The sequence below is a fragment of the Podarcis cretensis genome, assembly GCF_951804945.1.
Source record: "Podarcis cretensis genome assembly, chromosome: 6".
Lineage (NCBI taxonomy): Eukaryota > Metazoa > Chordata > Lepidosauria > Squamata > Lacertidae > Podarcis > Podarcis cretensis.
Window position 1 is genome coordinate 46,526,955 of NC_137175.1, and position 576,716 is coordinate 47,103,670.

General features: G+C 43.3%; 4 protein-coding genes and 4 long non-coding RNA genes across 17 annotated transcripts; 5 read left to right on the top strand and 3 right to left on the bottom strand.

Annotated features, from left to right (window-relative positions):
• Window positions 1-3,236: 3,236 nt before the first annotated feature.
• Window positions 3,237-6,881, bottom strand: LOC307218576. Its single transcript, XR_013840013.1, has 2 exons — window positions 6,524-6,881; window positions 3,237-6,055 (listed from the first exon to the last, which is right to left on the bottom strand). It is a non-coding gene; the product is annotated as an uncharacterized lncRNA (long non-coding RNA).
• Window positions 6,882-7,124: 243 nt separating this feature from the next.
• Window positions 7,125-35,902, top strand: NUDT3 (nudix hydrolase 3). Its single transcript, XM_079980945.1, has 5 exons — window positions 7,125-7,542; window positions 23,764-23,874; window positions 24,672-24,716; window positions 25,550-25,634; window positions 28,012-35,902. The coding sequence occupies exons 1-5, from the start codon at window positions 7,444-7,446 to the stop codon at window positions 28,182-28,184; spliced, it is 513 nt and encodes a 170-aa protein (XP_079837071.1). The 5' UTR covers window positions 7,125-7,443; the 3' UTR covers window positions 28,185-35,902.
• Window positions 35,903-38,019: 2,117 nt separating this feature from the next.
• On the bottom strand, window positions 38,020-38,911 carry LOC307218574. The gene is made up of 2 exons (XR_013840011.1): window positions 38,817-38,911; window positions 38,020-38,502 (listed from the first exon to the last, which is right to left on the bottom strand). It is a non-coding gene; the product is annotated as an uncharacterized lncRNA (long non-coding RNA).
• A 3,582-nt stretch (window positions 38,912-42,493) lies between these two features.
• On the top strand, window positions 42,494-47,335 carry LOC307218569. Its single transcript, XR_013840006.1, has 2 exons — window positions 42,494-42,619; window positions 46,695-47,335. It is a non-coding gene; the product is annotated as an uncharacterized lncRNA (long non-coding RNA).
• Window positions 47,336-48,566: 1,231 nt separating this feature from the next.
• On the top strand, window positions 48,567-60,840 carry SMIM29 (small integral membrane protein 29). 4 transcript variants are annotated; one of them, XM_079980964.1, is made up of 6 exons: window positions 48,567-48,690; window positions 48,918-49,003; window positions 53,062-53,233; window positions 56,744-56,769; window positions 57,236-57,341; window positions 59,776-60,840. In XM_079980964.1, the coding sequence occupies exons 3-6, from the start codon at window positions 53,123-53,125 to the stop codon at window positions 59,836-59,838; spliced, it is 306 nt and encodes a 101-aa protein (XP_079837090.1). In that variant the 5' UTR covers window positions 48,567-48,690; window positions 48,918-49,003; window positions 53,062-53,122; the 3' UTR covers window positions 59,839-60,840. The 4 variants fall into 4 exon arrangements, with proteins under 4 accessions (XP_079837090.1, XP_079837088.1, XP_079837089.1 ...); XM_079980962.1 differs by having other exon boundaries at window positions 48,570-48,690; window positions 53,058-53,233; XM_079980963.1 differs by lacking the exon at window positions 48,567-48,690 and having other exon boundaries at window positions 48,763-49,003.
• Window positions 60,841-62,935: 2,095 nt separating this feature from the next.
• On the bottom strand, window positions 62,936-88,169 carry HMGA1 (high mobility group AT-hook 1). 6 transcript variants are annotated; one of them, XM_079980957.1, is made up of 6 exons: window positions 87,744-88,169; window positions 86,869-86,955; window positions 77,807-77,915; window positions 74,261-74,344; window positions 70,271-70,321; window positions 62,936-65,469 (listed from the first exon to the last, which is right to left on the bottom strand). In XM_079980957.1, exons 3-6 carry the CDS (start codon window positions 77,912-77,914, stop codon window positions 65,413-65,415), a joined length of 300 nt encoding a protein of 99 aa, XP_079837083.1. In that variant the 5' UTR covers window position 77,915; window positions 86,869-86,955; window positions 87,744-88,169; the 3' UTR covers window positions 62,936-65,412. The 6 variants fall into 6 exon arrangements, with proteins under 6 accessions (XP_079837083.1, XP_079837082.1, XP_079837085.1 ...); XM_079980956.1 differs by lacking the exon at window positions 86,869-86,955 and having other exon boundaries at window positions 87,744-88,168; XM_079980959.1 differs by lacking the exons at window positions 86,869-86,955; window positions 87,744-88,169 and adding an exon at window positions 87,169-87,296.
• Window positions 88,170-102,661: 14,492 nt separating this feature from the next.
• Window positions 102,662-136,920, top strand: LOC307219035. Its single transcript, XR_013840279.1, has 3 exons — window positions 102,662-102,762; window positions 135,500-135,671; window positions 136,796-136,920. It is a non-coding gene; the product is annotated as an uncharacterized lncRNA (long non-coding RNA).
• Window positions 136,921-157,697: 20,777 nt separating this feature from the next.
• GRM4 (glutamate metabotropic receptor 4) lies at window positions 157,698-457,894 on the top strand. 2 transcript variants are annotated; one of them, XM_079980860.1, is made up of 11 exons: window positions 157,698-158,760; window positions 211,051-211,997; window positions 279,822-280,038; window positions 348,351-348,486; window positions 357,095-357,249; window positions 364,841-364,981; window positions 394,588-394,788; window positions 415,178-415,314; window positions 416,478-417,413; window positions 443,107-443,353; window positions 457,021-457,894. In XM_079980860.1, the coding sequence occupies exons 2-11, from the start codon at window positions 211,467-211,469 to the stop codon at window positions 457,068-457,070; spliced, it is 2,751 nt and encodes a 916-aa protein (XP_079836986.1). In that variant the 5' UTR covers window positions 157,698-158,760; window positions 211,051-211,466; the 3' UTR covers window positions 457,071-457,894. The 2 variants fall into 2 exon arrangements, with proteins under 2 accessions (XP_079836986.1, XP_079836987.1); XM_079980861.1 differs by lacking the exon at window positions 157,698-158,760 and adding an exon at window positions 257,246-257,276 and having other exon boundaries at window positions 211,941-211,997.
• The last annotated feature ends 118,822 nt before the right edge of the window (window positions 457,895-576,716 follow it).

Below are 576,716 nucleotides of genomic sequence, written 5' to 3' on the forward strand. Positions count from 1 at the left end.
TGTTTTCTCTCTGCATTTTGTATTAGGGCTAGTCAAAATACACAGTGAGATGCAACTGTTTTCAGATTTGTGTTGCTAGTTTTAAAAATGTGCTCCCTGCTTAGATTGGGAAAGTTGGCATGCTTTCTAGTACTAGGTAATGAGATGGATGTCCGGAGGGCATTTCTTTTGCTGCTTTGTCAGTGACAGTCTGGTGGTTTTAAGATTTTTTTCTAAATCTCAAAACGCTTTGAGCTTTTTGTGCTCATGGAATTGTCTACTGAATCAATATTGGGCTAAATATATATTGTGTGGATTGCATACTGTGGCGTAATGCTCCATTAGGAAGTGTTTCCACCCATCTCAGGATGTCACTGAGTTGCACTAGATAAACCCACACGTAGCATGATCTGAGGCAAATGAAAACACCCCCCACTTCCTGCAACACAACATTGATCTTCAGTTATTTTCAGAACAAGATGAGGGCCCATCCTATTCACTGGGTCTGCTTTCCATTAGGAAATGCTTCTCCCCCAGCTGGTACCTGGGCTTGTGGCCCAAAAGCCAGCTGGAGATGGAATTCAGAGGCATCCTTATCCATTAATGGAATCATAATCTGGAAATCACTTTGTTGGTGACAGCAACAGTGAGTTTTCCACATTATTTACAAGAACAGTCACAATACTAAATTGAAACCCTGTTGGTGGGTTCAGTTTGTAGACTCAGTATTTTCACATCTCTTTTCCCCCAAAGGGACATGTGTTAGTGTGTTTCAAAACGTTTTTGGTGCTTATTTCAAATTTAGGGCATATCTTGTGCCTCCCAAGTTTTCTGCCCTGCCCTGGGTAACATAGGGCTTCATAGTATTCGACAGTCTTTACTCTTGGATCCTCAAGGAGGTGGCCTTTAAGAAATTTTAAGAGGACTTCAGTAGCTTTCATTTCCCCAGCAGTTCAAACAAGAGATTTAATTTTTGGACATCTCATTTGCATTCCTTTACCAAGTAGAATACTGTGGTACCTTGGGTTAAGTACTTAATTCGTTCCGGAGGTCTGTTCTTAACCTGAAGCACCACTTTAGCTAATGGGGCCTCCTGCTGCCGCCGTGCCGTCGCAGCACAATTTCTGTTCTTATCCTGAAGCAAAGTTCTTAACCTGAAGCACTATTTCTGGGTTAGCAGAGTCTGTAACCTGAAGCGTATGTAACCTGAAGCGTATGTAACCCGAGGTACCACTGTACACCACAGGATCCGTTGGGCTACAATACAATCTCTACACTCCAACTGCATTTATTTTTCTTTCCTGGACAAGGCCTTAAACTTGAACTCCTCCCACCCAAGTACTCTTAAAGCTACACTGAATGAAATTCAGTGAAAATGAATTTCAATGAAATGAAGGAACAGACTGTCAAAGCCAGATGAACCTAGGAGTTGCCTGCAACAGAACAGTCCTGAAGAGAAGGTGACAGAACACCATTAATCGCCTATAGCTTTCAGCTAAAAATATTCTGACATCGGGAGCTCATTCTGTATAAATTATAGGTTTTGGGTAGTAGCATTCTCACACACTCCCTTAGTATAAGGTCAGGGTGGGGAACCTTTTTCAGCTTGAAGCCCGCATTCTCTTCTACATAAACCCTTTTCTATCCTCAATCCAGGCAAGCAAGACATCAAAGTTAAAGGAGAAATTCAAGCAAGCCAAAAACTTGAGTGTGAAGCAGGGCTGTAGCTTGGGGAAGAGATACCGACAGAGAGGCCTGGAGGGCTGCATTTGCTGACCCCCACACAGTCTGAGGTTCCCTACTGATGTAGGAGCTGGGCATTTTTTGTTACTTAACTTACTTTTTAATTCTATACTGTTTTAAGCTATTTGTATGCTGCTCAGATATTTCATATGGTGGAAAGGCTGATATCAGTCTTGCAAAATAAATCCGTTAGTCATACCATGAGGGACTCGCCTTCCAGTGTGAAAAGCCACATCATCTACCAATAATGACCTTTTGCTTTCCTCACAAGTTACCAAACAGGTTAAGCTCTCTGTAAAAGAAGGACACAGTAGTAATGTTCAGCTACCGGGGGGACATATTTAGGGTGGCAGGGCACACTCATGTCATGGGTGCTGTTTTAATTCAGTAATTCCTTCAATGGGAAGTTCTGGTATGAAATTGTTGAATTAGAATTTCAGTAAATCTATTCAGACTCGATGAGGGTTGTGGGCATCATTCCTATTTAGGTGTTTCCTATAAAGGTATTTAGAGAAGGTGTTTAGGGAAGTTTTTAATGTTTGAAGTTTTATTCTGTTTTTAATGTTTTTTTGAAAGCCGCCCAGAGTGGCTGGGTTGGGTAGAAATAATAAATTATTAACTATTATTATTCTTGCCCTATTGTAGATTACTGTTACTACCAGCTACTGTTGTGACTGGATCACACTAGTCTTGTAGTATACATCTGGGTTTTGTGTAGAAATGCCACTTGATTGGGAGAAAGGCTCATAAATTGTGGAACTTTCTTCCAAGTAAATCCATATATTAGTCTTTAAAGGTACACAAGCACACAATAGAAGTATTGTGGTATAACATACATAGCTGACCTGAAATAGTCTCGCTGTCATTCAAAGGCAGCACTGCCTTTACATTGTGGTCAGCTAAATATAATTCTTAGTGCAAAAGTCTATTCTTACTTTACATCTCCCCTTTTGGTTGCAGCATATACATGTATCATCACTCTAGATATAGTCTAGGATTTTAGTCATCAGTTATAAGTGCAATTGTTTTGGCTGATGTTGTAGTTTATTCTTTAAAATTCTTCGAGTTTCCCTAACAAGGTTAGCTGCTGTTCAGATAACATAGGTATTATTAATGCTACCCATTTTGAACTTGTGCTTTATGAAGTCAACAAGAGGAACTGACACTTATAGGGCATAGGTAGTCAGCCCCTTTGGCATGCATGGACACTCAATGCTATGCTTTTGCAGGGAATTGTAGGCCTATGTGTATCCCTTGCATTCCCATCTCACCTTCCCTGCTGTTCTTGGTTAAGGGACATGACATTCAAGCTCCTTTTCCTTGACTGAAAAGTAAAAACAGGTTTAATGGAGAAATGGAGGGTATGCACAGGCTTCCCATTTAATATAACAGCATGATGCAGTGTCAGCATATCATGAAGGCAGGAGGAAGAAACATCTTTTACCTCCTATGCTATGGGAATCCCTTCAGGTTTGGGCATTGTGTCCACAGTGGACTGGCAGAAGATCTCTTATTTCTGATTTATATGGATGCCTGCAACAAAGAAAGGCTGCAATCTCACATACACTGAACCTAGGAGTAAATCCCATTTTCTTTAAATAGGGCTTCAGGATTGACACACATAGGATTTCACTATAAGCCATCAGTATGTTAATGACACTCAGTTCTATATCTCCATAACATCTGAATCAAGAGAGCTTGTGTAGGTCCTGGACTAGTGCCTGGGTGCAGGGTGGGCTTGAATCCTGTCAGGATGAAGGTGCTGTGGCAGTGTGGTTCTTGTGATTCAGAAAGTGGCCAGCTGTTTGCCCTGGATGGAGTTGCATTTCCCCTGAAGGAACAGGTATACAGCTTTTGGATCCAGCTTTGTCAATTGAGGCCCAGCTGGCCTTAGTGGCTAGGACTGCCTTCGGCTCGTATGACAATTGCACCAGTTGTGGGATAGCTTAACCACATTAGTAGTAGGCAGGAACTAGATTTACTGCACAATGCTGCAGCCCAATTACTGACAGGAGTAATTCCCCCTTCCACACTTGCTTGGATAGCTACCTTGAATTCAACAACTTGGGACCAGTTTACAAAGGATTGCCTTACCACATAAAGCAATCAAACCATTTTGATCTGTGGAAGTGATACATTTTGATAAATGTATCTACCTGCTTTTAAAGTTCTGAGTTTGTTGGTATTAGGTATTTTTTGTATTGCTTCAAGTGAAAAGCTTAAGAGGTTTTTGTTGATTAAGCGATATACAAATCGTGTTAAATAATAAATAATGAAATGTTTGCATGCTAGACAGTACATAAAATCTGTACTTTAAACATGGGGCCATTGTGTCAAGTTTGGGGGGCCTTTTTGACCTATAAAGCCTTATGTGACTCAAGGACCACCTCTCACCAAAACCAGGCTGGACCTCAGAATCAACATGGACCTTGCAATCATCATCTGGGCCCTTCCTCATGTGCTCCCTCCTCAGGAACTCCATAGGGTGGCAACATGAGAATACATCTTTTCAGTGGTGGTAACCCACTTGTGGAATGCTCTCTCTGGGAGGCTTGCCTGATGCCATTAATACATAGCTTTAAATGCTAGGCAAAAGCATTTCTTTTCACCAGGCCTTTGGCTCTGATCCTGGCCCAACTGCACTGGCTACAAATTACCGTAGTTTCCAGGCCAAATTCAAAGTGCTGGTTTTGACCTATAAAGCCTTAAATGCTTCAGGACTGCAAAATCTCAAGGCCCACCTCTCTGCATATTAGCTGACCTGGACCTTGCAATAATAATCTGAGGCCCTTCTTCATGTGCCTCCTCTGTGAGAAGTCTGGAGGGTGGCAACACGAGAACGGGCCTTTTCTGCGGTGGCTCCCCATTTGTGCAACGCTCTCCCCAGGGTGGCTTGCCTGATGCCTTCGTTATACATCTTTAGGTGCCAGGCGAAAACATTCCTCTTCAAGGCCTTTGCCTAACTAAACAATCTATGGCCTTTTAAACTGTGTGTAGGGCGGGATTTTTTGTTGTTGTAGTATGTTTCTTTTTTTTTATATTGTAAACTGCCCTGTGGTTTTCAAATAAAGGGTGGTATAGATATTTAATTAATTATTACCTGTAGCCTCCTTGAGTGGATGGGATGTTTTAATCCTGCCTTTTAAAAATAGGATTCTCTTTTAGATTTGTCTTTGGTTTTCTTTTATGCCAGTTTTAATGTGTTTGTTTATATATTGAGTTACCTTGGTAAAAATGAACCAAAAAATTTAATAAATACTACTGATAATATAACTAATATTATTATTATTAACTGAGGGTTTAAAATATATTGCAGATATAATGTAAACATATTGTCAATGTTTTTAATTTTTATTTTATTACTGTTGTTTGCTGCCTTGGGCTCTTTGGGAAGATGGGATAAAAATGTACTAATGCAAGAAAATAATAATGACATTGGCACACCTTAAGAAAATAAAGATACAAACTGGTAATAATACCAAATCCTGTCTCAAATTCTTTTATATGTGAGGACCATCAACCTCTGCTTTTAAAACAAATTCTACTTAAATGCCTAGGCCATGCTTGTAACCATCTGCAGGTTCTTTCTTCATTATATGGCCTAAACAGAGAGATTTAATAGTTTGTGTTGGAGATTTTCCAACTAGAGTGTTCTGTATTAAAGAAACTTTGCAAAGGAACCCCTTGCGAAGTTATCCTGTTTGCTACAGTGTGAACTTTTGGCTGTACACTCAGCTACTCCACACTAAATAGTGGTTTTCAATATTGGAACAGAGAACTGAATTGTACTTCTAACTATGTCCGCTCATGGCTTAGGGTAGCTTTTGCCTGAATGTTTAAGCAAATGAGAGGGGTGGTTTGCCTGTGGCCCTGATGGATGCCAAAGAAGGAGGCACCTCAATTTGTTATGCTCTGTTGGGCTGCAAGAGTTTAAAACAAGCTGGCTTGGTGTAATTCAAAGTAAGTGCCATTTCTTCTAACTGTAGGAATGAATGGGGATCTGCAATGCAGTCTGAAGCATTTCATGATAACCTCTGATATCCCAGTGTGTTCAGTGGGGCTTCCTTGCATATAGGATTATAGCTTTAAGATGTCAAAAGCAATACAGGGACTGAAATCACCCTTTAAAAAACAACACCACCATTCCCTACTGACAATGTAAAAACGATAGAGGTCTGGTTTGATTTTATATGTCAGTAAGGAAGAACACAGTTTGTCACCATCCTTTCCTCCTAAGAACCAACCTGGACCTTGTGATCATCATCTGGGGCCCTGCATATGTGCTCCATCCTCAGCACGTCTCTCGTTCAATTTGAATGTAATTAAAGCTGCCCTAGATGATGGAAGGTAAAATGCCATGCGTTCTCTTCTTAGGGTTAGAAAGGAGTCCGTGTCCTGCTGCTGCTGTAAAATGCAGGAGAGAGTTAACTTTGCTCTGAGGGGAAACGTTTTTGTCAGGCCTTAAAACTATTATTATTTGTAATTGCATCCTAGGTATGTCAGCTCGGAAGCAAGTTCTATTGAGTTCTGTGTGACTTACCGTCTGGTAAGTTGTATAGACGGTGGGGGAGGCAGAAGAGAAAGACAACTTAAAAATAACATTTCACGCCGCTGCTCGCCCATAGACATCCCTGTATGACAGTCGCACAGAGCACACCTTGCAGTCAGTAATCGCTATATGCCTGCTCGTTCGAGGAGGGCGGGGACACACCATAACTGTGGCAAAATACTGCAGCCTGAGTGCTGGCAAAATACTACAGTATTTATTCGCAAAGGAAGCGAAAAATCCCTATAGTTTTACCTACTGTGCGCCCTGGCTTCCAAGTAGGTGCACCTTTGGCTTAATGAACAAGAGACTTTATTTTTTTTCTCCACCACCACATAAAGAGGAGACACCCCTTTCTTCAGCCTCTCCTCCTTTCATTTCACGCTCCCAAGCCTGGCTTCAAGACTTCTCCGCCGGTACGTTTTTGGCGTGCTGCTCCTCCTCACACAAGATGGGCATTGTTTCAGTCGGGCTACGCGTTTTACGCAAGGCCGCTGTCAGCCCTTGTGCAAAAACGTTGCGCCAGACATCTGGCTCACTGTAGTTTCGGCGCGCGGAGGCTGCGTAAAGCTGCGATGGCGGCAGAGGGAGAAAGGCGCCCCTCCCCCTTGCTCTCGACACCGTTCCGCTTAGTGTGGCGGCGCAACCCTTTGCGCTGGGAGGCGACGCTCTGTAACGGGTGTCCGGAACCGAAGGGCGGGGGGGGGGGCGCGCGCGCGCGAGAGAGAGAGAGCGATTCCCAACCCTCGGCTACGCCGTTTGCGCAGCGGCTCGTCGGAGGCGAGAAGCTTCAGCCAGCGCCTTTCTCCTCCCGCTGCCTCTGCGCCGTTGGCGTAGCATGTCCCAAGATGGCGTCGCGGTCGTCGTCGTTGGCGGCGGTGGCCGGAGCGCTAGCGGCAGCTGGGGTGCCGACGTGGGAAGAGCTGAAAGGGGGAGCGAGGCGGCGGGCGGCGGGTGGTAGCATTAGGAGCGAGTAGCGGCTGCGGAGAGGGTTTCCCCCTCCCTCTCGGCTGGTGTGTGAGGCAGAGACTCTCCGGGATAGCGGGTCCCCGCGCCTCCTTCCCCCACCCCCCACCCCGCGGTTGGGAGATCCCGACCTTCTCCCGCGCGGAGCCGACACCCGTCCCTCGCCTGCCTCCCTAGTGGGTGCTCCCACCCCTTCTCCCGAGCGGAGGATGATGAAGCTCAAGTCCAACCAGACTCGCACCTACGACGGGGACGGATACAAGAAACGGGCGGCTTGCCTCTGCTTCCGCAACGAGAGCGAGGAAGAGGTGAGTGAGAGAAGCGGGCGGGCGGGCTGCGGCTGGAGGTGGGGGAGCACGAGCCGGGATGGGGGTGGTAGTGGGGGGGGGAACTGGGTGTTTATTCAGGGGGAGGGGCGCCAGAAGAAGAGGCTCCCTAAGTGTTGCAAGGGGGGGGGGCGGTTAGCAATGGCACACCCGACATGTAAGGGAGGCGGGGTATCAAACGGGAAGCTCCGAAGAAGCCGGGGGGAGATGGGGGAGGAGGCTAGATGGGGCTGCTGAAAGAGGGGCAGAGGATGAGGAGATGGGTGGAGCTTGTGTGGGGTGTCTATTCTTAAAGGATTCGTAGGGTGTGAACAACTCCCTTTCCCCAGACGGAGCTTCCCCAGACGGCATGCCGCAGTTTGAAGGAGGACGGAGGGGCTTCCTCCTTAGTGGCTAGTAGCGAGAGTAACACGCGGTTGTTACTAGGCAAGAAGTGACATGACGCCTCTCATTAGCGCCTGTCTCCTGTCTGTGAATCGTTTGGCGCTGGGAGGTGGCAAGACACTTCCGAGAAGCAAAGCTTTCCGTTGTTTAAAAGCTCTGGCTGCACACTTTGCGCCTCGGGCCCAGGGTGGCCAGATGTCCAGTTGCACGTTCGGTATCTGCACCTTTAAATAGTTCTACAAGCTGCACTTGCTGAAATTCTCCTTCGTAACCGTTAAAGGTGAAAGAGGGCTGTTCTCTTTTGTATCTGGCCATCTTTCCCGGAGCTCAGGAATGTGTGCAATGTAGACAACCTTAATCTCTTAGAGTAAGTTCCTGTGTAAACGAAGGGGGTCCTCATAGGAAGCGCTGAATTGTTACACGTCTGACCTTAAGTCTCCAGAGGCATCAGAATTAAACTCCCAAGACATAGACAGGCAGGTGGTGCAATAATTTATTTCTAGGGGCCAAAGCAAGGACAGTTGACCAGGGTTTCATACTCTTACCTCTACATCTTTTATGTGGGAAATGTGCAATCCCATGTATGTTTTGGTAACTTCCACAGTGTTCAGTTTGGGCTAACTTCCAAGTAGGTGTGCATGCACATAGGATTGCAGCTTGAAGGGGAGTGGCACAAAGAATCTGAAGAAATTATGGTTAAAAGATCAAAGGTTGTGTGTGCACGCAATTGTCGAAACAAAAACTGTTGTGGCTCTTTTCTTGTAAAGAATGCTATGCAACAAGTAAATGGTTTAGATTGCAAGTTTTTGGGAATATTGACCCACTTTTTCTGCTGATAAAGTTCCATGTGAATTGATTGGCCTGTATATCTAATCTGAACTGTTAAAAAGAATGGTTACTAATCTTCTTGGTCTTTAAAAACCAGAAGCATGAGTAAGCAAAACATACTATGGTACAGGGTAAGTATATGATTTTTATAGGAAAGTAACAGGCAAAATCAAATTATCAAGAGCACCTCCTGATTTCTAGAGTCGCTTAAATGATGTGGATGAATGAAGGAATAGTTTTCTCAAGGCACAATTAAGAGGACAAGAGAGCTCAGTATTGTGATGGGATAGAAATGAGGAAAGCATGCAGAATGAAAGATTTAAAACAATGAACGGTGACATGAACTGGTGTGGCGTGGCATGGCATGGGATTTGGCAGTGATCTGCTACCACCATGCTCAGCTAAGCACATCATATGACATGGCAGAAAGAAATTTGATTCTGGATTTATAAAAAGAAACTGGGATAAAAGGAACTGGTTACTTGCCAGAAATTGCCATTAGAGGGGCTTGTGAGAGAAAAAACGGGATTGAGAGACTGGTTATCCCGACAAGTCCCACCCCCTCCCCACATATTGAAGGGGGTAAACTTGCATTTAAACAGTTTATTTCAGTATAAAATTTATCACATATTTTAGGTTAAACATCAAGATATTCCTATTAAACAACATGGCATCTTAGATGTAAATTTTATTTAAATAATCTAAAACTTATATAGTGTTGAAGTGTTCAAAGTGCTTAACATGCAAGTAATATATCATTAATCCTTTCAATAATTTTCTAAAGCAGGTTAAATTTGGTTATCATCATACTGCAGATAGGCAGCTGAGGTTAAACGAGAGAGCAGCTTCTCTTTACCTACATACTAACTTCATAACTGAGGTGAGATTAGAATTAAAGATTTATGGAAGTCCTAAGTAAATAGTGCAGTGTAGCAGCTTTCTTAGCTACCATTTAGAACTCCCTAAGTAAATTCTGTTGGATTGGGGTTGTCAATGCAGGTATTTCAGTAGGCTCCAGTAGACTTCCAGGTAGTCTCTTGCAGTTTGGACTGAGGAATTGGGTTGAAATCAGCAATTATGGGACATTGTTGGCCTCTCCAGTCACCTGATCTTCTGGACTAAAGCTTGCAGTATTTCTGATGACCATCTGCAGGAAGGCTCTGTAGAGCAACAGATCCTGGTCAGTAATTCCCTCTGCCTGCAAGCTGACTTAGTTGCACAGGGAATATGGTGCCTTGGCCTAGTTGCTGGAGGCTGTTGGTGGATAACAAGGCACCAATATTCTGTCAAGTTAGTTTTACTCAGTTCTCTGTTACTTTAGTTCATTGTGTTGGATCCAGATTGCTGAAATTTATTTTCATTGAAATCAATAGGATTTCCTTTAGTCATAACTAACCAGGCCCTTTGATTTTATTGGGACCTACATTAAACTAGAAGTTAGCTTGAATCCAATGTATTGTCATTCTCATTATATTTGTAACTAGAAGAAATTGGCACCAGGAGGAAAATGAATTGGAGTATAGCCTTTTTAAGGCTTGTAGAAGCACTTACCATAGTTCTACTGCCAGAGTGTGTCTGTATATGGCTTGTATTTTTAAATAACACGTGTACTGTACTATTATTTATTGCACTTATTAGCTGTTTTCTACTTTAGACGTTCCAAAGTGATTTGCATTAAAATCACAAAGCAAAATCACAATAAAATTAACATATCAAAATCTAGCATAAAAGTCAAGTCAAATGACAGAATCAATAAAAACCAGTATTTCTTATCTTACTTTATTTTTAATGAATTCAGCATGACTTACAGAAAATTATTAAAATAATTAAACTTCAGATTACAAACCAACAGAATGAAAGATAAGCAATAATAATAATTTATTAATTATACCCCGCCCATCTGGCTGGGTTTCCTCAGCCACTCTGGGTGGCTTCCAACAGAATATTAAAATACAATAACCTAAATTAGTATTAAATTTTCTATACCGCCCTTCATCTGAGGATCACAGGGTAGTTTATAATATAAAAACACAAAAATACATACCATAGTAATACCCGCCCACAGTTTAAAAGGTCATAGATAGTTTAATTAACCAAAGGCTAAATAACCCCAGCAGAAAGAAAAGTGGAATGGCCTTTATTGTAGCAACTTAAAATCAGCAAATGTAAAATCAGTTTGTTCAAAGCCTTTTTGAAAAGGTTTTTGCTTGAGGCCAGAAGGTGAGCCTTCCTGGAGTGGTCATTCTATAAGGCTGACTTCATTTCAAGAAGGCACTCCTACACTTCAGTTGGCAGAGGCATTCAGAAGTCAATGTTAGAAACTGAGATATGAAAACTAGGAGCTAAATGGCTCCTTAAACCTAGGTTATGGGCAGAACAATGAAATGTCTAGGCACACTTTTTTATAATTAGAATACAATGCTGAAAAGGAATGAACTGCAGCTAAAATATTACCGTATGTTCATTTTTCACATCTAGTCTAGTCCTTCCCCTACCCACCCCCTTAATATTCTTGAGAGGGTCTCTTCTCCAGTCTTCAGAGAGTACCTGGAAGTGGGGAGGTAGAAAAAGGTCTTCCTTTCCTTCTACTTTGCAGTTTTAATCTGAAATCTTAGGCGCAGTACTGCACCCAGAGCTCAGAAACTGCTCATGCTAAGGCAATTCCCTGTTGCAAAATGTGCAAGGGGAGTTTCAAACATTGATAGAAGTAGGACATCAGCTGTTGAATGGAGTACATGTTCATTCATGTACAAGTGAAGGTGATCCTGGGATCCCAAATTCAGGTAGGTAGCCGTGTTGGTCTGACACAGTCGAAATAAAGAAAAAAATTAAAAAATTGTCCAGTAGCAGCTTAGAGACCAGCTAAATTTGTCCCAAGCCATACAGCAGCATAAAGTTAAGAACCAGCACTTTCAACTGAGCACAAAATAAACAGGCAATAATGGACCAGTCTGACTTTTTCAAGAAAAGGGTAGTCATTTTAAAAATTACTAATAAGGCAACCAAATACAGGTGATAGCCAAACAGAAAAGGGTATTAGACAGTATTTCCACCATTTGGTGGAGAGGTGGGTTTCATATTTAACAAACACAGAAATATAATCAAAACTATTGTGACCATTATTCCTTTCTCTTGTTGGATAATGCTACAATGATTTGGCGGTGAATGGTTTTATACATTAGGAAACAATATTTCTTCAAGTGTTTTCATGTCTTATGAATATAGGTCAGCCATTCTCTAAGAAACCTGCCTATTGGTATGCTATTCTACACAGGTTTAAACCAGTAAAGTTGGATTTCAGTGAGCCCGTAACATTTCTGGCTTCATAACTGTTTATGTGGCTGCAAACACATACGGTTCGTTTTGCTGCTCCCTTACCTTTTTGCCCCTCAAATGCTGACATGGCTTGGAGATCCTGGTTTGTTTAAACCTGAGTTGCCTGTTGGGACTAAACACTGGTTTAATGTCCATTTACTGAATTGGATATTAAGTCAGGATTTCCTTTCTGAAGCTGGTGTGTGAGAGGAAGAGGGAGGAGTACTTAGGCTCTATGCTTGTTCTCAGCTTTGTGAGCCATAGATTTATGACTGGGATGGAGAACCTTCAGCCTCCATGCCATGTGGTTCACAGCCTAATTTTATGGTCCCACACTATTTTAGGATTATCCTTAACATTCCTTTCACCATTTTTGCCTCTCAGGAATGACCCTCTTCTGTGAGCATGTGAGATGGCTTCCTCTTCTGCTTGACTAAGTGTGTGAGATGGCTACACACACAACCCTAAGGGACAAAGCAGGAATGGTGCTGGTGGAAGAAGGGCAAGTGAGCTCTCTTGGAAGGTGGCTCATTGTGGCAAAGAGCAGAACATTCCATTGAGTTGTTTTTTATTGCTTTCTCTCCTTGTAAGACGAAGAGCTTTGCAGAGAATGAGACAAATCATGAGGGATGAAAAGTGGGAGTAGAAACTGCTCTGTGGGAGTGGGAAATAGAAAAAAAATTGAATGGCCCAATGCAACAATTCAAGGAGGCTTGGGTCATGTTTAAATAGATAGTGAAGCATGGGCGTAGCTGGGGGGGCAGTTGCCCCCCCATCAAGTAAAACAATAGAAATACTTAACTAACAGACCAATCACATCGGTTCTGCCACCCTAACAAAGTTCTGTCCCGTCCCCCCCCAAAAAAAATCCTGGCTATGCCCATCTTATGAATTCATGAATTTATGGGATTCAGAAAAGGACATACAACCATGGTTAGCTATCAACAGCTTTGGATAAGGGTCTGTTGGGTTCATGTCTCAACTTGAAAATAGGGGCAGCTTTGAAAAGGGTTTGACATAATGAAAGGAAAACAAAGAGGAGGTAAAGGAGGAAATGTACCTTAATAGAAACTGCATCTATGCACCACAGCAACAGGGTTGAGTTTCACATGATCAGCTTTAGGACTGGTCCAAGCTAGGTCAAATGATATTCCCTCCCCTCCCCTCTTGATATAAATGGGTGGGTTTGAAGAGGTTCCCCACTTCTAGTTTATGAAGCCAGGAATGTTATGCCTGAATTAGCTCAATGAAGGCACATTTCTTAGGCATTTGTGCCTGAAATGGGTAACTAATATCATAACTGAGAGGTTGGCAATGCGTTTGGGGTGGGTCCAAGGTCTGTGTTATAACATTGTGGGTGGGGGGATGTTGCCATTAAGTGTCATTGATACTTATATACTTTCAAATTGGATTGTTCCTGAGACAACTCAGCACATTACAAAAAAGTGATAAATTCTAATACACCCTAATGCAATCTTATTTTGAGCATTGTAGTGTTGGGAAGAGGAAGTAATCTTCTTAGCACTTAATTGTATGGTGAGATGAAGAATCCTAACCAAACTGAACTCATTTAAAATGTGTTTTTAAAGTGTGGGATCTTGAGATAACTTTGTTTCCAAATATCCATTTTTCCATAAATAAGTTTAGTATAGTTTATCAGTAACACATTTTTGATGACTAACCATCATGATGTTGCTAACACTAACACAGCAATTTTAACAATCCTAACCAGTGGTGTCGGTGGACATGGGGTATTAGACTAGTACCCCGGGAAGCTTCTGCCCTGCTTAGGGAGGAAGGTATGATGCTTAGATGGGCCCAAGAGCCTTCCCACCACCTTCCCAAAGCCCACCCGGCTTTGAAGGAGTAAGATCCATTAAGTATAGTGGTGTTTACATGTGAAGAATTGTTCATAGAATTATGCTGTAAATATGCAGTTGTTGGATCAGGGTAGAAAGCATGCTGTTCAAAAAATAGTGAATTTGGAACTTTATTGAATTATGAAATGAAAAGTGCTTTTGCCAGGAAACCAATGAAAGTAAGTCTATTCCGAAAAATGCCAGGAGGATGAGAAGTTGATCAAGCTTCATGGGAACAATAATAGCATCCATCTTTTTTCCTCACAACAAATGAACTATTGTTATCTTATACTTCAAATAGTATTCTGCATTTTAATGTGTTATCTTTATAGCAATTTTAAATCTTATGGTTGGAATCTACAAATTAAAACACATGTTACAATCAGTTTGAGTACATACTAGAAAGCAGCAGTATCTACTGTAGAACTGGAGTACAAAATCCAAATGGAAACAGTCTAATTCATAATGCTTCTCATGTAAAACATCCTGGACTTGTCAGCTGAAACTTCATTGGAATTTGTTCTTTGTTGTTTCAGTTCAGTCTTACACATGGTACTGGGGTGTAAGTATTCTTTTCTTGTCAAAAAGTATCCTTCCCTAATATAGACACTGGAAAACAAAAAGCTTTGGAAATCTCTAGTGAAATGTAAATATCACAAATTTACATTGTTGCAAACATAAGCTATGGTCCACTTTCAGTCTTTTCAAATTGGTCCTTGCAAAATAAGTTCATAAAGTTTACTACGATAATGTGTGTTCTGACCACTCACATGCATGTGCATTAAATCACTTTTGGAACATGAACAGTCTGAAAGTGGGGACTGCATTTTTAAGTAAAGGTAAAGGTACCCCTGCCCGTACGGGCCAGTCGTGTCCGACTCTAGGGTTGTGCGCCAATGTCACTTAAGAGGCCGGGGGCCAGCGCTGTCCGGAGACACTTCCGGGTCACGTGGCCAGCGTGATGAAGCTGCTCTAGCGAGCCAGCACCAGCGCAGCACACGGAAACGCCATTTACCTTCCCGCTATAAAGCGTTACCTATTTATCTACTTGCACATAAGGGTGCTTTCAAACTGCTAGGTGGGCAGGAGCAGGGACCGAGCAACGGGAGCTCACCCCGCCGCGGGGATTTGAACCGCCGACCATGCGATCAGCAAGCCCTAGGCACTGAGGTTTTACCCACAGCGCCACCCGCATCCCTACTGCATTTTTAGCATCTCACAAAAAGTTTACTTACCCCTGAGTTGGTGAGGCTCATCTGATAACACAAACTTGAGCCTTCAGTATCGTTGGCCCAGTTGGATGAAATGTTCTTCCAATAAAGATTTGGCAGGTGTCCTGAGTATTAACTTTTAGACATTTGCTGAAAACTTTGCTATGCTGCCAAGCATACATAGACAGTTAGAGGAAGGGAATCTTTTTTTTGACAGCTGCTGATCTGTGATTCTGGTAGTTTTTGTGGTTTTTATTTATATATGTTATATGCGACTTTATTTTTTTTGCAAAATTGCACAAGTATTTTTATAATGTTTATTCTGCCTATTAATAAGTACATGTGTTTGAGACATTCACAATGTAAAAGGAGGAGACCAAATATTATCATTTTCCAATTTAGAGGTCTTCATTTTTTGCTCACCTGGAACAGTTTTTAATTTTGACAGGCTTCCAGGGAAGTTGGCAATTCTCTCTTTCTTGAAATAAAAATGCGTCAGATATGGGTACCTTATTTTTAAGCATTAAGCAAAAGACTTTTCCATCCTAGATAAACTATTCAGATTCTTAGTATGCAATCCTAACCATATCTCCTCAGAAACTTAACTGGGGCTTATTCCTAGGTAAGTGGGATTAGGATTGAAGCCTTAGGGCTGTATCCAATGCTACATGGACAACCTCTTCTCTCTCCATGTGGCCCCAAACATAGACTGCATAGATGATGGCCCTAGGTTTGGGGGGAAATTGCCAATCTGATTTTGAGACCCTTGAAAGTTGAAGGTTTGAGGCTTTTCCAGAAAGTGACATGTTCCCATTATTATATGATTTTTGAGAACCAAAGAACAATTGGAGCTTTTTTTTTTTGCTTTTTAGCATATTCTGCAGTTTAAATATTACTTCAGAATGAAAAACATGACACAACTCAATTGCTCTTTTAAAAAAACAAAAAAAGGAGGAAAGCAACTCCTTTCCCGGCCCGCTTTTCCATTCTGTGTATATCGTTCATACAAAGACCTGCTTGTTAAGCTGAAGGGAGAGAATCAAACTGTATTTTCCTCACTTTCCCCCCTTCCTTTGTTCCTGACAGTTGCTTTTCATAATACCAGATACCTGAACTCACAATGGGTTTTAAGAAAAGGAAACAAAAAGAGTGGTGGTAGAATTGTTAATCAGTGTTATAAGAGAGATCCCAAAATAAATTGATTTCATGACCCTTTTTCTCAGAGTTTAGTAAAATTGTTGGGAGGGACTTGGCAGATTGCTTTTACCACTTTCTCAAATGTGCTTTCTTTCTTTCCTGTTTCAGTAAGTAGTAGCATGAACTGCAAGAAACAAGCCGCCTTATTTCTGCTATACCTATGTCATTTGCTATTGAACTTTGCCAGAAGCTCCTCCCCCTCCTTCACTCTTTCTGCCATTTGATCACTTTGCTGACAGGTCATGGGAGTGAAGTGAGTATTAAGATCCAATTCCTGCTTGTGTTCTCACACAGTCAGTTGAGCAGTCTTAATAGGTTGTATACACAGAAGGATGCCTCTCACACTTCCCCTGAAGATTTAGAGAAGTGCTATTTGAATTTTTGTTCTGTGGAGTGTTTCAATTTAGCAGATTCCTCCAGGGAATGATCTATGCAAAATTAAAGTTTTTAAATAACTCTGGGTGAGATCCAACATCATGCCAGTGGAAGCAACCTGGGACTTCCTCATCCTCTTCTACCTTCTGCATCCGTAATCTGCTCTGGAGGAAGGGGAAGCCCTGTTTGTGCAGGTGAAAGTGTGTTGCACCAGTGGGACACCACAGTGGAATATCATCATTAACAGTATGCTGAGCACATACTTATTAATATGTATTGCATTTATTTGTTGCTTTATACAGAAAGATGGCTCAAAGCAACTTAACAACCAAATAAATTACAAAAATAGCTAAAAATTGATTTCCGACTATATAACAAACAACATAACATACTTAACTGTCTGCAGTTCAAATCAGTGAGAAGTTAATGCTTAACTTAACTGGATCATGCCCTTGCTGTTTTCTGAATAATTACTTAATTAGAGCATTGCTTTCAGAATTTAACTGCTGAGTGGTTTTCACTGAGAAATAGCATATATGTTTAAACTTGTATGGAAATTTGAAAATCAGTTTTGCAACAAGCTTTTCTCTCCCCATTGGTTTTACCAATTTCAGAACTCTGTTGCATGACCCTCATAGATGAAGAGACATCAGAGGGTTCCCCTTTTATAACCACACTCTAGGTTAGGACACAGGATTGTGACAAACCACCTGGCCATAAAGCATTAAGCTTTGATATGTTGGTTAAGAGTTCCTCTGTAGCAGGCTTTTACTGTAGCCAGCAAAATGAGAAAGGCTTCTTACTCCAGCAGGTTTTCTTATGAGCTGAAATCTTATTTAGCAGTATATGCTCATGGGGGTGAGTAGGAATATACTAATGAAAATATTGATGACAGGCCCCTAACAGTTATTGATTCACCATCTTCTGTAAATGGATCTAATTCTTTTTTAAAATTCTCTAATGATCAACCTTTGGTTTAGAAATACTGCATGGTAGCATTTCCTGGATTATGTTCAGATTGCAGGGAGGTGGTCACATGTTTGAATGCTTCTGTAAGTAAAACAAATGCTTGCTGCAAAGAGAACAAATAAGTCAATGAGAAGGCTAGGCTGGAGTCCTTCTCCCCATGGCAGCCTTTTATGTGAAGCAAGTTTTAACATAGGAGAGAATTCAAACAAATGAGCTGCTACGCAACTTGGGACCTTTATATAATTCAACCTTTATACCTGCATGGTTGGCTTCCTCCTCATGCACCCCTGACCTCACATTAGTCAACATTTTTTAGAAGGGGGAATGCTATTATCTATTGTACAAACTCTGGTTTTATTTTTAGGGTAGGGTAGTGGTAGTGTAGTGTAGTATAGTGTAGTGTAGTGTAGTGTACTAGTCCAAAAGAGAATTTTTCTTTTACCACTTGGATCTTAAGTTTAGTTGGAAAATGTTGAAAAATGTTGTGGACAGCATTTTGAAAATCAACTGAGTAGGCCATGTAACATTTAATCATTATTTAGCAATTTGTGCATAAGCCTCTTTGAGCTCAAGTTCCCTTTCTTCTTCCTGCATGGGCAGGAAGACTTTTGCTGAGTTAATTTTCATTTTCATTTTCAAAGAGTCTTGATTTAGTGTTGTGTACCAACTAGGGATCCTCCTTTACAACAAGTAATGGCTAGTTGCAACCAGAGAACCAGACCATAGTTTTAACTGGATCATTTGTGTCAGCATGCCCGTTGATACTCCAGAAACTGATACTCCAGAAGATTGATGAGGCAATTTATTTTGCTTTAGAAGTCATGCTGAGCATTCCATAGTAAGTCTTATATGAGAATTCGACAGCCTTACAGGCCTAAATGCTTTCTATGAATTTACCTAGAACGAGATTTAGGTTGACAAATTTGTGATCTTTGTTTAAATAACACCATTTTCATATTTAACAACTCCCAAGTGAATACCACGAGGCTTACTGAGTTGTTACTTCTGATTCTTTTTCATTAGTTCCAAAACTACATCCTGTGCACTACACTGAAAAAGAAGTTTGCTGTATGTATCATATGACCATTTCTGCAGGGATAATGATGCATTGAATTCATTCAGTTTCTCTTCTGTTCTATGCATTCTTCAGCATTCCTATTTTTTGGTCATTTAGTTGTTTAACTGCTTCTGACTGATTTCTGCTTCTGCTTTCCTTACACTGTTCTCACAAAAACATGTACCAGACATTTGTGTATAGACTAGCTATTCTCTCATGCCACCCTTTTCTCTGCAGGATCCCATAGCAAAGTGATTAATTATACATAGGTGAACATCCTGTGCGCAATTTGTTTCATATAAATCAGTGTAGAATTGTATTGTATTTTGCCTTAGATAATGTTATTCAGTTACATAGTCTTACAAGTGATTTTTTAAGTGTTGGGAATCTTGGAGACACTTTGACTTAGTAAGGCTTATACTCATTTCATAAAGTTATCTGTGATCATCCAATTATTTATTGACTTTGTGCTAGTGCGCATTCTGAAGAGGTGGTGACAGGCACTCTAGCTGAATGATAAGTCTGAAAATGATTATCAAGCTTATCTAAAACCAAAACATAAATCATGAAGCAAGAGCTGACAACTGGGCAAGATAAATAACTCAAGAAAGAGAGGTAAAAGATAAAGGTAAAGGGACCCCTGACTGTTAGGTCCAGTCGCAGACAACTCTGGGGTTGGAGCGCTCATCTCGCTTTACTGGCCAAGGGAGTCGGCGTTGGTCCGCAGACAGCTTCCGGGTCATGTGGCCAGCATGATTAAGCCACTTCTGGCGAACCAGAGCAATGCATGGAAACGCCGTTTACCTTCCCGCCGGAGCAGTACCTATTTATCTACTTGCACTTTGACGTGCTTTCGAACTGCTAGGTTGGCAGGAGCTGGGACCGAGCAACGGGAGCTCACCCCATCGCGGGGACAAATGCAGGTGTCTATATTGTGGATTATGGGCATGGCTATCAAATTGTTGTAGACATTGAGACTATTTATCCGTTCTTTCATAGGGTTGCTACTGAATTACTATATCAATTGGAATTTGAAATAGATTGGGAGTTCTGTTGTTATGAGGGTTCAAATCAGTGTTGCCAAGAGGGTAGGGTACGGATAAAATTCTACAGGATGTGGTATTAGTGTGTGAAAACAGCCCAGATCCAATGATCCCCAGGCATGCACCTCCAAGATGGTGGAGAAGTAAGGCCCATCTTCACTTGGTCGCAAGTGGTTGATAGCCAGGTGCAAAATGCGCCAGGCACCTAGCTAATTTCCAGTCCTGGATGGGAACAGAATGAAATATGTGACAGATAAAAAAAAATGAGATGATCAGTATGTATGATGTAAGTCTGATGTAAGCATATCAGACTTGAGTACCTGAAGAATTCATAAGGCATTCTTATCTGCTGCTTGGGGGAGCCAATATGTAGAAATACAGTGCTCCAGTAGTAGGAACTGAACCCTGTTGTGCTACATTTGGGACTTGTGCAGCTCTTTCTGAAACTGGGAAATGGTGCTACAAGGGGGTAGTTCAAGTATGTGCTCTACTGGCATAAGCCTTCATCCTGAAGTATGATGTTGGTTTGTAAACAGTTTAGATAGTAAGTGGGGCAGTGCTACATCACTGTGCTTAGTTTGAGATACTGCCTTAGGTAAAGTAGAACAACCCAAAACCAGGCTGTGTGGCATACAGATGGTTTTGTTACAGATCCTGATTTATGGTCTATAATGTGGAAAAATAACAAAATTTAAAGGTTATCCCTTTTTGTTGTTCTTGAATTCAGGACTTGAAAATAATGCGAATTCATTAGTACCAGCATAAAGTTGTTAGGGCTTTCTTGTGCTTTTTGAGAATTTTCTTCATTCTAAGAACTTTCCATCCCTGTTTGAACTCATTATAAACCTTACATTTTGCATTTTCACTTTTGTAGTCTGTGTTGTGACAGCTTGTTTTTACAGCATTCTGTTCAAAACATGCTTCCTCTTTAAGAAATAGTACCTCTTATGAATAGGCTGTAGGGTTGCAAAGAGATTTTCATTGTAACTTGCTTCCTTCCTGGGGTTGCTTTTTTCCCTGGACTAGAAAAGTGGAACTCTTCCACCATACCAGAGGAAAACAAACCTATTTACAAGACCCTAGAAGAGGAATAACCAACTTGGTAGCCTCCAGATATTGTTGGACTAAACTCCCATCAGCCCCTACCAGAGGTCTAGGTGGGGGGGGCATTTAAGGTTGGTCAGGGGGATGCTTGCATCTGGCAAAGATTCCCACTCATATAAATGCAATATTCAACTTGGAATGGACATTCAGTGATCAAATAGTTCCAAATCTCATAGGTAAAATTGCCTTATAGAAGAGTTACTAGCCAAATAAAGCATCCTATGGAATTGAATGGTAGGATTCAAACACGCCTGTGCAAGGGCACTTGGATCAAGAGCTAGTGCTGGGACCCTTTCCTAGGGCTGGTGCAGTAGCAGTTACTTAATATCACACTATTTATCTCATATGCCTTGCACCCCACAGCTCAATTTGAACTTTTCAGATTCCAAACAGCAGTTCTAATTTGCGGCTGAATTTCTGAATTATATGAGGCCTCTTTTCTCTTCAAACTTTCTGTTTTAACTTGAAAGAGTTTCATATACTTATTTCCTTTAAAAGCTCTCCTGGAGAGTGTGGGATACAAAACTGTTGACCATAAAAAGTGTGCCTGCTGTCAGGACAATTAGTCTACAGAAAGGGTAAAACACAACTTGTCAGTAAGACCAAACTTTTATGTAGCAAAACAAAAATGCAACAAGCCCGTGTTCTGCAGCATAAATTACTAAATTAATGTGCATTCTTCCATTGAAGGATTTTGAGTCAAAGTGATAATACAACCAAATACAACCATGTCTTTTGCTCAGGTGACATAAAGGCCTCATTCATAAAAAATGCTAAAGCATGGTTTAGCGTTATGAGAATGTGCTTGTGCATGCATCAGATTCTCACCCTCCCATCTTCAACGGCTGCAATAATGAGTTTGGAAGGTTTCACTTCTGCTTTTGACTAAATGCGAAAGGGGACGAAACCTCCAACATTATGTGGCTTCTTGCAAGTTCATTCCAGATCTTCAGTATGGACAAAGATATATGTATGTGTGCAGGATAAATGCTATGAAACTGGCACACGGATTTACTTTTTATGAAGTGGTTGTTCTGAAGTGATTGTCTGAATCTATTGCAATCATATTGTCAATTTACGGTAATAATTTATGTTGAAATCCCCAGAGCAGCTATCTTCAATCCCTTTGATAATAGTTCTGATGGAGTTCAACATATTATAAGAGTCGTGGCAGGAGTTCAGAGTACCAAGTGCCAGCAGGAGTTTCTAGTTGCAGGGAATGGCTGGATACTCCAACAATGCTTTTAGAGTCTCTAGTCAGGGTTAGGTTTACCACAATATTTTACTGGGAGAATGTGGAGGTAAAAGTGACAGTAAGAGTATTAATGTTTAAAGAATACTGTCATAGAACACCTTGAAAAAGGAGGTATCTTCAAGTTCCTTGGTGTAGTATGTCTGTTAATAACATGGAATGCAGGAGGTGAAAACAAAACAGACTTGCTTTTCCTGTTCAGATTAGTTCTTCTGAAGTGCCTGATGCACCCCTTGAAGAATGTCTTGCCTTTTGTTAAGACAGCTCAGCCAGATGCTCAACCAGCTGGTGTCCTCACATAGTGGGCCATGATGGAAATGGTTGGACTCTCGGGCTACCACCAGTGGAAAGGTGGATGTTGATTCCAGGAGCCTGCCCAGGCACTGTTAATGAGAAACTCTCCCCCATTGCTCTTGGTAATCAGTAGGTGCATTCCCACTTGAGGAAGTCTCATACAAGCCTGTCCCTCTGGAGTGGTGAGTCAGGCTGTACTTCCAACATAGTGGTGGAGGAGGTGGTTGCCCTCCTCTGCACACATTCCAGCTTGTCAAGATCCTTCTTAGACTGTGGTGCCCAGAGCTGGACACAGTAAAGGCAGAATAGAGCGGTACTGTTACTTCTCTTGATCAGGACACTGTTACTTTTTATGATGCAGCCTGGAATAGCATCAGCTTTTTGCTTTGCTGCTGTATCACACTGTTTGATCTACAAGCTCCTTTAGTACCCTTGGGTCAGCTAGCCAGGCACTGGTGATTTGAATTCATTTAAAGTAGCTAGGTGTTCCCTTACCACCTCTTTTTTTTATCTTGGGCTTCAACTCCCTTCTTGCATTGTTTATTCTTTTACCACAAGGTTGGGCACTGCTTTTCTTTGGGGTGAAGAAAGAGGCAAAGTAGGTGTTGAGCAGTTCCACCATGTCTCTGTCACTGAGTAGCATTTCTCCTTCTTCTCCCCGCAAGGGATCTGCTACTTGCTTATTTTCCCACTTACTTCAAACATAGTTGAAGAAACTTTAAAAATTATTTTTAACCTCTCTTGCAAGCCTGAGTTCATTCTGAGCTTTGGCCTGCTTGACCACCCGTACCTGCAACTGTTGACTACTCATGTATACTCTTCTTTCATGATTTCTCCTTTCTTCCATAGAACCATAGAACCATAGAATTGTAGAGTTGGAAGGGACCACATGAGTAATTTCTTATACATGCCCTTCTTACATCTCAGCTCATCTGTAACCTTCATATGCAGCCATACAGTTTCTTTGGATGCTTACTTGTTGGAATTGTCTGCCTTTGTGCCTTCTGTATGTCACCTTTAAGAAACTCCCATCCCTCTTGGACTTGCTTTTCTTTGAGTATTTCTGACCATGGGACTTGACCCAGTAGTTCCTTAAGCTTTTTCCTTTGCCTGTGTATAATGAAACTCAAGAGGACATGATGACTCCATAAGTATAGAGAGAAGATTAGCAAAAAAGAAAGTGAGAGATTTCTTATAGGAACTTAACCCCCACCCCCGTCAACAGCTTTCTTTTGTAGCAAGATTGTATTCTGAAGTTGGGCAACCATATAATGAAATAATGTATATATGCAAGTACTCTGTTTCCCCCTGGTAGGTGCTGTTAGTGAGCAGTAGTCGTCATCCAGATAGATGGATTGTCCCAGGTGGTGGTATGGAGCCTGAAGAGGAGCCTAGTGTGGCTGCAGTGCGGGAAGTTTGTGAAGAGGTAAATCTCCAAAACTTGCTTCGGACCTAAACTTTTTGTGCTGCTTATCAATTTCTTCTTATTTTTCCTTGCTCTTCTCAAAACAGTCCCTCTATTGAAATTTTTTTCTAACCAATTAATAGTGTTGTGGTTTTGTTAACTCTTTATGAACAAAACTCATTGTTAGTTCCATCTGTGAGTTGAGATGGATACTGCTGTAGAATTTGCCTTAGTACTCATAGCTATAATAGTTATTATGATGCAGGGCAGGGATTTTCGAATACTTCACTGAGTACCTCTTTCAACAGATTGTTAATAGTATTGCCAATTGACTTCAGGCACTGGGGTCTAGAGTTCATATATGTAGATATGTACTGTCTCTTGGTGATGTGCTTCCCTCAAATGTAGCTTTGAGAGGGTGTGGTGTGAAACACCAGATTACATGCATACATATGTGCATTTAACCTCGTTTTCTTGGCCCAAATTTTCTCTCACCCCTCCCCTCCCCTGCTGGTTTTAAACACTTCATGATGTCCCTTCTCAAAGCCGCTTAACTCACAAACACTGGGGGACGGATAGCAGCTTTGGGGGCAATTGTAATCATGAAAATTACATGAGGAAAGGATTAAACATCCTCTACCCTAGTGCTGCTATCAGAAGCCAATCCTCTCCCCCGACCCTCCCAGCTGTTTTTGGATCTTCCATAAGCTTTTTCCGTCATAGACCTTCTACACCATGTGTAATTTGGCCCAGACTGAAATATTGAGCTGTAACTTAGAACATTAAATCTTTCTTTCTTCTCTTTGAATTTCTCACAGGCTGGAGTGAAAGGGACATTAGGAAGATTAGTAGGAATTTTTGAGGTAAGTATAAGCATTTTGAAGAGTTGATTAAGACTTTTCTCAATGGCCCTGTTCACACATCCCTGTAAGCTACAAACAGTGCTTGGAATGAACTACTGTGGTTTGGCAAAGTTCAATGAAAGTAGTTCCTATAATTGCTAGGTGAAGTGAACATGAATTAACAGTTGCTTTGCAAAGGACCTCTAGTTCAAGTTTGTTCTCTTATGTGTGTTTTTGACTCTTTAGACCAGGGATGCAAAACTACTTACAGAAGGATAAATTATAACAGGGTTCCTACCAATGCCAGTCAGCTGATGACTGCGGTCTGTGAGTCCCACTTACCAAGGGACAATCAGAAGCTGGCTATGTCTTTACCTGCCCCATAAGCCAGTGTCATATATGATGTTTGATGTCAAGTGTGGGACAGGTGGGTGTGATTTGAAGCCCTAGTGGGCTGGAGGTTCCCCTCCATCATCACTTCTGCCTTACTTTCACTTGCAGATGCAGCCATTATGGTATCATGCATGTTACATGATTGAATTTTGAAAACATAGAGCATCCACTGAGACAGATTGTTCAATTTCCCTATGTTTTGTAGGTTTCTCAAGACTGAGGAGCTAGAAAACAGTAACGTTTGGCAAGATGTCAGGGCAAAACTAGTAAAATTTATGTTGGAAATGTTTTGACTTGTTTCGTGTTGTAACTACTTTTGAATCTTCATCATTTATCTTGGTAGGGCTTTGCTGTTGGTGGAAATGTTTTAACAATATACCTATCACTACTTTCCTTAAGAATAAACTTTTGCAGATATTATGAACCTTGGAACCTAACTTTAATGCTGCTCCTCCTTTTAGAACCAGGACAGAAAACACAGAACATATGTTTACGTACTTATTGTCACAGAAGTATTGGAAGACTGGGAGGACTCTGTGAATATTGGTGAGACACTTACATTCATTGATATTCCTGATTCTCTGTAGGATTGTAATAGCAGAATCCTCTTCTCTGTATTAGATTCAGCTTTATATCAGGTGTGGAGACTGCAATCCTCTCACCCTTTCTTTTTGGCCCTTGGGATTTGCTCCCAGGCCACACTTTTCACTAGCCCTGCTTCACATCCTCCTTTACTGCTTTTGCCTGGCTTCTTGAACTCTGGTAGATGTTGCTTAACTGGATGAATGTAGGGGTGTGGGTGGGTGTAGCAACCTCTGATTTTTGTGTGCCTGGAATGCAGCCTACAGTATAAGAATCACATTTGATTCTCTGTCCACCTTTGTATCTGGCTCCACCCACCGCTGGCATGTGGCCCCTGGATGGTTGCCTGGGAGGGAATGCAGCTCTCAGGCTGAAAATATTTTTCTCACTCCTGTTTTATGTAGGTGATTGTGGCCGGGGTGGGGAGAAGAAAGTGTAAGAATTAGAATTGTACTGTTTTGTTTAAAGTAGAAAAGGACAACCATCAGCATACAGCTGCCAAAATACTCGTGACTTGGCAGCTCTTGTCAGACTCCTTTAAATTCCAGCTTCTTGTAAAAAAAGACAGATAAAGAATTCTAGTACTGATGATTTTAAAGAGAATTTGATTTAAAGAACTGAACAGTCACAAAGAGGGCTAAAAACCAGATTTTGGAAGTGGAAGAGTCTTAACTATCTGTTTCCATGATTATTATTTTTTTGCAGAATCACTGATTTTTTAATTTTTGTTTTCCCATGTATAGCGTGTGTTTTGAAAAGGAATTTTTTTTAAAAAAAAAGGGGAAAGGAAATTTACTAATTGCCCCTCCTATAGCAGTCTCAAATCATTGCAAAATTCATATTAATGTATTATTCTTTTCATCCAGTGCTTCTTCATGCCCATGTTTTGATTCACTTTTCTGTATAATAATAATAATAATAATAATAATAATAATAATAATAATAAATTTTATTTATATCCTGCCCTCCCCAGCCAAAGCCGGGCTCAGGGCGGCTAACAACAATAAAACAGTACAACAGTACAACACAACACAAGACTCTAAAATCATTCATTATAAAATTAATTCAAAACAAACCACTGGCAACCGTTGGGCCAGAGCTCCGCGAAGATTGCCGAAGGAGGGAGTCAGGCTGTGCCCTGGCCAAAGGCCTGGTGGAACAACTCTTGTCTTGCAGGCCCTGCGGAAATATGTCAAGTCCCGCAGGGCCCTAGTCTCTTGTGACAGAGTGTTCCACCAGATCGGAGCCACAGCCAAAAAAGCCCTGGCTCTAGTATGAGGTTATACATCCTGTAGAATAGCATATTACTTAGAAAATTGCTTCTTACCAAATTTATTTCCCAGCTTCAAACTAACCACAGTCCTAACCTTGTTTACTTAGATGTAAATCCTATTGAAATCAGTGGGGCTTATTCTTAGATAAGTGGGATTAGGATTGCTGCCTAAATTATTTACAGAATGGAAAGAGATGCATATCTCTCTCAATGAACTTCACAGGCAACACAGTGATACACAGTTTTCCCTATAACTTTCCTCCCATTGATTTTCTCTAAGAAAAGTGAGCAGCTGCATTCTGTTAGTCTCAGGAGCTTCCTTACTAAATGCACTATTTCCCAGCTCATTTTCCTTTAGAAGAAACAACTGAGATGTTGGTTTTATTTTAATTTTGGAAAATATTTGTTAAACTAAAGATTTGCTGTTGTAATGTACTGTAGGGCTGAAGAACCTTCCTTCTCCAAGCGCCACATTCCTTTGGAGAGCTGGTTATTGGGGACAGCATATTGGCATGACTGGGGCCAAAGCCCAAAGTACACTACCAAAGGATATACATCCCATTCTCTTACCTTGCTTTTGGGCTTCCCATAAGCATCTGGTTGCCACTGTGAAAACACAATGCTGGAGTAGATGGGCCATTGGCCTGAACTAGCAGACTCTTCTCGTATTCCTCCCATACATGTGCTGATCTGCTGGTAGGAGGGAAACCGCTCAAAGGTGGGGAAAGGAGAACCTGAAGAGGGTATGAGGTTCTAGGGAGAGGCTGGTGGGATGGTTGGGAAGGCCTAGCATTCAAAATTGAGCCCACAGGCTAGAGTTTGGTCTGTGTCCCCCCCCCCCCCCGGGTTGTATTGTGTGAAGTTAATTGTTACAATTGTATATTGAAGAAGTGAACATTCAGTGAGTCATCGTATCACAGGTGCCATTGAATTACTGTGTGCTGTTGCAGTGCATTTGCAGTAGGAATAAGCATACTATATGTCTGTGGAAATCATCTATAGAAGGAACTATAAAATCATCAATTGCTTTGCTGTGTTACTAATTTCCCCCTCCCTCTATTTCTACAGGAAGGAAACGGAAATGGTTTCAGATAGATGACGCCATAAAAGTTCTGCAGTATCACAAACCTGTGCAGGCTTCATATTTTGAAACCTTGAGGCAAGGCTATTTGGCTAACAATGGCACTCCTGTTGTGACCACATCATTCTCAAAGGAGAGTGAACTGTCCGACATCAGATGACTGAAGATGGCCTTTTGAGAGAAACAGATTTTGAAAAGTAGACTGAAACTTGGATTTCCTTTTCTCCCCTCTTCTTGCCTCTTTCACATGCTTCCTCTTGTCAGACACGACATCAGCGACAGCCTTTGGCAGAGCAAATATTTGAGTGTTGCATTCTAGTGCAAAGTGGGGTTTTCTTGCTTTTTCTTGGATATGTATTTTGTAAAACACATATTGTGCATGAAGTGCCCCTTCCCTATTAACACAGTTTTGACAACCTGAAAGTCAAGGCTACTAGCTTCACCTCTGCCTTGTCTTCTGAAATGCCCCTATGTATGTTGTCCCAGCCATAGCTAGGCCTCTTTATCCTTTCAGTTAAAGAAGGCTGAAATGTGAGCTCAGTTCTTTTAAGTCTTAGATTTTGTACAGTAAGGTGCTGTTGAGATCTGTGTGGTGGTCACTTTCTCAGCGCATGCGTGTAACCTTTTTTTAGATGGAGAAGCCTAACACTTTGATTTTGCGGTTTTTTTTTTTTAAAATGAGCTGCTTCTGTAAAGGAGGGCTTCATAATCTTGTTTGCCTTTTTTTTTTAAAGAAACTTATTTTGTGACAGTGCTAGTGGCTGGGCCGGTTTGACTCCCTGCACCCCACTCCCTTACCCAAATTTAGAACAGTGACACTTAGAGGAGGCGGCCAAGTTACAATACCCTGCGAGGCATTCTTGGTGCTCCGTTCTTTCTACAGGTTCAGTCAATATGTTGATCATCTTAACAATGAACAGAAATGCAAGGAATTTGGTCACCACTCACTCAACAGCATACGGCCTCAGAAACTAAATGAATTCCAGCCTCAATAAATAGGAATCAGGGATTCAAAATGAGTTTAAAAACTAGTGAACTGAAGCATCGAGCCACCGATGCTTTCTGCTGGTGTGGAATTCTTTCTCTTCCTGCTGCATACTGCTGATATCTCTTCTTGTCCACATGCCTTACACCCTACTAAACTGGATGTTGTAATTTGTGCTACAACATTGGATTGTACTTTTGAGTGTCACTGCATGGTGGGACAGTTGCATTATGTCCCTGAAAAGAAGTCACAGGGAAAAGCTTCAGGTGTTCAGTCTCCTTTGTAGCATTGCAGCACTTGTAAATGCACCACGGAGCATGCTCAAATGTAAACTTTATCCCTCAGTGGCAAAGGTACAACTGGCTCCCAAGCAGAAATGCTGATGTGGAGAACTGTGTCATTTAATAGGATACCTAACCTGATGCATTGGCACATGTCACATGTTTGTTTCTATTGATGTATGTTTCATGCTGTCTTGATTTGCCAACAGTGTTGTCTAGTTGGGAGATTTTGGAAAGGGTTGTGGGAGGGGGTGGGCCTGGGGAAGGTTTGGGGAGGGGCATTAGTTAATCCCTGGCTTGGGACAGGACCTAGTTGCTGTATTTGGTGACTTCTTCTTTGTCAGATTATAGCCAAGATGTGAAATTAAACCTGCAGTACTCTTATTTAATTTATCATTATCTCTTCCCATTATATACTTAACAACATAAAAAATATATGAAATAGTCATGCAGCATGAAGTAAAAGTATACTTTCTACTTAGGAAAGTTGCTGTCAAATTTGAGATACAATTCTGTTTATTTGCTTGAGTTCCCTGTTTTTAGTGAATGGGATAGCATTCCATAGTGTGGGATCACAATGGCAAAAGTGAAGCCAGTGATCACTAATGCCAAAAGTTTTTACACAGGAGAAGGCTGAGAGGCATTATTCAATGAGTGGCTTAAACGTGAATGTCTAGAAAAAATCTGAAATTATGCTGCGCCACTTCACTGCCCTTCATCTTAAAAAACAAAACAATAAAAAATTAATTCAAAGGGCTTGACTAGTGTCTTGAAGTGTACAATATAATTTCTCGTACTACGCTATATGTGGCACTTTCCAATATAGCAAACTGTTGCCTTCAGCTAAGGCGTTTTGTGTCTCATTGAATAGATTAGGCATGAAAGATTGAAAGAGAACTGAGATGCCTGTAAGGGTGACTGCAGTTTTAATATCTACAGCATGCACACTTTTATAAAATAATAAAAAAACACTCTAAAATGTTTTTATAGGGCTGTTAAACTGACAGTTTAGAATAGAATATCGTTAATGATTTGCTAACAGCATTTTTTTTTGGGGGGGGGGTGTCCAGGAAAAATAAATTGTGCCAAGAAAGTAGTTTAATGTGGGATGGATTTATGCTGTTAATTCAACTGCAGTGAGTGGCTGATGTTTGCCTTCTTAACTGGAAATGGAAGATGCAGCTCCTGAGGTTCAAATAGTCTGGAATTCTTCACCAGTTGTGTATTTTAACCAGTCCTTGCTCCAGCTTATTAAGCCTCACCTTTTCACCTTCTATTAATGCACTATAGAGATAAGTCTACAGCTTTCCCAGTATCTCAGGGTATTCTGTAATTAACAATTCATGAAACTTCCTTAGCAAGATAAATGAAAATGTCACCACATCAACTCACCTTTTCAGAGTATTTCTAATCACACTGGAACATTCTGCATTGGCAAAAAATGCATCTAACATAGGGTAAGTTATGGGGTGTTTAGATTCAAGCACAACAGTACTAAGAAGGTAGACTGATCCTCCGTTAAGAGTTAAGAAGTCTTAATTTAGATTTCCTGCTGTGCTTTACCATAAAAATGCAGCTTTCTTTGGTCTCTAAATCCAAAAAGCTTTTAGATTTATATACTGTATTCAGGTCCTGCTGAAAAGGGAGGTGAAAAAGCTTAAGAATTATTTCCTTCCAATAAGCTTTAGATTTAAATTGAGGCTGAGCATCCAACATACTGAAGACTGCATCTGCCCCTCCACCTAACCACCTGTGCATCCCATAGACCTTGGGAACCCCAGCTTTTATTTTATATGTAAATTTCTAGTCTTTAACAGTTTCAGAGAGGAGGTTAAATCTTTGATTGCAAAAATAATTGCTGAACTTGTGCACTTGAGTCAGACAAATGCTGGTACATCATGAGCAGTGTGATAGATCTGTTGATACATATTTACAAATAATTCGTTCTAAGTCCAGATTTAATGCCAGTGCTTAGTGTATTGTTCCTCATTTAGGTGAGGTCTATGTTGGTTTTTGCATTGAAGCAGCCCTACTTAAATCAGGGTTGTCTTGCTGCTTAAAACTAGTTTTGGCAGCAAGTTTGCAAGTAACTGCTGGGTAATCTTCATGAAGCTGAAGCACGGTAGCATTGTGAGTGAATCTACAACCTCTGCTGTTTTTCCAGTATGGAGAGAGATGGATTTTCTTTGCTGGGAGGACAAAAACAGCTTCAGGCTTTCTGCAGTTTTATCTGTCATCCTGTTGCGAAAAACGCAATAGTGATTTTCTAATGACATCCCTTCTGTGTTTCAGTGTCATAGATTAGAAAGTGTGTGATGTAGAGTAAATAGAATATGCTGGAGTGTTTTGATGTATCTAATTAATATTTTTGGGTTTAACCTTGAATTAGCTCCCATTAGATCCTCTTGGAAATAGGGGGAAAAAATCTTTGTATGAAAGTTTGACCTGAAATTACCGTCATTATTTTAGATGCAGCATAGCTCTTATTTCCCGAAAAACTTTATACTTGTTGTTAGCCATATTCTTGTAATCACACCACTCTGTCGCCAACTCTCCTTTTTTCTAAGAAGCCCTCATTTTGTTAACTAGTTTAAAATTTTGCCAATAAAGAAATGGAGTGCCATTCTATCCTAGTTAGTGGTTATACTAGAACTTACAAAATAAGAGATTGTTGAGCTGCTTGTGTTCTGGAAAAAAAAAAAAGCTTAGTTAATTCTGAGGCAATTACAATTTGGCTTACCCAGCCCTCTGAATACCCAGACTTACTTCTCAGCTACCACCTACCCAGCCCCTTCCCTCGCACTTAACCATCAGTCCCTCAGCCTGACTTGCTTTGCAAGTATGGCAGGTAGCAGCAGTGGGCTGTGGAGTTAGGAAGGGAAGAGATTTCTTCATGTCCCCTTTCTGGCCTATGGTGCACTGCACAGCCACAAATAGCTCTGGGGTACAGAGTTTTCCCAAGGGCTGCTGGAAGGGTGGAACACTTACCTCCCTTTCTTAAAGCTGTAGCTAGCTGCTGCCACCTATATCAACACCATAAAAAGGACTGAAGGGAAGAGGGATGTTGGGGTATGCATGTCTGTGGGCAGGTTCAAAAGACAGGAGTTGAGAGAAATTTGAATTAAAATTTGATCCAGAGAAGAAGTTGGGGGTTGCAATCCTTTTTGTAAATGAGCATTACACAATTTGGAGGATGAGCCTCCTAAACCTTGTTCTTCCAAGCCAAGAAGTACAAGCTCAGCAACATAACTTCTTCCAACTTGGGTGTCGTTTTTCATGAAAGTAAGATAATTGATAAAATTTGATTCAAATTCCTGCTGATTCTCAAATCAGATTCCTTAAAATGAGTTACTCTTTAAGAATTAGAATTGGAGTATGTATTAGTGAAAAATTCCAGGAATCTTGTGTGGTGGTGACTGAATTCACCTGTTTTCTAACATTAAAAGTGCAACTTGCCTGAAACGGGAAAATAACAATTTAAATCAACATTGTGCATATTTCATAATGCTTTGTCTGGTTTTATTCATCTGTCAATATGGTTGTATCCAGACACCGGACGTTGTACTCTTTTGGTGGTGGGGTGGGGGTAGTGTGTGTGCGTGAGAGAGAGATGGCAGTGTTGTGGGCCTGTTTTACACTGGAGTGGTATGTAGGTATGTATGCTTTAATCTCTGTAATAAAGAAGCTGCTTTTGAGTACTATTTGCCACTTCTCATGACAACAGATTTTATTAGAACCATTAATACATTTTTTCAGTATGATCGTTTGCTAAGAATGAATGTTGAGCTGTCCATCTAGTTTGATCAGCATTTTAGTCTTTCACATGTATGTTTGGTAAATAATGCAAGTGAGCATTCAACGAAACTTGGTGTATTATCACAGCTACTTGCAAAAGCAAATAACCTCCTTGAAGGGGTATACCTTTAAAAAACAAAACAAAACCCAGACACACCTCCTACCATCAAAACAGTTTCTCCATGGTAGAATTGTGGAGAAATTTCCGTACAGTTCAAGCATGGTCCTCTACTTGTAAATTTAGGCAGGGTTTCCCAAACTTGGGTCTTCTACTGTTTTTGAACTAGAACTCCCATCATCCTTAGCTAGCAGGACCAGTGCTCAGGAATGATGGCAATTGTAGTCTGAAAACAGCTGGAGACGTAAATATGGGAAACTCTGATTTAGAGGATACCAGTGCTGCTTAAGGCTTGTTAACTTAATGTCTCACATGACCATCAACAGTGGGGGATGCTTACTTTCGTTTGGCACTCTTTAAGAGGGAGGGGTAGGATCATTTATTTTGGCCTTGTTTGCTATAGTTAAATAGGAAGAGCAGCATGCTGGTGCACGTTGTTCAAAAGTTACAGTGATGCCAGTTCCCCTGCTTTGAAAAACAAGCCTGAGCTTGGCTTGTTGTATTGTCAGAACCTGGGTTTGTAGTTTGTTTCTCCTCAAATATACCATGAGCAGTAAGTCAGGAACAAACCTTGGTTCCACTTGTGTGTTTGGGGGAATCAATCTGCAGGCACAGGCTTGGATGACATGGCAAGCCAGACTGGCTTGTTTTGTCAAGTGGGGGAGGAGCTCATTCACATTAAACCATAGGCAAATTGGGCCATTGTCTCAAATTTCTGAATGTTTGTGGATCTGTTGAAGAAAAGTTTATTTCTGAACCCTTACATCTCATGTTTTATCTATTGTCCTTAATTGCTTCCTGTGATGTAGGATGTGATAAAGTACCTGAGGACCATTCTGCCAAATGTCACCCGTGTCCCCTTTGACATGGCAAGAGGTAGCCTTTTATATTCTCAGTGCTCCACAAAACTCAACTTTACTGAGCAGTATAAAAAGAGGGTTTGCACAGTCTGACAATGTTTTTCATGTTCTAATTTGTACTTGCTGGTTCCCCTTTATTTTTGTTAAATGCATAGTATGAGAGATGGCTTCTTGAATAGTGACAGACTGCAGCTGAACTTGCGGCTGAATTCTGCCAAGCACTTGTCTCATGTTTGGATATTATATTTTAGTGTGCCCTCCGAGAAATGAAACAGTCAAAATGGGCAGCTAATTTGAGTATAGCAGGGTGCTGCTATTTTGGGACATGAAGTTCAATAACATATATGTCAAATGGCCCCAAGATGAACTCTTGCCCCATCCTTAATGTTACTGTCCTCAGCGAGGCACATCGGCTATGAGGCCATTGAGCTCTATGGACCATGTGATGTCTGAATAGAAAGAAATGAAATTGAACCTTTAACGGAATATTTTTTAGATCATTGTTAATAATTGGAATTCTCCTATCATTAAATTAAAATAAAGGAATGATTAACTCCTTTGCTGGAGGTGAGGAAAGTAAACAACTTATCTGCTCTGTTTTTGTGCCTGCAAATGTGCATGGCTGCCCAACTGCTCAAGTTTGAGATAGGAATAGCTTCTGTTTTCAGCATAGATTTCGGAGGCTAGGATTCTACTCCTAGTCCCAGATTTACATTAATTGTGATACTGGGTAGTTCACAACTATGGGCAGGATCCATAGTTACATTATCAAGGATATGCATTGTATGCAGAAAGTCCCAGATATAATAGAGACATCTAGTTAAAGGAACTCAAGCCGTGAGACCTCTACTTGAGATCTGTTGCCAGAATAGAAAATACTGGGCTAGATGAACCAGTGGTCTGACTTTGTATAATGTATCTACCTATTTGCTCTAACTCAAAATTTCATATGTATACGTAGCTATCTATGAAGTTTGTTCAGTTGATAAAAAGTTGCTAAGTGGGGATTTTTTTAGCACATATGTTTGTAAGTACAAGTATAATATTACAAAAACAAGAGCACTTTCTAGTTTAACACTGGAAGGAATATGGCTTAATACCATCTTTTGTAATAACTTGTGAACACACAAATGCACTTGTTTCCTCTTAAATTACAGTTCCTTTTATATGCTCAGCCTCTCTAACCTCCTTCCCCAATTCAGTGTAAAGGGCAATGCGTATACAGTGCATTTATTGGAAATTATAGCAAATAATTCATTAAAACAACTAGTGTAATATTTACTGGCTGCTAAGGTAATCTTAATTGATCCCTTGAGACCATGGCCCATTTTAATGACCATCGTTGAGGTTGAATAAAGGCTCTGACTGCTGCTGCTTCAAGCAATGCAATGATTGTTTGTCAAAAATATTTCAGGTTCCTAGCCTGGAGACTGTGGGACCATGGATTTCATTGCTACTATCAGTGGTGAAAAAAATGTGGGCTGAAATTGGTATGTAGTTAAGTTTTGTAGAGGGATTTCATCTATTACATGCTAATGTATATTACACAGTGTCGTGTATTTAATGTCACAAACAGTGCACAACAAACACAGTATCAGAGTTAACTCGGAATCTTTAAAGATGGAGAATTTTTAAGATTTTAAAATTAAAAATGAAGATATTAATGAAAATGCATAATGAATCCTACTGTCATAAGCATTGCCTAAATGCCTAGGATCTGTAACCTGTTTTGTTTTTATTTACCACATAATCTCTAAAAGACCATGCACTTCTCTTAAGTGCCCAGCACAGAATGGGAAATGGCATCTGGAATATTTAATAAAATCTTCCCCATCCCTTTCTGTTCTGCAGCTCTTTCTTATTAGAGGTAAATCCTTTTGGGTATTCAGTGTCAATTGTAATTTGGGAAATAAGTTGATTCTCAACGAAGGTGGTTCAAGAATGATAGCTTTTAATACAAATGCGGTATACAATTGGTGGTTAGAGTGTGGCAAAAGAAGGTTTGTGCCTTTCACGTAGCACATTTAGGACCTTTCTTTAAGAGTTGGTCAGTGCTGATGCCAACCACATTTCAACCTGTGCATGACACTCACACAAGTACTGTAGACTGGGAACTGTACAGCTGCTTCCCCCTGGTTTACAAAAGAACTGGGATAAGGAAATTTGTCTTGATGCTTTTGCTACACTAAAGACAACAGCAACATGGTTAGATGACGGTACTGGCACTGGAGCTGAATTGCTCCAAGTGTTAAAATGTTTAAAAGGTCACAAAATGGTGCAGCAAGAGGAAACATCTCACTCGTTCCATCACTGGTCATTCCCAGAAGGTGCTTGTAACGCTTGTGAATCCATGACTAACAGTGCTCTTTCTCAGGGAAGAATTGCATGTATCCAAAATATTGTAATGTGCCGATTGAGAAATGAAATGAAAAATCCCTTTACAGAAACAACATCTTGAGAAAAGGCATGAGAGTTGGGTATGGCAATACAGTTGATTGCACAGAGAGACCTTTCGTGGTCCCATGCCAATCAAGGTGGAGGGTGACACCAGAGTCAAAAGTGGGTAGAGCAATGCATGGGACTCTAAACTTGTACCATAAACTACATTGCAACACACACGCACATAAACCTAAGCGGGCAAACGTCACATTTCAAAAACACATTCCAGCCAGGCAAAGTACTTGAGGGCATGGAGCTGGGATGGTGGGAAGTGTGGCATGGGCAGAGGTTTCCCTATCTCTGATCTGTGTGTAGGAAAGCCATCACTTCATTTGGTGTCTTAAAACTGCACTGCATTAGTGCTTTCAACAGTTAGAATTTGTACCGATAGAACCTCAAGAGTTTTGGGTTTAGTTCTTTGTGGTTGTACCTCAATCACTCACAGTGCTTTGTGCTATCTTAAGGACATTTCACTTCATGGAAGTAACTCCCATGAATTCATTGGGGCACTTCCAAGTAAGTGGTCATAGTTTGTGGTGTGTGCATGCACTTGCTGTAAGACTTGGCTTGGAGTTGTATGTACCTTTTCCACTGTCCATATGGCCATGAGTTATATTTGGCTCCGGCTCCCAGGGGTGTGTGTATACATGCATGCTTATGATGAAATCGATGTGTGCCGCTGCTGCTGCTTCAAACATTGCAGTGTGTGTAGCACTTCGTAATTTATGAAGCAGTTCTTGCTCAATTCATTACCTTGTGTGCTGTGCTTGAAAAAACGGTCTCCAAGCTGAAACAAAAGAAGAGTTCGAGAGAAAGGTTAAGGACAAAGGCAAATACAACATGAGGGGAAGCAACTGCACATTGTCAGTGGTTCCTGCCTGAGACACACAAATAATTTACATGTGTAGGACTAGCGCACTGCATTAATGTTGGAATCATGCTGCCTGCCCTGAGGAATATATTGGCTTCAATATTAGCATTCCAATGATTGGTTTTCAGTAATGGAGATAGGAGTGCCTGGTAAATATCAATGCATATCAGAATAGGAACATGTTAGATGATACTGCTAATACACCACAGTTAGCCTTGGGCTGCATGGGACCCACAGCCGTTTTCTTTTTAGCCATCCTGGCTAATAATAATTGATAGGTCTCTTTCCCATTAATTACTTCTCTCCATCAGTTAGGAGGGGGTGAAACTTGGGACATACAAACTGTGTATGTGTGAACTGGGAGAGGTTTTCAAAAAGTCAAAATCCTCTTGGTGATGCTGGTCCTATTTGAAAGCCAGGTTTTTCGGAGGCAGCACCTTAATAGAACTCTCCCTGTAGGCAAGTGCAAGTATTTTCAGTGCCACCAAGAGGGCTGACACCTAGTACATTAGCTTTCCAGGGAGCATTCCTTGAAATTGATTGCCTTTATTTTTAGCTGTGATTAAATGGGAGGGAAAACCTCAGCAGTAGTTTTCTTCTATATGATGATAAATTGTTGATCTCATCCTCCTAGACTTGTTGGGTACTTGGCTGCAATCCTCACCACCTCTGACTATTGGCCATGCTGACTGGGACTGCTGGCAGCTGGGGGCCAACATCTGCAAAGCCACAAGTCATCCCTCCTCCCTCCCAGCCTTAACGATGGACATCTTCCCTGCTTTTCTTTAAGGGTGCATTTCCTCTGCAAACCTTCCTCTCCCTGTCCCCCTTTGCAGGTCTATTGACACGCCTTCTGTTGCCCCATCATGCCATATGCCTTAGGAATGGGGGCAGTCTCCAATCAGGGCACACGCCCTCTAGGGAGCCTTTTCAGGATCACCAGCAAGGGATGCCTGGCATGTTCCTCCAAACTTGGCTTCGGCTTCCAGCTGGAGAGCAAAGCCGGGGGAGGCCATTGAGAGGACCGGTGTGGGGAGGAGTTCCTTTGGAGAGAATAGTTAACTGCAAGCTGTGGAACCAGAGTGGGGCACATCAAGGGAGATCCGATTCCACTTAGGAGGTTGGCAAACTGCGTACAGTGGTGCCCCGCAAGACGAAAAACCCGCTAGACGAAAGGGTTTTCCGTTTTGGATGCGCTTCACAAAACGAATTTCCCTATGGGCTTGCTTCGCAAGACGAAATATCTTGCGAGTTTTTCTGACTTTTTTTCCCTTTCCCCCCTTTTTTCTAAGCCACTTATCCGCTAAGCTGATAAGCCGCTAAAAGCCGCTAAGCCGCTAATAGCGCTAATCCGCTAAGCCGTCAATGGGCTTGCTTCGCAAGACGAAAAAACCACTAGACGAAGAGAATCGCGGAACGGACTCTTTTTGTCTTGCGAGGCACCACTGTATATGGGCCAGGCGGGCTGAATAATACCTTTTCAGACAGAGCTGCAGCTTTCGCGCCAAGACTTGTTGGCTCTTGCCTACTTTGTTGCCTGGATGGAGAGCAGAGGCTCTCTGCTGCCCAAACACTGGAGTTGAGAATTGGGTAGAGACTGCAGAGCTGGATTTACGTATAAGCTAAACAAGCTATAGCTTAGGGCCCCACTCTCTTGGGGGCCCCAAAAAAATTTAAAGGGAAAAAACCTGGATGTACATTTCCTGAATATAAGTTCAACAATTACTTTGATAAAATACATATTTTGTTAAGTGCAAATGGCTTTAGATACCTGTTAGGTCCATAAATTATCATATAGCATATATTCAACACAAACAACAGTGACAATTTGTTGTTGACAAAGGACAGCTGGGCATATAAAGGGTCCCATTACCTTCAGTAGCTTAGGGCCTTATCAAACCTAAATCCAGTCCTGGTAGAGAAGCTGCTTACAACTTTAAAGCTGGGCGCAGTGGATCTGGTTTTGATCTTGGCGACGGTGCTACAGGGTGGTTAGTCTTTCCCTTGTGTTTTCTGTTTCCTCGTCTGCCAAGCTATTAGTTACCCTGCTGCACTGGGGCAGGGAGGGGGAGGAGAGAGGAAAGAGGAAAGAAAAAGATGCAAGCAGCAATGCCAAGCAGCTGTCAGGGCCACCATTGTTGGGGTTTGTGTGTCTGTCTGTCCAGCCTGCTAATCTATCACCACGTGTACGTTTATGTGTCCGACAACACCGCAATGTAGAGAAATGATCAAACCTTGCATCACTTCCACGAGGTCTTTGCGGTTTACAGCCTGACTTCTCAGTCAAACGATTAATGGATCTGTGCCCCAAGGTAATTTTCAGTTTAGACGGGTTTCCCCACGTATCCAGCACATACGCACGTATAAATCAAGCGAGATGGAGGAGGAGAGTGGGAGGGAAACTACTGTAATTTCTACATTGATCATTGCTACTTTGGAGTGGAACGGGATTACTTCAGGTAGCTCAGCCAAAGATGTTTGCACACCAACCCCTTTCTCCAGAATTCTCTCTCTCTTCCTCAAAAGACTCTGTGCTGATGTGGGTAGTCCTCTGCACCAGGTTTTCAGGGGCTGTGGCTATTTCCTTAGTGTATCACATTTGTACTAGTGTTAAATATATCATGCAACTAGGGCACCCCACTAAATGACCCTTGGGGTCCCTTCCAACTCTATGGTTCACTTGTATGTGAACCAGCCTTAGCCACATGGATCATGGGTAGGGAACCTCAGGCCCAGAGTCCAAATGCAGCCCTCCAAGCTTCCTCTAGGTCACATAACTCACCCACCCTGCTCCATATTCCTAGGTGCTTTTGCCTGACTGGAATGCAACCTTGAACTGTGACAATGCCTCAGGCTTGCCCGAATGGAGAGATTTGTGTTTTGGGGAGGGGATTGTGACAAACAAGCAAAAAACTAAAATGGAATGGAACGGAAAGGAGGGGGAGATGAGGAGGTCATGACTCAAATGTTGTCTACTTTATTAATGTAGAATTAATAGAATCATAGAACTGAAGAGTTGGAAAGAGGATCATCTTGCATAACCCTCTGAGATCAGCAGCTGAGGTGGGGTGTTCTCCGCCGCCGGGTGTGAGGCGCCTCACAGCCAGAGAGGGTGGGCGGCAGCATTGCCACTGACTCTCCTGCTCTCCTACCCTGGGTCATGCCTGTTTGCGCCCCCTCTCAAAATTGCAGCGCCACGGCACCCCCCACGGTACGCCTCTGCCTGCAATGCAGGAATCTCAGCTAGATCATACAAGACAGGTGGCCATCCAAGCTTTGCTTAAAAACCTCCAATGAAGGAGAGTCCACCAAGTTATGAGGGAGTCCGTTCCATTGTCTTAACAGCTTTCTGTCAGAAAGTTCTTCCTGGTGTTTAGTCAGAATCTCCTTCCTTATCACTTGAAACCATTGGTTTGGGTCCTACTTTCCAGAGCTGGAGAAAACAAGCTTCCATGTGACAACCCATTTGTGTCTGTTGCCCCACTCATAATTGGCACTGACTCTGTAAACCAGTGGCATGATGTGTCTTCTGGAAAGTTGCCCATAAAGAAATAAGGCCCTTGAGCTAAAAAAAAATTTCCCTACCCCTGTTTGTAGACAAAGGATCTCTACACAAATTTGCTGGGACACACAACAGGACCTCCTCCAATTGAGTCAATACACCTCTGAATAGCAATTGCTGGGAATCACAGGTGGGCAGTGTGCTGTGTGCGCAGGTCCTGCTTGTGTTGCTTCTCACAGGTATCTGGTTTGTCACTCTGAAAACAATGCTGCACTGGATGGGCCACTCGCCTGATCCAGCTGGCTTTTTTATGTTCTTTTGACCAGCATGTTCAAACAGAAGGAGATGGTTCTTCGTGCATGGTGGTCCTAAACCGTTTAATAAATGCAAGTAATCTGTGACTGAGCAAGCAGGATCCATGGTTGCCAAGTTAGCATGAACAAGCCCTTTGCGTGTTAATTCCACACTTGACAAATTTTGACTTTCAGCCGCCAAGGAATCTCTGAGGCTCTTTCACAAGGCGGAGAACTTCCAAAAGTCCTTTGCTGTGCTGTAGCCTATAAATCATTAGGGGGTTCACAAATTCACTGGATTTCAGCAAAACTGTTGACTGATTTTACAAACAACAACAGCAACACTTTGTTTCCTGCTTTTATAAATGGAAAAATCTGTGCATTCTGTAAGTTTGGGCTCGAAGGACAAATGATAAATTTGGGATGATTTCTTTGGTGAATTGCCAATGGCTGCAGAAAAGTGAAGTCATTCTTTTGGCAGCAGAACCCTATTTGGGTATCCAAAGTGCTTCTGTCCTCTTGCTACATCTACCGTATATTGTCCTGTTGCCATGTACTAGCAATAAAGGCACAGTACTGTAAAATGCTTGTTTTTCCTGAGGATTTCTAAGGAGTTGTATAGAAAACACTGAAGGAAAGAAAACACTATGAGGAAATGTTAGATCTGTGCTAAAAGCATTAGCTGTATGCTCTGAAACCACTGCCAATGGATTTTTATTCTCCAATGCCATTGAGGTCACTGAAAAGATTAGATCTGTTTCCAGTTCCCATGAATGCCTGTTGGAGGTGAGGAATCAACCCTGGTAAACAAAAAGCCAGTGACTGGGCTAGCACAAATTAGCCTGTGATGTTATATAAACAAGAGGCAGCTCATTTGCCTCCAAAGAAACCATGAGGTATGTTGGGAAGTATTTCCCCCATGCCGCTCTTTTGGACTATGAACACCAGATGATGTAGCTTCTATCCATGGACATAGGGGGCTGATTATGAACTTCCTGGTTGAATAACAGCAGCCAGAGTCTTGCCAGCCCATAGAATTAACTTATTTTAAAACTGGGAAAGCAAGATGTGTTTCCATTTCAGTTTTGCCCTAGGGGTTGTATACTTCCCTTGTTTCCCTCCTCTTTCAATTCTTCCTGTCAAGTACTAATTGCATTTACAATGTCAATTCTTATTATGATTCAATAGTTTTAACATTCTCCCACAGGAGCTGACAGCCTCCACAACACGCTGCTGATTGGTGAGCTCACTTGATCCCTCAGCTTGGGCAAGAGAAAAACTTCAGTAGGTCTTTAGGGTGTGGGGAGAAAGCCTTTATCACATTAACCTGGTTGGCAACTGTGCCTGAGATTAGCCACTGAAGTTATTCAAGGTGAATGCAGTTGGTGCTCAAGGAACTGAATGCTGCAAACTGGCTAGAAATGTTAGTCAAGGACAGAATCTGCAGCCTTGTAATGAGCTTAGACTTATGTTTTTGCTGATAATACTTTGATATGGCAGCGATAATAAAACTGCAAGCTGTACTTGTGGCAAAGTAGTTGCGGCAGTGTTTGGGTAATGAGAGACACAACTTTTGGGGCTGTTTCTCAGCTCTGTCCAAATGCTGCAACGCTGCAGCTTTGCATTCATAACGCTTTGATATGGTGATAGTAATTATGCTGTAAGATGTACTTGTGGCAATGCAGCTGCAGCAAGCTGGGTTATGACACAGATCACCACAGAAGAAGTGTAATGGTCTTGGGCCGTTTTTCATCTCTGTTCCTCTGCTGCAATTCTGCAGCTTCATCATACCTTTCTTTTTTTCCCTGGGCTCTGCTCTATTCTCTCCAGTAAGGGAATTGCTGCTCCATTTCCTCTTTTCATTCTGTTGACACAACATGGGTTTAGTGCCTATGAATGTCACTTCTATGTTTATCAGGCAAGTAGCCATCATGACCATGTTGAGGAAAGGTGAAGTGGGTTGTTAGAGAAAGAGAGAATGTTGTGGCAATGATTTTTAGGTGTTTAGTGCCATCAGTTCTAAAATGCTGTGCTACAACCTTTTGAAACCCCAGAAGATTCTTTAAGAATTTGCTTGCACAGCTCCTGCCTGCCTTTTTTGTTTTTTCGTTGACAACCAGTGCAGCTGTTTTAAAACAGGGGTTATAAACAGAACCCTAGCCAGTAATCTAGTTGCTGCATTTTGGACCGGCTGAAGTTTCCAAGTCATCTTCAAGGGCAGCCCTACACAGAGAGCCTTGCAATAATCCAATCTAGAAGTTACTGGGGCACGGAGTGCAATGGCCAAGCTAGTTCTGTCCAAAAGAGGTTGCAGCTGGGGAATCAGCTAGAGTTGAAAAAAGGCACTCCTAGCCACCGAGGGCACCCGAGCCTCCAGTGAAGTGTTGAATCCAAGGGCACTCCCAAACTGTGAACCTGCTCCTTCCAGGGCGGTGTGAGCCCTGTTCAGGGCAGGCTGTCTCCTGGATGTGAGAACCTGAGACACATAGCACCTCTGTCTTTCACTCATTGGTGCTTTTGTATTTTCACTTTACTACTGATGTATTGCAGGAACAACCACTAGGAGTACTTTTATCCCTGTGACAGCTGTACTCAAAATAATAGTACCTCTGGAAAATCAAGCACTTGTAGAACATTAAAACATGTGGTCCAGTCCTTATGAGACTGTACATTTCTCATATATGTAGGTGAGTAACTGCTTGTTTGAAAGTGCTCTTAGCACCTCAAAGTTACCACATACACATAAATGCTATGCACCTGAGAGAAGGTTACAGATGCTCCCCCTACTGTATACTTTGGGTGGTATATATAACATTTAACTAGCATTTCATTCTAAGCCTTTGCGGAAAGAAAATTGTAGGCAGTTGCAAGCTGTAAGCAATTTTTGGCATTTTAGAAAGAAGCAACTTCCAAGTGTGTCCTCCTAAAACAGTATTCTGTACTCCTTTACTCGCTATAATAGAATGTGAGACATGATAATCAGCGTGGAAAGGGGGAATAACACCATATGGCTGAATCAGAAGCAAAGTAGTTACCATGGTAGTAGAAGCACACATAACCATTCCAGGAAGGAGAAATATTATGCAATCATATAATTAGAAAAAGTGGTTGGATTAAAAAAAGGTGCATATATGCAGAAAACTCAAGCATTAAATCCTATTATATAAACTTTCTTCATTGTTATAACAGAAAATTACCCATAACTTTTCATTTTTTAACTCCCTTATGACTGAGAAATTATTTATCTTATTTCTATTTGTTTACTTTTATATAAAAGGGCATCTACTATATGTATCATCCTGCTAGTGATATTTGAGGTGGAAGAAGAAGAAATAAACTATGTTGTTTTTATTGTAAACGGAAATAATATTTATGGCCATATGGCTAAAGATGTACTGTACTTTAGAATTGCCTTGTATGGTATGCATTTACCCTGTTCTTAGAAACAGACCTGTGGCTTCAAAGCTTGCTTGTTCTCCTACCTTTTCTTTTCTCCTAGGGCCCCCTTTCCCCCTCCTAAGTCCCAAAATTAAGACAGACGCACCCAGTGCTCTGTGCTACATTTGAATGGGTGAAGAAGGGTAGTTCCAAGTATGATCCATTTTTATCATTCTTGAAAAAACATTAATATTTTAATTGGGTTCTTCGTTTTATCCAGCACATTGTAAACTGCACATCATGGCAATAAAGATCAAATTCCATTACACCAGTAAAATACAAATGAAAAACTTCAAAAACCAGAAATAACATTATCTGTGGTACACTACATACCAAGAGGGCAGATGACTGACAACCAAATGGAACATGGTGACTATTCCATATTTAGTGTTGTAGCAGTATGCTAAAATATGCTTTTGTGTATGGAGACACTTATAAATGTTCAAATGTTTCCTCGGTATAAATTCACTGGGTTGTCTAAGCAAACCAGTCTGCATATATATTATTTGGAAGAAACTGATTTTCTGGATCCATTTCAATTGGGGTTTAGGCTTGGTTTTGGCACAGAAACTGCTTTGGTTGCCCTGTATGATGACCTCTTTAGAGAGAGAAACAAGGGAAACATGTCCCTGTTAATTCTTCTCGACCTCTCAGTGGCTTTCAATACCATAGAGCATGGTATCCTTCTGGAACGACTCTCTAAACTAGGGGCGGGTGGCACCGCTTTGCGGTGGTTCCAGTCCTACTTGGATGGTCGTTCCCAGAGGGTGTTGCTTGGGAAATGCTTTTCAGCCCCATGAAACCTTCAGTCGGGGGTTCCTCAGGGCTCAATCCTATCCCCCATGTTGTTTAACATCTACATGAAACCACTGGGTGGGGTTATCTGGAGGTTTGGAGTACATTGTCAGCAGTATGCTGATGACACTCAGCTCTATTTCTCCTTTACATCTGCAGGTGAGGCAGTGGAAGTGCTGGACCAGTGTCTTGCCTCAGTAATAGACTGGCTGAGAGCCAACAAACTGAAACTCAATCCAGATAAGACTGAGGCACTGTTAGTGGGTAGTTCCCTAGATCAGATGGGTGGGAGATTGCCTGCTCTTGATGGGGTTACATTTCCTTTGAAGAAGCAGAGTCACAGCTTGGGGGCATTCCTGGATCCTTTGCTGTTGCTTGAGGCTCAGGTGGCCTGGAGTGCCTTCCATCAGCTTCTGCTGGTGGCCTAGCTACGCCCTCATCTGGACAGGGATAGCCTAACTACTATTGTCTATGATCTGGTAACCTCAAGGTTAGATTACTGAAATGCGTTATACGTAGGGCTGCCTCTGAAGACGGTTCAGAAACTTCAGCTAGTGCAGAATTCAGCGGCCAGGTTGCTCACCGGAGCAAGACGGTTTGAGCATATTACACCAATCGTAGTTGGACTGCACTGGCCAGCAATTAGTTTCTGGGCTCAATTCAAAGTTCAGGTTTTGACCTATAAAGCCTTAAACGGCTCAGGACCGCAATACTTCAAGGACTACCTCTTTCCATTTGAACCTACCTGGACCCTGAGATCATTTTCTGAAGCCCTCCTTTGTGTGCCTCCTCCTCGAGAGGTCCGGAGGATGGCAACACGAGAATGGCTCTTCTCTGCAGTGGCTCCTTGTCTGGAATGCTTTCCCCAGGGACGGTCGCCTGGCGCCTTCATTATACACCTTTAGGCCCCAGGCAAAAACATTCCTTCTTAATCAGGCCTTTGGTTGATTAAGGGCATCCTATGCCCTTTTAAAATGTGAGACTTTTTTGGGGGTGGTTATTGGGTTGTTTTTATTTTGATGATATATTTGGTGGTTTTATATTTTAATTTTGTTTTGTGAACTGCCCTGAGACCTCCAGGTATAGGGTGGTATATAAATTCAATAAATTAATAATAATAATAATAATAATAATAATAATACATTATTTGACTTACTTGCCCTTCAGCATAAGGTCTCAGGCTGGGTTACAACAAATATAAAAATACAATATTAAAAGCCGGTGCAGCAATTTACATTCAGGAGGACAGGGTGCATCCTAATTATAATTTATATCTCAGAGTCGCTTCTTCAGCCTCCAAGGAAAGCTATACTGTACAATGAAGGTGCCAGATACACCTCTTTCAAAAAGGAATCCTGCCCTCTCCTGGCCACAGCTCTTTCAGTATATGGAATATGGAGATAACAATAATAACCCACTCAGCACGGTTGTACATATTTTCAATATAATGCATAGGAGGCGTGCTGAATATGACTTGAGACTTGCACCCTCTTGTGCCAGGGGGACATATTTCCTTTTTATAATCTGAAAATCTCCCTGTCCTTACGCTGTAGTCCTGTTACTCACTTACCTGGGAGTCTGCCTCACGGAACTCAAGGGGACTTCTGAGTAGAAACGCACAGCTGTGCGCCATTAATTCATTCTTTATTATTATTTTTTTAAAGACCATATTCTGTACAGTATACCCTGGCAGGTGAGGCTGAAAGGTCACCCGGCCTCTGTCTCCGCCGCATTTCTCTGCGCGCGCATTCCTCGGAAGACAGGGCTGGGGGCGGGACGAGGGGCTCGCGACTGCTCCTCTCCTCCGCCTCCCCTTTGTTGTACCGCGTATCCGTGTTGGCGTGGGGATGCGCGCGTGCGCGAAACGAATTAAGCGCCAGCTGCGCGAGAGAGGGGGCAACAGGGGCGTGTCGTCTCTTCCTAACCCCCCCCCCCAAGAAACAACGTATTTTGTCTCCCGAACCATTGTTTTCCTGCCCCAACCTTCAGTCCTAGAATACGAGGAGGCGGAGACCACCGGCCTTTCCCCTTTCCCCACCTGCCTGGGATTGGGACTCACCTTGGCAGATACGTTTTCTTTGGTTCTTCACTTTTATATGTAAAGCAACAAGTATGCATTTTAAATATAACCCTTTTTTCAGAGCCCCCTCTAAAAAAAAATGCGTGCCTTCGCCCCTGTCCCCCGCATTCACAGAGGCAGCCACCAACGATGCATAATTTCTAAAAAGAAGACCATGTGAGCTCTAGCGTAGGCTATCCTCAGCCTGACGCTCTCCAGTTGTTTTGGACTACAATTCCCATCAGCCTCAGCTAACAAGTGCAGGCTGGGGCTGATGGGAATTGTAGTCTATAACATCAGGAGGGCAGTTACAGGTAGGTAGCCGTGTTGGTCTGCCATAGTCAAAACAAAATAAAAGAAGGAATTTTTTTTCTTTTATTTTGTTTTGATCAGGAGGGCACTAAGTCAGGGAAGGCACTCTAGTGGCTGACAATGTGATAAACACACTGGGCATAAGAGATTCTAGAGTACTGTAGGAGTGTTTCAAAGCACTTAAAGGATTCAGGGCCCACGGAGGAAATGTCTAAAATACATCTGGGAAAATTAAGGTAGCAGGTGTCCCACTGGCACTGCAATTTGCAGCTGCCCTATGAGCAAAGTAAACAAAAGCACACACAGCTTGTGTAGAGCTAAAAGCAAAGCTTTCAGGAAGGATCAGCTGGGATGGTGTTTAGGATAGCAGCAGCAGCAGCAGCATCCTCTTCCGAATCCTCATTACTAGAGTATCATAGTAAATTGCCATAACCGAGTATAGTTGGATTACTATGTTAAGGTGTTAACTTGCTGGAGGCAAATTAGGAACGTTTTAAGGACTCCAATCCTTGTGAAGGTGGTTTGAGAAACAGCACATCAGGCCGTAGTACCTTCTTGCAAAATACGGGCTGCATACGCATTTTCGGATAACATCGTTTGAACACGGATGAAAACGCAGTGAGTGCGCAGTAAACCGGAGTGTGAACACAACCTGAGTACAGCAATCTCAAAAAACCAGCCTGATGCTTTTCGTCATTACGGCCTTCCTTCGGGTTTATTCAGGCGCCTGCTGCCCTCTACCGTCCCCAGTTGCCCATGGCACGTTGTCCGGCCCACGCTTGCCCGGGCCCGGCTCCTCCTCGCCCCTCGAGGATTGGCCGCGGCTCTTCTGGCTCTGATCTGCGCTGTCAGTCACGCGCTTCTCGGCTCTTCCTGGTGGCGGCTGTAGGGGCGTGAGCGGCGGCGGCGGCGGCGCAGGTGAGGAAGCGATTGATCGCCTGGCTGGGGCGGGTCTGTTTGGAGCAATCGGAGGCGGCGGCGGCGGCCGGGGTTGCAGTGGGACGGGGGTTGTAGCAATGAAAGCCAATGGAGAGGTGGATTAGACGAGAAGGAAGAGCTGGCGTGGGAGAGGGGACGGCGGAGGAAGCCTGGCGAGCAAACACCGTAACCGATTCTTCGGCGCGCGGTCCTTTTCTCTCTCTTAGGTTCGGGAGAAAGGAAGATGGATCCCTAACTGGGGCCGTGACAGTTCCCGGAGCGGTTGTCGTGGGCCTCCGGGAGTGCTGGAGGGGTAAGCTGTGTGGCGCTCTTGCTTGGAGTTGGAGAAAGGGGTTTAAATTTGCTGGGCAAGGCTTGGCCCTCCCCGGATTTTGGCCCCAGTTGCCAAGTGACGCTGCTGGGATTGAGCTCTCTTTGCGAATCGCTGCTCCGCGTCCCTGCGTAATTATGCAACCTAATTCTCTGTGCGGCTGCATGTTTTTACTCGGTTGCATGCGCCACGGAATTAAGGGGGGCTTGTTCCCGAATAGAAAGGCGCACAGCGCGGGACTGCAGCCTTGGAGCCTGATTCTGAGCATGCCTACTCGGGAGGAAGTTGTTTGTTAAACTGAGGTTGCTTCTTTGCGTGTAGGATTGCAGCCTGAGAGCACTGGGAAGCTGGACATGAGCTGGGGTGGAAGGAAGGCTGGCTGTAGGGGTGCCGTTTCTGAAATGAACTTCGATGGGAATCAACTAGCTAGCTAGCTGCACGCTGGTGAATGCAGATTTAAAGCCCAGGCCTGCCATAGTTCAGGGCAGGCTAATGAACCTGTGCTCTTGAGAGTGTAGTGGAGTCCTTTAGTGCGAACAGTTTAGTTCCTTTGGGAAGCAGGGCCTTGTTGCTCTTTGGATATACTGTTGAGGGACCTTCTACAGTCCAAGGGCCATATTCCCTCCTAGGGAACCTCCTAGGGATGCCAGTGGCGGGTGAGGAGAGCATATATAAAATATATATTTGCACAGTAGGCTTGTTTCTGTGCTGCACACACTCTCACTCACATCCTTCTGGTTTCCCCAATCCAGACAAGCAAGAAGCATTATCAAAATTCCATGAAGTGTGTGTGGGAGGGCGTTATTGGGGTGGGTTTTTTTTGTTACTATGGTATGTATTTGTGTGTGTTTATATTGTAAACTGTCCTGTGATCCTTGGATGAAGGGCGGTGTAGAAATTTAATAAATAAGTAAACAAACAAACGAATAATATTTTGTCACACTCGAGGAGAGTGCAAAGAAGGGCTGAGGAAGGTTTTAGCTTGAGGATTATTATTAAACCAGCCTGCGAATTGTAGCTTTGTAAGGGGGCTAGGGGTCTCCTAACAACTCTCTCCGCACTCTTATCAAACGGCAGTACCCAGGGTTCTTTGGGGGGTGCCATGGCTGTTTAAAGTGGTATGATAATGTTTCAAATGCATAGTGCAGATGGGGCCATAGTGAACTAACAATTCCCCCTGGGGAGTGAGTAGCTTTCCAGACATACGTTTCTCAAGCCATTCTGCAGCACACTGGTATACGTGCAGGTCGGCTGGCGTGCAAGTTTTTGACCTCTGATAAGCCTTATAGAGTTATCTGCAATATTTTACTTGGGCGATAGCACGTTACCCCTTCCCCAGTTTTAATCTCATTGTTGCACAACTGCCTGGTGTTGATAAGGAGGAATGATCATCAGCACCAACGTTTGATGTGATGACATTTCCCTTGTAAAAGTGTACTTGGGCTGGCAGGCTAGGACTTGGGTGACCAGATTTCAAACCTCCACTCAGCCATGAAGTTTACTGGATTGGGCCAGTCAGTCCCCAACCTACCCTACCTCACAGGATTGTTGTGATGATAATATGGAGGGCAGAACAGAGGCATGTATGAGCTCCTTGGGGGGAAAGGTGGGATATAAATGGAGCAGCAATCATCATCATCATCATCCTCTTGAGAACTTACTCCAAAGTACCTTGCTGCCCATCCTAAAGCTTGAGGAAATGTGAGGAGACTGGGGTGCAAACTGTTTGATCAAAGGACTTGTGCCCTTTGGGGGAGGGGCTCAACAAAGAACTTATGCCACACGGCTTACTGTATCTCATGGCTTGAACCAAGTCAAAGCTAGGTCGAGGCCATGTCTCAGGATTAGACCCATATTTCACTTGCATTTAGGATGAACTAGTTTTGGGGAAACGGCATTCTCCTTGCGGTGTCTGAGGATCCCTAAGATATGAACTGGTTCCTTCTGCAGATGAAAATCAAAATGATGAAAGGGGAGTCCTCCGAAAGCTTCTGAACAGGTTGTCTTGACACTGTGTATTCTCTGGAAATATTAGGAACCTAGGAAGTGGCTTTATACTGAATCAGGACTTTGGCCCATCCAGTTTAGTATTGTCTTACCCTGGCTTGTGGTGGTCCTCCATGGCTTCAAACGGATGTCCCCAGAAATGCCGGGGATTGAACCTGGAACCATCTGTGTGCAAACCATGGCCCCCCCCCCTAAGCTTTTCTTAAGGCACAGCTGCCCTGCTCTCTTGGCAACAGGTCTGTAAGTGGTGACCTTCTGCTTAGCCAGTAGCACCTCTGACTGTGCCAGTAGTGTAGATTTTGAGGGCCAATAGATGTGCCCTTAAACACACAGCTTGTTCCTCCCCCCCCCACCAATTAATTACAGGGCTTGGGGAGCCTGATTATCACTCTGAAGGGAGACTTCACTCCTGCACTAAGAGCTCCTTGCCTACTAGGGGTGTACTTAGGGTTGGGTTGGGTTGGCCCCTGCCAAGGGCACAGGCCCAGGGGGTGGCAAAAAGCACTAGGTAAGGTGGAGAGAGCCAATGATTGCCAAGGATGCAAGGGACTGGGAGTGTGTGTGATACATCTCCTTGCTAAGGGTGCAAGGAAGTCTAGGTGCGTCTCTACCTCCATTGTTCTGCCCGGACACTGAGGTCCAGCGCCGAGGGCCTTCTGGCAGTTCCCTTGCTGCGAGAAGCCAAGTTACAGGGAACCAGGCAGAGGGCCTTCTTGGTAGTGGCACCCACTCTGTGGAATTCCCTCCCACCAGATGTCAAAGAGAAAAATAACTACCAAGTTTTTAGAAGACATCTGAAGGCAGCCCTGTTTAGGGAAGCTTTTAATGCTTAATAGGTTATTGTATTTTAGTGTTCTGTTGGAAGCCGCCCAGAGTGGCTGGGGAAACCCAGCCAGATGGGTGGAGTATAAATAATAAATTTATTATTATTATTACTACTACTACTACTACTACTGGGTATGCCTCTGTTCCCTACAGACCCTCTTAGGTGCTGAGATTAGCAGAGGGTGCCTTCCTGGTCGTTCCTCCACCATCAGAGGCGTGGGGGTGGTGGCAGCAGCTCAGGAGAGGGCATTCTGTGTGGTGGCCCCTAAGCTGTGGAACTCCTCTTTGCAGAACTCTCCTTGGCACCATCCTTGTACAGCTTCCAGAGGGTGCTGAAAGACGTGCCTCTTTACTTTGGCTTTTGACACTTTAGTTATATCTTTTTAGGACCCAACTTATATTTGTGATTGTGAGTTGTTTTGAGCAGTGTTTAATATTGTGTTTTAATGTTGCAACCCACCCTGGGCCCTTAGGGTGGGTGAATAACAATAACAGTAACAATAATAGTTTGTAAGTCACTTTGGGTTGCACTGGGCAAGATAAAGCACGTAGCAACTTTATTTAAATTATTATTATTAATAATGGTGTTCCCTCCCCACCCCTCCCTAGATTAGGAGGGCCCCTTTTTGCTTAAAAAAGATGGTGTATAGACTTTTTGGTTTGGACTGGTGGATGGAGCATATTAAGATGACTGAAGTGGGAGTTGTGCTCTGTATACATTGCAGGGAGGTGCAGGTGGTGGTCTCCCTTTTCTCCTGCTCCCCCCCCCACTGGCAAAACGAGCCGAACATGGCTGAATGGGCAAAACTTCCAGTCCTGTACTGCTGTGTTTGCAGTGCTCTTGTCCTTCCTTTCCATTGGAGCAGCTTCTTTCACATCAAACTGCCTTTGGGCAAACAGCATTGCTTAACAGAGCAGTAGCAAAGAACCTCCTCACTTGCCTTTTAATCCTTTATCTTGCTTCAGACACTGTGGATCCATGCCTCGAGGCTAAATACCACTTAAAAGGGTTTTACTCACCCCCACTGTAGTACCGAATCTAATGCGAAGGGGGGCGGGAACATGTGACTGGCTTGTGACTTAATGTACCGCCTCATGCGCAGTTGTTGTTTTTTTTTGGGGGGGGGGAGAAGGAGAAGAGAGGATCATGGCTGCTTGAAGAATGTGTTTTAATCTTTTGACTGTTTGTTTTTGTGATCGCCAGGCAGACTGTCCGATGAAGACGGAAGCTGCTTTGCTGTTCCCCCTTGAGCTACAGCTTCCTATGCCATGAGTAACACCACTATGCCCACCTCTGCTGGGCCGCCCAACGACTCCTTGGTGGGCTATGTTCTGGTGCCATTTTTTCTTATCACTGTCGTCGGAGTCATCGTAGCTGTGGTGAGTTGTCTTGAATTCAACCAGATGAGCTCCAAATGCTGCACATTTATTTATTGGGTTACTAATACCGTCATTAAAAATAATCTGAGAGCAGAGTGCAATCTAATAAACTCCTTCCTTCCTTCCTTCCTTCCTTCCTTCCTTCCTTCCCTCCCTCCTTCCCTCCTTTTTTCTTTTCTTTTCTTTTCTTTTCTTTTCTTTTCTTTTCTTTTCTTTTCTTTTCTTTTCTTTTCTTTTCCTTTCCTTTCCTTTCCTTTCCTTTCCTTTCCTTTCCTTTCTCCTCCTCCTCCTCCTCCTCCTCCTCCTCCTCCTCCTTCTTAATTTCCTTTATTAGTGGATAGTTCAGTCAGTTAGAGCATGGTGCTGATAACATCAACAATGCAGGTTCAATCCCCATATGGGACAGTTGTATATTCCTGCATTGCAGAGGGCTGAACTAGATTATTCCCAGGGTCCCTTCCAACTCTACAATTCTATGATTCTATACTGAAAGAAAAAGGTCTCTAAGTGACTTACAGAAAGGTTAAAAGCCAAAATGGCTTAACTTCATTAGAACTTTTCAGACAACCTAGAAACAAACCCAGCAGGAAAACTTCAAAAACCGCAGCAGCCAGAACATTTCATCCGATAGGCCATCAACAAGCTTGTCACAAACTGTCCAAATGCCAGGGAGAGGAAATAAGTTTTAATCTGGTGCTGAGGTGGATGGTGCCACCACAGGGAAGAGCATTCCACAGAAGGGGAGCCACCACCAAAAGCCCTTCTGTCTTGTTGCCACCCTCTGAACATCTCTCAAGGATGGCACCCAGATGAGGACCTTTTGGAGAAAGGTTCCTATTGGGAGAGATCCTCTAAAAGACATTGGGGTCCTAATCACAACCAGTACAATGGTACCTCGGGTTAAGTACTTAATTCATTCTGGAGGTCTGTACTTAACCTGAAACTGTTCTTTACCTGAAGCACCACTTTAGCTAATGGGGCCTCCTGCTGCCGCCGTGCCACCGGAACACGATTTCTGTTCTCATCCTGAAGCAAAGTTCTTAACCTGAGGTACTATTTCTGGGTTAGCGGAGTCTGTAACCTGAAGCGTATGTAAGCTGAAGCATATGTAACCCGAGGTACCACTGTACTTTGAATTGAGCCAGCAAACAGAATAGTACATAAGTTATATAAACCGAATCATACTTTGAAACATCAACAGTAGCAAAACATACTGATCTAGTGGGGCAGCTTTGCCCATCTTTACCAGCAACAAGTTAAGCAGAGGCTTAGGTTCAAAAATGTATTTTTATTACAGCAATGGAATACATGGAGCTGCCCCCCCCCCAGAATGCCTCCCCCCCCCCCCGCAAGTATAAATCCCTGAGCAAATCTCTTGTAAAAGTAGTTGGTTCAAATCAAGCGGCTGGGCAGCTCGCTGTTGTCTCAGTATTTGGTTCTGGCTGCAGCTGCGCTTCCGTTTCTTAACAGCGGTGTTGCCAAATTGGTCTCGGAAACTGTTGAGCCTCATCTGGAATTAGCATGACATCTGGTGAGGTGCATGAGTGGAGGTGCAGTGAGGAGCGCTTGGTCTGTTTGGCTGATGCTTTGCTTGTTCTGTGGTGAGAGGAACATTTGACCGGTTGTAGAGCCCCATAAAGGGAGATGGGTGAATGGGGAAGCTCGGTCATTCACTGTGTCCTGCTGAGCCTTGCCACCTTTTCTGCCTTCTCACTTCTGCATTATAAAGTTGCACCTTCTTTCCAAACCGTTTCCCCTTCCTGTTGAGCTAGAAGGCAGCCAAACTCCCCTGCCATGCACTACAATAACCTTTAGTTTTTACTTAACCCTACTGTAATCAGTGGGCTGCTTAGCAGAAGTGGGCAGAAGGTAGAGCTAGATCTCTGGATAGATCTCTGGGGGAATCTGAATTAGATTGGCATGGGTTTGCAATTCGCAGCTGCTTAGTAATAGCAACATCAAAATGGCTTCTCCTACCTAGGTTAGGCTGCTGAAATGAAGAATGCTAACCAGTGTGGAAGAACAGTGAGTTCAGTTCAGTTCTGAAAAATAGAAGGCTGGTTTTGGAATGTGCTTAGAGGCCCACTGAATTCAAACGTCACCTTTTGCAGCAGGCTCTGGTTGCAAATTAGATCCAGCAATTAGTTTATTAAGGCAGGTCTAGATAAAGTTCATGTACTCATTTAACTGGGCACCTGAAATTAGATACTGCTGTATAAGGGTTGCTTTCAGTGACGTAATTTGTAGCTGGGTGTAGGTACCTTGAATTAAACTACATATTATTTATTTACTTATTTGAAGTGTTTTCATCCATATGGGCTGCAGCTTAGCGGCAGGTCCCAGGTTTGATTCCTTTCATTTCCAGGCAGGGCTGGGAGAAGCCCTTTTCTGAAACCCCGAAGAGTTGCTGCCAGTCTGTGTCAGGCAGTATTGAGCTAGATGAACCCAATGGTCTGGCTCTGTCAAAGGCAGCTTCCTATGTTTCTGCTCTTCAGCCAAAAAAGGCTCCCAGAGTAAATTGCAAATTTCAGTAAGACACTCCCTGCCCTCAGGCGTACCATGATAATCATCATCATCATTTATTTGTACAATCTAAAAGACTCATAACAAAAGAAAAGCAGTATTGGGAGAGAGGAGGAATAAAGCACTTGAGTATGATTCTTGAGAATCTTGATTCTTTCCCTGCCCCAAGTGGAGGGAATTTGAAATATTTTCCTGTTGTATGTTAAACAGGAGCCAGATGGGCGGTGTATAAATAATAATTATTATTGGACAAACCCACCATTTTAATGTGTTAAATCTGGCCCTTGTGACCGCCATTTCCCTTAAGGATGCCCAGAAGCTGTGGACTTAAAATAAGCAGTTTCTTCTTTGGCCTTTGCCTCGCCTAAAAAATGGATAATGGGATGGGACTTGGGGCTTATTCGTACTTCTGCTTGCGACGTGCCTAGAAAGGGGGAGCAGTTTCCCTCTTGCCCCGCTCCTTTCCAAGGGAAAACCCGCTCTTTAGTGATAGTCCAGAACAAACAGCAATCTGGGGGAAACCCAATTTGGGGAAAACCCAAATTGCCATTTGCACCAATTAAGTTCTGAAGAGCGGTTTTCCTCAGGGGAGACAAGTGTGGATAAGCCCTTTGTTTCCTTTCAGTGGAAAGGGCTAATGGGGAGTGCAGTGTGCTTTGGGAAGCTCCCTCCTTGAGAAGGGGTATGAAAATATTTTAAATAAATAAATAGATACTGTCATGGAGCGCCATCTCTTGATATCTTTGTTGTCATCCAATACCGAGAGCCAGGGGTTCTCATGCTGCAGCCTACTATCGTGTGACATCGCCATTGTCAGGTTTGCTCCTTGTCCGCGGACGGGTGTAGGAAATGCTTCTCCTGCTGCTGGCGTCTGTTGCCCTGTTAATCCTTTTCTTTCTTGTTCCATGCTTCATTCCTCGAAAGGAGAAATAATCCGTAGACGCTCTGTATGCTTCTTTCATGGCTGTTTCTCTTTTCACATTGCAGATGATGTACATTCAGAAGAAGAGAAGGTAAGGGGCTTGTGCTGGGTGACCAATTAGTTCTCATTGGAAATGAGGAGTTTGGGGTCATATGGCTCTTCAGAACCAACTTTTCTTTTCTTGCTCAAGAAAATGGCTTTTGTCTCTGCTTGAGAACACAGGAGCTTTTGTGTGCAAGGCTATCAGCTGTTTATTTAGCTGGTTCTACATATGATGTCAGTTTCTATGCTTTGGGCAGTTTCTGGGATTCTTTGAGATATACTCATGCTAATTATTTGTGTGGGTGTGTGGAGATTAATAGTATTTTAACTATTGCATGCCCCTTCCCTTTCTACCTGGGGGAAATGGTTTCTGGGAATAGGGGTGGCTTTCAGTGCAGGGAAACACTTTTCCAGCAAACTAATCTATCCACCCTAATTTTGCATTTGCTCCTGTATAAAAGCCAGTCGCCACATGGGAAAGTGGTATCATTTCTTTCTGCTGATCTGTCTCTCAGGTATGACCGGTTACGCCATCACTTGCTGCCGATGTACAGCTATGATCCTGCAGAGGAGCTCCATGAGGCTGAGCAGGAACTTCTGGTGGAGCCAGAAGACACAAAGGTGAGCTTACTTGGGACCTACCTACAGAATCATAAAATCGTATACTTGGAAGGGTACCCAAGGGCTATCTCATCCAAGCCCCTGCAGTGTAGGAAAAAAGTCTGATCCTCTATCAACTGAGCTACCAGGCTTGATTTCAAATTTTCAAGAACAAACTACAGTGGTACCTCGGGTTACAGACGCTTCAGGTTACAGACATTTCAGGTTACAGACTCCGCTAACCCAGAAATAGTACCTTTGGTTAAGAACTTTGCTTTAGGATGAGAACAGAAATCGTGCAGCGGCGGCGTGGCAGCAGCGGGAGGCCCCATTAGCTAAAGTGGTGCTTTAGGTTAAGAACAGTTTCAGGTTAAGAACAGACCTCCAGATACAAGAGACTTAGCACATAGCTCTGTAAATCAAGAAAATCTTTAATATAAATACATTTTTAAAAAAAGAATGGACCTCCAGAACGAATTAAGTTCTTAACCCAAGGTACCACTGTAATATGATTAATTAATTGCAGGCCCATGCAAAATACCCTTACCTCTCAAACCATCCATCCTTTGGGGCATTTCTCTCTCTCCACTCACATACCAACTATCCATTAATGCACCCACCCAGCTCCCTTCCTGCATTTCTTTCCTTTTCTGCATCTCGGGAGAGACAAGGTGTTTTCCAAGGAACAAAATGGCACGGTGCAAAAGGGGGAATAGACCTGTGCAGCAATTTTGTTAGGCAGATTAGACGGCAAGGCCTTTGGAATAAGGACCTCAGGATCCTTTCTGAAATGGGTTCACATAACTCTGTCGGGAATTTCTTGGCCCTGGGCAAGGAAGTATTTTGCAAGCATGAGTCCAGTGGGATCCATGCTTACAAAGCACACTCTCTTCAAGTGGGGAGGAGGGTGCCTCTCCCAGGCAGGAAAGCCATGGGTGGAGCCTGCCAGAGATAACAAGGGCTGCATAGCATGCAGCTGAGAGTTGCCCCACACCTGGTGTAAGACGCATGTGCTTCTTAACTTTGTGGTTTTGTGATTTGGATGTGGATTGGTTCCAAGGCATATAAGCACTACATTTTAAAGCAATCTTTCACTGGATTGGCTCTCTTTGGTGTTCTTCCATAAATCAAAGATGACTCACTCCAATAGAAAAAATAGTGGCTGCACCCATTCTTAGCGTTTTAGTACATTAGAGCTGGGGTAGACATCTTTTGTGTGTCAAGGACTGCATTTGCACAGGGTTTTTGAAAATGTCCCCGAGTCTTTCCATCTTCAGCCTCTTGTGTGAAAAACAGCAATGGGGAGGGGGTAGCATTTAGAAAAATGAGGTGCTTAGTTCTCTGGCATTTCCAGCTTACTGTTTGTCAGTTTCTGGAAGTTTGAGAACCATTGCATTAAGCCACTGGAATGCCACAGACAAGCACTACAGCTGAGCTACCATTTAAAGGGTGTGGTCAAAGCCTAAAAGCAGCCAAGCATATGTTTAATAATGCTAACCAACATGGAGTTTTGATGAAAATTGGGTCAGTGACCCAGTACCTAATTTGTGCAGGGATTCTTCTAGCAAAGAAGTGTCTACAGCTTTTATGAGTAATCAGTATCTATGCTGTTGTGTTAATAGTGAGCTTGGTTTTAAGTTCATCTGCCCCTTTTCATAGTTACATAATGAAGACCGCAACCTGCTAACAGAAGCATGAAAATGCTTTAACCCTACTGTGGCTTGTGGGGAGTGAAGGAATCTCAGGTTCTTGATCATTTGGGAATTTTACTGCTTCTTCAACTGTGCAGGGCCTGGGGCACGTGCCTAGGACCCAGAAGCATTTTTGAAGCCTTGGTGTCATTGCCTTTTTTTAATGAGCAAAACTTAACACGCCTGCATTGTCTGCAGAGTTTTGCTAGCTCAATGCGTTTTGGAAGATAGATGCAATACAGGCAACTGTGCGGTTGGCGTGCATGGTGCAAGCTCTCTTCCTGCTAATGTTCCACCCAAAGAATAAAAAATGGAAGTTCATTTTCCATTGGTCTAACCACCACTTCTACCAGCAGAAGCCATGTTGTGTCTAGAGCTAGTTATGTAAGGTGTCCCATAATAGAGATGTTCAGCAGAAATTTAATTAGTGCACTGGTAGAATCAATTCTCGTACTCATTTTGGTAAATGTCAATTGCCTTTTTACTTTGAGCAGTGAACTCGCAGTGTGTCTGCTTTCTCTTTTCTGGCTCTGGCATGATGCAGGAGATTTCCAGTCAATCAGCTGATTTGGCTCAAAACTGTGCAAGGAGAAGAACAATCCCTTTGAAACAGAAACTGCCAGCTGATTGCTCTCAGTTGCAAATATAAGACTGCTCTGTTGTGGGAAGTGTTTATTCTCAGAAAATGAGACGATTGCTGATGAAGGTATGATGGATGTACTTGATCAGGTGGATGCAATGAAAGTGTCTATTGTACGTTGCAGGTGATGCGAGCCTGGGGAGGATACCAACCCTACCGCCCTTCTTTTATGGACGTGAAAGCTTAATGCTGCTCAGCTCAGACCAACAACAAATTGTGGACACATGACCTCATCTACTTGGCATGCATGCCAACTTTAAGTACTCTCAAGGGCCATTAAGTTTGAACCTACTGCCTTTCTTTCCACTTGAGAACTGTGTCCTTTTGCCTAGGTTCCTAGTGAGGGAGGTGAGTAGGTGTGGGTCCCTGCTGCCGACACACTTGCCCGTGAAGATTTTGTGCACAGAGCAGCCTAGAGAGTTGCACGTTTGGATCTGGAAAAGCTCTGGCTTGGCATGGCATTCCTATTTCATTTGAGATGGATATAGGTGGAGGTTCTGAAGTTCCTGAAACTTCAGGTACTATGAACTACAGTCCCGAAAGGCTCAGCTTTATGAAAAACAAACAAAACCCAACTGACCTCTGCTTCCTTTTGTGACAGCAGTGTCATAGCCGCAGCAGTTATGACATTACAGTGCAATTGCTAAATGCCAGCTATCCTAAATGTCTCCATACATAATGAGTACATCACTTGGTTGCTGGGTTCCCATGACGTGCCCCTCTACAGAGGCAGGGAAAGTGAACAAGCTGCACAGCTAATCTTTTGTTTGTTTTTTTGGGGGGTGTTATAGTATTATCCTTCATTTTACAGTTGGAAACGTGTGGTAATGAACATATGCCCAACTGTGTATCCAGGGGGATGCAGTTTTGCTGGGAGCACCATGCAGGGAGCACAGGGTTGGGGAACCTGTAGCTCTCCAGAGGTTGTTGGACTCTCATCATCCCCAGCCAGTTTGGCCCAGTGGTCAATGGTGATGGAAGTGGTACCTGAACAACCTTTGGAAGGTCACAGGTTCCTTCTTCCTAGTTAGTATGTCAGTTAGAAGGGGCCTTAATATATTTCTTCAACCAAGCGTTTTAAGTTGAGTTGGGTACTTCTTTCTACAATGACGATTTTGTATCTGGCCGCTTGTCTTTGTTTTGTAAATAAAGTTCGCCTTGAACAGGAGCATCTCTGGCAAAACTTCAAGCTTTTCCTGTAGCCTGTAATGCTTTATAACTTACCTTTAACCCAACTACAGCGGCTTAAGCAAGCGCTGGGGGCAAGATACATTGCTGGCCTTGCCGAAGCAGAAAACACATTGCCATTGGTTGGCTGCCAAAGCTGGGAACTAGCTATTGAACCTAACCTATTGGCATGATTAAGAGCTTCACAGGTGACTTGGGCAATACATGTATTTGAACTGTTTTCTTTGCCTTTGCTTTTCTCTTTCCCTTTCTCTTGTCCCAACAAACAGTGTTTCAATCTTCAGCGTTCTCGCTATCCACTATGGTCTTCCTTGTATGCAACCAGTACTAGAAAGCAAGGCTGGTGCTCTATGACCCTGCAGTGCAAATGTCTTGACACCTAAAGATGCCTTTTTTGGTTCTAGATAATTTCTAGCTGTCAAGAGAAAAACAAAAATGAAGTCTGTGGATGTGGAAATAAAGAGACTTTAATTTGCACATGACAAATTGACTACTAGGGAACTTGTCATAGCGCACATTGCACCAGTTGCCTCCTTGTCATTCTTAAGCACACACCTGGCTAATTCACATGTTGGTTAAACTGATATAACAGGTTTGGGGATTGAGTTTACCTGGCCTAAAACTGCATCCTACTAAAGCAGTAAGCAGTTTGCAGGCTTCAGAAGGCAAGAGCCTAATAAAGCAATCACAATGCAGTTTAACTCATTTATACACTTCCAAATGTAGCTTTTTGTCTAAGCTCCTCTGGATCTATTCAACCTATGGGCATGCTGCCATGAATCAACTTGACTGAACCAGCTCAGAAAAGAATCCCTTTGTAGATGGCCACCTTCTAATGATCACTTTTATTTTGGGATGTGCTGTTATTATCCTTCCTGTTTGGGAAACATTAATAGTGGCAGTGGGAGGGCAATCCCTGTTGACTTGAGTTCTGCTCTCAGGCAGTAGCTATATATGTGCACCGAAATGAAATTCCCATTTAGCTTAGCTTTGTGCCGTTACTGACCATGTGGAAGGCTTATTAGCTACATGAGCATCAGCAGGAGACGTTAGCCAACCCATCTATCATGAGGGGTAGGCTATAAGATTCTCAAGCTACTTCAGAGGTGCTAGATTTAGCCCAGTACCCAACAGGAAGTTGTGGCCAAGTGTCTCACCACTTGAGATGGTTGTTTAGACACTGGTGCAGGCTTCCTCAAACTCAACCCTCCAGATGTTCTTGGCTTACAACTCCCATGATCCCTAGCTAGCAGGCCCAGTGGTCAGGGATGATGGGAATTGTAGTCCCAAAACATCTGGAGGGCTGAGGTTGAGGAAGCCTGCACTGGTGTATGTAACTAAGAACAGTAAGGTGGCAGGGCTTACCTAGGGTGTCTATGTCTTTTGAATGGGTAGTGTACATATAAATCATTTATGTCTTTGCTTGTTTGTAGTCTGCTCTTGCTATGTAGGAATTTTGTGCAACCTATTTCAGAGCATTTTGCCTTCTTGGTTTGGCCCTTAGATGCATATATGCATACACACATTTCATTAACGTCTCCCTTTCAAATATACATGAGCAGTGTTTACATCTGTCTAAGAAGGATGCTGCATATAATTACAAGCAATCAGATCCAAGCTAGGTTTGCTCTTGAACTGCAATCATAAGCAACTCTGTTCATAACTGAATCCCCATTCAGCTCAGTGGGATTTGAGTCTCAGATAAGTGTGCACAGATAAGATTGTAGTCTTTCAGGAGGGCTATGAGCAGTTTGTTGGAAGGAGGGAAGTACCTGATTTGAGCTAATAAGGCCAGCTATTTCACTGTTAAAGCCATATCAGATTTGGTGACGCCAAGATGTAAATCTAGTTCAGGTTCCAAGTACGCAACAGCAAGACGCAGCCTTGGGTTCGGAGCAAAAGAAAGTGTGCCAGATTTAAGGCAGTGCCAAGGCAGGATTCCTTTTTGTGCCTTTTGGGGAAGCTCATTCAAGTTCAGATGCCTGGTTTGTCCTGCTGCGTGCAGGACTGCTAACCTGTAAGCTGTGGTCTCATCTACTCCAGCTTAGAAGGTAGCAATCACAGATGCTCCCGAAACAAAACACAAAAGGGAAGGCTTGAAACATCAAGTGTTTTATTCAAGTAAACTGCAAATAGGAAATCAAGAAATCTTTAGCAATGGATCAGAGATTCATATAGCAGCCTACAAACCACTGCTCACACCTTCCTTCCCCCTCGGCTGTCTGTTCTTGAGTAGTTGAGGCAAGTTAGACATTATCATAGTTCAGAACTCACATTTGATTTCAGACCCATGGCCTTAATTTGCTGAAAACATCAAACAGGGCGGGGGGGGGGGGGAGGACCAACCAACTCTTTACATTTTAAGAGGCAGAAAAAAAGACTGTCCCTTTCTTCCCATTTCCCTGATACATCAACTATAACCTTGTAAAAATTTGAAACGGACAGGTAGCTGGTTAATGGTAAACAGTGAAGTTTAGTCTCTCCCCTCAACTTCATGCTAACATATAATTTAAGCACCACATTAATCCTCAACCTGGAAATTGAAGAAGTGATTTGTTTCAGCATTGTGCAAATCATGTTATCCAAGTTTAGAAAGATGTCTATTTCAGCAACAACAGGGCTGCATATATCTAGAGCATTTGGGCACAAGAGAGACAGAGCCACTTATTGGTCTTGGAAGAGGAAAGACCCATCAATTTTAAAGAATTATGCAGCAATCTTAAGCTACCCCCTGGATAGAAAGCCCTGAACTAAGATGTTGTCAGGTTATGGGCTATGCATCCAGTCAGCAGCTTCTCTGAGCAACTGCATTATTAAAATCAAAGTATATGCATGTAAGCAACAGATACTAGAACCAAGTTAGGTCCTGGGGACAGGAGTGCAGTGCAGCCTCCAATTTGGACTGCCACCATGGTAATCACACTAATTTCCCAAGCTGAACAAGAAACAATCAGCACAGGAATTTACATGGCATCCCCTGAACAAACTGGCTCGTGGCTGTCAGGCATACTGATCAAGACCAAACGCACACCAAGCTCTTCATCCAGAAGCGCTCTTAAAATTTGAACCAACATTAAACGCTATCCAATGCAGTCTCCTCTAGCCTTCAAGGATGGGGGCCTAAAGAAGCCCACACCTGCAGTTTGTCAGAAGTAGCTCGCAGTTTTGGATAATATGGTAGGAACCCAGTATTCTTCATGGGCAGCCAACTCATGGAAATGAGGCCAGTCTGCAAAACAAACAAACAAACAAAAAAAACCTTTCCCCAATTACTCACCAGTCTGACAAATGTAGTATTTTTTCCCTTTTTAATAGCACAATCGTTTTAGAAAGTCAACTCAAACTAAATCATCTATAGTGTAAAACGTCAGTTCCAGAGAAAGAAACCAGACAGAACCTGTTGGAATAATAAAACTTTGTAACCGGTACAGCAGCATCAGAAGCAGCAGCAACCAAACAGCAGCATCTCCATGTTTTAAGAGAATGAAACTTAAAATTATCCAGAGGTAGTTGTGAATGAAGGAAAAAGAAAAAACCTTGAAAGACAACATGTTGTGGAAAGACAACTGTAACTAAACACACTAACTGTGCTATTTCCAATGGAGAAAATAACCCAAAAAGAGACCCAGGGAAGGGGGGATTCTGCCATCTTGTTTTCCTTGGTCTTGGCAAAGTCTTCTCCGGTTTCAAGAAAGATCCAGTAGTCCTGTGTGTGCAGAATGACTGAGGGAAAAAATATTTTGGGTGTGGGCTTCCATCTGCAAGACCCCTGAGCAGGAGCTGGGGCTACAAGAGGAGCAGATTGGAGGGGGACTTTTGCAGTTGTTGGAAAGAGCTTTCCCATTGGCAGATGAGAGCCAAACAAAGCCTCCCAACTTATCTTGCCTATGGCAAACCTAAACTGTTTTAGCTCCAAGGCAGCTGACTGGGGCTTGACTTCATTGCTGTTGCCTAGAATGCATGGGGCCTACTGTGAGGAGCCATGTTATTATTGACGCATAGGAAACTGAGCATAAAAACAGGCAAAAATCCTCTAAAACCATTAACCAGGAAAACAGCAAAAACTTATCATTAGCCTCCATTTCAATGCTTTGGCTCTTTCCAAAATGCCTACTTTCCAGAAAAATGCACACAATGCACAAGGGGAGATCAGGGTTGATAAGGAAAAACTAGACTGCCCCACTCTGTTCAACATGAATAAGTGGTTACTATAAAGATTTATATACTCCTTTCTCTACAAGGAGTGTAATTGAAGAGACAGGCCCAAACAAAAAAACCCCACCCTCCCCCAAACAACCAATATAATATAGAACTACATGAACTGGTAGGCTAAAACTTTAACCCTGTCAAATGAGAGGGGAAAACAAGATACATGGTTCTCCCATTGAACATGACACATCAAACGTGATGGCTGATTTGTTTTACACTGTACTCCAGTGTTGCCGTTTTGACTGTGAGAACATTGGGAAAGGTGGGTCAGGAAAGGGGTGAGGATTCTTTGTTCCTTCCTCAGTCCCAGAACTTGACAAGAGACAGGAAAACTGAATTGCGAGGTAGAACCAGTTGACTATTTTCACTGCTCCTCTTCCGACGACTCCTGGGAGATGTTGACCTCTTCTTCATCCTTCTCCTGTAAAGGGAGAGAAAAAGGATTGGAAGAGTCATTTGGGGAGAGGTGTGTGTCTATTGTACTTTGATGGAGTCTAATCCACATTGTATCATCACCAAAGCATGTGTAAGAGAACTGCAGGAGATCAGGCCACCTGCTAGCCAATTCCTCCAATGCAGATCACTCTATTTGCTAGTCAAAGATGTGTAGGATTTGGCTGCATCAGACACACTCCTACGCAGTCTTATTCTGGAGCAGCCTTCTGCAACCTGGTGCCCTCCAGCTGTTTTAGATAGCAATGTCCATTATCCCTAACCATTGGCCATGATGGCTGGGACCAACAGGAGTTCAAGAACATATGGAGGACACCAGGTTGGAGAAGGCTGCCTTAAAGAACTAAAATTACTACTTTATATAACCCAGGACTGAACTATGGCATTGAAAAGCAGGTGGAGGGCCAATTTACTGCACTCTGGGTCAAATGGAAACCTGAAGGCCATGCTCCCAAGGGAAATGTTCTTCTCCAGCCCTTTAAGTAGAGCTTGCACAAGTATTCAACTGGCTGACCTCTATATTTCTCCCTGGTGCCACTCCTGTTCCTTCAAATCTATGCAGCAGCTAGCTCCTAAGAACACCTGCAGTAAAACTCAATGTCTTCAAAAATTCAGAAAGATGGGCAGAAACTTGTAGAGATGCCCATCCTGCTAGCATTGATGGTACAAGACATACCACCTTTGCTGCTAAAGCAGCAGCAGCAGACACATCTAGAAACAGGAGGCTTGTATTGGAAGGAATGCTGGAATGGAGTCTAGCACAGAACGCTCATTAAACTCCCCCCCCCCCAATTATTTAAAGTCATCCTCTGGCTGTTAATGTATTCCAATACCATAGTACAAACTCTGCATGAAGAGCCTCAGATGTAGTGGTTAGTCAATATATCCAGTCTGCCACAAGGGGGACACAAGCATTAAGAAAGCCATCTAATCCAAACTCGCACTGAATCCACCATTTCTGCCCACTCAATGCGTAGAACCGCTATCCACACCCATCCAACCCTAAAAAGCAATTGTTTGTGTTTGAAGGGAACATATTTCTTCAAGGAGGTCTTTCCCGCCTGCTCTCTTGAAAAAAAAAATTACCAATGCTGTCAGAATGAGATGAGTCATGGCTGAGTGTGCGTGTGAGTCAGCAACGTCCACTTCCTTGAGTTTCATTCATAAAAATATACATTTAAGCCACTGTGGAATGTGCCTGCCAAGTCTGTACAGCAAGTTCCAGGGCTAGAGACCTCATTTAGCAAAGGAGGAAATGACTGATGCTACTTAACCTCTCTCTGCTTCTTGGAGAGTGGGCTGCTAGCCTAAAACCAGAAAACGTTTGGCAGACTTGCTTAAAGAGAACTGGAACGGCTGCATGCAGGCATTGGACATTTGCAATATAAAATTTAGAGCAACTTTAACATCTCCAGCTGATTTTATAGAAAAGCATGCAGCAGCTTTAAGGACAACTGGAGCAATCCTTTATGTGTCTTTTTGAAAGTAAGTCCCATTGAGACAATGGGGCTTGTTCCCAGGTAAGAAGGTATAGGACTTTTCAGGTTTGCAGTTGCAAGATCACCATCACAGTTGTGGGGGGAAACCCAATGCTATCCTCAGCACAATGGCTACGCCCAGCACATAGCTCCCCAATAAAATATTATGCATTGTCAGTGACATGCAAAAACCTTTAGGAGATGTTCATCCAGCACAATCCAGTGTGAACTAGCTAAGCCACAACAAGAAACACCTTCTACTTCTGCATAATCAGGCAGACAAAAGCAAAATCAATCACCATCAGATTAAAACAGACTAAAATTTAATGCTGAACCATTAAAATACTAAGGCCTGGGATAAGAGGAAGGTCCTTGGCGTTCACCAAAAGCTTAGTAGTGAGTGCCGGGTAAGCTTCTTTAGGGAGAACATTCCACAAATGGGGAGCCACTACTAAAAAGCCTCTCTTTTGTGGCCACCCACCATGCTTCAGAATGAGGGGGCATTTCAAGGAGGGAAATCTTCGGGCACAGGTACATATGAGAAGAGGTTTTCTCTTAGGTAGCTCTGTCAACTACCCTGTTGGCTTCATTCTCACCTACAAAGGGTTGTAGAAAGAATCTCAAAGCCTATGTGCCATGACCCTCCACCCTTCCAAGAAGAGCATGACAGTAAGAGGAGATCTGCTGGATCAGGCCAAGGTCCATCAAGTCTAGGATTCTCACAGTGACCAACCAGATGCCCGTGGGAATCCAGAAATGCCTATAATTCATCTGTAGATTTGAGCTCATGGGCACCCCCAGTCATCTCAGCAGTGTTGACTTTAGGCAGAAGAATGTTGCAGTTTAGCCATAGCAGAAGAATCCAAGGTCTCCATTCCTGTTGCCATTTTTTTTTTTGGGGGGGGGGGGAGAGAAATTATAAAGGCCAGATGCTTTTGTCTGTATTGTTCTATGGCAGCGTCGGAAGGAGGAACAAACAAACAAACAAAAAACCCTTGCTGCAATTCTGGTTCCATGTTTTGGAAGGCTGCCTCTGCCTATTAGGAGTGTTTCCAGTCAGCTGCTTCTGGCAGGGTTGCCCTACATTCAGCTCATACTTTGGTGGCTGGGGACAGTTTTGAGTCGCGGCGCCATCAGCTACTTCTAATGCTCTGGGGGTAGGATGGAAAGAGCAGAGCGTTCTGCGCTCAGAAACACAATGGCACACCTGCCTCTGAATATTTAAAAGCTTTTTTAAAAAATTAGCAGCAGAAAAAAATGTTGCTGTGTGCCAATATGCTAAAAAAATTCTTTAACATGCTTAATAAGCATTTTATTAATTATGCCATTGCAGTGAGGTGGTTCTTCAGAACGGGAAACAAGTATTCGTTCCTTTGTCTTTCAACATCCCAGTTACAGAAAAGGGAGTGAAAGACTCATGGCACACATCCTGCAATCCTAATGCCTCTGTCCAAGATACTAAATTGAGGCTTTTGAGCAGATCACAGCTCCATCTCTCCCCTAGCCCCCATCTGATACTTAACAATCTATACCTCAATCTATACCTCAGCCACTAACCTGATAGATCCACAGTCCACCCAACTTTGCTTTCCCAAAACAGAAGCAAGAGCTACCCATAGAAAACAGATGAGAAATCAATTATTTTAGTTTAGCTGTGTCCGGGCAGCAGTGTTGCTCTACCCCCTACCCACAAAGTAAAATGAAAAACACAGCAAGAATGCACTGCAAAAAGGACGGGAGTCCCTGTCTGGCATTCAGTGTGACTCCAGAAGTTCCCCATGCAGACAATGGGGTGAATTATTCTACTTCTCACCTTTACAGGCTCAACTGACATCAATATTCCTAAGATGTATAATTTCAGAGGTGATTTTACATGCCACATAAATTTGTATACTTCAGCATAGCCACCCATGTTCATATGAACCGCTTCTTTATTTTACAGTGGTCCCATCTCATTTCCAGAGCGTCAGGCATAGGAAGGGCATAAAACAGAGCTTCAACATTATCAGAAATGAGAAACAGCCTGAAGTTATAGTAAAGTCAGGCAAGTGACTGGTCCTAGTAGTACTGCTTACTGCATTTGGAAAATCTCATTCTGTCTGTGAATGCTTGAAGACAGTCCAGAACACCTTACTGGCGGCAAAATACAGTGGTTACTTAACATAAGCAAGGCCATATGAAACTGTCTGAAACTCACTCTGCAGGAATGCAAAATGCCACACTTGTAACACCACATCTATGCCAGCTAATAAAGAACAAGCCACTTCCTCTTATTCAGCTGTGGGCAAGAGGGAGAACACACTAGGAATATTTATAAAATGGAAACATAGTGTGAGGAAGAAGCCCAAATGATGCTTTGCTTAAAAATAGAATATGCCATGAAGAAACCCCCAAGGGACCAAAGATAGAAATACCTGCGAGCAGCACAGCCCCTGGGGCTTCCAATATAGTCCCAACAAGCTCCTCCATGCTGCATAAATAGCTGTCAAGCAAGACTAGGATCTGTTGCAGTTTCTCAGGGCCTCCAGATCCACAACACAGTTGCATATTACCCCATCTGGCCTCTGAATTCAGAGGGCCACCAAACAAGCTCAAATACAGAGATGCTGCATCCTCTTTGTATCATAGCATTTTTAAACTTGGGCTTTCAACTAAGCTGAAATTGAGTATTTCCTGTTTCCTAGTTTGCAAGATACACATCACTTCCTGGGGAAAATAGGAAGAGTATACCAGCCTCCTGCTGACTGTACTGTAGAGGAGTAAGGATATTTGTGTGCGCATGCACTCAAAGGTGAAAGGAACCAAAGGTTCAAAAGCAACAGCAATAACAATGGGAAGCACCAATTAGAAACGTAACAGAACCACGTGGTTTCCATATACAGTGGTACCTCGGGTTAAATACTTAATTCGTTCCGGAGGTCCGTTCTTAACCTGAAACTGTTCTTAACCTGAAGCACCACTTTAGCTAATGGGGTATCCTGCTGCTGCTGCGCCGCCGGAGCACAATTTCTGTTCTTATCCTGAAGCAAAGTTCTTAACCTGAAGCACTATTTCTGGGTTAGCGGAGCCTGTAACCTGAAGCATATGTAACCTGAAGCGTATATAACCCGAGGTACCACTGTACTATCTCTCCCTAACTAGAGAACCCAGTATTCAGGAACAGATTATGGATACAAAGCCTTTAGTTAGCTGCAGTGGTGTGCATCTTGTCTTAAAACAGAAACAGAGAAAGTACACGCCATTTCTTCCAGTAGAAGTGTTATTTCTCTTGAACAGAAAACAAAAACTTACTGATTTTTTGGGTCGGCCTCGAGGTTTCCTCCCAGGCGTCACAGCAGCTTTCTGGGCAGACAGAATAGAAAGAGCAAAGCTTTAAGATAACGTAACAAGCCTTTGCCAGACACTCAGGCCTATTTCAGACCATTGTTTGAGTCTTTGGGTCTTTTGCTTCTTTCTTAAATACCAACAGCAGTGCAGGTTTCATGTTAACAGCTGGTATTCCTCAGAGAGGAAGCCTTTTGCTGTAGAACAGGGACAAGGAACCTCTAATCCTCCAAATGCTGTTGAACTATAATTCCCACCATCCAGACCAATGACCATGTTGCCCAGGGTTGAATGTTGTAGCTGAACTTCTGGAGGGCCACAAGAAGAAGAGAAGAAGAGTTTGGATTTGATATCCCACTTTATCACTACCCGAAGGAGTCTCAAAGCGGCTACCATTCTCCTTTCCCTTCCTCCCCCACAACAAACACTCTGAGAGGTGAGTGGGGCTGAGAGACTTCAGAGAAGTGTGACTGGCCCAAGGTCACCCAGCAGCTGCATGTGGAGGAGTGGAGACGCGAACCCGGTTCACCAGATTACGAATCTACCTCTCTTAACCTCTACACCACACTGGCTCTCCAAGTTTCCAATCCCTGCTCTAGAATATAAACGTGGTTATATAGTCCGATTCTGTTATTATTTCTGTTATTATTATTTTTAAAACCTTTTTTAAATTTTCAGAAGGTATACAAAATGCAAATGTTAAGAAACAACCAAAGGGATTCCCCAACTTTGAGAAAGAGGGTCATATAGTCCAATTCTGATTTAAGTGGAGAATCCTGTAAAAAAATCACCTTGTACAGTTGAAGTGTGAGTGGAGCAGGTGGGTGGGGGACACTGTGACCAGAGTAGAGCGGGAGAGAAGGCGGCACTTGGTTTGGGGGCCCTGGCAGTGTCTCTCTATATACCAGCCTCCCCCAACCTGGTGCCCTAAAGATGTGGGATTATAATTCGCATCATCCCTAACCACTAGTGAGGCTGATGGGGGTTGTAGTCCCAAACATCTGAAGGGCACCTGGTTAGGAAAGACTGGTGTGTAGACACACACAAACTGCACATTTGGCGGCATTCACATCTGCCAAGGAAAATAAAAAACAAGACTCTTCAAATGTACTCAAAAAGGAGATATTACAAACACACAAAATCTCATGAATTCTAAGTTAATCTCACAATCAGAGGATGTGACTCATGAGGGCTTGAACATTTGGGGCTGGCAGTTGTCTCTTGGCTTTTCCTTTTGGGGTCAGTGCCACAAGTCCATCCCTTGTCATCCCTTACCATCACAGCCATTTCCAAAAGGAGCCATCTGGGCTCCAGCCCCATGACTCAGAAGCATGCAGGATATGAGTCGCGTGTTTTCAAAACAGGTTTAAAACCAAAACATACACACACCCCATTCTTGGAAATTCGTGGAAGTATCTTTTCTCCCTGAATATCTTTTATTGGTGCTTATTATACACAAAACCTTTAAGGGGCCAATGAAGAAGACTGATGTTTGATCCCTATCATCTTGGATGGACATTTTGACAGATGGTTCCCGGCTACAACAGTGAGAGAGAACCTGTGACTTTCCAGATGTTGTTGGGCTACAACTCCCATGATTCCCCTTTTTATATATAATTTTTATTAAATTTTCTGTTTTACATTTTAGAATATTCATTTAAAGAACCTTAAAATATCAATAACTTCCCTTCTCTTTCCATGGTTCATTTTGCATATCATAAATCCCTGCATATTTTACATAATTAAACCATTCCATATTCCATTATTACATCCATCAAAACTTGTTTACACTGTTGAATTTATCTTAATGCTGCCAACGTTTTCAAGTGTACACAATTCCCTGCCATATATTCAATAAACATTTTCCAATCTTCTTTAAACGTATGTTCTTCTTGTCCTCTTATTTTATATGTTAGGTCCACAAGCTGCGTATATTCCATCAGTTTAAGTTGCCATTCTGGGAACTCCCTCATTTTCCATTTTTGGGCTAACAAAACACTGGCCGCAGTAGTGGCATACCTAAATAATGATTCCTGATCTCTTACCATTCTGGCAGTGGCTGATGGAGTCCAGCAATATCCGGAAGGCCACAGGTTCCCCAACCATCAGGTACAGCATCCCAAACCATTCCTAACCTACTGACAGCCTAACCCTATTGTTCCACTTTTAACTAGTTGGGTAAACTGTGGCTGTGTGATTCAAAGTAGACAGGTGAGCATTACAATTCAGCACACCAAACACCTAAAGTCCCCAAGCATCTCTGTGGGACTAGCAGGATCAGTGTGGGTGACCAAAGAACAGGAGAGCGACTGCTTCGGAGACCTCTTGGGTACATCATTTGCATGACATGTCCTTCCTGTTCTGGTTCGGCGATACGAGGAGAAACCAGCTGTAGGGGAAGCGGTCTGATCCCTAACTCCCTACTTGGAGTCAACTGACTATGCAAGAGTCTCCTTTACAAAGCCTACAAGTGAGAGGGGAGGAGGGAGCACAGCGGCTGTGAGGAGCCAGGTGCACAACAGGCAGGGGGAACTGTTTCCAGCATTTGCTGGATCCTCCCTTCCCTTTGCATTTATCACTGGAACAGATGGCGAAAGGGCTTGGGTTAAGCTGAGGTGTCCACTGAAATAACCTCTGCATCCTGGCTGCTAATTCAGGACCAGGCATCTGCTGCTCAAAAGCAGCTGGACACTTAAAAAGATCCTTCTTGGTATCTACTTGTGGAAGGAGGGGGGAGGGAGGAAGAATAAGCTCTTTTGTGAATGAGTCCACTGTTTTGGATTTCATACACATACAAACAGCTGTCAAGTCACCAACTGTGGGGTCATTTGCTTACTATCTTCCCAACCCTCTCCCAGTTTCAACCACATGGGACCCAGTGGCATCAAGACTTTGCTCTCCACCAGCATGGAGGATGCGATGGCCAGGTGCCTGCGACACAGTATAACAACTCGGGCCAAGGTGTGAGGGGAGAACCCATCCCCACCCCTCGATTCCCATTAAAATAAGCTTTCCCCATCTTCATCCTGCACAACTGAATGGGGCATATCCCTTTCCACTCTTTACAGCCATGCAAAATCCAGCTGCCAGGACAAATGGTCACAACAAACAAATGTCACCAGCTGTTCAGCTAATTCAAAAAGCTTCTGCACACAATAGCTGAGATTTGGATGTATGCAAGATTCTGGTACTCCTTTCCCCACAAATCCAACATCCTAGACCTCTTTTTCGAATTAAGTTTTCAAGTCTGACACAGGGCCAAATGTATGGTCTCTAGTCTCAATGTTTGCAGAGACAAGCATTTACAAGGGAGGACTGAGTGCTCAAACACTCTTGCATCTACGGAGTCTTCTCTTTTAAGGCCCCCTCCATTCCCAAGAAGAGTTAAAAACTGATTTTTTTGGGGGGGTGGGACTTCAGAGGAGAGTCAGTGGGCAGCTGGAGAGGAGTAAATACTCCACTTCTGATTCTGCCTGCAAATGTTCCCTTTTGTTAGGTGTTGGAAGGACTGGCCAGGCTTAGAACCCAACTTTCCTCTTCCAACAAGTTTGGTTTGCTCTTAAAACTTCAGGGGATTATATTTTAGTTCAAATGCCCAAACTGAACAGATTAGAAAACATCCCCCGCAAAAGGACAATAAGCAAGAAACCATTGGGGGGGGGGGGAATCCAGAATGAGAACGATGGCATAACTTTATTAGAACTACAGCTCACCACTTTGCTATTGTTAGTAGGTCCTAATAAAAGGTATCGCAATAAAACGAGTGTGGGGAGTATGCCACTGACACTTCCTGTGACTGGCTCATTCTTCCATTGAAAAGGATTTGTTCTTTTTGTGTGTGTCCAGGCAGAACTCCAGATGCAGCCTTAAGAGTCATCTTCAGTTTAGTAGTATAGAAAAGAGTATATGCAGGTGGAAAGGAACTCAAATTTGCTGCCCAGCCTTGAGAATACCTACCCTTCCCTTTGAAGTGGCCTTATTTTTGCTCCCCTTTGGTCTACCGCGTGGTCTCTTGGGTGTTGGTGCCTCAGTGGGTTCTTGCTATAGAAAGAAATAACATTATAGTCAGCAGCCAGCCAATAAAGAGCAGATATGCCTGCACATCGTCCCAGGCAGATTAGGTTCCTTCTGATTCCTTCCCAGAAGTTTCAGTGACCGAAGTAAGAAATCCCACAAAACTACAGCAACTCTTTTTTTAAAAAAACCCAAGTGTGACATCTACTGGAAAAATCACTACAGAGTACAGTGGTGCCTCGCAAGACGAAAATAATCCGTTCCGCGAGTCTCTTCGTCTAGCAGTTTTTTCGTCTTGCAAAGCATCCCTATTAGCGGCTTAGAAAAAGGGGGGAAAGGGGGAAAAACTCGCAAGACGTTTTTGTCTTGCGAAGCAAGCCCATAGGGAAATTCGTCTTGCGAAGCGCCTCAAAAAACGGAAAACCCTTTCGTCTAGCAGGTTTTTCGTCTTGCGAGGCATTCGTCTTGCGGGGCACCACTGTAATTTCTGGTATTAGTCCATCTTGTTAACAGCTAGAAATGATGCAAAGCTTCACGTTAAAGTGTTAACGCCATACCCACATATCAGTCTTGGCCCATAGTGCTTGAAGCACAGTGCTGGGAGATGCCCCACTGACAATTGCCTGCACACCTTCAGTAGTGTAGGACACACAGATTTTCCTCTCTGTACACTGACCAAGTTGGTGCTTTGCAATGCAGTGGGCACAGCCTTCGATTGCAGAGCTGTTTGCTCTGGGGCCTGTATTTCTTCAGTTCTCACAATGCATGGTGAAAGGCAAAGATCCACTCAGACTGCATGATGAATTGGTCACAAGACACATGCACAAGCTTTGTAACTCTTATGACACAGAAGGCATTGCCCCTTAAAAAAAACCAACAACTTGGCAGAACTTTTTTGAATGGGAAGTAGTAGAGGGTAGAAAGAGACAAGCTGCTTTTCTATACAAGCCATGCGATCTTAAGAAAAAAACCTTTTCTGTAAACTCAGGAGTGTACATTTATTACTTTAGGCACCCACCCCAATGCGCAAAAGCACAGCCTGGACACCTGGAGATTCATTCGTATATTGCGAATTATATCAATTCTGTCAAGTTAAGCTTCACACAGCTACTGTTTTTAATTTCCCCGTCACATTCCATTTATAGCTGCGGCTAATAGCCAATCAGTAATACACCAACAGCCCTGTCTTCTCCTTCCCAAGAGTAACAGTCTCATTCAGAGAGCTCAGGCAGATGCAGGGTGGATAAAAATCAAATATTTTTTTAAATGTTTTTTTTAAAATTTAAATCAATTTTTAAAATTTACATTGGATTTTTAAAATAAAATGCTTTTGGAGGAAAAAATCTTTCTAGTTTTCTATTTAAGTTACATTATAGTCCAAAGGCTATTCAACAGGAACTAAGGATTTGTTTTAAGTTTTTCCTGCATGCTAAAACTCAGGCTAAGTTGTGTGTTTTTTTAAAAAAAATTGTTTAACCACATCAGTTAACAAACATGGATACATATGCTATGTTATTGTTTTAGTTAAATAAATTGTTTAAATTGTTATTAAGGAAATGATTATTTTTCTCCTTCCAATAAAATACAGCAAAAAAGTTGTCAAAAAATAAACACGCAACTTATTAAACCTCACAATAATTTCATAATTATCTGTCTATGTATTTCTAATAATATACCCAAATCAGTATTTTTATATAACTGTAAAAACTACTCTGGAAATTTATTATTCCAAAAATGAAACCTTCATCTGGTTGTAAATATTAAGTTTATACAAGCAAGAATGAGTCTTTCTGTAAAAAAATTGATTTAAATCAAGTCTTACTGACTAGTGATTTAAATTGTGATTTAAATCAATCTGACCTAAATCAAATCCACCCTGGGCAGATGGGAGGAGGAAGATGTCACTGCTGCCTCTGACCAGCTAATAGAAATGCCAGATGTAGCAGCTAGGTTTTGGTGTTACTTCTTCCACATATGACCCACAGTAACAGAGGTCAGGACTCGATATTAGAATGGAAGAAGCCACAAAAAGATTTCTATTCCACGTCTATCAGAAAATAAATATATTAGAATATGGAGAAAAGAGCAGACGCACAGGAGAATCCAGAAGACATCAACTCAGTGTTAAAGAGTATTGCCACTCAAAGTCAAAATTATGTTTAAGCTCCTGTGGCAGGTAATCAGTTTGATGGGAAAATATTGGCAATTCTTTCAACCCAGCCTTTTTTTAACTCCAGCTACATATAAAAGTTACTCAGGGGCCAATGCAAGGAAGAGGTACCTGTGGCCCTCCAGATGTTGGACTAAAGCTCTCATCACCCCTGACCATTGGCACATTGGAACACATTATTTCAATACGTTGTGAGCTGCCTTGGGAGGATTAGCCATGAAAAGAGGTCAACTAAAATCAAAGTGAAAAAATGAAATGCTGGAAAGTGCTGTTGGGAGTTGAGTCTGGCACCATCTGGAGTGGCACAATCCCTCACCCCAGCCATAATGGAACCCAATTCTAGAAGCATCCATACATTTAGATGAAAGACACCCTTTCAAACATACTGCAGTGAAAAGGTTAGTGCCATAACTGAGTGACAACTTGCTCACTTCCAATGACTGGTAAGTTACCTGACACACATAGCACAACAGGCTTGGAGGAGGCAGGAAGGATCACAGTCATACTGGTGGCACATTTCTTAGAACGTAAGAAAAATAGTCCTTTTCACCAGTAGAAAGCAGGCATAAAAAGGTACTGCGGGGCAGGTTTTATACGCCACTGCAGGTGGCACTGACACCAATCAACAATACCCAACAAGAAACCACAGAAAAGGAAGTCAAGAGGGGCAGAGGACAGTGAGCTCAAAGCACAGAATGATGACCTAAAATGATGAAGGCTTGTGGCAGAAAGATTCCTTCAGTTAGAACCTGGTCTTTTTAAGACTCACATAACAGGGGATCATGCAACTCAACACCTTGAGGAGCTCCAGAGCTGAAGCCATCTCTACAGGGAAACTCAATTTTCCCTAGGATCAGAATAGTTACTGTAAAGGGGGGGGGGGCGGGATTCTGCTGGGATGCAGAAGGCACACAAGGGTAGCAATATCAATTGCAGATAGGCCAACTATCATTTTGTGGCTCAGAAGTCTTTGACTACATGGTCAGGGAGGACAACATTATGATGATTGCAGAGCACCAAAGGATCCCCAGAGCGTGAGATTCTTTCAGACAGTCATGTCCAAGGTGGAGGGGGGTGGGAGAGAAGTCACTACTTTGATTATTGCCAACATCAGGCAAATCTGCCCTTCTCCCCAGAGGACAATAAAAAGCTGGTGTCCTATTGATCTCCTGCCTCATACTATACCAACAACTTTCCTTTACATGGTGGTAGTGCTCCCCCACATTACCCTTTTACCATGTTTTAGCTTTCTCTAGCCGTAGTCAATGAGAAATGATAAAGCACAGCTTGCAAAATGTGAAGGGAAGCTTTCCACAAACCTGAGGCTTCTTCCTGGGCCGCCCTCGTCCTCTCTTCTCAGTTACATCCTTGTCCTGTTTGGCAGCCAGGGGCTGGCTCGATTTTGCACTGGATTCACTCATCTTCATTCTTTTAAAAGGCAGAAATAAAAATAAAAGTTAAGTTACAGTAGGTGAAAACTCCCACGATGTAGACCAGTTGTACTCTCGGGACCAATCCAGTCTCCCAATATAGGCCTCGCAACTGAAAGTAGATTTTGTCACACAAACTGGCCACCTCAGGATCATCAGACTGTTGTTTATATTAAAATTGGCATTATCTAGTCCCCACTGTTGAAGCCTATGAACTCTGACACAGCTGAGACCTTGTATAGAAAAATCCAAGGAGATTAAGTGTAGACTTTACAATGCGAACACAGCCCCACCCCTTTATGAGTAAAACAGCAAGTAGTATTTTTATTACACTGATCAAAAATCTGATAGACCACCAGTATCAGATAAAGTTGGAGAAGGAAGGCAGCTCAGTAGCAGAGTGCATGCCTTGCATGCAAAAGATTTCAGGTTAAATCCCTGGCCTTTCTAGGTAGGGCTGGGGGAAAAACTCCTGTCTGAAACTCTGGAGAGCCACTGCCAGGGAGTGCAGATCATACTGAGCTTGATAAACCAATGGTCTACCGTATTTTTCGCACCATAGGACGCACTTTCCCCCTCCTAAATAGCAAGGGAAAATGTGTGTGCGTCCTATGGAGCGAATGCAGGGGGGAGGCAGGCGGGAAAAGCGCCCAAGAGCCGCACACAAGCTTCGTGCGCTATTGCGGGCTTTTCCCCAGGAGGGAGAAGGGACTGACTGGCCGCATCAGTCCCTTCTCCCTCCTCCGGGAAAAGCCCCCAAGAGCGGCGCCTCTTTTAAAAAGCCAGGAGAAGCCGCGCAGCCCCTTTAAAGAGCATGCGGCTTCTGCGGGAGGTGGGGGAAGCTGCAGCAGATTCCCTCCTCCCGGGCTCCCTTTGAAGCGGCAATGTGGGAGGGGAGCAGCTTACTCTCGTGTAAGCAGCTCCTTTCCCACTTTCCTGCTTCAAAGCAACTACGGAGGAGGGAAGGAAGGGGACCATGGATCCTCCGCTGCTGACGGCTGCAGCGGATTCCCTCCTCCATGCTTGCTTTGAAGCAGGAAAGTGGGAGGGGAGCAGCTTACACTTGTGTAAGCAGCTCCTCTCCTAATTTCCTGCTTCAAAGCAATCACGGAGGGAAGAAAAGGGACCATGGATCCTCCACTGCTTGCGGCTGCAGCGGATTCCCTCCTCCTGGGCTCCCTTTGAAGCAGGAAATTGGGAATCCACTGCAGTTGCGAGCAGAGGATCCATGGCTCTGCTTCCTTCCCTCAAAGCAGGGTGTGGGGGTGCAGGGGGGAAAGACGGCAGGAAATAGATGCCGGGCAGGAAGACACAACCACACTTTGACCACTGAAAGTCCACCCCAGCCTCCCCAGATTTCCACTGAGACGGCCAGGCTAATCTTGATGGCCATAAGTCTGGCTCAGCATTATTAACTGGACTTAGATAAGCCATGGTTCCCCTTCCTTCCTCTGAGGCTTGATTTAAAGCAGCAAAGCGGACAAGAGCCGCCCGCTTTGCTGCTTTAAATAGTTTAGTGCAACATTTTATTCAGAATATTTTTTTCCGTATTTTCCTCCTCTAAAAACTAGGTGCGCCCTATGGTCAGGTGCGCCCTAACGGGCGAAAAATACGGTAATTTAGTAAAAGGCAGCTTCCCATGCTCCAGAATCTGGATATATGGGTCAACTGTTTTACAGAAAGAAATGGGAGCTCTAGAACAGGCCTGCATGACTCCAGACCCATGGACAGATATGGATCTTAGAGAATTCTAGTTGTCTGCAACTTGCTCACACCTCTCCGTGACACCTTCTGTGGCTCTCATACGCCCATTAACAGCAGGGAGTGGGGAAATGCTTGAATCACTTTTTCTTCCCTTTAATTCAAAGGCATATGTTAGCACTGTCCTGTTTTGCCAACCAGCTGCAGCTAGGTTCCCATAATTGAGATCCTGCCTCCATCAGAGAGGCAGTTCACGTTACATTTCTTGGGACTCATCTTAAAATGTAGCGCATGAAGTAGTCGAACATGTCTGCAAACACACCATACCACTATATACAAGATCCAGGACTGGTTACAACTCCCTTGACTGTAAACCTGGGTTTGCTACCAGTGGAAACATCTGGACTGGAGGAGGATTGAATTACTTATGGGCAGCTGTAAAGTTCAGTAGAAGACAGAGCAGAAAAGCACTTGAAGTCTAAAGGAAGAAAGCAGGGGTAGATAGGGATATAAAGAGACCTGTGGTAGTGTAAAAAAATAAGAAAAAGTGATAGGATAGGTAGAAAAGAAGTTGTTAAATAGATCTGGGAGTAGAAAGGAGAGAATACGCTATAAGGAGCAGAGAAAAATGCTAAGAGTAGGCTAAAAAGAAAATATGAGGTTACAAGATGACAAAATTCCTTGTTCAGTTCACGCAGAAGGGATCCACAGAGTCGTTTGAGTTATGTGCATTCATCCTTCCATCTTGGCCCACAAATATAATTATTATTACTAATAGCTCATGATATATTGAGAAAGCAACCACTGACACTCCAGCCATCAAAAGGATAATCTCAAGTTTCATGGTCACAACATTACCTTCACAGCTTCCCTCAACACTCTGTGCCTCCTTCCTTACCACCATTGTCTTACACTGGAACAATGGGCTCCCATGAGTAATACCAGTAAATATTGTGGAAGCAGGCAATTACGATGGGGACTCACAACTCTCTTTGGAACAATGACCCTTCTCTGTATTCAGCTTCTTAGTTTCTTTACAAAGCAGTGATGGGGAACCTGTGTGCCTCCAGATGTTGACGGACTGCAACCCCCATAATAACCCTAACAATTGGCCAGACTGGCTGGAGCCTCAACAATATCTGGAGGCCCCCATGTTCCCAACCTCTGATGTAATGCAAGACTCACCTCTACATAATGCACCCTAATGCAGCAAAACCCCTTGTTTCAAAGGAAGCACTCAGATTTGGAATTGCTTGTCACAGTAAGGAAGTGCTCTAAACTGGAGGTCAGTTCTGCACCCATGCATGTGCCTTTTAGATTAAGATTAGGAACACTTTTTACTGATGATCTTGGGGAACAACTGGCACTAATGAGGGAGCTGGATGAGAAGGAATTGATGAGTGTCCCCTTTTCAACCCTACTGTTAGTTGTTCGTAATAAAATTGAAGGAAGAATCAGGCACAAGGCAGGGCTGCTGTTTTGAACTAGCCTAGGCTTATTTTTCTCTTGAAGGCCAGAACCCATGCATACACTGTGCCCACTATCACCATGGCAACACCACCTTGCTCTGGGTGGGGCAGGAGTCATACAGAGTTTATTGTGCCCCTGGAAGGAATGAGAAGAGGAAATTATCATGAGATTACTTTTTGTGTGCTGTAGAGCTAACAGCTTGGGGTAGGGAAGAGAAGATATTTATTGGGGGAAAGATTTAAACCCTAGTCCCCCAAGTGCTCCACTCTTAGCCTCCAATTTATGATAACAATGAATGTGTCAGGATACAGATCTAGTCATAGGCTTTTGTGTCATTTGGCCCTTAAGCACTCTTCCCCCATCAACTACCTCCCCCTCACCTCAAGAGAAGTCAGGATCAAACAGGGATCACAAATAGGGCCACAGAAATATTGACTACCTGCCTAGCAGTTGCCATGGTGACCCCTTGAACCAGGAGTCACTACACAGCAACTCCCACACAACAAATACCACTGCGCCAATCTGAAATGCTACTGGAGGAAGCACCACCCTGCTTCCAGTTCTAGAAGACTGGCATCCCCAACTTCACATTTAGTACTTGGCTAGCTGGACAATCTCATTAGCCAGAGGTGGTTTCTGGGCAACTGAAGTGCAGCACCTGCCTGAACAAAAAAAGAGTAAACATGGAATTCTTCTATGGACCAGAATAGATAGAACAGCATTATATTCTCTTTTCTAATAGCATAGAGAAATTCCCAGCATTTGTACACATTTTGAGCACAGATGTGCTTATCTAGATGCAGACATACAGATTCTAAGAAGAAAGGAGAAAAACATTGAGATAGCAGCGGTTCAGAATGGCAGACTCCATCATCTTACTAGAAAAACCTTATAGGAATACTCTGCTATAGCAGAGGAAACCCAAACCAGATGAGAGGGCTGTGATGACCAAGGAGAGTTAGGGCTCTTGGTATGCAGTGGTAAAAGATTTATAGGGGGCGAGAGATTTATAGCAACTGCAGGAAAGGGCTGGGCCAGACCCGGGATCCAGCCACAAAGGAACACATAAACTCGGCTGTGCCAAACAAAGGCTGTGTTGTGTATCACCTCCTTTTATTGCTACAGCAAACATGTAAAGAACTCAAGCCATATAATAAAAAGTGCCTTACACTAGAGAAATGGAACCCGTGGCCCTGCAGATGTTGTTGGACTACAACTGCTGCCAGCCCTGACCACTAGCCAGGCTGGTTGGTGTTGATGGGAGTTGTTATCTAGAGGGCCACAGGTTCCCTGTCCCTGCCTTACATAAACCAGAGTTTATGTCTTCAGTTGATACTTAAGTCTACGGCAAGGGCAACATGAGATGGGTTCTCCTCATGTGAAGGTTTGAAGAATGTGACTATTAAATCTATGAACTTTTGAACAGGACTCACAAACCCAGGTAAATCTGTACAGTGGTACCTCGGTTTAAGAACAGTCCGGTTTAAGAATGATTTGGTTTACAAACTCCGCAAAACCGGAAAGAGTGTCTTGGTTTGAGAACTTTATCTCTGTCTAAAATGGAATCTGAATGGTGGAAGGACACCGGCGGGAGGCCTCATTAGGGAAAGTGCGCCTCAGTTTAAGAACAGTTTTGGTTTAAGAACTGACTTCTGGAACGGATTAAGTTCATAAACTGAGGTACCACTGTATTGCCATTCATTCGTTCATTCAAAGCTGTATTGCACTTTCCAAACTCCACCTGTAGCTGTCTATGGAAGACCAACTTTTACATTTTGACTCTTATTCCCAAGTGTATATAGCAAGCAGATAAAAAGGCTCCAACTATGGTAAGGCTAAGATTATGTTAATGAAACCGTCCTCACAGCTTGTAAACTAAAACGTTGACAGAGGTCCATTTTCTGACCAACGTTACATTTATTTTTAAACTGCAGAAAAATCCTAATCTGCCCATTATAAGGGCTTTTACAAGGCTGCTAAGTGTTATTTCAGGATTTGGAATTGGCAGCTTGCAGGATGTAAATATTTCTAGGAATAATGTTTAAAAATAAAAATCTACCCTTGACAGACACACAAACATTGAACACATAGTCTTTTTACAAATATGTAAATTGACTCATGTTCAGTTATGGAAGTGACTCATGAGTTTAAAAACATCCTCAAGATTGTTGTGTGTGGGGTTTTTGTTTTTTTTAACGAAAAGCAACAGACTCATATAAACACTCTTTTAAAACTTTAAATATTTAAAAGGCACTTTATGACTGCAATTCTATGAAACCTTATTATGGAGTAAGTCCTACTGAAATTAGTGGGACACTTTTGAGTGAGCTAGTTCAGGGTTGCACTTAAAAGTATTTGCTTTCAGAAACTCAAATATGTCAAGAACATTGCAGTGTTATGGGTTTCAGTGCAGATAAATAGATCTGCTCATCAGAGACGAAACCACTGCCATCAGATCACATTCTGGAAGCATCAATACATCTTTGAGGAAGATTGCACACCTTCTATTTGAAAAGCCTTGCAGGGTGAGCCGCCGTAAGTGCAGAATGTTGCTGGTCCTATAAAATAGGTTTCCCCACAGAGGGAAACTCTTGTAGAAGACTGGGCAAATATGGTCTCTTTTTGCTGCAACACTCAGCCCTGATCCTCTATCCACTGCCCAAAACGATTCCCTTCCTAGTACAGAAGAAGAGACTCTCACAAAACTGAAGTATGCAGCTACAGTGTATTGACACTCTACATGTATTCTGAATAGAAGTGCAGATTGGAGAGTGGGGTGGGGGTGGGGAACCCGGACAACTACAGTGGTACCTTGGTTCTCAAACTTAATCTGTTCTGGAAGTCTGTTCCAAAACCAAAGCGTTCCAAAACCAAAGCACACTTTCCCATAGAAAATAATGCAAAATGGATTAATCTGTTCCAGACTTTTAAAAACAACCCCCAAAACAGCAATTTAACGTGAATTTTACTATCTAACGAGACCACTGATCCATAACATGAAAGCAATAAAGAATGTACTGCAGTCACACAATCAGTCAATCAGTAGCTGAACTGGGTTCCACAATGTCACAAAACCAAAACAAAAAAGCCGCAAAAACAATACACAAAATAAATAGCAAAAACAGACAGACCTCAGCATAACACTCAAAATGGAGCATGTTCGGCTTCCAAAAAAAAACTTTGCAAACTGGGACACTTCTGGGTTTGCAGTGTTTGGGTTCCAAATTGTTTGAGTACCAAGGCATTTGAGAACCAAGGTACCACTGTAACAAGATATATGGGGCATACAAGCTGGACATAGAAATACAGTGATGAAGTTTATCCAAGAAAATAAACTCTGGTCTTTTGTGAACCTCTCCTGTAAGGAGTATGTGGTCTGAAGATTTTGTCAGTTCTTAATGAGAACATAACTATATTTATTACAACTATCATAATTGGCTTTTAATATTTTATAAATCCAAATAACATATTTGTCAACAGAAAAATAAATGTAATTGGGAGAGCGTTCTAGTGTCACGCTACCACCACAGAAAAGGCCTTGTCTCTTGTGCTCACAGTAACAAATTTCCTGAAATGATCAAAGTATATGCACAAGTACTAAGAACTCCAGACCCTCCAAGTGTGCCTATTTTCCAGGGGCTGATTTAGAGAAGCCAAATGGTATAATTATCATTATGAAATGGGATGTCCCTATTTTCGTTGGAAAAATGTTGGAGGGTATGCAACTCTGATGGTAATTTCATTTGCAGAGAATCCATTCCTTTGTGTATATGTCTGTCTAGCACCCATGTGATTCAGATAGAAGTACAACTTCACTGCCCAGCAATATTTTCAGTTAGTCAGTTAAAATAAGCTGGTACAAATAACTGAAAGTGAAGTGTTATCCAGATTTCTAGCATGACATGCTCAAATCAGTTATTGAGTTGAACTGCAAAAGCTAGTGCTATTCCGATTTGTTTCATATATGTAATTCTCTAGTAGAGAAAGAAACGACTCATTTAAAGTTAGATCATCCAGTTGCCTCTAGAACTTTGTTTCCTATCAGAAACAGGACAGTAAGCTCTCTAATTTCTACCTTAGTGGGTCTACATCACACTTGGCATCTCAACAACCACAATTGTCCATGGGGTATAGACTAACAACTGGATTAGTAAGACTGGGGTGGCTCAATTGGTATAGCATGGGACATTTAATATCAGAGACGTGGTCTTGAGACCCATGCTGGGCAAAAGGGGGTTGGACTAGATGCCCCTTGTGGTCCCTTCTGATTCTACGATTATATGACTTGGTACAATGATTTATTTATTTATTTATTTCTGCACTACAATACCAATATGCCAATTCTGTATTAACAGGACCCCACAAATAGAGTTGCCTTTGGGACCACAAGCAAACCACAGACCTGTTTTCAACATGGACTGCTGTCAGCATGCCTCCCACCAAATTTAGGATTACATTTCTTTTATAAAATTGCCCCTTTAAAAAAAGACAAAGAAGGTGCTAGTGCCAGGTCACATCATCCTCTTATCCACAAATCTCTGCATCCCTGGAGGCCAGAGAGAGAGCCACCTCCGCTCCAAAGGAAGTTAAAATGCCAGCAGCAACCACAACCTGCCACCCTAAGGAACAACAATCCTCTGTTGTTCTTCCAACACATAAACCTGCCGATTCCACTCCCAGGTTCCCACGCCCCCTGGATGTGGTAATAGTTCACTTGCGCCATTAACTACTTTGCTTCTCTCTGCTGAACAGCCAAAATAAGTTTTGAAAGGCAAATGGTTGCTTAAACCCAGAACTCTTCAAGCCCAAGATGGCTGGCCCGATTCCAAACAGCGTGGCGTCCCGGGGACATCTCCTAAGGGATGGATCCGTTTCTTACAACACACACACACACACACACAACACAACAAAAACCGAGAACTTGAAGAGCCTGTTTGATTGAGGAGGGCAGGAGGTTTTCCAAGGGGATTCTTTGAAGCCCCGGATGATGGGCTTTCAAAAGCAAAGCAACTTACTCTGCTTTAAAACTAGCACAATAAAAGGAAGTGATAAGGGGTGGGTGAGGAGGAGTTTGAAGCCATACAGAAAGGGTAACAACCCGAGACTTTAGGCGTCCTGCAGAGATCATAAATCCAGCCCCAGGAAGCCTAGATTTTATAGGTGGTCCCCCTCGTCAAAAAGGAAGCATCGGGTAAAGAATTCCTTTAAACTGTGCAGGAGGCATTCTAGGGCAGGAAAGGGAGAGAGGGAGGCTGAGCTCCAACAGTTACGGCTCCTCCACCCCCGTTTCTGATATCAAACATGTCTTAAAGTGAAATGATAGTTTTTTTGGGGGGGAGCACCCACAAAATCTCCAAGAGTTAGATGCAATGCTGAACTTTCCTCTCTCTCCACTGCCCCCTCCCCATGGTTTAACCTCACTTGAACTATGAGTTAGCCAAGCAGCAGTATTAAGCCGGCCGGTCACACCGCTTTAATACTGGGCGCATTTTTAAAATTCTACTTTCCCCAGTATTTGCAAAGTGAGCAATCCACAGACTAAGATAGGCAGATACAGCAAGAGCATGCAATTAAAAGAGAGAGAGAGAGAGACGAGTGCCACCTTGCATCGAACTGAAGTCACACACATTTCATGGGCAGGAGAAGCGTGGAAACCCAACAATAGCAAACCAGTTGCTCAGGAATGCAAGCCAGGAAACTATATAGGCTATACAGTACAACCTTTTTATAAAAGAGAGAGAGAAGCAACTCCACCAAGCAGAAAGCGTAATCAAACCTACCAGCCGTTTTTTGACACTTGCAATATTACCGCTCTGATTATCATGCCGATTCTCTTTAAATGGAAAGGAATAGCCTGGGATCTGCCCCTTTAAAAAAGAGCGGAAGGGGGTGTTTCTAGTTAGCTCAATGCACTACCTGCTATTTGCACACACACACACACAATTTCCAGATCTGCATGTCTATTGGAAGAAATATATTGCAAGAAAAGAAAGAAAAATTATTAAGTGGAGGAAAGTAGTGTCGCGCGATTTGAAAACGAAAGAGCCCCGCGTGCGAGAAAGAGGAGGGGGCAGGGCAACCTGAAACACCAGCCGCCACAGCGGAGCGGAGCCTTGCAGAAGCGAGCAAGTTGGGAGAGACAACCCGGAGCCGAGCGCAACCTTCCAGGCAAAGCATTTCCAACCTTCACCTCCTCTCTTTCCGCACTGAGCCGGGGTGGGGGGCGGGGGAGGCGGGAGAAATCCCATCCATCACACCGAGACCCGCGTCAAGCCGCCCACCCCCGAAAGAAAAGAGAACCAAGTGCCCTGGGATTTCGTATTAAAGGCAGGAGTGCTTCGCAGAATCGCACCCCGCCATCTCAAAAAGACAAGGCCACTTTGCCTCTCCCAACCCAGCAAGCTTTGCCAAGAATCCCCCCACTACTTACATATCCCTCCTCCACTCGCAATGCACGATGAGAATAAAAGGCAGGAGGGTGCATTATTCCGCATTCCTTACTTGCTTCCTATTGCAAATTCCGAGCACACACATTTTTCTTTCTTTTTCTTTTTTTGCAAATTAAAAATGACTTTGCAAAACGCAGTTATAAATTTTGCAAATGCTAATAAAATAAACGCAAACTTTTTTCCCCCTTTAGAAATCAGAAACTTACAATTGCTCTTATTCGCGAATCTGTGTGTGTTTTTCCTTGTGTGTTGTGATGAAATTAAAATAAACCCCCCTTCTGGCTGCTGATGGTTGCAAATGCAGATCTGAAGCAGAAGGCAGAGAGACTCGCACGGGGGGGGGAGAGATAAAGAGAGAGAGCGCGAGAGCAGACAGGCCCCCTCTTATTTATATAAATAAAAAAAATTGTTCTAAGAGGAAGGAAGCTGGGTCAAAATCATTTGCAGAATTTAAAAAAAAAAAATGAAAAAAGGAAGGGGAGGGGAAAAAAAATACCCCTCTAAGTCTCACTGGAGAGAATCCAGAAGCTAAAAATAGCAAAATCACACTCCAAATTAAATAAGGGCAGGCTGGCTAAGGGGAGCTTAGCCCTTCCAATGGAAGAGGAGAGAGAGAAGAGAGGAGAGAGAGAGAGGAGAGAGAGAGGGTAAAGGGGAGGGGGCGGAGCCACTCGGAGACTGCATCATCACCTGTGGGTGGAGGAAATGTAAAGAAAGCAGCAAGGGTGATTTAAAAGGACTGCTCCAGTTAGAAGCAAGTGCTGGAAAGAAAGGTGGCTGCAGGAGCCGCAAATTGTCAAGAACAAAAGGGGGGAAACAATGGCAGAATCACGACAGCCTCACCCGATGAGCTGAGCAAGAAATACGCAGGCATTCGCTTCCAAAACTTTTTAAAACAGGAGAAAGCTCCCAGCGTTAGGGCTTCTATTTATTTTTTTAAAGAAGCAACAACACTCGCCACTCTCATGCGAATTGAGAAAGAGGGGATCCTAGTGAGGCTGAGGTAGGCTACTAATTCCCAGTGGAGGATGATTTGATGACGTGGGATGGGTATGATTTGGTCTTCTCCAAAGCTTAGGCCTCATCTGCACCAGGCATTTAAAGCAGTATCATACCACTTTAAACAGTCAGCATGGCTTTCCTCAAAGAATCCTGGGAAATGTAGTTTCTTAAGGGTGCTGAGCAGCATTATGAGACTTGTTCCCCTCACAGAGCTGCAATTTTCAGAGTGGTTTAACAATCAATCCTTCTTCTCAGGGAACTGTAAATTTGCAGTTTTGGCCCAGAGCTGTTGAAGGTTGAAAGTGTGCTGTACATTTAATTATTAAGGTTACCTTGGGGTGAAGGGGCATATGAACTTGAGTTCCTTATTCAGGTTCTGATACGGCTTTGTTGTGAATAAAGAATTTGGAAGTGGGAACCAGTAGCTAACTTCATCGTATATGGGCCTAACAAACATGGGACTTAAAAGTGCTTCGTTTTGGCTGGACCAAGTCCTTGATACGTAAATTTAAACAGACTTTTACTGGCTGGTTGATAATTATTCCTAAATTATATCTGGGCACAAACATGACACCTAGAGCCAAAATTGTTTACTTGCACGTAAGTTCCATTGAATTCAATTGTAGTGACACATAAAGGTTAGTGTGAATAGGCTGTCTGTCTTCCAAGCTTTATAAATAAGTGAGTATACATAGAATCAGGCCCTTTACCTAGGTTCTTGAAAGCAATTCCCACTTAATGGAATGAGACTTAATTCCTAGTAAGGGAATGCATGCAGTAGTCAGTCTTATTGAAATCAATGGGATTGCTTCTGAATAAGCATAATTAGGACTGGGTGATCATATTTACATCACAAGCCTCTGCCTGTGTATTTTAAGTAAGCCTCATATGTTTTAATATGGTTTGCTGCCAGATAAATGTACTTAAGACTGCAACCTATGAAAATAGGTGAGAATTCCTTTAGGTGATTTTACGAGCGCACCTTCTTTTCTGCATTGTTTCCTTTTATATTTGTTCATTCTAGTGGTATTAGTAGAAATTGTTTCCATGGAAAAATAATATTGTGAAAGTATTTTATGCATTTTTAAAGTCTCTTAATGTGATTTTAGCAGCTGGAGGTTAAGAGAAGTCAATTTGGTGTGACCATTTATTTCTCCACAGAACAATAACCCGTGCTGTGCAGAATGATTATAAACAAATCTGTGTTTTTTCACCTGTGTTACTATATTATACTATGTTGCTATACTTGCATAATAAATCTGCTAAGAAGGGATTGGATTTTTAGAGCTATGAATCTGATGGAGGAATGATTTAAACAGGGCAACTTGGATGTACCATGTACACTGGCCGAAAGTCTGATTATAAATTTATAGCCTTAAAAGTTGTACCTTACAGTGGTGGTTTTGCACTTTGTATAAAAGTGTATATGAAACAACAAGGTCAACTCTCTTTTAACATTAAAACTGATGTGTTCGTTTTCCCTCCTTCAAAGAAATGTGTAAAACATCCCTTGCCGTACTTTGACAGGTCTTTCTTACAGCAATGATAATAATCATTTGTAAAAAAAATAAAAATCATTTTAATGGTCAACATTCTTCCAAAATATGACAGTTTAAGATTAGTCTACCTATCCAATTCCTTTAAAAATTTTCTTCCCCAAGTTGCTTAATTGAGGCCATGCAGATCTTTATTGTTGTTATTAGTGACTAAGTAATAATATTAGACTAGGAATATCCCTAATGATACAATTAATAACATTTTCTTTTCTTCTTTGTATTTGTTTAGAGAGTGAGAATGACCACAGTTTGTTTCTTGTGATGTCAGTCGTATCTTGCCATTCAATTAAATACTTCTGTACTCAAGATATTGGTGTGGATTGGCATTATTTATTATTTATTCTACAAACTTTACATGCTGTTCTACTTGATTGTAAAAAAACCTCTCTAAGTGGTTTGGAAAAATGTAAAAAAGAAACTAAGATTCTTGATTAAAAACAGTTAAAAACAAGTATACCATTCAAAAGATGACTAAAATCAACAGTAGCTAAAAACACATATAACTTCTACATGTCTGAATGGGCTTGCCTAAACAAAAATGTTTTAAGCAAGTGCCAAAAGAATATAGTGGTGGGGACTTCCTGGTGTCAGTAGGCAGTTGCTGTGTCGTTGCATGTATACATCTATAACTCAAGTCTCATAGTTAACCATATTCATTCCTTTTCACTAAATGTTTTCTCTGATTCGCCTGGTTTGTGCACAATACTTCGGTTGGTTTAGCCAAAGTGTAACTGCAGTTTGGTTTGAAAGTCTCAACCCAGTCCAGCAGACTAACCATGGTTTGCCTTCTGGTAACAAACTATGATGTGAAGCCATGGTTTTTTTGTTGGCTTGTTTAATTTTTTTATTGTTTAATTTTTAAAAGAGTGTACCAACAATGATTTAAAATACAGTTAAGCCAGTCAGCTAAACCTCCCCCCTAATATCCCCCTTTACTAAATTCATAGTTGAAGAGCTCAAAGTATTCCCAACACAGTGTAATAATTTGCATTTTCTTATCCTTTGTTACACCAGTGATTTGGATAAGTCAATTTTTCAACAAAATAGTCATGATTTGGTCTACTCTTTTGTGCTCTGATTAAATTAGTTTATCCATATAAGATATATCCCAAAATTTGGTCAACCACTCCTCCATGGATGGATGCCAAGTTTTATTCCTGTAATAAGCAATAGTTATATGTGCTGCCCTCAGTAAGTAAAGGACCATCTGTCTATCATCTGCTGGTACTGCATCTTTAATATAGCAAACAAAAAGATCAATGGGTTCATTGGTAAAACATGTCCTCTGATTACTTCAAATTCTTTAGTACTACTTGTCCGAAATTTCCTTATTTTAGGACAATTCATGAAAATATGTGAAGACATTGGGCATCTTGTATCCTCAGCATAGACTGCTTGCCATATTATACATCTGGTTGAGATGCCTCTCTGTTAAATACCATTAAAACAACCTTATAAAAACTTTGCTTGAGACTTACGCTGATGGTATTCTATGGCACACCCATTGCAAGAATACTTTCAAATGTTGCAGGATATAAAATAAATTCAGTTCTGAGGTGCAATTATGAGGCTGAGTGAGACGACAAGCTCAGCAATGGGATTTGGAGACAGCTTTTAGGGAGACAGAAGGCTGGGATCCTGCACACCTCCTCCTGCCAGCTCCCCATTCTGCAAAATTCTGGTTCTGTAGCCAACCAGCTTGCTGCCAGCTCACCTGTCTCATCCATGGAACACTAAGCCTACACACCCTTTCCTCACTGGCTTAGAAGGAGAAGAGGGAATCAGAGCATTAGTTGGGAAGACAGAAGTGAAACAATAGGCAGTGGCGATTTTCTCTTTCTCTGCTTGGTTATTATCTTTACTTACTTGTCAGGGTCAGAGGATCCCAGGTCAGCAGCAGAAAATTCTCCTGTATGAAACCTTTTAGAGCAGCTTCCAGTCTATATAGACAATCCCAAACTAGATGGACCAATGGCCTGGCTCAGTATAAAGCAGCTTCCTTTGCTCTTAGAAGCCCCAATAGACATATTTCTGAAACTGAAGGTGGGTCTTGTTGATATTTGCTCTGATGCACAATTCCGCCTTTGCTTAAAATATGGACCAAATTCCACACATTTTATCTTGGTTATGGACAGAGCTCCTGAACTCTGATCAGCAAAAGAACCACATGAGCACCAAAAGTACACAGATAAAGTTCTGGAGAAAAGGGGAAGTATATGTGTATGCTTTAACATTTTCTTAGTAAAATGCACACTTTTGCACAGAGAAGCTTGGGAGTCAAATTTGGGGTAGGGTTGGGCAGACTAGGAGGTGGTCTCTCCCTACTTTCTCCCTGTAGGCATGCAAGAAAAAATGCATACATGCACGCACACATACTGTGCAGATGTTAACAGGCATGGCAGATAATGAATGTTGCTGCTGTTCCTTGCTAAGAACACTGTAGCACCTTGTTGTATGGGGCAAGCCCCCCTGTGTTAGATAAAATGAACCATGATTCAGACTAACAGATGCTATGCCAGAGGGCTCAGGAGATGAAGATGGAAGACATCAAGTGGGAATGAGGGATGAGAAGGTAGCAAGGAGAAGGCATAGACCAGAAGGCATGCAGATTCTTGTCAAGTGCTTCTGTTGGCACCGGAGTAGGATATTGGCCTTGGAGATATAAACAAACAGCATTTCACTATGGAGTCGCTAGGAAGTCAACACAAGAGGTGAAGCCCTGCATCTCTTTTGCAAAATAAGCAAATGCTACTTTCACCTTTGTTAGGCAAATTGTAAGGTGTAGATCCACCATCCATGAGAGATGGGAAGCCTTGACCAAAGTGGTTGCTTCACTCCTTGTTTTGGAAATTCACTGTGCTATGAATTTGGCATATTATAAAACAGAGTTAGTTTATGCCACTTGACTATTCTGAATGTTACTGTTTCTGGTCTACTACTATGGGAACTGAGGGTTGCCTCCTTTGTTCCTGGCAGGTCTGCTGTGCCTTTAACAACTGGAGGATGGATAGCTATTCAGCATATGAAGGCTTTCCTGTATGAAGCTGTTCAAGGTACAGAGCTAGCATCAGGAAAAGAGGGAGCAACCTTAATTATCTTGAATTTTTCTGGTGCAAGAATTTGATGAGTCGTGTGGAGATGCACTGTCTTTCACATCATGAAGGCCTATGATTAGCATTTAGGGCAGGCCCCACAAATGGTTACACATAAGGAGCAGCTCATACACTTATTGAGCGTTACTTCTTGCCCATAACAAAGCATTCACACAATCACTTCCACTTGGGCATGACTGAATCTGGGTTGATGTTTGGATTGCAAGTATGTAGCTGGCCATATGGCCATGTCACTTACCATTAAACAAGGCAGACAATGAAAGAGCATGGAAAGCAGTCAGAAATCCAAATTAAATACCAACTCTTTAGGAAACCAGGCTTTCATCAATGTTACCAGGTTCTCTGCCAGAGCCACATCATGTTGGTGGGGAATTGCCTCACTGAATTTGCTGTTTTACAGATCTGCCTTACAGGTTTCATCAGAACAAAGCTGTCTTCATACCCCTAGAGCATGGGTCACTAACATGGCACCCATGTGCACAATGGTGCTCTTGATGGCTTCCCTTCAGACCCACAAAACCTCTGAGCCCCCCCAACCCCCCGCCCCATTGCTCCCTTAATTGTGAGGTGGGGAGGGTGGTACCCACTGCCCCACAAATAGTAGTTTCCAATTCCCTCTTTGAGCTCTATGTGGTTTTAAAGGTCAGATTCATTCAGATTCCTTGAGAAAGCGAACTATGTCTGTATGTCTGTCTGCCTGCCTGCCTGCCCCCCCCTCTCTCTTTCTCTCTCTGTGTGTGTGTATATGAGAGAGAGAGAGAGAGAGAGAGAGAGAGAGAGAGAGAGAGCGCACAAGCACAGGGGGAGGGGGAAGAGAATTGACCAGGCAGTGCTCATGGAACTTACTCAAATACACATCATATTTTTCTGTGTATAAGTCTAGGTTTCCCCCCTAAAGAATAATGTCAAAAATTAGGGGGGTGTCTTATGTGCCCCTTGACCTAAAAAGCCTGGCAACTCATGCCTTAGGAAATACTGCCACAAGTTCATCAAGGCTAGTGATCTTTCTCTCGTATTCGGCTGAGTATCAACAAGGCCACTGAGTTCCTAGGACACTAGCACGCAATGCTCTAACCTCAGCATGGGACAAAAATAAGGCAAGGGAGCTGGGCTTTCTTTTCCTTGCTGGAAGAATTTGCAGAGGAAATGTCTCTTAGAAAAACCTTGAGCCACACCTTAAAAAAATCTTCCTGTTTGTCTCTTCTCTCCCCAGTCCCTCATGCACAAACATGCTAGGTAAATCCCTGGTCCCAGGTGCTGATCCTGCTGAGGTCTGCTGCTGGCACAGATGCTTGTTTACTCAGGAGCCATGCTCTGCTTCTGAACACCTGTGCACTCCCTGATAGGAATTTCCCCTGGGAAAGAGGAGACCAATGTTTCTAAAGGTGTTGCTGGGAAGCGCACCGCTTAGCTCAGATTGAACAGGTGTTGCCGTCCTTTTCTTCCATGTCTTGACATGCATGTGGATGCAACTGATCACAGATATTCTAATACTAGCATGGCAAGATTTTGAAGATGGGAAGTGTTAAGAAGGTACATAGGGCTTTCTGCTTCTAGCCCGTTACAAGAACTCTGGTCAGGCACTCTGGATTATTAGATCAACCATTTAATGTGGGGAAAATTGAAGTTTATTTTATTTATTGTTTGTTGCATTTACATCCCACCATTCCTCCAAAGAATTCAAGGTGGCACACATGGTTTTCTCCCTCCCCATTTTGGTTAGGCTGAGAGGCTGTCACCCAAAGTCACCCAATGAGCTTCATGGTGGAATGGGGATTTGAAGTCTGGTTTCCTAGGTCCTAGTCCAGCACTCTGACCACTACCTGGCCAAAATGTTTGTAGCTCAATATCTGTTTAATAATATTCAACAATATTCCTTTCCTAAAGTGAGCTGTTTCTGGCGTTTTATGTTTTTTCTGGGTTGTAAAATAGTTGTTCTCTATTTAGCTTAGAATAGGGGTTGCCAGCTGTGTTAGGCCTGTGGGCCCATGTGGAATTCTGGGGAAGAGTCATGGGTAAAACGGTATTTTTAAAAAGCACCACAAAGAATCAAGACAAAGAGGAGATCAGTCTCTGAAGTTCTCTAGTACAAGACTCATTTAGCTCTATGTAGAGATTCTTCTATAGACATGGAGGAAATAAAATGTTGCCTTCCCACTTTTCCAAAAGTGGTTCTTAAGTTCAGGTTTTAAGAACAGGGTGTCTCTAAATTTAAAGAACTTGTGAGCTTTTGAAGTTCCTGAAGAAGGAATGTTCCACTCTGAAATTCATAGAACTAAAATAAAAGGCTTGTACTGGTGCCTGATCTTAGTCTTGAAGAGTCATGGGCATCTGTCAAATGCCACCCCTTCCCAAGAAAGATTAAAGGGCTCCAATGGCCACTAGCTTGATGGCCAAACCCCCACATAACCCCCCCCCACATACTCCCATGCATACATAAAGCCCATACCACACATGTACATGCACACAAATGCATACAAACAACAGACATGCACAGTCACTCATTCCTTGCTCCCCAGCAATTAGTCTTGGAAAACAATTATTGTAAAAGCAAAACTTGCCTTGGTATGAGACCTTATTTTCCAGCCCACCCCGCGCATCATTGCCTTGCCACACTATTCGGTAGAAATGGCTTGCTTGGTGTTGGTGGGGCTGTAGCAATAGTTTCCTAGCAAGAGTGTCCCTATCACTTACCAGGAAGAGGAGTGGGGAGAGGCTAGGTGGTAGCGAGGTCAGGGCTGCACAGTGGACACATTGGTGGAGCCAATCTGGAACTCCCGCCTGAGTCTCCGCAGAGCCCTGACCTAGAGTGCTCAAGTGAAAAAGGGGACAGGCCTCCTGCACTTTTGAACAGTTGTGTAGAAAAAAGAATTTTAATTAATTTTTAATTTTTAAATGTTTTTTAAAAAGGGAATTTCAGCAGCTGTTGCTTGTCATGCAAGCAAATGATCCCCATTCTCTTTTTTCCCCATCTGGCTACCCTACTTGTATCCCATCTAATTCTCCTCTGCATTCCTCTGTTGATAAACCTTGGTTATACCCTGACTCCTGGCACTTTCAATGCATTCCTTGTCAAAAAATGCAAAGCATGAAACACTGTAACCAAAATAATGTGATTTCAGCACAATTTCCTAGGTCATATTATTCTGAAAGCACTGTTCGGACCTCTTGGTAAAAAGAGCTTTACTGTACAGTATTTGGTTTTGGTACCTGGTCTGCCTAGCCGCAGTCCTGCTTCCCTGCAGCTTCCCTTGCCTGGCACCATGCTCTGCTGAAAGCTTGACACCCTGGTGGCCCATCATCACTGTGTTGTTGGAAGGAGCGGCCTCAACTAGAAAGCCATCTTGCCAAGCACATCTTGCTTGCTCGGTCTCCCAGTCGCAAGCGTCATACACAGGGAGAGGAAACATATTCAGGAACACACGTGAGTGAGCATGACAAGAAATCAGTGTGTGCTTGTGACTTACGGTATTAGTGGACTGATAAGTTTCATTAGGATGATTCAGAGGGGCCACCCAAAAAAGATTGGAAAGGGGCCCACAGAGACGAAAAAGGTGTTACTAATTAACTAGGGTAAGGATTCTCAATGAGAGATATGAAGAGTCATTAAATAGGGCTCACGTTGCAGGAGCCTATCTGGCAAGCTCTTCAATCAAAGTCTTTATTTCAATGGGTATTCCTGCCACAGAACAACAGTAGCAAATGCATGGGAGGCAGGTCGGTGATCACAACTATTGTTGGAGATCTTCCCCCAAAAGTTGTTTTGTTAACAGAACTTAGTTCTCAGGACACCACTCTGCCTGCCCCCCCCAACCCCGGTCTCTTATAACTTGTAAGTGAGGGATGCTGCAAAGCAGTGTTGCTGAGAAATTGTAATATCAGTGTTGTGTGTGGATTTTGTTGCCATCTCATCACTTTGTGCGGTGGATTGTGCGGTATATGTAGAGACAGGGAAGCAAGGATGATTGTGGCTGCCTACAGACTGCCACTGTTTTGTGAGAGATATGCAGCTGCTTATTAGAAATTGAGGTTTGTGCAATTAAAGTGGATCAAAGCGTCCTGGGGCAACAAATCCACTTTTGAAAAATGACTCTTTGTGGTTAGGGAAGCAACAGGGAAATGCACTAAAAAGTGTGGGATAATTATCATTATCACTGACTGGAAGACATCCAACCTCCCATCAAACAACACAGAATGAATGCTCGTTGTTGTGTAACCTCCCCACAAACAAATCAGAACAGATGCTCAAGCAAAGAGTGGACATCCTATAACTTTTGTGCAAGCAAATCAGGAGATTGGCTTCTCAGGAGGTGCCCTGTGAATAGGTGCTGTGAGGAGATGCAGGGCTGGCATCCTCAGGCAGTTGTTGATGCTTTGTTCTAGCTACCCCACCCCCCCACCCTGCTCATCCATTTCCCCCTGCTTGGTTTTATGTAGCAGTGGGTGTCTCCATAGGGAAATTGGCAGAAAATTACCTGCTGCTATTGTGGAGGTGGTCCTGCTGCTCACCATCAGTAAGCCCACTAGGGTAAAAACTGGAGACACTGCTGAAAGTTGATAGCCAGTATGGCAAAAGAGGGGTATGTTTTTCTTCCTTCTTCCCAGCTGGGCGGAGGTGTTACCCAGGAGTCTTGTGACAAAGAGAATAATAGACTGGCAGCTTTGTAACTGCAAAGTCAGAGAGAGAGAGAGAGAGAGAAGCTGAGTTTTAGACTTTGGATGGAAACAGACTTTAGGGGATTTGAAGAAGCAGTGAGCTTTCAACAACCATTGGAATTAACTGTGCATTTCCATTTATGTTTAACTTCTGTGTTTGTAGCTAAATGCAAACATTACAAAATGCCATACATCTCCGGGGACCTGATTCAAAAGGAAATGGAAGCTGGAGACGCATTGCACCCTGGAGTTCTCACTGCTGGGAAAACTGGGATGCATATGAGAATACAATTGGAAATATTCTGTTGGAGAGAAAGCAGCTTGGGGATAATTTGGATTGAAAAAGCTGCTGCAAGGGAATAGTTTAAGCACCACTTCCAAAATGCTGCTTCTCTACAATTTCCTCTATTCTGAATATGTTTTCAAAAAGGGGGATGAGACGTGTGTATTTGCATGTAACTTGTAGGTAGCTCCTCATTCTCAATAGTGCAGGAGTTTTAAAGAATACTAAGGATTTAAGGCAATTTTATTTATTAATGTGATAATGCAAACATGATCATAGGCAATTAGGCATGCTGGCAACACCATTTGCTTGCATCCTAGAGGCTGCAGAATGAGCATGCCTTAAATACACCACCAATGGCATGATCTGGAAATGACACTGGGAAGGACTTTTCTTTTCAAAACCAGCATTTCTAAATTAACCATTTGCTTTACAGCCAAATAAGGGGGGTGGGGGGAGGTGCTGGCCAGTGGTCATAAAGACAGACTTGTTCTATGAAATGTGTGATTTGCCACAAAAAGAAACCGTGTAGATCCCTAACCAGCAGCTAATATTCCACCATACTTTATTCTTGTTTTAACTATGGACATTTTTTTAAAGCTTAACAAGAAAAAGGACAGCAGATCAATGCAAAATAGATGTTTTTATCCATCCAATAAAATGAAGCAAGAATAAGAATAAAGTAGAAAGATGGTTAACTGTAATTAATTCCTGAGTCATTATTGTGTTTACCAAAGCGATGAATATATGTTTTTACGCGGAAGAAAATTCAGAAAGATTACCAGCCTAGTAACAACAAATAATAGCTAAAATAAAATAGCTAAAAGTTGTTAAAACATACAAACCAAGCCGTTTTTGTGAAAATTAAATGTTTTTGCATGCATGTGGGAGTTAGCAGCTGAGGTGCCCAAGGGACACAGTAGTGGCTGGTCCATTACAGTACAGTGGTACCTCTGGTTACGTACTTAATTCGTTCCAGAGGTCCGTTCTTAACCTGAAACTGTTCTTAACCTGAAGCACCACTTTAGCTAATGGGGCCTCCCCTTCCGCCACGCCGCCGGAGCACGATTTCTGTTCTCATCCTGAAGCAAAGTTCTTAACCCGAGGTAATATTTCTGGGTTAGCGGAGTCTGTAACCTGAAGTGTATGTAACTTGAAGCGTATGTAACCCAAGGTACCACTGTACTGCAATTGGGACACTTCCCCATCAACCACAGTCTGCCCACAGCAGCCAGCCCCCACTTGCCTGTCAGCACTGCCTGTCAGCTTCCTTCTCCTTAATATTGTATTTGTAGGATTCAGCAGGGAGGAGGATGGGGACAAAACTAGAATTACTTGGCCCTGTCTGTCATTGGCTCCGGCTCCGGTTACTGTAGGCCTCCCTGCCTTCTGCCCCACCAATCTCAAGAGGACCAGCCAACACTATAGCAGAGACCTTCACAGAGCCCATTGCTGCGGCCCATATGTTAAGAGCCCCTTTGCCAGTGATCTGGAATGAGAGGCACAAACCTATACATCTTGAAATTCAGGGTGTTGGCACTAGCCTGTAAGCCCCTATATAGCTCAGAGGCAGGGTGCTTTAGAGACCCCCTTACATACTTCTGCAGGATATTTTCTCCTAAAAATTCCAAAGTGGCGAGAATCTGGCTCCACAGTAACTTGGAGCAGGGCTTTTAGCGTGGCTGCCTGTGTTCTGTGTAACAATCAGCATTCCTTATTTTCTGTGCTGTTTTAAGTTGTTGTTTTTATATTCACTTTGAGACATATATGTGGAAGGTGATATAATAATAACAGTAATAATAACTTTTTCCTCAGAAGAAAGTCTCTTGGTTTTCATTTTTCAATGGCGCTTACTCCCAAGTAAGTGTATATCGGATTGCAGCTTGAGGTATATAATCATGATCAGGCTCTACTGCTGTTCATACAAGGGAGCAGAGGAACACTGTGTGTGTGTGTGTGTGTGTGTGTGTGTGTGTGTGTGTGGTGAGGAGCTCACACAAAATCCTTGATACATGGTAAGGGAGAGGTTCCTAGGATGCAGAGCTGTGCATTCTAGAGGACACCTATCAGGAGTGCTGCAGCAACATATTTCCTGCATTGGTAGAGGCTTGCCGCTTGACCTTTGGGCTCTGTTCCTCTTCCACAGCCTGATTCTGTGAGGTCAGGCTGAGCCCCCATCTTCCTCTCTCCCATTAGGACTGCTCTCTCAAAGCAGTCCCGAGTTTTAGCAGCAGTGGTAATCCTGGGGCACACCAAAAGCATAGCATCCAAAGAATTTGGGAACGGTCGCTGCTGCTGTTCATTTTCCACACACTAATCTTAAGCATCGTCTGTGACAATTCTCCAGCAGCTGTTCAAGGCCTGCTGTTCTTTTCGAGGATTTGGACGACGTCAGTGGCACGAGTTCACTGTGGTAAAGGGAAATAACTCGGGGAGATATAGCAGGAACCTTGTCCTTGCTCCAAGGCAACCTTCTCAGTTGCCAACATTCCTTGACAACTTTCCCTTTTACTCAGCTCCGGTTTGAAAAAGTACCCAGTTGAGGAAGGGACTTCCCTCTCATGACTCACATGTCGGTCATACGCAGCGGTGACTCAGCAGTGTTTGACACCAGGCCATATGTTCTCACGGGATCTGAAGCAGGAGGGGAGGAGAAGGCGAAATCAAGGGCAAGCAGCACAGGAGAGGGCACAGGGAAGAGGCAGAAGGGAAGGAGAGAAAAAAACTGCCAGGGATTCATGGCAAGAGGACTGGGGCTGTTATACAGGACTAGGTACTGTTTTAAACACAAAGCCACCTTGTAATGGGTCAAATTATTTGTCAGCTGATACAAGGAAAAAACTGCTCCTTTCCTCTTATGGCCTTATGGGGTACCCAAGAGCCCATATAGAGTCCTCTTTTAGGTTATCTATCAGTAGGAGAAAATAACAGAGGCAAACCAGAGGATATTGAGAAGCAAGGCAGCTAGTCAGCCTGATCTTTATTAAAGCTGTTGCAACAGGGTGCTCCCCCCACATGCAGGAGAGAGGGGGGGAGGGACCCAGAACAAAGGTGTGGCCGCCCTTATATAGACTTTTGGAATTGCCCACCCTCGAACTCCAGACCACCCCCAGAAACATCATACATACATCACGGAAAGGGTGTAGCCCAGGACCACCTCCCCCAACACATCATTCATCCATCACAGGGGGTGATCTAAAACAGAATCCTGAGTGTGTCATTTATCTCCTGTCTGGCAGGTTACCTGGTTGTATTCTCTGGGTTTTGGCCACTTTTGTTATTACAGTGGTACCTCTGGTTGCGAACGCGATCCGTTCTGGAGCCCCGTTTGCAACATGAGCAGAACACAATCTGCATCTGCGCATCTGCGTGTGCGTGGGTCGCAATTCGCCGCCTCTGCGCATGCACGCGACATCATTTTGAGGGTCTTCACGAGCGGCGAAACCTGGAAGTAACCCTTTCCGGTACTTCCAGGTTGCCGTGGGATGCAACCTGAAAAGATTTAACCTGAAGCAAACGTTACAAGAGGTATGACTGTATAACTACTTAATTCCTGAATCCAGGTCACAGGCTCACCCTATTCACACTTTAAATGTGAGCACAGAGACAATGGGGAGGTTTTTTCAGTTCTTCCCTCCTTGCTGAGAAACTTTTGGTCAGTTTGGGAGAGTCAAAATGGTTTCAGGACTGTCTTCCTCTACAGTTTCAGACATGTGGTTTATGTATTTATGTATGTGTTTGCCTTGTACATTCAATTTATATATTCGAGACCTTAAATTCTTATAACACAGCCCAGCATTGCTTGTTATGCCTGGCACTGGCTCTCTGGTGCAGAGGGCCTTATTACTGGAGATGGCAGGGATTAAACCTGGGACCATATACATATAATATGCTCTCAGTCTCTGAAGGTTTTTGTTGTTGCTGGCCTCCTTTTGTCCTTCTGCCACAAGTGTCTGGCACTCTCCCCTGTGGCTAGAGAGTAGCGATGGGGAACCTTTTCCAGGGCAAGGACTGCAATACTTTTGGACAATTATCCAGGAACAATATGCCAATGGCTCCAGAGGCAAAAGTGGACATGGCTAGAGAAAAATGTGGCCAGAGCAATGAATGAGAAATTTAATTCTGTGCAGTATTCAGGCAAACAAGAAGCACTATTAGGGTTCACGTATACATTCCAGACAGGCAAAAACATTTGGGGAAGGCACAAGAAGTGTTGGCGAGGTGATGCTGGCCAGGGCTTTTTTAGCACTGGATGTGGCTCAGGAGATTATGTGGCCTGGGAAGAGTCGTAGGGGCCAGAAGCCTTGAGGTGCTCCATTCCTGCTCTAGATATTTCAGTGTGCTAAATACAAGACTTTCATTTCAATCTAGACCCAACTTACTGAGGGTGCCTCCCTCACGACTCCCCTGGCCATTGTATGCATTAAGCCTCAGCCAGATGCTTTGCCAATTCCAGAGGGGAAATAGTTGATGGTTGCTTAGCAACACCAGACACTCTCCTCAACATGGCTCCGGGTAGAGGCCTAGTACTCATTGCTCTGTCCAACAGTAGAGATCTCTGCGTTAGCATGTCCTAACTGTGAATTGCTGTCGCTTGTGTGAAGCTGTTCAAAAGGTACCCTGCTCCAGTATTGTCTGATTTTGACTTTTAGGAGTAAGTTCTTGAGAAATTAGTCCAGCCCCCTGCAATGCAGGAATCCTGCCCACAGCTGTCTCTGGGTGGGTTTGAACCACCAGCCTTCTGGTTAATAGCCAGACACACTGACCCATTGTGCCACAGAAGGTGTATGTAAGAACCCATTTACTATACCACCCACTTTTGTATCTAGCCCCACCCACCTGCCAGTGTTTTAAAACCAGTTGCCAAACTGCTCCAGAGGTTGGGGGTAAGATGGTGTTGGTGATACCATCTGTGCTAGCCAATTGGCACTACCTCAGCTAGTGTGTTCCCATTCAAATTGCACCACTTCATAAAGCTGCTGAACCGGTTTCCTCAGAGCTCTCTTTGGAATAGGAAAAAAAAGATACCTTTGGACTGGTCTCAATGAGAGAGGTAGCAAAACATGCCATCTGCTCTACAAATGTGACATCTGTCTTTAATCCTACCTAAGCTGGAACAGGACAAAGGCTGTCAGGAGGAACAAAAGGCTTTCATAAAGGGGCTACAAGAATGAGGCTTTAAAAAAATTAACCGCTAACAGAAAACACAGAAAAAAGTTGGAGTTGTGGTGCCCAATAAATGTTTTGCAGTGGGCTGTGAAACCAAGGAGAAAGTAGCTACAGGCAGCAACCAATGGACAGCAGGGGTTTTATTTCAGGTACAGTTGCAGTCAACTTGGGGTGCTGCCACTCACCTGACCTCCGGATGGTTGCATCGCTGCGATGGAGAGTTTGCCGCAGTGCGAATGCATTGGCAGGATCACCGGATTGGTTCTTCCACTGTGTTTGCATCATGCTGACCTAGCCACCATGTTATAACTGACTGGAGGTCAGGTGAATGGCAGTACCCCATCATACTGTTTGCTACCACCCAGGTCTCATTATCATCCCTTGGCTGGCAAGCAACAATTCACAAGTGCATTTTAAAAGTGATGTCAAATTTTATGTTTTTAAAGAACCATGTGTACCCATATGTGCTCTTCTGCCACTGTCCACATCAATCTGTTTAGGACATTTGGAAAGCATTAATAATTCAAGGTTAGCTTATAGCTTCTCAGGTTTCGTCATCCCACAGACCGGTCTCCAACAACTCTCCACAGTTCTCTGTCTTGAGCAAGTCATTGCAAGTCAGCATGCATCTCCACCCTTTTCCTTTATCTTAATATTATACCTTCCCAGTTCTTTTGCATATTGGGTGCTTTCTGTGGTTGTGTACAACTGGGGTATAAAGCAAATGTCATCTTGTGGCAGCTTGTAAGAACATACATTTTGTTCATTTAATACAACAGCACTGGGGCGGAATTAAACAAACTTGTCATTGTTTGATTATAGAATTTGACTTCCGGGACGCCACAGCCCATGAATTGATTAATGCTTATCCAACAACAAAATATCTCTTTCCCCACTTACCACTAGATGCTCGATAGTACCAGCCTGCAACCTGGTGCTCATCCAAACCTTATGGGACTACAACACCCATCTCCCCTGACTATTGGTCATGCAGGCTGTGACTGATTGGAACTGGAGTCCAACAGCATCTGGAGAGCACATGGTTGCGGAAGGCTACTCTGTGGTCTTAGTACTCTGCTAATACATTCATGCCCCAGTGTCATCACCTCCCCTACTGTGTACCAGAGATCCTATTTCTTCATGCTATTCTTCCACCCTCCAATAGCCAAAGCAAATTAGTGGCTAGAGAGAGCCTAGCAGAGAAGCAGTAGCTGAGGTCCCTCAGAAATGCTTCTCCCACCAGGACATTTATTGTGTGTACTGGCTACATTTCTATGCCATGCTTTCTGGGCGGTTCACAGAATATTTGTTTGTTTTCTATACTGCCCTTCAGGCAAGGATCACAGGGTGGTTTACAGTACAAAACCACAAAAATACATAGCATAGTAACAAACAAAAATAAAAGCAATAACTCTCTATCAGACTAGAGAGTCTCACAATAAAATATAATAAAAATCTAAAAAAAATTAAATCAAAATATTCCTGGAATAAAACTAAAGCAAAACCAACAATTGAGGACAATGGCAGCGTAAGGACTGGAAAAGCATGAACACATTTTTAACAATAAAGGACATCTGGGATTTGAGCTTGCTATGCAGGGGTCAGATGTGTGCCAGAGAACTTTTGTAAGATGCGTTTGTGAGACTGGATGTGTGCTTATAGTGCTTTTTCTGGGGGGGCTCAAGAGTATGCAGTACTGGCACCTTTTTTCTAGAAGTAAAGCAATGTGTGTTTACATGGTGTGTTTGTGTGTATTAAAGAGATATAGGGAGAGAGAAAGAAAAGAAAAGAAAAGAAAAGAAAAGAAAAGAAAAGAAAAGAAAAGAAAAGAAAAGAAAAGAAAAGAAAAGAAAGAGGGTTTCCAGGCCAAATGGGGACTTAATATTGTAAACTGGTTGTTGACATACCTCAAATGGGTATGTCAAATGGGTATGTCAGCCCCCCCCCTTTAACTCAATGGATTTCCCACACAAAAATGAGGGGGGAAATATGACCTGTTATTTTGTTGCCAGCATTAGGTACCTGCTTTTTAGAGTCAGACCACTGCTCCATCTAGCTCAGTATTGTCTACACTGACTGGCAGAGACTCTCCAGGGTTTCAGGCAACGAGTCTTTCCTAACCCTACCTGGGGATGCTGGAGATTGAACCGGGGGCTTTCTGTATGCAAGGCAGATGCTCTGCCACTGAGCTACAGTCCTTCCCCACACGTAGTATGGGCACTGCAAGCGTGAGAAGCACCAGCTCAACAATAAACACCCATCTAGAAGCAACCCGATGAAATATTATAGAGAAAGGGTTTATATAATAAGTAAACTCAGACGCAACATTTCATGGATTTCCACTGGTTGAGCTATATTCTCAATTAGTAAGTGAAGGTAGCTTCATTTCAGTCAATGGATAAGATCTTTGGCCACCACAAAATCAATGCTGCTGCCTTCAAAGTAATGGGATAGGTTCCAGCAGGTATAAATGACTGCAGTGGCATTTATTGTTCCCATGCAGGCTTTCTGCACCGACATCTGAGGAGCTCGGAGGAAACCGTTTCCATGGGCTTTCTTACCATCGTGTGCACAGACACACAAAGGGACAAAATATATTTTCTTTCTGAGCTGGTAGAGATCCCTCTATACACGGGCTTATTGTACCTTTAGCACATTTATACTTCTGGGCTCTTTACCAGAAAACTCAAAAGGGTGCCTCTAAAGTTGTTTTGTCTGACACACATGAAACAAGAAGATGGCACCCCTCACTGGAGGCATGACTCAACAGGCTCAAGACAAAGCACTGTTTTCTTTTTCCTTGGCTTCTAACTTGGATATGATAAGAACATATTGCTGAATAACTTCACTTCCCCGAGTGGTGAGAAGAACAGAATTTAAGATTCAGAAAGGACTGTGTGGATCATCTACTCTAGGCACCCCCAAACTTGGCCCGCCAGCTGTTTTGGGACTACAACTCCCATCATCCCTAGCTAACAGGACCAGTGGTCAGGGATGATGGGAACTGTAGTCCCAAATCAGCTGGAGGGCCGAGTTTGGGGATGCCTGATTCTACTCTAACCCCTTGTTTTGTACAGGAGCTACAATGCAGGATGTAACTACGGCATTTCAGGGAGATTGCCATCCAGTCTCTGCTTAAATGCCTATTGTGCATGTTGAAGGCAGAAAGAAGGAGCAGGGGACAAGGGTAGGGGGCGCAAGAGCCAGTAACAGGCAGAGTCAATTACGGTGCCATCTACACGATACTTTTCAAATACAGTATCATCCCACTTGGCATGGCATCCCACAAATCACCCTGGGAGCTGTAGTTTAAGGGTGCTGAGACACCCCCCCCCAAAGTTGGAGTTCCCAGAGTGGCTTGGGCAGCCAACCCCTCTTCCCAGGGAACTCTGGGAACTATAACTACATGGGGTGGCATCACCTGACCTCCCGGCAACCGAGTCTCTGCTGCTTATTGGGAGGGAGAGTGGGACATTAAGCAGTGGAGAGGTCAGCACTGTGCAAATGCATCAGCAGGAGCACCTGTGGGTGGGACTGCACAGTGTCAACCGTCCTGCTACCTCACCCCTCCCACTCTCCCTTCCCGTATGCAGCAGCCATCCTCTGTCACACCCACCCCATTGTCTGCTGCTATTTTCAATCGCATGTAGCATACTTCCAGAGTAAAAGTATAGTAAAGCACTGGTAGAGAGTGAATGGATAATCCGAGGTTGAACATTCTAGGGCCTTTTAAATGTGTTTGTGGGAGGGGGGGTTATTGTTTTGTTTCTGTTCTTCTTTTATTATGTATTTTGTGTTCTGATTTTGTGTTTTGATGTTGTAAACCACCCTGTGATCTTTGGATGAAGGCTGGTGTACAAATTTAATCAATAATACTAAATATTGGCCGCTGATTGAGTCAAACAATTGGTATACCTAGACCAGTGTTGTCTACTCTGGCAGTGAATGGCACCCATGGTCTCATGCAGAGGTTGCACCCAGTCTTGCTATCTGGGATCTGCTTTTGATTGGAAACCTTCTTCATGCAAAGCTGGGGCTCCACCATTAAGCTATGACTCCATCCCAGATTCTTACAAATTCCGCTGAAACAGCTGATGGAGCACCAGTGTGACATACTATCCTTTTGTTTTCATGGTTGACGCCAGCCAACAAAGATCTTAAAGCCAAATCTGGCCACAGAAATGCTTCCCATTTGCAACTTGAAAGACAGGCATTGGGCGGCGAGAATGATGGATTTGACAATGGGATTTTAGGGCAGTCTGCTTTGCAGATGGGTGCCTTGGCCCACTGCCGTCCATCCCATCCTTGAAGCTGCTGCTCTGTAAAACTGGTGGCTGATCTGAGTTCTAGGTACAAACAAGTTCGAGGTCTGTGTCAGGCTTAGGTGATTTTGTGGCAGAATAACCATTACCTTGGGAGGGACGCAGGTGGTGCTGTGGGTTAAATCACAGAGCCTAGGACTTGCCGATCAGAAGGCCGGCAGTTCAAATCCCTGGGACGGGGTGAGCTCCCATTGCTCGGTCCCTGCTCCTGCCAACCTAGCAGTTCAAAAGCACATCCAAGTGCAAGTAGATAAATAGGTACCGCTCCAGCAGGAAGGTAAACGGCGTTTCCGTGCGCTGCTCTGGTTCGCCAGAAGCGACTTGGTCATGCTGGCCACATGACCCGGAAGCTGTACGCCGGCTCCCTTGGCCAATAAAGCGAGATGAGCGCTGCAACTCCAGAGTCGGTCACGACTGGACCTAATGGTCGGGGTCCCTTTACCTTTACCTAACCATTACCTTACTAGTGAGATTTTTGGGATAGAGAAATTTTCAGTACCGCAATCCCATTCATGGATTCAGTAGGATAGCTCATTTGGGAGAACATGAGACTCTTAACCTCAGAGTTGTGGGTTCATCCTCTGCCGACTTAGCTATCCCTAGGAATAGTACTAGAGCACCACAATATCTTACAACTAGGTAGTAAGCCTGGGGTCTCTAACGTGGTGCCCATGGTGCAAGATTCCTGCATTGCAGGGGATTGGACAAGATGACCCTTGTGCTCCCTTGCAACTCTACGGTTATATGATTCTATTTCAAGCAACAGACTTGCAAGGTGTCCTTGGGTAAGTCCGTTTCTTCCTCCTTTCCCCCCACAATTTGGGATGACCATCAAAAGTAATTGCATGCAAGCACCTTGACTCACTCACTACAGACTGTCTTGTATCCATCACAGCGAGAGGCTGTGACTTTGCTTTAAAGAGAACTTGAAAATGCTACTTTATGTTCAGTGGTACCTTGGTTCTCAAACTTAATCTGTTCTGGAAGTCCATTCCAAAACCAAGAGGCGCTTTCCTATAGAAAGTAACGCAAAATGGATTAATCTGTTCCAGGCTTTTAAAAACAAACCCCCAAACAGCACTTTAACATGAATTTTACTATCGAACGAGACCATTGATCCATAACATGAAAGCAATAAAGAATGTACTGCAGTCACACAATCAGTCAATCTGTAGCTGAACAGTCACAAAAACAAAACAAAAAAGAGCTGCAAAAACAAAAACGCAAAATAAATAGCAAAAACAGATGGACCTCAGTGTAACACTCGAAACAGAAGTGTGGCACTCAAAGCGGAAGCGTAACACTCAAAACGGAGCACATTCGGCTTCTGAAAAAGGTTTGCAAACTGGAACACTTACTTCCAGGTTTGCAGTGTTTGGGTTTTGGGTTTCAGTTGTTTGAGTACCAAGGCGTATGAGAACCAAAGTACCATAGTACAAGCAATGCCTCCCTCCCAAGATTGTGGGGATTTGCTGCCATCTTGTGTGCAGCTGGAGCATAGTATCTAGTAGATAAATGTATTCAGGTAGGTAGCTGTGTTGGTCTGATCCAGTCGAAATATATACTGTATAAAAAAATAAAAACTTGTCCAGATAATTGTATGGGAGGCTGCTGTGTAATCATCACCTTGAGACTATGCTGCATCTGCCTTGAATGACTGTGGGTGGAATATTTTGTTTCTTTGTGAAGTGGGAACCAGAGTTTCTGTTATGGAGAGGGGAATAAGAGAGCATTGCAAATACATTTTAAAATGTTTGACTGCTTTCAGTTTTGCAAATCTGAAACAAGAAAACTGTTCTGGCAAATATTTTGCAGTGCCTTGTATTCTAGGAGGGATTTTAGGTCCACAAATGTTTTCCTGCTAAATAAAACATGGAATAATGTACACGCACAACCATACTGACCAGTTCAACTTCTGATATACATTTGCAATGATGCAGGTAATTATATCTAATAACATCAAGCAGAAGAAGAATGTAGGCTGTCAAATGGGTTGGACAGTCAAACATATTTATTCAGCTTTTATTAAATCAATTTCTTTAAATTCAGATTATGATCCTTAATAATTGTCTTTTTTCTGGTATTTGAGTTCATGTATACATATCTGTAGGGACGCAGGTGGCGCTGTGGGTTAAAGCCTCAGCGCCTAGGGCTTGCCGATCGAAAGGTCGGCGGTTCGAATCCCTGCGGCGGGGTGCGCTCCCGCTGCTCAGTCCCAGCACCTGCCAACCTAGCAGTTCGAAAGCACCTCCGGGTGCAAGTAGATAAATAGGGACCGCTTACCAGCGGGAAGGTAAACGGCGTTTCCGTGTGCGGCTCTGGCTCGCCAGAGCAGCGATGTCACGCTGGCCACATGACCCGGAAGTGTCTCCGGACAGCGCTGGCCCCTGGCCTCTTAAGTGAGATGGGCGCACAACCCCAAAGTCTGTCAAGACTGGCCCGTACGGGCAGGGGTACCTTTACCTTTACCTTATACATATCTGAAGCTTTTTTCCTGCTGCTATTAAAAGCTACAAAGGTTTAAGCTATAAAGGGTTGATGGCTGTTTTTGGACTACAACTCCCATCATCCCTAGCTAGCAGGACCAGTGGTCAGGGTTGATGGGAATTGCAGTCCAAAACCAGCTGTCAACCCGGCATGCATACTTATGGTATGATAAGGCAAAGGTGTATAAAGGCTTTAAAAACCATATTGTAAGGAAAGCATTGTATAATGTCTGGATTCGATATAAAGATTTGTTGGAAAGTAAAACTCCCAGGTGGGTGTCACCAATGGAAGCTAAGGAAGTGAAAAAGCTTAATATGGACTCTAAATGGCCAAAATATTGTGAAATTTTAGAATATGATGGTGAAAGGGTTAAACTTCAGAGTTACGAGAAATTAAAGCCCAAAGTTCGAGATTGGTTGCACTATCATCAGATAAATGAGACATTCAAACAAGACAGGAAAATAGGATTTCAGAAAGAGAGGTCAAAACTAGAAACAGAATTGTTAGAACCCAATACTAAGAACCTATCAAGAATGTATAATTTGCTGCTGAAATGGAACACAGAGGAGGAGACGGTGAAATCAGCTATGATTAAATGGGCACAAGATATTGGTCATGATATTATGTTTGCTGACTGGGAACAGTTATGGACTACCGGTATTAAATTTACTGCATGTAATGCTTTAAAAGAAAACATAATGAAAATGATCTACAGGTGGTACATGACCCCAGTCAAGCTTGCAAAAATCTATCATCTGCCCAATAATAAATGTTGGAAATGTAATGAGACTGAAGGTACTTTTTATCACCTTTGGTGGACCTGCCCGAAGATTAAAGCTTTTTGGGAAATGATCTATAATGAAATTAAGAAAGTCCTTAAGTGGACTTTTCCTAAGAAACCAGAGGCTTTTCTCTTGGGCATGGTTGGCCAATTGGTGTTAAAGAAGGATAGGATTTTCTTTATGTATGCTACCACAGCAGCAAGAATTCTACTGGCGAAGTATTGGAAGAGGCAAGAACTACCTACTCTGGAAGAATGGCAAACAAAGGTGATGGACTTTATGGGACTGGCTGAGATGACGGGCAGAATCCGTGACCAGGGGAAGGAGACAGTGGAAGAGGACTGGAAGAAATTCAAAATATACCTTAAAAACTGTTGTAAAATTGAGGAATGCTAAGATGTCAAGGGGTAAGAAACAGAGAATTACAGCTGTAACTAAAAAACTAAAGGAAATTTAATGAAAGGGAATCAAGATAAATTGACCAAAGGGTTGCTAAAGAACCATAAAACAAGGATGCAGGGATGGGGAGGTATGGGGAAGTCGAAGGAAAGAAGGTGTATGAAAATACAATTTTGAAGTTATATTTGTTTAAATGTTTGGTATGTTTTTGTTTTGTGTTTTGAGTTTTTGTTTTGTGCTTTGTTTTTATTATGTGTTTGAAAAATGAATAAAAATTATTAAAAAAAAAACCCAAAACCAGCTGTCAACCCAAGTTTAGGAAACACTGGTCTAAGCAATTACAAGCTATAAAGGTCTGAGAGTGCCCTTGTACAATCTGTTTTCATCCTTATAAAATGAAATGTGCTCACTGCACTCCCTTCCTTGTGTCGCCAATTTAGTGGGAGTTTAAAACTGTGCTTCAGTTCACCAGGAACTGATGAATTACTGGCCTAGCACTAGCTTTTTAACATATATATATATATATATATATATATATATATATATATATATATAATATTGTTGCTGAACCCAGAGGAACAACAGAAGGAAGCTTGTTGTGTCTGAGACAGAAATGTCATGTTACGGCTGAATTAGGGGAATACGATTCAGAATAAACTAGCAGGAATTAAGCTTTCTGAGGGCAAGCACAATATGCTGAAAAAATAAGTGATATAAATATTCAGCAGTGTTTCCACTTAGATTCTGAAACATTAAGGGTATGTTCCTCTGGGAACTTATATGCAGGCTTCATTTATTTTCAAAATGAGAAAAATGGAACCCAGAATACAAAGACAAAACAACTTCAGTAAAAGGGTATTTTCAGCAAAAGATGCTAAGCTTTTGAACTGAGGAACTCATCAGTGCGTATCTTTGAGAACAAAATTACATTACTCAATAGGGATGAGCGTGATTCTAAAATTGACCAAATTAGATAAAATCCTTGCCTAGTATCTATACAAATATTTGGATAACCATTTTAATCAAGTGATAAGAATTTTAAAATTTAAAAACCAATTTGAGTCTTTGTGTGTTTATGTAGTCAGAAGCTCACCACGCACTTACAACGGACAGAAAAATATTGGCAAAGTTGGGGTAAATCTAAGGTTTACAGATGTCTGAAAATCTTTAGGGGGAAAAAACCTAAGGAGTAAAGTCAGTGGTGTGTTTCTAGAAAAAGAGGTGGCAGAGCTTGCCATGAACACCTCCCTTGTTCTCTTATAATGGCAATGGCACCTACCTGAGATCTGCCGGAACTGAGTTGTAGTGAGGTCTGGCTGAAAAAAAGCCCTGGGTAAAATCCATACCAAAAGGGCCTCATTATAACTGAGACATTTTAATGAGAGGGGTAAATCCTAACAATTGGGTGGGAGGAGAGAATAGAATAGAGTGGCTAGAAAAGCAGAAAACATGGTGCGTGTGATACATGAGAAAGACTAGATGGGTCTTTTAGACTGATCAAGAGGGCTCAGTGGGCAAGAAATGCTGACTGACTGATGGAGTGGGATGAAAACTGAAAGAGAGAGAGAGAGTGTGTGTGTGTGTGTTGGGGTGGGAGTGGGGAATAAAGTGTCTGGAATCCTGTACAAAAGCCCTTCACACTACAACATTTTGTTGCAGGTCCCCTTCATTCCCTCCACTTTTTAATGTGGAAACTGTAAGTGTCACTGCTTATGTTGTCGACATGGTGCCATCCTCACACAGCAGGGAGGTATCTTCATCTGGCACCTAAGGTTTGCTGAAGAACAAAAGTCCTTTCCAGGAAAAGAAATACCCTACAGGAAGGGATCATAGAACAGATCAGTGGAGGAAGAGTGGGGTGGACGTGGTGAGAACATTGCCTCTGTGAACTGCTGCTTTCGCCATGCCCCTGAAGGGCTGAGTCAGTTCCAGCTCTTTTAGGGAGTGGATAGACTAAGGAGAAGGCTGCAGAAGGAGGGAGAGACTGTTATTGGGTGCTCCCAGAGGACACTGAGGAGAGTGCCTCAGCGCCCACCTCAGTAATTGCACAGAGTGCAGTGGTGTGCCCGTAGAAAGCATTGCTAATAACAAGGCCAGTGGAAGTGATGATATTCCAGCTGAACTATTTAAAATTTTAAAAGATGATGCTGTTAAGGTGCTACACTCAATATGCCAGCAAGTTTGGAAAACTCAGCAGTGGCCAGAGGATTGGAGAAGATCAGTCTACATCCCAATCCCAAAGAAGGGAAGTGCCAAAGAATGCTCCAACTACTGCACAATTGCGCTTATTTCATATGCTAGCAAGGTTATGCTTAAAATTCTACAAGGCAGGCTTAAGCAGTATGTGGACCGAGAACTCCCAGAAGTGCAAGCTGGATTTCGAAGGGGCAGAGGAACCAGAGACCAAATTGCAAACATGCGCTGGATTATGGAGAAAGCGAGAGAGTTCCAGAAAAACATCTACTTCTGCTTCATTGACTACGCAAAAGCATTTGACTGTGTCAACCACAGCAAACTATGGCAATTTCTTAAAGAAATGGGAGTGCCTGATCACCTCATCTGTCTCCTGAGAAATCTCTATGTGGGACAAGAAGCTACAGTTAGTACTGGATATGGAACAACTGATTGGTTCAAAATTGGGAAAGGAGTACGACAAGGCTGTATATTGTCTCTCTGCTTATTTAACTTATATGCAGAATTCATCATGCGAAAGGCTGGCCTGGATGAATCCCAAGCCAGAATTAAGATTGCCGGAAGAAATATCAACAACCTCAGATATGCAGATGACACAACCTTGAAGGCAGAAAGTGAGGAGGAATTAAAGAACCTTTTAATATGGTCTGAAGCTCAGTATAAAAAAACTAAGATCACGGCCACTGGTCCCATCACCTACTGGCAAATAGAAGGGGAAGAAATGGAGGCAGTGAGAGATTTTCCTTTCTTGGGTTCTATGATCACTGAAGATGGTGACAGCAGTCACAAAATTAAAAGACACCTGCTTCTTGGGAGAAAAGCAATGACAAACCTAGGCAGCATCTCAAAAAGCAGAGACATCACCTTGCTGGCAAAGGTTTGTATAGTTAAAGCTATGGTTTTTCCAGTAGTGATGTATGGAAGTGAGAGCAGGACCGTAAAGAAGGCTGATCGCCGAAGAATTGATGCTTTTGAATTATGGTGCTGGAGGAGACTCTTGAGAGTCCCATGGACTGCAAGAAGATCAAACCTCTCCATTCTGAAGGAAATCAGCCCTGAGTGCTCACTGGAAGGACAGATCCTGAAGCTGAGTCTCCAATACTTAGGCCACCTCATGAGAAGAGAAGACTCCCTGGAAAAGACCCTGATGTTGGGAAAGACGGAGGGCACAAGGAGAAGGGGACGACAGAGGACGAGATGGTTGGACAGTGTTCTCGAAGCTACCAGCATGAGTTTGACCAGACTACGGGAGACAGTGGAAGACAGGAGTGCCTGGCATGCTCTCCATGGGGGTCACGAAGAGTTGGACACGTCTAAACAACTAAACAGCAGCAACAACAACAGCAGCAGCAGTGGTGTGCACTCAGTAATGCACCAGAGTAATGCCTTGAGTTCAAGGCAAAAAAAAAAAAAAAAAAAAGTAATCAGGTTTTGCTCAAGCAAGTCCCATTCTCCTTCCCACCAGCATTTTCTTTGTTGATCTTCAAACAAAGAAAATGCTGGTGGGAAGGAGAATGGGACTTGCTTGAGCAAAACCTGATTACTTTTTTTTTTGCCTTGGACTCACTGAAGTGACTCAAAACTGTATCTTTAAGAGTTTGCTTTTTCCTCCGATGGCTTTGTTCTCTTGTGCCATGTCCTTTTAGATTGTGCGCACCTCTTCTCTGTTCAGGAAGGATGGGAGTACAATTCTGGCATCCAGTGAAATGGATGGGCATGTTTAAGGGGATGTATTCAATGTAGGAGAGGCCAAGCTAGCGCAAACAGGAGCTTGGGGCATTTGGATTTTTTTACTGAGTCTTTTTGTGGTCACTCAGTGTGGCTCATGCCCACTAGACCTGGTAGGGTGCTAGGCAGTCATGGGGACATAGCCAATGAGATCATGGGGGCATGGCCAGTTTTTCTGGCCCCCCCCATCCTCCTTCGCAATGGTACTGTAGACAATTAAGCATTGTAGGATGAAGAGTCACTCAGGTAAGGTGTCAGTGGTGGAGAGCGAGAGATGGAAGGGTAGTGGTTAATGGAAGAAAGCATGAGATATTTTCAGTCCTCTGGTGATGGGTGGCAGGGAGGGGCAGAGAAGGAATAGAAAGGGGGTGGGTGGAAATGCCTGGGTGGAAAGGGGGGAATTGGAGGGAATAGAGAGAAAAGGAGATAAGTCAAAGTGTGCGAGAAAGAGAGGCAGAGAGACAGAGAAGGAGGGAGGGAGTTTTATGCCTCTGGTGACAATCAAGAAACAAGCTACATGCACTGGACCAACTCCATCATGTCAAGAGCAGCATCCTCAACTTCAGAGTTGCCACAGAAGTAGGGTGCCCAGGGAAACCAGCACCAGCTACACCCCAGAACTGTAAGTGGAGATCTTCAATATATTTTCAATTGTCAACCTAGATTTTGGCTCAAAGCTTTCTTTGACCTGTAGGGTATCACTGTTTGTGCCTGACAAAGCAGCTAGTTTTTCATGTTATTTTTCATCTCCTTTTGTTTGAACAAATGCATTTGTTTTTATGTGTTTCAGGTGTGTGATAAGGAAAGTATTTACCCAGATCTTAAAAAATGGGGTCCACTTTTTTTTTTTTTGTGGCGGCGGCAGGAGGGGGCTTGAGTCAGTAGGGTTAGCAAGAAGTAACTTCTTGATCTTTGAAGACGGTCCTTGGTACTAATATAAAGTTTGCAACTAAGTCTTCAAAAGCAAAAACATTTCCAAGAATGTTAAACTTCAATTATTATAATTCGAACACTGTGCCTTTCTCTAAAGTGCGTGACAATGACAAAAAGGGAAGAAAAACAAATTAATGGGAAATGGTGAGGAGAATTTATGGACCAGAAAGATTGAGGAATTTTATTGGCTGTATGAAGAACAGATATTGTTGCAAAGACTAAATCAAAGTGATTAAGATGGATTGGCTGCATTTTAGGAATGCCTGCTGAAAGAAAACCATGACAAATTTTTAGATGCATTGCTATAAGGTAGAACTTCAGGATGGCCTTGACTAAGATGTATAGAAAAGATAGAAAGTGGTTTTTAAATGAGTAGTGTGTTTACAAACTGGAAGAGAACATGCCTGGAAAAAGAATGGAGGAAAATTGCTACCGTGGCAGCAAAGAGCCTATATTGAGAGATGTTCTTTATGCAGAAAAACCTCTTATAATCCCATTAGTCAAGATGTATGGAGTAGCAACTAGACGCGACAGTGGGAGATCTGTTTTGGGCTGTAATCTTATACTCACTTTCATGAGAATAAGCTCTATTGAACTCAGTGCAACTGATTTTGGAGCAGGGGTATATAGGATTGTGCTGTTTAAAATGTACCACAACAGGACCTCTGTCTATCTCAGCCTCCCCCAATTTGGTGGTCTCCAGATATTGTTGAACTACAGCTGCTAGAATCTCTGACTGAGGCTGATGTGAGTTGTAGTACAAAACACTGGGAGCAGGGAGGGCACCAGGTTGGGGAAGACTGGCCCATGCTTCCTCCCCATGGGGCAAATTGCAGTTATGGGATGAAAGTGGTGTGGTATGGGGGTGAATCTCCATTTTACTAGCACCATGACCCCAAACTGAATAATGACCTTATGCTTGATTATACTTTTGAAAAACTGTGGAAAAGAAGATCATGGATCTTTCACTTAGTACAATATAGTATTTTGGCTCAGATAGTCCAGTCCTGTGGGCGATGATGTCTACACGGCAATGCATAGGACAGGGGTCAGCAAACTTTTTCAGCAGGGGGCCGGTCCACTGTCCCTCAAACCTTGTGGGGGGGCGGGCGGGCTATATTTTAAAGGAAAAAAATGAACAAATTCCTATACGCCACAAATAACCCAGAGATGCATTTTAAATAAAAGCAGCTACGGCCACCCCAAACCTATCCGTGGTAATTTGGGGGCGCTGGGCGAATATTTGCACCCCGGCGTTGCATCTGCTAAAGATGGCCCTGACCTTCCTCTCTCAATTAGCCTTTTAAGTTGATATCTTTCCCTGTCTGCATACAAATTAGAATTTTTTCAAATAAAAATAAATAATTATATATGGCTTTCTTAAATTTCATTTATGTTCCCATTATTTGTCTGCTTTGATTTAACTAAATTATTCAAATGTATTCTACTTTTGATCTGATTCTGGATCTTTTTTAAAATTACCATTACTTTGCTGCAGGAGGTTCAGCAAAGCTAAAAACATCTATTTTCAGTCACTTAACTTCCCTGGCACTGAAGAAACTCTCCTTTGGTTTTTCTGAATGTACGAGCTTTCAGGAATGCTGTGACAGAATCTGAAGAAGCTTGGAAGCTGAATGAGCTCCACAGAATGCAAAGGTTCTTGTGGGATTTTGTAACTTGAATTGTGATCTATTTACCATTGTTAATAGCACATGCAAAATCTTTCCTTCCCTCTCTCTGGGAAGCCTTTTGTATTGTGCTTTACGGGTCAAATTGTGTTATTAGCAAAGGGCCTCTAGAAGGAGCTGTTGCTCTTTCCAAGTGACCTCCAGAGAAAAAAGAAAAGAGAAAAGTGCTCCCTATTGAGAGATGCTGGCTGGCTTTGTCAGACAACATAGCCCCAACTGGAAAGACAAAATGTGAAGATGAGAGAGACGTTGGTCCTAGAGGTTGGGTTTGAAATTTGACTCATGTTATTATATTTGAAGCCTCATTTCAATAGCAACTGGTTGCCACAGTCAAGAGTTTCAGATTTATGGTTTGAAACAGACTTATGAAAAGGCAAAATCAACAAGGACTCTGGTGGCACCTTAAAAAATGAACAGATTTCTATTTTCCAAGGCTAGAGCCAACTTTTCATGCAGTTCTTCAGCATGGTGAGCCTGTCTCCTTCCAGATGTTATTGAACTAGTAACTCCCATTGGACTTGCGGACTGAGGCTGATGTGGAGGTAACAACATCTGCAGGGCACCAGGTTGGAGAAGATTCATATAGTTAAACTAGACCATCTGAATGTCTGGAGGCAAATGAGTTCCAAAGATAAGAAGCCACAGAAGAAAGTGCATGGAGCTGTGAGACAATAGATGCTGGTTTTTGTTCTAAGGGCTAAAGCAGATATGATCTGGTAGGAGAGCCAGGAGTGTCTTTCTTTAGAGAGATGCCCTGTGCAGATTGATAGAGATGGTCTCAAACCCCTTGTATGGAAAATTATAGATTTAGCTTAGAAGTGCCATTTGCATTCAACCACAAAAGACAGATCCCTCCTCTAAAGAGCTTACAACCTAATTTTAGATAGATGGGAAGCCCACAGAGGGCAAGGTGGAAGAAGACAAACATTACTGTATCCCTATATGAGAAGGACCACATTCCTGGGACTGAATGTCCAGTGTCGGCAACTGCTCTGCAGAAAATCCTGGAGATTAGGCCGATTCCACTGTGCACTCACTATACATATTAATAAGAACCTAACAAGACATGGGTTGTTGTTTCTCCTTTAATAGAAGCCACAGGGACCCTTGAATTGAATCAGGACCATAGCACTGAAGAATGAGATTAATCCTTTATTCCAATTAGGCCTCACTGCCGTCTGTAGTTTACTGGTACCAAGGTATCCATGCAAGATCTGTAAGTTTTATTCTGCATGGCACAAATAGAAGATATGGGCAAGAGAATTTTAATCAGAAAAATAATATGGAGCTAACCCTACCTATTCTAGTGTCATATTCCTAATTTAACCAGTATCTCCTCTTTGCACCTATCTTTTTAATGCAGGAGAATCATAACTATCCCACACTGCATCTAATTTGGGCCTAAAAGACTGACTTTAAAAATTAGTAGCAGAAAAACACTGGGCAGAGGAAATCGTCTCCTGTTAAAAAATAATTCAAGGTTAGGTAAGACATCTATGGAGGAAATCAGCAGGTAGCTGGCCTTGCATATGCCTTGCTAGAAAAAGCCACTTCTGCCTTAAGGAGGAGGTGGGGTTCCACGTGTCCAGGGGGTGGGGAGGCCAGCCCCTGAGTGATTGGAGGGATTCCCAGCCAATTGGCTTGCTCCAGGGGTGTGGCCTGCCCCTTAAAGGCAGGACGCAGCTGGGGATCTCCCTCTTTGTGTGCCTGCCAACTGCTCCGGTTTTCCTGCCCTCCCGCCATCTAAGGTTTGCTTTCTTTGACCTTGCTATGGACCTTGGTTGGTCGCCGTTGAAGGACCTGGTAGGAATTTTTCCACTTGGCAGATTGGCACCAGCCACTTGGTTTTCGCCTACCTTGTAGCAAATCATCACAACTTTCTGGGTATTGGCGCTTAGGCATTGTAATAGTTCTATAGATGGGGAAAAGGGGAGGTAGTGCCACCACCTGCCCCACATTTTGAAGGGTAGTCTGTTAAAGGATTTGGGGATGTGTGTGGCCCTGTCTGAAGCCTAGGGAGGTTAGGGCCTAAGGCATGCCCCCTATTGGTGACCCCGGGGAGCTCCTAGTTGATGTGCATCAGCAGGACTCCCCCTACTGGTGTTAACCCTTCCCGGACTTCAAGCAGACGGGCTGGAGTCAGATATAGTCAGTTAGGTCCAATGCCTAAGCCAATACCGCTCATCACCTGTAACCAATAAAGTTGTGGCCTTCTTTAGCCCATTAACCTTAATAAATGCGTCATTATTTCTACTGGGGGGCAGGTGGGTTGGGAACTCACCATGCAACTGGCACATCAGGAAACTTGAATCTTGTGGCCAGAATGAAAAGCGAAATTGTCAAGAATGGGATGACATCAAAACCCTCCACCTAGTGCACTTCCACAGTGTGCATAGTGTATAAACTGTATGTCAGGACTGGAAATATTGGTGGCAGAAAGGAAGGCGGGACTACCACCTTTCTTGGTATGATTTCATGTGGGGTTTATTTTGGGAAGCACGTTCTCACTTGTCCCACATTACATTGCTCCCTATGATGCCGGACTCCTGCAATGATTAAAAAAAATTATAGGGAGTAATTTACTGCAGGACATATACAGACAAAGGCATCTGAAGCAGGCGACCCTTGCAGTAATAATTCCCTCAGTAAATCTGGTCGCAGCTGTTCCTGCTGATGCACTGACTCGTGGGTGAGATCAGAGCGCAGTAGAGCAGGGCTGCTCTGTGACTTCCTGAGTCATCAATCAGACTAGAAAGCATGTTGACACTACTAAGCTAAAGGACAAGAATCAGTGACACCTTGGCGCCTCTGCACGGCATAGGCTTGTTCTGCTAGCAGTCCCAGGGGGTTCTGGTGTCTGTCTCTCCTAGCTGTTGTCAGTCTGCCTGGCACCTGGCACCCTTTTCTCTGGCATTGGCTTCCACTGCTAGGCCTTCTGGCATGGTATGCCGAGCCTTCTTTTCCCAGATACAATTGCTGTCTCATGCTCTTTCCAAGCCAAGGTGTCGCTAACTAGCCCCTAAAAACAGCATATACCATCTCTGATGCTTCTTTTATCAGCTTCTGTTTCCATGTTCAGTGCCCATCTTGCAAATGCGGCTGTGCACAGTTATGTTCCAAACCTGTTCCTGAAAGTAAAATCCTGCCCTCCTTTTCCATCACCTTATTCATAGAATGGTTTGACCCTGTGAACCCCCCTGATGCCTGTGGAGAGGAGCATTGGGCTGGAGTGCCATGGTGGGGTCGCCCCTTGCCCACCTCCCTCCATCCCTGCCCACTCACTGTCTAGGGAGCATGCCAAGTGAGGAGAGACTGAGTACTGGCTGGGCAGCAATTCAGCAAGGGGGCTGGGGACATGGCGGTGAGGCCAAGCTGGGCTTTGGGTCCCAGAGACCCCCCCAGGGCAGACAGGGAAGGATAGGGAGCCAGGGACAGGGCCCAATGCATTTGGGTGGGCCAATGATCCCCACAGCAGCCCGTGTCTGCGTGGGGGTGCCTAGTTTGTGCCCCCTCAAAATTATGCATCCAGGGCCATGGCTCTCCTGGTCCTCCCGCGTTACGCCCCTTGGGTACATGTGGCTCATGCAACCACATCCCAGGATGTATCAAGGATTGTTTTTTTATTAGAAAGGGGTGCCAGCTATATAGGAAAGGTCCTACTGCATGGTTGCATTGGGTGTATGGAGCAGTCAGCCATGCGGGATCATGTTATGGAAAAGGGTCTCTTGTAAGTCTGCTGCTGCAATGGAAGGTTGTCTCACCTGGGCAAGATGTATTGACGAAAGACACCCTTTTCCAAATGTAGGGTGCTATTTGGCTCCTCTTATTGCTGTGATGGTTAGAGTACCAGAACACAGTACTCTGCTGCACTACATTCTCTCCCCATCCCCCGGCCTCTCTGCTTCCCTTGAGTTTTACAAGCTGTGCCCTGGGTCTGCATTCAGCTTCTTTTCACTTCTGCAAATCTCGGCCTCAAGGCAGAACAGGAACAGGAGCTATGTGAAATAGCTTCAGGCACCTGCCAAGGCTTGGCTCTTAATTTTGGATTTCCCTGTGCATCAGTTTCTCCAGATCATTTTTCGTTGCTCAGGAGGAAAACTGATCCATCAAGCTCTTTGCTTGTATCGCCTGTGGCATTGTCTAATTTCACACCCCCTTGTCCTACTCACAGCATGCTAGACGGATCTATCCCTCTTTGATTTCACATCTGCTGAGTCTTGGATCTTTTTTGCATTAGAGGTGTTGAGGACTTGATGCACTTCCTGCTCCTCTTGTTGGAATAACCCCCAGCACAGGCAGCCTCCCCTTTAGGATGCTGTCACTGAAGCTGCTTGATAGGGGAGCGAGCTAGATGGTTTTGTGGCTGCCCTCTGTTTACACATGTCCTTTGAGTGCAAGTCTGCTCTTGGCTAATTGCAGCAGGGCTCATGTCAGAGGCACTTTTTAATTGGCTTATGGTGTGAAAAACCGTGAAATCTGGGCCATGTTTTATTATAGTTCCTATCGCTCTGAACAAGATGGGAGTAATTAAACTCATGCTGTCATTTTAGCTCAGCTCAGCTCTGTTCAAAGCAGGGTTTATTTTTAAGCATTATAGATATGGCGCAGCCTTCTGATAGCAAAGTCAGGGATTTTGTGTGCACATTTCTATTCTCTGCCATAACCTGGTTGGTCCTGCCGTATATGCACTAAAACAAATGGGAGCTTTAGCCTTCCTATGAGTTTTGTAAGAGAAGAATTTGCTGCTAAGCCGGTCCCTTCTAGTGCGTGGAGTTGCTTTGCAGCTGCTAAGTGGACTTATCTTCCAGACACTATAATGTTTTTGTTCTGATCACTAAGCCAGTGAGGGGTAGGCACTTAGGAATGCAGTTTTGAAGGGTAAGAATTTCATTTCCTACTCAGCGTCACAGAAGATGCCAATCCCATTTTCAGGGCATACTTTTGAGCCAAGGCTCATCAGCATTAAGCCCCTGAATCTGCTTTGAATGTCAGTGAATGTCAGCGTAAAGTAATTGCAGTGGGTGCCTCTGAGTACATGCAGAGTGTCTCCCCCCCAAGGGATTTCCCCCTTCTCCTCCACCCATGTGTGCCCAGCATCATCCCCAAATCTGCACCAGAGGGTTGGGGGAACCCCAGAATGGATTTAGGGGGCACTCAGGGGGAGAAGAGAGGGAGAACTTTCTGCTGTGCAAGGAGAACTCTTTGTGCTGACAGAACATTTTGCTTGGTGCTGCACTGGATATAATTCATTGGCTTCTACCCTTTCTGCCTTCCTGCCCCTTATGCCTGGAACTGTCCTCCAAAACACATCTATGTGACCACTACACTCTCCTCAAAGCTGATCTTTTCCAGGACATTTTTGGAACAACTTCCTGGTCCCAATACTATATCACAACTAATCCAAAATACCTGTATTTAAAATAATTGTATATTCTTTCCCTGTTTATTCCTGTCTCCATTTCACCCCTTTCCTCTTTGTTTTCCACATGCCTTTTTAATGTTCGTAAGTCCTCTGCGACATGGATTTCTCAAACATGTTCTTCGTAAAGCATTATGTATATAGATGGTGGCGTCCTCATCAGTGATGTACTTGGATCCCGAAGATTTGGGTGGCCTTGGAAAAGTCACTTTCTCTCAGTGTAGCCTACCTTGCATGGGAGCTGTGAGGGTAACTCTGGAGTCCCTTGAGAAAGTACGGAAAACAAATATGCTAAAAATCACATCTCTATTCCATGGAAGCATCTTCTGCGTAAGAATTTGGCAATGTGTGAATTGGTTCTGACAACAGATTCTGATTCCACAGTAGGTCAGAGGATCTTGCTTCAGGCAAAATGTTGTGTCTTAGGTTTTTTTTGAAAAGTGGATTTAATTAAAAATTAATTGGAAACAAGTTTAACTATTAAAATGGCACTGCCCTATGAATAATGGATGGGATTTTAAAACACTGCCTTCTAACTGCCCAGCAAGAGCATACGTCTGCAAACTGGGGTTTTATGGGTCATGCATTAATTATTATTGTATCTGCTTCCTTTCACCCCCCTCCCATTCTCACAGAGAGCAGCCACTCTAGGATTTTTCGTCAATGGGTTAGCAGTGGCACAGTAGAAGGTCAGCCGCAAACCCCATGGTGTGGGATGGATTTTCTCTCCTTGAGCACAATGTGGTAGATCTAGATGCCAGAGGATGTATGAAACCCAGGCTGGCAGATGGGACAATGTTATCTGTTCAAATAAATGAATGCTTTGATGCAGGGCTTGAGCTGAAGGGGGGAAGGATTTGTTCCAACCCCTCTGACAAAGACTCAACCTCCAGCAGAGGAAAAAAGGCAGGCACTATGACCCACAAGTGACCAGGAGGAAGCTGAAGGTTGGATGCACTGGAAGAAGGCTATGTCTACTGCCTTCTCTTCCATAACACTGGACAGGGTGGCTGGAGGCTGCCGTTTGAGCAAACCCAAGAGCAAAGTGGCCCTTCACAATTGATGGAGCTTCTCAGAGCATTATTTTGCCAAACCAACCATGTGAGAAGCGGACCTCTGAATCGAGCCATCAAATCGAGCCATTTGGTCACTAGAGGGAGATAGAGCCATTTTTGTCTTTCAAAGGCTCTTAAACTCTACAAGAGTGGTTTACTTTAGTGCCCAGCCAAAGAGTCTCGGAAAAGAATTGTCTGAATAATTTTTGAAAATTTAATTTCTTGAATGTTGGAGAATTTCAGCTCTCCCCAGGAGAATGTTCAGCAAAATGTCCCCTGAATCTTGCAGTGCAGAGAACGTTGGCAGGCCATTTCCACCCAGTCCATGTTTTATTGCTGCAAAGAGAGGATTATTATCTCCTTGGCGTGGTCAAGGGGGAACTAGACTGCAAAACCAGAATCAGGCAGCTGCTCTTTGGGTGTAGGGAAAAGCATTGTGCTGTTTTCCTTCCTGAAGCACACCCCATCCACCTGACAAGCTAAATCGATACTGAACATAATGACTTGAACAAAGGAAAATCCATGCTAGCCTTGAATGTTCAGCCATGCTCCAAGGAAGAATATGTTTCTTACTAAGCATCATCAGGGCATAAATATTTGATGGCTGAGAGGAGGCCACTGTATGAATTATGGAAAAGTTCCAAAAGAAACACAAGCCATTATTGCTGGAAGGTCATATTGCTGCTGACTTGAGGAACAAACACCTGCTGGGCAACCCCCTCTTTTCTCTGCAAGGATGTGTCAGGGGAGTCGTGGTCCATGTTAGAGCAGAATCTGTGTGGTGCTTATTGTTGCTGTCTTGGGAGAGGGAGTCTCTGCCCCATCAAAGAGGCGTAGTTCACTCCTAAGCATGTTTATTGAGAAGCAGCTCTGACGGAGTCCAATTGGGGCTTAAAAAGGTAAAGGTAAAGGTACCCCTGCCTGTACGGGCCAGTCGTGTCTGACTCTAGGGTTGTGCGCCCATCTCACTTAAGAGGCCGGGGGCCAGCGCTGTCCGGAGACACTTCTGGGTCACGTGGCCAGCGTGACAAAGCTGCTCTGGCGAGCCAGCACCAGCGCAGCACACGGAAACGCTGTTTACCTTCTCGCTATAAAGCGGTACCTATTTATCTACTTGCACTTAAGGGTGCTTTTGAACTGCTAGGTGGGCAGGAGCTGGGACCGAAAGACGGGAGCTCACCCCGCCGCGGGGATTCGAACCGCCGACCATGCGATCGGCAAGCCCTAGGCACTTACCAATTGGGGTCCCTTACCAATTGGGGCTTACTCCCTGCCAAATATGCTTACGGTTGCAGCCTTAGCGGCTAAGTTTTGCTTGCCTCAGAGCCTTTTGATGCAACCAGCTATTGGTACAATAGTGGCAAGTTTCACACAGACCATATGCCTTCCCTCAAAGATCCATTTCTGTGGCGAGAGCATCAATTCTTCCCAGCGATCCAGCTGCAATTGTATCTGGGAAATACAAGACTTCCCGCAGCTAGCACGTTTATTTGTGATTCTGTTAATGATAGCACACCTCCCTCCCCATGTCTGTGACCTCATTTTTGTAGTCTCTCTCTTAAACTGCTATTCTTCACAGTCTCCCTTCCCACTTGCAACTTCAGCACTTAAAGGCTCATCCAGCAATGTTTTTTTAAAGATTTGAAAGACAGCAACATTAACCCTCTGCAGCAACACCCTGTCATTTTTTAAACCTTTAATTCCAGGTGTTTATGTATAACATTTCTCAGTGGCCTTAGCAGTAATTCACATTCTGAGTGGTGTTTTTCACTTTTTTATGCTTTGCACTGCAATATGATGACTTTGCAGTTCATGTTCTGTGCGTAGTCCTCTCTTGCACATGAAATATCCTTGTTGTCAAGATGGTAAAACGTGGGGTGGACAGTACCACTGTTTGGTGGACCAACAGCTGGTTGGACAACCATACCCAATGAATGCTCATTAAAGTCTCTGCATCTTTGGTGGAGTGCTGCTGCTCTGTCCTGCAACTATTCAATGACAAGGTGAGGATCCATAGCTCAGTGCTGTAGGACATTTCTTGCATGTATCAGGTCCCAGTTTCAATCCATAACCTACCTCAGTTACACGGAGAGAGAAAAATGACCAAACTCTGAGGATGCACGAAGTAGTAAGGATTATCTTCCTTACTTTTCCTGCCAGGGAAAGCAGGGGATATGACCTCACAGAGTATTCTCTCTAGGAATTTACAGGGGAGAACTCCACGTGTCTTAACTCTTTGCTTGTCTAGCAAAGCTTGAAGTTTTATTTTGGTAGATTATTTCTCACAAGATGGGGTATAAATGTAAAAACTTACAGAAAACATAAGAAGAAGCTGCTGGATCAGGCCAAAGGGCATCTCACAGTGGTGAACCAGATGTCTGTGGGAAGCCTGTAAGCAGAAACTGAGTGATAACAGCACTCTCCCTACCTGCGATTTCCAGCAACTGGTATTCAGAGACATACTACCTCTGAGGTGTTCAGAGACTTAACAAATGTGCTTTGCATGCAGAAGGCCCCAAATTCAATCCCTGGCAGCTCCAGGTGAAGGTCCAGGAAGAGCAGGAGATGTGAAAAAGGCCTCTGCCTTGGATAACCCAAGGGCTAAATGGACAAATAGCCTGATGCAGCTTCCTATGTTCTAAAATAAACCAGGATTCTTGTTGTGTTGTGACCATTTTTTGTTTTCTCCAGGCAAGGTGAGCTGATATGGTGTTGTTTTGTGTGCTCACATGTGCCCTTGAAGTTTTCATCTTATGTGAAGATAGGTATATTGACTTCATTATTACATAATAGATACAAGAAACATGACTGTGCTTATTTAGGAGCCAGGTCTGTGTGACACCATTGCTTCATCAATAGGCAAAGTACTCACATGGGTCCATGCCTTATTCTCATGGTCCTACTGAATGGATCAGTGGCGACGTAGCAATTAAAGCTAATTGGATTTCAGTTGCTGGCAACATGCAGTAGCTTTCCTGTGCGGATCTGAACAATTTTGCAAATGGGCAAACACCAGGGAAAAGCTGCCGGAGATAGTGAAAGATTAGTTTTATCTGCTGCATCTTCTTTCTGACAACACGGCTTCCGACAATCGAGGAAATGAGGTCAAGGTAGCTCAGCAGGTAGGCTTCAGACATGTGCCCTGTTAACCCACTAGATGAGTTTAGCGGTGAAGGCCATTTTTAAATAAACCTGTGAAAGTGGCAGATCTTCAGGCAACAGTATGAGAACCATCTAGTGCTTTGGAAATGTTTGTGCTGTCCATTGCACTCCAAGATGGCAAAGGGCCCATGTTATGTGTATAGGTGCAAACTCCTAGGGGTGGAGGTGTCTTTGGTTCCCTGAATATGTGTTGGCGGGGGGCTGAGCCCCTACAATGTTGAGGGGGTGAGCATGGAGCCATGTATGGTGCAGCATCAGTGGCTGGCTCCTCCTGAGCACAAGAGACGAGGAGCCACTGGACATTGAAGCTGCACAAGCGCTGGACTGCATGCTCAGCCTCCTCTTGATGATGTGCATGTGTGATGTCACAGGTATGTGACACTGCTCATACGTGCAACACAGGGCCCCTTCAATATTGGGTGCAGTATTGAACATATTGCAGCATTGAACAGTCCATTAGTGAGGCAGGAAGTTGTCAGATAGTGGAACACAACTTTCAACTATATGTACCTCCGCAGCCACATATAAACAGTGAAAACTCTGGTGACTGAGAATCTACTATGGACCAATGCTTGCTAATACAAGATTTAATGAAAACATACTATTAAAATACAGAAGGTACATGTAAATGTTGCTTGCTTCATTGAAACGATTTTATTATGCTGTTCAGATAATGACTGCAGTAGTTTATCAAACACAGTGGGAGTTGACCTTTTAAAATATCTATCACAATGGGACTCATTCAAGTGTTTAACTGTTTTTAGGAGGATTCATGTAATGCATAGTGGGAGATAAGGGATGGAGACAGGGCAAATCAGGATCCTGAAGGGCTTCAGAGAGAAGCAAGAGGATAGCTGCTGTGGCTAAGACAAGATGTCCAAAACTGAAGTCTTCCAAAAAGCAAGTAAGGTAAAGGTAAAGGTACCCCTGCCCGTACGGGCCAGTCTTGACAGACTCTGGGGTTGTGCGCCCATCTCACTTAAGAGGCCAGGGGCCAGCGCTGTCCGGAGACACTTCCGGGTCACGTGGCCAGCGTGACATCGCTGCTCTGGCAAGCCAGAGCCGCACACGGAAACGCCGTTTACCTTCCCGCTGGTAAGCGGTCCCTATTTATCTACTTGCACCCGGAGATGCTTTCGAACTGCTAGGTTGGCAGGCGCTGGGACCGAGCAGCGGGAGCGCACCCCACCGCAGGGATTCGAACCGCCGACCTTTCGATCGGCAAGCCCTAGGCGCTGAGGCTTTAACCCACAGCGCCACCTGCGTCCCTGACCCAAAAAGCAAGATGTCTATGCTATTCAATAACCTGCTGCAAAAGATTTGTGAAACACTTTGAGGTCAACATTGCTCAGATATGTGCTGAACCTGATGCTACAACTAGTCCAGGTCTGTTGGAGGTCCATGGAGTAATGTTGATTTTCAACCTGTTGGATCAGTTTCAGTTGTTCCAGCCCAATGACATGGACAGGACACTAGTTCCCCATCCATGGCTGTTTCTGGACCAGAAAAAGCTGCCCTTAGTAGCTCTGCCTCCACTTCTCCAGCCTCTAAAGGCTGCAAATCTATAATGAAGTGAAGTTCATTGTAATAACATTTGAAAAATGTAGGGACTGGAAGATGAGTGATTAGACCTCTCCTTGGTAGCATTTGTTCTTGCTAATATGTGAAAGATCTTTCTTTAATCGTCATGTCAGGAGCAGAGAGAGCATGTGCTTACTATCTGTCACAGTTAATTTCACCACCAAACACTTTCATAAAGGAGTGAAAAATAGAGGTGGCTTAGTATTACCAAATGATTTTGGAAGTTTAAAAAACCCTCAACACATTTCAAAATGTGAGCTCTAAGAATGTGTCTGTTTCTTCCTCCCCTCTGGAAATCATTATATCTGGCATTTGCAAACATGATCACATTTCTGGAGTGCTGTATGTCAGTAGAAGGAACCAGGGCACATTTTTTTCTTTTTCAACTTACCCTCCAGCTACATGTAGAATAACAGATGGGGCTGCAGTGAGATGCATGCAGGAAAAGGAATTTCCTGGCTCAATAATTTGCTCACTCTCTCATATAAGAGCATTTTATATGATGTAAAGGACTCCAAGGCCCCAGCTTATCCTGTGGTCTAACACAGGCAGGGCTTCCAAATGTGTTTATAATGCAAAAGATAAACTATGCTTTAACCTCTATTTTACAGATGGGAAACTCTTTGATTCATCCAAAATTATATGGAACGAAAAGGCAGGAATTGCATCAAGCTCACTTCAAGTCCCCAATCCGGCAGTCTTAGAAATATGTCCTTGGAAAAACATAATCACAGAGCCTCTTGAGAAGACTGTGTGTACACCATTCTTCTGCAACAAAGCAAAATGAAATAAGTCAAAGGCTTTTCTTTTGGCTGGTAAAAACAACCAAGAGTCTTGTGGCACCTGAAAGGCTAACAAATGTATTATGCCTATGAGCTTCCTTGGACTACAGTCCACCTTATCAGATGCATAAATTTTATCCTGAGTTGCACGGGTATATAGAAATGTGGTTTGGAAGGCGGGGAGGTTGGAAACAGTGAGGTCAGAAGAAAGTGAAATGCAGAAAAGTACAGATAATAATCATGTTGTTTTGTTGATGTTTCTCTGAGCACTTGCTTCTTCTCTAAAGCTGATGATGAAAACAATAATTGGTGTCTGAACTTGCTGTTCAGCAGCCCTTGTGGGCAGAAAAATGGTCTTCCCTCATTCTATTATTTAAACTGATATTCTTCTGATTAACAGCCATTGTTTCTTCTCTGCTATCATCAAAAAAGGTGAAGCATGGACTGCTGACATTTTCTTAGTTCATGCTTGCAGATTTTAAATCTCTGATCTCTCCCTAGCCTTCTGAAGGGTGAACAGTCCTGGTTATTACATCTCTTTTGTCTTTTTCTCATAGGCTGTGCTATGGCACTTCCAGACTGTTGCTATTTTCTGCTGGTGTTCAATTACATACTGGCAAATTCAGGTTGCTCAGTTAATTTGATTTGGTGCTCTTGTGCAACAAATCTGCCCCCATCACTCTTTTTGCGATAAGGAAAGTGATGGGAGATGTTTCATACAACATTGAATAACCTCCTAGCAAATTAATCAGAATGAATATGCAACAAATAACTGATGTCGCCTAACCTCCCTGCAAACTTTGGGCAAACAAATCTGGATGAATGCTAAATTAAGTATGGAGCTGACATCAATCTCCTCTGAACCATCCCCAGTTAGTGATATCCAAAGTGAACATGATATTGCAAGGAGGGTATCTCTATTGCTGATATTTCATTTTTGTGAACTCTTACCAGAACAGCAGTGCCTGTTTTGTTCTGTAGCCTCTTACTTTTGAGATCTAAATTATTCATTTGCTTTGAAAACTTTACCTCTCTCTCTCTCTCTCTGTGTGTGTGTGTGTGTGTGTGTGTGTGTGTGTTCACACGTGTGCATGCTTCAGTATGGATTTCATTCATAGTTTCCTCTTGGCTAAAGGAAGGTTGCTAGGCTTCTACCAATAAATGTTGGAGACAACACATCATTTACAAATGGGGCAACTGTTGGCTATTTGCAGTATAGTAACGCTGCAGAGAGCTTGCTGGGGAGACCATGCATTAAAAAGGGACTCAAAAATAACTTAAACAAGGTTTTAGTTACAAAAACAAAAACTCCATTTACACTAAATACATCAACAAATAACCATGACCGAACCACCAACCCATCCTCCAGGGTAATGGGAGAGCTAGGTGCTGCTCCTTATATACTACACCCAATTGCTGACACAGCTTAATCAATACAACTCAGCAGCACATGCTATGTTTCACAGCTGTAAAGCTGGGTCTCGTTATTTTGCTCTGGCCCTTTCTCTGGCCCCTTAAAGACATACACATCGGGTGGAACAATGATGAACCTTTACATTTAAAGAAATCATTCAACAGCAACTACTCAAACATTATATAGAAGGGTAACCCTATGGGTCAGTCCTTGTCCACCAAGTTATATAAATCAGGGGTGGCTAACCCATGTTTCTCCAGATGTTGTTGAACTGCAGCTCCCACCAGCCTTGGCCATTGGCCATGCTTTCTGGAGCTTATAGGCGTTAGAATCCAACAACATCTAGAGGGTGCCAGTTAGCCACCTCTGTTCAATGTATTACCCTCAGAACTCAACTAAGAGCTTATCCACACTTACTTTTTGCCCTGCTCTTTCCAGGCAGAGGTCTGCACTTCAACGCTCCATGCCCGAGCATTTTGCATTTTCTTTTCTTTTTTGCCCTGAGCTTTCCAAGCGAAAACTTGCTCTTTAAAACTGAATCAGAGGAAATGCTCTATCTGGGTTTCTCTGTCTATCTTCTGCCAGAGTAAGTTAGTAATACAAATAAGTCTGAAAATAAGGTCTGCATCACCTTTCTAACAATGGTGAGAGAAAGAAAGGACAGGTTAGTAAGGCAGAGGAACATAGGAAACAACTCTATACCAGATCATTTCTCCACTAAACCCAGTATGGTCTGCTCTAACTGCCATTAGCTCTTGTGGGTTTTAGGCAAATGCTCTTTCCCATCTCAGTCACATAACCAGAGATGATAAAGATTCGAACTGGGACCTTCTGTTTGCAAAGTTTTTGTACCATTGAGCTACAGTTCCTTCCCCTGACAGAGTTACAGAAAAGTACAAGGTCCATCACCTGCATTCTAATCTAATGTTGATATGGAAACAGTGCTAGCTGACATCTGATGCCCACTATCAATTTGCTATTAGGCTGAATTTGGGCCTCTGTGTGGTTCATTCCTCAAATGACAATTTGCTGTTCATGCTTCCTTTGTCTAGCAAGAATTGCAGCCCTTCTCTCTGTTTGCACGTGCCATGCACCGTGCAGAAGCCTTTCTGAAAGCATAAGGCCCTGGAATAGAGCTCTTAGTGGAATTTTGGCAACCGGCATGCCTAACAGATTATTTTTAAAAATAGGCTGGGGGAAAAATGCCCCCAGTGACAGCCGCAAGCCTGTTCTAAATTGGGATTAAAACGGATTTTGCTTTGTACAACATTTAGCCTAAAACAAATGGCACCACTAATGACATTAGCATGGCCAACATTCTCTGCTTATTAGGCAGCTCTGTGGCTTGGGCATTGCAAAGAATCCCTCCAGGGCTTAATAAGCCGTATTGGCCTCATGTTATTACTGTAACAGCATGGCTCCTTGAGCTCTGAGCCAAGGAGATCAGAGAACACAAACGATTCCAAGCTCAGCAAGAAGATGACACAAAGAAACTTATTCAATTTGTTTTAAATTTGGATCCATGCGTGACCTTGGGCAAGCTGCTTAATTTCATTGGTTTTCCATCTTTAAGATGGGAAATGATTATGCTTCTTTGACTTGTCTTGGGTGTCTCATTTGTAAGGCTTTAGGACAGGGATTGTTTCTCACTCGAGCTGAACTAAGCATTTGCAGCACAACTCATATCCATCAAAATTAGCAATTTAGATCATCTTAATCTGGATATAGAACTCTTCCCCAATTTGAAAGGTCTGCCAGCAGAGTTGTGGCTGTTGCTTAATGAACTAAAAGGCCAATGGATGAGATGAAATATGTTGAGCCAGAGAAAGTGGGCACACGAAAGCACACAACATGACTGTGCATTACTATCTTGCAGACAGATCAAATGTGAACATACCAAAGTTTCTCTGTTCACACATCCTCCACATACAGACTGACATTTTCAAGGGATCTAAAGCCCGCAGAATAGGAATGGGGAACTTGTGTATTTCCAGATGTTGTTAAACTCCGATCAGGCCAAGCATATTAGCACTTTGCACAATCAGAATCCATTCTCTGCTGAGCTGGTAATTTAATGGTGATGACAATATCAGATTTGTATGGATATCTGCAAATCTGATGACAATATCAGATTCACCATTGGGTTTAGAGTAGATGATATGAATGTTCACCCAAAGATGTATCACTTGAGCTATGGGAGCAATGAATGACTCCTTCCCAAAGCATCCAAAATATTTCCTTATCTCAGGTTCAGTTTGTCAGCACTGTCTTGTGTTGTGACCAACAAGTGAATGTTATTTTGACCCTGTGCCTTGCACTGAGAGCTAATCCCCTGAGTAGATTTAGGGAGCTGCCTTATACAGAGTCAGATCATGGGTCCCTCCAGATCAGTGTTATCTGTGCTGACTGGCAGGTGCCCTTCAGGACTTCAGACAGGTGTCTCTCCCAGCTCTGATTGGAGATGCTGGGGACTGAGCCTGGAAGCTTCTGGATGTAAAGCATGCACCTTTCCATGGAGCTACAGTCCTTCTCCAGAGTACAGTACAGACTAGGCAAAACACACACACACACACGACTTTGCTTCCATTTGTCAATGGAATTAGCAGGCCAAAACCAAAATAAATTCCTTCTTAGGCCTTTACATGGCCATCTGCTCCTGCATTGTGATCCAGGTGGTTGGATGCCAAATCTGTTCTGAATATGCCAACTGAGGAGTGGGCATTGGGCTTACAAAAAAGAAACACAAACAACCTCTTCTAAGCCTTGCCCTGTCCAGCTCCTGACATCCCTCCCCACATGAGATGGATGCAAGGCTGCCAGACCCCCAGACCCATTTCAAGGCTTGTGTGCATGGGGGGAGGGCAGCAGGGGTTGAAATTTTGTTAGGATGATGGTCTAGGTTGGCTGTTGGAACAGGCAAATGCTTTCCAGTAGCATCTTGAGTTTGTCTCAAACCCATACTGACGTTTGCTTGATCTTATTTAGGTTTCTTTTTCCTCCTTTGCTGTACATTCAAGGTGTGTTGCAATATGTTATCACTTGACCTGCTCACAACAACCCTATAAAAGGAAGGTGATAGAGTGACCTACTCAAAGCCACAAAATAAGGTTTGTAGGTGGGGTTCTCATGTCTAATCATATGATTTTTTAAAAATAAAACAACCAACTTAATTCAAAGTACCATAATAAAACCTCACCTTAATCTCAGCAGCTGACCAGGATGACTAGGCTATGCATTGGACAGGTGTGGGAGAGTGTAGATCAGGTGAATTCACTTTGAAATGCAGACCCAGCAGATTTGTTGAGCATCCCTAGCTGACATACCTTAACACGAATCCCCCCCTCAATACAAGTAACAATAAAAATCACACAAAAATATCAGTAAAAACTATTTCCATCTACTGCCTCACCTAGTTGTTAATGGCAAACTAAAGATAGGCCAGCAGTTCTTATTGCTCAGAAGTTTTCTTGAATAAGTGGGTGTTGCACTATCTCCTAGAAATCAGAACAGAAGTAAACAATTATGCCTTGCATCACCATATTTTATGTTCAGCAACCACGGGTACTCTTTTCTGGAGGGAATCTGAAGCATTACAAGTTATTACACATCAATTTTCTTAAAATGTGTGCAGTTACAAAATCAGCAAGCCCTTGATTGCATCTCAGGTATTTGGGTAGTGTTAGCGCCTGTCAGTCATGCATCCTCCATAACTATACGGTCTGTTTAAAAACTCCCTTGCTATGTAAGGCAGGGAGCAGTCAGATCTTCTCTCACTGCCTAAGTAGGTGGGAGCCAGCCCCCTTTATATATAATATGCATGAAGCCCTGGGCAGACCATGATCTGCCCTTCTTTGAACATGACAGAGTAATCAGCAGCAGAGTTGAAAATTGTTCTAATTGCTGAGTGTAGGCTTTCCCACCGTGCAAAGTATTATGGTGACACGTCCTCTCCCGCCCTCATCTAGCTTCCTCTGTTGCTGGGAAGGTTAATTAGTGTAAGACTGAACATCATCTCCTTTGATCTTCCAGCCTTGATTCATTAGTTTTCAAAAAGAACCAATGGTGAGAGCCCAGAGGATCCTCAAATCTCATATTAATCAACCCCCCCATTCCTCCCCATCAATTTTTGCTTGCTCAGAGATGGATGGATAAACGCAACATTACTGTGCTCTTTTCAGTAAAGTGCTAGGCGGGATTCCATGAAAGATTCATTTGCTCTTTCTTCTTTTACATAATAGGTAGAGAGCGAGCACACATCTCTTCGCTGTGAGGAGCTGCAACATAAAGAATTCCACCAAGAGGGAGAACCTTGTATCTTTTTGATATTGGGTGAAAGGCACACTTGTGAATAAATTGTTCCATGGCAATTTTTGCAACTGACAACGTTCTTCTTCAGCGCAAACAACTGATGTAAGTAAGGTGTTAGTTAGTTAGTTAGGGTTGTTGTTTTTTTTTTTTTTAAAAAAACAACACCTCACTTTACTCTAAAATGAGAACAGTGAGACAAAGTTGGAAAGCATAGAGCCTTGACTTTAAGGCTCCTGCTTCCTGGAGAAACTCTCTTTCAACAACACTTTGACTTTGAGCTGCTCCTTCTGTGATGGGACAAGAGAAGAATGGTCCGTTGAGTGCATGGGCTGCAGCATCTTTAGTGAAGATAGCGTGCTCATGCCTCACATTTATATTCTACGCCATTCTCTATTGGAGGGTGGGAATGGATGGCATGGAATAGGCTCCTCTCTTGCATGGATAGGGAACCTGTGGCCCTCCAGATGTTCATAGAGTTGGAAGGGACCATGAGGGTCATCTAGTCCAACTCCCTGCAATGCAGGAATGTTTTCCCCAACATGGGGCTTGAACCCACAACCCTGAGATTAAGATTCTCATGCTCTACTGACTGAACTATTGGGCTACAACTCTCACTATCCCTGGACCACTAGCCAGTTTCCCCATTAGAAGGTTCTATTAGCACATCATCTGACAATGGCCAGAGTCAGGGACAGGACAATGGGCAGGAGGAATCACTGATTTGGTTCAGAAGGCCTGCTCTTTATCCATGCTTGTTTGCATGACAATAATGGCCACATATGGCATTACACAAGTGATCCTTTTCCTAAACAGCTGCAGATGCTTTTTTGTACTATGCACATATTTTGAGGGTTCTGAGTTGTATAGTTATTTTATAGTTATAATGGTTATTGTTATGCTTTATTTATGATATTATTTTGAATTTTATACCCTGTTGTACATAGCCCTAGGCTCCCTTAGGAGGAAGAGTGATTTAGAAATGAAACAAACAAACAAATAAATCTGTCTCTTTTTCCATTCATTTATTTGCATTATCTACACAGAAAAAAAGTTGTAACAAATATATCAAACCTACAAGTCTGAAGCAGAAGCTATACATCATGAACAAAAATGAAAGGGGGGAAATGGCTATGATTTATACAAAGGTTGCATATTTAATTTAATTTAATTTAACATGATTTATATACCGCTCAATCAACAGAAATACATATGTGTTTCATTCACAGGTGACTGATTTCAAGTTCGGAGTGGCCTTGTGGGAGTCTTCAGCAACTGCTTTCCATTGCAAGTCTCTTTCCGTCCCCAATCTGAGTTGAAATCGGAGTCCAAATAAAAGCCTATTGACTTGGTAGTCTTGCCTTTCTGTCTTCTAAGGCATTATGAGGCCATCTACTTTATCAGCGAGGATCCCGGCTGCAAGTGGTTGGGCATGTAGATGGGATTATGCCATTGAGAGAGAGAGATGGCACATTATAGTTGAAATAAAATATAAGCAAAGAAAAAGTGTGCTTGACTAGGTGAACATCTTGCTTTGATTCTGGATCTAGCCAGGTTGTCAGGATCAACTAGGATTTGAATGGTGACTTCCTCATTTGTGTCCTGGTTTCCCTTGTAGATGCAGAGTAGAAAATCAACTGATTTAGCCGTGCTCTCTCACGTTGAAACATGGCTCTGCTCACCCCAGCAGCTCATTGGTACATCCTGGCCTGCTGTGTACTGTATTTACTCAAATGTAATGCACCATCAAATCTAATGCGTACCTCAGTTTTCAAAACCTTGAAACCAAAAAAGTATTTGCTGGTGAATGTAAATGCGCCATCAAATCTAAGGCCCATCCTAATTTTCACGACATAATTTGGCCAAAAAAGTGCACATTACATTTGAGTAAATACGGTACTTCTAGCGCAAGCCTTGATCTTTGCGTGATCAACAGTCGGTCTCTGACCTTGAGCCCCAGTGCCTATTTCTGTTTCCTGCTTCCGGATTACTTGGCTCGGATCTCCTACTATACCACCTACCCAGTTCCAGATCATGTTTTCCTGCAACCTCTACCTTCATATTAATGCTCTTCACAACCTGCCCCATACACCTTAGGTGTCTATCCTTTGTGGAGTTTCATGTCTGCTCTATTTCATAGGACCCAACACTGGCATTTGTGTGATAGAACTGAAGTCTTCCTTGTGGGCTTCCCATAGGCATTTGGTTGGCCACAATGAGAACAGGATGCTAGACTAGATGGGCCTTTGGTTTAATCCAGCTGGTCCTTCTTATGTTCATATGTTAAAGCAGTGCTTTTGGAAGCACCATAATCCAACTTGATCGTCTGTGTCTTGACAAAACAAACATTTTAAAGCAAGAACGCATGAGGAACAGAAACACACTTTGAGTTTCCGAGAGAACAATAATTCCACTGGCTTAGTTGCAATCAGCATGACTTCAAGTAGTGACAGACCACTGCCTGTCCAGTATGTTTCCAGTCTGAATGTTCCAGCAAACTACACATGACTTCATGAATGGAAGGGCTGATTTCTTCAGGTGCTTAACAGACTTCCATAGGCATTGTTATTGCCAGATAGGTACCAGATCCTGCCACTAGAGAGAGACAACAGACAAGAGACCACACACATTAGTCCAATATATAAACGGTGATTTGCATGTGTGTTCTGAGTGGCCACCGTTGTGCTAGAAGATCTTCAGTATAACTTATTCCTGAGGAGAAGGTAGAATATGCTATTAAAGCATTGGCGTGCATAGCAGTTTGATTTGTCTGTCAAGTAAGGAGATAGAAATATGAAAATAAGTGGCAATATAGAGATGAAAGGTCATATTGCTTTGTGATTTAAGCTGCTAGTTCAGGAGAATGTGAATATGTTCGGAGCCAAGGTAGGAAAGTATTGACGTACATGGGGGAAGGAGGGAGTAGTACAAGGAATGCAGTGGTTTCAGCTGCCTCATCTCACATTTTTCACATAACTCTGCTGTGGTTTCCTCACTGGAAAGATTTCTAGGAAGCCACAACCTGTTCCTCTTTCTCGATTGCCCCCAATCCAGTGTTGGAATGGATCGGAACTGCAACTAGCAGGGTCGAATTATGGGGGCACCTGTCCCAGATGCAATGCAAAACAGATATCATAATCATGGAATATATTTAAAGAGCGTCAAGTTATGTAGCCTTTTCTTTTTAGCATTTTTAAAAATCAGATCTCAGTTTGCTCAGAGGCTTTGTGAGGACAGAAGCACCCCGTCCCTGGCCTGGAAGGGCAGTATATATATATATATATATATATATATATATATATATATAGTGTGTGTGTGTGTGTGTATGATGTGTGTGTGTGTGTATAAAACGAATTCCTATGCACACTGTGAGGGGGGGCAAGTAGTCCCCCCCATCCCCAGCTGCCTTCTCAGTTTGCCACCTGCCTCATTCGGGTGGCAGTGGCACGAAACGGGCTTCCTCCCTGTCTAGAGAAAGACGGTGCTGTGCTTAACTTTCCAGGGGCCACCGCTGCTGCCACCACCACTGCTGCTGCTGCTGGTGAAGTGGGTAGGCAGAGCGAGCTTGTCCGTTCTGCTCTCTGGCCCACAGGAGCACCAGGGTGGTGGCGGCAGAGGCAGGAGGAAGAGGCCAAGCAGTGGCAGCTCTGCCAATCAAACCAGATGCAGCATTTGATTGGCAGAGATGTCCCAGTGCTGTGCTGAGCTAAACCAGGCACAGTGTTTGATTGGCAGAGCCACTGCCGCTCGGCCTCTTCCTCCCGTTGCCATCGCCGGGAGTCACAGCTTTGTGGCAGTTTCCAACTTCACGGCATGGGCTGGATTTACGAGCCTGGGGGGGCCGCATCTGGCCCCCAGGCCTTAGTTTGCCAACCCCTGTTTTATATGCTATTTCCACACTTTCCCACAATATACATATTTTTGTACACAAACGTATTTGTTTGCAGAACTGTATCACAAGATTAGGGAAAGTACAATTTTCAAAAGATAACTGCATTTCATCTCTACAGTGCAAATTAGGCAGGTTCACATTAAAATCTGAACTGAAGCAGTTCTCCCCCAACCCTAATTTAATTTCTAACACCCCCTCCCCGATCAGAGCAAGGGCTTTGTTGAAGTGAAAAACAAGTAAAAGAAAAACCTCACTTCTTTTAATTCACAAAAAGTACTTCGTTTTCTTTTCAGCAGAGAAGTGAGTCCACCGTCCACCTCTGAATTCACCTTGCACATGTGCAGGCAGTATAGGGGGGAAATATCCTAGAAAACAATATGTGTGGTAGAACATGCATTGTGCGAACACAAACAACTATTTAAGGAGTGGTATTTGGTGCAGAACAAAGGATTCTGGATATCCTTATCAGACTTTTCTCCCAAATTTTATTTTTCCTTCTGCTGTGGGATGAAAAATGTTACCACGAGGATGCAATTTCCCACATCGGAGAGGGAAAACAATTCCTGAGTGATCCTAGTGAGAAGCTCTAAATATTGTTTCATCTCCACATGTGGTTTTGCAGAATGATTTACAGCCTGGGCTTCTAGTCGCAGAAGCAAACTGGTGTTTTCCTTGTATTCAAAGAGCATGATAGCCAAGGATGGAACTCAAGCTACAGGCAACACTGAACTGCTTCTGAACAGCATAATGAGCAGCAACACTTACCCATGTTATGATGTCATCACATTGTCCTCTACATCACTGGCTGCTGCTAGCATGGGTAGGAAAATGCACAACAGGGTGACATCACTGGAGAAAGGGGGAGAATGTGACACAGGGCTCTTATTTTTTTGGCAGCATCCCTGTGCCAAACCGATGAATATTACTTGCTTCTCTCTCTCCCCCTGCAGTTGTTACACTTTAGTTTGAGGCAACGTTATTTATAAATGTATTATTCATCTTCCTGAAATGATTGGTACATGCAGTGATGCTGGTTCTTTAATAATGTGATATCCGACATGTTATGGATTGCATGGGTAATAAATGCTGAACAGATGACACTGAATGACAAAGAGTTCTAAAGCAAGATGCAAGCACCATCCATATACAATGTCTGTGAGCTTACAGCCAGCGTCTTATATGAGGAAGCTGCCTTTACAAATTGAACACTTGTCCCATCATCGGGGGCTCTGTACATGATTAAATGCTTCATGGATTTGTTAGGATAGCTTTGGATTTCTGGCCTCATAGACTCATACTTAAGAGAATTAAACGTTTTCTTTATAAAGAAAGCAATGCTTTTGCATCTGATTATCCTGGTGCTGCATTTTAAATTGTTGTTAGTGTTTGCTGGGTTTTTAAAAATAATTTTGATTTCACGTGGCTTTTAATATTGTATTATTATTTGCTTGTAAGCTGCCTTGAAGGCCTGACTTGGGTCAAAAGATGGGTTAGCAATTTAAAATAAATACAGATAATTAATATGCTAGTGGTTAGGGCCTTGGCCTAAGTAATACGTTTGGCTAATTTCCTAGAATGCTGTTGTGCTCAGGTCCTGCTAATGTTCTTGCAGTGGCCAACCAGCTCATGGGCAGCTGGTTGGCCACTGCAAGAACAGGATCCTGGTCTAAATGGGCCACTGGCCTGATCCAGCACCGCATGATACATGTAATGTGTAAAGTGACTCTGCTGCAGACCCCAGACATGTAAGATTGTTTTGAGAAACAGCACTTCTCATACTGCTATGGCTATATCAAAAGCAGGGGAGGGTCAGAGGTCAGTGGCAGATCAATGATTTGCATGCAGAAGATTCGAGGTTTACTCTCCAGCTTCTCCATATAGAGCTGGGAAGACTCCTGTCTGAAACTCTGCCAGTCAGCGTAGACAAAGATGAACTAGACCAGGGTTTCTCAAACTTGGGTCTCCAGCTGTTTTTGGACTACAATTCCCATCATCCCTGACCACAGGTCCTACTAGCTAGGGATGATGGGAGATGTAGTCCAAAAACTGCTGGAGACCCAAGTCTGGGAAACCCTGAATTAGGGTTCATCAGGATTTGTTTCTTTTTCAATATACAATTTTGCCACTAGAGGGAAGTGTTAGAGAAAGGAAGTTCTTTGCCTTCTTGCTCCAGAGAATAGAAAGGTGCAACAAAATTATCTCTGATTCTTCTGTCTTTTGCAATATATGTGGCAATTGGCATACATGTTACAATGAATGAAAATCAGCAAAAGGAGATGTGTGAATTTACCACCAGCTAGAATAAAAAAACACCCTGCTGCTGATATAAAGGAGACTGTGGCAGACTACTCAGGAGGAAGGTGGGGATGGTTTTAAAAATAGAACAATGCTCGTCTTTATGACTGGTGGGTAAAGGGAGGGTTTGACTATTGAAAAATCCCTGAGGGTGCAGTGTGATTCTTCTCACTAAGACATACAGTAATGCACTTTTCTCCCACTGAGGACATCTTTACCTGCAGCACAACAACATCCCCAAGCACAGCACCTCTTTAACATTTACCCACACAAGTTAATGCTAATCATTCCTTATAGTGCATGTAGGAATGACACCAGTTGAGAAGGGAGGCTATACCTTCTCTTTGCAGCTAATCACCCTAGTCTCTGAGAACTGAGTGTCGATCACTCTATAGTCCCACTGTCTGCAAAGCTCCATCCTGGGTTTTGATTCTTGGTCATGCTAACAGTTTTGAGAGAGGAAACCATGTTAGTCCATTGCAGTAGCAAATGTCAACAAAGGATATTTGGGCACCTTTTCTTTATTGTGGCCATAAGCTTTCATGGACTGAAGCCCACTTTGCCAGATCATATACTGTCAGTCTCAGAGGGGAAATCCTGCAGGAACCCTCTCATTCAGTCATCCTGTTGATACTAACATTTGTAGGGCTTATTGGAGGAAATATGCAATTTCCAAATAGTGTATCTGCTAACTTTTTAACCTCTTGTCATTTTGCCTGTTCCTGTAAACTGCTTTGAGGCTTTATTACAACCCAGCGGTGTATAAATCTTTTGAAACAAACAAATTGTCCGCAGTGAAAGCATGTGACTTGGCCTGATTTCATGAGTGCCTATCTTTGTGCTTGTAAAGAAGATAACCCCCAACTTGAGCAGATGAATGAGCTATGCAAGGCTCATCAGGTGCTAGTGCAAGGCAACCACAGTTGTATTATTTTCCGAATTCTCATTCCTACTATCTGGCTTTTGATTGCCTGTGCCCTTTGGGAAGCTGCAACTCTCTTTCATTCCATTTTCCCTCCTCCTGTTCCCCAGTGGCAGAAATGAATCAGTTCACTGGGATGGCTTTGGAAAATACAGATTGTGCATCAGCATTTCGTAGGATTCTCCAACCGCCCCAAATGAAAACATCTGCTGGGGGAACAGCTGCAGAGGATGTCTGTGTCTATGTGGGCTCTCCTCGCTTCAGGTGATGTGCTTGCTCGAGTGAGCCAGCCGCCCAGCCAGCCAAGCAGGCGTTGCTTCAGCACTAGACGGCGCCTCAGTCCACCAAAGGAGATCTTTGCTCAGCATGCTCCAGTGAGCTCTGGCAGCATCCGGATATTGCAAAGTAACATAAGCCCATGGAGTCGAGGAAAATAAAACCTCCCCAGAGTTCTCTGCATGGCCCCTTGCACTTGCTTGGCGGAATGTTGGCACAGCAGTTTGCAACTAGCATCTCCAGAACAGAAGGCGTCCCTGCCTAATAGGAGACTGTCATGTCACCCCTCTGTGTTGTTAATTCCTTCTTACACATCCCCATGCCTTTTCACAGAGCGCAGTTGTAGGCAGGAGACATATAATGAGGTGGTGCGTGATATACAGTATAAAAGGCCTGACAAACAGCATCTGACTTCTTCCAGGGAAGCATCCTTTCCCATTTTGACTCGCTGAAATTTCATGCCTATTATTGGCAACAAGCAGCTGGCTGGTGTGTAGGAGGGTTTTGTGTGTGTGGCAAAATGCAGCACTGCAGCCTTGCAAAGAACAATTTTAAAAGGGCACCCACAGCCTGCTCCTCTCACCTGTGGGGCTCCTCCTCCTCCTTCTCCCTTGCTGTTCCCTCACCTTGCTGTTGTGAGTCATTTCCCCCCTTCTAAAATATCCATGCTTGCTTCTAAAATATCCCTGTGTGCAGCTTCTGCAACTCCTGTAGTATTAAAGGGCTTCTAGCTTTGGGGGCTAGGATAACTGTACAGAAAGCCACCATGGTGCTGCCCTCCTCTTGCAGCCTAAATGGGGGAACTTGTGGCCCTGCAGATGCCATTTGACATGATTTCCCCACCATCTCTGCCCATTGGTCATGCTGGCTGGGACTGCTGGGAGCTGGAGTCCAACCCCATGTGTTGAGCCACAGGCTTCTCATCTCTGCCTTTAAAGAGCAGCTGTTGCGGCCGTATGGGCAGCTACAAAACAATTGCATCTTCACAGAGGAAGGAGCTGTGGAAGGCATATTAAGTTTGCCATTGAGGTGCTTTGGGGGAATCAACTGCTTTTCAGCCCAGCTAAACATAAGTGCATAAGAAGAGCCTGATGGACCAGGCAAATGGGCCACCTAATTCAACATCCTGTTCACCCAGTGGCCAACCAGATGCCCCTGTGGGAAATTGTCAAACAGGACCCAAGCACAAGAGCGCTCTCCTCTCCTGTTGTTTCCAGTAACTGGCATTCAGAAGGATTACTGCCTCCAACTGTGGAGGTGGAGCATAGCCATCATGGCTTGTATACGATAGCATTAGCCTCCACAAATTAGTCCAGTCCTCTTCTAAAGCCATCCAAGTCGGTGGCCTCCTGTGTGAAGGAGCAAATTCCATAGTTTACCTATGCACTGCACAAATAAGTACTTTCTTTCACCTGTCCTGAATAGCCAGGTTTGTTGGGTGTCCAGAAGTTCTAATATTACAAGACAGGGAGACAGTGCTATGAGAGAGGGAAGCAGCCATCTAGCCCAGCATCCTGTTTATAGCAACAACCAACTAGATGCCCCTTGGAAGCCCCCAAGCAGAGCTTGAAGGCAATAGTCCTCCTGTACTGTTGCTCTGGGGACATGGGTGGCGCTGTGGGTTAAATCACAGAGCCTAGGGCTTGCCAATCAGAAGGTCGGCGGTTCGAATTCCCCCGACGGGGTGAGCTCCCATTGCTTGGTCTCTGCTCCTGCCAACCTAGCAATTTGAAAGCATGTCAAAGTGCAAATAGATAAATAGGTACCACTCTGGCGGGAAGGCAAACGGCGTTTCTGTGCACTGCTCTGGTTCGCCAGAAGCGGCTTAGTCATGCTGGCCACATGACCCGGAAGCTGTACGCCGGCTCCCTCGGCCAGTAAAGTGAGATGAGTGCCGCAACCCCAGAGTTGTCCATGACTGGACCTAATGGTTAGGGGTTCCTTTACCTTTACCTTTACCTTTACCTTTACCTTTACCTTTACCTTTACCTTTACCTTTACCTTTACTGTTGCTCTGAGTGACACTGAGGTTTCCAGTGGCTACTGAATATTAATGTTTCAATAGCAATTGATAAATATGTCTTCCATGGATTTGTTTAATCCCCTGTCAAAGCCATCTAAATTAATGGCTACCATCACATTTCATAAATAAAGAAATCAGTCTTCATTTAAGACCATTGGTTTATGTAGATCAATGTCCTCAAAACCGATTGGCAGTGGCTGTCTAGTGTTTCAGGCACAAACGTTTCCCAGTCCTAACTGGAAATGCTCAGGATTAAACCCAAATGTATGCTTTCTACCACTGAGTGTCATGAACTGGCAGGATGGTGGGGAGAAGGAAGAGGAGTGTATCCAGGATTGGAACACATTGGGGCAAGTCATGGATGGTGAAGGAAGTACTGACAGGGTGACAGAGAATGGCAAGGGGATGGGGGTCAGTGCACAGGAACCAGAGCAGCAGGACCCATCACTGGAGCCAGAGAGGCCCTTGTCTCCACAAACATGGTAGACATAGGGAGCAGTGGGAGTGGTGCTCTAGGAGGCTAAGGCAGGCAAGGACCCACAGCCCAACTCCCTAGCTGGCCAGGTGGGGCTTGCTAGCTCTGGGAGAAGGTGTGTGATTCCTCAGCTGGAGAAGGCTTGGAACAGGTGAGGGTTGCATGCCTCATCAAGCCCAGATGCTGCAATCAGCAAGCAAAAGGGAAGCAGAGCTGAGGTGCTGTGTCTGCTCAACTGCTCATGTTGATGGGCCTTGACTTGGATGCACCTGGACCTCTAGGGGACTGTGCTTCAGGTTTGACTCTGAATTGTATCCTGACTGCTGAACTGCAGACTTGGCTACTTGGATTGTCCCTGGACTGCATTTTCTGACTTTTGCACTTTGGACTTGACACACTGACTTGCTGCCAGGTAGGTTCTACCAGTTTTCTATATCTTTGTGATACTTTCATTATGCAATCTGTTCATGACTGCCACTGTTTTAAATATAGAGTTGCATCTTCCTGGAAACTTCTTTAATTTCTGGTTTGGCATTCTAATGATTTACCAGGTATATGTGAGGCTATCCCTGAAAAAAGAAATCACCCCAGAATCCTAGGTGTAACCTGGTGCCTACAAGCACCTAACAATGACTAATTCAGTCTGCAGTCTCCATCTTTAGATTGAGTCAAAAGGCAGACCTCAATGCTTCAAGATTCAGGCCAATCTTTTCATTTCTCCTTCACATCCCCACAACACTTGCTTTGTGTAACATCTCACCTGAGCTTGCATATTATTTTGCAACATGTTGTTTGCCCACCTACGGAATTTGGAGTGCTTTCCCTCCTTCTTATGGACTAACATGGTTATCTTTGCTTTTTATGAAAAAATAAAAAGGATGTGGGTTTGCAGAACATCATGGCTACATCATACCTAGATTATGCTGCCAGAACAACATGCACTGCTTTTATCATGCTTGTGCAGCATGTGCAAATCAAACCACAGAGCTTTTGCATAGGACATATGAAAAATGTCCCTATTCAGTCATGCTCTGTCCCGTCTGAAGAGCTTCTTTATTATTCTATCATATGGGCTTGTAAGTACATGCATGGACATCACCTGATTCATATCCCATTAGTCAATGATGCTCATCTGAATGTGTGAATGGCATCCATTGATATTGTATTTGAGAACCAACATCAGATGTGATGTGTGAGATGCAAGGTGTCTCTTCTGGCTTTTTTAAAAATTGAAAAGCAATTGTGGAGGTTGTGAATTGGATCACAGCAGCAGTGTGGCCCCCTCCCCATGGGCTATTTTGCAATCAAGTAGTTTTCCCACCTGCAAAGGGGGGGGGAGATGAGATTCCTGTACAATTGTGGAGGTTGTGAATTGGATCACAGCAGCAGTGTGGCCCCCTCCCCATGGGCTATTTTGCAATCAAGTAGTTTTCCCACCTGCAAGGGGGGGGGGGAGATGAGATTCCTGTACTTTCCACCGCAGGGTGGAGAAGTAGTTTGGGGGAATGTTTTTTTATTTGAAAAAACAGCCTTCAGGGAACAGGTTAAGCACTTCTTCTTCCAATACCACCACCATAATCAAATCTGAAGTGCTGCAAAGCTTTATATTATGGTAAAAAAGAAAGAGAGAAGTCAGAAGACTCATCAGTCTCGCTTGTTATGTGTAGTTTAGACCTAATGGTAACATGAAATGATATGAGAATTCTGCTTTTGGTGTTTCAATCTGTAGCGCAGTGGTGGTTGGAATCCATTGGTCTCCTTGTCTTCTGCCTACCAGTCCCAAGAGTAGGTGGAGCTGGAGCCAATGGCAAGCAGATCCACCCCTAAATGCTTGTAAGTAAGAAGACAGGCAGCTGTATGCTATCTGAGGGAAGACTGAGGATGGTGGGGCAACGTTCCATTCATAATGGACCAGCCTCCACTGCTGTAGTGGCTGTTTTGCAAATAAAATTCATCCATTGATGTTGTTATCACTACGTCGTACCCAGGCATGTGAACTCAACCTAAATCTTCCAGTGCCAGCCAGCAGCACCTCCGTAATGTAACGACTGCAGTACAGCCTTGCAAACAAAAACGTTTCTGCAGTTTGGAAGAAAGCTGTGCTGGTGCACATACTTAGGACTGTGAATGTGCTATCTGTACCTTATCTGAATCTATCTGTACCTTGGAGGATGAATACATTGGAATGCAGCGAACAGCATGCCATGGTAATGGGGCCATATAAAACTGATAGAGCTCTGTGTGTTGAAGTATGTCGGCTGAGGATTCTGTTGGGGAATTTCATTATACTTCCAAGAGTTGTGAATTGTTGCAGCTTTAGTGGTTTATAATAGCTGAAGATCTATTCTCTCTTTATTTTCTCTCTTAAATGGAGAACAGGACAGAAGAGCCTTTTTCTCTCTTAGTAATCTTTTTTCCCTTCTCTTTGGGAAGAGGCCCTTTGAAGTCTGCTTCTTCATTGTTGTGCAACATGGGCTTTGAGCAGAACAATACCACTTCTTCCTCATTTCTTAGTTATGATTTTTGGGACCTTGAAGATGTGATGCTTTTGGAATTTTTTGTGCGCATGCTGGGCTAGAAACAGGGTGCTACAAAAGGTGTTTCTACTTTTTTTTTGTCTGTCTATCATTTGTGGTTTCTTTTTTGTCTCCTCCAGCTGAACTTTTTATGGATTTAGTTCTATAGACATTACAGCTCATTAGAGTTTTACAGATATTTCAGTTTGATGAGTTAAAGATGCCCAGCCTAACACCTTTACTTTAGCACAAAGAGGAAATTTCAGCTTGTACCAGATCAATTTTATCTTTAAAAAAGCATTGTACAGTACCAATAAAACCACAAGTGCTTTGTTAAATACATGTGGTGGCTTTCTTGTGCAGAATATGTTGTCTTAGTGTTTGTTTGTTTCAGTAAAGGCATCTGTATTGTCTTCTTCTCACCCCCACTGCTATAGCAATTCTGGCCAATAGAGAAAATGACCTTCATGACTGGAAAAAGGCCAACAAACTGGAGTCTTTAAGAGGATGGCTATTTTCTTTAAAAAGGACCAAGAGGAGCTATTGGCAGTTAATCTGCACATTGTAAGGAAGGGGGAAATGATCTGATGGAGGAAGTTTTGAGGCCAGCAGCTCTATGAGAGATTGACCTGTGTCATTTCTGGCTGAAATAAATAACAGAACTCTCTTAGTTTTGCATGTTATGGAAGAAGAGCTGGTCTTTATGTGACTTTCAATTTGTGCCTTTCCGAGTTTCTAGTTGGGAACTTCTGTATTTCCACCATATAGCCCCTGCATGCTTAAGGATTCTAAGATGTGTTCTAAGGAGTACACTCAGTTCAAATGGGGCACTGGGCAGACCTGTTGGACCTCGCTGTTGCTCACCTTGAACTGGTGGTGTGATCTAGAGCCAGGGTCAGCTAAAGATATTTGGGTGGTTGAGTTGACGGACAAAGATGGCACTCTCTATTCTGCATACCGAAGCTGGCTGGACTGGCAGCTCGGGAGAGCATTCTCACGAAGGCAGAAATCTATTTTAAGCAGTGCTGAACAGACCACCGCTCTCTCTCCCTTCCCCCAGTATCCTTGCCTAGAGCCCACCCAACACTAACCTGGAGTGTCTCAGGAAGATTAATTGTGGTGGACAAGTGGGTCTTCAGAGAAACATGTTTGCTACTGAAGACTGAAGAAGTCTTGATGAGCTTCCAACCCACCACCCCCAGGATTCCCTGTAACACAGTCTGGTGACCACTGCAGCATCCCCTCCCATTTGTTAGCCCTGAAATCATTCCCACCTCAGTTGTATCCATCAATAGCTTGCAAGGTCTCTGAGTTGTGACTATGTCACTTCTATGTGCTGCTTAGCTTCAAGCCACACTGCCAATAAATAAATAAATAGCAGCAATATTAGTTGCATGGATTACGTAATGTGAAAAAAATAAATGGCTCCAAATCTCCACCTAGGATTTAGACCTGTCATAATCTGTTAGTCCAGTAGTGGAGAACCTCTGGTCCATGTGCTGAATGCATTTAAGATCTGTTTTTTTAAAAGCAAGCAATGTAAGATTTGCCCCAATGGATCAGGGCAAGACTCAACTAGTCCAGCATTCTGTTTCCAGGAGTGACCAGATATAGTTCCCTCTGGTTGCTTACAAGCAAGGCAAAATATGATGGCTTCCCTTTGTCATTTGCCCCTTGTACCTGGTTTTTAGAGGTATGCAGCCTCTGATTTCAGTGGAGGAATTCTGCGCATGGAGTTCCTTCCCCAGTGAAATCATTTGGACTTGTGAGTACTTTAGCTGGGTCCTGTCTAATAGGTTTAAACTACAAGGAGGAAGATTTAGGAAGGGACATTCTAATTAAAAGAGCAATTCACCAGTGGCATAAGGTGCCTAATGAGACTGTGGAATCTTCTGTTGTGGAGGCTTTCAGGAAACTGGCCAGAATTCTTTTTGGCATAGCACGACCCATTTCTGGGCAATTGGTATGTCTATATAATTCACAGGATCATGTCACTTATGTGATTTCAAGGCTTGTCTAGCACCCACAGCCTAAGTAAAAATATTGCAAATGATTATTGCAACTTTTGCAAGTAACCAACCCATGCCCAGGCCTTATTTTCATCCACAGCATATGGCTGACTTCCTACAGTCACAAAGGTCGACAGAATTCTGCACCTGTGCAGACAGCTATCCAGGTAAATGGTCTAATTCAATATAAGGCAGATTCCCTACCTTGAGCAAGTTGATATTGCTCAACTGCCGCACACAATTTTGATACTGTATTCAGCAGTGCTGGGAAGCTGTTTCTTAGATATTTTAAAGGCTTCCAGTGACTGCTCCTCTCCTTTATGTGATGAGGGCAAGAGGTGAGTTGTTCAAATCCCTCTTGTTTGTCTATGATGAAGCTGTATTGATTCCTGTGAATGATAAATATTGCATTATGTGCTGCTTATGGCGAGCCATTTGCTGACGGGACTGAATTATCTTTGAGTATTTCATCCTGTCTCCCCATCCTTCTTCCACCCCACCGATGACCAGCTGTCTAAAAAAACAGATCCCCTACCCTGACAGTCTTCTCCAGCAGGCTTCTTTGCATTATTTGATAAATGTCTGCAGTTTGCTGCAAACAGTGGAGGAGACAAGCACAGCCTGCAGAACGGAGGACAATCGTGATCTTCAGGCGTCTCTCCTCTCAAACTGCTAGAGTTGGCCCTAATGAAGCAAATGCACTTCATTGTTACAGCCAATTTTCCCTCTCCTCCTTCCCCTGCCAGTCACTCTGGTAGCTAAACACAATTCCCTCTTTGATTGTCACACACAGGTCTCTGCTGGGGAGGCAGAATGCCATTCAACAGCACAGCGTTGGCTGGGTTGAGCTGGGTTTTTAAATGTTAATTGTATTTTGACATTCCTGGTTGTGACACACATTTTGATAATGTTTGGCTCCTGGGCTGACAGTGAGAGGCACATGGAGAGAAGGATAAGTCGCACAGTTATTGTAAAGGCAGCCACCCTGACCAGGAGTTTGGGAGAAAACAAGGAAGTGACGCTCATCTATTCAGCTACAGAGTCACAAGGGCTTCTAATTATAAGCAATTCTGTTCCTAGGAAACTAAGAGACTAAATCAACACCTGCATGGCTCCATAGCTGCAGCTAGAAGTACAGTCGCATGGCTTTCTCATAGAATTGGGCCCAAAGTGAAATCTCAGACTAGGAGCTGTTCCTTTATGTCACCCACTCTGTGCAGAATGAACAAGCTGCACTGTTTGGGGTGAAAAGAGGCTAGGAAGGTTGATGACTGAAAGGGAGAAGAATTTAAGGCTGTGGCTGACAATCCTCTGCATGCTCCTTTGGACTTCAGTGAGGTTTAAGTGTATGTTACCAGTAAAACTGTCTACACTCTTAGAAGATGACATGTTTAGGTTCACTGTTCCTTTACCCAGAAAGCTAGGTGCAAACAATTGTAGGATTTTCTGTATGCTTGATTGTCTGATTCAGAGGTGCCTTAATTCTGGCTGCATCTGCTTCTTTGAGAAAAGTTAACTATTCCCCTTACACTGTGACTGACTAATCCTCAGTGAAATGGAAAACCTCTTTCTCGTCTCCCTCCCCACCGCTGCCCCAGGTACTGATGCAGGTTTCCATAATCACCTAGGGTTATTTTTAATGGGTGGAGATGCTATTTCACATGCACACAAAACGAACTCATCAATAATTGTAAATAAACTTGGCCGCCCCATTTCATAGTGATAGGGAGGCTAAAGCAAAATATTTTTAGTGCTCTTAAAGTGACAACCCAGCTGATGTTTATTATGGTAGAGTACCCAATTGCTCTGAATGAATGGATTTAGTTGGCACATAACTAGGTATTAGATTCTTGATCACAGGTGACCATGGTGCCAAGAGATCTTTTGCTAACCTTGCTTTTGCAAGGATGAGGGAAATCTCAATCCTACAAATGACATTCATATAATAGATGCCTGTACAATTCAAAGGGCTGATTTGTACATGCATGGCCAACAATATGAAGACTACTATGCTAACAGTATGAAGAATTCAACATGTATAGTTCAGACATTTTGCTAAAAGGTTAATGTGCACACACATGAGAATCAGCCATTGTATGCTATCCCAAAGGGCTGGTTACTTTTCCATACCGGATATTTACTACCTTGATGTATTTGCTTTTAAAAAAAGTTTGGCAGAATAGAAATATTTGCAAATAAATAAAACATAAACATTAAAGTTATTTTTTATCAAAGCAGCAACTGATTAACCTTTGGTGATGAAATAAAGTCAACCTTGGTTCACCAGAAGTGATTCTAATCGAATTGGAGCTCATGGAATCACTTTTTTTAAAAAAAGCTATCGTATATATGGAAAAATCATGCTTGCTAGAATTGGTTAGATTGATTAGATGGTTTGATTCATCTTACGTAATTTTTCTAGAGATGTTCCTGTGAGCAGAATCAATATTAGTTTCTTTTTAGCTAGTCATACCTTAAAGATTTGTCACCAGATAAATTATGCAACTTTCCCCTGCTCATTTTGATAATTTCAAAGCAATCCCACAAAGTGCAAAGCACTCATCTGGAGTAGAGCCAAATAAAGAAAATGCAATTTTACCTAGCTGTAGTGACAGCAAAGTCGAGTCCTTTGGAAGGGAGCAGATGCAAGCCCTTGAAGGTTGTGGCCAGATGTTGCAAAGACTCCTGACTGCTCTCATAATATAACCCTGGTGACTGATTAAAATAAAGTAAAATCAAAAAAAGTATGTTCCCAGTTGCAGACAGTTACTGCCTTTGTATGTTGAGAGCTGAGCCATTATGTCTCTTAAGTTTCTTATTATATCCCAGGCTTTTCACTTAGTTATATGCACCCTCGTGTTTTGTTGAATCAATATAATTAAGATTGAGAGGAAGGCAGTGGTTACAGCTTATGCTAAATCCAGTGTATTGTCCAAATACCACAATTTTCCATTTCAAATATGGGTTCATTCATGCATCTTTGCAATTTGTTAGTCTTGGAAACCAATAGTATAGGTCTCATACATTAAACAGTTAACTCTCTCTGAATCAGGGTCTTCTTTTTTCTTTATGGGAGAGAACAATATTGAGGACCCATGTATCAATGTAGTACAAATGCCAAGTTCCTTGGGGAAACGAGGCTGTGTACGCACCTTAGAAAGATACCACCTTTGGTATTCCTTTCTGATTGGGTTTCCTGGCTTAGGATTGGGTAATAATTCTTAGCTCTTTTGTATCCTATGTGACCTATCTAGAATGGTCCTCGGTCAGCTTGCTGGATGTCAAGCAAGCACACGAAAAAGTCCCCTGTTGATGGTTTTCTGCAGATATGTCAGTGGATGGATGGGAGTGAACAGGGAATTATCCACTGACCTTTAGAGGAGTTCTGCATCTGCATGGCAGTAGTGGTCACACTGCACAGCAACATTGGAGGACTAAATCATATTTTCTGCCACAGGTTCAGATCAGTAGAGATGAACCCCACTCTGAGCCAGGTGTGAAGGTTGAGCTTCTTCAAGTGAGAATGTTGGTGTTTTAGCACAGGGGGTCTTGAACAGTATGTGTTTTGTACCCTGCATGTCTTACAGACAAATATTGTCCTTGAGGCTCTGTAGCTGTCAATCAAACCCCAGTATGGCTTTTATAGCAGCTGCTTCTATATTTATTTCAACTGAAAGAAAGGACCAGTCATCTCTCATAAAACATATTTTAAACTTAGAGCTGCTGTTGTTTTTGTGCTATCCTTTCCATCCTGCCAAGACTCAGCATATTTTAGAAAGGCTGCTGACAACCATGATGAGAAACAATTGGAGAAACTGAGGGGTGGCTGGTTTGGGGGACTGAACTCAATGCTTACACAGTGCTTGCTTATATGTACTTTAGCTACAAAGGCTGAATGTACCTAGAGACCCTCTAGCTGGGAGTCCTGCCAGGCCTGGTCCCTGCTCTCTGTCTAGGCCATTTCCACCTGGGAAGTGGGATGCTCTGAATGACTTTAGCAACAGAGGTTGCTGCCACCTAGAATGTATTGCATATATTTAGGGAAATGTTGATATGAATGTTTTATTTTCAATTTGCTAAATGTGGAAATACTGTAAGTAAGAATTGTATCTAGGCCTATGTTTTTGATGTAACTGTATACAGTGGTACCTCGGTTTACGAACTTAATTCGTTCTGGAAATCCGTTCTTAAACCAAAATCGTTCTTAAACCGAGGGACCCTTGCCTTAATGAGGCCTCCTAATGCTGGTGCCCTTCCACCATTTGGATTCCGTTCTTAGACTGAGGTAAAGTTCTCAAACCGGGACACTACTTCTGGTTTTGTGGAGTTTGTAAACTGAATCATTCGTAAACAGAACAGTTCATAAACCAAGGTACCACTGTACTGACTTGATTGCAGAGTAATCCTATCTGTGGTTGGGGAGCAGCAAGGTGGAGGGGAGCAGTGGAGCACATGAAATTTTGCTGGCCAGGGAAAAGAGAGGTGGCACTTCCCCACTTTTTTGCTGCACAAACTCCAGGTTGGTGCAGCAGGGAAGTCTGGGTTGGGCCCTTCTTTGAGAGCAAGACAAGCCCAGCTTCACCCTACCCCTGAAACATGTGTTTTTGGAGTCCAGTACCAGCAGCGGTCTTGCCTCTATCATACTTTCCATGGCTGCAGGGGGGGGGGGGCTTCATGGCAGTGGAGCGCCTCTGCATGCAGAGACTGATAGAAAAAAAATGTCTGCTGGATGCTAACTTCCTCCAGGAGCAAAGATGGGGGTAGGAATGCACCATCACTGCTCTTGTGAATCATTCTGAGCTTTTTTTTAAAAAAGTGGCATATAAATAAACTTTATAAAACCTTTACTCAATCTTTTCTCTCCCTCAGGTATCACCTGGCAGCAGCCACTCCATCAGGCTGCAGAGCAGAGCAAGAAAAGCAGAGCCATTCAATTGGCTTTGGTGAGAGACGAGGTACCTTTGGCTCTTCCTCAATTGTCATCTAGAAGCAACCATTGTATCGGGCTATCTGAACAGTGCTCATCTCAGCTGGTGCCTAAGTTTGCTTTTTCTTCTTCTCCCACCCAGCCCATTGTTCCTTTTGTGCTGTGTCTTTTAGATTGCAAGCTACTCTAGTAGACTATTCTAGCTGCAAATGCTGTGCAACACAATCAACTTTACCCTGCATTTATCATAGCTGGAATAGAGCAACACAGATGATATTCCATCCTCCATTCCATGTGTATATGGTGGTTCAGAATAAAAGTATTACCCATTCCCTTGGGTAATAGCTTTGTCCTGGTACTAGCACAGCAACAGCCCTTTCCCTGGCTTCCATATGGCATGACTGTTCTAATCAAAGTGCCCCAGTGGAAAGGGGAATGGAAGAGGCAGAACTTGTCATTTGGTAATCCGTCATCTGGCATTTGGTAATTCTTCTCAGCGTAAACCTAACCCGATAGGTAGTACAGGCAGTTGTCTGGGATAGCAGAATCTCAGGGGCTCTAAACTAATTGGAAAAATAATCTTGGGTGAACAGCATCCTCCCTCTTAGACCTATGGGGCGATGTGCTTTAAGGTATTGGAAGTCAACTATGCATTCATTTTCCAGTTGCAGACCTTCCCCTTCATTCCGTGCAGACGATGGAGTAAGAGTCCTTTACTTTTGTTTCTTTGCGTAGAAAGCTAACAAGGCTGCAATGAAGAAAATCCTTGAAGAGGAAACACAATCCCCCCTCCTCACTACATAAAACAAAATGTTGGGGGAGGGGGAATTAATTTTTGCCTAAGGCAGCAAAATAGCCGGAGCCAGCTCTGACTCAAACAAGTACAGTAATAACCTTGATGATGCAGAATTCATCTTGCCCATCTGCATCTACTCACTGCATGCAGCTAGTTGTTAATTTCCCAGGGAATTCCTTGCCTTTCGATCACAGCTGAAATAACCAATCTTGATGATGTACCATGTTTCTACAGGAGTGCTATAATGTGAACAGTTGAGAGAAATCCTGAGGGGACAATCAATACCATTAATCTACTGTTGGTGAGGGGGGGGGATGACTGTGTGGAGGAGGATTGTGATTACTCCAAGCTTTTCAAAAGTAGAAGCTAACTCTGCCTTGTTCTGTTGAACTGTGTGAATGATCATTCAGAGGCTAGGATCCTGCTCCCTCTCCCTAAGGTCATTTCATGAGCTGCAGATTTCCCTGCATATGTGTGTGTGGCTGCAACCCATTTCCATGCATCAGTGGAATTTTGCCATTGATTTTAGGGTGGTGGTGGGAGAAGGAGTGGCTTGCATCCAAAGATTAGGGGATCCCTCTGCTTAAAATTGGGATTTGAGCTTTCCAAAGATTCAGATATGAAGCCCTCTTGGAATGTAAAACAAAAACAGAATATGAAACTGGATTATTTGTACACAAGGAACACTTTGCACAATTAGGTGTAGTTGCGCCAGCCTCAATCTATCAGTCCCAAGAAGGTGACAGTGTACAATACTCTTCAGATAGATTTTCACAACCAATTTATCTATCAATCATTATCTTGATGGATTGGAGTAGTTAATTGTGTCAATGGTGATTTCTAAAAGGCCCAGTTTTGGATTAATTAATTGATAGGCCGCAGTGACTACTTCAGCACCACTAGGGTCTGCCAGTGAGTCTGCTCATTAGCACAAGATGAGTTACAAATTGAGAACTATGCTGACTATGTGTGGGAGAAGCATATTTATTCTTGATTGTATTATGCACAGTGAAGCTCTGCTGTGAGCTTCATGTCATACAATGGTATACAAGGTCACAGTCTAGCACACATATATTCTTTGGTGCCCACTAAAGTTAAGTGAAAATCCTATTAAACATTACAGTGTAGGAAGACAGCATTGTAGACAAGTGTGTGTGTGTGTGTGTGTGTGTGTGTGTGTGTGTGTGTGTGTATAGGCACTACTTTTTTGTTTGGACTGTTTCTTGGAATATTTATATTCATGATTTTGCTACACATAACAGCTGCTAATGATTATGATAATTGGACCACCATTCATCTGAATATTTCAGAGCCCAACAATGTGTTGCAGTTCCCTGAGCCTTATCTAGTCCTGTTTTATAGATGGTGAAACAAATATATAATTAGGAGAAGCATATTTTCCAATGATGTTCATTTTCAGCAATGAAAGGGTCATGTATGGAAGAAACCATTTTTTATTATCCTTAATACTGGCAACACTGTATGTTTCTTAAAAGGTAAGATTACAGAGGGTAACTGAATGGGTGATAGATGTCATGATAAAAAGTCAATCAGTTCCATAGTCCTTATCCATTATGTTTATATCACAGTGTTAAAGACATAATAGGGCTAACATCTATAATGTCGTCTGTGCCTATAAATACATCCATCATGTCATCGTGTCACATCTGATCTCAATATTCATTCTGCTGCTTTCTACATTTCCAAGGTTTGCATTTTAAAACATTCATTAAAAAAGTAGGTGGAGGGTCTCTCTCCACCCACCCGGCCACATTTCATTGTTCATTGTGTTTTCCACTCTAGTATATGCAGGGAAGCCAAGAATGGCCCTATATAGAATTGCATGAATTCCTAGGATCATTTTCAGCTTCCTTTGCCACCATACCAAGGTGTACTAGTTCTTTAAAAGGCTGGCAGAAATCAAAGCCTTGAGCTTCGCAGCAGCTCTTAATGCAAAACTTCCAAGCCTCCCTCCTTTCTGGCTGCTGTGCATGCTGTTCAGCAGATGTTATCAGATTGAATTTAGTTTAGCGTGACTGTAGATCCCCCCCCGCCCTTTCACTCTGCTTCCTCTCCATATATATCTTTCCGTCCAAGGACCATTCTCCTCCTGCTGATATCCCCAAACGCCGAAAGAACAAGAGAGGACTTTTTGGGGAGGGGGCTTTTCTATCTCCCCTGAGTGACAAGAAGGATCGCGTTTTATTCAATACCGCACGTTCAGACTCTTTCCCGGCAGGAATTTCGCTGCTTAATGTGTTAAAAGATTATAGGATTTCTTTGAAATTGAAAAGGGGGGGGCAACTGGATGGTGTGTACTGTCGAAGCCTGTTTCAGCTTCGTTGACCCTGGAATACAGCTTTGCTTCGGCAAGATCCGAGGAGGATAAGAATCCCCGTCCCCCCGCATCCTCTAGAGCTTTTTAACCGCTGGCTCTGGAACGGACGACTTTTTCAGCACCATTCCAAGCGGACAGCTCCTTGGGGCTAGCATTGCTTATCTAAGGCACTTCGAAAGAAGCATTTGTGTGTGTGTGTGTGTGTGTGTGTGTGTGTGTGTGTGTGTGTGTCGGAGGAGGAGGAGGAGGAGCGGGACTCAGACCGCTAGATAGCCTGGTTAGAGCCAACAATATCCATTAATTATATCAGGAGGTGAAAGAGGGAAGCAGGAAACCTGCAACAGTCACAGGCTTGCCGTATCCCACACAGGAGGAGAGGGGCTGCACAACCTTCCGGCTATGTTTAGGTGAAAGACAGGAGGGAAAAGAAAGAGCGAGAGTTGCCATCACGAACTGCCTTCTAAACTATGCAAGACCCATCCTGATTTTGGACAGAGGAAATAGACGCGTCCAACCACCGTGTGATCTATTCGGCTACTAGGCGGAAGGCAAGGGAGAGCGAGTTTTAAAAGCACAACACCCGAAGGAGTTTTGCAGCACAAGCACTGGGAATAGCTTCGTGCTCAGCTCCTCAGGAAAGTGAAGCTTGCAGGGAGTAGGGAAAACGTGGATTTAAAAAACGCAGGGATGGGAGGATCTCGCCCAACTTCGCCTGGTTTCTGAGGGTGAGTCCTGCGATCTGCCTTGATAGCGGTGAATGGGTTTTGAGGGGATCTCCCTCGTATTGGCTGGGGATTTGTGTTCTACCCCTGCTTTCTTTTAGCCCTCCCTCTCCTGCAAAAACTTGAAAAGCAGGCAAATGCCCTATATTCCAGGGCTGGAGAAATGCACTCCCCACCCCCTCTTTGAGAAAACACCGGATCCCCAAGATTGCAGCTAACAAGGGGCGTGTAGCTCTGCATTTGTGTGTCTCCGTGGCGAGCTATTAGCCCAGCTTTCTTACTATAGCGAGGGAAGAACTCGCCACATGTGAGGAACTTTGCTGTGGGTTGAGGGCTTTGATGTTGGAAGATATGCTAATGAACGTCTCAGCACTGCCAGGGGGATTGGATGGGGCGATGAAGGATGAGCGCCGGGGTCCTGCTAATGGTTTGCAATGAATCACTGGGACTGTAGGGCTGAACTGGGAAGGAGAGATGGGAAAGCATTCCCTAGATGCCGTGGTCAATATAACAGGACTCCGTTATCATGGAGGGCAGGCGGGGAAAGAGCTGCAGCAGAAAACAGGGATATTCTATCAAATGATCAGGCACCGTTGCATTTCCCCCATTCATTTCTGTAATGCATCTGCATGCACATTTTAGTTATTTTGTTTTAAAGCGGGAGCGGTTCATCGGCGCCGAGAAAGGAAACCTGCAGCAATTTGGGCTGCAGCATTTAAGAAGGCATTTAAACACAACAGTTTTTTTTTAATTTTATTTTTTTGTTTTAAAAAAGGAAGCCAGAACAGCGGGGAGTGATGCTTTTCGTTGCTTGGTGAGCAAAGGAAATAAGACGGGTGGGGGATGGGGAGGAAGAGGGAGATTATGAAGAGAGACCCAGACAGCACCTGGGCGACCGAGTGCTGTGTGATGCTTATTCATCATGGTTTAGATTCCTGGCGAGCTGTTTCAATTCCTTTCCGCTCCTCTGTTTCTGAGTTAATTGCATTAATAGTTTTCGTTTGCAAACCCTAGATCACGGTGGATGGATCGCTTCTTGGTGCTCTGCTAATCTTTCCCATGATAAGCTTTCTTTCTCCACCCCTTTTACTATATGCCACCCCTCAGAATGGAAGATGGTCCTGATGCTATGCTGCCTTCTCGAAGATAATGCTCTCTCTCTCTCTCTCTCTCTCTCTCTCTCTCTCTCTCTCTCACACACACACACACACACACACACACACACACACACACTTCTACCTCTAAGCTACAACCTTTGGCTTTTTTGCTTCGGAGATTGAACAACAAAAGCGTTTCTTTAACTCCTGTCCACCGAGCTCAGGATGTTTTGCCGCTTTGGGGAGGGGATGCATTTTTAATACCTTCTGCAGAAAAGATAACAAGTAGCGGGGTGAGAATACACCTGAAAAGCAAAGAGTTATATGCAATGGTTTGCAGCCAGCTCCTTTCTACTCAGAGTAGACCCACTGAAATAAATGGACTTGAACCAGTCATGTCTATGGATTTCAATGGGTCTACTCTGAGTAGAACTCATGTTGGAGACTACCCAATACTGTAATAATAGCCCACGCAGGGAGCTGTACAAGGTAGCTATATCCATTTAGTCACTTGTTCTGGCTAGATCTTTCCGGCAGTTCACTACATTGCTACAATGGTCTCTTTAGCCCTCCTGGCTTCTCAGGAGGAGGAGGAGGAGGTACTAATAGCCAGCAGTGGGAAGGAGAAGACTAACAAACTTCTATTTGTATCTGGCTTCACTAGCAGCACAAGACCAAAGGTCTGTGTGTCCACTGCAGGCAGTAAGTAACAGCTACCTATTCTGGGGCAGCCTGTGTGCTCTAATTTGACTATTAACTGATGAGGGAGAGGTGAAGAAGCCTCTCCACTTGGTGGCATTTTGAGGTTAAGGGCAAAATGAGGAAGGCCAGGCCACCTCCCCTCCTTCACATTTGTTTAAAGTGTTGTTGCTCTTGAAACACATCTCAGGACACCAGGCTGAGGCATTGTTTGTGCAGTGTAGTCAAGCATAACTGGTTGTGTATTTCCCTTTAGGACAGCTCTCTGAGCAGTTCTTTTGTAAAAACGGATCAGGGATTTCTGCATATAAGGAAAGCTGATGGGACATAAAGTCTAAACAACAGTTTCTAGTCCCCTCTGAATCTAAGCTTCCACACTCATTTGTTTTGCTGTAATAAATTTGCCATGCCCATTTCAGCCCTGGCGGGGAGCCACTTCCTATCAGAAAACCACCACCATCAATTTGATTATATCAGCACTTATGAGGCTCAAGGATGAGTCATTGCTGTTGTTGGCTCACCTTTGGCTTGAAGAGTTGAAGAGGATTTTACAAGGAGGCTTCATAGCATAATGGATTATCTTAAACACAACCTGTGGATAAAAGACCTATCTGGTACCTCAGCATTAGGACACCCCTAATTCAGCTTTGAGGTTTTTTCCTACCATCAAGCGGTATATAATTTTTATGAAATAAATAAAATGTCATAATTGCTACCTTTTCCTACCTAAATTCCAGAGATAATCTCCAGATCTATTTATCTTTTTTTGCCACTGTGTTCAATGGCAATGCAGAGGAGCTCAAGATTTCCTTTCTTCAGGACCTCCTGATGTTCTGAAGGAGGAAGAAGCCCAGAAGATACCTCCTGAATGATAGAATCATCACATTTGTTTCCCAATATTTGTGTCCCGATCCAAGCTGTTGTAGAAGAAGGGTAGTGTAAATGCCAAATCCTACCCCACAGTTTCAAGGCTTCTGGCTACCAAATAGCTTCACGGATAAGATAAAGCTACAATCACTCCTCTTCTTCCACCAGGACACACAAAGCATAATGCTCATGATCATAGCATTTATTTTTGCTCACCATTTAGCTGGTTTCTGAAGGAGTCCAGAGGATGTGATTTATAGGATGTAGTATTTAGCTGTCCATATGGGCCATCTGGCCATTCTAGACCCACAACCTGTAGGGACACCATCAGCACCATTAACTGTGTGGGAAGTATAGGGAAGCCAAATCAGAATGATGCTTCTTTGAAGTCATATTGTTTCCAAAGTGGCTGTTAGTGCGCGCACGCGCGCGCGCACACACACACACACACACACACACACACACAAATATTAACATGATAAATGTATATTAGCACCACTGGTTAATACAGTGGTACCTCGGGTTACAGATGCTTCAGGTTACATATGCTTCAGGTTACAGACTCTGCTAACCTAGAAATAGTGCTTCAGGTTAAGAACTTTGCTTCAGGGTGATAACACAAATCATGCAGTAGCGGCACAGCGGCAGCAGCAGGAGGCCCCATTAGCTAAAGTGGTGCTTCAGGTTAAGAACAGTTTCAGGTTAAGAACAGACCTCCAGAATGAATTAAGTTCTTAACCCGAAGTACCACTGTATAAGTCTGACATTTTTAAGCTCCTATCAAACCCTGACAATATTTACAGACAATTTCTCTATACCATTCTTGGGCTGGCTTCTGGTCAGTGCTGGAAAACAACCAAGGACTAATTTTTGGTATCTCTCCCACTGGCAAAACTCCAAAACTGTTGCCACTGAGCACCAGAAAGATGCATAGCTTTGTAACTTTTCTGTCGAGTGGCCCAAGAACTCTTTGTGCCCCTTTTTCAAATATGTCAGGAGAGAACTGCTGAAGAACAAACAGCCATTTGCAAGCCTTCCACCTCCACCTCCATTTCCACTTGTATAATCTTTGCTGCCCAGCTGAGCATGCTCATTGCTGCTTTGCTCATCTAGTCTCCTTTGCTTATTGTTATCTTGTAGCAATAAGAAAACCTTCCCACTGAAATTAATGACTTAACATGCACATGCATTACGCATCATGGCCTGGGAAGAAACTACTCTGGGGATATCAGGAGCTGCTCCACTGAAAATACTTTGCATATATCTCAGCCCTAAAGATTCGTAACATTGGCTGGTTTGAAAAGAAGGGGTGCCAGGTGTTCCACATGTTGCTATCCTGGTACACAGATATATTGAAGTCAAATGCAAGCTTTGTTTGAAGATCCTGGGCACCTATTTTTACTTTGTGCCTCTTTACAACATGGACATCACTGTCATTTGGAAACTGTGCTGCCCTAGTTAGAAAGAGGCTATCAAAAATTCATTTCAAGATTTCATTGCGTTTGGCAAGCTCAGGAATAAAGATGGACTTTCCCCCCTCTTCCTTCCTCCCTCTCCTGACTGAGATGAGCTGGGTGAGTTTGTTTACTAGCACATGTTTGCTGCCAGGACAAATCCGTTGCTCTGCTTGCCTTTCCACCTGTCACTCTCGTTGTAGAATCCTGTGATCTGTCTATCATGGTCACCCAATTCACAACGCTTTTAATTTTCAATGTGAGAAAAAAATGGTTTTGCTTTAGAAGATTGAGGCAGAAGGCTGAGTGGAAATGCTGAGTAGAGCAGGCAGTGACAGTCAGGCTGTGATCAGTGCCACCACTAGAGGCATGTCATCCGTTTCTTCCAAAACTCTGTGGAGCTTTGAGCCAAAGTCTTTGCTAACCACCTGGATTTAGTTAAGCAGACCCTGCTCTAGGCAATGAAAATGTTCTTCTTTAAAAGTCTGCACTGTGAGGTCAATTGTTATTAATTGGCAGGCTTATGATTGGTTACAGGCTACCCTCCCCCCCCCTGTGGCCTTGAGCTTTCATAAGAGATAGGAACATCGGGAGCATCAGGAGATAACTGTCATTAGCTGGACCACATTCAGTGGTGATAACTGTTAACTGGCTTTTAATTGGGCCATGATTATATAAGAGTTCATGCTAATTCATATAGGCACCAGTGAATTAAGGCTGTATTTTAATCATTTTATAATGTTCAGGCTGTTAACTTGCTGCTAAGAAAACCATCCATAGCCAGCGGATTAAAGGTTTTTAAAGCAGACAAACAATGTGAGCTTTATTTTTCGTGAGGTGGTTTAAAACCAGCTCCCCTTCTTTTTTGTTCTGCTGTACTTAAACACAGTCTTTGCAATAAAATCCACAGCCAAAGCAAGATCCCCTATAATAACCTCTCAAGTGTGCATGTGTGTGGAAACCAGTGTAAGCTAACCGGAGTATTATGCTGATATAAGACTGCCCTTGCTCTCCAGAGGATTAGTGCAGGTGGAGGAAATGGTCCTGAATTAAAGGGGAAGAATAGACAGGGATACAATTCACGACTGCCAGAGCAACAGAAGCAAGGTGGTAGTTCTGTCCATTTGAGCTTATCAACATGGGAAATCAGGTTATTTAGGATTAATGGGTTTTAATCACTTTATTGGCAGGTTCTGTTTCCTGGGTGGAGAAAAGGGACTGAGAAAGAGAAATTACAGCTGGTTGGTTAAGGCTGTAGACAGAAAAATAGGATTTCTAGATTTATGCCACATTTGAAGAGGAAGGGGAAAACAAAATGGGGAGGGGGTCTGTAATGGCTCTTCTACACATAATATAATTCATGTGTGAGTATTACATCACTTTCATACATATTTTGCCACAGGCACATATCACGCCAGGCCAAATGTGGAGGCAGGTCTGTCCAGCAGATTTGGATAGCAAAACACAGGTTCATTACACACACCAGTGTACATGTACTACACACACCAGTGTACATGTAGGTGCATGCAAATTTTCTGCATTGAAGTGACATCTGTGCAGCAAACCCTGCACATGTGAACTCAGCCCTCTGTTGAACAGCAAATTGCATATATCTTTTGCAACAACTTTGTGCCGCCTTTTACTCAACTATAAAATGGGCAGGTATTCTTTATGCACCATGTGGATTTTCAAGAGCTTCTGTGATTCATTGTTACATCATTTCAATCCTGCTGTTCTTCAGACTAACATTTGGGGAGTCTAAAGACATTTTAATAGTGGGGTTAACAATTGAAGCTGTGTTGTGCAGCAGGAAATGAGACCGCCTAATCTACAGTAAATACCACGTACAATAGCATTTTCAAAGTATGCAAAACAAGTATGCATTCTGTAGAAAACTTTTGTCTTTGTACCTTCTTTGGCCCATCATTTGCATACTCTTAATGATACCTCTTAATTAGGGAATGCAATCAATTTATTGTAGTGTCACTGTGAGTATTTACACAAAAAAGCTAGATCTTTAGGTGACATACACATATGTTTGGGCAATAGTTCTCAGAATACTATTAAAACAGTATCTGGGCACAACACATGTCTAATATATTATTATTATTATTATTATTATTATTATTATTATTATTATACAGTATTTAAGAAAAACAACTAGGAGTGATTTTTCCCTTTGTGACACTTTAGGTACCATTTTGCCATGGAATCAATGCTGGAATGAATAAACAGACTTAATATTTTATTTCTCTACTTTCCCCCTTCATCTGTGGGGTAATGAAGTTATATTCTCTCCTTGCCTACAGTGAGGCTGCTTGAAGTTGTTTAGCTTTGGCTTCAGCAGCATTTATTAATGAGTTCCATTTGCATTCCATGTTCCCATCAAGGAGGTCAGGGTGGGAGGCATTGAGATTCTTTCACAACAAGCAAAGGAGGTAGATTAAGTGGAAATATTATGATGGGCCAAAGCTTACTGGTGGGAACCTAGATCTCCTTGGATCAATTCTGACTCTCTCCCATGTTGGTCTCTTCCATGGTTATGGTCATAACTGGATAAACTTGCAACAACATACCATGTCCAACCGAGCTTTTTTGAGGACTTATTTTAGATGTCCATAGTAGCACAAGAAACGAATTGTGTCTCTCCTAGGGCTTTATGCTTTGTTTTGCTAGGCTTTCTTTTCTCCTGAACTCTCTTTCTCTGCTTCAGTTCTATTGGGGCTTATAGAACTTTTCTTCTATATCAGGGGAACTTTCTCAGACTGAGAGCCATTCTTCCCTCCAGGCAACCTTCTGGGGGCCACATGACAGTGGTCACCAGAGGTGCTATCTTGAGAGGGCAAAGGGGGAGGGCGACGTCACACATGCACAATGTCCCAATGTTGTGCATGCAACAACAGGATGTCAGGGGTGGAGCCGAATGTGGCGGCAGCATGGTTTCAATGGCCAGTGGCCCCCTCTCCTTGTCCTCCTGCCACTACCAATGGCAGGGGTTGACCCTCCTTCCCCATACCTTTTGTACCCTTCCTCTCTCCTTTTGTACTTGGCTCCACACTTAGTCCCCTCCACCCCCTTATTTTTTTGGCCCAGCTCTCCCCAAAATATTGAGGAGCCCAGTGGGGTCAGAGGCAAAAGTGAGCAGAGCAACTCCTGCTTTTTTTTAACTGAATACTTAGGATAAAAAACCCCAAGTCAACAAACTATGAAAAGGCAATATCCTCTTTTTTCTGTGGCTCAGGTATGTGTGTGTTGTGTGCGGCACTGTGGTTGGGAAACAGGAGGTTCTTTGAAGAGCTGTGGTTGCAGTGTGTGGTTTGCACTCTGAAAAGTGGCGCAGTTAAGGCAGATACTGTGGCATAATATTTCTTCTTTTCCGCACCTCTCAGATCATTCCATTAACATGTCAAAAGCAGGCCACAACTCCACCTGACACCTGAATAACCCACCAGAGAGTTTCCTGACTAGTACATAAACACCAGTATTAAAGATGCTGCAGTTAGAATTTGGCTAGCATTTGATGGATGGCCCTCTTCTGCAAGAACTGCGATCCAGGTTTGCTCTTTATGGCTCTACTGGCTCAGTGGGGCTAATGAGTAAAGTATGTGAGAATATTCAGGATATGAGGCCAAATAATTTTATAGTCCTATACTTTATGTTACAGGTGCTGATGTAACACGGTACAGTTATATGGAAGTCAATAGAGCTATAGTAGTTTAATGGATTTTTCTCTTACCCCATCCCGCCAGCATCTGAGTTGCATTTTTCTGCTGGGTGAAAGCAGGTTCTTTTGGTTTATGAACAGCCTAAAATTAGTGCTGTGCCAAAATCTGTCCTCCAATTTTTCTCATGTTTTCTTCTCCTGTGAAAGAGGCTTCCATTTTTCTTCTTCACTCCTGAGGCGCTTTAGAATTTCAGGGGTTTCTTAGGCACCCTAACATTGTGAGGTGGCTGAGGGTGGTATGCTTGTTTTCCTTTTCCAGCAAATATTTCTCCAGAAAACTGTAGCCTCCCTGGCTGCCCACACTCCCTGATCTGAAAAAGTCTCATGGGAAAAAGTCTCATGGGCAGGAATTTGGTAAAACCTAGCCACAAGTTTACCACTGCACATGCTGTTTGTGAGAAGCCACCTTAGGCTTGTGGTTCTTTAGATCTGAGGATATGATAAAGAGACCATAGGAGAGATGGGTCAGCTGTCTTGCAGCAGAAGGTTGTTCATTTGGTGCCTTTTTCTTTTCATCCAGCCCAACTTTAGGGCTTCATATCTATACCTGAAGGAGCGTCTCCACCCCCATCGTTCTGCCTAGACACTGAGGGCCAGCGTCGAGGGCCTTCTGTTGGTTCCCTCACTGCGAGAAGCGAAGTTACAGGGAACCAGGCAGAGGGCCTTCTCAGTAGTGGCGCCCACTACAACTATATGACATTTAGGAGACATCTGAAGGCAGCCCTGTTTAGGGAAGTTTTTAACATTTGATGTTCTAATGTTTTTTTAATTTTTTGCTGGAAGCCACTCAGAGTTATCCAGATTCCTAATGGACAGCTTTCTCCATCATATTGTCTACTTAGGCCAGGTTTTAAAAAATATATCTAATGAAGTATGAGCTGGATAGATACCAGCCCCTTCTGGGTGCTAGGACAGGTAGCAGGACTGCTTGCAAGAACAAGAAGTTGGTGATCTTTCCAGAAGCAGTGGGTGGCATGCTGGGGTTCAGCAGCTCAACTGACTGTCACCTGGCTGCATCCCTGAAGCATACTAGGACAGAGAGAGGGAGGTTGGCATGGTGCAGTCTGGTGTTCCTGCCAGTGCATTGCACTGCACTGACCTCATTGCTGCACCCCTCCCCTTCTCAGTCCCAGTGTGCTACCATTTCTACAGAAGTCAAGTGACTGGCATAGCCTCACTACGCTATCTGCTGTTGCTATCTATTCTGAACAAAATAACACAACATGATGGCCAATAACAATGACACTAAACACTATTTATAGACTAATACAAATGATCAGAAATTGCAACCAAAGTCTCTAAATCTTCTTCACCAGTTGTGGTAGAATAATTCAAAAGTTCAATATATACATAATCTGTCACCAAATATCGCCGGAACAGAGTTTCCGGATAACCAATCTGTTTCGTTCAATGCTTCATCAGCCAATTTTGATCAATTCTTCATCAGCCAGACTTGTAAGAATTAATATGAGAAGGATGCAGTTCAATTTCTTAACAAGCTGAAATTACAATATACATGTGATGAAACCTGCGTCTGTATAAAATAAATTGCATAATACAATATATACAACTAAGATACATACCCAATCTTACATATAAGTAAATATAAATGCTGTAGAAAGCAATGATCCACTGACTGGACGGGGTACTTTTCATCTGGTTGTCAGGCATTCTTGCTGTTAATGTTGTGCTGTGTCTTTAATTTCCCTTACTGTATATTAGTTTCACCTGTGGCTAACTATATTATGTTCTTTACAATTTGTTACCAGCATCAGTGACTACAGTATCATATGAGTACTGATCCAGAGCATATTTTCTACAGTGTTTACATTTACTTACATGTAAGATTGGGTATGTATCTTAGTTGGGTATGTATCTTAGCACTGAACGAAACAGTTTGGTTATCCGGAACTCTGTTCCGATGATATTTGGTGTCAGACTACGTATATATCGAACTTTTGAATTATTCTACCGTGACTGGTGAAGATGATTTAGAGACTTTGGTTGCAATTTCTGATCATTTGTATTAGTCTATAAATAGGGTTTAGTGCCATTGTTATTGGCCATCGTGTTGTGTTATTTTGTTCAGCTTGTCTATATTGCAACACAGGGGTCTGTTTATGGATTATTGTTGCTATCTACTCAGCAAATCAGATTGGGAGGAAGTCTGCAAAAAGGAAACCTCATTTTAATATATCTAATTTTCTTTGTAGATCTTGCCAGGTAAAATGGCAATGGTCCTTGCAAGGTGAATTTGTGTGTATGTGGTGCCCCTTTAGTCTCACTGATAAATTCCAGTGGCTTTTGAGATGTTTGGATGAAAGCTGTGATGCAAGATGCTCTAATAGCAAACAATTTGAACATGATAATTAAAAGGCTAATATGGACCAATGAACTTACTCCCCCAAACACCCTGCAAATTAGAGATATAGCCCAAGGCTGTGTAAAATAATCAACATAAGGCTGATTTAATTATATAAACAAATTCAGGCTAAACAATTATCTTTAATATAATAACAATAATAATCCATATGCAAACATTCAATTAAATTCTAGTAAATCTGAGCAAGTCAGTAGAAAAATTCCAAATGTAACCAATTTTACTTGATAGCTAACAGCCACTGATGAAAAGAGGAGTCAAAATGCATGTGGCACTTTTGATTGGACTGAGCTGATTTGCTTCTAAGATTGCATGAACTTGGGACTGTTTGATTGCTTTGAAAACGATTGCCTCTAAGATTGGTTACATTTGGAATTTTTCTACTGACTTGATAGGCTTTACTTAGATTTAATTGTACGTTTACTTATGACATATTATTATATTTAAGACAGTTGATTAGACAGAATTTGTTTATATAATTCGATAAACATTAATTATTGGGCAGTGGGTTCATTTAGTTCAGTCTCTGAAGGAGGATTCTTTGATTGTAGTTAGCTCTCTCAACAGTACTATGCTGAAAGTAGACAGTGCCTCTCAACTCTTGTCATTGGAATGCAAGGCTGGACTGAAGCTCAAATTCACAGTCATTTATAGGGCTACCACAGCTTCCTGTGCTTGGCAATTTTGTGGAGTGGGGACAACAGAGGCAAAATTCTTCCCTGTCTTACTAGAAATAGGGTGCAGAAGGTGAGGTTGAAGGTGGGGAAGTTCCTGTGTTGGGTGGTAGGCAGTAGCCCAGGTGTTGACAATAACCACGTAGGCTTTCCACCTCTTCTGTTCTTGTAGAAAAGAACAATCCTATTCCTCACCCCTTGGCCACTCAGAGTGAGGGTAATGTCCCCTCACTCTGAATTGGCGTCATCCACCCTCTGTAAGGTTACAGTGCCAAATACAATGAGCTATTTTGTATTGTGATCCACAACATAAATCCATGATGTAAGAAGGAAGGAACCCTGATATCATTAGCTGAGGCCCTTCTTTGTGTGCCTCCTCCATGAGAGGCCCAGAGGGTGGCAACACAAGAACAGGCCTTTTCTGCACTGGCTCCCTGTTTGTGGAATGTTCTTCCCAGGGAGATTCAGCCGGCCTTCGTTATACACCTTTAAGCGCCAGGTGAATGACTTTCTCTTCAACCAAGCCTTTGGCTGATTTGATATCCAATGCTTTTTTAAATGTGTTGTGGGAGGGGGTATTATTGGTTTGTTTTTTATCTTATTTTTATTATGTATTTTGTCTTTTTTATATTATAATGTTATGTTGCGAACCACACTGAGGTCTACAGATATATACACATTTTAACAACAAATGGCACTGAAGCAGCAAAGTGTGGACTAGTAGGTGTGTAAAGGTCATTGTTAATTATACTTTATTTAACTAGATCCCCCCCCTTTTGTATAAAGTGACTAAGTGACATTTAATTGGGGTCTGCATCAACTCTGTGTGTACCTCAACTAATTTAGGTGCAATGGGATGATTTCTGATAGTCTTTCAAGTAACCAAGTCAGATCAAGGCATGTCATAGTAGGTGGACATGTGCCAACCTTCCATGTAGATCTGCTGCCTTGTTGTCCCCCCATAAAGTTAAACACACAACCATTTTCTCCTTCCCCCCATTTCTTTTCTGATAGATTGGCTCCTCTTAGTTTAGGTCAAGAACATGCAAGCAGAGAAACAAAAACAAGCTCACTGGGGAAATGCCCAGAGTTTGGGTGGAGAGTGGTAGGGTTTCCTACACAAAAACTGCAGGTTGGATCTGTCCAAAATATAGCATACTTGATCCACTCTGGAGGAACTCCTTTGCCTGTAAATGCCATCCATTTGTGTGAAAAGGGAGAAAAGTTACGGCCACTTTTAGATTCCCCATCACAGTTATTGAAGGGGGCATACCAGGGCTTCAGATTTAACCCATCAGACTTGGACCCGAATAGCAAATCTAACTGAAACAAGACAAAGTGGATCTGAAGCAGACCGGGCTGCTTCCAAATCCTTCTGGTTCAGATAAAAAGAGAAACTTGTGGTCATTGCATACCCCTAGTATTTACAGAACAATGCTGTTTTAATTTTCCTATTGTCTAACGCCACTATAGGCAAGATTCTTAGTACTCAGTTGGGTTTACAGAAAGAATAGTAATCAAGGCTAATGTGCAGATTGGCTAACGATTACTTCCTTCAAATAAATCTCTGTAGGGGTAGCAACTACAATAAAATCAGCAGGATGGATAATGGCTTATCTAAAACAAATTGTTTCAGATAACCATAGGCCACATCCCATTTGTCCTTATTGAGCAAATGGCATTGGATTGTAAGAGCTCGGCCCTGTCATCTGGGTGGGCCTGGCTGCTAAAGACTTCAGAAATGTTGGCATAAGCACTTTGGACAGCATGAATAAATTTGGTCCCAGGGATAGGTTAAGTGAACTTGATAATTTAGAAGAGTAATTGGGAGAATTGGGAGAGCAATTCACCTGCAGTCCAAATCAATGGCAAATTAGATCATATCCCTGCTCTAGGTATCTATATAAATTCTAATACTGTAGCCAGATTTTCCTAGAAACCCTAAACTCAAGCCACACCATGTGGTCCCTCCCGCAGAGGAAATGAACTCTAATGGTTAACAGGACAATTCTATACAATTCTACTCAGAAGATAGCCACAGTAAAACTTATTCCCAGATAAGTGTGCATATAGGTAAAGGTAAAGGTACCCCTGCCCGTACGGGCCAGTCTTGACAGACTCTGGGGTTGTGCGCCCATCTCACTTAAGAGGCCAGGGGCCAGCGCTGTCCGGAGACACTTCCGGGTCACGTGGCCAGCGTGACATCGCTGCTCTGGTGAGCCAGAGCCGCACACGGAAACGCCGTTTACCTTCCCGCTGGTAAGCGGTCCCTATTTATCTACTTGCACCCGGAGGTGCTTTCGAACTGCTAGGTTGGCAGGCGCTGGGACCGAGCAGCGGGAGCGCACCCCGCCGCAGGGATTCGAACCGCCAACCTTTCGATCGGCAAGTCCTAGGCGCTGAGGCTTTAACCCACAGCGCCACCTGCGTCCCTTAAGTGTGCATATAGGAACCCACATTTTTTTTAATGGGAAACTTTCTTGTTCTTGTTTGTTAAAAAGCAAAATGTATGTATGGGCTTTTTGAAAATAAATTGAACCATAGTTACTTTCGTCATTAGTTATCGCTTGGCCGAGTGAGGCTTACTTGAGAATTAGTTATTTCTTTAAAAGTGTGTGCATGAGATATCTGCATCTATATCTATCTGGTTCAATATACTGTATTTTTCTATTTTACCCAGGACAGATTTTATAAAATGTACTTGTCCAATTTTAGACAGAACTTCCTATTGTCAAACACGGTCTCCTTATTCTGGTACTTGTTGCACATGGTTTACTCAATGCACACTCTCCTGAACAGCTGTACTGATCAAGCTATGCTACATAAGAGAAAAACTGGAGAACGATAAAATATGTGTTGTTAGCTGGAAAACTTCAATGAAACAATTGGTAATTTCTCCTTGTTCTCCTTCTTGAAAACTTTATTCACTGTTTCTTCATTTTTAATTTCACTTTCCTCAATCAATCTGAGTGAATGTGTTTGTTTCAGGAGATCTACCACATCGATGTTTTTCTCCATTTATAAGTAGAAATCCTAGCATGTATTAGTTTCTGATGCCCCTTCATGAGAATCAACACTGCTGTTCTTACACAGCTTATGTTCTTACACGAGTGCTAACAGGGACACTTTGTGCTTGCTTTTCTTCTTCTTCTTCCAGTACTTTGGTACCTTCATGATTAGATGGGCAACTTCCTTCCCCTTCACTGCTCATGCTGGATTGAAAATAAGAGGAGGTATTTCATCCCAAATTCAGTTTTTCTAAACTGTCCTGCAATCAATACTGAAGGGCAGAAGATATATGTATCATATAGCTTTGAAAGCTAACTTCAGAAGGAAGATGAGTCACCTCTAAGCCCCCAGCCCCTTCCCCCTACATTTCCATCAGTCCTCCAAACCCTTTCCCTCTTTACCATTCATCCCACATGCTGGTAGTTGATGGTTGCACTCCAGCATCAGCAAACCATGGGGAAACAAAGGGAAGTATCTCCATTCTTCATACTATATCTCAAGGCCTTGCTGTAACCCAATTCCCAACAGCTCCAACAAGCATGGCCAATGCCCAGGGATGATGAAAGTTGTCATTCAACAATATTCGGAGTGTCAGAGGTTTCCCATACCTGCTGTAGCCTCTTGAAAGTGTAGCTTTCCCAATGGCTTACTGGCACTGCTACTTAAGTAGCCCTTGCATCCAGATAGGCAAATAAAGAGGCAGACACACAAGTTGGGGTTGAACTGGGCCCCTTTTATTTAGAACTTATATTAAAATCAGCAGAGGGAGATGACTATGCGATGGGAACTAAATTAATTGGATAACTATAGCCATTGGGTGACCCACCCTTGCCTAAGGAATTAGGGCACAACTCTCTAGCCTGCCCTGTTTCCTGGCCCATACTCTGAAGGTGAGAACGGAGACTTTGCCTCATCATGCCCCTGGGACTGCAGAGCTCCTTTGGCCTCAAAGGAGGTCCCTATCCTACCCACAGAACTGTGGAGTCTGAGAAGTGAGCCTCAGGGCTGACCCATCCCTTGAAAGGTGCCTAAAGGGTGTCACTAGCCTAAACCAAACTATTTCTTTTCCTGCAGCTACACTGTCCAAAGCAGGCATAGGCAAACTACAATTCCCATCATCCCTGACCACTGGTCCTGTTAGCTAGGGATGATGGGAATTGTAGTCTCAAACATCTGGAGGGCTGGAGTTTGCCTATGCCTGGTCCAAAGTGACCAAATCAAGAAGATTAACCTACTGAAACAACACAATAGACCATCTAACACTCTGCCCTGCTATTCAGTGCGAAATAGGCAAAGAGCCAATTTGCGATCCAAAATGCAGATTGGGGGAAAATCCTATGTGGTGATCCCAAAGCACACTGGGAGGGAGGGAGGGAGGGTGCTGCTGGATAGAAGACAGACCATCCTTTAAGTAGGGATCAAGCCCTGCCTTCCTCCTCAGACCATCTTAGGAATGTGCCAAATGGCACCAAGGATTTCCTCACACTGCCTCTCTTGCCCCAGCGGCCCAGAACAGTACACTGCTGTCTCAGTTCCATCTAGCCTATTTGGTGGAATGTTCTTGGGGAAAATGCACTTCCCAGGGGCTGGGCACATTGCCTTGCACATGACTATGCACCAGCCAAAGGGGGGGGGGAGAGACCTTCTTCCATCTCCTTGCATGCTCTTGGGGGAATCTGAGTGCTTGCTCTTTGTTTTCCTGTCATGTGCCAAGCACTGGCTATGGAGTATGCCAAAATATGCTTCCCATCTCATGCTCCAGATCCAAGCTGGCAGAGTCTTTGCTCTATGAAGCATGCCGGATTATATTTTTACATGCTCTAGAAATCCCACTGGACAGAAGAAACACTGCTTTCCTACCTTGCCCCCTCCCCCCTCCAAAGTTTCTCTCTCCCAGAAAAAAAAGTGGGGAGCTTCTCCTCAGATTACATCCCCCTCTGCCATGCCCTGAGCTGGTGAATTAACAGCTGGTTGAATTAACAATTTTATCAATTGTCACAGTTATTTAATGTGGAGAAAACGGAACACAATCTTTTCTTCATGCTACTCTCCCAAAAGGACAATCTGCAATTTGTTTCGTCACTTGCCTGATATTGCTGGTAGGTTATTTTAATTAATATTTAACTAAACTCTACTTTTCTCAGTGTTCTCTTTTACTGTTCTCCATCTTTTTTATTTGAGCCTGTTAAATATTTGATGGTTATTCTTCTTTTCCCAGACTTGCCAGCGAAATTCAGAATAAATTGGGCTTTGGGTTGATTTTGACACTTTAGACAATTCAGAATCCTGTTTTGATAATGTTGCTGCCGCAGCAAAGTCTGCTATACTTTTGATGCTACATGTTCGTCAGGACCTTAAGAACATAAGAAGTGTTTCTGGATCAGACCAAAAGTTCAGCTAATCAAAGCATTACAGTAGGCAACCCGATGCTTATGGGAAACCCATAAGCAGAACTTGAGTGCAGCAGCAGAGTCACAGCAAAACTCTCCCAACTTGTGCTCCCCAACTACTGGCTCCCATACTGGTAGTAAGACACAGCTTTTGTGGTTTGTTACCATCACTTCATCTTGCAGAAGCAAATTCTATAGTTTATTATGCACAATATGAAGAAGTACTTTTGTCTGCTGTGAATCTTCCAACATACATTGTCATTGGATGGCCCCCACGTTCTAGCATTATGAGAGGGCAATAAAAACTATTTATCTTGTCTACGCAAGACATAATCTTATACACCTTTATCATACCTTCCAATACGAAGTGTCCCCAAACCAGGGTGCTATCTTCTGGGGTCTCACTCCAATGTCTGTCATGTGACCCACACGAGATTGCAGCACAAGCTTTTTTGGGGGGAGCAATCTTGCACATGTTTTGGGGTGGTGTGCAAGATTGATGCCCCCCAAAAGCACTTTTTTCAGGGCAAGAGTGCAGCCTGAAATAGCATAAGATTGCTGCAGCCATTTTGGCCCCCACCTGCTTGTGAGAAAAAATGGGACGTCCCATTTTCCAGGACAGTTGTTGGGTATGCTGTAGTATGCTCCCCTAAAGACTGTAACCATTTCTCACAGGGAAAAGTTATATTGTTGACACAGTAGTATGAATGATGACTATATATTCTCATTGTATTTTTCTTTCCAAATTACCTAACCTCCCCCCAAATTATAAGCATGTTCATGATATTTTAGCTTCTGAGACCAAGCATGAGTATGACCTAAGAGCCAAATCTGCACTCTTGGACGACAAAATGTTTTCAAAATAGGTATAATTTTTAATGTTAAGGTTAATTTTTTGTGTGTTGATCCCAAGCCAAATATGCAAGCAGAACAGCAAAGCATTTATGCCCTCTTGTGACTACAAAATCATGATGCAGTAGGGCTGCATTGAAAAACATGCAGACAATGTATTTCTGCAACAGAACCCACAGAAGGACTTACCTCTGCAGCAGCAAGGAACATTGCAGAGGAACAAAGCTACAGGTACAGTAAAAGGATTTAACGAAAATGCATAGTATGGGCTCCCTCCTTTTCACGAGCAAAAATCTACGTAGGGGCTCAACTTCAGATGACACTAATTGCAACCTCACAAGGAAATAATAAGACAATGGGCTAGCCACAAGGTTGGGTGAATGGCCGCCACATTTATTGATTTAAACAGCCACAGATCGGCAGTGGTGACAACTGTGTGGGATTCTAACTAACTGTGGGTGAGCCCACTCTGGTAAGAAAAGGAGACAGCTGGGTGGGGTGCTATTTTCTGTTTTGCCTCCAGCAGCAAAATGGCTTCGGACGGCTCTGCTTACCGCCTCCAACCATGGCCTCCTGCCACAGTCACAATGTAAATTGCCTCCCTTCCACCATGTCACAGTTAGAATATGGCATTAGCAGGACTATTTTTCCTAAACCTAACAGTTTTCCCTAGAAATGGTCTCCTCCTGCATTCGAGAAGAATTTTCTAATAGTTCTTTGAATGGAGTAAGGCCATTCCTTTTAGATGGCAGCTTCTCAGACTCCCAACTGTGTGGCGAATTTCATTGTTGGTTTTGCTGCAGTGGAGTAATGCTGTTGCAGCCTGTGGAAATTCTGCCCTTTCTCCTTTTTGAAAACCTCAGTGTTTCCATCAGCAACATGCCTGTATCTGCATACATGTCTTTTTTCCTAGGAGCTCCTGCCTTCATCCAGCAAAACACTCTTTGCTCAAGCAGAACAAATAAGCAGAATAAATAAAAATGATGGATCTATGTACCCTTGCTCAAGCAAAAGACACACAGGCATTCTTTGCCATCTTTGTATCAGGCTAGTATCAGGTTACTCTATGAGCCTGACAGATGTCATACAGACCCTTTTGTGGCCATCACTCCAACCCTCCAACTCTAAATTAGTTATTTGTACATGTACAATAAATCCTCTAGTTTTGATTGGACTCAATTAGAAGGATGCTAATTATGTGTGTCGCTAGCTCTCATCATGCGACTGAAGGTATTTTAGGTAGTAAGTTAATTATTGTCTAAATCTATTGGGTACAAAAGTGTCAAGGGCCTTGACGAAAGAGGAGTCACTGGCGTTCATCACCAGTGAAAAGATTTTCATGCTGCTGAAATTATGGATGTTGTGTCATCCTTTTTCCTGGAAACGGCTCAGTGACAGTGATTTTGGTAATTAGGCTTATTTCTGTAAACCCTTTTGCTTTTTTTTTTTAAATTTGAAAAAACCCGCTGCTGATTTACACAGCAGTGCACATAGCTGTGTTCCATGTGCTCTTTTCAGTAACTTCCCTTGCAATCTGGAACCATATCTAATGTGCCATATCTTGGGGCAATACTATGTGTAGAACAGCAGTGGGGAACCTTTGGGCTTGTGGGTCCAATCTGGTGCACCAAGCTTTCTCATCTGGCGCACCAAGCTTTCTCATCTGGCCTCACTTTGGCAAAGCCATGCCCATCTGCTCTATAGCCAGTGCCTCCCCCACCACCTAAAAATGTTTAGGGGTATGTGTACCCCTGCATCCCCCCAGAATAAAAGCACTGCCTATAGCCGATGTCATATATAATATCAGGTGTGGGGCAGGCAAAGAGCTGACTGGCACTGACATATTCCAGCACTACCAAACAGCTGATCATCAATGTTTGCAAAGTGTTGTGCCTTTGCACAGTTTGATTTCAAAGGAAAAATGGGTCACTGGAAGTTGCTGTGTTTTCAAGTAATTGACAGGTGGGCCCACTTGCCCACCTGTCAAACTTGTCCAATGGGGGTGGGGAATGGTAAGGCAAGGTAAGGTCTATACCCACCTGGAGCACTTAGTTACCCTGAAGCAGAGGCGTAGGAAGGTCAAGTGGTACCCAGTGCAAAAAAAATCTTGTCATCCCCCCACATTGATTTTTTTTTGCCTGCAAAAATGGTTTTATCTTATTTCCTGTTTTCTTACAAAGGAATGTGGATTCTGAGCCTCTGATAACAAGTAGGTGACTATGGACAGATACCGTACTTAAATCTACAGGATGGATTGTGTTTTGGTTTGTGTTATTTTATTTATAGTTATATTATTTATTTTTTAAAACCTGCAAAGTGGTTTACCAAAACAAGAAACAAAAAAACCAACACCACAGCAGTAAAATCAAGAAAAATTAACAATCCTACTTTAAAACATACAAAAGCTAAAATATTAAGATTAAAATTACTTCAACTTCCTAAGCATCTAGGTATGCTTGCCTAAAAAAGAATGATTTTAGCAGGTGCCTGAAAAGAGTTTAGCAAAGGCACGTGCTTTGTTGAAATTTCAGCCTTCACGACATAGGAAAGTAGCCAAGTAAACAGCTATTTTCATGGAGGAGGGTCAAGCTATTAACTGATATGCATGAAATTTCATATGTAGCTATATAATCCCCAGTGTAGTAAGATAAGACCTTTGGAGCAGGCATTTTAGAAAAAAAAAGTTTTTTTATGAACCGCCCTAGTAGGGCAGTAATTATTCCTTGATAATTTGTCACCCGCCTCCATGATGGCACTGGGGTGGCTCACGCCCCGTCCCCCCTTTCCTACGTCCCTGCCCTGAAGAGCTGAGTCTTAAAGCAATGCAGTGCCTTTTCCTAATTGGCTGGCGTTGCCCCATTCTTAGAAGGAAGAGGAACATAACAGAAGGGCCTTCCTGAGGTCTCAGCAATAAAGAAAGACAAAACTGGCACCAGGATAGTGTGTTCCTTGCATTCAGCATCTCATGCAATGTACCAAACTTCATGGTTCTCTTCTCTCTCTCTCTCCTCCTTGCCTGTGCTCTTCTCCAGCATTGTTTCATAGGAAAGATGCAAATGCCTGAGGATAATCGTGTTTGCAGCACAATGCAGTTTACAAGTACGAGCTCAGCAGCAGGTTCCCCATGCAACGGATTGGCCTGTGCTAATGTGAATGTGCTCACCTCCCCTGCTGGAGCTGAAAGACAGTCACAGCTCCTAGATCTTCATTTAAAAACTGTCAACATTTTGCATGCACTTTCCAATGGGTTGTTTACAGCACTGCCTGCAGAAAACACCAAACTGTACACTGGAGGGAACCAAAACTGCATCCAGGGGGCTGTTTTACTGAGCATTTAATGAGAGACATTAAAAAAACAATAAGCTGATGTTTCCACCTCCCTCACTTTGAGGGTATAGCCATCTCCCACTCCTGGCAGTCAAGCACCATTCACCTACTACTGTGCCCAACACATGGAGTGTAGCCTCTGTTACATGAAGTGCTCTCAAGGAACAGGCAGAGCAAATGGATTTGGTTCAGCATTTAACTCTTGCTGGCTGGGGTTGATGGGAGTTGTGGTGCAAAATATGTGGAAGGTACCAGATTGGTGAAGGATGGAGTAGTAAGACAATGTTATGGGAATTAGGGAAGATAGACAGCACGTTGCATTTCTTGTGGCACCTTTGATCACTTGCAAGGCTGGTAGATTTATTTCTCTTTGTTTGGCTACTCCAGTTGAGAATGAAGGATAATAATTAGCTGCCTTGTAAAGTGCAAGCCTTTAAAGGGAAATTAGAGTGGCAATCCTATTCTTGCTTACCTGGGAATTAGTACTATTGATCCTAACAGGGCTTTTTTCTGGGTAGGCATGCATAAGGTTTAGGGACAATAGAGGTATTTCTATTAATTCTGATGTGAACTGATCAGATTGGTTTCTCTTAACTAATGTGCAGATTGGGATGTAATAATAATAATAATAATAATAATAATAATAATAATAATAATTTATTATTTATACCCCGCCCATCTGGCTGAGTTTCCCCAGCCACTCTGGGCGGCTCCCAATCAAGTGTTAAAAACAGTACAGCGTTACATATTAAAAACTTCCCTGAACAGGGCTGCCTTAAGATGTCTTCTGAATGTCAGGTAATTGTTTATCTCTTTGACATCTGATGGGAGGGTGTTCCACAGATTATCCTTCAGATTTTGCAGTTCTCTGGATTTTGCAATACAGTTTGGTCTCAAAGGTTTAATAAAATGCAGCTGAAATGCATATTTTAGGAAAAAATGGGTGAGATTTGCCTAAGGAGCTCCATCATAGACACCTGCTTGTACAATGGGCCTTCTCCATTCCTGAAGTTGTTTGTATGTGTGTATGTATGTAGGATCATGGCAGCAGATCCCTCCCCTGATCAGCTCTTCTGCACAAAGCCCACTGTCAAGATCCTGCTCCCCTCTCTATGTTTAGTATCTCCCCTCTGATCATAAGAACAGAGCTCATGATGTAGAAATCAAAACCACATTTGGTCATAGGGGTCTCACTCACTGGCTTTGCTTATGATCATCATAGTTCTAAACCCCTGGCCTACCTGGCAGCAAGTCACTACGTCAAAATTCAAAGCCCAGGGTCCAAAGGTCAGGAAACATGCTGGCTGCATAATCTGGGCTCGATGAAGCATGTGACCCTCACCTGTTCCAAGCCTACTCCAGCTGAGGAATCACACCCCTCCTTCAGAGCTAGCGAACCCCACCTGGCCAGCTAGGGAGCTGAGCTGTGGGCCCTTGCCTGTCTCAGCCTCCTAGAGTGCTCCTCCCACTGTTGCCTACAGCTCACAGCCCACCATGTTCATGGAGACAGGGCCCCCTCTATCTCTAGTGATGGATTCTGTTGCTCTGGTTCCTGTGCATTGACTCCCATCCCTTCACCATCCTCCATCATCCTGTGAGTACTTCCTTCCAAATTCCCTGCTTGCCCTGGTGTGGTGTGCCCTGGTTACTCTGCTTTCTGGGATCCTCTTCCTCCTTCCTGTCATCCTGCCAGTTCATAGCATTCATGCACTCAGGTGAAGGCATGAACAGGGTTGCAAATGTACAGTGTATTGTTCTGTATGAGCAATTGGGGTCCATGTCTTTGGTGGGGTTCCAAAGGCATGGAGAACTCACGCATGGACAATGCCACACAACAGGCTCTGGTCAGACCTTTGCTTGTGTGTGTAAAGGTTGGGTGCAGGAGCACTGGGTACAACCCCTGTTCCACTTACACAGCTGTGAAAAAGGTTTTAAAGGATTTAAAATGGTAGAGTTGGAAGAGACCTAACATAAGACCGTGATTTGGTCTTATCAGTTGTTCAATAAGCATTTCTATGTTGTGCTGCACTGCTGTTTGTTGAACATTCACAACACCGAAATAGGTAGTTTGCCAAACCCATTGAAAAAGTCAACTCACAAAACGGAACTTTTAAGAGAGAGAGAGAGAGAGAGATAGCGGCAGCAGCAGCATGCAGAACCGAATGCTAGAGGTAACTCTGTAGGCAGCGATGCAAGAGAGGTTGGCTGTGAGAAGGAGCATTGGTTTGATGGGCAAGGAGGTTGTGTTTGTGGTGCTGAGTTAGTGAGGAAGTGGAGGTTGTGCCCTGAAGTGAGGAAATCCCCAACTCTCTCGTAGGGTCCCTATTTCATCAGAATGCATTCCCTTTTGCATCTAGGCAGGCAGCCACAGTTTCTTCCGTTGTACTTCCCAGAAGGAAAAGAAACACGATTCTATCACCCGCTTCCAGGGAACATAAATAAGTCTGTAAAGGTGGCCTGGTTTTACAGGGGCCATATATCTGACTCCAACGCTACCTCATTAGCTAAAGCATTTTATGTTGCTATCAATAATGCAGGTTGCTAGTCAGGTACTAAACCAAAGTGCTGGAGGAGGATGGCATGGGAGTCTGCTGAGAGAGTGTATTTAATGCTTTAGAGATATCAGATCAGAAACAACAGGCCTGGGAGATTCCTGGCTAGTTCCATTTCAGCCTCTAGTCTGAATTGTTATAGCTGTTGACTGGCTCTCGAAGCAACCATCCTCCAGGGCCTCTAGACAGGTTGGTCTCTCCAGGCAGCTTCAGTAGCTGGTTATAAGAATTTGGGAAAGAGAGATTATAGTGGAATGGTACCACAGATTCAGCGAGAAGACTTTCCCCCCAGAAGCTGGGGAAGACAGGGGTGAAGTGAGTTATGGTGGTGACAACCTCAAGAATACTATCCTTGTAATTTGCATTGGTGCCATAAGCAAATACCTGCCAAGGTGCTGACCCTACCATTAGGCAGAGCACGGCAACTGCTTCAGGTAGCTGATTCTGGGTATCATCAGAAAGCAGCAATTTGTATTTAACTGGAGAACCAGTGTGGTGCAATAATTAGAGCGTGTTGACCAAAGTTCAAATCCTCACTCGGCTATGAAGCTCACTGGGTGACCTTGGATCAGTTAATGACTCCCAACCTAACCTACCATACAGGCTTGTTGTGAGGATTAAATAAGGAGCAGTTTCATGTTTAGAGCAGGTCTTGAACAGTTATGCACTTAGGTAGACTCAGCCTGGACTTCATAGTCTTATAGGAGGTTTCTTTCTTCAGATGGTGATATATTTTATTTAGTTGCCTGGTGGCAAGCCAGTTCTGCTGCATCTGGGGCCCTCCTACTCATTCTGCTGTGCGATGCCATGGGCTCCTGCCCTGATGGTGCCCCTTCACTTTACATTAAAACCACAAACAGCGTTGTAGCATGGGGCCTGTGTCCTCTCTACAGCAACTCCCATTTGGTGAGGGCTGCTGCTGCTGCGTTTGGGAAAGGAGATATCCAGGAATGGCTCCCATCTATGGCACCATTCCCTTCGGCACCTTGCTTCCCACGCAAACAATGACACTAATGGGTGCTAATTAACCAATCGATAGTATTAAGCTATCCAGTGTCTCTGAACATGCTAATTGACAATCTGCTTATGGAAAGCCAGTGCAGGCAGGCAGGCAGGCAGGCAGGCAGGCAGGCAGGCACTGGATTTCTCAGAGGTGGGCGAGTGAAACTGGCAGCCTGCTGGAAGCATAACAGATAGTGCAAGCGCATGAGAACTGGCCAGCAGCACCACTACTGAGGCCTGGAATTCCTGCAACTCTTTATTTTGGCTTGAGTGAGGCAGGGCGAGATTAACTATGGCTCAGGATTTATTACTGAGGAAGTGGTAACATGCTGCCATTACGGCTCCGTTCACAAGGTTCCAGCTCCATCCTTCCAGCCTGGCAGGAGGCGGGTGCAGATTTCCTTTTGTTTCAAAGAGAACAAGCTGTTGAGAAGGGCCAATGCGGTGCTTGCCAGGCACAGAAAGATGTGATTGTCAGGGTGTGTGTCTGCACACTGCTTCCATCGCATTAGGTGGAAACAGACTCCAGCTCGGTCCAGGCAGTTCATCTAACCGCAGAATGTGCTGATGACAGACAACGTGGGAGTATAGCCAGCCATATACTTTTGCTGCATAGGCTGTTATGTGCTGTTTGTTATTCAAAGCATAGGATAATGACAGTGCAATGGTAATGATCTTGAAATAGTGGAATACAATGGAACATGGGGAGGGTAGCCATCTCAATTTGGTTTTTCTTGCCTCAAGGCCACCCCCCTACTCTGTTCTATGGATGGGAAGTGGATCAGGATGGGGGAGGGAGGGGTTGTAGCTGCTGTGTGATTTCAGGGTCTTGGGACTCTTCCATAAGTCTCTACAGAGACTCTACAAGTACACTGAGATCAGTTTGATTTTCCACTTAGGGTCTATTGAGAAATTTCCTATGCAATTATATGCTGCCAGGTGAGCTCTTGTAATACACTCCTGGGTTCTTGTGATGCTTTGGGAAACATCTTCCACATACTTCAAGACTTCGTCTGTACCAAAAATTATTTTCTCCCAGCCTGGACTATTATTGTTCATTCAATTCTAAGTGGACATGGCTTGCCATGAGTGGGAGGATGGTTTATTATTTACAGGCAAATTCACTTCTAGGGAGGGTGCCAGGTGCCTGGGCCCATGGATGATGCCTTGCTGAGGTCCCCCCCCCCTTGATATTTTTTTCTGACCCAGTACTCTGAGCGACATGAGGTGGCTAGATCTGGTCACTCTTTTCACTTTCCACAGTGCCCCAATCTAGAGCTGCACTGGGACATAGTGGGAACTTATAAGGGTGGCTAGACCCAGCCACTTCCCAGCAGTTTGGGAGCAATGACATGGCAAGTCAAAGACCCCTGACAAAGGAGGGGTCTCACCAGTGGGAGCCTTTTCAAACCTGGAGCTGGCCCTGTCTACATCAGGTTTAAAACCTCAGCTATAGCTAATGCAAAGCCTGCATTTATGAAACAGAACCCCTTGTCTTGTTATATAAGGGACCATAAGATGGATCTTTGACCAGGGGTGAGTTTTAAAAATGAACTTTGTTTCTTTCAAGATCATCTGCCTGGTAGCTACAATGATTCTGTGTGAAGCTTCATTCATGCTATTCTTAGCAAATATTCCCACTCTCTTTCACTTCCAACCAGCAGCCTTAGAGGACACAGAAAAGTCAGAGACCCCATGAAGTTGTACGGCCTGTACGCGTCCAGAGCTGCCTCTGTTCTTCAGCATCAAATTCCAGTTAAAGAATTATGCCTTTGGGCAAAGGCAGGGGTTTGCTTTGACCTCTAGAGCCAAGAATCTCTTTCCCCAACTTCATGTCATCCCATGAGCATGCTTCAGGTGGTCAAGAAGTTAACTGCCCTCCACCTGGGAAACATGTGCCTTTCCATGGAGAAGCGACTCTGAGCGAACTGCAAAGTGCATTAGCATGAAAGTGACAGTCTAAAAGTAAGTCAGGAATATGTAAAAGGATAATCTAACCCAGGGAAGGAATCCCCAGGCAGAGAGGATGCACCAGAAAAGCTGTTAGCAGCTGAATTATTCATCCGCCAAGCTTTACCCCCATCTTTCCCTTCTGGCTCACCGAGACGTCAGAATCAGTGGAAGCCGGCAGGAGTGAGTGGGGAAGGTAATAAAGAAAGAACTGGGATAATTAGCAGAGGGACACCTGGCTGCTATTTGCTTTAGAAAATATTTGGTGATGTAACTGGGAATAACAGAAGTAGTATACCGGCTGTGTGCTGCCTCCACTATTGAAGGTGGTGAATGCCAGTTGCTGGGAACTCCAAGTGGAACGAATGCTGATGCACTCATGTCCTGCTCATGGGCTTCCCACAAACATCATATAGGTCATTGTGAGAATAATGGGCAGAACTAGAGGGGCCTCTCGTCTGACCCATCCTGGTTCTTCTTAATTCCTACTGGGTTACAGGGAAGGAGGAAGTTCTACTTTTTGCTTCGTGGAGCTGTAAATGTGGCAGGGAAGCATGCTTTCTAGAGTAGAAGTTGAGGTTGGCAAGCAAGAAAGGATCTTGCTCTGTTCCTGTAATGAGAAGGCATCCACTTGTCCTTATCTGTCTGGCTGTTGTGAGCAGGAATTCTTTAAACTCTCATGATTTGTGCTTCCTAGTTACATGCTACTATGCTGGGTTTTTTTAACCTGCTGTTTGCTCAGATTGCAGCACAATGGAAGGAAGATGAGGCACAAACAAAGAGAGGAGAGCTCAGCAAAATATGTGCAGGGGACCTGCTTACCAGTTCTCTGTGGGTGCTGTAGGGATTCCGTACTTTACTGATTTTTCCCTTTGTGTTCACATTCCAGGGCTCCTGTATCTGAGTCCAGGAGCAATGAGTTAAACAGGAATACCCCTCCCTCCATGACAATGTTCAGCAATAACATGCATTAAACCTGCTCACTTCGAACTGGTGACCATTTATATGGGCTCTCTTCCTTCCAACAATACATTCAGAAATGCTGGATGATGTGTAAAGGATCAGGCTGAAATATTCTTGGGCACTGTGCAGAGCACGCATAATCAGACACCACCTTGAGGCAATCCAGAGTTCTTGCCTCTAAACAGGGAACTGTTCCCGCCCTCTGTGCTTCTTGAGCAAGGACAGATGCCATAAATACTACTAGGGTCATGGATGCTGGAGCAAGTCTCATTTGCTGGACATTGTTTCTCACCTGCAAAATGCAGCATTCATACGAGAGGCAAGGAGGCACCCACGAGTCCAACCAGGGAAATCTGTGTGCATGGGCACCTGCATGAACCCCATTCTAAGTACCAGAAGTCTTCTAAGCAGAGGCACGTGCCTTTTTAATATTCTTGAGCTTTAAGTCCATAAATCCATTGCAGTGCTGAAACCATGTGATTGATTAATGCAGAGCAGAGCTTCCCACTGTTGCAATGTTCTGAGAAGATACAGAAGATGCACATTCTGCATTGGTCAGCTTGTTAGGCAGATGCTCTTTTCCTTTCCATGCATTAATAGCCAGGCACTCCTCCCCCCCCCCCGATCCCATTTCCCATTCTTACGCCATGAAACTCAAAGCAGCGCACCCTGGATCATCCTTACCACAACCCTGCGAGAAAAGTTTGTGGTAGACTTACCCAAGGCTACCCAGTCAGCTTCAAAGCTAAGCAGGTCTCCTGGGGTCCCAATTCAACACTACCCACAATACCACACCAGCATTGCCCATAATGACAATGGGCTCAGATGAGTAATTATCTTTCATACACTGCCTGAGTGATTTGAAGATTATCAATCTCATATTACTTAGTTCAGTAGGATCTATATACTGTATTCAATTCCTTTATGGTTTCCATAAATCATAGAGTTGGAAGGGACCCCGAGGATCATCTAGTCAATGCAATGCAAGATTATGCAGCTGTCCCATACAGGAATCAAAGCTGCAACCTTGATGTTATCAGCACCACATTTTAACCAACTGAGCTATAGCCCTAAAAATTGCAGATCAACTTACTTGTGCCACTTCATCAGCATCCCCCCCCCTTTTTTACTTTCTCCAGGTTGGGATGAGCAATAGATGAATTATTCCAACGCTGCTGGTCTGCTAGGCTTAGCAACTAAGAGTACTTCTTAGTTGCTTCTTCAGCTTTTGTTCAAGTGCTCAATATGTGTTAGAAGTATCTGGTGCATCACTTGTACTCCTGGACCCGGTGTTATGTATGGAAGCACAGGTGACCTAAGTGGCCTGCTTTGGCTGATTTGCTAACAGTGACCCTATATGGAGAAAATGAATTTTCCCTCTGTTACATATGTACTGGCTATATCCCAGCTAGATACAGTAATGCTCTACATATAGGACAAAGGCCAGGGCAAGAGTTGCGTAGGCGTGAGCTGGGCTCCAAGCAGGTGACAGGCAGAAGCCTAATAGTGAGAGCCATGTTTGATTTCTGCTTGAATCCAAGGCTGTAGTATGAGATAAGCAGGACCACCTGGGCTGTTAATGCTGTAAGTCCCTGTCCATTGTAGGCTCAGGTTGGATGTATGTTGAAGTAAACCATATATCATAAAGACACCACAGTCTCTGCTGCCCCTCATTCCAAGGGAATTGAACCCTGGCCAGCACCTGGGACCCCTGGCATCTCACACCACTTGGGGACTGGGATGGCATGCAACAATTTGTTTTTAATTTGACATTGTTTTGTTTTTAATTGTTTCATCATAAGTCACCTTGTGAAGACTTGTCTTGAAAGGCACAGTAGAAATATTGCAAGCAAACAAACAAATATTCCTGTTCATTGCAGGAGGCACCTACAACTGTTCCTGGAATCTATCATTGCCACTACACTGGCATACAAACCGCCACAGTGATATCATTAATAGGGGTCAAAGCTGATGTGAGAGCAGAAATGGGAAGACCTTTTTGTAAGTACACATCATTTCCCAACTGATTTGAGACCATCTCCCAGCTGCCGCAGAGGTCGGAGGCAGCTGTGAATGGGGAGGATAGGTGGGTATTAGCAGAAGCCAATTTGGGGGCTCATTGAACTTCTTGTCCCCTGGCCAAAACACACCTCCATCTCCTTGCTTCCGGAACCCACGTCATCTGAGCATTTTAACATTGTGCCAAGGCCACTTGATATGCCTTTGAAATGGTGATCAGTCTTTTGGATGCTTCAGCACCACTTAAATCTATAGTTCGCATATTCTGGCTCAACCCATGTTTCAAGTGGTTTAAGAAATCCACACTCCCAAGAGACTATGCTAGGGAGCACAGCGGACAAGAGAAGCCACCGTACCAAGGCGTTCGACTTCGGATGGCACCGCGGTAAGATCGAATGAAAAGCCCCAAAGCCCTTTTGGTTAATTTTTAATGCAATAGATAATCTCATTCAGGTTAATGCTTAGATCATACCCTTTACCTAGGCTGAATTGCGCTGTGGGAGAAGCAATTCCTGTTGCTTTCCCTTTTCCCTTTCTGTATGTCACCTGCAGAGCATTCATGCAGCTGTAAATGCTACGCTGGAGAATTGAGTTAAAAACAATACGATGAAAGGATGTAATTACATATGTTAAGAGCTGCACACATGCAAGAAAAATACCACATAGGCGTCCTTGCCTAATCGTTAGGCCCTAATGTGCAATGCTGCACAAGGTGCTTGGTTGGATATGAGTGTAAGAGAGGTACCTCATGATTACTTTTCCCAGGTTTTAATTGGAGTGAGGGTGGGTGATTATGCAGCACCTGAGATTGGTGCATTGATTTTTTTTTAAAAGGGAAAGCCTTCTCTTTATCTTTTTTTTTTTTTTAAAAAAAAACCCCACTTATGAAAATGTCAAACCCCCCGAATTATTTTTGAATGCAATTTATTTTACGATTAATTGATGAGGCATGGTTTAAAAATGCAGGAGAAACATTTGGCACAGTGCTCCAAATTATGCTAGTGTCATGTTTTTCAATGACTTGGTCATACTTTTACTAACGGCACCTAAAGCATAACTGCACCTATGTTTTTGCATCTTTAAACTGCAGTGCTTCTGGGCAGGAATCAGGTCACCTTTGCATTCTCTATATATCACATACCTAGATGATGACTCTTAATAATATATTGAACAATGGCTATATTCAGACATATTTGAAGAAGTCTTTTTTAACACAACAGCAATATGAAAACCATGGTCTTTAGGAATCCAGATTCCTTAACAGGACCCCAGATTTCCCATGGAAATAAGAGATAATAAATAAGACTTAATTAAGAGTACAGATTAGGTTAACTATCAAGCATTATCATAATAAGATTTGGACAGGAGCATAGATTACTAAGCAAGTGTGTGAATTCTCTGTTGGATGCCATTAAAAATATGCACAATAGTTACTACAGATGATTTGCATATAACTGACTTTGGCTAGAGAAATAGAACTATTTAATAGGACAATGTCAATGGTTTTAAGACTGTGATCCACACAGAGCACAGCATGCTTATGGATAGAATTTGACATCTATTTAATTTTCAACTTGTTGAGATTCTGTCTAGACTGAAATGTGTCTTTGAAAAGAAGCACTGAATCTTAGGCGCATTGGTATGTTTTTCCTTATGTTGTGGTTCAGGGTTCACCAGACCATCACTGATTTTTGCCTCACTTTCGTAACTGTAAAAAGGGAAGGATGATCCTTTCTGTCATTCTCGCTGTCCATTTTGACACTAAACATCTTTTGTTCTGTTTGGTACCATTGCTTGTATCTTTAGCGCAGGTAGATCCAGCAAACCCTTGCAATAAATGGAACTGGCCCAGCATGCAAAGCAAGCTGGGAAGAGAAAGGAATTGCATACCTGGAAGCCATTTATTATTATGATCAATGCAATGAATATTTATCTACCTCAGCCTTGCAAAAATCATGTGGAAAATTTACCAGTCGAGGCACAGAATCTCTTCAGCTACTCTTTTACAATAATGATGAAAGGAAAACTAATAACATTTTACTCGCCTGTCATAAAAATATTATTTGCCAGAAGTGAGCTAAGTTCTGCAACACTGCGCTACCTAGAGGACACATGAGGAGTTCAGATCAGCTTGAACAGGTAGAAAAGAGGAAGGCATGGACTGCAATGAGTTATAAAATGTAGAATCTCGGATGCTGCTGGAAGCTCTGGGGCAGAGATGGGGAATTGGTGACTCTTCAGATGCTGTTGGACACCAACTCCCATTAGCCTCAAACAGCATGACCAATAGCCAGGAGTGATGGGAGCTGTAGTCCAAACAACATCTGGAGGCCCACAAATTCCCTATTCTAGTTCTATGAACTTATTGTGGCCATTTTCCTTTCTTCCTTCGAATTTGTAAGGATCTACTGAAGTAAAAGAAGTGACAGCTTTCTTTGCTTGGATTCAGATCCAAAAATGGCGAAATGGCATGATATGAGTTTGTAGATCATTGCAATGTCTGAAGATTGAATGTTGAGGCCTGATTGTGGTAACAGACTGTACCACTTTGCCATTTTCTCTGTAGAAATTTCATATTCCCCATAGGCAACACAATAAGGCTCACTAGCTAGTGTGAAATTAAGAATTACCGGTACCTAAAGTTTTTTTTAAAGGGTTTTGTTCAAAATAGAATCAAATGTATAACTAGATGTGTAATAATATAAACAACAACAACAAAAGAACTCCAACATACCAGAAGGTGGTAAATGTAAAGGCCAAAACACTCAGGACTGATTCACATGATACATTAGCAGTGTGGTAGGTCTCTTATAATAAAACTGTTTAGATGCTGTAACACTTTATGAAGCTGCTTGTGTGAAGGAGCCTTTTCAGCCAAGTTACCACCATAAATGAATCTGTCAATTTAAATTTTTCTCAGTCTTTCATAAATCTAGTCTTAAGTTCAACATGCCACTGGGTGCAGTCAAGGTATAATGAACACATCTATGCATGAGAATGTGGTGCTATTATCTATGATGCTATTTAAGATCCACATGAAACCATTGGGAGTGGTCAGTAGCAGTTTTGGAGCAAGGTGATAATCAGGATACCTTGACCGCAGTTTTCCATGCATTGGTAATCTCATGGCTAGATTACTGCAATGCACTCTGTGGGGCTACACTTGGAGTTTGTTGATAGGTTGCTTGTGGTGGCAAGTTCAAGGTGTTGGTACTAACATACAAAGGCCTGTGAAGCTTAGGACCAGGTTACATACTTGAGACACTTTCTCATCCCTTATATAGCCAGTAGATCCCTGTGGTCTGCAGGCGAGTTTCCAGAGATCTCACATGCCTTCTCTGTAACAACTCAGAGTAGGGCTTTTAGTGTTGCTGCTCATGTTCTGTGGGATAACATTCCTGTCAAGATGGGACAGTTTTCCAGTAGCTGCACTTTCCTTTTTTTTTTTTAAAAAAAATATTTATTACCTTTTCCAACAATTTAAACACTACAAAAAATAAAAACCATACAATACAATACAATACAAAAAACCCACTACATTACTAACAAAACGCTAACCTTAAACTAACAAAACAAAACAAACACAATTTAAAACACATCAGATAATTTCAATATCTTATCTTTCATTCACTTATTTCCGCGACCTCCTCACACCTCCCTTTTTGTATTCCACTTCTATTAATTTTTTCAGCAATTCCTTTCCATCTTCCTCTATTTTTAATCCTATAATTATCTTAACACATTCTAACCTTATTTTTCCTTTAATACTCTATTAATCTATTTATCCTTAATTCCTTATAACATTTCTACTAAAGCCATATAACTTCATTCCAACATTTTCCTAGCATTCATTAATTTTACAGTATTTCCGTAAATAGTCTTTAAACTTTTTTCAGTCTTCTTCCACCGACTCTTCTCCCTGGTCTCGGATTCTGCCAGTCATTTCCACCAATTCCATGTAGTCCATCAACTTTATCTGCCATTCTTCCCGGGTGGGTAAATCTTGTGTCTTCCAATATTTTGCGATGAGTATTCTTGCTGCTCAGTAGCTGCACTTTCCAGAAACAATGGGTGGTTTTTTTTTGTTTCAACAGGATTTCTCAGCTGGATAAACAGGATTTTACCGCAAGTGACTGCTTTGTATCATTTTAGTCTTGCTTTAAATGCATTTGCTGTTTTTTTTTGTTTTTAACTGTCTTTAAATTGCCTTGAGACAGTTGCTTAGAAGGTGATTTATAAATTAATAATATTTACACATCAATTTGCATTTTTAAAAATAGTTCCTCAGGTAAATTCATCAACATTTTAGTGCACAGTTCTACTAATATACAATTTTATGTATGCAATTCCCCTAATGCAACGCACTTCTGTATATTATTGTCACCAATAAATGCATTATAACACGCATTTCCCATTAATAAGTGCATTTGTGTACACATCTTAGGGCTCACCTGCACTTCTTTTTGTGCTATGCATTCTAGGCACGGATCTTGGATTTCTAGGTCCCTGTATGAGTGGTGCTCTTGTTGTTTTTATTCCTCTACTTTCCCCTGGAAAACCTGTTGTCTACTGCTGAATCAGAGAAAATGGCAATTGGGTTTTCTGTGTCTTGTCATTTGTTCCAATTCAACAGTAAACAGCAGGTTTTCCCAGGGAAAGTGGTGGGACAAAACCAACCAACGAACCAACCAAAAAACCTGCTTGGACCTGTTCCCAGACTGTGTGGCACAAAAGGAAGTATGGATGAACCCTTTTGCCTTGCCCCACATTGAATTTTAGTTTCTCTCCTGTTTTTTTGTTTGTTGCTGAGTGTGCCCTGCTCATTGACAGTATTTATTATTATTTTATTATATATTAATTTACATCCTGCCTTTTTCACTGACAGGGACTCAAGGTGGATTACAAATAAAATAGAAACAGCTAAAAACAATGAAAAATAAAATAAAAACAATGAAACATTAGTAGAATGAAAACACATGTACACAATTAAAACACACAGATAATTACAATAAAAACAACACAGCGCAGCACCAGTCCGGTTAATTAAAAGTAGTCAGTTCTCAAAAGCCTGTTGGAACATGAAAAGACAACAAGGAGGAAGCCAGTCCAGCTTCTCTAGGCAGGGAGTACCAGAATCTGGGAGCAGCCACCAAGAAGGTCCTCTCCTGTGTCCCCACCAAGTGTGCTTGTGAGGGTGGCAGGTCCAAGAAAAGGGCCTCTCCCAAATATCTCAAAACCCAGACATGTTCATGTGAGGGAATATGATCTTTCAAATAGCTTGGACCTAAGTCATTTAGGGCCTTTTAGGTCTTCACCAGCACTTTGAATGGTGTCTGGAAATAGATGGGTAGCCAGTGGAGCCATTGTAGTAAGGGAGTCATCTGCTCCCTATAACTAGCCCGGGTCAACAATCTGGCTGCAGCTCTTTGAGCCAGTTGAGGTTTCTGGGCTCTTTTCAAAGGCAGCTCCATGTAGAGTGCATTACAGTAATCCAAAAGGGATGTCACCAAGGTGTGTGTCACTGTGGCCAAATCAGGAGCAGGCTCAGCTGGCACGCTAGCTTCAACTGTGCAAATGCACTCCTGGCCACCACCAGGACCTGGGCAACAAGGCTCAGGGATAGGTCCAGGAGAGGACCAAACTATGAACCTGTGTCTTCAGCTGCTGTACTGCGCCATCCAGCACAGGCTGAATCCCTATTCTCTGTTCTCCCTTCCGACTGACAAAAAGCATCTCTGTCTTGTCTGGATTAAGTTTCAATTTATTCATCCTCACCCAGTCTGTTACTGATGACAGGCATTAGATTGGAACTGAGACAGTGTCCTTGGATTTAGGTGGAAAGGAGAAATAGAGACCAAATAATCACCACCACCACCACCATCACCAGTGCTTTTTATTTTTAGAAAAAAGGTGACGGAATTCACCATGAAATTGTTACAGTAAGCGCCACACTTTTAACATTTGAAAAAAAAGGTGCCAGTACAGTCGTACCTTGGATCCCGAACACCTTGCAAGTCGAATGTTTTGGTTCCTGACTGCTACAAACCTGGAAGTGAGTGTTCAGGTTTGCGAATGTTCTTTGGAACTTGAATGTCCGATAAGGCTTCTGATTGGCTGCAGGAGCTTCCTGCAGCCAATCAGAAGCTGCACTTTGGTTTCTGAACATTTTGGAAGTCGAACAAACTTCTGAATGGATTCCGTTCAACTTCCAAGGTATGACTGTACTGTGTATCCTTGAGTACCCGCAGAAAAAAGGCAAATTATAATTATTATAATATAATATAATATAATATAATATAATATAATATAATATAATATAATGCTGTCTTCAAAGATTTTGAGTGCTAGGACTTTTTGGATAGTAGTTGCTGTGAAAAATAAGGCAGGGCTGGGCTGGGAGCAAGTGGCCCGAGAATAAGAGGTTTTCATGCCACTGTGCTTTCGAGGCCCCTTCCTTGTTAAAGCAAGCAGCTTGGTTCTGGGTAATTCTGATTGCTTTAAAAGCCCCAACTGTCAGAAGCACTTTGGAGTTGGGCCTTCAAAGTGGCTTCGACAGGCTCCGATGTACATAATTTATCAGGGTGAGTTCAGGCTGGGCCCCTCCCACGCAAGAAAGCCACAGATCAATGGAGCCGAGGAGAAGCGCTCCTCAGGTGGTGTAAACTGTGGAGTAAGGCAAATTCCCCAGCAGGTGAAAACTGGCACTTTCACGTTGACTTTGGCAGTGAGATGAGCGGAGGTGAGGATCTGGCCCAGCCAACAGAAATGTGCTCTCTAGTTCAGTACAAAATGAGCTTAAACTAAACTATTCTCCGGCACTAAGTACTCAATAGCCTCCCGCTTGGGGAATGCATTTTGCCTCCACCTCCTCCTCGGTAATAATTTTCTGTGGCTTGCATAAATAATACAGTACCTTTCTATAAAAATACTCACGCGTGGTGCATCCTTAATTCTTAGAGGTAGGTGAGAATTGCTTTTCCCATTGTATGACTGGGGAAACTAAGGCTTAGAAAGGGACGGGGGCAGGGAATGAACAGAGGCAGGCATCTTTAGCATTGGGGCAAAATTTTGTCCTGTTTTCACTCTAATGCTTTGGGTTTTCAGTTTAGCTCTGTGCCTCCACTATCTTAGAATCTAGAGCATGGCTTGATCAGGTTCTAGGGAGTTGTTAGGAAAAAAAATGGTTCGGTTATCACTGTGCTTCCTTGGCATGTAAAAAGCTGAGAGAACCTGTTTTGCTGCATGCCCTAGATATATCCCATTGTGCAAGGCAATTGAGTTTTGGAGCCAGCAAACAAAGAACTTCCTACTAGGGATGTTTCCATGGTCAATGAAAATGCACAAGACTGCCTTGGATAAATCCTGGTGAAATTAAATACCATATTTTTTGCTCTAGAAGATGCACCAGACCATAAGACACACCTAGTTTTTGGAGGAGGAAAACAAGAAAAAAAATTATTCTGAATCTCAGAAGCCAGAACAACAAGAGGGATCACAGTGAAAGCAGCAATCCCTCTTGCTGTTCTGGCTTCTGGGATAGCTGCACAGCCTGCATTCGCTTCATAAGACGCACACACATTTCCCCTTGCTTTTTAGGAGGGAAAAAGTGAGTCTTATAGAGCAAAAAATACGGTAGTTCCCCTTTGGAGCACAGAAACATATGAAGCTTCCTCCTGGCTAGTCAGAACATTGGTCCATCTAGCGCAGAATTATCTCTATCAATTGGCAGTGACTTTTCAGCTTGAGGTAGCTGTTTTTCCTAGCTCTGTTTTTCCTACCTGAATCTGAGACCCTTTACACGCAAAATGTGTGCTCTACCACGTAGCTATGGCACTACCCATAAAAATATTCATCAGCAAACAACAACAACAACAACAAAACTAGGCATCTGTCACTGAAGCCCACTTAACTGGTTACATCTGCAAGACATAGGGACAGGTTAGATGGGCTGATTCAGTGTTGTGGAGAAGTGTCTTTGGTGGTTGTTGTATAGATGTGAAGGAGCTGATATGCAGTTCTGTTTCCCTTTCCTACTTGAGCAGCATTAGGTGATCCCAACAATGATCCCTTGGGTTTTGTCACTGTGTGCCTAGCCTTCAGCTTAACACCCCAGCACTGCAAGTATCAGGAGCTGCTGGAGTTGACAGCCCAGCAGTTTGGAGCCACATGTGTATGAAATGATTAATAGCCATGGGATTTGGGGAGGAGAAAGTGATCTCAAGTTGGTGTAATGTTTTGATATATGTAGTGCAGCACGGAGGAATAAGTCTGCCCTTTGGGAAATTTAAACTGCGGAGGTGTGTGAAAGTATGGAACAGGAGGGAGCAGAAATGGGACTCACTATTCTGTGTCCTTTTTTATTTTTGGTTTAAAGATATTCTGATGTGTTACTCAGACTAGCCTCCCAAGTAATTTCATGCTCCAATCCTCACATCGGCATGACATTTCTGACTTATTTTCCATGGTAAATTTGAAAGCACTGGTTCTGGATTCTGCTGTACCTGATATTGCTGTGAAAAACAACTGGAGAAAAGAAACTTTAGCAGCTCAATGAGTACATTAATGGCAAAGATACTCATGTGCGTAGTTGAGAGCAGCTGTGGGCAGCCATCGGGTTTGTGGGAACGTCTTTTATTTTTTAACTAGTTCCCTCAGATCCATCAATTGGCGTTCACAGTTTGCACAGTGTCTCAGTGGAACAGGCAACATGAAAGAAGGGGAAAGAGTAATTCTGAGCCCACGATCAGCCCATGAATTAGTTTTCATTACCAGAGCTGAGCTCTCAGGCATTTCATACACACAAAAACCAATCCTGGCCTCCCTTCAACCCCACCTAAATCTTCTTTGTTTTTAGCAGATTGAAAGATTTTTAAAGCCCATCCATATTTTGGCTAAATGTGGGTTGTGAACCCCTTGTGCCTCCCTTAATCTCCCCTTGTCTGTGTGGCATTCTGCTCTAACTACTACTGTTCCACACTTTCTCCTCATTAAATCTGGAAAATCTCCATGCTTTGAAAAGCCAAATAGGAAGAGAATGCTGTATGGATGTGGGGAGATTAAAGAAGGCACAAGGGGTTCACAACTCACATTTAGCCAAGGTATGGACAGGCCCTTAGTTGTTGCTGTTTTGTTAAGCAGCTGGAAACCAGAAGCTCTGGTTGCTGTATTGCAAATTGCTCAGAGACATCAGAAGATCTTGATCTTACCTTTTGCCCATTCCTTGTTTAGAGTGCTTCTATCTTGGATGCATGAGCTGCAGGAGAGTCTTTTGGGAAACAGAACTGTGGAAATATTAAGGACTGAAGTTTTATGCACAAGTACCTGCCTGGGAGCAAAGCCCTGCTGAACACAGGGCACAGGATTGCTGTGTTAGTATTGTAGAATGCCACTTCAATCCCTGAGTGGCGCGAGATTCCAGGGGTTCCAGGCACTTACCCAGGGTCTGTGTTTCCTTTTAGAAATGAGGCACAGGGGAGACTGTGATGTCTTTAGGATATATGGTTTATTGACATATATATACAACCCAAGCCTACAATGGAAGGGTTCACAGCATTAACACTCCACTTAACACTTATATTCTGACTAATTCTGAGTTCAGGTAGGGGTCCCTCCCATTTTATATATCTTTTTATTTTTAGTTTATTTCTTTTTTCTTTTTTTCTTATTTGATGTCCTCTGCTCAGGACCTTTATTAGGGTTCAGGGATTGTACACTCATGGGGGTGGAGGGGTCCTGGGTGGGAGGCAGGGACCAATGTTGGTCTCCCAGGGTGAGAGGGGAAATGGAACATCCCAGGGGAAAGCTGGGAGGGGCTGCCACCTTCTGTCCATGGTAAGGGTTAAGAACTACCTTTAAGAGAAGTCTCTGTTTTGCAGTTGTTGTTTTTTTGCTCCTTCTAGCTGTTTCTGTTTTTAGTTTACATTCATTTTCTACATCTTATTGTAGTTTTTAACTGTAATAAAGATCTTAATGGCACAGAGCCCACTCTCTTTGGCTTTCCTAAGGGCCTCTCACCTTCCTTTTGTGCCTCCCCGCCCCCCATCTATGGGTTTCTGGTTTGATTTTTTGTGTATGTTCATTGACGGAGCTGCAAGTCCACCCCCACCCAGAGAAAAAGCAGGATATTCCCTTGTAGGAGAGCTATTTTAAATCTTGAGCATCTTGGCTCAGGAAAGATAAAAGTTAGGAAATAAAAAAGAGGCACTGCAATTTTTTTCTTTCTCTTGAGTTTGTAGTCATTGTCAAACATCTTGTCAATTGTTGCCGGGTCCTTGTGCAGAATTTGCCCAGTGATACATGTAGGCTGTCCTTTTTGCAAAAGGGAACTTCGGCAGAGATTGCCAGAGTCTCATATCCTCCTAAATGGTGACCTGCAAAGAGCCCTGCAGCATTTGGACCGATGCAAGCCTTGATGTTATAGTATACAGCAAGTATAGCTATATCTTGTCTTGTTGGCTCCGAGTGTTTGAAGGCAACCATGGAAGCCAAGGAGTGCTTGTCATTGTTACTTATCTACATCTGAAGTTGAGTCATTTGTAAAATTTGCTTCAGAATCTACTTTGTTATATTAGAGTCTAACTTTATCCTGGCAGTGTTGAAAAGAAAAGGTTGCAGATGCTCTATCCTTCAGGCTGTTAGCTTGGGGCTTAGCCTGGATTTGATTCAAGCCTGGTGCTTTCAGTATTGCACAGTTCCCTGGTGTCTTCTATAGCTTGTATGGCATCCTTTTCAGCCTTTTGCTTTCACCCACCACTGCAGTCCTCCGACAAGAGAGCGCCCACCCTGCCCCAATCTAGCCTAGGCACACAAGTCCTTCTCTTTAATGAAAATGGCAACCCTAATTCTGATTCCCTGTGATTTTAGCTTTTTCTCTTTCTTGGCTTCCCACTTGCGACATGGGGACAATGCCCTGCTCTCCCTCGCAGAGGTGATTATAAAATGAAATTGATGCCTGCTTGTGATGTGCTGTCAGGTATATCGATAAAGTGGGCAGATAAGTGCACTTGAAAGGGAACCTGATGTTCTCTGGAGGCTGGAAGCAGATCCTCTGCTGGGGGTCATCTTGCAGCTGCAAGTCTTGTTGTACAACTGCTTGACAGCAGGAACCTGGAATGTGAGGGTTGCTTGATTTCCTCCAGTGGGGACAATAATAACCAGCCTCCTTGGGAGACATTTCTGGACCTGGGGATGGCACTGGGACCACTCATAGTACCTTACCAATATGTAATTTTTTACACTTTTTGATCTGTCATAGAATGGAGGGATTTTGTGACCTCACGACAGGGTGGGATAGGCTTGATTTGAAACCAAAGGGAGAGGCAAAATCATTGGTCAGAGATGAAGGTCAAGGCAATCTGGATGGCTTAGGGAGGTGGCTAGAGGAGACCAGCCAGTGGGATGCAATAGAAATGTAAAGAGATCTGCATGAGGATATGCCTTGCTGTATAGACAAAGACTATAAGGGACGTGGGTGGCGCTGTGGGTTAAACCACAGAGCTGAGGACTTGCCAATCAGAAGGTTGGCGGTTTGAATCCCCACGACGGCGTGAGCTCCCGTTGCTTGATCCCTGCTCCTGCCAACCTAGCAGTTCAAAAGCATAAAGTGCAAGTAGATAAATAGGTACTGCTCTGGCGGGAAGGTAAACTGCATTTCTGTGCGCTGCTCTGGTTCGCCAGAAGCGGCTTAGTCATGCTGGCCACATGACCCGGAAGCTGTATACCGGCTCCCTCGGCCAATAAAGCGAGATGAGCGCCGCAACCCCAGAGTCAGTCATGACTGGACCTAATGGTCAGGGGTCCCCTTTACCTTATAGACAAAGACCCATTTATTTAGCTGGGAAGGCCCTTTGAAACAAAAATGTCATCCACTGTTTCTGGAAAGTGCAGATACTGGATACATGTCCTATCTTGAATGCTATGAACAGGGGCAGCAACACTAAAAGTCTGAGCTGCTATAGAGCAGGCATGTGAGATCTTTGGAACTTTCTGGGGAAACTCCCCAGCAGACCACAGGGATCTACTGGGTATATAAGAGATGAGGCTGTGTCTCACGTAACCTGGTCCTGAGCTTTATATGTCAGTATCTTAAATTTGGCCTGGTAGCAGATCGACAACTGGCAGCCGTTTGCACCTGCAGGCAAGTAACTCTGGCAGCTGGACAGAAGATGTGAAATAATGGTGATGAGAATTTGCAAGACAGGGAAAAGAAAACTTGAAAGGTTGGAAAGGAGGTAATTCCCATCTACTCATCCTTTCCCTAACATCTACAGTAAGTCCAGCACTATAATGAGCCCCAGGGCACAGGTGGCAGATTGGGAAAGGTAGGAAAGCACCTGTTCACTGCTGCCTCCAGGTGCCAGCCCATCCTCTGCTTCCACCCTACTTTGAAGCTTCAGACCACCAGCAGCAGCCATCCTAGACAACCTGTGCCCCTCTCCCAATGCATTGCCTCATCAATTTCTCACTGGGCATTGCCTTCTGAGGGATCTCAGATAGTGGCTGCCTCCTCCTGCTAGTCCTGTTTTAAACAGCCATGCAGAGGTTGGATGAGATAACCTGTTCACTAGGTGGAGGGAGAGGAGACAGGTAATGGGTCAAGGTCCAAGGGCAGTGGTCTGAGAGACATGCTTTGCTCTCTCTCTTGGACAGCATGTCTTGGACAGGCCCTGGCCAATAGCATGGCAGGGAGGAGAGTATGGCAGAAGGTATCATCTGAATTTTGATGGATGGGGAAGAAAGAATAGCAGCCCATCGCTACAGCTGAAAAATATGGAAATGCCTGGGTGTGACTTAAGCAGTGGCCCAGGCGAGATTCACCTTGCCAGAGTATAAAGTCAAACAGAGATCAGACACGGGTTTCATAGAATCATAGAACTGGAAGGACAAAAAGGGTCATCTAGTCTAGCCAACTGCAATGCAGGATTGGAGAAAATGGAAACTAACCGCTTGCGAAATAACAAGCCTCCAGGCTGGTATGTACCTTGAGCAAACATGTGAGCTGATAGAAGTGAAAGCAAAAGTTTTAATTGGTTGATTCATTGCTAGACCCATTGGCTATGGCTGTACCGATGAGTGGCAGAAACCCTAATTTTGGCTTGGCCAGATTGACTCCCGTTAAATGATCTAATTGATCAATTTGTACTTAATTGCTTGCAGCAGCAACCCTTCAGAGGAGAAAGGTGCCATCTTACCCAATGGATATGTATATCAGACATTAACAATTTTCCTTCCAGGACAGGCACAGTAAAGCAAAGCAAAGGAACAAGGTCCTAATCAGGCACATGACTTGTGTCTCAGCACTATAGGACGGTTAGCTAATATGATTACCATTCTAATTTTGTGGCTCAGGTAGCTCCCAGGTGTTTCATTCCCTCCGGTGGGAAATTCCAAGGGGAGAACAATGTCTGCAAAGTAGTGAGCAAGTGCACAGGGAAAGAAATATATAATTCACTCCAGCAGCACAGAGACCTGTGTCGGGTAGATTCTGGTGTGTCTTCTCAAAAGATTACTCCCTAGCCCTTTCATCTGTGGTAGACCATTTTTGATGCCCCGAGGGTGTAATTTGTAGAAAAGGGCCATAATTCAAATGACAGAGCATTTGATTTGCATGCCCCAGGTTCAGTCCCTGGCATCTCCATGTAGGGCAGGAGAGACCCCGTCTGAAACCCTGGAAAACCTCAGTGGTCTGACTTCCTGTGTATCCAACCAGATTCCTATGTATGGCAAATTCCTATGTACTGTATTTAACTAGTAGCCCAGCATCTGGAAGAAGTATTGCATGTTGCAATAATCTCTGGCCCATTTCTACATGCACACACATCTCACAGGCCTGTGGGTCAAATTTGGCATACTAAACTTTTCCATTTGGCTTGTAAGGCATTTTGAGCAAGCCATACCCAAAATACAAATGTGGCAAGTGTGGGCTTGCCTTTGCAGGCTCTGCCGATTGGCCATAAAAACTAGCCAGGTGAATTAGCACAGTCCAAGCACATATTCCATCCATGCAAAAGCACTTGAGGGCATGGGATAGTGTCTGCAACGGAGATGGCATGGGGAGAGACCTCAGGGCTGGATGGTGAGGCCTGGAGGACTATGCTTGACCCACAGGCTTTCGGCCCCCTGAAATACAGTGGTACCTTGGGTTACATACGCTTCAGGTTACAGACTCCGCTAACCCAGAAATAGTACCTCAGGTTAAAAACTTTGCTTCAGGATGAGAACAGAAATCGTGGTCTGGTGGCGCAGCGGCAGCAGGAGGCCCCATTAGCTAAAGTGGTGCTTCAGGTTAAGAACAGTTTCAGGTTAAGAACGGACATCTGGAACGTTAAGTACTTAACCCGAGGTACCACTGTAAAAGATAACTGCACCTAAGTGTGTGCAACTGAAATAATCACATGCTGTTCCTCTTTGCCACCCTGTAGTCTGTTGTTTCCCTCGTGTGATATTTTAGTTTGTAAGCTCTTTGGGACGGGGACCCATTATACTCTGTCAAGCTCTTTGACTAATTAAACAATTGATCATTACCACTGATGGATTATCTATCAAAATGTCACCCATACATGAAGTTGTGGGCAGGATTTGAAATATAAGCAGTGGATTACTGAAAGAACTAAGGATAGTGAAGTTTAGATAATAAAATCATACGTTGTGTAAAGCAGCTAATAAGTAAAAAAGGAACATCATGGAAACGAGGGGTGGGAAGTCAAGAAGAAAATTTGTGGGTTTTTTTGTATATGACAATAAATGTTTTGGAATATTTTTGGATCTATCTATCATCTATCTATCATCTATCTATCTATCTATATCTATCTATCTATCTATCTATCTGTCTATCATCTATCTATCTATATCTATCATCTATCTATCATCTACCTATCTATCATCTATCTATCATCTCTATCATCTATCTATCATCTATCTATCTATCTATCATCATCATCATCATCATCATCATCAATTAAACTATTATCTTTTAATCTGTGGAAGTAGGTGTATTGTTTTCATCTGTTACTATGTTATGTATTTTTTTGTTTTTATATTGTAAACTGCTCTGTGATCTTTGGATGGAGTGCAGTATAGAAAATTTAACAGCAGCAACAAGAGCTGAGTAGGCAGCCCATACCCAAAGGAGGGGAGGCACCAGGCATATTTATTTGATGGCTGCCTTCTCCTTTTTTAAAAGCGAATCTGCCCTGGTGGCCTCTATAGGTTAGGGGAGATCTGTCCTATTTAAGGCTGTCCCAACCCATTCTCTTCCATTCAACAAGGGAAAGAGATGCAAAAATGTCAATCCTTCCATGTGAATCTGAGTGAAGTGGTATTTTCCCATGCAGCTAGTTCAAGGCTCACAAGAAGCTGCTAGTCTAAGACCCCATTATATGGACTTGTGTGGACAGAAACCAGGCTAGTTCTCCCTTCCACAGATGTCAGGAATATAATCCCTGGGAAGGATCTACAGGACAACAGCTCTCGTGCTGCAGAGGTAAAATAGGAACAAGCCCTTAAGTCATAAACAAAAATTGCAGATGTGGGGGGAATTTTTAAAACCTTTCAAACTGAACAAAAATTACTCAAAAGGTAATGAATGTGGAACCCCACGTTTCCATATTCCGAAAGCTGCTTTTCAGCACTAAACGGCTCTTTAATTGCTGCTCTTCAGGGGACCAACTGCTAATGCTAACATCCTTCCAATTTGAGATTCCTCCCCCCCCCTTTCCTCTTAACCTTTCTGTGCCTGGAATACTAATAATACTTTGTGTTCTTTCCCTTCCTTTTGGGTGCTGAGAGACTGCAATGGGGCCATCTAGCCTGGTCATGCATTCCCCCCTCCTAACAGACCCCTTGCTTCTTAGTTCCTGTCCTAGGGATCCTGGTTTTCAGCCATAGCAGGCTTTCTCTGGATGGTAGCAAGCTGACATTTCTCCTTGGGAGTTTCTGGCTAGGCAGATGTTTTGCTTAATTGCCTGCGGTTCCCGCTCCCTTGTCCTGACAGTATAGCTGTGGCTGTTTCAAGCGACCCCTTTGGTCTGATTCATTTCAGAGCTTCTCTTCTACTCCTGGTACCTTTGGAGATATTCTTTCAGAGAGGCTTCTGTTGTGAATAGCTTGGAGTAAGTGATTTGAGGACTGCAGCCTTAATTTTGTACTGGTTGCCTATTGGTTGACAATAATAAGTCCCTGTGCTCATGGTAGCTTTGATTTTAGTACACAGATAGGGAACTTGTGGCCTTCCAGATGTTATTGGACTCTACCAGACAAACCAGCATGGCTGATGGGCGGGGATGATCAGAGCTGAAGACCAACAATACCTGGAGCTTCACAGGTGCCCCACCCCTGCTGTAGCATATGTGAACAATGATATATCTCAAGTTATCCTGCCTCATTCCAATACCTCATTTGCCTCTCCCCCCAAATTCAGTATTGCCAGTGTTTTGATATTACCCAACATGCAAGACAGTTCCAGCCTGGCCTGTGGACATCTCTGTGAGCACCGACTTCTTTCTTTTAAGTTGATTGTGAATTCTGTGAACCATCACCATATCATTCAACAAATTGTTTTCCCCTCAGTTTAACACTATGGCCTGGCTGCTCATGCATCATAAATCCCTGACCTAACTGCATATTGACCCTTAATTAAACCTTCAGCTATCACCTAGCACCGTTACTGAGAGCTTGTTTGCATATTCAAGAGTTACAGAGTTGATTCAAAGGATGTTAACATGGGTTTGTTATTGCAAATTAACAACTGCACCACTGAGGCATAATCATTGAGGTGATTATGAGTTCTGTAATGGGAGAGATGTCCCGTGTTGCTGTGGCCTACCTAGAAACAGCAGCTCTTCAACTCTATATATGGAACAAGAGATGGGACAAAGAAGGGGAGAAGAAAGGCTTGCTGTGTAGGAAAGCCCACTTGCTTGCTTTTTTAAAATGATAAAACACAGCGAGGGGCACTTCAAAGATGAAACGAGGCAAGGCACATCCTTAAAAGGAAAACAAATCAAAAGGGAAATAGCTCCATTTGTGTTCATGCTTTGGGCCTAAATGTGTAGTCCATGTTTAGCATGAGACTGTGTCACAGGTATGAAAGCAGAAGGAAAAGGGACACACCTTTGCACATCCTGCTCACCTTTTCAGAATTTTCCATGTGTTGTTCTAGCACTTGTATATGTTCATATACGCACTGCTAAGAGGTTTAGCATTATTCTGGGGCTCTTGGTTTTTATCACCACACTCAAATGTACCTCCACTTATGTAAGTAATGGCAAATGTGGCCTAGTGGTTAAAATGTCACACCTTAGGACTGGGGTGGCTCAGGTTCAAATTCCACTCAGACACAAAGAAGAAGAAGAAGAAGAGTTTGGATTTGATATCCCGCCTTTCACTCCCTTTAAGGAGTCTCAAAGCGGCTAACATTCTCCTTTCCCTTCCTCCCCCACAACAAACACTCTGTGGGGTGAGTGGGGCTGAGAGACTTCAAAGAAGTGTGACTGGCCCAAGGTCACCCAGCAGCTGCATGTGGAGGAGCGGAGACGCAAACCCGGTTCCCCAGATTACGAGACTACCGCTCTTAACCACTACACCACACTGGTGACCACACTAGATGACTTTGATTTAGCCACTCTCCCCCTCTTTTTCTCAGCTCAGCATACCTCACAGGATAAAATGGGGAGGGAAAACCATGCATGCTGCCTTGACTCCTTGGAGGAAGGGTTTTTATATATATATAAAAAGATAAAATAATTCCCACAAGCCTTATGCTTGTGGTGCATGAGTTTTGCCACAAAGGACACTTTCAGAGTGTTGCTATTTTTTGGATGGGATTCAATCACATATTGACAAATTCAGGTTGCACAATTATTTGGTAGGACTTGTGTAATAAGCCTACTTCCCTCAAATATATGACTTTTTGCGATGGGGAAATGCACTGGAAAGTATGAGATGACACTTGTTTTGATGCAACATCATCCTTGACCTGTCCTGTAAACAGAGGTGCCATCTGTTCAAGTTGGTTGAGGGGGCCCAACGTGATGTTCTGGTGTCGCACACATGACGCCGTGCAATGCCTTGACATTGCCTGCATGATGTCGCGAGTAGCCAGGGGGCATTGCTGAATGCACACTGAATATTGAGGGGGTTTGGCCCCCTCAAAAAACTTTGGGGGGCCTGAAACTGCCTTGGCCTCTAGGAGCTGGTGCTTATGCCTGCAAACAAATTGAGATGAATGCTCATTAACTAGCCAACACCATTTAATCTCCCTGCAAACAAACTAGGATGAATGCTCAATCAGCAGGTTATCTGGAAGTGTCCAAAGTCAGTGCATACTTTTGCATGATAAAAATAAAATAAAAACCTTCCTAAATAGGGTGATGAATGGTTTGCAGAATTGCTGTTTGGGCTTGAGATGCATAGCTCTCACAGCCAATTCAATATTATCATATTTTGAGCTGGCATTGAAAACATGCAGCAGCCAAACAGAGTTTATGTGAATGCTAGGATCATGGCGTGAGCTAAAGGACTGGCATCTCTGTGTAAGTGATTTCCAAAGCAAGTCGAGTCATTGCTTGTTGTTGGCTCAGTAGATGACGTACAGAGACACTGATTGGACTCACAGTGCTTTTCGGAGCCTAAAAACTTACATTAGCGATCCTTTCATTCAGCCCCTTTTCGCTAAGTAATCTTGACATTTCACTGGTTAGTATTGAAAAGTTATTTGTTTTCTAATACGAATATATAATGCAGGGCTTTTCGTTTTCAAAGTGGGTTACAAACAGCATGCAATTAATCCGCACAACAGCCCTTGTGAAGAAGGTAAGCAACAAACAATTATCTCTCATTTAGGCAAGGGGAGAGAAATGGCTTGCCTGGGCTAGAGCACAGCTCTATATGCGCCTGATATGCAACTTATGAGTACAGCCTCAGGCAAGTGCTTGGTGGATTATAACTAGGATACTGTCAAACTCTACCAATCCCAGTTTTGGGAATTCTATCCTTTACGGATCAGTTATGAACCAGGCTTCAGACCACCCCAAATCCAATCAGAGGTATATTCAAATCAGCACCTAGAAGCCTTTAGGACCTGGAATTTAGCAATGGCACTATTGCTGACCTGAATTCTACCTGCCTCAAGGGATGTCCCATCAAGCACCTCCTCTTATATGACTTCTGCCAAGCATCTTTGAGTGAGGACTTGCTCTGGATATCTTTGCTATCAGAGGCAAGATTCGCCATTGATGGGAGCAGATCCTTCTTTGTAGTGGTATCCCTCTTAGGACAAGCAAAAAGACTCTGTTTGCCAGACCTTTGGGACTGAAGAGCTAAGAAACAGAACATTGCATGTTACTTGCATAACTGTTTATGCAGCAGTTGTAAACCTATGGATCACAGGCTTCTCAAGACCTCCTGTGCCTCCCCATTTGGCCTATGGGGCTGTTTTAGCCAAGCCTCCCCAAAGTACCCTACACCTGACATCATACCTGACATCAGGTGTGGGGCCACTAAGGACATGGCTGGGTTGAGAGGGGGTTTGCAGAAGGCACCTTCAAAGCCCCATGGACTGAGATTCATAAGGGCCTACAATAAGCTGATCACTGCTTAGTGCTGTGCATGGAAATCTCCAGGTTCTGACTTTTTCCAACACTGCCATGCGGCCCCTTATGCAATGTTGTGCTGTTTGATCAGTTTTAACTATGAGACTTTCTGAATCCCTGATGCTCACTTTCAGGTAGTGTATGGAAGACGGGGGATTCCAGATGTATTCTGCATACCAGCTCCTCTCTTTAAACTCCCAGCTATTCTTTGCTGGGAAAGAGCTGTCATGTTAGAAGTGTTTGCACGTTTTAATCAAACAGCTTCAGGAGGTGCTTCTTCCCTTGAGGAGGAAGGCCAGAAGGTTGTGGCCTAAGAATTGCACTCAACTGTTAATAACAATCTCCCCTCGAGGGAGTTTACTTATACGGACAGATATCAGCATTGACCAACAATCCTGTTTCTTTTCCTGTGCTTTCCTGAGCTTTTATTAGAATTGGTTGTGCAATTTTTGTAGAAAGGCATTTTCCGGGAGGACATCACATTATCAAGATGAATGTAGTGATACTAGGGATGCGGAATGAACACTTGTGACCCATGTTGCTTAAATGGGCTCTTTGTTTGTTTTATTTATTTTGCAGAGGTAAGGAACTGCTATTATCACATTCTACCAGGCAGAGAAAATAGCAGCATAATGGCTTGCCCAAGGTCAGGCAGGATATCCACTGGCAGAGCAGGAAGGGTGGGGTGGAGAAAAGTAAACAGTAGGGCCGGGACCAGCCCAATATATTTTGCTGCCTGAGGCTATGGATAAGATGACACTCCCTCCCCTGCACCATTCCATACACAGAAGCCAACTGGACTGGCTGTTGGCTCTCACTTAAACACTGGTAACAAGACAGCATCCTTCATTGCATCAGAGGACAGCACACTAGCTAAGAGGGCCTTTGGTCTCCAGTACTTCTGCTTACTCCTCCTGGCGTCTGTTTGCTAATACCACAATAGCAGTAATAGCCACGGTGCAGAGTAGCTTGTACAAACATGTATGACCTGAGTTAGCTGTCTAGCATGGCCACTGAGTGTTGGCTCAGGAGGATGGGAATGACTGGAGGCAGGGAGGGTCTCAATGCCTGTGGTGATATCTTCACTGTGCCTAATGGAAAGACCAGGAACTGGAAGAGGTTTAGCAAGGCCAGGGAGTGAGGCAGAAACAGGCAAGAGTGACATAAAAGAGAGGTGTCTAACCTATGGTCCTCCAGATGCTACTGGACTACAGATTCTATCATCCCTGGTCACTAGCCATGCTGGCTGGGGCTGATGGGAGTTGGATTCCAGAAACATTGGGATGCAGGAGAGAAACACAGGTTCCCTAATATAAATAGTTGAGTCTGAGCTGCACAAAGGAGTATGCAACTGCACAAAGTCTGCTGCTTACAGGAGGGGGATGTTATATAGCAGTAAAGGACAGTGCCCAATTACCTTGGGGATACCATCACAGGTCTGATGAGGCTTCGGAGTCCTAAATTTTCATGCAAGAAGGGGTGGCTGAGGAAGCATGGCTCTAGCTTAGCCCCCAGAGGGTCCTTGGTTCAAAACTTACCGTGGATGATGCTCTTTATAAATGTGTGAATAAGTTAGTGTCTAGGCTGCAAACTGCAAAATCTATCTGTCTCAGCTTTTTTTTATGATCGGCTCTACTCCTTCTCTGTTAAAAGGAGTGTGACTGTGACACCTTCGGGATAGACTGGAATCCTGAAATTTATGAAGCTTAGCCTCCTTGTATATGATAAAATTCTAAATCTCCATCCTGAACGTTAGCTTGAAACCAACTTCAACTGGCCCAAAAGAGCCTCAGGAATTTAATTCATAATTTAGTTTTTAATTGGCTCACCTTTTTTCTCAGTGCTCTGTTAAACCTATCTGTCAGACACACACTCCTATTCCTATGTCTCTGCACTGTAAAGGGCTGAAGAGTACATGCTTTGCATGTGAAGATCTCAAGGTCTGGCCCTGACATCTCCAGGTAGGACTGAGAAAGACTCAGGTAGGCTTGAAATCCTGGAGGGCCACTGCCAGCCAAAGCAGAGCAGGAGTGGCTAGACTTCAGGCTTTCAGTACCTATATTGTTGTCGTTGTTTTACTAACCTTCCCCCCCCCCCCCAAGATCCTGAGCCACCACTTCTTGCACAAAACTGAGCAAGGTGCAAACAACATTTGTTTACCATTAAATAATTCTTAGCCTGGGGATTCGTTCTGAGTGTCAGAACTGAATAGAGCACACAGCCCTTCCACACAAACCCCCACTCCTAGTCATCCCAAACTCTCTTCACTTCAGCAATATTATTTACTGCAGGGGAAAATAATTTATCTGCTCTCAGAAATTCAAAAATGCCTTGCCGATCTACTGGAAATTACTTAGAGATCTACTGTAGATTCAGATCTACCTTCTGCCCAAGCCTTGTGCAGAGATTACCAAGTTTGATGGACCAATGATCTGACTTGGTATATGGGGCAACTCCTATGATGGTATTCTTCTTCTTATTGTTTATATGAATATTTATATCCTGCCCTCATCTTAATAGCCACAGATAAAACAAGTACACACTTAAAAGAAAATATATTTATAATCACAACAGCTATAAGGTGCAACTTCATTAAAAAAGTGCAATGGGAAAACTCATCAAATTCATCAGAACAATTCTACCGCTTTCTTGAATATTGGAGAAAGAGTTGGGTCTTTACCTATGTAAAATAATGGAGTGAGTTGGCAAGATAAACCCCAGTGTGGTAGGAGTTCCATATACCACTGGAAAAGCCCTTCCCCAGGTTCCAGGCTTTGTATCTCATCCAATGCAGGGACCATTAGGAGGGCCTCATTTGCTGACTTAAGGAGACAGGAGAGTCAATAGGGGAAAAGACACTTTTTTATCTAGCAGCTGGATAATGGGGACATGACAGTCATTAATGTTTTGGCATGTGATGAAAGGAAATGAGTCTCTCTGACTTGCCTTCATTTCAATATAAGTAGCCACTCTCAACCCTCCAAATAAGTTCACAGCAGCTGAGCCCCATGGCCAATGAAAGACTGCATTTCTTTCTTACATCTCTCACTCTTTGGCAGTGGAATTCAGCTGCCCTGATGATGAACACTACATAATCTGCTCTATGCCAAATCAGCCCAGTACAAAATTGTACTTTACCCATTTTCTCTGGGGTACTTATCCTGCATCTATTAGATGGGTGTATTGATTCAATGAGTTTGTATATTTTTCCTGTACTTTCACTGTGTGCTAATCTTGCTGTTCAGTTCTGGTTGCCAGATGGAATGAGCAGCTTTTCGAAATCAACAAAGCAGGCAAATGTTTCCCCTTTCCCCTTTCCCCCTTGGTTTTTTTTTTATAAATATGGTTGTTAATAAGCACTTACAAGGTAAAATGAATTTATTCATCCTTTCGTGCCAAAGGGGAAAGCAAAGGTTGGCTTTCATGGATTTGGGTGTGTTATGTAGCCCAGCAAGTTCTCAGTAGTGCAAACCTGCTTCAAATCTGTGAATGAGATACAGAGGTTAGGCATCTTCAAAAACAATGTTTCTCCCCCCTCCCTCTCTGTGTTGCTTTTGTACAAACATGGTCTCTCTCAAAGCATAATGAAATAAAGGTGATGAAACTGATCAAGTGAATCCTGGAGCTTTTTGTACAATAACTCACACCATTCTGTCAAGCTCCCTGATAAAAAGATCTGAATAGCTAATGTCCTTTTTTATGCTTCCATTTGATTTTCATTCTGTTTCTCTCTTTCCCTTTCAAGGATTGTGGAGAAAGGAACAAAAGGGATATACATCTCCATGTGAAGTTATGCAAAGCCTGAAGCCCTTCTTTAGTTGCTTGGCTGCAATCCTCCAGAGGACCGAAAAGGGGACCTTGTAAACGCTTCCGAACTCTGCACTTTCTTCACCACCTGCCTTGGAATGGATACTGGAGTAGACTGGAAATCTTGACAGAAAAGCGACAGGGAAAAGAACCATGGTTTGTCCCCTCCAGAAGACCATTGATCAGTTTCCCCTTTCAGTATTGGCCCTTTGAAGGTTATTCCTATCCCCTCTCCAGAGTTCAATGTGGAACCAGTCTCCAAGCCAGCAAAGCTAAGTGGTTTTTGATGACAAGAGTCCCTGATCTCCATGGGTCTTTAGGTTGGAAGGGTTGAGTTTCAAGGGGTCTTTGGCAATGATTGGGAAGAACTGGGGATCTTTGTGCATGGAGCAACTCTCCTTCTGTCTATTCCTGAGTGTCTGCTGTGACTGGTGGTATCATCCAGTCAGCTCAGCTAAACCGAAAGGTCAAGGACATCCCCACATGAACTCTATCCGTCTTGATGGGGATATCACCCTTGGAGGCCTCTTCCCTGTTCATGGGAGGGGCTCCGAGGGCAAGGCATGTGGTGAGCTGAAGAAAGAGAAGGGGATTCACCGCCTAGAGGCTATGCTTTTTGCTTTAGATCGCATCAACAACGATCCTGACTTACTCCCCAATATCACCTTGGGGGCTCGTATCCTTGACACCTGCTCTCGAGATACCCATGCCTTGGAACAGTCCCTCACCTTTGTCCAGGCCTTGATTGAGAAGGACAGCACAGAGGTGCGCTGTGTCAATGGTGGGCCACCTATCATCACCAAGCCAGAGCGTGTGGTTGGGGTGATTGGCGCTTCCGGCAGCTCCGTCTCCATCATGGTGGCCAACATATTGCGCCTCTTCAAGGTAAGTGAGTGTGAGCTTCCTCTTCTCCTTTTCCATCTCCTCCTTTCACTGCACAGGATCATTTGCAATTCAATCCTTTTTCTCCTTCCCGCTGCAGCTGCTAAAATCACCACCAGCGACTGTTAAGTGGAAAAAACATTAAAGTAGTTTTTACAATAATTATACAGGCTAAGTTCTTGCTCCCTGGCGGGGAAAAGGGAGGAGAACAGAATCTCTTTCTGCGTCTCTGTGGGTGTTTAAAGAGCTCCCTGTCTCCCTTGGGGAGGCTGACCCTTCCTCTCCCTTCCAACCATGATATTTTGAGCAGGGTTTCTCCCCTCCCCCCTTCTGCATCTGCCACTTGTGTGAGGGAAAGCTGGTGAGCCGATGCCATTAGATATTGTGGGGAGGGCGTTCTTCAGCGTGGAGAAGGGTGGAGGGAATTATATGGTTCATTTTACAGCTGAGAAGAATATTCAAGCTGCGTGTATCCCAGAAGCTGCTGTGGGAGGGTGAGGGGGTGTGGAGAATGAGAGACTTGCTCCATGAAAGAGTTTATAAACCAGCATGAGGGGAAAGACCTTCTTCTAATGCACGTGGTAATTTCTAACCCTGGGGGGGGGGGTGCAGTTGGCTCTAGGGCATGTGACGGACATCTCCCTGGCCTAATTTACCTCACAATATCCGGCACTAGGCTATCTCTCATTCCAAAAATTCTCAGTCACATTGACAGCAACATATCCCCCCTCCCACTACAATTTTGTTTTTTAAAAATAGTGCTGGGTGGAATTGCAAAGTGTATCATGAGAGAGGGTGTGTTCCTCTTAAGAGAAAATAATTGTGTTCATGGAATTACTACTCATGTGGCAGACTCGCTGTGTAAGGCAGCACACCTGGCATTGCTGATGTGTTTTAAATTCCAATGTAAACCAGTGGTTTCTATACTGTAATACCAGTATCTATGGGTCTAATGGGAGCAAGTGGCATTTGGCAAATTTCAAATCAGGAGTGGGAAACACTTTTCAGCCTGAGGGTCAAATGCCTTTCTGATCCACCTTCTGAGGGCAGCATGCCACTGGAGGCTGCCCTTTCACCAGAGGCAAAAGTGGGCACAGCAATGAATGTAAAACTTTGCATTTATGCAATATGCTTTCTTCACATGGGATGCAGGTGGCACTGTGGGTTAAACCACAGAGCCTAGGACTTGCTGATCAGAAGGTTGGCGGTTCGAATCCCCACAATGGGGTGAGCTCCTGTTGCTCGGTCCCAGCTCCTCCCAACCTAGCAGTTCGAAAGCACATCAAGTGAAGTAGATAAATATGTACTGCTCCGGCGGGAAGGTAAACAGCGTTTCTGTGCACTGCTCTGGTTTGCCAGAAGCAGCTAAGTCATGCTGGTCACACGACCCAGAAGCTATATGCCGGCTCCCTCGGCCAATAAAGCGAGATGAGCGCCGCAACCCCAGAGTCGGTCACGACTGGACCTAATGGTCAGGGGTCCCTTTACTTTACCTTCTACACATACTCTCAGAAAACCCTCCCTGCTTCCATCCAGGGAAGCAAGAGGATCTGTCAGAGTTCAAGGACACATTCCAGCCAGGCACTTGAGGAGGGTGTGAGGCAAGGCCGGGGGGGGGGGGGTATGTGGTATGGTCTGGGGAAAGTCCCAAGGGCCAGCTTGAGAGCCCTGGAGGGTCACATTCAGCCCTGAAGCCTGACGTTCCCTACCCTTGTTTTAGGTTAATAGTCATGAACCCCTGTTGCACAAATGTCTGTGTGGAGTTTGGCTGTGGATTGTGTAACGGATACGATGGGTTCAGTGCCCGACCTCTCAGCCTTTCATTTAAAAAGGTTTTAATACTACTTATTAATTTGGTCAGTGGTCAGTTGATTTCCTGCCACGTTCTTCTTCTGTGTTGGAGCTGTCATTCTGTCTAATTCCTTAAGGCAGCTGCTCTTGAGCTCTTTTCCAGTTTGGCACTGGAACTGTGTTTGTATGTATCAGTGGCACTGTTAGGTATGGGCCCCAGAGTAGAAGATCAGAGTAGTGCCACTCCAATGGATGATGGGGGTGAGGAGGCATCTGTGGCAGCATGGGGAAATGTGCTGTGAATCACTGTGCCAGCCAAGGCTGAAGCCACCCACCATCTGCCTCCCCCCAGCATGGTTCTGGACTCCATGTGGGAGGAGAGCAGAATGGCCAGGGTGGTGTGAGAGAGGGGGAGAGCAGCCAGGCACCTTATCCAGGAAGTGCTCACATTTGACAGCAATTCTGGTGTGTGTTGAAGGGACGTTGCCTCTCAGCCCCAGGGAGAGGTTGGTCCTAATAAGGTTGCCACCCACTGTTGCTCTTGACTCTTTCTGGTGGAGCGACAAAGCTACCTGCAACTTTAGTAACCCTTGGGATGTGGAATGCATTCTTTCTTTGAATTGAATTATTTTTCTCTTTTTACTCTGAATCGTAGCTTGCCAGAGGTCTCCTGTGACAAGGCTAGATCTTTCCACACCTACAGACTGCTGAACCGGTTTGCTTAGGCGTACAATTCCATGTACTGTAGATGTTTTTGTGGTTCAGCTGAACTAGGCAATACTTGCATGAAACATGCCCAGATGTTTCATTCTCAGTAGCAACACTTTATACACTTGGGCAAATGCTCAGGTGCATTCAGCAAGTCACCTAAATACTTTCCGGTGGCTGCAAATGCCAGAAGCAGCCACTTTCCATCCCCAAAGGGGATGAACTTTGGTAATGAGCAACATTACTGTGGCTACAGCGGCTCTAAGGACCATTCAGGAAAACTGGCAAAGACTTTTCTCTTCTGCCAGCTTCCAGTGCTGAGAACCTTGGATAGTTCCTATGCTGTGGATTAGAACTCCCTCGTTGAATGGTCGTTTCAAGGGTATCATTTTAATTAATATTGTTCTTTATGTATTCTGAAGATGTCAAAGAAATATTAAAATATTTGCATTTCTTTTTACTGCCTCTATTTGCATATGAAAACAAGACACAGGGTGCAAGCATCATTTGTTACTAACAGAGAAATTCCAAGCATATGCACTCAGAAGGAAGTCTGATTGATGTCAATGGGATTTACTGCCAGGTAAATGTGCAGAAGACTGCAGACTTCCTCTCTCTAGAAGTAAGAGTAGCAAACAAACAAATAATCATTTGATACCTTTTGACATATGTATTGTGTCCTGAGCTTTTGTAGGCATGAGTTTACTTTATTATTTGCATGAAATCTTTATGTGTGTAAGTCTACTAAAGCTGAGAGCCTTTGAAATGTCAGAACATACATTTCCCAGTCTTTCGCCATGCTATTAGTCACCTGTACAGAACACATCCAGGGTGTTTGCAGAATCTTTTTGGGAGGGCGGATACCTTTCCTGGTTTGAGAAGCAACTGGATTTTGCTGTGTTGCAATCTATTTTCTCTGACACTGAACCAACATAACGTAGTGGTTAGAGTGTTGGACTAGGACCAGGGAGACCAGGGTTCAGATCCCCACTTGGCCACGAAGCTCACTGGATGACCCTGGCCAGTATTTGCCTCTCAGACTAACCTATGTCACAGGGTTGTTGTTGGAGTTAAATGAGAAGATGAGAGCCATGTACACACACACACACACACACACACACACACACACACACGCTTAATTGAATGGAGTATGAAAAACTTGGGGTGATGAGAAAAATGTCCTTCTTACCTTCCCTAAATGGACCCCTGTAGAGCATGTAAGCCCCTTCCTAGCTGCAAATAATCAATGTCTCCTGCTGATCATGCTTTCAGAATTAGTTCTATTCCATGGATTCAGTAAAAGCTTACTCCCAAATTTTCCTTTAGCTGAAAAGTTAGGCAGTTTATGTGGTAAGTGGGAAGTGTTCATAGATCTGCGTTGATTCTTGCTGTGAGGTTCCAAAGTGCATGGATTTGTTAGACACTAAACTGAGAGGTCAAGAAGCACACACCTCGCCTTCAAACCTATCCTCTTGCGGCATTGCAGTGATGTGAGAAACTGTTTGAGGGAAGTTTGATGTTCCTTCTTTAATAGGCATTTTGTTGCATTGTTCACAGTGCTGCTTAATTATTATTTTTTGGCAGACATACCACCCTGTGCTCTAATTTACCTGCTAAACAAAGCAGGCTAGAGTCTGGTGTCTGGCTAGTGGGCTGTAGTCACATATGCACATAGGTGTATTCTCAAGGATGCCATGGGAGGTGATGTAAAATGCAGGAAGCAGAAGCATTTTTAGCACAGCAAGTCTCCATAGTATCTTAGACCGTGAGCCATTTTGCCAGGTGTCAGAGAAGTTCGAAGACAAATCCATCAAGATAAAATCCTTTGGATGGAAACTTACCCCATACATGTGCTGTGGATTAATGTCCTTGTAAATTGTGTCTCACAGTTCCATAGTGGTGGAAACAGCAGCTGTAATGCAGTGGTAAATTCTGAAGTGGAGGAACCCTCCATAGTCATGCCCCCAGGGAGACAGAGAATCCATAGCCATGCCAACTGTATGGATCCATATGTTATGAATACAAATATTAATTTGTGTCGGTGAAGCCATTAAAAAAAATCAAAATACATAACAGAGAATAAAATGCTTTACACAGTTAAAGTGATGATTAAAACCATGCATTTTATCAGATAAGAGTTTGCTTCCCTGAAGAATTTAATTTATAATCCCCACAAACCTTTCCCCTTAAAATTGCCACTCTAAAGGCAAACAGGCCACTTTTCAGAGGTGTAGGGGAACCTGCCTCTAATAAAAAGTTAATCAAATATCCAATTGATTTCCCAACTGGGATATTTAAATGTTTGAACTAGGCTGCTCTTATATTATTGTAGATTGGGCAAACCTGTAAATAGTGAGGTAAATCTTCAGTATCTGTCCTCCAAGCCTCCAAGCTTATAATCCTGGCTAATACTGTACCAGCAGATGATGCCATCACTCCTAGCATGGAAGAGGAATCAGAGTGGCATTTCCTGAGGTTCCTGCTGGCTGGAGGAGAGATATCTGCAAAAAAGTTCAATTGCCTCTCCATATGGTTTACTTCTTATGTTTATATATAAATCAGGTGTGAGGATCCTTTGGCCATCCAGATGTTTCTGGATGTCATGAACTGACATTAGGCCTGACGCTCAGCCAAGTCTGTGGAGATGAAAATCTTCCAAGTCTGTTTTTGATAATAAAGAGGTAATGCCAACTTTGGACTGTGTGAGGAGTGGCTGGCACACTCTGTGACACCAGCAAACAGACCCCACCCACTCTCAGACCCCACCCAGTCCAAAGCCGTCTCTTTCTTCCCTTGCTAAAGCTGTGCTTGCCCCATCCTTTAAAACAGGAACCAAGGGAATATGTCACTCGCTGGATCAATGCCTTAGCTTGCTTAGCCAGACATACCACCTGCTCTGCCTTTAGCTGTTGCATTGCCTATGTAGTGTACTGATATAAGCATTAAAGTTTTTGGCAGAAACCAGAATCTGAGTTCGTGGTCTTCATCCAGTGAGAGACAGGATATTAGAGGGAGTAAAGTGTGTGCTAATTGAATACTCCTTTTGCTTGCTGTATGCATACAGAGCTGCAAAGTTCTCGCATCCACATGCAAACTAGTATAAGATATGGAGCTGCCTTGCTATATCTTTTGTTGTCGCGCATTCTTTCTGGAAGTTCTATCAGCCATTTCAAATAGTTCTGCTCTGAATGGATACTTACAAGACTCAAAGTACAAAGGGCTGCAAAATAGGAAAAATCCAGATGACTCTTTCACAGTGGGCTGTTTAAAGCATTTGAAAGAGTTCTGGTGGGCAGTGGAGTTTTCATCGATTCAACTCTTACTATTGCATAAATTCTTTGAAGGTCACGGCCACTGTTGAATGAAACATCCCTTTTCATTGTGTTCTCTGAATTGTTTGGCAGATGGGGATACTTTGTACAGTCAGTGACCCTTTGTGGGAGAGGGAGCAAGTACATATAAAACCTTTCCAAATAACAAGGTAGATTATGCCATTGTTATGGATGCCAGTGTTAGACCTGCCTATGTCAGGCCCACCTTGCAAAAAGCACTCCAGAGGAGCGAGAGCAAGAGAACGCTTCCAAATAGTATGTGTTTTTGAAATGAGTTTTAGGGGTTCTGAGATGCAGCATGTCCGACATCTTCAAGCTATGTGGGGACTGTACTCTATTTATTATGATGACTTATTGAATTTGTTAGTTGCTTTATCTTGCCCAGGGCAACCGAAAGTGATTTACTCCCAAGTCTCTTGGGAGCTGGAAATATTGCCATCGGCTCTAGAACAAAGCTTATGGGGAATGGGTGAAGTTAGCTATAGCCAGGTGTGCCAACTCTAGGCAGCTGATGTGTCTCCAGCCCCCTTCATCTTTGTTGGAAAGGGGCCTGTTGTGCATCACACACATGCAAAGTCACACGCACTGCACATACGGCAGCCAGCCAGCTCCAGCAAAGTGCTCAACCTTCTCTGGATGATGTGATGCCACTTGTGTGTCACTCACATGACATCACATGTGCATGAAACGTACACCCCTCAATCTTGGGGACAACCTGGTGCCTCTGACTCTAGTTGATAATATTTTTAAATTTAAATAATAATGTTTAAATTAAAATTCAATACGTTCTGTGCATACCAGCACATAAGTACCCTTCTAAAAGGAGGAAAAGAAAATGCCCCTGCTTCCTGCCCCCACCGGAACATTTCTGACACAGGAGCAGTGGCAGCAGAAACACTGGGAGCCAGTGTGGTGTAGTGGTTAAGAGAGGTAGACATGTAATCTGGGGAACCGGGTTCGCATCTCCGCTCCTCCACATGCAGCTGCTGGGTGACCTTGGGCCAGTCACACTTCTTTGAAGTCTCTCAACCACACTCACCTCACAGAGTGTTTGTTGTGGGGGAGGAAGGGAAAGGAGAATGTTAGCTGCTTTGAGACTCCTTTGGGTAGTGATAAAGCAGGATCTCAAATCCAAACTCCTCCTCCTCCTCTTCTTCTTCTTCTTCTTCTTCTTCTTCTTCTTCTTCTTCTTCTTCTTCTTCTTCTTCTTCTTCTTCTTCTTCTTCCTTGCAGGGGAAAAGTGTGAGCATGTGAAATTCTCTGCATATCAGCAGAACAGAGCTAGCCATAGCGTGGGGACTATATACAGTGGTGCGGCTAAGTAATTTTAGACTCTGGACTTAATGGTCTTCTGGCTCCGCTTCTTTAGATGATAATGTGTATTACTTCACACTTCCTTCCAAATGTGCGAAGCCAGCCCTGCTGCATTTGGAGGCTCACCAATTCATTTTGCTGAGTGGGGCTCTGGATATTTGCCCCAAAGTCCTGACCTGATGGCACTATGACCAGATACTGTATTAGTAGTGTAGAATGGAGCTAGTGCTGGTAAAGTGTCAGCAAAACAAAGCACCTTGCTATTTGTTCCTGTGCCCTAAAATCAGGTGCATGTGTGTATGTGAGGAAGCTGCCAAATGGATGCAGTGCTGGTGCTGTTATTATTATTAATTGCCTTCCTGCTCCCAGGGTTATAGCCAATATAAAACAAGCAATATGGAAACAACCACACATATGAAAGCATTAATTAAAACAGAAAAAAGCAAATATAAAGGATGAAGTTTAGAATCCAGCAAAAGCCAGGCAGAAAAAAACAATGTTTACAGCGCACCTAAAGTTAGGTAAAGATGGAGCAGTCTGACCTCTCTCCAGAGAGGAGTTCACAGCTGGGGGGCTACAGCAGGAAAAGCCCTGTCTCAAGTAGGGAAAGGAAGATCTGTCATTTTCATTTTTCCAGTGTTGAGTTCAATTCTCCACATTTTGCAGCCATCTGTTTGTTTGCTTTTTTTAAAAAAACTGCATGAAATTCCAACAGCATTTTAATTTTTATCTGCAGTTTTGACTGCATTCCAATGTAGGTAAGTTCAGCTTGTTGGGGTACCTTATTGTTATTTGTGCTCCTGACAATATATCTGGAATGAGCACAGGATATGCGAGCAATCTATGGCAAGCAGCTGTGCATTTGATAGGAAAGAGCAAGTTGAGTGTGACATTAAGAGAGTCCTGCCGTTCAGTGGATTGTCTTACAGAGGCTGAGTTGTAACTTACTATGCTGATGTGGTGCTCAGCAAGAATAAACAGTATGTTGTATGTGCTGCGACTGAGAGATTAATGCTGCCCTCTCCCAACTTAGGCTGAACAGGAAAGATGGATAAGAAAGGTGGGTGATGGGGAGGGACAAATATCTGCCTAGCCTTATAACAAGATGATTGGGAAATGAAGGGTGAGTTGGGGTGTGTAAAAAAATGCTCCCCCTTTGAAGAAGGGTTGACATTCTGAGAGGCATGAGCACTTGCTTCATGTTGGCTACTATGATTAAATCCTAAATGGATAATTAACATGATTCAAACTGAGAGGGAGTGCCCAATTTCTGCCACATTGTTGCAAAGAGCATTTTAGGGAACTTGTCCCAGGTTGCACAGTGAATATGTGGCAGGAGTGGAACTGAGCCACATAAATAATCCAACAGCCAATGGGAACACTCTTTCATCAGTTGAATTAGTTGCTAATGGTGAATGACGACTCTTTCTTTCATAAAATATGGCCTGATGATAAATCTCAACCATCTTTCACTTCCGTTGTAATGTTAAGATATGTTCAGAAGCCTCTGCGTGGTTGTCTTGTACAGACTAATGCTCTCAACTTATCTGCTTTCCAACCCGTTAATAGATAGTATATGAAACCATATTAATATATATCATCCTGACACCAGATATTGCAGATGATTGGATAATGGGGCTGCGGATTATACACCCAAAGTGTGAAATCACATCTTCTCTCAGTTCCTAATAGCTGAATGATTGCCATAGCTTGACACGTTTATCATTCAGAACAGAGGCAGCTACCTGCTAAGTAGTCATGGTACAGACTCTATTGCCAAACAAATAGGAATAAAGTGTGATTGGTTGATGCAACGTGAGATGTCAGGCCCATAAGAAGTGCTTATGTGGCCTTCACCTTATCACCTCATCATTTCTCAGTATATTATATATTATTTCCTGCACCATATTCCAGTACTTATTCTAGACGATAGTGTAGGAACTACAGCAACACTGGGAGATGGGCATGTGTGTGGAGCAAGTAATATGGCTTTCTTTGAAGACCAGGGGTGGGGGAGATCCATACCTCCCCCTCTGTGGACCAAGTTTGATGGGTGGCCTCACTGTCAGCTGCTTGACATCACAATCACATCAGCTGATCCATTTTCCTTTGCCCAAACAGTTTGAAATCAAACTGTGTGGATAAAGGAGCAGTGCTTTGCAAGCACTGACAACCAGCTGATCATCAGCACTTGGCAAGCATTTTCCTTTGCCTCTGTAGGACTTTGCAGACCCCGTTGATCAGCGGCACATGTAAGCCCTGCCTTTTTCACCAAGTTGAGTCTTTACCTGAGCCACACACATATGATGTCAGGTATAGAGCAGGTGGCGTGCTCAATACAACCTTGTGAGCCTAATGGAAAGGCCTGGAGGGCATCATTAGGCCTGTCTGCTGGAGGTTCCCCACAGCTGCTGAAGGCTAAGCTAGTGATTCTGACGCTGCTTCCTTAAGGTTGGTCAGTATTAGAGCTCATGGGAAATGGCAGCAAGGCAGGTCAGTTGACACAGCACCATGGAGAGCACCAAGAGAGCAACTTGACCCAAGAATGGTTGGAGGTGAACTAAAACCTTTGGGACCTCTACTTCTACCCTTCCCTTTTTCTGAGCACTAGAGCTCTTGAAGGGTCAACCTTGAAAATGGACACTTCTTCTGCACTCATAAGAGGCTGCTGGATTAGGTCAATGGGCCATCTAGTTCAGCATCCTGTTTCCCATCCAGATGCTTGTAGGGGAACCCTAAAGCAGAACCCAAGCAGAAACTGATATTCAGAAGCAATACTGCTTCTCACCTCTGGTTTTGACTTCATGGCCTCCCACCTGGTGCACTCCCAGTGCTGTTGGACAAATGAGGCAGCTTGGGAGGAAATTGGTTCCTTAGGCCCCAAGGAGGCACCCATGAGGTTCCTAGTGCCACCCAATGGGGGCTTGGGGAGACAGCCTGAAAGTGGCCTCTGGCATGGGAGGGAACACAAAGTCTCCATACTCTCTGGGGTAACTGTGCCCCTGAAGGACCAGGAACACAGCCTGGGAGTCATTTTGGACTCACAGCTGTCCATGGAGGCGCAGGTCAATTCTGTGTCCAGGGCAGCTGTTTACCAGATTCATCTGGTACGCAGGCTGAAACCCTACCTGCCCGCGGATTGTCTTGCCAGAGTGGTGCATGCTCTAGTTATCTCTCGCTTGGACTACTGCAATGCACTCTATGTGGGGCTACCTTTGAAGGTGACCTGGAAACTACAACTAATCCAGAATGTGGCAGCTAGACTGGTAACTGGGAGCGGCCGCCGAGACCACGTAACACCGATCTTGAAAGACCTACATTGGCTCCCAGTTCGTTTATGAGCACAATTCAAAGTGTTGGTGTTGACCTTTAAAGCCCTAAACGGCCTTGGCCCAGTATACCTGAAGGAGCATCTCCACCCCAATCGTTCAGCACTGAGGTCCAGTGCTGAGGGCCTTCTGGTGGTTCCCTCACTGCGAGAAGCCAAGTTATATGGAACCAGGCAGAGGCCTTCTTGGTAGTGGCACCTGCCCTGTGGAATGCCCTCCCACCAGATGTCAAAGAGAAAAACAACTAGCAGACTGTTAGAAGACATCTGAAGGCAGCCCTGTTTAGGGAAGTTTTTAATGTTTAACAGACTATTATGTTTTAATGTTTTGTTGGAAGCCGCCCAGAGTGGCTGGGGAAACCCAGCCAGATGGGCGGGGTATAAATAATAAATTATTATTATTATTGTTACTTGGGGGTCTAGCTATGCCAGCCTGTGTCTCCACTGGGGTTCCTCCCCCATCTTTCTGAGGTTTTGATATCCACCCTATCTTTGCTCCGTTCCTTCTGCCCCAGGCTAAACCCCCTCATTTTTTATAAGTGGAGCCTCCTGGTAGTGTCCAAATATGGCTTCCTCCAGAGCCTTGTTTGGTGTTGCGGATCGGGACTTCCTTGAAGGGCCAGATGTTGGCAAGGACCTAGCAAGCCCCAGTAGCCCACTTTATATAGGCACAAGCATCCCAACATGACTAAATAGCCAAGCGCAGGAGAATAGCTGGGAGCACAAACTTTTGTAAGATTTTAATAATTCTGATCAGTCGGGAATTTGTAGGACATAATATGATATAACAAAAATGATAGATTCTTTAAAAAGTACATTAGAAGGAAGAAAGCTGCAGGAGAGCTGTTGTAGCTGTGACCATCAGGGAGTAAAATGTGCACTCAATGAAGATAGGAACACTGCAGAGAAAGTAAATGAATTCTTTGCTTTCAGCTTTTGCTGCAAAAGGCACTGGGGAGAAACACACCTGAGCTATTCTTTTGAAGTGATAAATCTAAGGAATTGCCACAAATTGATGTGTCAGGTTTTAGAGCAAATTGATAAAATGAACAGTAATAAGTCACCAGGAGCACCGGATATTCATCCTGGAGTTTTGAAGAACTCAGATATGAAATTGCAAAACAACATCGTTTGCTGTGCTGTAACCAATCGCTAAATCAGTCTCTGAACCGGAGGACTGAAAGGGAGCTAATGGGACACCAGTCATGTAAAAGTGATTCAGTGTGGTTCAGTGGATAGACTAGTGAGCTGACACTTGGGTTCAAAGCCCACCTTTTAAAGCTGCAGAAAATGGCCGTTCCCTTGTAGGTAGGCAGAATTAAAGCTTTAATGCAGCCAGGATGAAAATAGCTTGGTGCGAAAGGGTTATAGTACTGCGACAATGGATAGAGTTTGGTATGAAGAATAAGATTATTCTGACAGTGAAAAGGTTTAAATAATCTGAATATGCAAATGTTGTGGGGAAGACTATGCAAATGCCCATAAATGCGATTGTGGCTCTGAAGCCAATTCATTGATAACATGGTAGATTCTGCCATCGTTTTTTGGATGAGGGTGCAGAAATGACCGAAGAGCAGTATTTGACCCAAATACCAGCATTTGAGCATTTTGCTGTCAGGTTTAATCTACTCCAGTTTGTGCCCCCACTCCTACAGAAATAAGAAGACTTTATAATTACCATATTTTCTTGCTGAGCACCTATTATACATAGGAACTTCCCTAGGCTAGAAAGTTTGTTTGAACAAAAAACCCCTTAGCAGCAACACAGATACAGGGAAAAGCATAGATAAATGTAAATATCATGCAAATCCTGAAGCAGCTGCAATGTAATATCCACAAAGCACAAGCATGTTCTCTGCCCAAGGTGCACAATTTCAGCATTAGCAAATGGTATCTCTTTCTTTCTAAGACATCATTTCTCTCCCCCTCCTCAATCCCTTTACCCAGCAAGCAGCAGCCAAACGCTAGGTCTCCTGGGAGAGCTGGAGGCTGTTAGTTGAGACAGAAAAACAGATCACTGATGGAGTTTGATTTTCCGAGGTCCCTTTTAAAAATGCGTTAATGTTCCAGGCAATGAGTGAGAGGGCTATTCAATAATTAAAATAATATAAATTAGAGGGAACGAGAGGAACTTAAAAGCCATTTGCTGAGACAAAAAAGATTGAGTATGCTTGCTTCGCTGGGAGATGGGGTGGGGGTGGAAGGGAGAAGATATGAAAGCAGGAGAGGAGGAGGAGGAGATGCGTTAACGTATTTGCTTTTAAATGGCTTTTGGGGGAATTTAATTTTAAACCTCAGTTAGCTGATTTTTTTTTTTAATGGAAAGCACCTTTTGCTGTTAGCATGAAAGGTCTTACATGAACTTTAGGCTGGGGAATTTTGTGGAACGGGGATGTTGCCACACATAATGGACAAATCTGTCAGCTTTGGTTTCTCTCTGTTTCTCATTTTTTCAAATCTTAAGTTTGGTTCAGCCCATTTCCACATCAGCTTGTGACTTTTTTAAAGTCCTCGTGAAAATTCACTAGCGTTTTAGCATGCATTTCTCCCAGTAGCCACATTTGCATGCAGTTTTGACTAACATACACATTTTATGTGGTTCCATTTCCCCTAATGTAATGTGTTTATGCATTTTCACTAATATTCTTTTGCCTAGCAGTTCGAAAGCACCTCCGGGTGCAAGTAGATAAATAGGGACCGCTTACCAGCGGGAAGGTAAACGGCGTTCCGTGTGCTGCGCTGGCTCGCCAGATGCAGCTTGTCACGCTGGCCATGTGACCCGGAAGTGTCTGCGGACAGCACTGGCTCCCGGCCTATAGAGTGAGATGAGCGCACAACCCTAGAGTCTGGCAAGACTGGCCCGAACGGGCAGGGGTACCTTTACCTTTTTACACATTCTTTGGTTGGAGAACTCTATTGCAAAATTGGGAAGTACAAATTTTGATGGGTTCACATACTGTTCGGGAAGCACAATTAAGGTAGGTTGTTATTGGGAACTAAACTGAATTTCTCCCTATTCCTATATACAACCATATGGACCTCTTCAGTTGCTGATGGCAATGGCTACCACTGCTTGCCAGATCCAAAGACTTGGGCAGGTGGAATTTTTTAATGCAACCAGATACGTGGAATATCCTTACTGTCACCTAAATCTTTAAGGGTGGCAAGATACTGCTGTGTATGTATCTAATGGTGGATGAAGAACATGGGACTGTGGCCAAATAATGACAACTTTGTGTCAAGCACCCCCATCATCACTCAGATGACTCTGTGATCTGGATGACAAAAACCTGCTTCTTCATTTGGCAGGTGTAATGCTTGAAGTCCTTGGGCACAATGGCAGCCATCAGTGGCTCTTGTTGCATGATATTTGTGTTATGGTATAGGTGTGTGTGCATGTCATCTGTTATGGTTCTCACAACAATTGACTCTATCCTGGGTAGGTAGGAGGTAAGTACCAACATTCCCATCATGGATCTGGACTACAAGACTTATTACATGGACAGGTGGAGTCCCCCCAACCCCAGGCAACCCCCAAGCGGAATAATGACTCAAGACAATGTGCTATGGGATTAAAATCGACCACTTTATTAGGTTTCAGATTTAGGGAGACCTTGGCTCAGGCATTGGGCATTTATCCTTCCCAGTCCCCAGCCGGGGATCTGGGAGACATCAGGGTTATCCAGAATGTGTGGGGATTGGGCTGGCTCTGGAGAACATATGTTCAAGCAGAGAGCCTGTCCCCCGTTTTGCTGCCGTTGCAGGGGAGAGCAATGACAACCTCTCAGTGTATGGCTAATGCCTCCCCTCAAGACCCCTTTAACGGGGAACCCTGGGATCATCGCTGCAAGGGGGGATGGGTCAGCGCTTCATGCCCCCCCATTTAGGAAGATTGTTGTTGTTGTTTAGTCGTTTAGTCGTGTCCGACTCTTTGTGACCCCATGGAACAGAGCATGCCAGGCACTTCTGTCTTCCACTGTCTCCCGCAGTTTGGTCAGACTCATGTTTGTAGCTTCGAGAACACTGTCCAATCATCTTGTCCTCTGTCATCCCCTTCTCCTTGTGCCCTCAATCTTTCCCAACATCAGGGTCTTTTCCATGCAGTCTTCTCTTCTCATGAGGTGGCCAAAGTATTGGAGCCTCAGCTTCACGATCTGTCCTTCCAGTGAGCACTCAGGGCTAATTTCCTTAAGAATGGATGCGTTTGATCTTCTTGCAGTCCATGGGACTCTCAAGAGTCTCCTCCAATACCATAATTCAAAAGCATCAATTCTTGGGTGATCTGCCTTCTTTATGGTCCAGCTCTCACTTCCATACACCACTACTGGGAAAACCATGGCTTTAACTATACGGACCTTTGTTGGCAAGGTGATGTCTCTGCTTTTGAAGATGCTGTCTAGGTTTGCCATCGCCTTTCTCCCAAGAAGCAGGCGTCTTTTAATTTCGTGACTGCTGTCACCATCTGCAGTGATCATGGAGCCCAAGAAAGTAAAATCTCTCACTGCCTCCATTTCTTCCCCTTCTATTTGCCAGGAGGTGATGGGCCCAGTGGCCATGATCTTCATTTTTTTGATGTTGAGCTTCAGACCATATTTTGCACTCTCCTCTTTCACCCTCATTAAAAGGTTCTTTAATTCCTCCTCACTTTCTGCCATCAAGGTTGTGTCATCTGCATATCTGAGGTTGTTGATATTTCTTCCGGCAATCTTAATTCCGGCTTGGGAATCATCCAGCCCAGCCTTTCACATGATTAATTCTGCAGGGAGACAATATACAGCCTTGTCGTACTCCTTTCCCAATTTTGAACCAATCAGTTGTTCCATATCCAGTACTAACTGTAGCTTCTTGTCCCACATAGAGATTTCTCAGGAGACAGATGAGGTGATCAGGCACTCCCATTTCTTTAAGAACTTGCCATAGTTTGCTGTGGTCAACACAGTCAAAGGCTTTTGCATAGTCAATGAAGCAAAAGTAGATGTCTTTCTGGAACTCTCTAGCTTTCTCCATAATCCAGCACATGTTTGCAATTTGGTCTCTGGTTCCTCTGCCTCTTCTAAATCCAGCTTGCACTTCTGGGAGTTCTCGGTCCACATACTGCTTGAGCCTTCCTTGTAGAATTTTAAGCATAACCTTGCTAGTGTGTGAAATGAGTGCAATTGTGCGGTAGTTGGAGCATTCTTTGGCACTGCCCTTCTTTGGGATTGGGATGTAGACTGATCTTCTCCAATCCTCTGGCCACTGCTGAGTTTTCCAAACTTGCTGGCATATTGAGTGTAGCACCTTAACAGCGTCATCTTTTAAAATTTTAAGTAGTTCAGCTACTATTTAGGAAGATAGACTAAAGGATTCTGCCCAAGGCCTGAAACTGCCAAAGTTGTGACGTTGTGCTACGGGAAAGGCAAAACCAGCCAATGCAGGAAAATTCCTTTCCAGCCCTTCAACAGCAACCATGATGTAGCAGCGCCCACGTACCTGTGGAGAAGAGGTTAACCTACAAAGAAGGCTTAACTGAAGGAGGGCAGAGTGGGAGAAGCTCTGGAGCCAACTGACGCTTCGCAGGTAAGCTTCACCTTCTGTTGTGTGGGTGGGGCGGTCCCCCCTCACCTGGCCGATCCCCTGGCAACGCCTCCCCAGGCAGGATTGGGCGATTGGCTGAGGTAGGAAGAGACCTCCAGGTATCCAGCCTGGGGAGGGCGAAGCCAGCTGCACTACCGGGAGCTGCACTGGGATCCGGGGGGCTGCGCGCGACCAAGCAAAAGGCGCCCCCCATTTGATGTGCGGTCATTCTGGAATGTTGACATCTTTGAGTGATTTGCCAGTTTCCTTGTGGTAAACTGGTCCCCTTTGAATCAAGCAAAATAGGAAGCATATGCTCCAAGGTATGCCTCCCACAAGCAAACAGAGACCAAGGTTGCTTCCATTGGCTTTCTATCCTCTCAGCTGTCAGTGTAAACACCTTGTCTTTCAAACTCCTTCATAGTTTTGCTCTAACATGCCTTGTAGTCCAAAGTTGTCATGAGAGAAACCTTGAGAGGATACACTACTGGGGAGCCATCAAGTGCAAAGGTTAGGAAGCCACACTTCAGCTATTGGGGTTCATTCAATCATGACTATACCCTAGACCAGGAATGGGGAACTGACTTGGACCAAGGGGAAATGGTCCCCCTCGTACCAATGGGACAGGGTGTTTGAAGGGCAATGCTTCATTCAAATTGTTTCATTGCTTTTCTGGAGTTTCCAGTTACAGCTCCGGACTGCTCCAGGATTCAAAACTTTGCCAAGCCAGGTTGTTTGTGGCCTTGAAGGTACATATTTCCTCTGGCTGAGATGCTTTCCAAATAGATTGCTGGCAGCAAAGAAGTGAAAGAAGGGAATCCCCTGGGAGATAGCTAATGTTTGCTTACTTCGTCCATATCCTTTCAGCCCATGATGATAAAAGGGCCATTTATGCAGATGGAGAAATTGGTCTAAGAAGCAATTGACTTGAAAATAAAACAGAAAGGAGAACCTTGGAGAAAACTGTGCTTCTAAATTGAGCTGTAAAAACCAATAAACAAAAGCCCTGTTGTTGTTCAGCTAAAAGGGTGATCCTAAAGAGGCAACTTCCTTCTTTGTTCCAGGGAGAATCTTTTGTGGTGATTTAATTAAAAACAAGCATTTGGAGTTTATTTGTGTTTTGTTTTGTTTTTTGGTTTTTTTCGCAATGGGAAAATATAATTACAAACTGAGTGCTGTTTTGAGGAACCATAGCTTCACCATGACATTTTGTTAGCTGCATTTTCCCCAGAGAAGGTTACGTGAAGGAGCGAAGGGTGGTGAGCTTTGAGAAAGGAAAAAGCGATTCACAGGTGACAAAAATAATTGTCTCATTAAATGTTTGTGGCCCACAGAGGAAAAATGTATGTTTGCAGGTGTGATTTAAATCCCAACCATGCCTACAAAGGGACTTCAAAGGGGCTTGTTTAACTATTGATCAAATCAATGATTACATTGAACCCCTTTGAAGGTGTGTTCTCAGTGTCAATCAGATGATTGGCACTGACAGCAAACTTTCAAAGAGGTGTCCTCTTAGTGCCAATCAGTTGATTGACTCTGAGAGTGAGCCACTTTGAAGTTGTTAACAGATGTCATAATATCTGACCACCTATCAAAGTTGGCCTGTGGGTGGGTGGAGGAATGTAAGGACCTGGCTTGCAGACCAGATCTAGTTCCTCTAGCACTCATGTATACATTGAATATGTATACATACTTATTTCATTTTAAAAATAGCAGCTGTGGGGATCCCTGTTTGGGAACATGGTTCATAGTGTATATATAGAAAGGGGTCTTACCTTCTCTGCCTGTACTGAGGTCCTGGTGGACCCAACTTTCCAAGCTGCTACCTGCCCTAGGAGGGAAGTTGCCATTGGTGCTGGATGATCACTAACCTGAGTTTCTCCATTACACTCTTCCTTTTCCTTTCCCCATTTAAAAAGGCCTCACATTTTGAATTGGCTAGTTGCACGAGTTGCCTGGCGTGCTCCGGTCCATGGGGTCACAAAGAGTCGGACATGACTAAACGACTAAACAACAACAACAACAGTTGCATGAGGAGGAATGTCTGCAGTAAATCTGTGCCCACCTGGAAGGCCTGTAGTCCCAGTGGAAGGAAAGGTGTTTTGAGATACGGGTCAGGACTCAAAGAGTCATGATAAAACGTATTCTCTGAGCCCAAAGGAGCTTTAGATGTCTCCTCTTGAGCAGTAACCTTTCTGCTGCTTTTGAAAGTTCAGAGAGTTTTGTAATAAGGCATGCTGAAAACTTTCACTAGGCACTCATGTATGAACAGTTTTTTGGGTGGCAGCTTAGCAGCTAGTCCATTCGGGTGAATGAGGCACTGCACCACCAGCTGCCCTCAACCAGCCCTCACTTGCCTGCCTTCTTACTTACAACCCTGCCAGCTTCCTCCTCAGTATTACTGCTGCCCAAGTAGATCTCAGGGTGGCGCTGTAGGTTAAACCACAGAGCCTAGGATATGCCGATCAGAAGGTCGGCGGTTCGAATCCCCGCGATGGGGTGAGCTCCCATTGTTCGGTCCCTGCTCCTGCCAACCTAGCAGTTCAAAAGCATGTCAAAGTGCAAGTAGATAAATAGGGACTGCTCCAGCGGGAAGGTAAATGGCGTTTCCGTGTGCTGCTCTGGTTCGCCAGAAGTGGCTTAGTCATGCTGGCCACATGACCCGGAAGCTGTCTGCAGACAAACGCCGGCTCCCTCCGCTTATAGAACGAGATGAGCGCGCAACCCCAGAGTCGGTTACGACTGGACCTAATGGTCAGGGGTCCCTTTACCTTTAAGTAGATCTCAGCAGTGGGTAGGATGGGGACAAGAGTAGAATTAGTTGGCTCTACCTCTCAATGGCTCTGGCTTCTTTTACGTGGCCTCCTTGACTTCTCACTTACTACTTCCAATGGGCAGCAGCCACCACAGCAGCTTCAGGTGCCTTGCCTTCTGGGATTGATCTTGGGTGGAGCTGATGGGAAAGCAAAACACTCTTTGTCCTTCCTTTTCTAACTTGGGTTAGACCATAACCAGAGTTTTTGGCAAATGTATGTGCCTGAAAGAGAACTTAATGGAAAAACTGTAAATCACTTAAAAGGTTCTGTTTACAGTCAAGAAATATATAAATGTTGATAAATAATAAATAACTGAATAAGATGCCAGGAGTCCTCAACTCTCAAATTAAGTTTTCCATCCCAACTGTTCATTCTTTGAGAGAGAGGAATCCCTTCCCTGCATCTAGGTGATCCAGATGTTTTGGATGGAGGAAAGAGCAAGTGACATTCTCTGATGTGCAAAATATAGCGAGTAGGAACAGGTGTTCAGAGAATAGCCTCTTTTGTCATTAAAATTAATTTTGATGTGCTGGCAGTCACAAACCCACTGTGCTTTAGTGCTGAATCCGTGATGGGATGGCAATTTGTGAGTCTTTTCAAGATACCGAGTCTGCAGTCCATATGAGGAATGGGGAGCTGCAGGGGCTGCAAAATTCACTGTGCTCTCTCTGCTTTTTGACAAAGTTGGGAGGGAATTGGTACTTTTATTGCTTTGTGCTGGTAAGAGATCTGAGCCTCTCTCAGAGACAGGATATGGAGCAATGTACCATTGGCCCTGTCTGATGAAGCTGTGGGGGTTTTTCTTTTTCTTGGTTGTGCTACTTTCATTGGTGGCTCCCCACAGCCAGTGAAATCCAAGAAATTAACTGGAATGTGCTGTTCTAATCAGACAGAGCTCTTGATGTACATGGATGCTAGCTTGGTGACTTCATTGATCCTTGGTGCTTGGCTCCGGCATCAGGTTTCTTTCAGCAAGGCAATCCCTGAGTGAATCATTACTGAAGCTCTGTAGTCTGGGAAAGCAGATGAATGTTTTGAGAGACAGACAAAACTGGGGCAAGAGTCTGGCACTCAGACGACACATGAACGCTGCAGACTAATTTGCTGAAACATGGGTTTGCAAGAGGCGAGGTCTGATTTTTAGAACAAAAGGGGACATGAGAGTGAAGGGAGCTGAAGTCTCCCTTTGCCCGCTGCTCACCATAACATCTTCAGTAGGGTACTGGTAAGTGTAGGAGCTCATTATAAAGGCCCCAAAGACAGTACATGGTCATATCCCCAAGGAGAGGTCAGACATATAGGCAGTGGTATGTTTTTTATTATTACATTTTCATGCATGTGTACACACACACACACACACACACAGAGAGAGAGAGAGAGAGAGAGAGAGAGAGAGAGAGAACAAACCATGGAGCACCATATCCAGTTTCTTAAGACTGACGTGACCGCAACGCTATGCATACTTTCGCAGAAGCAAACTCCATTGAACACAGTGGCATTTATTTCCAACTGCAAAAATATGCTGAGCTTCAAGAAAAGATCTTCAGCTAGCTGAAATGGAATCTTTAGCTTTTAATTAGAAATGCAAGCAGTCATGCAGATAAAGTGCTACCATTGGACCTGCTAGCATGAAGAGGGAACCCCGTCAAATAAAAGGAAAGAAATAGGCAGCCTCTCCTTCATTACTGCCCTCATTCTATAAATTCTTTTAGGCAACCCTGCCACAATCAAACATGAAGGCCTCATTGTTATCTCATTCACCTTCCAGAGCAAGGATGGACCTGCACATGGCCTCGTTGCTATTGCTCTGAAAAAGTGCTGTGCACCCCCTCTGTGTTTCTCCACTGCTATACCACTGAACTTCTTCCTGCCAACCCCTCCCCAAGTACCTTTTCCCCTTGCACAGTTCTCTTCTTTTATTGGACTTTGGCTGAGAAGAAAAGCATCCAAGGAGACTTTCTAGGAGGAGGTTAGTTGTGGGTATGAGATATGAGATTTTACTATCCTTCACTTTTTGTGCCCCCTTTGCTCTAAAATTGGGCTCTCCATACCTTACCTTATGCCCTTCATTGGGGCAGACTTGCAGTGTACACACCAGTGGATGTTACTATTATTGTTATTTACCTGTAGATCTCTGCCATATAAAAAGCACAAAATAATAAGAAAAATAAGAGCAAAAACAAACATGCATTTAAAGAGGGTATTGGATGTCAATCAGGCAAAGACATGGGATAAAAGGAATGTTTTCACCTGGTGCCTAAAGGTATATAATGAAGGCGCCAGCCGAACCTTCCTGGGGAGAGCATTCCATAAATGGGGAGCCACTGCAGAAAAGGCCTGTTCTCGTGTTGCCACCCTCCAGACCTTCCGTGGAAGAGGCACATGAAGAAGGGCCTCAGAGGATGAACTCAGGTGAGGTGTTGACAGGCAGGGATGTATTTACTCTATGCAGAAGTGTTCATGCATTGGCTAGAGGCAATTTAGGAATGGATTAAGGACTCTACTTGGTGTGAAGTTGGCTTGAGAAACAAAACATCAAATCATAGTATTTTATAGCAAACTACACAATACACCTGCATATAAACATGGATGAAATACCCAGCACTGGAAGTGCAGCAAGTGCACAGTAAACAGGAGCATGAACACAGCCATAACCTGCCTGAAAGCTGTGTTTGCTGCTGCTCCAGTGGCACAGCCTACAAAGAGCAATTTTAAAAACAGCCTTCCTGTAGCTGTTTGCTCACATGCCTCAAAGGTATTGCCAGCCACTTTGAAACATAAGCAAAATAGGAGAGGAGTCGTGTAACCATAGCATAAAGCAGAAAGAAGAAAATATATATATAACTAAAATACTGGATTTTTTTTTATCTCAGAACTTTAGGGTGCAAATAGATGTACACAGTTTTAGATCTGAGCCTCTTCTGGACTTGCGCTCACCTCATTTTGGGCACATGTGCAGCCTTCTTTTCCAGACTGAGCATCTTCCTGTGTTTTTCATCTTTCACTGTGTATATTTCATGGTTGAAGTGGTTAAAAAACACACCTACACTATTAGGAATTGTAATTAGTAAATGAGCAGATAACTCGGTTTGGCAGCTTTTCTGAATTTATTAACCCAGAATGCAAGTTTGTGGATTTTGGATCCCAGCTCTCTTCTGGAGAAACCTGTAGAATCTCGGGGGATTATTTACCAAACCCATCACTGTGTGGTTTTAAATAGTGGACCAAACATCTCCACAGCAAGCACCGTTCACGAGAGTACTTGTCTTTGACCCCACACTGGGGTTTGGCAGAAGATGGGCTGTGCCTTTCAGAACGTGTTCTTTCAAATACCCTGGATACGCCATAGAACGACCTGTGTGCTTCAGGCAGAACAAGCCACTTAATTCAGAGCTAGGTACGTGTGTGCACTGCTATCACAAACCATTAGGTTTCTCCCTGAAGCTGGATGGGATTGTTTACTTTGCATCAGACTTAACTGTATTTTCATTTGAGAAAAGGTGATGATATTGGCGTTTTAATGTGCTGTCCTGGCTTTCATCTTCTTCCTCATTTAGCTTAGAGGCAGTGCTGTAAGTTCCTTTGATGGCAGAATGAATATCCTCCAAAGGGTACTGCAGTCACGCTTCTCCTTTCAGCCCATCTGGCCTTGCGTATGTTGTTCCATTTGTCAAAAATGTAGCTCTCTGTCTGGATCAGGGTGCCTGTGCTGGAGTTAGAAGAGGAGGGTTTAATTCACAAACCTGGCTGGCTCAGTTTCTCTGGGCTACCAATACCCCCCTTTCTCCCCCTTTAAGGTTGGGATGACCACACTATCTCACAGAGGGGTTGCAAATCCACAAGTTTTTTAGGCCTATTGTGCATAGAAATGCATATCCAAAGCTGTGATGTCAGATGTTGCTTCTGTGAAGACAGATTGCCAGTGTGTCAGGATGAAGACATCTCAAAATCCTTGATATTTGCAGGTGTTCATATATCTTAAAATTATATCCTTGTAGTGTGTGGACCAACAGCAGGACAACAAAAATGGAGTTTACGAGCTCTTGTGGCCTCTAAGAGACCTACTCTGTGACTGGAATGATAAATACCATCTACTATGCAATGGTATGAAGACCTTAACACCCTTGCTACCTTCAAAGGTACTTTCTATAAACACCAACTTCATTTAGATACCTATTCCGACATTTGGATGGCATATATTGATCTGCAGGTGTAAATTAAGATGGATGTTTATTGTATTGTGAATGTGAACTGCAGGTTTTTTTCCTGTTCTGTTGCCTTTTTTTGTCCCCCTCCTTTTGTGTGTTTTTTTTTCCATTCCCTTTTCCCTCCTTCAATAAATTTGCAAGAAATAAAAATATAAAATAAAATAATTATGAAGACATCTCCCAGCTTGGAGCCAAAGTAGTTAGACCCAATTTGCAATTTACACAACTGTGGCCTTGAGGACTGCATTCTGTGAGTGCAGAAATGGGGAACCCGTGTCCCTTCAGATGTGGTTGGCCTCCAGCTAGCATGATACTCAACAGGCATAGCTAATGGTCAGGGCTGATGGGCAGTGTGGTTCAGCAACATTTGGAGGGTGTCGTTCCTTGAAGGCACTTAAAGAAGGCTAGCTAATATATGTTAAAATTTGTATGCAGGAACTTATTTTTTTCTGAGTACCAAATGTGTGCACAGAGTTTTTTGAAGAATGGTGCCCATAAGTAGAAATTGTAGTTTTAAAGGACATGGGTGTATGATGCAAGAATGGGAAAGGATTTGGCCCCTGCTAGTCTGGATTTTTGCTTGTAAGAGGTGTGCTCCAAACACAAGAAAGCGTATGAAGTAGCTTTGCAGTAATTAACTTCGAAACCCTATTTTTTTTTCTTAAAAAGAATAAATAAGTGCTTGAAATGGAAAAAGGAAAAAGAAAGAAAGAAGGCTAGCTCTGTAATAATAATATTATTAATAATATTATTAATAATATTAATATATTTAATTTCTATACAGTGATACCTTGGGTTAAGAACTTAATTCGTTATGGAGGTACGTTATTAACCTGAAACTGTTCTTAACCTGAGGTACCACTTTAGCTAATGGGGCGTCCCGCTGCTGCCGCGCTGCTGCCACACTATTCGTGTTTTCATCCTGAAGCAAAGTTCTAAACCCAAGGTAGTATTTCTGGGTTAGTGGAGTCTGTAACCTGAAGCGTCTGTAACCTGAAGCGTTTGTAACTCGAGGTACCACTGTACTGGTACTGGTACTGTATGCCTTCTTTTACTTTGGTGATGACTGTGAGAGTGTGTGGACAGGGTCTTTCTCTCCTGAGGCATCCATTTTGAAGGATACCTTTCCTTGGGAGATTCAGCTAGTGTCTTCTCTATACAGTTTTCACCCTCAGCAGAACACACGTCTCCTTTCTAAGGCATTTATGCTGAGTATGCTCAGTTTGGGAATTTTATGCCACAGTTGTTGTACAATTAGTTTTTTAGATTGTTGATAGTGTTCTAACTTGATGGTTTTAGATTTAATTGTATTATTGCCTTGAGTCCTCAGTTTCTGAGTTAGAAAGGCATCTCATAAATATTATAAAAAATAAATATTTTCATCTCTGAATCATTAGGTATTGGCAAAGGCTGCATCAACCACAGCTAATTCTGTGCTCAGTAATGATGTCAAGTACTGCCAATGAGGAGACTGGATTAAAACTCTGGATTTTCCACTAGAGTGTTATAAGAGCCCCCCTAATTTCTACAGTTTCTTGGACTGCACGATGTTATTTAAGGCGCTTTTGTTCCCTCAGCAGCCGAAGGATTAAACTGTGGCCAAAATAGCATTCTTCTCCCACCTGAAGAGATGGCATTATTTATTGGAGCAGGGGAGGAACAAGGCTGAGGAACAATGCCTTCCATTTTTACAAAATCTATTATCATCACTGGTTCATCACATTAAAAATGAAAAAGAATGCAAATTCCATTTCATGCTGCCAGTGACCTTTAAGTTGCAGTGCTGAGGCTTAGAGCTTCATTTTACCCTTTGGAATCATAGAAAATGATGTGGGCATGCTGCCTTTTGCTCTGCTTTTCTCCCTCTCAGGGGTCCCATGTCAAATCATGTACTTCTATTAGCCTTGACAAACAATCCAGCTTTTACAGTGCAGACGCAGTGGTACGTAATCAGCTGCATGGCACAGGTGGCTGGTGACATGTTCATTGCCCACAAGACACACAACTCTCCCCTCCTGTTTCAGAAATCTCCTATGGGCCTTAATTACAAATGCACAATGGAAGCCACATGAACTGCAATGCAGCCCTACCATGTAGGCTGGTAAACTACAGCTGATTGCAACTGGGGAGGGGATTTGTCATCAGCATTTCAAAATGTCATCATGCATTGTCTTTCAAGCCTGCTGCTTTGCTAATCTGGGGCTATTTGCTATTTACCAGTTGGAAAATCTGAATATTAAAGTACGAACAAGTGTCAGGATGCCTGGGATGCATTTTGACATTCTTAATGGTTGCTGTGAAGGAGAGGGGAGGGAAAGGATCTTGGGTTTCCAGATATTAAAAGTCTACTCAAAGTTGGGCTCAGAAAAGAGCTTTCCAGATTTCAGGCCAACCATCTTTGCTGTCACAGTTAACTGTTCAAACCTAGAAACTAGGAGTGGCCAGCACGGTGGGGCAGAACAATTCTCATGATGCCACCATCACTGCTACTTACTGGGATGGTGCGGGAACATGTTCCAGGGACACACAGGCAAAAGTGGCTCCACCAGTACACCCATGCAGCCTCAATATCACCACTGCCTTGCCCCCTCTACCAAGAGGACACAATCCCAGAGCATGGATCCATATGCAGCAGAAACTGTACCACCCACCCACAAGAGGAAGGTATCAGCAGGCTTGGGGGAACCCAAAGTTTACAATATTACAAAAACTCTTTAGGAAAAGCTGCTGTATTGCCGAGGGGGCAACGGTAGGCAATTAAGAACACCAAATTTACTCTCTAAAAGATTTTATATGCTAGCCTATGGTCTGCAATTCTCACTAAGCAGGGCTGCTATACTAGTCAGTGCTAATTAAGGCACTGATACCTGCTGCTATTCCGGTTATGTAAGTCACATCCGGTATTTGAGGAACACATCAGTCTCTCACTAAAGCAGAAGACCATTTTATAATTCACAGCTGGTGTTTGAGTTTTCCCACCAGAGTAAGTCACACCTGCTGTTTGGGGAATACAGCGGTTTCCCAACAGAGTGAAAGGCTAACAAATACTTGACAGATAACTCCCAAGGCTATCTGATGTTCCCTATACCAGGTGCCAGCTGAAGCCCTATTTTAAAGATAAACATTCCCATACAGTGCCGTTCCAACATATCTAGGCATGAGAAATTTATGGAATAAACAGAGTTAAAGGCCTAGGCCCACAGGATTTCTAAGCAGCATAGGGCATGAGAAGGGCAATTGCTAGGCACTACCCTGATCCCCTCAAGTTGTATTCTGCCACATGGTATCCCTAGGGTGGTGAGAGAAACCTATACAGTCCAATGTGAACTGAGGATGTTCAGTTGTCATGGAATGCTGATTATTTGTTGAGTGGAAAAACAGAGAAATGAGTGGAAGAGGAAGAATGGAGTATCCTGGAACCCTGAACACGATCACTTCACATAGCAACATTTTGTTGGCAGTGCCACTTGCTTTAAATATTCAGGTGTGTTAAACCTGTGGTGGAGAACCTCAGGCCAAGGGAACCAAATGGGCCATCCAGGATTCTCTAGTCCCCAGGACTCTTCACAAGTCATGTCTCTGTTCTAGGTCATCCTAGCAGAATCCCACACTGTATTTAGGCTGGATGAGTGCAGTAAATTGTAAAAAGGAGGAGCAAAGTTGTAAAGCCAGATTCTAACCTGTTCCTGATTGGCCATTGGACCACACAAGGGTCCATCTCTCAAGCTGCTCTCTTTGGGAGCCATTCTCCCATGTCTTCTTTGAAGAAGGGGTATGTGCAGGCAAACATACCCCCCATTACAAGAGTGGGAACAATATTGGCCCATAATAGCTTCCATTTTATCTATAGAGAGGGTGTCTCCTTCCTTCCAATCCATGGAACACAGAAAGCAGACACATGTTGAGGCCGAAGGTTTTGGTTAATGCATTGCAGAGATAGTTCGAAGGATTAATAAAACTGCAGGTCATTGTTGTATGTTGAGAAGGGTACTGAAGAAATATGAGAAATCACAGAGACGGCAAGGATCTTTAGCAGTTGAGAGCAAAGGGTGGCTGAGGGGAAGCAAGTGAGAAAAGAATAGTGAGAAACTCTATTATAATCTCTCCTAAGTAATGTGTGTTCAGGCCGAATCTGCACTGTACATTTAAAGCAGCATTAAAGGTAAAGGTAAAGGTACCCCTGCCCGTACGGGCCAGTCTTGACAGACTCTGGGTTGTGCGCCCATCTCACTTAAGAGGCCAGGGGCCAGCGCTGTCCGGAGACACTTCCGGGTCACGTGGCCAGCGTGACATCGCTGCTCTGGCCAGAGCCAGAGCCAGAGCCAGAGCCGCACACGGAAACGCCGTTTACCTTCCCGCTGGTAAGCGGTCCCTATTTATCTACTTGCACCCGGAGGTGCTTTCGAACTGCTAGGTTGGCATTTTACACCACTTTAAAAAGTTTTGGCTTCCCACATAGAATTCTGGGAACTGTAGTATTTTAAGGGAGCTGAGAGTTGTTAGGAGACATCTATTCCCCGCACATATCTACAATTTTCAGACTGATCTAACAATGAATTCCTCTTCCCAGGGATCAACTCTCAGCACAAAGTGAGATTCCCAGGATTCTTTGGGAGAAGATATGGCTGTTTGTTTATTTGTTATTACATTTATGTCCCAATTGTTCTCCAGTGAGCTTGGCAGCCCTGTGAGGTAAGTTAGGCTGAGAAACTGTGACTGGCTGAAGGTCACCCAGTGAGTTTCATGACAAAACAGGGATTTGAATCCTGGCCTCCCAGGTCCTAGTCCAACACTAACCACTACACCATGCCGTCTCTCAAAATAAGTATTGAAGTGGTATAATACTGCTTTAACTGTATAGTGTGTATGGGGCCTTATGAGGAAACCTCCTTGTCCCTTTCCTTACAAATTCCCTACTGCAGAGTGTTTTGCAGTTCCATTCCTGTTTGAATTTAGCTGTGTATGGGGGAGTGTGTGTGTGAGATGGGGGCTTTGTCCCAAATTTGAAGGGTTAGAAAATGTTAAGTGGCTTATAAGTACTTTGATTATTTTAAATTGCTTAAGTGGTTTTCTGAGATGGTCGTAACACATCCCCATAAGTGACATAGGCACAAAATCAATTATAAAGTACAACAAAGTAATTTAAAGAAAACAGCCTTTTTCTCCTCCTTTGTTTTTAAGTATGCAGAAGCTCAGAGCTGGTCTGGAGGGAGTGGCTTTAGTCAGCATTTTTTCCAAGAGATTCTTGGCCTTTGGGATTTGACCTGAGTCCAATCGATAACCTGAAAGAAAATTGCAGCCTGCAGTTTTCCTCTCCTTGTACCTGAAGTCAGTACATTGCGGGATGAAGTGGTGGAAAATTCTAGAAAAGTATTTGGTAAAAAGAAATGTTTCTACTTCTTCAGGATTTGTAATAGGGTGGGCCTCTCTGGTTCACACCAGAAATAATTTGGAGAACCTTAATTAGGCGGCCAAAGAGGAAAAAAATAAATATGGCCACCTTATTAATCCTAGAAGAGATTGTGTTACAACAGGAGTCCCCTTTCCCTTTCGCTTCCCCTTTACTTATCAGTGGGGGCAGGCACTGCAGTAGTGCCGCAGATGGCAGCGTTAGAGATGTAGGAACCCATGGGAAATGTAGTTCCTATGTTTCCCATCCATACAGACACTGGCAGCATGCTTGCATCAATATTTAGAAATGCTGGGAACCGTGGAAATGACATTTCCCTTGATTCCCAGCAGACCTGAATGCTGCTATTCATGCTCCAAGGAGCAGCTAGGATCTAAAGCACCTTAAACCTATGACAACTGCCAAATCCAGGAGCCTTTCCTTAGGCACCAAGGCAAGTTTGGGATAAGGAGCGTCGGAGAGGGCTCTTTGTGTGGGGCAAAATGTGCAGAACCCTACATTTATCCCTATTGGAACTCATTTTGATAGATACCCACTTAGGAAAGAAAGGAACCAGCCTCAATGAGTTTGTTGTCTTCTATCTATAGTACTTAATCACCTCGCAGATAGTTTCTCCTCACAATTTTTCATGAGATGTGGAAGGGCAGACTTAATTTTTAGGGTGTCTTTACAGAGGACTTTCTTTGGAGGGCAGTTCTCTCTTTGAAAGTGTCCTCTGCCTGAAGGGCTACCTAGTGCATGGCCAGTTTACAACTAGGAAGGGGAAACAGAAGCCTTGAAGTTGCCCAGCAGCAGTTTACACTGGGATAGTAGTCTCCCCCACTATGGCAAAATGTATTGTCTTCCCATTTAAATAATAGCAATTATCTCCCAAGTTTGCATCTATACATGTCAGTGAGCATATGCATTTTTTTATTCAACTCTGTACCATGTTTTGCTCTTGTCTTCTGGTGATGGGTAAGTGCACACCCTTTTTTGGGGGGGGGCAAATTACATCGCAAAAATTAGGGTGTGCATTAGATTTGATGGTGCATTTACATTTGTCAGCAAATACTTTTTTGGTTTCAAGGTTTTGAAAATTGAGGTGCATATTAGATTTGATGGCGCTTTAGATTCATGGAAATATGGTATTATCCAAGTTCAAGGACACATCCTGGCCAGGGAAAAACACTCAAGGAGGATATAAGCTGGGTCAATGGAGAGGGGTGGCCTGAGGAGAGAGAATGTGGCTGAAGAGGCAGTGTAGACTAGGGATTCCTGGGGGCCAGATAAAGAGGCCTAGAGGGCCACATCTGACCCTCAGGGCTGAGATTCCCTCTTATTCATGCTACAGGTAGGGGGGAGAGACTCTTGACTAAAATTACTTTGTCTGTGGCAGAGAATGAAATTCAATTTAAATGATGGTAATTATTTCTATATTTGCATTTGCACATGCAAATCTGTGTTCTATTTTGTTCTTGTTTTTGGTGCTGGGTAAGCGGCTATCCTGTTTATTTTAACAGGAGGGGAGTGAAAATTATTTTGTTAAATGAAAATAAGTAAATGGAAACTTTATGTGTTTTTAAATTGTTTTTATTTTTCGTATTTTTGTACTTTTGTATTTTTGTTTTTCCCCCCTTTCTTTTTGTTTTACAATGTATTATCTTTGAAAATCTTAATAAATATCTTATTAAAAAAAAAAGAAAATTATTTTGTCTGTGATGGAGAATGGATTTCAATCTGAATCCCCAAACTCCTCGGCAAAACTGTAACTGCCAGAATAATTGTCCTTTCTTTGCATCATATCTTCACGCTTTCTAGAACCTGTTCTTAGAACTGAGGTATTCTGGGTAATGTCATATTTGGTGCCATCCAGATTGGTGACAGTGGAATCACCAGTGGTTGTACCTAACCCCTGTTTAGCATCCTAAACCCAGACCCACTCCCTGACTCAGCCCCACTGTCCTGAAGCTCTCACAAAATCATGTTAATCCCAGCCTGTAAATCTACCATTTGTAACTAAGAATGAGCTTTTATTTCTTATCAATGACCTCTGTCCTCATGCTGCTCTGTAAATGCAGACCCATCTCCTGGAACATGCACTTCTTTTTTCATTTCTGTAGTTAAATGGCATACATTTTCTCTTAATCTTTGCTTTCCCCACTTGAAATGACATTTTTTTTAAAAAAAAACCCAACCGTTATTCTGCATGTTCTTTAAATATTCATTGAGAGGACTTCAGTTATGCAGAGTGCATTCTGTCATTTTGCTGGACTAAAGAGCTGCCCTTTATTAGATGCCATAGACTAATTAAAGTTGTACATCAGCAGATCAGTCTGCAGATGGGGCACTGTCTCCCAAACGCTGACTTGTATTGGGCTAAAGTTTTAGCTGCAGATTTGCAGCAGCCTCTCTGTGGCCTCCATATACTTGTAGGATTCTTTCCTGGAAACTAATCTCACTGCATTTCAAACAGTATCTCAAGATACTTTTTTTTAAAAAAGCTCTCTTCATATATGACACATTACTAAATGTACAGACTGGGAGGTAGAGTCAGGGCCAGTCCATCCATGAGACGAGGTGAAGCCATTGGCCTTGGGCAACAGATTCACCCCCTTCTTGTCTCCACCACTGCACAACTGCCAGCCCTGCTGGGGCTTCACCCCCTGTGCCGTTTCCCTCTGGCTATGCCCAATGCACCTGCTGCACCCTCACTGCTGCAGTGTGGCAGCAGTACAGGCATAGCTGCAGGCAATGGGGCAGTTGTAGTGCCAGGGCTGGGGGCAGTGGGGGAAGGGAGGGGCAGGGAAGGGGCATGGATCTATGCAGGCAGAAGCATGGGGAACATTGTTGGGGCATTTTGCCAACAGCAGCAAAACATTTCAGGCCAGCCCTGGGCAGAGTGTGTGTGTGTAGGGGGGATAGTGTCTGGTTACCCTGCCTCTATCCTCTACATGCTAACTAGAGCCTATTCATAAATGTAGCCTCCATTGAGAGTTTTGGATGAATGTGTATTGATGGGGATGGGGGACAATAGACACAGTTCTGCTCTCCTTCTGTGGCATTTACATCCCCAAATATGTCATGTGAACAGGGCTTATATGTTCCCTTCTTGGAATTCTAAACCAGGACTAAACTGACAGCTTCTTTTTCCTGGTGTGATTGCAGCCGAACGGGGATAATGTAGTAAGCATGATGATGTTGTGATGCCAGCTACCAAATGAAACCACTAAGAGTAAATTAAAAGTCTGGACAATATGGTTTAGGAAGCATTGCCCTCACTCTGAATTGGTTTGGTTTAGTGATGTTATCATGTAGCCATGTCTATGACATGACATGACTTCCAGTGGAAAACAGATTAATCACGTTTCACCCCCTTTCCTGAAAAATTGCCAAATCAGGACACTTTTCAGTGCTACAGCAAACGTTTGTGAAAAAGAGGCCCCCTTCACCTTAGCACTAGCTGGAACCAGTGGAACATAAGAACAAAATTCAAATGCTTTATGTCCAGTGAACCCTATGGCAATTCTGCCAGTTTTCTCAGGATTGTATCTAGTGTCTTTTGTGCATGGTGTTTGGAACACAAATATAACCCAGAGGTAGCTAACACAGTGCCCTCCAGAATTTGTGGACTACAACTCCCATAATACCAGACCATTTGCCAGGCTGGCTGAGGTTGATGTGAATGGGATTCCAACAACATCTGTAAGACACCACATTGAATCTGAACAAAAATGCAATTGTTGTTTTGAAAAAGCAAACTAAAAAGGTTACTCTTTAACATGCCCTGATAGGTGTTAACCTTTTTTGTTCTAAAGTGACTTTCAATATGCTCAACTACCAGCCTACTCTTAATTTAGTTGTTACAAAAGTGGGATATCACCTATTCCCAAAGATGCTAAGTAGCGGATGATGATAAATTGTAGCTTGTTTTTCAGTCTGGCTAAATAGCTAAGGTGTGGAGATATTATGCATAGAAGCTATCTCATTTCACAACTAGAAGACAAAAGAGTCACTAAACATGGTGCTGATCTAATGGTTTCTGGCTGTGTGATGTCCTTCCTGGCAATGACTTAGCTTGACCTCTGGATTTAACCTGTCACTCTTGGTCTACTGGCTCCCTTGGCTGATATAATCTGTCCTATGGACAGAAGGGAACAAATACCTGAAATTGCAAGATGCTAATGCTGGTGGGGGATAATTGGAATTGTAGTCCAAAGCATCTGGAGGGCACCAGGTTGGCGAAGGCTGCCCAACAGATTAGACCAGTAACTCTTGGTGCTAGCATAGTACAGAGCCACATGGATGCAGGAAGCAAGTCCTGATGTAACGGGGAGAGTATAAAAAGCTTTACTTCAATGGAAAAAAAATTGGATCCTGGTGTTTGCATGATTCGGGGAAACACAGGCCATGATGGAAGTTGGTTAAATGGGTTAGTACCCAGTATTTCTTTAAAAATGATGGGTTTTAAAATTGGGAAAATCACATTTGGAGTTGTATACAAAATAGCATGAGAGGATGATTTTCCTCTTGGGACAGTTGGCAATTACATATGTATGATGTCCATTTGTTGCAACAACCAAAAATGAAACGTATGCCCGTGATAGATTGGAGATCTTGATCCTGCTCAGGAAAGGGTGTTGTGAGTGGTGGGTGTGTCCTAAGACCCTGCCAACAATGGAATGCCTATGGGATAGATCACACCCACCATGACTCTTGACATCTTTCCCCCTTCCCTTATGTCATAGCATGCTCAGCCATGGGATCTTGAGTGCCAGTTGGAAAAGAAAATTGAAATGGGGTCAGAAGCGTAAATCAGGCTGCTTGAGCTGCTTGCATTTTATAGAATCCTCCAGGATACTTTTCATCTACAAAGAAACTGGGAGCCAAAGCAGAGATTATTGCACATGGTTCCCCCAGATACATGTTTTAGCCATCAATAGTGTGGGGAGACTGTGAGTTAGAACAGAGAAACTGGGCTCATGGAGAAAGTTGGGGTTCAGCCCCTTTCTTTTCTGTCCATTGCCCCACTCAAAATCATCCCCAAGCCAACTTTCCCTACATGTGAGAAAATATATCCAGGGGTGGGTGTGATTTTGAGTGGAAAAGGCAAAGTGTTCATCATCTTCTCCCTCTGCTATTCCTTAGAACAAATTCACAGTCTATTGAAGGCACTTCAGATTTTTTTAAATAGCACTCACTCACTCCCCTACCTACTTTGAACCTAAGGCAGAAGACCATTTGTCTTATGCCTCCCACTGTATCCCACTATCCCACAGATCACTGTCTGGGGGTATTAGTACTCTCTGTTGTAAGTGGGTGAATTTTTCCTCCTTTGCTTATTTTTGTATGATTAAAGCTGTATTCAGATCTCTCTCTCTCTCTCTCTCTCTCTCTCTCTCTCTCTCTCTCTCGGAAGAAGGCAAGGCTGATTCTAGTTTTTCAGCTGGTGTCCGCTGCTGTTAATGTAATGTAGGCCTGAAATAGAATTGTGTGCATAGGGTTTCCAGGAACGTGAGGCTTAGGAATAATGCTGGCCGTGGTCCTGAAATAGCTTCTGCTCTGCTGGTGCCACTGCCATGAGGCACAGATGCAAGCTGGAGGACTGTCAGCCCAGCTGGAAGAGGGCAGAGATCCATGGATGTCCAGAACACTCCTGTGGGAGTGGAATGTGGAGCCGGAGCAAAACATGTTAGACAAATAGGCACTCTTGATGTTTTAATTGAGGCCTAGAGACACAGTTGCTATCTTTAGCATGCTAACAATGTATAGAATAAATAATTCAGTTAATGGAGGCATTTGCCTAGTGTCTGCATTCATAGGAATACATGCACGTAGGGAATGTTTTGCAGAAAGGTTTTATCCAGCACATAAGCTAAAAGGCAACAGAGGGCAGCATCTGGGTTAAGGGTCTAGTCCTCAAGAGGACTAGGTCTTCATAATCCTGCCTGTGATCCTAACTTGCCATATTAGCAAGATGCTCACTGTGTCTCTCTTCAGAATGTACTGTCACAACCATTGCATTCAGCAGATAGTGTAATCCAGTTCTTAGTCACTTTAACCAGTCACTTTTCCTCTTCAGGGTGTGCATATTTCTATATGGATTATTCATATGTTTCATTTCAGGCCTGCCATAGGTGGGTTAGGGATTAGGAAGCCAAAATATGCCAAGGGACTCCTCCCTGCTGCAAATCCTCCCATGCAGGGTTTGCTAACTTCAGAAGCAGGGCCCAAATCAAGACCCCAAGCAATTTTTTTCTCGACCCTGACTTGGGCGGTGGTAGGAAAAAAAAAAGGAAAGTTAAGCAGAGGTAGTGGTGAGGTAGGTAGAGAGGTTAACATTTCTTCACTCAGCCCAGTGCCCTTACATGAATAAGAATCAGTGATCAGCTGCTGAGTTGGGAGGGGAACAGCTGATATACTCAGATGATATGCACAGGGCACCTGAGAAGGGATGCTGTGAGTGAAAGAGACTATAACACATCCACTGCTGACATGTGGCCCTGAGAGGTCTGGCTACAACTGAATGCAGTTCTCTGGCTATAAAAGGTTAGCTGCTGCTGCTTTAATGTCATGTGAGTCTCCTGTACATATTGACTCTTTACCAAGGGGCCTCTTGCTTGGCATTCCTCCTATATATGGAACCTTCAAGAAGTTCTGTACAGGTCAGAAGGGTGAAGCTGTGTCTGCATGAGTGTGTAGTGTATGTGTAAACCACATAGTTAGATTACTCCGTGCAGAGTGAGGGATGTTTGCCCACCTCCCGTGACCATGCTTAATATATTCCTATGTGGTACAATGGAGCCAAACATTTGCGTTTGTGCCACTATTGTAAACAGATCAACAACAATATATTGGTATGGGAAACAGTTTTTGATGACTCAGAGTGTCATCAGGTTCTTACACAAACAAGAGAGGACTCAAGATCCACTGGGGTACATTTCCCAGTATAATCTGCTCAACTAGTACTGCCAGTAAAATGTCAGGAACTGGCAGGGTGCTGATGAGTATGCACTGGGGGAAGGGGGGAGGTTGGAGTCTGACTCAGAAGAGTGGGGCAGTGGCTTGTGAAGGCTTGGACCAGCCAGGAGGCAAGAATCGGAGGCAGGGGAAGCTTCAAAGGTAGAGGAAGAGGTAGGCCTGGCAAGTGAATGACTGACTGCTTCCCCACCCTCTCCTGCACCTCTGTCTCCCAGAAACAAGAGAGAATTAAAGCAGGAAGAGCAGAAGCAACTTCCATGCAGGCATAGTCTCTGGTGTGTGTGTCCATTGGGGGCAGGTACAAAAACTGGTGGTTCCCCAGTTGCTGCAGCTGCTCCATAAGACGTAGGCATGGGAATAACTGCCTAGACACTAGATTGGTATGCTTAGGTATTGCCAGTGACTGTCAGTTTTATCTTTCACAACAAAGAGTTAACTCTCTGTCGTGTTAATTCCTTTGGCTGGGAAACACCCTTGACACAAAAGCCAAATAACTACGAGTACATTTTTTAACCAGCTCTTTGTCTATGTATTCTGCAGCAGGGATAGGCAATATGGTGCTTCCCAGAGGATGTTGTATTCCAGTTTCAATTAATCCCAGCCCAACCATGTGAATCATAAGGGATTCTTTGGCCAGAGGGCTGCAGAATCATAAAGGCATTACATAGTCATTAGAAGCAAGATGTGTAAACTGTGGCTCTTTAGTTATTGCAGGACTACAAATCTCATTATTATTACTGCTATTATTCCTGAGCCCTCGTTGTGCTGACTGGGGCTGCTAGCAGTTGGAGTCTAACATGGTCACATCCCTGCTTAAGAGTCTCTGTAGGTAGGTTGGGTTTTATAGCTGGAGGCTGCTATTTTCACACCTGTTGTGGCCTGTGCACATAATGGGAAATCCAAAACTCCAGTGGTGTTTACTGGCACCCCTGCAAATGTCAATGCAGCCTATCTTCCACTAAATAACTGGAGTATTCATTACAAAGCTCTGTAGTCTTGTGCTTTTAATGAATTGCAGCTTGGACTCATTTTGAAATGAATATAAATGTCAAGAGCACATTGAGTTGCTCCCACCGCGTCAGAGGATCAAGGTCCCCCAGAATCCTGGAATTGTGTAAAGAGATAATCCATCCACAACACATGGCCTTACTAAGTGGTGTGGGCAGACAAAAATCACTTAATTTGATTCCGCATTTTATCACTTAGCGAATAAATAACCTTCATTAAGATGGGAAGGTGGCAATTGTAAAGGGAAAACTTTGATGAATCTCTAACTCTGTTCTCACTTGTTAATTTCCTGCCTGTTTGCTGGGATTATTAAAACAAATTACAGCTGCATTTCTCCCAAGAGCCACTCTCCGAAGATCAGACTTTCTTACTTCCAAACAGCTTCCTTGCAACTTTTTGCCAGCTTTTGTTTTCCTCTCTTCCTTCTGACAAACAAAATCAGCTGTGTGCCTTTGGAAAAAAAGGAGAGTCCCCACTTGCCTGCCCACCCGCAAGAAACCTTCCATGTCTTCTATTCCACTTGAGATCCTGTGGAGGATAATCAGACAAAGAAGAATGAAGCCTTGATTAGCTGAGAAACAAAGCAGATGGATACACTGCTCAGAATGCAGATCACATGCTCTACACCTGCCTGGGCATCCCAGGTGTCCTACTGCTACAGAACACCCCCACCCTCCCTGGATGGAGGCTTCCCGAGGTGTGGGGAGGGGGCTACACCCCAATACAATACTTACAGCTTCAGAGCTTTGATGCTAAATATTTTACACCAGCCTCTGTGTGCTGTACTCGCATCTAGAAACCAAAATGTGTTTGCTGTATTCCTGTTGCCTTGAATTCTTACTCTGTTTACTTGGGTTTAGCCGACCTAGTGCCTTGGCATATGGGGGGCATGTACAGTGCCTAACCTTTTTGACAGCTTCTGCAAAGCTGACGACAGATGTTGTAGCCTGTCAAAGCTTGTGTCACAATAAACCAGGTGCCACAGAATATTTTGGCTTTTAGATGGTTAATGTATCACTGGAAGTGATGGGCAGGGGGTAGGGTTTTGAGCAGACTAATGGGAAAGCATTGTGAATTGGTGCTGAAATCTACAGTGAGAAAGTCCAGAACTGAAATTGGAGAGCCGTAGCTATGCAGTTAACCCCTCCTTCTCATGTTCAGTGTAGCAGGGAGAAATAATGGAGTGAACTCCCTATTCAGACTTGGAATTGAGCTTAGAAAACTGAGCATTTTTTCTTGATCTTGGAAAATAGCTCAGTTTATTCCAAGCCCACAGGGAGTGAAAGAGGCTCCAGTCTTCCAGGCCACTGGTGTGCCTCAACCTCACCCCTCCCATACACCTACTCGACCTCCCTTCAGATGCCCTCCTCTTCCTTTATTCCTCTACCATAGGATGGGGATACTTGTGACCCTCTTGATGGACAACTCCCACCATCTCTGCCCTCTGGTGATGCTGGCTGGGACTGATGAAAGTTGGAGTCCAGTAACATCTGGAGGGTCAAAGCTTCCCCACCTGTACTCTGGTAGTGGAAAGGAGGACGGGAGTCAGGTTTCTTTCCCTGCCCCTCTGTATTTGGTCTACTCCTGCAGCTAGGAGCTCAATACCAGGAGCACTGGCTGATATTAGCATTGCGACAACTGTATTTCTACATGTGATCAGTGCTTGCCTTGCAACTGGAACAAAGTGCCACTCATTGAAGGGGGGGAATCTCCCTCCTTTCCCCTATTCCACCTCCACCGGAGTAGCAAGAAAGTCCTAGAAGAAAACACATTAGGAGACTTAGATTTCATTATTAATGTTACAGCACTCTATATTTAACTGTGAAGATAATTTAGATTTGGGAGGGTATATTAGCCCCCAGGATAGGAAACACACCTTGGGGGTTTGGGGACCTTTCCTGCTTGATCCCTATAGATGTTCAGAGAACATCCTGAAAACCTTAACACGCACAGCTTCAGATAGAGTTTTTAGCTTGGGCTATAAAAGGATTATAAAAGGTACTGCTGAGGAGGTTAACGGGCCCATTGCCCTTCTAATAGGAATTCTTGTTTGGCATGCTCCTGAAAGATGGGTTGGTTTGATGCACCAGAAATGTATCTCTTTGCTCAGAGCAATTCTTTTAACTGGCTGGCTTCTGTCATAGCACTTTTGCTTTGGTGCATTGCAATGGAAATGTCATAACTTTTTTATTCTTTTATCATTCACTTGTTTAAATGGGGCTATATTTCATATGGCTTTACTTGGATCTTACAATGATCCACTTGATCTTTAAACATGAAAGTTGGAACATTTCTCTTATTTTTTTTTTTTTAAGGACCTGCTCAAGCTGCTGTGATCCACACTGAAGGCTTGTGTTTCTGTTGTGTGATGATGGTAGCCATGCTCTCTCATAGACTGACTAGCTATAGTATCTAGGTAGGACATTTTCAAAGCCCAAAATTAAATGAGGGTTTTATAGAACAGGAGGGGTAGATGTGAGAAACAATCAGATGAGAAAAACTCAAAGCTTTTTTCCAAGAAAGGAAGAACCCCCGAGTGTTTTCAGAATTATTGGCAAAGGAATAATAGGCTGACTTCAGTTTCCAATTACCTTAGCTCTTAATTATAGATCAGACCACGTCAAAATCAGGCCTTTGCAGACTAGCAGTGAAGCACTGGTGCATGGTGAACTGAAGGGGAAATTGACAGGGCAACTCAGAAGGCAAACTGATCAGGAGGGTTGATGGGTACCCACAGAGGACAAAAAACATGGAGGAGAATGAAGAAGGGCAGAGGTAGAAGTCCTTGTCTTATTTCCATGATCAATGCTTCATGTGGAGTCGATTGTCTCACTTCTGTGAGTCGATTGTCTCACTTCATTTGGTTTCCAGCAAAAAAGTTTGAGAATCAATTCTCCTGGCTGTGACAGTCATTCTTTCTTCATCCTTATGGCTCTCCCTGCTCTCTCAGTAATTCAGGGAGAAAGCATATGAAAGGGAAATTGAGGCTTAAGGAATCACACCCTAGCCTTTAGATACATTTGTCAATCCCTTCTCCAGCTCCCTTCCTTGGCTTTTGTTCTGTGATGAACATGGATATTTATACCCTGGGCACATACATCATTCTCCCACAAGGTCATGTACACCATGACATCCATCAGTGGTGCACTTCACTGGTGTTTTGAAGAAAGAAGGGCATGTTGGGAATCTTAGGTGAGATACCTACAAAGTGGAAGTTACCCCCAGTTCCAGTCACCACATAGAGGCAGCTTAAGGTCCAAAACAGTTTACTGCTGCAGAAGATCAGGCTTCAGTAATACAGTTCCATATATACATACAGTTTGTAGGCTTTGCAGATACAGGCACAGATATATATAAGTAGAAAGTACTTCTGTTGCTCCAGCAATTCAAGTTGTCATACAGATTCCAACTCCTCAAGACTGACCCTGACACTCAACAGACCCACTGACTGACTAATGTGATGACATGCCTCAGTCACTTATATAAATGGCACTGGACCATTGCCATAGCAAATGGCTTGGCTGACCTTGCACCTCAGACCATGGGGTGGTTTGTGCCCATGAAATAAATTAAACCCTTCCGCCATGTCCAGTTTCTCCAACAAGGCATAAAGGAAGGCATCTGGTTTTCCTTCCAGAGTAGGATTCTCAAGGAAAGCTCCTCTTTGGCTTCATTACCCAGCTGCTATCTTCTGGGACCTTGCCCTGGGATGATACAATGGATGCTCAGCACTTTGAGAATTGAGCATCTATTTTGGTTTTTAATTGGGTGCTGACCTTCTTGAAATCTGACCCTCCAGATCTTGTATGGATTCTGAGCTCTCTCAATTGGGAATACAAATGTGATGCTAACACCTGGCGGACAATCACCACCTCCTCCTGCTTCACATAGTAGTTTACATTTGTTCTCCACTTTTCTTCTCTCCTTTTTAAATCATTGTAAGGCAATCGCTGAAATGCACTTTTTCATTAGAAGCCATCAGCATAAGCTGGGGCCAGCAGATGGCTGGGTGCCCTGCTGCAGGTATGCTGGTGGCTGGTGAGATTGTTCTGTGACAGCTATAATTGTTTGCCATTTTATTTTGTTAATAGCTCCCATATAATTCCATGACTTTCAGGCCCTCAGGTGGCTAAATGAAGTAGCTCTATTGAAGTCGATGGCTTTGTACCAGCTGAGGTTCAGACTCTCAAATCCTTATCGAAGGCAAGAAAACAACAACACAAATCAGTGGCCTCCAGCGCACGTTTAAGAGAATTGGATCAATATCTGCAATAAACTGTGCAAAAAAGATGTAGTTTTCCTTGTATATCCTTTCACTCAACCTCTTGGCATGCAAACCTGGGCTTGGACTGACCCATGACACAGGGCAGCAAAATGTATTGGTGATCGTTCCTAAAGGAATGGATTGTCTCAAAGGGACGTGAGATGCAGGGATTTGTTATCATCTTTGCCCTTCCTTAAATAATTGTCGTTGCTCATGCAGAGGTGGTTGCATTTTTGGGTAGGTGGATTATGTCATGTAACAAGACTGAATAATATCAAACCTGTTTTGTATCTATTTACATGTAATAAATAAACAGTAGGTCCCTTACTTCAGGTGCATTGCTAACTCTTTTTCATAAAAGGTGCAACTGAAATAGCAAACACCTTAAGTTACAGTTGTGGTTCCCAAGAACCCTCTGATTTAATCAAATAAAATTGGCTCATGATCATAATTATCCCATTATCCTTATCACATCCTCCTTATAACTAAAGGTGTTTTTTAAAAATTCATTCTTTCTGGTTGAATGCATTGGTAGAAATTTTTTCATTATGCTCAGGGATGCACAGGCTCCAGCTACTGCTAGTTGCATTATTTCCCCAACCTATAGCAGAGAAACCAAAATGTATGTATTTATTTTTATTTAGCAAGTTTTATATACTGTTTTAAGATTTATATACTGTTTTAAGGGACGTGGGTGGTGCTGTGGGTTAAACCACAGAGCCTAGGACTTCCCGATCAGAAGGTCGGCAGTTCGAATCCCTGCAACGGGGTGAGCTTCCATTGCTTGGTCCCTGCTCCTGCCAACCTAGCAGTTCGAAAGCACATCAAGTGCAAGTAGATAAATAGGTACCACTCCGGCGGGAAGGTAAATGGCGTTTCTGTGCGCTGCTCTGGTTCGCCAGAAGCGGCTTAGTCATGCTGGCCACATGATCCGGGATCAGTAAAGCAAGGTGAGTGCCACAACCCCAGAGTCGGCCACGACTGGACCTAATGGTCAGGTCCCTTTACCTTTACCTTTATATACTGTTTAATCAAGAAAGTATATCTAAGTGGTTTACATAAAATGATAAAAAATAGCAATAAAAAGAACTTTAAAATAGTAAAAGTAATAAAATGATTACAAAATAAATAAAATCAACAGATTTTAGAAACAAATGTACATGTTAAAATTATCTGGATAGGTTCTCCTAAACAAAAAAGTTATTAGCAGGTGTTGAAAGCAGTACAATGAGGGTACCTGTCCAATATCAATTGGCGGGGAGTTTCACAGAATAGGTGCTGCCACGCTAAAAATATCAATATCTCACAAGTATGAAACAAACATTGTGGCATGGTGAAAATGTCAGTTCCACATAGTGAGGCACATACTGTAAAATCACACCCACAATGAATAGTAGGATTCTTTTAAATTGGTTTTAATAGTTTAGTGTTGTTGTTTTTTAAAATAGAATTAAATTTGTATTTGTTTCTGCAACAAAGCTCTGAAACCACAGTCACAGTATTGCCCAAAATGATCTTAGCCCAATTTATTTAGGATGCTATTCAGTGCTAGTCCTGCTCAGAGTAAACCTGCTGAAGTTAATCACCATGACTAATTTTGGTTCATTAATTTTAATGGGTCTACTCTAATCAGGACTTAGTTGAATACAACACATTTATTATTATTATTATTATTATTATTTGCCTTGTCATTTCTGGTATCATTTTCCCTCTGTTGTCATTTTTATTTGTATTGTTGATGCACAATTCTTCTCCTCCTCCCACCTTAATTTCTACATTTCCCGTGGAACACAAACTCACCAGTGCCTATCTATTCCACTCATGATTATCATTCCAACAATACAATAGCTTCTTGCAATCTGCCCAACAGCCTCTTTTATTAAACCCAATGCCAGCAATCCACAATTTACACCAATACCCCCAAATCAGATCACCACTTCCACCCTTTATGGGGGCTGCTAAAAATAGCTTCCCTGTGGTGGCTGAAACATTTGTAAGCCTCTTAATGGATGAACCAGCCCAATTGCACTGAGTGTCTTCATGTCTGAAGTGCTTTCAGCTGACTGCCACATGGGAGCTGTAACACAGGAAGTGATCCCAAGCTCTTCCATTAGCTAGTTTCCAGTCTGTTTGAATAGAACCTTACTGTCTATTTGAGCCAAGCTGTAATTTAAGTCATTGTTTATCATTGTTTATCTGTTTTCCTTCAGGTTTAAATATTCCTTTTCAACATTAACAATCTCCTATCTGAAAAGTTAAAATAACTTCCTTAGTCCAAGCATTCTTTACTAAGAAAGCTGATTTCTCCAATTCTATTATTAAAAGACCAGATGCATTTCCATTTATGCCTGCCTTGGTATAATCTATGAAACTATGATGCATTGAATCCTATGTGACCTTTTCCTTTACTTGTAGGATTGACACATATTCCTAGGCATCTACCCCCTAGAATAGGGGTAGAGAGTGTTTTTTTAGCTTGAGGGACACACTCACTCTTGAGCAAACTTTCAGGAGCCATGTGACTCTGGTTGTCAGGGCCAGGTGCAAAAATAGGCACAGCACTGGATGAGACTCTTACCTTTGCATTAGGGACTGAATTCCAGCCATGAAAACACACCTCTCCATCCTTCAGTCAGGTAAACATGAGGTATTATTGGAAGAACGTAAGAAGAGCTATTGGCCCATCTAGTCCAGCATCCTTTTCTCAGTGGTCCCCCAGATGCCTGAGGGAAACCCTTGAGCAGGACCCAAGGACAAGAGCCCATTCCCCTCCAGTGGCTTCCAGTAACTGGTATTCAGAAGCATTCCCGCCTCTGACCATTGAGGTAGAGCATAGCCATTGTGAGAACAGTTCGAGGGAGAATTCCAGCCTGGCAAAAACACTTAAGGAGGGTGTGGAAAGGATTCTGTGATTGGGGACAGGAAGGTCCAGATAGGAGAGGCATGGAGAGGCCCCTGACCCCTCATAGTTACTTTTGGCAGCACTTGGCCTCTCTAGGAAGTATCTTGGTTCCGTGCTCCAGACCTTTTTGCTTTTAGGCTAACAAGACATTGCTTAGGGTTTTTCTTTTGTGTGTGTATGGAGTATTATGGGAGGGATAGTACGTCTAGTGGCAGACACATCATGCTCCTTCTGAGGTAGTTTGTCCACTTTTGGTTCCCACCTTGCCCTCAGCTCTCACCAGTAGCTCCTAGAAGCTGTCAGCATGCAGCAGTGGCCACACCTTGGGAAACGGTTTTGACTGGTCAGCTAAACCAGGTGAGAGTAGCCAATAGGTTTCAAACCCTCAGTGAGTTAGGGACTTCTCCTACCTGTGAAGACAGGCTGTGGCAGACTGAGCAGATGAGACGAATAGTTGATCCAAGGCAATACACACTGACCCATGTTGTGGATCATTACACAAAAGCCAATTGTGAATGAATTATTGAGTTGTAGATCTTTATTGGGGTAGGTGTGCTTTTGCTTCCATGAATCCTGTTTTTGGTTTTTATATACAGTGGTACCTCTGGTTGCGAACGGGATCCATTCCGGAGCCCTGTTTGCAACATGAGCAGAACGCAACCTGCATCTGCTCGTGTCGCGATTCGCCGCTTCTGTGTATGTGTGTGACATCATTTTGAGTGTCTGTGCATGCGCGAGCGGTGAAACTCAGAAGTAACCCTTTCCGGTACTTCTGGGTAGCCGCGGGATGCAACCTGAAAAGATTTAAACTGAAGCAAACATAACAAGGTGTGTGTGTGTTTGTGTGTATATGTATATGTATATATATATATATATATATATATATATATATATATGCAGGCTGGAAGCTGAACTTTGGATTTTCTACTTTTGCACCGCTGTTGGGAACTGCTCTGATTTATTGCTTTGGGGTTTTTTATATATTAAAAAAGGTATGATAGTTCACTGGGAAGGGAACTGATAAATGAAGTAGTGGCAGCAGTAATAGCAGAAACAGCAGTAGTCCTAGTAGTAGTAGATAATTATGCCATTGAAAGCTACAGATGCCCAGTCACCCTGAGCCAAATGGAACTGACATCCATATTTTCCCAGGTGGGTACTCCTCTTCCACTTTCTCTTGGGAAATTTGCTAAGGAAATCATTCCTTGTGCCCTCAGAAAGGCTGAAAATTGCCTCCATTTAGTGGGAGGACAGGAAAAGGGAGAGGACGTAACAGAAGAGGAAGAGGAGATAAAAAGGAACTATGGCTTTGTATATTTAAAACACATTTCCCAGGAACTGTAGTTTATCTCACGCAGAGCTATAATTCACAGCACCCTTAACAAACCACAGCTCCCAGGATTCTTTGGGGGAAGCCATGTTCTTTAAATGTATGGCGCTTATGCAGCCTAGGTGTACTTCAGGGACTCCAAGGGAACCGAAACCCTCAAGAACGGGATCAAGCTGGGTTTCTTTCCTACGAGGTGGCATGCCATCTTTGTAACAGGGGTTTCCTTTCTCCCTTGTTCTTTCCCCCATGTGTTTCTCCTCAAACCCTGCTCATTTTCCTGGCTTGGCATCCTGCTTCCTTGGCTGATGTATCACACTTGACAAGGTTATGGAGTCAGCATGTTAAATCTTGAAAAGTGAGTGTAATTTATTGATCTACATTTTGCTTATGAAATAGGACAAGTGCTGATTTGAGAATCTTGTTTCCTCTCCCCCTTTCCCCTTCTGTCTCTCTCCTTCCCCTCCCTTGCTTTTGCTTCTCTTATCTTTTGTAATTCCTCTGAGCTTGCATCAAAACTCTCCAGTCCTTTCTTAGCTTTTCGAAGTAGCCACACGGGCTCAGCAGCCTGTTCTCTTCTTCCACACTTATCATTCATCTTCCTTTGCTCCTGAAAAAAAACCCACATTGGGCCAGATACACTCCAGATACACCTCACCACTCAAGTCTGTTTAAGGGCAACTGACCTGGTGCCCATGGGTGCCAGAGAAGCTGCTAGTACTTTGTATGTAGACCCCTCGAAAATTCACGATTGTACAAGAGGCTGTTTGGTCTTTATTCTCAGTTCCGATTTGCACTACCTTGTCTTCTCCTACAGCATGGAACACACTTCATTAAACATGCCCACATTTCACTGGATTCCAGAATTACACATCCCACTCTGGGCACAGGAGAGGCGCAAAGAGCTTCCCTCTGTGAAGGAGCCCAGTAATAATAATAATAATAATAATAATAATAATAATAATAATAATAATAATTTTATTATTTATACCCTGCCCATCTGGCTGAGCTTCCCCAGCCACTCTGGGCTGCTTCCAAAAAAATATTAAAATACTGTAATACATCAAACATTAAAAGCTTCCCTAAACAGGGCTGCCTTCAGATGTGGTAGGTGCTTTGCCTCCCTCACTGATGCAGTGGCACGCCTGGACCATTTTGTGCTCCTGCTTCTTTTTCTGATCTTTTGGATCATGGCAGCCAATTTTATATTATGCCACATCTGCCCTGCCAGCGTAGGTGGGCGGAAGTGGGATTGGTGGGATCTGGATTACAACCACTGGCAGCAGGCAGAAAGCCTCAAAACAGGACTTTGCTTTGCAGGGGGTGGCAAGGCATCGGAGCTTATCCTTCCTGGGATCCATTGGCTCCAAAGCCAGTCCCACTGCCAACGAGTGTTCACTTTGGGACTAATCCAGATCCAGTTGCTACACCAGCTCCAAGCTAGTGCAGCTATCTTCCTGCTCCCTTTTTCTGCTCTGGCCGCTGTGTGGATGTGGCAGTGGCGCTGCCATTTTGTAATGCCACCAGGTTGGGTGGCTGAGGATAGGATTGCTCCCTGGTGCTCTTTAAAAACAATAACAACCCACTACAGTTTCACTGAGTTATTTGAAGTTTGCATGTGCTCAAGTACCGTACTTTTCCATGGATAACACTATAGTCTTTTCATTAAAAATCATGCTAAAAAGTGGGGGTCGTCTTATACATGGATAGTGCATAGGGTGGACGTTTGATTGGTTGCTGCCGTGGTTGTCAGCGGCTATTGTGCATGTTATTGGGTGCTGCTTCAATGGGTGGCGTTGGTTGGCTGATGCTCCAGGTAAACCCCCCCCCCCAAAAAAAAGGATCAACAACTCTGGGCAATCCTCCATTAAAAAAAGCTCAACAACTCTTGCCATCTCCCCCCATTTTCTTAAATTTGAGTCCCCCCAAATAGGGGGGCGTCTTATACATGGGGGCATCTTTTAGACGGAAAAGTATGGTAAATACTTAGCCTCATCTTATTTTAAAAAGAAGCTCACCACACTATTGCACCAGGTCTCCTTCTGGCACCAGGTCTCCTTCTTTCATTTATGGGCGGATTTTATACCATGCTGTTGTTTTGAAATCAGTGCAAACATGCGCATGTCTTCTCAGAAGCAATCTCCTTTGATTTCAGTGAGACTTATTCCCAAGCAAGTGGGTATAGGATTATTTGGATAAAGCCTTCCTCTTGATAGAAATTTCTAAATGAGATTTGATTTGGGGGTTGATGATGTACAGGGAAAGAAAAAAACAACAACAACAAATAATTGAAGGTCATGGGAAAAAGTGATTTTGGAGGCGACATGAGCATATGTATGTTTTTCTGAGTTGGAATATCTGGTATACAGAACTCATTAATAGACTCATAAATTCACAGCAATGGCATGAACCTGCCACTTTGAGCAAAGGAGCGCAGGGGTTTAACCCTTTCCTGGATAGTATGTGAATTTTTATTTTAGCTAACTAGAGCACTGAATTAGGCAGGTTAAACAATGTAGACCAAGAAAGCATGTGGGTGTTCTGTTTGCTCTTCTTCAGGAGCATCTCTAGTCTATGCAGACTTTTCTTTAGGGTTATGAGACCAAGTTGACCCGAATCCCTATGTATTAGTCAGTAAATGGAAGATTTGTGAAAGCAATTACAGCACAGCTATCTGTAAGCTAGCTTTCTGCCTGTCCCTTCCTTCCTGACTGTAAATAATCTGTTTTTCTTTTGTGAGGTGGGGGTGGGTGGGGGGTGCTGTGCCAAAGAATACCTGATTAAAAAGGCCAGAAGCCATCAATTAAAAGCAACATCACCTTGTTCTGGCAGCCCTTACAGGGTTTTTTTCCTTTCTTTTCTTATGCTACCCTAATTAAAAGTTCAAACCAAATGGCTTGATGGCAGAAATTCTAATTAAATCAACCCCATCTTCTTTGTGAACCTAAGGTCTGCATAAAATAAAGCATGAAATTATTAATTGTTTTGGGATCAGCTGTTTCAGAGCCATATTTGGAACACCTTCCCTCATCCCATTTTCCCTGGCTTCGAAAAAATGCAGAGAGCCCAGATACTGATGATGGTGTACATGCCATGGCAATGCCTGGGCTTAAAAGGTGCGTTCCATTTATATAGTGATGGATCTGAGTAGCTGATTGATTATATAGATGAGTGGAAGTGGGAGGGGGAAATGCTCAGTTATTATAATTTCCTTGTCCCAACAGTCCTCTGTGTTGAAATCTGCTTAGAATCTAGCAGAGGCTAATCTAATTAAATCTGTATAACTCTTACAGCACTTCATTTTAAGTGTTGCAAAATGCATAGTTTGTGGCTCTAACATCCTGCCAGCACCAGCCTGTTCTCTCTCTCTCTCTCTCTCTCTCTCTCTCTCTCTCTCTCTCCCTCTCCCTCTCCCTCTCTCTCCATCCTTCCTCCCAGTTTTAACATCCAGCTGGAGAAAAAGTTCTGAAGATCACAAAACCTTGATCAATATTTGGTTGATCCCATTAAAAAAATGCTCTACAGTGGATGTACTGTACTAATTTGTGTGTGTGTGTGTGTGTGTGTGTGTGTGTGTGTGTCCCTTTTACTAAACTGTATTATTTCCCCATTGTATGGTACTCAGTTTACAACCCTGATCTGACCCAGTCTGTTGTTTCTGAATTCATGGGTGTTTGAAACATGCTTTAGAAAAAGAGAAATACAATTCATGATCAGTCACCATCCTGAGGTACTGCACTCCCCAGTCTGCCTTATGAACATGGATTTTGCCTCTCATCTTCTCCTGCTTGACCATTCATGAATCCAAGTGCACCTCTAGCCACTGTGATACTCCACTCCTCACCTGATTTTGGGCAGTGAAGGATTAGCCAATTGCTGACAGTTATGAATTTTTTTATTTTTATTTTGATCCTTTTCCTAATCTGGCTGCAGGGAGAGAGCTGGTTTTGCCTACACTGCACTGCCACATTAGTAAAGGTTTTAAGTATTGGCTTCAGTTGGACTGAGACTTTTCTCATGTAAATAGATCACAGCAGGTTCAGCACAGCTTCAAGGGGTGAAGACACTTTGTGGGCACTGGAGAGCACTTTGAGATGTCGAGTGATGAATTATACCCTAAGCAGCAACCTAAGATTGTCAGGCCCAGAAAGATCTGGGATTAGCATCCTCGCTCCCAAGAAGCATCCTCACATCTACCAAGACGAGTTTCCCTATTCCTCCGGAGTGAGGATGCTAACACCAGATCTTCTCTTCCCAACGTTTACATATGTGTGCATTCAAGAGCAAATATCAGTTATGTGATTGATTCAATGACTGGATCCAGAATGGGGCTAGCCAGCCATGTTGGCTGGTGGGAATGACAGTTCCTAGTCCTTGTCTTGGTACTAAGTATTCCTGAACTGAATTTGGGAAGGCTGGCTTTAACTAGTTAATAATGTTGTAGATGAGACATGTGAACAAATAAAGTTGTGGCCCACATTTCAACCCATTTGCTATTTTCCATGCCTTTTCATGGGATAAAAGAGGTAAGCCAAGAACTCCCGATCTTGCCAAGGTTGCAGATTCTTTTGGGTTTTGTTTTTGCATTGTGAGGCCCTGCGACCACCCTATTCCCCAAGGTGCAAATAACTGAATAACTAGACAACACACAGTTTATTGGGGTTTTGGGATCAAATAAGGCCAAAACTTTATTGGTTACAGATGTGAAAGATTTGGCCATTGACACTGAGGTAAGCAATGGTGAATGTCACTCCTGCCTGTCTGCCGGGAGTGTTTCTAAGGATGCAGCCAGCGGGGGGGTGTGTGTGTGTGTGTGCGTGTGCCCTATGACCTACATCAAATTGGGGCATCTCCCAAGCAGTCCCCATTGGCGGAGTGGTATGGCCCTGGCCCCTGTCTGGGCATTGGACAGGAGCCACTCCTCCCAGATCCTTTTAATGGGATACCCTTACCCGTGGAGGGGCAGGCAGAGGTTACAACCTCCCCACCAACCAAGACTAGGGTTATCTAATGCCTATTAGCCTTATAAAGTTGTGGTGATTGCTATGAGCTAGGCGAAAACCCAAATGGCGGAGCCGATTTGCCAGATGGGAAAAATTCCTGCCCGGCCCCTGAATCTGGAGACTGACATTGTCCATAGCAGAGTCGTACTATTGGTAAAAAAACCCCTAATTTGAGGGAGGGTGAGCAGGAGAACTGCTAAGAGAGAGTCTGAAAGGCCCTGCTGGCCAGGTATTTATCCTTCCCCTGGGTGTGGTGCCAAGCATCGCTACTGGTCAGTTGGCACCATGCCCAGGTGACACGCCCTACATAAATGCCGCCATTGGCCAATTTGGTGGCAGGAGTACAATCCAGCCAGCAATAGGCCGGTTCATAAGGGAGACGCAGTGCCCGCCCACAAAGCTGCCTGCCCAAGGAGAGCAAACAGACTTCTCACTTCAATCTAACTTCATAATTATGTAAAAACAAACAAATGAAACAAAAACAGATGCTGCAAAGAGATCACAGGGTTGTTATCCCAGGATAACTGATTGCGGAAAAAGCTCAATTTGTTACTCAACAGCCATCTAACTAATGGAGAGATGCTGTCTAAGTGATAGGATGTGAAAAGCCATCATTATTTCTGAGGTGGATCTTTCTACCTCAATTAAATGTAGCATTGCATATTTTGGACATTTTATGTACAATAGCAGACATGCAATTTTCAAAACGTAAGTTGATTTCTTAGTTTCTTCACCTTCTTCTTTGGCAATCACTCGTAGCCAAGTAAGATTGTCTTCCATGAACACGGTCTTAACAGTGAGTCCGTAAGTGACTGTGGAGGCCAATTCTGGATCCAAACGTCCTTCCACAGTGGGGACATAGGTTTCCAGGTCGGAGTTGATCACAGTGAGAGTTTGCCAAACATGCTTTCCTCATAGCATGTTTCTCCCTTTCATCCTGAGTTTGAGCGTCTTCAAAGTCCATGACACCTTTGGTAAAGGCTGTTCTCCAGGTTCGCAGGCCAGTGTTGTCCAATTGTTGGTGTTTGTACTACATTATTTTAGATTTGCCTTGAGAGAGTCTTTAAACCTCTTTTGTTGACTGCCAGCATAACACTTTCCATTTTTAAGTTCAGAATAGTGTAGTTGAAAGATGAGAATCAGACATCGGAACAATGTGACCAGTCCAGCGAAGTTGATGTTGAAGAATCATTGCTTTGACACTGGTGATATTTGCTTCTTCCAGTACACTGGCATTAGTTTGCCTGTCTTCCCAAGTGCAGTGTAAAATTTTTTGGAGACACCTGCCAGTGGTTTGACCGAGGGTGCCTTCATGATATTTTCTTTTTGTTGTTGTTGAAAGTGTGTGTTGGTAAGAACAATGTTGTGCAGTGTACATGTAGTCAAAAGTAAGATTCCCATCAGGTCCTGACCAGCTTGCTCTTCATATTTGATGTTAGGCTGTTCAAAAGACAGAAATATTTCATTCTACTCTCTGTAACCAGTACAACAACTTATGCAAAAATTTTTTTAAAAAACAACCAACCTCCCTCTAATTTGCAAAGCTGCAGTAATTGTTAATAAACCATTGCTTGATTTGTAACACTTCTCTAGCTCTGAGGAATTTTGTGTTGTTTATTAAAAACCACATTGCATTCCTAATAGGAACCCAAATTAGTTTGAGTAGTGGTGTCTAGTAGCAGGATGCAGACGACAGATTCTTGTGGAGAACAAGAAGAGAGTGCTCTACTTTTCTTTTTCCTTTGCTAAACATGTTTGGGCTTATTTTTGTTTCTTGATTCTGCCATCAAGTCTGTGGCTGATCAACAGCTTCTTGTTTTTATTGACAGGGACATCTAGGCTCTCGCAAGCAGTTTTCTTTATATTACTTCAGTTTAGTGAGCAGATATTTTGGGAGCTGCTGTTTAGAAAGCAACAAAGATGCCCTTGGGGTTCTTCAGTGAAGATTTTTGAGGATCTGCCAGACATCGTATTGATCTGAAAGGCTCGTGACTCCAAAAAAGAGAGATAAACACTCATCAGAAAAGGGAGGTGGCAACTGGGGATTGCTTGACCATTGTTCATCATTGGGATGAAGCAGTGCAGAGAGCGTATGGCCTTAGATCTCCTTGACTTCACATCCATACTCAGAATTTGTACCCCAGAGACCCAGCTATGGTGCACTGTTGCTTCTTTCCCTTAAAACTCATTTTAAAATAAAATAAAATAAAATCTTCAGATATTGCTGCTTCGGCTAATCGTGCTGAGACTCAAATTGATGGTTTAAGTTTGAGAATTTTATCCCAAGCATCCCAACTGGTGGGGAAACACAAAATTGCCGTCATTGTCAAATACTCTCCAATCTGAAACTGAATCAGTTAAATTGGTGCCTTTCACTGCTATTAAAGGAAACTCTATAATAGTTCATAAACTGGAGGCAAAGGAGGGTGCACAGAAGAGAGATGCTTCTGCAATTTGAGGAGGAGGGAAGGCAAAGGAAAGTGTAACAGTCCTTTGATAGAAATTGTGACCCTGTGCCTCCTGCCCAATACATGCAGCAATCCTTAAAGTAGCACTTGAGAAGTCTAGCCTGTGTATATGTCATTTTTCTTTAAATATAACTTTTTGGGTTTCAACTGTCACTAGAGAAATCTTGTATGGAGGAAAAGGATCAAATTCTCCTCCCCCAGCACCATGAACCCAAGATAAATGGCCTTCCTCCCCCATGGCTGCTTTTTGCAAAACATTAAAGAATCAGATGATCTGAATGGGGATCTTCATTGTCTCATCTAGTTTGACTCCCAAGGATGGTATTCTACTACCATTTTGGGCCAGCACAAGGGGATTTCCTCCCCACCCCCATGAATGGCCCATGCCCCCGATTTGCTCTGGAGGGTTGGGGAACCCCTAGAAGAGATTCAGGGGGCATACTTAGGGAGAAGAGGGGGGGGGGAGAACATTCATTTGCACAAGGAGAATTCCTTGGCTGACCAAATGTTCACCTTGGTACTGTGTTGATACCCTTGTCCCTTCTCAGTGTTGCTTCATGCATGCCATTTTTCTGACTGTTGAAAACGTAAACAAAACATTTGCACTGCTGTGTGTAAAAGATCTCACATAAGCTCTGTTTTGTTTAATTACATCATGCCCTTCCATGTGTACATGCAGCAAAAGAATAATGGTTTTTAGATGTGTCCTCTCTCTCTCTCTCTCTCTCTCTCTCTGCCCCTGGCCTGAGGAAGTGGATGCTGGCAGTGATGGTTGGAGGAGAGAAGCCATAATGGAGATTATCTTTCAGTAGAGCTGATGATAGTCATGCTTCCCTTCTCTCCCTCTGCTGTAGCTTGATAGAATGGCAAGCAGTGAAATGAGGTGCCTGATGGAGTGTCTTCTCAGCAAAGCAGATGGTTGCCCTGAGTATCTTCTCTTTCTCTGCTGTAACTCATCTGCATTTGTTATATTTCTGCATGTCCTATAGCAGGGGTAGACAACATGATGCCCTCTGGATGCTCCCATTGTCCCTGACCATTGGCTATGCTGGCTTGGGGTGATGGCAGCTGAGTTCCAGCAACATCTGGAAGGTACTACATTGGCTCCCCATTTCTCTATGGACACATCAGCTTCCATAATTTTTGGAAGGGGTTTTAGGCAATTTTGCTAACCATTTTTATGGCTTTACGTGAGGACAGAAAATTTGACAGCTTGTTATATTTCAGTGAGAGAGAAATGGGGAACCATATGAAAATATGTCAGTGGGATTGGTGTAATAATGTATGCAGACCCTAGGAATGGGTCAGAGTCAATTCACACAGCTATTTTGCATGTAACAATTATGCAGGGAAGCCACTACAAAACAACTTTTTGCAACGTATGGCTCATTTTTTTGGGATAGTCTTTGGAAACTGTGGCTTGTACCAGGAGAAGAAAAAATCACACCACCTCCAAATCTGCTCTGGAGGATCAGGGGAACCCCTCAAACAGATTTAGGGGGAACATGGAGGGAAAAGAGGAGAGAACATTTCATTATGCGAGGAGAAATTCTTGTGCTGATGGGAGCCCCGACAGCACTACATTGCATACAACCCGTAATTTTTAGGAAAATGTACAATAATACTAAGTCATATTAATTGACTCAGGATAACTACAAATGGTCATTTGCTATGTGGTAGCTTCTTGTAAATGCATTGCAGAGCAGCTGCAATTACACAGGGGAGCCAGTGATCTGTAAAATTTCAGCTTAGAGATGTTTTATCTCTGTCCTCTTCAATCTTGAGTTTCTAGGTATTGCTGCACTACAACTCCCATCACCCCTGGCCATTGACTGAAGCAGCTGGGGATGATGGAAGTTGTAGTCCAGCAACATATATGCTGAAAAACACTGTATCATGTTCATAATCAGTTGGAAGTATGGGATATCCGGATGTGGTAAAATTTAGTCTCATGTGTGACTGGATGCTATGAGTAATTGCAGCACATCTGCAGACACCTGGGGAATCATTCCAATAATCAGCCACCATGTGGCAAACAGTCCTTCGTAATCATCACCATACACAAAGAACAGCTAGGCAAACTAGTCTTTAAGGAAACAGATCTGATTTTTGGACTTTGGAGTTTAATTTTGAGCCTGAAGTGCAGCAAACCTATCTCTTTCTTTTCTTATAAAGACCTTGAATTCCCACTCTGTATTTGCTTTTATGTATCAAAAACACTTTTTGACTTTTATCTGAGAAAATAGCTGATGTTGGGAGTTAGGCTATTGCAGTATGTGAGATCAAAAAGGCACTAGGGGGTGAGGGGGTGGGGCAGAAAGGGGAGAATCTCTGTGAAACCCGACATTTTGGGAGCTAGAATCATATTCACACTCTCTCCAGAGCAGAATGGAGGAAAAACCCCTCCTGAGCTCAAAGCCTGTAGCTTGCAAATCATTAGGCGATCCTAAACCGAGTTTAGACAACAGCCTAAAATGACAGCTACAGAACATATTCTCATTGTTTCCTTCATGAAAAGGACAGACTTCTGATAAAGCCAGAAATACTCAGGCAGATGTTGCATTCTAGAAGAACTTACTGCTGTACTTCCTGTTATGTGCATGCTAGCCTTTCCACACATCTAATGCAGACTGAAAGCTTTCTGATAAGTGACTGTGCAATTGCTATGGTCTATATATTGCATGACATACTACTGGCTAGCGTTACCAGTCCCCACATTGTATCTCAAGAATCCACACCCATAGCTGGGTCAGTGCAGTTTTATTATGGAGCTTCACCAAATCCAGGCAGGATCTCCAAAGGGGAACCGGAATATAGAGAGCTACCAAGCATTAAGTTCCAGGAACAGATCTCAGAAAAAGACAGGGCAATGCCTTGCTATGAGATACGGTAGGTCTTCTCTTTTTGGTGCGTACTGTCATCTTATCAGATTTAGCAAAAGGGAGCATTAATAGAAAGGGACTAACCTGGCAATTTTATTTTCCACCACCCTTCACTTTGGAAACAATGCTTTGTTACTCTGTAGCTGGATTTGAACTCGAAAGTACAAAGATATAAATGTATGACTCTCTGAGCAGAGTCTTTGGATGTGAAGATGAAGGATCCCAACTGTCAGATTGGGAGTTGAGACTGAATGCACAATCACCTAATGCTTTGGGATGGATGAGCATCAGGCTTCTGCAGGGGAAGCAGATGCTGGCAAATTAATTTGGAACGATGAGCTGGAGGTTAGAGGGATAGCTGAAAAAGTGACTTTATTGCATCTGTAGAGTTGGGACCATTGCAGGACAGCCATCGTGTCCACATATTTACATAACACTGTGCTTAGTGGCACCCGGGAGGGACTGACAAAGGTGATATAATCTTTTTCAAGAAGTAGAGGGACTGTTGCTTGAGAGGCTGGGAAGCAAGTCAGATGAAGGTGTGTGGGAAGGAGGCTCCCTCCCCCCAGTTCCCAGGTGGAGGTATGCATATGTGACTGTGACAAATTCATCTATGATCATCGCAACTGATACTGACATTCCAGGCCAAGTTGGAAAAGGGAGTTTCCTGGGAAAGGATGTGGGGTAGGCAGCTCAGAGCTACTGAAGGTATACTTATTTGTATAACATTATTCTTGTTTATAAAACTCAATAAAAAAATAAAAAAATAAAAAGAGGATTAGATTAAAAAAGAGAAGAGGAGAATTCTGGCTGAAGGGGAGGAATGAGTTGCGAAGATGTTTCCATGAACTGGAGCAGCTGGCCATGCGATATTTGGGTTTTAGGATCCAAATCTGCAGTCTTCATATGCTAAATGAAATGGTCTTCCATAGGGGTAGCGACAGGCAGTACAGACACAAAACGGGGTCTCTGTGTCTCATTTGTGGCTTCTGTTGCAGGTATTTTTTGAGGATCCAGTGTAATTTACCCCACTGCTGTAAGCTGCCCATAGTGGCGGGGGAAGCAAAGCCAGATGGGTAGGATGTACATTAAAAATATATTATTATTCATTATTATGATGAAAAAATAAAATTTATTTTAAGTCTGGGTTTGTTTTTGTTTTTGTTTTTTAAAAAGTTTGGCAACTGTGAACTTCCAGATCCTCTTGGCCCTTGCCTGTGTACTAAATCCAAATGTGAGAAGCAAACAAAGTGTGCTGCTCATGTGAGTCTTGCTGAACAGTGGCCGAATCTGAACAGAGTACACAATCCAAGATTCGGCCACACATCTGATGCAAGTCAGGATAGAACCCTGTGCATCATGTTGACTGTGGGTCTACCCTGTGTGGATGATCCATCATAGATGGTCAAACTCTTGCCAATAGAAATGCCTTTTTCTTGATGATCTAGATTTCCAATTCAAACATCCAATCCCACATACAGTGGTACCTTGGTTCTCAAACTTAATCCATCCCGGGAGTCCGTTTGACTCCAGAAATGGTTCAGAAACTAACACGTGGCTTCCGATTGGCTGCAGGAGCTTCCTGCACTCAATCGGAAGCCACGTCGGACGTTGGGCTTCCGAAAAATGTTCGCAAACCATAACACTTACTTCCATGTTTGCAGCGTTTGGGAGCTGATTTGTTCAGGAGCCAAGCCGTTCGAGAACCAAGGTACCACTGTACCCAGAATTCTATCTTACACATTCACACGTGAGCTTCCCTCCTCATGCTTGTACACACAGTCCCACACATTTGCCTCTGTGCATCAAAACATACTATGTATACAAAATAATTTCCAATCCGCTCAGTATGTTAAGCGGTATGCGAAAATGACATTCCTGCCTTTCACAGGGGTGAATTTGCCTTGAGGAGGCCTTTCCCAAGGGGAGGGGGCTTCAACCCATGTGGACAGGAGTGCCCAGTGGGAAGGGGTGACCCAGCATAGTATTAAGGGCTGCTCTGCCACCTCTTCTCCCTCCTTTGCACCACAGTGCCCTCCATCCCTGTACAAGGTGGGCTTATGCTAGTCACCTTTTCCAAGGCTGGGTAGGATTATTATTTTTTTGAAGGTAATCACTAATTGGCAGTTGGAACTCCTCTATTTTACCTGCTTCACACTAATAGGGTAGCAGTTGAGTCCATATGGTTGGTTTGGTCATTTTGCCATTCAGGGCAGAAAGGTAAAGAAAATTAAGACATTTTAAAGGTAATATTGAGGCATTATTTGGCCAGGGCACTCTTGAATCATCGCTCAGCATGAGGGTACTTGGGATTGCATTTACAGCCTGGTATCCACACCTTAGGGACGCAGGTGGCGCTGTGGGTTAAAGCCTCAGCGCCTAGGGCTTGCCGATCGAAAGGTCGGCGGTTCGAATCCCTGCGGCGGGGTGCACTCCCGTTGCTCGGTCCCAGCGCCTGCCAACCTAGCAGTTCGAAAGCACCCCCGGGTGTAAGTAGATAAATAGGGACCGCTTACCAGCGGGAAGGTAAACGGCGTTTCCGTGTGCGGCTCTGGCTCGCCAGAGCAGCGATGTCACGCTGGCCACGTGACCCGGAAGTGTCTCTGGACAGCGCTGGCCCCTGGCCTCTTAAGTGAGATGGGCGCACAACCCCAGAGTCTGTCAAGACTGGCTCGTACGGGCAGGGGTACCTTTACCTTTACCTTTATCCACACCTTGCTGAACTCTACACAGCAGAGCCCAGGTGCACACATTGGGTTCTCACACCGAAAGATCACTTAAGCAATTTTCTCTCAGACCTTGACTGGGAAGCCAGAGAGTGTGGCTGCTTCCATGACTAGCCGCGTGGAGCGATGGTTTCTTCATACACATTGATTTAACCTTACCAGGCAGCACTTATCCAATTGCCTTATCCTTTTGCAGATCTTCTAATCATTATATTTAAATAAATATAACCTTTCCTTGAGTCTTCTCTCAAGGTTTGTGGCAATGCAACAATGAGCAGCGGTACAATATAAAGTAAACCAGTACAGTGGTACCTCAGGTTAAGTACTTAATTCGTTCTGGAGGTCTGTTCTTAACCTGAAACTGTTCTTAACCTGAAGCACCACTTTAGCTAATGGGGCCTCCTGCTGCCGCCACGCCGCCGGAGCACAATTTCTGTTCTCATCCTGAAGCAAAGTTCTTAACCCGAGGTACTATTTCTGGGTTAGTGGAGTCTGTAACCTGAAACATATGTAACCTGAAGCGTATGTAACCTGAGGTACCACTGTATTATAAAAATGTATTTCAAAAACAGAAATTCAGTAATAAGAGGGCCTTGAAGCAACCATGTAGAGCTGCAGGAAAGGTGTTCCATAGTGCAGGGGCATTGGTGAAAAATGCCTGTTGTTGGATCACCACCCTGTAACATTCTGTAGTGTGTTGATGCCAAAATTTCCCCAGACGATCTAAGTGCTCTGCAATACTACTCCCCTCCCTTTTAGTGCCTATAATATTTTAACTGATATAACTCTGTAAGAAGAGAACAGGGAAGAAAGAGCGGAGAAAACAAGGTACCACCTCCCCAGCAAGAATTGTTAGGATGCTAGAGTTTTACTCACCGAGCAGAATTTTAATCAAGCATCACATAAATAGTCTTGGTCACAAATACCTAATAAGCAGATCACAGTCCCTTGCAATGGAGCAGAAAGCAGATTGTCACATATAATAATCCTATTTGTGCCTTGACAAAGGTTCTCTCCTTCTCGTTTCTCCCCCTTCCCTCTCCTCTCCTTCCTCTCCCTCTCCTTCTCTGCAGGTAGTTAAAAGAGAAGATACCACTTTACAAGATTCTCTTAGCATTCAGGTGCAGTTGTGCACTTACAAAGCTGGCATCACATTTAAGGGAGGGAGAGAGAGGGGAGTCTGAGTGAAAGAAGGAAATAAATAAGAAAGGGGAGTTACGCAGCAATGGGAAAATATATAGAAAATGTTCGAGTGGAGAGATGAAAGATAAACTTGACTGAGACGGGGGAAAGCAAGGACTGTCTTCTGCAGGAAAGCAGTTGTGGTAGGGGATGAAATTCTGTCATGGGGCTTCATTTCAGGGGTTTTCTAACTGGGGATCCTCACAAGGGACATCTCTCTGTATCCTCTTCATGGTTGTGGAAAGAGTACAAGGCACTGACTTCACTGAGCTTTTAAATGTAATCATGTCTAGGGTGCCTTTCACTGCACAAAGTTTTCAGTGGCTAACCCTCTGAGATTAGGTGGAGAGACAGTGATTGATTCAATATTACACAATCAAACTTGGTTTCCCATGCCCCTCTTTCACAAGGGTTGTAAGGCCTTGGCTCAGCCATTCTCCCAAGCTGTAGTCTGTGTCTGCTATTCCTCTCTAATGGCTCTGCAAATGCGTCAAGTCTTTGTTTTCATTGCTCCCTGTGTCTCAGCCAACAAGCCACTCTTATTCACCTACCCAGGTAATCAAGGACAACTTCATAAATACAAGCAAGTACTAAGTCTGATCTCTGCCCTTAATTCTCCTGAGAGACAAGTGGTGGGCTCTGGCTTGAGGCTGCTGTAGGGCTTTGTACAAGGATGGAACCAACATGTTTTTCTCTGAGCTGGCGGTGGCGACGAGATTTAGGGGAGGCAAACACCTCTACCATTACTAATAGAGACTTCCTTTCTACCTTAGTCTCTGCACCTGACAGCAATTGTCTAATCTGGAAGGTGCCTTTTTTGCTTCCTGTTTTCAAAATGCTGGGGCTGGAATATGTTGGATATGATCACACTGAAGCAGGTTACGATAATATTTTAAGCAGCAGCCAAGTGCTTTATGTAAATCACCATAATTAAGGGAGTGTATAATTATCTTGAGGCTGACAGCACAGTTGTGAGGCACAGTAGCTTACCCAGCCCAACATAGCACTTCAGTTCAGCAAATCTACTCTCCAGCGGTGCTGACCTCCTGCTTTCTTTTATATCCCCCCCCCCTTTCCATGGGCTGCTTCTTTAGCACAGGTTGCAAAGCTCTGTCAGGGTGCCTGATGTTTCTTTTGCATGGTCAGCCTCTCTCCAAAAAAGCCCATCATTGTAGTGTTACTTCATCATCCCTTGGAGAGTTGCAGGTTGCTCAATGACCATGAACTCTGCAGTTAGCATGTGGGGACAAAAGGAGCCAGGGAGTTATAACTCTGCATCTCATTTCCTTTGCTTCTGACTGAGTCATGTGGCATTTCCCCTCGATGTTCTGGGTTTTTTGTTTGGTGATTTTTTTTCTCATTTTGTTTTGCCAAATGGAGGCTGCAAAGCGGAATGCGAAAGTGGTGTGTGAGCATGTGTGGGAGGGGCACACCATCACTTGCCCCCTAGCTGCCTTTCTCCCTGCAATATATAAAGACGTGGATGCCTATGTTATTCCTCAGGGGAAGGATTTCAGCAGAAAACAGCCTGGGGAAAAAAGATTAAGAAGCCACTCTAGTCTGCAAGCCAGTCTTATATTTGAGCCTGCAACCTCTAAAAAAAAAAGCAAACAATAACAGCAGCGCTTGCCCAACCCAACAAATGAAAAACATTGTGTGTGTGTGTGTGTGTGTGTGTGTGGACTCCTACACAAGACTTTGGGTTTTGCCTCACTCTTTCAAGTCCACACTTTAAAAGCTCTGTGTCTGAGCATTTTGTTTTGCTTTTTGCCCTGGATCTTGCCCTGCGAAAACCTGCTGTTTAGCACTCAATTGGAGCAAACATCAATTTGGGTTTTCTGAGGATTGCTGTTTGCTCTGATTAAGCTTTAAAGAGCAGATTTTTGCCAGGAAAGCTTGGAGGGGAGGGGCTTAATGTATAAGGGTTTATGTTTGCTCTTGGCCGCTGCCCTTGGTCAGAGCCTTGTCTGTGTTGGAATGCTGCAAGGAGACTGTGTGCTGCTGAGAGGACTGTGTATTACAACTGTATAAGCTGTAGAACTGCACTGTACTGTCAGTAAAGCAACTTACCCTACCTAGAACCATCTAGTGTTTTTCTGTTCCATTGGTACTTTGCACATGCCTCAACAGGTACTTGGGCATAGAACCTTAAAATATGGACAGGGCCTAGAAAGAGCATGTGTAGATAAGCCCTAAGTGTCACAAGTAGCTTGGCCCTTAAGAAAAAAAGCGAGAAATGGACAACTTATCTCAAGTTGCTCTTGTTCCATTATCCCATGTCTATGAAATAAAACAAGTGAGAGACTATTGCAGGCCAGATTTACCATCTTTTGGCTAAGATGCCATCCCAGATTGTGGCCATAAGCATTTATGGGGGGGTAGGGGTGGGTGAGCTACAGAGCATCATAGCTGCTTATTTAGATGGGGCTGTGGTGTGGCAGTGCAGCAGCAGTGGGGAGGTCAGTGCTGTATCGTTGCATCAGTGAGCCTTGCCTTACTCCAGTACCATCCAATGAAGCATCAGTAGCATCAATGTCAGGAGAATGACTTTGCTCACCAACATATGCTGCTGTCAGTTATAAGCAGAGCCTTTCTGGATCAGAGTAAAGGTTCATGCAGTTCAGCATTCTGTTACCTGCAGTGGCCAACCAGATGTCTCTGGCATACCCAAAAGAATGGCATGAAGGCAATAGCCCTCTCTTGTGGCTCCAAATGCAGCCATAACCATTTCTTCTAAATGAGGAGGGAGGTTGCAAACCATAACCAAATTGCTCATTCCAATAACAAGATCTTCTGTCTGTAAAATGACTTTTTTTAATGTCCCCGTTGGGTTCTGTTGCTCTCCACCAGCTATTTCCCTCAGTGACCATGTCTCACTGTTGCACTCTGGTTATCAGCTGTCATCTTCTGCTTCAGAGGAGGCTGGAGGACTTGTAGTGTTCCCTGAATGCATCAGTCTTGCAACCAACTCTGGGGAGAAATCCACTGTAGAAATGTGAGAATGAAGATGGCAGAGTTTTGTTGCTGCTTGAATAACTTTCTTCATCTGCGTGGAAACTTGGGCAGGGTGGGGAGAGGGAGAGGCAGTGATGATTTAATATGCCTTCTCCATCTCCAAAATTAATTAATGCCCGTAGAGCGTTCTGAAGATGTAAAGTGCTATATAAGTGCTTGGCAGCGCGTAAGATCCTCTGGTGCTAAATCATTCTAATGTACCATTCAGTGGGGGACAGCACAGCACTGATTAAGTTAAGAGGCTTATTTATTGCTTCATTGGTTAGGAGTTTTAAAACCAACACCCAGAAAGGGGTGGAACTGTCTCTCCACATCCCTTCCCTCTAAGACAGCTCCTTGCCTGATGGGAGATGGTGTATTAAAGCTGACCTGCAGCAAGGTTTGGACTAGGTTTGCCTTCAGACTGTCATTGTTTTGCAGGAGGGATTCAAACGCATACCAGAACTTTAGGTTTGCACTAGTTGGTTTGTTGGACTAATACAACAAACGCACTTAAAACCAACAGGACTTTATACAGTTCGAAGAAGCAACAGGGAAATGCATTGAAAAGTGTGGGATGAATGATTGACTAATGGGAAGATGTCTAAACACCCTGCAAGCAAATCAAGATGAATGCTCGTTGTCATATAACCACCCTGTAAACAAATCAGAATGAATGCTCAGTAAAGACTGGACATAGGCTAGCCACCGTGCAAGCTTTGTAGAAGCAAATCAAAATGAATGCTGTAGGAACAAGTCATCTGGAGGAGCTTTAGATCTTCCTCGCTCAGCCTTAGCACTGCTGGTCGGGCTTGAGAGGGATGTTGTCCACTGTTGATATTGATGAATCCTATTCCTAGTCTTGCTGCTCTTTCCCCTGCCTTGTGACTGTTCCCCATTGGAAGAAACAATTGCTTTTCTGAGTAATGAATAGAGGTGATCTGAAACTGATGCTGTTTTCATTCCTGCCATTCCTAGGTTAAGCCAGGTTGGCTTAATCCTTTTTGCTCTTCCATCTTTTCTGGAAACAAATGAACTTTGAAGCTGCTGGAGTGACTCTCCCAAGAAGGAGGTTGCAGCGTTTGGGACTTTCTAGCTTAGAGAAAAGGCGAGCAAAGAGGATTGGATAAATTCATAGAGCAGAGGGTTAGCAATGGCTACTAGCCATGGTGGCTGTGCTTTACCTTCACAGTTGGCAATGCTTCCAAATGCCAGTTGCTGGAAACCATGGGAGGGGAGAGTGCTCTTGTGCACATGTTCTTCTCGCTGGTTTCCCACAGGCATCTGGTTGGCTACTGTGATAACAGGATGCAGGACTAAATGGGCCATAAGCCTCATTGAGAAGACTGTTCTTATGTTCTATCTGTGAGGGCACTCCCTTCATCTTCTCCAGTGAACTTAGGTTCATATTTCATCTCTGCTTTTTTGGCCTTGGATGGTTTGCTTAAATCTCAACTTCAGTTCCACATCAGTAAAATGGAAACAGTAGCAATCTATTTCAGTAGGTTAATAAGAAAAGAGATTACTTGCTCTGAACCTTTGAGTTATAAATCTAAATATTATCAATAATAATGTATTGTAGAGTCATTGGACTCCTGTTAAAAAGAAGCACTGGATATATATTTATTATGCACCTTAACTAATGGGTGGTGTGGTCTCCAGGAATTAGAATAAATGAATTTGCTTCTAAACATTCACCTCAACATAGTCCTCTGTGAATTTTGATAGCCAAAGTTCTTTAGCTCTTTTCCACTCAAATAATCCCTTGAATTTCCTTAATATTTGTTATCTACGTTTGACAAACAATGGTATTTGAACTTAATGTTTGGTACTTGATATTTTTCAATATTTGATGGCTGACATGCAATGGTATTTAGTAGAGCATGGAATCACTGGTATATCATGTTTGATGGGTGGCATGAAGTTGGATTTAATATTAGACAGTATTTGATTATTGTAGTTCCAAAAATCTGAATAGCACCAGTTTGAGAGAGACTGCCATAGATTATTTTCAAACAATCAGAAATTATTAGTTAATTCTCTGCATCACCATTAAATGGGAAATCAAATTAATCTTATCCATTTCATAATAGTTTCATCCATTTTTAGCATAACTAATACAAATGTTTGAAATTTACCAAATATTTGAAAAAAGCAGCAAATATTGCCTGTGAATTTTTCTCAAAGTTGAAAATGTAAGTGGCTTTGAGTTGTTGCTATCTCTCAATTATTTTGGAAGACTTTAACCGTCAAGTCTCATAACCTGTCAACTCTCAAATACTAATTGCAATTACTAATTGCATCTATCAAATGCTGTCAGGTAAAAAATACTATTACATGTCAACTCCCATCAGCCCCAGCCAGCATGACCACTGATAAGGGACGGTGGGAGTTGTAATTCAGAACATCTGGAGGGGTACCAGAGCTGATTGGGTAATCTTTGGTGAGCACTCGTAGCCAAGTAAGATTTTCTTCCATAAACACAGTTTTAACAGTGAGTCCATAAGTGACTGTGGAGGCCAATTCTGGATCCACACATCCTTCCACAGTGGGGCCATATGTTTCCAGGTGAGAGTTGATCATAGTGATGGTTTGCTAAGCGTGTCTTCCTCTTAGTGCATTTTTCCCTTTAGTCCTGACTTCGAGCATCTTCAAAACCCATGACACCTTTGGTAAAGGCTATTCTCCAATTGGAGCGCTTGCAGGCCAGTGTTTCCCAGCTGTCGGTGTTGATTGGGTAGTATATATGTGCACACATGGGGTTTCATGTGTGCACACAAAAAGTGTGTCAAAAAGTGAGCAGGAATGTTCTGGTAGAGGTGGGGAGAAGTTGCTTGCTGTTCTCTCTCCCTTCAACAAGGACTGTTGCTGCCAAAGTGACTTGTTGATAGCTTCAGCTGCCATGTTTTATAAAAACATCTTTCTCTTCTCTATCCTTATCCCTTGAGTTCCCGACTGCCCTTTTGAAGCCTGTCATAATTAGGCTCAAAGCGTGGGAGGAGACGAAGTTGGTGGGCGGTGACAGCTGCACCAATTAAGCAAAGATAAACCATGAAAGGAGGGGGGCGGGCAGGAGTTAAAGTAGCAGAGAGCTCTTCTGTCTGAGGTTTTGGCAATCTGAAACCTGGGTCTTAGGAGCTCTTCAGATCTCCCTTCAGTAGCTGCTCCTGGGCCTGGAATCCATCTGGACCCTTTCCCGTCTTCCAACGTGTATCCTTTAGAGATGAGAGACCGAGGCTTTTTGTCTGTCTTCTTTTCTTCCTTCTTGGGGGATGCTCCAGCCTTCCTTTCATCTGCCATCCTCTGTAGTGGTGCCAAATTTCACGGGAGAAAATGCAGAATAGTGACGGCATTATTATTTTCTAGTGCTTCCCAGGCTCCTCTTCTGTGATCAGATCAAATGTGTTCTTTGGGGAGGAATGAAGGAGAAAGAATATCCTTTTAACGTTGGCTTTGCTGCTGTTCCCCGTCTTGTTAATCACAGCCGTCACCTTCTAGCAATGAACAAGAAACCTCTTGGGATGATTCAGAAGAAATTTGGAGCCAGATGGACACTACTCCAAAGCCTGATTCTTCACCCTCTCTTTACCCATTGTCATGCTACATACATCTTATTGCTGGTAGTGCTAAGAATCCAATAAACAGCCAGTGGAAACTGACTGGGGCTCTAGACTAAGATCTATGGGCTGAGGAGCTGAGCTCTATCTCCATTAGAAGGCTGTTCTGTTATGTCAATGTGAGCACATTTCCTTTCTTCTCTCTGATCTGGAGTTCCCATTTCAACTTCCCTTTGCAACATTCTGAGGCTTAAGGATGGAGAAGTGGCAGAGAAGACACTCATTCCCCATAGAATGAATGCTGGCTGGTTGGCACTGGGGAGAGCTTCCTAGTCCCTGCAGGCATTGTATAAGTATGAGAAGTCTCAAAGGTGCAGTGGGATGAAACGACTACCTGGTCCTCTCTCTCCAATTGGTGCTTGTTGGTATATTCTTGCAAACCTTAGTCTGCTCTTAAGGATTCAGAGGACACAAACAAGTACCAAGAGACTAGTGTGAGGCTGCAAAGCTTTTAAAAAATGTACAAGCCAGATTGTACACTACTAGGCTGCCTCTTTGAGGGTAAGAAAAAATGGAAGAGAACTGCCTGCTCCCCCTTTTCAAAAACAAGAAGCTGATGGACTTGGGAGTTTTAGTTTGCTTAATATTGATTATGAATTACTTCACCCACAATTAGTCCCTGCACCAATTTGTCTGCAATTTGGCAGATTCCATCCACTCTGGAGGGGCTCTTGTGCCTGTAAATCTCACCCCTTTGACCAAAAGCCGGAGGGTTATACAGTAGCTGTTTTTAGGTTCCTTATTATAGCAAATGGGAAACACAGAGCTTGGTTTTATCCCAAATAGCTCAGAACCTGGAGCACAGACTGAAGCAGAGGGAACCCAGAGTGACTCAGAAACAGATCTGATTTTTTAAAAAAGCATAAATATAGATCAAATGTGAATCTTGGGTCCTGTGCATGCCCCTAGTTATTATTTCATCTATAAACCAAGTATGAATTACAAGCAGCACAATACACTAGCTACGTTCAGGTTTTCTTTTAGCTATCTTGAAATAAAATGTGGAGGGGGCACAGGTTTGCCCCTACCTCCAACATCACTGTTTTCTGTACTCCACTTTTCCTATATTGAGGCCAGAATGGAAATCATTCATGCTTTGGGCTGAATGAACTTATAGGACTCCCCATGCATTGGAATCCAACACAATCAGGGCTTCTGATTGCAAGAAGATTCTTCAACCAAATATATGATCTTGCTGCTTGAAATGCAAAAGTTGGGAGGAGAGAGAGAGTAGCAATGGGGGATGCTGAGGGTGGGAGTGGCATAATGACGCATGCCATCTTCACATACTACATCAACATAGTTAAAACAGTGTCTAAATGAGGCCACTGTGGCCACACAGACTTAGATAGCTATAGGGGAGAAGTGACCATGCAACTAGAAGTATTCAAACAGTTTTGAAGACTGTTGATCACCTGGCAAAATAGGCCATCCCATTTTAAAATAGAACAATGGCTTCCCTCTCCACTGGGTGATTGGCTGCTATAAAAATGTTTCAACATTTCTGGTTATGCTCTGCCCTTGTGTATGGATGTCTAGAAAAGTGTTCTGCATTGGCTCTTTGGTGGTTCCCAATAATGATTCAGACACTTTCTAATTTGTGGTGCTCATCCCTTGGGAAGGACTGCAGCTTAGAGGCACACCACATGCTTTGGATGCAGAAGTTCCCATATTCAATCACTGACAGCTTCAAGTAAGGCTGGGAAGGACCTAGCCTGGAAGCCTGGAGAGCCACTGCCATTCAGTGTCAACAAAACTGAGTTAGAAGGACCACATCCTATGTTCTTTCCAAAAGCTGTGACATGACTTAACCTGAATCCAGTAAGATACTGGGGACTGCTTGTCCCTAGCCCAGTTATTAATCTCTGAGTCTTTGCTTTCAAAGAACAACAAATGTTCTTCCCATGGGACAGCCCATTAGAGACCTGATGCTCAAATACTAGTATGGGGTTTATGGATTTCTAGAATGGATTATCCAGTTTGACATTGTGAGATCTCTCTCTCTCTCCTTCTCTCTCCCCACCCTCACAGATTCCTCAGATAAGCTATGCTTCCACCGCCCCTGACCTGAGTGACAACAGCAGATATGACTTCTTTTCCCGTGTCGTCCCCTCAGACACCTACCAAGCCCAGGCCATGGTGGATATTGTCAAAGCATTCAAGTGGAATTATGTTTCGACCTTAGCCTCTGAAGGCAGCTATGGTGAGAGTGGAGTGGAGGCCTTCATCCAGAAATCCAGAGAGAATGGTAGGTAAACTGCTGTTCCTATAAAGAGATGATGTATGGGATAGAGATAATATACTGAACCATGGGGAAAGGATAGCTGCTCCTATTGCTGGGGAATGAGATATGGGCTACAGGGCTAAAAAAAACCATGGATAATAGGGTATCTTGAGTGTTGATGGATTTATCTTTTAACTTATATGTGAGTCTTGGAAGCCAGAAAAGATTGTTACAAATCTTCACTGTAGCACATCTATATATCCGTTGTGTTGAAGGTAACAGTTGAGTGAATAATGGGTCCCCATTGGCTACATTGTTTAGAAAGTGATAATCTCTGAAGGAGACAAGAAAGTTATTGCTATTGGTTGATGTTGCTGAAAATGTTCTTCAGGAGGTTCATTCTTCATGAAGTGCAAACAATGCTGTCAATGAGGCAGATGTGATGGTGATGACCAGCTTTCAAAGAATCATTAAGAAACTGAGCGTGTGCTGGATTTCATGCTATAATCCAGTTAGGAGAACATGTTGCCTTTAAATGTTTTAACTTCAGCAGCAGAAAAAGTGATTGCTATAAGGAGGTCACAGAGAAGGGATGTGGCCATGGATAATTTTAATGTTTTATGTTCTTGTAAACTGTTTAGAGGTTTGTTTGTTTTTTAAATCAAGCATTACATAAGTTTTGTTAAATAAATAAATGTGCATGAATTGTCCATGTCCGGTGAGAAGACTGTATATTTTGTGTTGCTAAGTGTTCAGAGTGCCAATATGTGGAAAGACAGAAATACCTGTGGAAATTAAGAGGCATGTTTTGTACATCCTGAGCCTAGAGACCATTTTTCTTTTACTACTGCTATACATTGGTACCTCGGGTTACAAACACCTCGGGTTACAAACACTTTGGGTTACAGACTCCGCTAACCCAGAAGTAGTACCTTGGGTTAAGAACTTTACCTCAGGATAAGAACAGAAATCGTGCGCCGGTGGTGTGGCGGCAGCAGGAGGCCCCATTAGCTAAAGTGCTACCTCAGGTTAAGAATGGTTTCAGGTTACTCCGGAACTAATTAAGTTTGTAACCAGAGGTACCACTGTATTAGTGTGCAGCATACCATGAGGCAGCAAGACTAAGTTACAGTTATGCAAGTAGTAGTTAAGTGTCAGAATGGAAAGTGTGGGGTTGTCTGCTAAGGTCTACTCATTGATAAAGCTCCACCCATCACTATGTCAGTGATGGTCCATTGCAAATTAGTGTACACACCCTGTTTCCAACCTTGGACAGTGAGGCTGTTTCATTCACAATCCTAGCCAACCAAGTGGGGATCCTAGTGCACACAACATAATCTATGAAGCAAAGTCCCAGCTCTTTCTTTCCTTTGATTGAATGAGAAGCTCAACCGAGAGAATAGTAACTGTTAAATAGAGTAAGGGTTCAAATCAAATGTGGAGCCTGTAAGATTGCCACCACATTTGTCCTATCTCTGTTCTTCTGCCTTTAACAGCAACCTGAGAAGCAGAAATAGAGAAGGTAACTCCCATCATCTCCACTTGTCAGAAAAAGATTTGCTGTGTTTCAGACTGCTGTAAAATCACCAACAATACAACTAGTGGAAACTCAGCCTGTCATACAAACTTATGAGAGAGATGCTGAAATGCTAATTTCCTTAGCTGGAAGCAATCCTTGGTAGCTTGCTTTCAGCTTGGTGTACGTGTTGCTTGCCCTTCTCTCTCCATCTGCCAGACTTGCCAGTAGAGGTACATTTTCCAACCTGGAGCCAAAGCCTCTGTGTTTATGTGTTTATACAGCACATCAAGCTCATTGTAATTGCTTATTTTCAAGGACCACATAGTGTCCAAATGTTAGACATTGGTAATACCCTGCAGATATAATCCTGCTATAAATCTCGCCTAAGCCCTTTTAATTGCACAGCCTGGGCCGAATTCATTATTGCTACTGTTTGCAGAGGCGTGGCAGTTTTCAGGGCATTGCAGAGAGACAGGGAAGGACTCTAGGATTTGGCCCAGACATCCTCTCTAAGAAGGCGTGGGTTGCACAAGAAGTGCTTGCAGAAGGCAAAATGGTGCAGGCATTTCCCCCAAGAAAGGTGGAACAAACGTTTTCAAGGTGTGACTCAGTCCTCTGTAGGGAGCCATGGCAGTTGCCAGGGGCAGGTATGAGTGACATTACTCTGAATGTGTGACTTTGCTGAGCTAGGAAGCAGAATGGGCCATACCTTCTCTCCATATGCAATCAGCATAAAGCCTGACATTCATCTATTCCATTCATTGCAGGGACAGTAAGTGCTGGAAGACAAGGGAGTACCTAGCAGTTACAGCCAGATGGGCTCTTTTTATAGATCTAGTTGCCACACACACACACACACACACACACACACACACCCCTCATTTTTTTAAAAAACGCCAAAACACAAAAAATCTTTATACTGAGTCAAAAGTTAGTGTTACTGGGGAAGCCTTTGTTTTTAAATCTCATACAGTGGTACCTCGGGTTACATATGCTTCAGGTTACAAACTCCGCTAACCCAGAAATAGTGCTTCAGGTTAAGAACTTTGCTTCAGGATGAGAACAGAAATCATGCTCCGGTGGCGCGGCAGCAGCGGGAGGCCCCATTAGCTAAAGTGGTGCTTCAGGTCAAGAAAGTTTCAGGTTAAATACGAACCTCCGGAACGAATTAAGTACTTAACCCGAGGTACCACTGTATAGGGGTGCTCAATAGCTGTTTGCCTGACACAGGAAGCTCCCTTCTGGCTACATTTGGGACTTTCTGAAATAATGTTGATGATAATGCTCACTGCTCTGAAAGCCAGGGACTCAAGTCTCACCATTCTTTGATGGAAAGTAGAGTCAACTTATTCCTAAAGACTAGGAGGGCTATAAGGAGGACATAATGGAGAAGAATACAATGCTCAACTGCGAGCATAGCAGTCCCTCTCATAAGCAGGAATGGGCAGCCATGTTTTCTAGTAGGAATGTGGTCCTCATTCATTATCTCCAGTTCTCCAGACTTCCTAGAACTCTTGAAAATCTGTACATGTGGACTTTCTTCTTATCCCAGCCACCATGGGCTATTCAAAATGATGAAAGTGTAAAAGACTGCTGAGATGAGCTTTTGGTGAGTGTGATTACTTGCAGCACCGGTAGATGGCACTTCAGTCTTTGCTGCATAATTCCTATGATTTGCATTGTGGGATGAATAAGACTTGTTTCTGGGCATCTCAAGCAGCTTCTGCAATGCCAGCTTAATGTCATGGATGATAATTCAGTGGGAATCCCAAGCATATATTTGCTGGGACATAGGATGGCCACCTGATAATGGACAGAAACTTTGGCAGGCAGAAATTAACAGGTGAGACTTCTCCCATCATCCTGCCAGGGGAAATTTTAGGTGGTGTTGACTTCTGCCTGTTTTGCAGGTACAGAATCCTTGTCTACAAAAAGTGGGTGTCTGCAGTGGGCAACACAGCCAGTGAGTCTTCCATGCCATATGTTTGCTGGTCCCTCGATGTTCCCTCCTAGCTCACTGTGTAAGATAAAAGAGAATCCTGCTCGCCACAGCAGGCTGGGGAAGGAAGGTTAGTGCAGAAACTGGCAGAGTAATGTGACAAGAGGTGCAGTGGCTGGATCCACTCTCACTGCTTTGAAATATTTAACAGTATAGGCAAGATTTCTGGGTGTCGATTTGGCAGCCCTAGGTGGACACTGTGTGCAACCTAAATTAGCCTATGACTGTCCCTTTATCCTCTGCTGCTCAGAGATATAGTTTCACTATTGCATACAGTTTTAGGAGGTGCGTGAAAATTCTGCTGCATCTACAGAAGCTTTCTGTTATGAAAGAGTCTTCTGGTTCTTTATGATGCCATATGAAACAACTCCTCACACCTCTTTAGGTTTAAGATATATCCAGATGGAAGGGGAATTGATGTGCACACCCAGCTACTGCAGCTGTCAGAACTATCAGAAGATAGAATCAGGATTCAAGATGACCTTAAAATGATTGGAGAACTGGCCCAAACTAACAAAATCAATTTCAATAGGAACAAATGTAAGGTTCTACATTTAGAAGAAGAAGAAGAGTTTGGATTTGATACCCCACTTTATCACTACCCAAAGGAGTCTCAAAGTGGCTAACATTCTCCTTTCCCTTCCTCCCCCACAACAAACACTCTGTGAGGTGAGTGGGGCTGAGAGACTTCAGAGAAGTGTGACTGGCCCAAGGTCACCCAGCAGCTGCATGTGGAGGAGTGGAGATGCGAACCCGGTTCACCAGATTACGAGTCTATTGCTCTTAACCACTACACCACACTGGCTTCATTTAGGCAGGAAGAACCAGATTCACCAATATAGGATGGAGGACACCTGGCTTGACAGCAGTATCTAAAAAGGATCTAGGGGTCTTAAAGGTAAAGGTAAAGGTACCCCTGCCCATACGGGCCAGTCTTGACAGACTCTGGGGTTGTGCGCCCATCTCACTTAAGAGGCCAGGGGCCAGCGCTGTCCGGAGACACTTCCGGGTCACGTGGCCAGCGTGACATCGCTGCTCTGGCGAGCCAGAGCCGCACACGGAAACGCCGTTTACCTTCCCGCTGGTAAGCGGTCCCTATTTATCTACTTGCACCCGGAGGTGCTTTCGAACTGCTAGGTTGGCAGGCGCTGGGACCGAGCAGCGGGAGCGCACCCCGCCGCAGGGATTCGAACCGCCGACCTTTCGATCGGCAAGTCCTAGGCGCTGAGGCTTTAACCCACAGCGCCACCTGCGTCCCTTCTAGGGGTCTTAGTAGACCACAAACTTAGCATGAGTCAACAGTGTGATGCAGCAGCAGCGGGAAAATAATAATTAAAAAACAACAACCCAATGCTATTCTAGGCTGCATCAACAAAAGCATAGTAATAGGGAAGTAATAGTACCACTCCATTCTGCTTTGGTCAGACCCCACTTAGAGTACTGTATCCGGTTCTGGGCACCACAGTTTAAGAAGGGTATTGACAAGCTGGAACATGTGCAACCAAGATGATCAAGGGTCTGGAAACTAAGCCTTATGAAGAATGGTTGAGGGAGTTGGACATGCTTAGCCTAGAGAAGAGGAAACTGAGAGTAGCTATGATAGACATCTTCAAATATCTGAGCAGTGGTCATATGGATGATGATGCAAGCTTGTTTCCTCTGCTCCAGAAGTCCATAAAGGATCCAATGAATTCAAATTACAAGAAAGGGGATTCCGAAGCAAGAACTTTTTGGTGGTAAGGGCTACAGTGAAATGGACTACCTTCATTAGAGGTTTTTAAACAGAGGTTGGATGCCATCTGCCAGCATATTATAGTTCTGATTTCTGCATTGCAGAGGGTTGAACTAGATGAGCCTTGGGGTCCCGTCTAACTCTACAATTCTATGATTCTGTTACACCCATGACTCATGGGGGGATGCTTTTCTTCTCTTTCCCCCTCTTTTTTGTGTGTGGGTGGACATGTTGCACTAGGGAGAGGTGAGAGAGAGGAGAGGCACTCCTTTCTCATCTTGGTGTGGGAGAAACCTGAACTGGAACTCTCCTAGGGTGGAGTAGAACACACAGAGACCAAAATAGGGCTTATGAAAGTGATGTCCTTTTGGTGGTGCAAAATAAACAGCTGACAAATTACAGAAGTACGCACCTGCAACTGTATGAAACTGGATTTTTCACCCATCTTTAATTTTAGGAAAAGAAAGGAAGAGAAAAAGGGAGACATATGGTAGGAAGGGAAGAGAAGAAAGAGAAGCCATTTCTCTCACTCTCCAAATTGAAAACTGAATTGAAAGGCTGTGCAGTGCTGCTGATGTCCCCTTGCAGCCTAATCCTTCTGAAAGATTAAAGATGTCTTTGGCCATATATTGTATTGATTCATTCTCTGAAGTATAAATCATTCGTTCGCCAGCAGGCTGGCAACCAACCAACCAACCAACCAGTGCTTACAGTTGAATGTTTAAGGATGAAAAGGGGAGGGGGCATGTATTTATCTCTGTGTTTGTATGTATATTTGAGGATACTAGGGAGGGACAGATCCATAGTATTGCCTTCTCTGGGTTTGCTCAAGGCCAAGGTTTAAGAGGAGATGCTTTGCTGAAATGCCGAACACCATAAGCAACCTCGTTCAAGAGTGCCCCCCCATATCTTTACACCCAAGTTCTGTCTCTCTCTTGCTGATGGAAGTGCCACACACCCATGTAACTTCAAAGGTAAAGACAACCTGTAATTGTGAGAAGAGGCTTGCACCATATTACTGAAGATCATATGTTGTCATCCATGGCCACCAACAAGTGGTTTTTGTGAGTGAGACTGTGGTGCTAGCATGGATGGAAAGCACTTGGGGATGGCATGAGTGCAAGAAGCATTAAAAGCTGGCAGAGCGGATGAGTTTAATCATCCCCTTTCCCCCCGATGGTATGATATACATCAACTTCTGAAAGAGAAATGAGGAGGTCAGGAATAATTGTGGGCAGGATTAGACAGCTATCGGGTATCAGCAAAACATTACCATCAACATGTGTCATTAAGTAACTGCTGTATATAGTGTTTTGGGAGTTCTGCGAAAACATATAATCAAGTTTTATGACTACCAGAAAATCAGCTGTCATAATTTTAAAAGGAAGTGATTCATTGAAGCTGTAGGCAGGGGCTCATCCAGGAACCTACCAGCCCTGACATCTGAAGCACTGGGACCTAGGTACTGGTTCCTAGGGGATGGGTGGACTGATCAGGGCAGAAGGTAACTTTGTGCTCATTTCACATGGGTAGCTATTTGTTGGATCTGGGCACAGCTTCCTCTTAGTCCATGCTCCATCTCTTTCAGCCTTATCATACATTCAGTGTTCGTTTAGGGTACTCTCAAGTTGAGGTGGGCTATCTCAGTGCTGGGCTATGGGCAACAATCTAGAGTGAGTCAGGACCTGGGAGCTGGAACTGAAGAGCCATCAGGATCTGAGGGCAAACCACGAATCAGAACCAAAGAGAAATCAGGATCAAGACTGCAGAGCAAGTCCAAACCAAACAGCAAGACCACCCTAGACCTTGTTGCACAAGCAAAATTCCACTGAGACAGGAAACTCTCTTTGCCCACCCTGCCTCACCCTGCCCCATGGAGTGCCGTTGTTGCCACTCCAGTCCCTCACATACTACTACTGATGCAAAATGGGCACATTTGGGTTTTGTGTTGATATACAAAGCCCTGAGCAACTTGGGCTCAGGATGCCTTAAGCCCTTATATCCCAGCTCAAACACCAATATCATTTGAAGGAGCACTGTTAGTTGTGTTACAGAAGCCCAACTGGACTCAGGTGCAAGATGGGCATTCAGTGTTGCCACTCCCATGCAGAGATTTGGCAGGCATCCTCACACTTGACTTTCAGGCATCTCTCCAAGGCATTTTTATGCCGACAGGCCTTTGCAACTATTTAATTTTTATTAAATTAAAATTAATTATTTTGATTTTGATTGGCCAGCCACCATAATAATGAAGGTTCTTTAGCAATGATTTCTGCATTGCAAGGGGTTGAGCTAGAGGACCCTTGGGGTCTCCTGCAATGCTACAATTTTATGATTATCTGTATTTTTAAAAGCGTCTTTTATGTTTTAACATTGTACACCCCCCTGATATTTCATGGTAAGGTGGTAAAGAAATACTTCTATAAATAAAAGCACAAATAAATATATACAACTCAGCACAACTCTGCAGGCCAAAGAGTGCACACCATTGGCTATTATGCATAGATAGATAGATAGATAGATAGATAGATAGATAGATAGAGTGCTTTTTTCTGGGGGGACACATGGAGACACATACCCCTAAACATTTTGTGAATTTTTGTACTTTGGTCCATTTACTGTATTTATTTTTTCCGATTTGAATGATAAAATGGTGATTTTCTTGAATCCAAATGAGAGTATCCTTAAACATTTTTTTTAAAGAAAAAAAAGCACTGGATAGATAGAGAGAGAGAGCTAGACAGGTGTCTCAAAATATTTCTATTTTTCTCTTTAAAATAAATCTACTATTGTTAGATTGCTGCTTGGTAAGAATTACCCAGCGCATTTGCAGTTTTCAAGGAGACTTGAAATGAACTGGCTTTTTTTATTACAAACAACTTTGCTCAAGCCCTCTCTTTTTGTTCCCCATCACCAAGCTGGGTACTTTCCAGTAGAGAGGAGACGTTTATAAATACTAGCAGGTTTTAACGGAGTATAAAGTTGGCACCGTTGTTCGGCTCACCCAATTTAGTGGAATTATCCCTGAAGGCAGGTGCTTTAACTTGTCTGGAAACTTTGGATGGCCCAAAATTCCATGCTCAGCAAAACTTGGCAAGGATTTGTCAAGAATGAGAAAGCATTCTGCTGACTGTTGCTACAGGATGCTTAGAAGGGATTACCTTGCCGCGAAGCAGCGCTGGCAGTGAGCTGCAGGCACTCCCAGCCTCTCCCTTAAGAGGCCACTGTGGAGCACAGTGCACTGCCATTGGCTACATAAGACAGGCAGCAAGACATTCCGCTCTTCAGCTCCATCTCTCAAGGCTCACAAACAGGGAGAAAATGGGAGCACTAGCCATTGTGAGCTCAATTAGGGAACCTCTGCTCTGCTAATTCAGGAGAGCTGGCTCTGGAAATGCTCACTACAGCATGCTTCACTCAACGTTGGATCGACAAACCCCACAGCTACTCAACTCCTCTTTTGTACAGTTGCTTTGGTGCTACTGACTGTGAGCATCGAACAAACCCAGTTCCACCCAGTCTCTCTCCTCAGGACATGCGGCAGGAAATGAGGGGCTGACTATCATGAGAGCTTTCCACCATTTCTGAGCTGCCTTTCTCCCCTTGGCTTTCTACTACACATAAGCCACCAAGAGAGCAATAGAGAGGGAGAGAGGAAGGAAAGAGTGTTTTTTGAGCCAACTCCAGCCCTGTGGTGCACAGGCTGCTGTCTATTACTAATTTAACTGTATCTGAATGGCACATTAAGTTCTGGTGAGATCTGTGGGACACTAGGCTATTTAGTTCTAGTCAAACTGTGTTATGGCCTTATAAATGGATAAAGGGAATAAAAACTTTGAGGTGACAAGCTTCTAATCAAAGGTCTATAAATAGGAACTGTGTTAATTCTAGGCTTCTTCTTTGTTACCACAGCTCTGAGAAATGGCTTTGCTTTTCATATAAGGTGAACCCATTTGGGACTCTCTGCTCTTCAGGATTTTAAGTTGACAAGCATTGCCTTTGTCAAGGCGGCTTCGTTTTGTGTGTGTGCCTGTGTCTGAATTTTAGAACAAATGGGTGAGGATAAGTCAGGATGAATTTGTATGACAAAGAGTGCTTTACTTCTGCATGCTTGGTTTGGTTTTGTACATCTGTGGACTGCATGGATAGATGAGCCTGAAAGTGTGTTTATTTCTATGTACTGAACCCTTTCCTCCCTCTGCTGTTTCCCTATATACTTATGTGGACAGTATGACTGTATACTTGTGTATATGATAGAACTGTACACAGTGTAGCTGTATATTTGTACAGATGTGTGTATGTGCTTTCTTCCTACACACATACATGCATACATGCGTCTTTATAGGTATGTCTGCATGTACCTTCCATAAGAACACAGTAATGTCGACACTGACTGGCAGCAGCTTTCTTGGGTTTCAAGCCCTACTTAGAAATGTTGAAGACTGAACCTGGGATTTCCTGCATGCAAATTAGATGCTCTGCCTCTGCACTGTGTCCTTCCTAATGGTGTTTAGAGTAGTTCTTTGGATATAAATGTCAGTATTCATGTTTGAATTTTTAGTGATTGGTGTTGCAGAGAAGCTGGGGACCTGAAGGTGCTAAGGCAGGGCAGTGTTCTAGAGTCAGAGGCAGAAGTGGAGGATGGAGAACAAGGGTGCCAAGAGGCAGAGATGAGGCAAGCTACTGAAGAAGGCAGGGTATCTCCCCCTCCTGCTGCGATCAGCTCCCCTCCCCCCTGGTTGTTCAGAACATGAAGAGGAATGAAGAGGGTGGAGCAAAGAAATACAAGACAAAGGAGCCTCAGGTTGCTGGGGAAGGACCTGGGGCAGGAGTCTTAGAGAGCAGTGTGGTGGCAGGGACCTTCAGTCATTGCAACTGCCTCATTGGGACAAGACCTACTGGCAAAAGTTGCTGTGATCACTAGGCCTGAGCAGTTTTGGTTGCTTTGAATAAAGGGTTAACTTCACTGAAATCAGGTGTTTTATTGCTCCTGATTTCAGCTCCTGGCAGCTGCCATCCCTTCAGATGCTTGTAAATGCTGAGTATCAACCACATCTGGATCACGGTGGTAATGTGATCTGTCTTGACAAAGAGACACGAGCAAAGGGATAGTGACCTATTCCTTGTCATGAGTTTGAATTGTCCCTCATACAGATTTGCTACCTGCAACAGCAGTCCTCCTCTGCCCAGCTTGCACAGGTGAGTGCTGCTGGGTGTTCTGCTTTTCCGGAGCTGCACAAACACCTGCTCCGATGAGCACAAGTTGTATTCCCTCATTTTATTTCACTAGCCGAGACAGTGAAAGTGAGAATACTGAGTTTGCCTTATTGGTTCCACCAATCACCATTTTCTGATGCAATTTCTGGCTAGGAATATACCAGCCACAAAGAGAGTTAACCTTTTCTTAAAGGCAAAATCCCAACTGGAGCCCACTCATCTGATAGTGGTGAATGGAAGGTTGGTATTTTTCATAACACACACATGCAGATAAATACTGGGCTTCACTTTTAATGTTCACTGAGCCTCATAGTTGCACAAAGAATGTCAGGTGTGACTAAGGCCACCCACAGGTCCAGCTAGGTTGTATTTCATCAAGAAGATTTTGAATGTCTGAATCAACTTGAAGCACCTCAAAATTCAACTGCATAAAAACTAAATTCAACCCAGAGTTTTTAACTCTCCATAGTTGTGGAGATCATCCATCAGCATCACTTGCAAACCCACTTTGAAGTGGTTTGTCACTCCTAATGTGGTGTACAAGGTTCCTAGCTTAGGGGTCAGTCCAATCCTTAGGCTGGCAGCTGTGGGGCTGTATGGAGCAGTGTCGTCCCCACCACTTCCATAGCCACATCAGTCAGGGTGGATGGTTCCAGGTGGGAAAGAATACTTGTTTGCTGTGCCAGCTCCACAATGAAGAAGGCAGGCTTTGGGATTTCTCTGTCGGTGCTCAGACTTTTGCAAAATTTGAAACTCTGATGAAAGTTCACATTTTGCAAATTTGACCTCCACAGTTTACATTTGAATTTCAGAATTTAAAGCTGGAATTAAAATGTGGAATTTGCCTTTTTTGACTGTCAACGTGAATGTTAAAATACAGCTGTATTTTTTTATTATAAGCTAATAGTCAGATACTGTCCAATAATGATTGCTACTGCATGTCTACCGTCAAATATTGGTTGTGTCAGAGCCTGTCAAACACAGACTGCTACAGATGCCATTCTCAGATCTGATAACATTGTTGCCAAGTGTTGACTGCTACATATTGGATACTGTCAAACACTGCTTACTATTGCATGCCAATTGTCAGATATGGCAAATACTTTCTGCTTCCATATACCAGCTCTAGCTAGCGCAAAATGTTGCAGCTAGACTCTTGATGGGGACAGACTACCCCCACTCCAGTGTTTAAAAGCTTACAAGGCCCTTAACAATATGGGTCCACAATATCTTGAAGATCACCTGATCCCTTATATACCAGCTTGATCACTGAGATTTTTGGGGGGTCTCTCTTGGTGGTCCCCAATGGCTCAGAGGCATGGCTTGTGATTACTAGAAACCATGCATTTAGTGTAGTGTACCCAAATCGGTAGAACTCTCTTCCCACTAAGATCAGATAGGCAGCCTCCTTGCTGAAGTTCAGGTGCATGACTGAGACTTTCTTGTTTCAGCAGGCATTTTCAGGTAGTGTTTGGCTTTCTTATTGTTATATTGTCCCATCTTCTATGGATTTTTTGTGCTTAGAATTGTGAATAATTATCCAGTATACAAATGCCACAAATAAATTAATTAATAGATAAATAAGTGGCTGACTTGCTTATGGAGGGGCACACACGCACAAACAAGAGAATAGGGCTGTCAGCATAAAAATATATTCGATAGACGTCTGGAAATTAGCGGTGAGGATTCCTGCCAAATTTCTTCTGGGCAAGTATTCCACAGATTGGGACAAAGTCCGCTGGGTTTCTGAAACATGAGAGACAACTAACAGTGTTTCTCTGGATAATCTCTGGGATATAAGGGCTCAGGTGGTCCTTAAGGTGTCCTGGACCCAAGTTGTTTTGTGTTTTATATATGAATACAAGAACCTCAAACCTGATCCTATCAGCAGTTTAGCTGCTGTATTCTACACCTGCTGGAGTTTCTGGATCAAGTCCAAGGGCAGCCCCACATAGAGTACACCACAGTAATCCAGTCTGGACTCCAGTAGCCAGGCTGTATTTGGCTGTAGCTGGCACACCAGACGGAGCTGGTAAATGGCACTCCTAGTATCAGAGGTCAATGGTATCAAAGGCCACAGATACAGTGTAAGAGTCCTGGAACAGGGTGGCACCCCCCCCTGAGCCATCCCTCAGTACAGGTCATCCATCAGGGCTACCAAGACTGATACACTCCCCAAACCAGACTTGAACCCAGACTCAATTTAGATTATCAGGGTGCCATACAGGAATGCTTGCACTTACTGCTATGCCTGTGGGTTCAGGTCTGGTGAATCACACTCATGTAACCATGACAAACACAGTTGCTAACTAAAGTGTGTCACCTCTATATTTTTTGATTACTCACAATTAACCTTTCCTTCAACATATATATCTCCCCTCCTTTTCCCCTGACAGGGAATCAAGTGGGCTTACATCTAACTAAGCCTTCCTTCCTTGCTTGCAGAGGCAAACCAGTATCTCCCTGGCATGTGGTGCCTTTCTCATATTAGGGACTGATCTGATAGCAGCTCCAATATCATTGGGATAATGCTTAAATGACCCGGCCACATGGATGAGCCTAATCACATAGGTTTTCCCAATGGAACTGGCACTGTGTCAGGAAGGAGTGTTGTCAGTTCTTTGAGAGAGATCCACGCCATTTTAAGGAATCCTCCCAGCTGCGTAGGAGACGCTCACACATAAATGGCTCCAACAAAGCTGGGGCAGCATTGGAAAGGCAGCTGTGTGTGTGTGTGTGTGTGTGTGTGTGTGTGTGTGAAAATAATCCTCATGCTGCCTCAACCCACCCCCCATCTTTTCTTGGTGCGGCTTTATTCCAGTTTGTGTGTGTTCTTCCTCCTCCATAACACAGCTGTGCCTCTATTCTTTATGCCAGTCCTACATTTCTGAAGTGAATGTTTATTTTCATAGTATAATGTTTATTACTGTAGTTACTAGTTTGAATTCAAGCTGTTTTCTGCCTGATGCACTATCAACTTGACCTTCAGCTACAATATTTTCTGAAGTCTCATATTAAAACCTGGGATTTTGGGGAGGCACAAGAATTTCTCCCATGGAATACAAGCCAGACTTATCCAGCAGCATCTAGAAAGATGCACCCCTTTGCCTAGTTCCACACCTTGGACCCATCTCTGGAGCAAGATGGGTGCTGTTTTGATTCAACATGGCAAACATCCAGCAGGTCATGCTTTTCCATTGCTCCGTCTGCATGGCAGGAACAGCTTCCCCTGCGGAACTTCTACTTGTTAAAGGCACAGGAATCCGACCAGGAAAAGCATTGGCAACCTTAATTGTAACTCACCCTGAATTTGCAGGGCTAGAAATTAAGGTTGCAAATGGACCATAATAAAAACAAAACAAGAGCTTGTTCTGCTCTTGTGCCTTTTGCATCAGCTTGATCTTCAGGTGATGCTTTTCACAGCATGGTGATAAACATTATTACCGGCTCAGGTCTGTCCTGTACGCTGCCGAGAAAAGTGCAGCTACAGAGGCCAGTTGAAAAGTTAGCAATCCTATCAGAAATTCAAATGAAGAAGAAATGAATCATTGCTGAAGGACAAATGACTTCTCCTTGCAGAGCTCTGCATGACTCAGACATGCCTTCGACCCAATCTCTTCTTGTTCTGCCACCAAATACTCTTGAGATGAAATATTAGCTTTATATATATGCAATTTAACTGGTGTGCTGCACATGCTACACAGTGTTTTGTAACGAGGCACTCTTGATTGTGTGAGGCAAGTAATATTTCTAACAGAACGCAAGGCTCTTTAGTCATCTGTCTGGATCAATCTCACACTGTCATTTTTCTTCCTCCATTCTGTTTTGCCCTTTGCCTATTTCCCCCTCCTCCCTGCATTCTTCAGTTAAGAGGCTCATATATATTTGCAATGCATTTGTTCATTACTGTGTGACATTTGTGTCAGTCTATTTCCTTTTCAGTTGGGTTCATTACATTTAGTTTGGTGCAATGAAACCACACCCCATTGTGCCTACATTAACAAATGTGTTGATAGTAATATTAGATGAGTGCTAAGGGATTAGTGTGGGCATGGCTTAAGTTTTAAACTGTTGCTATTCTCCATCTAGCATGCAATTGCCCTAGAAGATGGTTAGGGAACCAGAAGAGCTTTAGCTACTCTCACCAGAGAAGTTTGCCAAGCACAGACATTGACATGCTTTTGGTATTAGGCAAATAAGTTTCTATTCTCCTGCAGAAATTGCTAGATCAGTCTTTGATGGTCATACCTTTTTGTGTGTGTTTGTGTGTGTGTGGGGGGGTGTTCTTGTTTTTAGGGAGTGATCATCTTTGTTTTGCATTGGTTTTTAACATTTTAACATAGGTTTTTAATGTATTTTTAATCTTTTGTTGGAAGCCACCCAGAGTGGCTGGGGAAACCCAGCCCGATGGGCGGGGTAGAAATAAATTATTATTAATTATTATCATTAATTATTATTAATTATCATCATCTCTTGTTCTATGTACTGGCACTGGGTATGGCAGAAAATTCTGATGGAAATGGCAGAGCAAATTGCTGATAGTCACTTACTCCACATGTCTGAAAAGAGTCTTGGTTCAAATTAAGCCTAGCCATCCTCATTTCTCCTTTTCCTTTTTTGACTGTGCATCAGGAAACTCCTAGGGTAGCCCACTTTTGAACCAGTCCCTCTAGCTGTGCCTTTAGCAGTCACATGATCTGCAACAATTAGTGGGAGATAAAATGCACATCAAAGCTATGAAAAGCCTCATCTGCTAATTCTGGCACATCAAGCTTCTGTCCATTTCCCCCATTAGTTGCCAACCCTTTCTGCTGTTTATTAGTTTTGGATCTCTGAACCCTAATTTTTTTTCAAGACCACAATAAATTCTAAAATAAGATACAGAACAAAATACTGGGATCACCTTCCCTCCCACCCACCATCTTCCAGGGCCTTTAACTGTCTCCTGACCACACAGATATTAAGAAGGGTGTTCACTTTTCATGACACAGAGATAGGGAAAAAATAACCTCCCTTAAATTCCACGCACCAGGAAACTGTTAATGGCCCAGGAGCAAAGAAAGCAAAAGAACAAGAACCAGGCCTTGGAGGAGTGCCATAGCTCATCTCTCTACATTTAGGGAAGGGTCATAGTTCAGTGATAAAGCAGGTGCTTTGTATGCAAAGGGTCCAGGTTCAATCTCTGGTGTCTTTAAACAGGACTGCAATCCTGGAGAGCTATCATGAGTCAATGTAGACTATTCAGAGCTAGATGGACCAATAATCCAACTCATGAGGCAGCTTCCTATGTTCCTGCTTATGAATGCAGAAGGAAACAAAAACTAAATCTTGGTTGCAACCACTACACATCCTCCAAAAGCCATTTGCACTAAAATGCTATTTTTAAAGTCTGCAAAACTTATTGAACTTCAGTGTTCAAGGTGCCAGCTGTCCTTTGTAATAAGGACAGAAAAGTGAGCTGCTGCATTTCTTGGATGCTGGGTAAACAAAGAGTCAAATACACTGAGTGGAAGGATATTTATAATTACAGCAGTGACCAGATCAGCAGCTAAATATGCAACACTCTCTCTCAACAGGGGCTCCCATGTGATGCAGGTTAAGGTAATTTCCAATTAGCCCGTTATACAGCGGTTTCGACTCAGTGTAAGCCAAGGTGAAGCTGCCTTTTAACTTTGTGCCATAAAAGAAATGAGCAGGCCCTGCATTCCAGAGAGAGCTCATGCTAATTTATAGGCGAAGGGATAGAACGACAGAGGCCAAGGGAAAAGCACTGGAAAGGTTAAAATGCTACAACATGCTCATATATCTTGCTAAGCATTTCTCAGATTAATATGCACTGCAGTATGGCAGTGTTGGGGAAATGGGAGAAGACGCCAAAGAGGACGCACAACAATCAAACAAAGCTGACAAAAAGAGAAAGTAGTGTAGAAATGAAAAGCATTACTCTCCATGTTCTTAGGGATGGTTTAAAACATGGCCCAGAGCTTGTAAACCACCCTGTTTGTGCCTGGCTTCAGGCAACAGCTGGGTCAGCAGTGCTTGTATGTGCAGCATTGGCACATCACCCAACACATCCACACATCAGCATCACAAACTCTGCGGTCATGGATCCCTGGTGCATGATTGTTGCCAAGGACTTGGTCTTAGGGATGGAGGAGAATTACATTTTAAGGTGATCTGTTCTGAATTGCACATCCTGGACTGACACATGGATCAAAGCATAATTATTATTCAGATCTGGCACGTCTACAAATTTTGCAATATAGTTATTGGCTCAATAAATGTACTGAAATACATTCAGAACTGTGACTTCTAAATGTATTTTATCATCTAAAAAGTCAAGTGATATTTCAATGCAAGTTTTGATAAATATGTATTTTGTCATATTTAATAAGTAGCATTTAAAATATGTATTTTATCATTATTTATACATTAAATATGAATTATCATATGGGTTTAAAAATATCTGCAGATTAATGCAGAAACTGGTTGGAATTGCCTTAAGAACATAAGAAGAGCTCTACTGGTGCATGACAGAGGTCCATCTAATCTGGTGTTCTGCTTTCACAATGGCCAACCAGATGCCAGTGGGAAGCCCAAAAACAGGACCTGAGTTAACCCCTCCCCACTTGCAATTCCCAGCAGCTGGTGTTCAGAGGTATATTGCCTCCAACAGTGGGGGTAGAACAAGGAAATTGACGTGACTGATCTGTCCATCTTTACTTCGTTTATACATGACATCTGAGCATATGGGATCCCCCATTTTTTATGCACAAGCGGTAGTAATAGTAGTAGTAGTAGTAGTAGTAGTAGTAGTAGAAGAAGAAGAAGAAGAAGAAGAAATAGTAATAATAATAATAATAATAATAATAATAATAATAATAATAATAATAATTTATATGCCACCCATCTGACTGGGTTCCCCCAGCCACTCTGGGCAACTTCCAACAAATTAAAACACAATACAACATCAAACCTTAAAAACTTTATGGTAATAGTCCAAGGGCTATGTTGTTGGTTGATTTTTTTAATGTATGTCTCTGATGGAGTTTCTGTGCCTTTAAGAGCTTTGTGAGAGAAATTCAACAGATGTACCTAGTCCCACCCTATAATAGACACCACTGAATTTCAACCTGTTGTGTAGATGCTAGAAAAGTATAAATATCCAAAAAGAATGGTGTCCCCAGGACTTGAAGCATGGATGGATAACTTGCAGCCCTCCACATGGTTTTGGAATACAACTCCCACCATCCCTGACTATTGGCCATGCTGGCTGGGGCTGATGAGAGTTGGAGGCCAACAACATGTGGAAGGCCACAGATTCCCCATTCCTAATATAATTTACAGAGTAATCTAACCTCCAGACCTGTACTGTTGTTGGTGGTTAGGAGTTACAAGCAGGAGGCTCCACCACCACAAAGGGTTGCACTGAACAGTGTGGTGGACAAAATTTCATCCCTGAGAGTGTAAGGCATTTTGGAGAATGAGATGGACCAGGGCTGTGATGGATCTGCTGGATCTAAAGCCAGTCCTGTTCCTAGAGTGGGGACAGATTTGAAGCCCTGTGCTGTGCCATTCTGGAGGCAGCACAGCAAAATTGCTCCCCTCGTCTTCTGCCCTGGCTGGCAGGAGATGGAAAGGCGACAAATGCAGCGGTAGATAATCTGCCATTCCAGGTCTGCCTTGTCCCCAAATTAGGTTTACTTTACTAAATATCTGCTCTCAAGCTGGGTCATGAGACTGCTTCTACAGATGAGATTTCTAGCACATCAAAGCATAGTTTGGACTCCAATTGCCAGGCTTCTGAACTCCAGGCGGCTGTCTGTAAATTGATCCTCAATGATCTCCTTACATCCTGTTTGAAAAAATGAGCAAAAGAGTTGCAAGCAAAGCCATGATGTGTGTCAAATTGTCACTGCGTTGTTGATATCATCCAGGGGCTGTATAATAGGATTGTCTAATATTCTCTGCAGAGAACATTGGCACTGTTTTAAAATGAACATACATTGATTCTGTATTTATTGTTAGCCCTGGCTCCCTGCCCACCCCCTTTGCTGCTTTTAGTCTTGGGTTTGTTAGTTTGCTGGTCATTGTTTTAATGATGGGATCATGGTTGTTTTCACCTTAGAGTTTGCTTTTATGGTCACAGCTTTGAGTGACTTATTTGGATGGGTGTATATATATATATATATATATATATATATATATATATATATATGTGTGTGTGTGTGTGTGTGTGTGTGTGTGTATATATATATATATATATATATATATATATATATATGTCTCAACTTAGTTTTTTTGGCACGTGTGTGTTGCTTTAATTCCTAGATGCCTGTGTTATTGTTTTTAGATATTCTGAATCTTTGGTACTGATTTTTTTCCCTGCATTGCATGACTGTTGTTTTTAATTTGTTGGTTAAAGTACTCAAATATTAGTAGCAAATGATTCCTACATTGTGGAAGTGTCATAGCTCAGTGATAGGGAACATGTTTTGCATGCAGAAGGTCCAACCTCTGGAGTCTTCACACAGGGCTGGGAAGGACTCCTTTCCCAAACCCTGGAGAGTTGCTGTCCATCATTGTTAATGGTACCAAGCCAGTGGTCTGACTTGACAGAAGGCAGTTTTTTATGTTCTTATTAGCAGCCCAACCTTCTACATGTCTACTCAGAAGTAAGTCTCACTGAGTTTGTTGGGGCTTACTCCTAGATAAGTGGATACAGCAGGGTTTCCCAATCTTGGTTCTCCAGCTGTTGTTGGACTACAACTCCCATCATCCCTAGCTACCAGGATCAGTGGTCAGGGGTGATGGGAATGGTGGTCCAAAAACAGATGGAGACCCAAGATTGGGAAAACCTGGGATACAGGATTGATTGACTCTTGTAAGCTGCTTCAATAGCCTTTTGATTTAATGTGGGGTGGGGTGGGGTGAATTACTAAATACATAAATAACAAACGTAACCTCAAGAAAGCAAAGGGGAGAATGGAAGTTGCTTACAACTTGTGTTAGCATAGTGGGAAACCAAACCAGCAGGATTTATTGCCTATGAAGCCCACAATGCAATAGAGAGTTAAATGGGTTTGAGCCTACTGATTTTAATGGGCCCAAGCATACTGTTGGATTGTGGTCAAACTCATCACAGAATGATGTAGAAGTATTATGTGCAAACTCCTTAAGAAGGTAATTTGCTAAATTGCAGAGCAAATTCAGCACTCTGTTTATTTTTGGTTTAAGTACATATATGGTAGGGATGTAACCCCCACCCCCCACCTGCTGACAAATCCCAAACAGAGAACTCAATTGGGACTGCTTCAGATACATTGAGGACTTCTCCAAGCTGAAGTGTCAGGGCTTCAGGAATTCAATTCCTTGCTGCCCCAGTGGCAGCAAGAGCAGATAAAACAAGGTAGAGTCCTTGTTTGAGTTTATTCATTCATAATAACGAGAGACAAGGGAACACAGCAAGCCCTGACCATGGCGTTGCTCCAACTGAGCTTCAGTTGTCTCTGAGTCCATTGTTCCTGCACTCTTAACGAGCGCCGAGTTCTGGGAGAAGGGGGATCAGAAATACTCTCCAGTGACAACGTGTCAACTGGCTGCCCTGCCTCTGTTTCCCCTCCTCCTCCTCCTCCTAACACTTGCCAACTCTTTTGTTCATCTATCTCTGAGCTGTGATCTTCCAACCCTTCAACCCCCTGCTGTATATCTATGCTGCATTCCTCTTCTCCTGCAGCATCAGGAGAAGGAGGGGGGGGGGGTGATCTCCACCATTCCTCCTCGCCCTCGCCCTGTTGAGTCCAATACCTGGCATAAAGTGGGAGATCTTTGAAGTGCTCTGACATGCTTTGGGGCACTTCAGAGATTTGGATAATCACAAAAGGCTGCAGAAAGTGTCTGCAAAAGTTGAAGCATTTCTCCCTAAACTGATCAATGTGTGATACTCCTAGTACCTGAAACTGACTCATCCCATATCCTGGCATGTTGTCAAGGATATTCGGGAACATTCACAATATTCACCACATTTTATTTATTTATTTTTATGAAAAAGGTACTTTGAAGCAGCACATCTCTGTCATGTAAAAAATAAGTTGTGCAAATGAGCCCTGTGCTGGCTTGCCATCAAGTCTTTTCGTTTGAACTATTTGTTGTAGAAAGCTGTGGCTCTGTCTAGGGTGTTGAATCAATGCATTCGCATGAGAAGGGGTAATTGAACGCTAGCTGCACAAAACAACCCTAATGTTGAGAGATGAAAGGGAGCAGAAACAGCTTGGTTCAATCCTGCCAGCCCACCCACCAATCCCAAAATGCATTACCGCTGATCACACTTTCCTTTCATCAGAAAGCAGTGGGTTACCAAGTCTAATTAACTGCTTTCTGTCTCAAGGGATTGTAAAATGTTGCTGCAGCAAAAGAAAAGGCTCTGTGCAAATCATCAGGGAGTTAGCAAGGGCAGGTGATCTCTCCTGGTTCCCGTCTCCTCATTCATCCCCAGCTGTCCTATCTGCCTGATCTACAACTGCTGTTATTATTTTTATTAGCATTGTGCCAGATTAGAGGAGACAGCTCACCAAGGTCAAGTTTTGTTTTATCTTGACAAGACTTATCCACCAAAGCAAACCTCCATATGTATGTGATTAGATGGATGGAGATTTCACAGCTGTGGGCAGCACAGTGAAGCACTTTTAAAAGTCAAGTTGATGATGAATTTCTGAGTTACTGTTGATCCACAGAGTCATTCCAAGCTATAGTGATATCAAACTAAGAGTGCTCATAAATCACAAGGATAGACCTTTCTTTCCAGTAAGAGATTAGGCGTTTCACACTACTGTTCCATGTCATGATGCCCGACAGCCCATTATCACATGCTTCTTTTAAAATGTTGTGGTAATTGCTGGTTTTAACAAAAATTGAGTGAGCAGTAGACAGGACAAGAGATGGTAAGAGTCAAGAGACCTGAACCCCATTTTAGCTGCTCTTCCATTTACCTCTTGTATTCTTTCTATGTAATTGCTAACTGATTCGACTTTGTTTGTTATACATTTATCTATCTATTTAATGCTTCAGTAAAAGATTTTTTAAAAATGTAAAACTGAACCCAACACAATGTTTCCCCCCAAAACATAGAATAGAAAGGATGTGAGCTGCAAGGAAGCCCTCTACTACAAGTCACATTGTAATGAGTAGGTAGAGCTTCCATAACTTATCTCAATATACTTATTTATCCGAATAGGACTTGCTCCAGTGAGGTTCCTGGCAGGTTATCCCTAGCACATTGTTTTACAAGCTTGTAGAACACAGATGGCCTTTCTGATGTTCTTGGACTACGACTTCCACCATCCCTGACCACTGGCCATGCTGACTGGGCTGATGGGAACTGGAGTCCAACAACACCTGGAGGGCAGCAAGGTCTCCACCCCTGTTGTAGGAAGTGGGGAGTTGAAGATCTCATAACCGCTCCTGTTAATTATGTCCTGCAAAAATTATTCAGCATTCAATCTCCCTGGAAGCTTGAAGTTCACCATGTCTCAGTAGAGAATCCAATTTTTAGAGATGATCTGAATGTTTCTATGAAGACCCTCCAGTACTTGAAAACTTGAAGAACCACTGATGCTTCTGAATACAAGTTGCTGGAAACTATGGGAGAGGAGAGTGCTCTTGTGCTCAGATTCTGCTTGAGGGTTTCCCATAGGCATCCAGGTGGCCAGTATGAGGACAAAATGTTGGACTAGATGGGCCATTGGCTTAGTCCAGCAGGTTCTTTTGTTCTTATGCTTTAATCATCATATTCCATTTTTCCATGCAGTCTCTTGCTTCCCATGTTTCTCATGTCCAGTGCTTATGTGCCTCTTCTGCCCTACCCATAATTTCCCATATCCACCAGGAGCTCATAGGATCCATTTTGCAAAGTAAACTTCAGCCATGGCAGAAGTTACTTTGGCAGCACCTGTGCCCTCATTCCTAGCTAGAGCCAATACACTGGCAAGCAGGCTGATGCCTCTTGCCCAGGCTTGGCGGCTAGAAGGTTTCTCTCCACTGGATAGGAAGGCAGGACATGCCAAGCTATCAGCACATTCCATTATGGGTCCAAAGTGAGGCCCACCACTTTCATTTATGAGCTCACAGAAGCGGAACTAAAGTAGGTTGGCAGATAAAGGTTGGGCTACAAAGGACTACTGCCAGTACACTCACTTGGAAAAAAAAGGTGCTCAACAAAAGCCACTTGGCGAAAGGAGAGATTGGTTTTGCCAAGGGAGGCTGGCAGAGCAGAGCTTTCAACTGAGCTTCCGATGGCGTGTCCTTTGCAAAAGGATTCTTTATCTTCCAGGTGCCAGCTGAGTGATTTATGGCTTGCCAAGAAAATAATATGATTAGTGGCAGCCTTGACATAGCTAGCTTGGCCTTTGGTTTGCAGTACTTAGGAATGTCACATATGCGGGGATACCAGGTGCAAGGCTGCCCACTGGCTGGAACTAGGGGGAGGAAGGCAGTATCGTGAAATTCCCAACCCTGTTGCAGCTCTATCTTACTCCTCCTTGCCAATGTGTGATTGACTAAATGCTGTTTAATAGCTTGTGTGCTAGCAAGGCTCCAGAATGTCAGCAGGCCTGTGCCTGCAACATGGGCATGGCAGTGAGAGGGGCAGAGTTGTCTGACATTGGGTTCAATTTGACTGGCTCTCAGGCTTCATGGATTGGCAGGGCTTATACAATATAATTAGCTGAAGTGTGCATTGTAAGAAAAAAAGGCCCTCTTCTTCTTCCGAACCTAGGAAGAATTCATGAATGTCATATCCTCCAACACTCCTCAGATGAAAATAGGGAGATATCTCACTCCCCACCAACTGACCCTCCTGGACCTCCCATTTTTTGCTCTCCCCCCACAGAATGGCAGGAAGGTAAACGACGTTTCCGTGCACTGCTCTGGTTCGCTGGAAGCTGCTTAGTCATGCTGGCCACATGACCTGGAAGCTGTCTGCAGACAAACACCAGCTCCCTCAGCCAATGGAGCGAGATGAGTGCGCAACCCCAGAGTCATCTGCGACTGGACCTAATGGTCAGGGGTACCTTAACCTTTACCTTATGCCATATCAGTAGTCTCTCTCCAACTTCAAACGTTACTACCACTGAAAGCTTGATACAGGACAGAGAAAGAGAAGAGCTAGCAGGTGGCATTCTTCCTATTTCCTCCCTTTATGGGGTAATTTGAATGTTTTTGAGGAGCAAGAAAGTATTGGTGTTATTTAGGACACAAGTCAGTATAATGCTGACACTGTCTCCTGATATAGGAGCTAGGCAAGACAAATTCAACTGAGTATTGTGGTGGCTTCCACGGCAAAGCCTACAAATTTTACTCATGGTTCTATGTACTGCTTCCAAGCCTAACCAGCAGGCGTTACTGCTGAATGCCTAACCTCTGGATAAACCCCCCCCAAAACATCCAGACACAGCCTGGTATTTGATTTTGTACAGCACAGAGAGTCCAGGAATGGAACTAGTCTCCTGTGTGATATAGCCATTGATCTGTCTGCTGCAGACAGTGGCTGCTGAATTCATGTCTCCAGGTTAGCGTCTTCTCTGATAAATCACATCAAGAGAAGGGCCAGCATTTTGTTGCCCTTGTAGTTTTGTGGGCTTTTGTCCAGCAAGGCCATATTTCCCATTTTTCTTTCTTTAGCCCCTCTCATATTTTTTGAAGAGTGAGTTACAAATCGATCCTGTAGTTACTGCAAATTGCTCTTCACACATGAGAGACATTAACAAGTTGGCACTGGCTGGCAGTGCCCGGCCTTGAATCCCAGCAGCGGCCCAGGTAATATAGCAGGCTTATTGCTGCTCTTTGTCTGATTCCTTCCTTTGGCCAAATGGCCCGGCAATAGATGTCCCAGAGTTTTCTGAGTGAGGTTCTCTTCCCCAGCAAATGTAATTGCCACATAGCAGAGGACAGCTTATAGAGTAGAACCAAGTATTCACAACAAATGTCTGAGAAATCTCATATAGCTGTGCAATTGGGTGAATTTAAAACGTGAAGCTCTTTTTAAAGTTTGTGCCTGTCACATTCAGATGTCCCAAAGGCAGTCTTATTTTTTTATTACTTTTTACTGAAAACTTTGTAAAAAGGTATAAATTTGTGGTGTCTGTTTTTGTCAAGTTGTGATTTGCAAGTTAGCAAATTTGAGCTTCACATCTTCAGTTACATCACCTGCGCTTGATTAAATATGTAGCATGGCAATGGAAATAATGAATCGGCGTCTGCATTTTGCTGAAACTGCCAAAGCAAGTCAATAGAAATCAATTTTCAAAGGATGCAGATTTTGAGTATTCATCACAGGAAATTAATACTCAGATTGGATAAACACTGTTTGTTTCTGCTCCAACAATATGTTGTCGTCTTGCACTTTCCTGCAGCACATGGTTCAAAGTATGTTGGGGGGGGGCATGATTAGTTGGCATCATGGCTACAGTTTTATTGATGGAGAAGTGGAAATGCACTGTGTTGAAATTAGACTGCAGTAGGTTCAAGTCAATATTATTCCCTGGAGGTGGTGAGTATGTTTCACATTAAAAGACACAGGTTTGAACACTCAGCTGAGGATCGTTTCAAACATTCCATAGAGACCAACCCAAATTTGACTCCCAACTTCTGTTAACCCTGGGAGGTTAATTGCAGCTTTGGAGCAGATTTTGGGTTGTGGCACAAAGGTACACCCCCCTGCTTACCACAAGTCATGGTCCCGATACCTTTGATTTATAAAGCAGAACACTTTAAGGCAGCTACTATAACCTGCTGTCCTGCATCAAATTCCCAACTGCCAAAACCCTTAAAGTTGCTGCCCAGTTTTAGCTACCTCTAGCTAAAAGCTCTCTGCTCTCTCCTTCCTTGCCCATATTCCTGCTAGCTTTCTCCCTGTATCTTCCCTAAACGCTGGTGGCTACAGTTTTCCAAAGTGGCTGTCATTCAATCATTTGGTTATGACTCTGATCATCCATCAGGTTTACAGGGCAAAGTTATCCTGATATTATCCTGAAAATCATCCAAGACAATTGAGACAGTCACACCTTGTAACCTACGTTAGAGTAGCTTCTTAAATTCCTCTTTCTCCTTCAGCTCCAGTCAGGCTCCCACCCCCTTCTCATCCCTCCCCCAGTTCTGCTTTGTGGCTAAGTGCTTAAAGTCCTGCTATAGCTCTGGCTAGCTCTCTGGCACCCCGTCAAAACACAACTTTTTTGTTTTGGAAAGCATGTTTCACCAGGTAATGGCAGCTGGAGTTGGCATCTTTTCTGCTGGGATTTTTTTGTTGACATCATTTAGCTGTATTTTTAGTTGTTTCTAGATGCGGCTTCAGATTTAATAGCGTTGTTGGTATCCATTTTATGGGTTGTTATTATTGGTATCCGCTCATACAGGTTTTATTGTAATTTTACATGGCTTTCAATGTCACCTGCTTGGCAGCAAATGCAGTATCTAAGATTTAAATAAATCAGCCTCACAACATCCTCCGCTGCTCCTTTGCCCTCTTCACGGGCTGCCTCCAGACCCATTTCCATGACTAGGTATTTCCTGAAATTTATTAATCAGTTGTCATCATTCTCCCCCTCCCCCTCCTGCAACCTAAGGTGACTCATAGTTGATATTCACTTCCTCATTTTCCAGTTGTAGGCTGAAAGTCCTCTGTGCAAGGAAGATGGCACTTCTGTGCCCTTCAGAGCTCCTAGGCCAAGCCCCCTCCTTTCATGAAATAATTGTTATGTCAGGCATAGGCAAACTTGGCCCTCCAGATGTTTTGGGATTACAATTCCCTTCATCCCTGACCACTGGTCCTATTAGCTAGGGATCATGGGAGTTGTAGTCCCAAAACACCTGGAGGGCTGAGTTTGCCTATGCCTGTGTTACGTTATTAAAAACAAAGTGGGAGTGTCACATCAGAATACCCAGGAAATTGTCGACAGGAGTACAACCACATAACTTTGAGCATGAACCTAGGCCATGCACTGAAATGGGTCTAATGAAACTTCCGTACTTCACATGGATGGCTGTGATGATGAATGTTACAGCCTTGTCTTGTGCATTTTAAGTGGAAGCAAGTTCTGCTCAGTTGGAGGAAGCTGTCCTATACTGAATCAGACCATTAGTCCATCTAGCTCAGTATTGTCTATATTGAGAGAAGAACCTGTTCTGGGTCCCAATCATGAGCCTTTGCTAGCCCTCATTGACAGTGCTGAGGACTTAACTTGGGACTTTTGGCATGCAAAGCCATTCTCTGAATGGGATTTTCTCAGCCCAGTGCAGAGGCAGTGTAGGTGGTAGAGAAGAATTGCTTTCCTAACACTGTGTTGCTAATACTTACCCAGACAGGACTGGGGCAGATAGGGTTATGGTGGGATCAGGGACAGGTGACTGCATCATTGGGGATGCCAGACCGGTAGTGGAAGCCCTGCTGGTGAAGTTATATGTGGTCCTGACCTCAATTCTGTCCTGCCCCATTGCAGCTCCACAACTCTACCCCCCCCCCCATGTGTCACTGCTGGTCCACCATATATGCACAGGAGTGCTCAGCATTAGACCGCAATTTTGTGCACACTTACTTTGGAGTAAATCCCATTGGAGTTAGTGATAATGACTTACAGCATGAGCATTAAGAAAATGAAATTGCCACTCTAGTTTTTGATAACTTACACTCAAATCTTCACATATTTCAGAACTAAATGGAGGTACTTTACCCTGCTACATTTGTCCAAACATAATTATCTTTTTTCCAGCCACCTGTACTTGGGGATGCTACTACATGCTAAAGGTCAGCAATGACAAAAAGGCTAGATTTTCTTTTGACAGTATACAGTTCTGTTTTATTTATTGCAACGTTTTTCAACATTTTCCAAGAAACAAAGACATTCCACAGACGTCATAGATGATCCTTGAAAGCTATCCAGTGTTTCTTAAGAATGTGCGGTAGGACTGTCAGTGATAAACTGAAAGCATCATACAGGTGCTAAGCAAGTTAATGTTCGCTGTTCAAGTGCAAGAGGTTTCAGTGAGGTGAATAGACTGCATGAGTGCAGGCAACTGTGAGTTATAAGCTGCATTTGTAGTTTCAGACCCACAAGTTTTGCAAAACCATCTGACTCTAGCCTGTGTTGCATTTATCGCTCTCCTACCAATACTAGATGATCCCCAGAGGAGCCCTGCATGCCATGACACTTAATAGATATAAATTTTCTGATCCTACTTGGCCACTGACTTACAGTCAGGTGGCTTGAGAAAAACATGGGACCCTTTACCACCTGTATACCACTTAAACTTTAACTGCTGCATGCCTGTATAGGGGTGTCTGTTGCATTGTTAGGCTGCTGCCTCTGAGCAACAACCAAGACCACACCTATACTGTTGGTAGTTTGCAGGAAGGATTTGAGTGCATACCAGAAATGTAGGTTTGTGCAATTAAAGTGCTTTAAAATACCCTGTCACCTTGGTACACTTTAAAATCCACTTAAAAAAAGAAATGGCACTCAGGGCTTATCCATACTTCCTCTTGTCCCACTGCTTTCTGCTGGGGAAAATGGCTCTTTAGCGCTGAATCAGAGTAAAGAGCAATTCTAATTTCCTAGTCTGACCTGGCAGTATAGGGGATGATTGCGTCACCTGCAATGGGGATCGGGATTTATTTATTTGCTGTACTACTATGCTGCCCAATTACCAGAGTTCTCTGGGCAGTTTACAATAAAGGTTAAAACCATAAAACAGAAGAATAACTAAAATGGAAAGCAATAAAAACATCATAATGCAAACAAGCATAGACCGGCAACAGAGGATTACAGCAGTTTGAAAGGTCTGAAGAATACTAAAACGCTTTCTTAAAAGCCTAGGAGAATATAATGGCACCAGAAAGATAGACAACGGGTGCCAGCTAATTGTCTGAGGAGGCCCTACCGGGGGGTCTAGTCACAAAATATTGGGAGGATAGTAGCGGTCTGGCTTTGAAGTGTTGCAGTTGTGCTCAGAGGACCCAACCATTTTGTTAGTTAAGTGTTACTCCAAGGACACATGAGATAGAATGTGCAATTTGTGGTTTGGTCGAGTGGCGGGATTTAAACTTAATAAGCAAAAAACTAAGGTTTTAGAAAAAAAATTGACTTCTTCAGAATCAGAAAGGTTTCAGAAAGAGACAGAATTAAATGTGGTTAAAAAAGTAAGATACCTAGGGGTAAACATAACAGCGAGGAACAGGAACTTATTTAAAGATAATTATGAAAAATGTTGGTCTGAAATTAAAAGGGATCTAGATGTTTGGTCAAGATTGAAACTTTCTTTGACAGGACGTATTGCTGCTATTAAGATGAATGTATTGCCAAAAATGTTGTTTTTGTTTCAAACTTTGCAGATTGTAGACAAAATGGAGTGTTTTGGGAGGTGGCAGAGAGATATTTCAAAATTTGTCTGGCAGGGCAAAAAGCCCAGAATTAAGTTTAAGATATTAACTGATGCTAAAGAAAGAGGGGGCTTTGCCCTGCCAGACTTAAAGTTGTATTATGAATCAGCAGCTTTCTGCTGGTTGAAAGACTGGCTACTTCTTGAGAACACTGATGTTTTAGATTTGGAAGGATTCAACAATGCGTTTGGGTGGCATGCATATCTGTGGTATGACAAGGCCAAAATACATAAGAACTTCAAGAACCATGTTGTCAGAAAAGCAATATTTAATGTCTGGTTGAAATATAAAGACTTATTGGAAAACAAGACCCCAAGGTGGTTATCACCAATGGAGGCTAAGGCCCTGAAAAAACTCAATATGGAGGCCAAATGGCCGAAATATTGGGAAATAATAGAAAAGGATGGAGATAACTGGAGGTTGCAGAGTTTGGAGAAAATAAAAGATAAAGTGCGAGATTGGCTACATTATGCTCAGATTAAAGAAGTTTTTAAGTTGGACAAAAAGGTAGGATTCCAGGTGGAAAAATCAAAGTTAGAAACAGAACTGTTAGAACCCAGCTCTAAGATACTTTCAAGAATGTATAATTTGCTGTTAAAATGGAACACACAGGATGAAACGGTCAAATCAGCCATGATAAAATGGGCACAGGACATAGGGTACAATATCATGTTTGCTGACTGGGAAAAGTTATGGACCACAGGTTTGAGATTTACGGCATGTAATGCCTTGAAAGAAATATTATGAAAATGATTTACAGGTGGTACATGACCCCAGTCAAGCTTGCAAAGATATACCATGTGTCTGATAATAAATGTTGGAAGTGTAAAGTAGCTGAAGGAACATTCTTTCACCTCTGGTGGACTTGCCCTAGAGTGAAGGTTTTCTGGGAAATGATTTATAATGAACTGAAAAAGGTATTTAAGTATACCTTCCTTAAGAAACCAGAGGCCTTTCTCTTGGGCATTGTTGGTCAGAGTGTGCAAAAGAAGGATCGAACCTTTTTTATGTACGCTACAACAGCAGCAAGGATACTCATTGCTAAAAGCTGGAAAACTCAAGAATTACCCACACTGGAAGAATGGCAGATGCAACTGATAGACTATATGGAATTGGCGGAGATGATGGGCAGAATCCGAGACCTGGGAGAAGAACTGGTGGAGGAAGATTGGAAGAAATTCAAGGACTATCTACAAAAATATTGTAAATTGTACGAGTGTTAAGAAAGATGTAAGATTAGCAAAAACATGGCTTCAACAAGCTAGTTATAAAGAAATACAAATGTAAATTTAATTGGAAGATGACAAGATTAATTTTGGATAAGTAACATCTTATAATTAAGCTTCAATAAGAGTATGTTAAATCTTGAAATTTGAGATATTAATATTGAAAAATTGTATTATATGAATCAAACCAAGTTAATAATTTGCTGGTAAAACTTATGAGTTTAGAAAGCAGGAACAAGGGTTGTGAGGAAGTCCAAAGATGAATATGAAATGTGGATTTTGGAAAAGATTGTGTTATTACCTATGTATTTTTATTGTTAAACTAAAATTTAATAAATATTATAAAAAAAGAAAGAATGTGCAATTTGTGTTTCCTTCTTTGCAAAGGCTGTTGCTTCTTACTAATCTCATTCCCATGCTTCCTTTTAATAGTTAATAAATGCTCTTACTGGATTGACCATCCATTGAATTCTTTGCGTATGGCATCACATGTTACAAAGTAGCAGATAGACGTGATTTGTCCCTCACATTTCTGTACTCCTGGGGTAATGTGTGAATGGGAAGCTAGTGCAACTGCCTAGCCTGAGATGCATGTACAACATAGACTGAGCAAGGGGGCAGTACAGAAACCTCCCATTCAGGTGTTACATCAGAAGTGCAAAAAGAGCACTCTGAAGCACTCATCTTTCTAATATGAAAGGATGTCAAAAGTAGTGTCTGGCTTAAGAAGTGCTGAACTAAGATGAAATGAATTACTGGGGTGGGGGGAGTAGGCCTTCATGGAATCAGCATCCCTGGATGTGCTTGATGCAAGCTCAGTCACTTAGCTCATTGATGGAATGTATACTTTGCATACAGAAGGTACCAAGTTCAATCTCTGGCATCTCCAGGTAGGGCTAGGAAGGTTCTCTATCTGAAGCCCTGGAGAGCTGGTGTATAGACCATCATGAGCTATCTGGACCCAATGGTCTGACTCAATATAAGGCAGCTACAAGGACTGGAAGGGCTGTATGTATACACTGCCTAATGAAACTTGTACTCATTTCTTACAGTTTACACTGTTGTGACATTTTACTGCTATGCTTCAGATCTGTTTTGTTGCATTTGTGTTTCTTTACATCACTTAGAACACTCAAGAGGGCCTATCACTGCCTATCATTTGATCAGCAAGAAGCTTCTGCAGACAACAAATCATGATGATTTCATGAGTGTTTCCCCACAGAGAATTCACATCTTTCTCCATGATGAGGGCTGGTAAATTATTTGGAACTTGACAACACATGGAATTATGTTTTGGCTGAACTGTAGGGATCACCACACTTTGCGTCCAGATCTCCTGTGCAGCTGACTGCTCCCATTCGCTTCAGGTCAAGTAGCACAGGTGATGTATGGATGGAGGTTGCACTCATCAGCACTTTGCCACAAATTCTTTACATTGATCAGAGAGAGATTCTCTTGGTGACAACAGTGAAACCCAATTTAAGTGTCATTCCCTCTTCTGCACAATGGACAACTAGCTGCACCAAAAACAGGTGGGAGGTATTTTCTGAAAATCAGCCCTATTTCAAAGCGTATTATGTTAGAGATCTCAAATGGTACTTTTTGAGTGTTCTAGGGGAATGGATTTATGCGGCAATTGTATCCAGCAATCTTTCATTATTCTGATCACTGTGTGGATGTACTTGCATTGTGGCTGTACTCACAGCATACAACGTTCCTGGCTTCTGTTATTTCCTCCTTCCTTTCTACTGCCTTTTTTTTTTTTTGTATTTTGCTAATGAATTTCCATTAAGGGCAGAAGCTCACATCTGCAAATCAGATACTATGTTACAAGCAAATGCTATGGAGGGGGAAGCAACATACTCACATTGCAACCCCAAAACTCCCTGCTCAGAAAAAAACCCAGTGGCGTAGCGGTGGGGGGTGCAGGGGGGGCCGGCCACACCGGGCGCAACATCTGGGGATTAGGGTTAGGGGGCGCAAATCCACGGGTTAGGGGGCACAAATTACTTGCCTTGCCCCGGGTGCTGACAACCCACGCTACGCCACTGAAAAAACCTGTTGTTTCTCCATAAAGGTTTGCAGTCCACAAAACCCTGGAGGGCTCCCCAAATGTATATAATAATCCTTGCCCTGAAATTACTTTCAAGTTGTCCAAAAAGAGATGGGAAGGCAGAATTGCCAGGAAGCAAGGAGCTCCACTGTGGAGTATAAGCATGCACTTATCACTGACTAAACCTGTTTCAAAGTTTGACCTTAGACACATGTGATCAAAGTTCTCCTAGATTAGTTCACTAACACCCCTGCTATCACCAGGTTCTCTCAAGCTCCTCACTGTGGTGGGACATTTGCTTTGAACCAGCATGTAATCCGCTTTTAAAGTACCGTTTGAAAGTCTCTTCTGGCTAAAATAAGCCCTGGGTTGTAAAGTGTTCCAAATGTAGGGCAGGCTGTTCAGGGAAATTAAACTTAACAGAACAGTTATTAAACCAGGGCAAAATTTGAAATGTGCTGATTCTCCAGCCTTTTGGCAAAAAAATCTGAAATGGACTTGCTGGTCATGGTTTTGGGGAAAAGTTGCATAGGATAGAATCATAGAATAGAATCATAGAATCATAGAGTTGGAAGAGACCACAAGGGCCATCGAGTCCAACCCCCTGCCAAGCAGGAAACACCATCAGAGCACTCCTGACATATGGTTGTCAAGCCTCTGCTTAAAGACCTCCAAAGAAGGAGACTCCACCACACTCCTTGGCAGCAAATTCCACTGTCGAACAGCTCTTACTGTCAGGAAGTTCTTCCTAATGTTTAGGTGGAATCTTCTTTCTTGTAGTTTGGATCCATTGCTCCGTGTCCGCTTCTCTGGAGCAGCAGAAAACAACCTTTCTCCCTCCTCTATGTGACATCCTTTTATATATTTGAACATGGCTATCATATCACCCCTTAACCTCCTCTTCTCCAGGCTAAACATGCCCAGCTCCCTTAGCCGTTCCTTAACCCAAGGATGCTTGGGTTCTTCTTGTGAACTGTGGTAGTCAATTAGTTCCCAGCCTTACTATGCTAGGTACCATAAACACACACAGGGAATAGATATCCCTGCCTCAAAGAACAATATAGCTGCAAGTCTGCTCCAGCTAACACAGTATTGTATTTCCAGCACTGATCAATATGAGGTGCTTCTGAGGAAGTTTACAAGAGTATAGGGCAGTTTGGGAGAAATTGCCTATACTTTGTCATTCATTCGTTGGCTTCTGCTAACCAAAAATGAAGAATCACCTTGAGGATGAGGTTGTACCCTTCAACACCATAGCTAGCACAGGAGATTCAATTTACAACCACCACTACCACCACCATATAAAAATAATGTTTTTTTATGAAATAAGGGATCTCTCCTAAAAAAACCAAAAAACAAAAACAAACCTGTGATAGGAGGCCACTTTTCTCTTCTTGAAACCTTCTTGAAATGCATTTACTGAAGATTCCCCACTGATTGATATTAAAATCCAGCTCATCTTTACTCCGCCTTTCAAAACTTCAGATCCATCTCTTAGTATCGTTTTGGAGTTTAACCCGCCTTTTGGTGTGCATTATGTCCAAAGCTTTGTGATGGGGGAGGGAAGGGAGAGACTTGGATTTTTGATCACATTCTTTTTATTACTGCAAATTCATTAATTACTGATTTAGCAGTACATCACTGCTGGCTGAAAAGCAGGCTAAATTGCCCAAATTCATAACGTCTAATGAGATTTCAAAACACTACAGAGCAGCGATTGAACCAGTTCCAGAGGGAGATACAGCCTGCCAACAGCTTTTTGAGAAATGATCATGGGGGAAGTGTTTAGAAGGAGGAGAGGGTGGTCTGCACAGCAAGGCACTGCAGATATGTTGGGAGGAGGTAGCCATTTCCCAAGGCAGGGCTTATATGTTTAGCTGTAAGCAAAGGCCTCTATCAACTCTGTACTGCCTTGACCACCACCTACTTAATGTTTACTCTGCTGCTCTGAAAGATTTGCAGCTAACCAGGAGAGGAAACAAATGGCCCAGAATTACTCCTGTGCTTTTAACAGCAGCTTGATATGCAAATACAGTGGTACCTTGGTTTAAGAAGAGCTTAGTTTATGAACAACTTGGATTAAGAAGTGGCACCCGTCCTGTGGAACGCCCTCCCATCAGATGTTAAGGAAATAAACAACTATCTGACTTTTAGAAGACATCTGAAAGTAGCCCTGCTTAGGGAAATTTTTGTTTGAAGTTTTATTCTGGTTTTAGTCCTTGGTTGGGAGCTGCCCAGAGTGGCTAAGGGCAGCCACGGGGGGGGGGGGGGTAATATAATAATAATAATAATAATAATAATAATAATAATAATAATTGTCTATGTTGTAGATAGAGCCAGCTCAGTCACAAGGCAAAACAGGCAACTGTCTAAGGTGGCAAAACTAGTAGGGCATTAACATTTGAAAGGTGGCCCTAAAATTTTGCACCCTTGAGGGCCGTGCCTCTCTTGGTGCTCATCAGTGTGTGTGTGTGTGTGTGTGTGTGTGTGTGTATGTGTATGTGTGATGCTCCTGCCTGGTGTGGCTGCCCTATTTCCTGTCTCCTTGGGGTCACCCCAAAGGCTGTCTGCTTTGCAACTGTCAAGAAAAGAGTTGCTCCACGGGCTCAAATGATGTTGGGTAGCTGTGTCCCCTGAGTGGGAACTGTAACTGCACCACTTTCATTGCTTCACATTGGGCCACCCCAGGATTGGCTCACTCCAGATTGGCCCCTCTGTGGACACATCCAGGAATGCTGGCCAGTTGGGTCATGAGGCAGGACTTCCTTCCAAATGCGGGAAATAAGTGCTTGGCTGCCAAAGCAGAGCAGGCAGCAGTTGAAGGAGATGGGAGTGTGTGGAAGGAGCAGATGAGATTTCAGCATTGCTGCCCCTGCCTTCTGTAATGCATGGAGGGTATGATCTAAAGAAGGTTCTAGTTGTATGAGAATGGATTCACATCTAATCCTTCCTTGCTGTCAAGTCATTCAAGGGCATTCCTACATCTTTAAGGCTTCAGTTAACACCTGTGGCATCTTTCCCTCAACATAGCGCCTTCCATGTGTTTTGAACTATGCATCCACCATCCCTGAACGTTGGTCATGTTTGATGGGACTGGTGTAGTCTAAAATATCTGAAGGGCACCAGGTTGGGGGAAGGTTTTGTTGTAGTTTGAACAGCGGCGTAGCGTGGGTTGTCAGCACCCGGGGCAAGGCAAGTAATTTGCGCCCCCTAACCCATGGATTTGCGCCCACTAACCCTAACCCCCAGATGTTGCGCCCGGTGTGGCCGGCCCCCCCTGCACCCTCCACGCTACACCACTGAGTTTGAAGGCTCATTGCTTTTATGAAGGCAACTTCCTGTGAAACAAAGGAAAAACCAGCTAATGGTTGCAGATGTACCTGCCATGGAGACGAAAATTCCCCAAGAAAGATCATTTCATAGAGGTTGTGTTGTGTCTTACAACTCCAGAATCCTTCACATAAATCTTCAGTAGCCACAAAACTGCACTCCTATCTCCCCTGCTTTGGCCATATGAAGTGACGGGTTGTCTGTCCCACTTCTGTGTAGTTCTGGCTCCCTTTGCTTCCTCTCCCTCCATGAGTGAGTTGACTAGGCAAGCTGCGACTTTCAGTGGGAAGTGGAAGGCATTGCAGTCTCCTCTGAGCAGCTCTAATCTGGGTATCATTCTCATTAGGGCTTTGATAGGACAAAGGGAAGATTAGAGCAGCTGCTAATAAAGGGCTTGGACAGCTCATTGATATTTCCTCCCCAAACTCTTTCCTCTGAGACAGATGAAACGAGCACATTCACTGGGAAGCAGCCTGCTTGCTTAGCATTCCTGTTCCCTAACCCGATGCTAAGCTCTCTGCAGAATGGCTCTCAGCTGCCACTGCGGTTGCACCTAGCCGAGCAAAATGGATCTCTTCCCTAGGCAGAGCAAGGGAGACTGGCTTTAGAGGAGTTGGCAGAGTCAAATCAGTTGCTGACAAACAGTGGTGGCATCAGGACAGGATTTGGAGGCAGGCGTCAAGGGCCCCACTCAACAGGAAGGGTGGGAGGGCTTCCAAATGCACCACATCAATCAAACAGCCCCCTGCACCAAAGCCATTAAATTCAGAGTCAGGATGGGTGAATGCATTCATTTTGACTTCTCTCAGTTTCTCATTTCTCCAAGTTCAGGTCTCAACATTTCCCCATCACTTTGTGATTTCCCTCTCTCTCTAAAGAAGTCCTCATGAAAATTTACCAGCATTTTAGTGCAAATTTATTCTAGTAGACTAAAACAGTGCTTTTTACAAAGCAGTTTTCCATAATATAATGCATTTTTGTATGCTGTTCCCACCAATATATGCATTCTTATATACACTTTACATGTATTTTTGGGCACATTGCTTGGCTGGAGAACTGCACTGCAAAATGGATAAGTGTGCATTTCAAAAGATGGATTGAGATATCGGTTCATGTGTTGTTTCAAGGAGTGCAAATTAAGTAGATTCACCTTTAAATGTGAACAGAATCAGATTTCCCCACATCCGTGGTCTGGGGTTTCAAATAACTTAAATGCATCACAGCTAATATCCTCCCTCCCAAAACACACACATCAAACTATAGTCTCTCTTTCACTTCAGTCGCTGCTATTTATTAGATGTTGAGCACCGTGAGGTGAGAATGGGGCAGGGTAATGCGGAGGCTGCATTTCCTCCCTAATAGTTTGTGCTTGTGCCACTTTTTAATAGGCTTCAAGAGTATTGCCCAAGCCTGGGTGGCAGGATCTGGCCCACCTTTTCTAATGAGCTAGCCTCCTGGGGCCTACGAGGTGACATGAATAATGAATCTTTCCAGGTAGGGGAGCGTTGAGTTCCAACTTGTCAATTAAAATTCCCCAGGCTTAGCCATTTCATTTAAATCGGCTCATTTGGGAAGGATGGGGGAGGAGACACGAGGGACAGCAGGATCTGGAGAGAAGGGAGTGCCTACTCTGGGAAGGAGAAATTAAATCAAGGTTATTAGTTCCCATCTGATTTATACGCGGTGATGGATATGACCTTATACCATTGAGGGAGCAGGCAGCTATTCTTAATTGCGGCTTGCTGCTAGGGCCTAGCGCATGGCAGAGTGCAGCTAGCCATGAGACTGTGTGTATGAATTTTACAACCACCTAACTTTGTCACTGAAATGCAGGAACCTGTGTGAGCTCCAGAAGACCTTTGCTACTCAGGTAAGGCTTAGTTGCAACATGGACATACCTCTATGTCAAGGAGGATCCAGTGTCCAGCCTGATAGGTGGGGTCAGTTCAGAGCCTGAGGGACTTGGCTGTGATGCTGCCACCTGTAGTTCAGTTGCTCACCACATGGGACATCTTTCTACAAACCCACATCTCCTGACAACTTCTGTGACTAGGATGACCAGATGCAATGAAGTTTAGGAACACTGTATCTTTAGCAATCCTCCCCTTACAGCTTGTTGTGAGGAAAAATGAGAGGCCCACTTGGTTCTGTAGTTTGATGGCAATGATGAGTAAAGGGTGAAACCACAACTCATTTTGCTGACCCAGAGAGTGCTACAACTGGTTGAAAAAAATATATAGCAGGGCCATAGATTGCGGTAGGCAAAATTACTTTATTTTTAACTGGAAGCCCAGCATCTTAAATATCCAGAGCCAAACACAAAATGGCAGCTGGGAATTGGGGGCAGAACCTATCACAAAATGTCTTCTATATATGCATATATAATTTTATTTGTATATCACCTTTCCACAGCTTAAGGCAGCTTACAACACATACATAACTACAATACAGTGGTACCTTGGTTCTTGAACTTAATCCTTTCCAGGAGTCTGTTTGAATCCAGAACCCATTCAAAAACTAAGGTATGGCTTCTGATTGGCTGCAGGAGTTTCCTGCACTCAAGCGGAAGCCGTGTTGGACTTTCAGCTTTGAAAAACATTTGCAAACTGGAACACTTACTTCTGGGTTTGCAGCATTTGGGAGCTGATTTGTTCGGGAGCCAAGCCGTTCAACAACCAAGGTACCACCGTATAACAAAAGTAGTTATCAACAATAAATAAAACATTAAAAAAAATATACAACCAAACTGAACAATTTCTGCAGGAAGGTCTATAATAAAGATACATCCAGACTGATTCCTCCAAACATATAACAATTCTGAAGCAAAGAAATGTTTCAGAATCAAACAACCTGGGGAGATGTCCCTCCAGGCATTATGTTGGGTGGGAAGAGAAGGCCTTCAGAATCTTCTGAGTAAATTTCTGGCAGGACACCTTCCCAGGTTGTTTGATTCTGAAGCATTTCTTTGCAGCAGTTGGTTCAGTAGGGAGCACCAGGGAACCTGGTCCTGGCAACGGCAAAAGCTGATTATCTGCCTCCAATCAAGGCAGCGTTTTACTGGTGTACTTCTCTGAGCCTCAGCTCCCACAGAGCTCTTAATGCTGGAGATTAAACCCTGACCCATGTTTGATGACATATATTAACCACACCATAACAAGGTGAATCTGAAGAGAAGCTCTGCCTTGCCATCTGCAGCCATGTGGAGGCTCTTGTAAAGGCTTGGGAGTGGGGGTGAAGGTATGAGGGCTGATGCTGTACTAATGGTTGCCTGGTTCTCTGTCTAAGGGCAGCTTCGAAAGCTACAGAATTCCTACATGAGAACTGCAAACTTTCAAAGAGAAAATAACACTAACTTACAGCCTGCCATGAAGGATGGTGGCACGTTGGTGTGTTTAGCAGGAATGTGCTGGGAAGAGCCAGCCAGTCACAATTTCACAGCAAGAATTGTAGTCCAAAATACTTGAAGAGCACTACACTGACTATGCCCACCCTAAGTAATGCCTGTCTTTTTCTATCGCCTTATTTATGGCATACATATTTGCCATACAAATAGATTGTCCTATTTTTATAAAAAAAGATATTATCTTTTCTTTTTAAAATTATCTTTAATTATCCTTCCTCCAGACCAAACATTCCTACCTTCTTCAACCGTTCCTCAAAGCCAGACTGTGGAGAAGCTTGTGGCCAATCATTTGTTAACATTGCCACCTATTGTAGTGGCCCTGCTCCTGTGACTTTAAACACACTTTGGCACAATTGGCATTTAGCAGATGAATTTAGCATTTCTCATATCTGTATCTCCATCCATGGAAAATGGCAAGTTTTGCATGCCAAGCTGCTATTAAGTGCACAGAAACAGGGCAATTAAAAAGCTGGCAACTCTAATTTCGATATGCAGAATTTTAAAATAGGGATACCATGCAAGAAGAAATCAAAGCATTGTGACAAGCAGAGATTTTATTATCTCAGTCTTTAACTGCACTGGTCTAGAAATGTACTTATATATGATATATTGTTTATACGTTTTCTGATTGGTTTTTTGGTCATTGTTACATCACTTCATGGGATATTTCATGTGGTTAATATATGAAATAAATAAAACATGGTAGCTTTCTGATGCTGCTGAACAGATACCCCTGATTCTATTTCCTGATGTTGAACAATTTATCACAGTTTTTAGAAAGAAGTTTGTGGAGTTTAGCCTTGAAATGTAAAAGTCATCCAGCTGGTTAGTCTTCCCCACAGGCGACATCATGACATTAAATGCTTGCTTAAATTTAGTGGATTATCTTTTGACTGGGATCCTTTCGAGGCTAAGGCCTCGTTGAATAAAAGCTGCTGATAATTACAATTTAGGTATCAGGGGAGAGAAAGAGCTTGAAGTAAGTGGTTCCCTGCAGAAGGGAGCTTGCATGAAATTGGGAATGAACAAACTTGATAATTTCAGTTTCTGGAAAATATCTGGAAAATATAAGTGAAGGTCAGATAACGCTAGTTGGGTTTAAAAAAGCTCTGTGAAAAGGTTGGAATATTGTCTAAAGAGAAAAAGAAGGAAAGAGAAAATAATGTCAATATAAGCTAGGATTTGTGTGAATTTGTTAAATTAGCATATGGATGATTTCAGGGGAAGCTGAAGGAAGTCTTATAGAAAGAAATCTGTGATAACAAGGCGTAAATTGTTTTATTTTCATGTTTGTTATGATTTAAAAAACAATAAAAAGTATGCAGAAAAAAAAAAGATAATTTCAGTTTCTATCTATTTCTTTAAAAAGAAAACATTCTAAAAGGAACATGTTTGTGTCTGATTTTGCCTAATATATTCATTTTTGCAATGGGGTTTCTCCTAATACAATGCATTTTTATGCTATCTTTCAAATATGTTCATTTCTGTGCACATTCCTAGGCCAGAGATCCACACTGCAAAATTTGTAGAATCATGAATTTCAAAGAATGGCTCCGTTTTGGTTTGCATTCCATTTTGGAAAGTGAAAATTAGGTAGATTTACCTTTAAAGGTGAATGGAATCAAAATTCAGCTCCATCCCTGCCTGAAATATAAGGTGACGGAGAAGAAGTAACAAAAGCATGCAGTAGAGAAAGAGAAACAAAGAGAAAAATCTCCTGCAATTAAAGCGTCCTCTAAGGCTGCTTGTCTAACTGCAGAGAAGCTGTCAACACTCTCTGCTTTCTCAAGTCCAGCCTTGTTGGTCTTGCCATGGCCAAATTATTCTTGGCAAGCAAACCTAGCTCTCTGATTCAAGGCTTCTGATTCTACCAGGTAGCTAGGCTTGTCTCCTGGATCCATTGGGTCGGCTCTTATGCTTGCATAATTGACTTGTTTTTTCAAATGTGAAAAGAGAGGAAACAAATTAGAATATTCATCTTCCTGCCTGGCCTCAACTGTCACTACTGGGGGTGGGGGAGGAATTTCTGCTCCACCTCGCTCTATTTCTCTCCTCAAAGCAGTGTTGTGACTAAATGGGTTTTGTGTTAAGGTATTAGGAATATCACTCAGAAATTCCCCTTCCTGCTGCAACAGCTGAGAGGCCATGAATAATGTAGGTGCTAAAAGCTTCAGCTGCACGAGGCAAATGGGCTGCGAGAGAAGAAAGCGTTGACTATTGTGGCCTGTTCTGATGGCTCCCCCACCAACTACCTGAGTGTTTCTGCTAGTACCTGCCATCATGGAGAGCCAATGTGGTGATGTGATGAGAGCAGCCTTCCCCAACCTGGCGACCTTCAGAAGTTTTGGACTACAATTCCCATCAGCCGCAGCCAGCATAAGTATTGTGTGAGCCCATACTGATGATCAAGGGGGAAGCTGAGCCATCTGTACCGATGAGTGAATGACCACAATATCCCACATTGTAGGGTGCAGTAAAGGGGAGGGGTCTCAGTTGACAGCCTCCAACATCATCTTACCTTCTGTGCCACTGCCCTCTGCATTCTCAGTAAACCAGGAAGACTAGGCTTGTAGGGATTGTAGGCTGTTCCAGCCTAGAGTCAGCTGACTTCCCAGCAAGTATGCTGCTGGTGGAATCTCCAAGCAAGGCTTCCACAATCTGATGCCCTCCAGATGTTTCCGGTCGGTGTTCAGAGATGATGGCATTTGGAGCCCTAAACATCTGGAGGAAACAATGTTGTGGGTGGCTGGTTTAAAAGCAGAATTAGGAAGACCTGGTTTCAAATCTCCACTCACTGAGAGATCTTGGACCCGTCATTGTCTAATCTTCCTTGCAGGGTAGCTGTAAAAATTAAATGTGTGCACAGGGAGGGGAAGCCCTGAGCTCCTTTGTGGATGGACCGGATAACTACTACTACTTGTGGTTAATTTGCCTCAGGGCATTATTCCATTCTTTTTTAAAAAATGGATTTTATTGCTTTTTCCACATGTAAGAAACATAACTCAATTCTTGTATCATTTACTATCCCATATATCAAATCACCCCAGACCCCATTTGTTTGTTTGTGGGAAGCTCTGAGGTAGAACTTCCCCAAGTCCCAGTTTCTGGGAGTCACAAGCAGAGGTAGCATTGCTGTGGTCGTATTCTGCTTGCAGGCTCCTCATAGACTTCTGGTCATGCCCTGTGAGAACAGAATGCTAGACTAGATAGACAGGGCTGTGGTCTGATCCCTCAGGGCTTTTCTTATGTCCTTAAGTTTTAAAAAAGCTCCTACCCATAAGTTACCCAAATTAGCCATTAGCACCTGGACAGCCACCCTCTTCTTGAGCATATTAGTACGTGTACAGTGGTACCTCAGGTTACATACGCTTCAGGTTACATACGCTTCAGGTTACAGTCACTGCTAACCCAGAAATAGTGCTTCAGGTTAAGAACTTTGCTTCAGGATGAGAACAAAAATTGTGCTCCGGCAGCGTGGCGGCAGCAGGAGGCCCCATTAGCTAAAGTGGTCTTCAGGTTAAGAACAGTTTCAGGTTAAGTACAGACCTCCCGAATGAATTAAGTACTTAACCTGAGGTACCATTGTCTGTATATCTATCCATCCAAACACACACACACACACACACACACACACACACACACACACACAGTCACCTCCTTTCTAAGTATTCCTTTCCTTCACCACCTCACATTCTTCAAATATTTATTTAAAATATGTATTAGGCAGCTTACTGGATTAAAACCCTCTCAAGGTGGCTTCCAACATATATATTCAATGTAATAATCAATTATCAGTCATAACCATAAAATACCATAACTGTAAAAACGTGAGTTGAATTCCCTCTCTTGAGACCTTTTCCTTCACAGAACTGGTAGTCACGGTTTACATCCATCCTCTTATGAACAAGGCTACAGACTGATCTATTCCTTAATGCAGATTCTTTTCCCCAGTGAGCATGCAGGCTTGGCACATTGATTATTGCAAACAGCTGGGAAGCGTGTAATTTCCATTGAGAAAATGTGACCATTCCTCACCCAGCGTAATGCTATGGGGCTCCAATGAACAATGTTATTGCAGGTTTTTGTACACTAAGCATTTATTAAAGGGAAGCGACTTCGGTTCTAACACTTGCTCTCCTAATCAATTCTGGCGCCTGCTTACCTGGCTTTTAGAGGAAAAGTTCCCCCTTCTTTTTCTTTGAAAACCTACTTTGAAAATGCTTAGAAACTGATCTTGGTGACGTTGGCAGATGACAGTAATAGTCATTGTCCAGAATCCACCCACAGAATAAACCCCATCAACTGGAGACACTGAATAAATATGCTGCACAGTACAGTATGAATCCCATACTTATGATGTGCACTGTTGAACTTTATTGGACTGCCTGAACTTGGCTCATCATTAAAGTTGCCTGAATGATTCTGCTGAGATCTGAACATCAAGTTGTAATGATGCCCAATAAGCTTGCCCATCTTCACTAGAGCTGTCCCGAATAATTAGCATTGTAAATAATACAGCAGATTCCTGGAACTTAAGCCCTGTGAGGTGTGTCTGAGCCCCATAAATGAAATAGCTCCTACCTGTTATAGTTGGAGGCAACCACCTGGTGTGAGACCTAACAAGATTCGGGTTTACATTTGCATACATATATGTGTATATGTATATGTCAGTTCCCAGTATTTTCTTACAATGAAACTTATTTGAAAAGTAGAAAAGGATGTCACTATGCAGCTAGGAGAAGGCTTGATTTTCATTGGCATGGAGGTTTCTCCTACAATCTTTTACTTTCTCTTATAGCAATGAATGGTTCTCATTCATTCCTAGGGAGAAATAAAGCACTGCACTTCGGGTACCTGTTGTGGTGAGGACAAAACCCAAGTAGCTTCACTGATAATGACTGTGCAAAACAAAAAAAATTCCTTCCAGTAGCACCTTAAAGACCAACTAAGTTAGTTCTTGGTATGAGCTTTCGTGTGCATGCACACGAAAGCTCATACCAAGAACTAACTTAGTTGGTCTTTAAGGTGCTACTGGAAGGAATTTTTTTTGTTTTGACTATGGCTGACCAACACGGCTACCTATCTGTAAATGACTGTGCAGTCACTAAGCCTTCCCTCCACAGACAGACAGACCATTTATCCCAATGATGGAAAAGTTGCCTGTTCTAATTAGTCATCATGTCTTGGGAGATAGGCAGGGCTGGCTCAAGACATTTTGCTGCCTGAGGCAAAGGCTGAGATCCCACACCTCTTCACATTCCATATGCAGAAGCTGTCTGGACTGGCAGTTGTGTCTGATTTCAATACTAGCCATGGGACGGCATCCTCCAGTTAACCTGAAGAGTAGGCTTGCTGAAGTACAGTAGTTTCTGACTGACACATACTTCTGATCTCCCACAGAGGGAAATGGCTGAGGGGTTCAGGAGGAATGGCTGGAGGTGGTGAGCTGCAGCTGCTGTCTCTGTGCACCTGCCCTCTGAGGCAATTGCCTCCATCAGCCTAATAATAGGGCTGGTCCTGGTTACAGACAGTGTGCTGAGTTTCCAGTGCAGTTTCCTTTACAGAAGGATTTCCTGATTTGATAAGAGGCAATGATGCATGAGAGCTGATAATGTGATAATCAATGATGGCATTTTCACATGTTCACATCGGTGGGTGATAATGGAAGTTTTATGTGTTCTCTGCAGCAGCATCAATCCTGCAATCTTCAGAAACATACTTAGATGATGGGTGGGGTGGGGTGGAGTGGGGTGGGGAGAATGCAAGTTTAAAAAAATGCAGTGAATGACCAGGGTGTTCTGTGGTATATCCAAATGGGTGCCTTCCTCATTTCTTTTGACATGCAAAGCATTTTGTGGACAACTAAGAACCAAAGGAGAATAAGAGAATAATTCTGAACTCTGTGGTTGGGTAGTTATATAAACCTATCTCAAAGAGAGGCAACAGCCAAAGAGAAGTATAAAAGGTCCTTTCATGACTGACATATCATTCTCATGGCTGATAGATGAGTGGCTGGTAGGAAAAGATAGAAACACCCCAAGAATGCCCTCCTTCTCAGCTCTTGTTCTTGGCTTCTTATAAACTCCCCAAGAATCCAAGGGAGGAGGAGGGGGAAATCACATTATACTGCAATACTTTCCCCACTTTTCGAAGATTTCTTCTATTCTGAAGAAGGATGACTCATTTCAGCACAATGGTGTTTCAAATCCCGTCTCCCCAGCATCCTTGAAATTGTTGTTTCCAAGCACAGCAAAGGATGGACATAAATTAGCCTTGAATAAGTGATCTATGTCCTGCAGGGTCAGGAGGCCATGGCAACCCTCTGCGACCCTTTAAAAACTTGGAGTTTTTCATTATTTTCTTTTATGAAGGCTGGGTTATTATTAGGTATCAGGTCCTTCAAAATTCTATGAAACAGAACTGAATAGAAAGAGCCATATCAGAATGGCTTGCAGTGGATTCAAAAGGAAGGAAGTATGTGGTTTTTGTACACTCACCCTGGTATTGCCACGGATGGGCCTGATGGGCCAATTGTCAAGAAGTCACTTCTGATGTTGGGCAACTTGCTCAACATGAAGTTTCAAAATGGGCAATAATAGGTGTAAAGAAATTATCATAGAAAACAATCTGATAATTTCATTATTCTTTGCTCTCTCCCTGTGCATAGGAAGCTTCCTAATACTGTATCAGCTCATTGGTCCATGTGGCTCAGTATTTGCAGTGATGGGCAGCAGGTCTCCAGGGTTTCAGACATGAATCTTCTCCTGCTTGGACGTGAAACCTTCTGCATGCAAGGCATCTGCTCTGCCTTTGAGCTACAGCCCTTTCCTAATGCCCCAGTGTTAATAGAATTACTTAATTCCATGTGCAAGCTCTGAACAGGACCTATACCTCAGTTATGTATAAGGACAGGCATTGGCAAACTCGGCCCTCCAGATGTTTTGAGACTACAACTCCCATCATCCCTAGCTAACAGGACCAGTGGTCAGGGATGATGGGAATTGTAGTCCCAAAACATCTGGAAGGCTGAGATTGCCTATACCTATATAAGGATGAGATTTATCCAAGTTCTTCCTCATATGAGCTGTTTGGTATAGAAAGGTTATCATGAGGTGGAGCCTACCTGAAGGAATGTAATCATGAGCTGTGTGGAAGGGGTACAACAGAATGGACAGGTGTACCTGATTCCCCCCAACTTCTTTATTAAATGACCTGGAAATGAAAGTAAACATCAGGCAAATTAAGTTTGCAAATGATATTCAACCTAGTGATATTGCAAGGACCAGAAATAATGCAAAATTAGCTTGGGAGTAGGACGTGAGAGAGGGGAATAACTGAGAACAAACATAAGATTTCCAGACTTAATTGAGAGAGGATTTTGAAAAACAAGGGGAAAAGTTAATTAGGCTGCATTTACATAATTACAGAAATCACATTTCTTATGCTAAATGGCCACCTCTTTTGGGTGTCCATAATTCATCGTAGCAGGTACATTTCCCATTTACTGTCGGTATTTATGTAACCTTCTGGATTAGGTCGCTGCAGGCAGAACTGGAAGGCTTTTAATTGCAAAGATGCCAAACATTCCACAGGAGTCAGCTCTCCATTTCATAACTGAAATACCAGTCAAGAATAGTGGCTTTTCCCTGAGTGCCAACAGCCTCAGACCTTAACCAGGTGGTGACTAGAGAGGTGGTATTCTATGTGGTGGCTCCCTGCAAATGCTGTCCCTAGAGCTGTTTGCCTATTGTCTAGTTGGATGAGCTTTAGGCACCAGGCCAATATTTTGAATTTGTCCAGGCTTTTAATGATTAGTTACCTTTTACTGCTGTTTAGATCTCATTAACTTTACTCCTACAGTTGTGTTGTTCTTGGGTGCGGTTTTTTGCAGGGGCAGGGAGAAATTTGATTGTTGTTGATGTATATTTGTATATTGTTGTTACAAAGCAACTGGTTTGCAGCCAGTATGGAATGGATTTACCCTCCTCCTAAAGATATAAACACCCAGTTTGGGATACTCCTGGACCCAGCATTACCTACTGAGGCAGAGATAACCTTAATGACCAAGAGTGCATTTAACCAGCTTAGGATGCTTCAATCTGACTCTGTTAGGTGAAAGTGGACCAGGCCTCGTTAGACCTGTGCTGATTATATCCAGACTAAACTACTGACATTCTCTGTGCATGGGGCTGCCTTTAATGACAATCTTGGAACTTCAGCTGGTGCAAAATTCAGTTGCCACAACACTTGCAGGGGCAAGGCAATCTGACCCTATCACATCAATTTTGCAATAGTTGCTTTCATTACCTATTTCTGGGCTCTGTTTAAAATGTGCATCTTAACCTTTCAAGAGTGGATTTGGGCTTGGTTACATGGAGGATCACCTACACCCATATGAACCTGCCCCTAAGATCCGCCTCAAATGCGAATTCACATTTGTAGAATTACCTCCTCTGAGAACTCTGCTTGACTCTTCCTCTACTTACACCCCCCCACCCCCCTCAAGCTTTTTAACGATTTTGTTGGTGGCTTCCTCTGTATGCTTCACTCTTTGGGGTATGTTTGTTCGATGGTTGTGTTTTTAAGCAGTTTTGTCTTGTATTGTATATCAAACAGTTTATATTTTATTTTTGTATTCTGTCTTGAGGATGGTTAATTAGATTGCAGGATACAAATCTTGTAATTAATAATGTGTATACTTTAATAAATATTCAGCATTAAAAAGAACAAAATAAAACAAAGCTTATTTCATAGAATTCAAATAAATTAGGGTCTGGAAGGTAATGGTATCAGCTCACACAGAAGCCAAGGCCAAATTATAACTTACACAGATTGATTTCTTGAATGTAGGGCTAAATCAGGGTTCCACCAGCAAAGCGTTACCTCTAGCTAGCAACTAAGGAGAAATTCAGTTCAGTATGTATTAAAGCAAATCTACCAAATTCACATTTTCTGAAACAATATGCAAATGGAAACACAACTATTATTTGAAATTTACACTTATCCAATTTTTGCAATGCAGTTCTCCAACCAGGGAATGTGTACCAAAATGTTAAAAAGGCATAAAGTGGATATATTAGGCAAAAGCACATATAAAGATGTGTTTATTGGGAGACATTTGCACTAAAATGCTGATGAATTTTCATGAGTGACTTTTTTTTTTTTTTTGCAAATTGCTCCAAACTGCAGAGAACCAAATTAATGATTGGAAAAATGAGAAAAACAGAGAAACTAAAACTGACAAATCCTTCCATCTCTGCCGTCAGCACAACAGGACTTTCCCCCTCCTCTCCCAGCACCTCCCTAAATTTGCTCTAGGAGATTCCCCAACCCTTGGAGCAATTTTGGGGAGGGCGTGAGGTGCATGCAGGAAAAGAGAGGGGAAATTCCCATTGCAAAAGCAGTAATCCTTGCACTTGATGGGGCCAGTTTGTAAAATACTGCCCTTGAAAATGTTTGCTTAAGAATTCTCATAGCAGAGTCTTACCCACAGTGCAAATGAGGTGCAACCATAAGATTTTATCTGAACCTAATTTCATTTCATGAGAAGAAAAGACTCCTTGGAAAAGACCCTGTTGTTGGGAAAGACTGAGGGCATAAGGAGAAGGGGATGACAGAGGACGAGATGGTTGGATAGTGTTCGCGAAGCTACCAGCATAAGTTGGACCAAACTGCAGGAGGCAGTGGAAGACAGGAGTGCCTGGCGTGCTCTGGTCCATGGGTCACGAAGAGTTGGACATGACTAAACGACTAAACACCAACAAAAATTGCATTGAGGACTGTAGCCTAAGATAAACAATGGACTTCATTTCTCATCACCATCAGGCCTCGTCAGTTGTTTAGCAACCATGGGTGTTGACATACCTGATTGACGGAAATGACTGGCAGAATCCGAGACCAGGGAGAAGAGACGGTGGAAGAAGATTGGAAAAAGTTTAAAATTTATTTATAGAAATATGGCAAAATTAATGAGTGTTAGAAAAAATGTTGGAATGAAATTATATGTCCTTAGTAGAAGTGTTATAAGGAGTTAAGCATAAATAAATATTATAGTATTAATGGAAAATAAGGTTAAAATAAGTTAAGATATTTATATGACAGAAAATAGTGAAAGATGGAAAGGATTTGCTGAAACAATTAATAGAAGTGGAATACAAAAAGGGAGGTGAGAGGAAGTCGATGAAACAAGGGAATGAAAGATAAGGCATTGAAATGGTATGATGTATGTTTTTAAATTGTTTTTGTTCTGTTTTGTTTAGTTTAATGTGTTAATGTTGTGTGATGTATTGTTTATATATTGTATTGTATTGTTTTTTCTTTCTTTTGTTTCTTCTTTTTTTCTCCTTTTCTTTTTCTTGTTGTTTGTAAGGTTTAAAAGTAATAAATATTATTTTTTTTAAAAAAAGACATACATCTTAGGCCTGCTCACTGCCCGACAGATTTTCAGCCCCTATGCCTATACAGACACTTTCCCAGAAAAAAAGTGTAGCCTTTTCTGAGCCAAGGTGCTAGTGAAGAGACATCCAAAATGGTTGTAGAATAGTGCTCTCTGCTAACAATGGAGGTCACATCCGCACCATAGCACTTTAACAGTCATGGAGAATTCTGGGAAGTGTGGTTTGTTAAGGGTCCTGAGAATTGGAGCTCTGTGAAATCAGCTTTGTGAATCCAGCAGTCCCAGGATTCTGAATGACTGTTAAAGTGGTATATGAGTGCTTTAAGTATATGGTATGGATGTGACCTGACCATATAATTCTGGCTCTCAACCACACTCTCAAAGGCAAAGAGCTGTGAAGATTCTACTTTGCGTCCCTCCCTACTTCGTCTGCAATGAATTTTGACACCCTCTAGCTCTGGCCTCTTCCAGAAATATGCCTGGAGATTTATGAGCTGGAAGGAGGGAGGTTTTGCTCCAAGCACCTGCCTCCAGTGGTCAGGGGTCAAGAAGAAATTTTGCACCCTCTCTTCTGCAGTGCCAGAATTGTATATTAGCTAAAGCTCGGGAGATGCACATTAGTCTAGGAAATGTGACTGGATGTGTTGTTGGGCTATAAATTTCAAAGGAGTGGAGGGAAATGAATAGGAGAGTGAAAGGCAAGGTGGATTTAGATTTCAGAGACTGTTAACAAAGTGTTCCTGTCAGCATGCTCCTGGGTTATTAAAGACTGCACCAAGCATGATGCCTTCAGCACCGGCTGATGAGATAAGCAACGCAAAAGGAGACAGCAGCAGCAGTCAGTGCCCAGACTCCAGGCAATATACTGGCAGAAAACTCCCCTGCTGCCACTGCTTCTCTTACTCTTTGTGGGGGAAAGTGTTACTAATGACCAAATGGATCCAGCCAACTTGCATATTAGCCGATGGGACAAAGTATGCGGCATCTGAAAGCCTTCCAGAAATGTAGCTGCATTAGTTTGCTGCTGCAAAAGCAGCAAAAAGCTTTAAGAAACGTATGATTAAGATGAGCCACAGTTACTAGGGGATAAGCCAGCTTCGGCCAAACTGGTGTCCTCTAGATGTTTTGGAATGCAACTCCCATTAGGCCCAGCTAATTTGCTACAGTGCCTGCTCTTCTAGGAGAGACTTCCAGGTGAAAAAGGGTGTGTGTGTGTGGGGGGGGGAATGCCCTACGGGCTAGTGAGAGAGCACCCACCACCCAATTCCTTCTCGGCTCTAATTAAAGTAGGCAGCTAACTAATACCAGATTGCATAAAAGGAAGTGGGGAGTGCAGGATGGTGCCCAGGGCATGGACTGGCTCATATAACTGACCCTATGGCACTGTACCAGTGCACCATGCCCTCTAGTGAAATAAGCAAGTCTTACAGGGCTTCCTAGAGGAGATGGGTGAGTCAAAATCCCATCCTAGCCTGGAGAGGGAGCATCCTGCACCTTAACTCTCTGTTGTTTTTCAAATAGTACATATGCCACAGGCAATTCTCAGTGAAGCCAATACCCATTCTATATATACCATAGGGAAGACATATTAAGCCCAGCACTCTGCTTTCCATAAATTAGAAACTGAATGCAGCATTCAAGCTTCTGATTTCCATTGTTGCCAAACCCAAAGGCCAGATTTATAGATAGCCAGATGAATCTTTTCCCATTTCAGATCTGATATATTTGGATTCTAAGATTTGATTAAAAAGAAAGGTGATTGTCTCATAATTGGGTGGAATTGACGAGCCTGTTTTTTTTTAAAAAAACAATCTATTATGTTATATGCCTTTGGAATTGGCTATTCATACTTAGTTAATTTATATTTCATTAATTTGGTATACCCTATTTGCAGTCTATTACTAGGCAATTCATAATTTTATAATTCATTAGCTAATGCAAAATGACAACTCACATGGCTAGATTCAGGGGTGTCAAGAGACTCACTCATTTGGGAGTCCAGTATTGGCTAATTGCATTCTCAGATATTTGTTATGTGGTGACATCCTGAAGTTCTTTCAAACAGCTGAAGAGCAGCATTGATTGAGAACCATCCTGGGCATCTGGCAGACAACTTGAACAGCGTATTCATAAATGATGAATTGCAAATTGGGAATTATGCAGATTGTGTCGCTTTCACCAACATTCTTCCAAGGTGTGAAAGGGATTTGCAGTATTTGTCAGTCCAAACAAATATCTGAATCTCATTCGAAAACAGGAGAAGGATTTCACCTTGAGGAATGTAGGTCAGGACTTGACTCTGCCTTGTCACTCAGCATGGAAGGTGAGAGACAGCAGAGGGTAGGTGGATAAGAATTGCAGGCATGATGTGCTACAGAGGATAACCCAGAGATCCAGAAAGAATCTGCCCTGCTGGAAGCCACCTTTACCCCGTTCTTTCTGTGTCATGTCCAGAGTACAAAAACAGAACCCAAGGATCACACGCTGTGGATTCTGAAGCCTGTTCCACCAGAACACCCTGCTCCAACACAGATGTGCAGGCAGTGAGTTCAGTTGTGGTGCAAGGCACATGTAAGGCCGTTAACACATTCAAAGGCAACATTTTCCACTCTGATTATCTGCCCGTTTGGATTCCACCAACCAGCATACTCCCATCCTCAGGCAGGAGCACCTTGCAGCTCTTTCTAAATTTAGCTGCTGCCAAAACAGCTCCTGGCTTTAAAGCTGAATTAACACAATGGCTTAAATAAGGCCGGTGGGGGACTTTGTGCTGATGTTTCACATCTGTTTGCTGCTGCATTCCACTCCAGAGAGAAGACAGAATTGTGGAGACGCTGCTGTCCCTGGCAGAAGGATGGGCTCCTAACTTAAAAAACACAAGAAGAACCTGCTGGTTCAATAATTCATTGAGTCATAGAATCATAGAATCGTAGTGTTGGAAGGGACCCGAGGGTCATCTAGTCCAACCCCTTGCAATGCAGGAGTCTCAGTTAAAGCATCCATGACAGGTGGCCTTCCAACCTCTGCTTAAAACCTCCAAGCAAGCAGAGTCCACCACCTTTTGAGGCAGTCTGTTCCATTGTCTAACATCTCTTACTGTCATTTTCTCCTGATGTTTAGTCAGAATCTCCTTTCTTGCAATTTGAAGCCGTTGGAGCGAGCCCTACCCTCTTAAGCAGGAGACAAGAAGCCAAGCCCAGCATCCTCTTCTCACAGTGGCAACCCAAATATCTGTGGGAAACCCAAAAGCAAAGACTGAGTAGCTCCCAGCAGCTGGCATTCAGAGGCCCACTGCCTTTGACACTGGAGGTAAAACATAGCCATTGTGGCTGGTAGCTATTGATATCCCTCTGCTCCACCAATTTGTTTAATCCTCTTTTAAAACTATCCACGTTAGTGGCCATCACAACTTCTTGTGGGAGTGAGTTCCATAGTTTAACTATGCAGCATGGCAATTTGCCTCCTCCTCCCCCCTCCCCGCTCTTTCTCAGGGTCCCAACTATGAAATTTTATCAGGGGTGGCAGAAACTCCTTGACAAAGAATGCATTTCAGACCTCTACTGAAATAAGTCTGTACTGTACACATGCATTTAGGTACAGTCATACCTCATGTTACATTTGCTTTATGTTATGTTCTTTCAGGTTAAGTCCTGCGGCGACCCGGAAGTACCGGAAAGGGTTACTTCTGGGTTTTGCCACCGCGCATGCACAATAGCGCAAAATTGCACTGCGCAGATACAACGCTTCAGGTTGTGCTCTTTTCATGTTGTGAACAGGCCTCCGGAACAGATCCCATTCGCAACCAGAGGTACCATCAGAAGCAATTAAAACTGAAAGATCCAGTTTTCCAGATTTCCGCAGCAGTTTGCAATTTTAAAAAAAAGTCATCAAGAAAATTTTGCCTAATGCACATATTTCTACAAAGCAACATTCCCCATTACAAAACATTTTTGTAGTTGTTTTCAGTATCATATAGATTTTAATATACCCTTTACTTTAGAATATGCACTTTTGCATATGTTTTGAAGAAGGGCTGTTCTTCAGTTTGCGTAATGTTTCCAAAAGTGAATATTAGGTAGATTTGCCTTTAGATGTGAACTGAATCAGATTTCTACTGGCAACCCTACCATTTGGGTTGCTTTTCTACTGGGAGAGTTTCTGCACTGAGTGACCAAACTGGCAGCTCTTTCAATTAGCAGATCATTGGCTGCATCCAGCCTTCCTCTTGTGCCAGGGATTTGATCAGAGCAAGCTATTGGAGTGAGCAGAAAACAACCCAGTATTTTGGACCTGCCCTTGGAGGACTGTCAGCAAGCTTTCCTGTAAAACCATCATTTATTGATAGCATTGGTGGTTTTAAGTCCATCCTTTTCTGGCAGCTCCATTGATGTGATCCCCAGGAGTCCTTGCAGAGGAAGGTAAAAAGGCCATTTTTTGGTTTTCTGCCAAGCAGCGTGGTGAGCCCTGTGAAAGTCTTAGCTTGAGCCAGAGCTGAGCACGTAGCAGATAAGCAAAGAGAACAAGGGTTGAGAGGCTAATGGAATTACATACCGCTAAACCAGCATGACGCTGCCTTCCCCTGCTGGGGATCACATTCCCTGGGCCATGATGTGCATGATGGAACTAATATTTGGCAGAATTGGGGATCTTTGTATTTGTGGTGAACTCGAGCTAAGATACTTCACTTCTTCATACTTGCTTAGGTTCTGACAAGGAATTAAGGTGGAGGAGAGGTTCTCTACTGCAGGACTGGGGAAGCTGTGGCCCTTTAGATCAGTGGTTCTCATACTTTTCTGTGCCATTGCTCCCTTGGTTCCATAAACTCATCCCCAGCGCCCCCTGCTAGGGGTGGACTTTGGTAATCTTTTGTATTATGGTGCCTTGTGTGAGGCCAAAATTTGACGCCCCCAAATGGATCTTCTTAATTTTGCCCTCCCTTAGCTCAGCACCCTGTGTGGTGGAACTGCCTGCACTGCCATACATCCAACACTGCCACAATGATACAGTTTGCACAACCTACTAAGGAAGATAATAACACAATAAAATTCAAAATTGTTTAGTTTAATTCAGCAGAGTTGATGAACTTTTCAAGTTCAAGTGATTTACAGCTTTTCAAGTTCTGATATATGGCAGGAAGTATTTTTATGTGGTTAGGGATGGTTGTCTACATAAATGTATGTATTTGTATGAAACTAGTTTGCATCTGTACTAGATAAATCAGAAGTATGCACACATGCAAGTGCCTGTATTTCTCCACATAGAAAATTTGCAAACTGCTGCTGATGTTGGATCCCCCTCTTTATTGCTATGGAAACAATCATCCTTTTGTGTTGTGTTTCTAGGCTCAGGTCCAGGATTTTCAGGTCCATGTTAGACTGGTTTCTTTTTTGTCACAGGTAAAACCTGTGTTTTACCAGAGCAAATGGCAATCAGGTTTTCCATGAATTGCCATTTGCTCTGATTCAGCAGTAGAATGTGGGTTTTCCTGGAGAAAGTGCCAGGACAAAGAAAAACAAAAACCTGCTTGCATACAGACTTGGAAATCCCAGACCTATGCCTGGAAAGCACAGCACAAAAGGAAGTGTGGATGAGCCCTAAGTTGCCAGAGCTCCTTACAAAAGCAGCCACTTCTGATGTCTGAGAGAATGCTGGTCCTAGTGTGTCTCAGGGGCTCATCAGTTGTGTAAGAAGAGGGTTTGCTCTTCTCTGGCTGCTCAGAATCTGCTATCTGTTTTGCTTGCCTTACTGGTCTATGTTAGTCCCAGAATCTGTTGATCCAACTCCCTCCTGCCCATCCATCTGCTTCCCCACAAGGACAAAAACAATGAATTTGGCCACACTCCCAGCCTTTAAATGAAAAGTATGAGGCACTAGCCACAGTGAGCTGCATTGCACAGACTGGCAGGTAGGCTCAGTATATCAGGCATCAGTAGTGCTGCTTTTAGATATTGGCTCTCTCCTTGACCTTGGAATTTAGTGATTCAGTTTTCTGTCAAAAGAAAGCAGGACATTCTTCACTTTAGCTCTTGGATTAAGAGCTATGCTTCCGCTGTGGGTCTATATAGTATCCAGGCTGTGTACACACTGTACCTTTAAAGCATGCCTGATGAATATTTACTCCTTCAAAGAATTCTGGGGACTGTAGTTTACCCCACACAGAATTACAGTTATCAGCGATCCTTAAACTACAGTGTCCAGAATTCTTTGAGGGAGGGAATGTGCTTTGAAGCTGCTTTAAAGGTACAGTGTGTATGCAGCCCCAGAACCAGTGTTTTCATTTGGGCTGTGCCCCCCCCCATAGATTCTGGAGGGTTGTTTGAGATGTTAAGCAACCAAGCTATTGTGAGTGCAGCCAAGATTAATGAGGCAAGACACAAGAGTGTTGACTTAACTAGGGCCATAATGGATTGGGTAGAATCCAACATAGTGCTAAGTGTACATTCCATCAGTATGAGGACTTCTACTTGCATGACAGAAAGTTCCTCCCCTCTTCCCCCAATATGCCCCTAAATCCATTTTTGGGCTTCCCACAACCATCTGGATCAAATTTGGGGAGGGTGCAGGGTGTGTCAGGAGCTGTTTTAGAGCTTTAAAGCTCAACACCAACATTTTGAATTATCCTCTCCAGGTGTTGTTGGAATATAGTCCCAGCCAGCATGGACAATGGTCACATTAGCTACCCCTAAATTGAGCGTGGAACTTCCAAAAGAAACTGCACTAAGTCTTCAGAAGAGAGGCATAATAGTAGAAGAAATGTGTATGTAAAAAAGTCTATTTCTTTCAGAGCCGGCAGTAGGCTAACTTAACATTTTAATCTTTGTGGAATTCATTCATTCTGTACTTTTCTTTCTTTCTTTTAAAAGTCATGGATGTTGCTTTTTCATTCAGGGAAGTGAAATACCAAAGCAGCTTGCAGGTGTTTAGCATGCAAATCTTGTTATTTGTGAATGGATTTAATCTAGCCTTCTTCTTTTCCTCACCTACTCCCAACAGCAAATAGAATCTTCCTGTTCCTAGTCTGCAGACTGGAACAGGCATTCAAATTGGGAGCGGTTACTTTGCTTTGAACTGTAATTGGGGAGCCACAGTAGCTGCATTCAAAAATGCAATGCATCCATAGCCCGAGTGTTCTTTGGATGACTGTGAATAGGGACAAAACAAATATAAGTTCTCATGGTTTGAGCATGAATCTTATTATTTTGTCTCTGAGCCTCAACTCACAAAGATTTGAGAACGGTAGAAGCGTTCATATTTTTTAAAAAGCAGCAATACGGGGGAAAACATGTCACGAGAACTAAAGATTCAGAATCATCCTTTTAATGAAAAAGAATTTCAAGTGTTTTCCTGTTGGAGATGCCTTCTAGGACACTGAACTCACTTCATATAATGTGGGTTGTTTTTGTGTGTGAGGAAGGCTAAATTCATGGTTTTTAAGCATAGTTGCAACAATGCTAAATTCTATAGGCTTGTATCCAATGCCATGCTAAGTAAGCGTCCCACCAGTGCAGAGATTACTGCTTGTGCACTGGGGACCCCCCTGCCCATGCACATCCCAAATCTGCTCTGGGAAGTTAGATTAGGGGGTGCACAGGGGGATGGGAGGGGGAAAGTCTCATTGTGCAAGTGGGAATCCTTGTGCAGATGGGACGCTTACTTAGTGCTGCATTGGACATATAGAACCATAGAATCATCTTCTCCAACCCCCTGCAATATGCCACAGAAATCAGTGGGCTTCTGTTGCAACAATGCACCCTAGGAATCCCACCAGATTTTTCATAGAATCAGTGCTCAAACTATGGGTCAAACTGTGGGAGTGGGACATGATTTTGGCTGAACTTGGAGCGAGTTAGAGAGTGAGTCTTGTGGATTTAATTAAGTACCCCATACCATTTATTGGTGTAAAATGAAGGTCTAAGTCAATGGACACATCATAGGAAATACGACGTTGACTTATCCAAGTCAGCACACTAGTACATCTAGCTTAAAATTGTCTACTTTAACTGGCAACAGATCTTAAGCACAGGTATGGCCAAGCCACCCGATCTCAGAACCTCTTTAGCTGGAGGAGCCAGGGAGGAGCACTTAGCACAAACAATATTCTCCAAATTCTCTAGTTTCTAGGCAAAGCCATCAGCTTCAGTTTTGACATGATGGGGCAGTGGTAGATGGTACCCACTGAGACTGACAGGGCAGAAGGCAGGGAGACCAACAGTAGGCGGTGCTAAAACCAAGGACAAGCAGATCCACCCCCTGAGTAGTTGCGCAATAAAATTTCAGGCATGTGGGGGCTGGCTGAACGTAGACTGAGGCTGGTGGGGCAGCGCTCCATTTGCCATTCTGCCTCAGCGTCCATAGCATGATGGCCCTTTGGAAATGTATGAGTGGCTCAACTGAGAGCTAGTAGAAGCTACTGCATGATAAAAACAAATGAAGGCTGCAGTCCCAGATACACTTATCAGGGAATGTCTAATTGAAAACAATGTGGGGCTTTCTTCTGAGTAGATCTGCATTGGCTCCCAGTACATTTCTGAGCACAATTCAAAGTGTTGGTGCTGACCTTTAAAGCCCTAAACGGCCTCTGTCCTGTATACCTGAAGGAGTGTCTCCATCCATCGTGGAGCCTGGCCACTTAGATCCAGTGCCGAGGGCCTTCTGGTGGTTCCCTCATTGCGAGAGGTGAGGTTACAGGGAACCAGACAGAGGGCCTTCTCGGTAGTGGCGCCCACGCTGTGGAACACCCTCCTATTAGATGTCAAGGAAATAAGCAGCTATCCTGTTTTTTAAAAGACATCTGAAGGCAGCCCTGTTTAGGGAAGTTTTTAATATTTAATGCTGTATTGTTTTTAACACTTGATTGGAAGCCGCCCAGAGTGACTGGGGAAACTTAGCCAGATGGGCGGAGTATTATTATTATTATTATTATTATTATTATTATTATTATTATTAGGATTGCTCTGTAAATGAACTCACAGGCCCACTGAACTTGAGAAACCAGTCTGAAGTTCCCTGCCAGAAGTTCCCCTCCAATATTTTGATGAAAGTCTTTTAAGTGTACCCCCATCAGCACAGTTTCATGTGGCTATGCATGTGCAGAGATTGTATAGCACAGGTTTCAATCAGCAGGGCTGCACACTTTGAAAAAAAAGAATCAAGTGTGCAGCAGCTGACAGCCCCGAGGTTTAATTTGCCAGCCCTTGGCACTGAGAATCGATTCCCCAAACCTAAGTCTCAGGACCAACTCCAGAGATCTGACAGTTCTAGATATAGTAGCCCTTCTATTGTTCAATGGATGGGAAAGGTTTGGATGGATGGACACAGCAGTGCCATTAGGTTACATTAGATTCTGGACTTTGGTCTTACAGCCACTCCTCCTCAATTCACAATTCAAAATAAGCCAGCCCTGCTGTGAGTTGCTCATTCTGCTGTGTGGGGCCCTGGGCTTCTGCCCCCCAATCCTGTTCTAAGTGCACCAGTAAATTGTCATGGACAGTGGACTTGTCCCTTGTGTGAACAGTCCGTGAACAGTAGGCAGCCAGAGCCACATATATTTTTCTCTCTCTCCCTATATCTATATTTCTACTTTTCCAGATGATGTTGGAAAGACATGGGAATAAGACATACTAAATAGAAACTTCTTGTAAATCTGGGAAGTAGTGATACATGGGAAGAAGTGGGAGAATAAATCTCACTTTATAAGAATTTTAGTCGTCATCTCCCCTCCTCGGTAAGAAGGAGCGAGTAGCAGGAGAATGCAGAGATCAATAATTCACTGTGATTCAGTATTGAAAAAGGAAAGCCCTCAAGATACTTTGCCCTTTCTGATTAATACGAATGTTCACGGGGCCAGGATCTAAGAGTTACTCAGCTGAGAATTCCCCAATGCATTTCCTATGCTTCAAATTCGGAAGATTCTTTTGAACGGGGAGAGAGGCAAGGAGATGCCCCCACTTCTGTTTCCCATTCCGTTGCTAGTTCTGTTTGTTGTGTGTTTGTGTGTGTTTGTGCATGTGTGTGTGCTACTCCTCCCCTGTTGGTTCCCTGAGTAATGTCTCTTGGTCACGCTCCAGCATGACAGCCCTGGAGCATGACATAATTCTCAGAGCTGGCTTTTATATACATTGGTGATGATAATGTATACAGAAAGCCTGTCTGTGGTTCTTGTGCACACAGCTAAATCCCCTTCCCCTTTCTTCAAGTTTTGCATTATGATATCAATTAATAAAATGTAAAGTTCAAAATAACAACAACCCCAGATGAAAAAAGATTTACATAATATATCAAAGGCATTAAAAGCTAAATCCCCAGAGCTGTCTGACTCTCAAACAGATCTCTTCTTTATCTTTCTTCTGCACTAGCCTGCTAACATACTCTTCTTGTCTTCGTATTCTGTCCACCCTCACCAGTGCACAGGGATTAAGCCAAGGTGTTGAGATGGATAGCTATGGACTCTTAACTTTTATAGCCTACAGCCTAATATAAGGAACACACAGGCATTCTGTAACGAGTTTCCTGCCTGACAAACTGCCTTGGAAGCTGGCGCCAGAGATAGGAGGGTCCTGAATCTTCATTGCCTGTGCATGGACGTGCAACGTGTTTAATCCTTTCGCACCACCACATGGCAGCTGGATGCATTCCAGGTTGGATGCTGTGACACACAGAGCTGCACAAACAAGGGACATGTTCCTGGTATCCTTTTATCTCCATCAGACATCCATGTACTAATGCAGGAAGCCGTCCTGATGCTGAGGTTATCCAGCCCCAAAGATATGTAGGATTCCAGTGAGACTGACACCAGATATCCAGAGGCGCCTTACACCTCTTGCTCAGCCTTGCTCAGTCCCACAAATAAGCGTGGTGTGGGCATTCCCTGTGCCTGTGACCTTGCACAGGGGCTGGGGCTGCAATTATCATTTGATGGCATGCTAATCATGTCATCCATCAAGCAGCACAATAGCCTTTTAATCATAAATAGGGATGTACAAACCTGCCTCGGTCCATTGTGTCAGTCATTCACACTTCAGGTATTTTCTCTTCTGCTGCAAGCCGTTTTGTTTTTTCAAACATTTGCCTTCCATTTTATTGTTCACTGATATGGAAATACAGTTTTGTTTTTGTTTTTTTACATAGCACACAAATGTATCTCGGCCATCAGCAGATATTTGCAAATCAATTACCTTACCTATGTGTTCCCTTTCAAAGTTAATGAATTTTCAGAGAAATAGCCCTGTTAGTCTTTTGCAGCAAAACACCCAAAGAGTCGTGTGACACCTTAAAACCAAAGTTAATGAAGTAGCTAATGACCCATCAGAAACCCATCTATGGCTGCAAATTTAACCATGCCTACTTAGATGGAAGCTGCATTGAATTCTGCAGAGCTTACTTTCATGTAAGTGTGGTTAGGATTGCAGCCTATCTTACTAACTTAATTTCACAGTTCAGTATAAACTTGTCATACTGTCTCATTTCCCTCACTCAGGCATCAGGGAGGGACAATTTAGCATCCTGTTAATGTTTTGTTCATTTTGTCCTGGATTACATGAATCCTGTGGGTATATTAAAACATTTTACAGGCATTCTCCTATGTTTTTACTGTTTGTAGTAAACATGTTTTTGTTTTTCAAAACCTTGAAATCCTCTTTTTATGCCAATGTATTCCTGCCCTGTGAAAAGTATAATGATGAATGCTCAGTTTTTAAATCTACAGTACAGTACAAAGGCATTTGAGTACGTGCATAGAGGCTGCTTGTAGCAAATAACAAGTTTTAAGTCAATAAAACTTCAGGCGGGAAAGAGGAAAAGAATTTGAAATTTAATTTTAGTTTTATAGTAAGGTTTGGGGGATGGATGAGTTTTCAAACATGAGCAGTTACATCAAGATGTTGACAAAGAGGTTCAAACTTTAACAGAAGAGCACAAGAACAAAGAAGTTCACTTCTTTTCATGTAAAAAGAACAATAATGAGCAATACTTTTCATTGTTTTTTTTAAAAATCACAGTAGGAAGCATATTAAGACTGAAATCCTCAATCCTCCTTGAATTCAATCTGATTTACTTCTAAGTAGACATGGGGAAGTATGGGGAAAGTTCCAGTAGCAGAAGGATTAGCACTAGTGCAATGTGAATTGGCCCCTCTCTTCCTGCATGAACACCACCCCATGTCTTTTCTGGGGAAACCCCAGAACAGACTTTGGGGGCACACAGAGGGAGAACAGGGAAGAACATTTTGTTGCCCAAGGAGAAGTCGTTGTGCTAATGTGTCCTGGTTCCCACTTGATGAAGAACTCAAACTCAGATTGTGGTTTCTACCAAAATCTTAATACTCAGCTCAGTGCGCTACATAGGCAAAATGCTGTTCAAAGGCACAACAGGTGCTACACAAGCAAAGATACTGCTCTAACAATGACACACACTCTACAACTCTGCCATAAGGGAAGGGAACAAACACAACTCAGCATGGCAAGTGATTCTGACCCTCAGATTGAGGGAGCAACCTAACATTTTCCCAAGAAGGCTGAATCTGTTCACGCCTGTGTCTCTGTGACCTGGGTGGGGATGGAAGCACCTCAGAGGTAGACGGAACAGGTGAGGCAACACCCCTCCCAGAGGGCTGGGACTGGACATGGTTTCTGACAACTCTGGAGGCAGAGTTGCTTGCATGATCAGCAAAGTGGATGAATCAGAACTATCCTGTAACATCTCCGAAGATGGAGCTGAAGCCTGTGCCTTGTGCTGCAGGGACTGGTGGGGAAATGGGATGAAGTGAGGGAAATCCCTCCCTCAGGATCCTCTTCCTCAGGTTCTCCCCATTTGGATAGAGACCTTTCCAGTCCACGGGAACCCTCCCTGGGGTCATCTGTCAGCCATGCCTCTTCTCCGTCTTGGCTCGGCCAGCACCCTACCATGACACCATGGAACATTCACCTTAACTATCATGTGTACAATCCCTGGTTAGAATTGCAGTCTTGTGCTACTTCTGGCAACAAACAACACTTCAGAATATCAGCAGTTACGTCAGTGAATGTGCAAATAATGTATAACACCAAGCTGTTTCTATATCTATATGTGTATCTATTTATGTATAATGTGTGCCTGTAAAAATATCATTTGCTGCAGAGAACTAAGGCGAAAAGCATCCATAGTAAGAGCTGCAATGGGGGTTGAAAGGTCAGGTGTAAATCTACGGAGCAGTCTGTTTTCAACGGATTCCTCTGACATTCCTAATCATAAGCATGCAGCCATTAGCAGCGCATAAGGAACTTGCATGTGATGAGCTTGTCTTTCCATAACAGCCTCTTTGCAAGTGTCATTATTTGATAAGTTTGGATTGCCTCCATTGATGTTTACTAGGACAAGATGCTAATCAAGCTCTGTGACAACTGATCTCCTTGCAACTGTCATTTCAAACAATTGGCTATTGTGTGATAAAACTGGGAAGGAGCAGATGCCTCCTTGATGATGGGCTGCTGCCTTTCCCTACTCGTTGTCCCTAATTTAGCTTTCACTATTCCAAAATAATTAAAATATCCCAGAGTTTGGACCTTGTGTTTGCCTTATAAATAGTCATTGCTCATGGTTATTCATGAGCTGCTCTCCATTAACCTCTTACCTCTAGGGGTTCTTCCTGCCATAGAGAAACCATCTCCCCACTCATTTGCTGTCAGTTTTGCTAACAAGATTTATTTCTTTTTTGTGTTTATTTGTGCAAATGATGTTTGGATAAAAGGACTGAGATGGTGGCTACATCATGCTGAAGTTGTAGCTCTGATATGTCAAAATATGGGATGAGTAATCAGGATATTCACTGTGGATGGTGTGTAGGGCAATATGACCCAGTGAGGCTGATTCCCTCAGGCTGAATGAGAGGTTGGAAAGTGGGAGTCCCAAATGCTTTATTATTCTTATTATTGAAAAAGAGGGACATTTGTGAAAATGTAAATCTGGGGCTCCCAACATGGTGACTCTGGACAACATAGAACCACCAGAAAGCCCCCTTTTTGCACCAAACAGCTCCCTGCCCCTCTTTAATTTTAAATAATTTTAATGAGGGTTTTCTGGAGATTGTTTGGTTGAGCAGGTTGCCTTTTTATGCGACGCCTGCTTTTACTTGTGTATGTTGTCTGGTTTTAGTTAGTGGGGTGTGTTCTGAGCATCACCAGTCTTCCTCTGTGCAAAGTGGTGCCCACGAGAGTTCTTAGATTTCCTGGCCCCAAAATGGTTGAGGTTCCTTGTGTAAAGAAATGCTGTCCAACCATGAGCATGTGAGCTCTGTGGCTGAAGCCCCTTCCTTTCAGTTTCTTCAGGAATCCATTGCAGTCTCTCACTCTCTGGTGATGGATTTCTCCAGGACCACTTCCAAGACTGGTAGACCCCTTTCCATTCATATCTCTGTAGTAGTGGCTGTTTTCTGGCAAGTCATAGGTGTCAGCCCACAGCAACAGGGCAAGACGGGATATTTTTCCTGGGACAGCTCAGTCGGTGGTATCAGGGTCATAGGATTGAGCTCTACTCTGGGCAAAAGATTCCTGCAGTACAGGGGGTTGGACAGGGGATTCCAGCTCTATGATTCCATTAATCTGGTCTCATATTTTCAGTTTTACTATAAGCAGGATTTCATCTAAGCCAAGGTTTAGCCCTGGAACTTGTTCTGAAAAGCCAAGATATAGCACTGGCATATATAAAACGTTCTTAAAGATAAGAATACTGTTCCATATATATAGAACTTCCACTTCCAAGTCTGAAAATTGAGGGTGGTCTGCAATCCTGAGACTACTACTTGCTGGCAAATTTGATCTGCAGTACCACTCTTTATTTTCTTTTTAGAAATAAAGCTCTGATGTGTGGCTGCTGATCTCCTTGGCATCAGCAGCAACTAATAAGGTTACTGATAAGGCCTACAGACCAATTTATACACAGAGCCTTTTGCTAGGAGGACTAGCTATTATTTCCTTCTATTCTTTCTCAATCTTTCTGCAGGTAAATTGTACTGTGGGGGCAGGCCTCTGGAACAGCAACCCTATGCTAATTATTCTGACCTTTGCATAAATAGGGATTCTTTTGTGGCATATGAGCAGCAGCCCTGTCATTTCCTATGCAAATTGAGACTATCAATTATATCCAGAAGGTCCTGAAACATTTCATCATCTCCTGTCTCATATATTTGCTTCCTTTTCATCTGACTGGCCACTGCAAAAGTTCGCACAGAGCAGGAGCGGCTGGTATTTTTGCAAAGGCCGGAGCAAACAGATGTTGAGGGTTAAGTCTCAGCAAGCCAGAGCAGTTTTGCATCCAGCTATCCTTTCAGTTTTCTGTCTTGATTTTCAGAAATTGTTTTTAATTAGCTGCTTCTACAGAACCCTCAGGAGCGGTCAGGTTTAAAGGTTCTCACTGCTGCAGCCCAGAGGTCAAATTGATCCAGGAAAAACTGCAGTAAAGCTGGCAGTGGATTTTGCAACATCCCATCTCCAAAGGGGAAACAGATACTTAGAGGAGGATAACTAAAACTTTTTACTACGGATTTTTCCACCAGTAATATAAAAACTGGGTATGTAGCATGCTACTGTTTTGTTCCCACAATTAGCTCACATCTTATAATACTAAGCTACACAAAGATCCACAAAGAACAGTAAGACAGGAGAGTTATGCTTAATACTTGATGAGGAAGGAGTGTAGCTCAGTGGCAGAGCACATGCAGAAAGTTTAAAACCTGGTATCTCCAGCCAGAGCTGGAAAAGACTCCTTTCCAAAATCCCACTGAGTTGCTGCCAGTCAGAGTTGACTGGCTTGCTGTGTCAGTGTGTTTGTGCAGCCACAGCCCAACTTGCCACTGCCTTGCCCAGCTAAGCTGTAGCAAGAGCAGTGCTGGGAGGGCTGTTCTGCAGCTCTATCCCAATGTAGGAGCCACATGGATGAACATTCTAACTGTTGGGTTACTGCCAGGGAGACAAAGGCCATCATGGCCCCCAAGCTGATTCCGGACATCCATCGGTCTCCCGTAGACAATGCAGTATCATTCAATTAGCGACACGAGCTCCAGAAATAGCTTGCCACATTCCAGAGCTGGTGCACGCTCTATCAGCAGATAATGCACAGCGAAAGATGCATGCAGGAGAGCATATTTACAAGTTTATTCAGCGTTGGTCAGAACAAAGAAAAAAACATGACTGCCTGCTTCAGTGTCTCAGACACACAGAGAGAAACGAAAGCAAAGACACAACAGAAACATCCTGTGAACAGGAAATACGCAGGCTGTGACACAAACATCCTGCTCCCTTTTAAGGTGGAACGGAAATATCCTAACATCAACTTGGTATAAAGCAACTTCCCATGAGTATGAATCTGGATTGCCTATCTGCAGGAGTCTCACAGTCTTCCAAGATGAATCTGCTCTAAGATCAACTGCCTGGATCGTGTTTATTCTAAACATACCCCATTATGAGTAAGCGTAGGAATGCAACCTAGGATCTATCCTTGTGAATCTCCTTATAAATGGATTTCTTTTTTTAAAAAAAATGTCATGTAGTAAGAACTGTATTCAAGTGAGTCCACTTGGGCATATAAATTGACTGTTATCTGCCTCTCTGAGGCCCCCAAGACCCCCACCCCAGTAAATAACTCCACATGGACACATATATTAGTTTAAATTATTGGGCAAAATTCTGGCCACAACTTTACTGATTACAGAAAAAGTGAGTGGTATTAGCTTAGGCATTGGCAAGAGACTATAACTGACTCTTGCCTCTCTGGCTGGCAGGCTGAAAGGGTAAACACAAAATGAGGGAGCAACAAAACCAACGAAAGCTCGGGGTTCCTGTGGTCCTGGCATGGCCCTAGCCCCCCAAGCGGACTTCGGATGAGATCCAGGACCCCCAGAATCCTTTACCGGAATACCCTATTCCTGGAGGGGCAGGTGATGGCCTCCCCCTCCCCCACATTTCAATAAGCCAATGCCTAACTGCCAAACCTTCCAAGTTGTGACAATTGCTGAGGGGGTAGGCGAAAACCAAGTGGCCAATCTGCCAAATGGAAAAAAATTCCTACCCAGCCCTTGTTCCAAAGCAGGTGACCCAAACCAAAGCAAGACCAAAGCGACACTGCCTAACATCAGGGAGGGAGGGAGGGAGGGCGGGTGTCCGGCAGCACGAGGCAAGTGCCCCAATTACTTCACGCTGCTGCATTTACAAACCCCAGGAATCACGCCATCATACGTGATTCAGGGAGCTCAGGCTTAATTACGCCCCTAACAAATTTTAACCCTTGCAGGGGTGTCCTAGGGGCCCTCATGCAACCGGGACCCTCAATAAGGAGGATCCCATTTATCCTGTTCTTGCACACACACACACACATACTGTATATTTTCTAAGCACATGGGTGCACTTGTTAACAAGCAAGGTAAGCAGCATGTCTTGGCAGGACAGTCCCCACTTTCATTTAGATAAAATAAATGTTACTACTAGGGAATAATGGTACAGGGTAACAGGTGGCGGGCTGGATATGTGACAGGCAGCCTGGAGACATGGTGGTTGAAAGAGGTATGCCTAGTAGGTGATGGACTGAGAATCAGGAATGCGAAGGAATGTAAGGAGAGTGAGGCTTGCACAGAAAGGGCAGAGGGGGTGGGGAAATGAAAGTGGGGGCCCAAGGAGCGAAAGGGACAAAGCATTGCTATATCCAAAATGTGCTAAGCCCCATTTACTGCATGCAGAGGCATTGCGTGTAGAAAGGGGTCCTTGGCTGGATGCTTGACATGCATGGAGACATCCGATGAAGCTGAAGATTGGAAGCCTCAGAACAGACAAAAGAAAGTACTTCTTCATACAATGCATGGGGGTTGCTGGGGTTTTTTGGGGGGGCTTTTAAAGAGGATTAGACATACGGTATTCATGGAAGATAAGGTTATCATCAAGCCTCAATGGCAATGTTCTATCCCCACTGTCAGAGGCAATGGAATATCAGTAGCTAAGAACCACAAGTGCTGTTGCTCTCAGGTTCTGCTTTTAGGTATCTGGCTGGCCATTGTGGCCAGGATACTGCTCTAGATCAACTGCCTGGATTGGACTGATCCAGCAGAGTTCTTATTGTGTTCTTATGCATGCATTAGGTACATGTGGAACTCTGCAGGGAAAACCTATGTGCCCAGTCATTTATGTGCATATGCATTCTGCATAGACTGGAACCCTTCATGCCTGGGGTTCCAGTTTGTGCAGAAAGCCTATGAAAGTAGAGATCTGCACTCACCGGCTTTCTTCTGCATACACCCATGCTTTAGATGTAGGCATCAGCAGTGGGGCCAAAAGCCACACAACCATAGGGATGATGTTGGGGTGTGACTCCATGGTAATACCACTAAATGTGATTCATGTGAGGGGGTGATGGTGATGGTATACTATAAAGGCTACTGTAATGTTTAGATTTTCAGAGATGTTGAATTCTGCCAATTATGGCTTCTACTGTCTCTGAATCGTTGTGACCTGGCAACTCTAAGAGAGCATTAAAAGGAAGAGAGTGAATTACACATATTGATTTGAACTAACCTGCCCATTCTTTACCTACAGGCATTTTGTCAGTAATGCAGTAATCAAGGTTAGAAAAATCAGATGATGCACCTGCGTGTGTAAAATAATCCAGGTCTGAATGAAACTCCAGAGCAATTATAGGCCATTACTATTGGAGAAGAACCTGATGTGCAGCCTTTTAGGTTTCCATTCATGTCATTCTATGTAGTTTTCATGGTTGCATCCAGGCATTTAAAACGCAGGTGAAATTTGGCGTTAGCTGCATGTCTTATGTAATCATCTTGGGGCTTGCTCACATATGCATGCTCATCAAGGTCCATCACTCATATCTCCTCCTATATTTGAGTTACATCTACTGACATGGAAAGGTCATCAGCATGGACTATGGCCGGATGTGCCCTGGGTGGCTTCCTTTAGACCACCCATCTGGGCTGCAGCAAAGGAGCCCCAGGCTTTGGATTGCTTGGTAATTTTTCCATTCCAAGGCCTCTCTAATGATGCCATTTTTTTCCCCAACTACAGGGAGTGTGTGTGTGGCACAATCAGTCAAGATCCCCCGGGAGCCCAAGGCAGGAGAGTTTGATAAGATCATTCGGCGCCTCTTGGAAACATCCCATGCCCGAGCCGTCATCATTTTTGCTAATGAAGATGATATCAAGTAAGAAGGTCATGGTCTGGTTGGAGGGTCTGTGTGGGAAGCAGGGAGAAAGACAGCGTGTGGGTGGGGAGAGAAGGGGAAGGACAAGAGAAGAAGGCAAAATGTTCCAAATACATGTTCCTTTGTTACTCTCTCCTGATGTGTCACAGAACATGAGTGTTCTTCACAAAGAATGAGTGTGCAACACTTTAATAAAGAATGAGTGTCTTTGTTGTTAATGAACAGAGTGGACACTGTATCTGGGTCACTGTGCCCTCCAAATTTGCATCCCACTTCTGCATTCTCTCCAGGTCCTCAATATGTCCAGTAGCTTAGTATTATACAGATAGATAGAGGTGAAATAAGCTATTGCTGTGTTGGACAGTTTTAGTTTTTTCGCCCCAACCATTCTCCATCAACTAACAAGAAAAGAAATCACATTGAAAATGATCAAAGGGAAGAGAAACTTTTCATGAAATCCTCATGGGTGGGGTACAGGGCTTTTGCTGCATTTACCTTTCTTCTGGGGTTGTTGAAGGGTTCAGTGACTGTCCTTTCATTTTACAAATCTGCTCTCCAGCGGTCTGCATTCTGCAGCCTTCCCAGGTACCTACACCTATGCTATCCTCAGCTTTGCTTTCTTGTAAGTACGAAAAGACAGGGCGGCAGCATGCTTTATGTCTAACAGTTGTACATTGCTGCTGGCTTTTTAAAGTACAGCCTTTGTACTTTTAAAGAAATTAGTGCAGATTTTTTTTAATGTAAAAGGAATAGCTACCCTTACAAACAAAAATTAGTAAGTGCACCCATCTCAGACACTTGGTAGCAGGGAAAGAGCAAAAATTTGATTAAGATCACATTCAAAGGAGAGTCTATGTAATTCACAATATCCGATATAATATGCAAACTGAAATATAGCCATCCTTTGAAATTTGTACTTCTCTGAATTTTGCAATGCTCTTTTCCAGCCAAGTACAGACATGCATATATACTTGTGTGATGCGCTCAAAGAAAACCCACTTCTTAGCTAAAATAACTGTCAGGGAACTGCCATCGGAGACAGGAGAGGAGGTAAGGCGCAGCAGCAATGCAGGAGAAGGACCCAGTAGGGAGAGAGAGCTCACTTCCACTGGGGAAGGAGATAGGCATTACGCTAGGAAGAAAGGGGAGGTTGAGGGAGGTTCGGAGGGAGGGCTCCGAGACTGTTCCAGCGAGACCAGCGGGGAGAGCACAGAGCCTCCGCTTGGGACGCCCACTCTGCACAGAAAGCTTCCGCACAGGGAGGCTAGGCGGAGACTTGGTGTCAAAGAGCTTTTATGTTGGAAAAAGTTCAGGAAACGCCCACTGACGGATTCTGCCAGTGATTGAGACAGCCACGGAGGAAGGGCTGTCCAGCCGGGAAAAGTTTGACCAAACTACTCAGCTTGGAGCAGTTTGCGGCTTACGCACAAGCAACCCCACATCCCATTACAATAACATTTGAAATTTGCATTATTTTAGGTGAAATTGCTTTTAAAATAATTTTAATTAAAACAAAATTATAGATAGGTGCACTGCTAAGCAGATTCCTGCATGCGTGCCCCATTTGTGCAAACTTAACACATTCAAATCATTAAATTGGGAGGCAAGGGACAAAGAGAAAAGGAACACCTACAGGTATGGACAGGACCAAGTGTATTTGATCTTCAACTGCAAATGCAATTGCATGCATGGGTGGATTAATGAGATCAAATTCGAAGAAGGAAAACGTGGATTCCACGCAAGATCCAGCTCTTGTATAATTTATGATACTGTAAGATATTTCAAAATGGCTTGGAACTTGATAATGGGCTTCCCATTAGAATTCCAGTTTCTGATAAAATAAAACCCAGGTCTTCTGACTCTTGTCTTTTGATACAGTTGTTATAAATCATTCCCTCTCAAATGTAAAACTGCTGTTATTTTAAGTTTAAATAGCCTGATTTTGCAGCTACTCATTCAGCATGCCTATTTTATAGTTTGTTTTTATCTTTTAATTTTTATCAGTTGTTATAATTGTTCTTTCTGTTTAATACACATTACAGCATGGAATAATAGCAAAAAACTTTGTCAAATATAGCCTGATTGCTTTTGTGAAAACGTTAAAAGTTCTTTTTTTTTTACCTTTAAAAATCACAGTTCAAAAAAATAATATTGAAACTCTTCCATTTTATAATTACCACCAAAATTCTTATTTTTGTAAGAGATTATAATGCATGATTCCATGGAATTTTCCTGCAGTCGTACAAAACTAAAGTTGATGTATTCTGATTAGTCGCTGGAAGTCAGAATATGGTCCATTCCAACAGAATAAGTGGAACTCTTAATGAAGCGCAAGAAAAACCTAAGAGTACACAATACTTCTGTTTTGATTTGATATTTTTGAGCCTAGCAATTTGCACTGAGTTACACCTGATTTTGCAAGTGTCTAATTTATTAATCAGCAAACATTATGCAAATGTGAGTAAACTGACATTTTCAATCAGTTTACATCAAATATGCAAACAATCTAAGTTCCTGGGAAGCTGGCTAATAGATATGTCTGAAACCCAGACAGTTACACTCGTTTACTCCCAGCAAAATCAGAGATTTGCCTCACAGTGTAAATGGCAAGCACCATTAAACAGGGATTTGTAAACATTTACCTATCTGAAAACAGTCTGTAAGCTGGAGAATTGCACCCTGTTGGCAGTAGCTTATACACATCTGGAAACTCTGTATTTTCATGCAGTGATAGGCTGAGGTTTACTGCTGAGCCAGATGCCTCTCTTGGGACTTAGCCATGTGATGGTTTCTTGAGTCATGAAAGCACTCTGTGTGTGTGTGTGTGTGTGTGTGTGTGTGTGTGTGTGTGTGTGTGTTTGCAAGTGTGTGTTTTTTGGATACCACCCGGTGCAGATCATCAGAGCTTTCACGATTCTTCAGCCTGCATAAACTTTCCATCTCATATTGATTTTCATGCTTGCTTTTCAAGGCTTCCTTCATTCTCATAGTGCTAAATAATGCAGCTGCAAAAAAAGTGACACAGCTGTCCGATAGGGCCACCAAAAGGTGGTGGTCCACATTGCTAATTTCCTCTAAATTTAAGAAAGAAGAAGAGTTTGGATTTGATATCCTGCTTTATCACTACCCGAAGGAGTCTCAAAGCGGCTAACATTCTCCTTTCCCTTTCTCCCCCACAACAAACACTCTGTGAGGTGAGGCTGAGGTGGGGCTGAGAGACTTCAGAGAAGTGTGACTGGCCCAAGGTCACCCAGCAGCTGCATGTGGAGGAGTGGAGATGCAAACCCGGTTCACCAGATTATGAGTCTACCGCTCTTAACCACTACACCACACTGGCTCTCGCCCCAGTGCTTCTGGAGCAGCATAGTGGAGGCTGGCATTGTTTTTGCGGGTTCATCCCTTCAGATTCAGACAGGAGTCCTCACTTTTTGAAGCTGTAGTGCTAAAAGCAGTGAAGTAATTTGTGGGTGAAATGTGGGCTAGGGAGAAAATCGGAGTCTTCATGATCTTCTGGGTAGTTCAGCTGGTTAGAGCATGGTGGTGATAACACCCAGGTTGCAGGTTCCATCCCCATATGGGACAGCTGAGTATTCCTGATTCAAAGGAGGTTGGACTAGATGATCCTCAGGGTCTCTTCCAACTATGCAATTATATGATTCTATCTTCTTGCCTTTCTTGATTCCCCTTCTCTGGGCTCACATCACACCTGTTGCCGGAAAAAGGTGAAGGAGATTAAAATATGCGTGCAGAGCACAAATAGCCCAAAGAAAGCAATGATATGCCACAAAACAAAGTAAGTTAACACTCTTCATGTGTGAGAGATCCCAGGCTCCTCCAGATGATTTGTTTATTGAACATTCAGCCTGATCTGCTAGCACAAAGCTTACACATGGAGGTTAGACTTTTTTTTATTTTAATGGAGTGATTGTTCTGATTCTCTGGCACAGTTTATATGTCTTCCTGTTAATTGTTTGTTCACCTCATACTTTTGAGTGCCTTTCCCCATCACTTTCCTATCTGCAAAAAGTTCGTTTTTTAAAAGAATGTGGTTTCATTGCAGTAGGGCAACAGAGCACTTTAGTTCACTTTAATTGTGGAAACCTAAATTTCCAGTATGCACTTGAATCTCTCCCACAAAATATTGACCGACTGAAGGTGACCTCTCTCCAGAACCTTGAAAATGGTTTACCCTTTTCAGATCACCTGGCCTGTAGACACAACTCTTTTGTTAGTACAGGTTTGTTGTTGTGTGATGTAAAGCATCCCAAGTATTTCTGTCACTGCTGTTTTCCTCATATTCAAATTTCCCCATAGCTGAGAAGCTCAGTGGGTGGTCCTGAGCCAATCTCTTTCTCAGCCCAACCTACTTTGCACGGTGCTGTGAAGATAAAAAAGAGGAACATGTACACACACACACACACACACACACCAAGCTCCTTGGAGGAATGATAGGATAAAAATTCAGTTCAATAAAAAAACCCAGAGGTGTAAAGCACTGAAAAATAGTGTTTTCTGTTATCTGCAGCTCTAATCCATTGTCTTTAGTGGAGATGTGCTGATTTATACAAGCTGAGAGAGTGAGCGAGGGTTTGGGGAATGACTGGTGGAACATATCCAGGCTGCTCAACTTTGTGAGACTTTTATCTGAGCAACCCATTGAACTCTACTTTAATGCTGGCAAAATCACTGTCTCATCTTGGCAGCTGTTATGTGCTGGGTTTAGGGATGCTTGACAAATTTAAGAAGAGCCCTGCTGGATCAGACCCCAAGGCCCATCTAGTCCAGCTTCCTGTTCTCGCAGTGGTCAGGCAGATGCCTAAGAGAAACCCACAAACGCAACATGAGAGCATTCTCAGCACTCTCCTCAAATTTGATCCTCTTCAATTTTAGTGAGAATCTGACTTGACCTGCACTTTCCTGAAATGGAATTTTGCAACACAGTCCTTGGAGAAAAAAAATGCACCAACTGCATAAAATACATCTAGGAATATGCCTCTTCGTAGAAAAATACATTCAAAATATACATGTAACTTACCTACAGAGAAAAGGCAAATAATAGGTAACATGATGGAAGTTATGATAGGTATGATAGGTAACATGATGGAAGCAGAGACAACACCTTGCCGACAAAGGTCCGTATAGTTAAAGCTATGGTTTTCCCAGTAGTGATGTATGGAAGTGAGAGCTGGACCATAAAGAAGGCTGATCGCCGAAGAATTGATGCTTTTGAATTATGGTGCTGGAGGAGACTCTTGAGAGTCCCATGGACTGCAAGAAGATCAAACCTATCTATTCTTAAGGAAATCAGCCCTGAATGCTCACTGGAAGGACAGGTTGAGAAGCTGAGGCTCCAATACTTTCGCCACCTCATGAGAAGAGAAGACTCCCTGAAAAAGCCCCTGATGTTGGGAAAGACTGAGGGCACAAGGAGAAGGGGGCGACAGAGGACGAGATGGTTGGACAGTGTTCTTGAAGCTACCAGCATGAGCGTCTCCACCTCCATCGTTCTGCCCGGACACTGAGGTCCAGCACTGAGGGCCTTCTGGCAGTTCCCTCGCTACAAGAAGCGAAGTTACAGGGAAGCAGGCAGAGGGCCTTCTCGGTAGTAGCACCTGCTCTGTGGAACACCCTCCCACCAGATGTCAAAGAGAAAAATAACTACCAAACTTTTAGAAGACACCTGAAGGCAGCCCTGTTTAGGGAAACTTGTAATGTTTAATAGGTTATTGTATTTTAGTGTTTTGTTGGAAGCTGCCCAGAGTGGCTGGGGAAACCCAGCCAGATGGGCGGGGTATAAATAATAAATTATTATTATTATTATTATTATTATTATTATTATTATTATTTGACCAAACTGTGGGAGGCAGTGGAAGACAGGAGTGCCTGCCGTGCTCTGGTCCAGGGGATCACGAAGAGTTGGAAACCACTAAACAACAACAACAATGATGGAAGTTTCCAGAATTATGCATGGCATGGAGAAAGTGGATAAAGATTTTTCTTCATCTCTGCCTTAGACCACACTTGGAATATTGTGTCCAATTCTGGGCACCACAATTTAAGAAGGATGTTGACAAGCTGGAACGTGTGCAGAGGAGGGCAACCAAGATGACCAAGGGTCTGGAAACTAAGCCTTATGAGGAGCGCTTGAAGGAGCTGGGTATGTTTAGCCTGGGAGAGAAGAGACTGAGAGAAGATATGATTGCCATCTTCAAATATCTCAAGGGCTGTCTCATGGAGGAGGGAGCATGTTTCTTTCAAGGGTAGGACTCAAACCAATGGCTTCAAGTTGCAAGAAAGGAGTTTCTGACTAAACATTTGGAAAAACTTTCTGACAGTAAGAGCTATTTGGCAGTGGAACAGACTCCCACGAGAGGTGGTGGACTTTCCTTCCTTGGAGGTTTTTAAGCAGAGGTTGGATGGCCATTTGTCGATAATGCTTTAGCTGATATTCCTGCATTGCAGGGGGGTTGGACTAGATGAACCTTGGGTTCCTTCCAGCTCTAAGATTCTATGATTCTATGAACACTAAGCTGAATATTGGAAGTTTTAGGACAGATAAAAGAAAGTACTTCTCCAATAAGCATGTAGTTAAGCTATGAAACTCACTTTCACTGGAGGCAGCGATGGCCACCAATGTGGATGACTTTAAAAGAGGATTTGACAAATTCATGAAGGATAAGATAATGGTTACTTGCCATGATAACCTGCACCTTCATGGCTGGATGAGTAATGCTTCCAGTTGCTGGAAACCTCAGAAGTGCGTAGGTCCTGCTTGCAGGTCCCCCCCCCCCCAGGTCACGGTGAGAACAGGATTCTGGACTAGGTGGGCCATTGATCTAGACTTGGAGACTTTTCTTATGTCCTTTCAAATGTTTTCCCGTCTAATCTGCCCAACCGTTTTATGACTTGGTGTTAGAAGGCCTGCCTTACACTTGACCATTTCAGTTTTCAACTGCAACACTGACCTACTAGGTGACCTTGAGCGATTCCAGTCCACTTCCTTGCCTCTATTCTATCTCCCACCCACACACTGTAGGTTCATCAGGCCAATGAATAGCTTTTATTAAGTGTCACAACACAATACAATGGTTTTTTGAGGTGCTGCTGTAATAGAAATAATTGATGGTGTAGTAAGAAGAGCTGGAGCTCAATTGGAACTAGGCTCACTGCACAATAACTGCCATGATCTCTCTCTTTCTTTTATCCAGATCACTACCACATTTGCTCTTTCCCCTTGTCTGATTCAATTTATTTCCCCTCCCCCTGCATTCCAAAAATACTTCCCTTTCCCTTAGGGCTCTGGCATGTCTGTCATTCAAGTCTTGCTGTCACTACTCCCTTAATTGTTTTTTAATCAACCTTGCTATTGACAAAGTCTCCATTGATCTGCCGAACACCCTTTTCTTTGTTTTGCTCCTTTACTAGCTCAGGTGCTATACACTCACCACCAATTTCAGTCCCATCCTCTTCATTCATAGCCTTCTGCTTTTCTTCTTCTTCTTTTTAACCTAAGGCCAGGAACTCAGAAGTGTGGGTGCAGTAATGCAGCTCAAGGCTCTCAGAATTCTGCTCATTTATTTCTCAGGTTCATTTTTACATCTGCTTATTTAATTTGAAAACAATAGCATTATAAGCTGTCACATTCAGTGCCGTTGAAGTAATCTTATGAAATCATACATGCACTTCAATAAAGAAAGAAAGAAATCTAAGAACCGGTAACTGATCAAATTAAACATTGTAGAACATCAATCAGCCTTGATTACAGAAGTAACATTTGTTGCTTTATTTGTTGTATTCCTGGGGGTCTCAGATCCCTCTGACTGATCTTAAGGCAGGGTCTCCATCTCTCTCCATTCCTTCTCTTGCACTTCTGTGGGTCATGCTAAATTCCTTATCCTTCCCCCCCCCCCAAAGTTAAGGAAGAAGGTGCCTCTGAATACATGATCAGCCCAGGAATTTGTACCAGAGCCAAGCTCCTAAGTCCCACTCCTGGTTTCCCACAAGTGTTTTTTTTTTTTTCAGCAACCCAGCTAATTTTATTTTATTTATTATTTATTAATATTATATACTGCCCTTCATTTAAGGATCACAGGGCAGTTTACAGTATAAAAACACAAAAAGACATAACATGATAAACAAAACAATACCCCCCCCCATTTTAAAAGGCCATTCATTGTTTAACTAGTCAAATGCCTGGGATAAAAGGAGTGTTTTCACCTGGCACCTAAAGGTATGTAATTTAGGTCTGTCAGGTGGGAACTACTGCACTTCTAGTTTATGAGGAATGGGCTGAATAGATTCTTCTAGGTTTGTTTTGAAGAGAGAGAAGAAATGAGATGGCTAGTTAAAACTTAATATAGAATCTGTGTTTGGATCCACATTTATCTGAAGCTCTAAGGGTGAGTGAATGCAGCAAATATACATTGTGCAGTGGTAACTGGCAATTGGATGCACAACCTTTGGGTGTGATTGGGCACATAAAGCCAGTGAATGCAATGTATTCAGTGTGGTCACTGTGCTCCTGCCCTTTCGTTGTGAGGTGTGCATTAACCTGAACACAAAGGCAAAGGTGATTCTATGAACTGGTGCTTTGCTCTTCTCTCTTCAGGAATGTGTTGATGGCAGCAAAGAGGGCCAATCAGACTGGACACTTCATCTGGATTGGCTCTGACAGCTGGGGTTCCAAAATTGCCCCTGTGAGAGATCTAGAAGAGGTGGCTGAAGGAACCGTCACCATCTTGCCCAAGAGGGCATCTGTTAGAGGTATGTCTAGCAGTTTGATCAACAATGTCAGCTGGTTGCTTCTCAGGGTTGTTGCAGAAAGACATTTGCCATTGTTGTGCGTGAACTGTACAGTTGTTGTTTTTTTCCTGTTAGAAGCTCCTTCATGTGCTAATCATCTGAAGGGTGCTCCATACATTTCCCAAGGAATGGTGTTGCCTGGCTGGTCCCATCTCTGGAATCAGGTGCACCATGGACACCACCACCTGGACATCCACACAGTCAAAGCATATTCATGATCAGCTTTCATGCAATCAGAACTCTTGATTGCATGGTGTCCTGGCTGCATGAAAGCCTATGTGTGAGGCTTTGAGAGCGCAAATGTCCACATTAATTTGTTTATTTATTTATTGTTTATATCCCATCTTCCTCCCCCTGCAGGGCCCAAGGTGGTATGCATTAAAAACAGATTCAGCTTAAAAACAAACCTTCAGTCAGTACGCACACACACACACCCCATATTAAAAGCAACACTGAATCCAAATAGCTTAGAAACCATTTGAAGACACAAGAGGAGGAGAAGAAAATATACAGCACCTGTGATTAGAAGACTCTGCCGCAACAGTCAGTTAGTGGTCAAAGTCCTAAACAAAGAAATATTTGCTTGCTGGTGAATCAATAGCAGGGAGGAGACCAGCCTAGCTTCCCATGGAAGGAAGTTCCACTATCTGGGAGCAGCCACTGAAAAGGCCCTCTCTCAGTACCTGTGAAAGTGGTGAGACCAAGAAAAAGGTCATTTAGTGAGGCCAGTTGGTGGTCCTCATGCAAAATGAAGGGCCCCATGGAAGTGTGTCTAGCCACATCATTGTTTTCTTTTAGGAAACAGGTGAAGGCACACCTCTTCCTGCAGGTTCAGATGATGGGGACTGTGATTGTATTTATTTATAGTTACAGGTAGGTAGCCGTGTTGGTCTGCAGTAGCTGAAACAAAATAAAAAAAAATCCTTCCAGTAGCACCTTAGAGACCAACTAAATTTGTTATTGGTATGAGCTTTCGTGTGCATGCACACTTCTTCAGATACACTGCATACACATGAAAGCTCATACCAATAACAAAATTAGTTCGTCTTTAAGGTGCTACTGGAATTTTTAAAATTGTATTTGACAATGCTGATTTTATTATTAGAAGTGCTGAATTTTATTTTATTTTTACATTATTGTGTTATATGGATCTTATGTTGTTTTTATTCAGTATACCATCCTGTGGCCCTTCTCAATGGGCAGTATATACATTTCAAATACATATATGCCTGCATGCCTGCATACACAATGGAACTACCTGCTGAAGCTCAGCATGTTCGAGTCTGCACAATGTCTGGATGAGTGACAGCTGGGAACACCATCTATGGTGCTTTGAGTTCTGCAATGGAAGAAAAGCAGGATAGAATGCCCCTTGTTGCATTACTTTTCTTTTTTCCCTTTAAATTACTGTATTTTTCGCCCTATAGGGCGCACCGGCCCATAGGGAGCACCTAGGTTTTTTTTGGGGGGGGGGATAAAGAAAAAAAAAATTCCCCTGGCGCAGAGCTGGGGCGGGGGAAGCCCGAGCTTCTCCCAACCCCTGCCCCCAGAACAGGCTGCTATCCGCAAGCCTTGGGAGCCCAGCAGGAACTCCCACGGGCTCCCAAGGCTTGCGGATAGCTTCCTGAAGCCTGGAGAGCCAGAGGGGTCGGTGCGCACGGACCCCTCTCGCTCTCCAGGCTTCAGCGAAAGCCTGCATTCGCCCCATAGGACGCACACACATTTTCCCTTCATTTTTGGAGGGGGAAAAGTGTGTACTATAGGGAGAAAAATACGGTAACTGTTTATTGAAAACTTTGATCCTCAATGTCCCAATGCCACTATGCATTTTTCATGCATATGCATTTTTTCTTTTCAGTTTTGCAGGATGCTCTCAGGGTTAGATCTGCGGGTGAGGCTCCCATCCCAGCACTTAGATAAATGGGTTCCCAATTTCAGGAGAGAGCTTCTCATGGCTCTTTGGCCAATATGCCCAAACCATTACTAAACATCAGTCTGCTTCCTCTTTCCCAGCCCTGTCCCGCCACTAGGTCTCTTTAAATGTTTCCTTCATCTGGAGTAGCATTTTCCTTCTTCCTTTTAATGCATGCTTAATTGAAAGCAGTCATGGCATACATCTACTGAAAATGATAATCTTCAGTTGGGTGTTTGGGGTATATATTAATGCTTTAGAAATGGCCATGTTTTTCTGGGTATCCTTTATAACACCTTGAGCATTTTCCCCTTGAAGTTTCTTCAAAGGTCAGTTCCTTCTACTGCAAGGAGTTCAAATATCACTTGGATATCTTCATTGATGCTGAATGTGTCAATGGACACAACCCACAGATAAATTCTCCTATGTGAACCTCATTATAACAAATGGGTCAAATGGGATATGTTCTCAGTAAAATCTTATCCATTATGAAGTTGCTTCAAATAGGGGTGGTTGATGAATTACGGTAGATCTTTTAAAATTCCTGTGTAAAATAACTTAATCTGTAACCCTTGGCCTAATGCAGAGACTGGAAGTATTAAAATCCATGAAGTCTTATATTTCTCCAAATGTTGTCATGCAAGTACAGTACACATTCAAATATGGATACCAGTATGATTTTTTTCTTTTAAAAAATGTAGATTAATGTAGAAACAGAATTGACTATAATTAGGAGTAAAATAAGAAAAAATGTCACAGGCCAGAAATAGACAGACATGTGCATCCTTAACTGTGTTGTGTCATTGTTGCATTCTGGTCCATTCAATAACCCCATTCCCATAGTTCCTTCCTGTGTTATTCTCTTACCTTCCATAATCTAAATATTTAGCAAGCATCTAACTTTTGTGAAAGATGGATGTACCTGATATACATTTCATAGTGCCCTAACAACTTACTGAAATTCTCTTGCTGACCTTCAGCAGTATTTTTTTCTTCAGACCAAGGTATTTCCCCTTTGCTTCTCATGTCAGCCAGCTTCTAACCACTGTCTATACACCAAGAAGAAATATGTTCTTTGCTTGTCAAGAAAACAGGTGTGTCTAGAGTACTAAGTGAAAATGACCTCAGATTCTCCATGCTTTTTGTGGGTAGCAAAACTGGGAATAATCTCCAGGGTAGCACTAAACTCCTCCAGGAGGGGCTCATTAAAACACACACAAACAACAACAACAACAACTTATTCTACAAGAAATTTCAGCTAGCTTAATATTCAGTAAAACTCTATTGTAAGTTCATATTGGTCAATGAAGGAATGGCAGGCTAAAGAGGAGGACAGGAAAGGGAAGGGACCAAATTACAGTGGTACCTTGGGTTACAGACGCTTCAGGTTACAGACTCCTCTAACCCAGAAATAGTACCTTGGGTTAAGAACTTTGCTTCAGGATGAGAACAGAAATCGCACAGTGGTGGCGCAGCAGCAGGGGGAGGCCCCATTAGCTAAAGTGGTGCTTCAGGTTAAGAACAGTTTCAGGTTAAGAACGGACCTCCAGAACGAATTAAGTTCTTAACCCGAGGTACCACTGTAAAAGACTATTAAACAATATTTAAACTTGATCCATAGTTGTGCCCCAAATCCACAGATACTGAAGTTGGGGGGGGGGCATTTTGCTAAATACTCTTCAGACAAGGACTGAAATTCATCATCTTTATGAGTTTTAAAAAGAATATTTTTAGAAAGACATAATATATTTTCTGAGGGAGGAATAATTCCATTGGCATGAATTTGCTAGATGGAACAACTACCCCCCCCCAATTTCTTCCCCCTGTGTGCTGTTCTGGGTGTTCTCCTGATCCCTGCACCCCACCTGAGCCAATTTGAGAGTAGATGGTACGAGTGGAGGTGAGGGTGGCGGGTAGGCCTCATTGCTTTCCTTGTGTGGGCTTTGGCTACTGGAACTCACTAGATCAATCCAGACTTGCAGTATTTTGCATCAGTTTGATTTATGTGTGTGCTGGCACATACACAGACACCATTGGCACCATCTGCACCAGCAAGGTGTTCTTTGAAAGCCTATGGTCTTCCTAAAAAGATGAAAGGGATTCAGTGGCTTGAGTCCACAAAAGCCAGACATGGACTGGCTGGAAACTGAGGAATGGTGACTGGATTCTGATGAATGGACAATGGACACTCAGAGAAGCGGGGTTAGAGACTGGCTTGGAAGAAGGGATCAGTGATCCAGGGGAACCTGTAACAACCAGGAGGCAAGAGGCAGAGGCAGAAGAAGCTGCAGGATTGAAGAGTGAAGAACAAGTGCAGGAGGAGCTAGAGACAGGTGAGGCTCATGTAGAATCAATGGCTGCCACACCTCCTCCTCCTGTTGCACCTCTCCACTGTCTCTCAGGACCAGAAGTGGGAGGAGCAAAAAGTTATATGCAAGTGGAGACTTTGTCTGCTTGCGTGCAGCTCGGGGGGGGGGGAGATACATAAGCTGGGGTCAGGGCCTCTCTGTTGCAGCAACTGCCTCATTTGTTTCACATCTAGGAGCAGCTGAGAGGCATGGGCCTGATGGACATGCCTTTCCCTAACTTGTAAGCGTATTTTTGACAATAGAGTTAATTCTCTCCTCTGGACATTCCTTGTCTGTCAGCACCTTGACAAGAGATTTCTTACTCTTCCAGGTGTCACAATACTCTTTGATCAATTTATGCAGGTTGCTCACAGAACTCAAAATGCAAATCCCACCAATTCAAGAGATCCTGTAAGCTGCTTCAGGAAAAGGCCTGCAAACATTGTTATATCAAGGGTTGGGAGCCCTTTCCCTTCTGTATTTCCTTCTGGACAAGGGCGTTTCAAGCACCACGAGTCAGTGGTGGGTGGAACCATAGGCAAAAGGCAGTGGAACCACAAATGTCCAGTAGACTAGTCTAGTAGATTAGTTTCTGTACACACTCTCACAGCCCTCTCTGTCATTTATCTAGAAAACCAAAAACCATTATTGGAGTTAAGATCATAAGAACCTCCTGCTGCATCAGGCAATGGCCCACCTAGCCCAGCAACCTGTTCTCACAGTGACCGACCAGATGTCTGTGGGAAACCAGGAAGCAGGATTTGAGCCCAAGAGCCCTCTTCTGTGGTTTCCAGCAATTGGTATTCAGAAGCCCTCCAACTGTGGAGGCAGAGCATAGCCATTGTGACTAGTAGCAACCTCAAGGACACATTCCAGTCAGGGAGAAACACTTTGGGTATGAAGCAGCCCGAGTGTGGGATACAGTCTTGGGAGAATTCTGAGGGCCAGGTAGAGAGGCCTGGAGAGCTGAATTCAGCCTCTAGGCCTGAGGTTCCCTACCCCTGAGGTAAACCGTAAAGGCATGGCAACAAATCTTTATGACTGAGACCACTGAATCCTTAGCAGGGGGTGGTGGTGGAGCAGAAGGTTAGAGCCAGAGATTGCAAGAGTGTCCTGTGAGGTTTGCGCACACTCACAAGCTACCCCTATTAACGAGTTCTCAGCTAGTTTTTAGCACAGTTTTTCGTATACTTGACCAAAGTGCATCCACATTTAGCTCACGGCCAAAGTTTCATTTGTAGAGGTGTCATTCATTAGAAAGGAAAGAGCTGTCAAGTGCCCCAAGCCTATTAAAGGATCCATTCAATTAATAAGGCTACGCCAGATGGAACCCCAGGGAGAGAGATACAAAGCCGCCATCTTTCCTGTCTCTTCCTTACCCCCCTCTGACATCCACTTATGCCAAGGAAATTAGGTTTGTGTTCTGCGTGACTAAAATATGCATGGTTAATTAAGACTTTACTATCGTGGGAACTTGCAGGAGATTGGCTCAGAGCAGAACAGTTTTCAAGAGTGACAGGATCGGGGCTCGCCCATCACACGCACACTTGTTTTCCCTTAAAAAGAGGTGTTTTCCAGGCTGCCTGTTAGTCTTTGCTTGACTTGAGGCTGTGAAACTCATGTGCACCTGGATTTGAGGGTGCAGAAACCTCAAATTGTCTGTTTTGGCTTAAGATCAAAGCTGGTGGAGGAGCTAATGGACAATTGCATTAACAATTGCTATAAGCGACTAACTTGCCTTTTAAATGTATACCAATTTTAGCTTAGGGCACTGTGAGTTAACACTTCTGCTTTTCTGCTTGCTTTCTCATTTGTGCAGGTCTGTTCACCTCCCAATTTCTTTATTGGTTAAGTAATTTTGCATTATTATTTTTTAAATGAAAGATTTTAATGTTTGACGTTTTATTCTGTTTTTAGTGTTCTGTTGGAAGCCACCCAGAGTGGCTGGGGAAACCCAGCCAGATGGGCATTGTATAATTAAAATTATCATCATCATCATCATCATTATTTACACTGGGGGTATATATAATATATTATTATTACATTTATATCCCAGCTCTGCCCCCCCCCCAAGTTCAAGGCAACATATATGGTCCCCCTTCCCATTTTGTTTTCAGAACAACCCTATGGGGTGGATTAGGCTAAGTGTTTGTGACTGGCTGGGATCATGGCCAAGTGGAGATTTGAACCTGAGTGTCCCCAATGTTAGTCCAAGAGTCTAACCCAGGAGTGAGGACTCTCAGAAGATGCTTAAGTGAGGGTGTCTGTCACAGGGTCAATGGACTTTATCTTTGCTAACCCCTTTTCATGATGTAATTATAAGTAGTGGGGAGAATGCCCTGCTTATAAAAATGTGATGACATTGAAACAGTGAAAATCCTGCTTTGAGCATTGGAGCTGTGACTCAGAATCACTGTCCTCTCGATATATATATATATATATATATATATATATATATATATATATATTGAACTGACCATTCAACCTGTGCATCACTGGACTGGATATTCAGCTGAAGGATTATAAAAGTCCTCAGTGTTTGAAGAAGTTGTTCTTTGCACATTCCAATATAAACAGACCTAATCCCCACCTCCTGGACTGATGTGTAGATTGGAGCATCATTACTTTTCTGAATTTTGCAATGCAGTTTTTGGTTAAAAAAAATAAATACCAAAATGTCCATAAAATGCATAGTTAGGCTAAAATACATTTAGAAATGTGTACTTTGAAAGAAAATATATTTAGAAATGCATAGTTTATGAGAAAACGTGAATTTAAATATGAATTTTTCATGTGGTTTTCTAAATTAAAGATTCACAAATTACTGCAGAAATAGGGCACCATGGACTTATGAATGAGCACATGCAGGTGAACAGGAAATAAACCACCTTGACCATCAGTACCTTGAATCTCTGTGGGTACTACCAGATGGAGACTCAATATTGCAGCCGCTCAACGAGTTATCATAAATGGTTTGTTGGCAACAGGTTTTATTTAATTCACCAGATTAAATAAAGGGAAAATCCATATTAAATGAGGAGGAAAAAATAGACTGACATTTTGACGCCACCAAAATTTGCAAGCATGAAGAGCACTTATTCCACAATAAATACCCACCCTTTCCTTATCTATTCATTTTCGAACACTTGATTTCAATAGCTTAAAAGCCCCTTTCACCTTTGTAGACGCTGAAAGTGGCAGACTTCCTTTTACAGCTGCAGCAGGTCTCATATGTTTTGATTGCAAGACCTTCCTCATGTTTCTATCACCTCTCTCTTCCTCTTCCTCTTAGGTTTCGATCGCTATTTCTCCAGCAGGACCCTGGACAATAACCGCCGTAACATTTGGTTTGCTGAATTTTGGGAGGACAACTTCCACTGCAAGCTGAGCCGCCATGCTCTCAAGAAAGGCAGTGCCTTCAAGAAGTGCACAAGTAAGATGCTGTGGGCAGATGGGAGGGGCGTGGAAGGTGTGTGTGGATGAACCAGGCTAGGATGTTGTTACCAGATCCCATTCCTAAGCTTGTAACAAGAGAACACACTATCAGATCATCCATGACGTCTAGTGCCATGACATGAGAGATGAATCTTGATGTAAATTTCTAGAGATGTGGGAATGATCTGGAGCCAGTGCCAGATTTATGTATAAGCTAAACAGGCTATAGCTTAGGGCCCCACTCTCTTGGCCCCCCAAAAAAAAGAATTAAAGGGGGGAAACCCTGGATGTACATTTCCAAAATATAATATAAAAATCAAATAAAATAAAACCTACATACAGCAACAGTGTTTTGTGTTGTGTAGGCTCCTATGATGTAAGTAATGGGCACCACCTGCTAGCCTGCCCCCTAAAATATCATTGGTTTGCTCATTTCTATATATAGGGTGCCTACAGTCTGCATGGACTGGTTGCATGGCAACATGTGCCAATGGCTTTAGATACCTATTAGGTCCATAAATTACCATATAGCATATATTCAACACAAAAAACAGTGACAATTTGTTGTTGACAAAGGACAGCTGGACATATAAAGGGCCCCATTACCTTCAGTAGCTTAGCGCCTCATCAAACCTAAATCTGGCCCTGTCTGGAGCAAAGTTGACTTGAATGATGGTGCACTGAGATGGGGATCAGGGTGGAAACACTCAGAGCTGGTATACCATAGTGACTGAGTCATAGTGACCTGCTGCCCTGGACTCCTTCGGGAGAAAGGGTGAGATATAAACTTGAGCAAATAAATAAATGAGTGAATTATGAATCAGGACACCTCTCCCTGCCTTTAATCTCCTTCTACCATGAACTCACCAGGTATGTGACTTTCTCTCAAACTTAGCCTTCCCCTCCACCTGCAATATGCAGATAATAGTACTGAACCACCTTATAAAACAAGGGTAGTCATCCTATGGCTCCTAAATCCATGTGAGGATCTTCAACCTAATTTTATGTGGTCCTCAGCCTAATTTCCTAAAGTGCTCTGCAAGCGATCACTACAGACCTCTGAGCTTTCTTTGGACATCTGAAAGTGCTATATCATTATTGCTATCCTTTACTGAGATTGTTTTTTCAGTGTCGGGAAAGTGGCAGGGTCTGGAGTAGTCAGGGATGTTCTGGGGGAGGAAGAATTGCTGTGCGTCAGTGGGAGAGGAAGGAGGAGAGGAAGAAAAGTATTGTCTCAGATGAAGATTGAGGTGGCTGTGTGGGCAGGGCCAGCTCAAGACATTTTGCTGCCTTAGGCAGCAAATTTCACATCCAGAACCTGACTGAAGTGGCAGCTAAATCCTCCTTTAAAAGTAGCAGTCAGGCTGTGCACTGTAAAGCCCATGGCTCAACAGCAGAGCATCTGTTTTGCATGCAGAAGGTCTCTGGTTCGATCCCTGACATCTCCAAGTAGGACTGGGAAAGACTTCCTGTTTGAAACCCAAGCCAGCTGCTGCCAATCAGTGTAGACAATACTGAGCTAGAAGGAAGCAGTAGAAGGCATGTCTATGTCCTGCACCACACCTGAGAGCCACAGGGAAACTTTGAGGGTGCAGGACAGTCTCCATGGCACATAGAGCTCTGTGCAGAAGGCTATAGCCAGAAGGTTCAAGGTGGATGTCTGGGGGCTGCCACCCTTGCATCCCAGCACCTGCCGTCTGAAGCAGTCACCTCATTCTGCCTAACAGTAGGGCCGGCCCTCTATGTGGGTCTTGTTTAGGACAAAGGCAGGGCTATAGATCATGTGCACTGGCAGAACTGTTTGACACCAGGGATGGTGGAGCAGAAGCACGTTTGGGGGGATTACGCCTCTTTGGCATATAAGCCCAGGAGCCGTGACTCAGAAATCAAAAGTGGGTGCTGAAAGCCCTGAAGGGGTATGACAGAGATGAGCAAACGAGGCAGCTAAATGCCTTGCCTTCTTTGTGATCATTAAATAATGCCAACCCCACATTTATCTCATGACCCACTGGGCACATTCCGAAGCCCCCTTGGGTGCCTCTCTCCTTAGCCTTGCTGTCTCTCCACATGCACCTCCAACCACACATTCATTTCCTGTTGAATTATTTACCATCCGTCCCTTCTCCATGCCACACTAATTCTTCCCTCATTTGCTCGTAAATTTCCATTACCCCATCGCGGCATCAGCCGTATCTATCTCAGTAACTCTTCCCTCTGTATTCTCTCCCCCCCCCACTCCCCCCCTTTTTCTCCTCCCCTGAGAACACACATTTAAAAATGATTTGTTTGAAAATCCATTTCGGCAGGTTATAGAGCTGTGTGCTGGGTAGGGATCCTGTGCCATAGCAATGTCTCCCCAGCCCCCATTCAGTGATTATATAAAATATTCAAGGCATTCATGTTACTCGGGGCGGCTTTAGAAATCTTTCATTTGGTTTCCTCTTACAGCCTCTCAGATCAGCCCACTTTCTATCCTTATTGCCATGTTGCTGCCTTTGATTCTTCTCTGAAACAGGAACTGACAGTCGGGAAGCTCTCCAGCTCCCTCTGCTTGGTACCAACTCTGTGTTTAGTGCTTTGCCCTCAGCTGGGAATGTTGGCACGTTCATTATGCTGGATCTGCATAAAAGCAACAATAGGAATAGAAGGCATGTAGCTCTCTCTCTCTCTCTCTCTCTCTGTCAAAACAAAATAAAAAAGTTCCTTCCAGTAGCACCTTAGAGACCAACTAAGTTTGTTATTGGTATGAGCTTTTGTGTGCATGCACACTTCTTCAGATACACTGAAAGAGAAGTCACCAGACCCTTATATATAGTAAGAGGGTGGGGAGGGGTATTACTCAGAAGGGTGGTGGGAATGGGTGATTGGCTGATAGGTGTGGTAAACCTGTTGACGACTGTTAACAACTGCAATTGGTCTTACAGGAAAAAGCAAGGGGTGAGATGGCAAAAAATAGCTTTATCATGTATAATGAGATAAGAATCCAACGTGTCTCTTCAGACCAGGTCTCTCCATGGTTTTAAGTTTGGTAAATGGCCAATCACCCATTCCCACCACCCTTCTGAGTAATACCCCTCCCGACCCTCTCACCATATATAAGGGTCTGGTTGACTACGGCAGACAAACATGACTACCTACCGTAACTGTGTGTGTTTGAGCACACCAAGAATGGTGTCACAGGTGCATGCTTAAACTCCCTTGAATGGTTGTAGCTCAGTAGTACTGCATCTGCTTAGTAAACAGAAGGTCCTGTGTTGAGTCTCTGGCATCTTGAGGTAGGGCTGGGAATGTCCCCTGTCTGAAAATTGAGAGAGCGGTTGTCTCTTGGTGTGGACAGTGGTCTGGCTTGGTTGGTATAAGGCCACTTTCTATGTGCCTGTATTGCCAAGATGCACAATGGAGCATCCATCCATCCATTCATCATGTTCACATCCTACATTTTTATCCAGTGAGCTCAAAGTGGCATACATGGTTCTCTCCCACAGCAACCCTGTGAGGTAGATTAGGCTGAGAGGCAGTGACTGGCCTGAGGTCATAGAACTGTAGAGTGGGAAGAAACCCTGAGGATCATCTAGTCCAACCCCTGCAATGCAGGAATACATAGCTGTCCCATATGGGAATCGAACCTGTAACCTTGGTATTATCAGCACCATGCTCTAACCAACTGAGCTACCCAGGCTATAGTTACATAGTATGCTGCATGACCACGCGGGGATTTGAACTCTGGACTCCCAGGTCCTAGTTTGACAAACTAGCCACACTGCCTATTCCCCATCAACTAGAGCTAGACTAAAAGACATGAGAGTCATAGAAGTTGAGCTTTGCTCTACAGTCCATACTTTTTTCTTTTGTTGGTGCTCATATTAGAGATGTCAGAGAATCCTATTGGAAATGGGAGCAGAAATTCCTGCAATGTTCATCAGAGGTCAGGAACAGAAATCACACAAGCAAATATAAGCAGTATTTACTATAAAAAAATTTTCCAGTACACAGTGGCATAATTACGTTATTTACTGCATTGTTTTTGCTGTTTCCCTTCCACCAAAATGCATTGAAATTAATTGCCTATTTTTTGGCCATAGAGGATAGTAAGACAAACCATATAGGTTTTAGTGGAAGCTGATCTGAAGTGGAACGGAAACAGCATTGATTGCACTGAACCAAGGGCAGGATGAAAGTTGCCAATTAAATAGATAGACAGAATAAAGGGATTAGTGCTAGTTTATTCTGAAGGCATGGATGCATCTTTCTTTGAGTCTACTATCATTTTGAGCCTTCTGTTCATAAGTGCTGAATACAAACATATTCTTTCTGTTACATATCTGGCTGGCTGCCCTCCGATTGAATCCTTCCACCCCAGCTTCTGTCCCATACTCTCACTACTGCCTTGGTATTCTTTGCTATAAGATCTCTTAAATCTGTGTATGCAAGTTTCTGCTTGTACAACAGAATCCTATCTGTGCAGTGCTGTTATGCAGACTATTCACCCAGTATCTTCATCACAAACAGAGTATCCAAGTGCCAATCTTTTATGTCGTCAAAATGGCCCTATCTACACAGAAGAATGAGATATCTGTAGACTTTGGGGAACCTCAAGGTCTGCAGAAGTGCCAGCAAACTGCTGAAACAAACTCAGTGTTTTCAAACCAGTCTAATGAAGACTGAAAATGCTCAGTTGCTCCAGCACACTGATTGGTTTTTCCTTTGGGGGGGGGATGAGGGGGGGAGTTAGACTGGAAAACAGGCCGTGGGGTGGGGAGTAATGTAATGGAGTATCCTGGGAAAAGGCATGGCTTGGTGGATGGAACCTTGAACAGAAGCCCTCCACATTGCAACAGAAGCACTCCATAGTGCAACATTGTGTTGCAGTACCACTTGCGTAGGGGAAACAGGAACATGGGCATGGAGGACAAAGAAAGAAGTGTTACAAGGCTCATAGCTTCTGGGTCTGAAGTCCTCTTCTCCACGCAGTTAGAAGCAATGCAGAGCAGGCTGCTAAGTAGCAACAGCATCAGCTGAACATACCCTGAGCAAGAGAAAAAGAGATGAAGAAGCAGGGGCAATGGTTCTGGGTCTAGGTATGTTGCTCTGTCCCTGTTCTTCTTTCTGTACTCTCCTCTGAGCAACTGTGGCACCCATGAATTCCACAGAGGCACAGTGTCTGGTGAGGAGGGTGAGTGGATGTGACAACGCAAAGATAAAGGAGAGGTCCCAGTCACTTTCTGTACTCCTGGCTTGAAGACTTTGTATCATTTACATGGCAGCCAGTTTCTCTGGGGGTTTTTCCCTTCTCCCTTTAACAACAATTTTGCACTGTATTGTGCATGAGGCTATATATTTTTATGGAGTGAAATATTTTAATTGGTGCTTCAGGCAAGAGGTGCCCAGCACCAGGGCTTCTGTCATTCCACATCAGAGGCACAGTTTTATTAAGATCAGAGAGGGTGGGAGTAGAAATGAACCCCTCTCCATTCACCCTGGGTATCCAGTCTTCCCTGCTACGATTCACATTGGTCATGCACTGAGCAGGACTAGCTTCACCTCTTCGAATAATACTCACAAATCCACTTCCTGTTCATGTAAGCATGTAAAATCATTACTTATGTTTCTGTGCTTTGAGACCCTGTGTTCTTCTAAGTCACAAAATCTACACTTTCATGTCAGCTGGAAATAATGTATGGAGTTGCGATTGTGGTAGAGGCACCTTGTTCATGAGCAGTGCACTGCAATGGATTTGCTCACTTTTGAGCCCACAGGAGTGCAGAGGTTAAAAGCCTCAAGCATATCCTTTGCACTTTCCCCTTTACATGACTCAAAAAGGAATTGCAAGAGAGGTATCAGTCCAACTTAGCTATTGACCTCACAGCATTTCCAGTAATTTGCCAAAAGCTCTGCATCAGCCTTCTCCAGTTTGGTGTCCAATTTGATGTTTTGGGCTACAACTCCCATCAGCCCCAGCCAGTCATGTCATAAATGGCAGGTTGCAGCTACCTGGCCCTGTGTGCATGGCTATCCCTCAATAGTGCTGGATAGCTTTGTCCTGTCATGTCCCACAATGCTCATGAGTATTGTGACCCTGGGGCATTGTGCAAAATTTAGAAAGGTGGTTTGTGCCCCCAGCCACCTGGCCCAAGAAGCCCAAGGAAGGCATCAACACTAGTGGCTCTGCTGGGTGCAAGAGCCCCTGTAACTTCTCAAGGGTGATAGTTCTGGGGCTATAGAAGGCAAATCTCCAATAGTTGAGTAAGTATGAATGCTATGGCCACTGAACTTGCACAGGTCAGGACCACGGAGCTTTGTTAAAGGTAAAGGTAAAGGTAAAGGTAAAGGTACCCCTGCCCGTACGGGCCAGTCTTGACAGACTCTGGGGTTGTGCGCCCATCTCACTTAAGAGGCCAGGGGCCAGCGCTGTCCGGAGACACTTCTGGGTCACGTGGCCAGCGTGACATCGCTGCTCTGGCGAGCCAGAGCCACACACGGAAATGCCGTTTACCTTCCCGCTGGTAAGCGGTCCCTATTTATCTACTTGCACCCGGAGGTGCTTTCGAACTGCTAGGTTGGCAGGCGCTGGGACCGAGCAGCGGGAGCGCACCCCGCCGCAGGGATTCGAACCGCCGACCTTTCGATCGGCAAGTCCTAGGCGCTGAGGCTTTAACCCACAGCGCCACCTGCGTCCCCACACGGAGCTTTGTTACAATACTGCAAAAGTGTTTCCCTTTCGCCGTCCTTTCCTGTCTTGTAATGACTATAAATTACAAGGGTGTGGGGTTGTTTCTGTGTGTGTCGGCCCCTGGTCCATTTTTGCTGTCATTATGTGGTCATCTGTATTTTTTGCTATTTCCTACTAAAACTGACTGGGAGGGATTAGAGCAGTAAACAAGGCACACAGGGAATCTGTCTTCTTGACAGCCATGTGGTTGAGGTGATATGTTTATGAAAGATGGGAGAGATTTACTGCTTGCCTCCCGCTGGGCAAAGACAGATAAAGGTGTCTGGGCTTTCAGGCAGAGACGTGGTGGGGCTGTAGGTTGCCTCCTGCCTGCTGTAAGAATCCCTGTGTGCCACGGAGCCAAACCACCATTACCTGTTGCAGCATCACCAAGTCATTTGCCATGCAGTGAGCTTGTGGGTGACTACAGAATTTTTTTGGACATTATTGGGTTCTCTTGTTATTTCTTATTTAGTTAAAGTATTTTTATCCTGCTCCTTAACAAAAAGATGTGTGGGGACGGGGGGCTTCCCAGAGGGACTTACAAATACAAGTGATAAAACCATTCCTGCCCTCAGCCTTACAATCTAAAGGGCATGATAGAAAAGGGGCAAAGGGTTTGGGAGGGACGTAGAAAAAGAAAAGTTTTTTTTTAAAAAAAGTGATATAGTCTTGTAATGACCAGCTGAAATGGAAATATTTCAAGGAGAGGAGGATACAAAAGTTGCTGGTCTTTCAGCAGAGCAGGTGGAGATGCTGTTTAGTGCCCCCTCTCTTCCTCTTCCATGCTGCCAGCATCTCAGAATGGTTTGCAGGTTCAAGGGTGAGGTGAGATGAGATGAGAGAGGGCAAATATGACAAAGGAAAAAAATATAAGACAGTCTCCAAATATATATAAAAGTCTTTTGAGCAGGGAGCAGCAAAGTCCTGTGTTTCATGGATGAAAGTCAACAGACACTCCTGGACAGTTGTTACTTTCTGTTTATCCTAATTTGATTTCTTGATGCCTCAAAATGGCTCATAGAGGCAGGCCAGGGACTCTGAGAAATTTACAGCGCATCTAGAAAAATGATTCTGATTCAAATATATAACAATGATCATAGAAATAAAGAGGGTTGGTGCTTTCTGGTGCAGTAAAATTTTTGACATGGAATGCAAGTTTAAGGGCTCATCCAGACTTCCTTTAGCATTGTGCTTTCCAGGCACAGACCTGTGTTTTCCAAGTCCAGGTCCAAGTAGGGTGTTTTTTTGCTTTTTGTTTGTCCCACCACTTTCCCCGGGAAAACCTGTTGTTTACCGCTGAATCGGAACAAATGGCAATCCTCTGAAAACCAGGTTGCTGTTTGTTCTGATTCAGTAGTAAGCAGTGTGTATACAACATTCATTCAAGATATGCATGTTTCCCAAGGCCCATTGAGGATTATGCATAATGACCTCACCTTCCACAATTAAGGAAGCTTAAATAATTATGCTTGGAATTTGATCGTGGAAGCTGCTGCCAATTCAGTGACTAGAAAGGAAACAACAAAACCTGGAGATTGTCCTTGGAAAAGATACAGATAATACATTCAGTTGCTGCTTTTCCATGTACACGCTCACAAGGCCCCCTTCAAGTTGTCATCTCCTGAGCATTAAACATGACAGAGGAATTGGCTCTCTGTGTGATGAACTTCAAGTTAGTTCCAAGTCCATGTCTGATATTTAAAAAGGCATTGTGGTGCCAACAATTTGAAACAAGCTTCTTTTGAGCACTAGCCTCAAAGGGAAGCCTACCATCATGAGTAGCCATGATAGCCTGTGGCAGCCAAAACAGTGAGGCTGCTGTGCCACCTTAAATTCTCACACATTTATTGTGGCATAAACTCATGTGGACTTGAGCCCACTTTGTCAGAGGCATGAAACTGGCAAGTATAGCTACACAAGGATACAAGGAAGTGGGAAAATTTGTAAAGAATAAGGCCAGAAGACCATGAGACCATGAGATTCCTAAAAGGAGAGTGGCTCAAGTCCTGAAGGAGAATTCAGTACACGGCTGCAACTTGATGGAGCGTAGAAGGTTCTGTGTAGCTGAGAACAACAATTTGAGTGTTGCTACTCAGATGCTCATGTCTGCCAATAAAATGCTGAAAGTGATGGGTATTTATTTGTAGTTCAGCAGAGCTTCTTCCCCATCCCCCCCAAACTTCCAGCAAGATGGCTGCAACTTCCCATGTCCTCATATAACCTGCCTGGTTAGTGATGGCTCATTCCTAGGCTACTGTGAAGGATGTTGTTTTTTCAGGAGTGAAATCAGACGTGGAGCCCAACGTCAAACTCAGGAAAATGGCCTATTACTTACAGGCATTGAGAGAGGGAAATTGTGTGCTTCTTATTTCCTTTCAGAGAGACAGGCAAAAAGAGAAGATGGGGACTCTCTCTCTCTCTCTCTCTCTCTCTCTCTCTCTCTCTCTGCCTTCTGCTATGCGTCACCGTTTGCACATTTGAAAAGACTGCTGAGAGGTCGGAGCACATGTCTTCGTGACTGTCAACACTGCACAGTTAAGGATCAGGGCCTTGCAGATCAGCCATGTAGCTGATGGGTGCATATAGAACATTGAATAAAAGCAGAGCCGTATTTAGCTCATATTCCATTTGTCTGTCTATCCGTCTGTCTATCTAGTATTCAACTCACTGTCTTTACTCTGTTTTGCTCTGGACCTGTGAGAACTCATGCCTAACTTATGTGCTTTTGTAGTACTGCACCTAAGGACAAAGCCGACCTGAGCCTGTCATGGGGTTTGAGAGGAAGCCTTTAAAATAGTTTGACTTACACCAAACATGACTAAGCTGAATGGAGTTTAGAAAAGAAGTAAGTCTCCCCCTGCTCCATTGTGGCAATGTTCCTACCATTCCCCACAGAATGCCCCTTTCCCAGGACTTGCCCTGGCCTCAGCCCAGCGAACTGGCAGAGTCCCGGCTGAGTCAGAATGGAGGACTTACACTGGCCTATCTCCAGCTGAGCCAGAATGAGGGACATCAGCTGGCATAGATTTACCTATTCCAAACTCCTTGTTTGTGTTTTGCTGAGAGTTGTGAAATTGCACATGCTCAGAGTATTTTCTGTAATCCATGAGAGTTTATGAAATAATAAATTGGTTAGCTTTTAAGGTACCCCAAGATGTATTTCTTTGGACCTTATTTCATGCATTCTTTTTTTGGGGGGGAGCCCCCCTTCTCTCCACAAGGATTGCCCACCCTGTTTTGCTGCCTGAGGTGAAATGGGAAGTTGCCACTACCCACCCCTTGCTTGCTGGAGTCACATGGGTGTGGTTTCCAGTGGGATCTCACTGGAAACCACCACTGTGCCATCCCAGTAATGAGACTCAGCAGGAGGGCACCCTGTGGGATCATGCCACCTAAGGCTGCTGCTTCAGTTCACCTCATGCGTAGGCCAGCCCTGCCCTTCCCATTTTGGGAACTGCACCAGAGGCCAAAACCACCTTAATCTGGCCTTGGTTCTAACCTATCATTTCCCTGTAGCCTGTGCATGTACATCCTTCACCCTCCTTTTTATCTTCCTCTTATGTTTCATACCTAAATGCTTCCTCTCCAGTTTTAAAGTTGTTCACAACATAGATCTGAAACATAAACCTCAGATCATCAGTCTCTTTCTGCTTTCCCTCTTTCCTCATAATGATAGCAGCACCAGTTTTTGAGTTATGTGCTTACACCGATATATGCATTATGTCTTCATGTACATAAATTGGGAAACTTGTTCATTAAGAAATACACTGGCGCTATCATCTTCTGGAAATCCCTGGTGCTGCAGAGCAACTCACTGGCTCCATTACCAGTTGCTGCAAGCTGCTGATCACTTCATCTTAATGATAGCATAGTATTAAGCGAGAATATTTTAAGAGCATTCTTTTTGCAGAAGCAGGTGAAATTCAGCAATCCGAGGAGTGTCTTTAAATTATTCGAATTTGTCAGCAAATAAATTATCTCTGCATTTGTCTGAGAAATGTTTGCTTACCAAATAGATGGGGCGGGGGGGGATAGCATTTTATTGTGGCACAGATTGAAATAAATAATGCAGCCAGATGGAGCCTGTTGATTTTGCTTCCCAGAGGGTTGTAGAAATACTTCCTCCATCCAGCGTCAATCTGGGGAAGGGCCTGACCTTTGGCGTTTCCCTTTAGCACTTTGAATTCCAAATCTCACAGCGAAGCTGAGTCTGAAGACCGGTTCCAACTTTAGGGTTGGTTTAAAAAACAAAAAACAAAAGCCTCCTGTGCAAAGTGATAATATGAACAGGCCGTGATGTCCCCATTTCCTTCATGTACATATATTATTTTTAGTGCAGGTGATCAATAACCTGATATTTCAGGCATCCTCCTGTTTTATTTTACAAAGTTCTTCATAGGAACTTTGCATAAGGGAGAGGTGGACTTGCTGCCTTCAGGTCCAATCATAGCTACATCCAGATTGGTAAGCCAATGGCTGCCTTCTCTTCCAGCCCTTGGAGTAATGGATTATGTCAGGGTGGGGACCGTTCCTGGTAACTGAGCATTCAAAAGGGCTTGCATTGTCCCATTGCACCTATATGGTTGCCTTCACGTAACAGTGTAAGAGCATATGATTGGTTTGGCTGATGAATCCACACTTTGCTCAGCTCTCCACTGCTCTTGGCAACTAGCAGCAATGTATAGTATTGAAAAGCCAGGGAAGCAACACTGCCCTGCGCACACTAGCCTGCCTGTTGCTCCTGATTTAATTCTTGGAAAATATGGCAATGGAAGGAAAGAAGGGGAAGGGACTTCCAGGACAATTGCTTGAGTATTTGCATTTCATCTCCATGGCTGCAGCTCAATGGAAATTAGACATTGTGTGTGTTTGTCTGCCATTACAACTTTTTTCATTGTGGAACCACTTGGACTACTTTGTGGAGCCCCAGGGTTCCATAGAACACAGTTTGAGAGATGCTGGATTAACAGGAGGATACATAAACATCATGAAAGCAAATCAGCATGAATTCTTATTGCTTCTCTGCAAACAAATCAGAATGAATGCTCAAGGAAGACAGTGTTTAACCTTCACATAAGCTTTGTGCAAGCAAATGAGGCTGGAGGCTCAATAAACAGGTCATCTGGAGGATCCCTTCGTCTTTCTTCCTCAGTAAAGGTAATGAAGAAAGAACTGTTCTCTATTCTGCCTGTCTGATATTGCCATCTCTAACTCAATGTATATATGATGGAGCTGCTTATCTTCCCTTCCAAGCCTTCCTCTTTTTGATTCCTCTCTACTACGTTGACAGCATCACCATCCAGCCTGTCAAAACATGCGTGAAGTCAATTTGATTTCCCCATTGGTGAGGTTTCCACCTGCCTGAACATTTGGTGAGGGAAAGAGGGAGGTCTGCAATGGTGGAAGGCTAGCTGAGCCTGCAGAGGTGAACATAAGATGGGGAAGTTGTATTGCAGCCTAGAGGTGGAAGCCAACATTAATTTTACTCAGAGTAGACCCATTGAAATGGATGGGCATGCTAATTTAGATACAGTAATTTCAGTATATCTACTCTGAGTAGAACTTCGTTAGATACAACCCACAACTATTTCCGGACCAATGAGATAAATGCTGAATGGTGGTGAACTTTTTCAAACTTTGTTGTTTCAAGCATTTTTGACAGGCAACATAATATGGTACGGGCTTTGTGAAATAGGAGGTGAAAAATTGGATTTATTTCTAACATGGGAAGACCCCATGGGAATGCTGACTGGTTGAATTACAGACATATGATCAATATGGAGCTGCCTTCTAGTAAATCCGGCCATTGATACCTCTCGTCAGTATAGTCAGCTCAAATTGGCAGTAGCTCTTCAAGGACCACTGCCTGAAATCCTTTGAGCTGGACATGCCACAGAGGCAGAATCTGGAACTGCGTGTAAAAGGGTGTGTTGTGCTTCTGAGCTGTGGCCTCGCCTCCCATAATCTATTACTACCTTCTCTGGCCTGATGCCTCCAGATGTTTGGGACTACAGCTCCCACCATCCCAGGTCATTAGTCATTCTGGCTAGGGCTGATGGGAGTTGGAGTCCTCCAATGTCTGGAAAGCACCAGGTTGTGGAAAGCTTGAGCTAATGGATTCAGTGATGCAAGCTAAATGAATGAGTGAAAGCAAAGGGGAGACAGAGTGAGTGGGAAAGAAGGAACTGGGGAAATGTTTCCTGATTTCCTGAATCAGTAAGCAGATAATATTTCTGTAAAATAACTGACAACCCCCCTCCTCTCTCCTTCAACAGTCTGCTGCAAAGGGCTGTATCTGAACATGTGAATACTATGTCTGTATTCCTTTCTTTCTGGAGGGGAGCAGGAGGAAGGGGGCTACCTCACCTGATTATTTCAACCTTGAGAATTCATTTCAATTACAGTTTACAACCTGCAAACAAAAAGAGTGTGCGTCTCCGTAGTAACGGGTGACTGCTGTGCTTTGAGGAGCTCTGCGTCAGTTCCCCAATTGTCACTCCTCTCTGTTGTCTGGCTCATTGTGCCCCGGGACACAATTAGGACATCTTCAAACTGTTATGCCCTCATCAGTGCCGTGTGCTGGTGAATTTATCTCCTCTCCTAGCTACAGGAGATGAGTGTCCCCCATCGTCTCATGTACCCGTACATTTCTCCTCTGCCTCTCCCCCTCCATCGATACCTTTTCCTTCCAGCACTACTAACCTCATTCTTTCCCAAGCAACCAAGAGAAAAGTTGTTTCAGCCTTACCAATCTCTCTGATCTGTCCCCTTGCAAGCGCTCACCTAGAACACTTCTTCCAAGCCATTTAGCCTTTTTCTTAATATATGTGTGTCTCACTGTGTAAAACCATTCCTGACATCTAGCTAATGCTCTCATTGGCTGTTTGTGTGTGCGGGAGAAATTTGGTTCAGTTTGCATTTCAAGGCTAACCTAGCAAATCTGCACTTGTCTGAATTTTGCAATGCAGGTCTCCAGCCAAGTAATGTGTTGTTGTTGTTTAGTAGTTATAGTCGTGTCCGACTCTTCGTGACCCCATGGACCAGAGCACGCCAGGCACTCCTGTCTTCCACTGCCTCCTGCAGTTTGGTCAGACTCATGTTTGTAGCTTCGAGAACACTATCCAACCATCTCATCCTCTGTCATCCCCTTCTCCTTGTGCCCTCCATCTTTCCCAACATCAGGGTCTTTTCCAGGGAGTCTTCTCGTCTCATGAGGTGGCCAAAGTACTGGAGCCTCAGCTTCATGATCTCTCCTTCCAGTGAGCACTCAGGGCTGATTTCCTTAAGAATGGATAGGTTTCATCTTCTTGCAGTCCATGGGACTCTCAAGAGTCTCCTCCAGCACCATAACTGAAAAGCATCAATTCTTCGGCGATCAGCCTTCTTTAAGGTCCAGTTTCACTTCCTTACATCACTACTGGGAAAACCATAGCTTTAACTATACGGTCCTTTGTTGGCAAGGTGATGTCTCTGCTTTTTAAAATGCTATCTAGGTTGTACAAAAATGCATATATTAGGGCTAAGTGTGCATAAAATTATTATACATATTAACCTACACAAGTACATTATGTTAGGGAAAACTGCTTTCAAACACAGGGATTTGGGACAAAATTGCATAGAAATGTGCATATTAGGGGAAATTTGAAACATAAATACTGTACTGACAAATTTTCACGAGACTTAAAAAGAAAGGATTAGCAAACTGATGTGGAGATGTCTAGCCCCCCCCATCTGATAAACCCTCCCCCCACATACATCTGTCTGTCATCCAGATGGTGCCACAAAGGAGACCAACACAACCAATATTATCTTCTTTTTTGTAATGTATTTTACCTCTAGGTTTTTGTTTCAGGTGCTCATGAGTGATTTTGGGTGGGTGTGCCGGTTCAGGATAAGGCAGCACCTGCCAGCAGGCTGGGTCACAATCTTTTAAGACATAGTATAAAAGGGGGATGGGAGGAGTGGGGGGGGGGGAGAACACAAAATATTGGAGCAGATGCTCCTTCACTGGCTGACCCACTTTCCATTACTTTGTCCAAGGCAGCTTACCCATGAAGCTAAAACAAATACAAGGATATATCCAAACAAGGATGAACACATGCAAGTCAGGGGAACAAGCAGTGTTACAATAAACAAAATCCAAGACAGCAGCCAAAACCCACCAAAAACCTTAGTAAAAAGAGGATTATTTTGCTTGCCATCTCAAGGCCATCAAAGTGCTAGGCAAATACATTTAAGGAGGCCTCCAACAATCAGCAAATAGTTCTATTTTTGGTAGAAAATGCAAATGGAATCTAGCACAGGGTTGCAGTGCACCTGCTTGGAGTTCTAGCCAGCCATCGCCTCCATTTAATTCCTCCTTCCACTGCCACACAGGTACTCTGGGGGCATGCACAGTCCTCCCTGGGCTATTTCTCTTCTTCTTCAGAGTTTCCCTCCAAAAAGAATACTTCTGCAAACCTTAGAGCACTAAGCCTGCCTATACCATTCTCATGTGTGTGGATGGTGCCATTTTAGAATACACACTGTTGCACACCACCCCAGTCTCAGAGATTCCAGGGGTTCCAGGCACTCTTACCCAGGGTTCGTGTTTCCGTTTGGAAATGAGACACAACATTGGTTGTGGTGCCTTGATGATATATGGTTTACTTATACATATATACAACTTGAGCCTGCAATGGAGGAGTTCACATCACTGACACCCCAATAGGTAGTGTCTCCCATAACTGCAGCCCTAGATTCAAACAGACATTAGCCATTGTGCTCTGACCTTCTCTCCAGTTTGCCGCCTTTACTAGACTGCAATATTTTCCCTCCAAGGTCACATCCAGCCAAGACTCTACTTTAAACTCTCCTTTTATCTTCAAACTCTGAGCAGAGGGAGCTCCCCTCTTTTTGGCTTCCCTAATGGCTCATCACCTTCCCTTTGTCCTCCTGTATGGTGTAGCCAGTATGGTGTAGTGGTTAAGAGCGGTAGTCTCGTAATCTGGGGAACCGGGTTCGCATCTCCGCTCCTCCACATGCAGCTGCTGGGTGACCTTGGGCCAGTCACACTTCTTTGAAGTCTCTCAGCCCCACTCACCTCACAGAGTGTTTGTTGTGGGGGAGGAAGGGAAAGGAGAATGTTAGCCGCTTTGAGACTCCTTAAAGGGAGTGAAAGGCGGGATATCAAATCCAAACTCTTCTTCTTCTTCTTCTTCTTCTTCTCCTGATGGCTCACCGCCCCAAGCAATTTCCTAGTCAGGAAACTGGCTTGGCTTATATTTTGACATTTACTGGACCCAGGAATTTGGAGAGTCTGGTACCCATAACCTCATACAGCAGCCTTCCCCAACCTGGTGTCCTCTGTATGTTTTGGACTATGACTCTAGCCCTTATTGATCATTGGCCATGCAGGCTGGGGCTGATGGGAAGCATAGTAATTAGAAAGCTTTGTTGTCTGTGACAGGATTGCAGGGCTTTCCCCAACATTTTACCAGTCACACACATAACACGGGATCAATACTCTCTTCCATAGTATTGGGAGATGACAATATGGAGATCAGTGGAGGGCTCATTGATGCAAATGGCTGTGTGGTGCTTTGGGATCTTGTGCTATAACATTCTGCATCCACTGGATGATTTTTGAAATGAGTCCCATAAATTCCTATGTGCAAAAATATTTAATCATAATGTGTTCTTGTAGAAGCATGGGAAGCTGCCTTACCATGAGTCAGACTCACTGGCCCATCTGGCCCTGGATTGTCTACATTGATTGGCAGCAGCTCTCCAGGGTATCCCACAGGGGTCTCTCCCAGTGCTACCTGGAGATGTAAAGGAATAAAAAATCTGGGATCTTCTGCATTCAAGGCAGATGCTCTACCACCCTTCTTCCAAGGCCTTTCAGCTCATTCCAGGACGTCCTTTAAAGTAGTTGAAACAGTTTGTGCAATCATACTTTAACAAGCCACAGGGGTGGGAGATTCCAAAGTAAAGTACATCCAAGTGAAGACATTGAGTGGATGCAACATATTTTGTTGGACCTGGCCCTGAGACATTGCTCGTTTGCTGTCTGCAGCCATTTATTACTCCCTGAAGTGACTCACGGCAGGGAAGGTTATGGTTCAGAAGTCCCTTGGTGGTCTGGGGGGCCATCAATTGAGCTCTACAGAGAGTGGTATAGCGAGTGAGTTTGATTAACTCCTGCTGAAAGCCGCAGCCAGAGCTGGGATGTGATCGGAATTGATGCTAATCCTTTCTCATCCAGCGCTTGAAAAGATAGCTGCATTCATTCTCAGAGGGGTGCCCGGCAAGACTCGTTGCGTACTTGAAAATTAATTATCAGATGGGTAGAACGATGCACGACCCTGCTATTATAATCAGCAGGGTCACATTCCCTATGCTGTCCTAATCTACTGTGAGTTTCAAAGAGATTCATTGTGTTCCTGTCTGGAACATGCCACTGCACGACTGTTTTCTGATCTGTGGTTTGCTGGTTCCAACCTAATCTTGTCCTTTAAAAGATTTTAAAAGTAGTTATCGGCATCTTGTGAAAAGGCGTTGGGGCTGACGGCTTCAGCGCATCAGAGAACAGGTGCTTTCGGAGTAAATGCACCAAAAGTTTTTCTTATAGGCCCTTCAAAGGAGAGGACCCACTGCTCAGCATTAGGCATGTAGTAAGGTAGATCAGTCTCCTTGGGCAAATTTTGAGCTTGGGTGTTGTGTCCAGACTACAAAAACAGCAGCAGAGGGGGGTCAGGCTCATACAATTGACCTTATTTTCTGGGAGGAGGGATTTTGGAGGGAATGCAGCATGGAAAGGACCACAGTTAAAAAAATATTAATATTTCCCCCTAGGGGCTTCAAAAAAGATCAGGGTCTTCTTAAGCTGAATGTCCAACACTGTCTTCACTGAAGGGTTTTCAGTATTATTAGAATTGCTATGCCCTATATTGGATCTCTGTCCAGCTCAGAGGAGAATGCCCACAGAACACAAATCAGAATATTATAGTTGGCATCTTAATAGCTAGCTAGCCGTGTGTTAGTCTTTATAGCAGAGGTGCAAGAAATCTAAGACACAAGAAATGCATTTAGTCTCCTGCAGCACCATTTAGTTTCCTGCAGCACCATTTAGGTTGCAGGGGTGACTGCTGTGCTAGTTCATTCATCATGTTAGATTTTAAAATGAGGTGGAAAGCTGGCTGTCTCCAAGGCAGCCTTCAGTAACCTGGGACTGATGGGAGTTGTAGTCCAAAACATCTGGAGGGCTACAGGTTAGGGAAGGCTGCTTGGAAGTATGCAGAGCAATGTGATAGCATGGGGGCCTGGGGGAGGGGCAAGGCCCCGGAAGTGAAATTTCTGAGGGGGTGCAACCAGCAGCTACCATGGGGATCCCTACCCCACCCTGGAGAAGGTGACGGAGCAGTTTCAGGCCCACAGTGAGCAGGCATGGAGACAGGGAGGCCTGCCCCGGCGCTCTTCTCCACAGGCATTGGGAGGATTTGCCCACCAAGGGCTGCATTGTCCGCCCGGGCTCCCCCCTGCATGGACAGGTGGCACAGTGCAGCCTGGTGGCTCTGCTGAGGGGCACTCGAGTGGTTTCAGTGACTTGCTTGACCCAGGCCCCAGCAACCCATGCCAATAGGCAACTGGCACAGAAGAGGTGTAACATAGTCCATAAAATGCCGGCTGAGACATCCTGCCCCAGTTGCTAAATTACGCGTTTTCCTAGCAACATGATGAGGAGAGGATGAAAAGTAATGAGCATATACAAAACCTGATATTGGGGCTGCCTTTCAGGAACTAGGTTCCAAACTGTGTCATACATTTGATGTTGTTGGCCTACTTTCAATAAACTAGCTTGCTAGGAGCCCAGCTGCCAAGTGCTCATCCACTGGAATAATTACACCTTCACCTTTTCTCAATTATCACAGAATCAGCTCTGATTCAAGACTTTCAAGCATTAAAAAGTGAGCTGAGAAACGATCCTTCTCTTCCATTCCTGAAATTCAGTTCCAGTCCTGCCTTGAGGCTTAGCTATGGTCTTGATCTTATTGTGAGTGTGAGACTTCAGCTTTTAATTCTGAAAGAATTTCTTAACAGAAGTGTATAAACTTAGATGAGTACTAATAGCTATGTTTTCAGTCATAGTAGCTTCTACTAGAAATGGACCTTTCCTGATTGTCCCCAAAACTTTCAGGATAATGCTCCTAGCTAATCCAAGCAGTATTTATTGTGCTGTGAAGGATGTTCAATGTATTTTGACCCCACATGAGAGTTTGAGAAAGACAGAATTATTGAGGCTTTTGCTTTCCTAACTTTCTCAGTCTTTTTGTTGGTCTCACTTCTAGTGAGATCTCAGCAGAGACTCTGAGACAAGAATGTGCCTTTTCCTTTTCCTGTAATGAAAATAGAACTGTTTTTGGAAGTTGAAAATAAAGGAATTAAATCAATAATTTAATCTAACTTTATGGGCTTGGTGTGCTTGGTGCTGTCATGCACAGCTTCAGTGAACATATTTAAGATGGTGCCTATTTTGAAGGTCACATGAAGTTCATGGATAGGGTACAAGTCCCATTGCTTAGAGTCCCAAGAGCACATCTACACCAGTGTCTGAAATGGCAACATGCACATTTTGGGTGCTACTGAATAATAGCCACTTTTATGGAAGATCAGATAGGACCCACATAGCAAAATGCTGGGAGGAAACTCCCAGAGGTTTTTAGCTCAAGACTAAAGTCTATTACAACCTTCTTTTAAAAATATGTAATTATCTTGACAAGACAGAGTGGCTTGTCTGTTCATTGAGAGACGAATGCAGGAAGGGCTCTGAGCTGAGGGAGAAGATTAATAGTCCTTGTCAATAATGGGAAAGAAAGGATAACTTGACGGGTTTCACATGAGTAATCTCAGTGTAGTCCAAGAGCATTTTTATAACTTTGAAGGATGGGCTGTAAATTTACCTCCTTGATATAATCTTTTTTTGTTGGTCAGTTCTCTATCAATTTGTTGTAGCGTCTCTTCCGCCTGATACATCAGCTGCTGAGCATGGTGCTCCCATCCTGAAGTGAAGGTTACAATGACAGAGACTGGGAATGCTGCTGGGTATCATTCCTGCATCTCTGTGTTTCTTCGTCTTCTCTCACTGTGCACAGAAGAGGGATAAGGGAGAGGGAGATGCATGCACAGTGTCATGCAGCAGCCTTCTGGATATCATCATTATCATGGTTGAAATTTATTACCTGCCCTTCACCACCAGGTTAAATTCAGTATGAAAAAGAATTAAAACAACAACTTTGGGGTGTCCTGGTTTTTACTTTTTGAAATATGCCAACCCTACCAGAACCAAGAGCTACATCTTCAGCGTTCTCTGAAATCCATATAGTGCAGATGCCAGACATACCTCTGTGGGTTGGGAATTCCATGACTATGGGGCTGCCATGGAGCCACCCCTGGGCCACACACCCCAGCTTCTGAGAGTGGACACCAGAGAAAGTCTGTAGGGAGGGAGCTGGATCTTTCAGATATTTGAGGCCTAAATCACTTAGGCCTTTAAATATTAATATGAGCACAATGAATTGGGTCCAGAAACAAACTGGTTTTAGAACATGGGCTACATGAGTTCTAATGGGAACCCCAGCTGATAAACTGGCTGCTGCATTTTAGATCAGTTGAAGTTTCTGAGAGATATTCTGTCTTCAAAGTGACATTGCAGTAGACCACATTAGGTGTCCTCAAATGTTACCATTTGGGGACTTATTGCCTGTTGTAGAAACATTTTTCCCTCCTTGGAGGGGTGTCCAGATATTTTTTTAGTGGTTCATGTGGAAAAGAATGTGCAGTCAACATGCTTTCTTCGCTGAAACGGAAAAAGAAGGTATATGCCTCACACACTGGGAAATAAATTGCTAAATTTCTAGGAGCTATCTTTCAAATTAAAAACGGCAACTTCTCATATTACATGCCACATTCAACATAGTCACAAGGTTTTAAAAGCTGAGAAATATATATTCTCAGGGTGCAATCAAAGCTCCCCCTCCCTCCTTGCGTCAGCCCTGTCAGTCACAGTGACCATGGCTAAAGGTTGAGGGCCAAGATGATCGGGGCTGATATTATCATACAATGGTAGTGAGACCGGCATGATTTCCAGCAGATCCTGGGTCAGCTCAGTCTCTCCCCTTGGGGCTTCCTGCTGCTTTCCACCAGTTGTGAACCTTGTGGAGCCACCTTGGAGGGTGTGTGGGGATCCCAAAGAAGTGGGGGAGGGCAGAGGGCAGGGAGTTGCAGCTAGACAACCCAAGGGAAGGCCTTAGTGCCTCAAGAAATATTGGCGCTGGCAGAGGGGATCAATGTTCAGAAAGCTCAGGGCTTTATCCGGAGTAAGGTTCAAGTGGGTTGACAGAGGGGTGTTCCACCCTTAAGATACCAGACATCTCCAAAAGGGCTGTTACCACAGCTGCTAGTCCCTCCTGTCATTCCTGCCAGTATAGAACATCTTGGGGAGGCATATGAGAGTCAGCCAGATGCTGCTGAGGAGGCAGCTCCGTCACCCAGGACACAAAGACGCAAGCACTGGCACAAATAAACCTCACAGGTCCTGCACACTCACTGAAGTGCCTGTTTGCTTGCTCATAGCAGAAACACCTCCTAGGACTCTCTTCAAAAGGAAGAGGCAGGAGGCATGTCACTTGTTGAATCAATGCCTCAGCTCACGTGTAGCCATGCAGTTTACCTGCTGTGCCTTTGGCCCTTGTTTAGCCTATCTATCATTCAGATATATGCATTAAAGACTTGGGCAGGAACGGAAAGTTGAGTTTGAGTGAGGGCCAGGACATCACCAGTGGGCTTCCCACTTGATCACCCCTTCAGCAACTGGTAAGAGACTAGCTGAGGCAGGACAGCTGTGTGGAGGGATATCTCCATCTAAACCAACTCCACACACCCCACCCGGATTGGATTGCTCTGTCTGTGTCACTTGTGAAAGTGCCTTATGTGACTTGTAGATCAAGAGGATTGGGACTGGCTGCTGATACCTAACCCCCGCCCCCAGACCCACATAATGGGGCACAAAGATATACCAGCACAGATTTGCTCAGGTATTTTTTGCATACATTTTGTCTTAATTGCTCCTTACCAGCTGGTCTACATGGAAGACAGTCACCTACCTGCAGTTGTTTGTTGCTAAAGTAACATCAGAATATTGAATAGTGTCCATGTCCCAGTTAAGAATGTTGCACAGGAGGGAGCAGCAGGAGCAATGCCAGATTGTTTTTCATTCCATATGGCATTGCTATGTGGTTACATACAAGGTTGTTGTATCAGAACCTTTTCAGAAGCTGGCATCTTTTGAAAGAATGGGTGAATCAGGGACCCACTTATACTTCTTCATTCCTTCAAGAAGCTTCTGAAAACAGATATGGTCCACCAGAATAGAGAGTCTTTAATCTTGCAGATTTAATGCAAACATAAATTGATTTTCCATATCCATGGAAAGAAGTCAAGAGTCCCATGCTGTGAATTTGATTTATGTTTCAAGGAATGTTAAAATTCAGAATCAAGGCATTGAAACGTGGATGCAAGGAAGTATCTCATGGGGGGGGGGGAGTTTTGTAATCATCATCTATCATTGCTTCTACAACTAAAGGGAAGGGGTTATCTTAGGTCTGCCCTTCCCCAGACTAGGTAGTTTCTAGGAAAGATCAAACCTGTTTCTGTGATGATGTTGGTAGGAGAACTGATGAAAAACCATGTCATCCTCTTCCCATTAAGCCTTGGTTTCTAGAATATGATTATTCCATTTCTTCCAGTTGGGAACTTGTAGAATTGGAGGCTAACTGTGTTTACTTCCATTGGCTCAATAATTAAGCCAGCTTTTCTTTCAATAGTTGTCACTTAGGAGTCAGTGAAGATCATTTTTGGCTGGCAATGTTGGCTGTGGGCAGTTTGAATGCTTGGTATTGAATATATGTCTTCATTAGGTCATAATAATAGTATTTCTGGCAGTTCTTCAAGAGGCTGGTGCATGCACTGTTAGCAACTTTCAGCACTACCAAAACTAAAAGTGGAACACATAACTTACTTAAAACTTGGAATCACAAGTATAGAACAAAATTACCTGGAATGCATTATAGCATGAGCACTTTCTTCTGTTAATGCCCAACACACTGCAAAGAAGCCAGTGGTACTTAACTGAGTCTATGAACTTAATGATAGTTGTGTGTGGAATTTCCACTATCAGTTATACAGTACATATTGTGAGGAAATGACAAGTAGCTAAGTATATAGCAGGGATCTATTATAGTTACATGGCCATGAATCAAGTGGAAGAGCAGACTGGCCTTCCATCAAGTGTGTAGCTCACATATATAGGTTCTTAAAATTATTTGTTAGGAAAATGAAGGGGGAGGGGACAGGCCATCCCCAACAATCTAACTCCGCCATGTGTTTACTTCAGCATTCCTTCCCCAGCTCATTGTGATTGGAGTAGACTGGGGAAATAATTCACTGTGATTAAAAGCTAGGCCTGCCCATCAAAAGAAGAAGAAGAAACCCATCTCCTCTTGCATTCAAGTTGATTTCATGGAAAAGAAAGTAGAGATGGCCATGTCTAACTTTTTGAAGGAAAGCAAACCCAGAGGCAAAGAGCTACTCAGATGGTTGGGCCCTTCCTTGGCACACATGGGTAATGGTGTGGTCCAACTCTGTAAATGAAAAGCTACTCAGAATCACCCCAATTTGCCTTCTTAATTGAGGTACACACAGTGCTGATGCAAACCCCTCATATAGATTTAGCTGCAACTGTATTCAGGGAAGAACCACATTACTTAAAATGTTGTTAAATTCTTATTGTAGGACATTATTTTAAAGTAGTCTGGCATTTATACAGCAAAGCAACCTTTATAGGAGAACATTGCTTCTGCATTCTCCAATTCCGAAGCAGCAGGAAGTGTCAGGTCAGCCTTTTACAGGGTCATTTTCCTAGTAGGAAGAGTGCTAATGTGCTTATTGCATTTTTGTAACATCTGCTCCCATTGCAGAATATACTGGTTGAGCAGAGGACAGGAAGCAGACAAATAGTATTAGATTTGGAACAGGCCCACCCCTACAAAAAGCAACAGCTTACCCTTGCAACTCCCTAACTGTTTCTTGCCACCAATCACAAAAGCCCAGGGTTCTTTCCCTAACCAGGATCAAACAGCAAAACAGCTTTTCCCATCCTTAAGCTATAGAAAAGCTTAAGGGGTTAGGTCATCTCTTTGCTTTGCACAATTGAATAGTATGATTCAGAACAATGTCAAACCTTGCACTTTGAATTTCATGAGGCATCCTTTATGTTCCAGCAGTTGTGCTAGTTTGATGTTGCAAAACGCCTAAGATTCCTAATACGTAAGGTTCACAGTTGCACAATCTGAGGCTCTGTGGAACTCTATGCTATCCAGTGACCCCTGAAATGCAATCCTACAGCTGAATTGCAAAATCAGTGGGACATACTTCTTTGTAAACATGGGTTAGCTTCGGTCTACCCTACAAGACTAACTGCAAGACACAAGAAGCAATATCTGGAATAGAATCTCCAGAAGGCCTACATAAATTCCTGCAGGTTCTATACCTTGTATAGGTTAGAAGCTTTTCACTTCTATACATCCCATTTCAGTCTTATTGACCAACCAGGTATCACTTCAGTGTGGCCAAAACAAATAACTGAATTCCTTAAAAAAGGAATATATTTTTAAACTCAGATTGTTGACAGTTGAACATTTTAAAATAAATTCTTCAAGAAATGCTAAAGGATGGAGTGTCATTGTCCTTGACCCCTTCAAGCTTAGGATAGCTTGCTTGCTTGCTTGTCTGCCTCTGCCTCTGCGTGTGTGTGTGTGTGTGTGTGTGTGTGTGAGAGAGAGAGAGAGAGAGAGAGAGAGAGAGAGAGAGAGATGGGGGGAGGTTTTTACACTATCAGGAGAAATCTGGAGGCTTGTAGCTGCTCATCAGCCCCGCCCATACCCACCTGCAGCCCATCCTGACTGATTATTGGTTGGCTGATTCTCCTGAACAAGCAGCAAGTGTAGTATCAAGTGAATAAAGAAATACATTTATGTGCTTTTCTTTTGCTAGCCATAGGAGTCTCTTTCCTTCTGATATGAATCACCACACCACATATCACAGCACCAGGGTCATACGAAGCACATAAACATTCTACTTGGCTATTATAAGCTGTGATACTGCTGGAAGGAGCACACTGGGTGGGCAGAGAACTTGTTATATATGTGAAACCTCTGCCAGTCTTGACTGTAGAATGCAAGAGAGGAGATGAGACACCATTCACTTCTGGTAGGTCAGTGCTTTCTCTGATTATTCCCTTAGGTTGGGAGTAAGGAACCTGTAACTCTCCACTTCTTGCTGGATTCCAGGTCCCACCAGCCCCATACAGATGATCAATAGTTTGGGAAGCCTGGAGTTGTAGCCCAGGACTATCTGGAGGGGTTACCAGTTCCCCACCACTGTCGTAGACTTCCCAGTTCAGAATGTCCCCTATTTTTAAATCCTCTTCTCCTTCCTGAGTTTCATGCCTTTATGCACATAGCCAGACATGCACAAGCACACCCTTCCCCTCTGCTGGTGAAGGGGCAGTATTTGGGAGGCTGGGTTGGTGTTATTCTGGCAGTACCATACCACAGGGGACCCTCTTTTAGCTCCAATTAACAGTGTGCTGTGTTAATCGGTATCTTTTGCCAAATGATTAACATGTTTCAAGTCCCATTAAGAGCGGTTATGACAGGAAGAGGCAGGCAGCTGTCGTGGGTAATTACTGTATACTTGAATGATCCTGCAATCCAACGCTGGCTGGAGAGGGGGCGGGAGGGTGGGTGGGTGGGTGGGGGAGGAATATCGGGATGGGAGAAAAACTGAAGGTGTGTTTGGCAGTGGCAAGGACTTGATAGAGCACATCCTAGAACTGATGGATGCTGTGCAGACCATCCTTTGACACAGCTGATAGCACTTGGGAGACTGATGTGAGAGCCACCGGTAGCGAGATGGATGATGCCAGGGGCTAAATAATATTTGCATATGCTGCTACTGAGGCTGTGACTTGGGTGTACAAGTTTGAGAGTTCAAAGAAAGTGTGTGTGTGGTTTCCCTTGCAAGCTACAGGCAGCTCTTCCACTGTAAAGGAAACAATCCACAGAAGAGGGTTGCTGTCATAGCATTTGGAATGAGTGACATCCTCCTATATCTTGTAGAGGGCCTGGTTCCTCCCAGGGTTTTGTGATGAAAGTGCTTTCATTATCTGTAGCTCCACCATGAAAGTTGCGTTAAACCACAGAGCCTAGGGCTTGCCGATCAGAAGGTCAGCGGTTCGAATCCCCGCGATGGGGTGAGCTCCTGTTGCTTGGTCCCTGCTCCTGCCAACCTAGCAGTTTGAAAGCATGTCAAAGTGCAAGTAGATAAAGAGGTATCGCTCCGGCGGGAAGGTAAATGGCATTTCCGTGCGCTGCTCTGGTTTGCCAGAAGCGGCTTAGTCATGCTGGCCACATGACCCGGAAGCTGTACGGCGGCTCCCTTGGCCAATAAAGCGAGATGAGCACCGCAACCCCAGAGTCGGTCATGACTGGACCTAATGGTCAGGGGTCCCTTTACCTTTTTACTCATCTTTCTTAATTTCAGGGGAGATTTGAAAACCTACTTCTAGACCTTTCTTTTCTGGACCATCAAGATCATGAGTACTAAGTTATGTACAATACATCTTTGTGTGATGGACAGAAGCTGTTGGCTTGCAAAGCATTCACTTATTTGTTTTAAAAATTATACCCCACTTTTCTTTATAAAATATTCCAGGTGACTGATGAGAAAGTTCATAAAATATGGAGTAAGACTGAACAGATGCAGGGACCTCGTGATCCCTTCCAACTCTATGATTCTATGAGAAACAGCCCAAATAGCTAAAATTAGTTTCATACAATAAAACTGTGGGTGGGATAAAACAATTTGGCATAAAATAAAAAGACAGAGCATTAAAAGCTCAGTTCACCTGAAGGTTAAGAGAGTGAGTGGGAACCAACCAAGCCTCTCTAGGGAGGGAGTCCTACAAGCTGGAGGTTGCAGCTGAGAAGACCCTGTCTTAAATCCTAACCAATTGTGCTCAAGTTGGTAGGACATGGGGCCTCTAGTGTTAAATGCAGTGGGCAGGGAGGATATTATGGGAGGAGGAGACCTTTCAAAGGGTCTTCACTTAGACTGTTGTAAATAAGAACACTGAGTTTCAAATTGTGCTCAGAAAGGAACTAGAAGCCAACATAAAACATAGGTGATATAATCAGCAGTGGGGGATCTGGAAATATCTTTGGCCACTGCATTTAGTACCAGCAGAAGCTTCTGAACACTTTTCCAAGGCATTTTCACAGAGAATGTTGCATCGGTCTAGATGTGACCAGGACATGTGTAATTATGGCCAGATTTGTTTTATCAAGCATAGCTCATTTACCAGCCAAATCTGTGCAAAAGCTCTCCAAGCTCCTGCTAGCATATGAGTTTCTAGGAGTGCAACCAGAGTCAGAAGCACTCCCAAGATGCAAAAGGTAAAGGGACCCCTGACCATTAGGTCCAGTCGTGACCGACTCTGGGGTTGCAGTGCTCATCTCGCTTTATTGGCCGAGGGAGCCAGCGTACAGCTTCCGGGTCATGTGGCCAGCATGACTAAGCTGCTTCTGGCAAACCAGAGCAGCGCACGGAAATGCCATTTACCTTCCTGCCAGAGCGGTACCTATTTATCTACTTGCACTTTGACGTGCTTTCAAACTGCCAGGTGGGCAGGAGCAGGGACCGAGCAATGGGAGCTTACCCTGTCACGGGGATTCGAACCGCCAACCTTCTGATCGACAGCTCCTAGGCTTTAACCCACAGTGCCACCTGTGTCCCCCCAAGATGCAAAACTGGTCTTTAAAGAAGAGAGCAATCCAATCCAGAATAAGTTCAGCTTCTGGTTCGGCTCTCCTGCTGATCAACAGTGTCACAGTCTTTTCTGGATTAACCTTAGGTTATTAACAGCTCACATCTAGTTCATTTACTGTACTCAATATGAATTTATTAAAATAAAGAAAACAGAGAATCAAAGAATTGTAAAGTTGGGAGGGACCTGTTGATATTTTTACCCCCTCCCATTGAAAGAATCTCCTAATATGATGTTTTGAGAAAGGAGGGGGCGGAAACAGCTCTTTGACTTCTTCCGCTCCTGCCTGACTGCCTGACTCTGTGTGTCGAGAGAGTCTTATCTATGTAGTGACTAGATGGCTGAGTGGGAGCAGTAACACTCATGCAAGCCAGTAGTTCTTTGGTTTGTAGTAGCTGTTAGAAATAAAAGAAGTCATGCTTCACAGCTAGCCTCTGCGTTGTTTATACTCTGCTGAGTCTGGTGCTCACAATGCACAGTTGTGAGTCCAGTGCACTGAGACCTGCTTTCCAGGATTGGAAGGTCTCTGAAAGTGCTCCAGTCGCCTAGTCCAGTCGGGGCAGAACCATTTATTGAGCCCAGTCACTGACATCGGTTGACAGGACCCCAAGGGTAATCTAGTCCAACTGCCTGCAATGTGTGAATCTCAACTAGATCCATCATAACAGATGGCCTTCCAAGTTCTTTTTAAAAACCTTCAAGGAAGGATGGACTTTGTATGCCCTAGCAAAACAAATAAGAGGTTTGAGTACTCAGAGGCTAGAACAGCATGACGGGTTTTTCTGCAATCAAAGCTGGGGCATTTGTGTTCCTAGTGTGCTAATGTGAAACAGAGCAATTTAAGATGGAAAAATTGCGTAGGAAAGCTGTTACTAACAGGATGGAACACCACTACAAGCATTTTTCACACAGGAGGAGTAAATTACCTTCCAGTCTCCCTCTCCTGCTATTTATGAGAAGATGTGATTGTCGTTAATGTGGAAATATCATTATAAGTTTTACATTCACACTAGAAAACTATATGGGCAAAAACTGCAGGTCTTGCTCTTTCATTGAAAACAGTATACAGCACTTGCAGGGAACCCCAGGCCTGGGTGCCACAGGTGGCCCTCGCAGGCTTCTCCCCCTGCCTCTGGGACTCTCTTCAGGCCACACCTCCTCTCTGTGGGCCACACCCCTCTTTGGCCCTGTACCAAACCCTCCTTGGGAGCTTTTGCCTGGGTGGAGTATGTTCTTGAATTGTGATAATAAATGGAGAGGTGGGTGGGTATATGTAGGAAACATATGAATTTTACTTGGCTGGAATGTTGTAGCCACCTATATAAAGATATGAGTCACATATTTTGCTTCACTTTGATCTCTGTTCACCCATTACACCCACCACTGGTGTGTGCCCGTGTGAAGGTTATCCAGGAATGAATGCTCCCCCACTGGCAGATTGAAAGAGGCTCCCTATCCCTGATCTACAGGATCACTGAAATCATGGAATGGCATTGGTTACTTTGTGGCTTCTGTACTCCTTTTACTAATGAGACAGGGCCAGTCTAGCTTTGCTTCTAGATTTCCCACAGGTGTCTGGTTGGCTACTGTGAGAACAGAATGCTGGTCTGATCCAGTGGAGCTCTTGTAATGACAAGACTCAGCCCAACTCTTTGGCACTATGGAGGTATACACTGGGTGGGTTTTTCTTCTTATTTACTTTCATGTGCAACAAACCAAGTGAAACTGTTATGGTCTTCTAATATTTCTTAACATTCCTCCCCCCGTATCTCAGTACACATTTTCACCTCAGCATGAAAGAGTTCAGCGGAGACACTCCTTGCAAGTAGCAGGAGTCTTTTGAATCCTTTTCAGGAACTGAAATTCCACAGTGAATACTAGATTTCAAAGCAAATGGATAACCCTGTAAGTCTGCAGTTGCCCATGAAAGCATGTGATTGAACCCCACCCTTTGCCTTTTGTCTTCCAGATCGTGAGCGGATTGGCCAGGACTCTGCCTATGAGCAGGAAGGAAAGGTGCAGTTTGTTATCGATGCTGTCTATGCCATGGGCCATGCGCTTCACAACATGCACAAGAATTTGTGCCCTGGGAAGATTGGCCTCTGCCCCAAGATGGATCCAGTAGATGGTGCAGAGCTTCTCAAGTACATCCGTAGCGTCAATTTCTCAGGTCTGTCTCTCTGGGTGGGATAACCCTCAAGGCCATACAGCTGCTTGGGGCTTCTTGGGGCGTCAAACCATGCCTGGCTTAATATAAAACACTGACTGAATGTTTAAATGTTCCACTTGCAATGTTTTCTATGATTTTGCATCCCCCAGCCAAAGACTTCGTGTAAGATGTATTCCTACCTCCCCGTACTCTGAAAATAATACATCTTGAGATGCAGCAACAAGCGCACCAGGTTGAAATGGCGTTGGGTGTTTTATCTGTAATTGCTACTCTTCATTCACCACTTTTTTAATGGAGCATCTAATTAATGTTCTCATCAAACAGTTGTTTCCCTGTGTTTCTCCTGGCTTCTTCCATTTCGTTTGGGAGCCCAAACAAAAATCCGCCTTCTGGGGAAAAATAAAAAAGCAACAGCACAGTTGGTCCACTGGTGTAGATTACCTTTGTGCTGCCCATCTTTTGAAAAGAGACAGGTTTGATGTGTGCAGCAAGGTTTCAGACAATTGAACCCTGTTGGCATGTCTTTGCACACCTTTGAGTAATGTGTTTTAGCAATTACTTTATATTTAATTGGTTTTTTAATGTGCACTAAACAATGCAAAAACTCTTAAAAGAATTTTATGCAAATTCTGAAACTCCTTCTTCTCCTTCTCCTTCATATTATTAACACCATTTATCCCCTCTTGACCACATGGCTACATTGTTAAAGGCACGGAGCCTCTATAAAGGTGAAATGGGGGAACAGGCAACCCTACTTGTCAGATGATTGGTTTTTGGTTGCTTTGGGTCATGTCTATGAGATGGGAGTAGTTCTTCCTTGCCCTAGAGTGGTTATAAAGATCAGTAAATTATGGTACATGCAGTGCTTTTTTCTGGGGGTACGCAGGGGTACGCACACCCCTAAACATTTTGGGAATCTGAGTTTGGCCTCATTGAGGGGCAGTATTTCAATATGAGTAGGAAAATGAGAGTACCCCTAAACATTTTTTTTTTAGGAAAAAAAAACCACTGGGTACATGAATCATAGAATTGTGGAGTTGCAAAGAAGGGAGGTTATGTTTCTCTCTGTTTCTCATTTTTACTATCTTAAGTTCAGTTTTTCACATTTCCACATCAGTTTGCATTCAAAATAATTCTCATGAAACATCACCAGCATTTTACCTTTTTGTATGCAAGTTTACCCAACATAACATATTTTTGCAAGCAATTTTCCTCAATATAATGCATTGCTCTATGGTATTTTCATTAATATATACCAGGGGTCAGCAACCTTTTTCAGCCATGGGCTGGTCCACCATCCCTATGCCCCAGAGATGCATTTTAAATAAAAGGACACATTCTACTCATGTAAAAACATGCTGATTCCCGGACTGTCCGCAGGCTGGATTGAGAAGACAATTGGGCCTTAGGTTGCCTTCCCTTGATATATACATTTTATGCACACTTTCCCCATATGTATGCATTTTCATCCATGTTGGTTGGAGAACTGCACTGCAATAATTTGAAGATGTGTACATTTCAAAAGATAGGTAAGGCTCATTTTGCACATTTTGGAGGGAAATGTGGAATAGGTAGGTTCATGTTAAAATGCAAACCAAACTGAATTTCCCCCCATCCCTAACTTTAAGTCAGTTCATCCATCATGCATCATAGGAAAGATCAGCTTCTCTTTGTCCATTGCACATATTTTAGAATGTTGAATGGTTTCTTTTAGAACGTTGAATGGTTTCTTTAAATGTAAAGGTTCATCATTGTTCCACTCGATGTGTATGTCTTTAAGGGGCCAGAGAAAGGGCCAGAGCAAAATAACGAGACCCAGCTTTACAGCTGTGAAACATAGCAGGTGCTATTGTATTGATTAAGCTGTGTCAGCAATTGGGTGTAGTATATAAGGAGCAGCACCTAGCTCTCCCATTACCCTGGGGGATGGGTTGGTGGTTGGGTCTGGTTTGTTGTTGATGTATTTAGTGTATAAGGAGTTTTTGTTTTTGTTATTAAAACCTTATTTAAGTTATTTTTGAGTCTCTTTTTAATGCATGGTCTCCCCAGCAAGCTCTCTGCAGCGTTACTATACTGCAAATAGCCAACAGTGACCACCATATGTGGAGGGGAAATGTTTCCATGGAAGTTCATGACAAGTACATACAAATCTAGGGACCATGACTGGCCAAACCTCCCAGGGTCAGTTTTACTCATCATTTTCATCAATTTGCCTCTCTTCACACATATAGTGTTGGTTGCAACTAGAGATGTGAAAAAAGGAGAAAAAGGCAGAAAAATGGGGAGCCTCCCATCTCAGTTTTTTCTCCAGTTTTTCAGATTTTTCTGGGCTTCCACATCTCTAGTTGCAAACACACATGGTGGGAAAACTCAGCTCTCCCACAAAGAGGCTCAAGTGACTGAAAGAAATCGTCTAGATTGGGGTAGGAGCTTCTGATAAGGAGCTCCATGTGCAGAAGTGAAAGTGGAATCTGCATGTATCTGCATCTTGATAGCTGGGCAATTTTTTTAGCCCTCCCTTTATGAATTGACTGGGACGCGGGTGGCGCTGTGGGTTAAACCACAGAGCCTAGGACTTGCCGATCAGAAGGTCAGGGGTTCGAATCCCCGCAATGGGGTGAGCTCCCGTTGCTCGGTCCCTCCTCCTGCCAACCTAGCAATTCGAAAGCACATCAAAGTGCAAGTAGATAAATAGGTACCACTCCGGCGGGAAAGTAAACGGCGTTTCCGTGCGCTGCTCTGGTTCACCAGAAGCGGCTTAGTCATGCTGGCCACATGACCTGTAAGCTGTATGCTGGCTCCCTCAGCCAATAAAGCAAGATGAGTGCTGCAACCCCAGAGTCGGTCACGACTGGACCTAATGGTCAGGGGACCCTTTACCTTTACCTTTACCTTTACCTTTACCTTTACCTTTACCTTTACCTTTACCTTTACCTTTACCTTTACCTTTACTTTATATGAATTGACCAGGGAGCATGTGGCAAAAACAGACAAAAGCCGGCATCTCCTAAAGTCCCATCATAATTCTATGCACATGAACAATCTCCACTTGTTCCATTTCCTTATTCTCGTTCCACATTTTTGTTCCTTTCTTGTTAGACAATCTTCCCTTGCCCCTGATTAGTAATTCCTTTACATATTCTAGAAACTCATCACATCCTCACATTATATCTCTTTAATATACATTTTTCTGCTTCTGCCTCCTTATTACATCTATTTATCTCTGCTCTGCAATCTCCTCACAATCTGTCTCCTTTATTTATTCTTTCCCTATCTTCTTGTTTGATTTTCCTGCTTTTTAATGTTATTGGGATTTATTTGTGCAATTCATTTGATTTTGTTTCAAGATAAACTATTGAGGGAGGTGGGGGCACAGCAAAGAGTCTTGCTTTGAGGCAACTTGCTAAATCAGTGTAATTAAATATTTTATAGTATTTCTCATCTGGTCACATCCTTCTCTTGATAAATACAATCTGACTACATAAACCTTGCTTGTATGTTGGATTATCCATTTACAGCCAGGCAACTGGGTGTCTCCTATTACAGTAATTGGGCTTATCTTTGAAATTTAGCATGTTTTAAGAACTTCTTTAAGGGGAAGAGGCAATCTCATTTTTTCACTGCATGATCTCACCAGTGGTTCAGTCCCCACTCCACACTTTTGACATGGTGAAGAAAGGTCTTCTGGATGCTTTGTAAGCATTTGTAACTTACCAGTCTTTGGCAAATCCATGAATAGGGGGTAGGGCACCGCTACAACTTAGTGGCGTGTGGTCTCTGTATAGGTAAAAGGACTTGGGAGATTCCTTTCCCAAACAGATTGGAGAAGTCCATGGTGCTGAAAGAAGTAACCAAACTAGAACACGCCACTGGAGTCTGTGTCTGTAATATGAAGATTATATAGATGCCATTCACAAGTGTTAGTGAGCTCTATCATATTCTCCATCTACACTTTTTCAGTGGTTGTGTATTCCAAGCCCCATGAAGGTTTGGAATGAGCTATTGATCCACTGTGCAGAATCATAGAATCATAGAATCATAGAGTTGGAAGAGACCACAAGGGCCATCGAGTCCAACCCTCTGCCAACTAGGAAACACCATCAGAGCACTCCTGACATATGGTTGTCAAGCCTCTGCTTAAAGACCTCCAAAGAAGGAGACTCCACCACACTCCTTGGCAGCAAATTCCACTGTCGAACAGCTCTTACTGTCAGGAAGTTCTTCCTAATGTTTAGGTGGAATCTTCTTTCTTGTAGTTTGGATCCATTGCTCCGTGTCCGCTTCTCTGGAGCAGCAGAAAACATCCTCTATGTGACACCCCTTTATATATTTGAACATGGCTATCATATCACCCCTTAACCTCCTCTTCTCCAGGCTAAACATGCCCCGCTCCCTTAGCCGTTCCTCATAAGGCATCGTTTCCAGGCCTTTGACCATTTTGGTTGCCCTCCTCTGGACACGTTCCAGTTTGTCAGTGTCCTTCTTGAACTGTGGTGCCCAGAACTGGACACAGTACTCCAGGTGAGGTCTGACCAGAGCAGAATACAGTGGCACTATTACTTCCCTTGATCTAGATGCTATATTCCTATTGATGCAGCCCAGAATTGCATTGGCTTTTTTATTTTATGTTTTTAAAATAATATTTATTACTTTTAAACCTTACAAAAGAAAGAAGAAAAAGAAAAGAAGAAAAAGAAAAAGCAAAAGAAAGAAAAAACAATACATTACTTTTTTTTTTTTAATAAATGTTTATTAGCATTTCAATAATACACATAGACACACACAAAAAAGAAAAAATAACAGAAAATACAAAAATTTAGAAAAAGAAAACAATTACAAACAAATGAAATTTCAATTGCTTATTTTCATATAACTTCTTTCTTAGACCTCCTCTCCCCTCCCCTTCTTGTATTCCAGTTCAAATTATTAGTCCTGCAAATCCTTATTACTTAATTCTCAACCTTAAACTTAATAATTTTAACATACTGTAATTTTACTTTTCCTCATTCTTCCATAAAATTATTATTACATTCCTCATTTTCATTTCCTTTTAACCATTTTAGACACCAATTTTAGCTTATCTAATCTTAAACATCTTATACATCATTTCTTATTCTCTAACATATTTCTTAAAGTCAATATTTCCCTTCCATAGCTTTCCCAACTTCCATACAAATATCAAAACAAATTAAAAGTAAGTAATTAAAAATTCTGTACCCTTTGGATTATCAAACTCCAACCTCCCTTTCCCGGTTTAGTCCCCAATAAATGTTCATCAATCAATACTGTTTAACCTGGAGATCTCACGTCCGAGGCTCTCAAGTCACCCTCAGTTCCTCTCTGCCGGCCTCTTGGATAGTCCTTTAGGTTAAGCCCCAAGGCTCGACGGGGCTCTGACCCAACAAGATCCATGATTTTTCCAGTTGGCCCTCCATATTTAAGATTAATACTAATGAGGTGTTCCACTCTCAAATTTGCAATTTCCAACTCAGTCCAAACTTTCCACCTCAAGTTTTTATTCTCCTTTGTTGTCTGCATGCCAGGCCCCAAGCTGTAATTCTCCCTTGACATCTGCAAAATTACCAGTCCACCTTCCTTTTCCTCACAATCCACAGTCTCGTGACTCTCAAATTCCTCTTGTTGTTGATGTGTATAAACTTCCTGCCTCCACTCCCTGTCAGCTTCAGCAATGTTGTTTACTGCCAGGGCCAGGGTGTTCGCATTTGTAGTCAAAACATCTGTCTGATCTTGTAACTTTCCCAGGAGAGCCAGTATTTTGTTGAGTTTCGTCTGATTATTGCTTCTTTCAGCCATTTTTACAGTGTCTCTCAGTTTAAAAACCAGTCAGTAAGTTAATTTGTAGCTGCTCTCCCTTATTTTCTAGAAGTTGCAACAAATATAGCCAGCAGATGCAACAAAGACAAAGTTCCCTTTATCCTTTCCTTTTGACAGCTGTCAAAATCTTCAATAGTTCCTCAACAGGTTCTCTCACGGGGCGTCCCCGGGTTCTGGGGGGGGGTGAAACTTTAGCTCCAAACGTCAAGTTTATCCTCCGGTAAAGTTTATAGCGTCAAGCCGTGAAGTTTTTTTTTTTTTTTTAAAAAAAGTTCTCTCGACCTTAAGTTGCAAGCTCTTTGCGTTAGAATATCTACTCAAAGGGGGGGGCGACTTCCTTTTTGACCCTTCCCCGCTCGTTCCCAATTCAGGAAAAATTTGTTTAAAATCCAAATTCCATGTTTACTCACGGGTTCTTGTTTTTGAGTCCAAATGTTTCAAGGAAAAAGTCAGCGCTTCTCCGGCAATGGCATGCGGCTTCGCTCCGCAGAAGGAGCAATCGACTCACAGCACCGCGCCGTCCCCCGTCCCCGTTCCTGAGCCTTTAAAAAGGCTCCTTCGCGGTTTGGGGGGGCGCAAATGGTGCCCGCCGAGTCACCACGTTCACAGGCATCCACGCCTGTGATTTTTAAGGGTCCCCGCGTCGCCGGCGCGGACAAGACCCGATCCTGCGGAGCCGATTCCCTCCGGAGCTCGGAGGGAATCCGCCATTAATCGGCAGCGCTAACCCGGAAGTCTTAAAACAATACATTACAATATACACAACACAACATTAACACATTAAACTAAACAAAACAGAACAAAAACAGTTTAAAAACATACATCATACCATTTCAATGTCTTATCCTTCATTCCCTTGTTTCCTCGACCTCCTCTCACCTCCCTTTTTGTATTCCAATTCTATTAATTGTTTCAGCAATTCCTTTCCATCTTTCTCTAGTTTCTGTCTTATAATTATCTTGACTTATTTTAACCTTATTTTCCATTACTATAATACTTATTTATGCTTAACTCCTTATGACATTTCTACTAAAGCCATATAATTTCATTCCAACATTTTTCTAACACTCATTAATTTTACAATATTTCTATAAATAAACTTTAAACTTTTTCCAATCTTCTTCCACCGTCTCTTCTCCCTGGTCTCAGATTCTGCCAGTCATTTCCGTCAATTCCATATAGTCCATCAACCTGGTGATCTTCTGTCCGAGGCTCTTAACTCTTTTCCAAGTCCCTTCTGCATGTCTTCTTCATATTTATACATGCACTTTACTTTGTCTTCTGCTGATCTTGTTCTTAATTTCCTTCCTTTGATGCTGAAGAGTAGATCTCGGGGAAGCTCTGACCTAGCAATGTTTTTATTCCTTCTCGACAGGTCAGCCAAATCTCCGTAGTTAAAACTAAAATCCAAAAGATATTTCAGGACGTGTTTCAAAATTCCTCCAAATCTGAAGGTCCCCACAACTCCAATCTCCTCCTGACCCAGGTCCAGGTCCCAAAGGTCAGTAAATCCCTGCATGAGGGGATCTATCCAACTTTCCTTCTCCAGTCCAAGCAGGGCTCCAATCCTCAAAATCTGACTTTTTCTGAATTCACACATAGAAGGCAACAACTTATAATCATCAAATTGCCTCTGTAAAACTGGGGCTCTCTCCCTCTCCACTTGTATTACTTTAGGTTCAGCAACAACAACTTTCTCCCTCGCGTTCTCCACAGTTTGCCATATCAAAATAGATTCCTGTATCGATTCCTGAATAGTTTCTGCATAGATATTCACTTTATGTCCAAAATTAGTCACTTTTTGACCCAAATTGTCAATTTTAATAGTCATCACGTCCATCTTCTTGTGGAGCTGTTCCAATGAATCACTTATCTTACAAAATGCAGTCACTAAGGCTTCTTCTGTCAACATTCTTAAACAATCCAAGGTCAATCCCTGGTTCTCACAATTTTTTATCTTGCAGCTGGAAATCCCCCCAGATCAACTCCTATAACAGCTTCAAAGGCTCCCTCTAGAGTGAAACAATTTCTATTTGTATCAATCCTTTTAGGCACAGTTCAAGCAATAAAATGTTATTTCAATTTTCAGTTACTTTTACTCCTTTTTAAACGCAGAAGGAGACAATGGAAACAATGTATTTCTCTTATTTAACTAGCTGTCAACAACAATGAACTTTCCCAAAACGTCGGTCTTGCTAGCAGCCCGTTTCCAGGTTCAGAGCGGTGGTAATTTGACTTTCTCCCCTCTCTCCTCCAGGCTTAGGTAAAGGTAAAGGTACCCCTGCCCGTACGGGCCAGTCTTGACAGACTCTGGGGTTGTGCGCCCATCTCACTTAAGAGGCCAGGGGCCAGCGCTGTCCGGAGACACTTCCGGGTCACGTGGCCAGCGTGACATCGCTGCTCTGGCCAGAGCCAGAGCCAGAGCCAGAGCCGCACACGGAAACGCCGTTTACCTTCCCGCTGGTAAGCGGTCCCTATTTATCTACTTGCACCCGGAGGTGCTTTCGAACTGCTAGGTTGGCAGGCGCTGGGACCGAGCAGCGGGAGCGCACCCCGCCGCAGGGATTCGAACCGCCGACCTTTCGATCGGCAAGCCCTAGGCGCTGAGGCTTTAACCCACAGCGCCACCTGCGTCCCCCTCCTCCAGGCTTACGCGATCCAAAATTTCCCCCCTCTTCTCCTGCTTCCAAGGGGGGTTTAATGATTTTAGCCGATGGAAGTTTAATCCTTTACAGAGGACTTTCCAAGACTTTAGCTTACAAGCTCTTTGCTTCAATCTATTTATAAAAGGGGAAGGCAGACTTCCTGTTTAGAGCCTCCCCATTTCGGTGCCAAATTAAGACGTTTAAGAATCCAATTGTCCACAGGAAAAAGTCAGCATTCTCCGGCAACAGCAATGCGGCTTCACTCCATGAAAAAAGAAATCAATTTGAAGCACCGCGCCGCTCACCCCACGTCACTCCGGATCCCCAAAACCGGCTCTCCCCGTGAGTAGGGGAGGCGCAAAAGGTGCCAGCCGAATCCCATGTTCACAGGCTTCTTCTGCCTGTGATTTTAGTGGGTCTTGCCTTCGCCGTGGCGGCCAGACCCTAATTTCCACGGAGCGAATTCCTCCTGATCAGAGGAATTCCGCCATTGCCGGAGGCGCCAACCCGGAAGTCCTGAATTGCATTGGCTTTTTTAGCTGCCGCGTCACACTGTTGGCTCATGGCAAGTTTGTGGTCAACCAAGACTCCTAGATCCTTTTCACATGCACTGCTCTCAAGCCAGGTGTCACCCATCTTGTATTTGTGCCTCTCATTTTTTTTGCCCAAGTGCAATACTTTACATTTCTCCCTGCTAAAATTCATCTTGTTTGTTTGGCCCAGTTCTCTAATCTGTCAAGGTCATTTTGAAGTGTGATCCTGTCCTCTGGGATGTTAGCCACCCCTCCCAGTTTGGTGTCATCTGCAAATTTGATCAGGATGCCCTTGAGTCCATCATCCAAGTCGTTGATAAAGATGTTGAATGAGACCGGGCCCAAGACAGAACCCTGTGGCACCCCACTAGTCACTCTTCTCCAGGATGAAGAGGAACCATTGATGAGCACCCTTTGGGTTCGTTCAGTCAGCCAGTTACAAATCCATTGAGTGGTAGCCTAGTCAAGACCGCATTTTACCAGCTTCTTTACAAGAATATCATGGGGCACCTTGTCAAATGCCTTGCTGAAATCAAGGTAGGCTACATCCACTGCGTTCCCTTCATCTACCAGGCTTGTAATTCTGTCAAAAAACGAGATTAGGTTAGTCTGACATGACTTATTTTTCAGAAATCCATGCTGACTATTGGTGATCACAGCATTCCTTTCTAGGTGCTCACAGACTGTTTGCTTAATGATCTGCTCCAGAATTTTCCCTGGTATTGATGTCAGACTGACTGGGCGGTAATTATTTGGGTCCTCTCTTTCCCCCTTTTTGAAAATAGGGACAACATTTGCCCTCCTCCAGTCTGCCGGGACTTCGCCTGTTCTCCAGGAATTCTCAAAGATGACTGCCAGTGGTTCTGAGATCACATCTGCCAGTTCTTTTAATACTCTTGGATGCAGTTCAGCTGGCCCTGGAGACTTGAATACATCTAAACTAGCCAAGTATTCTTGTACTATCTCCTTAGTTATTCTGGGCTGTGTTTCCTCTGCTGAATCATTTGCTCCAAATTCTTCAGGTCGGGCATTGTTTTCTTTATCGGAGAAGACTGAGGCAAAGAAGGCATTGAGGAGTTCAGCCCTTTCTGTGTCCCCTGTTTACATTTCACCATCTTCTCCTCTGAGTGACCCCACTGTTTCTTTGTTCTTCCTTTTGCTACGAACATACCCATAAAAGCCTTTTTTGTTGCTTTTAACCTCTCTAGAAAGCCTGAGTTCATTCTGTGCTTTAGCTTTTCTGACTTTGTGTCTACATGTGCTGGCTTTTTGTTTGAATTCCTCTTTGGTGGTTTTCCCCCTTTTCCATTTTTTGTACACATCCTTTTTTAATCTTAACTCAGTTAAAAGTTCTTTAGATAGCCACCCTGGCTTCTTTAGGCACCTTCCATGTTTCCGTCTCATTGGTATTGCCTGAAGTTGTGCTTTTACTATCTCCCTCTTAACAAACTCCCAGCCATCATGAACTCCCTTTCCTTTTAGTATTACTGTCCATGGGATCTCACCCAGCACTTCCCTAAGTTTTATGAAGTTGGCTTTCTTAAAGTCAAGAAATTGAGTCCTAGTATGCTTGGCTGCTCTTTTCCGCTGTATAGTAAACTTCAGAAGAGCATGATCACTCGCGCCTAATGATCCTTCCACTTCTACCCCACTAACCAGGTCATCAACATTGGTTAGGACCAGATCTAAAATGGTTGTTCCTCTTGTTGCTTCTCCCACTTTCTGGACAATGAAGTTGTCTGCAAGGCCAGTGAGGAATCTGTTTGACCTTATGCTCTTGGCTGAGTTTGACATCCAACAAATATCCTGGTAATTGAAGTCCCCCATTACTACTATCTCCCTTCCTTTTGCATGCTTGGCCATCTGTTCCAGGAAGGCATCATCTATGTCCTCCGTTTGGCTTGGGGATCTATAGTAAACTCCCACAATGAGGTCACTGTTATTCTTCTCCCTTAATTTTGACCCAAATGCTCTCACTTTGGCTTTGAGGTTCTAAATCTTGGATCTCTTCACAGGTATACACATCCCTGACATATAATGCCACTCCTCCTCCTTTCTTGTCTGGTCTGTTTCTCTGAAATAGATTGTATCCCTCCATTATTACACTCCAGTCGTGGGACTTATCCCACCAGGTTTCAGTGATGCCTATTATGTCATATTTAGTTTGCTGTACCAAGAGCTCAAGCTCACCTTGTTTATTTCCCATGCTTTGCGCATTAGTGTACAGACATTGAAGTCCATTAATCATTCCCCCCCCCCCGTCTCTTATTTAAGGATTTTTTCCTCCCACCACTAGGTCTGTGTGCTGTTTGCTCCATTTGGTCTATGACATTTGGATGATCATCTTCATCAATTGATAGACTCCTACCTTCAGGAGCACTGTCTCCCTCCCCCACATTAGTCAGAAGTCCTTCCTTCTACTTCTCTCTGCTCATCGTCCTTTCCCTTATTTGGTGGCAAAATGAATTATTCCCCATTCCATTCTGGGGAGAAGGGCTCCGGTAGAGGAGAAGAAAACAGGTGATGAAGGAGCAGTTGGATTCTGATCCTGTTGAAAACCTACTAGGATAGAACTTTGTCACTTCCCATTTATGTATTGTCCCACAGTGAGAGAAGGAAGTTGAAAAGCTTAGGTATTTGCATCCTAGTTTCTTTTAGACCAGGAATGGGAAAATGTGTGGTCCTCCAGAAGCTGGTGAACTACACCTTTCATCATCTCTGACCATGCTGGCTGGGGCTGATGGAGCTGGAGTCTTAACTAGAGGGCCACAGGTCCCCCTCTTTTAGAGCTTTCTGCCTCTGTTTTTAGAATTAAACAAGTAATCAATCTATTCAGTGCAATCATAAGACTGGAGTAGCCTCTATTTGTATCACTCTACCATGTGCATGTATGCAAGCACAGGGCAAAGAGATAGAAATCTTAAACAGAGCCAAAGGGGGTGAGCAAATGTACTGTCCGCAGCATCTGCCCACACATTTCTGGGCACTGAGCAGCTGGTGTGAATGCCCAATCAGGCGCTGATTGCTCTTGTGTTTAAGGGCTGCATCTCACTCCCACCCACTCTCCCTCCTAGGTTGCATCCCTCAGTGCTCCTCTGTGGCTGTCCCCTGTGCACATGAGTGGCAGGGATGTCAATGCTGATCACTCACTGTGCACATCAAGTGTAATGAGCAGTCTGTAAAGGCATCCAGAGCAGGGCTGGGAAAGCCAGCCATCCTGACTCTCAGCTTGCCTTTTAGCCTGCTTGGATCTGTGTAAGACTCCAGGTGTTGTTGTGGTGAGCAGGTCAGCCTAACAGAGCTTAGAGAGAGCAGCTGACATCCCCTTCTGTTTGCTCAGGCATTTTTCTGTGGACCATAGTTTTCAGCAGAAAGACTTTTACTAAATACAACATCTGTTCCTTGAAAGCTGCAGTAGTAGTGCAGACCAGCACTCCTCCACCTGTGACCACATGCCAATCTCATTGCAGGAATGGTAGTAGTGAGAATATTGAGCATAAACAGCAGTCCAGCTTTGGAACCCATAGATCAGTTTTCAAAAGTTTGATATGCACTGCAGCACTAAGTGTTATTATTCATTATTATTATTGCACTATCCGTGTTAATGGCCTTTTATTAAATATAAAAGCATACACTTCTATACAAAGCAACTTTCAGTCTAAAATGTGACACTGTGGAGATGACAGAGAAAGGTGAGGGGAAAGGAGGCACGGCTAAAGTGGTTATCTCCATGGTGTGAAAAGCTCCACTTTCTAATCCTTGCAGATGAAACCTCTATTTAAAGGATAGCTTCAGGGATCAGTTCAAAGGCTGGCAGCCCCAAACAGGACTGTACAATGTGTGACCTCCAGACTGAATACAGCATGCCCCTACACCATGTAGTAATGCTCACTAGATGCTTGAGAACCCACCTCATTTAGAGTCATGCAACAACAACAACAACAGAAGATCTAACAACAAAGAATCTTGTGGCACCTTGAAGACTAATCTGTTTATAAATGGTTTATTCTATAATGGTCTAGCCCTGTTGAAACTGGGCATGTAGTTGGTGCACCACTGATGTGCTGCCATACATGGTTAGTGAAATGCTTTCAATTTGATGGGTTGCACACACCACATACAGTATACAAAGGCAGCTGCGTAGTAATTACAAAAAGACCTAACCTGGCCTGATCCACACATCCACCCAGTCCACCTGGACCCTGGGAAGCTGAGGTCCTGCTGTTACAATGAGAGGAGCAAACAGGACAGGGCTGCTGAACCATGCCATTCCTTCCTCCATTTCCTTGCTCCATCCACCTTTCTTCATTTCCATCTCTCACACTGGAAGCAAGTGAGGAATGGAGAAATCTGACTATGAGGGAAGGTGGCAATCTAAGGTGTCTGGATGCGAAAGAAGGCAGGGGTTCTGCACCTTTAACCATTCTGCACAAGCAGGAATTTCAGCAAGAGGAGCTTCATGCAAGCTGCACCTGTTGAAATGCCCTGCAAAGGTTCAGAAGCCCTGCCCCCCTTTTTACATCTGGACACTGGGGCTTCCATGCTTCTTTTCTTGTTAGACTCCCACCCCTCACTTCATATGCGAAAGAGCTGGCTGTCTAAAAAGATATTTGTCTTTTATTGTTACCCCTGCTGCCCTGCATTCGTGGTTTTAAAAGCAGTTCAACCTAAAGAAACAAGTGGAGTTTCGTTATCTCCATGCAAAGAAAAACAACAACACCTTTTGAACTTGTCTCCATGGCTGGGTCCTTTAATGGAGGCTTGATCTTCAGGAATTAGCAAGTGAAGCTTTTCATAGCAGAGAGATAAACATTGCCACCTGCTAATTGCTCAGATAAAATTTCTGGTAAAAGCACACAATCCCTGGTTCAAAAGCTGACCACCCAGCCTGCTGTATATAGAGCTGGGATGAAAAGTTCACCCAAGCAATTTTTGCCAAAGCCCCCAAATAAAACAGAAGAACCTTCCTCCAAGATTGGATTATTTGGGAGGGAAGGGGGTCAAGCTAAAAAGTGTTCGTGTTGCTTTAAATACCAGGTGGTTGAGTGTTTTCCTCCTTTCCCCCTGCTTTTATAAAACCTTTTATAAAATCCTTGCTGCCATTGTGGAGAGAGGCTTGGCTGATCTAGCCGCATTCCTGGGACTCAATGCCTCTGGGAACAATGTGGTGGAGCAGCCAAGCCATCATGTGAAATGACAACAAGGCTTTTGTTGTCATTTTTCTTTTTAAGAAAGATGAAAGCTTTGCCCAGTTTGTATTTCAGGTGAGATGGAAATTCAACTGCCCCCTGAAAGTCACACAATATTCCCCCTATTTCGCTGGGGATATACGGTCCTGTGAAAGTGGAGGGGGTTATGGAGCCCAGCACTTGTATATACTCAATATTCTCCCTGCTACCGCTCCTGAAGTGAGGTTGGCAAGCTTCACTTAACTTCATTGTGTCAGGGCATTGGAGCAGTACCAGAAGAAGGCTCGCTGATATTGAATAACAGCAGGAGTGGCTGGTAGAAGGGAGGGCAAAATGCAGGGAGCCTAACAGTAGGGTGAGCCAAAGGTAGGCAGAGCCAACAAATCCTAGCTTTGTCCCCATCCTTTGCCCTGCTGAACTTTACAAGGGACAACAAAGAGACAAATGAGGGAGGAGCTGATGGGCAGAGCCACCCCTGGACTGGTTGAAAGTAAGAAGACAGGCAGGTGAGGGCTGACTGAGGACACATGAGACTGGGGTGGCCCTGCCCCATTGGCCCAAATAGATCAGCCTCCACTGAATACCAGTTGCTGGAAGCTACAGGTGGGGATAATGCTGTTGCACTCAGGTTCTGCTTGTGGGCATCTAGTCGATGCTGGTCCAGCAAGACTCTGCTTATGTTCTTAATTGTCTCCAGTGACTATTGAGATCTCAGCGATCTAGAGCACAGGGGGTCTTGACTGCAGCACATTTCTTCAGGTTTGTGGGGACAGGATCTAGTCTCCTGGGAGTGGAGGCACATTGCAAGGTGCGGGAAGGAAGCTCCGTTAGGTATGTCTTGCAGAATCCGTTTCAGCACCAGCCTGCACCGAGCCTCCTTCCAGCCCCGGCTTTCAGCTCTTTGATTTCATGACATGCACGTTCACCCGACTCTATATAAATGTGTTGTTATTTTCTGTCTCAAGCTCTCTGGTTGAATACTGAGAGGGGATTACCGCTCTCGGTGAATGAATGATGTAGCCTCATGATGTACTGTCACTATGTATGGATTCATTGCTCAATGGCTTAGGGAAGAAGAATATGCCTGGACATCCAGCAGGGGTGTAACAATATGCAGGAAGATCCAGAGAGGGAGGGAGGCCTGTGTGATGTCCTTTGGAGCGTGCTTTATGTACATAATGGAACTGATTGGGTGAATGACAAGCAAAAAGAAAGTGTCCTTTTCTTTGTCCCTTATGCAGTCTGATTCCTTATATAACCCACAGGAAACTTGCACCCCCTTCCCCCGCTTTTCTTCCTCCCTCCCCTCACTCTCTCTCTGCTCTGGTGCCTACGAGAAATTTGACCACATTCACACAGTTGGTGGCAAACAATTTAATTGATAAAACACAATTGTAAATTTATGCTCTCTGGGCCTTTTCATTTTATATTCAAATTACAAACTTGTTTGGCAAGGCACTTCCAAGTGTTTTTTTCTCTGTGTGTCACCTAACAGCATATTTGGGTCTCCGTTATGATTTTTGTGCCATTCATGAATGCTGTTAACGCAGGAGGGAATTTGGGAAATGGATCAAATGGGCTCCATGTGCAGGCTTGGTGCAGAGGAGGAATCCTTTTCAAATGGAATTAAACATAGGATTGGACTTTTCCAGTAGTCTGATTGAGCTTTGTCCGAAATTGGACCATGTATTTTGGGATTAGTTTTTAAATAAATGAATGAATGAATAAGCCTAATTATATGCAAAATTAGCCATCTTTGTCAGCCTTAGTCAGCCCCGCCTGCCTGTCTTCTTACTCACAACCGGTCCTTAGGAAAGATCCACAACATCCATTTAAAGCACCTTCAATGCACATTTAAAGCACATGATTTCCTTCAAAATTTATGGGAACTTCCGGGTTAGCGCCTCCGGCAATGGCGGAGCTCCTCCGATCGGGAGGAACTTGCTCCGTGGAAAGTAGGGTCTGAACTGCCACGGCAAAGGCGGAGACCCACTGAAATCACAGGCAGAAGAAGCCTGTGAACTTGGGATTCAGCTGGCACCTTTCGCGCCTCCCCTACACGCGGGGAAACCCTGTTTTGGGGATCCGGAGCAACGTGGGGTGAGCGGCGCGGTGCTTTGAATTGACTGCTTCTTTCACGGAGTGAAGCCGCATTGCTGCTGCCGGAGAGCGCTGACTTTTTCCTGTGGACAATTGGACTTTAAACAACAACCTGTGAGTAGTACGGAAAATTGGATCTTTAAATACCTTAATTTGGCATCGAGCGGGGAAGGTTCAAAATAGGAAATCTGCCTTCCCCTTTTGTAAATAGACTGAAGCAAAGAGCTTACAAATTAAGGTCTTGGAAAGCCTTATGTAAAGGATTAAACTTCCATTGATTGAAATTATTAGACCCCCCTTGGAAGCAGGAGAAGAGGGGGGAAATTTTGGACCATGTATCCTGCAGGAGAGAGTGATTAGAATTAAATTGCCACTGCTCTGAACCTGGGAACGGACTGACAGTGATTGACGTTTTGGGAGAGTTCATTGACAGCGAAGCGAACGGATGCTGACAGTCAGTTGAATAAGAGAAATATATTGTTTCCATTGTCCGCTTCTGCATTTAAAAGGGAGGAAAAGTAACTGAAAATTGAAACCAACTTTACTTTTTGAACTTTCTTTGAAAGGATTGATACAAGTGGAGACTGTTCCCCTCTAGAGGGAGCTTTTGAAACTGTTACAAGAGTGGAGCTGGGAAATCTCCAGCTGCTTGATAAGAAGTGTGGGAACTAGAGATTGACCTTGGACATTCGAGATATCGACAGGAGAAGACTTAGTAACTGCATTTTGCAAGATAAACTATTTGTTGGAACAGCTTCATAAAAAAATGGATGTTATGACTACTAAAACTGACATTTTGGGACCAAAAGTGAGCACCAATACAGAAATTATTCAGGATTTGGCACAGGAATCTATTTTAACAGGACAAATTGTTGAAAAGGAGAAGGAGAAAGTTACTGTTGTCAAACCTAAAGCAATACAAGGGGGAGCCTTAGTCTTACAGAGGCAAATTGAAGACTATAAGTTGAGGCCCTTTATGATTGAAACTAGAAAAAGTCAGACTCTGAAGATCGGAGCCCGGCCTGGACTGGAAAAGGAAAGTTGGAAAGATCCCTCTATGCAGGGATTAACTGACTTTTGGAATATGGACTTGGGTTAGGAGGAGCTTGGAGCTTGGGGGGCCTTTGGAGTTGGAGGAATTTTGAAATATGCCCTGAAATACTTTATGGATCCTAGCTTTAATTGTGAAAATTTGGCTGACCTGTCGAGAGGGAGTGGAGGTGTCGTTGGATTGGAGTTTCCTCAAGATCTGCTCTTTAGCATCAAAGAATATGAAGAAGAACTGCAGAAGGGATGTGGAAAAGAGTTAAGAGCCTCGGACATAAGATCTCCAGGTTGATGGACTGTATGGAGTAGACAGAAGTGTCTGGCAGAGCCCGAGACCAGGGAGAGGAGATGGTGGAAGAAGATTGGAAGATTTAAAGTCTATATATAGAAATATTGTAAAATTAATGAGTGACAGGAAAATGTTGGAATGAATTTTTATGGCCTTAGTAGAAATGCTATAAGGAGTTAAGCTTAAATAAGTATACTAATTTTAATGGAAATAAGATTAAAAATAGGTTAAGATATTTATATGATAGAAAATGGAGAAAGATGGAAAGGAATTGCTGAAACAATTAATGGAAGTGGAATACAAAGAGGGAGGTGAGAGGAGGTCGATGATATAAGGGAATAAAAGTTAGAATATGGAAAAGGTATGATGTATGTTTTTAAATTGTTTTTATTTTGTTTTGTTTTGTTCATTGTGTTAGATAATGTGTTAAGGTTTACATATTGCATTGTATTGTTTTATTTTTTCTTGATCTTCTTGTTTTTTCTCTCTTGTCTCTTTTTCCTTTTTAAAAAGTAATAAATATTATTATTTTTTAAAAAACAAAATTTCTTGGAACTGCAGTTTTCCCCTCACCCAGCTACAATTCCTAGCACCCTTAAGAAATTAAAGTTCCCAGGATCCTTTGAAAGGAAGTGTAAATGCGTGTTGAATGTGCTTTAAATGGAAGGAGCGGCTATGCTGTCCTCAGTGTTGCTCTTGTAGAATTCAACAGGGAGGGGGATGAAGCCAAAACTAAAATTAGTTGGCTCTGTCATCGTTGGCTTTGGCTCGAGCTCCTATTGGCCTTTTTGCCTTTTGCTCCATCACTCTGAATGGACACCAGCCATGGCTCATTTATGTAGCGTGATTGAATAAGTATTGATATGTTAAGTATTTCTATACAGCTATATGTATTGTTGTGTGCATGCATCTGGTTATGTGCCAGCTACTTTAGGAAACCTGGCATGTATATGTCTATAATTTGCCCAAAATAATGCATTTAATAATTTGTATGATACTTCATATAATAAGGTTTGTTCATATTTTTAGCAGAACGATAACCCCGCCCTCCACCTTGCTTCCCATTGAGCTAAACGAGCAAAACAAAAATAGGAAACAATTGTGTAGATAAGCCCAACGTTGAGATTTTTTTATTATTATAGAAAATTCTATTCTATTCCTAATGCAGCTGTGCAGGGAGGAGCGAAACTAGGATTTATTTCACCCAGATCAGAGACCCAGTTTGGCACACACACAACACACACACACACCAATGTGCAGTTGCATACACACACACACACACACAGGCTGGGAGCCTCAATAGTGCCATTCTGAAGGCTTCACCAGGGGCAAAAAAACCCTGGCTAGCCCCACCATCCCCCACTATGGGTCTGTGTGCAGGTTTCACTGTGTTATTTGAAGCTGATGTTAAACAAAACTGATTTCAGCCTTATGTGTTTTTAAAAAATGGTCAGTTGCTTCTCAGGTTGCACTATACCTTAACTGAGCGGGAGGCCTGATCCATGAAAGGAGTTTCTTGGAGCCCTAGCTCTGTGCAAATATATAATTGTAGGCGTTATCGCTATGTGAGCAGAAAAAGCCACAAGGATTTCTCTAGGCAACCCAAGGAGCCGAGGAGTAAGACTAATGTTATTTACTGCTTGCCCAAGGTAAAGAACTAGCTTTTAACTATTTTAGATAAGAGTGTGGGCTAGATTATTAATGGCAGTAGAGCCAGTCCAACTCAAAAGTTGGGGAGCCATTTGGGTACACAGCAGCTGGGAATCTGTATCCTACATCTGTTCTCCTAAATAATGATGATGATGATGATGATGATAATAATAATAATAATAATAATAATAATAATAATAAAGTTACAGAGGAATCCCAACCTCTGTGTAATCACTACTGCATCCCTGATGCCCATACCAGCCTAAAGCCCAACAATGTCAAGTGATGGTTTTAGGACCAGCTTGAGATCCAGGAACACTCAGCTGGTGGGTTTTCCACCGCACTTCCATCTACCTGTACTTCTGGTGGGTGGAATGGGGAGCTTCATGCTGGAGAAGTGACGGTGGTGTCACTCCACACATGGAGGCCAGCAGAGTTGTTTTGGACTGGATGGAGGGAGACCTCTACCCGATCTCTAGAATGACCAATCAGAGGGTTGGAGTGCAGCCTAAGCAATGAGATTTGGTTCACATATCCTGCAGCTTTAGTTCACTTATTCCACAACTTCACAACTTTGCATTTGCTAAAAGCCCTCAGGTCAATTGGAGCAAAATCCAGGCAGAGTTAACTGTGTCCCCTTGATAATAGTGGCAGAGTTGAACCTGGTAAGCTAAGCCCAATTGGACTTCTGATGTACTGCAGACAACCTGTGTGGTATAGTGGTTAGAGTGTTGGACTAGGACCTGTGGGATCAGGGTTCAAATCCCAATCCAGCCATGAAGCTCTTTGGGTGACCTTGGACCAGTTATTCACTCTCAGCCTAACCTACCTCACAGGGTTGTTGTGATAATAAAATGGAGAGCTATGTATGTCACCTTGAGCTCTTTGGATGAAAGGTGAGATATGAATGAATGAATGAATGAATGAATGAATGAATGAATGTACTTTGGATGGATCACACTCAGGATTCCCATGTATATGTGTGCATGTGCATTTGCTTCTAGGAGAAGAAAAGGGACAAACCTACCTTTGGTAGATCAAATATACAGCCCAAACCAGCAATGTATTTCTTTCTGAGACTGAATGCTTTGTGTGTTGCAGGTATTGCTGGGACCCCTGTGACATTCAATGAGAATGGAGATGCCCCAGGCCGCTATGACATCTACCAGTACCAGATCAAAAACACTACACCTGAGTACAAAGTTATTGGGCACTGGGCTGATCATCTGAACTTAAAAGTAAGCAAGATCTTAGATTTGCCTAAACACTGAAGGGAATAAACTTTTACTCTGAAGCTCCAGTGTTTTAATTAGGAAATGGAGCTGTACTTATTGTATGCTCAAGGGCTCTAGTTTAAATGGGATTATCCTTATCCTTATACATAGGCATCATTAATATTATACAGAGAGATTTCTGAAAGCATTTCGCTCTGGTTTCTCTCTGATCTCTTTCATTGCAACAGCCCAACTTATGCCATGGGTAATAAAGCACAGCAGAAAACTGGATTTTTAATGGGAACACATGCTTTAAAAAGTATTGCACTTGACAAATTTATGGGTACGTTAGCAACAATTCACCAGCAAGACTTAAGATTTAAGGCCACAATCTCAATTGGGAAGAATTTTGCAAATCTTTAATTTAAGACTCCCGATTTGTCAATGGGACAAAGTGTTTATTCTTGGTTGACTGTTCAACAGAACTGAATTTCAACAGTAAAATTTGACAGTAAACAAATCCAGAATCTGAAATATTGTGGAATTCTAAACTTGTGCAAAGTTTCATTTCAGGTCTAATTCAGAGCTGGCTGAGTGTCAAGACAAAAATTAACCTATCAAGGGGAAGGGGCAACAAACTGCAGTGTGGAATTGCAGGTCTGTAGTAAATATGAGGAACTGTGAAGGAGGGAAATGAGAGATGTATTAAACCATGTAGCATCCACGAGCAGTTAAGTTCAGTAAAGTTAGTGTCAGTGGTTTGATTAGCAACAACACTTACTCTGTGACATGATAACAGGTTGGAATTGAAGAACAGGAGGGTCTAAGCTTGAATTAGTAGCATTTCATGCACAGCTGATAGAGATGAGAAACTAAATTAGGGTTGGGAACTTGTGGTTCTCCTGGTGTTGTTGCAACTTCTACCAGCCCCAGGCATTGCCCCATGCCAATGGTTGGGCATGATGGGAGTTGTAGTCCAAGAACATCAGGAGGACCACATGTTCCTCACACCTGAAACTGCTACTGAATCAGAGGGAGCAATGCTAGAATAGCTGGACATGGCATAGAATAGAGCAAGTGGTTTGCAGAGTTGGCAGGGGAAGCTGACACCAGCCCCTGCTGTGACCCAGCTCATGCCATGTTAGTTCATGGTGGTTGGTGAGATTCTTGCTTTCTCTCTGCTGCAGATGGAACGCCTGCATTGGCCTGGGGGAGGCAACCGTGTGCCCACCTCAATCTGCAGCCAGCCATGCAGGCCGGGTGAAAGGAAGAAGCTGGTGAAGGGCATCCCGTGCTGCTGGCACTGTGAGCGCTGTGATGGGTACCAGTATCAGCAGGACGAGTTCCACTGTAAGGTGTGCCGGCTCAGCGAGCGCCCCAACGAAAACCACACTGGCTGCATCCCCATCCCCATCGTCAAGCTTGAGTGGAGCTCCCCTTGGGCTGTGGTGCCCGTTTTCATTGCCATTGTGGGCATCATTGCCACCCTCTTTGTGGTGGTGACATTTGTGCGCTACAATGACACACCCATCGTCAAGGCCTCGGGGCGAGAGCTCAGCTATGTGCTCCTGACGGGCATTTTCCTCTGCTATGCCACCACTTTTCTGATGATTGCAGAGCCTGACTTGGGAACCTGCTCTCTGCGGCGTGTCTTCCTGGGGCTGGGCATGAGCATCAGCTACGCTGCCTTGCTGACCAAAACCAACCGCATCTACCGCATCTTTGAGCAGGGCAAAAAGTCGGTCAGCGCCCCGCGCTTCATCAGTCCTGCTTCTCAGCTGGTCATCACGTTCAGCCTCATCTCTCTGCAGCTGCTGGGGGTCTGCATCTGGTTTATTGTGGACCCCTCACACTCCATCATCGACTATGAGGACCAACGGACTACGGACCCCCGCTTTGCCCGGGGGGTTCTCAAGTGTGACATTTCTGACCTCTCCCTCATCTGTTTGCTTGGGTACAGCATGCTGCTCATGGTGACCTGCACTGTGTATGCTATAAAGACCCGTGGGGTTCCTGAGACCTTTAATGAAGCCAAGCCCATTGGGTTCACCATGTACACTACCTGCATCGTCTGGTTAGCTTTCATTCCTATCTTCTTTGGGACATCACAGTCAGCAGAGAAGGTAATGAAGAAAGGGCAAGGGCAGAAATGGGGTGGGGGTGACTGGTAGGTCTCATTGTTTCACTCTCAGGTGCATTTGTGATGAAACACATCTGGGCTGCTGGTGTCCTAGTGCAGTAGAAATGGTACTACTCCTGTTTTCTGTTGGGATTTCCCTGCACAAATCTCTGCTGCTTTCTTTTTTCTTTACTTCCCCAATTTATCTCTTTTCTAGACACATTTCTCCTTATTTCCCCCTCCTGCATTCTCTTCTCCCACTTTCTTTCCAACGCAGTGCTAATGTGATTTCCTCACTCTTTCCCCACTCTCTTTCCTTTGCCTCCTTGACATTTGCTTCATGTGGAAGACAGGCAATGTACGCTATTGAATCCTAAGCCAAGGTGTCTTGAACTGTGGTCCACAGGTAGGTCTTAGTATATTCTACGCTCGTGCCACTGCACTGCCCCAAATGAAGTTTGGTATACTGGACACAGGATACAACATTCTGAGAACCCAAGCTTTCACATTTTTATGGCTGAGCAGATAAACTTGGAAACACATCCTTCTGATTTATCAAAAGCTGGAGGAAGTACTTGAGGAGCTTGTAAGTGTTCAGGGGAAGAGCTGACAAAAGCAGAGTAAATCATGCATGATAAACAACTACATGCAAATTTGCCCTAATTTTGACTATGCTTAATGAAGAATATGAGTTGACTTGAAAGAATGCACAGGGATATATCTGTCAGGAGAGAGCAGCCTGTCTTTAGCCCAACAAGTCTATGTAATAGCAGATAGACATTCTTGGATTCTGAAAGCACTTGCTTCTGGAATCCTGATGGAATAATTTCAGTCTGCATCTTTGTTTCTCTTGCTCCCAAAGATGTTGGTAATAGGATAGCGGATCACGCTGGAATAATTTAGCTGCTACCCAAAGTTTTATGCTGTCAAAGTTTTGTGGCTACTAGCAGGAGCACCAAAAGGCTTTCTAAAATGATAAACAATGTGGCATGGGAAGATCTTATAATAGTATCATGTGCAGATATGCACATGTGTCCATTGCACAATTGATCATGGTCTCAAGGCACATGAAGTGTCACCTTACTGAAGCAAAGTCAGTGCCTGGATAGGTGAGAATGAAATGTATGCTGCCTTGGGTTCCATGATGGAGAAAACGGGGAGATATAAATATAATAAAATGAAAAATGAAACTGTCTTTAACTGCAGTGCAGGATGGAAGGGGATCAACATGGCCCAAGAAGACATGTGGTATTGATTGTGGGAGCAAGTTATACATCTGTGTGTTCCTATAGATCCAATCCCTGAAGAAAAAACCCAGCCTGCTCAGGCAAGCTTTTACTGCTGAAGTTATTCTTAATGCTTGAAATGTGGATGCACTGTTGGTAAGAGCTGCTACTAGCTGTAAGGCTGCTGGCAACCGCAAGCACAGGTCGTAGTGACTGAAGCCATCCATGGTTCCTAGAGGACTGATGCTCACTGAAGAGTGTAAGTTAACTGAGGGCACACCTCATGGGCCTTGAGCTTGTAAGCCTGCGGATATCCCCAGTAAGCTGCAGATGAAGGCAATTCTTGCCTGTCACTTAGTAGAGAGGAACTCCGAATGTTGAGCAGTGTTTTCTAAACATTTAGCCTATCCAAAAAGGATGAAGAAACAAATTACATTGCCCTCGTGATTTGTTGGCCATCAAACATACACATTTTCTGCATTTCTCTGAATAGTTCCTTGTGTTTTTCCTTGCCTCCCATCAGCCCCAAAGTAATCATTTAATACATTGTCACTGTTAGAAAGGGTCAGATCTTTCAAAACCCAAGAAGAGCTGGATCTAGTCCATCATCCTGTTTGCACAAGCAGAAGCCCACGAGCAGGAGCTAAGTACAACAGCTCTCTCCACTTGTGATTCCCAGCAGTAGGTATTCAGCTTAATTCTGCCTACATCTTTACACCACTTGCTCTGGCACCACCTCTCTCTTCATTTATTATGAAAGCATAATAAGAGGGTCAAAAAACCAAATAGCACCTCTGCATGCACAAATTAAACATTTACTGTCCGGTTATCTGCTACGTCTACTTTCCATCAGTGTTGCTGTAATTACAATGCTGTAATTCTACTCTTTGGCTAACATATAGGGGCAGAATAATTCTATGTGGCACTACAGAGTCTCAAACTATCTGGTCCAGCTCCTGTTGTTTGAGTAAAGATCAGGCGGCTCCTGTCTCGACTCCTCATAGCCCCTGTGTACCCAGCACTTGCTTTCTTTTTCCTGAAAGAGAAAAGGAAAGGAAGGCATCAGCATAGAAAACAGCTGAAAAGGAGACCTCCAAGATGAACTGGATGTATTTTTTATTAGGCCCAAGGCATTTCAATGAAGCCTCTTCTTTAAGGAGACTGTTCATGCAAATCAGCCTCCTGTATTATATCAGAGATATTACAGAGTAATAATCGAGGCTACTTTGCCTGACTAGAGTTTCTCTTAGTCCTGGGATACAGCTTTTCAGCAGTGAGGTCTATGTCTGACACAGATGGGTCAAAATAGAAATAGGAGATAGGGTCAATAGGGTCAATGGATTGGAGGTCTGTTACTGAATCGGGGAAACAAAAACCAGGGGCCAGAGGTAGGAAGCATGATCATGGCTGGTCTGGCTGAGCCAGGAAGGCTGTGTTGCTATCAGAGGATGAGTTGATGCAACTGGCATAGAAGTATTGATTTTGTAGGGCTTTGAGTGCTTGTGTTGCAGGAGGTAAGCCTCTATGCTGGTCTCAGGTTAGGATGGCCAGCTTTATAGTCCTTTGAAGGGCTGCCTGGTTTGAAGATAAAGAACCATGAGAAGAAAGAGCAGAGGCCTTGAAGCTGCCCATCAGCAGTTAGCACCCTGGACAGCAGAATAGGCAGGCACACAGATTGCTCAGTCACATTGCTCTCCCATTGCGGAGAGAATAATAATAATAATAATAATAATAATAATAATAATAATAATAATAATAATTTATTTATACCCCGCTCATCTGGCTGAGTTTCCCCAGCCACTCTGGGCAGCTCCCAATCGAGAGTTAAAAACAATACAGCATTAAATATTAAAAACTTCCCTAAACAGGGCTGCCTTCAGATGTCTTCTAAAAATAGGATAGCTGCTTATTTCCTTGACATCTGATGGAAGGGCAGTCCACAGGGCGGGCACAATTGTATTCCATTTCTGTTTGTATTCCATTTCAGTTTAAACAGAAATATATTCCATTTCTGTTTAAATTATAGTTTTGTTTCACAATTTGCATCTATACATATAAATGAGCACACACAACTTTTATGCAAGCCTCTGTCCTCCTTTGCCTTTTTGTTATTGCAGTGTGAAAGTGGCCATTCTATCCAGGTTTCAGGTTTGCCCTGGAGCCTTCCAGAGTTTTGCTCAAAATGTAATAAGAAAGCAAAACAACCCACATTTCTAGTACACCTGTGAGCTTTCTCTTCAGACTGTCAAGGAAGGCCATACAAGAGAACCTGGCACACAGCTTTTGTGCCTTTTGCCTGAAACAACCCTGAATACATTCTGTTCCTATCTCCTTGCTGGAGAACGCTGCCCCTTCTGATCAGTTAAGGTTGTGGTAAACTGCCTCTCCTGTCCCTGCAATGTGATATATATATATTTATTTATTAAATGGTTTAAAATGTACAGAGCCACCTGGCACCATTCACCAGCACTGCACTAACTTAGTCTAGAGGATTTCTCCTGCATATTCTGGCCTGTGTTATCAGCACAAGTAATCTGGCTGAGGGAGAAAGACAAGAGCTACTGCTCACTCATTGAACTCTGCGCTTCCCCACTCGATTACTGCATAGTTGGGAATTTAATTAACACCTGGGTGTTTTGGCAACACTGAGCTCCCATGACAGATTCCACTGCTGTGGGAGAAGTGGCGCATCTTGCAGCAGCAAGGCTAAGAAACAAAATAATTCCCTCATTCTGGTCACAAGCTCTCCAGGGCCTTGTCTTCAGTGGCAGATCAGGTTGCGCTAGAACGTGACCCGGAGGAATCGCATTAGCTAATCCAATGTTAAACACAACTTGGCAAGCAGTGGGAAAGGAAGCGCATTAAGCCTGATGCACAGCTGGTGTAGAGCGGCCTAATGCCGGAGACTGTGAGGCCTGCTTTGGCCCTGGTGAGAATCTGTCCCTTCATGCTCTATTAGCAGCACAAGGAAAGGCATTATTTTGGGCCCTGAGCATCCCTGACCTAATGTCTTTTGACATCTGTATAAATCTGTTGTAAATACAGGTTTATTAGGGAGGATGTGGGTGCAGTCCATCAGTCACTGGTGCTGGGCAAAAACTGTTTGTATTAATGTGGATTTTAAGGGGTTTCCATACCAACCCTACTTAAATGGATGAGTGATCCTTCTAGTATGCTGTATTCATCTTTTGCAATAGCAACTTTTCTTACTATATTGGTGTGTGTGTACACACACATTAAAAAGCTGGGAAGTTTTATACTATGAATCTATAATTTTGCCTAAGACAAAAGGCTGGCAGCTAGAGGACCATGTGGCTATTTATTTCTGCATACTCTAGAGAAAATTGGACTTATGTTTTTCGAACATTAACACCTTAGGTAAGGTTCATAACTCAGCAGAAGAGCATCTGCTTTGCATGAAGAAGGTCCTAGGTTCAAACTCTGGCATCTCCCCTCCAGGTAGGGTGGGGAAACACTCCCTCTCTAAGGGAGGGAAAGCTGCTGGCAGACAGTATAGACAATACTGAACCAGATGGACCAGTAGTCTCATACCTTTTAAACTAGCCTCCTGTATTCATGCAAGTTAGTCTACAGCCCATGTTTGAGATAAAGCTTTCCCCTCTGCTAAGCTCTATTTAGAGGGGTCTTTCTCTATCAGTCGAGCATCTACATATCTATATAGCTATGATGGTGCATGGAATGAGCTCTCTAACCCATTAGTTGCTTCTGAATTTCTAGCAAACTCTATGCGGCAGTTTCCCACCGCAAAAGAACAACGAAATGTTCTTTTGAGGCCCAACATCAGCAGAAAGGAATGCTGGGGAGCTGCATGAGTCCTTGGACTGACAAGGACCCACTGCTACCTGTAGACAACCCAAATGTCTGCTGAACACTACCATCTTTGTTGGGCCATAGTCCGACATGTGCATAAAGTTAAAATATGTTAATAGGCGCCAGCTCCTGGGGGCCGAGGCACTTTGGACTTCCCAATGTTTCTTTTTGAGGGGGCCAGGGCCCCTCAATGTTCAGAGGGCATTCAGCTCCACCCCCTGGCTCCTCACAACGTTGCTTGCACAACGTCAGGATGTTGCGTAACATTGTGCACATGATATCAAGACGTCATGTGACACTGCATGCACGAGGCCAGGACATTGCTTGTGCAATGTCAGGACGTCACGTCATGCCCCCTCAATCATCTTGAGAAGTTGGTGCCTCTGATTACATTGTAATATAGTATGGTAAATTGAGAGGCTCTGTGGCTGCCATGATCCCCTATAGGAGGTGGCAGCACATTATGATGGCACACAGCCTTTTAAAAATGTGGTTGCCAGCTACTGCTCTCTCCTCTTAGCTAGAGAGAGGCAGTTGCTTTCTCAAGCAGCAGAAGTAGGGCCAATGCCACTGTGCTGCTTGTGTCCTACAGTAACTACAGTCCCTCCTCCTCGTCCTCCAGGTATAGCAGCAAGTGCCCTTATTGCTCATCTTCACTTAAGATTCTTCTCAAGGTGTGCCTGGTGGCTGCTAGCATTGCTGAACCACAGCCCATGCAGTTTTTACTCCTACACTTCATAATGTGTGGCTTGTAGGCTTCTGCTTGGAAGAACAGAATGAAACATTCTCAATTGCTGTGTGTGTGTATGTGTTACTCTAGGTGTCTGTTATCCTTTACAAGTGTCATTTTGCAAGCCGTGTGGGTGAGATACAATCTCCAAAAAGGAAAAAAAAATAGAGTCTGATATAGTAATTATCTGTTTCTCTGTGGTATCTATGGTATCTCTCTGCCTCTTTTCTATATTGCCTAAGTGACACTTAACGGTCTCATGCTTTCAGTAGAGCTGTGCACTAAATATGCCCCTGATGTGCTCGGCTTTTACCGATTCAACCAAAGCTTCGGGGAAGGGTGCTTCCAGATGGGAGCAAACGGTCATGCAGACATAGCAAATGGACAACATACTATGTTGTTTAAGTTTTGGGATTTTCTCCAAGATAAATCCAGATTAAATGGGGAAGGGAGAACAGGAACTGGCATTTTGTTGCTGATTGGATACTGCGAAAGAATTGCAAGCATGAGCAGCATCCATTCCACAATAAACACCCATCTGGAAGCACCTGAAATAGCATCCATTAAGTTTCATGCCGCACAGAAGGAGGAGTTTTTAGTGTAGGTGTGGCTAGCCTGTGACCCTCCACATGGCACTGAACTAGAACTCCTATTATCCTTTGCCATTGGCCGTGCTGGCTGGGTCTGGTAAAAGTCATAATTCAGCCACATCTTGAGGGCCACAGGTTAGCCAGCTCTATTATAATGGGTTTGTTTTGGACTGATTTGGACATTAACGCAGTAGCAAGAAGATGATCAGAATCCTCCTTTGGATCTTGAAATATGGGTCCCCTCAACAAAATTTAAAATTCAGCTTTGTAATTCGGAATTTATGTGATTTGATTTGATTTGATTGGCCAGTTAATAAAAATTATTTTTTAAAAAAATATATATAGTGGGTTTGTTTTTAAAACGGAAAGGAAATAAATAGATGCTGGTTTTGTATCTGGAAGCAACTCTCGTCTAGAAGGCCTTACTATTAATCCTAGCTGTGTAAACTGTGCTACTGTGTTCTTCTTCACACAATGGTGAAAGCAGATTTGCTGAAGATTCACACTTGAGAATTCATACATGACTTTGTGGGGTATACAGCGTAAAGTGTTCTGTGTGTAGACATGAAAAAATGTCACGTGTGAAGCAGCCTCTAGCAATAGGGGCAAATGCTCCACTTCAATTGCACTCATCCTTATTATTTCTGAATGTGTTTCAGGCCATGCCTCTGGCATTCAGAACTAGTTCTGGCTCTGAGCCTTGTTTCAAATTAAGCCCCAAGAACAGGATCTGCCTGTGCACATCAAGCAAGATTTTTCTTTGTGAGGATATGCCATGAGACCAGTGTGGTGCATTGTTAGATCCGGATCTCAGCTCCAACCCATGCATGCGATTTCAATTGTTGATCAATCTTATGGTCCAAAATTAATCTGGTGTCATGCTAAGGTTGTCCACTAAAAAAAAAAGGAAAAAAAAGGACAGGGGGAAAGAACAAATGGAGCAGGATTTCCATTTTGATGAAATGGCAGGGGAGATGCTAACAAGAAAGCAGGTTTCCTAAGAAATTATTTCCCAAAACAAAAGCTCCCTTAAAGCTAGTTTAATGTGCTCAGCATACTGTGGGTAATAAAGATGGAAATGATAATGACTGTAGATTATGCGCAAGGTTGCTCACCTCCTCACTGCAGCTTGTCATGGGATAATTTAGGGCTGCCGAAAGCTAGCTGTCAAGTTGCAATTCTACATGAAGCTTTGCCTCACTTTGGGGGCTTCTAATATACAGTGTTCCTCTTCTATTAGGCAGCTAACAAGCTGATTAGAGGCTATCGTAACAATGTTCCTGGCTCCCTTTGGAGCCCACACAACAGACCACCTTGCTGAGGTTTTCTGCTCTTTGTGTGAAACCAAGAACAAACATCCTTCTCAGTGTAGCCAACCAGAGTCCTCCTCCTTGGGAGATACCAAACCTGCTCAGTTGGACAGTTTGTCATTGCTAACTGTTGTAAGGGGGACAGCTTAAAAATAGAATAAAAACACTAGCCATTATTATTATTATTATTATTATTATTATTATTATTATTATTAAATTTGTATACTGCCCTTCATCCAAATATCCCAGAAAAATGCAAAATGGGAATACAAAACACATAATGAAACAAAACAAAAAAGCAACCAATCACCCCTCCCACAAACACATTTAAAAAGCCATAGAATGTTAAACAGCTGAATACCTGGTTGAAGAGAAACATTTTCACCTGGTGCCTAAAGATATGTGATGAAGGTGCCAGGCGAGCCTCCCTGGGGAGAGCATTCCACAGTTGCATTTATAAGATCTGTAACATATCTGTCTATTGCTTTCAGCATCAGCTTTGAGCAAAGAATGCTTTATTGCGTGGACAGGCGGAGTCCCCAGATCCCGAGTGGTCCCCCCCGGCATGTGGAATAACGACTCTAGACAACATGCTATGGGATTAAATTGGCCACAACTTTATTAAATTTCAAATGTGGGTAGACCTTGGCTCAGGCATTGGGCGTTCTCCCTCCCTAGTCCCCAGCCGGGGACCTAGGGAGCATCAGGGTTATCCAGTGTGTGTGGGGGGGATGGGCCGGCTCTGGAGAACATATGTTCAAGCAGAGATAGCCGCCCCCGTTACGCCGCCGCATCAGGGTTATCCTGTGTGTGGGGGGGGGATGGGCCGGCTCTGGAGAACATATGTTCAAGCAGAGATAGCCGCCCCCGTTACGCCGCCGCAGGGGAGAGCAATGACGACCTTTCGGCGTACGGCCAAAGCCTCCCTTCAAAAACCCCTTTAACGGGGAACCCTGGTATCGCCGCCGCAAAGAGGAAGATGGACTAAAGGATTCCGCCCAAGGCCTGATACTGCCAAAGTTGTGACGTTTTGCTACGGGAAAGGCGAAACCTGCCAATGCAGGGAAATTCCTTTCCGGCCCTTTGACAGCGACCTTATCGTAGCAGCGCCCGCATACCTGTGGAGACAGGTTAACCTGCAAAACCTATGAAGAAAAGTTAACCTGCAAAAGAAGACATTAACTGAGGGTGGGTAGCGTGGGAGAAGCTCTGGAGCCAAGTGAGGATTACCAATTAAGATCCATTAAGATCTATTGTGTGGTCAGGTAATCCCTCCCCCTACCTGGCCTGGTTTCCCTGGCAACGCTTCCCCCAGGTGGGATTGGACAACTCACTGGGGTAGGCGGGGACCTCCAGGTATCCCACCTGAGGGAAGGCAAAGCCTATGCTGATGGGGCCACTCCAGATCCAGGGCTGCACACGTCCACGCAAAGGGCGCCCCCCGTTTTAAGTGGGGAGCGGTCATTCTCTTGCAAAATCTTTGTTATCACAGCATTTTGATCCTTTTGTGAGAATTGACATCCCACAGTCTCCTCAGATCCTTTCTTTGAGGCCCATTTAAGACTGCAGCTAGTCTTAATTTCCCAGCCCACTTTGAGTTTTGTACAGTCTTGTCCAAGGCTAGTTAACTCCCTGAGATGTTTACTACTCAAGATGCAGTGGAACTACAAGTAAAACAAATGTGCATAGTAACTGTTATATATTTATGTCCCCTTAAGTTTACCGGGGACACGGGTGGCGCTGTGGGTAAAACCTCAGTGCCTAGGGCTTGCCAATCGCATGGTTGGCAGTTCGAATCCCCGCGGCGGGGTGAGCTCCCGTCTTTCAGTCTCAGCTCCTGCCCACATAGCAGTTCGAAAGCACCCCTAAGTGCAAGTAGATAAATAGGTACCGCTTTATAGCGGAAAGGTAAACGGCGTTTCCGTGTGCTGCGCTGGTGCTGGCTCGCCAGAGCAGCTTCGTCACACTGGCCACGTGACCTGGAAGTGTCTCCAGACAGCGCTGGCCCCCGGCCGCTTAAGTGAGATGGGCGCACAACCCTAGAGTCGGACACGACTGGCCCGTACGGGCAGGGGTACCTTTACCTTTACCTTTAAGTTTACCAAACCTGGATGAAGTGTGACTAACAGCTCATCCATGCTTCCATTTTTTCTGTGCCTTCTAGGCGGGGGTCGAAGAGGTTTTTCTTTTATCCCAGCACTTTGCCCAAGAAAACCCACTGTTTACTGCTGAATCAGACCCAGCTTGTAGAAATCAGATGTCAGCTTGTAGAAATCATTTACCCATCCTAAGAAATCATAGGACAAAAAGAAGTGTAGATGAGTGACTGTGAAATCTTCCAGGACTTCTGATTGATGGAAGCAGTTGCCAATATCAAAAATGTTGCTAGGATTATGGAAAAAGCTTGGTGGTGGGGAGGGAGATGGGAATTTCCATGGCTATCCACCCAAAAGGGGTCCATTCTCAGTCAGGTCCAATCCACTCTTCTTGCATTTCATAGCATATTGAGAGCATCATTTCGATTCCAGGCAAAGGAGGACTAAAAAAATCATTACTTTTCCAAGATGCCAATAGCTGATCCCTGAGAAATGTCTCCAGGGTCATTGATGCATACCCCCACAAAAAGGCTTTGTTTATATCAGGGGTTAGCAACCTTTTACAGCCATGGGCCAGTCCACCATCCCTCAGACCATTTGGTGGGCCAGACTATATTTTGGAAAAAATATCAACAAATTCCTATGCCCCACAAATAACCCAGAGATGCATTTTAAATAACAGCACACATTCTACTCATGTAAAAACACGAGGCAGGTCCCACAAATAACCCAGAGATGTATTTTAAATAAAAGGACACATTCTACTCATGTAAAAACACGCTGATTCACGGACCGTCCGTGGGCCAGATTGAGAAGGCGATTGGGCCTTAGCTTGCCTACCCCTGGTTTATATTGTGCCATTTTCAGCTGTGTAACACAATTGTCCTATCATTGCAGTTGCCATTTTCTATGTGAAATATTTACATCAGAGGTGAAGATCCCCTGGTTATTTTTGTACATATCCTATCGTGCCTGACCATTGACCATGCTGGCTGGGACTGGAGGGAGTTGGAAACCAATGGCAATGGCAGATTCCCCATCCTTGATATAATAATAATAATAATTTATTATTTATACCCCGCCCATCTGGCTGAGTTTCCCCAGCCACTCTGGGCGGCTCCCAATCAGTGTTAAAAACAATACAGCATTACATATTAAAAACTTCCCTGAACAGGGCTGCCTTAAGATGTCTTCTGAATGTCAGATAATTCTTTATCTCTTTGACATCTTTGCAGATGTGCAGAAAGAGATATTTTCTAATAAATGGAGGTACTTGCACACCCCTGTGTTACCACATCTCATAGTATGTGCACCAAACACTAGTTATTGTTTGGTGTTGGTGGACTCTAGCAGCTGTTGTATCATTTGTTCTGCAAATTCAAAACTGACTATTAATTAGCATTAAAGCTGAACTAAAGAGGGGGGAAAAACAATGAGTATTAAGAAGTCTAGGTAATAGCCCAATTGTGTTGAAGGAAGATAGCAGTAGGATGCATTTACACAGCAGTGTTTAATTGCCAGCACAGGGGCAGGAGCTTCCTAAGTTAGAGGCAAGGAGAAAACCCCTGGAGTGAAGGGGCATCAAACTCTCTATTAACAAGAAAATGTGTTGCTACTTCGGGCACACTTAAGTGAGATGCCCATATTTAGAAGATGAGATGTGGGAGTCCACATAAGTTAAAGTGTGTGATCCAGATAATTTTATGACCAGAGACCCAGGAAGCTGTTGGGGAATGTTTATTGAATGGAACAGAAACATTCTGAAATAAAGTTCATCGCCTAACACTTGTGCTTGGTCTGGAGATGATGCACTGATGTTTCACTCGATTACTTTGGACATTTATCACAATGGTTTGTAGCTGCAGTGACCGTTGGATTGCAGTCAAACTCAGGAAATAGGTGGGAGAAACTGTAAATGCAGATGTGTTATGTTTAACAGTTTCTTAAGAATTCAGGTCAAATCAGGAAAATACCAGCCAGTCACGATCATTTCAGGAATACAACTGTGCTAATTGAGAAGAGGTGGATTTCTGATTCCTGCTCTGGACACTCACTTTTTTAGACATTTTATTTCATATTTCTTCCCCCTTAAGACTGAGAAGCACAATCCCTTATTCGTTGTCTCTTGGTAAAGGTGAATGTGAAATATTCAAGGCAGGTACTGCATCTTTTGTCTTCATAGTGTAAATGGGGCCTTGGAACTAATCTGGGGCTTCAAGGTGTGATTGTAGTACAAAGATTATTACATTCCCTGGTCTAACAGTCTCCTATCTAGGTAGCTTTTGAAAGGCATTCAAGTTGTGGGAGTGTGTGGTGTGTGCATGCGCCTCTGCACTGTGTGGAGCTGAAATTGCACCCTGTTTGCTTCTTCACAGCATCTGCATGGAAGTGGCTTTTTGATCTGTGTGCCCAAGTGAAATTGCCTCATTCTTTTCTCCCGAGGGAGCAACTAATGAGATCTCAGTGTTATTTTATTAATTTTTCCCACCCTGTGTCTACAACTTTACACGGAGGCAGCAGATTATTCTAACAAGTCCCCCAAGCCCTTTCTCAGAGGAGCCTCTTATCCTAACAGATCCCGGTGGATTACAGAAATAGCAATAACCAAGGATCTAAAGAAAGAGACAATTTCCTGTGCTGATAAGGGGGAAGCCAAATAGCATCATCATTGTCTATTCCACTATTTATCGCCTGCGCTTTCAGAGATATGGCAAGCAGAGGAGCGAAATAATCCGGTGCTCCTTGTTCCTTTTGTTTCTTTAGCAAAGGCTCATGGTGATAATAAATAACAAAAGTGATAATTGGGTATTCTGCCCAGGTGACCAGGACCCCATAATGTTCCAACACAAAGGAAGGGAGGAAAAGAGGCATGAAGTCCACCAAAGGCAATATAGGTTTTGACTCCACAGGCAAATTAATCCAAAATCAGGAGCGTCTATAAACAGAGGGTTTAATTTAGAACAGCTTGGGCTTAGCAGTTCAGATGTACACGGGCATTATTTGTTGCAACAGTTCAACCCTAATCAGAATTTAGGAGGACAAGACCCCTAGCAGATCTCCACAATTATTAGGGGCCCTGAAGAGCCACTGGATCCAGACATGACTGCCCCAGGACTAGAGGTTCCCACACCAGCTGCCTGGCTGGCTCTCAACACACAATTTCCAGGGCTATAGGAGCAGGATATAGCTATCCATGTAGGGACTTTAGAGCCACCACTAAGTGCCTGGTTAGGAGCACATGAGGCTACTTGGGAGGAAGGGGAAGTGCATGGAAGCATTTGCTTAGATCAGAGCCTGGTTAGGAACCAGGAAGCGGTGGAGCTTCCAGCTCCCAATCTGAGCTGCTTCATTGCAGAAGCAAGGCTGCCTTCCAAACTCAACCCTCATTAGCCTGGGGAAAGGGACATGTGCATTCTTCCATGGTGGCTACTAAGTTCTGGGGACTGATGAAGGGTGTTGGAAAGCCCCCCCCCCCAAAAAAAAAGTATATGGACAAAATGTATGTGGAGTTTCTGTGAATTAAATATATGCCTCTTTTCCTCTTTTCCTATCACCCACCTATGAAAAATATTTGTGATTTTGTGTTGGCCCAGCTCTGTCCACTTTGGGGTATGGTCCCACTGTTATTGCAACATAAGCTCTGACAGCTTTCTGCTGGATAATATGGCCCACCTCTATATTAGACTAACACAACAATTTTGATCAGGGAAAGCTTCTAGAGCAGGCTTCCTCAACCTCGGCCCTCCAATGTTTTTGGCCTGCAACTCCCATGATCCCTAGCTAGCAGGACCAGTGGTCAGGGATGATGGGAATTGTAGTCACAAAACATCTGGAGGGCCGAGGTTGAGGAAGCCTGATCTATAGCCATGGAATCCAGGTACCATGGAGTGTATCTGCATCCATGTTCAGCATCACCCACATGGGTTCCTTTTATGCCCATCATTTCATGTGGATACACTGGAGCATGCTGAGTTGAGGTGGAGTACTAGATCCACAGACAGACAGATGTTTCATTTATTGCAGTCATCAGGAAAACAAGAATGGGGGAACTCTGTAAGATGAGTGGTTGTTTTTTGGGCTAAAGTCCTAGGTTCAATCTCAAGCATCTCTAGTCAGAGATATCCTGGAGACCTGCTGCTGGTCAGGGTCAATAGGACTGAAAGAGATGGGACAATGATCTGATTCAGTATACGGTTACTTCCTATGACAGATATAGGAAGTTGATTGAGGCTGAGGTGGGCAGAAAGGGGAAGGACACAAGAAAGGAGAAATGGGAGCTGTCCAAGAGGGCAAAGAAAAAAAAGTGACCCTGAGAAATCCAAGGGAGCCAAGGCTGATTGGCTCCCTGGAACATCAGAGAATGGTACTTTAAGTGAGCCAGGAAGGTAGTACAATGTCTCCTTGACATATAGTCCAGTATCTGATGCAGATATTCTCTCAGGCCAGCTCCCTTTGCCCTCAGTCAAGATACCAACTGTCATGAGGAAAGAGGAGGCTCCGGGAAGCTTTGTCTTATGGTTCTAGCTTAGAATATATCTCAAAGTTGGAGTTATCACCCACAAATGGAATAAAAGGTTGACATGTTCTTCACCTAAGTATCAGCACCATTTGGAATGAATAATCTTCCAGCCTGGGCTACCACATTTGAGGATACCTATACAGGGCTCAGCGAGAGCCTCTCTCTAGGGACAGCATCCACTGTCCTTGAAACGTTGTGCCCTGCCTAAGCCACTTTTGATTTAGTCAATGGGGGCAGGTTTATTGTTTTAAATAGAAAGCATTGGTAAGTACTCCAGTGGGAGCATCATGACAGTGGCTGCTGCCTACACAAACCCATTAGCAGCCACTCTGCACCTCCTTTTTCTTCCTCCTCCAGCTCTGCTCATTAAGAGCAGGTTCTTGCCTCTCAGCTTTTATCAATATCCCAGAGCCTCTGTCACAGAAGGTCCCCAAATGCAACCATCTTTGCAGCATGGTAGTATTTCCCCCCCTTTTGTTAGTTAAATTTTATTAAACACTTTCTGAATATAATTTTACAGCATAAATTAAAATTATTTTTTATAGCAATCGGCATATTAAAGTGGAAAAATACACAGAGCTTTGCAAATGTCATAACCCAACAGGAAATTAACAGGTAAAATTTTGAAAAATAACAAGACAAACAGGAAAAAGGAAAGAGCACCCTGTTCCTCATCACCCCATTATGGTGTGTGTTGATTAGGGATGCTTTCAAAATTCTCTTGCTCTGAAAACTTCTCTCAAGATTCCAAAGTTTTGCATTATCTGGTCTTATTTCTGAAGTGGGAATAATGAATTAAGGACCCTTGATTATTCCGTTTTTGTAAATTTCTGAATTTGGTTTAAATGCTGTGCATTTACAGTTTGCTTCAGTTTTCAAATACTTTTTCTCTACCCCTCCCCACCCATTTTGTCATTGCACACACATTAAGGCTGCACTGAATTGATAATGGCCATTTTTTTCAGTGACTTGTATTTATATTTGCCTTTCTTAGTAATTGGTATTTGGGGGATGAGGCCAAATTCTTTTAGGGGAAGAGAATGGGAGCAGCCACCATTTTGTTTTTCCTAGTGTTCTGAAGCCCTTTTTGCAGCATGGGAAATTCAAAATTGCTACCACTATAAAACATGTCTACCTCCTTCAGCGCTCACTGTGGGCTACCATTATAGTGGAATTGATTTCTCTCACTAAGTCCTCTCACTTTTTGAACTTGCCCACAAAGTTTATGCACAGTGGCGAAAGTTTTAAAAGCCATTGTTTTTGATGCAGGAACTGTTGTTGCTTTCAATCACTTTGTGCTGTGCAAAGTTTAGCAGCAGATAGCATCTGCTGCATAATTAATTTCCTATGAGTCAGAATTGGGACTTCTTTCTCTCCTTCTTCCTCCATTCAATAACAAAAGACAGAGATCTAAAGAGACCACTAATTGACTGAATAACTATTACAACTTCCTGCCCCAAAGCCTTAATTTATATACATGGACCCAAGATGTGAATATGCAAACCTAATTCCTCACAACTTCCCCAAATAATCTACCAAATTTTTCCGTTTATAAGACCCACCCCCACTGTATAAGATGCCCCCTATTTTGGGGGACTCAGATTTAAGAAAATGGGGGGAGATGGCGCTGTGTATAAAATGCCCCCTAATTTTTGACATTATTTTTTAGGAAAAAAACCTAGTCTTATACTTGGAAAAATACTGTATAACCCTGTCTCAATGTTAATTTAATCTGAAGAGAAGCATTTTACCATCCAAGCACGATTGTTTGTGCTGTTTTAATTTAACAACAAACTGATAACTTGTTAATCTCTTCTTTTAAAAATTGATTTACCTGCAGCCAGAGGCTTACCCAGATCTACTGTGTCATTTATGATGCATTTTCATCCAAGGATAGATGTTAGGCTTTTAATATAAAGGTATTAATATTTATTGAAAGTGTCACTTGACCTCAAAAGACCTAGCTTGTTGATAAATGTTAATTGGGCAAGTTGTATCTTTCAGACCAGTGGATCATACAACGTTCATTTATTTTCAGATAGAGATAGATAGATGATAGATAGATAGATAGATAGATAGATAGATAGGTAGATGATAGCTAGATAGATGCATTTTTAAATTTGAATTATCTATATCGAGCACTCACATCCTTGGGTAGCCTGAAAAGAGTTTTACCTTTAATATGGCAGATGTTTTAAAATCCACAATTCATTCAGCCTTAGAGCAATTCAAGGGTCACCAACCTTTTTGGGCCCATGAGTATATTTGCAACCTAAAGGAACTGGGTAGGCACCACAAACACCTACACCCACATCACAACCAAGCACACACCACAACCTAGTCTATTGGCAACAATAGAATGCTTCTTTCAAGACTAATATAAGAGGGAAAGGGGGCTTCGTTGGTCTACCTTGGCAACCTCTGCAGTAATGGTTATTGCTCCATTTTTAGAAATGGGGAACTGAGCCTAAATATAATTTCTCAGACACCAAGCAGTCATAATTCTCAAAATTAAGAAGCCATTCTGTAGTGTATCTGTAAATAAGCCCATTAGAACATGAAAAGCAATATTTTCAGAACTTAGATTAGGTAGATTCTGGTAAATTCTAAACAAAGCCATTACCGTTGACTGCAGAGTATTTTATATTCCATAACAGAGCTGTTGCAATGCAGAAGTTTTACATAGTTTTCTGTTCTCTTTGATGAGCTTTGGTGCATGACAGATGTCATCACCTATATTCTGGCTTGGTTCCTGTGAGATACTGGCACATCACAGCTGTCTGGATTAGGGAGTATATAGTTCCCCTCCCCAGCGAACAAGCAGAAGAAGAGAGAATGAAGCTGAAGCTACATCTCTTGTTAGCAATTTTAGGTGTACAGTGAAGCAGATGTACCCAAAATGCAACCTTCCCTGTCAGGGACTGGCTGGACAATGCGGAGTAATGGCTAGATACTGATGACACTAAGAGAAGGATGGTTGGAGACAGACTTGGAAGAACTGGGGGAGCGTGTAACATCCAGGAGATGAGGGTTAGAGGCAGGAGAAGCTGCAGGATTGGACAGTAAAGAAGAGGTGCATAAAGAGGAGGAAATAGTTCAGGCTGGTGTAGAGTCAAGGGCTGCCCCACCTCTTCCTCCTGCCCCCACACCTCCTGCTCCCACAAAAAGATTCCTGCATTGCAGTAGTTGGAGATAACCCTCGTGGTTCCTTCCAACTCTATGATTCTAAGTGGTTGGGTTCACATAAAGTTCATCTGTGGCATATATTGAGGGGGGAAATAATGCTGTCAATGTCACATATCTGAAAATAGGAATTCATACAGACTGTAGCAAGGATCTCCAACATTGCCATAATGTGTGTGTGTGTGTGTGTGTGTGTGTGTGTGTGTGTGTTCCCTCCTCTTCAGTAGTTGGAAGCTCAGCAACCTTTAGTAATCCATCTTCTTCTTTGGGTGCCAATGAGAAACCTCTTCATTTCACTTTTTTTCATTTCTGCATCAAGAGATAATTTTATATCTTTAGGTAGCTAAAAGACTATTCATAAACAATGGCAGGAAGTAATGTTCTAGAGGTTAGAAAGGTTCTAGGCAGTACTGGAGCTGGGAAGAGAAGGTGGGAACAAATACCCGCCCTAAGATTTGCCTGTCCATCATCTGCCCAACCTGTCATTAGAATCTTTAAGCATAGTGAGGATGGAACAAGTAGCTTTGCCTGTCATCTTAGTCTCCCACTATAAGCACTATATCCCCCCCAAAAAAGAAACCCCTTCTCTTGATAAAGCTACCTCTGGTCTCCCAGGACAGGATTGAAGCTGGAGGAGCCTACATCTGTGTTCAGCTTGGGTGGGGGAAGCTGAAGTCCCGGGCGAGGCTTCTCTGTTGCGACAACTGCCTAATTGGGTGCACACCTAGGAGTAGCTGAGAGAAGTAGGACATGCCTTTTCCTAACTTGTAAGTGTAATTCAGACAAAAAGGTCCTCACTATGGACATTGCCTGACAGTGCTGTGACATTTCCTCAAGAAACTGGGAGGCATAACATATTTTGTTTTGTTTCCAGAGATGTGGGAAACGATGCATTGCAAATTCCCCACCAGCCCCAATTTCAGTTTCATAGCTTTGCTATTATGTGGCACCTTGAATGCTATTACACACCTTCCCACTATTACCAGAGTGAGGACCTGCAGGTCTGGGAGCTAAATGCAGTCCTCTGTGTCTGGCCCCCAGAACTCTTCCCATGCCATCCACCCCTCTCCCCAGGCCAGACCTCACTCTGGTCCAGCCTCACATGCTCAGTGTTTTTACCTAGTTGGACTGTCCTTGTCTCTTGCTTAACTAGATGAAAGATAGAGAGGAGTGTGTGAGTGTGCAGAGGAACTAACCTGCTGCACAAAGGTAAGATGTACCTGTGTGGCTCCACCCACTTTAGCTTCTGGCCCCACCCACCAGAAAGTTGCCCAGAAGGGAATGGGACCCTCAGGCTCAACAAAGTTTTCCTCACAGATGACAGCTGCTAGCACATTAGTGTCTCTCATGAAATGTAGCACATTAATACAGAGGCTGTGTTAAGAAGGAAAGCACAAATAATGGCCTCTACCCAAGGAAGTGAACCCTACAGCTCCACACTACACAAAATCTTGTCCCTGTTTACACCAATAGCCATAGGAAGTTTGGGAGGATGCAATTTACCCCAAATTGATGCACTCATTGAAGGAAAAACAGGATTAATACTTGTGGTAGAGAGTTTAGATCCACAACAACAGCAGAATGAAAGCTACAAATGTGTTGCACAGTAAACAATTGCCTGGACAGGCCTCTAGTGCAAAGGTGTGATGGACAAAACACGGTGTGTTAAATCAAGTCCCCATCTGGTGTAAATTGGCCATTTGGGACTATACCCCTTTAGGTCTCCTTGGCAGAGATCTGAATTAAATAGTTTCCTGGTTAAAGCCAACAGAAATAATGCCCCACTTGCAGTGATGCTTGCAATTGTTTCTGAGTCTTTGTGGTGAATAAGTTTGTCACTGACAGCCTGATTGGTCCCTGGTTGGGGAAGGTAATGCAGCAGTCATCACAACATGAATGCCCTTTTGTAGCCAATGCAATTAGAAATTTGCTGTTCCCCCTTCTTTTTAGTGGAGAGCTTGAGATGGTAGAGAGTGTCTGTGTGTGTCTGTGTGTGTATAGCATACCTTGCTAAGGTGTGCTGCGACTGATCTGTGACAGTAAAAGACTTTTGCAGAATGCCAGAAAATCAGTCAGCAAAGGGCATACTACTTTTTCCCATGGATATGCTTCAGTGTATGCACTTTCTTCCTCTGACAAATCGGTTGCACAAACACAGCTTTTGAACAGAGACATTGATAAGCTCTGCTTTCTAGCAGAAGAGAAATCTGGTACAGTTTCTAGGCTCATCTAAGGACTTGAACAAACACAAACCCCTGTGTTGCATAATGTAATAATCTACAAAAATGGAAATGCAACACGATGGCTAATAACTGTTAGTGAATATACAATCGGTTATGATGTCATTCAAAATATATGAACAAGCCACTTTAAAACGTTGTATATATTATATAACACATCTCACAAAATATACAAGTAACTACCAGTTGTTATATGTATCAGAGACAAAGAATAAAACAAATCAATGAATAGCGAAGAACGCTAAGCTGTCTCTCAAAGGAAGACGTCTCACAAAAGTCTAAAGGAAGACGTCTCTCTGGAGTCTCAAAAGAAGAGTATATCCGGAATAGTTCAACTGTTTCGGAATAAAGTCTTCATCAGCAAATAATTTTCAATGGGATATTCATACTAGTAGGGATCATGCTAGTGGATCAGGGCTCATCTAAGGACTTGGCCATGAGTGGTGATCCCAGAATGGCATGTAACTGAACATGGAAGGTGTGTCCCTCTTGAAAAATCAGGCTCCTTTTCCAGAAGGATGCCTCATTTCTGTGGTTGTAACTGGCCAGCAATGCAGACTCCACAGCCTGAACTGGGCCACTACATGCTCCTTGCCAGCCACGTGAACCAGAGGGAGCATCGCCAGAAATGGAAAAATTCTGTATCATGTATTTCACAGGGAAATCTATCTGAGTATATACTAGGGGTGCACATTGGTTCTGTTTGCAGCAAAACTAGAACAGAGGTGATCCACGTATGGTTTTCACATGACTCTGTCAAATTCTGCAATTTAACAAGGTAACTTGAGTCAGATCCCAGACACCCTAAACTACTGAGTCATTCTGTGAATGTGGATGCCCCCCAGCTGCATTTTGCCCTTAAAATGAAGTAGCTGCGTTATTACTGTTGTTATTTTGAAAAGGGAAACCCAGCCAATTTCAGGTTTCAGGTTAAGTACGGACCTCCAGAACGAATTAAGTACTTAACCCGAGGTACCACTGTATAGTGACCCTTCCCTCTCCCTACTTGCTGCTAGAGGCAGTATAGTGGGGGTGGGAGTGGGAGAAGGGGAATAGAGGATTAGTGGGAAGGGGAGAGAGGAAAGGGGATGCCTGGACTGGGGAATGGCAGAAGATGAATTCAGTTCATGAACTCTAAAGCAGAGGAATTCTTATCTGGCTCAGATTAAAATCTAAGCTGGCTTTTGGATTGTAATACTTGCCTAGTATTTGAGGTGAACATTGGAAGTCCCTGTGATTTATTTGTCTCTTACATTTACATCTCAGCCTGCCTCCAAGGAGTTCAAAGTGGCATACATAGCTTTACCTCTTCCCATTTTCCCCTCACAACAACTGTGGGAGAATGACTGGTCCAGGGCCACGCAGTGAGCTTCTTGGCTGAGTAGGGATTTGAGCCTTGGTCTCCCAGGTCTTTGTCCAGCACTCTAACCACTGCAGCACACCAGCTCTCATTCATATTTCCAAGCCTAGAAATACTCTGTCATCATACAATAGGGAGAAAAGGTGCATTGGCTGAAATTCCCTCTTATACAGAGTGATGAACAGCATAAGATCCCTGTCCTCTTTTGTATCCACTTTACCTGATTGAAAAGGACGTTGAGAGTGTAATTGAAATTCATAGCCTTCTATCTGTAAACTTTGGAGACTCCCCCATGGCTGCAGGATTTATGGTTTTGCAGTCATCCTCCCTTCCCTGAATCCCACTGCTTTTGTGAGCAGCAGAATACAGTTAGATGAATGGGAGAAAAATGAAGCACTCCTTATAATTTGAATTGCTAAATACAAAGGACCATTTCACAGAAAATGTTGTGATGTGATTGTGTGCTCTACCATGCAGTTGTACTGATTGTGCAATACCGTCAATAAGAACATTAGTACTCACAAAATATCCATTTGCTAATCTCAGCCATTGTGCCTGTGACCTGCCTCCCCCACCATGCCTACTGCCATGTATCTTGATACCGTGTGCACATGAAATCCTTGCTAACAAATATATGGACTAGTGTTCTGCATCTGAAGGTCTGATTGACTCAGTCATCACTAAGGCATCTTCAGTAAGCCCTCATTTCAACATTTTGGCTCAAAACTATTTTTTGATTATACCACGATTCTTCAGAATATTCCATGTGTTCTGTACATATGTTCCATATACTCCATACATGTGCCCCATCTCTATAGCTAAGTCAGTAGAGCATGAGACTCTTAATCTGAGGGTTGTGGGTACAAGTCCCACAAAAAGATAACCCTTGTGGTTCCTTCCAACTCTATGTTCATCTGTGGCATATATTGAGAGGGGAAATAATGCTGTCAATGTCACATATCTGAAAATAGGAATTCATACAGACTGTAGCAAGGATCTGCAACATTGCCATAATGTGTGTGTGTGTGTGTGTGTGTGTTCCCTCCTCTTCAGTAGTTGGAAGCTCAGCAACCTTTAGTAATCCATCTTCTTCTTTGGGTGTCAATGAGAAACCTCCTCATTTCACCTTTTTTCATTTCTGCATCAAGAGATAATTTTATATCTATCTTTAGGTAGCTAAAAGACTATTCATAAACAATGGCAGGAAGTAATTTTCTAGAGGTTAGACAGGTTCTAGGCAGTACTGGAGCTGGGAAGAGAAGGTGGGAGCAAATACCCGCCCTAAGATTTGCCTGTCCATCATCTGCCCAACCTGTCATTAGAATCTTTAAGCATAGTGAGGATGGAACAAGTAGCTTTGCCTGTCATCTTAGTCTCCCACTATAAGCACTATATCCCCCCCCCCCAAAGAAACCCCTTCTCTTTATAAAGCTACCTCTGCATGAACATGTGCACACCACCATACCTACAATGATGTATGCTAGTTGTTCCACCGTTAGACTGTGCCCATGAAGAAGCTTTGGGAATGGGAGCAGCCCCAAATGGAGGCCTTTGTTTATTTTTGAAACAGGCCTAGAGAGAACCTGCCAACATTCAGGATGTGTCTCACAAATCTACCATACTCCTTCTTGGCCCAGCTCATTGTATTCTACCTGGAGTCACCTCTCTTTTCTATCAAGATGATTGCAACCCAACCCCAAAATGTGGTGACAGGTGGCTTCTATAAGGAAGATGGTGTGTAGGGAAAAGATCTATACAAACTTTAATCCTAATCTCTACCCTGATTAGCAATTTGTAGACTGTATGACTGAGCTGAAAATGCCCCTGCAAAAATGTGTGCGTGTGTGTGTGTGGGGGGGGCGTGTTCTGTGATCTTCTTGTTCGATGTGGCAGTCGGAGGAAGAAGTTTCCTTAACACTTTTGGAATGAGGTTTCTGCTTATGTTACTGGATCTAATCATGAAGTGTAGTTGGCAGGAAGCTGTAGAGAGACTATTGAGTTGCTTCCTGCACCTTGATGTAGTGTTGACCCCAAGGCATTCTCAGGAATTCAGCTGGTGGGAAGTTGTAGACAGGGGCTTATTCCATGGCATGGAGCTTTTAATAAAAGAAAGCAAAGGAAAAATGGAAAACCCTTGGTCACCTCCTAAGGTTAAATAAGATAAGCAGCAACCCTTCCTGTAAATTTCTAAAGAAATCTATCCCCCACCCTCCATACCAGCCTTATTTTTCCCCAGGAAAAAATGAAAAGTTTGAAATGTTTTGGCATAGCTCTAGTAGGATGGATCCAAAATTTTAGTAAAGACAAATAACAAAGAATAAAATGTGGATCTTGTATGATGTTACTCAATGTGTGATAGAGATTCACCATGCAACCATGTAAAGAGGGTGGGGGAAAAACCAGTAGAGGATGACTTGTCATTTGAAGTGTTGAAGAATTGCCCATCCCTGCCACCTCTCTGTGATTGGGCAAAATGAAGAGAGCTTCTCTTCCTGGTGCTATCTGATTTACACATCCCCCATTTGCGAGATGCCTGCCAGGCCCTTTCCATAGAAAAATGGATTATTCTACAGTCAGATTAATGGGCTTTCATTTTGCAAAACATCTGTCACCGTTAGTCCTGGACAGTGAGCGTGAAATTAGTTTTGACTGCAGAAAGGCTACGTCGGTGTGTAATATGTGACTAACATTACAACAGCTCAGGAAGCGAGCTGGTGAATGAGAATTACCTGTTAAAAGGAGAAAGGGTTTTCCTGCATACTCTGGGATGGGAGGGGCAATGCATGGAATCCGGAGGAGAGGCTTAAAATGGGAGGGGGGGTACCCACCCATACAATGTTTCTGTGATTGCAATGTATCTCAGCTCCTTTTTTGCTGCCATGGAATTAATGTAAAAGGTGAGAGGATGAAGGAAGTGCAGCCAAGATGCCTTTGTGGATGCAACAAAAGGGAATGTTATGTAAAAATATCCCTTGTGCAACAGTGTGTCTTAGCTTTGCAATACAACAAAGTATCACAAACACTCTGTAGCAGAGGTGGATAAGCTGTGGCCCTCCACATGTTGCTGGATTCTAGCTCCCTAGTTAGCAAGGCCAAATAATTTGATGCGAGCTAGAGTCCAGCAACCGCTCCTTTCTATAGCTATTCAGTAGAGCTGCAACTGCCTATCTATAACATAGTCTGCTAAAGCTTCATTGATCAATTGACAGCACCCAATTTTAATGTGGGCAAAATTTGAATTTGTGGATCTGCAAGTTGTTTATTTTTGGTGGTTATTTTGATTCTGGTATGTTACTGTTACAGGGAATGAAAATGAAGCCTTGGGTGTTTACCTTCTAATTATGAATGGTAGCTTTTGCTTAAGTTGAAAATCATCTCATACTTCCTTCACTTTGTCAAAAATACGCCCGTATTTAGGTTTGGTAATGTGAAAGTTTATTTACATTTAAGCAAGTATTTTATTTTTAATTGTTAGACAATCCTACTATTCAGGAGAATTCATTGAATATATTTGCCACCTGAACTCTGGGATCGTCTTCCCTTGGTAACTTACAAATTGTCCTCTTACTGAGACTGGCAATATGTGATAGGACTCAATATTGATGAAGCATTGGTGTATTTTATCTTTTCATTTTAATGGGGCTGTTTTAGATGTTGTAAAGTTATAAAGCTTCTGAGATGGGATGGAAGGAAAGCACAACTAAACTCTGCCCTATTTAATGTGCTATGAATAGTGTTGGACAGGCATTATTTCTGCAATAGCTGGCATTCTGGCCACCGGGCACTCTCTGAAGGCCCATGACACTGCAACCTTATGAGAACCAAACAGGTATAGGTCTGACCAATGCAGGATGAAATGGAAGATTATCTGGGAATCCTATGAATACCACCTTGAATTGCATCATAGAAGGAAAGCGGGGCTGTAAATGTAATATCCTGTTCTTGAGTTATATTTTCAGATTTAAGTTATTGGATCAAGGGGGAGGTTTGCTTAAAAAAACCAACTAGGATGCATAAGAAATTCAATTCATTTCACTCTTAAATGCAAACCGAGTTATTTGGCACTTTTCTGAAACAATTGACAAACCAAAACACAGTCCTCCACAGTGTGCATGGAAATGCATATATTAGTGAAAATAGCATTAAAATGTTATATATTGGGGGGAAACTTAACAAAACCGTGTATATTAGGCACCATTCCATGTAAAGTATACATATTAAGAAACATTCACACTAAAATGCTTTGAAAATTATCTTATGGGTATGTAAATGAAGAGGATTGAATTTAAGATTAGAGGAATGAGAAACTGAAATTGACAGATTTGCTGACCCCTATAAGTAACACTAGTTTGTATGATGTATTTGTATTGGAAGGGGTAAGGTCATCCATAACTTATGTGTGACGTGAAAGCCAGCCCTGAGGACCATTTTTGCTACTGGAAATAAATATTCAGTTAATTAATTCTTCCACTCAGATTAATTAAAACATGCTGATCTCTCACCTGGTTTTGCTCCAAGCAACTCTGCCCACAGACAACAAGAAACTTTCAGGTGCTTGTGATATTTTAGGAAGTAGGTTTCAGAGCTGAGTCCTTTTTCTTGTGTCTTTCAGATGTACATTCAGACCACGACGTTGACCATCTCGGTGAGCCTAAGCGCCTCTGTCTCATTGGGTATGCTCTACATGCCCAAAGTCTACATCATCCTCTTCCACCCAGAGCAAAACGTGCCCAAACGAAAGCGTAGCCTCAAGGCAGTTGTGACAGCAGCCACAATGTCCAACAAATTTACTCAGAAAGGAGGCTTCCGCCCCAATGGAGAGGCCAAATCGGAACTGTGTGAAAATCTGGAAACACAAGGTAACCTTCTAAACTCACCTGAGTCCATGTTGCCTTGCCCACTTTAAAATATCTTCCTCGAATTGTGAACTCAAGTAAAACAAACCTATAAGGGAGAGCAGTGTGCTCATATTGCAAAGGAGGGTGACAGAGTTCAAGAAAGCTGGCTAAATGAATTCATAGCCAAGGCATGGAGTTTCTGCATTCTAGATTTGCAGCTCCATTTCTGAGCCATGTAACTGCACTACCAACATAATCATAACCTCTATAAGTTTTAAAGTAGGGGAGGCCTATCATATGAAATTTCACAAGTTCAGAATAAAGGACATCTGAAGGGTCTGTGGAAGATGCATAAAATAAAGGAGGATCATTGGGGTGCACAGAAGTTAGAGTGAAAGCTATAGAGGTTTCTGAATCTCAATGGTTTAACAGTAGCAAAACAAAACAAAACAAAACACCCTAGGTTGCTGAAGTCAAGAAACTTGGGGGTGGGGGACTCAACAGGAATAAAATTGTGTATGAAGACCAAGTATATGCACAGAGGCACCTTGTGCAATTCTGTGTCCACCTTCCTGGGCTCCTATTGTGTAGCTGGTTCTTGTTGGCAGACCTCAGGGTTTTAGTGAAAAACAAAGTTGATCCCACAAGCCTAAAATCTTCCAACCTGATGATTAACAAAGTGGTTTAAAGAAACCTTGTTTGGCATGCTTCCCTGCTTATGTCGTGTGTAGCATGGCTTACAGGAGATCACATAATCCTGCCAGTGCACCTTGAGGTCAAAAACATGTTATGCCAAGCAAACATTTTTAAAAGCATGCTTAGCACTGCCATTTTCTCTTTTTCGGGGGGGGGGGACGTAGCCATATACATCTGGATCAGGACTCTGGCATGTGGGAAAGGGGGGCTAATGCAGGCTTCCTCAAACTTGGCCCTCCAGATGTTTTTTGGCCTACAACTCCCATGATCGCTACCTAGCAGGTCCACTGGTCAGGGATGATGGGAATTGTAGTCTCAAAACATCTGGAGGGCAGAGGTTGAGGAAGCCTGGGCTAATGTTTTCTGCCCTGTGCTCTTTCCCCAGTGAACATTGATAATACCCTGATTGCTATTTTCTCTGGCTGTGCCTTTTCCTGCAAATATCATCTTTGAGAGTAATTAAGCACTCTGGTAGATTTTCAGTGAGAAAACAGCATAGGAAGCAAACACGTATGGGAAGGAAAGTGTTACAATGCTGCAGTCCTGATCAGGATCAGGCCCCTGCACAGCTGCTTTTTTTCCTATAAAAAGAAAGCGTCTAGTGCTATGCATACTTTTAAAAATGCAATGCATAGTTAGATGTTAAATGCTTAAATATGTAAATGTGTACATTAAGATGTGATAGCTCAGTGTAATGTGTAGCTTGACTCTTATAGTTTCAGTATATGTATGCAGCACGTTCTGCCAAACCTAGAACAAAGACAAGAGAAATTGGGCATATTTCCCCCCCTTAGAAATCTGTTTCCATGGCAACCCTCCCCTTTCTCCCTTGGGATGGGAACCCTTGTGAAATTCAGCAGTGCTTAGAAAAATAGCAAAACCAGCACGGCCTGATGTTCTGAAGTACCAATTACCTGGAACTCCTGTTGCTTTCAATGGAGGCTGCAGAGCTCATTGCCTTTGAAAATGTGTGTGTGTGTGTGTGTGTGTGTGTGTGTGTACACATTCTTCAACTCTACCCTCTGAAATAGGCATGGGTGCAAATCCTGGAGAAAAACACAACACTCCAAATTATGGGAAATCTAAATGTTATATTTGCACGCTTGGCTTCAGCTTACCGTAGCCGTGGAAAATTGGGCAGCAGTAATACAGTAATACGCAGGTGGCGCTGTGGGTTAAAGCCTCAGCGCCTAGGACTTGCCAATCGAAAGGTCGGCGGTTCGAATCCCTGCGGCGGGGTGCGCTCCCGCTGCTCGGTCCCAGCGCCTGCCAACCTAGCAGTTCGAAAGCACCTCCGGGTGCAAGTAGATAAATAGGGACCACTTACCAGCGGGAAGGTAAACGGCGTTTCCGTGTGCGGCTCTGGCTCGCCAGAGCAGTGATGTCACGCTGGCCACATGACCCGGAAGTGTCTCTGGACAGCGCTGGCCCCTGGCCTCTTAAGTGAGATGGGCGCACAACCCCAGAGTCTGTCAAGACTGGCCGGTACGGGCAGGGGTACCTTTACCTTTACCTTTAATACAGTAACATTGTTGTCTTCTGTGATTGGGTTGCACTTGCAGAGAGGAACTTTTTATAGGGCACAGCTACATGCTGACTTCCCCGTTCCCTCACCCACACTCCCAGAAAACCCCCATATATTTGTTTTCCCATATGCTTACATTGGGGCTCTGTTAATGAAGGGAAGGGAAACTCAAAGCAGAACTTCCGTTTTGGCAGCAGTCCAGGTTCAACTCTCTCCATAAATGGACACTTGAACCTGTAGCTGAAGTGTAAGCAAAAGAACCAAGTTTTATTGAGAGCAATTCAATACCCATGCTCCATTGCCAAGTGTCTCAATATGCTCTTCCATTTGAGCCCCTCTCTGAGTTAGCGACAGGGCACTTGCATTTAGAATTTAGCAAAGACAACTGAGCTGTTTCCCTCACAATTGGGAATATAGTTTGGCTACTTGTGAGCTCAGTTTGGACTCTGTCACACCTTGATGATGTCATTTGCAGCACAGGCGGATCTGATTCTGCCTTTAGCCTCCCTTTGAACTTCCACACTTTCTCCTTGCTTGCGCGCACACCTAGCGGTGCAATGGAGAAAGGGAGGTTTTTCTCCCCCACCTCATTCTCCCATCCCATTTCTGCCTCTGCAAGAACAGCAATCTAGGTAAGCAGAGTAAGCTGGAGTTAAGGGATTCAGTGATATTTTTTACATTATTACATCTATGTGCTACTTCAATTCATGGTGGTTTTCAATATGACTTTCTTCACACATAAGTCCTGAACACTTGTGTCTTAATATGCATGCAATGCCACCTAGAAAGGGTTAGCAGTTCTTCATTTCAAGGTGCAAGTTTGGGTCACTGGCTTCTAGATTTTGTTAAATGCAGCTTTCTGGGAGCTGGGAATTACCCTCCTGCATAACCTTCCTAAATGAGAGCCACACATATTTTCCTCATATTTTATCAGAAAAGCACTTGTAAGGAAATGATCCGTCTTCTTCCATGGCCTTCCCAGTAACAAAAGAAGCTTGCTGAAAATTTATCCATTCTCTGCAGCTTAAAATGAACATATCCTACCACATTATTAATCAGATCCTCCATATCAAAGGCAGAAGGAAACCTGTCAACATTTTCCCAGGAGAATAGACAGCGCTACAGGCACCACCCCCACCCCAGTGTATATAATAATAGTAGTAGTAGTAATACTACTACTACTACTACTACTATATTATTTATACCCTGCCCATCTGGCTGGGTTTCCCCAGCCACTCTGGGCGGCTCCCAACCGAATGTTAAAAACACAATACAGCATTAAACATTAAAAACTACCTCAAACAGGGCTGCCTTCAGATGTCTTCTAAAAGTCAGATAGTTGTTTATTTCATTGACATCTGATGGGAGGGCATTGCACAGGGTGGGTGCCACTACCAAGAAGGCCCTCTGCCTGGTTCCCTGTAATTTCACTTCTCGCAGTGAGGGAACCACCAGAAGGCCCTTGGCACTGGACCTCAATGTCCAGGCTGAACAATGGGGCTGGAGATGCTCCTTCGGGTATACAGGTAAAGGTAAAAGGTAAAGGGACCCCTGACCATTAGGTCCAGTCATGACCGACTCTGGGGTTGCGGTGCTCATCTCGCTTTATTGGCCGAGGGAGCCGGCGTACATCTTCCAGGTCATGTGGCTAGCATGACTAAGCAGCTTCTGGCGAACCAGAGCAGTGCACGGAAACGCTGTTTATCTTCCCGCCGGAGCGGTACCTATTTATCTACTTGCACTTTGTTTTGCTTTCGAACTGCTAGGTTGGCAGGAGCAGGGATCGAGTAATGGGAGCTCACCCCATCGAGGGGATTTGAACCACCGACCTTCTGATCAGCAAGTCCTAGGCTCTGTGGTTTAACCCGCAGTGCCACGTGCGTCCCTCAAGTAAACAGGACCGAGGCCATTTAGGGCCTTAAAGTTCATCACCAACACTTTGAATTGTGCTTGGAAACGTACTGGGAGCCAAAGCAGGTCTCTCAGGACCAGTGTTAAATGGTCTTGGCAGCCACTCCCAGTTACCAGTCTAGCTGCCACATTCTGGATTAATTGCAGTTTCCGAGTCAGCTTCAAAGGTAGCCCCACATAGAGCGCATTGCAGTAGTCCAAGTGGGATCTTCCATCATATTAATTCATAGTCATGGTTGTGAGTTTATGGTAAAAAAATAATAATACTCCCATCTATTGGAAAACATTCCATTTGTCTTTCTTTTCTTTTCTTTTCTTTCCCCCTGAAAAATTACTGCCAGCACAGATTGTGGACAAAATAGCTGTAGGCTGTGAGCCATATGAGGTCACAAAAGCTCTTTCAACTCATCCCACTGGTGTAGCACATGCTGACATATACAAATAAATAACTCATGTGGCCTTGTTCACTGGAGTGTCACTATGGTTTTCTTCCTGCCTCCATACCACAACCAGTAGCTGCATGAATGGCAGAGCTAACTGGAGAATTCTGCTCTTTTATACTGTCTGAATTTCTCATCTTTTCATATGAAAATAATCTACTGTGAGGCAAAAGGCCTTGGGCACCTCTTGCATGTTTTGTAGACCAGATGCACATCAACAAAGAAGGCAACCCACCCTCCTTTCATATTTGCCTTGCTCTGGGTCCTTAGCATCCTTCTTGCAAAAGCCTCTTTTCCTTTCATCCAGCTGCGATGCTTGTCAGGTGACTGTCGGCATCTGAAGGTTGCAAGAAACATAGTACTAGTGTCCCTGCTGTCTAAAGTTCCTGCTGGGGCATGTTACAGATCTACTCTGCTGCTGCAGACACTGGAGGAAACGGGGTGGTGATGGCCCAGCAGAGGTCTTCCACTTCTCCATCCGTAAAGCTGTGAGCAGTCAGCAGGCAGGAATGTTCACAGGAAACAAAAGTCTCCATGTTAAAAAAAATTCAGATCTTTTGCTTACAGAGAATCTGAGAAAATGTATTTTCTCACGGCATTGTCCACGGGCATTGCTTATGCAAGCCCCTACTGTGTGACTCTCTCTATAGTAACCAAACTCTAAAAGGGAGGAGGTTGTCTAGCAGCTTTGTACTGTTTTAATAGCTACATTTCCACTGGCTTAATCCTCAATGTTTGTCCCTCTCTTCTGTCTTCCTCCAGCTTCCCTAACAGTCTGCTGGTGGGTTTCCATTTAATCGGATTATGAGTCACCCATATCAATAAACTTGCCTTTACTATGTACTTTGAGATCTTAAGATGAAAGGTGCTAGGTGCCTGTAAATTGCTGTTGCCGTTACAAAAGCTTCCTGACTTTGGCCTGCTTTAGATGATTTTGTTTGAAGCTCCGTTAGTATATATCTGACCTGCACTGAAAACAACTGGGCATCAGTGTAGACAGATTTGAGGGGACAAGGCTGCCATCCTTCAAACTAAATAAACAAAGGAAATAAGGGAAGGTATCAAATGTGGGAAAGCAAGCGGGGAGGCCTCAGAAGGTGCACAGAAGGCAAATTTACTGCACAACACATTTTGAGTATTAACGTTTTTCCTTAGGGGCGATTCTGGCTGAGGCTCTTAAGCCTCTTAAAGCTGTTCCCTCTTCAAACTGTAACAATCTGAAGAGGTGAAATTTTATCAGCTAGTGATGCTTTTAGATAGTATGTGAACAGACATCCATCAAATTAGGCATCAAAGTTATAGGAACATTATCGTTACTATGCATGTGGAGTGTGATTCTGTTTTTTCTTTTTCTTTTTTGGTCTTTTTTTTTTAAAAAAAATATTTATTAACATTTTAAAGACTACAAAAGAAAAAAAGAGAGTTAAACAAAAGAATACAATACAATACAAAAATAAAAACACCACACAACGCCAACCCCAAAACATTAAATTAACAAAACCAAACAAACACAATTTAAAACACATCTAATTAAGTTCAATATATTAACTTTCATTTACTTGTTTCAACGACCTCCTCACACCTCCCTTTTTGTATTCCACTTTAATTGTTTCAGCAATTCCTTTCCATCTTCCTCTGTTTTCTGTCCTGTAATTTATCTTAACATATTCTAACCTTATTTTTCCCTTTAATATATAATTGTCTTAACATATTTTAAACTCATTTTCCCTTTAATACTCTAATAATCTATTTGTACTTAATTCCTTGTAACATTTCTACTAAAGCCATATAGCTCCTTTCCAACATTTTTCTAACACTCATTAATTTTACAATATTTTTATAAATAGTCTTTAAACTTTTTCCAATCTTCTTCCACCGACTCTTCTCCCTGGTCCCGGATTCTGCCAGTCATATCCACCAATTCCCTATAGTCCATCAACCCGGTGATCTTCTGTCCGATGCTCTTAACTCTTTTCCAAGTCCCTTCTGCGAGTCTTCTTCATATTTATACATGAACTTTACTTTGTCTTCCACTGATCTTATTTTCCTTTTCCTTCCTTTGAGGCTAAAGAGCAGATCTCGGGGAAACTCCCACCTAAAAATGATTTTATTCCTTCTCGACAGGGCAACCAAATCTCCGTAGTTAAATCTAAGATCCAAAAGGTATTTCAGGACGTCTTCCAAAATTTCCACTCTTGACTGTTGTTTTTCTAAGTTCCTCTGGTAGTTCCAACAGTCTCTTATTTTGTTCTTCTCTTTCCCCCCTCCTCTTCCAAGTCCGAAGGCCCTCACAGTTTTAATCTCTTCTTGACCCAAGTCCCCTCCCAAAAGTCATCAAATTCCTGTGTGAGGAAATCTATCAAACTTTCCTTCTTCAGTTCAGGTAGGGCTCTGATCCTCGAAATCTGATTTTCTTTAAATTCAATCATAGCAGACATCAACTTATGGTCATCAAATTGCATCTGTAAGGCTGGGACTCTCTCTCTCTCCAATTGTGTTACTTTAGGTTCAACGGCAATAACTTTCTCCCTAGCCTTCTCCGCAGTTTGCCATGTCAAAATAGATTCCTGTGTCAGTTTCTCAATAGTTTCTATATTGGTGTTCACTTTTTGTCCCAAATTGTCAATTTTGGTAGTTACCATATCCACCTTTTTATGAAGTTGTTCCAGTGAGTCACTTATCTTACATAATACAACCACTAAGGCCTCTTCTGTCAACATTCTTAACCGATTCAAGGTCCCCAGAATCTCACAGGTTTTTATCCTGCAGCTGGAAATTCCCCCAGCTCAACTCTTGTGACAGTTTCAAAGGCTTCCTCTAGAGGGACACAGTTTCTATTTGTATTAGTCCTTTTAAACTCAATTCAAACAATAAAGTTAGTTTCAATTTTCTGTTACTTTTACTCCTTTTTAAACGCAGACAGAGACAATGGAAACAATGTATCCCTCTTATTTAAACTAACTGTCAGTGAACGTTCTAATCACGGTCAGTCCTGTTGGCAGCCCGTTTCCAGGATCGGAGCGATGGTATATTAACTCTGTTCACTCTCTCCTGCAGGTATACTCAGTCCAAAACTTCCCCCCCTCTTCTCCTGCCACCAAGGGGGGTTTAGTATTTTTTACTGATGAAAATTTAGTCCTTTACAATAGGCTTTCCGAGACTTCAGCGTGCATCCTCATTGCTTCAATCTATTTACAAAAGGGGAAGGTGGACTTCCTGTTTTAGACCTCCCCGTTTCGGCACCAAATTAAGACGTTTAAAAATCCAGTTCTCCGCTCTACTCACGAGTAGTTGCTTTAAGATCAAATTGTCCACAGGAAAAAGTCAGCGCTCTCCAGCAACAGCTATGCAGCTTCGCTCTGTGGAAGAAGCAGTCAATTCGAAGCACCGTGCCACTCACCCCACGTTGCTCCGGATCCCCGAAACCGGGTTTCCCCGCGAGTAGGGGAGGCGCAAAAGGTGCCAGCCGAATCCCACATTCACAGGCTTCACCCGCCTGTGATTTCTAGTGGGTCTACGCCTTCGCCGTGGCAGCCAGACCCAGATTTTCACGAGGCAAATTCCTCCCGATCAGAGGAATTCAGCCATTACCGGAGGCGCTAACCCGGACGTCGTGGAGTGTGATTCTGGTATCCTGCAAATGCATCGTTGCACAACTATTGCAAGCTATTAGATGAATCATAACAAAAGCCAATTTAAAAGAAAACTCAGGTTATGCAGTCCTGTAGTAAGGCATGGCTTACCTTTGAGCTAAGGGTGGTCAATGTGTGTTGAGTTTTATGCCATGGAGCAATCTTTGTGGAAAGGTTAAAACGTGGGGCTTTATAGTTCATAAAAAAATAAAAGATTCAGATGTTTGAAAACAACTTTGACAACTTGTTGAAAAGTCGCATATAAGTTTATAAATGTATGCATGGTGTGATGAAATTGGACATAGAGTATTCTCTCTCTCTCTCATTTGGAATCATCCAAAGAAATTGGTTGACGATAGACTCAGGACATGCAAAAGAAAGCACCTCTTCATGATATCACACACTTAACTCTTTGTCCCTTTGCCACCAGAGGTGCTGTCAAATTTAAGGGAGCTCTGGGCAAGGTGCCTTGCAGGAGCCGCCTGCCACCTCGGCAACACCCACCCCATGCTGTGTCCATCTGGTTGGCTGATGTCACTGCCACTCTTTTCCCTCTGGGGAAATGCTTTCAATAAAAAATGCAAATGACTTCAGCCATAGCTCCTTACAGTGTTTTGCTTCTACTGCTGCTAACACCACCCTCTGGCACTGTTTGGATGCCCCGGGCTGTGGGACTCTGGACTTAGGCCTAATGGAACCACTGAGTGCCACCATGGGAATCTTTAATTTAGGTCAACCAAAGGGGAGATCCAGGATCACATCTCCCAACATTTGTTTTTTAAATTTAAAGGAGTCAGGGGGACAGAAATTAGATTGGGTCACTGTCTTGGGGGAAGGGATTTAACTCTTTCTCTCTCTTCCATTACCTTAATTTAAATCTCTCTTACCTCACCAAAGCTACTATTAGCAACTGTTGGTGGGGGAGAGAACATAAATATCCATATTGTGCCAGTCTTTTTTTACTATCTGGGTAGTGGTTTTAAATTGGAGAAGCAGTGGAAGGAAAAGGTCTAAGCCAATACCAGTACAACAGTCCTGATTCATTTCATAAATGCACATAACATTGTTGTTTTTAAGCCAAAAACAACCATGGCAGGAGATCTGATCAAGGATCTCCCACATTGTCTTTAGGTGGCTTTAAAAAGAAACCAGGAAAATTTCTGGCAGATGCCTATTATTGGCTATTAGCAGTGCTAGCTAATGGTAGATATGTGTCAATTTCAGTTTATCTCCGTTTCTCATATTTCCAACCTTCATTTCTTCACATTTTTGTAAGATTTTTACTAACATATTCCTTTCTATGCACACTTCATCCAGTATATGTATTATTGTACACCTGAGTTGGTTGGCAAACTGTATTACAAAATTCAGGAAAGCATGAAGTGCAAAGGATGGCTGTGTTTCGATTCACATTTTGCCTTTAAATGCAAACTGGACTGAGATATTCACTTGTCTGTAGCTAAGTGTTGTTTCGTGTTCAGGCAGTACGCCTCTGTACACCAGATGCTGGAGGGGGGCAAATAGCAGGGGATGCTGTTGCTATGCCCTGCTTGTCAGCTTCCCAGAAGCTTCTGGTTAGTCATTGTGGGAAACAAAACACTGGGCTTGATGGATCCTCGATCTGATCCAGCAGGGCTCTTTTTACATTCTTAAAACAGAAAGCAATAATCAGGAAGAGAACACATTTGAACTTACGCAGAAGGCCTTCTTGTCAAGTCAAGTAAACACAGCCAGTCTATACAGATGTGGGATTAAAGAGAAGGGCTCCCACGCAGAAATGAACTGCTAGGAGCATCATGCGTAATTAGCATATGCAGACCATGGGGAAAGGGCTCTGCATCCAGAATGGAGCAGATGGCAGAGACTCATGTCATCCTCTCCCCTCCTCTTACCATTTCATGCAGGGAAGAGTAGGAATGAGCTGGTCAGTGGTGTACCGTGGTTTGCGGGCACCCAGGGTAGGGCAGGTGTTGCCTCCCCCCTGGTGGACTGGGAAGCTGGGGTGGAGGTGAATGCCAGGGATCCCTCCCCCCCGGGCACTTTCCTGCCTTTCTTTCTCCTCAGTGGGAACCCCTAGTAATTTAGAATCCTTCTCTTCCACAATTCTTCTAAAACATGCAAGGAACTCACTTGAATAGGAGAGTTTCCCTGCTTTAGAAGTTCAGCCCTCAACATCTTGCAAAGTGATGTGGGGGCTGCAGGAGTGGCAACATAAGCACAGTAGCCTTCTCTCATTCATGTTCCCCAGTGACAGGCATTATTTAGAACAGCGGAACCTATTATGTTGACCAGAAAAGCCAAGTTGTTCCCTGGTAGGCCACTTACTTTTGAAAGGCCCAGGTGGGGGTGGAGGCAAGGTAAAATGCAGACATGCTAACCAATGACTCTGTGGGATGGCTTTTGATGGGTAGGAGAGGATATATTAATTACAATTTATCACTCCAGTCTCCCATGCATGTGGATTAAACAGAATTTTAAAATCCCATCCTTGGAAGCAAAATAGAAGCTTCGGCAGCAAAGTCTCCCTTTCTGAGCAAGTCCAGCTAACAAAGTAAACTGGCTTTCCATTCCTATGCAGCTTAACCAGGCTTGTAAAGTAGGTTTTGAAATTAGATTGACTTGCATTGGTTCACAGCAAAGGCATCAGTAAAAAGTATGCAAGTAAAATACTGATATTTACTATATAACCAGTTTCAGGCAAGCAGAAACACATCTGCCCCTGTTGTTGGTTGAAGAAAAGAGCAGAGAGAGAGAGAGAGAGAGAGAGAGAGAGAGAGAGAGGAAGAAGAAGGATTTATATTTCTCATTTCTTCCTACCACTGAAAACAGGAAATGACATCATACAGAGCTCTCTCTCTACCATAGGAGCCAACTCCTGGGGCAGCGGTCCCTTCAGCCCCCTCAATAAAATATTTGAAGGGGCTGGGGGCCCCCAAAATTGATGGGCATTGCCATTCATATCATGTGTGTGTGCTGCATCATGTGACTGGTTATATGGAGTGAGTCTTACCTGGGGCCCCAATATTTTATTCAAGCTGGCACCCAGGCTCTCCACCAATTACATTCCAGTGGTCTGAATTTCTAGAAATTTTCAGATCTGTGGTAGTTGGCCCCTAAACTTACTATATCAAAAGTATACATTTGTTGAATTTGACTGCCATCTACCACGGACTAAGCATCCACAGTTGCCTCTGGGGCTTGGCTGAACATTGGTCAAGCCATGAGTTTTTGTCATCTTCCATTGTCACCACACTCCTCAGTGCTGGGAAGGGTTGGATCTGTTTCTCTGCACTTGGCAGTGTTGCTCACTAGTGCGCAACACAGAGAACGAAGCCATTTCCCAGTCTGCGGTACCTTGTGCTTGCATGTGCTTCACGTTTGGAATGCGACAACTCAGCCCAAATGGAAGCTGGCATGACGGGCTATACAAATGCCAAGGCAGCTTGTGGGAGAATATCAGAGACTGATCACATTGTTAACACCAAGGACAGGAGATGCTATGGAGTTGTCAGCATGGGAAGGAAGGGACATTTTTCACTCTGTCAATGGCAGGTCACGTATCTTTAAATAAACAAGAGAATAAATAATTTACAGAGCTTGATTGCAGGCAGATTGGCTATGAAAACACTGTGGCTAACAAATAGCGCTGTCAGCTCTGATTTCTTATGGCCCATCTAATCGTTATCTGAGGATAACAGTGCCTGAAATCTTCAATAAGGTTCATTTGTCAGGGAGGCATCATCACAGGTGGAGAAAAAGCAGCACCATTCAGCTTGTGCTGCCTGCATTAGCCTTGTCAGACAGGGGGCTGGGGAGATCCCAGGAATACTGCATAGATGGTGCACTGTTAGAAATTAAATACTGGTACCCCTCTACCAGTTAGCAATATGGGAAGTGACAGGAGTCCACCGCTGCAGAGCTAGTAAGAGAAAGGGAAATTGGCTTGTGTATAGTGATGTGGCTGCAGAATTTAAAAAACCCCAGGAAATTCTAGTCTGCTTTTTAAAACTCGGTTTGAGTTTGCATCTATATTTGACTTGCCTAGATCATGTGACAACATAAGACCTTCCCCACTGGATCAGACCAAAGGTCCAACTAATTCAGTAGTCTGCTTCTCAGAGCCACAAACTATATGTCTGCATAAGAAACATCTCTCAGATCCCCACCTCCTTTAGTTGTTCTTTTTCTAACACACACACACACACACACACACACACACACACACACACACTCCAGCCTTTTCTCATAGGGAAGATGCTTCAACATCCTCATCAATTTGGTCAACCTTTTCTGTACCTTCCCAGCTCAGATTTGAGACTGGATGAGTGGAACTGCACACTGTATCCCAAATGTGGATGCACCAAAGTTTTTAACATCAGCATTACAATACTGGCCTTTAGTTTTCACATTAGCACCGGAAATCACCACCACCACCATCATCATCATCATTTGCAAAGCACACCAGGCAGGTAAGGAGACCGCAGCAATATCTAGTGTTTGGGTGATTCAGTTCCTTGTAAACTTTGAGAAGACTCCTTGCTAGTGTGGCTACATGTGAAATCTATCACAAGACTGAAGCTGCTCCACCCATCCATTTTAAGCCTTCTGGTACTCAAAATGTGACTAATTTCCACCCTTCTTTATCTGGAGTAATATGAGGAGGATCAGGGGACCGGCTCTCCTGTTCTAATGTCCATAAGGGAGGTTAATCTGTTATCTTGCAAAAGTCAGCTTCCTGTCTGGAAGTGGGTATTTAATTAAGAGCAACTCATCACAGGCTCCAGTGCCTGAAGTAAAACCAGGGAAATGATTTCTTTTTCTTTTCTCCCTTCTTTTATCTTTTGCAGTTTAATGCGTATTACACCCCAGGGGAGAAGTAAATTGCTCAGTGCAAGCCCTATTCTCCAAACACTGCTGCTCACACGAATCTTATATTGCCTTTGCTCAGCTCTATCAATCCCTCTGATTCTCACCCAATAGGTGGGGTTGAGCTGTGAAAAATTCTCTCCAGGACTAAGCCAGGCTCCACAACATTAGGATTTGGGGATTTATTTATTTAGTGGATTGGACTTTTCTTATCTCCACCAATACAGAGGAAGGCGGTTCAACCCAAGATGAGCTGGTCTCTTTAAGAGATTTGTGGGTTCTTTGCCAAAAATGGTCTAAAAGCCAGGCTGGGACCATTAAGTCGGACCTCTGTGAAGACAGGGGAGGAATAGTGACCTGAAGGTTAAAGAATGTCCATATTTGACTGAGTCTAAGCAGCTGCTCTTGCTTTGTGCTGTGTTTAGGGTTCAACCATTAAAAGGCAGAGACAGCCCAAGTTCACCTCTTTGGTACCTCCAGTTTTGACAATGAGAGGCACGGAACATAGTACCTTTCAGGTCTAGTGTGAAGGTTAAGCGCAAGGTTCCATATTTGGGGGGGGGGAGGAGGAGAAAATTCATGAATGATGCTTCATGTGTGGCTTTTCTCACCTTCTAGCTCTGGCTACCAAACAGACTTACGTCAGCTATAGCAACCACGCAATTTAAAACCAGCCAGTGGCAACTGGCCACGGGAAAAGGGCTGCTGAAGAGGAGGAACAAGAAAGTGGAGTTGAGCCCCTCAGCACAGATGATGTCATGGTGGTGGAGAGGGTGCAAGAAAAATGTGATTCCAAGAACTCATCAAGGGTGCCTGTTTCTGATAACTGGGCTGCTGGAGGCAGCTATTTTGGAAGATGGCCACCAACAGTAGAGGGAAGAATCAATCAACACACCCCACGTGAAATACTTGCCTTCCATTGGAGGGAGAGGCCAATGGGGTTGAACAACACACCAGGTGGAAAGAAGGTGACAGACCTTTAGCAACTTTTTGGGTTTGTTTTTTTTAATTCCTGTATCTTGGCAAAAGAAAAAAAAAATCCCTTTTATTCTTCCCCCCTTCAAAATAGTGAGATGGTTTGTGGTTGTGAAGAGTCTTTCGTTCTCTCTCATTTTTTTTCTTTTCTTTTTTCCTTTTCCATTCCTGTCTTCTGACCTCTTCACTCTTTTCCCACCTTGCTTTCCCTTCCGTCTTCCCTCTCTCCTCCTTATCAAATTCTGTGTTGCAAAAATAATAAAAATTCCTTGAAAAAAAAAAAGCAACAACCATCAACAACAACAACAAAAGTGAAAACAAAACCTAGACTGTGTTCAAAGTGCTGATTTCTATAGGTGGTAAATTAATGTATGTGATGATCATATGGATTGAAATATGTCTGCTTTAATGTACTGACCGATCAAAAAAAGATAAAAAACACAAAAAAATTCAAAAGTTCAGTGCCTGGATGTTTATGAATTATTCGATGACGATGTGTAGAGCATGATCATTTTTATACCAGAATATTTCTAATAAAAACCATGGTTTTGCACTCAGGAGTTGCATTTCCTTGCTTAATGTTGGTCTGTGTGTGGCTCTGTAGGTCTAAGGAAGTGTTGCTTTACAAAAGTAAATTACAGGGTCATTTATAACATAATACAATATCTATAATCACCTTTGACACAATCATCTCAAGGAGATGTACACTATAATCCTGAATATAGCACCCTCCTTTCCTCTAAATGGAACAGGTGAGTGTTATGACACTGTCAGAGTTGGATGCAGCAACTATCTGTTTTGGATGTTCCAAGTGGAGATTTTTTCACAAGACCGACAGGAGCATATGGACTAGAACCAAGGTATGAGTTTAGTTCCATTTAGTTCAGTGGAATGTGGATTGGGGGGGGGGGATGCTTTCGTTGGGATATCTTGATTCTGTAAAGTGACCAGTTAACTATCCTCAACTTCAAAAATTTAATGAGTCTAGATGCAATGGTTGACACTGATAGTCTGTGTATCTGCAGTACAGTATTTTCAAACCTGGTACCCAATTTTCACATAAACATGCATTCTCACATAGTAGAAATGTTGCCTTTTCAATTCAGTTTTGGTCAGTCAGGCTTCAATCCAGTAGGGGGTCCCAACCCACCTGTGAGTTAGACAAATGTTCTTTGGGAAAGACTATCCCGAACTTCATTAAGTAGAAAATGCACACAGATTGCCCACTACAGTGTTAAGTTAAATTCACCCTCGGTGTAATTCTCAGCAGTGGTCAATGTAAAGTTCAGCTAGAAAAATCAAAGGGAAAACCTTTTCAAAACACAAGCTATTACTAAACAATGTCTCTGAGAGCAAGAAGTGCTCTGAAATGTGAACTTTATGGGTCAAATACTATGGATCATTGTACTGTAGTTTGGAAAACAGAGCTCTAAGGTTCATATTCAAACAAGGCCCATGGAAACTCCAGTGCACATATGGAGTTCTATATAAACAAGGCCTTCCCATTCACTCTAATGTGGATGGTAGTTTGGTGCCCATCAGTTTCAAGGCCCTAGAGAGCTCAGGAGACATGGCTCCCCATCTGATTGCCAGGTTGTACGGTCCTAGTGATGTTACTCTCCTTGTTTCTCAACCACACCATCTTGTCCTTTGCTGGGTTGCCTGTCACATCTCTTTCCAGTGGCTGACGCTCAAGGTCACCCTTGTACACAATGGCTTTGCCACCAGGACGCAAGGTTTTGTAGCGATAACAAGCACTGTCAGCCCCCACCCCCCCAAATGGGCAGGTGTTTTGAAAGGTTCTTTTCAGGTGCCCCTGTTTACAGCCAGTACCTCTTGTTACCATTTCAAAAGGGTACATGTGTGCGTTCCCTAGGTGGGAGTGGAGAGAAAAGATTTTCTCTCTGAGTCAGGTTTATTAGCATTTTAATTATGTTCTCGCCCCAGGTGGTCTTTTTGTCTCCTGGATGACTGTACACAAAGGTGCAACACAACAGCTTCCTGTTTGCAAGGTATATATATAGCTGGGGCACTGCAACATGTCCGGCACAGTTTCTTGTTCTCACTTGTTCTTTTCTTTTCTTTTTCAAACACAGTCTGCCCTTTCATTCTGCAAGCATTTCAGAATCCTCTTACCTCAGCAAGGGCTTCCCAGCCCAATGGGAGACTCTCAGCAGTGACTGAGATCCATCTTTCCCCCACCCGCTCAGTTGGTCTCAGCAGCACCCACTGTGCAGTTTATATTGCTGCAAAACAGTGGAAGACGTCTCAGCACAGTCCACCGGAGGGGTTGCACACAGAAGGGGGTCCCATGTTTCTAGCATAACACACAGTCAAGAGAGTCTAGTTGCTTATGTATCAAGAGTGGCAATGGAGATAGGGTGCCTGCATGTACATGTTCTGGGGGCCCACGGTGGAAGGAAATCACTGCAGGACAAACTGTACCAATGGTAGAGACCCACTGCTCTTTGCAGAAAATTATCAGATGGCTTTATCACATTCTTCTCTCCAGCTCAGTACATGAAGATGTGCACATGTGCACAAGTGCTCTCTCACACAGGCTGCCTTTTGCAAGTTTGCTTCAGATTTAAATGAGTTACATTCCTCCATTAATTCACTCTTTCCCATATGCATACAATTCAGTGTACCTATGGCACTCAGGGGAGGGGTATGGGGTGTTAGGGGAGGGGTAGTACGTCTGGTGTGGGACACATTGTGCTCCTTCTAGGGTAGTCTGTCCACTTTTGGTCCCCATTCTGCACTCAGCTCTCACCTGTGGCTCCTAGAAGCTGTCAGCATGGGGCAGCAGTCACACGCTGGGAGTGACTTTGGCTGGCGGGTTAAATCAGGTGAGGGTAGCCAATGGGTCTCAAACCTTCAGTGAGTTAGAGACTTCCCCTACAGGCTAATACAGGTTCCATCAGATTGAGAGGATGAGACCAATAGTGGGTCCAATGGTCAAGAAGGCAGTTTCTGCAGTGGGAAGTGAGGTGTGAATGGGGTTTGTCAACCTGGGAAGTTAACACATGTAGGACAAGGAAAAGTCTGAACCTAAACCAGGCTTCCTCAACCTTGGCCCTCCAGATGTTTTGAGACTACAATTCCCATCATCCCTGACCACTGGTCCTGCTAGTTAGGGATCATGGGAGTTGTAGGCCAAAAACATCTGGAGGGCCAAGTTTGAGGAAGCCTGTCCTAAACCTCTGCTGCCTTGCTGGACGTATTCAGGAAAATAAAAGGTTAAAGAGTAAACCCAGCACAAATCTGGAGTGGAGACCCTAAGATGGCTGAATGGTGTCTTGTACATCTCCTTCCAGCAACCCCTGCAACCCAGTTAGTGCCAAATGTATTGCTCTGTTTTCCCATGGACCACATCAACAAGACCAAGATGGGCACCTTGTCATCTGGGCAGCTCAGAACCTCCATACACACTGACCAGGTTTGTGCCCCAGGGAGGTCCCTTTGGTGCTGCTAACACAGTGGTTTGACATGGAGGCACACTCCATTGTCTCTTGAGACAGACTGATGCCAGCAATAGCTCTCCATAGTCCCATTTCCATACACTTATAATGCAGCAATCCTAAACTTGTCTACTGAAAAGCAAGCCCCATTGAATTAAATGGGGCTTACACCAAGGCCAGTAGGTTCAGGATCAGAGACTAAGAGTCCCTTAAAGATAATAAGATGCTCTCTAATTTCTACAATAATTACTCATTATTGTTTTTTAATTGCGAATAAGCCAGTTGAAATAGAGAGGAGCTTTTGGGCTGTATTTCTGCAGCAGAAAATTGGGTATTACTGCTGCACAAACCATGAGGGACCGTAGTCACTGGCAAGGGTTGGAGCTAGCAAAGGAAGTCACAAAACGAGATTAGAGTCAGGGGGGCATTAATGGAAATGCCAGGTCCAATTGGACCCTGATGGCACAAAGCTTGACATCAGTCCCAAAGGAGGGTTCTCACTGCAGCAGAACTGCCAAGGCCTCATAGACTTCCAATAAAGCAGCACAAAAGTCAACCTTCACTGATATGGATAAACTTGCTGGGAGCATGCCAAAGGCTGGCTGAGAATGACTGGAATTTGATGTGCTGAGGAAACTAAGCTTTCTCTGTCCTGTACTAACAGGAAAGATGTCATTTGAATGAGAGAGCCTGGAAGAGCTGGCTCTCTGGAAGAAATAAACCCAAGACTCAAAAGTCAGGTATTCAAGAACCTTATAGGAGACAGTGACCTAGGAAAGAACAATAAATATTTTGGGTTGCTTAAGTTATGCATAAGAGTCATATGGATGGCAGGAGGCCAGCTTAGCTGGCAGATCAGGCAAAAGGACATATCTGTTCTTTTCAGCACACACATACTAACTTAAGAAGTTTATGGATTGCTCAGTTACACCTTGCTTGAGTAAGTGCCATTGAAGAGTCTCCATTGTGTGTGCTGGGCACTGCCTAGCTGTGGAATGATGTGAGCTGATGCACGCAGCACTCTGAGGCGGTCTCAACTGGCAAGCATCAGAAAGTCTGCTTCAAGATTTCCCTTGAGTTAGCAAGGCTCTTTTGTCGCATGGGGAATATAATTTATTTAAAGATGATTACCGTTATGCATATCATACATGCTGCTCAGTTTGTTTTTGTTTAGGCATGCTTGTTTTGAGGGAAGCCTCGGGCTTGTGCCTCTTTGGGCAGGGACACCATATGGGAGACAGCAGCTAGCAGCCACCAAGTGGAAGACTGAAGATGAGAACTGTGGATGGTGATCAAAGACTCTGTGGGCTACCACTGTCATTCCCTTCAGCTGACGTTGCCAGCTCTTCTATGTTCTTTCAAGCCCCAACAAATGCTGCCACATTTGTTTTTATTGATTGATTTAATATGTTTTATATGTTGCTCAATTCTAAAAACAAAACAGAAACCAACCATCAAAGCAGTTAACAAAAAGAATAAAATTAGCCGAGGAAACAGTTAAAAGCAGCTATTGAAAACATTAAAATAATCATTAAAATCAGCAAAAACCTAAACACAGATTAAAACACATGTAAACAAAAGCAAACATTCCACATTCTACATATTTCTTTGTGTAGAAAATGCAGCACTGCACCTCTGTATGTGCTCACCAAAATACTGATTTTGGCTTAAAAGCTGGGGGAAAGATCCAGCAATTAAAGTTCAGAGAAATGCATGAACAAATACTCTGGTCTGAAAAATTGGGCCTTATAATTATTTATTAATCATTTGTTGATGCCTTTACTTTTTATATTTTGACTACTTGAGACTGAAGCATCTCAACTGGACTGCCCCAGGGATGTTGGAGTTGTTTATTACTATTTATTTTATTTCATAAAATTTATATACCGCTTGATTGTAAAAACAAAAACAAAAAAACCTCAAATACATTGCCCTATATGGTGTATGTTGTATATGAGAGAGGAATGCAAAGCCTGCCCCAGACAAATTTTATAAGCCAGAACTGAAACTTGAAGAGATTGAGTTGCCAATAGTTCAGGACAATACAGTGGAGTCAGCTTTATTCCATGATTTCCCCACTGGGCCATCTCAGTATCATCTCCTGTGGCCTCCTTGCCAGTTGCTACTTGTCCTTGCCCTGCCACCCGGATAGGGCTGACTATGTCGCAGGTTGTCTCAAGAGAGCAGCATCACTCATCATTTTTGCCCTTGAACACATGTATCCAAATGTCTTTCTCTGCTTGTTCTCACACTGCCCCCCATATAACCCCCATGCTTTTTGCTGTGTTTGCTCCCATGGAAGCCTTTGCTTCTGTTTCTATGGCTGCCACTCTCTAGGGGACCATTTCAGGGAAAGGGGCACTGCTTATTCTCTTAGTTTACAGTTTTATAATAAGCTACACATTGCGAGGGAGGGGAGGAATAGCAAAGAGCCGAGAACGCAGACTGAGCTGCCTCTAGGGATGGGAGGTGAGAAGCAGCCTTGTGCGGCAGTCTTGGGAAGGACCAGGCCCCTTGATGGGAGGGCTCAGAAGAAAGCGCGAGGTGTGTCAGCAATACTCCAAGAAGAGGTAATTACTTCAGGTACCTTAAGGGAGACGGTGGCCTAGGAAAGAACATTAAATATTTCTGGCTGGCTAAATTATGCATAAGAGTGCTGAAGCTGTGTGCACTTGTTATGTGACTGATGGCAGCAAATGGGCAGCCTGGGCAGTCCTTTTTTGTGGTGGGTCTACGATGGCCAAACGCTCAAGCTGCTGTTTCTTCCATTGGATATTCACTTCATCAAGGGGGAGATAGAGAGGAACAGGAGCTGGCAAAGGTGGTGGGTGTTGCTGGTGAAACAGCAGTGCTGGAATGATTGAGTCAGCCCATCAAAGCTTCAAAGCTGAAAGGCACTGCACAGCAACGGTGTGGCTTTGTTACCTGCAGTGTTCCAACTTTTCAAGAAAACCTATTGTGTTTTGTGCTGTTGCAGAATGGGGAATCTTTTGTAAAAGGAATGGGGACACACCACAGAGAGGCCAAAAAGAGGGAAACCACGAGATGGGGTGCAAAGGTGGATGAGTGTAGCAGGGGGGAAGAGAAAGCATTTGGGATAGTTGACTGAAGAGACATGAGGGCAAAATCAACCTGTTCCTAAGGATTGCAATATTGTCCAGTACCTATCCCCCCACCACACCAATTTTGATTGGCTGTTTCTACATTTTCAGGGGCAATTCTGGGGGGAGGTGGGAGATAAGCAACCCCAGACAAGTAGCTTGCCCCCCCCCCCCATTGCTGAACCAGACTTACATGATGGAAAGACACTCTTCATGCATTTCTGTATTATCATCTATATATGTTGATGGCAAAACTGAAGCTTGGGAGCTGCACATGGCACTTGGAGAGTTTGACTGTGACTCTTGTAGTAATTGACTGGGCTGTTCTAGTCCTCGACAGTCATTTTGGCTGCAAACGCCTCCAAAGCTAAAGCTGAATCATTTAGCATGGAGAAAGCAGCAAAATCAAGAACAAATAACTGAAGTGGCATGTGCAGCATACAGGAGAGAGAAGGAGATGGCTGCTGAAGGTAGCATGGAAAGATGGAGAGAGTTGCTGACTTCCAAAGTCTAATTTATTTATTATATTCCTGGTATTTTTTCCTGCCCTTCATGGTAAGGTCACAGGGTGGCCAACACAGATTAAAAACACAATCAATTGTGATATTGCACTGAGATGCTTCATTGGAAATGATTGAATAATTAACAGCAAACACAAAAAGATAAGCAATAAAAATCAGACAACAACATAAAACGCATAGCTACTAAAACTTAAATTTGCAGGACAGAAAAACTGTAAATTTATACTTCTCTTCCACAGGCCAAGGTGAACAGGTAAGTCACAAGCAACTGGTGGAAACTGTAATTTCCATTAGTCGGGAAAACCAAGAGGCTGTAGTGCTTGCCTCTCAGGAAAAATGTGGTGGCAAGGGGAGACCAACTTAGCCCTCAACATTGGCCAACTAAGGAGCAGTTGCAGGAATATTGCTTCACCATTTCCTGGCAGACAAAAATATAACTTGGTTCCATCTCATCTGGGATTGCAGGAAGGGCACTCTGGCCCCCTCCATCCACTGAAGGAAGTAGGAACACCAACTGATATTCAAGCATATAGACCAGCAAGGGAAGATCAACTTGGCCCAAGCCAGACATAAATGCTCGCTGATAGCTTAACCCTTCATTCTGGCCTTGGAAGAGCTGGTTTCCTTTTTCTCTGCCTTTTCTTTTGCCTTTGTGTCTTTCTCCTTTTGCATTTGCAAGTCTGATGTCGGAACCTGTGTTTCATTTTCAAAAGCAAAATAAAATTGTGAGAGCTACCTTGGGAGGCAATCATTGCCTGAGAAGCAAGATAAAAATATACAATAAATAAATAAAAGCTTCCTAAGTATGCATCTGTCTGCATATCTATTCATTCAGGAAACCTGAAAATGCAGGGTGTGGGGAAGAGTCCTCTGTGCATACAGTGGTGTGTGTGCTGGTCTTTTCAGAGTACAATGATCACATGTAATGATGGGGATGGAGACTGCCACTGGGGTGCTACTTCTTTCATTGTACACAGGTTAAAATGTGTGAGGAAGACTTGTGTGTCTATGCATTTGGACTAGACGTGTGGGTAAATTATGTGTGCATGTGCATGTGCACTCACCCCATTTACAACCCCTCTGCTTCTGGAGCTTGATTAATTCACACTTTAGTGTATGTGCATCTTGTAATAATTTGCAATACCTGCAAGCGTAGGTCTGGAAGGGAGCTCTGCGGCAGCCTAACAAAGTACACACCTACTGACCAGAGCCGAGTGATCATGTTACACCATATCTGAAGTGGGTGACCAGGTCTGGGCACTGAAACATCCTCCCATCTTCCCTGATTCCTAGATAGCAGGAAAGGAGCTCTCTGTTTTACAAGCTCTGAGTGCGAGGGCATGGCTGCCTGAGCCAAGGGAACGCAATCAATCAGTAGAAGAAAAAGTGAGCGTTCCTCTGCCAGCAAGAAGAGGAGGGGGCAGGTCTGAGTGCAAAGCTAAAACCCCCAGAGATAATGAAAAGCCTGAAACTTTGATAAGATCACACTTGTCAAAAGTGCTTCTGGAAAGAAAAAAATTACCCCATACCTCCACATTCATCATTTTCCGATTGGATGTGAAACACTAGCTAGTTTAGAAGAGCCATGTTAAACCTAATCCTGCCTTACTTTCTCTCTCCTTTCTTTCTTTTCCTCTCTCCCTTGAAGCTTTTGGTTGCTGCTATCTTACACGTGTTGAGACTATTCATGGCGCTAACAGGGAATATTACCCAATTTGAAGTTGAGATATAAAGCCCTAGATCACATACAAACAGAGACTAGAAATGCTCCTTCTGGGGTTGATTATCCCGGTTCTATCAGCGGCAAGCATCTTTCAGAAGTGTGTGTGTGAAGAAACCTTAGGAAATGTAAGCCTTTGCATGTTTCATATTCCCATATGACTTATCTTATCCAATGACAATTTGGGGAACCTGCAAAGAGGCCAGCTTACAAAGGCATTGCATTATTGTTTCACCCAGTTACCCCTACAAATAGTAACTCTATTGAACACATTTGTATCCTGCCCTTTCTCAGAGGAGGCATAAATGGTGTTATCCCATTTATCCTCACAGCAACAGTTGTATTAAAATGGTAATACTCTCGTACTTCTGAACATGCATGCACCAAGCTGTCCTATCTCATGGCTTCCACATGAACACTGACATTGCCCACACCAGCTGAGCTCTTGTGACAATGTCACACATAACCCTGTATATGGATATTGGCACAGATGGTTATGCAAAAGCTAGGTGGTGAGGCTATTTTGCATGCCCCCATTCCTGTGTTCAGGAATACGGAATCATTATCACCTGAATAAGACTAATGATTTGAGGATGATTAGGTTGAGATAGGGACGCGGGTGGCGCTGTGGGTAAAACCTTAGTGCCTAGGACTTGTCGATCGCATGGTCGGCGGTTCGAATCCCCACGGCGGGGTGAGCTCCCGTCTTTCGGTCCCAGCTCCTGCCCACCTAGCAGTTCGAAAGCACCCTTAAGTGCAAGTAGATAAATAGGTACCACTTTATAGCGGGAAGGTAAACGGTGTTTCCATGTGCTGCGCTGGTGCTGGCTCGCCAGAGCAGCTTCATCACGCTGGCCACGTGACCCGGAAGTGTCTCCGGACAGCGCTGGCCCCCGGCCTCTTAAGTGAGATGGGCGCACAACCCTAGAGTCGGACACAACTGGCCCGTACGGGCAGGGGTACCTTTACCTTTACCTTTAGGTTGAGATAGAGTGACTTGTAGAAGTTTTGGCCCAGATCTCCCCAGTAAAAAGGTAAAGGTACCCCTGCCCGTACGGGCCAGTTTAACAGACTCTGGGGTTGTGCGCCCATCTCACTTAAGAGGCCAGGGGCCAGCGCTGTCTGGAGACACTTCCGGGTCACGTGGCCAGCATGACATCGCTGCTCTGGCGAGCCAGAGCCGCACACGGAAACGCCGTTTACCTTCCCGCTGTTAAGCGGTCCCTATTTATCTACTTGCACCCGGAGGTGCCCAGCAAACACACTGTCCACTATATCACATTGTCTCTCCCATAACTTAGCAGTGCCTCATCTTCTTTTCTGATACAGTATTGTGAAGAGTTAGAAGAAAGTAACTTTTGAAATTACAAAGTTGGATGAAATTGCAAGCCTGTCAGCAGCCAGCAGGAATGGACAAACATTTGATGAATATCAAAGAAATTGGGGGATTAGATGATGGATGTCAAAGGAAGACAGAAACATCCGTCTATCTGCACCTTGCTGAGATGGGACCTTGTCAGATTGATGAAGGTATTGGAAGTGGGTTGAAGCAGATGGCAGCAAAGCAACTTTCTGATTTAGCAGCTTGTGCTGTCAGTCACTCTTCAACCAAATAGTACCCATCTTGATGCTGTGGGTTTTATGAAGGAGCCGTGGGACGGAAGTCATGACCGCATATAACAGTTTGCATTGGAGACCTAGAATCCTGCTAAATGGCTAGTTATAGTTCTCCCACCTAAACAGATCTTCTTAAGACAGTCAATTTCCTCCTTGTAGGCAGCTGTAAACAAAATTGTGCCCTAAACACATATTAAGAAGTCTAGAATCAGTCAGCCTGTAGCATCGTTTCTGCTACTAAAACCTTGTTCTGCAACAGTTGGATTCTCTGCAGAGTTGGAGAGGGGAATAGAATACAGTGGTACCTCAGGTTAAGTACTTAATTCGTTCCGGAGGTCCGTTCTTAACCTGAAACTGTTCTTAACCTGAAGCATCACTTTAGCTAATGGGGCCTCCTGCTGCTGCCATGCCGCCAGAGCCCGATTTCTGTTCTTAACCTGAAGCACTATTGCTGGGTTAGCGGAGTGTGTAACCTGAAGCGCATATAACCTGAAGCATATGTAACCCAAGGTACCACTGTAGAAGCAAAAATGAGAGGGTATGGCTAAGTGGACAGCATATGTTGAAGTTGAGATAGCCAACATGGTGCCTTCCACCTGTTCTTAAACAGGGTGCCAACTTGCCCCCCCCCCACACACACTGAGGGGACCTGGCGCCGCATGACGTCATACACACAACATCATGAGCCCCTCCACGCGTTGGGCCCCTACTCGGAACACTCATCCGGCAGTGGGGGAAGGGGTGTGCAGAGGGCAATCTTCACCCTCCTTGGGTCCCACCCCTGCATGACACACAAGCACTTACACAATGGTGAGAGGGGATCTTCAGCCTCTGGGTGCCCCTCACCTGCCTGTCATACGAGTGTTTGCCCTGCAGAGGCAGGCAGTGAGGGATGGCTCTCTCAATATTGGGGGGGGGGGGGCTCAACCCCCTACCCACAAATATTGAGGGGGACAATGCCCCTTCTTCCCCTATAGTTGGCACCCCTGTTCTTAGACTACATCATCCTTGAACATTGATTGTGACAGCTGGGGCTGATGGAAGTTGTAGTTCATCAATATCTGTGAGTTCTGAACTTGAGATTATTAAATTTGTATATTGCCCTTCACCTGAAGATCTCAGGGCAGTTGCAGCATAAAAATAGAATATAAAAATACATAATACATAATAAAAACAAGAACAAAAACAAAGCAACCAACTGCTCCCACAAACACATTTAAAAGAACATAGAATGTTAAGCAGCCAAAGGCTGAGAGGGTCCATAGCTTAATGATTCAGCACCTGCTTTGCATACATAAATTTCCAAATTTATTCCTTGGCTTCTCCAGTTAAAAAGATCTCAATTTTCAGAAAATGATGCCCTGGAAAGTTGCTGGCAATAAGAATAGTCAGAACAGGACAAGGTGGACTAATAATCTCCCTCAGTATAATGTAGCGTCATGTCTTCACATAACCTTCCAATCAACTAGCTCATAAGAGCCACGGTGAGTTCTCAATATAGGCCATCCTTGCACAAAGTCCTTATTCCTGAACCCCCACTGAGCTCCTCTAGGCAGTAGTACATGATCCCACACCAAATGGCATGGACTCCTCTGCTAATGTGGCGCCACAATTTGGAAGTATTTTTCTTCATAGATAAAATACAAAAAGAAATAATAACACTGATTAGGGATTATTGTACATGTCTTGCAAATCTGTGATGCAGTTACTCTGATCTCACCAAATCAAGTAGCTATCAGTAGGAATTTCTCTGTATCCGCTGCATTTGTTGAAGTAAAATAAAACAGGGCATAAACTACATTTATTCATCAGAGTGCATGTAGTGGCACTTTTATAGTGTTTACATGTGAGAATCAAGTGATTTTTTTCATAGTTTTGGTGTCAGCACTGACAAAACAAAGAATTACTGATGATGTGTGTGACTGGTTTTCCTGTGGCTTGGATTAACTGTAGAATAGCAGGTTTACTTTAGCTTTCAACCAAGTTTCTCGCTCCTTCTCCAGTGTCATCTATTCAATATGGTTGACCAGAGTTTGCAAGAAATTCAGGATGAACAAAGTGGAAAGGTAGATGGCAAGAACGCAGATTACTTGCTGTTTGTTACAAAGCTGAGTGATTGCAGCATTGGAAGCTGAGTGATTGTTTAGTGCTTGTATCATACAAGCTTTTGACTTGTAGAGCAGTCTTCAGCAGGCATTTTTCATTGCACCTACACCAATAAAATTATGAATGGTGAAATGTACCACCTTATCTTATTTTTTTATTGCCTTGGTTATGGTGATGACTGCCTTTCAGAAGCTCAATTTTACCGGTTTCAGAAGACTTCCTAAAATGGAAGGGAGGAGGTGGGGGGGGGGAGAGAGAGAGAGAGAGAGAGAGAGCATGCATATATGTAGGGGGATGGTGAGAGGTCTGGAAGCAAAGTCCTATGAGGAAAAGTTGAAAGGGCTTGGTATGTTTAGCCTGGGGAAGGGAAGATTAAAAGGATACATGACAGCTGTCTTCAAATATCTGAAGGGCTGTCGTGCAGAAGATGGAGCAGACTTTTTCCTTGCCCAAAATGCTCCAAAGGGGAGGATTTGAACCAATAGATGGCAATTACAAGGAAGCAGATTTTGGCTAAACATTAGGAGACACTATTCAACAGTGGAACAGACTGCCTCGAGAGGTAGTGGTCTCTCTTTTGCTGGAGATATTTAAGCTGAGGTAGGAAAGCCATCTCTCAGGGCTTCTGAAGATTCTCACATCAAGCAGAAAGTTAGACTAAATGACCTTGATATCCCTTTCCAGTTCTACAGTTTGATGATTCTGTGATCTCTATTGCCTCCTATTGTCCACTGCCAGAGACAATATGCCAGTAGGCTGAATACCAGTTGCTGGGAAATTGGGGGGTGGGGTTGCTGTTGCCCTCAAGTTCTGCTTTTGGGCTTCCCATGGGCATTGGATTGGGTTTAGCTACACAGGGGTTTAGCCTGATCCAGCAGTGATCTTCTCATGTTCCTATGACATTCTGGATTTCTCCCTTCCCTTTTACAGCTTAAAATACAGCCATATTAACACTGGACCCTGGGTGAAATAAAAAGAGAGTGCCATAATCCTCAAAATGTCTGTTTAAACCCAACATCTCCTGTGGGGAAATTTCTGCAGCCTCAACTCCTTGACAGCTTTCCCATGGTTGGAGTCAGAGGGCTGCTCCTGGGAGTCGAGTCACTACGAAGGTTATTTTATTATCAGCACCACTGGGCTGGATTGGCACAGCCAAGCTCCAAGTTCCTTTTTGTTAGAGAGCAGGAGCAGAAGGGGAGGCTTACATTTCTGTAACGAATAAAGAAGTTGATTATGACTCACAGTGAAAGGAGGTGATATTGATGCTGCCAGCAGAGCATGTGTAAGGTTCAGCAGAAACTAAATGTAGCCAGGTGAGTTATAGATAGTCACAGAAAAAGAGGGGGGGTCAGAAAGGCAGAGGAGAGACACTTTAGGAGAATGAAATTGCTTGTTGGCATTTGGGGCCACTCACTTATAACTAATGCTTAGCACCTTTAGATAATTCAATGCACCTCACATGTATTTGAAAAGTTTTCCTTACCACAACACTGTAAGGTAAGGGAGTATTATTATTATCCTCATATTGATGATAGAGCCTTAAGCCAAGAAGTTGTGGCTAGCATGATCAAGTTGCTTTGTAAGCTTTTGGCAGAGTCAACGTTTGAACTAGGAACTATCGGATTCACAGTACCGTAACTGTTATGCGATATTAGCTCTCAATACTGTCGTCCACACATCCCTGATTCTTAGGTAATCCTATAGACTTTAGAATGACCTGCAGCTACTCTGCAGCAAGCAATTTGTAAACATATTTGAAGAGACACAACTATTAAAGGTGCAGAAGCCCCACCTTCTCTCTGCAGGCCTCTGCTTCTGGTCACGATAATCAGCAAAAATACCTTTGCACTAGAGCATGGGTCAGCAAACTAAGGTCCGCAGGCTAGATCAGGCCCAATTGCCTTCTGGATCCAGCCCGTGGACGGTCCAGGAATCGCTGCGTGGATCGCCAGCATGCATGTTTTCCCCCCTCCCTCCCTCCCTCTCCCGCACCGGTGCTGACGCCTCCTCCCTCCCTCGTCCTGGCTTCTCCCTGCCCTGCCTAGAGGAGGAAGGGGGCTGGGCTTTGCTGGTGCCAGCAGCAGCAGCGCTCAAGCAGCCGCCATTTTAAGCAGCCCCTCTCCGGAGCATTTTCACTCACCGCTCATCGTCCTGCTACCACCATCACCAACCCCTCCTGCTCGCAAGACACAGGTAAGCAGCCACCGGGGCTCGTGGCATTCTTGCATCATTTTTTCCCCTTTAAAATATAGTCTGGCCCCCCACAATGTCTGAGGGACAGTGGACCGGCCCCCTGCTGAAAACGTTTGCTGACCCCTGCACTAGAGCCATAAGCCCAGCTTCAAGGCTAGCACAGCTGTATCCAACATGGGGTGGCCAGTTAACCATTAACAAAATGGGGGGAAATGCATCACCCCAAAAAGAGGTCAAAAGAGGTTGCCAATTTGCACCAATTAATGTATATGCAAACACACACATTTAGAAATAATTTCAACATAAATACAATACACCTCAATACATCCAAGTGAATTGTGTTGCTAACAAGGTGGCAATTTTTTGTTTGTTTTTTTGTTTTTGGTCTTGTAACACCTTTATTTTATTTTTTTAATAATATTTATTAAATTTTTAACACAAAAGAGTTACAAAATAATAACACAAAAAAAGAAAAATACAAAAATACAAAAACCAAAAATTTAACATAAAAATAAAAACTAAAGATCCCTCTTTTATAATGTCTTACATTCATTTACTTATTTTCATGACTTCCTCACACCTCCCTTTTTTGTATTCCATTTAAAAATTTATTCAGCAAATTCAGAACCTCATATTTTACCCTTAGTTATTTATCTTCACATATTCTAACTTCAAATTTTCATCTGATATCAATCCCTTCTTGCATATTCTTATTTTACCTTATTTCTAGAACCACTTCATTTTATTCCAACGTCATTAATATTCAATAATTTTACGGTGTTTCTGTAAATAGATTTTAAATTTCTTCCAATCTTCTTCCACCGACTCTTCTCCCTGGTCTCGGATTCTGCCAGTCATTTCAGCCAATTCCATATAGTCCATTACTTGCATCTGCCATTCTTCCAGAGTGGGTAAATCTTGTGTCTTCCAATGCTTTGCAATGAGTATTCTTGCTGCTGCTGTAGCATACATTAAAAAAGTTCTATCCTTCTTTGGCACCACTTGGCCGACCATACCCAGGAGAAAGGCCTCTGGTTTCTTCAAGAAGGTATATTTAAATACCTTTTTCAATTCATTATAGATCATTTCCCAGAAAGCCTTAATCCTTGGGCACGTCCACCAGAGGTGAAAGAATGTACCTTCAGTCTCTTTACATTTCCAACATTTATTATCGGGCAGATGATAGATTTTTGCAAGCTTGACTGGGATCATGTACCACCTGTATATCATTTTCATAATATTCTCCCTTAAGGCATTACATGCCGTGAATTTCATACCTGTGGTCCACAACTGTTCCCAGTCAGCAAACATAATGTTATGGCCGATATCTTGTGCCCATTTTATCATAGCAGATTCGAGGTGGCAATTTTTGATGGGCATCTTCAAGGCCTTTGCTCTCTGTTCTTATGGCTCTTTCTCTTAAACCACCAGACTTGGATCAGACAACCCTTCAGCTAGAGGACACATGGCCACTCTAATCCAACATTATTAGAACAATATCTGGCTGAGATGTGGCACTGGTTAAGCTGTAACAGATGTAGGACAGGATAGGCCTCTTTGGCACCGTTACACAGCATCCAATTGATTTTTTTAGGATCCATCAGAACTGTGCTGACTGACATATTAGCACAGCTCCAGATTCCTCTGCCAGTAAGGATGGATGAGAGAAGGTTGCCTTCTTGAGCTCCTCTTTTAGTCAAAGTTACAAGGGATTCATCCGAAGACATCTGATATAGAAGAATGGGAGCAGTAACCGAGGTCAGATGAGACCACAGAGGCTTGTGGTTCTTGCTAAAGTCCCCTTGGATATATTATTGCACTTTAAAAGAATCCTCAGTGGAAATGCCTGCCGGTGGGAGATCCCAGCAGGCTCTCCTTGGCCTTACAGAGCTTCTACCAAAAAGAAAAGAAAAAAAGCAAACCATGGCAAAGAGCCAGCCTGGCAGGGGTGCACCGTCACTTGTGTAGCCGTGTGATCAGTGGGCCTGGCTCTAAGTGTCGGGATGGCACAGGCAAAGGCTGTGCCTGCATGTCTACACACTCATCCATCAAAAGGGAGAGAGTCAGCAGCATGGGGCCTATCATTAACTCAGCTCTGTGAGAGGCAAATTACAGACTTAGCGACACAATTAGGCCAATGCTATAGGAAATGGAAAAACAAAATCATTTCTCTGCGAATTCTTTTAACTCTGTTCCCCCTGCTTTGAATACGACAGCCTCAGTAAAATTAGCTGCTGTTCTTCTTTGACAGGGGGTGATAGACACCGCTGGCAGGGAGACGGGGGGTGCACAAGGGAGGGGCCTGTAGAGCCACATTCCAGCAAAATAATTATTCCATTAGTTGGTGCATCTGGGAAGGGGAGACTAGTGGCAGTGGCAGGGCTTTTTCTTCCTCATGGCTTTCTCTTGTAGCACCCTGCTTGTGGTTAACACTTAGCTGGAATGAAATATTCAACGCAGCAATAGAGAAATTAAAATAATAATTTATTTGTCAGACAAATAAATATGAGGCACAGTGGTATATGGTTACCAAGCTCTGGCCTGGCCTCCTGCCATTCTGGCCAGCACTTATATTTCCTTAATCCAGCCCCTTTGCTCCTCCTGTGGCTGCCTCTGTCCAATCAGCCTGGTTGAAATTCCTATTGGCTGTTTGCTAGAACCAATCACAAAAGATACACCCATTTCCTCTTGTCCTTTTATGGGAATCAAAAAGCTATATATTCTTCTATCTATAAATGACAAATAAGTAGTAATATATCTTACATGTGTCTCAACAAGGAATCTTAATTACCAGCTCACCTCTTGCCCTCCTTGCCCTATTGCCTTCCAAAACAGATGGTTAATCTTGAATTTTTATCTTAAACATATGTCAAGGATTTTGAGTTCACATCAACATTGAGAGATCTCCTTCATTTGAAGGTTTCTAAACAAAAGGCCTGACAACCATATATCAGGAGTGCTCGATGGCGTCTCCTGTCTGGCAGGAGGTTGGGCTGGTGGCTGACTTAATTTCAGGATAGTTACAACTCTTACAACTATATGAAATAAGAATCTAGCATTTCTTAAATCCTTTGCATAATTATATTTAAGCTAATATATTTAATACATAAATAACCTTTTAAAAGGAAAAGAAATCTTAAAAGGATCTTAGTTTAAGAAAGAAACAGCTTTAGAAAAGACTTCCCAAAAATGCTCTCTTTCTGCCAGCCAAGCCAGTTGTCTTTTTCACTGCTCTTGACCTTTTTAACCTTAGGAAGAAGATATGGCTCATTTTACTATTTATCAACCCTTAATTTGTAGGGTCAGTGTAACCTTGGCTCTCAGCCTGTAATTCCCTTTTTACGACTTTGAGAATTGTTTTCTGCTATAAATCAGGGGGCCCCCTTGTCTAGGAGTAAAAACATTGCCAAGGTTCTTAGGCAGCTGGTCTTATGCCTGGCATAAAACATTTGAAAATCTTTAAGCTCATTTTTAAAATACAAGCCCTGATTAAACATATAAGCTTTAATAAAAATGCAGGCTTATGATTAGATGCCTCACTCTGATCGGGAACATCTTTTATTTTTCATTCTCATGAATTAGACTTGCCATTGAATTGGAGTGCTAGTGAACTCTGAAGGGATTTGGCAGGCAAAACACTGGAAGAATTTTGAGAGAAATTCTAAGGGTTCCAATAAGAGCCAAATCAGAGGTTAATAGTGTGATTATGTATTTATTTTATTTATTAAATGTGTCTACAACCCTTCATCCACAGATTACAGGGTGATTTACAGCATAACAATACAAAATGAAAACACAAAATGCATACTAAAGCAAAAGCTAAACAAATAACCCCACTTCCACAGACACATATAAAATGCCATAGTATGTGAATCTGCCAAACGCCGGTTGAAGAGAAATGTTTGCACCTGGTGCCTAATGATATGTAATGAAGGTACCAGCTGAGCCTCCCTGGTGAGAGCATTCCACAAATGGGGAGTCACCACCGAAAAGGCCTATGATTAGCAACCATGTCTGGTTTTTTAAAATAATAATGTTACACAGTACCCCAATCTCTAAGTCGTGCAAGATTCCAGGGGTTCATGGTTTAGAAATGAGGCACAGTGGAGACTGTGGTGTCTTTATGATATATGGTTTATTTATATCTACAATCCAATCCTACAGTGAGGGGGGCTTACAGCATTGACATACCAAGAGCTCATTGCTTCATCCACAGCTTCAGTCTTTGATTCGAACAGAAAACAAACACACTTTTTATTTCCCCAGTTTGACACTTACAGCCTGCAACTATTTCCCTCCACAGTCCTAAACTCTCCACTCTTAAAACTCTGGCATTGTCTTCTGACTATCTCAGAACTAAGGGCGGAGTCTCACCCCTTTGCCATCCACCACACAGTCTTTGTGCTGCTAATGACCCATTACCTTCCTTTTATTCTCCTTAATGGCTCTTCTTCCATGTGATTTCCTGAAGTCAGGAAACTCTCTTATATTTTAATCCTTGCTGAATCCAGGGGTTCAGGAGGCTTGATTAAATTCTAATCTCTACTGGACCCAGGATTTAAGGGGGGGTCCCTGACACCCCAAACAAACAGCAGCAACAGCAACGGGCTGGGGGTGGGGAGCAATTAATATCAGAACAACAGCTTTAACCCTTTGCTTCCCAGTGAACTTTATAACCCCTGATAACCCTGCCCCCACACAATTAGCATTAGTAAATAATAATTCTCCCACTGGGGCAAATAGGTATGTGGCTGTTGCTATGTGGGAGTGTTGTGATGTGCCTCAACCATTTATTCCCACTAAGTCCTTGCCCAGTGATAAAACAATGCCAGCTGTGTCAAATTTAAAGTGCAACCTGATCTTATCACTTCAGACTCAACACACTCCCATTTTAGCAAACCACCACAAGATGCCACTTTGAGGTATGTCTCCCACAAACCCCTGGAAGTCATAAGCAAAATACAGAAAAACAGTTTTAAGTGCTCATAAAGTGACTTTGACAGAAGAAGTGGGAGGATGTGTGCTCCATGTGGCTGTGATAGCATAGACACATACATAAGAATACAAGGAGACTCCTGCTGGTTCAAACTAAAGACCAACCTAGTCCAGCACCATGTTCTCACAGAGGCTAACTAGAAGCCTATGTTGTTGTTTAGTTGTTTAGTCGTGTCCGACTCTTCGTGACCCCATGGACCGGAGCACTCCAGGCACTCCTGTCTTCCACTGCCTCCCGCAGTTTGGTCAAACTCATGTTACTAGCTTTGAGAACACTGTCCAACCATCTCGTCCTCTGTCGCCCCTTCTCCTTGTGCCCTCAGTCTTTCCCAACATCAGGGTCTTTTCCAAGGAGTCTTCTCTTCTTATGAGGTGGCCAAAGTATTGGAGCCTCAGCTTCATGATCTGTCCTTCCAGTGAGCACTCAGGGCTGATTTCCTTAAGAATGGATATGTTTGATCTTCTTGAAGTCCATGGGACTCTCAAGAGTCTTCTCCAGCACCATAATTCAAAAGCATCAATTCTTTGGTGATCAGCCTTCTTTATGGTCCAGCTCTCACTTCCATACATTACTACTGGGAAATCCATAGCTTTAACTATGCAGACCTTTGTCGGCAAGGTGATGTCTCTGCTTTGAAAGATGCTGCCTAGGCTTGTCATCACTTTTCTCCCATGAAGCAGGGCTATAGAAGCCTATAGGAAGTCTATAAGCAAAACCTGAGTGCAACAGCACTCTGCCCACCTGTGATTCCCAGCAACTGGTATCCAGAGACATAATTATTGTGACTAATGACCATTAATGGTCTTATCCTTCATGAATTTTTTTTGATCCTTTTTAAAAAGTCATTCAAGTTCATGGCCACCACTGCATCTCAGGGGAGTGAATTCCATAATTATGATGAATCTAATGTGCCTATCATCCAGATCCCATTTTTCATGTGCAAGTTTATTTAAAAAAGGGCACATTTTCACAGTAATGGCTATCCTCATTCAAAGAACACCGTTTGGATTTCCCTACAATATGTGTGAGTAACCATTATTGCAGTCCCTCACAAAGTGGCTATCTGTCTCAGTTTGCAAACCAGATTTTCACAAATACTCTCATAAATGGTCGAGTGAGTCAAAGGCAAATTGTGTTAAAATTTCACTTCAGTGGCAAAAGATGCAATTAGTTTTTAATGAGACTTCTTCCTTTTATTTTTAGGTAACCTCAGATTCCCTGGCTGTGTAATTTAGTTCTCCATTGCTCAGAGATAATTAAAGTATGTCACTATAATTTGTTGGAATTTTTTTTTTAAGGCCAGTAATTATGTTTTTACAGAGATTTCTCTTTTTTAAAAAAGACGAGAAAATGAAAACAATGTTAAGGGAGGAAAGGCATGTGGGTAGCTAAATGGGATTCCTTCTGGTTTTGATTTATGGGAGCTTTCGTGGGATGGATGAGGTTAGGAGAATAGCAGAACCATCCAATATTAGCTTTGGTAAATTGTCAGTTCTTCATTTGCCCACTCAAGCCCACAGCCTTAGACCTTGCTGCTCTTCAAAACCAAATCTATTGTGCAGAATTCTGTGGGTGAAATTTTTCAAACCATTATTTCAGGATGGTTGAAGTAGAAGCAGAGCTGGCTGAAGGCATTTTTCTGACTGATGTAGAGCGTCAAATGACACCATCACCCCCATTCCAGTACAAGTGCATTGTATGCGCAAGTTATTTGAGTACCTGAGACCAAAATAACAAAATCTCAGAAGCGCGTCTCTGCAGAACAGCTAACAATTTGCTTCCCTTTCATGGCACTTAGAATCTGTTTAGCCTGACTCTGACTAATGGTAGGGCCAGGGCTTTATTTTCAGCCAGAACTCATCAGTTTCATCACCTCTCAGGTGGGCACCATTGCCATTCTAAGAGAATAGGGCCCACCCAAAAAATAAGCACACTTGTCAACTGTAGGTACTGAAATGAATTTAAAAGCAACAATGAAGGACCTATAGCCCTCCAGATGTTATTGGTCTTCAGCTCCCCATGGGTCTTCAGTTGGAATCTAACTGTCTTGGTAGACAGTGGAGGAGTGTGCCTTTGGTGGTGAAGTCAAACTGTTGGAAAGTTACAGCCATGCTGTTCTTGTAGAGATATGTCTTGTTGCAGCTGGGGCAGATGAAGGCATCCAGTAGCGCTGCCACAGATGCACCAAGGCATTTCTTCTCTCTGCACTCCTCCCAGCGGTCATTTGGTGTCATGTACATTTCCAGTGCATATTTACTTTGAAGCAAGTAGCACAGTGTTCAAAGGAGCTTGTAAGTGTGTGGTGTATTTCTGCCTTTACCTAGCTGTACAAACAAAGCCCTCTCCTTTATCAGTCCGTGACGCTTAATGGATGGCCTTGTCAGTTCTGAAGTAGAGACAGGATGGCAGAGCTGGGGCTTATTTTATCTTGTGGGTTGTAAATATCTTGACACACTGATGCACAGACCTTGCAAGACACCCCCACACTCGGGGATGGTGCCAGGAGTGCTCTTAGAGTTGGTGACCTTCTTACCCCAAGATAAGGAATACAGGAACAGGAACATCTGTTTATGGTCATGGATGTCAACCTACGTGTATAAGCTGACATGGCTGGATTCCTGAGGATGTCAACACGTGTATAAGCTGACGTGGCTGGATTCCTGTGGAGGGGGCAAGGGGACCAGAAAGGGTATATAAGCTGTGTGTAATCGCTCTTTAAGTGTGCTTGCTGTGAACCGATTCACGCAGTGCCTTCTGCTATCCGTCTTCAAGTTGCCAAGCATGTCCTTTGGTCAGGGATGATGGGAACTGGAGTCCAAAACAGCAGTGAAGCCACAGGTTGTGCAGTGATTTAATCCATTAAAAATACCTTCATTTGTTCTGAACTCTGGGGGTACATTGTAGATAAATAGAATATTTGTTCAAGGTGGAAAATGCTCAGGGGTTAAAAAAAAGTAAAGACATTTTATGGGGCTTACTATCTCCAGTTGTTGAAGGATGGCTTCCCACACCAATGTAGGGTTGCCATATTTTGTAGAGCAAAAAAGAGGACACATTTGCTTACTTCAACTTTTAACTATGGATCACTATAATGACTCTCATTTTACATATCCATGAGAAAGAGGAAACGTCCTGGAAAAAGAGGACATATGGCAACCCTATGTGCTTCCTATTCCAGGTAGAAGAGAATTTCAAATCCAGCCCATGAACATGTTCAAACTTCAGCCAGTCTTTCTTATTGTTGTTTACATTCAATATGTTTTCTGATATCCAGCAGAGTGGACCTGCTCAATAAAGCTAATGGTTAATTTACTCTAATGCTGGGTGTTTGTGCATTAATTCTAAGCTCTTAGCACCAGAGACACAGCATGTTTTTTTCTGCAAGATGTGTTGAGATAGGCTGTTAATTTCTTTTCCTTTCACTCTGAAGTCCTTGCATGTTCTACTGACAAGAAGAATGATTAACATTGTTGAAAAGGGTAGATTCAACCACCCTGAGGTGAGTGTTATTTTGCAAGTTTCTCTCAGCACATTTTAGGCTAGGGTGGAAAATAAGTTGTTCAGGTATAGAGAAGAATGGTTGAGATTAATTTTGTTCCATGCCAATTTTTCCTGTGTTCAGATATATCTGAGAGAATTTTTTTTATAAAGAAAAAGTTTTATTATGTATATACCACTCATCTGACTGGGTTGCCCCAGCCACTCTGGGTGGTTCCCAACAAAATATTAAAAACACAATACAACAACCATTAAAACTTCCCTTTCTGTGTTTTTTAAAAGTCAAATAGTTGTTTATCTGTTTGACATCTGACTTTTATTTGTGGACTTTTAAAACACACATTTAAGTACAAATGTTTTCTTTTAAACTATGCATTTTTAATGTATTTTGATACATTTCTTTTTCAGCAAAAAACTATGTCAGGACACTTGGGAAGTTCAAATTCTGTGGAAAACTAAATGCTGATGCACACATTTAACCTGTGATCAGGCCAGTCTGTACAGTGGTACCTCGGGTTAAGAACTTAATTTGTTCTGGAGGTCCATTCTTAACCTGAAACTGTTCTTAACCTGAGGTACCACTTTAGCTAATGGGGCCTCCCGCTGCTGCTGCACGATTTCTGTTCTCATCCTGAAGCAAAGTTCTTAACTCAAGGTACTATTTCTGAGTTAGTGGAGTCTGTAACCTGAAGCATTTGTAACCTGAAGCATCTGTAACCTGAGGTACCACTGTATAAGAATGTGCAAAGATCGAATACCTCATGGATTGCTACCCAGGAGAGAGAGCGCCTATACTTAATAAGTAGAAGACAACTGTTAATACTACCACCACCACCACCACTACTACTACTACTACTACTAATAATAATAATAATAGACAGGATGAAAATGCCCAAATGTCCTCTTCTGTACACCTTTTAAAGTAAGGGTGGAGAGTGTACTGAAAAATGAGCTCCCTTTCCCAGCATACAGCATGAAAAAACAGCAAGATGTCCATGAAGAAAAAGAATGAGGCCTAAGGGAAATGAGAAGTTCAGACTTCATGCTTGCATGTAAGGCTGCCTGTTTCCTTGTTCCTCTCAAGTGAGACACAAACTCTGGGAGGCAGTCACGCACACTGTTGATCATACATGGGGTTAGAGCTTCATGTGTTGCACTCAATGGTTGACTTCAGAACATGGTTTGGGGAAAGAGGTCACGTCTTCCTGATCCTGAGGTCTGGTGGTACAGATTTGGACCATGCCCTGGAGGTCCTCCACTCCTGTTTTAAAAGAAGGAGAACGCTGTCTTCCATTGCATAAAACCAATCCCCAATAGCCTTGATTTCATACCAGTGAAATCAAAGAAATTGGATTGATGGATTTGTTCCTCAACAGAGGAGACCATACATTGCAAGCAATGGTTTAAAACAAGGAGCAAATTACCTCTCAAATGAGGAACTGTGGGAAACCTCACATCTTTAAATATGACACTCTTCCAGGAAAACACAATTTATCCACCTTTTCTTTAACCTGCACATGCCAAATGAAAGCAAAGAAATGAAATGGTTTGGCCTATCTGAATTATCAATTAACCAGTGTTGTAGTCTGGTTCTTTGAATGGTCTGTCACACTCATCTTGATGATTATCCCTGACAGTTCTTTCAAGATGCACAAACAATGGGAAATGGAGCTTCACATACAACAAGCTCCTTGTCACACAAATGGGTCACCTGAGTTCACCGTGATCTTCTGAGGCTGCGGGTGTTTTGACAATGCAAAAGACACTATTAAGACACTTATACCGTGCAGTTTCTCTGCAGTCTGGGGACTGGGAATCCTCTGGTGAATTATCTTCAGGTAAATTGAAGAGAATTTTACTTTGCACACAAGCAATTCACAGCTAGAAAGAGGGGAAGTCTGTCATATTGTTTACGGCACACAAGTCAAATCATTCTAGCTTGGGAAAGCTAAAATATTTCACTGGAATTTTTTTTTTAATAAAGAGCTTCCTAGAGTCTGAGAACTGCTTCACACATTGTTTGTCACATGCAGGTATTCCTCAAGGTTGGGGAGGAAGTTGCTACCATGCTGTGATGGCAGCAAAAACAAACCAGATAAAAGATTAATCTGATTATCTAAAATGACTGATCCTACAGTAATGAGTAGTGATGTAATTTCTGATGTCGTCTCACTTCATTCATTTTCCATAAATTATTGAGCCCATTCTGCTTTGCAGCTCTTTCTTTTTCATTTTTTTTTTTGCTCTTTCATCCCTACACACTCTGCCTGCATAATTGTTTTTGAAAACTTTGATGTGCATTTTGTAACGAGCATTCTGTCCGCATAGCTGATAATTTTATTACAGGCATACAATATATGTGTAAGTGGAATGGAGATTACTTGCATAAAGTAAAGCTTTTACAAAAAAAAAAGTTTGTTAAATTCCGCCCCACCATAATACAATCCAGGGCATCATAATTCCATGAACACTTGTGCAATCTCACTCAATGTGTTTTCATTATGATGTAGGGACAAAATAGTGAATTATGTGATATTTCAAAAGCAATTTCAAAAAATTCAAACTTTGTGCACATCCCTAGTAATGAGAATTAATCCAGATAGCTGGAAGTCTAGGGGTTGCTTTGATGAACTTTTCATAAGGCAATGTATTTATTGTCCTGATCCCCTGGAACAATGGAAGAAGGATAGGAATCTCAAGAGTTATGGCTGGAATATAGGAAAGCAGGGAGCAAAGAAATAAGCAGACTATATGGTTTTGGATGCTTGCATCTCCACTGCATGAGCAGGTGAGAGTCACACAAGTTCCTCTTTTGCACATTGCAAAGGAAACGCTCAAATTATGTAAGCCATTGTATGTAATGGCTGAGCCCACACATATAACTGAGGCATAGGAAAGCACTGTCCATCCCAGCTCTGAAAGCACAGCTTTGATGCAAGTCACCTGAACGTTGGCAACAACCTTTTCTTTTCCAGCATTGCAGAACCTGCTTCAGCCTGCTGCCTTAACTTTATTTAGTGTCATTTGTTCATATTTCCATAACACTTGATTAGCATTGTCATCAGAATGCCAAAAGGATGCCCAAGAATGCATTCGTGGCATTACATCCTCTCCTGAACACAGATTACAGGATTTTGACACCTTTGCAAGGCAGCTATCTAAAAGCACCCTAATATGTGACATGATGTGAGGCTACATCAGGGTTATTTTGACACAGCATAAATAAACCAAATGGTATCACACCAAAACATAGCTGTCAACGTTTCCCATTTTTTTAAGGGAAATTCCCTTATTCCGAATAGGATTCCTCACAAGAAAAGGGGAAAGTTGACAGCTATGCACCAAAAGCACTCGGTGTGGGGAGATCAGATGCAAAAGAGAATATTTCTTCTATACTTTTCCTTGGGGGCAGGGAAGGACAGAATTGTTGTCCAAAAATATTTGGACAGCACTATGTTGGTGAAGGCTGGAATAGGTGCTTAAACATCTGCCTCTCCTCAGTGACTGGCAGGCAAGATGAAGACTCCAGACTTTAAACAGCTGTAGAGAAGAGACGATTTTGGCAGGCACAGCTTCCTTTTCTCACAGCTGTATGACAAGCTCCACCTGCTCAAACTCGCTTTTCAATACAATATTTAAATAGACCCTCACCCTGCTTCCCATTAGATCTCCCCAGTCCTAAAAACGGGCACTAGGAATGGTGTTAGGGTGCTGATATAAGCCTCTTGCACCTTTAATAGCCATAGAGAAGAAAAAATAGCCTTTTGCATCTGGTCACCTCATGTGCACTTCTTCTGTGTCAAGAGCAAGTGCAGTGACATTAAGTGTGTAGACATAAAGGTAGAAATACTAAACCCGTGTACAATGGTGAGCTCCTTTGGTGCCTTGTTCTGTTTTCTGCTTTTCATCAAACTGATTCCCTCTTTGGGTTGCAAGCACCCTTGATTACAAAGCCTTTGCTATCTTCCCAGGAACAATAGGAATTTATACACAAAGGGAAGAAAAAACCCTGAAAACATACACGAGAGAGTTTGTGTTTGTGCGTGCAGGTTTCTATGGGAACTACTCACGTACACCACATTCACAGCCCAGAAACTCTGGAGTATGCAAATGAGCTCCTTAATTAGTTCTTTGCTTTCCTCTGCCACAGCAATTGGATTTCTAGATTAACATGCTATTTAATTATACAGGGTTTAGACAAACATAAGAGATGCTGACCTGTGGGGTTGGTGAAGATGGAGCAGAAAGCATTGATTCTGGGGTGGGGAACCTTCAGCCCATGGGCCTAATTAGGCCTATACCTTTGACACATCAGGTCATTTTGTCCAAGCTGCATTCACCTGCCAGTCACCTGGTGTCAAGCATGATGGTGGATGTAGGCAGGTAAAAAGGTGGCTGGGCAAAAAGGAGTTGCTGGAGTCATACCAATCACCCGATCAGATGCTAGGCTTCTGAAGTATCATTTGATCACCTGGGCTTCAAAACACAGTGCAGGATTCTTTGTAAGCCCCCAAGGCCTTTGATGATTAGGTAGGGGAGACATAAAATAAACTTATTTTTTACATCTCTGTCACTTTAATATCAACTGCAGTTGAAGCCAGCTGCAAGTAGAGATGCTCCTAATTCTTATGCAAAGACAGGCTGCTTCTCCCTTGCTGGTGGTCACCTCAGATGTTTAAGATGTATAAATTAGGACTGGCACAGAGGCCTTTGTATCTCCAAAGCTCAACTGTCCACAGGAATACATTTGTGCAAACTAGCTAGGAAAACTACTTTTTGATATCCCCCTCCAACCCAGGCACACTGCAGGCACATGTGTGCATAGTTTTCTCACCTTCAAGTCTAACAGAGTGATAGCTATGACAACCCTAGGAATACACATTTCTACGATGAAAATAGGGATGGCCCATTCCATACCCCACACATCTTACTAGGTTGCCCCAGCCATTCTGGGCAGCTTCCAACATATATAAAAACACAATAAAACATTAAACATTAGAAAACCTCTCTATACAGGATAGCCTTCAGATGGCTCGGGGGGTTGGATAACTTCATACCCTCCAAGATTTCTCCATTGAAAATAGGAACATCTTAAGGAAAAGTGGGACATTCTGGGATCAAATCAGAAACTGGGACAGTTTCTCTAAATCAGGGACTTCCCTGCAAAATAGGAACACTTGGAGGGTCTGGGAGCACAGCAGTTTTAATTCTGTCTCCCTACCCCCCCCCCAGATGTTGTGGAAGGAGCTTCTAGAGGTGCCTCTTCTCCCAATACCAAAGAATTTAAAGCTGCATATCCTTTATCTGGGTTTAACTGGCAACCGTGATTGTTGGTATGGTAACATACATCTAATTTGCCTACCTTGATTTATGACAACATCTGCACACTGGCATTATACTAGCTCGGAGGTAAGTCCTACTGAATGCAATGGGGCTTATTCCCACATTATGTGCACATCGAATTGCAACCTGAAACATGTACAAGATTGAAGCTTCTTTGTTAAAAGATGTTTGTGTGTGTGACTTGCTGAATTCATCCCCAGTAACGTCTTGGATAAGCCCAGGACAAAATGCAAGAGCAGAAACAAGCACAAGAGCCTCATGAATGGTTCAGCTCTATCCTGTTCATCACAGGTTTAAATGAGGTGGTGGTATGGTAAGGAAAGCCTAGAAGGATGCCTGAAACTGCAGGTGGCAGCCACACTTCCCAGAAGAGGGTTCAGTTGCCCCAGAATAACCCAGCTGCTCACGAATGCAGCTCTAATGCATCAGGAAGTATACAGCCAGATAGAAAAGCAATTATTTAGTTGCCTGCTCTGTAACAAGATAAAGCTCTTCTCCTGAAAGTGTATCCATGTAAGCAACTGCTAATCCACTGCTACAGGGAGCAGAGGAGAGCGAAGCAGGAAGAGGGAGCATTTGCATCAGGACTGAGCAGCTGGGGCAGGAGCCTCCAGGAAGGGGCAATCCTTGAGACCACCCAGGAGCCTGCTGAACACCTCAAAGTTTAACCCAGGAGCCTCATGTGAAAGGCTTTGAGGAGGGAGGTTGTATGGCCCCCACACAGTGAAAGGAGGTATGAGAGTTCTTTCGCAGCTGGCCCAGCCCTGCCCCTGCAGCCACACCTCCTCCACATATTTGGCCAATGTGTGAAGGGGATCTTGGTGTCTACATCAGCATGCACTATACGACAGGCTCCACATGGGGAGAAGCTTGATGGATGTGCTGATGGAGAAAATGGTTTTATGGAATTATTATCATTTTGATTATTCGATTGATTAGCCCATGGCCAAGCTAAACCGAATAATTCCAGGTGCAAATCTTTACAACCTGCTCATGCTTGCATAAAATGGTCATAGTTGTGTACAGAGGAACACACATCCTTTGATACATAAATATCTTCACTAGTGCTGTATCAATTATCTTTTTCTGCAGACCACAGCCAAACACTTTGGAAATTCAGCCTTGGAGCTTCTAAATGTTGCTTCCACTGCTGTGACTTTTAAGGCATGGATACACGCACCCAAGCTTAAGTTTAATGTAGAAAGGTGCAGGAAAAAATGTCTATTTCTTAGTGAAGTCATGCACAGCTCCCAAAGCTAGCTGGAAGGATGTCCATTTTCAGTGTGCAACAAAAAAGCTTGAAGCCTTTATGATTTGACTTTTGCAAGGATCTGGCAAAGGGGTTTTGGAATAGGCCGCTTCCATACAGTCAGATGTGGTTCAAACGCCTGATGGAAATCTGGAAAAATTCTAGCAAAACCTAGTTCTTGATTCCAAATCAGATTGCAGCAGAAGTCAGTGATGGAATCTGAGCACCCCCAAAATCACGTGCTGAAATGCATGTGAAGTAGGGCCCTAAGTACTAAGTAGTTAGTCAAAGAAAATGCTGACAATTAGAGAAAATAAACATCATTTTTTTAACAATTTCTCTAAACAAATTAGAGCAGTAAGTGATGAAATTAAAATGTCCCTCTGTGAATGACAAGCACCGCATCTTTGGTAAATGAGCGCACAAAGTTGAAAGTCCTTTAGTGAAACAGTAGGTACACATTTCAGTAATACCTAGCTATATATGTATTTTGTTTTTCTAGCTTGATCAAAATTATTTATTATTTCATAACAGGTAGATAGTTAAGAGCTTAGGCGGCTTCAGTGGCGGGTGCCTGGCGCCCCCCAGAATTTGATGCCCAGGTGCCCCGCACCCCCGGTAAAGATGGCCCTGGTGAAGGGATACCTCTCACCCTCTGTCTCTTGCCACGGACTCTCACTTTTGGGAATCCAGGTGCAGAACTTCACCCTGCCTTCACCACCGCACCAACCGCTGCTGATTCCTAGCATGTTTTCTGGGCATCACCACAAACAGGCAGATGTGCAGGTCTCCCTCTCCCCAAACACTGTTTCTCACCAAACAAGCTTCATTAATTGTCTAATAACCGGATTAATTAAGGACACACTGAAAGTAAACAGCAAGAATGTAATTTGCCTCTGATTGCCATGTAATAGCAGGGAGGATGGTCTCATTTGCATATGCAAAAAGTTCCATCGACAGAGGCAACATGATCATGGATAACAATTCGAGAAAAAGAAATGTTCTCCTGGGGCCCTTTGACATCCCCCCCCCATTCAACTTCTCTTCAGGCCCAGCTGTTGTAAATTCCCTCTACCAGCTTGTTTGCAATTACAGAATGATGGTATCATTATGCACATATAACTTTCATCTATTTATTAAGAAAATGTTTGCACCTTCAGTATGTAGGTTAATCAGCTCAGATAAAAGCTATTGAGCAGTCAGGAAAAGATGAAAACAATAATGTTATAAGATTGGGGTGTTGGTTTGGATGATGCTCATGAGTTTAGTATCTGTGATTTAGTCTCTGTGAGATGGGCGTTCAATATAAACAATATCCTTCATTGGATGTTCTTAAACAGAGTTTGGATGACCACCTATCAGGGATACTTTAGCTGTGTATTCTTGCATTGTATGGGTTTGGACTATATGACCCACTGGGTCCCTTCCAACTCTACAGTTCTGTGATTCTAACTGCTTTTTTTTTTGCTTCTTCAAAAAAGCAGCATCCCACCATTACTGGCCTGTGACTGGCTTTGTTTGGGGTTTATTGCACCTCTGACTTCTATGTGTGTTAGCTCAAGAATATGCAGAATCTTAAATCCTACCCTCCTGTCCCCAATTCAAAAGTGACTGAAGAAATACCTGGGTTAGGGTGGGAGTGGAATCCAGCCATCTGCGTGTTTATATGGTGAGGGTGGCTTGGTCATAGATTTGGATCAAATTATACAGCTGAGTTGGGGTTGATAGCATTGTGTTAAAGAAGTCATTAGCCTAGCCAACCTCACGCAGGATACAATCCAGTTTCCACTTACCAGGGCGTAAGCACTACTAGATTCAGGGGAACATACATCTGAGCAGACATGTACTGTACAGGATTATCTTGTCAACTGATGTTATCTCTCCAAGTAAAAAACAAAAGAGCGGCTTGAGGATTCAGTGGCTAAAACTAACCTTGCACTTATGTAACAACACCTATCCATGATTTGCCAGCTGGTTCCCTAGAACAGGCTTCCTCAACCTCGGCCCTCCAGATGTTTGGAGACTACAATTCCCATCACCCCTGACCACTGGTCCTGCTAGCTAGGGATCATGGGAGTTGTAGTCTCAAAAGATCGGGAGGGCCGAGTTTGCCTATGCCTGTCCTTATACATAACTGAGGTATGTTCAGAGCTTCCACATGGAATTAAGTAATTCTATTAACACTGAGTGCATTAGGAAAGGGGTGTAGTATCATCCTCCAATTTCCAATACCAATTCTGCCATTATTATTATTATATGCTAGTGTAGATGTTTGCCAACAAAAGGGCAATTATTGCAATTCTGTTAGGAATACAAAAGGGCAATTACTGCAATTCTGTGAGGAATGTTTTCCAACCCAAAGGCCACTTTCTCTTCTGGGCAACTTTCCGAGGGCAACAGATTTTACCTTTTCACAGGCAGGTAGTTTCTACAAACACTGGAACACCCCTCTCTATCCAATCAGGCAAGCATCATCATGAGAGTTCAGTGACAGATTCCAAGCAGGTTAAAATGGTCAAGATGTGAAGCAAGGCCAATGAGTGATGTGGCCTGAGGAGGAGGCCCTAGCCTGTGGAGAGTCTGAAGGGCCACATTTGTTTCCATATCCCTGAGTTAGAGGGCTTGGTTGACACGCACGCACACACACATATATTAGCAGAAGCTTCTTCTGCCTCCTCTCCTTTCTCACCAGGTAGAAAAGGTAGCAGCTATCATATCTGCATGACTAATGAACTTTCCCTAAATGAGTATACTCACCTATAATTAGCTATCTGCTACAGGGGCGCCGACTTATAAAAAATATTGGGGGGGCGGGGGCCCATACCGACTTATAAAAAATATTGGGGGGGCCCAAGACCTCCAAACCGCTGCTGCTGGGGGAACGAAAGGGGCGAGCCCCGGGCTGCCCCGACGAATTTTTGAGGGGGCTCGGGCCCCCTCAGGCCCCATGGAGTCAGCGCCTATGATCTGCTACTATTCAAGCTACTGTGACAGGTTCTTCCAAGCAAAAAGTCCAAGATTAACTTCTGCCTAGGCTACACTAGCTTTTCTGATGAGTAAGTTATAAAGAAGTATCCCAGCCAAACTGGGATTGTAGTGCTGCCTCATACATCTGAAGTCCTCCTTCAAAGAATCTTGTGGACTGTAGTTTATTGAGGGTGCTATGAATTTTTAGAAGACCCCTATTCCCCTCACAGAGTTTCAATTCTTAGAGTTCCCTGGAAAGAGTGATTGACTGTTAAACCACTCAGGGAACTGAAGCTCTGTGAGTGGAATAAGGGTCTTCCAAAAACTCATAACACTTAATAGATTACATTTTCCAGGATTATTTGGGGGAAGCCATGACTGTTTAAAGTGGCATGATTATGCTTTCGATGCACAGTGCAGGTGGGGCCAGAATTACATCGCAGCTTTTGAACATGCAGCATGTATTGCTCTGCTCCTTTTCCTGGGTTCAAATGAGCAACTGGTTCGAATGACAAGAGATGGGATTTCAGCTAAACTTGAGGAGGAACTGCAGGGCAGAAGGAGATGTTCCACAATGGAAGAGACTGCCTCAGAAAGTGGGAGCTGTTCTTTGTTAGAGATGTTTAAACAGTAGCAGGATAGCCACCTGGCAGGGATGCTGAATTTGTAGATTTTCTGCACTGGCAGGGGGTCAGACAAGATGGCCCTTGAAGTTACGCCCAACCTGATGATGAGCAAAGCCAAAACAAGGAGGAAAACCATAAGTGCAGAATAAAAGATGCAAACCTAAAGAAATTACAGATATTTGCATCAAATGTGCTCAGTTGGCATCATCTATGCAAAATAAGCAATTAACTTTTATTGGCACAGGAATTCAGTAGCCTGGGCACAGAATTTTAATTAATTAATTTATTTTACAGCAGCATAAATACAGTGTGGTGCCTTCTCCCCTCCTTCATCAACTCCTTATTGTCAAAATGGTTTCTTATCCTGCTGCGTTGTGTCTTTAACATTCCTTTTCTAATATATAACTAGCTGCCTACAGTCTCAAACAAGACTTGGTAATTCCCCCTTTTTTTCAGACAAGAAGGAAGGCAGAAAAGAGGGTTAGATGGCTTCATATTTGTTATATGTTGTGCTGAAGGTGCTGGTAGTCAAATCTGTCAATTTCAGTTACTCATTTTTCCAATCTTCAGTTCTCTGCATTTCCACATCATTTTGCAATTCAGAAAAAAAAAATTCCCCATGAAACTTCATCAGCATTTTAGTGAAAAATTATCCCAATGTAGCATTTCTGCATGCAATTTCCCCTAACACTGAGAAGTTTGCAAAGCAATTTTTGAACTTTGGTTTAGAATCCTATGGTCTTAGTGCTCAATGGACGCATTAAAACTGCATGTCTTTCTAGAGCCTTTTCCTGTTACTGTTAAATGAACAAATAAAGCAATTGGTGAGAAGTTAATTCTGAAATGTATAATCCCATACAATAAAGTAGATCTCCATTGTTTCTCATTGCTTCTCTTCAGCACTGTGTAGTGATGTGAGGGGTTCAGTCATACAAAGACTACAAATAGTCAAGTCCTTGCTCTTGCCCTCCCCTAGAATGATTTCTGCAGGCATCCATGCCCACTCTGCATATCACCCTTTCCCAACCAGGTTCTAACTGGGGCTGATGGGAATCATTGGGGAAGTCTGCTATAATGTAATTTCCAATATTGCCTCTGTTTCTCCCCTCTTCCCCTGTCACTGACCAAGCTGCTCAAAATGAACTTCAGTGTCAGTTTGCAAAAATAAATGTGGCTGGCGGTGGAAGTGGGGACTCCTAGGAGAGAATTTATAGCAACAATGTACACGAGCGCTAAGAGGACCCGAGCCCTTTTTACTGGCAGAAGGAATATCTTGGCTTAGACCTACAAGGCAGAGGGACTTGACCTTTCTGTAGCAACACAGGGAAACCAGCTGTGCTGTGATAGGAGTTTTCCCTGTGTATTAATTTTTCTCCAAGTTGCTGCAGGGTCATTGCACTTCATCTGTTTCTGCAATGTGTTGCAGACTGTGCACTTTAATAAGGACTTGGGTGTACGTTATTCACTCTTGACAAACACCTGTTCGCTGGCATTTGCGCACATGTGGAGGGGAGCGTCGGAATGGCGATCCACCAACAAATAAATGGGATTGAAGTAAACAAGACTCAGAGTGGCAAATATTTTCTATGACAAAATGTCAGCATACTCTCCTCACTTGTTGTGCATTCCTTTTCTATTTATTCATTCGGAATTATCTTCATCTTAGGCTGAGGCTCAGAGCTGGTGACAACAAGGCAAACAAAGAAATCAGTACCAGTTTGAATGCTTACCAGAATATAAACCCCCAAGGTCGGATAATTTCCTGGTTAGGATGTGCAAAATGTTCCCTGTTATTATTGTTTTTAAATGTCGTCTCTATCTGTAAAAACCTACCTCCTTTTTTTTTCGGCAAGGACATGAAATTCTTATTGACTAGATTGCATGATATTTATATGACAGGTCAGATATTTTTCTAAAAAAAATTTTAAACACACAAACCATCCAGGCAACATACAAACAATAAAGAAACAAAAAAACCAAACAAAACAAAACACAATGTTTGGAGCACATTATTGTATTTGGAATAAAATAGACAGAAGGTTCAGTACTCTTTTGCAGTCTTATGTGGATCACATAAGCCTTCTATAGGTCACATAAAGTAGCCTCATAAAGTCATGTGTCATTGGTGAGGATGGGCATATGCAGCACCCTATTTTTAGTTATAAAGCATATTTATAAGGCTTAATTGGCTTCTTTGGTTTCAGTGACTTCACACACAGTGTGTGATTCCTGATTGGCTGGGAAGTATCATGGGATGATATAGAAATCATTGCCTTCATTTTCAGTTGACTTCATCTACTCTAAATGAAATATTCATGGAGCTAAATATGATTGGTGGTGCAGCACAGGTTTAGTTGACATTATTTCCCATTCTGTACAGATGTGTCCAACATATTTCACAACAGGGCACCGCTTTCTTAAATCCCACTTCCCTTATTTGTTGTGGATGCAAAAAACCTGTTTGGAAACCTACTATCAGCAGCCAATAGTGAGCTGGTGGGGGCATAGCACCGCCCTCCTGACATCTGCGTCACTGCAACTTAATTGGAGGAGGTTATGGCATGGTAAAAGCTATTGGCATGGTAAAAGAATTGATACTTTTGAATTATGGTGCTGGAGGAGACTCTTGAGAGTCCCATGGACTGCAAGAAGATCAAACCTATCCATTCTTAAGGAAATCAGCCCTGAGTGCTTACTGGAAGGACAGATTGTGAAGCTGAGGCTCCAATACTTTGGCCACCTCATGAGAAGAGAAGACTCCCTGGAAAAGACCCTGATGTTGGGAAAGATGGAGGGCACAAGGAGAAGGGGATGACAGAGGACGAGATGGTTGGATAGTGTTATCGAAGCTACCAGCATGAGTTTGACCAAACTGCGGGAGGCAGTGGAAGACAGAAGTGCCTGGCATGCTCTGGTCCATGGGGTCACGAAGAGTCGGACACGACTAAACAACTAAACAACAACATGGCATGGAGAAGAAAGGCCGTGGTAAGGTCAGGGCTGGCAGATGCACCAATGGCGTCAATCAACCACTCCAGCAGATGCAGTTGCAGATGCAGAACCCCAACACCATCCAGGTGAGCTGCAGTGATGCCAATGGCAGAAGACTGGCTCTGTTCCACTGCCCTAGTCACTAGTAGCATATTCAGCACACTCCTCTACAGAAGCAATAAGGCATTTTCACTCCTGTAAATAAATATCATAGATATGAAATGTATCTCAGTCTAAAATAACTCAGTCTAGAACAACCTCCAAAGACGTATCAGCTCATGACCTTCTTGAAGAGGAGTAGCAGAGTTTTACATTGATGAAGGGAAGAAAGAGATTAGGTATCTTAGGTATGCAGGGAAACTGATAAAACAACATTTTTGTCATTTTTTCATCTTAGAAAGTATCAATTTTTCTTCCGGTAGGAGAAAATGTAAACTTTCTCAATGGATAAATTGGCTGGGGTTTTGTCAGGGTAACACATCATAGCTAAGCCTGCAACATCAGGCATACTGCTTCCCATCTATTTTATGATATGGTGCCATTTCCCCTTTATAGTTTGGTAGTTAATGTGTTTTATCCCAGCTAAGAGCGGCCATGTTTCATATTCCCCAAATGAAAATAAGTAAATACTATTCATGATGACCAGGCTCTTGCCTTCTGTTTCCTAAACCTCCAGATGCCCTGTGCAAATGGTGTTTAAATCACACTCTTCAGGAGAACGATATTTCTCGGTGGCGCTCGCTGCTTTGACAAACGTGGCACAATCTGAATGGCATAGCAAAAACCCTAAGTCTTGTTTCGTAATAACAATGCTCAACCTGCATATAGCACTTTTTATCTGAATAATCTATACAACACACCTGGTGCACAATAGTAACCCAATATCACATATATGGGCCTGCTGAGAAAGCGGGTGGTGGTACAGCATAGGAAAAGGAGGAACAGAATGACTGACTGCTGAGGGTCTGAAGGACCCTGCCTTTGCCTCTTTCCACTTGGGAGGGGGCAGAGCTTGACAGACTTCACAAGGACTGCAGCTGTTTTTAAATTGTTTTTAATTTTTATCTGTGTTGTTTTAAAAGAGACTATCTTGGCTGTGAGGCCTGGAAGACCTGCACCCTGCCTTGCTGGCCCTTTCCCATCTGGCCTGGGAGAGTGGAGTGCTGACTGACTCCAGCTACAAAAGCTGAAGCTGTTGAACAGGCCGGAGTATTGTTTAGGGGGGGTTGAGAGAGCTGTTGCTGTTATGGATACTATTGTTGTATCTGTAGTTTTAGATCTTATGATTTACGTGGAAATTGTTTCCATTTGGTTGTGTACTTTTTGATGTGTTTTATTTATTGTTTATTTATTTATTTATTTATTTATTTATTTATTTATTTATTTATTTATTATTTATTATTGTTTATTTATTATTTATTTATTTATTGTGGACGCAGGTGGCGCTGTGGGTTAAAGCCTCAGCGCCTAGGACTTGCCGATCAAAAGGTCGGCGGTTCGAATCCCTACGGCGGGGTGCGCTCCCGCTGCTCGGTCCCAGCGCCTGCCAACCTAGCAGTTCGAAAGCACCTCCGGGTGCAAGTAGATAAATAGGGACCGCTTACCAGCGGGAAGGTAAACGGCATTTCCGTGTGCGGCTCTGGCTCGCCAGAGCAGCGATGTCACGCTGGCCACGTGACCCGGAAGTGTCTCCGGACAGCGCTGGCCCCTGGCCTCTTGAGTGAGATGGGCGCACAACCCCAGAGTCTGTCAAGACTGGCCCGTACGGGCAGGGGTACCTTTACCTTTACCTATTTATTGTTTATGACTTCTGTTATGTTTGTAATTATGTAAATCTTGTCATGTAATTGTTCAGACTGTTGAAATTTTATTACACCAGGAAGAAGCTTGCCTGCCCTCCAGATCATTCCATATTCATATCCATTGCATAATGACACCCAGATGATATTGCATAAAGAACATGAATTGATTGCCCACTGGGGCTGAGATTGAAATAACCCATCCCAAAGCTTAGTGTAGACAAGTCCTTAGGTAATATGTGATGCTTACAAGCAGGACTTGTATTGGAAAATGAGAAGATGCAAGATGCATAGGGAATGTGTTTATGATATAGTGATATCATGTACATACAGCCTCTGATACTGGTGGTTAGACCTAGACAGTGATGGCTAGGTACCACTGATATCTTTACGCTCCAAGAATTTATCTAATCTGCTCTTAAAGTCATCTGGGTTGGTGGGGGCAATCACTACCAAATTCTGTCTATTGCTGTATTTGAAAACATGGTGGTTTACACTGAACCTAACTCTTCCCAAAAGTTTCCTCAAGAAAAGGAGATTGAGTTTGAGTTCTTTGTACCTTTGCTTTTGTTATTTCTCAGATTTGACAATAAACTGCGTTACACTGCCACAGTTGGTTCATTTAATTGTTTCAGTTGAGCAACAGATTGATTTCTATAACTTTGCAAAGATCCACCCACAGGATTTCATTTTGATTTGAAACATACTTGGCAGAAACTCCCAGGCTCCTGAACTCCTTGGCAAGGGAGGCCCCACAAACCCCTTCTTTGATGACCTTCTGGCAGCAAGCAAAATAATTTTATATAGGCATGCACATGGACTCAAAAGCTGAACTCAAAAAGATTTTAGCTGGTTATTTTACTTGCCTTCTATTTTATTTTGGATCTTATTGCTCTTTTAGGGCACAAGCCTACGGTCCATGGGAAAGAAACCCAGAGGTTATAGGATATAGTGGCTCTCCCTCTCTGTGGATGGAGGAGGTCAACCCTGGAAAGGTAAAGCCACTCTTGGAATTTTGCATCCATTGTGAAAAGAACTGGCTGTTCTCCCTATGTAATTGAAGTTATGATGGCAAAGAGGGCAAAAAGGGAGGCAAAATGGAGGTAGATCAGATATCTCTTTAGATCTACTAGATTCAAAGACCTCCCATTCTCCCCACACATCCCTGGAGTGGGGAGAAAAATATGCCAACTCGGGGCCAAGTGAACGGATTATCCTCCCTATTGGGCCCAGTGAGAAAGGAAATATGGGGTGGAGGGGCTGAAAACATGAGGGAAGCAGGGAAAAGATATCCTACACCCACCTTCTGATCTTCTGGTGAGATCCCAGAAGAACTTTGGATATGGCAGTTCATCTACTTCTCCAGTTCCCACCCCTGATATGGAAACATTGTCCTGTTACTGTATTTTGCTTTACTTTATTCTAATTGTGTTACCTTGAGTACCATTTATTGCAAAGGGAGGATGGATGTGTAACAAATACTGTAAACAACAAGAAGATAGATTTGTAAATTTAATCCACTTAGTCTCTTAATCTCTTCTTTTGGCCCTGGAACTGAACTCCTCTAGGCTGCCTGCATTGTGCACTATTCTTCCAACTCTCACTTGTTCACAGTTCCATGATTCACCTCTTAGATCTCTGGAAACTATTGGTGGGTTCTGATTCAACATTTGGGATTCATTTTAGCTCAGATTTTAAAGAGAAATATTGCGCAGGTGGAATACAGAAGAACCAAGCCCAACCAAATAATTGCAGAAGGAATGTCCATATTGAAACCAAACCCTTCCCCATAGTCTTTACACTGGGTTTTTCATTTGCTAGGTTTTAAACATAGACTTGGGGGAATGACTTCTGAACACAAAGAAATAAAAATGGGGACTAACAATATTTCCATAATGTGCCTTCTGAGTGCTGCAGAGCTAAGACTGTTGGGAAGAACCACCATGGTTTAAAAGAGGCTATTTATGCCTCTTCATTTGAAAGTGAATGTGGGCTATACTTTTCATAGCTAGCATTGGAGTGCAGGAATTCAATGGGAAGTGAAGCTCTTGAAGGCAGCACTATTGAAAGTGAAGTGGGGCATGTTCTGCTCACACTACGTGGCATCACATGCAAAGCTTAATAGCATGTTCTCGAAAGTTGTTAGCATAAAAATCGAATAAATATCTGCAATATTTACCTTATTTGTGATTCATTTTTTTTCTTGGTTGGTGGGGGATTAGTGTTGAGAGGGAATGTGGATGTGGTAGTACAGATATAGGAAAACAAAAGGACAAATTTGGCAGGTCAGATTAAAGCACCATGTTCCAAAGGTGCTACCAGTATTTCTTTCTGAGGGTCAATGGACTTCCCCAAATTTGAGCCCCTCTGTCTTTCTGGGCATTTGCTGTCTCCTTCCTGCCTATCCACATGTTATTTGAGAATATCACTCTCCCTCCTCTTGGCACCGAGAAGCTTCATCTTGTTCAACATGTTTTCTAGTGTTTCCCTGCCTTATGAGGCTGTTGAGAAAACGGCTGCCCGGCTAGTTGGCAATGATTCATTCTTTGTTATTGTATTTCAGATGCTTTGTAAAAAATGTTTAGTGATTTACTCCTCTGTGTAATTAGATGTGGTGGTGGAGATTGGAAGAGGCTATATTGCACCATAGGCTGGCAGCGCCATTGGCTGAGATTGGCCTGGAGCAAAAGGACCTTCCTCTTTCCTGTTAAGAGAGACAGCACAAGACAGAGGGACTGGTTTGTGACACAGCATCCAAGCCATGCAAGTTGCTGGGGCAGGAGGCATTGCTCCAGAGTACTCCAATCCCACACATATACCTGGCCATATTGGGCAGACACCCCCAGGTCACATGTGAATGCATTTGGCCTTGATGTCATATCTGGTCTTATAGGTGGAAGCCCGGAAATGCTAGGTAGTGCAGTTAGGTGTGTCCTTCCGATCACAGCCCCTCTGACACACGGAACAGAATGCAGTGGTACCTTGGGTTACAGACGCTTCAGGTTACAGATGCTTCAGGTTACAGACTCCGCTAACCCAGAAATAGTACCTCGGGTTAAGAACTTTGCTTTTGGATGAGAACAGAAATCGTGTGGTGGCGGTGCGGTGGCAGCAGGAGGCCCCATCAGCTAAAGTGGTACCTCGGGTTAAGAACAGTTTCAGGTTAAGAACAGACCTCCAGAATGAATTAAGTTTTTAACTCGAGATACCACTGTAGGGAGCTGTTCAGTCTGAAGCCAGAAAGTCAGCAGATGGCTTCTTCCCACTCACTCTCCCTCCCTCCTTGCTAATGGGCTTTGACAACTTTTACCACTGGGCTGCTCTATGGGTAGGCAAGCCAATGGCAGCCTGAAGGGCATTGGTAATTCTTTCTGCTCAGGATCATATCATGGCTGATCACACAGTGGTGTTAAAGGACACAGAACCTTTGGACCTCCTTCCCTCCCTCCATGGATTCCATGTTTCAGATTAAGTTTGCTGCATCTTTTACCATTATCCATCTATAAAATATCCATAATTATCTTTTTAAAAAATCCATATTACAAGTGTCATTACATCCCTGCCATTGATTTTAACTGTTTACAGTGGGTTTTTTTGATAAATTACAAATTTACTCCAGACTTCATTTGCTAGGACCTATACAATTATACAATCCGGAAGTGTCTCCAGACAGTGCTGGCCCCTGGCCTCTTAAGTGAGATGGGCGCACAACCCCAGAGTCTGTCAAGACTGGCCCGTACGGGCAGGGGTACCTTTACCTTTACCTTTATACAATTATTGGTATAGGAGATCCTACACCAACCAGCATTTGTGTTTGGAAGTGCTTCCCAGCAATTCATCCTGCCTCCTGCTGCATCCAAGTGTCAGAAAGATGAGGTGCACAAACAACCTAAGGAAAAGCTTCAATGATGTAATCTCAAGGGAAATATTAGTGGTTGCCACATAATGCTGTCGCTGTCATGGGACTTTCTCCCACAGATTGCAACTAGAAGCTTAAGAATATTGGCCTTTGAAAACTTGGAAGCTGAGAGTGTTTTGGTGCAGTATTTGGACTTCATGTAACATAGGTAAGGTAAAGGTAAAGGTACCCCTGCCCGTACGGGCCAGTCTTGACAGACTCTGGGGTTGTGCGCCCATCTCACTTAAGAGGCCAGGGGCCAGCGCTGTCCGGAGACTTCCGGGTCACGTGGCCAGCGTGACATCGCTGCTCTGGCCAGAGCCAGAGCCAGAGCCAGAGCCGCACACGGAAACGCCGTTTACCTTCCCGCTGGTAAGCGGTCCCTATTTATCTACTTGCACCCGGAGGTGCTTTCGAATTGCTAGGTTGGCAGGCGCTGGGACCGAGCAGCGGGAGCGCACCCCGCCGCAGGGATTCGAACCACCGACCTTTCGATTGGCAAGCCATAGGCGCTGAGGCTTTAACCCACAGCGCCACCTGCGTCCCATTTTCATGTAACATAGTTTAGGAAAAACCCCCACAAAGGGTCCTGGTACACTTTTAAAGACTGAGAAGAAGAGTTGGGATTTGATATCCCGCTTTATCACTACCCTAAGGTGTCTCAAAGCAGCTAACATTCTCCTTTCCCTTCCTCCCCCACAACAAACACTCTGTGAGGTGAGTGAGGCTAAGAGACTTCAGAGAAGTGTGACTGGCCCAAGGTCGCCCAGCAGCTGCATGTGGAGGAGCAGAGATGTGAACCCGGTTCACCAGATTACGAGACTACTGCTCTTAACCACTACACCACACTGGCTCCCTGAGGTCACTTCCAGACAGTCCCTGTTTTGGGGTGGGGTTCAATTGCATCCTGTCAAAGTTGATGTGGCAACAAACCTGCTCCCCCCACAAAAAACGTTACTTTTTATGATAAGGAAAGTGATGAAAAAACATTTGCACTTTAAGGTGAAAGATTCATATGATCTGAAGAGAAACCAAAGTATAACATTTGTACTGGAAACTGTGGGATAACATTTGCCTGATGCAACATCATCTAGCCACTCACTTGATAGAATGAACATCCATTGTCCATTCCTAAATCATGGAATGTCAAGGTTCTCTGATGTAGTATTAATGTTAATTTTTCAAGTTCAGCTGGGTTGAAGCAATCCAAAGAAGCCTGTTGCAAGATGGGATGAGGAAGGTGGGCACGTGTCTTTTCGATTGTATCTTTTGTACTGTGCCTGCTAAAAGGCTTGGCACTGCAATTCAGCAGGCAGAAGCCTTTTATTTTCATTAGAGCTCACATCACAGAGATGACTCCATATGAGAAAGGTATTCACTGCTAATGTCAGGTATGAGAAGAAGCCATATTTTTCCCACGAGGATGAAGGTGAAAGACAGCTGCTGGCCTCTAAACTATTTCCAATCACAGGCCCAAAGTCCTGAAGCAATATTATGTATTTCTATTTTAGCATGGGTATCTGAAAAACACCATGTGTGATTGAGAATGCAAAGCCAAATTACCCAAGCCTTGCTCAATAAGTGAGCCAACAAATGTAAAAATGAAAGCAATTCTGCAGTCGATGCAATGTGGCTGCAGGTTAAATAAATAACGTTTGAATGACAATAATTGTAAAATGACACTATTTCCTGTACTACAAACATGTGGTTTAAGATCTGTTTTCATTAATTCAGACCAGCAGCTTTGAAAAGGAGACAAGGAACCTCTGAAAACAAATTTCTTTGGATGCTTGTTGTTTGCATCATGCAGCTATAGCTGTGTAATTTATGACATGGATCCTACAAGTATTTAGACTCATAAATAGGAATGGACAAATTTGTCAATGTTGGTTTCTGTCAGTTTCTCATTTTCCCAATCTTAAATTCAGTACTTCACATTTTTGCATCAGTTTGCAATTTTTAAAATAAAAGTCCTCGTGGAAATTTGTCAACATTTTAGTGCACATTTACCCTGATAGACACACTTCTTCTGTATGCAGTTTCCCCTAATATATATTATTTTACAAGCAATTTCCCTGTTCCTGACATAATCTATTATAATATTATTGTCACCAATATATGCATTTTGTGCACATGTTCTCCTAATGTATGCACTATTTGGTTGGAGGACAGCATCAAAACAGAGAAGTGAGAATTTCAAAGGAGATGTGTGCTTCAGTTCATGTATTGTTTTGATAAGTGTTTGTTACTATGTTATGTATTTTTGTGTGTTTATACTGTAAAGCACCCCATAATCCTTGGATGACTGGCAGTATAAAATTTTAATAAATAAAAATAATATGTATTAGGTAGTTTCACATACTGAACCAAAGCCCCACTATCCCTACTCATAATTAATGACACCTGAGAGCAGTTTCCTTGCAGAATAAAGGCCTATTTGCAATCTGCACCAGCCACGACTCAGGTACTTTAGTGTGGCAGTGGACTGATGAGGATCAGTAAGTATAGAAAACCTACACACAGCTGCTCAGCTATGATGCCAGCCTCATCTTCCCAGCCAGGAAAATCAGGGGTGATGGGCAAACTGACCCCACTGCAATTAGGCATTGGGAAGCTGATTTATGAATCTTTCAGGACAACCTTGGACAAAGAGTCTCCTAAATTCCTACCTCTTCAATGATGGCCAGCTTTTATTTATCTATTGGATTTATATCCTGCCCTTCCTCACAAAGCAGATCTTTATGTGTCACTCACCAAAAGGCACCTTGGGGACAGGGCACATTTAGAACACTTCCCAGCCTCCATTCCCATGTGATACATCATATGTCACGGCACATCATTACCTGAGTGCTGCTATCCCATGTATTTCGTTTGCACACTGACTGCTTAAACACTGGTTTTGTTTACAACATGGAGCTTACTGGCAGAGGCATTGGCTGTGAGAGGACATGCTAAAAGAAAAGGAGAGAGAAATTAACTTGTCACAAATCTCATGTTTAATTGCAAACATATTCCAGTTTGGGCACATCGAGGTCAGGGCTCATTATACACATGGGAATTACAAAGAGGCCAGATTTGTATAATGAACTGACTAATTACAAGTTTTAGCCATATCGCTACAAAAATGTTGGCAATTGTAGTAGCAGCAATTGTGGCGAGGAGGAAGTGTGGTTCACTACATAGCCCATAATCTTTGGATAATATTAAATCACATGGGCAAATAACGACGCTAATCTCCTCTGTGTGTGTGTGTGTGTGTGTGCACGCACACACACACACACACACACACACACGCTGCTTTGAAAAGGTTGCCACATTATCTTCCTGGCACAAGCACTGCACCTTGTATAGCTGCACAAATATCCATGCTGAGGGTTTCTGCATGATACGTAGCTGCTAAAGGCTCAAAGCCTCTGCCAAGGAAGAGAAAAAGTAGAAACCCTGTGGAAATACCTGCTGCAGTGTGGCTTTCAAACACTTCCTTTTGAAAGTTACGGTCCTTTTTAGCTTGCTGAGGCTTCTTGCTTCAGTTGACTTTCTTTAACTCGGTCACCATAGATGGGATGTGCTGTGATGGATTTGGAACATTGCAGCGTAGAATTTGAAAATTAGGGGGGAACTGCAGGAAAATAGCACACTGTGGCATTAGGGACTGAGCAGTAGAGTAGAATTATAAGAGCAGAAGTATGGATGTAATAAATAAACTTATATTTGTATCAGTTTCTCTCTTTAATATAGAGTAGGTTCAGTAGTCTTAGGAAAGCAAGAATTGGCTGTGCTGCTATTTGGCGAGCTCCTGCTATATTATTATAATATTATTCCCAATCCATTCCTAGACCACTTTTCATTTTTAAAAATCTGAATAATACAGTAATGATAAAGCATATGAATGCAATACAATAAAATATCATCAAGGCAATTTAAAAGTGGCACATCAATAACTAGGAAAAGCTTGGGGGGAAATGTGGTAAAAAAGGTAAAGGTACCCCTGCCCGTACGGGCCAGTCTTGACAGACTCTGGGGTTGTGCGCCCATCTCACTTAAGAGGCCAGGGGCCAGCGCTGTCCGGAGACACTTCCGGGTCACGTGGCCAGCGTGACATCGCTGCTCTGGCGAGCCAGAGCCGCACACGGAAACGCCGTTTACCTTCCTGCTGGTAAGCGGTCCCTATTTATCTACTTGCACCCGGAGGTGCTTTCGAACTGCTAGGTTGGCAGGCGCTGGGACCAAGCAGCGGGAGCGCACCCCGCCGCAGGGATTCGAACCGCCGACCTTTCGATCGGCAAGTCCTAGGCGCTGAGGCTTTAACCGACAGCGCCACCTGCGTCCCGTCCAAAAGCTTGGGGGGAAAAGCTTGGGGGGAAATGTGAGTTTTTAGTAAATGGCAGAGACACACTATTAGGGATGGGGAGAAATTCAATTCAAAACACTTTGCTAAAATGTGAATATTCAGCAAAATTGCACACCAAAACGTAGAAAATGTTGGTGAATTTTCATGAGGGCTTAAGAAAAGGTTGAAAACTTATGTGGGAAAGTCAACTAAATTTTAGAGTAGAAAACTGAAAAACTGAAACAGAACTTAATAGATCTACCCATCTCTACACACTACTCTTGATGACTGCAATATCACGGGTTGGGGGGTGGCGGATTGGAGAGTTCATTACACAAAATAGGCACTGCCACAGAGAATGGCCGCCTCTGAATTCCACAGTTCAGCAAGACGGCAGTTCCTTCTTTTTTTCTGAAGCTAAGTAGACAAATCTCACAGCCATGCAGCTTAGTGGGTGACACTGGGTCAATCAATACCCCTCCTCCTAACCTGCTTTGCTGTGTTTTGAAGAACACTTTCTATATATATCTAAACTTCCTTGAAATAAGGGTTGGATACAAATGTGACAAATACATGGGACATTTTACTCTGCAGGGCTCCCCCCCCCCCCCCCGTTTAGTGAATTTGGTTCATCCCTTTTTTAAAGAGACAAAGGATAGGTGACTTCCTTAGAAATCAATACACTCTTAAAAAATAAAATAAATCCAAGCTCTGGTTTAATGAGATTTAGCCCTTCACTTTGTAGGTTTATCAGTAACCAAGTCACAAAGATATAACAGTAAATGGGCTGGTACATTTAGTTGTAAGGCTTTCTGTGTGCGGCTAATCTGATAGAAAGTGAACAGGCGAAAGCCCCTTTTGAGTGTGGTTGTATAAGGCACAAGCTTTAGTAGGTGGAGATGACCTCTTAAGAATCCCAGATGAAGCTCCAAAGCTTTGACCTGTTTTCCAGTCAATAAATCACGGCAGGGGAGTGAACTCACGGACTCCAAGGCAGTGAGGAAACTTTGGCAACATCATCATTATACTGTTTTAGGAGGCACTGAGTGTGAAACCTGGAATCAAACCAATACGAACCCACAGCTGCACACACACCCCGCCACAGGAAACCCATGCTGCAGCTGCTTCTTCTCACTTCTCTGGTGGTGGGTGGAGGCATCTGTGGTGGCACTGGAGAAGTGAGAAAAAGCAGTGGCATCAGCAAGAGCTCATGCAGAGGCCTGTGAGATTTCACTGGAACCCACCACTGCCACTTCTCCATGCTTCTCTGGTGGTGGTTGTGAGTGGGGTGCCCATGGGGGCTCCACCTCATTGGGATTCCAGCCACCTGAGGCAGCTGCTTCAGTCTGCCTTGTGTGTGGGCTGGCCTTGTTTCAGATCACGATCTGGAATGGAATGCCCATGAAAGCAATGGAAGGTTACTCAGGATCTTTGCTAGCCTTCTCCAATCTAGTTTTCCCCTCCAGATGTTTTGGACACCAACTCCCATAATCCCTGACCATTGGCTATGCTGGTAGGAGCTGATGGGAGTTGTAGCCCCAAATATCTGGATCTGAATAGGTTGGGCAAGGCTAATTTGCATCTTGCCTCTTCTTCCACAGACGCGTTCAAATCTTACTTTTCGCTTCTTCGTTTTCAGGAAGACAATGAAAAAGGAAGTATCTTCCAGGCTCCCTTTATAATTGACAAGAGTTTTCTCTTCCACCCGATTAGTGACTTTTAATACCAAAGTCCATGTTCAGAGAAACATTTGGAAGTTCCACAGCAGCCTTGGAAGGAGAACCTAAAAATCTCAAGCACTGATGCAGCGCTTTACCTGCTGACAAAGCACACCTTTTCCCAGGAGAATATGTATTTCTGGCTGAATGGGTAGCCAAAGCAGCACAGAACTGAGACACAAAATGCCAGATCCTTTAAATCTTCTCAGAATGATTCTGCTCTCTTTCTACCTTTTAAAAATTTATTTCACTTTCACTTTTTCACTCCCTGCCCCCCGCCCCTGCCCCTCGTCTCACCAGAGTCAGCCTCTGATTTGGACTGCCTGGCTGATGGTAAATTGTTTTTTGATGGCTGACTCGGTATAACTGAACTCAATTTGCCTTTCAAAAGCAGCTAATAGTCGCATTAAAAAATCCATTTTCACTTGTGATTGAATTTGACTGGGGCTCAATCAATAAACGAATGGAGTGTTTCACACACTGTACAGAGCAGGCGTTACCACGGTAACCGTGTAAGTGAGCACGGTTGGTTTAATCTCTTTGTACTAATAGTTTTGCTGGTATTGGCCATTGGTATCAAAGCCCCACTAGAATTCAGGTCAGGCCTACCAACCTGGTTGCTTTTCAAGGCAGATAGATGGTTCATCTACAGCACAAGAGAACTTGGTTTTGGGAGGGAAATTGAGTGGCTGGGTTGATGCAGTCCAGTAACCAGGTATACTGGCCTTTTCTATGTAATTTATCCAGGAAAATGGGCTTCGTTGAACAAGCTTTGCCTGTATAAGCTAATATATGCTCTACTCCTGAGGAATAGGTATCTTAGAAATGGAAAATAAGAGGTATAAGATATCCTAATGCTTGCATCCCCTCTTTCTGAATATATACTGTAGATGGTAGCCATTTTGTTTACAGATTCATTATCATAGTAAATACTACGTTGGCACATCCCATCCCATTCCTCACTATCCTTTGACCAAAAGAATTCCCTGATAGCGAGTCCTGAATAACTCCATCTTGTGAATTCTAGCCTACACACAGGTACCATGACAGAAATCCCTGGGAGCTGTCATTAGGAGATTAGGAGCAAAATGTCATCAATATGCAGATATAATGCAGCTCTGTCTCTCTGTTCCATCTGAATTGGGAGAGGTGGCTGAGGTGTTAAACCAGTGTTTGGAGGTGGTGATGTGTAGGCTGTGAGCCAATAAATTGAAGCCAAGTCATGGAAAAATAGGGATGTTATGTGTCCTAACCTCTCACATTCAGGAGTTGCCAATACATATATATTGATAAAAGTGTCATTGGTGTCACCCCAAATTGCTGCTATCGGTACCAGAAAAAGAGGTACAGAAAAGAGCAAAAAGCAGCACCACTGCTGCTACTAACAATAGTAACAGCAACAGTGTGGACATACAAGTATGCCCTGATATCACATGATTTTACTGCTGGGACATACACACACTAGTCTGAACCAAACTTACATGAACATGTTGAAGGGGTGGGAGGTGGGGGGGGGGAGAATGTCAAGATCCATATAGTCTCTCTTCTGTGCCTGCTATTTTCTTTTTTTCTCCCTGGACTTGATCCCTTCCCCTTGCTGAGTGTGCTAATAATGGCTCCAACTGTTGGTCAGGGCAGGTGCCGGTTCTGTACCACCTAATCCCTGAGCCGTAGTTCTGAAGGATGAGAGTTGCAGCTGATGCTATTACCTGTGACTGAAAGAAAACGTTTAACTGTAGTTGCTTGCCGCACTGCTACATTAAATAATTCCCTAGCTCTTTTGGTCTATTATGCTGTTGCCCTGATGATCCTTGGGTAGGAAAGATTCATACTGGGTAAAACAATCTCTTTTATTATACTAATGGCAGGAGGTGGAAGACTGGGTTGGGGAGAAATCTTAGACCAGTAGAGGAAGAGTAGCTGAATTCTCAGCTATCCAGAGAACAATGCAAATACTTGCAATCACTTTCACTGTTGTGCCCCCTCCTAATCACGAAACATTTCAGCATCTTAAATAAATACCACACAGCATGTTAACCAGCAAAGCAGCAGTCTGTGAACCTCGCCACCCCCACACTGCCTAATTGATGTTTTAATCTGAATGCCAAAAGCTGTGTGAATAAACTGCTCCTGAAGTGGCTAAAAACATCTGCATTTAGAGCCAGCCTTGATCTCCACAGATATTGAAGAGTCAGCAGCTTCCTTTGTGCTTTCCCTGAAAAAGAGTTCTGTGTAAGTCAAAGAGTTTTTATACTTTCCCCCCACCCCTTGCCAGTCTGGTACAGTTGTGGGAAGCCTCCAGCTCACTAACTTAACTGGGCCTTGCACAAGTTCCAGTTTTGCCCCTGAGGCTATACTCACATACCACGTCCACCGACCACAAACACAATTTCACAGAATCATTGGAAGGGACCCTGAGGATCAATGCAGACATATGCAGTGGTTCCATATAGGGATTGAACCTGTAACCCTGGCATTATCAGCACTGTGCTCTAACCATCTGAGCTATCCAGCTTGTGTTAGGCTCCCATCCCAAAACAGAACTGCATTGACTCTTACTTGAGAGTAAGCAAAATAGCAGAACAGGCTAAGCAGCAAGCACAAGGTTCAGAAATAAAAATCCCAAGGTATGTCAGCAAGGCTAAAGAATCAGAGGCTGATCTTAACCAGAAAACTCAGTTAGGGCTTGAAAACCATTGATATTTGAAATGGGCACCTAGGCAGTGGGGAAATGGCTGGTCAAATTGACAACATTGCAGCTTGGGAGTAGTAGTGGGAAAATAAGCTTGCTTGCTTTATTCCTGGACTATCAAAAATGATTTGGGCCAGCCTACCCCCAGAAGATGTTGCTTTGAATCAGCTTTTGCCAACTTGGTGCCCTCCAGGTGTTTTAGACTACAACTCCCATCAGTCCCAGCCAACCTGGAGGGCACCAGGTTGTAAATGTCTTCTTTAAATCCTCATTTTTGGTGTAGCTGCCTGTGTTTCCTTTCAAGAAAGATGTGGGCGGATGGTAGGAGGGAGGAGATTGTTTGTATGTCTCTAACTCTCTTCACTTGTGGATTTTTTTCTGTTTATCACCAAGGGAAAGGAAAGCGTTCCTATTAATCTTGCAAGCCATTTCTGCCATCCCCAGGTTTCTACCTGCTGGGGACTGAGTGGGAGGAAGGGGAAATGCTTGCCTTTCATCTACCCAAGAAGAAACAAAGGCTTTTACAATTGTGCTTTGGAAATCTGCAGCACTCCTGAGGCAGCCTGGGGGTCAGGGCATTGTTTCTTGACAGGTCTAGGTCTTCTCAACACTGTAATTGCCAATGTCAATTTCTGCTCAAAAACCTTTCTTTATGCACTGACAGAAATTCACAATAGAACTGGTTAAAATGCACAAAAGTGAATCATTACATCTTCCTCCAGTGAGCACAAATCTGCTGCAGGGAACCCTTAGTAGTCCCACCCAGCCTTCTCAGGCTGAGGGGAGATCTTCAAGCAGAGTTGAAGAGGCAGGGTTGTTCAGTGGCTAGAGTGTCAGCTGAAATTAATGTAGAATTCTCCAGCAAAGTCTCCCAGTTCAGACTGGACACTTTGGTGAATACAACAGAGAGTGAGGTCACGTAACCCAAAGTCAGCATTTCTAAATGCTGGCAAGTATGTAATTGCATTTATTCAGAGCATTAGGATAGTGGGTTATCTCTCAAGTCTTTGTAGCATCTTTACCATCAGTAAGTTGAAGCTCTTTGAGCCCCCTTCCTGAAGAAAATGACAGAACCTCGAATCAGGACTGTTCCCTCGATTTTCCAGGGCCAGAAGACCCTGTAGCTCAATGGAAGGCCTCTTTCATAGGTTAGCATCCTACCACTGCCCACCAGCCTGAGTGCACCTGCAGCTTCTACTCCCACCTGCTTGGTAAGAAAAAGCCTGGAGCCTGGACAATATCACCAACTATCAGGTCCAGAAGAGATTGCCATACACACACCAGCTGATTCCCAATTTGACTGTATCGCCACACAAATTTTAATTGTAAGCTGCTTTGGGAATCAATCTTGGCTGAAAAACAGGGCACAAACAAACACACAGAGGAAATCTGGCTGCTGCTCCTATTCGAAGTGCCAGATGAGTTGATAAAAAGGCATCTCTCTTGGGCTGCAAAATTGTTCCCTTCTTGGATCTTTGCATGGAAGGAAGCACTACTTCACTGAAGCAGGGTGAAGTGTCGCCTTAGGTGGCTGATTTGGGAAATGATGAAGCGTGGCAGAGCAAGAAACAAAGGCTTGGGTCCAGTGTAGTGCTAAGTAACGCATTCCATCAGCACAAGGATTTACACTAGCCCAACCCAGTTTCCCCTCTCCCTCGCCAGTGCCCCCTCAATTGGTTCCATGGCTTTCACCAACTCAATGGAGCAGACTGGGGGGGACGACAGGTTGGGCACGGGGGAGAGGGAGTTCTGTTGTACTTGCACTAATGGAACAAGTGCATTGGATACTGCCCAAACAGATGTGATGCATGGACCATGGCCCGCAATAAAATTCTTCAGCAAAAGCCACACTGAAAGGAATGGGAGCTGTGCACAGTGGGGTGCAGTACACCCACACATTTCAATTTCAATTTCCATGACGTTCCATTTCAATTTCCATGACGTTTGCCCTGTAGAACTTCCAGGTTGTGGGCCTAAGGCTGCTTAAGGAATCTGATCCTTGCGAATTCTAACACAAACTGACCTGATCCACAGCTTCCGGTCTAGTGTGAAGACTGAATCTTACTGCAGTCCCCTGCCCCACCTGCCTGGGAGTAAGTTCCACTGGATCCAATAGGGCATGCATCTCCGTAGACATGGATTAGCAGTCCACTAGCTTTCACAGTGCTCAAATCTTCCTGCAAAATTTTCTTTCCTGGAAAAGAAACAACAAACACTTAGAGATGTTTATTTTGAGACAAAACACCCAGAAGTGCATCGTTTGAGAGAAAATGCATTTAAAATGCTGTTTTGCTCAGCATTTTTCACTTCCCATGGGTATCTGGCTGGCCACTGTGAGAACAGGATACTGGGCCAGATAAATAAATCAAGCTGACCTAGACTAAACTGTGGCATAGTTGGCCTCTTGGTGAACAAGTAGTTGTGATCCCTACAATTTTGTATGTGATAGTGCTTAAAACAGAGTCTAGGACTAGGATCTGGGAGACCAGGGTTCAATCCCACTTGGTCAAAAAGCTCATTGGGGGACCTTGTGCCAGTCTCTCTCTTAGCCCCGCCTACCTCACAGGGTTGTTGTGAGTATGAAATGAGGCCGGGGAAAACATGTATGCTGCCATTTTGTGCTCCTTGGATGAAAGGTGGGATAGAAATATAATAAACAAACAAATAACCAAAGCAGAGTACAGTCGTACCTTGGATCCTGAACACCTAGCGAGTCAAACGTTTTGGCTTACACCGCAAACCTGGAAGTGAGTGTTCCGGTTTGTGAACGTTCTTTGGAACACAAAAGTCCGATACAACTTCGGAGCTTCCTGCAGCCAATCAGAAGCTGTGCCTTGGTTTCTGAACATTTTGGAAGTGGAACAGACTTTCGGAACAGATTCCGTTCGACTTCTGAGGTACCACCATCTAGTTACCATACTGCAGAAGGATGGGCATTATGTTATCTGTCCTGATGCTGCAGACGTACTTCTGTGGTTTGAGGCTTTCTGCAGGTTGGCTGCAATCACCCACTAAATGGGGTGAATGTTCTCAGTGTCCTTATCAGGGCAGAGGAAGCTGCCTTATACAGAGTCAGGCAAGTCATCTGTCTATCCAGCTGTCTACACTGACTTGACTTGCAGTGGCTCTCCAGGTTTTTGAAGAGGGGTCTTTCCCAGTCCTACCTGGCGATACCTGGAACTTTTTGCAGGCAAAGCATGTGCTCTGTCACCAAGCAACAGCCTTCCTTCAAATCCACAGTTTGATCACTTGGGCTAATATGGACCAGTTCTCAGGACTAGCTTGCTGCCATCTGCCAATTCAAATCCACACAGGGTGAAAGCTGCCGTTCAGACTGAAATGAGCTCCCAAGTGTTTTCCGGAAGCAACCCTTGAAGCGTGGCTTGAATATCTTATGTGCACATTTCCTGCAGTTTATATATTGCGTTTATGTAAATGATGCAACTGTTCAGTGGTTGTCGGGCTCTGTAATATTTTCAATTTTGTATACCATGTTGTTTATTTCAAGGGTTAAGATGAAGGGCAATAGAAACCACACGCACCCTCATATAATTGCATGTATGCAAATGTAATGTGCGCATGGTATCTAATGGCATTAGCAAATTGATGGGAACAAAAATTCTATTTGCTGACTTGTACCAAGAGTTACGACAGGGACGCAGGTGGCGCTGTGGGTTAAAGCCTCAGCGCCTAGGACTTGCCGATCGAAAGGTCGGCGGTTCGAATCCCTGCGGCGGGGTGCGCTCCCGCTGCTCGGTCCCAGCGCCTGCCAAACTAGCAGTTCGAAAGCACCTCCGGGTGCAAGTAGATAAATAGGGACCGCTTACCAGCGGGAAGGTAAACGGCGTTTCCGTGTGCGGCTCTGGCTCGCCAGAGCAGCGATGTCACGCTGGCCACGTGACCCGGAAGTGTCTCCGGACAGCGCTGGCCCCTGGCCTCTTAAGTGAGATGGGCGCACAACCCCAGAGTCTGTCAAGACTGGCCCGTATGGGCAGGGGTACCTTTACCTTTACCAAGAGTTACACTTGGTAACTTTCCAGAATTATAAACATTGTTGCACATATGAACTGGGGGAAGCCACTGGGCCACCCTCTGGTCCTGTCACCACCCCCCTTGGCTCCTACCTCCACTTCTGGAACCCCGGCATCTGAAAGAAAGTGAAAATGTATCCAGTCAGCCCTGCAGGATATTATGAATGGGGCTGTCTTTAGGAGTGTTGCTACAACAATACCCCATCACATGTTGATGGAGGGAGTGGGTGTGTACCCACCACAAGCCACACATAGGGCCAGGCTGTGAAAGGCTCTACATGCATGATGCTCACCCCCATGTAGAGCACCTCCACACAAGAGGGGGGAATCCTGTAGCCACCTTCTGGAGCAGCAAAAAATGAACTTGTATCACCACATAGAAGATGGAGCAAGCTTGTTTTCTGCTGCTCTAGAGGGTAGGACCTGAACCATTGGATTCAAATTACAATAAATGAGATTCCAGCTAAACATTACGAACAACTTTCTGAGGGTAAGAGCCCTTTGACAGTGGAACCACCTCAGAAGGTGGTGAACTCTCTTTCACTGGAGGTTTTTAAGCCGTGGTTGGCTGGCTATCTGTTAGGGATTCTTTAGCTATGATTCCTGCATTGCAAGGGGCTGTATTAGATAATCCTTGGGAGTCCTTTCAACTCCGCACATCTATGATTCTAGGTGTGACCCCATCAATATATAAGGGTTTTTGAATGTACACCACCATGTCGCCTTAACCATCAAGGACAAGTTACTGTTTAAGGCTAGATGGAAGAATTATATTCATTTGTTTATTGGCTACATTTCTATCCCACCCTTCCTCCAAAAGGAGCCCAGCTTCATAGGTGGCACTCGCTGAAGTTAGGCTGGGTGCAAACGCAAGGCAGCACTCTGAAAGCATCATCAGGTGGGACACCCTTGAGGGCACCCTTTGCACCAGCAAATAATATTGGTCCTATGAGAAGAAAGGGACTTCTGAACCAATTCAGCAGCCAACTGCAAGAGAACATGTGCTTACAGAATCTTGACAGATGAGTTGTATGCTTTTATGCCTTGTTGGCTGTATGATTAATCCAGGCGCACTCTCTCCCCACGCTACCTCTGCCCCCACCGCATTGAGGGACATCTTCATGAGTTAGTCAACATTTTTTTGTGAAATTAAATTAAAAATACAATTAACTTGAAGAGAATTCAAGGGCAATGCAGGGTTGAGCTGGCATGGTGATTAATTACCGCTGAGCTGCTGTTGTACTAGTCACCATTATTTTATTCTTGTGCAGAGGAGAATCCTTCCTGGCTGAAGTCTCTCACGGTGGAAAACGTTTCCAAGCAGATTCTGGGTAGAAGAGATCTTTGGCCGTATCTGCTGAGGTATATTCATACTTGGGGGAACCTGGAGGTTTGCAGAAGTAATATCTATCCATCTATCTTAGTGGACAACACACACACCACTTACTTTAATGAGGAACTGAGTATATACAGTATATGAGTCACAACTGCAAAATAAAAATGGAAAATCTAAGTTGAGGTGTGTGCACAGTGGAAGGGTTGCTTGTAGAGAATAGTTTTCAAGATCTCTCCTACTAGGAGTAAGGCTACATTGCAATAGTCCTTTGTAGCTCCACTTTCACAGCTGCCGTGGAGAAGAGGAGTAATAATAATAATAAGTTCAACAGAACTGTCTGCAGCAGCCCCTGACCCCATTCTGACACTCCCTCCAGAGTTTATCTGACTCTACGTAACTCACCCAGCTGTCCCCTTGCCTGCCAAGGTCTGTCACATGCTTCAAGGATCCTTTACAACAACACGTGCCTAACAGCCATGGTCTCAGGCAGGCAAATTGCAGACAGCATATGCTTTTTGCTTGGAATGAGTCCAAACTAGAGTATGCCTGGCCAGTCAAACATGCAAGGTTTCAGCAGGGCAGCTCCCAAGCGAGTGTCTCATTTCCCTCCCACCTGGGGATACACCTGGGCGCCTGCAGCACAATGCATGCAGTTTGTGCTGGCCTATTCTTCCTTGCCTGGTCCCATGGCAGAAATCTGATTTCAATGATTGATGCTCTTGGCACTTACCACGCCTGTCAATAAGGGCTGGTTGGTTGATGCTACAAGGGATCCTCACTGAGGGCATATATACACTTCACTAGTTCCACAGCCATCTGCTCCCTCCAGGGAACACCAGGAACTGTTGTTCTGTATGGGAGATCTTCAATGTATTCTCAGCATCCTCATTATAAAAAACCCCTAAAACCCTTTGGGGAAAACAATGGCAGTTAAACTAGTTTAAATGTAAGTATGTGCTATAGATAGGCCCCAGTGTTTTAGAATGAAAGGGTTTAACTCAACAACAGCTTTTAGGAAGCCTCAATGCCTTTCAGTTGGCTCCAGGTCATTATTTTTAACAATTCTGTTGCAAAACAGGGTCTGGTAGGGTTTTGTATACCCTGCACTGAGACAAATATGAGTTGAGAAACAAGCACACTGACCAGTGCAGTTTCAGAGCAGGGGAAGCCACACCGGATCAGATCTAAGCTATAACTCTTAAGGAGACTGGCGCCTAGGCTGGTTGGGAAATAGCAGTAATAGCAGATAACAGGCCGGTGATCCTGCAGATTTATGGCTATACCCAGGATTGTAGTTGTGCGTACATGGCCCAGCTGGCCCAGCGGTAGGTTCCTTTATGAACAGCATGCAGTACCAAAGTTGTCCTGGGCTGCTTGCCTAGGTGGCCATTAACTGGTGACCTAATATTGGCTTGAAAAGCTTCAAACAGCCCACTTTCAAAGTTTTTGTGTGCGATTTCTGTGAAAGTGTTTATAATGGCACATTTCACAAGTGAAAAAGGTAACGAGCAGGTTGCTAACTTCATCTCAGGGGAGCTCAATAGAAATCTGGCTTTTGTTCACATCCTCGAAATATGAGCCGACAGGTGGTGATGTTGCACACAACCATCTACATTCATTCTCAGGCTTGCACACTGCCGCAGTCAGCTCAGAATCTGCAGAATCCTTTGGGAGCTTTTTGCACACATTGTGCTCTTGGTTGACTTGGAAAGGACCCAGGTTGGCAGCATTAAAAGGAAGGAATGGGTTGGCATGTTCCTTCAGCTGGATTGGAGCAGTTCCCTGGAAGGTTTCCCCTTCGTGCTGTTGTCTAAGTACCATTTCTACTGCTGCTTCTCTTTCTGTAGGTGTATCTTGTTGCATTCTGAGAGATGCGTGCAAATATCACTAAAGAATAGGGCAGGCAGGGGCGTACCTCTTTCTTTAATGAAGGGATGCATTTCAGAAATTCCACAGGCTGGTCCACTCTACATGTCCCCCACCTCCCAGAAAAGCCAGGAGAAGCCGTGCAGCCCTTTTAAAGAGCGCACGGCTTCTGCCGGTTTTGCAGGAGGTGGGGGAATTCTGGCTTGGGAACAGCCTTGCTAGCCTCTGCAGGACAGCGGGGTGAAGGCAACCCGCTGCCCTGGAGAGGCTTTGCGCGCAGCCGTCCCCAAGCTAGAAGAGCGAGACGGAGCCCTCCGTCTCGCTGTTCTGGCTTGAGAAAAGCCTTCCTTTGCGCGCAGCCATCCCCAAGCTAGAAGAGCCAATAGAAGCCGTGCAGCCCCTTTAAAGAGTGCACGGCTTCTGCAGGAGGTGGGGAATAGTTTGTCGGGGCTGGTGGGGGAAGGCTTGCGGATAGCAGCCTGTTCTGGGGGCTGGGGTCGGGGGAAGCTCGGGCTTCCCCTGCCCCAGCCCCGCACTGGGGGGGGGGAATATATTTTTTTCTTTATTTCCCCCCCAAAAAACTAGGTGCATCCTATGGGCTGGTGCGTTCTATAGGGCGAAAAATACGGTATAACCCTTCCTCTAGTTAAGGCTTCCCTTGACTTTTTTTTCATCTGCTGTGTTCGGAATTGCATTGCCACTCAATACTATTGCAGAGCTTACTAAACATTCTCTAAAATACAAGGCTCTTGCATTCCTTTGTCATGCTGAAGTTCTTCTAATTTAAATCGTATTTTGCTCAAGATGAATACTTCACCTTTAATTATAGCACCGCTGTTATAGCTTAGTAACATCGGGGGGGATTTCTATATATGAATTTTGCGTTGGAACTCATTCATGTTTCTTACTATGCAACCTAGAGATTCGAATGTTACATTTTTCTTTAAAGGAGAGCTGAGTATTTCATGTGTTTATTGCACTCTATGTTAATTTTAGGCTAACTGTATTGAGATAGAGATGATGCAATTCTGAAACAATGGCTAGAGACATTATATTTTATAGAGAGAGGGTGGCAGAGAAAGGTCTTCATTAAACCCATTCATCTTGATAACCATGAAAAAGGGTTCAGCAGAACGGGGTGAAAGGAGCAGTAGCCTAAGTTAATAATAGCAAATACACACATCCTCTCCTGGTATTTACAGGGTTCTCTAATTAAATGAAGACTGGGCAGGCCAAACCTATTGATTTTCATCAGTGGCAACCTTGCTATGTTATCAGCAGTGTATAATCCCTTCTGTGTAAAACAGACTTTGATAGATCAATAAGGAAAATATTTTGCATCTCCTGGCAGCTTTGTCAACCTTCGAGGGAGATCTATCAAGGGCAACCTTGTTTCTGATTTTATGTTGCACTCTTCCTTTCCTCTTAACCGTTCCAGTAGGTTCCCTGGAGTTTGCAGTTTTGCATTCAGGCTTCATTCCAGCTAATGCCTGAGCCTCTGCAACAGTGGTTGGGAGCCTGAGGCCTTCCTGGTGTTTTTGGGCTTCCCTCATCCTTGATCATCGGCTATGCTGGTTAGTGGCTGGGGCTAGTGTGGTGTTCGTGCCCAGGTTCCCTGCTCCTGCTCCACAGCTTAAACATTGGGAGACTTGCCAGAGCAGCTGAAAATAAAACTGTAAATGGGGTAGCTTCCCAGTGAAAGTAAAGAAATCTACAACTTACAATAATTTTAAACAGCTGCCACCATCTTAGTATCAAATTCCATACCTTCCAAGTGCCCCAGAAAAAGCAGGACATCCTGTTTTCTTCTCATGAGAGCTCATTTTGCGCGCCATGATCTTGCAGGCTCTCGCATTGTGCTCTCACCCTACAAAAAGTAATTTTTTTTGTGGCCACAATCTCTCACGGCACCCAAAAAAGCGCTTCACTGGGCACCACACAAGAAAGCAGTTTGGGGGGGTTGAGAAAGAGGCGTGGCTCACATGACTTGCCTGTGAAGCCCCCTGAGATCTACAGATGAAGGCGGGATAAAAATGTAATAAATAAATAAAAATGATCAGAGTTCAAGGACACATTTCAGCCAGGAAATTCAGCCATGGATGGTACAGAGCACTGCTGGGGCAGGCCTTGGGGAGTCTTGAGGGCCAACAGGGAGGTTTGGAGGGCAACAACTGAACCACCCCCCAGTCCTGCAATTCCTCACCCCTGCCCTAGCTGGACCGGGGGCAACATAATATAGGGATGATAAAGATTGACTGTGGTTTTTTTTTTTTTTAAATTAATTATATTGCATTAACAATGTTAATTAATTCTATTCCTACAAATCCTGAAATATAGAAACAGTGCCATGTTGCTCATAGGTGTTTTCAGGATCAACATTCTGGCAAGAGCAACTTTTATACATGCCTGAGGAAAACAGGAGTCAATATGCTATTGATTTTCAATGAAGCTTGTGTTCTTAGAACTCCTAGGGTTCTTTAAAAATATTCACTCCATGTTCAAAGATTTCTATAGTCAAAGAAAAATGCTGTGATTATTTAATCTGACCATACCATGCCGTAAGAGATTGAAGTAACCCACTCATAAGCAGGAGTCATTGAAGGGAGGCCAACATATCCAATTAAATTAAAAGCCAGAGGCCTAGAAAAATGAGCAACGGCCTGCTTTCCCTAAAAACAGCAGTGAGTGTTTGTCCAGGCATGTGTGTGTTGTTCAGCTTTCCTAGAGCAGTGATTCTTCATGAACAGTCACTGCATTGGACAAAAAGGGGAAGAACATACTCCTTCAGAAGTGTCCCAGAAAAAAATGGGGCATCCCATTTTCTCGAGCGCGAACATGGCGGCCATTTTGGGTGCCATGATCTCACTCTGACAAAAGCGCTTTTGGGGGGGCCATGATCTTGTGCGGCACTCAAAAAAATGTGTTTTAGGGCATTGTGCGAGCATGGCACCCTGAGAAAAGCACACCTCTTGGGCTCCATGATCTTGTGCAGGAGTGGGAAGACATGTGTCCCAGTTTTGGGACTGAAGATGTTGGAGGGTATGTGAGAAGCTCAACCAACATGGTAACACCTAGAAGCAAGTTCCAGATTAGGCACACAAAAGCTTTGTTGAAAATAACTTCCCTCGGGATTTAGGATTATTTGGACATATTTGAAAAAGCCTCATTAGTTGAAATTGATCCATAACCAGTTGTTCCATTGTGTATTGTTTTCTTGCTCTATTTGTATTACTGTTTGTTTCCCCTTTCTACATGGTTTTGAGTATATTATAAGTATATTTTCATACCTGTGGGTCTTTCTGCTGTGTGTGTTTGGATACACATTGAGTGCTAAGGCCTGAGTGGGCTTCTGAATGTGTTGGGATAAATGTGCTTAGATGCCTCCTTCAGATCTTCCTATTCAATGCACTCTTCACATATTTACCTTCAACATCTGAAGAGGGCTAGTTGCATGGCAACAGGTATTCAGCAGCAACATTCTCTAGTACCAAGGCCAGCAAGTGTATTTGGGGGAGTCTGGCCATCCAGGTAAGAAACCTACCAAACTACAGACAAAAAGATCCAGTGACTTTTGTGCTAGGCACCTTTAGAGTTGATTTTGGAGTGGGGAAACCTAAAGGGGATTCACTTCCTTGGTAAAAAAAAATCATTCCCTCTGATTACAGAGGCAAAAGACCAGAGGCAAAAGAATACTGCCCCTCACAACATCCTGGCGTCTTCCTTCCTTAACTTTAGAGATAAGACTGCTCCCTTCCAAGAAGCACCAGGATTAGAAAATGCTGCTAAAACCACTGATTACAAGCTAGACTTTCAGGCATAAATGGCGTGCTTCCTCTGCACCCTCCCCACACTATGGATTTTGTTCTCTCCCACACCTTCGTAGCAAACGTAGAGGCATTGTTTTTGCTTTTAGCAAATGTTTGCCTGCATCATTTCGATGTTTGCATTGCCAATGTACAACAAAATAGTCCAGGGCTCCTCTCTTAGGCTGCACCATCTTGTAGAGATCCTGTTTCATCCCTGCAAGCCCCAAATACCTCTGATGCATCCCTTTTCCTCTTAGGATTTGTGGATCAGTCAAATCAAAGCACACCCTTAGGATAAAGTGCCCAGGTGCTCTATGGCTGCTTTCAAAATGGTTCTACATTTTGTAGTATCTTTGTCTTAAAAGGTTCTGTGTTTCAGTTGCAGATCATGTTACAGCTATTCCTATTTTTTTAAAGGTAGAACAATGATGTAAATCACTCATTCATGATCACACTAAGCACCTTCTGAACTATGTAACATTGTGTAGCCTCTTTGTACAAAAGAAAATTAGGCAAACAGCAGTGGTCCAACCAGTTTTCTTTTTATTGTGCTCAAAATGAGCCGGTGCACCTATTTCATGTGTTTGGTCATCTGGCGCCTTTCCAAGTAAGAACTTAGGCATTGAACTTTGTATTGGAGAGTTTACTGGATTCCTTTTATTCTAAGGCAGAGGTCAGCAAACTTTTTCAGCAGGGGGCCAGTCCACTGTCCCTCAGACCTTGTGGGGGGGCAGATTATATTTTTGGGGGAAAAATGAATGAATTCCTATACCCCACAAATAACCCAGAGATGCATTTTCAATAAAAGGACACATTCTACTCATGTAAAAACACACTGATACCAGGACCGTCCACGGGCCGGATTTAGAAGGTGATTGGGTCAGATCTGGCCCCCGGGCCTTAGTTTGCCTACCCATGTTCTAAGGTTACTGTAGCCTGCTGTGATACACATCAAGGGAAAGAAGTCATTGTTGATGATCAGCAGCTGTCCTAAAGAAGTGGTTGTGTGGCTTCCCCTGAAAAAAAGTACCGTATTTTTTGCTCTATAAGACTCACCTTTTCCCTCCTAAAAAGTAAGGGGAAATGTGTGTGCATCTTATGGAGCGAATGCAGGCTGCGCAGCTATCCCAGAAGCCAGAACAGCAAGAGGGATTGCTGCTTTCACTGCACTTCACTAGCTTCTGAGATTCAGAATATTTTTTTTCTTGTTTTCCTCCTCCAAAATCTAGGTGCGTCTTGTGGTCTGGTGCGTCTTATAGAGCGAAAAATACGGTACTTACCGAATATTGAGGTTTATGAGGGTTGTGGCTGTTTGCATAATGAATTTACTGGTCTTCCTTTGTGCTCCTGCCACAGCTAGAATCTGGGCAATGTTAACATGCTACACACACACTCTGGAAAGGAAGGCTCACTGAAATCAGTAGCACTTACTCCTGAGGAAATAATATGCATATGATCAGGTTGCACAAGTAATTTCTCATGGGTAAATGCAGCAAAAAGTGGGGCAGGGGAGAGTTTGGAATTCACAAATGAAACCCGCAACAAAATTTTCAGTGTTGATTGATCCTGTTCAGTTTGCCACCAATCCATGTCCCTTTCTAAAGATACTTTCTAAAGATTTCCCTACCCACTCACTAGTTTCCCCCCTCTATCTCCCCAGGTCAGCCGAGGAAACACCTAACCAAAGTGTTTTTGTGTCCCCCCCCCCACTTTGCCCACCCTCAACAAAGTCCTTTTTTTGCCTTCTGCAAATATTGTGTTTCCCCCCAAGGCTGCTGGTTCCTTCCTCATCTGTGTGAATGTTGCAATTTTAGCTTCATAAAGTTTAGCACCAGGCGAATGTGTGTGCACATGTGTGTGTACAAACACACACTCATAAACCTTGATTTAGTAATTTATTTAGCATTTATTAATTGCGTTTATATCCCAGATTTCCTTCAAAGAGGCATACATAGTTCCCCCCCCTCCCCATTTTATCCTCACAACAGCTCTGTGAGGTAGGTTAGTCTGAGTGTGAGTGAACTTCATGGTTGAGTGGGTATTTGAACCCTGGTCTTACCAGGTCCAGCATTCTAACCACTATACCACACTATACCACTCTGGGTTTTAGGTGCCTTGTAAAGACATTTTTATTTACTGAGGCACTGGGTTAGTTGATTGAAGGATATTTTTGTTGCTCTCACAGTGATGTGATGTAAATGTGTTTTACTGTGGTTGTGGTTTGATTTTTCAGATTGTTTTATGTAACACACACAAACACACACACAATGTTACATCCTGCTGGGATTGTGTGTTTTTAAATGAAGAGAAGGTTGTAAATTACCTAAATAAATAAATACATAAATACATGAGGGATTGTCAGCCTTATGAGAAGGGGTGGCAGTTGACATATTTGTGTGGATTATATTTCTAAAACCTACCCTTCTGAAACAAAAATGTTTAAAGACAGGATTAAATTCAGGACTTCTATGCACATTGGCTTGAAAAGCACCATAAGAAGCAAAATGTGCTGGGCCCTGTGCAAACCATCATGTGTCTTGTGGGATTCACTGGGCCTGAAACCATTTCAGGATTGCAGAGAAGGAGTCAAAAGACGGGGGGGGGGGGGGAAACCAAGTCAGAATGAGTTGGTGTAATAAGTAAGAATCTGTTAAAATTGGCAAAGCCTTACTGCCTTCAAGTGTTTTTGCAGGCATCATAACAGAGGCAGGTTTAAGGAGAGGTTTGAGGGGAGATAATGCAACAGCTTTGCAGAATCTAACAGGATACCACTCTTGAACTGAGAGAGAGCAAGGACTCTCCACTCAGTAGTAAATTACCTGGATAGGAAAATAGGTATTCATCTTTCAGGCATGTGAATAGCTATTCTGTGCTTGCCTTCCACAGCATAACCCTGTGATGCCCTAACACACCACCATGAACACGATTACCCAGAACAGTAATGCATCGTGCTTATGAATTAGTGTGGGAAGTAAGGGCTTCTGGATGTGGTCACCTGCAGTTGAAACTCATGCAAGTGGCAATGGGGAGCTTCCCCATTCTTTGCAGTGAAATGTTTCAGTATGGGGCCTCTGAAACAGGAGGTTGCGTTGCTCTCTGGAAGCATTGCAGGCAGGCAAGCTAATGATGCTCAAGCAACCCAGACCCTGTTCAGGCAGTCTGCTGCTCTTGTGAGGGCATAAAGCGGGGATAGCCAATGTGGTGCCCTCCAGAGGTTGTTGGACTCCAACTCCCACCATCCCTGAACATTGGTCATGCTGGCTGGAGCTGATGGAAGCTGCTGTCCTATGACATCCAGAGAGCACCATGATGGTTACCTCTGGCATTGAGTGTGTAAAGGATGCAGGAGCATGTATGCATGCTGTCCCCTCTCTGCCCCAGTCCTGTGTTGAACAGGAAGGTCTGAAGGAGGTTTCGAAGCACACACAACTGTCTGCACTTAGAAGCCTCTCTGCAATCAGGAACCCTGCATGATCAAGGTTCTTGACTGTGTGGAGGCTTCTAAGAAGGTTCATTGTTACCAATAAAGAACTTTAACACTGGAAACAGCCATTTGCCTCTGTAGAAAATCTTGACTTTTGCTTTGTTTACCCACTTGCCAGAGCTGAGAGTACCTGGAGGCTTTTAATGAGCAGCAAACAAAGCAATTATGCGAGGTTAATCATGTTCAGAAAACTGATTTTACACTCTTGTTTTGCTCACATTCGTATGATGTTTTCAAACAAATAAATCAGGCATGAATCTTCTCTTCGTTATGTGTGTGGAGTGGGTGGGGGACACAGAGAGGGAACAGAATAACATTCCTTCTTTAAACCCTGGGGGAAAGCTTCTTTCCTAGAGTAGAAATGAAAATCCAGTTTTCTAAAATTGCTTCCCTGCACAACTCCAATTGCACTGAGCAAGGAGATCCTTATAGTAAACCAAACCACAAAGTAAAGAGTTGATATGCGCTAAAGAGCTTTGAGCACCTCGATCTATTTAAAGCATGAAATGGCAAATAATAATAATAATAATATACATGCATAATTATTAATGTTTATGATGTAGCATTTTTGAGTCAGGGAAAAGAGATGCTTCGCATAAAAGTAATAAAATTAAGCGGCATTAAGAAATTTCTTTTAACAATTTTAATGAGGACCAGCTTAGGAATTAAAGGGAATTAACTGTCACTCCTCTAAAAGTACATAGACTGTTTCGTTTTTTACAGATGCTTTTCAAGCAGTATTTCTGATACATTCTTCAAGGTAAGTAGGAAAGCTCCCTAAGGGCCAGTATCCCTAGAGGTACCTGCCACAGCAAAGGGCTGATCACCGATGAACAAGCTGTGATAGCAGAAGCCTCAAATATAGATGGCATCTAAGCACAGATGGATATTGGGATGACAGTCCAGAAAAAGGTTTCAATTAAAAATCCAGGGCCTGTACCCTTCAGAGATTTAAAGAGCTCAGTATTTGTACATGTGGAGTTCATTTTCAGAGCTCCTTGCACTGAAATAGAATATATCCCTTGGTCTCACAGGTTGTATATTGGAGTCCCTAAGTATCCATTTAAGACTAGAGCTTGTACAAGAAGTTCCATTTCCTTAGATTGAGATGTGAAGGTTCAGCAATTCTGATTATTAAGCCTGAGGTCCATATTACCCTTTCAGGATAAGGGCAATCAAATGTCAAGGTTAGTTAAACCATTTCCCAGAAAATTGGGGCCGCTAGAAGAAGCAGGCATGCTGCCCATAATAGTAGCTTTCCTCGTCCCATGGGCAACCCAAACTACACCTATTCACAGCTGCTTGCAAACATAGGAGGAGGAGCTGGCAACATAGCGGTGGGGGAATCCCAAACCAGGTTATAAAGAAAGCAGGTTGGAAATGTGTTGCTTTGTTCTGTTGCACAAAGAGAAATAGCTCACTTCCCTAGGAATGTCATGTCCTAGTTGTTAATGTTGGGCAATGGACACTAATTAACAGCCAGTGAATGAAGTGGTTCATGTCAGTTTGTTTGGCGAGTCATATGGAATTAATTTTAAGTCATACTCACCTGCATGAATATGTGAGGTTGTCACTGGTTTGCGCAGACTGAGCCTGGCTGAACATGCACCTGCAGAGATGGAACCTTGGAGTTCTGGAAAGGGCCATAGCTCAGGGACAGAGCACATGTTTTACCTATGGCAGGTGCCAGGTTCAGTCCCCAGCATCTCCAGGGAGGACTTGGAAAGAATCCTGTCTAAAACCCAGTTCAGCTGCTGCCAAGTCAGTGTAGAGCTAATACACTGAACTCTAAGGAGTTCTTGCGTTCCTCCTAACTTGGCTGTGTTCATGTGATTTTGCTTCATGTCTATCACTGCCTGCATATGTGCTCACTTCTGCCCCTTTCTCTATTAAAATCTGCTTAGCCTGTACACCTGTAAACAAACAGATCCCATAGACCTCTAGTCTTTTCTCCAAAGGAATATGCTGTCCTTAGTTAGCCACCAGCACTGATACAAAACATGAGAAGAGCCTGCAGGATATGGCCAATGGGCCATCTAATCCAGCATCCTGCTGTGGCCAACCAGATGATTTTGGGAAGCCCACAAGCAGGATTTGAACACAGAGCATCCTCTCCCCCTATAGTTTCCAGCAACTGATGTTCAGGAGCATTACTGCCAATATATTTTGCTTCCTGAGGCAAATGATAAGATGGCTCCTCCCCTTCCATTTCACATGCAGAAACTAAGTAGACTGGAAGCTGACTCTTACTTCAACACCAGAGGGTAGCAGGGTTGGTAGGATAAACAGCTCTGTCCTCAGGTAGAGAGAAATGACTAGGGACCTTCCACGGTGTGGCAGGAGACTGCCACCTGTGCCAAAATCTGCCATCTGAAGTGCCCTTCTCACTCTGTCTAAACGTAGGGAATTGAAACAGTGTGAATGAGGCCATGTCCAGGTAAAAGTGATCTAGACATTCTGTGGACTGGAAAACAAAAACCTCCCCCCTGTGCTAAGAGGAAGTAAAATGACCTGTGGGGCAAGGGAACGGTCACTTCCATCACTCCCAAATGAATTTTGCCCTGACTTCCTACCAGCTTAACTTCTGTGCCCTCCTTCTGTCACCTACTTATCAGGCTCAGTATTCTTTCCCATTGTCTAATGGGAAAGAATGGCATGCTGGTTTATCTATTGGAAGCTGGAGTGGCAGGTTCAAAGGACAGGCCTCATCTCATTGAAATCAATTGCGAAAAGTGTTCAAGGCTTTGGACTGTACCCTTTTACTGTACTCTCTTGTGGCTGGTTTTATACAAAAAGCTGAGTATGCATGGAATCATTAGACTTGTTATGTTGTGAAGCATGGCAGAAAACCCGTTTTATTCCCAGCTGGGGATACAGAGAGAAGGCATTGCTCATTTTTCTTGATGCTCAGTCTCAGAGTAAAATTATTATTATTTTAATACAATTTTTGTTCCCCCTTTGGTTTCCTCTGCCTCCATCCTCCTTTGCTTTGTTCTCTCAGTCTTATTAACAAACGTATGCAGTAGCAAGAGGGTAAAATAAGAATAATAATAATAATATAAGAAATATCAATAACAAACCAGTACATGCAGCGGACTTGTTTTCTTCCCCTAGGGTGAGTTTAGCTATCACATCTTCTTGAATTAGGCATCAAATGGGAATCAAAGCCAGTCCTGAGCTTTCTGTAAAATCTATATAGAGTCTTTGCAACAGTATCAAGAAGAACACTGAGCCTCCCCACTGCTGAGTGACTTTCTAAAGTCAGCCAATCCCCAGAATATGATGGCCGCTGGTTGACCCCTTCCTTTGTTAGGGGGATGGCTGGTTAATAGTCTGGGGTGGCAATTTATGTTTTATCATTGGAGCTAATGATTAGGAGATAGTTGGGAATAGTGCTATGGGGAAACCTATTCTCTCAAATGTCCCCTGCAAAAGAGGCTTCCATTTTTCTGCCTCATACTCTGGGAGCACTTGAATTTCTTTCTTAAAAGCCTTCACTTAAAAACAAATAAGGAATAGCTGTCAGGAACATGCTAGGTGGCCTCCCCACCTTCCTGTACAAGAAAGAAAGAAAGAAAGAAAGAAAGAAAGAAAGAAAGAAAGAAAGTAAGTCTCCAGCTATGGATACTATGGGGTTTTCAAAAGGTGCAGGCACAAAGTCTGGAGAACGCAGAGCACCAGAGGGGGATGATTTGTTGAATGAAAGAGAGGATACCCACAAACATTCATTGCCTACCTTGGGTAGATATAGCAAGTGTGAGAAAAATCCTGTAGCATGCTCATGAGGATTTCACCAAAATGTTCTCACCCCGTTGATAATTTTTAAATGTGATTTCATTTCTCCTTAATTACTAGAGAATGCTTGGCGGGAAACACAGGGAAATTGTTTGGCACAGCACTAGTTGGGAATCACTTTGTGTTTCTGAAAGTGATACCCATTGGAAACTGGGCAAGGTGCTATCCTTTCAGGTGAGGGAAGAAGTAACTGTATGCAGGTGTGTGAAAAACAGCAGTTTTACAGTTTGTGTTGGGAATTAGTTGACTGGATTAATGAGGGTGTGAGAGAAATTCTAAGTAGAATGGGCTGAAAATGTGGGTGCAGTCTTAGAGGATGCTCTCTGGGGGAATCTTCTGGTTTTATAGTAATGCCTCCACCAGAGTCAACAGCTAATGGAGCAGAATATTCCCCTTAGCTGAAGTAGCTGAGGTTTCCAGAGCCAGAGCTAGATGCCCAGACTGAGCTTCAATTCCGTCTCAGTGTATGTTGGCATGTTGTTAAAGCAACACTGGAGCCTGTTGGGAAGATCCTTCAGCTTGAGTATCACACAGAGGTATCCAGGATGCTATGGGCTTTGTTTACCTTGCCTTATTGGAATTCAAACATGGACTTGCTTGAGTTTGCCTGGCTTCCTTCACCAGAATCTGAATTCACCCTGCTGGAATCCCATCTGCCTAAGATCATCTCCTGAACTGAGCACTTGTATGTCATCTCATGGACAGTGAATTGAAGATGCAAAGACTGATCCCCATGCTTGGCCATCACAGCCACAACAACTTAATATATTTGGACTGAAATTCTCTGCACACTTTCCTAGAAGCAGGTTCCATTGAAATCAACAGGGCTCTGTTAAGAGTGAACATGCAAATGACTGGGTTGTTTGTCTGCAAGTTTTTGCTGGCTTCAGTGAATGGTGCTGGATGTCTTGGAAATAATGTAAGTTATATGCATATGGGAAAACGATTCCACTGGAGCCAAGCTGCTGAAATGAACGTACATGAAATGAAACTCTAGTAAGATCCATATGGACACTAATTTCAAATGGAGTGATGTTGTTTTCTTTTCATTTTTGTAGCCCAGTTTCTAAGCAAATAAAACAGATGCTAAACAAACACTGCTTGGTTATGAGCAGGGTTAAATTCACACTCTCATACTGAGATCTAAAAGGAAACTAAACTAAGGATGACAAGCCATATGTTGGCTTTCATAGGTAGAAGTAAGGCCTTAAGTATTTTTGCAGATCAATCCACTTTCTAGTGATTCTCTTTCTTCTATGAGTGAACCAATGACATTACAAGAGCACGAAAATAGCTTCCCCTAAGGCTGATGAGGAGATAGAAGAGAGATGTAAAAAAAGAGCTTGACTGCAATTAATTAAGAATGGCACAGCATTGAGATTTTAGGTTAGAATTGGTCAGTAAGGGGACACAATGGGGAGAGCCCAAATGCCCCAGATCACATTTTAAAATGGACTTAAATATGTGTTTTATTAAGAACATAAGAAGGTCCTGCTAGATCAGACCAATGGCCCATCTAGTCCAGCATTTTCTCTCTCACTGTGGCTAACCAAATTCCTGAGGGAAATCTGCAAGCAGAACCTTTCTTCCTGAGGTTTCCAGGAACTGGTATTCAGAAGCATTATTGCCTTTGGCAGTAACAGATGCATTAGGGGTTATGTGCTGTATATTATTCTTTAAAAAAAATTAAATACACATTAGATTTCAACATATACTTTCCACAATTAATTCCATCCTAAAATAAGCAACTATATGGCTTTTGGTATGGATGTGGGGTGGGGTTTTTTAGCCAAGAACTGTATCACAACATTCAGTGGAGTGTGAAATCTGATAGAAAATTGCAATACAATCCATATTATTAGTCCAGGAGGTGTGAATTAGGCCAGTTCCTTGAAAATGTGGACAGAACAAAATTATAACCAACCGCTAGCAAAAATGACAGCAACAGTTGTTCACAAAATGCAATATAGATTCAACAAATAGATTAGAGGAAATGGGGCAGGAGAGAACGCATGGTGGGGGGGTGGAGGTGGGCAAAGATAACTTTTTCTCCCTCTTCTCTATTACTGCATCCAATGAAGGCCTCCAATGAAGCTGAATGCTGGCTTCCCAACACCTTACATTGCTGCTGGCTATGGAGCAGGAGAAGGACAAGGCAGCGGGGAACTTGGCATGGTGCAGGCTCAGTGCTGGAAGCCAAGAGGCCAACACAGGCCCACTTTGTTGCTCCACTACTGTCTATATAAGGAAGCATCTTATCTGTTTCAGAGCTGCTCTACATCTTTCCCATTCAAGTTGCTATTCAGAAACAAATTACATCTGTTAAAAACTAAGCTCTGGTCCTCCCCACACCATCACTAGAATGCAAAATCTTTAAAAATTTTGATAATTTTTTCTCTCTTTCACAGGCACAGGCACACCTCCTAACTTTTGAAATGATAATTGTGGTCGTTCTCCCACAAGGACAGACTTTACTATTTGTGGTGGGCAGAAGAGGAATCAAAGGGGGCTCTTGCTATAGAGAAAAGGATCATGAATCCCCAGGAAAGTGGACGAAGTCATTCTCAGTGCAAGGACCCTGTTACTCCCAGGGTTGTTGGGAGGTGGTGGGCTTGTGCCCACCACCATGCATTTTTGGGGATGCAGCCTGTTATCTGTGGTAAGAAGAGAACCTGCACAGGAGAAGGGGGCGATGGGAAAAAATATTGTGGATGCCTAGGAAAGACTTGCTTCTACAAATGTCTCTTAAGGGTGACAGTTTGTGGTGGGAATAGTAGAGAAAGCTGCCTGGCAAATGCATAGACATGATATGTACATATTGTGTTTGAACCAAATATAGGCATATTTTCCTCCAGCTGGACTTGCAATACACAGCTGCTTCAGGTATTGTGGGGTGCACAGATTTTGCATATCTGTACCATCTTAACTTCTATTGTGTGAAGTGGTACCAATGAATCAGGGTCACCCACGTCCCATCCCCAATTTTTATTCATCTCCTAAAACACACCCACACCTCTGAATAGAGTAAATCACTCATCTCCTTATCCCCGACGCTTCTCTCAACAGCATTTAAAATTCCTGCCATCAGGCACTAGGAAATCAAATAGTGATATCAGAGAGCATTAGGATTAACATACTTTGGCCATGCGCCTAGCTACTGAGCCACACTCTGAGCCCTGAAATCTCCTCAGCCAGGCAGCTCCATGCCTCTGAGCTGAATCAAGTTTGACAGTGCTCAAGAAAAAGAGGGTCCCAGAGGAGAGGGAAAGGGGTGAGTTGCAATTTATAAAGCCGCTTTCAGTTTGACTGCATTAGCTTTGCCTTAGGCTCGAAAGCAAGACAAAACGAAAGCCAAGCAAAGAGAAGAACTAGGCGAGGGGAAGCAGAAAGCTGTAATTGCAATTGCTGGAATTCACTTTTAATGTTAGCAGCTGAATACAGTAAACACACTCGTGCAATCTAGGGAACAGGCATTGATTTTTTCAAGTGTTCCAGTGAAAAGCTTCAATCAATTCTGTTCTGTCAGAGACTTTTGCCTCTTGGCCTCCAATTACTCAGCCTCAACCTCACCTTCCTCCTGTACGGAGGGACTGATAATTTAAAATTAACACACACACACACCAAATTGCTGGTTCAGGAAGGAATACTGGGGGAGTTTCTGATAACACAGCAGCATACAATGTACTGCACACGGCAGTCAAAAAATAAAAATAAAACCCCCTGCAAGGGCATGGTCATCTAAAAATGCACCTTAGAAATGCACGATTGAATCATTGTTAACATGGTGTTTCTATTCACACAGCACAGGCAAGAGAAGTATTCAACTAAAGGTGAGGCAGCCTGGGAGAATGAGAACAGGTGAGCTCTGAAATCTGGATAGCAAGCAGCCATGGTAAACCTGTAGCTGGGCTTTCCAATCATCATGCTTCTTCCATGGAAGGAACAGCCAGAGAATGGCTATGGGACAGGGTATATTGACTCCTTTCCCAAACCAACGACAAGTTTGCTTACATAAAAGTAAAGAAGGAAAGCAATTGACTTTTATTTTGGCAGTCTAACAGTGCAAACTCAGCATCAATGCAAAAGCAGACTCTAGTCCAGGTGCTCTTTCAAGGCAAAGGAGTAAGAGCGAAGGTTCAGGAGACCAAGATTAGCAACAGGAGTTCCAAGACTGTAGGGGAGCTATCAAGTTGCTCCAATGAGTTTCCCTACCTACCCACCAAGCTTCTAAGCAGAGATGGAAAATGGTTACTCACGGGCATCCTTGTCCTTGCAGGATTCTTGGTCTACAGGCAGTCACTCCATCTAGTGGGTCAAGTCTTCTCTTTTGTCTTGATCCACCACCTCTCCCTAGGAAACAGGAGTGGCTCCACCTTCCCTCTGAATCTTTCTGCTTTGTCTGAACAGGCCACGGTCCTGAGCCTTCCTCAATTTCCACATGTGGTAAAGAAGCAGTGTCCCACTTTATCAGTGCCCCAGGCCCATCTGGAGCCAGCAAGTGGGGGGCTTTATCAGGAATGGTCTGCTATGTCATATCTCCCCCCTCCCATTCAGAGTCTTCTTCCTCAGCTGCCTCTCCCTCCCTGTCAGCAGGAATCACATGATGCTTCAGACAACTCCCACCAGCCCCAGCTAACATTGCCAATTGTTGGGATTATGGGAGCTGTAGTTTCGGAGGACAGGTGTAGTATAAGTATGGGTATAGTATATGTCCCTCTGTCCTCGCCTGGCCAGCAGTGGTGCTCTTCAGAGTCCAGCCACTTACTTTTAGCTCCAGAAACTGACCTCAGGGGTGCTGAGTTGGGCAACATGTCATCCAGGCCCAGATTCACTTTGCCCAAACAATGGGTCTGTGATATAACCCATTGGCATGGGAAGTGGCCCTCAGAGAATAAAGTCTTATGAGCAGTTTGCAGAATTCTTTTCATAAGAAACAGAGCACCCAGCATCCCGGGGCAGCTGCCAGGGTGCCTCGCCCCTGAGGTTGGTCATGAGCTCCCCTTTCCCAGCAGTCCAGTGACTGGCAAGTGTCTTTGAACTCCCATTGACATTTTCTGCGGTGCCCTGAAGTGCTGCTACATCCAAGCTTTCACAGGATATATAAAGAGCAACTATAAACTGACCACCACTGCTGGGAGTGCTACCCACCATTTGGCAGGATTTATTAGAAGCAGTGATAGAGGGCACCATGGCATTGTAGGCAGCCTTGATGAGAAACAGCCAATACTAAAGGAGCTGGAAAATCCCAAAGCTAGGAGACAAAGCCTTTAAAAAAAAGTGCAAAGAGTTAAGGTATTTAAGCAGTGTATCATTTACAAAGCCCAAAATGCTATAACATCCCATTCAAAACCTAAGCACTCCAAAGCAAAAAACATAAATACTTTATTATTGCAAAGTATTTTTACAGTGGATGTTTATGGGAGTAAATTATACAGTTGCAAACAAAACAAAAACCAGTTTTTTATTGTGTGAGCACGGGCGCAGTGCATTATTCAAAGTCACTAAAAAGTGTTGCTTTTTAACCAACTGTAGGACATCTTATATGTTTATAGGTATATTTTAAAAATTGCAATCTGATTGCTTAGCTAATTATAAAAGATTAAAATACCAACTCTTCTAAAAACAGAGCAATTACAGTCAAATAATTTTTATACAAGCATTATTCATTCATTCATTCATTCTGCAAGCAGAATCTAAAATTAATCTCCAACTTTGCTAATGTATTGAATGTCATGTTTTGTTTTAAACTTCTGCTGTTTGCCTTACAGGGGCCCCTGAGTTCTCAGTGGTGCTAAAGAAAAATTTGAATGACCACTGGCATTTATATTTTGCTTCTTTATCCCAGCGTTAATTGGTGCAGCTTGCAAACTTTCCCGCCTCTCCCCTCGCCCAGTCACCTGCCTTTATTTACAGTCCAACATCATGTTTGAGAAAATGTTCTGTGATAATGGAAAGCCAGCTCAAGTACTTTGTGATTTTCAATTAATCCAAATAAAGAAATCAAATTACAGCTTGGATTCTCACCGCCTTCTGTATCAGAATGGCTTCTCACATTGGTTGTCGTTAATTCTTGGTAACTCGATAAAGCTACTTGGAACCCAAACAACAGCCGCAGCTCTTTTAAACTTCACACCAGCCTTCCTTTTTGTATTGAGGCAGCGTGTGATTCATCTGAAGCCATGCTAAGCTCTCCAAGAAGACAACCAGCTTTCCTAACAGGAAAATGGCCCCAACCTTCAGAGCGTGCTGGATATCTTGAACACATGCCCAACACCTTCATGAGGCCTATGACGTAACAATAACAATAAACCCTAAAAATTCCAACAGTTATTGCAGGTAGATTGAGACAAAAAATAATAATGTTGCATAGATTGAGTGTTCTTTGCTCTTTCTAGCGCTCCCTCCCTTCTGCCTAGTAAGATATCCTGTTTTCTGGCACCTACATTTCTGTTGACACCACAGCCCTATGGACCCAAGATAAATAGCTTCTAGTACTAATTACACAAACTGGTTTACAGTGATTAAGTGGTTGAGCAGGAAAGGTGCTGGAGAGGTAAGGGTCAAGCACTGGCTGTTTCTGCTGTAATTAGAATGGGAAAAAGCCCACCTCTCTCTCTCTCTCTCTCCTCCCCCTCCTTCACTTCCCTCCCTTTCCAGGACCAAGGAGGGAGGGGAAGAGTTCCATTGCCTGCTCTTGACTCATAGCCGATTTAAATGGAATGAGTTCATTAAATGCAGCATGGGCTTTAAGGATGCAATTATGCTTTAATTATACAGCCCACTGTTCATGGTGGCTTGACAACTTTCCCGCTTGCATTCAGGGGAGGTTTCTATGCTTCTTTTGCCACACCAGCTCCTTCATACAGAGGCATAATTCTGAGGTAAGAATTGAGGTAAACAATGAGCCTGTATCCTGCTTAATCTGTCTTCTTCTGTTACTTACTGAGCGCACAAGAAAAGGTTGGATTAATTACTGAGGAGATTAAGGAGGCCTCAGTTCCTGATCTTTCTGAGGCGGATAATACAGTATAGTGAAAAGAGAGGTGGCAAGATAATAATAATTAAAAAAATGTATTTGTGTGTTAGAAATTTAAGAAGTCCTCTTTTCTGTATTTTTTGGCAGTAGCAGATATAGCTACCATATATCTTGGAAAGTTGTTTATTTGCTATGCATTTAGACGCCTCTTAAGATATCATAATCTTATTTTGCATGATGGTTACTGAAATGGAGCAGTGTTTTTCTATGCTTGGATACAATTGGATGCCATTTTGAATCAAGACAGTGGGCTGAAGCTTTCAAATCCGCACTGAATTAATCCCCAATTTCAAAACTGCACCAAGTTTTTGATTTATTACAATTCCTGAGCAATGCTTGGTACAAGACTGCTGGTGAATACACATATAAAGAAATAAAACCCCTCTCCCTTTGGGGAAGTCCAGTGCTCCCTCTTCACATTGCTCCCTATTTTGTCTTTGTATTCACAGATCTGAAGCACTGTGTCATCATTCCATTCCCTGTGTATTCTCTAGTTGGACAAGATCATCTACATGATTGTTCCAAGGAAAATGCAGCATCTGCTAGGAAAACAAAATTGTGTAAAAGCAGCAGATGCCACCAAGGAAAAGAGTCGGAGAGGGGTACAAAACAAAGTGCTATTTCATGCAACACATAGCTAACTTTGGGAATTTGCCACCATTAAGATGGGCACCAACTGAAGCACTATTTAGGCATTGCACATGTGAGCTAAATAAACATCTAGGGGGCAGCAGGGATGGGCTTTTTGTGGTTGGCCATTGTGGATTACAGTGATACCTCGGGTTAAGAACTTAATTCGTTCTGGAAGTCTGTTCTTAACCTGAAACTGTTCTTAACCTGAGGTACCACTTTAGCTAATGGGGCCTCCCGCTGCTGCTGCGCCGCTGCGGCACTTTTTCTGTTCTCATCCTGAATCAAAGTTCTTAACCCAAGGTACTATTTCTCAGCATAGTCTGTAACCTGAAGCGTCTGTAACCTGAAGCATCTGTAACCCAAGGTACCACTGTACATAGATCCACAATGGTTGACCATTGTGGATTACATAGATTTTGCTGGATTACACTGGCTTTCGTTTGATCCAGCAGAATGTTGTTTTTTTATGAATGGTTAAAAAGTAATAAATGGTGCAAAGACAAGTATATTGGGCATGTCCCCTCCCATTGTAAACAGGCAACAGCTCTGATGCAATCAGTTCCTTTTAAGGGGAAGAGCTGCTGAATTACTCAGCCTAGCTGCTTCTGCAGCCAGCATCTCTCTGAGTTCTCTGCAGCAAGCATCTTTTAAGCTATCTGGGAAAGAGAAGTCCCATGCAAGAGAGGCACAAAAACATGACTTTCCACCTGTCAACAGATCAATCTGAGTTTCTGTTCATGTGCAGAGCAGGCTGTCTTTCATTTTGTGTCTGCTATTGCGGGAGGAAGGGTGTTTAGTGACACTAATTGCCTGCAAAGACTCCCCCAAGTCTTTTGCCAAGTCGAAAATAACTGTGCAGTCTCTAAGACCAACTTGTGAGAAGCATCAATCCACACTGCCAATGAAAAGTCATAAAGCGATTATTACTGTTGGCTTTGGCCCATGACTTACTGAATGTCAGATCCTTTGGTAAGGGAATGGCCAGATAGTTGGCCTGGATAGTTAAAAGCTGATGCCTGTATGGGTAGCAGTGCACAAAGTTGTACTAAAGCCTTCTTTCTATTTATTTCTCTTCTTTGCTATAAGTCATTGCTTACTCTTCTATTTCTTGAGGTCAAGCAGAAATGATATGCTTATATATGCATGGATATTGATCACACTTCTAAAGCCATGCATCTCACTCACCTGCAGGATAATAATTCCCTTCTTAGTACTGTGGACAGTGGTACCATAACTGATGGGCTGCAGGGCCAAGTCCAGGAGCAGGGAGCCCAGGTGGTCTCAAAAGATCCCTTGATGCAGCAGCACGTGATAACGGATAGCAATGTGGTGGGAAAGAGGTGAGGCATCAGCACTCAGCACTGGCTTTCTGAGACTAATGCAGCCCAGTCGCCACAATTTCCCTCTTTAAAAAGCAATTATTCATTTGGGTGCCCTGCTCCTCAGGGAAGCAGTAGCAGAGCCACACCCAGCTTCTGGAGCCACATGGGCCCAGCACTCTGAGGAAATGAAGATGTCCATTGTGGCTGAAACTGGCCTTGCCTGGGCAGTGCATTCTGGGCTCATATTGATAAAGCTAACTGCTAGTGGCTGTCTGTGTGCCACTGCTCCTTAGGGGGAACTTGGGATACTCCAGCATCCCTTTGCTTGCCCCCAGAGGGACTTGGCCTTTTACAAGCGCTCCAAGTAAGCAGCACAAAAACACTCACAGGTGAATAAGCAGCTGTCTCCACCTCTGCAACTATCTCCTCCTCTTCCACCACCTCCTCTCCCAACTCCTTCCCTCCATGGCTTACCACGCTTACTTGGGGCAGAAGAAAGGTGGAGGCAGTTCCTAGGTGGTGCATACATTCCTGATGAAGGTGGCATTAGGATAGGGCTGTCATACATCTGTAATTTCCTGGACATAGCTGGGATTTGCCAGTTGGAAATGGCGTCCAGATGGAATGTTTGAAAATTGGCTGAAATGTCCAGGAAAACCTAGGCAGCCCACATCGTTGATTTTTTGGTGCTTTTCCTAAATAATAGCTTTAAAACCTTGTTTTGGTTGTTGTTGTTGTGCATGAACAGGGGAACTCTAGATCAGGCACCCCCAAATTCAGCCCTCCAGCTGTTTGGGACTACAATTCCCATCATCCCTGACCGCTGGTCCTGTTAGCTAGGAATGATGGGAGTTGTAGTCCCAAAACCGCTGGAGGGCCGAGTTTGGGGATGCCTGCTCTAGATACTATAGTTTGTTAACAAGCCAAGATCATAAACTAGATTGATGCTGACTTATTTGAGAAAACTATAGTTTAAATTTACGGTTTGGATTCTTAGATCACGGACTGCAGTTTCTTGAAGATGGACTTCTGGCAAGCGATGGGTTGCACCTCACAACGGTTGGGAGGAATGTTTTTGCCAAAAATCTCAGAAACCTCATCAGGAGGGCTTTAAACTGACTAATGTGGGTAATTTGCTTGAAAAAACTTTTTTTTTCTGTAACGATGTAAGTGTGAGCGGGAGATGCGGGGGAGTCCAAAGAAGTGATGAAACTATGTTATATTATAAGTAATGTTGTTTATTTATGCATTTTTATTCAAAAACTTTAATAAATATGTATTAAAAAAAAAAATAAACTGACTAATGTGGGGGAGGAAGACAGTGCTCCTGAAGGTAGGAGTCTATCAATTGATGAACATGATCATCCAAATGTCATAGACCAAATGGAGCAAACAGCACGCAGACCTAGTGGTGGGAGGAAAAAATCCTTAAATAAGAGACACGGGGGAATGATTAATGGACTTCAATGTCTGTACACTAATGCGCAAAGCATGGGTAATAAACAAGATGAGCTTGAGCTCTTGGTACAGCAAACTAAATATGACATAATAGGCATCACTGAAACCTGGTGGGATAAGTCCCACGACTGGAATGTAATAATGGAGGGTTACAATCTATTTCAGAGAAACAGACCAGACATGAAAGGAGGAGGAGTGGCGTTATATGTCAGGGATGTGTATACCTGTGAAGAGATCCAAGATTTAGAACCTCAAAGCCAAAGTGAGAGCATTTGGGTCAAAATTAAGGGAGAGATGAATAACAGGGACCTCATTGTGGGAGTTTACTATAGATCCCCAAGCCAAACGGAGGACATAGATGATGCCTTCCTGGAACAGATGGCCAAGCATGCAAAAGGAAGGGAGATAGTAGTAATGGGGGACTTCAATTACCCGGATATTTGCTGGATGTCAAACTCAGCCAAGAGCATAAGGTCAAACAGATTCCTCACTGGCCTTGCAGACAACTTCATTGTCCAGAAAGTGGGAGAAGCAACAAGAGGAACAGCCATTTTAGATCTGGTCCTAACCAATGTTGATGACCTGGTTAGTGGGGTAGAAGTGGAAGGATCATTAGGCGCGAGTGATCATGCTCTTCTGAAGTTTACTATACAGCGGAAAGGAGCAGCCAAGCATACTAGGACTCAATTTCTTGACTTTAAGAAAGTCGACTTCATAAAACTTAGGGAAGTGCTGGGTGAGATCCCATGGACAGTAATACTAAAAGGAAAGGGAGTTCATGATGGCTGGGAGTTTGTTAAGAGGGAGATAGTAAAAGCACAACTTCAGGTAATACCAATGAGACGGAAACATGGAAGGTGCCTAAAGAAGCCAGGGTGGCTATCTAAAGAACTTTTAACTGAGTTAAGATTAAAAAAGGATGTGTACAAAAAATGGAAAAGGGGGGAAACCACCAAAGAGGAATTCAAACAAATAGCCAGCACGTGTAGACACAAAGTCAGAAAAGCTAAAGCACAGAATGAACTCAGGCTTGCTAGAGAGGTTAAAAGCAACAAAAAAAGGCTTTTATGGGTATGTTCGTAGCAAAAGGAAGAACAAAGAAACAGTGGGGTCACTCAGAGGAGAAGATGGTGAAATGCAAACAGGGGACACAGAAAGGGCTGAACTCCTCAATGCCTTCTTTGCCTCAGTCTTCTCCGATAAAGAAAACAATGCCCGACCTGAAGAATTTGGAGCAAATGATTCAGCAGAGGAAACACAGCCCAGAATAACTAAGGAGATAGTACAAGAATACTTGGCTAGTTTAGATGTATTCAAGTCTCCAGGGCCAGATGAACTGCATCCAAGAGTATTAAAAGAACTGGCAGATGTGATCTCAAAACCACTGGCAGTCATCTTTGAGAATTCCTGGAGAACAGGCGAAGTCCCGGCAGACTGGAGGAGGGCAAATGTTGTCCCTATTTTCAAAAAGGGGAAAAGAGAGGACCCAAATAATTACCGCCCAGTCAGTCTGACATCAATACCAGGGAAGATTCTGGAGCAGATCATTAAGCAAACAGTCTGTGAGCACCTAGAAAGGAATACTGTGATCACCAATAGTCAGCATGGATTTCTGAAAAATAAGTCATGTCAGACTAACCTGATTTCATTTTTTGACAGAATTACAAGCCTGGTAGATGAAGGGAATGCAGTGGATGTAGCCTACCTTGATTTCAGCAAGGCATTTGACAAGGTGCCCCATGATATTCTTGTAAAGAAGCTGGTAAAATGCGGTCTTGACTATGCTACCACTCAGTGGATTTGTAACTGGCTGACTGACCGAACCCAAAGGGTGCTCATCAATGGTTCCTCTTCATCCTGGAGAAGAGTGACTAGTGGGGTGCCACAGGGGTCTGTCTTGGGCCCAGTCTTATTCAACATCTTTATCAACGACTTGGATGATGGACTCAAGGGCATCCTGATCAAATTTGCAGATGACACCAAACTGGGAGGGGTGGCTAACACCCCAGAGGACAGGATCACACTTCAAAACGACCTTGACAGATTAGAGAACTGGGCCAAAACAAACAAGATGAATTTTAACAGGGAGAAATGTAAAGTATTGCACTTGGGCAAAAAAAATGAGAGGCACAAATACAAGATGGGTGACACCTGGCTTGAGAGCAGTACATGTGAAAAGGATCTAGGAGTCTTGGTTGACCACAAACTTGACATGAGCCAACAGTGTGACGCAGCAGCTAAAAAAGCCAATGCAATTCTGGGCTGCATCAATAGGAGTATTGCATCTAGATCAAGGGAAGTAATAGTGCCACTGTATTCTGCTCTGGTCAGACCTCACCTGGAGTACTGTGTCCAGTTCTGGGCACCACAGTTCAAGAAGGACACTGACAAACTGGAACGTGTCCAGAGGAGGGCAACCAAAATGGTCAAAGGCCTGGAAACGATGCCTTATGAAGAACGGCTAAGGGAGCTGGGCATGTTTAGCCTGGAGAAGAGGAGGTTAAGGGGGGATATGATAGCCATGTTCAAATATATAAAAGGATGTCACATAGAGGAGGGAGAAAGGTTGTTTTCTGCTGCTCCAGAGAAGCGGACATGGAGCAATGGTTCCAAACTACAAGAAAAAAGATTCCACCTAAACATTAGGAAGAACTTCCTGACAGTAAGAGCTGTTCGACAGTAGAATTTGCTGCCAAGGTGTGTGGTGGAGTCTCCTTCTTTGGAGGTCTTTAAGCAGAGGCTTGACAACCATATGTCAGGAGTGCTCTGATGGTGTTTCCTGCTTGGCAGGGGGTTGGACTCGATGGCCCCTGTGGTCTCTTCCAACTCTATGATTCTATGATTCTATTCTATGATTCTATGAAATTAACCAAAGTTCTCCCTGTTTGATCATAACAGAGAACTGTATTTAATTTAAAAGTGTAAGCAGATGCTTCTGATCTCTTTCTCACAAATAAGGGAGGAGAGCATGAGCCCCCACCTGCTCTCTGTCTCTTGTGGAAGATATGGCTGCAGGATCAGGCACAATGGCAATGCATCCATGCCCTGATATGTGCAGGTGTGATATGCAACACTGCTGCAACCTTTTCTTTTTACAACAACAATAATAAAACCTGCCCTTATGCAGCATGACACTGCATGGCCATCATGTCTATGCCTTCTTACATTATTAGCCCTACTAAGATGGTAGCCCTGGCCACATGGAGGGTTAACATGACAACAACCACCACCACCACAACTTATATGCCACCCTTCTGACTGGGTTGCCCCAGGCACTCTGGGCAGCTTCCCACAAAATATAAAGGAACAAAACATAACATAAAACATTAAAAACTTCCCAATACAGGGCTGTCTCGGGTACAGCAGGCCTTGTTATAGGCCGTACCCACAGTACCACACACCCTGACCTCTGTGCATTGGGTGAAGGTCTGAAGGAGAAACAGGCCACAATTGTACAGATTCCATCATGTGCTCAGGAGCCCCTATTGCACGAGGCACCCACTAGCATGTAGAAGGATCCCGCACCATCCCAATACTGAACACTACCATAATATGCCCACTGGCACAAGAAAGTGTTAGTCATGTTCCTGAAGTTCAGCAAGGAGGGGGCCTGTCTAATCTCAACTGGGAGGGAATTCCACAGGAGCAGAAGGAGGAGAAATTAGTGTTATGCAGGTGCAGTGTGATGGCCTGGGATTCCGATTCAGAGGCTGAACCAGAGGAATCCCAGCCTGCACAGGAGTCCCCGCCTCCAGGGCCAGCTGAATTGGGGCAGGGCCTTGATTCTGAAGCGCCTGCACCTGTGTCGGAGCCTCAGGAGCAGGCACCAGGTGATGCCACTCTGGCTCCAGAGGTGGTTGAGGACTCAGTGCCTGCAGGTGAGTCTCCCCCTGGGCCCAGTAACCCTTTAGCCTCTCCTGAACTGCAGAGACTCAGGGCAGAGAGGTGAAGGGAAATGGTTGCTCCCAGGAGGAGTGCTTGCCTTAAGGCCAAGAGAGGCGGGTCTCCTGGGGGCCGGGACCGCCCGTGGCCTCAGAACAGATAAAGGCCAGTCGGCCCGGTCCCAGGTTGTGGGAGCAACGTCATTGTTGAGTTCCTGTTCCTGCCCGGACCCAGACCTGACTCTCCAGTGCTCCTGTCCTCGCCTGGCTTCCTGTTTCGGACCTCGCCCCGCTCCTTGTGGACTGATTCCAGGCTAGTGACCCAGGACCGGACTTTGACTACGCCTACGGTAACCTTCCCCCCGGGATCAGCACATGCAGTCTGGGTTTGCTTTGGAGAAACTCTGGAGAAGAGGGGGCTTAGGCAGCTGTGGGAATAATAATAATGCCTGGTTCCCTGTAACCAGAGCATGCACTACTCTGGCGAGGCAGTCCGCGGGCAGGTAGTCTCTGCAACTGCTTCATAGGGGCAAGGCCTACCAGGAAAGAGCTGCTGTCCTCATTAGGTCTGGCATTCTTGTGCAGATCCTGATTTTTCTAATAAAGGGTTAACTTTGCTTCTTTGTGTGATTTATTGCTGGCTTGTCCCTGACAAAGGAGGGCATTTAAAAGCTAAAGATGGAGATGGTTATGAACAGATACCATCACATGCTGGATCTCACTCACTATGCGAGTCAGTGAATGTTTTTTTCTTAGTGACTTTAGTGATGAATGTCCTTACCTCTCTTAATATATAAAAAATTGTCCAGTAGCACCTTAGAGATCAATTAAGTTTGTTCTTGGTATAAGCTTTTGTGTGTATGCACACTTCTTCGGATACCTGAAGAATACCTGAAGAAGTGTGCATGCCCACGAAAGCTTATACCAAGAACAAACTTAGTTGATCTCTAAGGTGCTACTGGACAATTTTTATAAAAAAAAATTATATATTTCAACCGCATCAGACCAACATGGCTACCTACCTGAATCTTACCTGTCTTAGTCTTTCTTTGCTTTCTCAGTTATTTTTCTGAAGGCCAGATACATATACGTTGATTCTTACAACGTCAGTGATTACATCAATAAGGGAAGTAGAAATGACCATCATAAATTTTACATCACAGAAAGGACATGAACAAGGATGTATAAAAAGAGAAACATTCATGTTTCATGGAATACCTGAGTCAGTATCATGGATAAATGCTTCTGCATTGAAAAGTAGAAGGCTCTTTACAGACCACCTGCTGTGTGACAGTCAGAAGGAATATTATTGTGGCTTCTTGGCTTAATGCCTGACAGCAGAGACCTCAAGAGTCAAGAGACTTCATCTTGTCAAGCTGGAACAGAGGATGGAAGACATAGCAATGGAAACTCCAAAGATGGTTAGCATGGGATAACAGTGATGCATTCCCGCTAGAGATGGGTACAATCTGTCAATTTCAGTTTCTTTCCATTTTTCTCATTTGCAGTTCTAGACAGTATTTAGCTTGCTGTCTGCTGTGGTAGAATTTTGTGCAATTATTTACATAATTAAGTACACTATCATTACATTATTTAATGCCATCCATTTCAATGAAAGGGCCATTCATTTCAATATAAAGGAAATGCTATCCAAATTTTGGGTGGGGTGTGTGTGTGTGTGTGATCAATTACATATTGTTTATGGGTTGAACACAACAATTGCAAATACTGCATGTATTTGCTGGATTCATTTCCATTCTGGACATGTCAAATAAGTGAACATTGGCAATTTCTGCTCCCATTTCCTTTTCAGTTGGAATTCTCTGACATTCCTAGTCCCAAGACACTTTAAAGGTTAGCACGAGGGATGTCTAAACTATTTTATCAAGGGTGTATTCTGTGCAAATGCGTGTGGCAGGGAGGGGAGTTATCGTTTTAGTTTGTTCTTTCTCTTATTATGTATTTTGTGTTTTTTTATATTGTATTTTTATGCTGTGAACCTCCCTGAGTTCTACGAATGAAAGGGAGTACAGTGGTACCCCGGGTTAAGTACTTAATTCATTCCGGAGGTCCGTACTTAACCTGAAACTGTTCTTAACCGGAAGCACCACTTTAGCTAATGGGGCCTCCCGTTGCTGCCGTGGTGCTGGAGCACGATTTCTGTTCTCATCCTGAAGCAAAGTTCTTAACCTGAAGCACTGTTTCTGGGTTAGCAGAGTCTGTAACCTGAAGTGTATGTAACCTGAAACGTATGTAACCTGAGGTACCACTGCCTCCAGTACAGAATATTGTGCTTTGAGGGCTAAGAAAGCAGTTTTCTCACAGGAAAAAAACCACATTGGCTTGAGGTAAGTTGTGCAGCTTGTGAGAAACAAAAGTTAATGTGCATCTTTTGTCCAGCAGACTAATAGTACAGAAGACTGCTGAAGATGTACATGTTGCCCAGTCATCAATTACTAAACAGGCTATCATGTGCCAACAACTGGTGGATGACTTGAATGTTCACATAACATTTAACACAACCTAAAGATAATCTCACTGTAGTTTTTCCCAGCAGTTAAATACTACGGGGAAAACTCAATAATTCATGAACTAGGAAAGAAGAAGAAGAAGAAGAAGAAGAAGAAGAAGAAGAAGAAGAAGAAGAAGAAGAAGAAGAAGAAGAAGAAGAAGCTATTAAAGTGAAATTGGAGTTTTGCACCTAATGCCAATGTTTCTGTCTCTGTGTTTCTGCCACAGATAAGAGTCTTTCATAGAATCCCAAGCCTCACCTGTTCTTTGGACCAACTTCACCTATTTCCTCTGCAATGGACAGACAGAGGTAATTCTGCCCTGCTGTTTCAATAAATGGCCAGTATATTAATTCAGTAGCTTTGAAATTTCCCTACAACCAATAACGTTGGGTGTGGAAGAATTTTTGCCTGATTAAAAAAACTGCAACAATCTGAATTCAAATGCAAAAAGGGTAAGGAAACTCCATCAGGCCAATGCAGGCATTTTTTCAGAACTCTTTTCAGATTCCTTAAGCACCTTCTGGAAATGCATTCTCAAGCTTGCGGACCTCTGCAAAGCAGATGATTGTGGATTCTGCGAGGATCCACTAGAACCCCCTCCAACCTATATCTATATGAATTTTTAGAGGTAGATTATTTCCCATTGTTCTAGATGTTCATCTATACTTCCTGAAATATTTTCTCCATTTAAAACATATACCGGTATATCTGTGCAGCAGGGGGGAATAGAGCAGGCATAAAATGAAAATGAGACAAGGATTTTTGGGAGATAGCATGAGTCCTGTGTATAGGGTTTACTCTTATCTTTGTCATAGCTACCGTTGGAAAGACATTTAACCTCCCTGAAATCCCATCTGCAGCTAAAGGTTAATTGTTTCTTCACATATGATGCGGCTGAATTAATCAACTTAGAAGCTAAATATCATTAGCCAAGTGCATAACATTAATTTTATAAATAGTGCTTGCTGGATGTTCAGTGCTGTCATTATGATGCAAGAGAAATACAACTGCTTGTTTAAGTGATTCTGGGAATAACTTTTCTTTCCCCTTGCTGGGTCAATGAAGCTACAGGAAAGCATTCTCCTCTGACTTGACTTACAGCAGGATGAAAAGAAAGATACAGTTTCAAGGGCAAATATGGCACTTAAGGAATGAATGAATATACTAAAGAAAAGGACTGTGGTCATGATCAATTTTTGTCCGTTAATTTGTTGAGGCCCCAGATTTGCTGGTGTTCTGAGCTTGCAAATTTGCTTCCTTTGAAGTTTAAACTTTGATGGTGGTAAATGTTCTTCTAGCTCAATCTCAGGAAACTGGTGGATGATGATTTAGAGTTACAGCGTGCTCCTATACACTTCCTCTCAGGTGTAAGCCCCCTTGAGTTTGGTGGGGTATGGGACTGCTGCTTTAGGCCCCATCTGCACTATACAATTAAAGCAGGATCATCTCACTTTAAACAGCCACGAATCCCAAAGAATCATGGGAGCTATAGTTTGTTAAGGGTTCTGAGAGTTGTTAGGAGACCCCTATATCTTCCTCACAGAGCTACAATTTCTCAGAGTTCCCTGGATTGTTAAGCCACTCTGTAAGGGGAAGCAGGGTCTCCTAACAACTATCAGCAGTCTTATTGACAAACTATACTTCCTAGAATTCGTTGGCAGAAGTTAAAGTGATGTGATACTACTTTAAATGAACGGGCCTTAGATAATTATGCTGTGTTCTATGGACTACACAACCAGCACAATGTAAAAGAGATTGCTGGCGTGCATGGAATGGTGACCAGTTTTGTAAACCTAAGGAATTGCTGGCATGATTGTTCAGACTTTCTTGTAACTGATTCAGCTCCTCTTGCAGTCCTTAAGTGCTGTTTTAAGCATTTAGCCTGGGTAAAAAATGGGGGGGGGGGGGAATCTGAGAACTGGGGCACTGCAAGCAGCAGGATAGGTGCCAAGAACACACCTAGCTATCATGGTTGTGTAGCATCAGTTTATCGAACAGACTATCAAGCTGGGAAGATCAAGAACTGATAGAAACACACCGATACAAGGACCACAACGAGCAAACCCCTGACTCAGTAATGATACCCCAAAGCCCCTTATCTCAACTGAAAAAGTTAGTGGACATTTAGACACCTGCAATTTTTGCCTTTGGAAATTTTCCCCCGCTTTGTACTCATCAATTCCAGCTATCCATTACAGACAGCAGAAAGAAAACCAGAGAGTACAGAGCTTAGTTTTCAGATCCCAGCTTGAGCAGAGGGCTCTGGCAGTTACATTTACTCATGCAGCAGATGTTTTTCATTTAAAGCAAATTTGACACCAAGCCACAAAGATGCGAACAAACATGGAACCCCAGGATGCCATTTGGATGGAATTGCTGTTCAAAGCAGGATCGCTCGATGAACAAGGAATTAGCCATTAAAGGAATCCACTTCCATTCAGACTAACCGTTTAGGCAATTTCCTATCACTTTCTACAGGGTCTAATTCTTTTAGAATAACCGCTGAATACGCCTTTAAACTTTAGGGTTGCCTGCTGCCACACTGGAACCACGACCACTCTCTTTTTTCGAATAATAAGAATATTGCAGTGCATTTTCTCATCTGGGGGCTCAAATCCTTGTCTTGCCCTTCAGAAAAATCCTATATAATTTAATAGTTGGTGGAAATGGCCATGAACTTTTATAAAACTGAATGCAACATGTGATGTTTTCTCTTCCTTTCTTGCTGTATGGCAGCGTAGAGCAAATACTGTGCAGAGCAGAGTCCAACACACAATTGCTAATAGTTTATTTTTTGGTGCAACTAGTAATATGTTGGCAAACATGGAGAACCAGGCTCCTGCTTCCTCACCACAAAGTGGAGCTATGAATTAACAAGCTTGTATCTCATAAAGCACATTTTATTCAAGATACAAGACCATAAGCAGAGGGAGAAATGATAAATTGTGCTGTGACTAATCTGTTAAATAAACCCCCAAAGTGGCATTTTAATGAAAGTCCACAAAAACTGAATAAAGAAGGGTTAGCGAAGTGAATTATTGATGCCAAAATTTTTGAAAATTGCACAAAAGCAGAGGTTTGGCTGTTGCTGTTATTTTAATTTGTTAGTTGCTTTATCTTGCCCAAGGCAACCCAAAGTGACTTCCAACAAACGAAACACACGAAACGAAAGAACCTCACAACGTCACTGTCCAACATTCACCAAAATTCAGTGATCAGGGCTAAAGGACACCTCTGTCCCCAAGGACTCACCAGGCCAAAGGCAGTGGCAGGTGCATAGAGGATGTCCCTTGCCCAATAATGCACCAGTGTACATGATGTTTATGTTCTTAACTTCCGTGCCTGCCCACACTAAATGCCAAACCATAAATACCAAGTAACCCCACTCCCCAAAAGCCAGTTAGAATTTCCCAGCACTGAAGAGCAGGTGAAAAAGAGGGATCCTACAGGTCAAAGGAGTTCCCCACACCAAAAAAAAAAATCCTTATGAGACCCTATATCTGGCAACTAGCACTATATTAGGTAGGGAAAGTGCAGCAGAAAGAGAAGAAGGCTGGGGGGGGGGGGGAATTGGCTTATAAAGCCAGTATCCAACCCCTTTCCTAGAGTCCTTCCCACCCTATGTGGTTCTCTTGTCAAAACCCTACCCTTCAGGAGTGAAACTACCAAATCTTGCAGTAAAGGAGGTAAAATATACTCAGAGTCGCAAAGTGATTTCATGCTCTTTATTCAGCTCATAGTGGTGAGGAGGAATGAATAAAAGTCCCCTCAAAGTATCTGCTTTATATACATTATTTGCACAATGGGCTGCACATGATTGGCTAATTCCAGAATTCTACCGTAAGCCAATCAGGTTGTGGATTCACTTCTATCTGGAGCATGATTGGGTGGTTCCTGCCAACCAATCATACTGCTGCATTGTTCTAGGACCAATCAGACTGCTGCATTCTGAATCCTATTGTTCTAGGACCAATCAGACTGCTGCATTTTGGATCCTATTGTTCTAGGACCAATCAGACTGCTGCAGTTTGGATCCTATTCAACTCAGTACATAACAGGAGGGGTGGAGGCAAACATGACCCAATCCGATGTTCATCATTCTGCTGTAAGTTATCCAGGAAAGAACTGTTCAGCATTCCATACAGCGTCTTGGGCATCCTTGGTGGTCATATTTTGCAGGTTTCTCTGCTCCACTTTAGGTTTTTCCTCAGCAATTTCTGCACTCCTTAATCAAAGTATAGCAGCTTGGTAATATCCTGGAGATATAGTGGAGACAGCACTGCAGCAATACTCAAGCTGCACAACAGCAGAGCTGGCTGGACACTGATTCAATAGCGTGAGAACTGGTGCGGAGAAGGGTAAAAATGTCATGCTGGCATTGAACCTAGCTGCTTTCTAATGCATGCAAATTGCCCTTCCTTTCTGCCAATTCTCAACAATATCCACAGTTAATGTAACACAATATAATCATATTACACAAAGCTGATAAACCTGTTGAAACCAACCAAGTCTGAGCTATCCTGGCATCGAGCAAAGCAAAGCTTTTCATGGCATTCATTACATGGTTTTATATCTCCCTTTAAACTGCAGCGCTGTGGCTGCTTGGGAGCATTACATAAAAATTCCGATTTATTACGCAACTTCACCACCAGTGCCTTTTTCATTGGCTGTATAGCAAATGCAAAAGAAACAACGGCATTAAAAAAAGGAAGATACCAGAATCAATAGAATACGGGATGCTAATAAATCTAGCAGTCACTGTAAAGTTAGGTAGTTTTTTCTCACTCTTTCCAATTCACCCTTTTTGTGAGGTTACATTTATAACCTAATAGACATGGGATGTAAAGCTGGATGTCGGGCATGGGGCATAGAAGAGCATTTTTGTTGAGCGCTGTTAGGTAACTTCAGAAAGTGTTGAATGGCCAAGTATTGGGAGTGAACACAGGTGCATAGGAGCAAAACTCAGTACCTACCATATTTTTCGTCCCATAGGACGCTCCGACCCATAGGACGCACCTACTTTTTTTTTGGGGGGGGGAAATAAAGGGGAAAATTTTTTCCTTTATTCCCCCCCCCAAAAAAAACCAGGTCGGGGAACAGTGGGATGGCGGCGCTGCGCCTCCCCGCTGTCCCCCGAGCTTGTGGGGCTGGCCAATGTCTGTCCGGCGCGCGGGGTGCTCTGCTTCAGGGTGACCCACCTGCCGGGTGGCAGGCTGCTATCCGCAGGGTGGGGAGCCCTGCGGGGAACTCCTGCAGGGCTCCCCATGCTGCGGATGTCTGTCCGGTGCGCGGGGTGCTCTGCTTCAGGGTGACCCACCTGCCGGGTGGCAGGCTGCTATCCGCAGGGTGGGGAGCCCTGCGGGGAACTCCTGCAGGGCTCCCCATGCTGCAGATGTCTGTCCGGCACGTGGGGTGCTCTGCTTCAGGGCGCCCCGCCTGCCGGGCGGCAGGCTGCGGACACTTGCACGAAGCTCGGGGCGTCCTCCAAAGGGCGCCCCGTGCTCCACACTGCCAGCTGCCACCCGCAAGCCCTGCACGCTGGGGGGAGTTCCCCCGGGCGCGCAAGGCTTGCGGACACCTGCGCGAAGCACGGGGCGTCCTCCAAAGGGCGCCCCTTGCTCCGCGCTGCAGGCTGCCGCCCGCAAGCCTTGCGCGTCCCCGGGGGGAGTTCCCCCCGGGCACGCAAGGCTTGCGGATAGCTTCCTGGAGCCTGGAGAGCGAGAGGTGTTGGTGCGAACCGATGCCTCTCGCTCTCCAGGCTTCAGCGAAAGCCTACATTCGCCCCATAGGACGCACACACATTTCCCCTTCATTTTTGGAGGGGAAAAAGTGCGTCCTATAGGGCAAAAAATACGGTAGTTTATGGAACTTGTTCCCAAAGGAGGCTGTGACGAAAAAGATTAATACATCTGTGGAGGACAAGGTTATCAATGCTTACCAGCCACAATGGCTACGTTCTACCTCCACTGTTAAAGGTATTATGCATCTGAATACCAGTTGCTGGAATTGCAGGTGGGCAGAGTGCTGTTGCACTCCTGTCCAGCTTGCAGGCTTCCTCTGGTCCACCACTGTGAGAACAGGATCTCTGGCCTGATCCAGCAGGCTCTTCTTATGTTCTTATGAGGTAGAGGTCTTCATGTTGGTCATGGAGGCACAATTAGTCCCTGACATCAGTCTCAGTGCTGGCCCAGCTTCTACCTCGCAATGTTGTGGAGAGGGCAAGACAAGCAGTAACCTCATACCTAGCATACTGAGAGCCCTAGGGCAGCAAGGTTTGTTAAGAAACTTCAAAGAATTCTGAATGCCAACAAGAGCTGTAGGGATTTGCTCTAATGGTGGACTTCGAATAAATACAGTGGTACCTCAGTTTTCTAACGTAATCTGTTCCGGAAGACTCTTCAACTTCCAAAACGTTCAAAAACCAAGGCGCAAAGAGTGGTCTGCAAATGTAATTGAGAAAATTGAGAAAGCTGTTCTACTTCCAAGGCACATTAAAAAACGGAAGCATTTACTTCCCGGTTTTCGGAGTTCGAAAGCTGAAACGTTCAACTTCCGAGACTTTTGAAAACCGAGGTGCCACTGTATTTGGATTAGAAGAATGCTTTATTTTGCTGAAAAAACAAAGTCTACAGGGCTTTGGACTAACAATCATATTATTGACAAGCCAAGCAATCTTATTTTAAGATCTATACCACCCTCCCACATTTCAGTTCATTGAAAATATGATTGCATCCACTGGGTCCACTCACGGTCCAGCAGCCATGTGTTCAGCATGACTAAGGGATTATCCATGCTTCCTCCTGTCCTGCTGCTCTTCTCTGGTGAAAACTGCTATTTAGCACTCAGTCAGAGCAAATGGCAGTATGGGCTTTCTCCGGAGTGACGTTTGCTCCAATTTAGCACTAAAGAGCAGGTTTTCCTGGGGAAAGGAGTGGGACATGGGGGAAAGTTCTTGAACCTGAGCATTCTAGGCATGGGACAAGCAGAAGGGTGGACAAGCCCTTAGAAAAGGTCCTGTGCGCACACAGGTGTATGGGCATTGTGCCCTTTCTCATTAATACCCTATGTTTTGCCATGGGGTTTGCTGCCAGTAGATGTGTTGGGGCATGTTCATAGCCAGTGAGCACAATCCTGCTATCTCTGCATGCATTTGGAGGTGGGGGAGAGGCAAAGTTGTTTGTGCACAGCCCTACAATGTTCCATATTTTAGATTTTGACATAAGGCAACTTCTCAAGTGTAAGTTCAACACAAGAATATTGCATGTCATATTAAGCCCAAAAGGAGTAGAACACATTTGTGTAATGCATGAGAATGTCACAAATCAAACCTTTTGACAGCCACCTATCATGTCTGGTTGTACTGACACCAGGAAAACAGGTACAGTAGTAAGAGTTCCAGGGTTGTAATACTGAGGGCTAAACTGAGTGAACAGGCCTTCCTCTGCTTTTATGTTTATGGAAATGCAGCTGGGGGAAACCCCTACAAATGTGACTTGCGAATCAGAATTTGCTTAATGTTTCCTCTGGACCATTTCCCTATATTAAATTCCCATCTTGCAGTCACAGTTTGCTCCACTATAGAAAAAAATAGCAATACCACTCCCTGCTGCTGTGGAGCTAGCAGTAGTTTTGGAGCAGTCATTGAAGGCTGATTCATCAGGGCAAATGGGGTGCTGCCTCACCAACCTTGGTCTACCCTTTGCCAATCCTCACATGCCTGCTTTCTTACAACCAGTCCAGATGGTGGCACTGGCTGTTAACCTTCCTGCTTCTTAGCTTCAGTGATGTCATTATAAAACTCATTAGGGAGGTGGATGGGAGCAAAACTAGAGTTAGTTGGCTCTACCTGTCATTCATTCTGGTTCATCTCATTGGCTCAGGCTCTACCTACTGCTCGCCTCTCTGCCTTCTGACCTACCAGTCTCAATAGGCACCAGTCACCACTGGAAGTAATGATTTGGACAGAGCACATGTCCAAACAGCTTGTTTATTGAGCATTTGTTCTGATTTGTTTACAGGGAGATTTGCTAATGAGCATTTCATTCTGAATTGGTGGGAAGGTTAGGCAATGTTGCGTTAAAGTGAGTGGTATCTCAGATTTCACAGGGAACTTACCCATCATGTTCCTTATTGCAAAAGGTCCAATCTTTTGGGGAAGGTTTGTTTAGCAAGGTCAACTATAATTGTGTCTCAGTGAACTATAATTGTGTAACTCAAATTTGCCAGTTTGTGATTGAAACACACCCTAAAACAGTGATGGTCTAGAAGCTCCCTGAGAAAATATCATGGGGAAAGTATCAAACAAATCATATTTAGTTCCCAACTGGGCTGCATTTTTATTTTAAAAAATGCTAAGAGATCCAATCACTGATTTCTTATGTAATGTGAAGTCTGGCCCTAACTCTAAACTGGTTCATGCTTCCCCTGAGAGAAGCCTAAGTGTTTCATTTGTTGTTTTGGTCTCCATGAAGTTGAAGATGAGATAAAGTCCATATAGGAATCCCAACAAAGAGAAATGCTTGCATCAGATATTTTACTATGATTAGTCCAGGGAGGGAGTGAAAGAGAATATTCTATATATAAGGCCCTGACATATATTATAAGCCCTGAGACTGGCACAAATATACCCTATATCGTTTTGAAATATTACTATAAAATAAAAAGGTAGCCTGTCTCTCAGAATGAATAACACCAAAGAGACCCATTTCTGCTAGAGGCAGAAGGTAACATCCAGCATATTGCTGATACAATGGGAAGAGAAATTGAAAGAAAAATTGTTTGAACCCATTATTATACTTTGGGATTCCTCTATTGTGGCACTGCTGGAAATTGTGCTGCTATGAACTTTCTGAGAATTGTAGGGTCTTTTACCTCTTCATTTTATATACTTTCCTACCTGAAGGAAAAACACATGATGCCATGTCACTACTACAACACAGTGAGGCCATTACATATCATGCAAGAGGTCTCCTTCCTTCAAAGGAATGAAAAGCATGTTCTGCAGCCCCCCTCTCTCTCATGTATGCTCACACATGTGCACCTATAAAGAATCTGAAAGAACAAGGCAATATTGTAGCAATTTAACACTTCTAATCAGCCTAGAGGAATCATTGAAATATCAATATGTTAATAACATATAAGAATATAAGAAGAGTCCTGTTGGATGAGCCCAAAGATTCATTGACTCAGGCATCCTGGTCTCACAGTAGCCAACTAGATTCCTCTGGAAAGGACATAAGCAGGACCTTAGAGGAAACAGCACTCTCCCCACCTGTGATTCTAAACAACCTGTCATTCAGAGGCTGACTGCCTCTGTCATTGGAGATAAAGCATAGCCCTCATGACTAGTCGCCAGTGACAGCCTTTTCCTCCATGAATTTATCTAATCCTCTTTTCAAGTTATCTAAGTGGGAGGCCATCATTACCCTGGTGGGAGCGAATCCCAGAGTTTACCTGTGCACTGTTTAAAAGAAGCACTCCACCTCTTTGGCCCAGTTTGATCTCAAGGTTTAGTGAAAGGAGAATATTCACCCTGAGGCAAATTAAACTACCTTAACTTGTAATGTTTGGAGCACCGTTCCAAGGTAAGTCCTAAGAGAGATAGCAGGAATTTGTGGAATGGTCATTACTTCCACAAATGTTAGGAAGCCCTATAATTGCACTGCAGGAGACCTGCTTCTGACACAGTGTTTCCTCTGTCAGGCTGCTTCTCAACCTGTTCTTGGTTAACCTTGCCCTTTCTGTCTTCACTTTCTGGATTCTTGCCCGGATATTTGCTTCCAGGCTCCACAGCTGTGTGTCACTAGGTTCAGCCTCCAAGACAGGGCTTCCTCCTGGTAGCCTTTTTCACAATGTAAACAGTTCCCTTGAGAACCTTTGGTTTGGGCCACCAAGTTTGCTTACTCTTTGTGGTGATGAGTCCATTTTTCCACTAAGAAAAGTAATTCAACAACTGAATGTAGATATCTCTAGACATGGGAAGAAGGATCCAGCTACTTCCTTTCTGCGTAAATGGTGTTCCTAAAATCACATCCGCTTCCTTGTAGTATTCACAGTTCCTTTACCCCACCTTCTGCCATTGGTACTTACTGAAGAAGAATTGTCCCTGATGTAGCTTGCTCTTTTATTCTTTTCTTTTTTGACACAAGATTTCATCTCTCTCTCTCCCCCCCCCCCCCCCACTTTGATCACAGGGAAACTCAAGCCATGTAATGAGCTTGCTGGTTGAGAGAAATACCTTTGCAAAGGGCAGGAGGAAACAAAGGATCTCCTAGATTTTGAGCTCAAGAGCACTCAGACTGTAATGCTGTTCTGTAAAAACCATGACAACCTGGGTCCTCCTAAGCAAAGTATTCCCCTATTGCATCCACTTTCATTTCCGCGTGTCCCCAAACAATTGAGAAGATAAGAGCTAAACAGATTATAAACCAAAGAGCACCACTTTAAGAAGTATCTGCTATCTTGCAATACTCAAATCTGGGATTTAATTGAGGAGGGCAAGTTTGCCTGAGTTTAAAGGAGGCTACCAGAAAGAGCTCCAACAGCAAACTTGAAGTCCCGATTCTTGTTTATATGTGCTCTGGAAGAGTCCCCCATGCCCAATACTTGGTAGCAAATATATACACTATGCCTATGTGTATGTTACTTTTGAAAATTGCCATCTTGAATGGACTGCTGGAGCAATCCTATCACAGGGTGGAACGTGAGGCACAGGCAGATTGCTGTGCCAGCCTGGAACTGGCATATGGATTGGGCCTAGACTGGGCCAAATGCTGTCATTTGATGGCAGCAGGGCCAGCTTGGGATCCAATAGATCCCCTTCCTTGCCCCTGGAAAGCAATTTCTTCCCCATTATTTTTTTAAAAACACCCACCATCCAGGCACTGGTTGGCATCAGTTTGAAAAGCACCTAACTTAGTCATGCCCCTTAAATCCAGTAGCTCTACTCCAAGTAAAACTTAGTTGATTACCAGCCAATATATGTATTTAATTCTACTGCAAGTCATCTGTCAGATACCATCAAGTGCTCATTGCTACTGCATGCCTGTTGTCACTCATTGGTAAATGTTGATTGCTGCATGTCTGATATTATCAAAATTTGGCATCTGTTGCCCATCAGGTATCAAATGTTGTCTGACTGCTGTATTTCAGATACCACCAAATGCTGAATGGTAGCACAAGCCGGTGCTAGCTAGCAGATGTTGTCAAATGCTGCAGATTCGATATCAGATGCCGATGCTGAATAGTAGATATCGCCATTGTAATAATAATAATAATAATAATAATAATAATAATAATAATAATAATTGTATGCCGCCCATCTAACTGGGTTGCCCCAGCCTCTCTGGGTGGCTTCCAGCATATATAAAAGCATAGTAAAACTTTAAATTTTAAAAAGCTTCCCTAAACAGGGCTGCCTTCAAATGTTTCCTAAAGGTTCTAGAATTACTCGTCTCCTTGACATCTGATGGGAGGACATTCCACAGGGTGGGCACCACTACTGAGAAGGCCCTCTGCCTGGTTCCCTGTGGCGTCACTTCTTGCAGTGTGGGAACCACCAGAAGGCCATATTATGATGGACAATGTGTGCTGGACAAAGGTTCTTGGAGCATGGTTATGAGAGGAACATCCCAAAATAATAGCACTAAGAAGCAGATTCTCCACCCTTAAGGACCAGCTGCTGCAAGAGACAAACTTACTGATAGCAGTGGTATATACATATATATACATTCCAACTTGTTTGATGCAAATAGCTCACAGAGTCAACTCTAAAAGGCATTTTTTTAAAAAATCAGCATGTTTATCTGCTCAAAATAAAATAAATTGCACTTGGGAACAAGCTTGTTAGCAGCTCTGTCCAAAGATATCTTAATAGTGTGATTCTATTAGGGCTCTCGTTGACTTTTGAAGCCATTCCATATTGATTCTAACTTTCATTGAAATTTGAAAATTTTAATAATGACCTTCAGCTCCAAAATAGAATCATCATCATCACCATCATCTGCAAGTACATAGAGTATTTCAAGATGTTGGGTGGTCTTCTGTGCTACTTTTCTTATCATGCAACAGATTTCCACCTCTCCTTCTCTCTCTTGCAGTCCCCTGAACACTCTCAAAATCCTCTCCAGAAGATTGTGGGACCCTCTGAAGAGCAGAGAGGAAAGAAAAGTGAAGTCCCATTGCTTAAGCTGAGTGCTGCCTGTGTAGCCTTGGATGCAACACAATATCTTTCTACTGCTATAGCGTAGGAAACTGCATACAAAAGCTGTTCATTGTGTGGATAAAGTATTGTATACTCAAGGCCATGAAGTCTTATTATTAACACTTTTCAGGTAAGGTTTAGCATTCTACGGTTTCTAGATTAGCTATATGGAATCTGAAGCTCAGAGAGACTAAGTAATTTGACCGAGATCTCCACTGGAGTTTCTGGCATAGACAGAGAAAGCTGTTCTATTGAATTACATGCCAGTATCTTTGGAATCAATTGTCCCTGTATATATTTTTATATGCCTAGTGCTGGGAACAGAGGCTATTAATAGCCTCACTACTGTAAAGTCATGCAGACTTTCTAACTATGCGACTATATTTCTCCACTAGGGAATCCACTAACTTGTTTTGAATCTGCTGCATTGTTGTAGAGTTGCTATCTGATTACTGAGGGTGGGATGTTCATAATGATCTTATCTTAAAGCAATAGCTGGCCAGGGTCTGGAACTTGGCAAAGGAATACTAATGATGCAGAATAGGATATCAATGTTTTCTTAATGGGAGTAGGGAAGAGACCGTCACTCAGACTCAGCTTCAGTCCCCCATCTGTAAAATGGGAATAAACCTTACAGGGGAGAACTTCCCTGTAGATTGCGTCCAAACTTGACTCTCATCTTCTTCTTGTTAATGTTAATGTAGCTAGGAGAGATACATGACTTTTAGTGATGCCTTGGAAAAAGTTTATTAAGATGCCTGGTGGAGTCTGTAAGTGGATTTAGCTTTTGCAACTACAAGTAATATTTTTTCATTCCCACCAAGGAAAACTGCTGGGGTTTTTTTGCTCAGCAAATAAAGCAGTAAATGTGTTCTCATGTCACTTTTATTAACAAGTGAAATAGAAGGCGCAATTGTTCATCTGCATTAGACAGTGTGATTTAAAAATTGTGGCTTGCACTCATTTACGGGACATTATGGATCGCTAAATTAGACACATACCATGGCCATGTAAATCAGTAGTTTACTTTACACAATGTGTAAGCTGGGGAAAACCTCATTTGCTACCTCTTCTGTAATGAGAAGTTAAGTGGCAGTGAAGGATTGTGGTTTATCTTGCCCTTGGCTAATAGAGCTATCTGAAAATATCTGATATACTGGTTCTGATTGCTTTAGTTGCACAAAAGCCAACGCTCAGATGTTTAACTTTTGCTCAAATCTGAATAGGCTTTCTGGAATCACCATCTTCATTACCATGGAAAAGGGGGGGGATTCAACACCACTCCCACACTTGAGTAGGGGCAAATTTCCCCAGGAAAAGAATACTTGTGCGGTTTCCTTGAGAGGAGGGGTGTTTCTGACCCAAATGGATACCTGGACCAAATGGGGAATTGGAGGAGCAGGCCCCATTTAAACCTCACTCCTCCCCAAACATTGCAGTCTTATCTTTGGAGTGCCTCCTCTCCCTCCCTCCCTATGCTGCATATGGGCTTTCACTAGTTGCCCATTTGGGAGCTGAGTAGGAATTTGGGGGGCAGAATAGACGAATAAGGGTCAAGTACACCGTGACACTTAGGGATAGGTTGAGCAACTAATTCCATCCCATTTCAGTCGTAGGCCTGTTCTCTCCAGTTCCATGGCATCCCATTCTGACCCATTCCATTCTGTGCTGCTGAAAGCAATTTTTACCCATTTTTGTGGACATTTTTACATAAAATATATACTTTTAAAATACAGTTATACTTTGGAAGTCAAAAGGAATCTGCTCCAGAAGTCCGTTCGACTTCCAAAATGTTCAGAAACTAAAGCACAGCTTCTGCAGCCAAGTGGAAGCCTCAGAAGCCTCATCAGACGTTTAGCTTCCAAAAATAGTTCGCAAACCGGAACAGTCACTTCCGGGTTTTTGGCATTCAGGAGCCAAAACGTTCGAGAACTAAGTTGTTTGAAAACCAAGGTACGACTGTATGCATTTCTGTGTGCACTTTTGTGCAGATGAAAGTGTGTGGCAAAATCTGGAGAAGTACATTGCCTGATAGGGAATTGCATTCCGATCCACACCAGTTTGAATCAGTGCACTGTCTAAAAGTGAACCAAATGAATTTCTTCCCCATCTCTCACTATACCCAGCCCCTGTCTTCATAAAAGGAAAGACGAAGCCCTTTCCACAGCTGCTTGGTAAACTTGGGAAGGGGGTGAGAGCAGAGCAGAGAGCAGAGCGAAGAGGCGGTGTTTGTGGTGGTAGGGAAGCATAGCAGAAGCAGTGGAGTAGCCCTGGACAGAATAGGGAGGAGAGTGGCCAGGATGTTGGTGGATATCTTACCCAGGCTCTCTCAAGTTTGGCACGGCACTCCTTGATTTAGAGCAAAAAAAAATGAACAGTAGGAAGCAAAGGACTTGTGTGGAAGCCCTCCTAAAGTGAAATTCTAAGAGCATTTGACTGATCCTCTTCAAGTGAAATATATGAGAAATGTTGAGGGAAGCCAAAGTCTTGGGAAGTCCATTTCTCAAATAAAAAGGTAAAGTAAAGGTACCCCTGCCCGTACGGGCCAGTCGTGTCCGACTCTAGGGTTGTGCGCCCATCTCACTTAAGAGGCCGGGGGCCAGCGCTGTCCGGAGACACTTCTGGGTCACGTGGCCAGCGTGATGAAGCTGCTCTGGTGAGCCAGCACCAGCGCAGCACACGGAAACACCGTTTACCTTCCCGCTATAAAGCGGTACCTATTTATCTACTTGCACTTAAGAGTGCTTTCGAACTGCTAGGTGGGCAGGAGCTGGGACCGAACGACGGGAGCTCACCCCGCCGCGGGGATTCGAACCGCCGACCATACGATAGGCAAGTCCTAGGCGCTGAGGTTTTACCCACAGCGCCACCCGCGTCCCTCTATTTCTCAAATAAGGTGCTGCAAATCCCTACTTCAGTCCACTGCTCAGCATTTTTTCATTTTAACCCTGGCATCCCAGTAACATTTCCAACAATGAAGAGAGATAAAATTATGTTTGGAAAAGGACAGGGAAAGTGCCTCTGAAGTACATGGAAGAGCTTCTGTTAGCAAAAGAATCCCCACTGCTAAGAGAAAGCCACTGCTTTAGATACCCCTCTGCAATGCTTTTGAAAGCCTCTGCAACTTGAGAATGAGTTATATCTGGATTTCAGAACATTTGGCAAAAGGGGGAGATGATCAATTCCCGGGTCTTGAGCTTTGCCTAATGCAAAATGTAGCAATTGAGAAATTATCAAGGTAGCTGAAACACTTTCATTATTTTCTTTTTCTTTGTTTGCTTAGTCCTCTAAGAGTTGATCCAGAAATATCCCTGCCATGATGCTAGAGTGATAGATTTTAACCATCCCTTGTTTGTGGCTTCTGCCAGCAAATTAAAATACGGAAAAGTTGGTTCCTTGAAAGTACTGCCACTAATCATTTTTATAGAGGAGGGATTGCTTGTTAGCACACTTGTTTACAGATTGTTAGGCCAGGGAGAAATCTATAGGCTCTGCAATTTTAATAACTGCTCAATAGAATGTGTCCAAAACAAAGCAGAATGAGCAGGAACCTAGAGGAATCAATACACCATTTTATTTTTTTTATTTTTGCTATGGGTGTGCACCAAACACAGAATTCACTTTGGACTCCAATTCAGAAAATGGACCAATTTAGTTGGACAGCTAAAGGCAAATTCAGAACCTCACTTTGGGAAAAACCAAAACTTTGTGCCTTCCCACTGACAAATATAAAGGAAATTTTCAATATGCCCCCTTTATCTTTTGACATCAGTGAATGAAATTTGCAGACTAGCAGCCCCTCCTGAATGGATAAAGCCTCTCAAATTTCAAAAAGATAGATAGAGGGGGTTCTGCAAGGGCATCATTTACAGTTTCATTGGGGGTTCAGAAGGGAGTGATTTCTGCCCTCTGTTTTGTGAACAATTTGTATTGAAAGAGCACAGCTCATAGAGGTGTCCCTAGGTAAGAAACATACTGAATTTCTTAAAGGATCCTTAAAGTGTTTATTAAATCCACTTTTAAAGTTGATTTTGGCAGTAGAGAACACCCACTCCTCTCCCTCCCCCGTTCTTCCTTATTCTTATAAGGACAGCTTGGGGAGATGAAATATAACCATTTCAAAGAGATAGACAGGTTGTGCCTGAATTCCTGACTCTGGGCACTTTAAATCTCCAAGTCAGCCCTGAGACACTGGGAGCAGCCCAGTTTGGTACAAGAAGCCTCAGAAGACACCCACCTTGCCTCAGAAGAGCCCCAGATCTTTCCAATTCTGGCCAGTTCAGTATGGGATTTGTGATTCATCTGAACCACATGCACACCCCTAGGGAGTCTGTTGGTGAAATAGGACTTCCGTTCTCTTTTCCCCATGCACCACCCCAAATTTGTTCTGGAGGGTCCACAAACCCCTTGGAGCTGATTTTGTAGGGATGCAGGGGCTGGAGAGGAGAGGGAGAGGGACATTAATCACTTGCTTGGAAATCCCTTGCGCTAGCGGAGCTGCTACATTGGATACAGATGCAACTGTTTACTCAGTTTCTCTATTCACTCCCTTCATGCCAAACATGATTTTACAAACTTCTACCATGTCACCTCTTACACCCCTTTTATTTAAACTTGTTATTGTTTAGTCGATTAGTTGTGTCCAACTCTTCGTGACCCCATGGACGCCACGCACTTCTGTCTTCCACTGCCTCCTGCAGTTTGGTCAAACTCATGCTGGCAGCTTCGAGAACACTGTCCAACCACCTCATCCTCTGTCGTCCGCTTCTCCTTGTGCCCTCCATCTTTCCCAACATCAGGGTCTTTTCCAGGGAGTCTTCTCTTCTCATGAGGTGGCCAAAGTATTGGAGCCTCAGCTTCAGGATGTGCCCTTCCAGTGAGCACCCAGGGCTGATTTCCTTCAGAATGGAGAGGTTTGATCTTTATGCAGTCCGTGGGACTCTTAAGAGTCTCCTCCAGCACCATAATTCAAAAGCATCAATTCTTATTTAAACTAAGAAGTCCCAAATGCTGCAAGCTTTACTCATAGGAGAATTGCTCAATATCCATTTTGGTTGCCCTTTCCTGAATCTTTCCCAATTCTACAGATTCTTTCTCAGGTGGGGTGACCAGAGCTGTACACAGTATTCCGAATGCAGCCGCACCACAGATTTGCATAACAGCGTTATGATATGGGCAGTTTTATTTTCAGTTCCTTTCCTAATGACTCCTAGCATAGAATTTGCCTTTTTTGCAGCTGCCACAGACTGAGTTGACATCTTCAGCTCTTTCAGGAGTCATACCACTATTTTAGCACTTCTGTACCAGTCTGCATAAACCAGAGGCCAAGCATTCAGGAAACTCTGTCACCCCCATGAGTGTCACATCCTCTTCTTGCTATATCACCCTCCTGTTTGCTGCCACTGAGGTTCCTTATCTACTCAGGCCAGGGCAGACCTGCTCCCACTATCAGCAATCAGTGGATTACCAGGAGCTTATCAGTTTATTAGGGACAAAAGACACTTAGCAGAAGGATTCTGAGACAGTGTGGGAGGCAGATAAGGAAGAACCGGGCTTCTTAGACACACTGTGCAGGGCACATCACAGGGTATGGGGCCATGCTTGCTTTAAAAAAGAAAAAAAGGGAAATGAATACATTGACTCGGGGAGAATTACGGCACTCATGAAAATCTAATGCAACTAAGGTTCTAAGGTTAGAAATAAGGCTGCGCCACACAGCTCAGCCAACGAACCTCAGGCCTGGCTTGTCTAAAAATGCAATTTTCCTAACACCCTCTCCTTTAAAGCAGACGACCAGAACTTATTACCCCTCCAAGGCCATATCAATCAACCAATCAAAACAGAGGAACTTGAAAAAGATTAATGATATATTCCTTAATTATAAATCATGAGTAAACAAAAGAGCAATGAGCATGAAAGAAAAATCCCACAGTGGCAACTGTTTGTTTAGTTTACATTTGTTAAAATGTAAATGGTTAAAATGTTAGTTTATATTCCAGCCAAGATACCATGGGAAATGCCTACCTGTGGGAGGAAGGGTGGGGTACAAATTTAATCATTATCATCAGTTCCATCTGAGAAACCGATTTATTTAAATACATTTGTATTCCGGTGCTCGTCATATGATCTCAGGGCAAGGTATGACCTGTTTAAAAACAAAATTCCAACCATATGAGAATAGCAAAGAGAATAAACAGGCTCCATTGTGACAATAATTACGGCTGTGGCTACCATTCCGTAAATGCTGCGGCAAACAGCTCAACTTTTGTCTTTCATCAAAATGCCATAAGTTTTGATGCCAGCTGTGCTTCCAATGGAAGAGCATTCATCTGACAGCCAGCTCATCACTACAGAGAAGATCCAGATTTTGCACCACTGGAAATCTTGAAGTTCATAGAATCATAGAACTGTAGAGTTGGAAGGGACTCCAAGGGCCATTTGGTTCAACCCCCTGCAATGTAGGATTCTCAACTAAGCATCCAATGCTGATGACCATTAAGCCTCTGCCCAAAAATCTCAAATGAAGGAGAGTCCACCGCCTTCAGAAGTAGTACATTCCACTCTTGAACAGCTCTTACCATTAGAGAGTTTTTCCTGATGTATAGTCAGAATCTTCTTTCTTTTAATTTGAATTCATTGGTTTGGGTGCAGAAAAAACACAAGCTTGGTCCATCTTCTACAGTATGTGACAGCCCTTTAGATATTTGAAGATGGCTATCATATCTCCTCTCAGTCTCCTCTTTACCAGGCTAAACATACTGTTTTGCCAAGTTAAATTACAGGTTCTTTAATGGATCTTTGATAGACAATAAAGCACTTGTTGAGGGGAAAGACTTTTATTTGAACAAAATAAACCTCTAATGTAAAACTGCCCCAAACAATCAATGAACCACCCTCTTATACAAAGAAACAATCACAAAGAAACAATCCTCACAAGACCTTCACCCAGACAACCCACATACACCACCAGATCACCAAGTCCCTTGTTCCAGCTGTAGGGAACCTCTGGAACAGCAGTGTCCGGTCTGTGATGCAACAACATCAACTATGTTGCCCTACACCCATGCTATCAACTTTACCCACATCTTCTTATTTACTGCTGCCTCTTGAACATCCCAGGCAACCAGCCAAAGCCTCACCTGCTATTTGTGACCAGCTGGAATGTCACCCAGGAGGGTGGAGGACAAAGCAACTTAACCCAGGCTGATATGCTGAGAAGCCTTGAAAACTTCTTCCAAAGTTTCTAACAACTGTGCCACTTTTTCACCCCATTCTTTGTTCTCTTAATTAAAAATATAATGAAACTCAATTCTGCTGCAATCCATTCTGGCAAGAAATGGCCCTCCCAGGATTCCAAATAGCTGGTCTAATAGGGTTAGAGGCTGTAAAAGCACAAGTGAAATTTTTCAGCTTCCCCATGTTAATTATCTTCTCTTCTGAACAACCTCACTTTGGTTCCGCTAAATGGGATTGAATGGCTGCTCGCACTGTGATGGGTAGCTGCATGTGAGGAAAGGACGGCAGTGTTGTAAAGCTCCGTCTATAACTGCCCGTGTCTATGAGACTCCAGCATATCAAATTTGTTGCCTTTGAAGACGGTGCAAAATAAAAAAGAATTCTTCCCACTGATGCATAACAGATATTATTGGTACCTGTGAAACAGGCTGAGATCTTGATGTTATCATAATGAGAGGCACCGAGACAGGTGGGCAAACAGCAAATGCTGTTTTAAAAGGTACAGAGCGATGGGCACAGCAGGTAAATAATGATAATTATCATCCAACAAGCTTGCATCTTTCAGTACAACTACATTCCAAAAATACTTCATTGAACTGCTGCAATCTATGAGCCACTACCCATCTGCCCACTAAATGTAGGTGCATCTTTTGCAAAGGAGTGCCGATGTTTGGTAGCATAAATTTTTAAGGATGTCTGTGGGACTGCAAGGGTCTAACTCAATGCCTGCTGAGAAATTTATTGAAGATATTTCATTTTGTTGTGTGTGTTTTTCTTTTTTCTTAAAAAACAACAAGTAGTTCCTCAGTTTCCCATTGATATAAGAATTAGAGACCCCAGGTATATATTGTTATTATTTTAATAATGTTTCAATGTTTAACTTTAATTGTATTTAACCTTGTAGAATGTATTAGGCTTGCTTTTTGTGTGTTCTGTATTTGGTACAAATTAGGCTTGCTTTTTGTGTGTTCTGCATTTGGTACAAATGTCAGGATGTTTCAGCACCAGAGTGTAAATCAGCTATCCTTGAAGCTATCTGAGACCCAGGAAGAGGATTTTATGATGCTCTTCCTGCACTGAATGTCAGATATCTGAGACCTAAATGGTCAAATGGCCTGGGCACATTGGAGCCACTCCAAGGTGATTGCAGGGGTGAAGATACCAATATGGAGCCCTTTGTGTTTACATCTCATTATCTGTAACCTTTCCTGATGTATGTGAAGATGTTTTATGACTCTTTGTTTACTGTGTTTGAACCACTATATAAACTGAAGTGCCTTGGGGCAGACCTTCTCAACTGGCACGTTGAGTTGAGTGAGCTCTGTCTTATTGCAATAACTAAAATAGATGCTGGGTACCTAAATTTGGATGCAGATCTTAGAAATAGTTTCCTTGGTTCTGTGGTTTATTAAAAAGGTGGTTGTTCCTCACCTGGGCAATGAACAAGGTGGTGTAGAGGTGAATTCTTACCACACCATCTTAATCCCCCCCCCCATTCCTATGGCTCACAACAGAAGCAGTGGTTGTTGAAGAGTTAAAAGGTGAGTTAACAAGCCAAGAAGGAGATCTAGTTAATGTATTTTGCTCTACATGGGACCCTATGCTGTGCATATTTATTCAGAAATACCGTAAGTTGCATTGAAGTAAAACCCATTGAGGTTTACTTCCATGGGTTTATGCTTCGGATTGCAAACTTAAAACAGAAGTAAGAAGTATTTCCCATACAGATGTGTTTTAACAGAAAAAAAAAATATTGCTGCAATATGCTTCTCTGTAGTGGTTCCCATCTCAACATACACCCCCAAATCTAACCATGCAAATGTTGCCAGAGCAGAGCCTGGATCCTGATAACGGAAGTCAGGTATATATATATATATATATATATATATATATATATATATATATAAAAACATGTTGCCATTAGTCCAAAGTGGCATTTGATGTTGGTTGAAAGGCACTAAATAATCCTTAGCTTATTGATTCAAGGTCATCCATGCCAAGGGTTGATCAATAGAAACGGACAGCTGAGTGGTTCTGTAATAAAGTACCTCCATCTTACTGGATTTGGAAGAGAACGACAGGACGAGAGATTAAATTCTCCTGCCATCGACAGTTCATCAAGCCAAAGATATATTAGAGGAGAAAAAATTACACTTTCTGAGCATTGATGGGAAGAATCGAACAGCAAAGAACAGCTTGTGCTACATGGAGTAAATCTTGGCAAAGCCAAGCCTGTTTGGCACTTCTTCACCCAAAGCCAGAGCAGTAAGCATTCAGCAGGACTGTGCAAATGCAGTGTTTGATATTAGGCGCAGGAGTCGGCATCCTGAGAATCTCAGCCTTCATTTTTTTTATGAGACAAGTTTCTAGACCTTATGACTGTGAAGATAGGTTTGAAAGAGTTTGAATAACACCCCAAATGGTGAAATCTCACAAACTAGGCATGCATAGTTCTAAAAAACAGCAAGGCACATATAACTTTAGTGCCCTGCCTGTTGCTCCTTCAGAACACTAGGAACAGCAAAATCACATGAAGAAATTTTAATTAATAAATTAATTAAAAATGAACATCTGCTATCATTCATACAGCTCCCAGAATTCAGGTTTCGGCACAGCATTTGGATTGCCCTTGGAGGGGTTTGTAGGTGTTGGGGTGTGTGGAGGGGGAAACTCTCCAGAAAGAATACATATGTAGTAATAATAATAATATTGCTACAATCTATTCTCCCTTTTTCCCCCTTTCCATTGTTTTGCTCTTAGAAAAAGATTGTGAATGATCCCCTCCAACAATATGCACCAGTTCTTAGCCATGAACAGCCATTTTGCCAGGGAAGATGCTGTTGGAAAATTCCATTCCACCTTTAGTTGCAGACATGGAACTGTTGCATGTCACATGTCTGTTTACATACCAGCACAGCATGCTGAGAACTTCCATTGTGTGTATAACTTTTGCTTTTCTCTGTCTCTCTGAGAAGACAAAAAGAGAGACGACATATTTCTTTGTCCTGATTTATGATTAATAAATCCGTAGTTGTAGTATGCTTCCACAAGCCTCACGCCTATTCTGTGTGCGCAGTTTGCTTGGCTCATATAGTGTGCCCTGGCTTTGAAGCCTGAGTCACTGATTTCCGTCTGAGCAGAGGCCGAAGGGTCTTTGCAGCAGAACGGCTGGAAGGAGATGACCCAGCTGGGCCTAGCCAGCTGGCCTTGTGACCCTCTGCATGCCGACAGATACACCATTTGGAGCAGCTGAATTGGGCTGGTTACATTGGGGACAAGGGAAAGAGGAGCACACTTATGCCAAATCCAATTCCCCTTCATTTCCTGACACTATGTCTGGGACTCGTGTTAAGTTCCACTGTCTATAAGAAACAGTGTGAGTGCGCTTCTCCCTGTGCTTCTTCTCCCCTGCAACTCTGCCCCACTTGACAGCTGTTCTGCCAACCTAGAAGAACAGTTCCACTGACATAGTGTTCTGTTGGAATACCAGGGGTGTTTTGCTGGTGTATCTGTCATAGCAGCTGCGTATCTTGTATTCCACCATCAGAGAAGGGCTTCTGCCACATACTATGTCCCCTAAGCTGGCACAATTGACATATAAAATGCACACAAAACATTGTGTGCCTTTGAATGCTTAACTTAAAAAGGACTGGATTGTGTGTTGATGGTGTGCATGCACACATGTTACTGGTCAGAATCTATTTTAAAATAGTGGGTCACTGGAACATCAGCAGCACATACACTGAAACAATTCAATTCCAATACAGGTAGCAATGAAAACCTCCCCCCGCCCCATCGGCAAACACCTACACTTTCTGTTTGCTTGTACACCAAAGCAAACAGAAAGTGTAGGTGTTTGCCGATGGGGCGGGGGGAGGTTTTCATTGCTACCTGTATTGGAATTGAATTGTTTCAGTGTATGTGCTGCTGTTGCTTTAACTGTTATTAAATCTATATAATTGGGGTGATTTGTTTGTTTGTTTTTTAAAAGTTTTTATATATGCAATTGTTTTAACTTCTTTGAAATATGTAACTATCTACCGTTTTATATATATATATCACTGTAGATCACTTTGGGATGCCTTGTGGGAAACGATTCATAATTGGTTGAATTCCCACCATCTGGGAAAGAGCCTGAAATCCTGGCATTAAGGCCAGTCAATATAAATGGTACTGAGCTAGATGGACCAATGCTCTGACTCACACTGAATCACATACAGCAGTTGCCTGTGTGATTATCACAGGGGACAGATAGTTGTGGTGTATTAGTGGTGAACTACTTTTTTCCATAGTGTGTGTGTGTGTATGAAAAGCACTAAAGCAATACTCAGATGTCTCTTTTTAAGAAGGCTATCTCACTGCAGACCTTTTTAAAAAAAGATTTTGTCAAGACACTATTTTTCAATGGTGAAAAAGTTTTGTCGGAAATACTTAGAACGCCATTTAGTAAAGGGAAGCATTTGGCAAGAGCAGTTTTGAAAGGAGGAGAGAGGGGACAAACCCGCCAATCTTCTGTCCCGGTGTGTTCCCTCGAGGCAGATCAGTAACTCACCATCTTCCCCTTCCCACGTCCTCGTGGGACAATTACTTCTATTGCTCTGCAACAAGCCCCCTGTTATTAAACACTCTTCCCTTTAGCTTCGCTGTAAAGAGAAACTGGCAGCAATGCTCCTGTGGACACTTTGGAATGGCAGAGTCCAGCTTGTAGGAGCCTCTGGGGTTTTACGACCCCTTCCAGCACCTATATCACTCTGACACTTACATAATTACATATCGGAGCAGAGAGGATGAAGCATCCGGCACCTCCTAAACATGTCAAGATGATTTGAAGGGTTTGGGCTCAGCTGGACTTTTTAAGTTGTTTGATTTCAGACTCCAATGAAGCGGGTGTTTGCAGGATCAATACCTGCAAGGCCTTAAGAAGTGTGTGGGAATGTAAAAGCAGCACCAGAGTGATGCACTGGATGAACGAATGCACTTGGCTTGTGATTAGCAGCTGTTTCTGTTTCCACCCAGGCAGGAAACATAATTTTTAGACTACCTGACCTGGAAGTAGGTTTACAAACAGACTGGCAGGCAAATGTGCCAGGCAACAAACCTCCACAAAACCAGAAGTTGTTATTATTATTATTATTATTATTATTATTATTATTATTATTATTAAAATATCATTGAGTTCTAACCTGCCTCCCCGAATGTTCAAATATAATAAAGCTATTTAAACTCTAGCCAAAATGACATTGGGAAATCATTCTCAAGCAAGCTTCTCTTGAATTTGTTTGCAAATGTTGAATACTTTTCACCTCATTTCCAAGCATGTGTGATCTTGGATTTGGAAGGTGTGTGTGGGAGGGGCATGAGTTTATAATAATGAATTTGATGAGTTAAAACTTAGCATGGCAAAACTTTTTAAAAGTGGCAGTTAAAAACAAATTTTAAAATAAAATGCCAGTATCTTAAATATTGGATTTCATTTTTTTTAAAAAAAAAATACCAGGTTTTTAATTTGGGTGACCTTTATTTAATTTTACTTGAACATATCCTAACAGTATGTTCCTAGACATCTCTACTTAGAACGGAGCTCCATTGATCTCAATACTAAAGTGTATAGAGCTGTAGTCGAAAAGATAACATTCTCTTTATTGTGTGTTGGGAAGAACAGAACAGTCTGATAAACTCCAGTGCTCAATTAGGAATGCCTTATTGTTAAAAACTGTCTGTGAAATTCAGAGCAAAACTCAGACTAGTGCACTACAATAATTAAATGCTTACCTCAGTCAGAGTGTCTTTGGGGCCCAGCTCCTCCCATGCCTTTTAAATGATTGTCACAACTAAGTATTTCCTGTAGGATATTTGTCGTTCACTGAATCCAGAAGCTCTAAAACTATTGTATAACTGCTTGAACTCAGTAGTTGGGAAATGCACTAGATTTGGCTAAGGCCTGAGCCAAATTGGTCATATTCTGATGGCATTGGGCCTTGGATGAATCAGATACAGCCACAGATCATTGCAAGTTGGGTTGAATTGACCATCCGTGGGTATCCAGAGACAGGGTATCATGCAGTCAGAAGATGCAGGCAGGGCATGTAAAAGGCCAAGACCTGATTGGCAGCTGCCTCTACTGAGTAGAAGGTCAGTCCAATGCCATGGCTATCCTTCCTGCCTGATGCTCCACAGGATCAACGCTCAACAACTGTTGGGCTAATATTTCTACACATTTCTACAAAGCAATTGCCCCGATATAATGCATTTTTGTATATTATTTTCACCAGGGCTTTTTTTCCAGCTGGAACTTGCCGGAACTCAGTTCTGGCATCTCTCAAATGAGCACCATTGTCATTACAATAGAACAAGGGAGGTATTCATGGTGAGTCCCGGCACCTCTTTTTCTAGAAAAATGGCACTGATTTTCACTAATATACGTGTCTGTAAACACAACCTATGCTAGGATATTGTGTATTTTTGTACACAATACTTGGCGAAAAGACTGAATTGCAAAATTCAGAGAAGCGCAAAATTTGAAGGGTGGCTACATTTTTGTTTGCATAATGTGTATTAGGTAGGTTCATCTTTAAATGCAAACTCCTCACACCCTTACCAAGTGGTGGCAAAAGAAAGAGGACCGTAAGAACAAAAGACGAGCCTACTAGAACATGCATGGTTTTAGAAAGTGCAGTCAAGTTTGCCTTTAAATTATTATTATTATTACACAGTGTTCCCATGAACTTATAAAGTGGTTTACATAAGATTATGCAAAACTGGATTGAATTTCTTTCCCATCTCTATGACCAGCATTATAACTCAACATTTCCAATTAAGCAGTGTTGGTTTTTTTCCTGTTTAAAGTTCAGCATTTTAGAAAAAGGTGAATAGTCTGGAGAAAGTGGACAGAGGGGAGTTTTTCTCCCTTTCTCACCAGACTTGAACTTGGCAGCATCCAATTAAACTGCTTTATCAGGCGATTCAGGGCAGACAAAAGGAAGTATTTCACACAGCACATTGCTTAGCTATGGAAATTCACAGTCAAAAGATGTAGCGATGGCCACTTTCTTAAACAGTTTTAAAGGGCAATTTAACTTTCTTGGGCTCCATGATCACTGCAGATGGTGACAGCAGTTGCGAAATTAAAAGATGCCTGCTTCTTGGGAGAAAAGCGATGACAAACCTAGACAGCATCTGAAAAAGCAGAGACATCACCTTGCCAACAAAGGTCTGTATAGTAAAAGCTATGGTTTTCCCAGTGGAAAACCATAGCTTTTACTAGTGGAAGTGAGAGCTGGACCATAAAGAAGGCTGATCACTGAAGAATTGATGCTTTTGAATTATGGTGCTGGAGGAGACTCTTGAGAGTCCCATGGACTGCAAGAAGATCAAACGTCTCCATTCTTAAGGAAATCAGCCCTGAGTGCTCACTGGAAGGACAGATTGTGAAGCTGAGGCTCCAATACTTTGGCCACCTCATGAGAAGAGAAGACTCCCTGGAAAAGACCCTGATGTTGGGAAAGATTTAGGGTACAAGGAGAAGGGGATGACAGAGGACGAGATGGTTGGATAGTGTTCTCGAAGCTACCAGCATGAGTTTGACCAAACTGCGGGAGGTAGTGGAAGAAGAAGAAGAAGAGTTTGGATTTGATATCTGCCTTTCACTCCCCTTCAGGAGTCTCAAAGCAGCTAACATTCTCCTCCCCCACAACAAACACTCTGTGAGGTGAGTGGGGCTGAGAGACTTCAGAGAAGTGTGACTAGCCCAAGGTCACCCAGCAGCTGCATGTGGAGGAGCGGGGACGCGAACCCAGTTCACCAGATTACAAGTCTACCGCTCTTAACCACTACACCACACTGTAGTGCCTGGCGTGCTCTGCTCCATGGGGTCATGAAGAGTTGGACACGACTAAACGACTAAACAGCAACAACAACAATAACAAAATTATTTAGTGGATAATCAATCTGTCAATGGCTACTAATCACGATGGCTATGGTTTGCATGTATGTATTTCTATATGCTGCTCCATGGCTAACATAAAGTTCTATGGGAAGATTACAAGAAATTATTAAAAAATTAAAAAATATACAAAATAAGAGATAAAATCAAAAGCTATATAAGCACCACAAAGACAAAACTCACCACAGCCCCAAATTAATGCCCATATTTAAACCAACAGAAAGGCTCATGTTGTATATGTTATTTAAAAGCCCTAGGTGAACAGAAAAGTCTTCAAATGAAAAGACCACCAAATTTGTGCCTCCCTGACACTTCCACAACTGGAGTGTCACTGCTGAGAAGGCCCTCCTCTTTGTGACACGGGAGCAGGGCCTTCAAAGAAAATCTTAAGATTTGCATGTGTATGGGAGAAGGCCATCTTTCAGATAATATGGTTCCAAGCTGTTTTAAAGTTTAGAACCACTGGGCAAAGAACAGGCACAATGTGGTCTAGCAGCCCCATCCAATTTAATAATCTGACTTGCAGCCCTGTTCCAAACCAACTGCAGTTTCCAGACAGCTTTGAAAGGCAACCTTCACAAGGCAACATCGGTTTAGGAGTGGGAATCCAGAATTTTGAGGTCACACAGTAATGAAGCAGCCAGACCATTAGATACTAGGTTGCTGTAAATAACAATAGGAGAGGGCCATTGTCTTGCAGTCCTCCTTTGGGCTTCCCAGAGACATCTGGTTGGCCACTATGGGATATACAATGCTGGACTAGATGGCCCATTGGTCTGACTAGGGCGGCCATGTATCCTACTTTACAGAGGGCAATGATCTATTTGAAGGCCTGTCAAAGAACACTCTTGTATTTGAGTCTACTATTTGAAGGGCTGTCTGATCCAAGTCTCGTTTAAAAATATGGAACCATAAGAAGGGAGAGCAGGGATTTCAAAGCTATACAGTAGTAAGAAGCATTGCATTCCTTTTTAATTATAGGCAGTATTCCTAAATGACTATCACATGCAAATATCATGCAGATCCATGTCTTCTTTTTGGTGATGAATTCCCCCCTCCTTTTTTTCATTTTCTTTTTTCCTTTTTTTTTTTTGTTGATCTATAATTGGCTACCCTAGGTGTGATCCAGTAGGGCTTTGCTTACGTTATCAAAAAATCATATTTTCTGTGATTTTGATAACCCCTTTGCTTAGGCCTTAATTGGCTTCATTAGGTTTTTGTTCTTGTTGTTCAAAAGGGAAGAACTCTTTAGGGAAGAACTGGAATGGCATCCTGTCTCACAGGAGAGCTACAGTAACTTGACTAGAATACCAACATTTAAAAAGCGACACATTTTTATTTGGAACAAATGTGGCATTTTGATGTGTCCTTGTGGAGTACATGTGAAAATTAGTCAAAATATTCCAGTTCCCCACAGGAGACATATCTTAAGGATATGGAATAGCCTTGTTCATTTGAAGGCTAATCCAGATAAAGAAAATATGGAGGAAACAGTTCCATTAAATAGGTAGTGCCAACTTGATCTGGGATAATGACACAATATCATATCCTCACATTATGGAGGGTGGGGTAGGGAGAAAGTAGGGAGAGGCAGTCACCTAGATGGGAGTCTAGGTTTCTTGCAACCTTTTTGCAACCTTTTTCTAATGCATCAGATGCAAGATGCATGAGCAGTGTGCAAGTTCCTGAGAGTTTTGTCAGGATTGTTGCCTAAGATGATCTTTCCATCAGGGCAAGCATTTTGGCTTGCCAGATGGATGGATATCCCCTCACCTCCCCCCACATGCTATTTTGGGGGTTCTCTGGAGCCAATTTGGGGGTGGGGGAAGGTGAGGGGGCAACTCCAAAGCACAGGACATCAATTGATGGGACTCATTAGGCAAATCCTGCCCTACATAATAAAGAATCATAGAACTGTAGAGTTGGAAGGGATCGTGAGGGCCATCTAGTCCAACCCATGCAATGCAGAATTTTTTTGCCCAATGTGGGGCTCGGACTCATGACTCTGAGATTAAGAGTCTCATGCTCTACCAACTTGTGTGGCTATTCATATATGACAAAGACTCTATTTTCTGGACATGAATTTTAAGAGTGTGAAAGGGGGAAAGTGTCCATGACGCCTTGGAAGAATTCTTATTAGCATGTGTGAAGCGAACAAACAGGAATAATCAAAGTGATAGGGAGGGAAATTTTTATCTCAAAGGAAACTAGAAAGGACGGAAGCCCTGAAAATAAGGCATGGAGTGATCATGAAGCCAACACTGGACAACTGAGCAATGGATGTGGAAAAAAGTGGGGGAAAGGATGTTGCAGTCATGTTCTGCTTGTGGGCTTCCCATGGGTATCTCATTGGTCATTGTGAGAATGTGGATTCTGGACTCTACAGGCCTTTGGTCTGATCCAGCAGCGCAGTCCTTAAGTTCTTATATGGAAAGTCCTAGCCGCTTGGGCATACATAAAGGTTGGAAGCATGGGAGAGTGAATCTAGTGTTGCAGGGTAAAACTTCAGAAGAAGTTAATTCTTCAGGAGATAAGGACCATTCCATACATCTTGCTGAAGCAAAACGTGATTTGCCATTGAGAAATGATACAGGATACAGGCAAGTCTTTAACCATGCAAATGCTGCGGGTTTGGCCCTTCACATTTAAATGCACTTATTATCTGTGCTGGCTCATTTGCACCAATTATTGATGATCTGGGCAGATATGTCCCTGGCATGCCAAGAAGTGGTTGCTGTTGCATTGATGCTTAGAGAGTAGCACTTTTAAATTGTCATGTGTGAAGCAGCCATTAAAGGACACCTCAATTCGGAGAAACTTTCACTGTGGACAGATTCATCCATAATTGCTCTCCGGAAGTCTAGAATATTTCATTTTTTATTTTATTTTTTTGACAGAAGATCACATCCAGTGTCAAGATTTTCCAGTTCAATGGAGGAATGCAATGTCATTAGTTGGTTCTGAATTCAACATTTTAGATGCACGACCGAAGTTCTCCTGTTCCTTTCTTTACCATATGTATAATCTGCTCAATTTTTCCCTTGTCTCAAAGTGGTTAACAGTCACACATCAAATTTCAAAAATAAAACACAATCATATGTTGTAATCCTGAGATTCAGGGGCTTACAAGGACATTTTAATGGGTGCAGAAAATGAAGTGAGAAAATTGATTTTACTTCATATATATAAACTGCAGGGCAGGTAAGAGGCACTTGCTAGAAAGGAACAAGTAGAACAGGTGGTTTCTGGAGATATTTATCAGTTCCTTATTTGTGTTCTTTTAACTAGCTCTTTGTGATTTCACAGCTCATTATTTGTAAGTTGTTATTTGTAAATTCTCAATTTGCAGTTTGCGGTTCATGAGTTTGTAATGTGCTCTTTGGTATTAAATGAGGGAGGAATACATAATTTGTTGTGTGACTTGGCTGATCTTCTCAAAACCGAAAGAGAATGGGCCAGCTTTTCTTTTAGTTAAAATTGCCAAAACAATTAAACAAAGGTCAAAAGTCTCAAAAAGTGTTATTTTATTTTTTTTGCTCTAGTTAAAACTGTAACAACAAATCCCTCGCTTCTGATTCACTTGTAAGAAGAGAACTATGAGTTCCATGGACTATGGAAAGTCAGTTTAATACCTATGTTGCAGTCTCTTGTGGAAAGGAGGGTATGGGGAAGTAATGGTGATGTGGATGGGTGGGCTAATGATTGCAGAAGGGCATAACCCTTTTCTGTGGGCTATTTCAGAACCAGGAAAGTTATGCAAGTCCCAACACAATGTCTGTGCTTCATTTTAGTTCTCAAACATCATTTTAAAGATTAAGGGTGGAATTCACCCGACAAGGCCAGTCTTCACAAGCCCGGAACAAGGGCTTCTGCTTGTGCATTCCTAACCCCACTTACCTGGGAGTAAGACTCACTGCATTCAATAGGACTTTTTGCTGAGTAGACATGGTGAGAATTGCACTGTAACTTTCTCTCTCTCCTTAATGCAGTTTAGTTATCGGCCAGGTTTCAATGTCTTGCAAACAGCTGGGGTGGGGGAGGTTCATCTTGCTGGTACCACATTTAAAAGGCATATACACAGTGCATTGGCCCATTGGCATACAGACTTTTCCTACTATCACAGCTATCAGGACTTGAACTTGGAGCGTGTTAATGTGCTACTCACTTGTAGGGATAGTGAACTAGGGCTGTGCTTTTAGCCTCATCCCTGTGTTTAAATCTTCCAGCTGCAACAGCCATAGTTTGCATGCAGTTGTCTGCAGAAAAATTGAAATTTCATGCAGTTGTCTGCAGAGAAATTGAAATCAATCTCAGTTTGAATTGTGAATTTTAAAATTCACAAGGTGGAAAACTGGGCTTGGTACCTATCTGGGACTTTATGACCTAAGAGATCCAGTCTATGAGCCACCTGGTTTGGGTAGCCTCTGCTTATAAATATCCTGGTTGCCTGTGATGAATACAGAATACATCTATACAACCAAGTTGGAAAGTTTAATAATTACTGCTTCTTGCTTCCTACACAAATTATGAACATGTTTTGGCAGATATGCTTGTAACCATTTATGTAGCCTGGTAACTTGTGTGTACATATTTTATAAGGCTGATCTAAGAAACTCAATATCACAAGTAAATTCTGAAGTCTCTCTTTTTTCACCTCTATCATTGCATTTAGTTAATTTCCCCATAAATGGGATTTCCTGATACTGTTGTTGTACCCTGATAGGAAACATGTGCCCCTCCAGTTTGTTGTTTGAGTCCATCAGCTCCAGCCATAGCATGCCCAATGGTCTGATATGATAGGAGTTAAATCCAACAAGATCTGAAGGGCGACAGGTACCCCACCCCTGACCTGGAGAACCAACAGAATTCACTTCAAGTCTGACCATGTGAATATGGCTCTATCCCAGAATATATTTCACAGAGTCCACTGGACTTGATAAATTACTTTTCCCCCTTACGGTGAAAGACCATTTAAATCTGTTGACCTCAAGTAGCCCAGCTGGCTCCATCACAGTATAGGTCCCAGGCTCCTGGATGTTGCTTTGCTAGACTAAATTACTGCATGACTTAAAGGAAAAACACCTGCAAACAAATTGAATGTTTCTAAGTGCAAATTGGATTTTCAATAGCTCTAGATTTAAAGTGCCACTACAGCAAAACAAAATTATTTTAAGGTCCCTGCCTCTAGAATACTAATTTATCGAGTTCTTCCACATTTATGCTATTATTTGCTTTAGTTGTGTGTGTGTGTGTGTGTGTGTGTGTGTGTGTGGCAGGGGAGAGCTCCCAAGAATTTAGAAGAGGCTCTTTGGATGCTTAGATAATTTGCTCAAACTCAGTAATATCACAAGAGGTAGAAAAGGGAAAACAGGAACGTAGCACCGAACATATACAGTATGTGCGCACAAATGAATTGCTCAAGTTAATTTCACAGACTGATATGCATTAAGCTTTATCTGGCTATTCACATGCTGTGCAAGAAAGGAGACCAAATAGCTATCCTTCAAATTTCATTCACAAATCAGGCAGATTCCTCTCTCCCTGCCACGCTGCTTCCTTTTGAAGGTAGGAAAAAGTCATTTGCCCTACTGCTCTCATAGTCCAAATTGTTGGCAATGGTGAGGGCTTTGAGCCATTTGTGTTTTGTAATTTTAAGTTATTTTACCATGTTTTAAATATTGTGTTTTAATATTAATGTTTTTTAATTGTTGTAACCCACCCTGGGACTTTAGGATCAAAAGTGGTTGACTAACAACTACTACTACTTGTAGCACTGTTGCATGTCAAAGCATAAAGTAGCAAACTTGAAAAGAAGGCAGACTAAGGCTACATCTACAGCTGATTTCCTCTTCCTTAATATCGGTCATAAAAAGTTAACCATTAGCCATTAAAAAGTTAGCCATTAGCCTTTTGCATAATGGACCTATTTTGCAGAGTGGTCAATGCACCATCATACTGATCCTCCAGGTATG

Coding starts and splice junctions, on each gene's coding strand:
- NUDT3 (XM_079980945.1), top strand. CDS start 7,444: ATGATGAAGCTCAAGTCCAACCAGACTCGCACCTACGACGGGGACGGA. Junction 7,543..23,763: donor GCAACGAGAGCGAGGAAGAG/GTGAGTGAGAGA, acceptor TCCCCCTGGTAG/GTGCTGTTAGTGAGCAGTAG. Junction 25,635..28,011: donor GGAGGACTCTGTGAATATTG/GTGAGACACTTA, acceptor CTATTTCTACAG/GAAGGAAACGGAAATGGTTT.
- SMIM29 (XM_079980964.1), top strand. CDS start 53,123: ATGAGTAACACCACTATGCCCACCTCTGCTGGGCCGCCCAACGACTCC. Junction 53,234..56,743: donor TCGGAGTCATCGTAGCTGTG/GTGAGTTGTCTT, acceptor TTCACATTGCAG/ATGATGTACATTCAGAAGAA. Junction 57,342..59,775: donor TGGAGCCAGAAGACACAAAG/GTGAGCTTACTT, acceptor TGTACGTTGCAG/GTGATGCGAGCCTGGGGAGG.
- HMGA1 (XM_079980957.1), bottom strand. CDS start 77,914: ATGAAGATGAGTGAATCCAGTGCAAAATCGAGCCAGCCCCTGGCTGCC. Junction 74,345..77,806: donor GGCCCAGGAAGAAGCCTCAG/GTTTGTGGAAAG, acceptor TTCTTTCTATAG/CAAGAACCCACTGAGGCACC. Junction 65,470..70,270: donor GAGGCCGACCCAAAAAATCA/GTAAGTTTTTGT, acceptor CTCCCTTTACAG/GAGAAGGATGAAGAAGAGGT.
- GRM4 (XM_079980860.1), top strand. CDS start 211,467: ATGATTGGGAAGAACTGGGGATCTTTGTGCATGGAGCAACTCTCCTTC. Junction 211,998..279,821: donor ACATATTGCGCCTCTTCAAG/GTAAGTGAGTGT, acceptor CCACCCTCACAG/ATTCCTCAGATAAGCTATGC. Junction 415,315..416,477: donor CTGATCATCTGAACTTAAAA/GTAAGCAAGATC, acceptor TCTCTGCTGCAG/ATGGAACGCCTGCATTGGCC.